The 515,293-nt window shown below is 40.9% G+C and overlaps 12 protein-coding genes and 1 long non-coding RNA gene across 38 annotated transcripts; 7 read left to right on the top strand and 6 right to left on the bottom strand.

The window, feature by feature from the left end:
* Positions 1 to 32,172: 32,172 nt before the first annotated feature.
* Positions 32,173 to 80,953, bottom strand: ASPG (asparaginase). Of its 3 annotated transcripts, none has more exons than XM_054827434.1 (16): positions 80,815 to 80,953; positions 74,492 to 74,621; positions 71,025 to 71,136; positions 68,117 to 68,242; positions 66,555 to 66,638; positions 65,354 to 65,480; positions 58,557 to 58,669; positions 56,898 to 57,083; positions 53,956 to 54,069; positions 50,829 to 50,948; positions 49,649 to 49,744; positions 48,588 to 48,751; positions 42,164 to 42,250; positions 35,704 to 35,803; positions 35,322 to 35,380; positions 32,173 to 32,591 (listed from the first exon to the last, which is right to left on the bottom strand). In XM_054827434.1, the coding sequence occupies exons 2-15, from the start codon at positions 74,575 to 74,577 to the stop codon at positions 35,327 to 35,329; spliced, it is 1,569 nt and encodes a 522-aa protein (XP_054683409.1). In that variant the 5' UTR covers positions 74,578 to 74,621; positions 80,815 to 80,953; the 3' UTR covers positions 32,173 to 32,591; positions 35,322 to 35,326. The 3 variants fall into 3 exon arrangements, with proteins under 3 accessions (XP_054683409.1, XP_054683407.1, XP_054683408.1); XM_054827432.1 differs by lacking the exon at positions 80,815 to 80,953 and adding an exon at positions 80,059 to 80,343; XM_054827433.1 differs by lacking the exon at positions 80,815 to 80,953 and adding an exon at positions 80,207 to 80,332.
* LOC129207071 (uncharacterized) lies at positions 80,319 to 83,740 on the top strand. Its single transcript, XR_008577365.1, has 2 exons — positions 80,319 to 80,468; positions 80,775 to 83,740. It is a non-coding gene; the product is annotated as an uncharacterized LOC129207071 (long non-coding RNA).
* Positions 83,741 to 93,416: 9,676 nt separating this feature from the next.
* TDRD9 (tudor domain containing 9) lies at positions 93,417 to 186,471 on the bottom strand. The gene is made up of 36 exons (XM_054828796.1): positions 186,305 to 186,471; positions 163,223 to 163,329; positions 157,450 to 157,547; positions 156,789 to 157,010; positions 151,680 to 151,802; positions 148,810 to 148,890; positions 144,856 to 145,020; positions 138,606 to 138,709; positions 136,946 to 137,004; positions 132,205 to 132,259; positions 131,966 to 132,050; positions 130,302 to 130,359; positions 129,562 to 129,666; positions 128,042 to 128,139; positions 127,225 to 127,356; positions 126,407 to 126,569; positions 126,261 to 126,324; positions 125,704 to 125,767; positions 122,234 to 122,278; positions 121,257 to 121,310; positions 118,466 to 118,582; positions 117,394 to 117,501; positions 114,305 to 114,405; positions 113,392 to 113,565; positions 112,037 to 112,148; positions 110,433 to 110,645; positions 108,613 to 108,702; positions 103,525 to 103,785; positions 102,905 to 103,051; positions 101,834 to 101,904; positions 101,342 to 101,451; positions 100,853 to 100,949; positions 100,037 to 100,175; positions 98,826 to 98,935; positions 95,898 to 95,970; positions 93,417 to 94,753 (listed from the first exon to the last, which is right to left on the bottom strand). The coding sequence occupies exons 1-36, from the start codon at positions 186,469 to 186,471 to the stop codon at positions 94,658 to 94,660; spliced, it is 4,068 nt and encodes a 1,355-aa protein (XP_054684771.1). The 3' UTR covers positions 93,417 to 94,657.
* Positions 176,678 to 179,978, top strand: RD3L (RD3 like). Its single transcript, XM_054828795.1, is given in 5 exon segments — positions 176,678 to 176,784; positions 177,705 to 177,796; positions 178,410 to 178,472; positions 178,475 to 178,799; positions 179,681 to 179,978. Coding segments are annotated over 5 exon segments (885 nt in total).
* A 333-nt stretch (positions 186,472 to 186,804) lies between the features above and the next one.
* ATP5MJ (ATP synthase membrane subunit j) lies at positions 186,805 to 192,082 on the top strand. Its single transcript, XM_054828430.1, has 4 exons — positions 186,805 to 187,435; positions 189,043 to 189,166; positions 190,978 to 190,998; positions 191,889 to 192,082. Exons 2-4 carry the CDS (start codon positions 189,043 to 189,045, stop codon positions 191,912 to 191,914), a joined length of 171 nt encoding a protein of 56 aa, XP_054684405.1. The 5' UTR covers positions 186,805 to 187,435; the 3' UTR covers positions 191,915 to 192,082.
* A 12,969-nt stretch (positions 192,083 to 205,051) lies between these two features.
* Positions 205,052 to 277,920, top strand: PPP1R13B (protein phosphatase 1 regulatory subunit 13B). 8 transcript variants are annotated; one of them, XM_054827406.1, is made up of 18 exons: positions 205,052 to 205,472; positions 231,680 to 231,827; positions 238,128 to 238,247; positions 239,737 to 239,804; positions 258,478 to 258,579; positions 259,625 to 259,799; positions 260,159 to 260,355; positions 262,277 to 262,417; positions 263,346 to 263,526; positions 265,280 to 265,435; positions 268,707 to 268,876; positions 269,727 to 270,228; positions 270,767 to 271,533; positions 273,118 to 273,255; positions 273,340 to 273,473; positions 274,213 to 274,379; positions 275,268 to 275,467; positions 276,404 to 277,920. In XM_054827406.1, exons 1-18 carry the CDS (start codon positions 205,464 to 205,466, stop codon positions 276,443 to 276,445), a joined length of 3,417 nt encoding a protein of 1,138 aa, XP_054683381.1. In that variant the 5' UTR covers positions 205,052 to 205,463; the 3' UTR covers positions 276,446 to 277,920. The 8 variants fall into 8 exon arrangements, with proteins under 8 accessions (XP_054683381.1, XP_054683380.1, XP_054683385.1 ...); XM_054827405.1 differs by having other exon boundaries at positions 205,053 to 205,472; positions 262,277 to 262,441; XM_054827402.1 differs by lacking the exon at positions 205,052 to 205,472 and adding an exon at positions 219,228 to 219,471 and having other exon boundaries at positions 262,277 to 262,441.
* A 494-nt stretch (positions 277,921 to 278,414) lies between these two features.
* ZFYVE21 (zinc finger FYVE-type containing 21) lies at positions 278,415 to 294,647 on the bottom strand. Of its 5 annotated transcripts, XM_054827427.1 has the most exons (9): positions 292,652 to 293,911; positions 290,551 to 290,974; positions 287,885 to 287,935; positions 285,729 to 285,897; positions 283,948 to 284,023; positions 283,137 to 283,228; positions 282,230 to 282,283; positions 280,505 to 280,647; positions 278,415 to 279,174 (listed from the first exon to the last, which is right to left on the bottom strand). In XM_054827427.1, exons 3-9 carry the CDS (start codon positions 287,921 to 287,923, stop codon positions 279,139 to 279,141), a joined length of 609 nt encoding a protein of 202 aa, XP_054683402.1. In that variant the 5' UTR covers positions 287,924 to 287,935; positions 290,551 to 290,974; positions 292,652 to 293,911; the 3' UTR covers positions 278,415 to 279,138. The 5 variants fall into 5 exon arrangements, with proteins under 5 accessions (XP_054683402.1, XP_054683400.1, XP_054683397.1 ...); XM_054827425.1 differs by lacking the exons at positions 290,551 to 290,974; positions 292,652 to 293,911 and adding an exon at positions 294,532 to 294,647; XM_054827422.1 differs by lacking the exons at positions 290,551 to 290,974; positions 292,652 to 293,911 and adding an exon at positions 293,947 to 294,138.
* On the top strand, positions 294,284 to 312,483 carry XRCC3 (X-ray repair cross complementing 3). Of its 5 annotated transcripts, none has more exons than XM_054827417.1 (9): positions 294,284 to 294,639; positions 295,177 to 295,278; positions 296,315 to 296,412; positions 296,777 to 296,914; positions 297,762 to 297,974; positions 304,531 to 304,685; positions 307,262 to 307,474; positions 308,545 to 308,591; positions 309,543 to 312,483. In XM_054827417.1, exons 3-9 carry the CDS (start codon positions 296,358 to 296,360, stop codon positions 309,763 to 309,765), a joined length of 1,044 nt encoding a protein of 347 aa, XP_054683392.1. In that variant the 5' UTR covers positions 294,284 to 294,639; positions 295,177 to 295,278; positions 296,315 to 296,357; the 3' UTR covers positions 309,766 to 312,483. The 5 variants fall into 5 exon arrangements, with proteins under 5 accessions (XP_054683392.1, XP_054683396.1, XP_054683395.1 ...); XM_054827421.1 differs by having other exon boundaries at positions 294,512 to 294,639; positions 296,330 to 296,412; XM_054827420.1 differs by lacking the exon at positions 294,284 to 294,639 and adding an exon at positions 294,642 to 294,775.
* On the bottom strand, positions 312,484 to 363,861 carry KLC1 (kinesin light chain 1). 5 transcript variants are annotated; one of them, XM_054827411.1, is made up of 16 exons: positions 363,455 to 363,855; positions 346,517 to 346,778; positions 343,500 to 343,730; positions 339,364 to 339,442; positions 337,560 to 337,785; positions 336,963 to 337,050; positions 336,132 to 336,233; positions 335,310 to 335,483; positions 335,071 to 335,170; positions 334,153 to 334,202; positions 333,997 to 334,064; positions 332,439 to 332,547; positions 328,939 to 329,100; positions 323,544 to 323,674; positions 318,905 to 318,971; positions 312,484 to 317,518 (listed from the first exon to the last, which is right to left on the bottom strand). In XM_054827411.1, exons 2-16 carry the CDS (start codon positions 346,775 to 346,777, stop codon positions 317,453 to 317,455), a joined length of 1,914 nt encoding a protein of 637 aa, XP_054683386.1. In that variant the 5' UTR covers position 346,778; positions 363,455 to 363,855; the 3' UTR covers positions 312,484 to 317,452. The 5 variants fall into 5 exon arrangements, with proteins under 5 accessions (XP_054683386.1, XP_054683387.1, XP_054683388.1 ...); XM_054827412.1 differs by having other exon boundaries at positions 328,966 to 329,100; XM_054827413.1 differs by lacking the exon at positions 318,905 to 318,971.
* Positions 363,862 to 378,870: 15,009 nt separating this feature from the next.
* Positions 378,871 to 386,039, bottom strand: LOC129206806 (cytochrome c oxidase assembly factor 8). Of its 3 annotated transcripts, none has more exons than XM_054826729.1 (5): positions 385,907 to 386,039; positions 384,982 to 385,179; positions 383,826 to 383,889; positions 381,737 to 381,827; positions 378,871 to 381,460 (listed from the first exon to the last, which is right to left on the bottom strand). In XM_054826729.1, exons 1-5 carry the CDS (start codon positions 386,030 to 386,032, stop codon positions 381,385 to 381,387), a joined length of 555 nt encoding a protein of 184 aa, XP_054682704.1. In that variant the 5' UTR covers positions 386,033 to 386,039; the 3' UTR covers positions 378,871 to 381,384. The 3 variants fall into 3 exon arrangements, with proteins under 3 accessions (XP_054682704.1, XP_054682705.1, XP_054682703.1); XM_054826730.1 differs by having other exon boundaries at positions 378,871 to 379,575; XM_054826728.1 differs by having other exon boundaries at positions 378,871 to 379,128.
* BAG5 (BAG cochaperone 5) lies at positions 385,944 to 391,556 on the top strand. Of its 2 annotated transcripts, none has more exons than XM_054826727.1 (2): positions 385,944 to 386,079; positions 386,883 to 391,556. In XM_054826727.1, exon 2 carries the CDS (start codon positions 386,911 to 386,913, stop codon positions 388,261 to 388,263), a length of 1,353 nt encoding a protein of 450 aa, XP_054682702.1. In that variant the 5' UTR covers positions 385,944 to 386,079; positions 386,883 to 386,910; the 3' UTR covers positions 388,264 to 391,556. The 2 variants fall into 2 exon arrangements, with proteins under 2 accessions (XP_054682702.1, XP_054682701.1); XM_054826726.1 differs by lacking the exon at positions 385,944 to 386,079 and adding an exon at positions 386,093 to 386,290.
* Positions 391,557 to 456,638: 65,082 nt separating this feature from the next.
* On the bottom strand, positions 456,639 to 481,527 carry TRMT61A (tRNA methyltransferase 61A). Its single transcript, XM_054828401.1, has 4 exons — positions 481,433 to 481,527; positions 478,773 to 479,137; positions 469,030 to 469,296; positions 456,639 to 459,816 (listed from the first exon to the last, which is right to left on the bottom strand). The coding sequence occupies exons 2-4, from the start codon at positions 479,101 to 479,103 to the stop codon at positions 459,488 to 459,490; spliced, it is 927 nt and encodes a 308-aa protein (XP_054684376.1). The 5' UTR covers positions 479,104 to 479,137; positions 481,433 to 481,527; the 3' UTR covers positions 456,639 to 459,487.
* Positions 481,528 to 486,091: 4,564 nt separating this feature from the next.
* CKB (creatine kinase B) lies at positions 486,092 to 494,205 on the top strand. Of its 2 annotated transcripts, none has more exons than XM_054827483.1 (8): positions 486,092 to 486,193; positions 487,805 to 487,992; positions 488,478 to 488,632; positions 489,522 to 489,654; positions 490,543 to 490,714; positions 492,233 to 492,356; positions 493,077 to 493,266; positions 493,839 to 494,205. In XM_054827483.1, the coding sequence occupies exons 2-8, from the start codon at positions 487,815 to 487,817 to the stop codon at positions 494,015 to 494,017; spliced, it is 1,131 nt and encodes a 376-aa protein (XP_054683458.1). In that variant the 5' UTR covers positions 486,092 to 486,193; positions 487,805 to 487,814; the 3' UTR covers positions 494,018 to 494,205. The 2 variants fall into 2 exon arrangements, with proteins under 2 accessions (XP_054683458.1, XP_054683457.1); XM_054827482.1 differs by lacking the exon at positions 487,805 to 487,992 and adding an exon at positions 487,128 to 487,340 and having other exon boundaries at positions 486,093 to 486,193.
* The last annotated feature ends 21,088 nt before the right edge of the window (positions 494,206 to 515,293 follow it).

Raw genomic sequence — 515,293 nt, 5'->3', positions numbered from 1 at the left:
TCGCAGCTAATTGTCTACTTGGCTGCCGCTCCGGCTCGTATATTTAGCACTTTTTTTTTAGAGTTCTTTTTCCCCAGAGAAAGGAATATGCGCCACTGTCTGTCATTGCTTCCCCCCCGGCTGCCCGGTCCCGTTCCCTCCGTGGCGGCCGGCGGTGGGCAGGGGCAGAGCCGGGACGTGCCCGGGCCCTGCGGAGCGGCCCCGCGGGGCGCAGCCCGGCCGCCGCCGTCCCTGTGACCAGAGCGCCACCTGCCGGCGCCGCCGCGGGGCCGCACACGGGAGCCCCCGGTCCCACCCGGGACGCAGCCGGCACCGGCACCCCGCGGGGGAGCGGCGGGGCCGCGCCGGCGGGCGGCGGCGGCGGCTTCGTCCGACGCTGCCAAACGCGGCTCCTTGTCTCCTTCCCCCCGACCACGCGGGTGGGTGCTGGTGGCGCTGAACCGTGGGGTGGGGTCCGCGGTGATGTGAGCAGCGCCGAGCACAAAGAGTGGGGAAAAAATATATACGGGAAAAAAATCCACCCGCCCCAAGAGGCATCTTCGCCGGCCGCTTAAACTTTCCTGGCTCTCTTTAACACGTGTCCGAAGCGCCTTCCCCCAAATGGGTGCATGCCCCGGGGGTGAGCTGGGGCCATGTGCACCCCGGCACAGCGCTGAGGCACCCCCGCACGGCGGGCAGAGCCCCTCGAGGCACTGCGGCCGCTGCCCCACGGCCGCCCGGACCGCCCGCCTGGAGCCTAAGAAAAGTTTGGGTGGGGAGGTGGAGAGATGGGGGGCGGGCTGTTGCCCGGGGGCTGCCGTGTGCCTGTCTCGTCCCCTTCGCCGGGTGGGGCAGGCGGGGAAGCGGGGCTGACACAGACAGAGGCACCTGGGCGGTGCGCCCCGGCTCCCTTCTCTCCCCTGCTCGGGGCTCTGCAGGTCTCCGGGAACTTGATCCGAAATTTCATGTGCCCGAATAACGGCTACAAAACGCTCCCTCGGCTCCAAGTCTCAGGTTAGACGGGGCGGGAGGGAGGGTAAAGGGGTGTGCTCCCCGACCGGCGCTAGGTTGAGATCTGAGCCGCGCTGCTGGACTGAGCCACCTCCTTGTCTTATTAAGTAAAAAACAACCCTTCTGGAAATACTGGAACACGGTGTCCCCCTCCCCATTTCAAGTCGAGGTGCACAAGGTGCCGCGGTGCCCGGGGGGCGCACCCGGGGAGCGGACCAGGCAGCGCGGTCCCCCCGCGCCGCTCCGCGCTGCTCCGCGCCGCTCCGCGGAGCCGCCAGGACTGTTCGTGGTGCTGAAACCCGCCCCGGCACGGACGCCGCCAACTTCGCATCGTCAAGTTTGCCATCCCCTTCCCGTGAGCCAGCCCGGGGCAGGGGAGGCAGCCGGACACACACGCACACCCCCCCGACTCCCTCCCGGCCCCCAGCCCCCCGGGGCTGGGGCAAGGTCCCTTTACCTTGGCTTTCCTCCGCAGGAGGTGGCTGGTGAAGCCGAAGATGATCTCCGAGTCCAAGCACAAGGCTCCTATCTCCAGCAGGCTGGGGTTTTTCCTCGTGGCGTTGGAGGCATCGGGCGATTTTTGAAAAGCCATAGTTTGGGGTTGGAAATATCCGACTCCCTGAGCGGAGGCGATGTATTTGTATACACACACACACACAGAGGAGGGAGAAAAAAAAAAAAAAAAAAAAAAAAAAGGGATAAAATAGGAAACACGTCCCACCCCTTAAAAAAAGAAGGGAAAAAAGAAAAAAAGCCAGACGCGGGTGAGTTACTCCTTCATCTGCCAGGATGCGCGCTGCCGGGGTGAGGTAGCCAGCAGCCGGGCAAACCCACCAGCCTCCCTGCCTCTCTCTGCCTCTCTCCGCCGCTCTCCCTCCCGTTTTATCCCCCCTCCAGCGCACCTTGCCTGACAAGCGAGCGCGGGTGCGGGCCCCGCTCAGCGCCCCGCCGGCGCCGCGGCCGGGGCTGCCGCTGCGCTGGGTGCGCGGGGCCGGCAGCGCCCTGCTCCCCCGCCGCCGGCCATCAGCTCGCCGAGCGAGGGGGCTCCCACCGCCCGCTGGCCAGGAGCCCGCACTGCGAGCCTCCTGCCTCCCCCCATCCACTGCTGGGTGGGTTTAGTGGCTGGGTTGTTGGGTTCTTTTTTTTTTTTTTTCCCCTCCTCCTTCTCCTCCTCCTCCGGGGTGAGCGCAAGGAGGGAAAAGCTGCCAGTGAAGTCAGTTTAGGAGGGGAAAAAAGACAAGCACAAAAAAAAAGGAAGGAGAAAAAAAAAAGGAGGGGGAGGAAAAAAAAAAAGGAAGCCCCAGGGAGCAGAAGTGAAGCACTTTCCGGAAAGGATCCGGCCTTTCACTCCTCTGAAAAGCTTCCCCCTCTGTTTTTCCCCCTCCTTAATTTTATTTGCAGTGGGTGACGACGGCAAGAGGGGGCCGAGAAACAGGTCCCCGATGGCTGCCCCGGGAGACCTCCCTGCAGGCTGCCTCTCCCGCCGCCCCCCCGCCGCAGCACTGCCGCCCCCACGTACGTCTGTCCCCATGCGTGTCCCAGTGTGGGGGCCTGGGCAGAGCTCTTGCATCGGGGATCTCCGCCGGGGCGCGGCCGGTCCCGTCGGGGCGGGCGGGATGGATCGGGCTCCCCGGCAAAGCGGGGGAGGAGGCTCTGGGCAGAGCGTTAATCCCTTCCCGTGTACTTTCCCGCTAAACAAATAATTCACCCCCCTGACAAAAGCATTATCCCGTTTCATAATGCCTGCAGTGAAAGTGAGTTGAATAATCCGTTTAGCCGGGCTCCGCGGGGCAGCGCGGCTCCCCCCCCCCCGCTCCCGCGGCCGCCCCGCCCGGGCACCGGGCGCTGCTGGGGGGGGGCAGTGGGCAGCCGCGGCCGGTCCCGCTCTTCCCACCCGCAGTTGCGCCCTGGGCAGGGCTGAGGTCCTGCCCCGCAGCCTGGCCTCGGCCGGGGGCCGGCACGTCGGAGGTGAGCTGCGTGGCCGTGGGTACTGCGGCGGGGTGGGGGGGGAGGGAAGAAAGGAGGGATGGAGATGGAGATGGGAAGGGAAGAGGGAAGAGGGAAGAGGGAAGAGGGAAGAGGGAAGAGGGAAGAGGGAAGAGGGAAGAGGGAAGGGGGAAGGGGGGAGGGGGAAGGGGAAGGGGGGAGGGGGAAGGGAGAGGAGAGGAGAGGAGAGGAGAGGAGAGGAGAGGAGAGGAGAGGAGAGGAGAGGAGAGGAGAGGAGAGGAGAGGAGAGGAGAGGAGAGGAGAGGAGGACTCCATAGCTTCTCTTCACTGTGAATTTACCAGGTTGCTTGTTCTGGGCTTCCAGCTAACGATGAGCCTGTGTGTTAGATGAGGAAGATGAGTTAATGGGTGGCTCTGTACAGTGGAGGTGGAATACAGGCATCACAGGCAGGCACAGGAGGGTTGCTGGGATGAAGGAGACGAGGAAAGGAATGGTGAGATGCTTACAGCAAAGAGGCAAGGATTTGTTTGACTCCTTATTGCATCCCTTCCTGATGCAGACATCTCAGACCAGACATGTGCCAACATCCAAACCCACCTGGGAACAGAGTCTGCAAGGACCCAGCCCCTGTGCCACCTTGCAGACACATCCTCTCACCCTCCATCAAGCCCATCCCAGCCTCTTGTCTCTGTGCACCACTATGCATGCAAAGTCTTCCACCACTCTCCCCTGCACAAGTGGGACATTCCCCTGCCCCAGAAGATCCCCATGCTTGGAAGGTGCCACATTACCAAGGCAGTGGGAAGAAGAGGGTGAAGGGGCAGGCAGAAGAAGAAAACCACTTCAAGCAACATGGTGGTGTGGACATCAGCTGTCCAAGTGAAGAGTGTCCCACACAGGCCCTCAGCCCAGGTGCTCAGCATGAGGTAGAATTGTGCCCATCACCAGAACACAAAGCATCAAACTTCATTTCCCGTGCATTGGGGAAAGAGGCTTGGAAACATCCAAGGGCATAGACAAACATGGCCAGGGAGGCCCATTGCCTGCTTTGGAGACAGCCTGAGGCATCTGTCCTCATCTCCACATCTTCAGCCCAACCCAAGTTTAAGCACTCAAATCGCGCTGGTCTGGCCCCAAGGAGAGCCCGGCTCTTCCCTGTCCCCAAGGAGAGCCCAGCTCTTCCCTGTCCCTAGGCCACCTCCAGCCTGCCAGGTCTCCCTTCCGCACCACAGCTTGCCCCTCTTCCCAGGCTCTTTCTTGGCAAGTACTCTAGGAAGGTCTGGGTCTAAAATATGCCCTGAACGTCAGGCACTGAGGGTTCCCATGCAACCCCAACCTCACCCCTAATCCTGGAAAGTCTCTCTTCAATCACCCCTATTAAAGCAAGTATCTCCCCACCCCACTGCCCTCAGGTGTCTTGCCGATAAACAAGCTGAAGAGAAAGTTATTAGCTTTTATTCACGGTGTCTAAACTAAAGTAAAACATCAACGGGGTGACTGTACATAATAATAGACTAGATAAAGTCCATTTTTCTTGGGCCCTCTGAAAGCGATCCCCGAGCATTAAAACGGGTCTCTTAATAAATATCTTATCTCCCCGCCACAGAGCCCTGGCTGCAGATAACCAGACAGCCATTACTGTACCTCTGAAATAACCCCATTTCCATCAGGGCCACTTCAAACAGGCTCCTCTTTAAAGACCTCCTCCCTCCCTGAGGAGAGATGGGGAGACTTGAACCTCCCTGTGCGGGGAGGGGGGAGCCAGCAAGGGGCAGGGGATTTCATCCAAGTCCCCAGGCAGGGTGGAGGGTTACTGCATTGCAATGCATTCCCTTCCATAAGTAACCATGGAGTGAGGCATTCCCTCTGAGAGCCAAAAGCCTAAATCCGTATTCCCTGGGCTCTGCGTTGGGGTGAGCGGTGCTGGGCTCTCACAGTTCTGCTCCCCTGGACCTGCTGTGCAAGCAGAGAGAAAGTTGGGCAGGAGAGCAGGGACACAGCAGGCAGCTGCCGTCTCCTCGGGGTAAAGGCCTTCCCAGTGTGTGCATCCCAGACTGCAAGGTGATGCTGTACAGGTTGCACTGGACTCCTTTATTAATACACCATACAGGTGATAGTGGATTTATTAAGTATATTGCTGTGATTTCACATTTAATTTACTAAGAATACAATGGTTTGGGCTAGAGGACCCAAGGGAAATCTAGGCAACAGTGAGCAAAAATCCATGAAATTCAATGTAGCACACTAATCATGGAGGCATTATAGTATTAATTGCTATAATGATATACTTCTAATCCTATCTTACACCGCGCCACATAATTTCATTGGGTAAGAGAGGAAAGGAATTAAATTTAGTTCAATACAGGCAAGCGTGTAACTTAATAGAGTAGTTTGACTCCCGCACACTCACAGGTTTAGGGCTAATGTCACGCAGTGTGGTCCGCAGCAAGGAGGAAGGATGGCACAAGACTTTTGACACCCTCACAAAAATCTGGAAGCAATATGGAAAAGTGTTAGATTTCTGCTTTTCGAGAGGCAACCCAGCCATATAAAGGATAATTAGAATTCGTTGTAAAGATGATTTATCATGTCTATCATTGTGTTTGAAAAGGCTAGGTCACCCATGAATGCTGATGAAATTTCAAAGATCTACTCCCCAAGGACTTTCTGCATCTGCTGCCCTCTGAGATGGGGAAATAGCCCAGGGCAAGCTTCTCATTAATACCACAGGAAAATATAAGCATTTTGTCCAACATAACATTTTTCTTCAGTATTATACCTGACACGATCAGACCTTTAAATAACGTGGTAATAGGGCTCACTTTAAAGTTCATGTACTTGGTGCTGTGTCCCCCCTCCCTGTTCCCCCCCCCCCCCAGGTTTCAGCTAGGTAGTAGCTCTCTAACAAGGCAGCGTTTCGACCCGAAACACACTTTCTCCCGTAACAAATATTGCGTGAGGTGGGCGGAGGTGGTAAAAGTAGCTTTTGATCTTGTTTGTATAATATGCAAAAGGACATCAAAGAGAGGGAAGAGGGGGAGGGAGAGAAAGGAAAGCAGAGCAGGAATAGCCCTAGACACTGGAACACCAAATAGCTCATGAATAGCTAAATAAAACATAATTAGGAAAACACGATAAATTAGTGGTTCTTTAAAGAGATAGATGGCGGAGCGGGCTGGGAGCGCGGCCAGAGGAGGCGGGCACATCCCGTTTCAAAGCCGGCCCCGAGGGCAACCCAAGTGCAGCCCAAACCTGGGAAGGGGGACGGGAAAGCCCCGGGGGCGCTGCTCGGCAGGACCCCGCGGAGACACACCCCCCCCCCGGGAGGCGGCTTCCTCCGGCCCCGTCCCGCCTGGAGAGCACCCGGGGGCCGCGGGGCAGCGCGCACCGGCGGTGGGAAGCCGGGGGGCACCGGGGGGTCCGGACCCGCTCCCCGGGGCGGGGTGAAGGGGACCTAGTTTCCTCGCGGGGAGCTGCAGGTTTCGGGACGTTCCCGGGCGCTCCCCACCCCGGGCTGAGCAGGGGGGGGGGGGGGGGGTGGAGGCGCGAGGGGCGTCCTGGGAGCTGCGGGGGCGCCTGTTTGTTTGGGGTTGGTTGGTTGGTTGGTTTGTTTGTTGTGCGGCCTCTCCTTTATTTAGATCAGGCTCGGGTGCCAGCGTTTAATTGATTTGCGGGGCGGGCAGTTGAGACCATCAAGGGAAACTTAAGCCCTTGCACACTCTGGAGAAAAATAACCATCGTATCGGTGAAACCGGTGTGAAAAGCAAATACTTTCACTCTCCCTTCCCCGCCCATGTTCAGAGCAGAGGGGATGCGACCACCCCGAAGACCCAGGGGTGACTGGGTGAGGCTGCAGGACCCGACCGGCCGCCTCGGAGACACCCTTGGGGTCCGGGGTGACACCCAGAGAAGCCCCCAGCCCTCTCCCAATTGCCACTGCAGCCCGAGGGCTGCAAGAGGGAAGATGCTGGCTCTGCGATGGCTGCTCGGTGGTGCCATGGGTGGGATGCATCTGAACCAGAAGGGCCAGAAAGGACACATGGAGAAGAGGCCAAACTCACACCCTTCCCCCCGCCCCATGGCAAGTTTCTTCTCTGTCCCCGAGGTAAGCTGGGCTGGCAGGCTCCATCCTGCCTCCAGGCAGCCCTCCTTCCAGCTCTGCACTTGAATGCCTGCCTCTTCCCCGTGACACCAGGGTTCTGCCCTCTGCTCACTACACTGGTGCTTCCTTGGACCCCTGTGATCCTGGGGGTCCAGACTGGCCTGCAGGCCCCCTTTTCAGTTCCCACCACAGCAGCAGGGCTCCCTACCATGGCAGGGCCATGTTCTACCCACACTTGGGGGAATTCAGGTGCATCTCACGCATCTAGAGCAAAGCAGGAGCTTAAGCAAGCCCCAGGTCATGACCTGCCTTGTAGTAGAGCACTCGATAAAACAACTTGATGCAAGTGCTCTCCTGTCACCACCTGGGCCTGGCAGCTCAGAGCTGATCTCAGACCTGCTCTGGGCTGGTCCCTTGCCTCTTCATGATGCTGCTCTCCATGGGGAGATCGAAAGCCCTCCTGTAAACAACTGGTGAAGGTCAGAGGAAGGAAAGCCTGACACTACTTAATGAAAGACAGTTGCAGACAATCTTTTGCTCAGTTGTCCGTGTCTGGGAGGCGTGGGGATCTCTGTGTTCAAGCTTTTTAATTTCCATTCTAATTTGCAAGTCATAAAGAGAGACAGTATGCAGTCCATGGTCTCCCATTTAATTTCTTGTCACCCTGATCATGCCAGTTTAACCCTCACTTGCTTGCTTAGGTGCTTCTTATGCTCGGCCCTAGCATGCCTACCCAGACACATTAGTGTCCTGCTTGCACTATAGATCTGTGGTTCTAATACTATTTCAGTACCCTCTGCCCAGATGCATTTGAGCAGCAGCCCACAGGAAGACAGGCAAAAAAAAACCCCACAACCCTCTTGACTCCTTTTAACGTTAGGTTGGATGTTTTTTAAGAGGGCTGGTGGGAGTGAGGATTATTTTTTCCGAGCTCTGCCCGCTTGGTTAGAACCACCTTTTCCTGCGGTGCAGGGACACGCATCCGGAGAGTCCGTCGCAAGGCTGTGCAGTACCGGGGACACACACACACACACACACACACAACACACACACACCACCCGGTCCCCTTTCCGTGCTGCCGGGGGACGGGGACCCCGCGGCGTCTGCCGGGGCTGGAGCGGGCCGAGCCGGGCGGCCGCGACGGTTCAGCACCCTGGACAGCGTCCCCGCTGCAGCCCGGGCCCAGCGCGGAGCCGCTGCCGCCTCCCTCCGCCCAGCGGCCGCTCCTCCTGCGGAGAAACAGGACCCGGGAGAAGATGTCCGGACGACCCTGCCACAGCGGACGTGTGGGGCAGATGTTTAAAAAAAAAAAAAAAAAGCTTCTGGCAGCAGCTTTGGGGCTGTGTTTCAGCCTCCTTTTTACTCTGGCAGAGGGATCCCGCGGGAGCTGCAAGGGATGGGTGGTGACAGACGCTCCCGCAGGAGCGGGTGATCTGGTAACTGTTCTGCTCTCTCCCGTGGCAGGTTTGTGTTACTGAGCCCGCACAAACAGCGTGAGAAGCAATAAAAATCACCTATGCCTTAAAGAAGGTAGCCGTTCCATGCTGCCCACCGCTGCTGCCGTCCAGGGGGCACCACGGCCAAATCTTCACTCTGTTGCAGGGGCACGAACTGGGATTGTCTTCCTCTTTCTCCTCCTCACAGTAGTGGAGTGATGCCGGATGACAAGGAAACCCTCTCGCGGGCCTGTGAGCGTCCCGGGCAGCAAACGGGACCTAGGGGAGACTTTGTGCGTGGGGGAAGGGAAAGAGTGAGGGAACAAACCAGCCCTGGCTTCTAGCCTTCATCAAATAGTTCCCCCGTCTCCCCGTGCACATGGGGGCACTCCCAGGGACACTCTACTTTGTGACAAACAACTCTTAAAAATCAAACATCAAATTCTACACAACCATATTTTCATCAAAGGTAAAATAGCATCACAACAAACATAAAAATATCCAAGAAGTTACAGCAGAAAGAATTGGCTTTGCTGGCCACACACTGCAGCAGCATTTACAGCTTTTGTGACTTGAGAACATATCAAGCATGGCCCTGGAAATACAGCCTCCTACCCTTCCTTGTGCCCCCCTACACATTGAAGATTATATTGTAAGGAACAAAGTCAGAAAATGTCCTCCAGAGAGCTTGATGTGGCCTCCTCTATTATCTCCTCTCAGCTCATCCAATGCCTTGTCCTACTGGAGAAGTTGCTGTTTTATTTCCTTCCCTGACCAAAGCCAAGTGTCTTCTTAATCCTTTAACCAAGCATAAAGATTCTATTTTCTAAATTCAATTTTTAAATATATGTGATTGGAAAGAAAAAATTGCGTATCTCAAGTAAAATGGGGCTGCTTGGTCAGTAAGAGACAAAGAACAGAGCAGGTGATTACTTTTCAGCAGCCTAGTGACTCCTCAGAGCAGATTTCACTCGCAGCAACAGGCAAGAACTTTTTGATTGAGAAACACTGGTAATCCTGAGAACTACACCAGAGGAGCTTGAATCCCAAACCTCAAGTAAACACAAAACAAAGAATACTTATCAGCCTTCAAGCAGCAGCGCTTCTAGAGCCGCCCGGAGCCGCGGCGCAGCGCAGCAGTTCACGGTCTGTGCTTCCCAGTCTCGGCAGATGGCACTGCTCCGCCAGGAACCGCCCTGGGAACCCGGCGCCCTTCCCTGCTTTGCTGCTGCAGGAACGGCTCTCAAATCCTCTAATCCAGAGTTAAGAGAGGCACCAAAGTCGGCAGTCAAGAAGGCCTAAAGTCGAGCAGACCAGGGAATACCTGTATGGCAACTGCTGGAGTTTAGCCATGCCTTTTGCACGTTATAAAAAGTCCCAATAAAACACATACAGTAATAAACACATGAATCAGCAGACCATCAATGGTTCTCCTTTGTTTCCTTCCCCCCCCCCCCCCCGCCCCATCCTGCGTCAGGGTGCCTTATAAAGGAAGTTTTAAAATCAAGTGGCTAGACCAACCAATTCATCGGTCTTCTTCAGAAAACCTTCTTTTTTGAGTTATTCAACTTTTGCACTGAAGTTTGGCTGTATACTGTTTATTCTCTGTCCTAGGATAGAGAGGATGAAGAGCTGAACCAATGTCAGGGCGCTGATAGCCTAAGAAAGCAAAGGAGAATTAATGCAGTTTTCTGTGAAACAAGGCGAAAAGGGGGTGTGAGAGCATCAGTCTTGCACATGGGAAACATTGCTGGAAAGCCTGTGACACAAAGAGTGATGACAGGTTCTTGCATAATATGACACTTAAAACTACAAATGGTTCACTACACTGGAAAAGCACTCCCTCTGTACCCACTTGTACCCACGCATTTTCAAGCTACAAATACTTTACTGGTACATGAGGCTGTTATGGGCTTACCGATGTCCTTGCATTTGTATCTCTGGGCCACACTAAACCAGTAGGCGACAAATATGGAGGAAATGAAAAGCAGGACCAGCTCCAGCTACTGGCAAAGCAAGCAGTTGTCTAGAGCAGTAGGCAACCAGACATAGCAAAATGACCAAGAGCACCAGTGCCTCTATTCCCTTTGCCAGAGCTCTAGAAAGTGACTCTGGAAGCTACGGGCCCTGCTGTGGAAAAAGGGAAGGTCTCTCTGGCTCTCTCATAGAGGCACATCTCCCCCAAAAGAGTAGGGACACCAACCCAGAATCTCTTCCCCAACATTTTTGCTTCTAATTGCAGAAGACATCTGGCCCATGCCCTTATTTATAGGGTAATGTATCAAATTTTGTCTGCTTTGCCTGCATAGCTGAGAAGCCTGCAGCCAGCTCTGCTGAACACATCAAGCCAAAACAGTCCATCATATACCAGATGCAAATGGACCGTTCAAACAAAGTAAGTTTGTTTCCAGTGGGGGAGGAAAGAACTCAGAAATATCTTCTTCAGAAGACCAAAACAATAACTGGGAGAGGCAATCTCCCTGGTTCACTGATTCTGCTAACTGAAACAACAGGGATTTACCTGGAAAAACTAGCAACAACTTTGAGCAACAAAGGTTACTTTCTCCTCTGTTGGTTCTTCTGGCAGGTGGGACTGGGAGAAGAGGCCAGAGTGAAACAGGATTTTGGAAATACAGTCAGGAAGAAGATGCATGAAGATGAAAGGAGACAAAAAAAGGAAGAGATGGAAACAGAGAGGGCAAGGGAAGGCTAAGAAAACACCAGAAAAAGTAGCATTCCCACGCAGAGGCAGATGTCCCAATGGGGGAGAGAGATAAGGGGTCAAAACTTCATTGAAAAAGACCCCAAAGTAAATGAGTACCTAAGACATTCTCTTTTCTACCCTTTTCCTAATGCATTCCCCCACCAGGGCACCCATCCCCCCTGCCTTCTTTTCAACTCACCTCTTTTATCAAACCTACCCAGAAGTGAGATCTTAGCATAGCACAATAAACACACTGGCTGGCTGCTTTCCTAGGCCAGCTCCTCACCAAGCTGATCCTGTAGCGAGACGCCCCATTCACCCACCGCCAATCCACGGTTTCTCTACTTCATGAACAGCAAAAGCTCCCAGCTCCTCTGGCAACACAGCAGCTCTTCTGGCCCCACAATAGCCTATTATTTTCAGCTCCTTAATAGATCTTGCTCAGTTTCCAGTACTCAGTCAGAAATAACCCGTTTTCACAAGGTTGCATGTACTCACCCCAGACTCCCAACCATTCAGAAGTCAAATTCACAGCTATCGGGATTTTCTCAAGAGACATCATACAAAAAGTGTAAATATAATCTTAATCTATGCTTTTTCTGGAATTCATGGTACATGGAAGATTATTGATACTTGCTCTCAGAGGAGCCACCTGAAGCCAGGTTAGCACTCTCTCTCTGCACAAAAAAATAGTTTTATGCAAACACATTCTCTATTTATTTTTATTGATCAATAAATACTAAGTAATAATTCATAGCTTCACGGAGCCATACTCATATGCTGAAACTTCTGTGATAGAAACACCCTTCACCGATCGCTCTATCATCACTAAATAGCATCTGAAGTCATGGCTGTATGGATTCAAACTGACACCAGCCCAGATGTGATGACGATTGGACAGCAAGTGAATACTGGTAATGCCCATGTTCCTGGTTGCCAACAGGCTGAAAGATGCAGTATCTTACCAGTTCACTTTCTAGACCACTTACAATTAAGTCTAAATACAGATTTTGGAGCTAAGTTTAGGCTTTGGGGATGGAAAGGCATGACTTTGCAAGATGCTGGCCTCTTTTGGAATATTAGATATTTAATACACGGTCTGCACAAACATAAAAAATCCAGTGCCTGTTTTTAAAGTAGTGTGGTCACTCTGCTTTTTCTTTAAACCCCTACTACAAAATGGAATGCATAAGAAGAGCCAGGAAAAATATGTTTGTATTTACTAGGGAAAGAAAAATAGGGAGGGAAGACGTGAACAACATTATTATATGTGATGAATCTCCTGTTTATTTTAGAGTCTGGAAATTGCCTTATTTTTTCAATTGGACCACATGTCTTTGTAAAAGATGTGTTCCACTCCAAACCATAAATATTCCAGGGACATCCTATTACCAGTGTTATGCAAGAGAGGGAACTAGCTTATCCCAATAGAAGCCATTCACACTGCCTCTGACATGCATTTGATTTAAGCCTGTCTTCTATGGTCCCTCTATAGCAAAGGGGATTCTGTCCAGAAGCCTCACTACAGTCCTCTGTCCTCCTTTGGAGATGTCTGCAAAGATAAGCCTCTCACACATGCCATCTAAAATTAGTGTCATGTGAATATCCTCTTCTGGCCTCATAAACTTTGAGTCTATGAAAACAATAAAACACTATTTAATTTGACATGAGCACAAAACTGCCTTTTACAATTTTACATCTGAATCTGGTTAGAGGAAGCCTGGGATGGCACCACTTTGACCTTTAGTATTTGGCAATGAGCTGCTGAGGTATGAAGTCAACAGTGGTCCCCAAAGAAACCTGCACATCTCTGCTGAGCCCCCATCAAGCTGTGTGAATGTAAGCATGGCCTGATGAGGCAAGCCTATACACAGGCTGCAATGCGAGTGGAAGGAACGCATCAGAATAAAAATTCTGCCAGACTTTCTCCTCCTAATTCTACATCACCTTTCAGATCCTGGTCCAGCAATGGGGAGATTAAGGTGCCCAGGAACATGACCCACAAAAGTCGGCATACTCCATAGGAAGCTGCTTATTCGGAGAGGAAAAATTCAGGAGGAAGCTCAAGACACTGCAAAGAGAAAGGTGATGGTGCAAAGAGCCACTTCTTCATACTCCAAATCCTCCCTTGCCTGGAGCCAGGTGCTTAGGAATTCCACCCCCCAGGCAATAGAGGCATCGAGGGAACCTCCTTCCAGATCTCCTGCTGCCAGTATTTAAACTGCCCTTCTCAACATACCACCAAAAGTAATTTTTCCATGCACCAATACAGCTTCACAAGCCTTCTGACCTGGTAATAAGATCAACAAAACACAGGTTGGGTCAGACAGCATTTAGGATTGGGAATCCCTGCTTTTATCTGAAATGACAAATGCACAGATCATTGCAGCAGTTTTAGTATCTTCTGCTTGTTTATTCTGTTCCATCAGTGTACACAAATAACTGGTGTTTTCCTGGTTTTAAGCCCATGTGAAAGAGAAAAGATTTGGCTTTCTGTTTGGATGTCATAATATTAATAGAGAACATCTTTAGAGGCTTATTACAATGCAATATTGCCAATTCCAAGCATTAAGAAAATGAAGGAAAAAAAGAGGACATAATGAATCATTCATCCTCACTCTACAACAAAAATCATGAGAGTAAAAATGGCTTTGATTCCATTTGTTTACCAGTTTCTGAGCATTTCTGTGTCGTCAGAATACTATTTCAAACCCTTCTGCCACAATGAGAGCTAGGAACTGTCTTAAAGATTCTCAGTTATCCTTAAATCACATGAATCCTGAAGCTAGAGCCTTGGGGCAAAAAACAGCTAACAAAACGAGCTAACAAGGAACGACACCAGCTAACAAGGGACTGGGGATGAAAATACCAGAGCAATTAATGAACCATTGATACCAAACAGGTTCATAAGGTTGGCTATGCTGCAAGACCCAGATAAGATGGCATTTGCTAGAACAGATTAAAACTGCCTAAAATGAAAAAAGGGCCAATATATTACACTTTGGGTATTCATCCAGATCAACTATGCACAATGTTCCTGGGGGGAAAAAAATAACCAAACAAAACCTCACACCCAAACAAACAGTTGGGGCTTTTGGTTTGAGGCCAGTTCTCCCATCCTGATTTCTAACTGAGTCAGGAAACAAGCTACCGGCAAAATAGCTCTGTGTAAGACTCATGAAATGTGGTAACTAAACATTATTATAAATTTATTTCATCTTGACACCAAAAACAGCTCTACAGCTGTTTTATGATACTGTGAAGGTTAAACTACTACAGAACAAGTACTCCTGCATGCGGCTACTATAAAAGTGTCACTGAATTATTTCTAATTTTAGTGCCTGTTGTTCTAAAAATTGCTTCCTGCTGCACTCCAGGAAGCAAGAAAAAAGGTGATTCACATAAACCTAGCAGCTGAGGAACCACATGGATCTAACTGATGGAGCTGAGCAGCTATGTACAGCTAGAGTGTTTGTATTGGACTAAGACTGCAGAGAGACTCACAAGGGGGTTCAAGTCACCATAGTCCACAAGGTATAAGTCTTGTGGCTGATTTAGTGATGTGGCTCCACTTTCTAGCAAACTCAGAGAAACAGGTACTTTTAAGGTAGAATTAGTCTCCCTTACTTCAGCCATCCAGTTTAAGATGATGAAATCAATCACACCTGAGAATGGCCATTTGTCTGCACTAACCATAAAGTTTGTTCAGGCAACTAGATATTTTATTTACATTTTTTCAGGTGAATCATATCCAAGTGTCCAATAAAAGGTAAATTGGCAGAACACTACTCCAGCTTCAAATACTGCTACACAGCAACTCCCTGGAACCCAAATCTGTCACAAAAATGGAGGGAAGGAAACAAGCTCCAACAGTAGACATAAACTTGCTGGGCATGCTTGTAAGGAATTAGTGCTTTCAAAAGGCATTCTCTTTACTGCTATTCCCAGATACCAGTAAAAACCATTATCTGAGAGCTGGGTCTGTCTAAGAACATGAAGCCACGGAAGCTAAAGGGAGATGTAAATCACTGGTTTCTATCAGACAGAGAGAAAACAAAAACTAGTTAGTGAGATGATCACCAGCACTCATCAGCTACCAGTATAAATTGTTGGATACGATGAACACCTTTAAAACAAAAGTCATACAAATTCTAAAATCACAGCTTGCCAGATAAATTTTTGTCAAAGAAGGGAATCAGAATCAAATCAGCTAGCAAAAAAATCATGCTTTCATTGTAATCAAGCACAGACTTTGTCACCCTTTTTATCTCATAGGGATGCCATTACTGCTGATATAGACAATTAGCTGTATTTGGAAAATACATTTTTCAAAAATTATCTGCATTCTATATCATCAGTTTTGAGCACAAAATACTTTCAGGGAGAAATAATTTCAAGGCCTGCACCTTAGTTGGGGTAAACCAGTATAGCTACACAGAAATGGAAGTCAATATGCCAATTTACATGGGCTGAAAGTTTGGTCATTAACTCATGTCTATGGGACTGGAAGCTGCCAGCAGTGGGTGAGCCTCTTCTCCCCCCCTAGATCACTAAAGCAAATGGTCAGATCAGGCCTAAGAATTTCTGATGCTCAAAGTGGTGGATGTCTGGTCTCTCGGTATGGAAATTACTGTGTGAACAACACTGCAAGTACCATCCCAGAAACTAAACATAAACTCTCTGTAAATGTTGACTACTGATGTCTAGAAATACTGGTTTTTGGTATTAGCTTTTCATAAAACAGGACTTCTAGAGATACAACTACCTCTTGTTCAAGAACCTAAGTACGATGTCTAAGATGCCCCAATTACAGCATTGCTCAATAGCTGAGAAGCTGGTGCTTCTCTAGCAATATCTAGATTGCTCCTACGCAGAGGAGCGTTATTCAGTAGATGACAAAGAAAGAGCAACCTGAAACACACCTTTCTTAATTCAAACATGAATTTGATTTGAATGCATACTTTACTAGGTGTTGCCACCTGAACCTCTGACCAATCAGCATCCCATCCAACATATTTGTGTGTATACTGAAACTATGAGATGATGCCAAAGCATTAAGCAGCCTACAGAAAAGGGCGGGGTGGGAGGAATGTGCTTCTACTTCCTGTTCTTGGGCAGAGCAGACAATGAGAAATGCCTCCTTAGACTAGGGTTTAGTCCAGAACCAGAAGGTTTAATCCACCCATGTTTCCATTCTGGCCATAATACCTTTGCTGTTCATTTTAAAAGGGAGTGAAAAAAAAAAAAAAGTAATAAAATGTTATTATCCAAAGGCCAAGATTTCAGTGATAAGAAACTGGAAGATTGTCCGAGATGTTAATAGTAAGAGCTAAAGACATGCTCTGCAACTGCTGGGCAACATTTTGCTAAGTTTGGCAGAAGAGTCTCCTCCCTTCATCCCCTCAGGCTTTTGCTTAGCTTAGACAATATCACAAGGAAGGGCTGTTTGCCCAGAGGTTTTCACTGCGTATTTGTTGGGGATTTTTTGTTTGTTTGTTTGTTCATCCACATGGCTTACTGCCAGCTTATGAAAACTACAAGCCTGTCATCAGGAGTTCACTCAGTCTGAGAGAAGAAAAACAATGGTTAGAAGTCAACCTGATTCCATACCTTTAAAGTGTCACAGAATAAAACACAACGCACACGAAAGACATTCCAATAATGTTGCGATGCTCTCTTGATTTCAGCCATGGATGATAATGAAACATCAGTTTCTATAAGTAACCAGTAGAAGTTTGTCGTGACATGGACAACCCAGTAAAAGAACATGAAGTTCTTGTCTTCATGTAAGCAGAACCTCCCCCATAGGTTTGTTCTTCCAGAAAGACTGACACTATCCTTAAAAAAACAAAACTCTCTTTTACCTCTATCAGACAGGTTTCTTTCAAACTTTTTCAGGACACATTGCACTCAAACACAAGAAAAAAAACCAACACTTACATCATCTTGATCTGCACTAAGAAGAGCAAAGAGGATTCTCTGCAAACAGGAAACCCTACTTTGCACAGTTCATATTCCCACTGAAGCCAGCAGACAGCTTGGATATAGCCACTTGAGAGGATGAGACTTATCAACTGGAGATGGGGCAGGAGAGAAAAACACTGGGTCAAATCCCAGCTGGTGTAAATCAGTGCAACTCCACTCAGTTGTGCCGATTCAAGCCAGCTGTGGATCTAACCCACAGTGTGTTTTGCAAGTCTATTTTCAACTCTTCAGGGCTCTGCTCTGCTGTGTTTAAACATTCACAACACCCACTGAAATTAATGAGAACTGTGTGTGCAGAACACTAGTGTTATTTCTTTTAAAATATTTGGGAGGTGCTCAGAGACTGTGATAATGAGTGCCATATATTAGAACCCAGACAGAATGGTATTGAATCATCAGACCCTTAAGTGGGACAGGTCGTTAATCTTTTCCTTGGGAGAGCATTTCAATTTTTGCTTTGGCAAATGAGGAACCATCATTAATAGATGTGGGGGTTCCACCTTTGCCAAGTCCCAGACAAAGTGTGTTTTTCCATTTGCCTTGGGCTTGTGTAAGCTTGCCTAAGGAGGCCAGTCTTGCAGTTTGAGAAACACTGCTAGCAGCCACCATACCCTCATTCCCAGCTAAATTAAACCCTATTATGCTGTAATTAACCTTGCCTAACTTGTTCTGAGTTACAGCAGTAGGTAAAAATCATGCTTTTCTAGGCTGTCCTGGAGAAGCATTTTTACATATCAGGCTTGCCTACTCTTCAACTATTTCCAGCTTCTCCTGGAAGATCTTCTAAAGATCGCAGTTCAACTCCAGGCAACATCAGAACTCTTCTTGACTTCAGTGAGGCAAGAATCACCTGCAGTTATACTCACACACCTCATGTTCATGCCAGACAGTGTATTTTTGAAGCAAACACAATACCACAGAAGTGATTGTGAGAATACACATATACACCTTGTTAGTTTAAGGTTTAGAACATACACATAGGCAGGCTCACAAAGCTTCCTTGGTCAAATTTCAAGCAAATTCCACTTTATGAATTACTCTATTGGCTGCTTTATTTAGATGCATGTTAAAAGAAAAAAAAAAGAAAAAGAAAAAAAAAGAAGCCTAACACATTTCTAGTTCCATTTGATTCTTAGAGTAGAGTAAGGGTGAGAAAAATGAGCACAAGGTAGGAAGAACTTGTCATTTACATTTACTTTTCTTTTACAAGAAAAAATAATTTGTCATCAAAATTGCTATTTCTAGGGTTTTTTTCCTCCTCTTTTTAAAAACTCCAAATTATTCAGCTGTATTCTGAAAGATCCAGCATTTTATCTGAGGTCCATCCAACTTGATTAAATCCACAGATCTTTAAGTCAGGCCATCAATGCAACAGTCTTAAAAGCAGACTCTCACTAAAGTCATTCTGACAAAGTTAGGACAGAAAGTCCAGATAATCCTTTAACTGCCTGCACTAAGTGTATACAGGGAAAATACAGTATAAACCAGTACAGCATAAAGGCTACACTGCCCTAAATAAAAGGGCACTCAAAGAAAAGAAAAAAATGTTGCATATATTACCAGTGGAAAGGTGGGAAGCCTGAAGAATGGAGCCAGAAGAGTCAAAGAGAATCTTTTTTTTTTTAATCTGTGTACCTGAATGTATGGGGGAATAGAGGAGAGAATAAGTGGTTATGCAGTAAGTATAGCAACCTTCCTCTAACAGAGCCAGCTGACAGCAACTGTAGAAGAAAGATTTATCCTACCTGTTCCTTTTAAACTCCTCCGTTCCCACAGTACATGCAATAGTTTATTATTTTTTTAAAGTACTTGCACTGACATTACTCTTTCTGCCATTCCCAGAGCGGGAACCACGGTGAGCGGCGGGTCTGGCGGCACGGTACGCTCCTCCTGCCCCGCCGGGCCCTCCGCCTCCCTCTCCTCGCCCACCGCCCCAGGTGCTCCGGGCCCCTGGCGCTGCGGCCGAGCCCGGGAGCTCTCGGCGGGGCCGGGCCGAGCAGTTCCCGCCGGCCTCCGGCCCGCCGTGCGGCTCCACCTTCCCCGGGGCCGCCCCTCTCCCCGCCGCCGGTCCGGCGGGTCACTCCGGCCGGGGGCCGGGCCCGTCTCTGCTGCCGGCGCTGCAGGTCTCCGGCGGCGCCAGGGGGCTCGCTCGTCCGCCGTTGCCGGCCCGATGCCCGGGCCTCGCTGGTCAAGTGGTCCTAAACATTTCACAATTATGATAGAGAACTGTTGAACTGTTAAGAACCACTGCACCAAGGAGGCTGAGGAGCCGCGGTCCGCGGGGGGGAGCGGGGCGGGGGACGGGCTTCCCGCTCGCTCCTGCCCGGGCTTGGCTCTTCCTTTCGCCACGGCGGACCTGGGGACGAGACAAAACACACGGGACTGGCGGGCGGGCGGCTCCAGCGTCGCGGGGAGAGCGCCCTGCCCGGCCCGGTGCCCCCCGCCCGCTCTCCCCGCCCGCTCCTCACTCAGCGCCGCCACTTACTCATGGCCACCGTCCCGCGAACATCCCCCTGGCCTTGCGCTGGGGCTTTGAAAGCTTGGAGGCAACAAGCTTTTTTTTCAAAGGATTAAAAAAAAAAAAGTTTAAAAAGAACAACAGCAACAAAAAAAAAGCGCCATTCTCCTCAGGGAACCCTGCTCAGAGGCAGCGCGGGACTAGTACCCACCAGCCGATCCCCCGCCGCGGCCACCCCTCTGCCGCGGCTCGCCGTGCGGGGCCCTTTTATACCCGCGCGGGTACCTCGCGGTGGATGAGCCGTCCCCTGCCGCGGCAGCCAGGAATGCAGCCCTCGCCCCTGACACGACCAGTTTTTCCAGGCTGCCTTCGCACTGACGGGGCGGTTTTGTTTCCAGCCATCATCAGGGGCGGCCAAACGTCAGCAGGTAGAAAAGGACAAACCTGTTCCAAGGCGGCGCGTTTCCTCCCGCCCGCCCTCCGCCCTGTCACCGGGGGGAAACTGCTCGACAGGTTTCACCGAAGCTGGAGGTGGCTCCGGGAGGTGAGTAAGAGACTCCACCCTGCGCCCTCCTGACAGGAGCTGCCGCTGACGGGCCGCCTGCCCTCGGCACCCTCCCGGCTCCCCTCGCCTGGCTGCCAGCCGTAAAAAACAAAACAAAACAAAACAAAGCCCTAAACCGGCCCGTCACGTTCTCTGGGGGATTTCAGCGCCGCAGTGTGAATACCCGCCTTGGCCCAGGCTCCATGCTTGTCGTGGCATCGCGCCTGCTGAGGAAGGCCACTCCTCACCCAGCCTGCTGCCGGGCAGGCCTGAGGTGGAGAAGCCCCATCTCCTGCCTGCCATGCTGGGTATTCGAAGCCAGGTCTCTCCTCCTTCCCCACCAGCCAATATTCTCTGAGAGGCGGAGGGTTGCCTGCAGAAAAAAATCTGCAAAAGCCCCCTGGCATCCCTGTGTGGGCTGGCAGCGTTGCCATGTGCTGCCCTGCCCTCCAGAAGGGTGGCACAGCGTACGCCTGCCCAGCTTGGAAGTGTTAACTGCCAGCTTTACTCTCCTCAGTGTGGGGGTTTTTTTTTTAGCTCAATGGTGTGAGAAACCACCCGCTGTGTGCAGGGGGCTGGGTTTGCACCATCTTCCTTTCCTCTCCCCACAGCTCTGCTGCCATTTCACAGAATCACATAATTGCAGAATGGCAGGGGTTGGAAGGGACCTCTGGAGATCATCTAGTCCAACCCTGCTAAAGCAGGATCATCTAGAGCAGGTTGCACAGGATCGCGCCCAGGCAGGTTTCAAATATCTCCAGAGAAGGAGACTCCACAGTCTCTCTGGGCGGTCTGTTCCAGTGCTCTGTCACCCTCAGAGTAAAGAAGTTTTTCCTCGTAAGAAGTTTCCCCAGGTGAGGCATCTGAGGAGTCACCACTGGGGAGAACCGCACCTTTCTGGAGCTTGCTTTCTGCTGCTAAGCGTTTCCCCGCCTTGTGAAGATCACACCACTTGGTTTCAGAATGGCAGGACTAAGAAACCAAGACTGAGACATGTGAAGAAGGGCCTGATTTTAGCCGTTGGTCAGCCAATGGGGAGGACACCCTGAACTTCCAAAAATCAGGCTGCTTGCTCCTCATCAGGCGCATAGCCGCGACTCAGAGAGCCACCGTCTCTGAGTTTGGTCTTCCTCAATCAATTCCTCTCAATTTTACTCTTTTCATCAACAGAATAGGAATGACATGTAATTCACTAAGGCTTTGCATCCATGTTGTTGGGGCAAGCTGAAAGGCCTTCACACCCTGTCACCTCAGGATGGGGTTTGTGGTAGCCTAACAGCAGGCTTCCCTGTGGTGGCAGTGGGGATGCCGGCCATTGGTGGTGCCAGGCTGCCTGTGTTGTCTGACCACACGCTGCTCTCGCCAGCCAGCCCAGGAGACATCATTTCAAAAAGATGTGGATGGTAAACCCTGCTCTGCCAGTGACTCAGCCTCAGCCAAGTCACTTCACCACACCTTCAGAGGGAGAGATAATGCTTACCTACCTCATCTTATGAGGCTTCACTAATATTTATACAGCGCTTTGAATGTTTAAAGAACTAAGTGCTGTGTATGAATTTTGGTGCTCCAAATCCTATGATCTTTGGCCCTTTAAAAATATATAGGAGCCGGTCCTGGAGGAAATGCCCATACAGGCATCACAGAGCAGCAGGGGAGGGAGAAGCCCTCATGGCTGTGCAGCAGTTGTTCCAGCACGACTCATGTGAATGCCATGCTCACACCAGAAGCAGGAGCAGACAGGTTGCTCCAGGAGCCTATGCAAACCTCATGCTGAGGAAGCTCCCTGGATCTAGGCCGGAGGCATTTCAGTCCACGTTGGTAAAAACATCTCCTGCTCTTCTACTCTGCCCTGTCAGACTCAAACCCAGAAGTTAATTTTGTGTCTTCTTCCAGATAGCCCTACCTGTAAGGGTTTTCTGGACCTTTTCATTCTCTCAAGAGGATATTCACTTTCCCTGGTGCACTATTTGTGCGTTGATTGAAAGGGGACCTCTGTCCTTGGCATCAGTGGAAGTCTATGGAAGCAAGGCAGCTCTTTACGCACTGTGAGAAGAGTCATTTGCTTTATGGCACAGTGTCCAAGGTCTCCCACTCCTGCTGGTGATGTACACAGCATGCACAACATGATCGCACCAGCTGTATGCTATATATAATCCCTTGCTAACTATACTGCCAACTCTTGCCTGCCCCTGACAAACACAAACCTACACCCATGGCTCCACAGTACCACTCAGCTAAATAATAACCCGACTGTTCATACTAACTGGGTGCAAAAGCCCTTTCCAGCCAAACCAGTCAGAGCCCACTACTGCACTGGTGAGGTCCCATCGCAGTTCAGGTCCGCGCTCAGACACACACAGCTGGTGGCCCCTAAAGAAGGACTCTGAGCCCTAAGTGGGGAATTGCCTGAGGCAGCCATAGGGAATAAGATACAAGAACCTGTATGGGGCTTAGTCAGGATGAATCATCTTCTGCTTTGGATTTATTTTTTTTTTTAATAAATGTTGGTGGTTTTATTGATTGAATGTTTAAGTTTTTGGTTTTTTCCAGGGAAGAATATAATAAAAGAGAGTACAAGTCTCATGCTTCTTCATGGGGTATGTAAGGGTATGGCTAGGGTCAACTTTATTGGCTTAAAGGGATCCACCTAGTCAATGTATATATTCCCTTAGATCGCTAATATGAAAAATGTACTTTTTAAGTAACTTACATGTCAGAGAACAGTGGGAAAATGTATACTTAATTTATTATGTAATTATTATGTAAGTTTGGTTCGTCACCCATATACCCCCAATTATAAAAGAAAGCTAATGTCTTGCTACCTCCCTTCGCTAGGTACAGTCTCACAGAACAGGCTGCAGGTTTTAAAGGGTAGAAGGGTAGAGGTGCCTAACAGTAGAAATGGACAGATAGCACTACACAAGAGAGAAGCCATGTATTAATCTGTGAAGGTACGAAAGGTTATTGAAGCATCGAAATAATAGAATTGGTTCTGAAATTGTATAGAGGGAAAAATTTACTTGTATTAGAAGGAACAGTAATTAGTCCTTAATTTCTATTGATGGTTAAACTAGGTATTATTTATATCCTACTCTTTTCAGCTGCATATGTATGACTACAGTTGTTCTGTGCTTGGTTTTTAAGGGACCACAGTGCAATAAATACCCTGTTAAGCAAGCAGCAGGTATGTTCCCCATGTGCCTGCAGTTCAGGGGCACAAACCCAATAAAAAGGACTATGCTATCCACCAGTGTGGACTCATCTGACTAGATGCTGAGAGCTCTCTGATTGCACTGACACCCCTGAAACCTGGAGGAAGAGCACACTGCAACATGGAACATGGTGGTTTGAGCACCTTGTACAACAGGCAGAGTTTTCTTGGAAGGAGGAAGCAAATACTAATCAGCTGATAGTGTCAAACAAAGAGGGCAGCACAAAAGGAGACATAATGCCAGGGGTGATTGTAAGAGACAAAGAGCTGGCCTGGGAGGAAGTGAAGATGAAGGGTAAGCTTGTGGGAGGACATAAAAGGGTGTGCTGTTTGCATGGCAGAATAGGGAAGATCATGAATGCTCTAGTAACGAGAGGAAGATTATATTTCAAGGAGGTTCTACTTTGAAAAAATGATGTTGAGTAAAATGGGAGGTGCTATCATTATTATCCATCAATATCCCCACACTCCTTTAGCAAAAGGTCCCACTACTTTCCATGGTATGGAATATCATGGAAGGGCACGGGACAACTCAAAGTACTGTTCCTTGTACTACAGCATGTTTTATCTGACAATTCTAAACTGAAAATAAATCCAACAAGCAAACTAAGCCTGGACATGGAGCTTACCAGTTCTCAGCTTATAATTTTTACCTTCCTCATCATTTCCCTACTGATTTGCTGTTCTTGCTCATTATTGCTCACCTAAAATTAGGTTGGAAGTTTCTTAAACAAAGACCTGGAGTCTGACATGTCCTGTAAAGTACCTGTCATTCTTGGGCCTGGTAAACAGAAAAACTTCTGTGCAAGTGGATTTTCTCCCACCCTGGGAAATCAGCATTCCATATGTTCATGGCAAACACTGATGGAGCAACTTCTTGTTTACTTTAATTGGTTCAAACTCATTTGTCAATATAGCAGCCCACTACGTGTCACATGTGAACATAATAATAACTTGATAGTAACTTGTTTTGCAGTAATAAATACCTTGAGAGATGGCCTAATGCTTCCTCACAAATAGGAAGCTTTTTGAGATTAATGTCTAAATAACATCAAGTGATTTATACAGAAATAAGATGGGGTGGGATGTTTTTCTAACCAAGAAATTATAATTTATAAAGATTGGGGGTTTGCCATTCAGTAGCTAAATTAATAAAGATTTGCTAGAAATTAAAATATGGTTAACATCTTCATGTGAAGCTAAGAATTCACATTTTATTGGAAAATGCCACCATTGTATGCACAAAATTTTTATTAAATCCAAAGTTATCAGTTTAGCAGGAGAGGGGTTTGTATCTCATGTGCTCCATCTAAACAGACAGTTCATTGTCCCTGAGGTTACATACCAATTTAGTGTGTAATAGTGCCCTTCACCGTTTCCCTTGTTCTGATTTAACAGCTTGTTCATTCCAGGAGTTAACTGTGTCAATTGCATTATACAAACCAATGTATTTTTTTCCTTTTGGGGAGATTTTTTCAAGTCAAGCTTTGTCTGTATACAGTAGCACAATAGCTAGCAGTAAATAACAGTACAAATTTTCTGGTTTCTACTTCAAATTTTTTATTTATTTGTTAAACACGTCAGTTCTTTTAATAACACGTCTAGAATAAGGAGACCTCAGGGCTTTGCACACTTGCAGGCTGGGTAAGTGGGTACAATTACCTGTGCATCGGCAGTTGTAAAAACAATCCTTGTGCTGCAGAGATGGCGTGTGAGCTGTCAAGCAGATGTCCTGGGAGATATGTCAGCCTCTGCATCGAGGGCTCAATATAAAGAAGTTTCAACTCTGGCTGTAGGAGCCCTAAAAAACATTAGGAAAAGCATATTGCAAACAATGAGGAGGTACTTCTGCACTCCTGGTGTAGATTTTACTTTGCCGTGACTTTCCACTGGAAGCTTAGGAGCCACAGCAGTGCGGCTGAGATGACAGTTGGAGATGTGTGTATGAGAAATGGAATCCACTGAGTCCTGTTTTGCAATCAACTCTGGATAAACAATCTCTCTAGTATTTTTACCAAATGTCAGGAAAGTTTGGTCTCATGGTTACTTTTTTATTATCTCCTCATTATCAATTCTCCTTTCACCTCTTTTTTATGTTGTGTTGGTTTGTTGTGGGTTGGTTTTTTTTTATTTGAAATACAAATACAAATTAAATAGCTGGTGAACACGATTTTGATATGACCAGTAATTCTGAATGCCTCACTTCCCAGGTGCCTGACTCTATGAGAGGAGCTCACTTTCATAAAATGCCAGCCACCTTTTATTCTACCATTAAGGTTCAGGTTAGACCCTGGAAGCTGACACTTGGAATCACTACCTTTTCCTGAATATTTCAGCCAAACAATTCATATTTAAGATTAGCTGCCATGCACTGCGTGCTTTAATAACTTTGTAATTCATTGCAATGCTTAATTGCAATAGCCATCACAAACCTTGTACCGACTTTTGTTTTTCATGTTCACCAACCAGCTGGTTTTTCAGTTATCAGAATTATGTGTCCAGTCCCATAAAGCCATCAGAAAGGAATTAATTACTAGTGATTTGACCATTTATTGAGATTTCCTTTGTATCTGCTGGTTCAAGCCACTGAAGATACAGAGTGTGACTTTGCAGTGAAGTAGCATGGTAATTTTTAGCAACATCTCATACTTCTGGTTTTATGTCCTTGAATGTAGAACTTTCCAAACAACAGTGGTGAATGGTGACATAGTTGTGGGCAGAGAGCTCAAAGTGGTCCAAGTAAAGAAACTGACTTATTTCTCATCACACTTTCAGTCAGCAGAGATAACAGGCAGTCACCTTTGTCCTGAAGCCCTGGAGCTCTACGGGATTCAGCAGAGATCTCTGCTGGATGTCTTGTCTCAAGGGTGCTGGGCATCATGTCACCCAAAAATGACCCTTCAGTGGGAATCAGAAATTCAGATGTGCCACAGAAAGAATTTGATGCATCAAAATCCCACTTTTACTGAGCCCTGGTCACAAAGATCCACAGCAAAACATATCCAGGAAGGAAGCTGCACACCCTGAACAAAGTGTAATTATTCATGCATGGGCATCACCTTCAGAGAATCTCTCCAGCGCAGCAGCTTCTTGCATATGACAGGATTAATTTACAACTCTCTGTTCTAATTGTGATAACTCCTTATCTCTCAGCCAAAGATTGCCATTAAGGTTCCTTTTTCTTTATCCTGAAATTCTTTTATTTGCTATACGTGACCATTGCTACTGAATTGCCAGGATTGTCATTCCCCTTCTATGCTGATAATTAATCATTTAATGTTAAATAATTGGAAATCAAGGTGTAGCAATAACCAGCTGATGTACACAAACACTATTGTCATTCCCTTGCCCCTTTCTTGTCACCTTTCACTGTGTGGAGTCTCATCTAATTTCACTTGTAAGCTCTTAAAACTGGGGTGTGTGACTGTTGAACACCAAGAACAAGAGCCTCATAGGGTCTACAACAGTGGCACTACATAAGAAACACATTTATTGTGCACATAAACATGTAATTAACGGGGCTTATCTGTACTTGGAAATACTGCATATGCTATGAAGTGGGCAGTTCTGGCCGGGTAACATCTCTCCTGGCCACCATTCTTCTGGTCCCAGTTTGAAGCTGAGACGACATGAAGGAATACCATGGCTTGAGAGAGTGGTTATTTATTGTTGTGATATTTATTGCTGCTGCGGGACAACAGAATGATCTCTTGGCCTTTTCCTGTCTGGTTGTGCAACATGCCACACATCAGGTCACACCTTGCAGAAGCCTGGCAGTGCCTGTGTACGGAGGAGGCTGCAGAGCGAAGCTGCAGGATGTTGTTGGCACCTTCCCATGGATTTGGCTGACGTCTCCCTCTGATGTGCAGCGTCCCGGGGTGGGAGGGAGGTGCCGGTGTGGAGCTCAAAACCCCAGTGGGAGTGCGAAAGATATGCACCAGCTGAGCGTGCCCAAACAGGCGAGCCCTGGCAGGGCTGGGTGAGGGGGAAGGGGCACTGTCTCTCCCCTCCCAGTGGAGCCTCTGAGGAGTCGTAGTCCCGATTCGTTATATCCTCCTGTTATGTCAGCGGCAATTTTGGTCAGACATCAATGGAGATTTGGACATCAAGGACCAAATCCTTTGACCGTGAGATTTGTATCAACTCTTCCAAATAGAGCCACATTAAGTAGCGCTATTTTGTGCAGTTCACGGTACACATTTCATTTGGTTGCTATTATTCGGGATACTTGTCTCAGCTACGCTTCTGAGATGCAGGCTTCTGCCTCTTCCCATTCACCTGATCACAGGTAAACAAATGTATGTCTAATGAAGTTACTAAAGTAATTTTCAGGTAGACACTTTGCACAAATAATAAATCTGGTAGTACCAGATTTTATTCTGACTCATGGACTATCTAAGATGGCAACATTTGAGTCCCACAGATTCATTTGTATGGTTCAGTACAGTATTTTACATATCTTATGAGCTTTCTACATTAATAGCTTTTCTAAACGAGTCACTAAAATGAAAGTGTTGTTACAACCATGCAATCAAGCACCACAGTGTCATAAAACGTTAAAGAATCATGGAAAGACTAGTCTTACTAGTCTAGAAGATGATTATACTGCTGATAGAGTCTGCTTGGAAGAGACACAAACGTATCAGCAACGCTTGTGAAGACATATGCTGCACACATTTGATTGGTTCTTTATAATTTCTCATTTTCACTCATCATACAGTTACTTCAGGTTTATCTCAGTGATCCAACAAATTGTGATGCTGGAAACTAAAAGCATTTTATTTCTTACACTGCTGTGGTAGGTCCTAGGCAGGGATCAGCATAGGTACCTGGAGAAGGGGATTACACCTATGGCTGAATTTGATCGCTCTATGAGTCCATTAATGTTTTGTGTGTAAGTGGAACTGGGTGCACTTTGTCTTCTATGTACAAGGGATACGTATCCCTCATTAATCATTTCACTACTTGAACCCACCTTAAAATGGAGGAATCTTCCAACTAGATTATGATTTTTTTGGAAGAATCCCAGTAGATCACACTGTTCAGAAGACTGCAAATAAAGAAACTCTAATTCAAGGAGGATAAAGAGGTTTAGTTCCAGATGAGAGATTTCATTATCACTCATTGCTGAACACCAAAATCCTTGTACGAGACAACTGAGACATGCTATAGTATAGTAATTCTAAGTTAAGATGTGCAGAACTGGAGTTATTTAGCAATTTAAGAACGAGCAGATACTGAAGTCTTGCTGAACAGCTGATTTAATTCAGCAAGTACTGACCAGACACAGTCAATCTGTCAGTGGGTCAGCCAGCCTTGACAGATGTTAGCAGTTTACCAAGACGACACGCAGTAAGAGAGCAAGCTCATGCTGATTTTTCAAGTAATTAAGAATGCCCACACATCACAAAAGTTTTACAAGAGAATCTCCAAACAGAAACTTGATGTTTTCAGACATCAGTAAAAAAGAAAGTGATTGCACTCCGAAAGTTGTAACTCAAATCAGACAGGAACTTGGACACGTTAGTTGTGCAAATCTCTGCTTTCTGCAGTGTTGGGGAAGTGCTGACATAGGCCAAGTAGTCCCTATCCCTTGGCAGTATTAGCTGGATCATTAGGAAAAAGAAACAAAGTGGAAGCTGGGTGTTGTCTTTCAAGTGAAGAAAGCTGTAGAATTGATGTAATGTTTGACTTTTACAGGAGGCATTCATAGCATCTCCTCTGTGGAGAGGCAGCAGAGGTTCCAGCACCAGTGCTCATTCCCAGAACATCACTGCAACTTAAAAGACCCAACACTGGAAACAATTCCAACATTTGTGCAGCAGCTATGAGTTTCACATTTGACTCTGCCTTTTTGGTGTTGTGTAGTCACTGTGGAAATCATGTGCACTCTTGTGCTATTCAACAGGATGGTCACAGACCCGCAGCAGCCTCTCTGACACTCACACACTGGCAGGCTGTCTCAGGAGCTTGTGCACTTTCCTGGTGTGGCATTTCACCTGTTGGGGCTTTTGTAGGGCAAGGGAAGCACTTGTGTTATTAGGCTGAGGCTGGAAAAGAATGAGAGCTGCTGCTGTTTTCTAACAGAAACTGAAATGTCATCTTTCTGCTCCAATAAGCATTAAAAACTGATACTAAAAAACATCACAAGCTTTTCTGCGCCAAAAAAAAAATGCAAAACTAACTTTATCCAGCTTCTACCATGCTATTCCAATGCATACAGTGTATCAAATATCAAGCATAGATCTGCAAATGATCCTCGCAGTATGTGTTCGATCTAACAAACTATAATTGGATGGAGCTATGAAAGGGTACATGGGCATCATGGGTGCCTGGAGTTAAAGCTGTTACAGAGGTTATGAAGCAGACCTGCAGCTAGTCCTGGCAATAGAATGAATGTGTTTGCATTAGCAGCCCTGTACGGCTGCTTAATCTGCAAACCTTTACCAAGCAGAAGATAGCTGGATAAAAAGAAGAGTGTATTTGATCTTTTCAGGGATGATCTGAAGGAGAAAAATTAGGATGTTTAAAAAAATTAAACAACCCTTGGAATGCCTAGCGTACTTTAACTAATGAAAGACACTCAGCTGCTTAGAGTAACTAAAACAAAAAGGTAGAAACAAATAGGTAGAATTTTCATTCCTTACTAATAACAAGATTTTGCCTTTGACCAATAACGATCTAAAGCTTAAAGGTTACTACACACAAATATATAAATTCATCATAAGACTGGTCGTTATCACAGAGAGTATAATTATGGTTATTAAATCCACTGCACAGAGCAAAGGGTGTAATAGGCGAACAAGACAAACACAGGATCTCAAAAGTGTTATTGAAGTTCGTCCCCGACACTGAATCGAGAGCTGAAGTTTCTGGCCTTGACTGGGTGATTTTTGCAGGTGTTCTAATCACAGCACCCTAGACACAGTTTCTCTTAATGCCTGTAGACTGTTACAGTTCTTGAATGAAATTTTGACATATATAACAGAGATCCAGTTCTTTCTCAGATAAATGTTAAATTTGTATTCATGCATTTGCCATTAAAACATTTGTTAGATATTGGTCTGAGACAAATGGCAAATTTTCTAGAAAGCTGCAGATATGCAAATATGCAAGATAACATGTTAATAGGATATATGTTTCTGTAAAGGTTTGTCAGAAGGAAGGTAATACTGCTTTATTTTCACTGTAAACATGACCCAAACCATTTCATTTTAGCTTTACGAGCTTCTAACTAAAATTTTCTTACTGGATCACATTTCTAAATGTTGTCCTTCATGTCTTTACCTGGCTTATATGCAGGAAGAAAATGGTTGTCCGTTTCCTTCCCTCTCCTTCAGTTTTACTGTTAAGACCTATTACTTCAGTAATTCACACCAGAATACCATTCTTTGTTCAAAAGAAAAAAAAAAAGTATGTTTTGTACTGTAGATGGGTGTTTTATTTTAGAAATATAAGAACATTATTGTTTAGAAAGTTTTCTGTAGATCAAATCAACCCTTACTGAAAGGTATAAGGAAAATATTGACGCTTCTGTATATGTTGCAGTCAGTCATTCTCGTACAGAAATAAAGAATGGATGCTGCTGTGGACAAATTATTGCATCTGAGAATCATTTAAAAAAAACCAAATTCCAGTCCCAAAAAGTCACTTGCAGAGAAGTTTATCAGGGATTCCCTACTTTAGTGCATCAAATTTTAGCCTACTGATTAGGCAAGAGCTAAGATAGCAGGTTTAAATACTGTAGGAAGAAGAGCCTGTGCATGGTTTTTCTCCTGATCATAAAAATTCTCACAAACATTACTTTTTTACATACATTGCCTTTATGTATTTACAGATAAGACACCAAAAAGGCGATGAATTTGAAGCCTGGTTTTTTATGTTACATCTCATTTACTTAATTCTGTATGAATTTTATTCAATCTAAAAGCATGTTTATGGCTATATACAATCACTTATTTAATAATGAGACAGCATAGTTGTAATTTTTGTGACCATAGTGAAGAGGTGCACTACTCTTTACATTAAAACCATCATGCATTTCTGTGTTTTTGTTTTGTTTTTAACTGGAGCATATACAGCATTTCCTCACACTATATGCACAGTTACCTTGTTTTAGGGGGATCTGATATGCAACTTACCTTGGGAATCTTTTAATACTAGCAGGCTCAGCAAGTAGTCGATGCAGCTTTTCTTCATGATAACAGTAGCTGTGGGAAGGCTGAAGAGTATAAAGAGGAAAATGAAAAAACTATCTGCACTTCAAAGATTCCCTTCAGATGAAGCAGATAGAAAATCCACATAGATTATTGCAGAAGCTGTAGGTGAAATTAAAAGTTGCCATCTCCAATATATGCATTTGCCTGAAGTATTCTTTACGTTTACATATTCTAGGGCAGACGCAGCTGAAAAGATATATATTGCTTTTTTTCTTTAGTCTGAAAGTGTTGGGACTTTAAACTTGGGGTCTGTAAATACTGAGATCACATTTACAGTCCAAAGTATTCTGTGTCTAGCATGTAACAATCTTGATTATATTCCGGTCAGGATGTGGGAAAGATGCTGTTAGAAACAAAACAATCAATTCACTTAAACAGTCCCACAAACACGCTTTATGGCATCTGCCTCCTACTCATTTTAAGTGAGGTTTTATAGTGACACATTGGTGAAGATTAGTACACAACTGCAGGCAGATGCCCATGACTGATTCAATTGTTTGCACTGACACTCACAATTGCTGTAATTGCAACTGAAGTGATACAAGCCATGGCAAAACAACAAAGTGAAACCAACATTGTTCCTCAGAGATTTTATTAGCTGAAGCCCAGAAATGCACAATCCGCTGTTTTTTCTTGATATGAATTCACCACAGCATTTCCATTTGCATGCCTGCAGATACCGTCCTCATTGATTTAACATAAGATTCAAAAGGCCTTTTTAAAACCAAAACTTGTGCAGTAAAGGCAATACATTCCAGCCTCACTTGTTTATAAAAATGTCTTTTCAGAAAACCTGATTAAAAGACAGAGCAGCAAATCATTTGTAGAAAATCAGTAAGAACTTAATGTGATCCTAAGTAAAGAACATTTCTAAGCTCTAGCTTTCCTGTGTGCTGCAAGCACAATCACCATTGTTCCTTTCCTCTTTTCCTCCCGTAACAGCTTAACACCGTTAATGTTCAAAGCTGGAAGAGGAGTGACCATCTTCTACAGCCTGTGGAGAAAGAGAAAACAGATGCTTAGAACTAGGCAGTATCCAAAACCTCCCTGAGAAGAGATTACCTTGTAGCCTGTCAAGCAAGTTCTCATGCAGTACCGAAGACTTCCTTCAGACTGCCTACACTGCTGGTGGCTCAGTCCAAAGGAATTAAGAGATGATCCATGTAGGAGTTGAGGATTTAACACATCCACTCCCTACTTTCAAAAGAAAAGTGACTTCTGCAGACATATTTAACTGAAAAGGGGAATCCCTTTACAACATAACCCACATTCTGAAGGTATTTTTAGCATCTTCATCCTGGACACTGTAGAACTTCCATTTAAATGCTTGAGACTGTGATTTTATCTAATCCTTCTATAGCAGCTAAAACCAAAGAAAACCCCAAAACTTTACAGGAAAGCAAAAAATGCCTAATTCTGTCCTATGTTCATTTAGACCAGTACGCAGTGATGAAAAAATGCTATTGTTTCAGTTGCACTTCCCCACTTATATAAACATTAATTCACTCTCATTGATCAAATGGGACACACAAGAGGCAAGGTAGCCATGGATGCAGTAAAACCTTCACCTAAATTTTGTGTTGATTTTATTAAATAAAGATCATCTTCTCCCAATATTTAAACTGGGACGAGATTTGCCAATATATTGGAGAAGAAATATCTAAATCAACAATGTATTGCATCAGAAAGGAGTTCTGAGAAATGAAAGGCAAGTGTTTTAAATGTCTCCAGTTACAGCACAGCACTGGAGACGGTCAAACGCCCAGACAAGTTTCCTATAGAGAGACTTGTCAGATCTGATGCTTTGAACGTGGGGCTCACACCCGCCTCGCATGCACACAGCAAGGGAAACACACGTTGTACGTCAGCAGCACAGAAGAGATTCATGCTGGGAGTCCGTGTCAGAGGCAACCAGGCAGCTACATCTGAGGTCTGAGTAAGAGAGAGGCCACGGCACTGCTCTGTCCTGCACCCAGAGGGGGAGCAACCCCTCGTCAGAGCTCTCTGCTGGAAGGGAGCCTTCCACAGTCTGTGTGCGTGGTACGATGAACTCCTGTCTAACAATCTGCCCCACGTTTCCCATGTGGGAACGTTGACAACGTTACCCTAGAAGATGGGTGGGGTACGGTGCTCCATTAAAAGCTAGAGGGAGAGTACCGGTGGAAATGCCATAGGTACCACAGCAGCACCTCCTGAGCTGTGCGGCCGAACGGCTGCGATTGCCTCGCAGCTCTACTGCAGAGGGGCACGCTCCTGCGCGGCGGGCACAGCACCCTGAAAACCAGGCCTGGCAAAGTGCCCGTAAAAGGCATTTCCTCTCTATGCAGGTGTGGTGGGTTGACCCTGGCTAGGGCCAGGTGCCCACCAGAGCCGCTCTCTCACTCCCCTTATTCACTAAACAGGGGAGAAAAGGCATAATGAAATGCTTGTAGGTCGAGATAAGGACAGGGAGAGATCACTCTCTAATTGTTGTCACGAGCAAAACAGACCAAACTTAGAGAGGGAATTCATCTAATTTATTACTAGGCAAAACAGAGTAGAGGAATGAGAAAATAAAATCAACTCTTAAAACACTTGCCCCCACCCCTCCCATCTTCCCGGGCTCAACTTCACTCCCGGCTTCAACCTTCCCCCCCCTCAGCGGCACAGGGGGACGGGGAATGGGGGTTACGGTCAGTTCATCACACGGTGTTTCTGCCGCTTCTTCATCCTCAGGGGGAGGACTCCTCTCATCGTTCCCCTGCTCCAGCATGGAGTCTCTCCCACAGGGTGCAGACCTTCAGGAGCAAACTGCTCCAGCGTGGGGTCCCCCACGGGGCCACAAGTCCTGCCAGCAAACCTGCCCTGGCGTGGGCTCCCCTCTTCACGGGTCCACCGGTCCGGCCAGGAACTTGCTCCAGCGTGGGCTTCCCACGGGCCGCAGCCTCCTTCAGATGTCTCCACCTGCTCCGGCGTGGGGTCCTCCACGGGCTGCAGGTGGAATCTCTACACCCCCTCATCCTTCCTCCATGGGCTGCAGGGGGACAGCCTGCTTCACCATGGTCTTCACCACGGGCTGCAGGGGGATCTCTGCTCCGGTGCCTGGAGCACCTCCTGCCCCTCCTTCTGCACTGACCTTGGTGTCTGCAGAGTTTCTTACATCTTCTCACTCCTCTCTCCGGCTGCAAAAGCTCTCTCTCTCTAAGTGTTTTTCTACTTCTTAAATATGTTATCACAGAGGCGCTGATTGGCTTGGCCTTGGCCAGCGGCGGGCCCGTCTTGGAGCCGGCTGGCATTGGCTCTGTCAGACACAGGGGGAGCTTCTAGCAGCTTCTCACAGAAGCCACCCCTGTAGCCCCCCCGCTACCAAAACCTTGCCACGCAAACCCAACACAGCAGGCAAGACGGGAGCAATGTATTGCAACGGGCCAAGGGAACAAGACATCACTGCCCTCAATGGCTTTATTTTGGTAGCATTTAGATTGCCAACCAAGGTCAGAACCAGACTGTGGAACGCACCATAAAAAAGCACTTCCAGGCTCAGGGAGAAAAAGGAAGAAACATTAGCCCCACTCTACAAAGAAGGATTAAAGTATTCAGAGTCATACCAGAAACTAAGGCAGGGACAGCAGCTGAACCCAGATGCCCTAGGGTGAACTAGGGCTTAAATACAAAATCCCCTTTCATACATGTGTATGCTGATCCATACATTTCAGAAATCTCGCGCTTGAAAACGAGATCTTACCTTCTTCACTTCTTTTGTCTAAAGAAGTCAAGAACTTCCTTATGCCCTGTAGCCTCTGCCTGTAAGTAGAAACATGAATAAATCCTGCCATCCTGTGCACCAGGACATGCAAATACTTACTTGTGGGAAGTTAAGACTGTATTACCACAAAATAATTAAAATCCAATTTAAATTTTAATTCCTCTGACATAGATGAGAAAATTTTGGCTCCAACAATTTATTACTTCAGAACAGCACCAGGCTTGAGTTTGTAACAAACTCTAATCCGGTTTATAGTCCCCAAAGCAGCATTTACTTTTCCCAAACTAATATTATCCGACAGCATGCGTTATTACTCACACAGCTAGCACGCCATATGGAGTACAGCCACATGCACACTTACTACTTGTAGGGGATTCCTGCCATCGTAACCAGTTTGCTCCATGTCTGCACCAGCTAGGTACCAGGCATACAGCCCATCCACATCGCCTTCAGCTGCAAGGCTGGAAAAAGAATAATTAATATTGGTTCTAAATCTTTCGGTCCATTTCAGTGTGCTCCTGGGTCCTGTCAATTAGCTCAGCAGGCAAATGCTGAACCAGAACAGGCTCAACATGGCTGCCAGGGTAGACTGGTAAGTAAAGGAACACTATTACAACAGCTTTTAATAGCTGAGCAAGCAACACAGCTTGATGAATCAGTTCCTTAAATTAATAGGGCTGTGCTGTAAGTACTTACAACAGGCTAGTTTCACACAGTGGGTGTGACTATGACCAAAGGGGAAAAAAAAGTCATGCAGTTTCATATTTCACAACACAATATTTATCTCATGAAATGAGTTGGGGAGAGGGCAATGGCTAAATCAAGATGCAGCTGAGTAAGAGCACTGCAGATGTGCTAGCAATCAGCGCCCCTCACTTAAAACCACTAAGAAACCCCCTTCACAAGTTTGCATAACCATGTTTGCTGTCAGAAGTTATGACAGCATAGTTACGTGATATCATTTGGACAGTAACACAGCTACTTTTTTTTTGAGTTTTATAAGATAATTTATAAGATTTAAATGGGCAGCAAGCAAAAAAAAAAGTTTTTTAAAGATGACTTCTATCTGCCGTGTATAACAAGCAATAGAAAGGATTAAAATGAATCATATACAAATAAGTGAATGAAAGTTTTCAGAGGAACGTACACCAGCTTGTTTCTCCGCACATCTGCTGGTAGTCTCCTCCACAATACTTAAGGTTCATTTTTAACTTTTGTTTTGGTAGTAGAAGGGCTAACAGCCTGTATATACGCAAAAGCATGACCTGTGGACAGGCTGAACTGACGGCATGGCTGGGAGGACTACCTTCAGTTTTCTCAAGGTTCCAACATCTGCCAGGCTTCAGACCTGAGTCTGCTGTGCGCTCGCAGATTGTTTCAGCAGAGCCACACCGATTATCATCAAGTGAGGTTGAATCTCATTAACAACGAGAGAACCCTCCTCAGACTTATTAAGTTCAGAATTTGCTGCCTTAAACAGTGCTTGCTGTGGGGAAACAGCGTACTGCTGGCAGCAAGGACGGAGGACGGTGACAGGCTCCTGGGTGTGACAACCAAGCCAGGCAGACTTGGTGGAGCGCAGAGAAGGCTGGAAGATGCAACAGGCAGTCAGGTAAGCTTATGGAAGACACCCTGAAAGCAAGACTGCAACATTCACTCATCTGCTAGGCTGAAATAACTTCTGTTGTTGATTGAATCTCTTTTAAGTTCCTGAAAAAATGTTTTCAGGGAAATGGAAGCCTCTAATTGCAGAAGTCTGAGGAGAAAGTCAAAAAGAGGCTTTTGCTTGCAGCAGTCCTAGAGGTTGGGCAGGAAAAGGGAAAGCAAATGGCCTCCGTCTATATTCCTCCATGCAACCCTACCAACCCTGCGGCAGGGCAGAAGACCTACAGCTGGGGCCTTTGGGGACAGGGAAGTGGCAGTGGGGTGCTATGAGGTTTAACAGAGCTTCAGTCTGACATCACAAGGAAAAGGATCAATAAATCATTAATGAAAACTGCCATCACAAAAAAAGGCCCCTCAGAAGCAATAAGGAAACAGAGGAAGGCAAAGGAGATCTAACAGGAAGCTCGGTGGGAAGTCCTTAAGGAAACTGCAAGAAAAAGTAAGCATTAATAAAGAAAAAGTGTAAGCATTATAAAAACAGAGAAGAAATTGCTTAGCAGCCACTTCAGGAACACAAGAATTATCATTATTTACAAAGACAAGTCTCTTGCCGTTGACACGGAAAGGTCCCAGAATTAAGAAAGGAACAACGAACCAAACAAAAAGCCTATCTAGCAAGCGAGAGTTACAAGCATCTCCAACACCTGACAGGAAAGCACTGTATTTGCCAAACAGGATCTCATCGTTCAGCCACATGCAAAGCGGAAACCCAACCTACATACCCAAGGCAATTCAGCTAGCATCACTGTAAGCAACAAACAAGGACTACTGCACTTACTCGAAAATTAACTACCTGTTCAGAAAGAGCAATTTAACCCACATTGCCAGAGGTCAAAACTGTGAAGTGGTCTCCTTCCGTGACATTAGAGCAATCCAAACACATAGAAGTATCTTCAATTTTGCAGCAGCCATTTACTGATCAAGTGAGAAATGTATTCTATGGGGACTGTGACCCAGAGAACAAAAAGTGATGTAGCTTGCGAGAAAATTTAGATACCACTCTAAATAGAAGACACGTACTGTCCACTAAATTGATTATAACCAACAACACCACAAAACATTTTCTCCAATTCCAGATCTCCGTAGTCAAGCCAAGCACATCTGTATTTCCTTTACACACTGTAAGTGTACTTCATATAGTCAAATATATACATAGGACTTCTCAAAATACACTATAGGGACCTTTGCTCTGTATTTTTCTCAAAGACAGTTATGGCAGCAATTCCAACGACAAATACATCCTCTAAGCAGCAAGTCCATCATTTTCATATCATGAAATAGAATAGAAATAGCTATAATATACACTTATCAGGATGTTTAAAACCTGCTTTGTTGCCAAAGAACTACTTACTATGTTTTACTAAACTCTGATTGATACCTTTTACAGCAGATAATCCCAGATATGCTATCAGTGACTCTTGCATTTAGAAAAAAATATTATGTACCCATTTCACAGGTTCAACATGGCTAACATAGCCATGATGATGACAGAGCTAAGATTACAAGGATAGTGATAATGCAATAATGCGTTCTGATTTTGTGCTTCCTGTCACACTAGCATCAAGCAAACTCTATTACAGGAGCTGCTGTTTACTGCTGTTACTGTAAAGGTACATCAAAACAGGAGCAAAGCTGCTCAGGTTTCTGAGTGTTTAGAAGGACAAGGGTAATGCAGTTCTGGATCTGGGAAGGAATGAGTATAATGAGTATAGTTAAATGACATCTTGAGGTTTCCTCCTGCCTCTTCAGGTACTAGGATTTCATCTTTCCTGGGGACACAAAGCTCTGTTTTTTCAGCGATTATCCTTTTCCAGTGTCTATATAAAGCAATCAGGAAATAATTTCTTATTTTTAGGTGTATCATCGCCCTGACAGGAGAGGATTTTTTTTTTTTTTTAAAAATGAAAATCCTCAAAAAGCAAGTTACAAGTCCAGCACAAGGGATGGGCTGTTCTATCCTGAACACATTTGGGAGTGCTGCTCTTAGCCAGTGTCTCCACTTCGCTTTCGGTTGAGACAAACACATTTCTTTCACAGATAGTAGGCATTAGAAACTTGGTCCCAATTCCTGCAGAGGCATCTGTATCCCTCCTCTCCCAGCCTTACTGCCCAAATTTATGTTAAATTGAAGAGGCATCTTATTCTGAAAGCTGATGATTTTGAAAGGCTGCATCCTTATATATTATATCATATCATTTTATAAGATCTAAAAATATGAAAGAGAAAGCTGGTTTGGCTTTATGCCCCTATTTAATTTTGTGAAGTACAGACTTGAACAGAGTATCTCAATTACATACAGGCTTTTTTCCTTTAAAAAACAAACACAAAGTAACTGTTTACCAACTCCAGAACTTGACAACCCTTCACAATAAGTCTGAGTGTCCCAATTTATCTAGTCATGGTTCAGTTTTGCAGACAGATAACAATACTACTGCAATATGAGAAGAGATTCTGACATTTTTAACAGATTACTAACATTGAGACCTCTTTCTCATTTCAGAACAAAGCCATGAACTAGATACCAAACATCAACAAAGTGATTCTAAAAATCAGACTAACACCTTTCACTTAAAAAAAAGAAACCAGCAAGTGAAACCATGAAAGATTTAGTAACTAGATCATATTGGCTGCACCTATGCGCACCTCCACTTCCTACACGAGTTCCCACTGATACTGTCTGACTCTCAGTCCTGGCTGGTACTCCTTTCCCTCTCAAACTTCACCAATGCCAAAGGAGCATGATCTCAAAAATCTTCCAACTGAACTATTCTATTCTATTCTAGAATCATGAGTCTAAACAGAAGGAAGCTGAGATGACAGTGTTAGAACACAAAAATCACTGTTGATAGTCTTTTATGAAAGCCAGTTTGTTTGAGGATAGCTAAGTAGCAAGGGGGGAAAAATTATTATAGCTTCTAATTCAGAACTGCATGGGAGAAGAAAGCTAAGTTAGGTAAGTGCAGGAACCCAGAGCTTATCAGAAAGCAAGCGGCTTTGTCCTTCTAAACCCCAAGAACTTGATGTACTGCCTTGCTGACAAATTCAGACTGGTACAAATTGCAGCTTAAGGCACATTACAAGATAGAAGAGATGTAGGAAAATAGTTCCAATTAGACAGAGGGAAGATGTTACAAACAGCTTGTTCTATAAGCTTGACCAAGTGAACAAGTTGACTGCCATGACAGTGCCAGTGCCTGCAAAGAGAAGGCTTAAAATGAGTAGGTAAGAGGTAGGACAAAGAAGTGAGCCTGAGTATGCTGGAAAAATGAGTGTATCAGGTCATCTGAGGATACTCCAGAAAAAGTATCTGAGACATTCTGGCAGGAGGACAAATACCAGTACCTCAGATTTAATAACTTTTAGGCATCTGAGTCTGTGGAAGAAGTCCACTTTGGTGCAAAAGACTATGCCAGACTCTCTAAAACAGCAAGAGGAAAGCAAGCCCTTCAGCTCTGCAGGAGCTCTGTATGGAAGAGCCACCATTCACAGACACTCCAGCATGCGGAAGCCTGACCGCTGCCTCAGGTTGGCTGTGCTCCTGGGACATGCCGTGCAGTGACGTCTGCCAGTGGGCATGCCTCTGGCCACGGCCGCTACTCCAGCTGCTGGCCAGGAGAGCCACAGCCCTGGCTCCTGACCTGCACCGAGGTGGTAGAGCCTCTTCCCCTCACCCCGAGCATGCCCTTCCGCGACGAGTCTGTGTTCAGCCTCTGCACACACGTGCACTCCTGCCCTCCGTTTGGAAGATTTACATTGGGTTTATGATAAAGTTATTACCATCAGTGCAAGTTCAAAATATCTTAAATGTTTATTATCAAATAACCAGCTTTGAACAACAGGAGGTTGTGCAATACAGATGCAGGGTGTACGATCCTCCTTAAAATGCTTTAACAAACTGCATCAGAAACACCTTTTGTTTAGAGGGCCCTTGTTCTCTTCCTTTTTTCCTTTTTTTTTTTTTTTTTTTTTGGACATACTGCTCCCAGGTCAGCTAGCCAAACTGGTTCTGCACGTGCCACCAGCGCTAAGTAAGGGGACAATTTGTTTACAGAGGAACACCATTCTCCTCACCTTCTTGGCAGATGGAAACTATGCAAACCAAGGGGTTAGTTCTGCCCTATCACTTGCAGTGCCCTGGGAAGCTCATATTTTAACTTCATGGTATAAGTCATATTGCCCAGTCTTCTCTGAGAGTGTTATGACAACGGAAACACTCCAGCTAGTATTTCTTGATTCCAGAATTACTGAAAGGACAGAGTCCAGTCTCTACACAGAACACACATAAACTTTACCTTGACCTTATAGTTTTTTAGACAATATACAGCACTGGCTGGTTCCTACAACTCTCATGGTTTCCTGCCAAGTCATGATACAAAGGCTGGTACTCAGGGGTTTTTGCTTGTTTTTGAGAAGAAGAAATGAAGTAAAAACTATAAGTAATTTTAGGAAATACATGAAACTGTCTTACAATTTTCAGAGTAATTTGTAATTCAGGACCAGTACTGGAAAAAATAAAATCAAGCATCTATTTCTTTTCATAATATATATTCCAATCATTAAAACACCTTATATATTAAAAGCAATTGTATGGAAAAACAGTTTTAACAGAGGATTATATCCTCTTAAAATTAAATATAGATATGGTGAGCAGTTGTTAAAAAGTTTTGGGGTTAAACCTGTTTGTTTGATTTTGTTATTTTTAAGAATGATGTTAAAAGCTAGTTAGAGTAGAAGCTATTCTCATATAAGTGAAAAGTGGATTTTAAGAAAATAAAAATAATACAGTCTGTGCAACTTTATTCTCAAATAGAGATGCTATTAAATCACACCTTGCACAGCTTCCTCCTCACCCTTTCTCAGTGAAAGTGCTTGAAAAAAATGGGGCATATTTGCTTCCAGTTCACTTATCCCCACAATAATCCCTACTTTGGAGCTCTCTTGAATTACTGGTGCTCTGAGACAGAGTTGATTCTTAATTTCATCATTTCACTTGTTTCCTCATTATTAGTCTAGCACAGAAAAAGTTGTGTGATGTGCCAGGGACACAACTGTTTCTTGGAAGTTGTCTACACTGTTCTCCATTCTGAGGGTCTCTTCTGAAAACCCATTCCCCTCCATCCCAATTTCAGGGCCACCTCACCTTTTATCACATTTACCTGCAGAGTATTGTTCCAATGTTCTCCAAGTCATGGCTTGAGAGGTGCGCTCCCGTTTCTCGTAACAAATTAATCACTTCTATGTGCCTTTATGAAAGGAATAGAAAAAACAGAACAAGTATCTTGACCGACAGGGTTTTTTTCCTAAATCCAACATTACTCACATACACAGTCAGTAAAAGTTCTTATATGAAATTCACCACCATCACAGAACCAGTGAATCTTCTTCAAGGTGACAGATGTAGTAAACAGATCTGCCCTCCCTATCAAAAAATCATTCACATACTAAGCTCATGGAAGTGTTAAGTCCAGCTCTGAAAATGAGATGCATCCCTTTCTCTTCAAAGAATTTTTATTTTCTTTACCTTAGTGCTAGCTTAATTTAACACTTCAAATATTAGTGATTGAAATACACGCAAACAGTGAGGACAGTTATTACTTAGCATCATTCCTTTATTTTACAGAATACAATGCCCATATATACTGGTCTTAAATAAAACATATGTCTTGCAGATAAGCAATGAATCTTTAGGTTAACGTAGAGGCTAATCAGGATTTTAGGGCTTCAAAATTGTGGTAAGTATTTTTACGAACCTCCCACAAAAGCACACATTTTCCTACCCCCCTCCTCCTAGTACCTTTATTATTTATTTCCGCCTAGAGTCTTTAGGAGGTCTTACTTGTCCTTTCCTTTGAGACAAAGGGACAAATAGATATTTAAGCACTACCAGCCAACTCCTATACCTTAGGTCAGATGCTTGAGAAAGTCTATGGAAAAGGCCAGTCTCTAAAGGCACTGTTGTGGGTAGAAAATAACATGACAGATGAAAAACGTGCAAAATACGTTTTTCACAAGTGACCTAGTGAAAAGTTTAGAACTAGGTTCCAAAAGGAAGTGACAATGTGATCCTCTGCTAAACAAATGATCTGGTTCACAAATCCAAACACATGCTCCAGAAAGAGCATGATGACACCAGTAGATCAGGAATAGTTTCATAGTTCCTCTTTTAAGTAAGTTGCTATACCATAACACTTCAAAATTATGAGTTAGGCATATAGTTGTAACAGGAAATACATGGGCTTTCCCAACCCATTACCTACAAACTCATCTGTATTAATTAAAAATAAAAAATAAGCTCACATACATGTTCTGCCTAATCCCTTGCATTTTCTTGGAGGTAGCCATGGACCTTTCCACTGGAATAAACTGCTTATTTAATCCCTCTGCTTCTTTTTAGGAAAATCCATCTTGAATGAGAAGTTACTTTACAGTTATCCATATTAAGCCTATGTACACTTATATGATTCATATCAGATCTTAATTTATAAACTAAACAAAGAACTGTACAGATGCTATAGGAATCATTTTGCTTTTCCAAACATAGGTTATTTAACCTACCAGACAGATTTATTTGAATTGTACTTTGTCTTAATTGACAGCCAAAAAAAAATATTTTTCTTTGTTTCATGTCAAAGCATTGTTGGAACAGCACATGCCACAAGTTTGTTCAGTTATCTAAAATATTTTCTCAGGTGGGTCCCTTACGACATGGCTAGTCATCCACAAGCATCTCCTTGAGCCAGCAAATAATGGCACAGCTTCCTATTTTTCAATCTGTGGTGAAGAATGAATTCTACATGTATGAAATTCTTAGTTCGGTCTTAAGCAGAACAGTAATTAACTGAAAAGAAATTTGACCTAAAACAGATTAAAGTAGAACATGTTTGTTCACTCAAGCTCACATTGGGTACAGAACTGAACATGGGGAGTGTCTGCTTACTCTCCGACAACCGCCCTGGAGTATTCCTCATTTCCCACCTTAAACTCGAAATCACAGCATGAAACTAGCAGTTTTTAAAATAGAAGCTATGCTATGGCACAGCACTAAAAGGCAGAAAAGCATGTAATGGTGTGTGGCATCTTCCCTCAATGTGCTCCCCCTTATGAAGTCCGTATCTCTGGATTCCAGCAAAGAGCCAGGCTTTTCTTTTCCCCTGCTGTAACTATTTACTCCTCGCTGGTAGCAAGATTCCCTCCAGAAAGCACTTCATGTCCCACCTATGCCACACAGCCATTACTATGCTAAGTGGGACTCTATAAATCTTTGATACAATTAGACAGATTTGGGGGCATTTACCCCACGTTTAATACAGAAAATTTAAATGAGGAAAAAAAGTGGTTTGAAATAAAATAAATCTTTAAGCATTGAAACTAACAATGTTTACAATAAATGCTTACAATAAATAGAAGTACAATGTCCCAGTGACTGGGAATCATGCAAAATCATGTTTCTTGGAATGGTGGGAAGAAGAGGACATGTATGCTACTGCTTGTTAAGTGAAGGGTAAGGGAGAGGAAGAATAAGGGCAAATAATAATGTGCAACTTAAAAGTGTTAGATTTAGTACTATGACTATGAAGACCAGATCCATCCAAGAAAGCAAACAGACCACCTCACATTCCCATCACTCAACATGAAAACTATGTGGGAGGAAAGTCACACTACAGCTTGTTCCTACTTGCACCCAAACGGTATCTACATTCTCCAGAAACTGAAGCCCTGTCCTGAGTACCACTTCTGCTATCTTGTACCTACTACAAGAAAGTTATTCATATTTCAAGAGGCTGGCTGTGAATTTTCTGGTACTGTTATGTCTTAGGCACATGAGAGGTATTTGTCTTTAGAAGTTTCTTTAAGTGCTGCTCTCCTGCGGCTTTACAAAAGTCTCACAAGGGTCACAGATTAGCTGATCTGAAGTTGAGCGGATGTCATGAGCTATGAACTTCTTGGGAATGGTTCAAATGTGATTTCTCTTCTAAGGTGACAGCACAAAACCAAGAGCAGAGCAACTGCTGGACCATGAAAGTTCAAGGTGTAGAGGGAAGGCCAACACCACCACGTTAGCCTGGGGTGCACAGCTGCTTGTCCAGGTTAGCCCCACCTGGTAAGCAAAACCACGCTATTGTCACCTGTCATCTGGTCCTGACTCCCCCTTTTCTTAGTGCACCCTGTTACCAAACTGTAACTCTTGGTCATAGACACAGGCTATAGAAACAATGCTATTTTGCATATCTTACTTAAGTTAGCCTTTTGATACTACCACTGTCATTCATCCGCTCTCCAAAGAAAAAACCAAATAGACAAAAAGTGTTTCTAGTGTCTTGTCCCTGCTAGATTCCATTATTGATAACACTGGAGATAAAAACCCCAATGTATACTCATATTTTAATGGATCAATAACAAAATAAATGATTCGGTGTGGTCTTCAGCATTCTCTGCTATGAGTGAAGTTTGAGTTCCAGATAAAGACATCCGAAGTTTTACCAGTTCGCAAGGGCTCTGGACTCACAGCAATCAAGGTGCCGTACAGTACATATCATCTTAGGCCTTGACTTGGCAGACACTTATTAAAAGTGAATCAACTTCAAAAGGGATGAATCACACATGTGAAATTAACACGCATGTAAGAGTTTGCAGGATTGGGGCCTTAGGGTGCACACCTTCCACCAACTCTCTTTAAAGAAATGCAGGTGTAATGTATATCCAAACTTGACTGGCTTCATTCTTTTTAATGCTTGCTCCCCTAGCAACTGGAATGGTTATGGCAGGATCAGCTTAGTTTCACTTGTTCGGTTTTCTGCATGCTATCGGTGGGAATTTTATGGTCAAATACTGTAAGGACAGGCTTCGGTGCGCTTCTGGAGTCAGTGGTGGTTAGATTTTCACTCTGCTTTAGATTTCCTGAAGTAATGTAAATGTAACCTTGCAAAATATCAAGTATTTAAATTCATATTTACGTGGGAGGTAATTTTACTGCCTCTAATCTGATGTTCTCACAGCGCTATATGAGCAACTCCCTATTTTCAACCTTTTACCACTGCTCTACAAGTAAATGGAAATGCTTTTACTACACAAAATATACACAATTTTTATTCAAGACATTTTCCTGCTTAGAGAGTTTTTGTTATTAAAAAAATATTATTCTATTGTTTTGAAAATGAATTATCCCTTGAGGGTACTCTAAGAAATTAAAGGAATGCTACTAATTTTGATATGTCAAGCAACTGGCCTAAATTAACAGTGGTCTGTTTAGCTTCATGCATAAAGTGAATGAGACTGCACGCAAATTGCAGAGTTACAAATGAAAAAGCGGAAATGCAGTAGTTTATTTCTTATTTAGAAAGGGACTCCACATTTTACCATCTAAAGAAACAAAGAAAGAATCACTTAAAGTCAAAAAATTTAAGAGACTGTCATTGATACAGATCAAGTTGCTGGTCTACCAGCTGACAGTGTTATGTTAAGAAGCTTTTAAGAACAGACATAACTCCTGATCATCGTTACAAATTATTAAATGGAAAAGAGAAATCAGTCATCATTATATGGGTTTGCATGCTAGGTTAAAAGGCAAGCCACTGAGAAATGTGACATAAAAAACTGGAAGAAAGCTATTTTTAATATGAGTGGATACTGTACTGCAGTTAAATGCCAATTAAACAAATATTAATTATCAGAAAATGGGATTAAACTGATGCAATAGTCAGTAAAATTGATAAAGTTACAATATTAAACATTTAAAGCATTGACTGCTTCCCTCTCTGCGACTTTGTACGCTGCATCAGGATAACGTCTTCATTTTCAGCACACAACTGTTTAATAAATAGAATTTAAATATTTCTGTAGCAGAAATCTTTTTAGTGGGTATCGAATTATGCACACATACAGCTGTCTGATCTTTACCATTCTACTTTATATGCTTATCAGCGTGAAATGCAGTGTGAGTACACAGCAGATCATAAATACACATTTATGAGACTAGTTCTAAGTCAACTCTTCCTCTCATTCCAACAGTAGAAACAAAAAGAGAAACTGAAAATAGTTATGGTGCAGTTTCCTTTTACAATTCCCTATATCAAAATGGGTGTGCAGTTTTAAAGAGCTTAAGAGTCATAGTAGGAGTCTAATATAGGAGTGGCAATGCTAAGGAATCCAAACAACAAGCTCATGTGAAATTCCTCAGGCAGTAGATGGGTGCGGTAAAAAACGTAGGTGCCTGATTTGCAGGAACATCTAATGGTATCTAATGCTTTAGCATTTTCTCACATTGGACCAGAGCCACCTCTATTCAACTGCAAGGTTATTTGTTTGATTTGCTGTTGGGCTTGTTTTCACTTTAAGACTTTAAGGGTTTGCCACTGAAGGGCTTATATATTCATGAGATAAAGCAGCAACTACAAAGCCATAGGGGACCATGTAGTAGGTACAGCAATAGCACAGTGTGGCCACACAGGACTTCAAGTCTCAAGTTAATAGAGCCTGCTGAGTTTTCTACATCTGGTCTTTGAGACAGAAAAAGCCTTTAAGTTATTCCTGTAGCCAATGCAAAACCAGGACTGTCAGACCTCCCAGGGAGCTAACTCCAGCCTGACGGACCAGGTAAACTTGTCAACAGTAGAAAGCTGTAGGAATATTTGGGGACAGACATCCATGAAGACCATGAAAATTCTATCACTCCAAGCTCCTTTACAGAAAAAAGTCTTCTCTCCTGCCATCACAGAGACCGAATATGAGATAAGGAGCTGAAAGTGGATCAAAGAAACAAGAAGAGAGTAGGGCATGCAGCTTCTAACACGTTGGAAGATCAATGGCTCTATGAATCCCCAGGCTATATAAATTAATTGTTTTAAAATTAAATGTTGATAACTGATAACTTTTATATTCTGTGCTATGGACATTCCTTAGGACTATACAACATGGAAAATATCAGTAAATCGCATGTCCGTGACTACCATTCAAGAACTTCTGACACCCAGAACAAGAGGAAGAGGAAATCCACAAAGCAGGCAGAGCCATGCAGCCATCCCGTATAATGATGAGTGGGCGGAAGGGAAAAATCAAAAAAACCTGTCACCCAGCAAGAGATTCAGGAAAGCACTGGGGAAAGGGAAAGATTAAAACATGTCACCCTACCTGTACATTTTATGCCAATTGAAACAGTCAGGTCTGGATGAGAAAGGGGAGGGCAGAAAGAAACCTAACAGCCTGTAGTCCTGCACTCTCACTTCTGACAGTCAAAAGCAGTGATTAGTTTGGCTCTGGTTTATAAGGAAGCCTCATAAGAAACAGTGGAGTCCTGAAGTCACGGACAAAGTCTCGGCGGGAAGGCAGCAAAAAGTTACATTATGCTAAAATTCTGCATGCATACCAAGTTGTTTGCTTTCATTTCATATTATCTTAAAAAATCTTTTAATCTAGGCTAGTCTCATCCTTTGAAATGAAGCTGGTTTGTGTTATTTTAGCTGCTGTCGGTTATACATGACTGCTGAGGCAAAACAAGACCAAAACACAGGGATGGATATTAAATCCAAAATGATAGAAGGTTTATAAACTTTACATAGAGTGGTGTATAAATTATTTTGTTACCTGAACTTGATTGCATTCATCAGTGGGGTAGATCCATATCTGTCTCTAGCATAAACGGTTGCGCCAGATGTCAACAGATACTCAACTAATGGCAAATGCCCTTCAGAGGCTGCAATATGAAGTGGAGTTCGACCATCATAGTCTCCACAGCTCAAGTTTCCACCCTACAAAAGGACAGATCCTTCGCATGCTAAAAAGATAATGGCTGCGCATTAAGTTGTTGGTACACAGTAGATGCATACACCACATTTTAATTCTGCCACCAAAATGTTAAGCTTGTCAAACTTACTTAAAGTTTATCTTGTAGTGTTGTTTTAGCATCAATAAAGATATTTATTCCACATTCTGCATGTTCCCCCCCCCTCTACACTTATTTTCATTACAGCCCCTTCATATATGCTTTTCATTGCAGGACACCACACAGCAGCTTAGTGCCTGTAGTCTGCTAATTTTACTTGTCTTAGTTTATTGTTATTTTCAAGATATACTTTTCCTTTCTCTAGGCCCATTACCAAAGTCTCAAGAGTAGGGTAAACCAAGGCAAAGAGAAAAAAGAAGAAGTGTAGAAGATGATACAGGGAAATGCCTGTTTCTTTTTTGCAGGTATAACCCAAGCCAGAGCTATGGGGAGAGCCAAAAATCCTGAATTAGCTCTGCACTGTGTTTTGCTTAAATATAATTTTCAAGTTCTTTTTTTTTCATCATGACAGATTTACATCCAAAAGCTGGGTAATATGAATATACATAAAGAAAGTTAAGCAAAAGAAAGCAGCACAAACCATTTTAAAGTGTTCCAAAGTTAGCAGATAAGAACTTGCATTTTAATCTACCTGTATTTTCACAGTTCAAAAGAAAATGTAAACAGCTGAGAACCAGATAGGGGAAAGAACATACCAGTTTTGAAAGGCAAAGACTGAGGAGCCTAGAAACGAACTGTATTAGTCAAAGCACCTTGATTCTAAGACTTAGGTAGTTGCTTCCCAGTGAGCATAACTTCCTCCCGTCATTTACAGCTCTACTTAAAAATTCATGTTTTGTACACACTGTTAATTTTACATTACCATTTCTGCTATGGCTCTTAGTGCGTCTGTGTCACCCAGTTTAGCTGCAGCGCAAGCCAGAGGTGGAATTAATGCATCTCTTACAGCTTCTAACTCCTAACAAACAAATACAGTTAAACATTTAATATCAGCATCACCTCTAATATGATTGATGTCCAAGTCATAAAAACACTGCCCTTGCTTTCATGTAAAGTTTCCAAATCAGTCATTTGGTTATTTAAAAATGGTAGTTCTTGGAAGGAAAGAAGTCTCAAGTTTATTTTACATTTTGTTGGTCTCACATCCATGAAGATTTATATCCCTCCCTGGCAACACTACAACTACCTGATATCCATATATACCATTTAAAGTGCACACACTAATTACTGTCTCTGTACTGCCATAGTTACACATCAGTACAGTAAAAGAAACAATGCTAGTAGGAGTTGGAAAAGACCATATAGTCCAGTCTCCTCAAGACTGGATCAACTTTCTTCATGTGATTCCCCAGATATTTGTATAACCTGCACTTCCAAAGCTCCGCTGACAAGCCCCATAGGACCCCTAAATATCCTCCCATTTCTCACACTTATTAAAGAACCATACATTCAGTACTCATTAGCTACTAAAAATCCCATCTTCCCTGAAACCAAGCCAAGAGAAAAGCAAATACTTGTATCTTACAACCAATACTATATTTTCTGATTTTCCAGTTGCGAGGGACTAATATTAAACACCACAAATTATACTTGTGTAGTGCTTCCTTAGTATCAGCCTTCTATGACCGCATGTACAATTAAGCTGTTTTACCCATTATTATTTGGATTGCTCCAAACTGTCAATACATTTGACCACAAAAATACAAAGCACTTTTTCATATCATTGATACCCTGAATTACAGCAACTGTCTGAGGCTTGTTATTGCAACCAGCCAGCCAAGAAAATAAACTCAAGATGGGGCTACAAAGAGGAAAAAAAAAGTTAATATGTTTTAAATTAGAAACATTTTAATGTTATGCTTGTCATTGTGTCCTTTCTCCCTAACCCAACCAGTTAGCTGGGTCACTCAGTACTAAAAAAATAATATAAAAGCTCCAATGTTCCATTTTTCTTTCAGCTTTGCTGTTCATCTTTAAGCTAGGTTCATTTAACTGAGTTTACAGCTTTATATTAGTTCAATTTTAAATATTCAAGTATATACCTCCTTGCTGCTGATACTTAGAGATTTGGCAATCACTTGAATAAACTTGCTATCTCTCAGAGAGATCTTGGCTCCTGTGGGTACAACAGTCATTTCTCCTCTTAGATTCTCACTCAGCATCTGAAAAGCAGGCAATCAAATCCTTTGTTAGCAGAAGAAAAATATGGTAGTAGTCTAATAAAAAAACCTTAGGATCAAGTTAGAAAATTGTTTGGCGGAATTATGGAAACTAATTGAATGCAGACAAAAGATTAAAGAAATAGTTACTGTCCCATGAAGACTGCAAGTTTAAAAAGACAAAGGAGAAAAAAAAAAAAGAGGCAAATAAAACTTTCTTCCAAAGCAAAGAAACCAAAATAAGCACATAACAAAACACCCCAATTTTTAGAGTATGCAGACAAAAGTTCCCTAGTGGGGTAAGCTGCAGCCTACTTAAAAACACAAAGATAGTGAGTAATTAGCAGAGTGAGGCTGAAGACCAGAATATTCTGAAATGCAGCCTTTTGCCTACTCCTACACAGACTGTGTACATAGGCCTCAAAACAAAGCCCAGTGCTGCCTGTGGACCGTCATGTATTTCAATGGATTTTCAAATGGCTCCATCAGCCCTGATTTTGTTAAAATTTGGCCACAGAGCCAGCTTTGAATGCGGAGGGTCTACGGTAGTACTAGTCATTCAATATGAAAGCAGACGTTTAACAGTTTGCAGGATGGGTGCATCCAATACAACCAGGGGAAAAAAAAAACAAACCAAAACCAAACAAACCCCCCAAAAGGCTAGCTAATTCATGTGTAGAAAGTGCTTGAATATGGCAATAAAGAGATGAAAATACTCCGTAAGACAGGTTCTGGGAAATCTGGAGAATAGAGAGAGAAGCCGGTCGTTAAGAAAAAGCAACTGGTTTCCTCAATTCTGACAATTTTACATACTGGCACTCTTTCACGAAAGGTTGCTGATGCAGCTATAAAGCACGTGGTTATTTCAATTAGAATTTTAAAAAGCAGGATTGTGAAAGTTTGCAAGAAACAGATGTGATGTTGGAAGGAGGAATGCCCCAGGTTTACTTATGTCTAGGCATGCCCTTTATTTGAAAAAAAACCCTCTAAGCGCTGACAGCACTGTAGCTGTCTGCTGGAAGACTCCCATATACATGTAACTCAGAGGATACCAACTGCTTTGGCGCACTTTTAGAGTTTGACAGGTTGAGATCATTGCTTTGCACAGGAAACCCTAGCAATTGGCACCTGTGCTAAATGCACCCAGTGCAAAGCCCTACGTGCCTTACTCAGTCCTACCAGCTCTGCAGTCATTTGCATGTGTCTGGGGGCACATTCCTTGCTGCTTCGTGTTGAAAGAGAATCCTAAAATAACCACGCCAGCTTCAGGAGAGCTTCCGTCTCTTGGGATACTATTGTTTGGTGATATGTTTAGCTGAAGATATTGCCACAGACAACATATTTCCAGGCTTTCTTCTTCTCCTGGTCTCTACCACTCATTCCTGCCCAGGCAATGCAGTATGCTGCTCCTTTAGCTGTGCCAACACAATTGTTTGTGGGTCTGTACAATGAGTCAAATGAGGAAACCAATCCCGCTTAACTCAAAGAAATTGCAGAAGTTATTTTGTTTTTCAAACCCTATAAAGGAGGTCCCAGCATCACCACACAAAAACTGCGTAGCACATTCTGAAGGGCAGCACATGAAGATGCAGGACTACCTTGTGCCAGTAGTACCTAAAACATCCTATCACCAAGTTCTCCCCTGAGTAAGTCAGCTATCTCACCTCAGCAAACTGGATCTCAAATTAAGTTTTAACTTGCACACCTAGGCAGGAAGCCAGCTGGGAAGGTTCCTCCTGTCCCAGGTCAAATAATCATCTGTGCAAGAAGGTTAAAGTCTGCATTAAAAAAACAGGCTAGTATATGTATGTTCCAGGATCAGTGAGTGTACCAAAGGGGCATCAGTGAAGAGCCCGGGTTTCTAAAGTGTGTATACACAAATACATGCAATACCAGTACTCTTCACACAGCGTTATGTCGCCTGTCAAGCATGTTCTTGCACAGAATATGTTCTTGCCACGCTCTCTGAAGAAACACATAGCTCCTCCTCCTCATTTTTCAGAGCCAGGGCTTTAGCAAACAACTGAAAAGCTCAGAGTCTGAAACTGTTTCTAAGCATGATAAGTGGTACTTCCAGCCACCCCACTCATGATCACAGGTATCCAAATATGTTTGTCTCAAGAGCTGCTACTGATTGGAAGATAGTGAGCATGAAATAATGAACAAATTTGTTTCAGTTTTTATTAAAACAAAACACCATCATAAGATACACATGTGCATGCAGTCCTTAAGTCTAGAGAGTGACTCATCATGATGTCATCTCCCCAAGTGTCAGGATTATGATTTCACTGCACATGAGCACAGAAACACAGGCATTCCTGCAGACTGCTGCTCCCCTATCTAATGCAGAGCTATATTTTCCTTTTATAAAAGAAAGATGATATATAACTATGTAATTTGAGGAAAAAAGCCTTAATTAACATCAATGAACATCAATTGTTAAAGGGCTTATGATTTTAAAATCACTTACAACTGGTTCTTAGAATAATCCTCTATTTTTTATGTATTTATAAAGTGTATCTCCTCTTAGAGAAACAAAATCTAACACTGTAATGAGTAATGCTGTATAGGAAGAGGCTGTAGGCAATATTTATTTTCAGAATTAGCTTTCTGTGAATGAGTCTTGGATGAAATCTCTACCACACTACAATCAATGACAAGATCTTCGCTGACTTCAGTAGGGTTGGGATTCTGTCTCATGCGAATTTCCACGTATGGGTTTTTATTACAGAAATGTCCAAGGTAAACTACTACCGTTTAAAGATAGCATTTTTATGGCTTGGTCACTGTCTTCACCTGACTTACGCAGAGAATTCTTTTCTCTCCCTATCTACGTACATTCATTTGCCTAACAGTATTTTCCCTAAGAACAAAACCACATGATGGCATTATGGCTGAGGAACCAATTGTTTTTAAATGCAAGAGAGAAGCTCAAGGCATTCAGCTAAGCAGAAGTTAGTACAGTATATGAGAAAGTTAAAGCCTTTCAAGGTCACACTGAAATATTTACCTGCCTCTTCTCCTCCCAGCTAAGCCTACTCTTGCTGAGCGTGTACGACAGTTTAGTTAGGGCTGCCTCTGGTGTCATATCACCTCCAGGAATTACTCCAACATCCGCGAGAGTCTGTATAAAAAGGAATAATGATTCCAATTAGCATAGCATTCAGAAATACCTGCGTGTACAGAAAATGTATGTGAATGATGAGTAGCTACACAGAATACAGTATGCAGCCGTGCCTCCACTCGCTTGCTCCTCCTACTGCCACTGTAATTTTTGTAATTTCAGTTATCAAATACCAAGCAAATACTAGAGCCAGCTGAATAAAGATGACTTTCACTTTAAATTCCTTTTCATGCAATAACATTGAAGAATTCAACTAAATGCTTGCCACGGTCACTTACTATGCTAAAAGGGAAAGGTTACAGGTCCGTATCAGCTATCTGCAGAGTTGTCAAATTCCCTTTATTGAAAAGCTGCATTTACTCTGTTTTAACCCAGTGGCATTTTGAACATTGCCAAGTAGGCTGTTCTCACACAGACATATTTACCATTCTTTTATGGGGCATTGCTTTGGATGAATTCCAGCACTACAGCGTGCTCACAGCAGGAGGGTTTTCAGATCCTTTCAGGCTGCGCTAGCAGTGTATGATTTAGAACATACAACTAAAATATGTAATCTACACAGTTCTGACAAGAACAACTGAAAAAGATGACCTTTTCAACTTATCTCTTTGGTAGTTAAAAAAAAAATCTGAACCAAAGCAAAAAGCAGAAAGATCATTGCTATGGTCAGCAAGCCCCGTGAGTGTACAGTGAGCAAGATGACGAAGACAAAGGGATTTCAGATCTCTTGTGACTAAATTGTACCTGGGCAAACACTCAGCTTCTCCAAACCACAGGCCATCATCTTTGCCACAATGTGATGCCTCACAGTTAAGCATCTTGCAGTAGGTTCTTTACACTGTATTTTACTTTTAAATACCTTGTATAAAAACTTCAGGTTTGAAACTTGTTGTGGCTTAACTGATATTTTTATCAAGATACAGAGCCTTGATCAGCTCATTAACCACTTCCAAGAGCCCCAGACTAACATTTTAAAAAGTCCCATGGGAAAACATACAGAGAAGGTGAGAAATACTTTCTGTACTGCAGAGCTAGCCAAAGAACAGTTAGGGCTTTTTCATCAGGTTTGAGAAAGAGGAGGAGGAAGGGATTTCCTAGCTTCCTTCCTATACCTAAAGTCCCCTCAATTATAAGTTTCTACAGTGCAGAACTTGAGGCCAGACATTCAGTTAATTAAAACAAACACTTCAAGGGAAACTAGGGACTCAGCTGACCCACCTGGCTAGCTTGAATGAGTAAAAAATGGCCTAGCCATATGCAAAGGCCTGTGAAAGATTTTATTTAAAGAAAAATCAGAGTAAAATTAACATTACAGCAACTTTCCAGCATTCACCCATGATACTTCCTCCATTGAGCAGCTCTTCATGAAAAGGAGAAGGCAATGAAAGGACACGCATGAAGTAATTTTGTAGGGCTTGGCTCTGTCAGTGTTCTTTTTAAAAGATGCCAAGAAAACAGGGCAGCTTCATCACTGGATGCTGAAGCAACATCATACATGCACCATATACAAAGTGGAAGCCAGAAGTAAACACATTTCCACACAGCTAAAACAACCACACAGCCATTCGCTCACTCACCCCCGCTTCCTCTTCCCCCAGCTCTATATGCTGGGCATGACACCATACGGTATGGAATATCCCTTTGGTCATTGGGGTCAGCTGTCCCGGCTGTGTCCCCTCCCAACTCCTTGTGCACCCCCAGCCTACTCACTGGTGGGGTGGGGTGAGGAGCAGAAAAGGCCTTGGCTCTGTGTAAGCACTGCTCAGCAGTAACTAAAACATCCCTGTGTTATCAACACTGCTTTCAGGTGAAGAAGTGGAAAGGAACTCCTACAATCTCCTTTTCTTTCTCCTCAAAACAGACTATTTGTTCTTGAAGCAAATATAATCTAAAGCTGTGTCAAAACCAATGTTAAAAGAAGCAGGTTTCAGCACCAGACTAGAGTATCTAAGTTTGCCTTACAGTCAATGAAGAGGCTGGCTCTGGCAGACTGGTGGTTGCTCCCAGCAAAACCAGGTGTCTAAAACAGGGGGATGAGTCACCCCCTGGCAGTGCTTCTTGACTATTTAATGGCTAGCCTTTTTATAAAGGCCAGTTAAACCAGCTTCCTTCACACTACCACATGCAACACATACTCCTATATGACTTTGAGTTCTTACTAGTCTCAGTGATGTCATGTCTCAATACACAATTGAGAAACTCACTATAAAATATTAACTGAATATTAACAGTATCTACACGAACTCTGCTTTAAGCTAGCCTCCATGGGTTAAACACAGCTGATTTCCATTCTGCAAGACAGATGCTTCCTTCCATACTGTTCTCCAATCTCTCACTGGATTCAGTTGTACTTCCAGTCAAATAAAAACCTGGGATTTGGAATATTACTTGGATTTGCAGGCTTTGTTGATGTTCTTACATTGTAGCTAACTAACTGCTAGCCTATCAAATACTACTTTATTTGATCATCTGACCTCTAAGCTAGCTTCTAGCTCAGTGGAATCCCTTTGGGAGAGATACTACCAATCTAATGCAAGGTATCCTGGAGTGCTGCACAAATCAGGAGCAAGCAATCACTAATTTGGGATTTGAGCTGACTATTTCGACCATTCAGACTAGGAGTAACAGGATCTTGTTTGCAGATACATATTTACATGCTTCCAGCTAAGATTTTTCAGATATAATTATTTTATGAGCAATCTCTTATCTTTACAGTTAATAAATCTGGTTGTATACATTGGGACTACTAGAAGTATACAATCAAGTTGTATCAGGGCGATGTTCCTTTGACATAGCAGCAGAGTCTGAAATCATTGCACAACCCTTACCTGCCCTGTTGCATAGACCGTTTTAACAGACCCTCGTAAGCACTGGGTACAATTTAGAATCACTACTTTCCGTTCAGCCGCTTTCTTCAGTTCTTTCAGCAAGTCTTCTCTGTTGTTTGGGGCATTACCACTTCCATAAGTTTCAAGTACAATGCCCTCAATTGGAGGCTGAAGAAATGCTTTTACCTATTTAGAAATGAGACAGGGAAGGAAGACAAAAGGTGTGTTTAAGTCACATTGAGATTTTCATGTATGGCACAGAGTTTTTAAAAATAGTCTATTCCTGTTATATCTTACAGGCTCTCACCCTACAGTCTTCTCCTGCCCTTATGTACTCCCCGTTTATAATAACTGAGACTGTAAAGCTTTAAAAAGACGAGATTTTCACTCTTTAGCTTCCTTTAAAATTCCTAGAGGGATAGATTTTAAAATAAACTATTTTCTACAGTCATGACCTCAGCATGAAAAAGGATGCCATTGTTCAAGTGCCATTAACAGGCTATACTGTTGCACCATGGCGGAACAAAAACGTAGATTTACACCTATGAAATAAATGTAGAATTATTAATTGAGATTAGAACCCCCACCCCTGCCCGGACTGGTTACTTTAGCAAAGAGTTTTTTTAACAAATGTCTGTCTAAGAGAGAAAGTGTCTCACTTTTCAGGAAAGAACATTCTAATGAAACCCAGAGTTTAACTCAAAAAACAATTGATTTAACTCAAGGCAGAGAAAAAAAAGGAGGCAGTAATACATTCTAGGCCAGTTGTTAATGAGGTAGCTATTGTGGCTCACTGTAAGAGAATGCCTAGCAAAGTCCTCTTCCTAGAAAGATTTTAAACAACCTAGATATTTCCTTGCTGATCACATATGCTAAATGCAATACACTGTAAGCCCCCATGAGGCTAACTGTGCAGTTGGAATTTTATTGTAAATATACCACCCCTCTGCCTTTCCATCTGTTCGTATTCACCTAAAAAGAATGGTAATATAATTGAGGAGTGCTGCTTAAACTACTGGATTCAATTTAAGATGGCAACAGCCACAAAAGACCTGTCAATTTAATGGAACTTGTATTAGACAAAAATTTAAAGACAAATCTACCTAAAATCACAGTTCTGCAAAATAATTTCTAAAGGCAAAAAAAATCCCACATCTCATTTTCAGCTCTGTATGAATGCTGAGGGTCATGTTAACTCTCAGCGTGAGACAAAATGAACCTTAAAAAACAAGCATGAGTTGTAGAAATAGTCACGCTCCCCTCCACCCACCAAATTGTGTATTCTTTGACAAGATACCTATTAATACGCCTCAGTATGCAGCAAGAGAGCATTTCCATGGTCACTGTAGCCTGCATCTGTCTAGAAAAGCACATGACCTATTTATGAGCCCTGATAAGAAATTAATTCTAAGTTTCAGAGCCCAGGTTGTTTAAACAAAAGATATTTGAAAAGCTTTTATCAATAGTTTATAGCATATGAAAATAGACTTTGAATGGTCTGATATTCCAAAAAAACATTTATCAGAAGACGACAGATCTTTTTCCTTCCTTCCAAAACCCCAACCACTGCTACAACAATGCAGCAGTCCTACTTCAGCTAAGTAATCAAGTATTTGAGCATCACTTCACCCACTTCCAAAATGAAGTGGTGACACTTACAGCAGCAGCGGTGATTCCTGGGAAGATTCGCAGAAGCCCAACATTCCTGTTCATATTGGTGTGAACTCGAAATTTCTTTTTGGTATTGGCTCTCCACACCGTTTCCCAGTTTACTGTTAAAGAGAAATGGCTTTTTAAATTTAATATTAAGACATAATATTAAGTTCACTTGTAGGACTTCCTACTTACAACATTGTCTTTAAAACTGTTTCTTATGTAGGAGATTCATGAAAGACGATTTTTGAAAAGAGGAAATGAAGGCCCATAGCAGCTGATCTAAAACACCTTATTTATTACGTGTCACAAAATATGTCTTCAAGGCCACATCCAGGTCAGGCTCAACTGTGTTATATTTTAGCTTTAATTCCAAAATAGTCTAGATTCCAAGACAAATTAGTGTTACTCGACAATATTTCTAAGTTAGTGCCCTTCAAGGAGATATTTAACACGTATACTTCAATTCAATAGCATTTTATAGAAAAGACTTCCAAAATGGATATTTTAGTTCAATGACCATTAATGAACTGGATGATCTCTCAGACACAAAGCTGCATATCTCTAGTACAACCTCTTCAAAAGACAAGTCTGATCATTGTGAAAAGCATCCGAGTACGGGACCTGATGGCTTCATGATGTTGACCATGTCCTGTTAGTGCCAACTCTCCCAGTTCAGAGTGCTCAGAAAGCCTCAACCAGGAGAGCAGTGTGCAGGTGTAGCATAGGTGAGATATTTACTTGTCACACGCTGACCTGAACTTTGTTTTTATGTAGTTGGCCTGATACCAGCCTGGATTCATGTTTAGAAAACAGACCTTCATCCTCCCAGACATAAGAGATGACAAATGCAGTTACTGTTGCTGCTAATCACCTCCAGAGTTTATTAGGTAGTTACTAACGATTAAATAAAATAGCAAGGATTCAATTAACTCCGATTATGCATTTAGAGCCAGAAGCCAGCTGTTTAACTAATAGTTTGTTTGTGTTGCATTATTAGAAGCCAAGTCATGCATTATTGATTTCAAAATTTTACTACTTCAGTGTCAGAGTGTGGTGTTTGTAGCACTGATGGCTCCTACAAGGCAGTGGAAGAGGTTTAACAAACAGCAGCCAACAGCTCAGAGCGTCATGCTTCACTGAAAGTAGACCATGCCATAAAGTTACCTGTTTCCCCATCATGATTTAAGCTTTTTAGATTTTGGAGAAACTCCCAAGAAGCAAGACAGATAAAAGATCTGCGTACATAATACTGACTTGCTCTCAGCCATGTGGAGAGTTACTCACACCAATTACTGTTGCAATCTCTTGCAATCAGCAGGCAGCCATTTGCAAGAAAATTCAGAGTACATTTAAAAGCCTCCATTGAAGCCTACTCTATTGCCCCATTACCGGAGATACTAAAAACTACGCAATCCATTAAGTCAGGACAGAAAATAGCAGTCACCTATGAGACTTTACAAACTTCCCCTTCCTGACATGGTGCCCTGTCAGCAACTGGAGCCTCTGTATGTTCTTGCTAAAGAAATACCGTAAGTTGTTAAACAGGTCACAAGCAGTTGGCTTGGCATCATGTTTGTCCAACCAGCCACACTTCAGCACGTGGATTCCTAATGCCCTGGGAATGGGAGAACAGAAATATAGACCACTGCTATAGTTTCTTTCTTTGTGCTGACCAGCACAGTTCTGAAACCACCTGGCTGGATTTAGTAGTTAGCCAAGCAGCTCTCAAAGGCCTCCATGAGCATTCCAGAGCAAATTAGAGACCTGCAGGAGGTACATGGGTGAGTGCAGAAAGCCGTGCTTTTGTTCTGCTTGAGGTTCATAGGCCCAGCTAACCACGTTCACACATGAGCACTGTGCTTTAAGAAGCAGCAGGGTTTAGCAATAAATCCAGTCCTTTCAACTTTCTAACACAGAGATTAATTCTTTAAAAGCAGCCTCCTCTAAAGAAAGGAAAGCAATAAAATCGTATCGGAGCTTTCTTTCCTTCATCCTCCATAAGCTATGAGTCCCTGCCAAAACTTCACAAATGCATACTACTAAGTTTGGCAACTTTTAGCATCCCTAATGCCTGTAACGAACTTGACGAATGAACTGAGGAAACCTGCCTTGGCATGGATCTCTAAGACATTGCCAGAAGTAGAAGACCAAGGAGAGAGATCAGAGGATAGGTTCAGAAATCAGACCTATACCAGGCCTATACCTGTACTCTTGGAGTATGCTCTACCAAATAACTTAGCATCTTCAAGATAATTGTAATGCATTCAGACATAGTACAGTGATGTAATTCCAAACTACATTAAAAAAAAAAAAAAGAACTAAAGATTATCCCTGAGTTAACATTCTCTTGGTCATGAACCTCGTCAGGCTACATAACATGCTCAGCACTGCAGACTCCACAGATGTCAGTTTTCCATTAGACAAACGAGTCTAAAAAGCAGAACAAAAGGCAAGTGTGATGCAAGAGCCAAAGATAAATATACATAAAAGCCCGACTTCATCTCAGATTTATTCAGTACTGTTGTAAGCAAGGCAGAGCGCCATGCAGGGGAAACAAAATTTAGAACACACCCTTTGCATCCTCCATCTCGAAGATTACATCTCCATAAAGGAAGAATATTTACATTGCATAGCTAAGTTCAAGCATCTTCATTGTACTGAATAAACCAGCTGTCTTGCAGCCTATAGTCATACCACAGAAATCTTCTGTGAAAAAATTAGAAAAAAAAAAAAAAACAACTTAGGAATCACTAACAGTTCTTAAGTAAGAAACTCATATACAAACAGGTGAAGTACAAAAAGCTGTATATATTGGTGTTCATAACAGTTTTTTATCCTATGGATAAGAGTGACTAATTAGGGATATTCCGTTTGGCACAACACAGAAAACAGCAACCTGTTCTGACTTGGATAGCCTGCACTTGTAAAGAGTTTAACTGATATAGAGTACTGCATTATGTAGATATGGATACAAAGCTGAGGAACAAACATAAGCTAGCTACTGGTCTTGCACATAGGAAGAAAGTTTTTAAAGAGATGTACATAAAATAAAGAGGTACTGGCTATTTATATACTGTATCCAAGATGGCGTGGAATAGAAAAGATTGCATTATTCAGATATTAAGGTATTTTGTTTATTCTTCTAAACAAAACCATCACATAAACAATACTCTGCCAGCAATTTCCAATCTCCCCCTCCCTACTAAACACTACTGCTTTTAAAATACAGCTCAAAAATACATCCTTATCTTATTCAGCTTTATTCAAACACACACACAGAATTATGGTGACAGGGTTAGTACAGAAAAAAACATCAACCTGACTTAAAAATTTAATAAAAAAGAGAAGCAGCTCTAAACAGTCTAGAAAGCAGCCAAAACCCCCCTTTTTTAAACAGCGCCTATGCCACAATGCAGGTTTCAACTTATAATGGGAGAGCAGCAACTAAGAGTGACACCTCCCTTAGGAGTGGTGACTGAACTGTGAGTTATGAAATCAAACAAGAAATACAGCTTTGCGTGATTGCAGAGCTCCAGACAAACAGCAATGCTTTCTTCTCATCCTTCTCTGCAGGGCTAGGGGTGAGCCCTACCATTATATAAGCTGCCCCGGTGTTCATTACAATTCACGGCGGCAGCCAAGGGGTGGGGACAGCAGGCCAACCTATGGGTGCAAATTCCTGAAGGAGGCAAACAAACATAGACCCCCTTTTTTGGCAGTTTGTTATAAAACAATTGACACACACCTTTTGAAATGAATATTTAAATTCAATGGTGGTGTTGCAAGAATCAACATGCCTACTTCCAAAGGAGGGAGGGGGACACCACCAAAAGCACTTCAGTGAAGAGACGTGGCATTTGCCTTAATACATAACTGACTTGGGCTTTTACTATAAAAAACAAGAACTGCCAACCAAGACAAAGACTTGGCCAGTGATGAATAGCTTCTCTCTAATGAGACTGGTGGGTAGATGAGCCCAAAAGGGCCTTCGAACCTTCTGCTGCTGCTGTACCATGTCTGCATGCACAGTCACATGGGCTCTGTTTGTCCCCTACACAAGTTATGTTTCTCATCATATGGTCCTGGACATGTGCACCACTCCCACAAGTTACATGCATGTGCGATGAAGAAAGTCCAGCCATGGTAACAATGCAAGTTTCGTATTTGCTTCATTAGGACAATCGAGAACAGAGGACAGCAATCAGTTATGAAATACACTGAGACTCTTTACACATTTCAAGTGAAATAGTCCTCCTTGTGTCTCTTGTTTTCAAAATATGGGAGAAATAAGGCAAGGTCTTTTATTTGATAAGCTTTAAGATTTTAGAATTCTTTTTGGACAATATTTCTATATTGTCCATTTCATACAGGTATGTCTGATTCTGCTGCAAAAGTATTTCCCATTGGCACTGGGTTTCTTACACATCTCAGGAGCGGGCTAGAATTTTTCACTTCTTACAGGAGTTTCTTGTGCTAAATTGAAAGTCTTGAGGAAGCTGACACGCTTGTCTAAAACCAGATAACGGCACTCTTAGGTGTTGCTAACGCAGTTAAGGAGCTGGCCAAGAACACAGCCAGTTGATGGGATCAGAAATCCACTGGGAGCCTCACCTGAAGAGGGAACAGGGTGAAAAATGGATATCAAAAAAGAAGAGAGCTGCAGCTAGGGTAGGGAAGGGAAGAGGACTAAACTTCTCCCTCTCCTCTCTAGCTCTGAAGTAGATCATTGCTTTTATATGGTATGACTAGCCTTGAACAGCATGTCCTCTCCTCATTCCTGTGTACCAACCCATAATCTCATTACGCTCCCAACTCCAGCCATCCTGTCACCGCTCCCCCTCTGCTTCTCTGGAATTTTAATTTCCAGCTTTGTTAGAATGGGAAGCCTGAGGAAGAGTTTCTGCACGTGGCCTACTCCTCCTGGCGTCCTCAGGCTGCTCTCTATGACACTGAAGCAGCCAGAGTCAGCCCCGTCTGCAGTCAGCCCTGTCTACAGGAGGATTAAGACATATTATACAAACCTGTTTGAAAAATAAAAAAGTTAAAAGATGCTAGATTTGTTTGGTTTGTTTTTTAAAGCCCAGATGGTTCCTTGTCTCAAGGAAAACTCCATACGAGGGTTGTACAAGCAAACTCAAGGGAGATAGTGATGTTTCAAACAATTACTTTGGACAAAATAAAGCAGTACTAGTAGATTGCCCATACTATAAACTATGTTTTTTCAAAATGAAACAATCCTTCAATACTGACACCATCATCTTGGATAAATGATGCTACCCTAACTGGGTAATCAACTGAAACAAATAAAAATAGAGTCTATCACACCATGAGTTTTTAAATCAGAAATCCCCGCTGATGTCAACGGGGCATTCTACTGAAAAGATAATGGGACCCAATATGGGTCAAGGGAAGTACTTAATAACGTTCTCATTTTTCTACTATAGACAAGGAATCACAAAACAGTTCATTCAAATCCAAGAGAGAAATAGCATGCAATTTGCAGCTTGATTTCATTATTGATCAGTCAGTAAACGAAATTTATTTATACCCTATTAGATGCAGTTCATAAAAACCCAAGAAAGAAGATTCTCCTCAATTTACTGCAACAATCAACTGAGCGCATTTCTGTTGATTTCAGATACACCATATTTGACAGAACGCAGTGTTACAACAGTGGCAGACTCTCTACCTGAGAGAAGTCTTATGGACCAGTACAGCATTTTACTGGCCTCCTCAGTTTGTACCTGGCTGCTACAAACATAGCACTTTGATCCTGAAACTTTAAGTAACTCCCACGCATAAGGTGGAAGGGATAAGTTCATTTTTCCAAACTGCAGAACGTCTCTCTCTAGTAGTAGAAACCATTCAGAATGGCATGCTGCATGGCACAGGGCTAGATCTCCTACTGCCACTAACGGCACCTGGCAAAAGAATTCAGGAACCCCCCCCATTCCTGTTTTTTTGTAATAATGGAGATTGTCACCAAGTCCTACTCATTTTTAATAAACCTACCCTATCCAAAAGCAGCTCACATAACATGTTAGATTTTTTAAAACTGTCCTTTAGTACATTTTTTGGCAACTCCTCACTTGGCTAGACTCCAAACGTGTCTCTCTCCTCCCCTCTCCAAAGAAAGGGTATCATTTATCCAAGAACAGACATCAATGTGTTAATAACTTTGCAAACGGGTACTGAAATCTTCATGCTGTTTTTCCACTCCTTAAATACACACACAGAAATTATAGGGAGCATGAGTAAGTTTTGGGAAAAAAAAATTCACACAGCACATACTCTAGGTCTGCTGTTTTCAGTGTGCTTGCAGTTTAGACGGGTCCTAAATATCCAGTAAAACATCTTACACAATGACATGCATCAAATAGGGAATCTGTTGAAGCTGCAAGTACTTTGCAATGACTCTTTTGCCTGATTTCGGAGACCAGCATGGTCATTAATGAGATTAAACTCTTTGTTCTTTCAGTCCTCACTCCCTCATTTTTATCTTCAGAGCAAGCATTTTCATGACACAGGGGCAACATTCCCTCTGGTTAGTCTGGATCTTTAGTCAAAGTCAGTCTCGCTTACATCTATATTCAATAGATAAATGCAGTTGAGTCACAAATTCTCAGTCTTACTAATATTTAAACAGTTTCAGAGCAGATAAAGTGGAGTCAGGCTACAGGGCTTTCAAAGATATTTGAGTTTAAAAACACCATTTCAACTACATAGGCACAGATTCTTTTCAGCTACAGTTCTATTGCATGTGGCATAAATTACAAGGCTTAAGAGATGATGTTGCTTACTTGTAATATCAACCTCAGCATTTGCAAGTGGAGGCAGGTTAGGTGAGGAAAAGGCATTGAAACTCCCAGCATCCACCTTAGTCACCCTATTTCCCCTGTACAGTTTATTATAAAAATACAGGCACACCTGCAAGACAAGTAAAGAAACAGGTCTATGAATAAGCCAGTAATTAAAAGATTCAGTAGATAAATACTGTAGTCCATCCTTTATAAAGTGTTTTCTAAATCTTTAAAGCAACTCAGAGGCTAGTAGATGTTTACAACTCTTACCCTTTCAAAAAGAGTTGGCACATCTGTCACACATTGGTTTAAGAATCTAAGAACAAAACAAGTTAAGAGCTAACTAGTTTCGTAATCCTCTCATGAGGCATAGTCTAGGAGACAGCAAATTTGCCTGAGTCCACTTCAGAGATAGAGGAAAGAAACAGTGTGGACTTTTTCATAAGTTCATCAGTTACATCTAAATTCAGAGTCCAAAACCGTAACAAAAGGCCTGGTGAAAATGAAGATAACTTTCAAAAGAGTTACCACACATAAATTAGGTTTCTTCTCAAGTCCCTTAAAGTTTGTCAATTGGAATTTGAAGGAAAAGAGATACCTTAAGGTTGTTATTAATTATGAAGGTCTTGGCCAGTCAGCTATTGCTGTTGTCTTACAAGAACTGGCTTTGGGAGTATGGCAGAAGTGAAACGAGGTGTAGCCTGACCAGTTTTCTTTCTAATTTTTGGACTGCACAGCACCAACATCTTTAAAGGCAGGGTGCTGAGACCATGGAGGTACTTCTATGTCCATTAGGTATATCATCCTTGACACTTCAGTCTTCAGGAACTACAGCTAGAAGACACTCCTATCAGTTCCAGAGAAACTTCAGAACTTCAAAATAATTTTCAGTTAAAAAAATTACTTACAAGTATTACAGATCCCACATATTTTCAAGGGAACCTCTGATTTCAAGTCTGCTGCAAGCTACATTTCAAACTTGATAGTCTTTATAGATTGTATATGGGCAAAATGGGATATGACTCCTGAGAAAATGGCACATGGTTTGCCATGCAAACGCCTGTTACCTCAGCAGAATCCATTTATCTTCCTGTTTAAGTGCAATTCCTTACTGCCTACCGGATATTTTGAATATGTAAGTATGTGTCCTGGCTAGAGGGAGAAAAGCAGCTTCTGAGACGGTCTTCACAGGCATACAGACCTCAGGAATCACGAACTGCCCAGCAAAGAGTAGTGCCCCCAGAAGGTTGGCTCGGCCGTCATTCTGCAACTCGTATATGGGCACCTGAAGAGCAGAGACTGAAATTACACCCTGTCCCTTATGCAAAGCCTACACAGCAGAAAAAAGAGTCCAACTTATGCAATACAAATACATGAATAATTTATGTAACAATGATTTATGACAAATAAAGTTTCCTTCTTCATCCAAACTATTTTAGACTGCACCAGATGGCAGGGTTTCCCTCTGTGCTTAACAGACTTTTATAATTTAAGGGCTTGAAAGCTAATATAGAGATGATTTCAGTGTGATTAAGCAGACTGAAAGACTGATTCAGGAAAAATATAAAAAATAGAAAGCAGGCATAGTTAAAGTGACAGAGCATGGGAGAAGTGATTGTACAGAGAAAAAGCAACAGCTTCAGATCGTACAAAACTGCCGCTGCAGGCTTCACAACAGCTCTCTTGCACCATCTTTCCTCATAGTATAGAAAAACTGAGCCAGCAGGTTATTACTGACAGAAAAGGACAAGATTAAAACCAGAAATTTGGTCTGCTGAGTGATGACTTCTCATGCCTTTTCAGATTGCCTCTTTACTAACAGAGAGTCAGAGCTCCCTTCAGCAATTGAAAAAAAAATACAATCACATGCTCCATTGCTAGATCATATGTCAGGCAGATCTCCAAGCAATAAAGTCAGAAAGAAAGTAAAACCTTGAATATGATGTATCACAACTAGACTGCCCCATGTCAAGACAGCAAGTGGGAGCCTACTCCTTCCTAGACTTTCGTATTTTGACTTCAAATAGACCACATGTGAAAGGGAAGTTATGAGATGGGGGAAGGGACTTTTACAGTGCGATGTTTCATCTCTCTTTTGTGATTAGAGCTGTATTTTACGCTCAAGCAAGCTATTCTAGTAAGACAACCCCTCCCCCCCTCAGACAATATGCAAAGGCCTGATCTCTGGCTAAGAGAATGAAAATTAATAAATGTGGTCTTTAGAGGAAAGGAAACAGACCATGTTAGAGGCTTTGTGGAACCGAAATGATCAAAAATGCATCTAATGCTTAAAGGTTATTAAAAAAATGATAAAAAATGCAAAAATGAGTAACATAAGACAGGATAACAACTAGTAAAGTAAAAAGTAATAAGCTTCAGGGCTTTAAAAGAAAAAAAGACAGCTCACAACCAGCAGCCACCTGAGGCTGGAAAGATGCTTCTCTTATAAACCGATTAATACACAATGGCCAATGACAGGCTCTTATATCTTTCTCTGAAGCATCTGGCCCCAGCCATAATGAACTACTGGTCTGATTTGGTACAGAGTTGTAAAGTCATTAATGATAAAATTATGGGGCAGATCCTCAGCTGGTGAGCCCGTCAATTCTCACTAATTTCTATCAGTGATGCGACCATTCGCCCTGGCCAGAGGCCTGCCCTGCACTACTAAACTATACAGTGATAATCAGGATAATACCTAGTTTTGCATATAAAAATAAAAAAATGAGGCTTCCCACTTCAACTTCAAATTAAGTCCATTACCTGAGATCCTGTCAGAACAACAGTTTTACCCAGGTTCTCACACATGAAGGATAAGGCTGAAGCTGTATAGGCCATGGTATCAGTGCCGTGAAGGATCACAAAACCATCGTACTTTTCATAGTGCTCCTGGAGATGGAGATACAGTTTTCACATTGTTAGAGCAATGCACTGGCATCAGCAAGTACATATTGAACTACTTTAACTGATGCAAGCAACAGCATAATACTTTAAAGGGTACTACACGCATAATTTCTCCTAAAGTTATCCTGTTTTCAGTTTAAATACAATTAAGGGTTAATAGGACACTAAGCACTAGAGCCAGTAATTCTAATTATGGAACAGTCAAAGAGATTCTTCTATGTATACATATTAATGCAGCATTTTTATACCAGAAGACTGCTAATTAAGAAAAGCTTAGCAATGGCTTTAAACAGGAATGTTAACATATGCAAATTAGTCGTATAGTCTGATTTCTTGTTCCCGCTTTTACTTTAGGGATTACACCATTTACAGGAACAGATTAGGCAAACCAAGGCCATCATAACATATAGAAAAACCAGTTCATTTAATCCGGGTGGCAGACAGGCAAATTGCCAGTGTAAGAGTGCCCTCTTCTGTCGAGAAGTCTTCTTTTCTGTAGCAGTATGTGACTTCTGCTGCAGAAAGAGGTGAGGAGGCTTCCTGTTGTTCGTTACTGCATGTACACTTGCTGGTTTTTGAGAAGTCCTGTAGACTATCAGGCACTGACAGATGCAAGAAGGAATTTATAACAACTTTCATCTACATACAATTCTACATAGGAGGGGTTTTTTAATGCAAAGCCATGAATTGCACAGCTCATCCTGTTGGAATAAAGCCATCTGCTGGCTTTTGGAGGAAAAAGGAATTGGTTCCTCTATTTTAAGAGTGATGCACACAGTAAACACTGTAGTGAGAGACACTGATGTCTGTGATGTAATTTGGTAACACAGGAAAGATTACATAGAAGTCTAATTAGATATATGAAGTGCCAGCATGGGGAAGAAAGGGGGGTTTGCCATAGAATTAAACGAGATTTCTTTTTAGTTACACTTCTTATGCTACAGTAGGCACACACGCTTGGCATCTCCTGATAATAAGATCACCTCCAACCTCACCTGCAGATTTCTACTTGTCCTTTTGCTATTTCGTCACTGATACTCGTGCCTACATGTTGCTACCTATTGGAAGTTTCAGGGGATTTCTGTTTATTTCTAATAAGTTAGCCAGCAGAAGAACAGCCAGTATTGCAAGATCTTTCTGTAGGCCAAACTATAGCGTGATGCAAAAAGCACAATGCAGTTATTCACCAATGCAGTAACAAGATAAGTTTCAAGAAGCACTAAGATCACAGAAATAGTCACTTGTCCTCTAACTCAATCAGTATGCTCATGAATATTTTAAGCCTTATGAACGTTATTAGATGCAGAAGAACATAGCTTAGTTTAAGCTTCATAACATAAAAGATCAGGCTGGCAATTAAGGAGAAATCCCACAGAAACATCTTAGAATGCTTCAGTCTGGAAAGTCATCAGCATGTTACAGCTGTGCGAAGTACATGTCCAGGATGAACACAAAGTCGCAATGTCTGTACATAAGCCAGACGGTGAAAGATTTTTGGTTTTTTCCCTTCTCAACACTTTTTACTTGGATATTTGTACATAGAGAGAAGCCGCATTCTGTGCACGAGAAAGAAGTACTTTTTTAGCTCAGGAGCTGTGATAAAACTAATGTGCCGTTAAGGAAGAAAGGTAAGTTCTCTCCTGTTCAGCATGGCATTGAATTCTTTGTGTTACTCTACTCTTGACCCTGGGCTTTTCTGAGCTCTTCCCCTGCTCCATCCTAGAGGCTCTCCACCTATATACCAGCTCTGTCTCTTCTCTGCCCTGGCAAGATGCATTTCATAGGAGGAGCATCATCCCTAGTTTGGTGGTTTCAGGACTGGAGGACCTAAAGGTGAAAGACTGTTACGTGAATCTTCAGCATTATTCCCTGCATTATTATACTGCTCGCATGCATTGCTACAGCTTGGTCGAAGAAGGAAATTTGCACTATAAAGCCCACTATCGCAGAGCAAGCAGGAGTGGAAGAGCAATATTTTGCTAGGCCCATGGTTATTTATTTCTAACAGCTATGTATGAATTCCTGGTGTGAAATACTTTAAATGTTTCACATTTCTACTTTCTTAAAAGCACACAGCTAAGTTCAGACATAGGGACCAGAGCAGAGAAATGCTGATTTTTAATCTAGAGAAGGATGTAATGAATTTACCTATATATGCAGAAATATCTAGGGCTTTAAACATTTCCCAGTGTGGGAAAGCTAACCACGATAGCATTTTTTTCTACTGGCTGCAAAGCCAAAGCTAGTCAAGTCTGTCTGGGTCCAGAGTATGAAAGGTAAAAAGATATGAAAGTATTTTCTATGCCAACAGCCAACTATAAAGCTACGTGAATACTCGAATGGTGTGTAACTAAGCAACCGTCAGTTACGTCACCTACACCTAAGGATTTTATTCAACATTTTTGGACAGCAAATTTAAGTCAACATTTTAGAACACATCAACCTACATATTACATACCTTATTCAATCATAGCTGCAATTTTTCTGTTTATTTTCTTGTACAGAATTATGACATGGTTTATCATTGGAAGAACTGTGTAACTTCAGTGAGTTTGCAATATTTTCAAAAGGAAAAAAATTCGGCAAGCCTTGCAAGCACAGTACCTGTTACTTTGCAAGTAACTAAGCAAGGTACATAACATTTACATTTTAAATAAACAAATATATATGTATAGCACTAATGAATTGTTTTATCTTGCTACATATACTAGATATACTGCTGGTTTTGTTTAAGCAACAAATGAATTCTTATCCCACATGACAGTACCTCAAGTTTCTTTGCAATTTTGGCCCAGTCCTCTGGCGTCATGTTGGAAGAATCAAGCAGTGGTGAGAGCTCCAGGATTGTGTAAAAAATTCTTTTGTTTTGCTTAGAGACACTACAAAGAAAGAGAATTGGAAAAAGAAAAATCTTAAGAGCTAGTATCAGCTCATCACTTCTGATTTTTTGTCTAAATCACCCTCTTCCGCCCCATCCCCCAAGTCTATGGCAAAAAAAAGGTCTTAAATTTGGAACATTTTGTTCCAAGTTTAGAAGTTCATGGCTTGATGTCGTTTAAAGCACAAATCCCTAAATTTAATTTAATAATAAATATAATTTGGGAGGGGGAGAGGGGCTGGCAAAACTAAAGACAGCAAAGAACCCAGACTTTGTTTAAGTTTGGAGCTGAGTTTCCGACAAAAGTCAATTCCAATGCTTAAGGTTTAAAAATGTTTCATAAGCTATTGAGAGGAATCTATAAAGCTCCCAAGGTTTATAGGGGGTCAACAGAAGAGCTGCAGCAACTTTTTGATCCTTTGATAAATATAAATAGACACCCCATAAATAGATACTCTTTCCTGACACAAAGGGTAACTTCTCTTAAGAGGCTTATGACTGGGATTCATTTTTGTGGCCTTTAGAAGATCCACTCTTCTCAGTTTCTCTGACCTCAAATTTCAGAAAAACCTCTCTTGGTTAGTTAAGATCTTCAAGTAAACTGTTGCCTTTGACAGGATCAACAACAGGCCTAATAGGCTGGGACTGGGGTTTTACAAAGTTAGCCTATTAGGCCTGTTGTCACCTTGTTATGAAAATTTGCTATATGGTATTCACTGTCTGTTGTTATGATGTGGAGTTTAAGAATGTGGTAATAGCAAAGATCTTAAAATACTGGCACAGGTTGACAACAGAGGCCCCAGGACTATAAACAACTCACTGGCAATCAATTATTGCCCACTGAATGAGTGCGACCTTGAGAGCTGGGAAAAGACTGCTCTACGTACAATAAAAACAAGACAAAGCAACTATGCAAGAGGAAAAAACCAAAACCGAAACAAAACCAAAAACGAACAGTCAAGCAATAGGATAAAGTACCTGTGGGGCTGAGGAACGTAACACCTTCAAACATCACACAGTGTGTAGCCCAGCAGATGGAGAGCAAAGATTACAAAGTGTCTAGAAACTCAAACATCTTATAAAATACATGATCCCAAATTTGGAGGGGACATATCAAACGTGACAATGGCTATGGAATCACAGTGGGCTTGGCCTAACTCTAAGCACGCTGTCTGCTCTCCTTGCTTCCCAGGACCATGGGTCTCCCTTTCTCCACCTGCTTATCTCAAGAAACCTGACTCTTCAAAGACCTTTGATTTGCCAGCCAAACGGACTGCATGCATATTTAGCAATGCAGTGGCCAACAAGCAGCTAACAAAGAACTGCTAGCGGGCCATCTCTGCCTTTCCTACTCGCTCTTCCAAGCAGAGCCATCCGGGAGCATGTTTAACAGGATCATCTTCAGAGCATTCTCAATGCTTTTCCACTGCCTGAGGATGATGGAAAGTTCCCTGCCAGCTGTAGCTGTGATAGATACTATGACATTTACACTGGAAGAGAGTCAAAGGCTACAGAAAAGACCAGGGTACTGCATGGATGCATAAAAGTACCCAAAATAAAGTGCTTAGAGCACAGAAAAGTTGATTACCTTCCCTCAGCATTCGTAATAGTGTTCTGTTACTACTTGCTGTTCTTGTATATATTTATAATAATATAAAATATGCAAAACCAAGAGTCAACTGTCAATTCATCAGCTAACAAAATCTGCAGACCGACTCCTCTTATGAGGCCTGTAAGACAGTTGTGTACAGCAGAGAGAGCGTTTAAACAATGTGTAGTTTTCCTTCATAACCAACTGACATACTGTACCTAAGAAGTTAGACTTCATATGAAAAATTACCTTGTTGGATATCACATGTACACATGCTAAGAGTAACTTTGGGAGTCAGCTGAAAATCTGTGAAAAGAAAGCTCCCCTGAGGATGTGCTGTTTAAATAAAACACGACATACCGACACCAGAGACCAGCTTCATCTACAGCTTTTGATGCCTCTAAAAAGAGATCATATCGTTCCTCTTACTTCGAGGTTATCACACAGATATACAAAGTTCACAAAATACTCCTATTTTCTCCCCTCAGAAACTTACAATATTTCTCAACTGCCTAGTTAAAATATCACTCAGCTAGCACAAAAGAGAAAATGGCAAATTGCCATGACTAACCTCCAGAAAGAGCACTCAGCAGTGCCAGAAAAACAAGACAAGATTGTTTTTTTAAACCTCAGTTTTTTATGTGAATGATTGTTTTAAGCTTTTCTGTTCTTCATGGAAAAGATGTGCCAGGAGAAGCATATTTAGGACTCAAAGGGATATATTAATGTAGTTTTGTTATATTTCGAATCCCTTAAAGTGTTTAAAAATCATTCAGTTACAAGCACAATATCGTAACAGAGCTCCATTTTTCTTAGCATAACCATCGTATGTAACACAAATTGTATGTTCACATCAATACTACTCCACTGGGAAGTCCATTTCTTTTCCCTTTACCCTTTTTCCTGCCATCTGCCTTTTAAGTGGTTACTTTTAAAAGCTTTACACACAGACCTCACTACAGAATAGAAAGAAATTAATAAACCTTACATTTTCTTTGCAGGTCCTGTTTTTCTCCTTAAAGATTAAAGAATATCCGTTTATAATCTTCCAGCAAAACAGCTATAGTCCCATTTATTTTTGAATGACTGTGTAAAATCATCCTTTGTGCAAAGTTAACATGTTTACAGGGGTACAGTCATTCATCACAGCTGGGGAATATCTCAAATTAGCATACTGCCCTCTAAATAAAACCTATAAGCTTATTAATCATTGCCCAACAGTTAAGAAGCAATCCAGATTAATTATAAACCCATCACTTATTATCATAATGTTGCATAAATTTGGGAAAGACAATCAGCTTTTAGGATATTTTAAAAACAGGAGCCTGCAGAATTAAAGCACAGGGCCTATTCATGGATGCATTAATTAGATGTTACTTTTTCAGACATATGCTGAAGATAATTCACACAGAGCTGTATATACAGTTTTCTTAGTTTCTATAGAATATTTGTATGTTTGCACAGTAGCAAAATAATATCCAAAACAAGAAAAAAAAAAAGGCAGGACTAAACTGCCCAGAATGGTTGCTTGTTGCCTAATTTAAAAGTTATTTCTCAAGCAGTTGTAAGACACTTCATTGCAAATATATCAAAACAGACATTCTCTATCATGCCAGACATGGTAGGCTTTTTCCTTTTAAGTCAATATAAGCATTTTTGCTAATCTCATAATGGATTCTTCACATTAAATGTTTGGAGATGTAACTATCCAAAAATTAACAAGATACTTCCTAGCCTTTCCTCTCCCCAAGGAAAATATACTTACGGGAGCACCAGTGTGTTATCTGGAAATTCATGGGAGAAGTTCAGTTTTGTTTCCTGGGCATATGCCTCGTCATGCAGCATCGGCATCGTTTTCAAGCTGCTTACTAATTTATTGGCCTCAGGGGCAAGTCCTATAATAATAATAAAGGAAGTCAATAAAGGAGTGGGGATGGAAGGAAGTGAGTAAGGAGGGAAGAAGTCAAGTTACACAGCTGTTTGCCCATCCTTCCAAATTAAAGTTCAATGGTCTACTGCCAGTTTAAGAACATGAAAACAGAATATAACCAATAAATCTCCGTGCAGTTATTCTTTTCTTGACTTGATATAAATCATTCCTTTATTTAAGAGAAATAATATTACAAATCTCCTCCATATCAAATATTTATGTTTTACCTATTTTTGTTACTTGTGTGCAAATACTGATCAGCAGTAGGGGCAGGAAGCCAATTTTTGCAACTGTAGCAAAAAGCTACCATTCTCTTTTACGTTTGCCATAGCTATTCTCTATCTAGTGGCAGAAGATTTACAAAACACTGAGTATTACTTTGTACTATAAATTTGCAATATTTTTACCTATGCCTACAGCATGGCTTTAAACTGAAGGAGGGGAGATTTAGATTAGGAAGAAATTCTTTACTGTGAGGCTGGTGAGGCACTGGAACAGGTTGCCCAGAGAAGTTGTGGATGCCCCCTCCCTGGAAGTGTTCAAGGCCAGGTTGGCTTTGGGCAACCTGGTCTAGTGGAGGGTGTCCCTGCCCATGGCAGGGGGGGTGGAACTAGATGATCTTGAAGGTCCCTCCCAACCCAAACCATTCTATGATTCTATGAAACAGCAAGGTACTAGTAGGTCTATGCTGGAAAGATGCATGTTATGTCTCACTGTCAACAGCAACAGCGTTTCCATAGAGAAAAAAAAATAAGAGAGACAGCTAAAACAAACCCCACAGTAGGTATCGAGCATTGACAGATATAGACAAAGATATATATATATATATATATATACACAAAGATAGAGAAACCTCAGCTTCCAAGAAGTCTTAAATGCTAAGTGCTCTAATCACTCTCTCTTGAATAGCAGGGTTTTTTTCAACAGCAGGTTTAGGACTGAACATCCCAACTGAGAAGAGGTAGAGAAAGTGCATAAGCTGCTGAATAGAAAAAGTCAAAAGTGTGGATGCATCTTAACCTCTGTTCACCCTCTCCTTGCCTGTGATATTGTCTTTCTTTTTGTGGCAGGGGCCCTAAAACAGTTGGGGCTTAAACTAGCCTAAGTACATTTAGTGTGTGCTGGTTCCTTAAGAACTCCCTAATCTCCCTCCTGGCTTGCCTTAAATGAAGTAGCAGGCCCCTTCATAGCCAACTTTCTCACAGGATGGCAACAGCATTTGAGTGGATTTGTTTGGATTCCTGCCGGAATACTTTGTTTTACAAAATATACTTAACGTGCTTTGAAGCTTTGGATGTTTCATTTATTCAGCTATAATCCCTGCTTTTCCTATTAAGGATGTTCCTAGCTTTGTCACAAATGGCCACTTCTGCTGCACTTTGGCATAGAGTCATTTTGGCTCTGAAATGCAGCCCAGTTTCACATGTTTTCTGATTATTCTTCTGTTTGTCCAATGTTCATCTTCCTCTGAATATTTACAATGGATTACTCTATTTGCCCTAGGAACTGGAGACCTCATACACATTAATATTCTTAAATCCCTTCTCTATAAATGGCAGTTCCTCATCTCTCCTCTTAATCACAGATCTGTCAGGATTTTTCTATAATTGCTTGCACTGAATTTAAACCTTTTTTTTTAAGACATTCTGCAGATGTATCTAAGATGACCCACTTACAACCAATGCACTCCCCTAAATGCATCCACATTTAGCAGTGTGTTTTCTGCTTCACAGCTTCAAGAAGCAAACACGGGGGGATCTCAAGTGCAACTGTTTTAAGAACATTTCTACTTTATTATGCACAGAAAACATCTTTTGTGAGCCAAGCTTGTTAACCAAGTATTTGAAGCAACTCCACCCCTGCAGAGAAGAGGCAGGCTGTGCAACTTGTCCAAATAGTTCTCACCAACTTCTGGCTGTTCCTTCTTTAGCTGGCCAACCTCAGCATCACAAAGTGGATGGACAAAGGCAGAACAGCAAACAAGTAACTGTGGCAGAGAACAAGTGTGGTTCTGTCTCATCTACAGTTGACAAGACTGCTTTTCGCGCTGGTGCTATAGATAACATAATTATAGGAACTTGCCAATCAAGATATTCTACAGCCTGTGCTTGAGCAGAGAACAGGAAGCTGAAAAAAGTCTGATGCAGCTGTGTCAGTGGGGCTCTGCACCCAAGAAACCACAGGGCTGGGGAGAAAGACCATACTGTACATGAGCATGCTCAAGTCATCATCCCAATCCTAACAAACTCTCCATGCTGAGGAATACAAAGGACTTTGCTAAACCAGTTTTACCTATAGGAATATCAATACAAATGGCACATGCATCTATGGTGCCAGATCCCAAAAGCAATGACTACATTTTGCAAAGGCAAAGAAGCAGAAAGTGTTCTCCAAAATATTCATTTCTGCAGCTGTAGTACTTGGGGTTTTCAGAAGTGAGGTGCATAGGCAGTCTACTATGTCTAGAAAAGGCATAATTAACTAAGTTACCCAGGCAGACACTATTTCAAGATAAGTAATCTTTCTGAGGGGATTTAGCTTAGTTCTACTTCTATTTGTTTGGTGTTTTTTTTCTTGGTATTTCAGATAAAAGCTAGGAAAGAGATCCAGCCCACAAGCCTGAGGAGAAGATCTTGCTGAAGGTACCAGCCAGGAGGAACATGAGCACAAACTTGATGCAAAGATTACTATCAGAGTAACCTCACTAAGGAGTGCAGTAAGATTGTCTTTCTGAAATGAGCTACTGATAAGCCAAAAGAGGCTGTTGTAGGAGGAAACAAGTAGGAGGAAGTAGAAGAAATAAATTTTAAAAATGCACTGAAATGGCTTATTTGACAGCAAAAACATGAATACTGAGTGAGCCTGCAACTGAGTCTGGTTATCACCCAACTCACACAAACAGAAACAGACTATCCATCCTCTAAAAAAGACTCCTGCACAGGTAACCTGTAGGCATGCAGAAAGTCCAACAGGTCCAGGACATGCTGGAATTGCCACCCATGCACAGGTCAACTGCAGAACCTCTGCAGGAAGTTTACAATCAGATCTCACAATAAACAATCAATCCATACACGCGCAATGAGCCCAGGTACTGCGATTCTATCAGTCTTGTACATTGGGGGCAGTTCTGCACAGGAACATATCCCTTGCAGAAAACATTAGGCCTATTGAAACTATCAGATTTTAAAAGTGAAACCATCTTCTCCAGCAACTGGAAAGGCCATAGAAAAGTTTATAAGCCTAGAACTTTAAGCAGTTGCTGCTAGGAAAAGTTTCATGCAGCTCAAGGAAGCTACTTCTGTTCACCTTGATTGAAATAAAACACTTTGCAATTCTAGGTATGGTTGTAAACAGGCACTTTCTATCCATTGATTAATAAAAAGAAATGAGCATCAACTGTTCTTTTTTTCTCCTCTGAAGCATGCTGCCTTTCCCATGCCCTTTCACCAGCTTCTGTCTGAACACTAAAGACTGCCAAATATTCTGAAAGAGGAACTCTGGTTGCTCTGCTGCTAGATCTGTGTATGAAAAGCAGGTTGAAACCTCCAGCGGGATGTAGCATGTCAGCATCATTGGATCATAACTGTTAGATTATGTGCACATGCTTTAATGATTGACACTTGTTAAGCAAGAGAAAAAAAGGCTTAAAAGATGAAAAGAGGTTATGGAGTTTATTTATAAAAGAATAAGACGTGATTTTAATTTATTTGCTTAAAAAAGGTGTTTAGGAAGCTGAGACAATAGAAGTAGGAAACTATTTTAGTATAAACAACACAGAGAGAGGAAAGCCACCACATGTCATTTGACATATAGACTCTTTTATTTTTTACAACTTTGATAGATTAAATACAAAGATGATAGCCATAAAAAAAACACAAAATGGAACAACCCCTTAAAACATCTTCCCAACAACAATAAGGATCAGCCAGCCACTGTCTTCTAAGAAGGAGGGATATGTATTAGAAAAAACCCAAAAACTAGTGTAGGAAGCTCTGAAGTGAAGCCCCAAATGTTTTAATCCTACAAATAAGTAGCCAAGATAGTATTTCAGGCAGGGGCTTGAAGTTCTGTAGTAGGGAACACAAGCATCCATGCTTCTGAACATAGACAGACACAGGCTGTGGAAGCCCTGGGATGCTCCACTGCCTCCCAAGCAAAGGAGGAGGGAAACTGAACAGATGTTCAAAACTGGACTGCTTCCCCCTCTCCCCCTGCCCCATACATTACCCTCTTTCCCTTTATACCAACACTAGTAAACACATAGCCCTGCACAGAGTCAGACCTGGCTGAAATCGGTTCTTTTCCCTGGACACATTAGTTGGCTGATGCTTCTGGCATCCCTTGAGAGCTGTGCCTACTGAGTGAAGGTCTAATGGTGCTTAGATGCCACTCCAACCAGCTTCTGGATTGGGGGACTGGGGGGTGTTAAGTGAGTTTAGGCACCTACCTGCTGACGTTTAGGGGCATCTGAAAACACAGAGCATATACCTGTAGGTAACTAAGAAGCTTTCAGGTAAAATGCAGGCAGTATACTGAGACATCTCAGAGTTTAATTTTGGATTTAAACATTTTTCAGCTGGTGGAAGGGGGTTTGGCATGTCTAGCCCTCTCATCAACGTAAGTCCCACCCTCCCTTGCTAAGGTAAAGCAGAAATCTTCAGTGATTCCTTGCAGGAAGTGAAGAGCTAGTAGGAGAACAGTAGAAGCCTGCCCAGAGGCAGGTGAGCACAGATGCTGCATCTGATCTCACTCATTATGATACTTGGTAGCATGTATGCTGCCACACTTGCATCAGCTGCACCTGTCAGGTCACCACTTGAAAATCCTTGACGTGGCTGCCACCACCACCTCCAACAGCCCACACTCTTCCCAGCAGGAACGTGAGGCACACGCTCTCCAGGCAGCCTGGGATGGTGGCTCTTTTGGGGCTAAAAAAAGGCTGCGTGACTGGTACAATTAAGCTGGTTTCATTTTCAGTGTGCAAAGTAGGCAAGAAAGGACTCAAGTTTCAGGAAACACGTTGTCCTCTGCCAAAAATCTGCTCTAACTAGCTGTGAAGGTGACTTGTCAGAAGGATGCCTATCAGCTAAGCTACCAAAATAGCCAGCTGGTAGGAACAGAGGATCACAGAAAGGCATGCATCCTTCTGGCATTGCTCACACGAGTTACGAGAAACCCGGGGATGCTGAACCATGAACAACGCCAGGGACAGCAGTCACAAAGCAAGGCTGTTGGCTAAGTAGGCTGCAGCCTCAGGCTCTGCTCACCAAGCGGTGCATCCCGCAGCGCATCCCCCAGCCCAGCGCCCCGCCAGCACCCCACACCAGGCCAGTTCACAGCGTACCCCGAGGGGGAGTCCGCCTCCCCCGCCCCACTCCCCCCTCTGCCCGTGCCCCCCTCACCCTTGACGTCCTGCACCATGCCGATGGTGCCGCCCGTGTTGATGACCAGCACCCGCGCCTCGGCCTTAGAGCCGCCGGCGGAGGCCGGGGGGCAGCCGGGACGCTCCTGGGGGCGGGTACCGGCCAGGGCTCTGCCCAGAGAGCGCACCTCCGCAGGGTGATGTCCCGCCGCTGCCGCCTCCATCCCGCTCCTTGAGGAACCGCTACCTCCCACCAGCCGGGCGAAAGGGGAGTTATAGGGCGGCTGCGGGGCCGCCCCTTCCCGCCCCGCCGGCCGGGCAGGCAGCGGGGTGGGGCCTGCCCGGGCTGTGGCCCTGCCCCCAGAGGCGGGGAGAGCCACGATGCCCGCCCTCTGGAGCGACCCGCGAGGAGGCGGTGGCGGGAACTCGAGGGCTGCGGGCAGCCGTGAGGTACAGCCGGGGGGCGGCGGTGGGGCCCCTCGCCCCGGGAGAGGTGAGGGAGAGGAGAGAGGTCGGGCCGGGCCGGGCCGGGCCGAGCCCCGGCACCGCCGCCAGCGTGCGGCACCACCCCTTGTACTTTGCGCTGCTGCGGCCGCAGGGAAGCGCCAGCCCCGGGGGGGAAACGTCAAGGTCCTTCATGCTTGAAGGTGAAGCAAAGAGCAGCGGCGCGTTTTAGGCCCGGAGAGGGGAAGGGGGTAAACAGGGCTCGGGGTCACCCCTGGCGAGAAGACCTGCGTCATCCCTTCTTTTTTCCAGAAAGCTTTCGGGGAAGAAGGCGGGAACTTCCTTTACTTACCTGGCCTCTGAGGTGACTGTTCCTACCAAGCGTCTCCAGAAGCGGGCAGCGTGGTGTGGGCAGCCACCCCTGCCCTCCATTTCAGCTTCCTAATCTGGACCCTCGGTTTTCATCCGAGTTTTCTCGCGACAGGAAAGAGCTTCCACCCTCAGGCTGCGCATGGAGCCCTGGGCCAAATGGGGGCAGTCTGGTACAATACTGCCTGCTAACAACTGCAATACAGAAAATAGCGGTTGTGCTGCAAAGGTCTCCTTGGGCAAAGATGAGACCTGTGGAATAAATAACAGCAACCTGCAAAACCACAACCTATCCAGACTGATCTCTTGGTTAAATCAAGCATCCATATACAGTCCTATCATGTAGACTGTATGGTAGTATTGGCCCACAAACTCCTTTATTTGAACTCTCCTGTTCCTTTGAGGAAATTCACCCTCAATGATTGGTATTTCCTGGAAACCTGTGACCACAGAATGCTTCTTGATACAGCTGGATCCAACATGCAACTGGGAAAGATAGCTACTGTTTCTCTACAGTCTTGCCAAAAGTGCTCAAGAAAAAACAAGTTAACAGTCAACAGAGATACCCAGTTGTGCATATGACAATACCATCTCTATCCATGTAGCTGGGATGTCTGAAAAAGAAATGAGAATAAAGAGGAAGGGGAAGCTTACTACTTGAACCTCAGAAGCTCTGAATATTTGTTAGTTTTATCCTGATGATCATCTCTGCTGTCATTGGCTGTATCTGCAAAAAAGCTGATTATCTCCATGACCTGAATAACCACAATCCTGAAACGGACTTTTTCCATGCAGTAGGGATACTTTAAGAGTCTTTGCTGGTACAGAGAAGAACATAGAGGAAACAGGTGTAGGAAACAGTGACAAGGTATACACATCTATCTCATTTCAGTGTCCCATGAAAAACGGCAGCTGTATTATTGCCCTTAGCCCTGGTGATGGTAATGCTGTAGTAGAATTGCTAGTGTCATCAAAATAGATGGAATAATGCTGAAATTTATAAGGCTATGGAAAAGCGATGTCTTCTGGTCTTACAGTACCAGCAGTTCCTCCAGTCCTTAGTACCTGCAAAGCTGAACTGGTAAGAAAAGAGCTGTTATTTGTAATACATATCATAACAGAAAGAGTGGTGAATTACGAGTTTAGGGAACAGAAGACTCATCTCCATCCTATTCTAGATTGTAGGCTTAACTGAGCTCCAGTTTATATTTCACCTGTTTGTTTCCAACAATGTTCTAGGTATTTCTCAAATTTTCCTCTGTCTTGTAACAGTCTTCCTAACCTTTCAGACATACAAGCCCTTCTTCAACTCAAATGCTTCAAAATAGAAGCATTAAACTTCAAAACTAAATACAAATTTAGGGTTTAGTGTCTAGGTAAAAATATTTGATACATCTGGATTAGAGGGCAATTTTGCTGGTAAAGGAAGTGGGGAGGTGTCATGAAAAAGGTGGCATTATAGGTATTTTACAGAAAAAGCTAGAGACGTGTACCTTATAGACTCTGGAACTCACAGAGGTTAATTGTGGGGAGGAGGGCAGATTAAGCTCTGGCATAAACCAAATTACCTGTACTAAGCACTGTATTGGTGTCTAGCTCAGATACTGGTTTTACTTCCTAGACTCATGTTTGGAAGGTATATGGTAGTTTCTTTTGAGGATCAGGTGTGAGATCAAGTATAAGGAGGCTGAAGTTGGTTTCAAGGAAATCCGGTAAGTCTGTTTTCATGAGATTTGTTATTACTGGCCAACTATAAAGCAGAATTAGCAAAGTAACTGGCTAAAAACCAATGAGCCAGTTACTGAGGACAGTAACTGCTGAGAAGCACAGTCTGCACGAGATGAGAACGAGCTGCCGAGCAAGTACCTTGACATGAAACATGTAGCTTAAGTGCCTGAGTTACTCAGTAAGCCAAAGGAAGAACAGAACATGCTTCCTGTATGAAAGTGGCAGGGATTTGTGGCTCCAGGTCATATGACCTTAATTTGTACCCTGTGCTGCAACTTTTAAATAAAATTTAACTCAATTTCAAGGTAAAAATATATATTATGGGATGGTCCAAGCAATTTCTTCTGCTTCCAATTTCTATGACTTACTGTTCCAACAGAAACAAATTTTATGCACTCCCTCCAAGTTGTCAATCTCTCTCTTATACTGGGTGGCCCAAAACTTGGCACAGAATTCCAGATATGGCCTCGCAAGTGCCAAGTAGAGGGGAGTAATCATTCCTCTTGATCTGCTGTCTGTAAATGTCTTGCTAATGCAGCCCAGTCTGTTAAGCTTTCTGTTAGCTTTCTGCTAGCCTTCATCGCTGCAAGGGCCCTTTGCCAATTCATGCTTGACTTGTCCATAGGACACCCAAACCCTTTTTGCACAGCTGCTACTTAAGTTTTCAGTCTCCATCCTGTACTGATTTATGCAGTTACTCCGTCTCAGGTGCAGGATTGTGCATTTGGCTTTGCTGAATTTTATGATGCGCCTGTTAGCCCATTCCTCCAGCCTGTTGAGGTCCTGCCTTGCATTTCAAGTTGGACCATTACTCTGCTTTTAGTTTGTCCTTAAAGATCAGCCAGCTCTCCTGGACTCCTTTGCAATTCAGGACGGCCTCCCAAGATATCTTGCCTACTAGAAGGAGCCAAGTCTGCTCCCCTAAAGTCTGAGCCTGTAGTCTGCTCCATCTCTTTCTCACTTCCATAACATGAAGGCCTGTTTGTGAAACACGTCCTGTTTGCCTTGTACCCAGATATACCACAGAACTGCTTGATTCAAAGTAAGAAATATTTTGTAATGCCTGTTTGCTTTCCTTAGTTGCAAGAAGACCAAGAACTGAAGATAGCAGCGATTGTAGCCAACAACTCAGCATCAGAATCATAGTATCATATATCTAATAAAGCTTGACTAATGTTTGATTAATGCTTAATTTTTAGTTAGTAACAGATGGATTACTTTGTGGCTGCAGCATAAATCAATGCTTGTTTATTTGAGACTCACCTGCTGTCTCAGAAAAATCCCCATCATGGTAGTCCCTGCTTCCCCAGTAAAAACAGCTGCACCCTTTCCTTGAGCATCCTAAGCACTTCTATCTCGGACACCGCAGCCAAGGCTGCTCTTGATTGTCATTCCCTGACCAGGTCCCTCTTGTTTGTGAGTAGCAGATCCAGGAGAGCACCTCCTGTATTCAGCCTGTCCAGCACCTTTGTAAAAAAAATTGTCCTCGATGTCCATAAGATCTCTTGGATTGCTTGTCCCTCCTCCACATTGCCCTCTCAGATGTTGGGGTTGTAGAGTCCCTCATGAGAACCAGGACCCGCAATCAAGAGACTACTTTTCCCAAGTTGAAGGGGGCTTCACCCACCTCCTCTCCTTGATGAGGTGGCCTGGAGTAGGCACCAATCATGATGTTGCCATTGCAGCCCTCACTGTGATCTTGACTAGGAAGCTCTAAAAAAGCCTCTAAACCTTAATCCATAGCACTCGGTGCATCCCTTTACATAGACACAAAACCAGCCCCAGCCCTCTTCATTGCCTTGGTGAAAGAGCCTGTATCTATGCATCACAATATTTCCTTCACATGAACTCTCTTATTATGTCTTTAATTCCCATATCATCACAATTCTTCAACTGCACACAGACATCAAGTTTGTCCTGTTGGTTTCCCAAGCTGTGTGCGTTAGTATACAGGCACTTGAGGCAGGCCCTTGGTTGTCCAACTTCCTTGGGTGGGAGAGAACCATCCCTGTTGCTCTGTTCAGTGTACGCTTCCACCCACTGATGGACCTAGCTTTAAGTCTCCCTCAATAATTTTGCAAGCCCATTGACAAAGATGTTGCTGCCTCTCTGTCATGTGAAACCCATGCCTGGTAGTCCTTGTTCCCCAAAGATGGCTTTCTAGCTGTAGAAACCTGAGTCCTGCCAACAACACCTGCCATACAGCTGGGTGTTAATCTGCAGAACATGTCTGCCCCTGCCCAGGTCTTTCTCTTTGCCCAGGAAGAAAAAGGAAAATGTCACCTGGGCTCCCATCACTATTGCTGCTCGTAAGAAACAGAAAGCAATTTGAGATGATTGTTTTACTTAGACAATAATAAAAAAAAAGGGCTTAATGCAATGCACAATGTCTGTAAGTGTAAACTGGGGGCTCAGTTTATGGTCATACTGAAACTGAATTTTAGGAAGTGATAAGTCAGTGAAGATTAACACAACTGCAAATAGATGGCTTTATGATGCTATATTTTTCAGTATACAGAGCTCTTTAGAAACCAGTTCACATGAAACATATATTTCCCAGATGTTTTATGTGTTTAAATGAGTACGTTCCACCAATACATTCCAAGTCATGTCTCTCATAGAGCTCTCAATGGACTTTAGCATGAACAATTTACAAGACCATAATTATCAGGATATCTGAAATTTAGCTTGTGCATAAGTGACAGGAAGCAAGAGTATCACAGAATGGTTTGTGTTGGAAGGGGCCTCAAAGACCATCTAGTTCCAACCCCCCTGCCATGGGCAGGGATACCTTCCACTAGACCAGGTTGCCCAAAGCCCCATCCAACCTGGCCTTGAACACTTCCAGGGAGGGGGCATCCACAGCTTCTCTGGGCAACCTGTTCCAGTGCCTCACCAGCCTCACAGTGAAGAGTGGTGCTATCATAAGATAATTGCCTTTTTCACTGGATAGGAATCCACAGAATTCGTAATAATTCAGAAAAACGGTTTTATAAAAGGGGTCAACAGCATCTATCTCATGAAAAGGACTAGTCATTTATCTGGATTGGTTTAGGTGAAAGAAGTACCTGGTAGTCTTAGTCACTGTTGGTATTCCTCTCTTCCTCTTTTTCTTCATTTTACAGCTGAGCTTTCCTCTCAGCTCTCTCTCCCTAGTTAGTCACATTTTGTCCCTTAAGTCATGGTTCTTTTGGGAGTAGTGCTTGATGAAGCAGGTTTTGGACCTCCCACTTTACCCCAGTCTCTTTGTTTATTTACATCCCACATCACTTCATGTGCAGCTGTCCAGATGGCCGAACACTGAACGGTAATCAAAATCAATGAGGGTTAAAAAATAATCCTGGGGAAAAAAGGTTGAAGGGCAGAGTGTTTTCAACCTAGGCAAATTTTCTGATCCAGCTTAGTACAAAGGCCCACTAATTGTTATATTGGACAATGAAAAGTGACAAGAATAGAGATGGAAGCGAAAGGCTGAGCATGGAAAGGTCTTATCAACTCCTATGCTAAGCGAGATGCCCGCAGAACTGTGGCCTCAATCCCAAATGCTAGGAGGAACCTAACTGGGAAAAAAGAAAGGGAAAAGGAAGGTATTTCTGGAAGGTAGGAATACATTTTTTCCTTCTCCCTCATACAGTATAATAGAATAAAGCTGTTCCCCCTCACCTTGATATAGACATTTATCAAGACACAAAATCTTGTAATTTTTCAATATTCACTCACCTGTGTCAGTGCAGAAAAGAAACTGCACAGCTCGGAGTTTCCTGCCAAGTAGGAAACCGTAGGCTATTGAACAAAAAAAAAGCCATGTCTGAAGGCAGAAATGAGCTACCTAGTAACTAGCTGCTGTTGTTTAACTGTGTGTATTGACACATCCACTGCAAAACAAACATTTTGATTCTGCTGCAGGAAACCATTTTTTTCAGAAGAATGAAAAATGTGCAGCTAATTCTTATTATGTGTTATAGTCCCAAAGAAACACATTCCATTTATTTCTAACACAGATCTCAAAGCAGTTTTAATTGTTGTATTCTTCCCTTTGCAGTGCTACTCAGAGTAAAAAAAATCATGAAGGCCACATGAAAGGAATCATTAGTGTTAAACTCTACAGAAAGATCATTGTAGGTTCTGTGGGACCCCTTCCAGAAAGAACTTATGACTTTCTGGTGAATATGCTTTTGCCTGTCCAGTAGACGATCGCATCTAAACCAAAAGGAACCATAAAATTGGCAATAGTAAGTTTTATATCTCATGTAATGTTGTCTTTCATATCTCTGATCAGAGACCCAATTCAAAAAATGTAAAGCTCTGACTTAGAAGGGAAGAAGAAAATGTACCTTCATTTTAACAAAACAAAGTTCACTTTGAGTAGGATTACTGGAGTTGGTCAGAATTTCAAAACCTTGTTTTATAGAATAATCAGCTTTTGAAAACATGTATGGCAAAAAAACAGGGTGAGGGGTTTTTTCTCTTTTTAAAAAATATTCAGTATGTTTATTTACAGTTGTCTTTTCCATATAAAAATATATTTCATTTAAAAAAATCAAAACTGTATGCCGTTAACTGCATACACCTGATAATCACTTCTTACATTGGAATACAGAATTCTGAATGACATCATTGCTAGATTACAGAAGTGATCTTAGGTAACTTGCAAAATGATCTCCAGGAATGAGTCATTGCACAAACACATGGGTGGAGGACAGAAGACCAAGTGTCAGAAGACCAATTCCATAGAAACTGTCTAGAGAATACACAGAAATAGCACTTAAATAGAAAAAGAAACATAATGGGGTGGCTCAGAGAGTTGCAACGCATGCATTTCCCTGAACTGATATTACTGGCAACAGAATATTACCTAAGAGGGTAGAGAACTCAGGCTTAGAATTCTCATTTCCAAGGTGAACTTATTCCAGCATTTCTCATAGCTCAACAAAAGGCCTGGCTGTGCATTTTAGAACATAAGCCTGGACAAAACAAAAGTATCTCTAAAAACTCAGTTGGCAAGGCTACATCTAAGTAAGAGATTTTCTTGCAAGCAGAGAAGAATGATGGCCTTGGATGACTTCATGGACATGAGTTCCGGCTTTGTTACGAGTTTGAAGCAGGGAGTTTTGGAGTCAGAATAGCAAAGTGGTATTTAGTATAGGAAGGTGGTATTTAATGTTCTGTATCTAACAGCATCCTGTATATGAGAAGGAACACAATGACACTCGGTAGTTGGAAGAAGTTTCTGCCATCACAGCCAGTTATCTATCCATCAATACACATATACCACTGGCTCAAGAAAGAGCCAAGAGCTCATCCCCATGCCAAGAAACAGCTGCCAGGACCATGGGTTCACCATGCATTCGCCAAGGGGGAATCATGCTTGACCAATCTGATAGCCTTCTATGATGGCATGACTGGATGAAGGGAGAGCAGTAGATGTTGTCTACCTCGACCTCAGCAAGGCTTTTGACACTGTCTCCCATAACATCCTCATAGGTAAACTTAGAAAGTGTGGGTTAGATGAGTGGACAGTGAGCTGGGTTGAGAACTGGCTGAATGGCAGAGCACAGAGGGTTGTGATAAGCAGCACAGAGTCTAGTTGGAGGCCCGTAGCTAGCGGTGTGCTCCAGGGTCAGTAGTGAGTCCAATCTTATTCAATGTATTCATCAGTGACCGGGATGAAGGGACAGAGTGTACCCTCAGCAAGTTTGCTGATGATACAAAACTGGGAGGAGCGGCCAACAGACCAGAAGGCTGCGCTGCCATTCAGTGAGACCTGGACAGGCTGGAGAGTTGGGTGGAGAGGAACCTAATAAAGTTCAACAAAGGCAAGTGTAGGGTCCTGCACCTAGGGAAGAACAACCCCAGACACCAGTACACGTTAGGGGTTGACCAGCTGGGAAGCAGCTCTGCAGACAAGGACCTGGGAGTCCTGGTGGACAACAAGCTCTCTGTGAGCCAGCAATGTGCCCTCGTGGCCAAGAAGGCCAATGGTATCCTGGGGTGCATTAAGAAGAGCGTGGCCAGCAGGTTGAGGGAGGTTATCCTCCCCCTCTACCCTGCCCTGGTGAGGTCACATCGGGAGTTCTGTGTCCAGCTGTGGGCTCCCCAGGTCAAGAAAGACAGGGAACTACTGGAGAGAGTCCAGCAGAAGGCTACAACGATGATGAGGGGACTGGAGCATCTCTCTCATGAGGAAAGGCTGAGAGAGCTGGGTCTGTTTAGCCTGGAGAAGAGAAGACTGAGAGGGGATCTGATCAATACTTACAAATATCTAACGGGCAGGTGACAAGAGGATGGGGCCAGACTCTTTTCAGTGGTGCCCAGTGAACTTAAATAGTTCAGCAGTTTCAAGGACCAACCCATGTATCTCCAGAACTACAGTTCTAAATTTATCCAGACAGGCTCCCCTTTCCCCACCTGCATTTAAGTGACGGCTAAGTATTTCTTATTTAATAAAATAAAAATGGGGAGAGGGGAGCCCTGAAAGTCTAACTATTGGTTGCATTCTTTCCCAAGACTATACAAATTGTCCGCAAATCTCAGTTTTAGAGAAAAGTCTCACCAATGAGAATTTTCTTGATTCAAGCAGGGGTGGAGCAATGTACAGGAATCTGGACCATGTGGTCCAGGTTCCTGTGTTATCTGATAGAAGAATATGGGGATCCACCAACAGTGGCTCTCGTCTTTTATTTATGCAGCTCTGAATTGTGTCAGTGGCTAGTTAAATATCAACTAATAAAAAAAGGATTGAATTCCAACTAGACACATCCACTATTGAGGACTGTAGCGAGCACCTTAACAGTTACAATTAAACATAATTTTTAAGAGCTCCAGCCACTCTAGAACCCAGCTAGTTTTTAAAGTACAGTACTTTAAGGGCTCCTGTGAAGGTTAAGATGGTTCTTTCTAACCCTCAACGAAATAAGGAATTGTGAACATCCCCAGAATACCTGGTTGCACATTTAAGGCTGTCTTTGATGCTGTGTAAGGCTCTGACCCTGTTGGATACTGTAAGCTGCTAAGAACGCATGTTGTGTTAAATCGGCACTCTTGCGTGATTTCTGTCTGCCTCGCTAAACTTGTAAGCAGGTTTTACTTCTCAGAAAGTTAGAAGGGAACTTGAATTTAACAACGTTGCTTTTATTGCAGTTCTTCAGGAGGATCTTATTTCCGTGGATACAGCAAATAAGTTTGGCTCAAGGCGGCAGGGCAAGAGAAAGGGAAACAGCACATCTGACAACGCACCACTCCTGTTTCTCACTGTCTTGTGTTGTTACATGTGGAAAGCGTAATAATAGTGAAACGTGTTGTCTTTGTCCCTGCAAAAACATCAGAAATAGTGAAGTTCCAGACAATTTCTGAGATACCGTAAAGTTAGAAAATGACTTGCTAAACATACAACAAGATCATAAAGGAACAATAAGGAAGTTCTGGATAAATTCTTGAGAAAGACACTCAACGCTGTTGTTAGCAACACCTTGTTGTAATGACTGTCATATCGTTCTAATTGTTATTGTAACTTAAACTCAGCCAGTACATTGAGTTATTTGTGTTGGCCTTTTTGACTAATTTGAACAGAGTGAAGAATTGATGAGCTAAAAAACTACCGAGCAAGCAAAACAAACACAACATAAATACAAATAAAGCAACAGCGGTGTCCTTAAGACAACTGTGAATAGAAGAAGAGGAACAACGCCTCTCAGTCAGTTCCATGGAAGTGATTTCCCTGGCACAGGGAGAAAGAACATCTGCAAGGCAAGATCACCATGCCAGGGCTCTTTGGGGAAACATGGGCTGAGCAGGCTGCAGAACCAAGGAAACAAGCCACAGGCTACAGCATTTGGGGGAGTGGGGGCATGGATAAAAAACAACCCCAAAAATCATCACAGTGGGATCAGCAGAGGAGGACCAGTGTTGTAGACCTCAGTGGATGAAAAACAACTCCTGTGGAGGGCAGCATCTTCTCCAAACCACCTCAGTGTAGGTAGGTTTGCTAATGCAACTTGGACAACAGGACAGGTAAGAAAAATCAAAGGAAGGTATTTCTGACTTGTTATTCAAAAGCTATGTTATGTTTCACACGTGTTTTTTTCCTCTTCGACTGACAGTCTGTACGTCCTTTCAGACGTTCTTCTTGTGCCACAGGTACTCAAGAATGGAGAATCGTTTTAACCTCATGAGTACACAGGGCTCTGTCCCTGGCCTTCACCTCCTGCCAACAAGCTGGTGTATTAGTTACGACACACTCCATGTCCTCACTGGGGCTGATTGCACGCACACGCTTCATTAACTCATCCTGGCATTTGTTCCCTTGTCCTACTTGTATGTCAGGATAGTTTTTATTATTAATTTTGGTTCATTTTTTTAAAGCCCTTAAAAAAATGTCAGTTTATCTCGCCTGCAGTCTCTGTGAGGCCTGGGACTCACACTGCACTTAAGGTATGTGCTCATGTATCCATCCTGTCTGCCTTCTTCCAATTGTATTTTAGTTCTTCAAGTCCAGGTGGGCCTTGGCTTCCATAAAAACATCCCTGCACTCTCTGGCAGTACGTCTCTGTTCCTCCTGGGTCGCCTGTTGCTTCTTCCACCATAGTTGCACACTTGCTTTTTTTTTATGCTTGGTTTTTGTCCGGAGTTCCTTGTTCATCCATGTAGGCCTCCTCCTACCTTTGCTTGGCTTCCTGCTCATTGGAATGGATCATTCTTCAGCTCAGAGGAAGTGATCCTTGAAAATGGATCCAAAAATGTATGAAAATTTTTTAAAGAGCCTCATTATTTCTGATGGGTAATGTAGCTAGACAATCACCGTGATTATTGTGAACCAACATAAATAGAGGTTCACCAGAGCTTCCAGGATGACTGCAAGACGACTATTTGCTGGACTTGCTTTTATGACATTTCGTAGCTGCCACGTACCTACATCTCACTATAGCACACAAGGGTGTTTTTCTATCCCAAGACTATACAAATTGTTCGCAAATCTCAGTTTCAGAGAAAAGTCTCACCTTCGGTTAGCAAGCTGCAGCATGTCTGTAGTTTCTCCAAGACAAGTCTTTTCACTTGGACCATCATCTGTGCGAGTGTTTGAACAGTCCTTAGTCTCACTAAGTTCTCATTCTGGGCACGTCAGAGTTATGCCAAAGTCAGGTGGTTACTGTAAATAAACCTGAGATATCTGACTACGGGTTAAGCAAGACAGAGCCTGTTGTGACTGCACTCATTGTGCTCGATAAAGTTACCCTAGGATCAAGGCTCCATCCCTTCATTATTCAAATTCCACCTCCTGCCTTCCTCTTCCTGTTCACTGTCAACTCCATCTGCACTGTAAACAAAAGCTCACGTAAAATCCATGAGCAACCTTTAGAAAGAGGTAGCTCAGGTGCCTGCAACAGCACAACTGGGCTAGAGAAGATCAAGGTTCCTATAGTAAATAAATGTGCTCACCTCTACCTCCTAACATCACCTACGGCTAAAAAAAGGACAGTCCTGTTTTCTTTGGAAATAAATCACTTCAAATCAACATGCACACTCACCTTAACCTCTACACTCACACTCACTGCAGAACACGCAGGCTGCCATTTTGCCAGCGTCCATAGTCTCAGCCGGAGATCTGTAGGGTTCATTCAAACCGCCCACATCCCCGCTGACACGCTTTTTTGGGGAAGGAAATGTGAAACTCCTAACCTTGCTTTGTGATCAGTGCTGCATTTCCACAGGGAAGGACAAACTCACTTGAAATTGCTCGGTTTCACAACTTCAGGTAGATCAAAGGCTGCTGTAACTCCTGTCCTCAATTCCCTATGGCAAACCTGAGTGACTAAAATGTCCAGGTTTGTTGCTCATCTTTAATAATTGTGTCCTATTCTCTTTCACGGTGTAAGAGTGTTCATCATAACAATACGATTCTACTGAAATCATTACTATTGGAGGCATTCGAGAGGGTTAATCTGACCATTTATAGATTCAGATATTTCTACCTTGGACTCAGTGATGGAAAAAAATACATAGATGTGGATGATCACTGTGGTGAGATCTCATTCTACTAGATGTTGGTGAGCACCTGGAGATAAAAGGAATCTTGACAAGCAGTCATGGCCTTTTTCTGATCGCAGTACCCCCTGAAAGGCACACAGTTGGCTGGGATCAGCTCTATAGCCATACAAAGACACTACTATTTTCAATACTTCTTTCTCCAGTCCTGCATTAACCTTGAAAGGAGAAATTCTGAAGCTCTTTACCTTAAATTTGTTTAAGCAATTTTGCAATGCTGTTGAAACCTAAATCAAACAATAAAATACAACTGCAGCTTTTTAAATTTTAGTACTGCATTTTCATCTGGCAATAAATAACATTTCCGAGAAAGGCTAACTTGTAAGATGTTCTGTTTCCTCCAAGGATAATCTCTCATGTATCACGTCTGCAGGCTTATTAAGTACCCAGGACAAAACTGGGACCTCTTAAGAATTAATACAGAGTTCTCATCAGTTGACCAGTGGCAGGTTTTGGGTTATTGGACTGTGGGGGAGTTGGCATTATCTACTCCTCTCATCATAAGGACAAGAGTAGAAACCTTTCAGTTTTATGAGGACATGAGCCATTACAGAGTACCTCTTCTTTACTGAATGCATTACCACAGGATGTGGTAGACCTCCGAAGGGGAACAAGCAGCACATCAGTAACCCTCACCAGATGGCAGCACAGGCACATGAACACACCGGGATGCAGCAGCCAGAGAATTTAAAAAATAAATAAAAATAAATAAATTAAAAAAAAAGGAAAATACATTCTATTCCTCTCAACTCTCAGTTTCAGCGTTGCTTATGAGGAATCACATGCATTGTTTATATCATGCTTTTTTCTATTACCAAGTTACCTTTTCCTACAGAAATTCCCATCATTAATGCAAAGATTTGGCATTCTGCCTGTTTCATCTGCCCCCAAAGGTGTTTCACTGCAACACTTAATTTACATACTCAGCTGAGAAATACTGCTAAGCCACTTGAGATGGAATTTTTCTATTAAGCCTATCTCACTAAGTATAATGTTTTATAGTTCACAAGGATTAGTAAAATGGGTCTAAGGAAGTATTGCTTGTAATAAACCACCAAAATTTCCTATTACACAGTTGCCCGTCTGTTTAAGTACAGCTTAAAATAATTTTTTAGTTTAAGCATCCCCTTATTTTCCCCAAATCTGCCACTTTTTTATGGTTACAATTGATTGTCTGTTCTTCAGAGGATGACTGGATATTACATGATCTTCAAATCACTGAGTGACTAGTGAAAAGATTAATACTTTTCCATATACTGTTTTTGTATTCATGTGTTTCATGAATGCAATCACATACCATTAATAACTAATTTAGCTTTTATTAAGCATGACGGCACAACAGAAGAGACAAACACATTTTATTTCACTTCTGCATTTTATTCTGAAACCACTGACCTCATTTTTAGGACTAAAGATCTCACAGGTAAAAATAAGAGGAAAGGATGAAACACAGGTGCCATAAATCAGTAATTCAAAAGCATTCTTCTGCCACGCAGGGAAAGAAACCATATATTATATTTTGCTGTATGAAAAATTAATGAAAAAATTGTATCCAGGATATGAAGTTATATTTTGGATCAGAACACAATCTAGATCATCAGTTTCCTTTGATCTCTGGTTTTTGGTTAAGGAAAACCCCAAAGACCTTTCTTTTACAGCTTTTTAAAAAACTAATGACAAAAACCAGGAAAATGCAACTTGCAGTTGAAGACAAAAATTATGCCCCATGGCTTATGAGATTTTAGACAGAAAATGAACAACTAAACCTAGATTTGCTTTGTGTTTCATGTACCTTGTGATAAACCTGCTCAGAAGTATTATTAAAATGAAATTTTCATCCTGCTTTAAGTCAGTTTGTTTTATGAATAAACTTGTCTGCTCTAGGTCAGCAAACCTTAGCTTTTTAAAAAAACATTAACATATTCCAAACTGTGTTTTAGTACACTTACGCTAATCTTACAAACAGTGTTGCAAAACATCTGAGGGTTATCTAGAAGACAAAAGTAATTTTTAGACTAGTTGTAATACCTCTTCCTCTGCAAGACTTCTAGAAATACTTAAACATTCAACACAACAAACTTATGTAGCTGATAAAGACCATCTCCTCTTTCATGCTGCTTTTCAGACTGGTCAATGATCTGCTGAGAATCCACCTAATCAAAAGAAGTAACATGAAAGTCAGAAGGCATTCTTAATACTGTTTTCCTATATCACATAGTTAAGGAAGAGTTCTGAAGAGTTTTGCCAGTTTCAAACCATACAGGCATTTCAGTTCTAGGGGAAAAATCCTGATCCAAGGCCCATACATTAACTTGTTATAAAAAAGCCAAACACCAGTATAACTGAATAGGAAATTACCTTAATAATACCAAGGATAACTGAATTTGGAATATGAAGACACTTTGGCTTAAGGCACTCTAACCCTGCAGTGAATGCCTACTAGAAATATGTGCCCTTGGTGCTCATTCACTGTTGTCATCTTTTCCAGAAGAGAGACCTAAACCTCTCATTTATGTGCCTCAGGGTGGGAGAGGCACAGGGAGGGCGTGTGTAGAAATCTTACTGCTGCACTCTGTAATTCCTTGCCCCCTTTTAATTAAGAAAAGGCACTTGTTCGTCAGGAAATGTAGCAGACTGCAGAAGCCCTTACAGAAAGAAGGGTAAGATTTCTAACAGAGTAGGAAGCTAAACTTTTCAGCTGTGCAAAACCCTCCTGGATTTCAAGAAAACTGCCCTTTTATCTGATCCCACCACATTCATTCCAAAGCAAGCCACATTTCTGTCTGCTTAAAAGGGAAAAGCCACCTAAAAGCACAGCAACCCAAACCAAAACTAAAATGCACTGCATTCTAATAAACCCTAAACAAGAAAAGTGTATCAATCTTTCTTTTAGGCCACAGCTGCTTAATAAAAAGAATACAAAATTTTAACTTCCATCAAATGTAAAGCTGCCTTCACAATCTCAACTTAAAAATCATGAAGTGTTCTGTTCGTAAAGGCTAAATATTTGTATAAACAAAATTAAAAAAAGAAAACACCCAATAAACTAAATAGACTCTACAAAATAGGGTATCAATAGAGGCTGAACACAGCAGTTCTTATGCCTTAAATTCGACTCTTTCTAGTGCTTTCAGTATCTTTGAATTCTTTTTTTTTTTTTTTTTTTAAATTTTCACCCCAGGCTCCAAAAAGACATCCTTCCAAAGGAAATTCTCCCTTTGACCCTTCTTATCTAACTGTACTGGGGCACTCTAAGTAGTCTTTTTAAGAAAAAAAAAATTGTCTTTATACCCTTACCTGATTCCATGCATATGGCTTCTCATACCAAGTAGGAACAATTATATCTCGAGGTTTTGATTTGCAGATTAAACTGAAATTACATAAAAATAACCTTAATAAATACACTTGTATTTGATTAACTATAAATACAAAGGAATTTGTATATTTGATATAACTGGGCATTTACAAGCTGTCTGTGCTGAAGGAAATTTAAATTTCCTTGTTAATCTCCTCTGATTTGTTCATGTCTCTGTATTTTGCCCTTCTAGTGTACGTGAAGTGTATTAGAATGTACTTTCTTTTAAAGAAAATAATGTTTGAGGTTTGGGGGGTTTTATTTACAAAGAACTAGAATTTGCAACTGTCATTTATTCCTTAAGTTTTATGTATGCTTATTCACTAGAATATATAATACAACTATTTTTAGGGTATTTGGTTTTGCATGACAACTCAATTACGATAGATTGTCTGTCTGCTCCAGTTATTTCCTCAAGCTACGCAAAGTACAACAGTAGTAGACTTTAATTAATTCTGTCGAGATGTGTTTTTCAAACACACGTTTTAGTCTTAAGTAGTGGTGACATGTTGTAAATACAATTAGCTTTCGAAAAATGGAAAAAAGCTATGAAAGACTGTTCAGGCTAAATTTTTTACATATTTACTCTTATTAATAAAAGGTTAGGGTTTTTTTCGAAGACATAAACCAAAGTAGAATCAGAAAAAAATATTCAAAATGAAGAAAGATTTTATACAAAAGACAACATCATGACAATAACCAGATGATAAAAGAGATTGTCTCTTCCTTCAAAAAGGTTTAAAAAAGAAAAAGGCCTAGCTTCAGGGACTTCAGAAAAAGAATCCAGAATAAAAATACGGAATAATTACTTAATTTGGTTTCTTGATAGCATAACCCTGTGTGTCTCTACTGCAGAAAGATATAAACTCCTGAAGAACAAAAATCCTGGAAGGCTGACGAGAATGACTGAGTCGAGCAGTCAGCACTGACTGAGCTGGGGAAGACTGCAACGCTGAGAACGCGCGCCAAGGGGCTGCTCCTTCCCTTCCTGACTGGACAATCAGCCCAAAAAAGGGTCCTGAAACAGCAGCAAGTATTCACATCTCTAAAAAAAATAGTTGTGACATTTTTGTGTCTTGAATTTAGCATGTAAGTGGTGGTGTCCAAGTATGAGCTCCTGTTACTGTCACAGTCACCTCCAGAGAGGTTTTGTGGTTTTGCTTCTTTTTGCCTATCCACTTTCCTTGACTTCTCCCTACACTTACTACCACATGAATCACACAAGCCATCTTCGTTCAGCTTTGAAGTCTAAGCAGGGTACTACTACATGGCAGCGTCCAAAGGCAGTGCAGACACCGACTGGCCTGAGGTACTTGGACACAAACAGGGAATTAAATATTGCATTGGCAGCGTGCTCAACAGCTGGTATTTCACCAAGATTTTTGCAGACGTGAAACACAAACAGCTTGCTGTCAGCCTGCACCGGTGCTCCTTGAGTTGAAAGCGCAAGCAGCATGCATCTCTGAGGTAGAGCCTTTATGAAGCTGTACCACCACCTTCTGCAACAGCTGGCTCCAGGCTGCCCTGTCTCAGGGAACAGCAGCTGACCCACTGGTGGCATGCGCAGCGTAGCACCCAAACCAAAAACAATCACCTTGCTCCCTTGTCATATCCAACATGTCTGCTGGTCAGCTAACATATAAAAGGTATCGCCACATCTTCTGGCAATTGCCTATGCTCTTCTAATTTCATTTCCAGGTAAGGCTGACTCTCCCCACACTTGTTAATTTATTATAAAATGCACCACACTGAATTTTGTTTCTCAAGTTTTGGAAATAAGAAGTATGGGCACTTGCTTTCAACAGAAGGCATTATAATAGGTTTTTCACAGCGGGGAAAAAAGATAATCAACTGAGCTGGTACATTCAAAACCAAGAAACACCTGAAAACTCAGCATAAATAGCTGTTCTGATATTAATTTTGATAACCTAGGGTAAGGACAGTTACGCTTAAAAGCTTCTGATCTTTATCAGCATGAAAAATTGCCTCACTTTGGCTTACAGTTACTTTAGAAAAGCTCTACTTGCTAAAAGGTCCCATTTCCTAGAGATACTAAAGAACATAGCTCTTATTCATAGCTGAGTCAGAGCTCTTTCTGAAATCAGTTCAGTACAGAGCTGGGTAAGGATGAGAAAAGCCTACTGATGATACAGACAGCACCAAGATGCACACTACATTTACAAACAAGGGAAGTTTTTTCACAGCATGCTCAGCAGTGGCAGGCATCAGGAGGAGCTGTTACAGGGATACTTCATTGAACTGGGTCCCCCAAACACTTCCCACACACTGCAAGCTGAAAAAATTCTCGAGACTGCCTGCACTGACTCACAAAAGCCTTTTCAGAACCACTGCTTCAGTCAGGAGAAGCAGGGAGGCCTCCTGGAAAAAAAGGCAGGTGGCCTTACTTCAATTCCTACATTAACCTGGGACTTTCCAGCAATGAACTTGGCCAACACCTACCCTACACAGGTCTGTTGAGGGAGGAAAGGTAGCACACACAATTCAAATTTAATGAATAGGGAGAAAGAATTCTAAATCCTTCTGCACTCTTATGCTATAGGACTTTATTAGCTTTGTCCTGGGTGCACAAAGCAAAGGTACATCAGAACTGGTATCCTGCAGAACAGGTTTTACAGTCTAGGTTTTATGACTCTTGAGCAATCAGGCTTCCCTGAAGAACCAGTGCTTCCACAAGAAGTATAAAAGTTGTTGAATACACTGCTTTATAAATAAACAAAGTAAATGAAATGCATCATTAAATGAGAACATATATTATTTCCCCAAAGCCTAATCTGAGCTATGCTTCAAGCAATCATTTGTTTTTTGCTGAGACTGTGAAACAGAAGATCTTATTTCTACAAATTTATTACCATAGAAGTTTCTGACGAACGTTTTCCTGCAGCTGTGTCATTCTCTCTTGTCCAGAACACAGTGCACATTCACAGAGCAGCTTATTAATGGCTGTCCTTAGGATGTTTATCTGTAAAAAATACCAGTGACAGAATATAAAGCACTCCAGCACTAGTTGTGTATTACATTATACTGACATGAAGGTGGTCGTGGCACCCATACCACCAAACTTCAACTGGAGTATTATTAACATGAGCAAAAACATCTGAAGCTTTAGAAACACTTCTTCCTTCAGATGCATTTCTGCTGGTCAAAGATGTTGATGTTTAGCCACTTGATATCACAGTCTTTAAGGTTACTCAGATATGCCAGAAAACATACAGGCTACCGCTTGCCTGCATTTTTTCCAACACAGAATTCCTTCTGTAAAAGTTTTAAGGATTTTCTCTGTCTGTCTATAATTTTCACATGCGTAACAGCTTGGTGTTACCATTCTGGCTAAGGTACCATGAATACAGACATCACACACACCAAGTCAGTGCTTCTGTAAAACAATAGCTCACAAATATGTACCCCAGCATGTCCACTGTGTCCTTAAAAAGCCTCTGGAAACCACTGGTCATCATTTAATGTACCTGCTCTACACAGAACTAATCAGGGCACATGAGGTCCTTCACAGTCTAAAGCATATGTCAAATCCGAAGCACAGGTCAAATACAGCTTACTGTCCTGCGTAACAGAGTATACGTACGTACTTCCCTCTGATAGATCTCTGCCTACAGGTTGCAAAAAGGCTGTCATGAGGAATACAAGGGGTTTTATTGGTTGGTTGGTCTGCTCTGGGAGAAGTAGCTTGATACAGGTGATTTATCAGAGCTGTAAAACCAAACTGAAGATTGCAAAGCAGTAATGCTAGGCAGATCAGGAAAACCCACAATAATCCTAAGAACTAACAAGTATTTACATCTGATTAGTGCATAATTGATGCTTCTGTTTTAAAAAGAATACCATGTATTGTTCTATAATACTTTATTTTGTTCAAAGTGTATGGAGGGGGTAACTTTTTTTCTGATAAGAATCCAATGTTATAAACAGGTAGTAGACTAAAAAAAAAAACCCTAAAACCACAGCTTAAAACAAGTTTTCTTACTAACTCTAAGAATTAACAAGCTCTGATACACTGAATTCTACTTAATTCCTACTACAGCAAAAATTCTTATGCATGTTTTACCTCTGATATGTCTTCCACTCCAAAATGGACATCAAATGTCAGCTCCATGTCATTTTCTGGAAGCAGTGGAGCCCCAGAAGTCTGACTCCAACCCAAACCACACAGAACACCAGTAAAATACTTCCCACTTTTATCAACCCTACACAAAAAAGAAAGAAAACAGTCTTGCCTAGAGATGAAGAAACTAAACTCACATGAAGGCAGGCTTAAATGAATTTGTCTAAGCCATACCAAGCAAGATACAGGTGTTTTAAAGAAGCTAAAACAGTTGAGAGGCATTCACACCTTGTCATACTGTTTTTTAAACATAGTGATGAAACAAAACTCAAGTTGTGGTTAGGAAAACATATACTCATAAAACTTAAAAAGAAAATCATACATATGCAAAATGAAACTTTAATTACAGAAAGCTAGCTTCACTATGTTGAAATGACGGCCTACAGATACAAGAATTCAAACAAGACACAACAGTAATGCAACTGTCAGAACTCAGCTTTTACAAAAATCATGCAAGTTCCTCTCCTCACATAGATTTAAAACTTGCCCAGTTGTACAGTTCATCCTCCTAGGCTTCCAGCACGATTGTCAGCAACTGTACTGCATTATCGTGAGGGAAGAGCCTGCAACACCAATTCGTAAGTACATGAAGTTATCTTAGAGACATACTGATAAAAGATACCAGAATCACATGAGCAGGCAGAGAATATGCTAAATGCTGGAAGCAGAGCAAAAAAACCCAAACAAAAAATCTGTGACCAATTTGTGAGGGTCCTAAAAAACATAAAAGAACCATCACTTTTTAAAACACATGAATACCTGAGTTCTATAGTGGGAGCAAACAGCATACTGAGGAGCGCAAGCAGGCCAGGAATAGGAGGCATCAAAGATGTTTCCTCTAAAATCACAGTAGATCCTGTCACCAAATTAAAAAATAAATTAAAAAAAAAAATCAAAGGAGCATCTAATGAAAATGAAACCTCAAAAAGGTGTAATGTACAACTACAGTGATATATTTACTTCTAGAACTATTCACATAGAAACAAAAATCTAGAGAAACTGTCCAAACATTTTTATTCATAGAATCATAGAATGGTTTGGGTTGGGAGGGACCTCAGAGATCATCTAGTTCCAACCCCCCTGCCATGGGCAGGGACACCCTCCACCAGACCAGGTTGCCCAAAGCCCCATCCAACCTGGCCTTGAACACTTCCAGGGATGGGGCATCCACAGCTTCTCTGGGCAACCTGTTCCAGTGCATCACCACCCTCATAGAGAAGAATTTCTTTATTCTTTATTAAGCATTACCAGTTGCATTTGCTGATAAAGAAGCAGCAACCAACAATTGCTGAAAGCGATCTTCTGGAGCATCATGGACGACAACAGAGTTTATGCTTTCCTTTTGAATAATAGCATTTCTGGGGAGGAAATAAGAAATATTTTCAACAATAAAAAACCAAACCCCATACAAACGCGTAAAAAAAGAATTCTTTTAAATTCACAGTGCAACCTCAATGGATAGCAGTTACTGGGATTACCTGAATACCATTTAGCAGATGTATATGATGGTTAATAAATAATCTCACTGTAAGAAATTAAAGCACCTTTAATAAAACTATTCTTAAAATTTCACATAGCAAGAGTGTGCATATTAATGCAATTCAGGCCAGACAACTTCAGTCTTTTAAATGAATAAAAATTCTGTAAAAATCTGTAGAGTAACTAGTATGTTTTTTGTCTATTTATCAAAAATAACCGCTGAGAACACGCCTATATTTCACAGTAAAAGCCTTCTCATACCTGAACTGGGTTACTCTAGTCATACTGTAGCATTTCACCTCATAAGGACAGAACGGGCCAGAAACTGTTACCTTCAAAAAGAGAGAACAAATGATATTCTAGTTAGCCAGCACTCAGATCTCTCCAAATAAAAATCCTTTATAAATGAAAGCCAAAACACATTTCAGCATGTATTAAGCAACACTGAATTGATAAACTGATAAACAACATTTCATTTCTAAATCAAACTTTGCTTGTTGAGGCACCTAAACAAAAATAATGTATTTTCAGAGGCGCTGGGGATTCACAACTTTCCTCTGGCTTAAAAACCATGAGTTCAGACTTCACAGAGCACCTAGCAAAATCAGGTCATTTTTGTTTACATGAGCAGGTCTTTAATCTTGACTATATCTCACTTTTTCATAAAGTGAGTAGTTAAAACAGGATTACTCCTCTGGGTAAACTCAGCACCATTAGGTGCTTGAAAGCCTGAAATTTTGTCAGGTCTGAAATAGGAAAAGAATTACAATGTAGACAAGACTTTACTCGTAATCAGAATGCAGAACAGGACACACCTTCTTGTGTTTTATATTCCAGCTTAGTAATGACTAGGTATCTCAAAATACATCAGTAAGAATAAATTCTGAGTTTGGAACTGGTAATGGAAGAAACACTTATTGTTTCATTATTATCAGTTATTGGAGTGTTTAAATTTTCTGAAAAACTGATACGGTTGTAATCTTGCTTTTTGCTGTAGTGTATATAACAAAGAGTACCACATATGGAAACACAGTGTTTGGTTCTTCAATTTTATCTTTGTTCTGCTGTGGTTCAAAGTGCTGCCTTGGAGTGTGTTAGAAGAGTTGGTTCACTCGGCTCTTAGGCTACACTTCAAAACTTTGATAAAAGCTGCAATAGACTCTTCTGCAATGGTGGTCACATTACGGCTTTCTACCAACAGAAGGTAGAATGCACTATGGAAGGCACCAAGTATAGTTTGGATATTAAAGGTACTTTCAGTTTTCATCTCCATTCTAACAAAGTGAGAAGCAGGGTCATGTAACGACATAACAAAACTGACTCTCCAATTACCTTATGGGTTGGTACACCACATTTCTTGTCAGAAAACAAGTTTAACAGTCTTTCAATGAGATACTTCTCCTCTCTTGAAGATACAGGCATTTTGTCATCTTTCTTTACTTCATCCAAAAATAATCCCTTGAGCAAATCATGGTTTTGCTACATAATAATGGAATAGTGTTAAAACCACTATTTTTTTTTTCAAAAATTTTACAAAAAAAGCCTCCTACACAAAGAACATGCATACTCGCATACAAATACAAAAAACAATGTTCTTATCACCTTTCAGATTATATAAAACATAAAAATGGAAGACAGTTAAACCTATGAAACAGTTATGTTTTTTAAGTTTCAAAAAACAGTGGAGCAGCTCAATTGATGCCATTATCTCCTGGGAAACACCTCTTTAAAAAGGTGTTTCAAAGCAGCAATGCTTTTGGCCAACAGATCAATATGAATTACACACACACTTAAAAATATATTGTCCCATTCAAGTATTAATCTTGCCTAATCCTACAGCATTAGCCAAGACTTCAGCTCAACTTCTGTCAGGACTGAAGTCAGGACTTCAGACAGCCTGAGCCAAAATAAATTAGTATAAAAAAAGTAGAAGCTTCTTAATCAATACATACTTGTGATTCGTATGATTCTTCTGCTAGTTCAGCATAACATTCTTCAATAAGAACATCACGAATATTCACAAGCTCTTTGCACCTCGAGTAACGGAAAACATCCACATGCAGAACACCATGCACAAGTGAATACACCTCCACGAGAAGAGTATAGCCATTTACTAGTGAAGCAAATCTCTGGGTAGCACTGTAACTCCACCGTTCCCCACATATAAGAGATTTTGCAGATGGACGCATCTTGCACATCTTGAATTCTAAAGCCTAGAGCAAAAACATTGAAAACAACGCTTGCCTGACTACAGAATCAGCATGAAAATCTTTCATCTTCTCAACAAACTGTTTGAATTTACAAATGACTTCCTAATTATCACAGTGGCTTATGTAAATTCCTAGGACAGCTGTAAAGCTACTGGCATAATTCCTATTCCGTCGTTGCCAACTCAGCTACACATTCCATCTCATATCACTTCAGTATTGTACATAGTTGTTAATGAATCATAGCAAACAGAGCATAAATAAAAGATAATTTGGTATTAATTCACCATCCACAACGAAATCTTAGGAGTGTAGGGATGTCTACTCTGGAAAAAAACTTCACAATCCACAGTTCTTTTCAACTAAGGTAACAGAAAACTCAGCAAGACCACTGCAGCTATTCTATACCTGGCAGGCAAGGGTAATTAAGTTCTCTAACCCCTTTCCACAATCACTATCTGTGAATATGTCTTCGAATGAATTTACAATAGAAATCCTGTGGGTTTTTCTTCTAGCCGGTTATTAAAGGATTAGGCCTGAAGCGGAAATACATTTCCCTCTAATACAACTGAAGAAAAAACAACAAAGGATGCTTCTTGCCAAAATTAATTCTACTTTTTTAAAATCAATTATGAAAGAAAAACAAACAAAATTAACCTTGTCAAGATCTAATACTAAGAAGAGATAAATAAAATAAAACCATACTTCTGCTGGTTCATTTCTCATTTTCATAATTAAACACTTCAGAGTATACAAGTTAGTATGATGCACCTGTTTCAATTACCCTCAAAATATCCGAACGAAGACTGAAAAGCTGAATTTCAGGTGAGGTCTCTAGTTATTTTATTTGTTAATATATCTCAAGAAAATAAATACACCTCAGGAGAAGAGGGCTTTAAACTAAAGTTGCCAGGGGAGAGGAACCTCAATCCATCCCCCTCCTGCCAGTTTGATGCCAGTGCCAGCAACAGATGCCCAGAGCCAGGAGAAGGATCACAGGTCAGCAGGAGAGCACCTGAAGTGCAGCACAAAGGAACACCAGCCACTCCAGCCAGTCAGTCAGCCTCAAGGGGGGTACAACTGAAATGCCTCTACGTGAATGCATGGAGCATGAGGAATAAACAAGAGGAGCTGGAGACGTGTGCGTGCCTGCAAGGCTATGACCTTATTGGCATCACAGAGATGTGGTGGGATGGCTCCTATGACTGGAGTCTTGGGATGGAAGGGTACAGGCTCTTTAGGAAGGACAGGCAGGGGAGACGAGGAGGGAGCGTCACCCTCTACATCAATGACCAGCTGGAGTGCATGGAGCTCCACCTGGGGATGGACAAGGAGCCAACCAAGAGCCTATGGGTCAGGATTAATGGGAGCACTGGGGCAGGGGACATCATAGCAGGGGTCTGCTACAGGCCACCTGACCAGGGAGACCGAGCAGATGAAGCCCTCTATAGGCAGATAGGAGCAGCCTCATGTTCACAAGCCCTGGTCCTTATGGGGGACTTCAGCCACCCTGATATCTGCTGGAGGGACAACGCAGCTGAGCGCAAGCAATCCAGGAAGTTCCTGGAATGTGTCGATGACAAATTTCTCCTCCAAGTGACAGAGGAGCCCACAAGGAGAGGTGCCATGCTGGACCTTGTTCTCACCAATAAGGAGCGGCCTGGTAGGGGATGTGAAGCTCAAGGGCAGCCTTGGCTGCAGTGACCACGAAATGGTGGAGTTCAAGATCCTTAGGGCAGTGAGGAGAGCACACAGCAAGCTCACTACCCTGGACTCCAGGAGAGCGGACTCTGGCCTCTTCAGGGATCTGCTTGGTAGAATACCATGGGACAAAGCCCTGGAAGGAAGAGGGGCCCAAGAAAGCTGGCTAATATTCAAGGGTCACCTCCTCCAAGCTCAGGAGTGATGCATCCCAACAAAGAGGAAGTCGAGCAAAAACACCAGGAGGAATGCATGGCTGAACAAGGAGCTCCTGGGCAAAGTCAAACGCAAAAAGGAAGCCTACAGAGGGTGGAAGCAAGGGCAGGTAGCCTGGGAGGAATACAGAGAAACTGTCCAAGCAGCCAGGGGATCAGGTTAGGAAAGCCAAAGCCCTGACAGAAATTAATCTGGCCATGGATGTCAAGGGCAACAAGAAAAGCTTCTATAGGCATGTTAGTCATAAAAAGAGGACGAGGGAAAATGGGGGTCCCCTCTGGAATGAAATGGGCGACCTGGTTACCCAGGATATGGAGAAGGCTGAGGTACTCAATGACTTTTTTTGCCTCAGTCTTCACTGGCAAATGCTTGAGCCACACTGCCCAGGTCACAGAAGGCAGGGACTGGGAGAATGAAGAACCACCCACTGTAGGAGAAGATCAGGTTCGAGAATATCTAAGGAACCTGAAGGTGCACAAGGCCATGGGACCTGATGAGGTGCATCCGCAGGTCCTGAGGGAACTGGCGGATGAAGTGGCCAGGCCACTCGCTATCATATTTGAGAAGTCCTGGCAGTCCGGTGAAGTTCCCATTGACTGGAAAAAGGGAAACATAACCCCCATTTTTAAGAAGGGTAAAAAGGAAGACCCAGGGAACTACAGGCTGGTCAGTCTCACCTCTGTGCCCAGCAAGATCACGGAGCAGAGCCTCCTGGAAACTATGCTGAGGCATGTGGAAAATAAGGAGGTGATTGGTGACAGCCAGCATGGCTTCACTAAGGGCAAATCGTGCCTGACAAACTTGGTGGCCTTCTACGATGGGGTTACAGCATTGGTGGACAAGGGAAGGGCAACTGACATCATCTACCTGGACTTGCGCAAAGCATTTGACACTGTCCCACACGACATCCTTGTGTCTAAATTGGAGAGACATGGATTTGATGGATGGACCACTTGGTGGATAAGGAATTGGCTGGATGGTCACACTCAAAGTGTTGTGGTCAACGGCTCAATGCGCAATTGGAGAACAGGAATGAGTGGCGTTCCTCCGGGGTCGGTACTGGGACCGGCACTGTTCAACATCTTCGTCAGTGACATGGACAGTGGGATTGAGTGCACCCTCAGCAAGTTTGCTGACGACACCAAGCTGGAGAGAAGGGATGCCATCCAGAGGGATCTTGACAGGCTTGAGAGGTGGGCCCGTGCGAACCGCATGAAGTTCAACAAGGCCAAGTGCAAGGTCCTGCACGTGGGTCTGGGCAATCCCAAGCACGACTATAGGCTGGGCGAGGAATGGATTGAAAGCAGCCCCGAGGAGAAGGACTTGGGTGTGTTGGTTGATGAAAGGCTCAACATGAGCCGGCAGTGTGTGCTTGCAGCCCTGAAAGCCAACCGTGTCCTGGGCTGCATCAAAAGAAGCGTGACCAGCAGGTCGAGGGAGGTGATCCTGCCCCTCTACTCCGCTCTTGTGAGACCCCCACCTGGAGTACTGCATCCAGCTCTGGGGGCCCCAGTACAAGACAGACATGGAGCTGTTGGAGTGAGTCCAGAAGAGGGCCACAAAGATGACTGGAGGGCTGGAGCGTCTCTCCTATGAAGACAGGCTGAGAGACTTGGGGTTGTTCAGCCTGTAGAAGTTTTGGGGAGACCTTATAGCAGCCTTCCAGTACCTAAAAGGGCCTACAAGAAAGCTGGAGAGGCACTGTTTATAAGGGCATGGAGTGACAGGACAAGGGGTAATGGGTTTAAGCTGAAGGAGGGTCGATTTAGATTAGATGTTAAGAAGAAATTCTTTCCTGTGAGAGTGGTGAGGTACTGGAACAGGTTGCCCAGAGAGGTTGTGGATGCCCCATCCCTGGAAGTGTTCAAGGCCAGGTTGGATGGGGCTTTGGACAACCTAGTCTGGTGGAGGGTGTCCCTGCCCATGGCAGGGGGGTTGGAACTAGATGATCTTTAAGGTGCCTTCCAACCCAAACCATTTTATGATTCTATGATCTCCTATATATTTGTCCTGTAAATAATAGCGTAGCAGAGCAGGAGCTTTGATGGAGCAAAAATACTCTGCACGGTAACTGTACACAAGATACCTATCACTGCATGCACACTTGTGCCATGCAAACGAGATAGTATGCTGCCACTTAAACTTAGCCGCTCCCACAACAGGTAAGCAGAGAACAACAGATTAAACTAGTCATTGATAGTTTCTCCTCTCTGGTCTGTTTTCTACGCTGTATAAACTGCTGTCATTTGCTCAGAGGTTTTTCAGACTAAAGCAAAGCTTATCTACTGCTCAGCCTGTTAGTCCTGAGCTTTGTGTATAAGCAGGCAATAGAAGAACCAGAACAAGAATCTCCTTCTAGAGAGAAGTTCTACTTCTCATAGAACTGATGGACACCAAAGAAACTGATAACCAGAAACAACAAGCAGCAAAAGGCAGCTGTTAAGAGCTATTTCCTCTCTCCTTCCGCTGTTCCTATGATTATAGGTAGGAAATAGATCCCACTGTGTTGTCCTCACAGAAACATGACTAGTTCAAACATTCTGTTAAAAAAAAAAAAATGAATACAAACAATGTTTTTTACATCCAGTCATCAGCAAGTTCAGCCTCTTTTTTTTTTTTTTTTTTTTTCTTTCCTCTCTCTAGCAAGTGCCCCTGAAAGCAAAAGGCTGGATAACATTGCTCTACAAGTAAATACAATGCAATTCAGTTACACACAAGAATTACTGCTCTGTGCATACACATCTGTGGAAAACACTTATTCACCTGTTAGTAAAGGTGATTTGTAAGTATTCACATTAGCAAAATATGTATTACTTCATTACTATTCTGAAAAGCATTATGATTTGAAGTACATTTCTGTTCGCCAATCAGACATGAAAATATCTATTAAGTAACAGCAAATAGCACCACCCCTACCTGGAAAGGAAGCTCTCTAAGACAGCTTGGAATCTCTTTTAATTTCTTTAAAGGCACTTTTGATCTATTGCCATAATCCACAAAAAAAACCTGGAAAAAGAATCAAGAGCATCTGCAGAGATTCCACAACATTAAAAGTGCTACTTTTAGTGGCAAAGAAAGTGGCAACCTAAGTTTAATTATTAAAGTACAACACAATCTTATCAAGTGAAACGCAAACAAATTCAGACTCTGGAAAACATGCAAGTGAAGTCATGTGAAAAATAACAGGTCAAATTTTATCATGTCTATTATTTGATCCCTTGGCTTAAACATCCATTGGTCATGCAAATAATCTACTACATCTAGAAAAGGCAAGTTTCTCTGAAAGGCTCTAATTCTCTAAATCTGTATAACCTTAATTCTTAACAGTGAGTGATACTACCTAATAATTGCTTTTAGATACTCAACTGCCAACATGGACTAGGTGACTGTTTATAAATGCAAAACGAAAGCGATGAGATTAGCACTGTTATTCACTACTTCTCCACGACTTTAAACAGATGACAATGTTCAATATTAACTCTATAGTGGTGACACTCAGCTATATTAAGAAATCAAGAAATTCAAAGGAGGAAAGGGCAGTGCAAAGGCCAATCTTACAAAAATAAAAATCGTCCTTAACTGCTGAAAAAAAAAAGTATTGGACTGAAAAATGAATACCAATCTCAAACTGTAACACTGAATTCCATTACTGATCTTGGCACAAAAAGCCAAAATGTTCTGATAAATTTGCTGATGATATAGAACTCAGCAACATAAACACTGATATCAAAAAAGATCACACTGAATGGATGTGAGAACTCAACAGGAAGGAGGAAAAACAGATGGTATTAAGTAAAAGATCATATCCTTTAGAATTTTTAATCATTTCTGCTATAAACGCTCCATTATTATTTATAGATTCTAATTAGCTGTAAATTACCAAGGAGACAGAACTAAGTATAAGACGACAAGAGGTGGCCCATGCAAAAAAGCTATGAAAAGGCAGATGTGGCATGTGCCACACGAAATATTTTTGAATGCAGAAGAGAAAATCTGTGTTGAAAGAGGAATACTAGCATCGTTACATAAGCAAAGGCAGAACTGTAAGTATGGGAGCATGCATTATTCTGCTTCAGAAAACTGAGGTCAAAACAAAATAGAGCGAGATGGAGACCACGTGAACAGAGAGTCAATGTAGTATGTCAAGAGATGAAAATGAGTGCAGCTTGCTTCCTTTAGCAAAACAAAGTCCAGGAAGAAAGAGACAGACAAACTGGAGGGGAAGGGAAAGAGGAAGAGAAGAAGAAAATTTTGTAAACCAGGGCAAGGAACACTGGCACAACTAGAATCTTAGACGAATTGGCCATGAATGACTGAAAACTGCTAATACAGTGGGGGCAAGAAACTTACTTTCCAGATGGATCTCAATACATTGATGAAGAGGAAGTGATGGGGTTGCTGCCAGCAATGCAGTACTGGACTCTGATCTAGGCATTCCTTACCACATTTTCAAAGTTACTGGAGGTTTTCGTCTTTATTTTGCTTCACTCCGCTTCAGCACACAAGACACTTTAGTGTATCAACAACAGCCTCTCAGTTTAATACTAAAATACTCCTCGGTTCTGAAAAACAACTAATTCATCTATTCTGGCCACATTCTATTAAGGCGTTATTTTAGTTCTATAGATTTGTTTACTGGAATATTTATAATTATCATGAACAACAGTGCTTTAGCTCCAAGACTGTTAACCCAATTACATCCTACCAGTTCAGTATGACATAACATATTACTGTACCTCAGCAAAATCTCCACAAACATACAGAATACGAGCTCTATAGTATCCTCTGTTTTCCAGCTGAGTGAATGGTGCCAGACAAACCAACTCCGGATGTGGAGACACTGGCAAATCCATCAGGTTCTGGTAGTTAATTTCAGCAGTTAGAGCCTGGAGTACAGTTCTATTTTTTTCATCTATCCTGTAACCCCAGAAGTGTCCAACTTCTACTATCTGAAAGTTAAAAAAATTAGACAATATCAGATTTCATATTGTTTTATTCTTCTACATCAAATACAAACCACATCTGAACAAAATAAATGAAAGCACCCCTACTCCTGACACACACGGAAATGTTCCCATTCTGCAATAATTCAGTGAAGCATTTTTCACTCATAATTAGATGTTATTTTAAAATGTTTATTTGCTGTGCAACTGCAATATACTTTCCATCCAGATAGACCCCGATATAAGCATTATTAAAATACAGAAAATTAAGACTGCTTCCATTTTTCTAAACCAAATTATCACACAGAAAATACAAGTGATACAGTTGATTAGACAGATACATACAGATATGGTGCACTTTTCTTATTAGTGAAAGAATACCAGTTAGCTACATCTATCAGCAAATCGGCATTGTAACTGTAATGATTAGCCAACCTTTAAAGAAACTGAAAATAACACACCACTATTTAAATCAAACCAGATAAAATAAGTCATCTTTTCAAATGGATTACTGAACTCATACTATTTCTGACCTTATTACTGAATGCTCATGATAAAAAAGAATCTTTATTTACAATATATACAATCATTAAAGCTGAAGTATTAAACAGAACTGGCATAGATAGCGAAGTGATTAGAATGTGTCCAATCAAATCCATGAACAGTTTTGATCCAAGAGACTTAGCTGAATTAAATGAAGAAATATTCTCTTCTGCACTTGCAAAACATGTCTATGAAGATCTGTTTTAGTACTTCAGCCTATAATTTCCACTAGCTCAGTGGTTTGGATTTTTTTGATTACTATTTTTATTTCAGCAGCATATATATTGCTTGCTATTACTCGATTTGTTGAGAAGATGATAGTTAACACAAGATTTAAAAATTCTCAGCTTCAGAATTCAGAAATATTTATATGTACATATAATCTTCCCCTAACACTATCTTTTATGCATGCAATATTTTTGCAAATGAGCATGCAATACCATTAATTCATCTCATTTCTCACAATACGGTTTCTGAAGAAAACTGTCAGTTGATAATAACCAGGTAAATGGACCAAATCTCATTTCTATAGCATATGCAAATATTCTACCTCTCCCATTAATCCTCTTTACATTTATGCCTACTTCCAGCTAACATTTACTGTCAGCGAATCCCACAAATGTTGTCAAGTTTCAGTGTTTGAGATTTATTTGCAACATGCGAGTACTGTTTAACAAAGAACTACTAAAAATTAGACCAAGAATATTCTCCATATCTCTTACGGATACCTCTTTTCTAGAAACATTATTAGTGTCCATTCTTTTCATTTAAGGCTTGTCAGATATTCATCTCTGCAAAATTATCTAGGTACCAATTATTAGATATGACCTACTTCAGATGTAGTACACTCATACCTCTGTTATCTTGATTGACAGAAGGCAATTTGGGATCATCTTTGACTGGTGTAAAGTACCAAATGAGATTTCCACAGGCTCCACTGTCTGCTTCTGACAATCCACATTTACTCTAAAAATTTTATAGAATAAAGATGATAAATACTCCATTCACAAGCATAAACTCAAGAGTTCAAATCTTTTAGCTTTCATTTCCTTCCCAGGTTGTCCCTAAGGCACGTTTATGTACTTAATGACTTTTATTTAGAAATATATGAATTCAATTAGAACATAAAATGACCATGCAGAACCAAAATACTACAGAGAAACTGTCTGAATTCCATTGTGACCAAACACAGGAAGATACATACCAAGAAGCAACATCAATTTATTAGAAATCCAAAGAATTAAGGTTAAATAGTGAGGCTTTTTTCTATGGCATGCCTTCTAAGCTTATTTTTTTTTAACTAAATTGAGTACACTACAGCATAAAGATAAATTCAGCATATTTTTTTGTAATATATAATATTCCTTTTACTTGACAAAAGTTAAGAACTCTAAAATAAGTCTTCAGCCTAGGAGACTTCTTTCTTGAGTCCCTCAAGAATTAATTTTCACAAAGATCTTAAATGCTGTTTTGGGCACAGTGAAACTGCTAAAACGTTTTATTAAAAACTAAAGTACAATCAAGTGGAAGTGAAGCATTCACCTGCACTTTAACCTTTCCAGTTTATTCCTGACATCCTATTTTGGATTTCTTATTTTAAAATATTTAAATGGCTGCAAATCAAGTCAGGAGCTAGGCAGATTACCATTTTTGCAAGTTGCTTATATGACCTGAAGCTGAGAATCACATACAGCATATACCAACAATGAAACCCACGTGCCAGATTTTTCTGGCAAAAGCAGATGTGGACCAAAGAGACTCACTACATCGCATTCCTCATCGGTATTTTCTATTATGCCTCCCCACCCTATGTTGCCACATTTCCCCCCAATTTCTGTTGTTATACTCCTCCTCCTCCCTCCCTTTCTTTTATGTTCCCAAACCCACAATGACTCTAACATGAATAGAAATTACCATGTACATCCATATTTCCATATGCCAAAGGCAAATGGACTAGAACCTTAAAATAAAAAAATATAGTGTATACTTGGAATTCTCTTAAACAGCAAAACACCTTGAACTATAAAGAAATACTTAATTTCTAGTCCTGCAAAAACATTCTGCTTATACAACATTTACACTTTTTTTTTCTTTAACCTAACACATCTTCCTTGGTGACACTTCCAAGGAAATTCTCGCTGAATGCTACAAACCTTATTGCAACTTCACACTGCAAATGAAACCCATTTTCCATATGCAATACAATTACCTTAGAGATTCCACACCTGCAGCTCTCACATCTTGCAATTGCCTTTCAATATCGTCTGGATAATAAACATTCAGCTCAAGAGGAATTTTCAGCTGTGACATCTTGACTGACAGGTACACTGCAGGAAGAATCTTAAAGCCCTCCATTGGGTTACGGGAGAACTCCACAAAAGCCCTATTCAAAAAAAAAAAACAACCACCAAATAAACACCAAATAAAATTGCAATAAATACTTCATGAGGAATCAAAACCCCACAAAAGCCATCGTTTCTTCTCCCTGTCTCTATCTGAGCAGGCCAGCAACCAGCAAAAAGTAGGTTCTTCATAGGCTTTGCCTATTGCTCTTATGCACCTTAAAACTTTAATTATGATGATGGTTATAAGAAAACTTTCTAACATTCTCACAAGCACATACCAAGTCTACTGAGCATATTGAATACAGATAAAAAGGATGTGAAAAATATACGTGAATAAGACTTAAAAATTGGCAAACGCGTAAGAAGGGCTACATAAATTCAACTTTGGGCAGCTGCAGTCCAAAGTTAGCCAGAAGATTAGCTAAAACAGCATTTTGTGCAAAGCCATCTGACTGTACAAATGAGCTAAATTTAGTATACAAGTTAGAATAAATGCAGGCAGATTGGCTGCAGTTAAGGTCCACAGTTAAACAACAGAAGAGACAAAAAGAGAAGGCTGTCTCTAACTCAGCTAGTTTATCTAATGCTATTCCAACCAATGCGTACCAAACTTCAAAACCACCTTTCTTACTCTAGCCAATACATTAACAATAAATTACTGATTCCAAAGAAATGAGAAGAAATAAACTCATTTTGTCAGTGCACCACTGACAAAGAAAGAAATTGATTACTAGATTCATAACTGAGAACATGAGAAAGGCAGAATTTTATACTTACTTTGATCCATCATAGGCAATAGATTTTACCTGGCCACACTGTCTAAACAGTGACTGCAACTGTTTATGGTATAGATATCCATAGGGAGGAACATTCTTCAGCTGTTAAGAAAAAGTTAAACATTCAATTATTTTAATGAATTAAGTTCACCTAAATAGTTAACTTCTTCCTTCACTTGAGCTGCAATAGTGATATATAATCTAAACCCCAAATTCCAGAAATGCTATATATTAAATTAAAAAAATCTCAAAAGACAATAAAATCAGGGTTTTGCTGCTAATGTTGCCCTACTGCCTCAAATCAGTAGATAAATGTTTTCTTTAACTACAAATGAAGCAGCTTCATTTGTAATTATATGTATTTCTTTGATAATTTTTCCTAGAAGCTGTCTAGCATCCCTCTTTCTGCTTGTAACAGAAAAGCAATGGATTGCTATGCTTCCTTGTCCACCATTGGGAACCTACATCCTTCCTAGGGATGACAAAGAGCAACCTCCTGGTCTTCCCTGTGTGGAGGAGTAGCTCAAATGTAAGGTGCTCTTACACGGAGCAGACAATGGGACAACCCAGCTCTTGCGGGTCAGGATAGGAGAAGAGGTCAGTAAGGGTAACACTGACGTACAAATTTGTAACAGAGCACCAGCTGAGATGAAGCAGACAATCTTTCAGCAACTTGCAGAGGTCTCCAGATCACAGACCCTGTATCTTAGAGGGAGTCAATAAGCTCCCTGCTAACCAGCTAGAAGGGCAGGACACAAGCTCCTAGATTTCTGAAGGGTGTTGAAAGTAACTTCTTAACACTGGTTATGAGCCAAACAGGGCTCTTCTGGATCTGCTATTGGCAAACAATGTAGAACTTGTTATGGAAGTGATCATCAACAGCAGCCTTGGCCACAGCAACCAGGAAAGAGGGGAGCTCAAGATCCTGAGGAGAATGAAGACGACAAGTAGCAGAACACACATCCTGAAGTCTAGGACAGCACAGTTTTGTTTATTCAGGGAACTGGTAGGTGGGATCCCATGGGAAGTTGCAGAATCTCCATCCTCAGAGGGTTTTTTTCCAAAACAAAGCGGATGAAGGCCTAAGCAACATGGTCTGAATTCACTGTTAATCCTCCTTTGACCTTATCACCAGACTAGATGACTTCATGGGGTCTCTTCCACATTGAATTATTAAATTATTTCATTATTATTCTTGGGTTTTAATCCTGAAACCACTACAAATCGCTGAAGTTACTGGAGTTGTGTTTTCAAAGGTATTCTGTTAAGAATAACATTCTAGTTAAGTATATTGGATTGCATATTGTTAAGTATAGTGGATTCTATCAATTGTATATAGTTAAGTAGAATGGATTATGACTTCACCATTTATGACCAAGGCAACGAAATAGATAATCATGCATTTCACAAATTCTGTGAGATAAACTAGCCTGAAAACTAACTCTACAAAGCAACAGAATACCTTTCTCCTACTTTAAACACCTGGCTCACTCAAGAGGCAGATGAGATCCAACATAAGAAAGAGGCATGGGTAGTCAAAAGCAAAGCAAGACTCCAGAAGCACTAATTTACATCAGTTTAAGTCTGTAGTTTCACAACTATTCATATGCCACTGTAGCCAGATATCCAATTCTCTACCTGTTTCCTGCTCAGTCACCTCTCATAGGAGATCTTGCTTTAATACAGAATCACTGAACTCCTAACTAGCAAGTTCAAACTTCTGGAACTTGGAACTATTTTTCAGGCGCTATACAACTGTCTATTCTTCTCTTTGGTTGTTACAATCTTAGACAGGAAAGAACAGATTATTTTTAGAAAAATCTTCATATGCCTTGAAGTTACAGTACTAAGATCAGCTGCTGGTAAAAAACATGGTCTAGGTCAGACAGCAGAAACTGCCTCAAGACAAGATGATTTAGAGAAACCAAAGAATGGAAGAATAACTGCCTTTTATATCTTTGGCACATACCATGAGGAGCATCATACTATAAGAAGACTCTCTCAAACTGAAAGCTTGAGGAACTTGCAGCACTTGTGCCCAGGAAAATCATTTACACTCATGAAGACACAGTAGCTACTTCTTCCTTCAGGTGATACATGAGCAGATCAAGAGTTACATACATTAAGGCAAATAGCTCCTTAGATCTAACAATTTAATCTTAATCAATGTTGCTGGGCAAGAATAAACTTGTCTTTATTCCACTAGATTGAGTCTAGTCTGTTAAACAGGACTTTTAAATTTTTTTCTTAAATATCCTGAAATAATATATTGAAAACTTCAAAAACATACACGAATGCGTTTGTGCACATATACTGCCATGCCAGCATCTCCTTCAGTATAGAACTAGCCTCTCTTCTTGGGTAAGCAGTAAAGCATGAAAAAAATTCCTTGTCAGTTAGCTTTTATGAGTTTGTCTTGTATCTTTTCATCTATTTTCTCTTGTGTCAACACAAGTTTATTCTTTGAGGCTCACTGGTTTGTAGGTTTGTTTTCTTTAAGCATAGGTCACAGGTATTTTACAATGTTATACCTCGTTCAGATACACCAAACATTTTCCTAGTTTAGACTGTGTACCATTTTGCAAAATCAACAGTCATTTCAAACTTGCACTTATTCAATCAGATAAAAAAGTATTTCTGAAAGAAGATAAAAACAAAGCAGAGTGCAATACTTGAGTAACCTTAAAGCAACAAGCATGTATGCCATGCACTACCAAGTAGGAGGCTACAAAAACTAAAAGTAAAGTTGCAACACATTTCATAAATACTCACTGAAACGTACACTTGGTAGTCCCATTCTATTTTTCAAACCTTTCATTAGTTTTATGAAAGTTATTTGCCTGTTCAAGACTTGCAATCAAATGCATAGAGGCAGTTGTCAGTAGGAATTCTTTTAAAATTGCCCACCCACACAATGTTTATTATATTGGGAGAAGGGAAGATGGGAGAGAAGACAACTTACCAAGTGAGGATCAAAGTAGATAATTATTTCTGTCCTTGCCCAAGACAGAACAAAACTTGAAAATACCACCCAAACACTACATATTTTTATTACTTGATTCTTTATTGCCATTCACCTTCCTAACATACCATTATAGTGGTTTTTGGATCTTTGCCAGCAAGGTCTCTCACAGCAATTTCTTCATCACATTTTCCAAAAGTAAAGTAGTTTGGATAGAAAGCACCAGCTATTACAACCTGAAATCAAGAAGATATTTTGTAAAACACAGCAGATGATATTCAGTTTCTTCAAAAGAGATACACTAGTAACAAAGAGATATAAACAGATCTTCATATGAAGATTTTTTTCCTCTTTCCAGGAATTACTGTAATTTTAGACTAAACATTAACTCATGCAAATCCTTATAAACATACTTTCATGAAAAGAGTTCAACTTCTGGAACAATTTTACAACATTTTAATATTTTTGTATGCAGGCTTGCTCTATGAAAACTGTAATTGCTAGCCCTGATATTTAAATAAGAGCCTCATTTTTAAATAAATTCACATAAAATAGCTACATGAAACTTGTTCAGTTATGTTACATCTTACAGTATTTAACAATTCAGCTCTGAAAAGTTCACTGCTTACACAGTTAAACCAATTGCCACTGAAACAATAAATAGGTCTGTGAAAAGAAAATCAATGGTAATCAGTTCAAATAAGACAAGAAATTTAACTAGAAATTTGACAAAGTTACAATAGCTGAAAGACATCCAATTTTTTTTTCCCCCCAATAACTAACCAAGCCAGTGGTGGTCCAACAGAGCACTTAAAACAAGTGACAACATCATTTTCAAAACTGTTAGTTCTTAGCCTTCCATCACAAACCATCCTTCTTTAGAGTATTTTTATGACTTTAACCAAGATTAGTCTAGATACACAGTTTAATTCATCTCATATGACTTGGTTTTATTTTGATGAACTGTCAGAAGTAAAGAGACAGCCAGAGGACCACCTTAGTGTGAATTCTGAACCATTAAAAGTAACATTAGTTGTCCTTCTAATTCGCAAAAAACCCCCTTTTTTTCTAGCTGCAATCTCAAAATCTAGAGAATTTTGAAACACAAGTGTAATACTAGTTCATCAATACTAGTATATAAAAATCCAGTTGTGAATTTTGTAAATACATCTCTTCCCTGAAGAGTCAATAAAGCATTACCTGCAAAATGAAGCGTTGTTTGTATATACATTCCTGATCCATCGCAGATGGTTGAGCATTAACACACATGTTAAAAGCTCTGACTCGCTTTTTCAGGTTGTGAAATAACTCTGCCACCTGAAATTTGAACTCCCAGTTACATATTCAACAGATCAAAACCATCCACAAATTAAAATAAAATCTGTTAGAAGTCGTCAAAATAAGTAGGGCAACTCCATTTCCTTTTTAGGTGACAATAGTACACATTTCACCTAATATACTGCTTAGCATCTCTACTTCAGAAAATAATTTCAGTACTGTGACTCAAGCAGTTTCCTTGACATCTCTTTATAAAGTAAAATTTTGTAGTCACAAAGCATATTATGCACATATGATATAGAATAAAAATAGAAAAAGAACTGAAATAACCTTTTACAAGATGATATACTGATTTCTCCACTGAAATAATTTTGGGTTTATATCTTAAAAGGTATCCTAAAACATGCTAACACCAACCTTGAGCACCTAACTGTAGCAGTGATCACATGTGCTGCACCCTCAGTTCAGATGACAACTGTCATGACTTTAAGTGAGATCAAAAACTTACACCCTACAGCAGAACATGCTCAGCTGAGCTTTCAATCCTAAGCATTTCCAAGAAGCTTCCATAAGCAGCCACTGGTCCTCTGACCACACAGTGAATGCCTTCATTGTCCCAACTGATTTTGGAGCAAATGTAGAAAAGTACAGTCCCCTCAACTGCTTCATATCTACATTTTCCTTTCTGCTGCTGGCAGTTTTAGGATACTAAGACTCCTGTTATTGTCCTCATAGAGCAACTACCATAATCGAAAACTAGTCTCTGTGACTGCCTTCAGTTCTGCAAATCCACTTCCACACAAGGATTATAAAATTAGTATTTGAAAGTGTGGCAAACAAACCCAAATCATCTTAATAAGCACTACTGTAGGTGTCTAAACTCCTGAACTATGTCATGCGCAACCTCCTCCGGAATTACCTGAATTTGGGACAAAAGAACACCTGCTACCCAGGAGGCTATCATATAAGACTGATCTTGCACCTCTCCAGTTTTACAAAATTTGGTTTTTTCCCTTGATATCAGATATACAAGCTAAAAACAAAAACAAAAAACACCCACTATTGGCATTTCTTATCCAGACGCTTACTATGCATCCTGGTTTCAGCAGGGATAGAGTTAATTTTCTTCCTAGCAGCTGTTATAGTGCTGTGTTTTGGATTTAGGATGAGAATAATGCTGATAAAACCCTGATGTTTTCAGTTGTTGCCAAGCAGTCAAGGACTTTTCAGCTTCTCATACTGCCCTGCCAATGAGAAGGTTGGGGGGACCCAAGAAGCTGGGAGGGGGCACAGCCAAGGCAGCTGACCCAAACTGGCCAAAGGGATATTCCATACCATATGATGTCACGTTCTGTATGTAACTCAGGGGTTGGCCAGGAGGCAGGGCAGCTTGGCAACTTGCCGAGCATTGGCTTTAGGTGATGAGAAACTGTGCTGTTCATCATTTGTTTTGTACGTTATTATCTTTCTTTTCTGTCCTATTAAACTGTCTTTATCTCAACCCACGAGTTGTACTTTTTTTTTTTCATTCTCTTCCCCCATCCTACTGGGAGGGAGGGGTGAGTGAACAGCTGTCTGGTTGTTTTAGCTGCCATCGGGTTAAACTACAAAGCTATGAAAAGCTTTTCTTTTTTTCCTGTGCTTTTTGAACACAGGCCCTGCATTGCTCATGCCAAAGGTATGACCTCCTGGAATAATGGGCAAGGCCATGCTCCACCAATCACACTTATTCAGGAGTTTTACTTACTCCCCCTCTCAACATATCACATTAAGCTTGAAGCCCTTTGTTAATGCAGAGTTTTCATTAATTGCTGCAGTAATGTTAGCAACAAAGCCCCACAAATTTTCAAGTCCAGTCCTCATTATAGAACTGTATTTGCTTAAAATTATCCTAACTATAAGACAAAAGTTATGTAACAACAGACAGCAGTCACACCACAACCAGTGTATCTGTGGGACCTATAAAATTAGCAAATAATATTGGAGGTCTCAAAGATGTTAAAAATATGTCAAACAGTTAATAATTTAACACCACTTTGTGATGGAAAATTATTAATATTTAAGATTGGAGAGGTCTGGCTAAGAAGTTTATCCTAACAAAAGGAAAATTCCTTTCATCTAAAACCTAGTAGCCTGTGACTGTCTCCAACCCACACCCGTGAACTAAGGTAATACTGGATGCGCCACTCCTACAGGCTCCAAGAGCCACAGTGTCTACTGTGGCAGTTCGCAAGCTTTTTTTCAGAGTCCATCCTTCCCAGGCATGGGTATTTGGCCTTATGAACACATAAATTATTATCTGAAGCCCACTGCACACCAGGCTTTGTTAACACCTCAATGACTTTCCTCCCTTCTTGCCTTTCTTTGAAATCATATATAAATGAGGCCTCTGCAACCACATGAGAGAAGAGAGGAGCAGGGGGCTGCCCAAATGTTTACTCACTGTGACCACAGTTAATAAAGCTTCTGTCTGATCTGTCTTAAATTGTACTTGGAGTCCCAATATTCTCTGACAACTTTAAATAGTACCATCTCTCCTCCCCCAAAGAAACAAAACCTAAAAATTCACAGTTTATTTAAATAAAATATATATCTATGTATATATATCGATAGATACATAATAAAACAGTAGGCTTATCTAAGATCTTAACATTTGTAGAAAACAAGGGAAGTTAAGTCCTTCTGCTTATAAAAATTATCTATTTCATCTTACCTCTCTGACTTTCTTGATATGAATACAATTTGATCGACCCCACTCAAGCTCTTCCTGGAACAGAAAGTGAAAAAAGCAAACACAAAAATTGTTAGAAACTTGTTTCTTCTACTGCTAGTAAGCTTTCTCTCATATACAGCGATGGAGGAATCTGATCTGATTTCACAGCTTTCTTCACATCCATACCAATCGAGTATTATGACATGCATGAAAATGTAAGACAATTATATATTTGACTAATAAACTATACTTTGGTTATCACCAGTGCAGCTGTGGGTCATCTAAATTTTTCCTATAAACCCACAAGTCCAACTCCTCTGTGTTGCTACTGCAGAATCTACTTTAAAATAGACACTCCTTCCAAAACCACAGAACTTCTTTATCTGGATGTGTAACTTTACCAGACAGATTCTGGCCATCTTGGCTACTCACTGTAACTCAGTGTATGTTAAGGACTGGTATTAAGTGTATTACGCTCTAAAAGAAGCAAACAAATAAAAAAGGTTTTGTCTTATACATACAAAAGAAAGACTGGAGGCAGTTATTGCGTGCATACTAAGGGTTTTTTTGGTAACTGATGTACATAAAGATCTTCCATCTTTCAGGGGTTTGTTTTGGAGGGGAGGAGGAGGATTTGTGCATTTCTTTAAAAAAAAAAAAAAAAAAGAGATACTTATGTGTATTAAAAATATTTCTTTCAACTACAGCTCAATTTCCCTTTTCAGCTTGGATTTCAAACCCTCTGGCCACTGTTGATCCATCTGTGAAAACGACTACATAAGGGATTGCCTTCAAATACTCGGCACTGGATTCAAAGACTCACGTTCTCTCAAAGCCTATGCTTCTATTTACTTATGAAAAGTCGTAACTATTATAAAGGAGGATTGCTAGCAAAACTTCCTTACTAAGAATATAAAATACTCCAGCACTGAAGTCACCAACCTTGAACAGAAAAGAAGAAATAAAGTTTAACTAACCTTGGGATGTCTCAGCTCCCCTTTTTGTCTGCAGGCCTGCCATGCCTAAGAAAGATGTGGTGTAGTGTTCAGGCACAAACTGTAGCGCTTTAGTAATACTTATTACAAATATTAGTGTGACATTTAAAACTATGAAGTTTTTTTCATACCTGTACTGAAGATAATTTTTAACACCAATTTAAAAAAACAGAGATGGCCTTGGGTTAACACAGACTACAAATATTTAAGCACAAAAGAGTATAAGCAAATCTGAATCACAGTAATTTAGGTTGGATGAGACATCCCACACAGCAGGGCCAACTTAGATCAGGTTTTTGTGGATCTTGTCTATGACCCCCTGAGTAACCTTGACTGACCTCATGGCCGAACCTGCTCTGAGCAGGAGACTGGACTACAGACCTCCTGAGGTCCTTTCCAGACTTAATTATTTAATGATTCTATCTAATATGATGCTTGCCCAGTTGGTTCCTAAGCAGATATAAGTATTTCTCACTCTTATGAACAGTCTTACTCTATTTTCTCGAGGGTGGGCAAGAATTCTGTGTCTCCTTTTGCTCATCTGCGAGCACAGAAAGTGGTGTCGCTGCAAAATGCAATTTTAAGAATGCATTACCAGAGGGCTGAAAGTGTGGCAGGGTTATAAATGTTGTACCATGACATGCTAAAGAACAAGAATTGCTGTAGGAAGACACTGTTCTGCCTTCAAGTCAGCTTAGAGGTCACAGCATACAGTGTTGCATCTACAGACTGAAAAGGAGTTTAAGCACTATTGGATAAATGGCAAATACATATACTGCCTCAAACTTGCCATCAGGTCCTGCAACTAAATTGGAAACATAGCATTTAGGTCACTAAATTTCTGGACGTAGCTTAAAGATTCTGGATTTCAGTGCATTCCAAAAGCAGACCGAGCATGTTCTGTTCCAATACGCCAAAGGAGTAAGTCCCGATTTGTGCTGGGAGAGGTACAATAGCTACCTGGTAACACAGCAACATACAACAGGCTATCCACCTAGTTTTCTGAGAGGAGACAGACTGAGTATTAAAGCACATGCAAATCTTCATAAATAAACAGAACAACTTGCATGCTTTGATGTGATGCAGTAATAAAGCAAGCTACTTTCAAAGCCTTTCTTTTTTCCTTGCTTTGAGACAAAAGTAAGTGAACTGACTCATTCACATACAATTCTGACATGGAAGTCTCCCAGAGAACAGGGCTGGAAGAAAAATTAACATACCTAGGATATCAATGAAAATAATTTCGTTACTAGGCAGCAAATCTATGACAGATGTCTGCAGAATCCATTTCTTCTAGTTTGACAGCAAGCCACCTCATAGTACAGTTTTCCTGTGGAAAACTGACTATTAGCATAGTTGAATAGCCAGACTGCATTTCCCTACCTTGATTGAGGCTGTCTGATGTACTGATTTTAAAAAATGCTTTTGACACCCACCACTTCTATACCCAAGCCTTCTAATATGTCAGAAAAATAAACTCCACTTATTTGACATGATTTTTTTCTTTTAAAAATGGTCTCTTTTTAAAATTATACCACACAAACAAGACTGATTAGCCTTTACTTCCCTGGATTCTCCTCTTTTTGCTACCAAAGCTTTTGACCTTTTCTAATTCACTGAAACCTTTTCATAAGCAAGGGCTTAAAAAAGATATGCTAATGACTCACACAACTTCAGCCTACCCTGGAAGAAACCTAATCTGAACCAAGTTCTTTCCCAATACTCAGCCACTCAAAATGTAAAGCTTTCACATCACTCACAGAGATACTGCACAGGAAGCTCTATTTTAATGTTTCCATTTATTCTCAGGACAACATACTGGTTTATAGAAATATCACCTTCATATTAACAGGACACGAGGGAAATATAGTATACAGCAGAATAAGAGGAATTCAGAAAAGCTAATGCTTGAGCCTCAGGTTCAGTGGGTACATGTAGTACAGATGCCTCTGTGCACTTCATAAAATTCTGACTGCAGAGTACAGAAAAACAAGTCAGCTCTCAAAGTGTAAAAAGACCAACGTACACAAAATGGAATAAATTAAACCTGCAGCTGAAGATTTTGGAGTCTCCAGAAGATTACAGAACATGTCAGACCATCCATAATGTAAAAGGTTGGATTTTGATTCGTAAGTTCCTCTAGCAGAAGTCTTTCCCATACTGTACCAGCTCCGCTTCTAACTGCGGGGATCGACCTCTGTCCATGGTACTGCGCTACCCAACAGCCAAGCGTATAGAAAAGTCACACTTGGACAGAGTAAAGTATTACAAAGTCAAAGCTATGAAGTCTGGAGGAAGGACACCGAACTCTTTCTGCACCAGAATTTACCAATCCAAACTGCCCTTGGTTACAAGGGAGCTACCAATATCACCACGTCTCTAGCATTTTATATTTGGTTATTACAACAGAGAGAGAAATGCCACAGAAGAGTAGTAAATTTTTCAGCCCTGAATAAAATGCATTTATGATAAACCAGAATTTCCTGTGATTATCAGTGGATTGCCTGCACAAAAGCACAGTAGCAGGAAAACTACAGTAATTCTCAAAGAGATGGAGAGTGATCAGCATATTAACGTTCATGGCCTGAGACAAAACACCTCAGTCCCGCTTTAAGCTGGTACTAGCATTCATTTACAAACACTGCAAGCCTACATAGATAATAAGCTGACCTGAAGCAAAACAGTACAGATAAGAAGAGAAGCACAAGAAGGCACAGTACTAGTAAGTATTACAGTTAGAAAACTTCGATCCTATAACAAGATTTCTAACAGCTGCAGTGGGATCCTCAGTAGCACACAGAGAGCAGATATGTTGCATTAGGAACTTGTTAAACACCTCAAGTTATTAATTCCAGAAACGTCACCATTTGTTCTGTTGGAGACAATGACACATCAATTTTATAGTAGTTGGAAGGACACAATTAAAACTTCCTGGGTTGGAAAGAATCTGCCTCCCCATGTAAAACTGCTCCTTTATTGAAAGGATCACAGGGAGTCAAGAGAACCCAAAGCCTCTGGTCCCCATCTTGTTCAAAATCTGCTCCTACTTCTAGCAAGCAGAAGATGGAGATAAGCAGCATGCTGTCACTCTCTCCACTCTTCGTGCTGTTTTCCATCTGCTTAGTAGAACAAATACCTCAAAAGCCATAGGAGACTGAAAAATAGGGAATATACCCAGAAACCAAGCCTTGCAATCCATTTTTTTACCTATTTCTTGCCACCTTTGCTGCAAACTTGTGCAGCTCCTTCACAGTGGTAAAAATTAACTCATCAAAACTAGTAATGTTATACAGTAGGACACAGCCTTCAAAAAGTATCACTAAGTAGCTAGGAGTAATGTGAAGGTTTTAACAACTTTAAAGCACAAATGCTGTATTGATCCTACAAAGATGAGAAGCTCCATCTTGGTCTATCAGATTTCACTGGAGGATAAGCCAGAAAAAAAGACTTACTTTAAATGCATTCACAATTGCAATACAGTCACTCTTACTATTCCCAGCAAAAAACAGTTTGTTCCTGGAAATGCAAACAAAAAGAATTATCAGCAATATATTTTTTCAATTATCAAATGTATTACACAGCTCAGAATGCTACACTATTAACACTTTCCAGGTCTTCAATAAACAAGGTCAACACATTTATTGTACATATTTGTCCTTATTCACATCTCCTTGCTGAAGGTAAACTGTGCAAGCAGGATAGCAAGGATTATTATTTAAAAACAAAAACCCAAAACATTTTAATAGACACTGCCACATGTTCACATGTTCAGACAAAGCTGAAGTATCATGTCTTGTACTCAGAAAAGGATGAGTTAGCTTTGTGATACTAATTAGTTCACACAGAAATAGGTTTCAGTATCTCGGATGCCCTGGAACAGCTTCTTTTTGCACTGCTTAGGACTTTGACAGAAAATTAGACTCATGACATGAAAAATTATATTTAGTGGTCAACTTAGTCCTCTGCCCCCAAATGTAGTCAGGAAGTTGTAAAACATCTAGGGTAATACCTGTATCCATCTACATGCTGTTTGAAAGGTACTGCAAAAAAATTCCGCAAAGAGAGCGCTGCAGCTACAACAAAAACAAATCAAAATTAAAACCTGCAAATCACTTGCTTCTGCAGAAATGTTCTCACATTTCTTCTTTGAGTTACCTATGATAAGGCATTCTTCCAAGCACCCAAAGACATGCCCAAGGACTATCAATTTTCCAAGATGCAGATCCACTGGCAACTGTGCCAATATCCTTCCTAAGAAAGTCAGCTCACCATCATATGGATTTTCTTCTCTTTGCACACAAGTTGTAAGTGCTCCCAGCTAGAGAAACAAAAATTTATTCGCTCGAAGTAAGAAAACAAGACAAGAAGGAAGCAATTATCTCAAAGCAACATCAATTAGTATCAAAACTATAATTAAGTTGAAGTTCGGAAATCAGTTTCAAGCCTAGGATTTTGAAACCAAAGCTTCTACTACATATACTGGATATAAAAGCAAGCTACCGTATACAAATATAATTTCTTACGCACTTTGGAAAAGAAAAAGTTTAATGCAATGAATGTTCTACTGCCTCAACTTTATAATTGAAAAGCAAAATCACAAACTTCCTTGTACAGGTCAGAAGGGGATCTTCAGGCTGACCCCTACACATCATAAGGTCTAGGAGTGTGATTTTGCTACTTATTAACAAACAATTCCACTTGTAGAGTTCAAGCTCTCTTTTTTCCTATTCTTTCTCACCACAGATGCTAGTTCACAAACAGTAATATTACTCTCTGATGAAATTATAATCTGTTTTAATGAAGAAACTACAGAAATTATGCTGAAGAGCACAGTAACCAAACAGTCTGTAGACACAATTCCTATTTCAGGTTCCAATTAAAGCTACTACTACTACCACCTTAAATACTAAGAAAAACACTTCTACAGTACATTTTTATTACTGTGATTTTAACAACATTAAAACAATGCCTACCTCTTTCAGCTGAAGTATTGTACGTTCAATGTCACCTACACTAGGTGGAGAAAGAGCTGTTGCCAGCAAGGCTTTTGGTCCCCCCATATCAAGCTTTTTTATTTTTAAGACTGTAGTTCCCAATGGACAACGCTGAAAGGAAGACAATGTTATTGTTACTTTCCCTGCCGTGGAAAGTGCGACAAAGTGTTTTATAGGAAAAGTTAAAGTTCACAATTTAGTAAAACCTGAAATTAATTTTGTGTAAATAAGGATAGTTTTCTTTTGAACAGACTGCTTATTTCTGAAAGCTGGGGAGGGACTTCTTAAAAGGGCATGGAGTGATAGGACAAGGGGTAATGGCTTTAAACTGAAGGAGGGGAGATTTAGATTAGATGTTAGGAAGAAATTCTTTACTGTGAGGCTGGTGAGGCACTGGAACAGGTTGCCCAGAGAGGTTGTGGAGGCCCCATCCCTGGAAGTGTTCAAGGCCAGGTTGGATGGGGCTTTGGGCAACCTGGTCTAGTGGAGGGTGTCCCTGCCCATGGCAGGGGGGTTGGAACTAGATGACCTTTAAGGTCCCTTCCAACCCATACTATTCTATGATTCTAATCCACATCCATTTTACTGCTATAATGCACCTCCTTCTATGAAGGAAACTATGTGGAATGCTCTTTGTCAATTATTTATCAACCTGAATTCTATTCAGTGTTACAGTTAGTAATAACTATTCAAATCATACACTGTATTCAGGAAAAGTAAAGTAAAACTACTTTTCATTGTCTCTGCTATGACCACATATGTTTAAAAAGTCCTTAAAGTTCCCCAAAACTCTTACCAGTATCTCAGGTACTGATTTCTCTGGAATAAAGTCTGTCCAGAAGTCCTTGTGTACAAGCCTATAACAATACCCTTTGGAAACACGTCCAGCACGGCCTTTACATAAAAGAACAAATCACCAATTTGAAAACTGCCCAAGTTTCAGGCTGTTCAAAACCCATCCATCTACAAGCTTTCTGGGCAGCTGAGCAGCATGTGACAGCTGATGCTGCAGGCTGACCAGTATTTTGCTCTCTTGCAGCAGACAGGCCCAGTCTCAGTCTATCCTTTCCTACATAAGTTATCAGATGAAATCATTTTGTTTTCATAGCAGCAGTAACTAAAAAAAGAGTTACTTAAGTATTTCACCCAAATACCTCTTTCATATAACTGCCCTCAAATCAGCATTCATTTCTCAGTTGGAAAGACTTGACAAATCCTGGACTAACATACATTTCCCCAAAACTAGGAAAAGGCAAGTCCTACCAAATCTAAATTTAATATAGATAAGTGTCAATGCAAGTTTTAACATACCCTCAAACTAAAGATTCTATATGCAGAGTAAATATGTTTTGTTTGTATTTCTTTACACAATAACTACACTCAGATTTCCTATTTGACGCTATAGCTAGCAAAAATCTATATAAACAACTTTTTAACATACCACGACAAATAGCAAAACATCTTTACGATCAACTATTTATAGAAAACACACTGATTCAGAAAGTTTACCTTCACAAATCCAAACACCATTCACTTCAACAAACTAAAGGGCACTCCACTCAGTGGGATACTCCACTGAAGAATCACGCTATATTTTTAAGTCATATGCATAACAAGTCCAATTCTGCTATACAAAATACCGGTTGTATATTGACTGGTTGTCATAAACTACACTGACCCAGGACCAAATGGAAATAAAGTTGCAATTGTGAAGTCATAATATTTAAAAATGAGGGTATTTTTATATCTAAAGATGTCATTGTTATTAATTTATTTGGTACTTTTTCTGATTAAATATCAAAATCTTTTGGTTTCAAGAGTATTGTCCTACTAGAAGAGCTGATATGAAATCTTATTTAACCTTGTGCTACAAACACTGGTCTACACTAGAACCATTGCTGTGGGTATTTCAACTGATTTAAGAATGACAAAGAGACATCAAAGTTTCTTTTACTGCTGAAACTCACAAGTAGTTAATAAATACCTAACAGTATTTTTTAAAAATGGCCAATGATAAAAAACCCCACCAAACTATTAAATAACACAGAATCCTCATAAGTTTTATGGTCCATGAATTTTAATATTTTTCAATAAAATACAAAGCATTCCTCTGGAAAAATACTTGAGCAAAATAAAACACTTAGGCATAGTTCTTTAATCATATTTTAATATCTTGAGATGGCAAGAATTTTTGTATAAACTATTCATGGCAAAAATACTCTGTGCTTTTTACTGCTAATAAAATGAAAAGTAATGTAGAATTCTCCATGAAGGTTGGCTTCTAAAATTTCTTTCTATTACCTATTGTCATCTTACCTTTTCTTTGATTACAGTTCATTTTAGATGCCCAGCAAAGTCTCAAACTTTGGTAATTTGTTTCCTTATCACAAACCAAAGTTCTAGTTAAGCAGAAATCTATCACTGCAATTAAGAAAAAAAAATAATCTAGTATTATTACAAAACAATTTATCCTCATGGCAGTGGAAAAAATACTGGTTGATTTTGTGTTATCAGAAATGGAAAGTTTTGATTATTTGAAAACCAATAAGGAGAACACTAGGTTTATACGCAACCAGACCCAGGATATTCTGAATACTAACAGAACTGCAAATAGATTTTAACAAAAATATAATACACAGTTAATGCAGATGACAAGTATTAAAAGGCAATCATTTCTGTATTTAGACATTCTATATCGGAATTTGTTTAATATGATGCAATTATTTCAAAATATAGTCAGAATGCAAATAAAAAGCTTAGGGTACTTGTGACATGAGGTATGATTCTGCTTATTATTGCATTTAAAATTATCTTCTTCCACCTTCCTGTAAAGATTAAAATCAGCACCCCAACTCAGTAGCTCTATTGTTTGTTCATATATTCAGATTTAAAGTTGTTTCCTGTTGTGAAAGAAAGAATTCAACAACTGTCAAAATTAAATTCCAAGAGCAATGCTTTGTGAAACAGTGACACGTTAACAGAGATTTAGGCTAGCACAAGTAAGGAAAACAGTCCAAATCCAGCATATACACAACTACAGGATTAAGATGACTTACCATACTTAACATCAGGAACTGTTACAGAGCTCTCAGCTATGTTTGTAGACAGAATAACCTAAGTTTTGAAGCAAAAAATTGAGCAATGAATGCATAAAGAAAAAATTACTCACATTAGTTAACTCACTTGTTCAACATATTCATCAATGACCGGGATGAAGGGACAGAGTGTACCCTCAGCAAGTTTGCTGATGATACAAAACTGGGAGGAGCGGCCAACAGACCAGAAGGCTGCGCTGCCATTCAGTGAGACCTGGACAGGCTGGAGAGTTGGGTGGAGAGGAACCTAATAAAGTTCAACAAAGGCAAGTGTAGGGTCCTGCACCTAGGGAAGAACAACCCCAGACACCAGTACACGTTAGGGGTTGACCAGCTGGGAAGCAGCTCTGCAGACAAGGACCTGGGAGTCCTGGTGGACAACAAGCTCTCTGTGAGCCAGCAATGTGCCCTCGTGGCCAAGAAGGCCAATGGTATCCTGGGGTGCATTAAGAAGAGCGTGGCCAGCAGGTTGAGGGAGGTTATCCTCCCCCTCTACCCTGCCCTGGTGAGGTCACATCGGGAGTTCTGTGTCCAGCTGTGGGCTCCCCAGGTCAAGAAAGACAGGGAACTACTGGAGAGAGTCCAGCAGAAGGCTACAACGATGATGAGGGGACTGGAGCATCTCTCTCATGAGGAAAGGCTGAGAGAGCTGGGTCTGTTTAGCCTGGAGAAGAGAAGACTGAGAGGGGATCTGATCAATACTTACAAATATCTAACGGGCAGGTGACAAGAGGATGGGGCCAGACTTTTTCAGGGGCAACGGGCACAAACTGGAACACAGGAAGTTCCATTTGAATATGAGGAAAACCTTCTTTACTTTGAGGGTGACCCAAGCACTGGAACAGGCTGCCCAGAGAGGTCGTGGAGTCTCCTCCTCTGGAGATACTCAAAATCCATCTGGACACAATCCTGTGCGACCTGCTCTAGGTGATCCTGCTTTAGCAGGGGGGTTGGACTAGATGATCTCCAGAGGTCCCTTCCAACCCCTACCATTCTGGGATTCTGTAATGTTTCTACATGAAAAATCCAATTTGCTATGAAGAAATATATATGTAATGGCAACATAGTATGCTCTGCATATAAAAAAAAGCAGTACAACACAAGAAAACTAGTATTTTCTTTCCCCAAGATTAGAAAAGCATAATAAAGTAGTATAGTATATAGAGGGAGAATGGAAATATTTCCTTATGCTTTTGTCATAACAAACATCGCACTATTAGCAGTGATAAAGAAAACCAAGACCCTAGCCAAAATGAGGGGCACAAAGCAGGCAAGAGACCTCTGTATCAGGCAAGTAATTTTCTATGCAGTGCCACCAGCAGCATACTGTCATGGAGGTGCAAGAATCGACATGCACAAACTATTTTGAAGGATAAGAACAGGTCACACAATAATTTAAGGATAACTTCCTGTTATTGCATTTCTCTTGAGGTTTAAACACCAGTTAAAGCAACAGCTTAGTAAAAAAGGCAATCCGTTTACATTTTGAAAAAAAAAAACCTACCCTCATACAATGATTTGAGTTGGCACAGCTAATATTAATTTATATACATTATTATTTGCTATTATTACTCTAGCAAAAGGTTTCACACATTTAAAAAAAGTAATGATTCAACAATATTTACTTTTCTGTAGCCAGGAACTGTAGTCAAAAATACATTACTTTGTTCCTCTAATGTCACACGTGAGTGAAGTGGGTACACTTGCCACCTAAAGAAAATATATTAGTGAAATATTTACTCATGCAAAAATATAAAAATTAATTACAATTCTGTGCTAAATCATATTATGCACTTAGAACTCATACAGCTGAAGGATTCATTTTCAAGTTCGATTAAACTGAAACAAATGTGGTGTAACTTACCTTTTGTTAAACATATTTGAGAGACGTGAGTGCATGTAGCTTATTTCACTCAAACCTAGGGAACAAGTAATCAAGAGTTTGTTTTCTTTTTAGTAATCACTAACAATTGTAAAACCAATTCTCATGTCTACTTAAATTCTTAATTGACTTCTGTTATTACCTCCTTTTCATCACATAATAAAACAGCAGAAGAGTTAAACAGTAAATATAATAATGAGTCACTGAAACACTGAGTCAATTTTTCAAGAGTCATTTGGCATAATTTTACACTTCCTAAAGTGGCAGTATCAGATAAGGGCCATCTGCTAGTGTCCCATTATTAGTCCTTGCTTAGTTCCTTACAACCAGCAACGCTTACCACATGCTGAATGTCTAGTTTAGGATAAATTTGGATATTTCAACCAAAACAAGCTATTTCCGAAAGCAGGGCCAAGGAGAAAAAAAATTAAAAAATTAGTTATTTCTGCCTTCATCATCTTACCTTTGGCAGTTCTAGTGCCCATTCTCTGTGGCATGGATTTTACATATGCCAGGGGAAGTCTTACAATTAAGGGATTTCTGCTGTCTTCCTGAATACCTCCACAGGCATAAACCTGTCTGAGAAGCCTGGTTTACTTCTCATTGAGATTTCATTTCCAAAAGCCTCATTCTCAGAAATCTGTCCAACACTGGACTTCCCCAGTTGGATAATAAAATGAAATTATTTTATGACTGCAGAACAGAATTGCTGCATTTCTCAGTGAGGCTAAATGCAGTTTGAGCACATGGATGCAAAAGTTCTTGTGCTCTTTAGATGACTGTTACTAACTTCAGAAGTTAGGAGGAAAGAAGACAAACGCAAGTGGAGGAAGAGAGAGATTTTCAGGAAAGATAAGAGAGAAGAATAACTTCAACGAGAAGAAAGAAGGATATGTGATGGGCTGGAAATTGTGATCGAGTTACGGTAAGCAAGGAAAAAAAGCCAAAAAGCAAGTAACTGGGGCAAGAAAAGTAGAAACAGATTCAACAACAAACCAACATGGTGATAATACAAGGTTGGCTGGGAAAAGAAATTGCAGGAGAACATGGAGATTAGTCACCTACTGGAGTCTGAAAGACTGAAACTGGAAAATGAAGGGAAGTGACTCTAGGTAAGGGAGATAAAAGAAGTCAGGGTTGAGGGGAAAACAGGTGAGCTGCAGGAGGAAAATACGGTGGTAGTGGGGCAATCAAGGGAAATATAAAAACTTCAGAGAGATGCTTTGTGTGAGGCTACTACAGGGGAAAGAAACGTCATTAGAACCTGAAAAAGACAGTCAGGAAGCCTAATTTACATCACAACTCAAATGAGGTCAGAGTACTTGAGAATGCAAATAACTGGCCAAACAACAAAAAAAGACTAGCGCAATAATGAAACAATTAACAAAGCTCTAAGCAAAACACTTTCAGCACTGTAGAGAAAAACGCGCAGACTGGGAAATATAAAAACAGTACCACTTTTTAAGATTATTATAATAAGAAAAAAATTTGTTCATGAACTAGAGCATGTAATTAAAGATACAGAGAAAGCACAAGAACACCATGATATGGTCTGTTTGGATACAGCCTGCCAGACCTACTCAATCCCACTAGGTACTGCTCGACTATCTTGCTGTCTAATGCTTCCTACTTGCCATACTGCCTGGTTACATATCTGAGTAAGACATCAAGGCTTGAATCCAATTTATGTTTAAAAACAATTAAAAGAAGCTTGACTGGTAGAAGCAGACTCTGCATAACTAATCTCTACAGGAGGCAGTATCTGCTGCCCAGTTCTGGAAGTCAAAGGCCTTCCAGAAGTCCAGATAGATGATATCCATAGCTCTTCCCTTGTCCACTGATGTAGTCGCTCCATCATAGAAGGCCACTAGGTTGGTCAGGCAGAACTTGTTCTTGGTGAAACCATACTAGCTGTCTCAAATCACCTCCCTGTCCTCGAAGTGCCTTAGCATAGCTTCTAGGAGGATCTGTTCCATGATCTTCCCTAGCACAGAAGCGAGGCTGACAGCTCAGTAGTTCCCAGGGTCCTCCTTTCTACCCTTTTTAAAAATGGGTGTAACGTTTCCCTTTTTCCAGTCACCAGGGACTTCACCTGCCTGCCATGATTTTTCAAATATCGAGAGTGGCTTGGCAACCGCATCAGCCAATTCCCTCAGGACTCTGGGATGCATCTTGTCAGGTCCCATAGACTTACAGATGTCCAGGTTCCTCAGGTGGTCACAAACCTGATCTTCTCTTACCGACGGATTTTGCTCCTCCGGTCCCTGTCTTGCAGTTCATCCACTCAAGAGGTACGGAAAGAGAGGTTGCCAGTGAAGACTGAGGCAAAAAAGTTGTCAAGTACCTCAGCCTTCTCCTTGTCCATTGTTACCGGTCTTGTTCATCAGGGAGGTATGTTTTCTCTGACCTTCCTTTTCTGGCTAACATACCTATAGAAGCCCTTATTATTATTCTTTGCATCCCTTGCCAAGTTCAGCTCCAGCCACGCCTTGGCTTTCCTGACCCCAACCTTACACAACCAGGCAGCGCCCCTATACTCTTTCCAGGATACCTGTCCCTGCTTCCACCGCCTGTGCACTTCCTTCTTGCCCTTTAGTTTGACCAGCAGGTCTTGACTCAGCCATGCTGATCTCTTGCCTTCCTTTCCTGATTTCTAAAACCTGGGGATCGAGAGCTCTTGCACTCTATGGAAAGTGTCCTGAAAGATCTGCCAGCTCTGTTCTGCTCCCTGTTCCTGAGGGCAGTTTGCCAGGGGGTCCTATTGACTAAATCCTTGAAGAGCACATTTTTTTCTGTAAAGAATCAGACTCAGTAACATTAAAAAAAAAAAAATAATTAAGCACTGAACAAGACAGGCAATTATAACAGGAAGGGAAAACATGGCATCCTACTCAAGACAGCTGCAGCTGCTCTATGGAAGCAGATTCTGCCCCAAAACTGAGTTCCACAAAGAGAGTGGGCAAAAAATCACTTAACAGTACTCAGCACAGCACTACTCCGCACAGCACTACTCCTTCTGGCTCCTGATGCCTACTCAGCTTGAAATGTCAATGGGAGTGTTATTTTGAATGTACAAAATGCTATGTAATTGTAAGCACTCAAAAAATCTAGGCATCTCAAATCAGTGTCCTAAATGTGGAGGTTATTTTTACCCAAATCTCTGTCTCAGCTGCCCTCTTGTAAACTGAGAGCTCTCTTCCCCTTTTCTCCAGTTCTGTATAAAGATTATTTGTGAAGAAAATTTCAAGAGGTATTTGCTCATCCTGTGTTCACGATCAGTCTTGAGTATCCAGTTATAAAACAGGCCACGGTCAAACACTGAACAACAACAATAAAAACAAACCTGAGTACCAGCTAATTCATGAAGTACTATCTACATAGGTTTTCATAAATTTACCAAATGTATTTAAACAAAAATTTTCCTTTTATCAGTTGTAGTTATAAGCCATCAGGGATAGCAGCACAGTAAAAAAAAAAAAACCAAAATAAAAAAAAACAAACCCAAAGCAAAAACCTCAGAGTGAAAGAGAAAAAAGATTTGGGAATTGAAAGTGCTAAAGAGTAATTTCAGCCTGAAACAAAGACTCAGAGGGCCTGAGGAAGTCTGAAAGCACACCAGACATACACCAATATGAGAAGCCAGAGGCAAGAGAGATGGTCTCCATGCTTTATTAATGGCAAACTGGAACAGACCCTACATTCATGCGATGAAGTAATTCCTTCTACCCTTTGATTTCATAGAGAAGGTAACTAAGAAAGGCAGCTCTAACACCTTTTAGCTGGTGGGAAGCACCCACCACTGAAAGCTACTCTGCAAGTTCTGTGTATTTTTGTGTTGGTGTGCTATGTTTTCAGCCCTAGCGCTAGCATGTCTACTGTTAAGCTCAAGACAGCAGGGAAATAACATTCATAAAGATTTTACAGAGAGGTAGAAACTCTTGGTAGGATACGCCCAAGGAAACAGCTGCTCCTGACTCCGAGGTGACTCTTCACTAGAACATGCCCAAGCCTTTTCAAAGTTTTCAACTAGCAAACTTTCACATCCATGAGGTAAAACATAAAACAGTATGCAAAGCACCAGGTAACAGGTTTGTGATGCTCAAGAAACCTAGGCTGCAGCCTAGTTACACAAAAATTATTGCATGCTTTCGTTTTGGTAGCCATTCTTACTTGAATCCCTTAGCTAGACTTTAGAGGCAGTGTAAGATAACCTAGGTTTACTGCTTAAATACAACTAAAACATTATATATAACTAGTTCTCTGATCGTTATACGCTATGTAGCTTTGTGTGCTTTTGAGTGTTCCTACTACACCAACCAATATACAAGGAAAGACAAAAGTTAATTTTAACTTTTACTACAAGAATCTAAATAAAATCCAGGGAAGAGCCTACACTACACACAAATAAGAAAACACCTCAAAGAATCCTAGGAACTTCATACAATATTTAATCTAAAAACTTGAGCAACTGAATTTCTGTGGATTAACAGCAGAATTAATTTTATTACTGTAACTTAATTTCTAAAACATAAAAAGTCTTAATTTTTGACTCACTGCTCTTCCAATTATTGCCGTATTTAAACAGGTTTGCAAGAAAAATACCCAAATAGACCAACAAACCCCAGGTTAAATATGTGTTTAGTAAATCCTTAGAAGAAGCACCAGAAGAAAGCTTGTTAGATGACAAATAAGGAAAAAGAAAATACTTAAGACGTATACTCACCTGGTAAAAATACTAGCACGCTTCCACGTTCTGATGTAACACTGAAGTTTTTTTTCTCCCTAACAAGAATATGCAGTTTCATTAGTTTACAACCTCAGTCTAATTTATTACTCCAAGATATTTTATTTTGAAAGAACAAGCAGAACTGCACACTTTTTGTAACGTATTATTTAAACTTCCTGAAGAAATTTAAACATTATTTGCAACTACGCTTTCTCAAAAACATGGTATATAAAAATTGGAATTAGATCATTAAGTTTAGTTTTGTCTTCAAAATCAGGTCAAAACAGAAACATTCTTATTTACTCATGAAATTAATCAAAATTAGGTTACCAAAGATTTTAAAATGAAAAGGTAGTATACTGCAGCACATTTCTATGCAAACTTATTCAGTAATTTCTCAAGTATATACAATACTCTTGTAATCTAAAAATATCACTAGACACCTTTAATAAAAGCCTAGTATGTAAGAAGACTAACCATTATCAAGAACTACAGCTCACGACATTAATTGAAGATGTCTCCCTCTCAGTTTACCTGCTATGAGTCAAGAAGCTAAAAAAATCACCTTAACATAATGCAGAACTCATATTTTTGGTAGTAATCATTCCTAATAAAAATTTTTTTCATGCATCTTGAAAATCTCTACTCTTGAACTATATAATGAACAGAAAGTATAATTTTCAATGCAAGGTTCATAACAATGGATGCTCGTAATAGCTCTTTTGGTATTTGAAAGCTGAAATGCTAATGCTTTCAATGTTTGCCTATAATAGATAGCTTATTAGTAAAAGGTATTTTAAATTGGCTACTCTAAACTACAGTAAAACAGCTTAATTGAAAAGATCAAAAGCAATAATCAAGAAAATCTCAGAAGTCACTATATATTGTAAAAAAGTGCCAAATTTATTACATTGATGTACCTCCGTCAACACTTTTAGTTCAGTGGTTCACTTGATAACTTTTCAGGTGAGTTTAAGTAATGCTTTCTTAAAATTTCAAAGTTTACACGATACTAAGTTTGAAAATAAATTAAGCTTACGAAACAAAATTATTTCTTCACCATACATTTATAAATTATTAGCATACATGGGAACAAAAACCATTGCTAAAGTAAATACACACTCAGTGTTAGACCAAAGTTGTAGAAGCAACTTTACTACATTTTCAGATACTAAACATCAATGTAGAAAACACAGAGAGTAACACAAATTAATATTTACTTATTTCAAAAGACAGTAAGGCATTAGTTAAACAGCCAGTGAAAATTAATGCCTAGTTTGTATTCATTTTTCATGGCTTATTGTATGTTTTAATTTACAATACAAAACAATATCTCTGGTTTTATTCTTCATATAAATAATGTTCAGTCCTGGTCTGCAGCAAAGAATTTAGTTTCAATATGACATGGCTGGCTTGAATGTTCACTTACACTCCATGGCATGAAGTGTATTTCAAGAACACAGGGCATTCAGTAAGATCTACAAGCAGTCTTAGTATGACTAACCTGAGTATAAATCACATGAATATATAAAATAAAAGCAGGGATTCATAGAAAAGTTACCACTACTATCTATAATACATGGGCTGCTGCTTTTCCTTAATTAGTGTTTCATTTCCCCAAAGAACCACTGATTCCAGATCTTGAACTGTATCTTACCTATTGCTCTTCATCTCCAACTCATCAAATGACTGAATCAAAGACACTGCTACTTCATACATTTCCTTTACTATCACTGGTTCCTCAATTCTTTGAGGAGGAAGCTGAGTGGAGAAGAAAGGATAGAGGTTAACACAATACAACAGGCTAAAAGACTGTAGATCACATACGTGTGTCAATTGGACAAGTGCTTTTCAATTAAAACTGATCCCACACAGGTGTACAGAGTAGCAGCTTAATCTGTAGCACTCATTACCTTCTTTCAGACATTTTCCTTCAAACATCCTACCAGTCTAATGCTGAAGAAATACTTCTGATATTTACCTACTTCAGAGAAGTACTTAAGATGAGTTAAGACACACTGTTTTCTAGGATTCTGTCACAAACTCAGGGCTTTAATATTTAAGAGCACAAACCATCAAGTCTTCAGAGCAAAGACAATAATTTAAACACATTTCAGTTTTAAAAATAAAATGCTTAATGAACAAGAAATACTCTGGGAATGGTCTATAGTATTACACATTTTTTTCCTTGTAGGGAAAAAGGCTTTTGATCATTGCTCACCTTTCATTCTCAGGATTTCTCCTCATTCTGGTGGAGACTCTTTACTGGAGTAACTGCTACCTCTAAATTTTCTAGAATTGTATTACAATGCAATCTGCCCTCTATATACTTCAGGTGATTAGAAATCCTACAGTCAAACTGCACTTCTCTCCCTCACATTACACCTTTGAGGTTCTTTTCCCTCCCTCCACCTGCAAGTGAAATATGTTATTTATTTTTATGCTGAAATCTAAGAGTTTCCCATGAAAAACAATAGGTTGAAGTGATCAGCCTCTACAGTCTTTCTCTGCAGGTTGCGTGTGTATGGTTTAAGAAATCACGTATTTTCTTACCAGCTAACAAACCTCCATTTTTACATTTACGCTCAACCAAATATTTCTCCTAGCCTATCAGTCATCTTTACTTGCTGCTTGATACACTACAATAGTATTTTAGCATTCAAAATACATCGTTAAAAGTAAAATGAGAAGTCGAAGCCTAAATAAAGAATGGTACTATAATTGAAGTGACAGTGAAAACAGAGCATTTGTGCTTTAAGCATAACACTCTGTAAGAACTAGACTGCATGATAACAATAAAAATGCAGTAGTCGGTGGTAATTGGTAAATACACGCCGATAAATATCACCATAAGATAAAATGCAGCCGTAGCCAGGGACATTTAACAAGGATATAAAGTTTAAGGAAAAAGCCTCTCCTGGAAAGAAATTCAAAACGGAAGCTGAATGGCCAAGAGTAATACTAAAAGGTTTCTATACACAAAACTAAGATATTCCAGGTTTCCCTGTAAAATAAGCAAAAGATATTTACCAGTTGTCCACACTTCACAGGGCTTTGATTTTAATCAAGTACAAAATTAGAATTACACATTTATTCCAATTCAGTTATCATATAAGCAAAAGAAGATTCTGCAAGAGTTTTCAATAAGCAAAAAAAAGCAATTGAGAGATATACTGATACAGCTGGAATACATCATATGTTTATTGATAAGACTATAATTCATCTAATGTGTCTTCCAATTGTCTGAAGTGAGACAAAGTCCAATAAGATAATGTAAATCTATGCAGCTGAGTTTACAAATTTTGGATACAAGCAGATAGTGCATTGGTTGAAGAATAGAGAACCACTTGGACCAGCTACTGTTGTCAAAAGAAAACAGTTATCTTCCAATGTAATGCTGCTGAATGAAAGGCAAACAGGACCCTAGGATGTATCAGGAAAGATTATTCTAAGGGTGCAATGTGTTAGTGACACTGTACAAAACTGCCCCTTGCTTTGAAGTGACTCAAGTCTTGTCAAAGTTTTCAGCCAGCATACTTGTCAGCCCTTGAAGTAAAAGAACTCTTGAAGACAACAGGTACTTGGCTTGTGATGCTGGGGAAACTGATGGGGACTGACAACACATTTGCAATTCCTACCAGGTTTTAAGGGGATCAGCCAAAACCTGAACAGATACAAATTATGGCTAATTCAATGACCAGAAGAATGAAGAGACCATCTTGTAAAAGGAGAATAGCAAAGACTTACCTTATCTAACAAAGCAAAATGAAAGCCAGAAAGAGATATTACTGCTACCTGTAAACCCATCCAAGAGTAAATAATGTGGAAATGAAAATAGTTATCTTAAGCTAAAAAACAAACAAACCAACCAACCCTCAGTGTTGGCTCTAATCAATCTGTCACAGTCTCCCAAGGTGTTCTTGGGAGAAAAGACAGTAGGAAGCAGAAGTGTCTATTCACTTGCTCCTTTCCCAGCTCCAGCACTAGGACTGCATACCCACATCAAGTTCAAGGTTCAGTACCAAGACTGTTTTAACCTGATCCAAAATCCTTTGCCTGCAACTGTACACATTTCACCTAGTAGAGATGCCACAGAAAACTGAACTATTAAAATGAAGGTAGTCAGTTTTCTACCAGTTGCCCTTTCTGAAGCAGCTCATGATGGAATCACAAAAGCACCACTGCTAACATTATTTGGGCAACAGTTATTTAGCTCAGCTTTTGCTACTACAATCTCAGTCCTTGGTTTTCCAACCCTAGGTTGCCTTGATGTCTGCAGAAAGACTCCTTTCTGAAAACCCTGAGAAAACTATCCTACTTTGTTCTGGTAGACAATGGATCAGATGATCAAAAAAGCCATCTGTAAGAACTTTACAATACTCTTCCCACTTCTCTGACCCCCTGGAACCAACCAGCCAGGGAGATTTTTCAGGTGTACAACTCTGTCAGTCCCAGAGCTTCTCAAGTGCATTTTACACTCACTATAGTAACACTTTTCCAATGAAGCTTGATTAGTCCATGAAAACCCACAGATGTTCCCGTAGTTTTGGTTAGTTGTACTGTTTTTTCCAATACATGTGATAAGCTAAGGAATTTCTCTTTTCTGGACTGCTTGAACATAAGATTTTTGTCTTTAGATTATCCCTGCTTAAGTAACTGTCAACTCTGTCTTTTCAATTTTGTTATCAATTGTAATATTAGTATTCTTTAACATGACAAGGCTGCCACATCACTCCTAATAAAAGGTAAAGATGTGACAAATAGCAAGTCCAAAAGCCCAGTCAGAGCGGACTGAAATAATACAACGCAGTCGGAATAGCTTTTGACAGCAGTGCACTACCTTTCATCTGGACTCTGACTTCAGTTCTAGGGATAAGAAGGAGTTTTCGCATTTGCAAGCCAAAAATGGGACTCTCTTTTTTGCCTTAGCTAAGAAGTAGAGACATGGGATTTCACAGACCTACTGCAAAAGACTAACATCTAGACCCCCTAGTTACTTACATTTTTTAAATCTGCTCACAGAATTAAACAATGATCTGGCTAAATATTGAGAACAATGTGCTTACAAAGGCCATTATGCCAAAAGAAAAATACTTTTTATAAACCTATACTCAAAAATTAAACAGTGGCACCTATAAATGACCCGGTATCTGGGCAAGGGTAAGCCAGTGCTACACTAAAGGGTGTTTCTCCCTTCCTCCCCCTCCTGTTTTTTATTCTTTCCTCCAAATGAAGCAATTCAAGTGGAAAGCTTTATCTTTGATTCAGCTAGATGTCTATGCAGCCATAGCAAAAGATTTACTGCAAACAGGCATACAGAAGAAGAAAAAAATAATGACTGGCATTTCTATTTATCTTCCAAATCACAATGATATCAGTGAATTCCCAAATTATCCAAGTCAGAACTGCTCAAAGAAAATTTTTATTTTCAAGCATATTTTTAAAACATTATCACTTACAGAAGTGAGTGACATATTCAAGCCAAGAGCTCTGAAGGATTCATAAAAGAATACTATATTTATACAGCAGCATTCAATTATTTTAAGATTTTTTGAAAAGGGACAAAGGTTCATACCTCACAGCAAACAAGACAGTTACGAAGGACTAAACTGATTCCAATCAAGATGTTTTAAGGAATGAGTTAAGATTTATGTCATCTGATTTTATAGTTATTAGTTTTCAAATCAAAAGGAAACTTGGAAAAAAATCTCTTTATCTAAAAAGCAAAGACTTTTTTTCTTTTAACTTCTGTTTTCTTTTATATGAAGTTTACAGGCTTTTATAGGCAAAAATAAAATATTAAGAACTAAAGCCTGAAGCCTGTACCTCAGGCAGCTAACTCATTTTGATTTTAGCATGATGAAAAATGTGCCCCTGCTTCCATATGGCAACGTTAACTCATTAACTGCCTTAACACTCAGGTTCTGCTTTCTTTTTTCTTAGGATGTTACATAAATCTTCTTAGACCTTCCATGGTTTTAAGTATTTCTTAAATAAAACTACTATTCAGAGAAAATCTCCATGCATAGCACCATAAGAAACAAGATGCGAGAACAAACATCAGTTGCTTTCTAATTCAATTTCTTCTTTTTTTCAAACATATTCAAAAAACAACAAAGAAAACAAACCAACCCAAAAAGAGAGTCAAGAGCACTTACATGCTTCTGTTGTTGCCCTAAGGTACAAATAACTTTTTGGACAATCACACTCCTCTTCTACAACAACAGAGTGGCTATAGCTAGGACAACACAAAATAAAAGATGAAAACTTAAAAAAAAAAATCAAAGCTAAATGCTCATATACACAGAGAAAATAAAAAAATATAAAAAGGCATAAGCACTGAAAGCAGTTCCTTTTGTTCCTGATCTTTGAGGTGAAAGGTGTGGCAGCTGACATTCAGCTCAAAGTGCAGCTATGACAAATGCAACTTGACTGAAGCAGAGTTCTTACTGAACGTCTTGGTTATCTTTTTGTTGTCGTCTGTTATAAAAAAATATTTTACAAAAATTACATAATCTCCTCCATATGATCTGAGCTGCCATACTAATGTATAAAAACTGAGGGGTCACCTGCTATATGCATTCAGTTTATTTTTTTGGCTGCATTAACACTTCAACAGCCTTTTATTTTAGCTTTCCTGTGTTCAGGCATAACCAATGCCTGTGCTGTGTACAGGATAAGCAATTATTTTCTTCTGGGTTTCCTATAAACTACACGTTTATTTTATTTCTCCAATTTAGTGTCTGCAGAATTGAGGGATGAAACCTAAAGAATAAAAGTATGTTCACATACTGCTACTTTTAAAGCGCATCCTGTTTTCTTTGTATTAACATTGTAACAGTGTTCTGAATTATCAAAATTGACCAATAATTACTCTCTTGCCCCAGTTATTTTTAGAGTGGCTGCCACTATTAAGACGTGAGTGCATTTGTTCTACTTTGCTTTAACCTGTTTATTTTGCCTCGGACCATAACACTGAAAGAGTTCAGACACTCAAGTAAATTCCTACACAGCTGTTTTTCAACTGTAAAACACACTCTTATTATAAAACCACAGATACTAGATTAATTCAAACTTACATTTATTCCTTCATTATCTGTTGCCTATGCAGATACATGCTATACAATAGCATGTCAGGAGTTCTATAAATATACTGTGCAGTTTATAAGCTAAAGATGGAAACAGCAAATGAATCTTCAGCCATTGCTACCCTGCTTAGGCATTAGAGCAGCAATTCTCCAGTGCAGCCACAGAGGCTGTTAAGCAGCCACCAAGGATTTGGTGAATATCTATTATTCTAACGTATTTTCATCACTCAAAATTACGTATTTGCCAAGGTGGCCTATGTGGCTACAACAGAAATATGTTCAAAATTACTGCAGAACAGTTCTGGGACTACTGAAAGAAAAACCAAACCGAAAACCAAACAAGAAAAAAAAAATAGAAAGCACATGAGCCTCAGCTGGTCAAGAAGCCAACTCAGTAACATCAAACTTCTAATTATAAATGCTTCTTTTCTGACGACTCTCTTAATTTCCTAGCTCTTTCTGCCTTTGATACATAACAGGAACATGAACCAACCAAGGAAATATTCCCTGAGTTTGTTAGCTCTATTCGAAGAAATCTATAAGCCCTCATATGTTACTTTCTGCACAGACTTTTACATTGCTCATCTTGGATTCAAACTACTGAACAAAACGCCACATATTACTTAAAATTACCAGCCCTTTTCATTCCATTTCTGTTACATGAAAGAAAAACTAGGCTGTTGTTTTATCATCATGTTAATACTCATCTAGAACTGTAATGTAAAATTGGTTATTTGCAATGTTATTACATAGTTTTCAATTGACTATTTCAATTTCTTTCTTACTATGTCTAAAGAAATAAAGTTATATTTACAATACCTTGAAATGAACAGTGTGCTTCAAATCATCAAGATAATATTCTTCAATTGCATAAGGTTTGCCTTCCACCTTAAATACACAGGCTGGATTCAGACCGTCATCAACTGGAAGTGCAAAGTAATCAGCAAATTCTTTACAGTTGATGGAAGCAGACATCAATATTATCTGTTAAAAAATTGCACACAAATGCAAAACATTAATTTTAACACAAAATGCCATGCCATGCCACGCCACGCTGGAATCTCCACTTATTCTTTGTGCTAAAATGGTCTGAGTCTGGTTACTACAGGTACGCAACCTAGGCATGTTTAAGACAAAGCTAAATGCTAAAGATTCCTTAGGCAGGAAGTGGAGAAAGGTAAGCAGCACCTGTCAGAGAACAGATAAGGACAGATGCCTAGGGCAGACAACGTGAAAAAGTTTTTCCTGCGGTAAAAGTTCAGCCTAAAAGCATAGAGTACTCTTCCTTAAGCTTAAGATCTTGACATGGTCCTCAAAAAAAAAAAAAAAAAAAAAAAAAAAGGTATGCCAAGTATTTTCAATTCCTGTTTTACTAAACACTTAGCTTGGCTATCAGTGCCTTTAACTTCATCAAAAGATGGCCCATCTTATTCCTATAAGACCAATAACTGTAATGATAATCCAGCCTTAACAAAGTTACTACAATGACTGTCAAACATATCAAGTAAGTTTTCTCTCAGTTTCAATTCATTTATGCAACTTAAAACTCTCAGGGATCACACGAAGCTCCTTGCTCTGCTTGCTGACTGTCAAGATTCTTAATCTGTATTCACCTAAACACAAAAGCAGAAGTCACATTTGCTCCCTGGTGAAACCTTTTCTTTCAGTTATTATGAAATTCAGAATTTACAGCTTTGTTTTCTCTCTGGTTAGATAGTAGGATATGTGCAGAATGGAGGAGGGGAGAAGAATGAAGTAAATGAGTGGCTATGGCTCTTTACCCTCTAACCCCTCTATTTGGAATGTGCTCCCACTGCTCAGCACAGCCAGCTGCAATATACTAGACAGCTTCAACCTGAAAAAGGATGAAGAGCCAAGGAGTTATAATGAACTGTGTAGTGTCCAGCTGCTTTATCTTCAGGGCTCCTGAGCCACTCTAAGCAGCACTTGTAAACAGGGACATGGTCAGTCCTATTTTGCTTTCCTGACACCTTGCATGAATTCAAAAATAGAATGAAATAAAAGACATCGACAACACACACATCTCCCAAAAAAAAAAAAAAAGGGAATTAAATACAAGAGCATCCCCCTTATGAAGTGACAGGCAGGTAAGCTAATGAAGCAGGCATTGTACCACTGTGCTGAGCTCCAAAGCATATGGGAAGGCACAAGGAATATGTGCAGGAGGCAGGCTAAATCATGAAGTCATTTAACATGATCCTGAAAGGAGGAGAAATCTGAAAGGATGTAATTCTGCAAATACTATATGAAACCTGTCCCACTACAGCATGAACTGCCTCATGGCTCAAAAGATAGTCCCTCACCTATGCAAGGAAAATAGGCTAAATGTAACCTTGCCTGATAGTTAATGAAACAAAATCCAATCTAAATTATCCTAACTGCAGTTACAGGCAAGGAATTTTAAATTACCTCTTCTTCTAGACAATCTCTGTAATTTGTACCCTAATCTGCATGGAGTCCTTCCAAACTAGAAGGAAAACCACAGGTTCCTAACAAAGTGCCTGAAGGATCACATTCCTACACTAAGAGTTTGATCTACTCCCAAAGCGGAAATTCAACAAGCACATATCACTAATGGGGCAGGGGAGCACTTTGGAATAGAGGGTAATCGAAGCAGATAGTTCTTCAAGATCAAGCACTCAAAAACAGCATGGATATATCTAAAGCTCCACCATATGATAGCAAAAAGATACACGAGAACAACCTCTCGGTTCAGGTTCTAGCAAACTGCCATTCAGGGACAACTGGAAATAGTCCTATCTTTATCCTGCTCTTACTTACCTCCTAAGTAGCTGTTGCTATTCCTTACTGCAAATGACACTGGGAAATAGTCCTATCTTTATCCTGCTCTTACTTACCTCCTAAGTAGCTGTTGCTATTCCTTACTGCAAATGACACTGGTTGGTCTGACCCAATCGAGCCATTCTTACAGTAGCAGGCTTTCCTGCAACAACCCCATCTCGGCAAGACCAACCCTAGATCTGCTCTGTGATCTAAAAGCAATAATCTGCACCAGTCATCTGCCAGAAAACTCAGCATAGTTGGTAGGTGAACCACAACAGGTAGATCTTGTCCTCCATATGTAAGGATCACTTTTGCCATCCTGTTAGTTGATGCAATATTGAATTAACTATTACTTCTGTGGTCTGCAATGTTCAGATTAGGAGATAAACACCTCATGTGTATTTCGTATCACCCTGAATTATAGATTTTTTTCCCCCCCCTTAAACAGGCCTCCTTGCACCCTTTCGTTTCATGAATCCAGGGGGGCTGAGAGGAAAATCTTACATTTTCTAAATGAATTCGCCACATGATCAATGCTCCCTTCCTTTACAGTTTTTCAAAAGGGGCTGAAAAGGGATGAAATAGGAGACACTAGGCTTAGTGTATAAATTCAAACTGAACTACCCCTTCCACTCTGCTAAAACTCTGCAACTGAGATCAAGAGGTCCCTTCGCCACCATAAAAAATTCAGACACACACACACACTCCCACAAATATAAGGTTGTCTCCGACTTAGACAACATGAAACTGTCATCTGAAAAAACAACTGCAGAGAAAGATATAAAGGAGATAAAGCTTTCCAGTGACAATTTTGAGAGATTTAATTAGAATTACAGAGGAGGGGAAAAAACTCTTTCAGCAACCTACAGGAGAAAAATGTTTTCTAACAGAAAAGATGATGGGACTTGTAGGGATTCCTGCCATTCACAACCACCAGATAATCAGCATCAAGGGCAAACTTTCACAAACTGAGTATGATCAAATTATTTGGTATTCTCGGTAGGCAGAGCCAAGTGCTAAGAAAGGCTCAATAGCTTCACACCACTGTGTCTGAATTTAAAGACAAGTGAGTTTTCTCATTGACAAGAAAAGGGATAAAAAAGTAAAAGATGTGAAGTACATAGACATGCCCTATGCCAACTGGAAGGGTACTTTCAGTGAGTGAGAGCATACTTGCAAGATCTAAAGACCAAGTTATCTGAGTTTGAATCAATGTGGTGGATTGTACAGAAGAAAACAGATTTCCTTCCCATAGCAACAAAAATAGCCAATGCACATCTGTTTTGAAGTAACTGAAGCACTTAAGGGTTATGTACAAAGTGTTTGCACTCCCAAATAGCTGCACAGAAATATACCTAGTTAGCCTAACTCTATCACCTGTATTTAATTTCTTGTCATTCATTATTAATTTCAAAGTCCATTACTTTGAGAGCACAAAGACTAAATATATCACGCTAAATCTCTGCAAACTGCTTTAGTACAAAGCACAATTACCAAACATGCAGAGAAAAATCTCAACCATGTTTTACTAACAGTTCTGCCTTAAAATTACAATACAGTATTTCTGGCTTTTGCTATTTTTCAAAATGTGTTGTCCCATTTTAAAAAAAGCCCAGTATTTCCAACAGTTAATGCCACCATATTTAACCAAGGATAAGCACGGCCCTCAATACCCAATACATAATTCTAGTCAAATATCCATCTTGCATTTTTTAGCCTTAAGCAGACTTTAGAAACTAATGCATTCTAACATGAGGGAAAAAAAGTCTCTCAGAACACATTATAGCAGCCAGGAAAGGAATGCCCTTTAGCTTGCTTGCTTATGAAGAACAGCAAACTAAATAATATTTTTGTAAAAAATAATGACGCATTTTAAGGTAAGTTCTTTAGAACATACCCTTTATAGATCAAAAACATGCAAAAATATATTCTTGCAAGAAAAAGTAACAGAACATACTTTGAACCTACCTTCACGGATTGTGAATTTGTACACAACAGTTTACGAATCACCAAAAGCAAAAAATCCATTTCTTCTGTACGTTCATGTACCTGGAAAACATTATCCACAATGTAATTTTCATTAATTCATACTCTTCTTTTTGACAATCTCTTCCTTTGCTACTCAATTTCATGCTTTATTTTCATAACTTGGAACAATACATTTTCATAGAAGAAAACACACCTTTTAAGACTATGCATATTACATTTTAAAATCCCAATACAGCTTTTCAAATTATTACAGTGCCCTTTCTGAAAATCATATGCCACTATTAAGTCATGAAATTTGCAGAATGACTAATGACAAAGATGATTAGGGGACTAGGGCATCTCTCACATGAGGAAAAGCTGAGAGATCTGGGTCTGTTTAGCCTGGAGAAGAGAAGACTGAGAGGGGATCTGATCAATACTTATAAATATCTAACAGGCAGGTGACAAGAGGATGGGGCCAGACTGTTTTCAGTGGTGCTCAGTAACAGGACAAGGGGCAACAGGCACAAACTGGAACACAGGAAGTTCCATCTGAACATGAGGAAAAAATTCTTTACTTTGAGGGTGACCAAGCACTGGAACAGGCTGCCCAGAGAGGTTGTGGAGTCTCCTTCTCTGGAGATATTCAAAACCTGCCTGGACATGATTCTGTGCAACCTGCTCTAGGTGATCCTGCTTTACCAGGGGGGTTGGACTAGATGATCTCTAGAGGTCCTTTCCAACTCCTTCCAATCTGTGAAACTGTGAATCTGTGTCTAGAAAACCAACTGTGAGCTCTAGCCACTAGTTCTACTAGAGTTGACAATAACAGCTGAAGTGATACCACAGATAGGTAATTGAATTGTACTGGTAAGACCACAAATGATCCAGACGTGGCCTAAGTCTGCTTGTCTAACAGCTAAGCAAACTGAATCAACTCCCTGTGTTCCCAATGGCTTCTAGCTACGACCAAAATACACAACTACTTTCTAAAACATCATTTTTCACCCAAGTCTTTATATATCCTAACATCTGACTTTTCTGGTTGCTCCTTGCAGTTCAGTAAATACTTCTCAACATTATTGATGATGATCATATCCCTTTCTTGAATTATTACAGTTTAAATATATTAAGTGCAGCAGCTTTTTCCAGAGCTTAACCTTCAAAGGTCAACATTCATCCCCTGTAAGGTAATTAGCATATTCTAACATAATATAAGATAAGATATATTTATATTCACTATTGCCCCATCACAAAAAAGATTTAGCTGAGGCAGTTTTCAGGCTAACAGTAAGCTCTTGCTGTGAAAAGTCATGATCTTCAGACTTAGGTTTGCTTAGTTATGTTCCTAAACACCTGCAGTACTCTAAGAGGGCTGAGACCTGCAATTAAGAATTAAGTGGAGAGTATCTGGTTTCTAAAATCATGAAATCATAGAATGGTTTGGGTTGGAAGGGACCTTTAAAGGTCATCAAGTCCAACCCCCCTGCAATGAGCAGGGACATCTTCAAAAAATATGGTTACTATTGGGTCAAGATCATAATCTGTGAAATAAACGTGGGAGAAAAAAGCAGCATATGAGCAACAGGAAGCACTGGAACTTCGGCTGGAGAAGCAAAACCACATACAGTCTTGGAAGCTAGGAGCTGCTGAAAGAAGTGATATAATCTGAAATCACCAGTTCGAATTACAGCACCAAAGCAAACAATATTTTTCAAGCCTCTGTATAAATCTGTTCTCCTGTATAAGGGGCCAGAAAACTGTACTCATTAATTTTCATACCTAATAAAGGAATGACCTAACATTTCTCTAGATAAGCAGCTTCAACTATTAAACTCTTGCATCTTACATCTAATCTACATTTCTTTATCTTAGGCTTAAAAGTGTTAAGGTTTGCAAGACACTGATAATATATTAGAGTGGTCTCAAATCTTTTCCATAAAGACAACTGGTACAATTCTTTAGGATTCGGGGGGTTTTATTATTTTTCTCTGTCCTTAAGTTCTTCATACAAAAGTGTAACTATTTGCTTAATCTTTTCCAGTTTTCCAATGTGCCATCTCAAGTGCAGTCACGACAGCCTTATTCTGTAATGGGCTAATGGTATACCAAGTACTGTCTCCCTGCTCCTCAAATGTCTAAGAATCAAAGTCATTCTCAGCTACAACATCGTAACGGAATAAAAATGAAAACCAGCCTAAAAAAGTCCTCTTCTGTGCCGCTACATGCCAAGATTTAGTCATACACCTTACATGTGATTTACATTCATGGTTTGTGAAAGCACAGTTTCACATGTGATGATATTTAACAGTCAAACACTGTTTACCTCAGGAAAATAAGCACAGAAACACATAAAACCATACAAATTTCAAGAAATCCTACAAGCATATTTTCTGTAGCTTTTTAGTGAAGTGACTGCGATAATGATGATTCCCCATGAGTGGGCTGTAGATCCAGTCAGAAGACAGAATTTTCAGAGGGTTATTTCATTTTTCAGGACATCTGTAAAGAGTAGAGACTCTTTTTTAAGGGCAGTAATTGCCAAGAGAGTAAAAACTAGCTGCCTCCTCCTCACAGACCTAGCCAGAAACGTTCTTGGAATGCAGGCAGTGGATTTCAGAAAACATTTCAAGGCTTTCATATCAAAAGCTAAGCACACCCAAACATCGCCCTCACACTCTCAGTTCTAAACTTCATTGCCCAAAGGAACACTGAGTCAAGCCCATTTAAAGAAGCGTTAGCTGGGACAACTTACACAAAGCATCTTTACAAGTAGATGTCTGCATTTTTCTTTCTCTAGCATGGTAAGAGAGACAAAAAAGAAGAAGAATTTCTTAATATGAAATTTAAATTTATTTCCACCAACTTACTTCATCAATGAAAATGTGTGTGAATTCAGCTAGGCTTTTGGCACAAACTACTTTCTGAAGAAGAACTCCAGTTGTCATGTACAGCAACCTTGTCTCCTTTGTGGAAACGTTCTCTAAACTTACCTAACACAATATAAAAAAAATATAGATGTGAACAGATAGTTAATGTGTTTACAGGAATTACACATCTAAAAGAACTAAAAAATGAAATATAGTGTAAACCCATGAGAATTATTCATTCAAACTTTAAAAACGCATTTGTACAGAGGCTCTTATAAGCCCAGAATCAGTTAACTCAAGAAGCAAATACTTTCTTTCTGATAAATTAAAAAACCCAGAAGTTTATAAAATAAAGGATCAAAATTTCTTGCTGGGGACTATAGCCTCAGAAGAATTCTTTGGAGGTTTTTAAAGGTACACACATGGATCTTTCCACTACAAGAAAAAGATTTTGCCAAAAGATAATTTGCTCACTGGACAGGAGAAAAGGAAAAAGAGGTGTAAGACCAGGAAACTTATTCTTGAGAGGAAAGTTCTACCACCCTATGTTAAACAACGGATTTACGATTTCTAAAATACACCTGTAACTTTAGCTATCTCAAGTGCTGCCTACCCAGGCAGGTACGCAGAGCCGTGACCATCTTTTCACTTTCCACTTTTAAAACAGCCTAGAGCAGTCAAGTCTACACTCAAATGCTCTTCTATTTCCATTTCTGCTCAGTTCATGCAAGTACTTGTAAAACAAGCACAGTACATCCACATACACTGTCCTGACAACAGTTTGGAAGCACACCACCGTTTAACATCTTTAAGACTCATTACTCTAATGAATCAAGTTTGCAATTTTATGACTATTTAATTCAAGGTATCAAGTCATATAAAACACTTTGTTTAGATACTACTTTGTAAAAAAACAACATATATAACCCACAGTAATTCTACAAAGCAGTAACTGGAGGTTATTAAGATTGGCTTAGTTAAGATTTGAGATAATGTCAGATCATAATTCCCACATAGTTATCTAGAATGTTCACCTCTCAAAACTGAAACGTCTTTAGTAAGTGATTTACCATAAAGAGTATTTTTACTTCATCTTCCAACCCACCTGTGGAAAAATTAAACTTGGAGAGTAGTGTTAAGAAAAAAAAAGGCAAAAATAATTTTTCCTACTACAGCACTTGTTGTAGATATATCAAAAGAAACTTCTAAGATTTGATACTTAGAGAACAGTATTCAGTAGGGACAACAATAAAGATGCTTTTGATGCAAAAATGAAGCTGATGTATCTGTGTAGCCCTGTAATACAGTATCGCTATTACTAGTAACAGGCTGTAAGCTTTCATAGAATCATAGAATGGTTTGGGTTGGAAGGCACCTTAAAGATCATCTAGTTCCAACCCCCCTGCCATGGGCAGGGACACCCTCCACTAGACCACATTGCCCAAAGCCCCATCCAACCTGGTCTTAAACACTTCCAGGGACAGGGCATCCACAACCTCTCTGGGCAACCTGTTCCAGTGCCTCACCACTCTCACAGGAAAGAATTTCTTCTTAACATCTAATCTAAATCGACCCTCCTTCAGCTTAAACCCATTACCCCTTGTCCTGTCACTACACTCCCTCATAAACAGTCCCTCACCATCTTTCCTGTAGGCCCCCTTCAGAAACTGGTAAGCCGCAATTAGATCTACCTGCAGCCGCCTTTTCTCCAGGCTGAACAATCCCAACTCTCTCAGCCTGTCTTCATAGGAGAGGTGCTCCAGCCCTCTGATCAGCTTCGTGGCCTCCTCCGGACTCGCTCCAACAGCTCAATGTCTCTCCTGTACTGGGGCCCCCAGAGCTGGATGCAGTACTCCAGGTGGGGGTCTCACAAGAGCGGAGTAGAGGGGCAGAATCACCTCCCTCGACCTGCTGGTCACGCTTCTTTTGATGCAGCCCAGGACACGGTTGGCTTTCTGGGCTGCAAGCACACACTGCCAGCTCATGTTGAGCTTCCCATCAATCAATACCCCCAAGTCCTTCTCCTCGGGGCTGCTTTCAATCCATTCCTCACCCAGCCTATAGTCGTGCTTGGGATTGCCCAGACCCACGTGCAGGACCTTGCACTTGGCCTTGTTGAACTTCATGCGGTTCGCACGGGCCCACCTCTCAAGCCTGTCAAGGTCCCTGTGGATGGCATCCCTCCCCTCCAGCGTGTCGACCACACCACACAGCTTGGTGTTGTCGGCAAACTTGCTGAGGGTGCACTCGATCCCACTGTCCATGTCACCAACAAAGATGTTGAACAGTGCCGGTCCCAGTACCGACCCCGGAGGAACGCCACTCATTCCTGTTCTCCAATTGCGCATTGAGCCGTTGACCACAACACTTTGAGTGTGACCATCCAGCCAATTCCTTATCCACCAAGTGGTCCATCCATCAAATCCATGTCTCTCCAATTTAGACACAAGGATGTCGTGTGGGACAGTGTCAAATGCTTTGCGCAAGTCCAGGTAGATGATGTCAGTTGCCCTTCCCTTGTCCACCAATGCTGTAACCCCATCGTAGAAGGCCACCAAGTTTGTCAGGCACGATTTGCCCTTAGTGAAGCCATGCTGGCTGTCACCAATCACCTCCTTATTTTCCACATGCCTCAGCATAGTTTCCAGGAGGCTCTGCTCCGTGATCTTGCTGGGCACAGAGGTGAGACTGACCAGCCTGTAGTTCCCTGGGTCTTCCTTTTTACCCTTCTTAAAAATGGGGGTTATGTTTCCCTTTTTCCAGTCAATGGGAACTTCACCGGACTGCCAGGACTTCTCAATTATGATAGCGAGTGGCCTGGCCACTTCATCCGCCAGTTCCCTCAGGACCTGCGGATGCACCTCATCAGGTCCCATGGCCTTGTGCACCTTCAGGTTCCTTAGATATTCTCGAACCTGATCTTCTCCTACAGTGGGTGGTTCTTCATTCTCCCAGTCCCTGCCTTCTGTGACCTGGGCAGTGTGGCTCAAGCATTTGCCAGTGAAGACTGAGGCAAAAAAAGTCATTGAGTACCTCAGCCTTCTCCATATCCTGGGTAACCAGGTCGCCCATTTCATTCCAGAGGGGACCCCCATTTTCCCTCGTCCTCTTTTTATGACTAACATGCCTATAGAAGCTTTTCTTGTTGCCCTTGACATCCATGGCCAGATTAATTTCTGTCAGGGCTTTGGCTTTCCTAACCTGATCCCCTGGCTGCTTGGACAGTTTCTCTGTATTCCTCCCAGGCTACCTGCCCTTGCTTCCACCCTCTGTAGGCTTCCTTTTTGCGTCTGACTTTGCCCAGGAGCTCCTTGTTCAGCCATGCATTCCTCCTGGTGTTTTTGCTCGACTTCCTCTTTGTTGGGATGCATCACTCCTGAGCTTGGAGGAGGTGACCCTTGAATATTAGCCAGCTTTCTTGGGCCCCTCTTCCTTCCAGGGCTTTGTCGCATGGTATTCTACCAAGCAGATCCCTGAAGAGGCCAGAGTCCGCTCTCCTGGAGTCCAGGGTAGTGAGCTTGCTGTGTGCTCTCCTCACTGCCCTAAGGATCTTGAACTCCACCATTTCGTGGTCACTGCAGCCAAGGCTGCCCTTGAGCTTCACATCCCCTACCAGGCCGCTCCTTATTGGTGAGAACAAGGTCCAGCATGGCACCTCTCCTCGTGGGCTCCTCTATCACTTGGAGGAGAAATTTGTCATCGACACATTCCAGGAACTTCCTGGATTGCTTGCGCTCTACTGCGTTGTCCCTCCAGCAGATATCGGGGTGGCTGAAGTCCCCCATAAGGACCAGGGCTTGTGAACATGAGGCTGCTCCCATCTGCCTATAGAGGGCATCATTTTCTTTGTACTGAGTCTGCAAGGCCTCAGGACTAAGGCATGTCAGGCCTGCTCTCTCCGAACTTTTCTTGATCTGCTTCTATCTTTACTTTACTTGGTCTAGCTGTGACAGCAATTTAGTATAGTGTAGAGATACACAGGCCTGGTACAGTAGCAGAGACAGTGGGAAGTGGAGACAGGATATGGAACAGAAGAAAGCAGACGGGATAACAGATGAGGGAGACACTTGGCACTGTAGACCCCATGCTATAAACAACTGTGCAATGGTCAGTTAAAAATAAAAACCCCTCAGACCTGGAACTGGACAAAATTGGTTTTATGGGTAACAAAGAGAAAGCATCCAACATACATAAATGGCATGATATGTAGTACATTTGGATGCGCCCTGGAGCTGCAGACCAATGAAGAAAAAGAAAGATGTAAACGCATGTTAACAAACAAATAAATGTGACCCTAAGTGGAAGAAAGAAAGGAAGAATCAACAAGAAAAAGAATGGAGAGGAAGAAGAAACCAACACATACTGCTCCCAGCAAAGGACTCCAGAAGCAGAAAACTGTCCATAAACATCCTCCCACCACCAACCCCAGTGTGAACCCAGTGGCCTTAGGCCCCAGAGAAGCCAGTCCAGAGACAGCTATTGTCAAATGACCAGTGAAACAATGATCACAGCAGTTTATTGCGGTTACTGGACAAAGAGCTGATTACTGCACCAGTATGTGTCAAAAGATCAAAGCGGCATCAAGTTTATAAAATGGAGGGATCGAACTCAGTTTGAAGCTGAGTTTGACAAAACAAAAAGATTTAAGAGGAAAAACTAGCTCAAGTTTTTCACATATTAAGAAGAAATGACAGGACATTCAGGTAATACTCTGACCATAAACCCATGAAAGTTTTGACATAGCTGACAGCTAAGTGTAATAAAGTCAAACAAATCAAGTATGTTAACTCAGTAGTTTAAAGGGAAAGTGACAGAATACAGTTCTGCAACAATTTCAATTATTAGTAATATAGATGTGTCCAATTATCAGAATGAAGACACTTAAATATTTCTGTTGGAGTCTCCCTAGCATTTATAGTTGTTCAACTTCAAAACCTTAAACACTTAATTATGAACATTTAACAGGAGACAGGAGAAACCTGCAAATCCACTTTAAAAGCAGATTCTCTAACATTTCTTCAGTATGCTAGACATGCTGAAAATTAATCAAGAAGGAAGATACATTACTTTTTAATGTATTTTTAAACACAATTTGAAATTTTCTTATACCTGGTATCCTACAAATCCACCTAGTGTCCACGATCGTTCCTTGCTAATCCACCTGGCAATGCTGCTGGCACCAATTTTCCGAGGCTGGGTAACAGCAATGTTGCAGTAGATAGATTGCTGAATGCAATAATCCAAAATATACTGTGGAATCTGTGTACTCTTACCACTGCCAGTTGCTCCTTGTACAATCACAACTGAATTGCTTTCTATCAGAGACACTATCTGAAACAGTTTTTCAAGAAAACTCGTAAGTCTACAAAACAACTCAAAACAGATTTCAGAAAGATTTGAAGTATCAATAGCTTCCAGGCCACACATCAAATCTCTGTAAAACATTGTGCTGTATTTTCTATCATCTCCTAGGCATCTGTAGTTAACTGAACTCCTAAAACCCATTAGAACAACACAGAAAAGAACATGGGCAGGCACTTGGTTATATTTTTTACATAAATATCTATAAACAGAAAGTATAACAGCAATATTTCTTCCTCTAAGAATTTTTAGACAATGGTTTTGCACAATGAACAAAGGTTTTGTATAATGCTTGAAACAGGAACAGAAGTTTCCTTCTGAAAAACAAAACAAACCACAAAAACCAACAACTAAGCGAAACATGATTTTCAGCTTTATTCCATATTGAGAGAAAATATAATGAAATTACCTCTTCCCTGTGTTTGGCTATAGGCATATCCACACATTTATGGTTAGTTATTGGTATAGAAGTCAAATCACTTGATTCACACTGAGACAATGAAGTATCTAGGCATAAAAATAATCAAGAGTAAGTTATTTCAATAGAGAAAGGGAAAGACCAGCAGGAGAATATGATCATAGCATTTGGAAACCTAACTTCTACCAAATTTGAATCACACACTTACGAGTATTAATTCAATTAATACTTTTTAATATAATAGATAGAAGAGATATTCTGGGTTTATGCAATTGCTGTTTTACTGCTGGCAGCTCTGAAAGCCATTACTTCTGCTTATAAGCCACCGTCAGTGTCAAGGATGTATACAATTCTGTAATTCTATATGCTTTTCTCCTAATTAAAAAAAAAGTATTTTTGCACAGTTTGCATTACAACTGCCAAATCTACCTCTGTTCCCAAGAACCTTTTTGACAATACTGAAAAAATATACCTTATTCATATATCCACGTGTTGTCTCCCTTGAAGCCTATTGGATCCACAGTACAAAATAACCCATACTTTTGTATCAAAGACCACTATATTTCTACCACTTGGCATTTAAAACATGTCTGGTAAGTATCACGATGATCTTTCAATGTAATAATAGTACATTCTACAGGACAAAAACCTTAGAGTGCTACCATGAATTTCTGCTGAGCAGAAATTCTGCTGTCAGTTTGACCATGAAAACAAAAAAATGACTGAGCAGGTGTGGAGGCGGTGAACGTAGAAGGAGAAAATCAGGACAAGACTTTGGTACCGACAATTTTGCAAGTTACAATTAAACAATTTGGCTAAAACACCCCACTATACTGAAATCAGAACTGGAAATGCTTTCTATTTCAAATGGGTTTCACCAGGTACTATGGTGACATTTACTTACTTATTTGCATGCAAATTCTAAAAACCTTAAGAAATACATACAGTATTGGGAAAGAAATCTAGTGTTCTTTTTACAAAGGAAATATTTACTGTAAAATAAAGGCTATAAACTAAATAATAGACTACACAATGTAGTTTCCTTTCTTCGGAAGGGTTACTAACAACCTCACACAGCAGTGATGCAGAAGCAGGCAGAACAACTTCTTCTGTCTCTGTACCATACCTGAATGTGCTCCAACCCCCTAAATTGTCTTCCAAGCGTCAAGGAATACAAAATGAGCTATTCCCACATTAAAACAAACCCCTAAAAGCTGGAGACTTCATTAAGACAGCTTCATAAAGCACTTTAAAAAAGAGACTTCTGAAGCCACTCTCCAACAAGAAAGGTTCTTTACCTAGATTCTGTGTAATGCAACAGTTACAGGTGATCACTGAACAGTGATTTACTTAGCACTACTAAACCCATATAAAACAGAACTTAATATCAGCATCTCTGGAAAATATTAACTGTCCTCTTTAAAATACTTTTGGCCAAGTTTCTAAATATATTTCCCAGGAAAATTCACATATAGCATTCTGTCACAGCAACACTGTACAAGGTCTGACTGGCTTCCCTCTGGCACAAACATGTCACTACCGAGACATCAGTAACTCTGCGTGGTTTGACCAACGCTGGAAGCAATCTCAAGCTGCTTGGGAAAAGATCCCAGTGTCAGCATATTCCTGCTAAAGCAACACAGCCTTCCTACCTCCATCAGGTTTTTCATGTAACAGTTGCAATTTTGAAAAATGTGTTAGAAGTATACAACAGGAGATAGCAGCAGTTCTATAACAGTGCTTATAAAAAAAGAAGGGAGGGACCAAAAAGTTAAGTGGTAGGATTTACATTGTAAGCTTCTCTAACTCAGTGAAAACCCAGTGTATTTATAAAAAATCATTAACCTAAAATTCAATTAAGAATTTTATTTTAAAAATACAAAGGAACAAACCAGAAACAAATAGAGCCAACACTATTCATATACCTGCTGAAGAATCAGACCAATTTAATCGGTTTCATGCATTTTTTTTTTCACTGACGAAACATAACTTTTTTTATATTGCTTTTTATATGACAGTTCTATGACAGCAATATCTTACCTTCTCCTAAGCACAGAATTTTGGAAAAAAATTCTACCAAAAGTAAATGGTGATCCAATGTTAGCCACCATTAATATGCAGAGTTTGAGAACTGGCAGCCATATAACCATGTAGTAGATGCTGCAATATTAAAAACTGTATGGTTTGTTTTCTTCTCTTTAAGACACATATTCTGTGCTTAAACTGAAAGAAACATTCTTGAGTTTGCCTGGGGAACTAATACCATGACAACTGTGAGACCTTTTATCTAGAGCAGACAGTACAACTTCAGATGAATGCTGATGTGACCCAAGCAGCCATCAAGAGGCCCACACTAACAAACTGAGGATTCAAACTTTTTCTGAAATCCAAGATGCTCATTAGTGAAAAAACAAAACTGGGATTAGGAACTTGGGTAACCATCTTAGAAGACATTCAACTTTCACTTTTTTTTTTAAATTGTTTTCAACAATGAAGACTCGCTGCAGAATAGAAATACTTGAATATACACCACTATGAAAGGTCCAAGGTTATTCTACTCGCTTAAATAACCATTAAACCATGGACTCTATACCACAGTGTAATTACCTTCAACTGTTTTTTGTTTGGTTTTGGGGGTCTTCTACATCTATATGTAATAAATTCCAAAACGAACTGACCTTTAGAAAGACAGATCACTTCTGCAAATAGAGGCATCTACAGATTAAAGGAGCTATAGGTGTACAGACTTATCAGCAAGAAAGGCATAAAGTTTCACTTTTTCAACTGCTTTAACTTTCTGGAAAACATCATTAAGACAGTGACAACAAACTCAGCCGGTGCACACCTCTAAGACATCATGCTCAAACACGCACCTTGAATTCTGACATATAGAGAATGCAGGACACTTCCAACCTGAAAATAGAGTCTAATAAATCCCCAGAAGAGATCCATTTAATGATGTGAAAATAACGAAAACAGAAAAGGCAAATAACCTGTCATCCACAAGGCTGCATGAAAACAATGATATAAGCATCCTTTAAAAGAAAAAAAAAAATCATTAAGGAATTCATTAAGGGTTTTAGAAGCTTTCTTAAGAGTAAAACTCTTAGTGCACACATTTTAGAACACCCAGATTTGAGGCCGGGGCGGGGGGGAAATCTGTTTTCCATAGGATGCTTAAAGTAGGCAAGTATACACATAGCTCTGGAAGGTTTCCCTCTGCACAACATCCTGTGACCTTACTGAATGAAAAGTGTCTGTAATGACTCTGAAACACCCAGTACCAATTGTGAAACTAGCCCAACAGGCTAGGGAAGAACTGCTCATGCTCTACTTGTTTTGGCTAACAGTTGTGACAAAGTGTTTTCTTCTGGTTTTATTTAATCACTTCAACTTCCTTTTCACAGCAGTATCATTTCTACCATGTTCTGCAGAAGCCAGAACTTTTAAGTGCAGTTCCCTAATGATCTCAGTTTTCTCGACAAAGAAGCAGGTTAGGCATTTATATTTGTCCTCTCAGTATAAAAACATACGCTCTTGTGGAAAGCACAAAAGTTAATCTCAACAGAACTTCATAAAACACCAAGGTACAAGCAAACACCACAACAGTTTCAGCAACTCTGCAAGATTTAAAATAGGCTGTCAATTTATACAGAAGGTATCATCTACAGTCTGAACAGCAATTCAAAAAGAAAGAAGCCACAGAAGGGGTACCAACTCTGAAACCTTCAGGGCAAATCAGCTTCTCATTTCCATGTTGTGCTGCTTATTTGTTGACTACATTTGCACTCAACATAGCTAGAGTGGTAGGGTAGAGAGGGTAGAGGATAGATAAATCCTTGATCATTTATGACAATTTTTCATGTTCTTAAATAGAACATGCAACTCCAGATTGATATAGCTGATAGTTACACGTGGGTCTTGGAGCTCTTGAAATCCGCATGATTAACTCGTTACCATTTGAGAACAGCAGTCTCATTAACGACATACACATTTATAATCCATAAAATTAACATTACAAATCTCATGCTCACTCACTGAGCTTATTAGATTCAGGAATATTATGTTAGCATATGTCTCTAAGTCAAAGTCGATAGCAATAAGAACCAGAATTTTCTCAAGTTTTTGTGTAATTCTACACTTAAGTGGGATTTGGCAGCTTGGTCTCAGAACGCTGCAGGAATCTCCCAGTCTGCTCAGAGTGCCCCCCACTGGATGGCATCAGCTGGGAGCAGAGCGCTGACCGGAGGATGCAGCAGCAGCACCCCATGGAACAGCTCCTGAAGCAACTGAGACTCCAGACAAGGACACAGACACAAAGAGTAGGAAGGGCAGGGGGAAAGGGATAGAGTAAAACATCTAATAGATTAGTAAGAGAGTATGCATATGCTAATATGTTAGTAATTTTTTAAGGTTGTTTGCTAGCTAGATGCTGTTTAAGTAAGTTACAACTGGAAGGTAAGAATAAGTATTAGAAGGTATAATTTTCAAGAATAAACATTTTAGGGCAGACCAAGAAAAAAATATGTATTTATAAAATAAGCACCAGGATGACTATGTAGAAATATTTCCTAACAAGTCAAAGGTATAACCCTGTTTCTTTTACAGGAGGAACACTGCTAGCATTAGATCCATTCAAAATTAAGCAGGCCACCAGTGCTGCTAAATTAAGTTGCTAGCCTACCTTAGGCAGAGTTCTGATTTAATAGCTGAAGGACATTAAATTTTACAGTATTTCCTTGAATTAATCAAAACCACAATACTTTTAAAGAAACATCTAAGGAACTTATGCTTAGTCAGCTACTCATTGCTGTCCTTCCTTCACTAGTAAAGCACATGAAAAACTAGGGAACACCAAATTCCTGAACCACAACATTTGAAGCTTCTTCCAGTCCCTTTATTCCCCCATTTTCACTTTTCAATACCTCCTCCTCTACCACAAATTTTGTGTAATGTCAAGTGAACAAGAGACGGTATTTTGTGGTTAGGACCAATGGTCAGATGCGCTGCACATGCTGGACAGGTGAAGTGCACCCACTGCCTCTCAGCTGATGACAGACCAAACAAATGGCTTCATCACCTACCTGAGTTCCAGAGGTCATATAATTTGCCAAAGCATTGAAGGACAGTAATTTCTAGAAAATTTCTTAATTTATCTAATTTTGATGTATCAGCAAAGGGATGCAAAAAGTATTACATGCAGAACAGACAAAACACAATGTCCTTTTCTTGGGAAATCAGGTACATTAACAAATTTAGAAATTAAGAAGCACAGAAAGAGTTTGAAGCTGAGCTGTCCTGACAAGTGAGTCAGCCTCACACTGCTTTTACCAGAGGTCCTAGGAAAGAAGTGCAATCAAATTTCTCTCTAAAGGCAGTTCAAAGCAACAATCGAGTATACACAGAAATAACATGGATAAAAAAGGGGAAAACAGACTAAAGACATGAATCCAATGAATGTCATCTTTTCCTTGCAAATATATTTCAATCATTTATCTACATTTATGAATGCAATAAACCAGATGTACGCACATATATCTATGCAATAGCATTATACATTCTGGTTTCCAGAAAATAAGGTGCTTACTTTTTAATACCATGCCTTATACAAAACAAATGCACATACAGCACTAAAGAAACAAGAAATACACAGTAAGGTTTCATAGTTTTGTTTAGAGAAGGAGATGGGAGGAAAGACCGCAGGGAGGAAAAGGACAGCTATATCTGAGTTTGTAATAGGAACCAAATATATACATTTTTTTACCTGGTTTATAGACAAGCTGATCATTTTCAACTATATCTAGCTCTTGTGCCTCTGCTTGTCTGTATTTTTCAGCATATTCAGTGCCAACACTCTCTGTGATAGGCTGCCTGAAAAGGAAAGAAATTACAAATCAATAAATGCTTCCTAATCTAATAATCATGGATATCTCTGGGAATAAGAGCATTATGCAGTAAGTTCAGAGTCTCCACGTCATGCAGGAACTACTTCAATGAACAAACTTCAGAAATAAATTTTGTCTCTGCAGTTAGATGCTAGCCTGAGGAAAGTGCCACATTAAATCTTTCTGTTTAGATTTTAAAAAAATTGATCTCCCAAAATATCATCCTTTAAGTTTTTAATACCAAGGAATTTCTCTCCTAATGAAAGTCCATGAATTCTTCTGAACGAAGATGAAATAGCTCTATTTCACCAATTCTTGACACAGTACAATTAAGAAAATACATGTAATTCTTGTGTGATTCTCTGGAGGCAGGGGAAGTAGACTGGAGTAAACACAATCATCTCACCGCTTTAAGGAAAGAAGTTTTCTCTTTAAGTCAAGAAATGATGGTGACCAGGGGAAAAAAAAAAAATAAAACAATCACCTGATCAGTGAATTTTATGGAAATTTATTACACACAAGACAAAGTCTATCCGTGACATAAATAGAATGAAATGGGATTAAAAAAAATTCTCTTCTACATAAACAGTATGAAAAAAAACCCATGGATTTCACTAGAGAATAAAGTGGCCAAGTAGCATATATACAATTATTGTATGATTACTAAATCATAAATTAACTCGAATGTATAAGTTTTGGACACATGAAAAGCTCCCTCTTTTTGCCTTTTTTTTTTTTTTTAAACCAAAATACAAACTAGAAGTCCAAACTATGGGTTTGCACTTTAATTTAAGCTCTGGAACCAGTACAAGCTTTAGCAAAACTGTTACTCAGTAGCTATGTCTTTGAGACGTTTTATAAAAGGATATTGCTGAACTATCTATTCCTTGACTCAAATAATAAGCAACACTGACTCCAAAAACAATTAAGCTGAAAACAAGAAGATATTTTTAATATCGCACTGTATCATACAGTTCTCATTATAGAGTAATTCACAGTATCTTGATGCCACAGAGTACCCACCTTCTCTAATAAGGCAAAACCTGTGCCAGCTCGGCTCTGCTACAGACTACTCATTCAGATCAGTCATTATTTCCTCCTACAGTAAACACCCAGTATTTATCACCTACTGCTGTCAACAAAACAAGAAATGGCTCCTTATCCTATTTTAGCAATATTTTAGGTATAGAGCTAAGGCAATTTTTCCCTGGGTCTCAAGTATCTCTTAATGCAGGATTCAACAGGATTGCACACATCTGCACGTGTGAGCAACAGCTGCCTACTTCTAGCAAGCAAACTACATCACTTTCATCACTTGGAGCCTTCTGAAACAGCTGGGAAAGGGAACACTCAACGATAAGCCTGAATCCAAGGTACAATTTGGAAAAGTTCATGCACATCATGTCAGACTGCTTAAGTACGTTATTCCACTGAACGTATATTAAACACAAAACTCAAAAACATGATGAAGGTATCGAAATCAGCCATTCAGTAGTTGAACATAATGAAGCTTGGCTGCACAATCTCAATTTGGCAGCACTGTATGCATACACTATACAGGTTTTAGTGATACAACCAATTATTTTTCATTTCCGTTAAGACCGCAGCCTCACCGAGTGCACGGACACACATCATCTGACAACAAAACCTGGTTATGCAGTAAATACAACTTGTTCTTCAGTCCTCCACAAGAAAAAGAACCTGTCTGATTAAGACAGTGAATGCTGTCAGGGAGGAGCAGGTATTACTAGACTGTCAGACCCCTGAGCAATAGCAAGCAAATCACTTCAACAAAAATTTTCCACTAAGGGGTAGGGGCTAGGGGTGAGAAAGGTAGGACCGTTTTCTTCATTTGCTGTAAAGACTTTGCAGGAGCATCAGTATTTAAGCAGCAGCTGAAGTCAGCTATGAAACACTTTTATATAATATTGGATATATTTGACTAAATGCTCCTGGAGATGGAGTATTAAGCATTTCAAAATGGGCTCACAGAAGTATGTATGTGCTTTTGACCTTTGCCTGTACAGTTCTAGGAAAATGAGGACAGTATGACCTCAGTGATTTGTGAGAATACATTAATTCTTATTGCTTGGATATCTGGATATTTTCTTTCAGAAATTAGGTTTTCTGTTTTCAGAAAACAGCATGCAGTAAATAAACCTCAGGCTACACAATGAATAAAGAAAATATTTAATAGCCAGTCATTAAGAATGAACATTGCTCACTCGATGCACTGAATCACACTACAGTCTTGGGGAAAAATCACATGCAATTGAAGATTGCACATGGGCATATGAAATGAACAAACAACCTTCATTACATCATTTCTCAGTGTTTTAATGCTGAACTTTGCAGCCTTAATAAAATTAAAAGCTTAAAAAAAAATGTTTGGGGTTTTGGTTTTTGGGGGGTTTTTTTTAGCAAAATGGAAAAAAATCATTATGAAGACCTCTGGCGGTCTCCTAACTCATCAGAATGATACAATCCTTTCAAGTAATCATTAAGCTGGAGGTATCATCCTATATATACCTGGACAAACAGAAAGGAACATTTTTCTAATGAGTTTCAACAAACTTTTGCTGACAGCAGAGGAAAGATAAGATTCAGAAAATTTAAATCCATTCCAAGCTAGGAAAGGACACCACTAATGAAGTGACTTTTCTGGATTCTACTTATGAAGCACGTGTCTGTCTGATACAGTTCTCTCTTTGCCATTTCTATTCCCTCTGACACAGTAAACCCCCACATTTCAGTACACCTGCCCTGTCACAGCATATATTCCTTAGGCTTTCCAGATTCCAGCCTTGGTGCTCACCTACTTTTAGACTCCTCAGGGTCTTTTGAAACCCCAAATACATTACATCAGCAGAAACAACAACTTTTCAGCTGCACATATGAAACATTCAGAATTTTACCAAATTAAGAGGCAGTAAAAAGCATTTTTGTGACTCTAACACAATTACTGAAAATGTAAAGTCATCAGTTTAAGGATGAGCAGGAGACTTCAGGTATTCTGGTTTTTTTCTTCCTTCACTGTCATTTAGAAAAGAAGGTAAGAGTTTGATCTTATTCCAATCAAGGGCACATTTCATCCTCAAAAGCAGCCAGATTTCTGTGATGGAACCTGCAAACATATGACATTATGTCCACCCCAAGTGGACAGAGGCAAACAAAATTATAAAGCTCTGAGAACACGATCAATCAGTACTGTCATTCAAGAACAAGTAACTCCTGGTATGCCCTAGCATCTGTAAAACATAGCACGTCAGCTACCTATGAAGGTGTACGCATCTCAAGACCTATTTTGGAAAATACTCTCAGAAGTAGCAGGCGTAGGAACTTTGAGCCTGACAAGCAGTGGCCAGTAGGATGCTTTCTATGCAGGCAAAAAGGTAGTACACATCTCTTTTTGGAAGAGAATTAACACTGTTTCTTATGAGATAACAGTATATTTTCCTTATTCCTTACAATGAGGTTAAACTACTGCAACATTTTTCTGAAGTGTGACTGATCTTGGTACATATAACTACTTAACCTACTTTTGAGCATATGATTGGGACACAATCTTTTAAAATATTTCTTATTTGGGTTTAAAGGAAAATTAATTGTCATAAACATAAAATTAAATACAGCTGCCACTTCAAGGAAATTACTAGAAGGGAAACACAGTTTAACACCAGAAATTGTTGACACATCCAATTGTAAATGCTCTCAAAGACACTGAGGGTGCCTTTCTTTAAATAAATTCAGCTAGAGAAAGGTCTTCCTTTTCTTCAAGCTATAGAATGACCTCTAGTAAGTCAACAAGGCCATCATAACAGAGTACACTTGGTAAATTTTTGTATTTGAGCATTTGAAATATTAACCAAAGTATTTTTGCATACACTTAGTTATGAAAAATAGAATCAATTGCCCAATCTCAACCATAACTGTGACAGGTTACTTGGCTCTTTTCAGTGACATATACGACAATGCCAATACATACACTGGGCACAATTAATGTCTCTAGAAGCGATGCTTACGAAAAGGCTTATTAAATAAACAGTCTTATTCCCTGAAAAAGATAACACTGCTTTATGCAGCAAACCTGACAGCATAAAGAAAACATTCAAGTATGTAATGACATTCCAAGGATTAAGATGCTTGCTTACTGAATTTCAGATAATTTTCTAATAACTATTTAATTTTGGGGTAGAAGCTCCTATTCAAGGCCATATAACTTCAAGAACATGTCCATCTTAGGGACAAACAACTGAAAAATCAAAGTGTTCTAGGGCTGTGTTTTTAAAAATTCTTATAGCCGTACTGTTTGCTTATTTATGTTCTGCCTCATTTGACACAAAAAAATTCCTGTTCACATGGGACTGGGAGTTGAACATAAAACTAGTGTCACTCATTTCACAGATCACAAGAGAAGGACTTCCCTAAGTCATGGCTTCTATCGCACACACAAACTGTCCACCTACTTAGAGATCTTTGGCACAGAATCACTTGAAAAACCATTTAGCCTTATAGCATACAGAGCAATATTTTGCTGTACAATTTTAGTATGATATATACAGTAGACTGTTTCAAAGCCTCTTTTCTGAAACTAAAATAATGTGACACTTTACATAACTGAACATTTGCCATGACAGCAAATAACCTTCCACTGGGTTTACTGAAGGACATACTAAAAATTACTTTCCTTTTAACTGGCAGTTGGCATTCCATACTTTTAGAAGACTGGTCTTACCTGCAGAAATACACTAACTTTAAAGAACTAACATACTGTCATTCAAAAACCATAATGTTTCAGTCACAAAAATAGAAGATTATTAATAGAATTCAGAATAAGTGAAATCTACTAAACATTAAAATACAGATTTTACAAAGTGACTTACAGATTATTTTAAGAATCTAAGAAACGGTGAGGTGCGTGCTTTTTTGCACTCAAGAGAGGTGTTCTAAAAAGGTAATTACCTAGATTTAGTGATAATGTCTTCATATATAGGCATCTTAAAGGCTGATACTGCTCTTCCTCACAGCAGTTATTCAGAGCTCCTGTTTTAAAATCTTAACTAGCTGGGGAGAGGGAACACACTAAAACCACTTTGCAAAATCCTGAAGAACTCAAATGCAAATGTTTGGATTTGGATAGACAATGTAAACTCAAAATCTCAGCAATATTTCCTCCATGTCAAACTAACAGCACTGTAAGGCCTTACATGTTCTACCTCACCCGCAGTTAAAATCCAAGGAAAACAACAACCACAAATACCAGGATGAAACAGCCCAAATCCCCAAATTTACCACCTACTGCTCTGGGATTTCATGACAGTAGGGTGTGCTGGGTTTGCGTGGCAAGGTTTTGGTAGCGGGGGGACTACAGGGGTAGCTTCTGTGAGAAGCTGCTAGAAGCCTCCCCTGTGTCTGATAGAGCCAATGCCAGCTGGCTCCAAGACAGACCCGCCGCTGGCCAAGGCCAAGCCAATCAGCGCCTCTGTGACAACATATTTAAGAAGGGAAAAAAACCAAGCTAGAGAGCTTTTGCAGCCGGAGAGAGGAGTGAGAAGATGTAAGAAAACTCTGCAGACACCCAGGCCAGTGCACATGGAGGGGGAGGAGGTGCTCCAGGTGCCGGAGCAGAGATCCCCCTGCAGCCCGTGGCAAAGACCATGGTGAAGCAGGCTGTCCCCCTGCAGCCCATGGAGGAAGGATGAGGGGGTGTAGAGATTCCACCTGCAGCCCATGGAGGACCCCACGCCGGAGCAGGTGGAGGCACCTGAAGGAGGCTGCGGCCCGTGGGAAGCCCACGCTGGAGCAAGTTCCTGGCAGGACCGGTGGACCCGTGAAGAGGGGAGCCCACGCCAGGGCAGGTTTGCTGGCAGGACTTGTGACCTCGTGGGGGATCCCACACTGGAGCAGTCTGCTCCTGAAGGTCTGCACCCCGTGAGAGGGACTCCATGCTGGAGCAGGGGAACGATGAGAGGAGTCCTCCCCCTGAGGATGAAGAAGCGGCAGAAACAACATGTGATGAACTGACCGTAACCCCCACTCCCCGTCCCCCTGTGCCGCTGAGGGGGGGAAGGTTGAAGCCAGGAGTGAAGTTGAGCCACCCCTGAGGGGTGGGGGGAGGTGTTTTAAGAGTCAATTTTATTTTCTCATTCCTCTACTCTGTTTTGCCTAGTAATAAATTAGATGAATTCCCTCTCTAAGTTCGGTCTGTTTTACTCGTGACGATAATTAGTGAGTGATCTCTCCCTGTCCTTATCTCGACCTACAAGCATTTCGTTATGCTTTTTCTCCCCTGTTTAGTGAATGAGGGGAGTGAGAGAGCGGCTCTGGTGGGCACCTGGCCTCCAGCCAGGGTCAACCTACCACATAGGGACAGTGGGATGAACTGCTGGGCTTCAAAGAACTGGACTCTTCTTGGAGATGAGCTGTTGATGAGCTCCTTTTTCTACAGCCATAGCCCAAACAGGGATGTCTGCAAGAAGGCAGCTACTACCTGTGGCAGATAGTGACAAGCCACACAGCAACTACCTCTCTACCACACATGAAACAATTTTGTAAATTAATATTGTTATAATTAGTTATGAATTAAAGTTAGATGGGTGTTCATACTTATTAACTTAAACCAAAAGCACAGTTCCTCTATCAAGCATTGTTTCTGATCCTTTAGCAACATTCACAAAGCATCTACAATCCTTAAAACTTCATCCTTTCCCTGTAACCACAAAGGCAAGAAACTTGGCCAAATAGCAAACAAAAAAAAAAACCTAAAACAAACCACCAACCAAAAAACCCCAACCCCATAACAAGAAAATTAAACCAAAAGCATTTATTATTAACTTGGTAAAATCCAGTTTAAACAAATCTCTAAATAAGGTACAATGCAAGTAATAGACTGCACTGAATTGAAAAAGCCTGTGAAGACTAGTTTCAAATGCAAGATCCCCTCAATTTCAAACTGACGCCTGCAACTCCCCTGCCTATTAGTGAAGTGTCACCAGCACCAGAGACATTAACACTACAGACAGTCCAACTGGAAGAAATCAGCTTCAAACATGTCCTGATTTTATTCATCACAGCAACAGGAGTACAATGATAGCTTATACAACTTTCTGTCAGTTAACACTGTTAAAAGGAAATTATTACTATTGTTAGCTGTCACAGCAAAGGACCAAACAAGGAGTCTTACCAAGAGGCCTCGTGAAGGCTCATGGCAAGTTTTGTTCATGGTTGTTAAAAAAGCAAAAGCAGTAGTGAAACGCCGTCTGAAGCGATCAGAGGAGGTAGACTCACCATCTGTCTGCAGCCCGAAACAGCTACAGCAAGTTGTTCTGTCAAATCAAAAGAAAACACACACTGCAAAGTTGATCTATAAATCCAAAGAGTGGGGCTGTGTTTATAAATGGAAGCAAGCCATCTGACCTGCTAGTTATGGATGGCTATAAAAATGAAATCTCGCTTTTCTCAGACGACTGGTAGCATCAGTAACCTTTCTACGTAACTATGTTCTGGGCCTGGTTGGGATAGAGTTTATTTTCTTCGCAGCAGCTCTATGACACTGTGGTTTAGATTTGCGACCAAAACAACACTCTTAACACATGAATGCTTTACTTATTGCTGAGCAGTGTTTGCACAGCATCAAGGCCTCCTCCCTTTCTAACACTGCCTGCACACACACACACACACCCCGCCCAGCAAATAGAATGGGGGATGCACAAGAGGTGACACAACCAGGCAGATAACCCCAACTAACCAAAGAGATATTCCATGCCGTATAACTTCATGCTCAGCAATAAAAAGGGAAAAAAGAGGGGTTTCAGGTAGATTTGTCATGTATTGCTTGGGAACTGGATAGGCATCGGTCTAACCATGGGAGATAGTGTATGACTGCCTTTGCATCACTTGTTTTCTTTCTCTCTTCTTCCACTTCTTCACTTACTAAACAGCTTTTATCTCGACCCCAAGGTTTTTTTTGCCTTTACTCTTCCATTTCTCTTCCCCATCCCACTAGGGGTGAGCGGGGAGTAAGTGAGGGGCTGTGTGGTGTTTAGCTGCCTACCAGGCTTAACCCACCACAATAAAGTATCAGCCCTTCAGACAAAATCTGAGGCAGCAAACCATAGTATGTGACTATTAGCCACAGATGCTAACAAAGAAACATGGAACATACACCACTACACCAATATGTTTATGAATCTCATTCATAAAGAGAGATATACTTCTTGCCTCTTTCAACTGCAAGAGTAAGTAACATCTCAGATGGTACAGATGCCACAAAATCTTCCAAAGTAAAGAATAAGAAGCTTTCCCTCCACCTGTTCTCACCATTTGTCATCTTGTTGCTCATATCAGTGCAATATTTGGTTAAATGGAAGTGGTTTTGAAAGGTTTGTTTCATTTTTACCTACAATCACTTCAGTGAGGCAGTTCAAAAGCACAACCCCATGGCAAAACAAAACAGGAGAGTTAACTGCTGTGCAGCACCAACAACTTCCCAAACTGGCTGTCAAAAAAAAAAAGTGTTGTCCAACAGAACACTTAATCGGCAAAAATAAGTATTGACTTTGTAGTTCTTGCAGATAGGTATAGTAGTAGCTCCAGGTTTAACTAGACTGCTTCTTTACTATAGGACCTGGTTGCCAGTTTAGGAAGTTCCTTTGCATATGTGAAGTTAAGACACATATGTAAAGACTAAAGTCTTCTTGCTGTACTTGGAGCTGACTTGGATTTGCAGCTTTTTTCTCCCAGAATACAGTTACAGAACAATACTTGTTCTCAAGAAAACACTACACTGGAAAAACAGCTGATCCCTAGAGAACTTTTATTCTTCATGAGAATTTCAGATTTTTGCAAGAAGTCGTCTGTTTCAAGAATATGCCTTCTGGATTACAGCAAATTATTTATTAGTGTTGAAAGGTCATAATCAGACGCTAAACCTTAATTAACCACACATCATGCAAATATCCATTTCCTGGGCTAGAGAGATTATCTCACTTCGATTTTTTTTTTTCCCCAAAAGCTTTCGAGAGATTTCAGAAAGCATCAGACAAGATAAAATAAACATCTTCCATCACCTCTTTTTAGCTAAGAAATACTACCTTGCCATAAACAGTCCTGTCTTCTAAAGAGCTGATATTAAGGTTAGTTATGATGATTTTCAAGTAAGAATCAACTTTTCTCTAATGCTACTGTGTATGCTAGAGGAAGCTTCCTATAAACATCCACAAAAATATCTGTAATTCTTCAAGTACTCCTTAGAGTTATGCTTTGTCATTGTATCAACAAAGCTAAAATCCAGGTATATTCAGCACCCTCAGAACACACATCCGACCTTGACTCATTGTTTCCCTGTGTGATAAGTTTCAACTATTTAGATCCGTATGTTGTCTGTTGTACTTAGATCACAAGTGTAGGTAAATATTCTTACTCTGTAGTTGTACTACGCCTTCAACATAGAGTCGAGGGCTCCTAGTTAGTAACATACAAAGCTGTAAAAGTATTGACAAGGAGAGATTCAGAGGTTTTAACTCTGAAGAACTATAAAAGCTAGCCATACTTCTATTTAAGTGAATGCTAACTCTTTGCAGCCTCACACCAGTTATTTGATTTCAGAATATCTTAACCATCAAGTTCCCCCTCACAATTGTGATGTCAAACAAAGAGGTAAAAGAGGAATTCCTAGAACAGATGAGACATTTTGAGTACCAGACATTTTCACATTAAAGATTAGAGCCATGAACTGGACTTCCACACCTTCACACCAAGCCACACACGTGGCTGAACAAAACCACTTTGAAAACGAGGATTCTCACAGCACATATCAGGTTTAGATGCATCTCTCCAGTAAAAACATACCCAGAATGTAACTGCCACTATAGATGCAGCGCTGTCTTAGGAATTCTTTAAAGATCACATGTACTAATACGACACCAGATTGACACTCCTTTCCCCCTGGGTCACCTAAGAACTAGTAACAGACTCCCTAAATATGCCTCCTACTAACCACAATGAATCAAGCAGTAAATGGAATGGCACCTCATATTTAATTTATTTTAAGGGTGAAAGTAAATAATAGAATAAATAGAGCACATGGCCCCAGTAGGAACTGTTCTGCTGCATGCACCAGGGCACACTCATTACTCTGACTGGTGATCCATAGAGTCAGTCATTACGAAGATCACCTTCTAAATCAGAGGCTGTGTCTATGTCTACTGAAGCCAGTAGGGAAAAAACCCCACACCTTTCCATATTAATCCATTCTAGAATAATTTCATGTAAGTTACGCTTACTTTGTGTACTCATGTAACTATGGGAATGTAACTTAAGCTACCTCAATGATTCCTTACTTCTGTATTTGTAAGCCAAATGTCATGAAACCAGCACAGCTAAAAGCCATGGGGAAACCACATATATCCACCATAATCCATAAGAAATCCTCACCACAACAAAGCACAATCACTATTGCAGAGGTGTATTTAGATTGTTCCATCACTTCACATGTGGTTGCCTTCACTCACCTGTATTGACACAGAAGTTTAACAACCTCTGCCATGCAAACCTCTTTTAGATTGCCTAGCTCTACTCAACCACTCTTAAGGTGAAGCATTTATTCTTTATGTGGTCTGAAGGCACAGGAGACAAGTCAATACAGGTAGCTGCATAGCCATGTAATCAGAGCTTCTCCACAGGCAACCATTTCTACTGTTATTTTAGAAAAAGGCTTCTGAGAAGTACGTAAGTATTTAACTTATATAGCTAGAGTAACCTGCAGTGGCAACCATACACACAGTGCAATACAATCATTTAGTTATTGCTTATGGAATTGCTAGAAAAAGTATTTTGTACTCTCTTGAGAAAGAGGAAATACGAGATGTTCCTTTTTTCTCCTCCCCTCATCTAACATCACAAGCCAGGTCACACAGTTTCCTAGCCAACTGCCTAAGTGAGAAACATCTTTGTAAACTCGTAGAATTGACAACTGGTTCAAAAAGTAAGAACTGTTTGATGTGAACCTTCCATTTACTTGAGATTGAGTGGAGAATAACGAGTATAGGAGAAACAGGAAGACATTGACACTTTGGAATACTCTTTTTTGGTACCAAGAAGTCCACAGGGGAAAAAAAAAAAAGTCTAGTACATAGTTCTGTGCAGAGCCATTGTAAGATAGAAAGAACTTTCCTGCACAGGGATGCAGGAAAGAGATCCCATTTTATCCATTGGCTGCCACTCTTATTTCTTTATTTAACCAATCAATTTTCAACTAGCATGTGCTCTTGAAAGGCTATTGTTCTTGGAACAAGGCTCTTTGCTGATGAATGTGGACCTGCCATAGCAAGAAAGGAAATATCACTAAAACTGTCTGAATTGATTTATGAAAGGAAATCTGCACTTTGGCTCCAGCAAGTTTTACTGCTCCCTCAGTTCAATTTGAGAACAGCATCAGAAAACAAGACTAAAATATGCTACAGAAAAAGGAATCATTATCTTCAGAGAGAGCATAAGAAATGCTTATGTGAAAAGACACTCTTTCTGATTTATCTACATAAGAGGAGATATCATTCACTGCAGTTCAAAGAAAATTATTGTTATAGAAACAACAGATGCTTTCGGAATTCATTACATTCCTTGCCAGGAAAACAAAGCAAAAGAAGGAAGTTGAAGGAAAGTTTAAAAGAGTTCAAAGAATCTTCATTTTATATTATACACACAGACAATTATGGTTAATTTACAGGGAAAAAATAATCAAAACAACTGCTCTGCCGCAGTGGCAGAATAAATTATGGCTTATTAAAAAAGACAAAAATCACTCATCGTTATACAACTAACGTTATGGTCTCACCCAAGTATTATAATGTGGTTTAGTCACTAATATCAACAAAGAAAAAAAACAGAAAAGGGAAATTAAAACTCTAAAAATATTGGTTTGGTATGCTACAGTAAGAAAGCAAAAGTGCTAGGACTGAAACTTTTAGAAAATTTACAGAAGCAATGAGATGAAGTGTCAAAGACAAAAGAGATTCAGAAGCTTAATACCGTAAATCGCTTTTAAAAACACGGCATCTCTGAGTTACCTAAATTTACTGACTGAAGGAAAGTGCAAGATTGCTAGATGAACATTAAGGAGACCAAAACCTTTTTCCACAATAATGAGAGAGTCAAAGAACATGCAAAAAAACCCAACCACAAAACAAAACAAAAACCCCAAGAAACCTAAAGGTAAATAGTAAAGACTTCACACTATTTGTAATTTTATTACTGTAATTTTAGGAACTGCCTAAAAATTAATGAGAGGAATAAAAATATAGCCTTCCCCCCCCCCCAGGTTAAATCATAACAGTACCTGTAGTTACTAGTAAAGACAAACTCAGTAATGCCTTCAGGGAACAGACCCACTATCAGCCAAAGTCAAGCCAAAACTTCCATCCTGACACAGCACTGCAGAACCAGGAGTACATTTAGGGACAGTCGGATGGAACTGTAACTCTCCACAAAGTTTCCAGGATTTACCACTGGCTAGCAACTGCATAAAATATTGCTCTACTTTGAGGTTCCAGTTCCCAATGCCAGCCTCACATGAGCAGTCAGCTCTTCCTGAATACAGATCTGAAATGCATACAAAAGTAGGAGCAATACAAATTTTCAGCTTTAATGTTCTCCTACCAATGGAAAAATAAATATCATTCTCAGTATCTTGCCTCACAAAATTTGATGATGCAATCAAAGTTTAAAAAAAAAAAAATCCCCAAACAAAAAATAACTGTTGTAGGGTCCTCAATTAATTTGCACACCTTCCAGTACACATCTCCTTAATTTGCAAAGACATTACAATGGTTTCATACTGTACAGCAGTTTACTTTCCAATTTGATACAGTTGAAAAAAAATGGTGCCACGTTAACTGTGCTGTAAAGGAGGTGGCAAGGAGCATTTTAATTTCATCTGAAAATCTGTCAGGACAGTTCTGTCATCATAAACCTAGCTCCCTTCCTTTTTGTACCACATACAATGCAATGTGAAAACCTTCCAGTTGAAGAGGATTAATACTGACATTTGAATTTTTCCAATGTATAAGTAATATCAGCTTTAATAACAGCCATACACGTCATCCTTTATGTTATATGACATCTAGAACAAATTTACAGAATCCTTGTTCTCCCAACAGTTCAACACACCAGTGGAGGCAAAAAAGTAGGAATGAAAAACACAGGAGCAAAGACAGTCATTAGAACAAGAAAGAGCAGAAGAGTGTATTTCGTATACCATGCCTACTGTTTAAATTAATAGGAATAGACCAGATAACTGGGACAGAAAATGGCTGCTTCAGCGACCTTTAGTGTGCACAATGCCATCCCTGAGAATGAATCTTAAAAATGGATACGCTCAAAGTACTCATCAAGGAAAGAGGGAACAGGCAACTGACAGCCAGTTGAGAGAGAAGTGAAGTCCATGGTAAGACTTACAATTCTGGGATTTTACATCAGTTTGACCTCAATTTGCATCTCCTTATCAGCCTATTCCTTTAATTAGATTAACGTGTCTTTCATGGCACACCGTAGGTGTTACAGACTGGGTTCTTTAAACGCATTTGAAATGTTAATTAAAAATGCTAACAGCTATACATAGTAATGAAAAAGTGTAGTACCATGAGATTGATGAAATTCATCTGGAAGAAGTATTTAATATAGCAACAAAATCCTGAGCGATTGTCAAATAGCTCTTTTCTGTCAACACTCACTTAACAAAGGCTTTAAATGATCTTTACTAGAGATAGACTATTCTTAGCTGTTTAAAAATGACAGTAGAACAGCCTGATCCCCCTCTAATGGGAGAAAAGTCTTCCAGCATCTCAATGGCCTGAAAGTTTAGTTTGATGATAAAAGCAACATAGCTATTTTTAGCACTCTACAGGCATAAAAATACAGCTCTAAACTATGACCTAGAGCTATGCACAGCCAAGCATCACATCATACGACAGCCTTAACTTTAGCTAGAAGCACGTCTGTAGTTGCTTCAGACTATCATTATTCATCTCACTACCAACAATACCTTTGGATGGATTTAGCAACAAGCATTTGAAATTGTTACCATCTTTTTTTAAATTGCTGCCATCAGCAGAACTCAATTCAAAGGTAGGAGATCTTAATGGACTTTGTAGAAAGTATTTGAGAGACCGTGTTAGGTTAAATGGATTACTACTTCTCTCTGGTACAGACATTGAGAAAGAACCTTAAAAGCAGAAAAACTTAAACTGTCATATTCAGTACAGAAAGTCATTTTTCTAAGCACAGTCTGAGTAAATGAAAAGAGAAAAAAAAAAAGAGAGGGGAAAAAAAGGAAAAAAAAAAAGAAAAAAACTTGTTTTCTTCCAGCAGTAGTAACAGCCTGGAAACAGGATATGCTAGAGTAAGAGACCTTCAAGCAAACTCACCTGAAACAACACTGTTCACAGACAGCTGCAAAGGTAACGTTATTTTATTCCAATGAGTATGCTTGTGTCTGCGTGATTTGTAACAAACTGCAATTTAAAAGCCTATTCCACCAGATTTCTGTTTCCAGGTTATGTAAACAAGAATTTATTTAAAAATTGATATAGAAGTTTTAAGAACAGATCATGTAGAGTTCCAGCACTTAACTTTATTTCATCACTTTTAAAATGTACAGGATACTTCAAATTTTGGAGGTTTGGGGCTTTGTGTTTTGTTGGGGAATTTTGATGTCATTTTGGTTTTGGAGGAGTTTATTATTTGGTTGGGGGGTTTTTTTGGGGGGGTGTTTGTGGTGGTTTTTTGGGGGAGGTTTGTTGTTGTTTGGGTTTTTGTTTTGTTTTTTTAAAAAAAAACACATATATACCACCAGGATAAAAAAGAAAGAGAAATATTCCCAAGATGATAGATATGCACTTTTAAATGCTGAAAACTTCACACAGTTATGTTAACTCAGAAAACAGATGGAAAATATTGTAAAATGTAAGCCTTGTCAGATTTAATTATGGCTCAGCAATTATTGTTATCACTACTTATATGCTACTGCAAAATATTTTGGAATCATTAATAAAGTTTCCTTTAAACATTCAGCTGCTAAGAAGGAAATCTGCAGGTATAAAGACTATCAGTTGGACAGAAATAAACAAAATTTATTTTTCTTCTTTCCCCTCAGGGCTTAAAAATGCCACTTTTTGGCTGGATGAAATGGTCAAAACCAGATTCCTACAAACACACAAGATATCCTGGATCAGAAGTAGTTACAAAAACCCTACTGAGGGAATTGAAATGGCACCTGAAAGAGCGTGAAAGGTTAGTGCAAGAGATTGAAAGTGAACAAAAAGTCCAGAAGACTGGCATGGATTACAACTGGCTGAAGAACTACCAAAACCCTCAAGCAACAATTCCAGCTACTGAACAACGGCAGCTCGAACTTCTGTGTTCACAAATCCAGCCTTGCCAAACAGGAACTGTTCTCAGCAGGTAATTGTTTCATATTTCTCTAACTTTGAATACTCTATCATAAATAAGATTTTTCTTCTACCTAATCTTAAAAGCTTGTATTTGGCTCTGATCTTTCTTCCCAATTAACAATGACCAGCAACTGGAACACATTTTTACAGGTGCTTTAGAAATTACATCTGTAATATATTGTACTTGAAGGAAGTTTTTAATCGGGATTTTCCTAGTCTAATCCAAAACAAGGGAAGTCTCACACGCTTAAACGTGACCTCTCAATACTTTCAGGTTTTTCCCTGTTATTTATCCCCAATATTTATTAAATAGTAACTTAATAACCAAAAATCAAATTAAAGCACTAGTGCAATGCACTGTTACGCAGAAATCCAGCCTCACTGTCCAAAATACTTGAAAGTTTATAAAACCAGCAAATCAGTGGCAAAAAAAAAATTAAAAATTACCATTTTTTAAAAGACAAACAAACCAACCCCCCCATGTTTAACAAAGAAAAATTCTCCTATGCCTGTATTTTAAATAGATTTTCTGCGAACACATAGAAATGACAGAACAAGCCTATGTGCCTTTTAAAGCCCTGAATATACCTAAGGGCGAAGTCAGTTTAAATCAAGTTACCCAGATCGGCCAAAGAAAAAAAAAAAAAAAAAAAAGAAACACATACCCAATAACAATAGCTTTTCATCCTCATAAGAGCTGGACCACATCCAGTGCATTGTTAGAGCTTTTCCTCTTAGAATCTTTTGGGGGAGGTCTGTGGGGAAACGTGGCAACACATTACAGCAGAATACAGGCATTTCCTCCTCCTTCCCCTCCCCTCAAAAGAGCAGAGAGGAAACAGAAGAGTTTTCAACGCTGATGAAGAGATTTCAGTTTTTGTTTGTTTCTAGATTTCGTGAAGTTTTGGCAGAAAATGATGTTTTACCTTGGGAAATAGTCTACATATTCAAGCAAGTTTTAAAAGATTTTCTTACCACCATTGAGAGAGAAAACCAACAAGACCAACTGGTAGATGCATGGAATACAAATTGCTCTGAACATTTCAGCCTGCACGGAGACAGTTCTAACAAATCAGACAAAGATGAAATCCCCACGGTTTCAAGTTATGTTGACAAAAACACACAAAGCATGTTTCCTACCTTCTCTCATAGAATCTGGAATCTACCCTATTACTACCCATCAAGTTAAGATGGTTTGTGTTTCTTTCAAAAAGCTATGTAGCTGTTTGCATTCCTTTCTTGTGATTGCCATCCACAAACACAGCAGTAAGAAATGTGACATGCTCCCCTCTTTTCCAAGTTCAGAAATTAAAATGCTTGATTATAGCTAGTATGCAGTATACAAACTTTAAATATGAACTCTCCTTTTATCTTTATAGTACCTTAAAGATGTTGTGTTTGAAGGCACCTTTTAACCAAACCCATAGATGTTTCTGAAAAAAACTGAAGCATTTTATCTTTTAGCCATTTACAGCTAGATGTACTTAAACAAGAAAAGACTGCTTTCCATATTTTGAAATAGCATCAATCCATAAAGTTTTTGCCTAAAACTTCTGTATTTATCACATATCTTTTGGGCTCTATGGGAACTTTATACTGTGCAAGATAAATGGTTTAATATAATATACCAAATAAACCAATAAATACTTTTTGGACCTGAACAGTTATTTCTTAACTTCAAGAATAAGTTCTAAAATTAAAACAATGTCAGAAGTTTTAACACACTGCATGTATTGTTTCTATATTTTTTCCAAACTGTATTCTGCACGTGCTGAAATACTGTGAAGACAGACAACTACATGAAAATATTGGATATTTAAAGGCATTTAAGAACTAGCTCTCTCTTAAGAAGTTAATGCATTATGTTATTTCAAATAGTTGTACTTTTCATTTGACTTATTGGAAGTTAACCTGAAACCCAGACTCTGCATTAAACATAAAGGTTTTGATCAAATCAGACAGTACTTTTCTAGAATAGCAAGAGAGTGAACAGATTGTTTCCAAAGCACAAGGTGATCTTTTTAAATTTAGGTAAAACAAAATTCCATGGTTTTCAGTTGCCATCATCCATCACTGTGGGTTCATAATAAAGTTTTACAAGACTGATTGGATACGTAGCAGTTACAGCAGGCAATTAGAGCAGAAAATCAATGAAAACATATGCCAGAACTCAGCTTGCTATATTTCCAGTTGGGCTCCAATTTGTATGTAACAAATTTTTACATGACTTATGTAATCTCTTCATCTCCAGATTTCCTTTTAACCTGTCTGCCACATCATAAAAAATGGGCGAGACTCACATGGCCCAATTCACAAAATACTCTATTTTGCAAAGAAAACGGCTTCCTGTGATATTTTCTTCAAACGTACTCAAGATGACATTCAGATTTCCTCACACTGGTAACATCCTCATGCTCCACAGTTGTATCCCCCACCCAAGAAAGAATTTACTAATAATGCAACATAAATTCGGTGAAACAAATAAGACAACATTTTCATAAAAGATAAAAACACTACTTTATAAGCATTCCAAAGGATTTTTAATCTAGAGAACATTTCATGTAAAGAGTGGAACATAATATACATAGAAGGTGAAACAATCAGAACTCTTGCATACACCTAACTGGCAAAGCTCTAGAGGACTAGAGTAAATCAGTTCCTACAGGTCCCTCCACTTTCCATAAACTAAACACACAAAACATCACAAGCATGTGCAAACTCATTACTGATTTGCACTCAGAGCTGCTATACTCTTTGCCCTCCTTCTGTGCAGTTGTTTGTGGATAAATAACAAGAGGTGATCTCAACTTACTCTGCCCTACTGATGCAGAATAAAAAATATCAGATTATTTTCATAAAGTTCTAAACAATCCAGATACAAATCCCTGCATGAGGGCAGGATGGTTTGAAAGAAAGTTCTTCCTCAGTGATAAAGCTCCTCAAAGAGTTAAACTTCAAGTACCTTTTCCACAGGAAAGAGGGTAACAGGTACAGAGTATATAAAAGGCATTAGCAGAATTAATATTAAACTAAGAATTAACATCCACAATGCTGGTTTCAGAAAATAATTTTATTTTGTCAAACATGCAAGATTCCTGCAATGGTAATTCACATAAATTAATTTCTTAAAACAGTACCTTCATAGCTTTCTTTTAGAAAATAGGTTAAAAAAATCCCTAAAAATTTAGCTTCCAAATTTAAGTTTATGAAAAATGGTAGGCCAGTAAATATGCAAGGTCCACTTACCTTTGTGATCATGAAAAACAGGTGGTGGTGGGGAAAACCAAAAAACACAACAACAACCCTACAAGATGACCACAGATACAACTTAACCATTCTTCATAAATTTCACTTCAATTTCACTTTAATATAAACAAATTCAGTCTTCCAAGTCCAGAAACAAGGACCATCAACTACAACATACACTACAGGGCAGTCACTGAATAACAGTTAAAAAATGTATCTAGGCATCATAGACAATTCAATGTTAAATCCCAATGCAATGCTAAGGAAACGCACAAAATAAGCTTATCTGCTTTTATATGTGTGTTTTATTGATGAAACTGATACTAGGCTACTGCATCCAGTTCTAGGGTCCATACCTGGGAAAAAAGGAGAGGGAGAAACCATACTGGGAACTGGAGAGGATACAGGGGGAAAAAAAAAATTATCCAAAGGCTGAGAAAATGCCATCTGCTAAGACCTCACTTTCACCATTTCTTCAAAAACAGAAATGAGAGGCAAACTTTACAGAATATGAGCACTTTCATCCCATGAAAGTATTATGTACTCTCTCTCTACTTAAAAAGCAGAGAAAAACATAGAAAAAGCAAAGGTGTAAGAGCAATAAGACAAACTAAAAAAAGTTAAGTAAGTTTTAAGCAGATCTGCTAGGTTTACTGCAACACACTACAAAAAGAATCTGTACCTCAGTCTGCCAGCAGATGAACTATTTTCTGGAATTCAGCTTACACTGAGATTTCAGCTATAGCAGATAACAGTAACACGGCTGTAAGCCAGTCATTTCCCTGCTGAAGATTTCTGAGAAGTCAACTGATTCTTTAAGCACTTTTTATTTATGGCCTAGACAATTTGCATAAAGTGATCTGAAACGATCTTGTTCCTTACACTAACTCAGCTGATATTTCTGACACAGGCAGGCAGCTGACACAAACCACTCCAGTGACAGAAAGGCGAGTGGTAATAACTTTAAAGGGCAGCAATAGCTCCCACCTGGACAGGTATCAGGTGGAACAAAGAGCACGCAATGTTTTTATCCAAATAAACTGGCTATAGAAAAGGGCTAGCTTGGTGAAAACTACATCTATGAAATGCAAGAAATCAAAGAGAGAATAATCACTTTTTCCACACTTAAGCCTTTAAGTGTTTTAATGTGAACCACAATTGTTTTGATAACAAGGAAGGATTTAAGGGTCTAAATTTCTTTTCATTCAGTTAAACTTGATCAGAGGAATTAAAAAGTTAATCGACAAGCTATTTAAGTATCAAAATTCCAACCACAATTTCTGAGAACTATTATCTTTCCCTAACAAGCTCAATTACTAATACTGCTATTCTGGAGGTAGTTTAGATAAAATAATCTTAAAAGCCTCAGAAAATGATGCATCACTGGCAAAGGAAGAGAACGCATTCTACATCTTCTGAAGGGAGACATGAGGCTTTCAGATCCCACTAAACAGTCTCAGTAACATTTTTGTGAAATACTAGTTATTACACACACTTGTGCGCAATAACACACCTGTTACTACCATTACCAAATTTAGTATTAATCCTACACATTCTTACATACAAATTTAGACAAAAGAAGTAGGAAGCCAGTCTCCATCAATAATCATGTATCCAGCTTGAAATAAATATAAATAAATATTTTAAAAACTTGAAATAACTTTGGGTTTGATTTTCTCAAGAAACAAACTAAGAGTTTTGAAGGAAATATTAAAATAGACTATTATGCTACAAGCAGCCTCAACAAAAGGCAAGAAATTCTTTTGTTTTCAGCTCTTCAAACTGTTTCTTAAGAAGCCAATGAATAGAATCTAAGCATTTCCTACTTCAATTTAAACCTTCTCAAGATTCTTCAAGTTTTGCAAAAGCTCTCTAAATGTAAGCACATTCCCAGAACTGTGAAACAGAAGCGTATATGGAAACAAAACACAGCTGAGCAAATACACCTTCTTATAGCAGTTCTTTTGATTTTGCAGCAGCATGCATATGCACCTATCATCTATACTCAAAGATGTCATACTTCTCTAATGACAAGCAAATTCTGTCTACACTTACATAAATGGCTATTTAGGATGCATATCCCCCCTCCCTTTCTCAGAAAGAAAAAAAAAAGAAAAAACAAACCTGTAAAAATAACTTATCTCTGGTAACACAACTGTCAAACCCCACAATTAAGTTATCTGCTAAGGGCTTTGAGTGGAAGGAGGTATCTGTCTAACCAAAGATAAAGATTCGCCTCTGCCTAGACACACAAGGCTTGATAAATCTTGCTAATTTTTTTACTTAGTAGATTTCAGTGGCTTAATGCTCAGCTGGATTCAAGAATCTGTTGTCGAACGTTTCCCAAGTACTACAGAAATGTTATTGGCACCTAAATAAAGATGGAGAAGTCCCAGGCATCTCACATATACCGGGTTTAGGAATTACATTCGCAGTAAATAACCGTAAAAAACTATAAAATTCTGTCTGGTCACTTCTGGAAAACTTTAACTACTTGCATAAAACCCAATAGCTTTCAGAGATTCAGAGCTTGCTAATGGCAGCACTTTTACATTGAAGGATGAGAGGGGATAAATATTTTGATGTGCCAGTTTTGTCCTTTCCTTGAAGCAAAGACAGAAACTGATAGCCTGAACAGTCTCTGCTGAACTGTCTGCTGTTAAGATATTAGGGAAAAGGTTCATTCTTTCTCAGTAGCCAACGTACACCCTTTAAGAGAGTTTCTGAAACACGGCGACCCATACTGCTATACATCACACAGGAAAAGAGAGACACTCACTCTAGATTGTATCTGCAGCTAATTTTGAAAAAGACTTTAGTATATGAAAGTACATACAAAACACTTTTCTGTAGCCACCATGAATACATTAACCAAACCTGATCTAAAAATTAAGATTCTCATGCACTGCCACACCACCTTCCAGTTTAGGCAGCATCCAGGGAAAAGTCCTTTCTGCCCGTTCGTTCATCCGTCCCCAATATCCAGGTACTAGTAAAAACCAAATGTACCTGGCTGCTATGCAAATATACATACAGTTCTCCTCCTTGACTTTAAACTCTACCATCTGAGAATAAAGCACATCCAAGGAATGACAAGCCAATCAATATACCTTGAACTCACTTTATCCTGGTAATTTAAATGCTTCAGATAGGTCAGAAGAACAATGAACATACACAATTTAGTTAAAAAACACACAGCAGTCTATTCAGAAAAACAGACTGTTAATTGCTGCTCAGAGAAAACAAAGAGTTCCCATAGGGAAGCAAACAAAGATTCAGTTTGAAATAACTGAGAACATCTGCTGTAGGTGACATTAGTATCTTAACTGCTGAAAAATTGCTGGCTGGAGAGGAACAATAGAAGAAAGAAGGAGAACAGCTAAGAAATGTCACATTTTCACAAATTTGTAGCATAACACATTAAACTTAGCAACAAAGTTATAAGGTAGGTAAGCAGATATTCTTAATAATGAGTAGGTGTTATGAACTTTGGCATAAACAAAGAATGAATCAACTCAAAGGTGCTCAGTTACATATAATACATGAAACACTACTGGTCAAAAAAATTATGCACTCTAAAATAATTATTTGGCATTCAAGGATCAGCCACTGAAAACAACATGATAAAAGCCAGTAATACTTTTAAGGGACTATGAGGGGAAAAAAAGATCAGCCCAAATCAGCAGTGTTACTCATTGATTTAGTAAACACATAAAAAAAGACTCAGTCAGAATATTATTCCCCATTGAACAAGTAAGCTTACTCCTGAATCTCATTTTATTTATCACTTGCCACTGTCAAAATTCCTAAGCTACACACCTTAATCAGAACAAACCAGGTCTTTTCTAACTGTTCTACAGTTTTTCGACAGCACTTGCTGCAATTGCGCAACAGTGCTAAAACTCTTCAGAGAAAGGAAGTCCCACACATACCATGCCTAGTGATGATTGAGACAATACAGGCAAGTAGCAAATCAGAAAATAACTGAAGCATTAAACCCACAGAAACACACCTATCCATACCTGGACTACAGCCACAAACATTACTGAGGACATTAGGCTGGAATCCAACAACCACACCACTGAGCCCACAAGGAGCAGGGGAGCCACAGGGGGCAACCCAGACCCTGGAGAAATGCCCTGCACACCCAGAGCCACAGGCACACTCACAAGAGGGAAACCACCGATACCCTCACAGACAGCCCTTCACCCCGGGCACGAGGAGCATCTCCCAGCCACCAAGAGTGGAGGCCCAACACCCTGCACTCACCCCGCAGCCGTTAAGGGCTCCCGTGCAGCGAGAGAGCCTGGGGGGCAGCAGAGAGCACTGCACGTGGCACCTGACTGCGCCTCCTCGCCCAAGAACTCGACAGCAGTCACGGCTTTGCCGATGGTGAACCAGTCGCTGATCTGCTCCCCGGTGAGCTTCCGCAGCATTATGGCGGCCACACGAGGCTCAACGCCCGCGCCTCGCACCACAGCTCCCACCACGCGCGCCTGCCTGCACCGCCCCCTTCCCGCCTTCGGCCCGGCCACGCCCCTGACACGTGACCCAGCCGCCAGGCACTTCACTCTGCAGCCACAGCTGCGGGAAGGCCGCTGTTCTCGTTGCCGAGGTGCGTTCCGAGCTCAGCAGTGCAGCCTCCCGTCCCGCCCGGTCCCTCCTGGGCTCTTTCCGGGACAAGGCTCCCTCCCTTCTTAGCCACGGGAGGTGCGGGGCAGTCACTTTTCCCCCTTACACCCACAGAACAACGGCCGAGAGCTGCTCAAGAATCCCAGTCGGCCTGTCCTTCCCGTCACCTGGAGGAAGTGGCCCACAGGCGCGTAGATGCCTCAGCCCTCCTGAATCTGACCCAGCAGGTGCCTCCCAGCCCTCCAGGACAAGCGATTCTCTAAGCGACACGCTATGTAAAGACACGACAGGCCTTTCCCAGCGTTGTCCCTGCACAGGACACTTGCTGTGTTCCCTCCGGAAGTAGGAGTGAGGCGGAGATCGGGCAAAACCCCGTGGTGAGAGGGACCCTGGGACTGCGTGTGGATTGCTACAGTGACAGGAACTCTGTGAGGCCCTGGAGCGGCTGAGGGGGGCGCCGGGACGTGGCGGGTATCAGACGTTGAGCGAGGCCGCTTCCCCCGCGCACTGCGGGCCATGAGGAGCGGCAGCGGCGTCGGGGGGAGGCGCAGCCGCACGGGGTCCGGGCTGGCCGGTCGCAGGCGGGGTGCGCGCGGCGTTCCTGTCCTCCACAGCCGTAGGTGGCGCTGCGCGGCGGCGGCTGCGCCTCTGTTGGTCCGATGTCTTCGCTCGTTGGCACGTCCTTTCCCGGCATCCCTGGCGGCGGTAGCGGAGCCCGTCCCCGTTCGGTGACCTTCGCTGCCAGCCCGCGCGCTCCCGGCTCTAACGGTGGGTTTCGGCCCAAGCGAGCGCTGCCGGGTGTTGGCGGGCATCGCTCAGGGCTGTCTCGGGAGGCAGTTGTGGTTCACCTGGGGAAAGGGAGGGGACGCGGCCAGCGGCGCTCCAGCTCTGCCGTTACCCAGCACCCCCCCCCCCCCCCCGTGCGGAAGAAGCCGTGTGGGTCAGGCCTCGGGCGGGCGGCAGGTACCCCGCGCTGCGGGGCGTCACGGCGGGGAGGGCAATGAGAAAGTCAATTCAGCGCTGTTCCGGATAGATTTCAGAAAAAAGGCCTGAGCAATGTCGCGACAGCGAGGCGTTGGGGAAAGGTTTCTGCCGGGTTTTAGCAGGGTGTTAATTGGAAATAGCGTTGTTTATTGTCTGTGTTTTATAGTGATGGGAGAATCTTTTCCTTCCTATTCAGTCTCCTTGTTAGTATGTCTTGATATTTTGCTATAGCAGAATTACTGCTATTGTGGCACTATTCTTTTGAAACCACAAATACTGGAAACTTTGGGGGAGGTGCAGTGTTCTTAATAGTATTGGAGAAAGCACAACGCTGTTTCAGGAAATCTGTCCACAGTAATAAATTCGATTGAAGTGTCTGTCCATAAACAAGTAAACATAAATGTGGGTTTGTCTATAATTATACATTAATTACCATGAAGATGCTTTCATTCTTTAAGAAGCACCTAGATTTTTCCAGTTGTTTTGACATTGGCTACCCTTGTATCCTTTTTGATGCTTGCCAAAGGATGCTTTACATTTAGTAATGGTAAATAAGTAAGTAAGCATTACCTCATAAAAGTTTAAATCTGATTTTCTTTCCTGGGACTCTGGTTTACCATATACTGGTCATATGTGTATATAGCTGACTTAATTGGGTTGTAATAAGTGTAAATGGTGACTTGATTGGGGTGAAGTGCTGTATGTAAGACAGTAGAACACGTAGTATTTCAGTGCAATGTGGTGCAAATGGGAGTTAGGGTAAGCTTTATTTTAAAATATCTTACAGTTTTCTGTTTGTCTAACAAAGCTGCATAGAAAGGAAAAAAACCCCATCAAGAGGCTTCTTACTCTTGGGGCATGTTTTGAAAGTAAAATATTCATGATAAATCATTAATTCAGTAGCTCAGCATCATTTATTTTGCTATTTTGAGTAGAAATTACCATATTGGGAGAGACAGCTGTGGGGGATGGAAGGAAACTAACTTGGTACTGTAAGGCAGCAGCCTCTCTAGCTTGTCCAGAATGAGCCTTTTCTCCTGAGACAATCTGGAAACATTAAAAAAAGCTGTCACTGATAGGGGGAGAGGAGCCTAGCTATTGCTACTCTGTAAATGCTCTACTGAGTCATCTTTGAACCCTCTAATCAGCTGTAATTTATTATTTTTTATTGTCTTAGCCCATAAATTGTAACCTTAACTCTGAAGTTTCATTGTTTTGCTTTGGAGTAAGTACTTCTGCATGTTTGGGGATTTTTTTTTTTAACCTGTAAACTGCTGCTGATATATATCAGGAGTATGTATATACATAAATATATGTATATATATTAAAAATATAGCAGGTAAGAATACAGTTGCAAAACTCACCATGGCAACACTTCCTGTAATTTTCAGATGGTGCAGACTATGCTTCCAAAGTCATTGAGAGCCATGAAATTCTACTTCACTACTGTGTATCAAGAAATATGGGTTGGTGTAGCATTAACAGCTTATGTCTACTACAAAATTTCATATGGTGGTAAGTTACACATTATAGTCTTCATTAGCTGTTACTTTATAGATAAGCTTTATAGATAAGCTTTATAGATGAGAATATCCTTAACAGTTAGAAATCAGTCATTGAAAACATCCAGCAAAGAAATTAATAGTTACTTAAGGCCAGGTCTTTGCCATAAAAATTTAGAAGTTTTAACATGCTCAGTGTAGAAGTTTACACTGACAAAAATACTCAAATACCAGCGTAACTGTGCCTACATTATGAAGGTAACGTATGAATTGGTTTTAAAAACACATATCTAACTTGAAACGTATAGCCAGAGGCTTCTCCTGTAGATCTGTCCTGAAGAGGAATGTAAGATTGTTCTGAACTAAAACTTACTTTGATTAGAATTATTTTTTTTTTAGAATTAGTTGTTAAGTTTTTGCTCAAGATCTGCAAAAAAATTAGTTTTTAAAAGGTTTTCCCATGTGAACTTGTGAAAGTTAAAGCACTTCGTTTATGCGTACCTCAAAATGTGAGGTATGTCATTGCAGATTAAAATGTGTGTTACTAGGTGATATTGGGTCACTTTCTCAGCGGACGAAACAGAACATCTAACATAAAAATAATAAATTTGAGTGGGCCGGGTCCCTCAAAGTAGAAGGGTACAATAGATTACGGTGTCTTAAAGGTCCTGTTCTTCAATTTAGGCTATGCTGAAAAAATTCCAAGTCAAACCCTTTACTAGCTGTCATGAACAATGAAACGTTATTAACTGTAGGCAAACTTGACAGGGAAAGGAACCCCTCACTGTGAGCACAGCCGAGTGATGTTACCTCAACATTTCTCTAGCTTTGTCCAAATAACTTGTAGCATGTCCAAAACTGTTGCACTACGTTTACAAGCTGAAGTAAACATAAGCAGTTGAACAGCCCAGGGGGGGAGTTTAGCTTTTGCTTTAACTTCTAATTTCAAGGAGAATTCAAAATTGAGAGACTGTTTCAAGTTTGTACTCATGTCATGCTACTTTTATTTTCATTTATGATTTAGATAATAGATGTGGTGGTGTAGGGTTTTGAAGGCCAAAACCTTGATAAGGGGCAACTGTATGCTCTGTATACTAAGCATTATTTTAAAGTGAAAATAGCTGTTAATAGCTGTAGCCGTTTCCACAGTTCGCGGAACAGTTTTGCAAATAAAAATAATACATTCATTTATAGACGTGTATGTTGTAGAATAACTTAGTTTGGAAGGGACCTCTTGAGCTCACCTGGTCCAAACCACTGCTTAAAGTAGTTAGATCAAGTTGCTCATGGCTTTATTCATAATTCAAATTACTATTTCCAAGGCATGACTTCTTATGACTGTCTTCCTTATGAAGAACTTTTTCCATCTATTTTTGTCTGATCACTGTGAATCACTATTTTAGAAGAAGAATTACAATGGGAATGTAAGATAAGCTATTTTACTTACAAAGGAAGATTTTAAACCAAACTGTATTATTATCACTTTGGTTTACATCTGTATGTTGTGTGTGTATATATATCCATATCTTATGTAAAATAGTACCATTATGTATACATTTATTTTGAATTACAGTAGTCATCTTAATGGCTACAATATCTAAATGCATGGAGTCTTGGTTAATTAAAAACAACTTTTAAAAAATCAATATAACGTTTACTGACATGAACCATAGCCAGTATGCATTGTACACTTTTTAAATCTTGTTCAAGGTAAATTAGCAAATCGCAAGTAGTATAATATAATTGAAATTTATCTGTAAAAAACAAATAGGAAGTATTTTTTTGAACTGTCATTGTTCAGCTTGTTTTTTTTGTTTTTTCCAGGCAAAAAAGCAGTGGCAGATAGTAAGTATTAAACATCTAATACCCTGTTGTATTTTTTAAATGAGTGCAGTAAAACTTAGCTGAGCGTATTTTACATAAACTTGGGGGTTAAGTTAGGGATTTAGAAAATGTTTAAAGACTACTTCAAAATACCTAGTTTTGGTTGTATTGATGGTTTTATAACCTAGAAACATCTGTGAATGTGCACAGATGCTACCACTGTCTTAACTTGTCCTTTGCAGAGGTTTTAGGAGTAGAAATGAAGTTGTATGCCTTGACTGGTTGCAGGGAGGAATTCTTTTAAATAATAGTAATAACCATTTAATGTAATTACTTAAATCAGGACAATCTCAAGAGTAGCTGCTATTTTAGCTGTCAAGAAACTAAGAAGTTTAAACTTGTATTTTGAACTTGTATTTTTATATCTTCTATAAAGTAGTCTTTACATATTCATGGACAGTTTCTTCTGACATCACATTGGAATTTAATTTTTCATGAGCTGCTATATCTCAGTTAACTTTCTGCAGCATGATAGATAGCCTATTTGCTCCCAGTTGAATTCGTATATGCAAACATTATTTCCATTTTTAAATGTGTTATTAGTGAAAATACTGCCCAGTAAACTTAAGGATAATAGCATAAATAAACTTTAATTTAGAAGAACCATACCAAAACTGAGGAAAAATGGAAGTTTGTCTGCAATAGTGCTTTAAAATTTGTGAAAGAGGATTTTTAGTATTGGCCAAGTTTATGTATGTAGTTTGAAGGTTTTGCTTTATGTGACAGGGCAGTTGAATCTGCCAGTTCTTGTACTCAAATGTAGATACAGTTGTCTGTTTCAGGTTCTGAACTACATTCCTGAATTGATTTGCTCTGCTGTTTGAACAGTCTAACTCGTGTCTTTGTTTCAGAGTCCTCTGATGCTGGCCATCATTAACGGCCTCTTCTGGGAGTATGAATTTGGTGGTTTGTCTTCTTCACTGTAAATGAAGCAAGTTACAACCATAGGGAAGCTAATTCTAAAACTGTACCTGATCCATCTGTTGTAATTAGAAAACTAATAAATCCATTCAGCAAGAAGGAATTAAACATGTTGGACAAAGTATACTGGAGTCTGTCAACCTAATTTTTAGAATAACCATTTTTTGTTTTATACAAATTTCATGTTAAACTTCTTAATTGTACTTTGTATAAGACCAAATTTCTACAACTAAACTTCTTAATAGAATTAGCCAACATTTCTTATAATAGCATTAAGCCTTTTTTTTTTCCCCCAATGATATCTTTTTTTGGCTAGAACTTTTTAAATACCCCATCTGCTTTTAAAATGTCATTTAATAGTGTGCCAAGTATGAGGACTTAATTCTCAGCTTTTTGTCAACTTGTGGTGCAATAATTAAGAGTACAAAAAGTTATTTTTAAAACCTTGCATTTTTAAAGAGTTCTTAGTTCTACAAGGCTTTAAAACAAAAGCTTTATTGTTATTAAAACACCATGTGAAATGTTTACAAACTTTTTGGAAAGTACATTATTGGCAACTATCTTTTTTTGTCCTTCATATTGAGTAGACCTATGGAATTATTATGAAAGGCTCTTCCTTTAGTCACAAATTTTGCAAAGAAGTAATAACGTACTCATATCATATGAGAAAATTTATATTACATGGGCCCTCATCTGCCATTTGAGCTTATGAAAATCTCAGAAGTTAAAGGGAATAATGAAATCACTTACAGTGGCAGCAGTTAATATGAGTATAAACAAACATTTAACTGACTTCAAAGAGTTTTCCTTTTTCCTGAAAATTTAGAAGTAATATATGTGTTGCTAAGATGGGTCATTAGTGGTTTTTGCAGATAGCTGTTAAAGTAACTCCATAGCTAGTATTATATTTTGGAGACTCTAGGAACCTATACTATCTTAACAAAAATCAGTTTTCAGAACTGTATGTACTGAGTTTTGTGCCAAGGATACATAGCGTATAAAACCAAAATTGGACTTCATGTCATGTTTTGTTTAAATTTAGCCTAATCTGCTTTTGAGAAGATTAAGAGGCTTAAGTCATTTTAATGACTTAATGCTTACGTACATCTTTTTAACTACTTCATTGAAACATCTTAAATCTTTCAGCTTGATTAAAGTTTTGCTTTTCAATCTCTCTGACTGCAGTATCTGGCCATAATTTAAATATTTTGTATTTGAATATTCAGGAGCTTGATAACCTTACCTGCTGATGGTAAACATTTTAAACAGTCCAAACACTGTGCTGCCTTTAATTTCTTCAAAATTTATACTTCTGCTTAAGCTTAATACCTGTACCTATTATGAGTAGAGTAAAATTACCAGTCATATTTCTCTGAAAGCTTTTTTTAAAAAAGGCAGGCATAGTATTACTCAATTTCAAATGAATGAGAAGTAAAGAAACAAATAGTGAGTTCTTTCTACATAAAACCAAAAGCACCCTCAAGAAGGGAACAGAGAATAAAAACTAGAAGAAAATGGAGCTTCAAATGAACAGATATTTGGCCAGTGGTGATTACAGGGTGGGTCAGAGTTATGGTATAGTTAATAAGTGGTTCAGATTGATAATTTATGCCAGGTAAGGAGCTATATATCCATTTGTAATGCAAATTTATGATCACTAAGTTATAGTTCCTAAGATACTACACATACTTCAAATGACCTGCTTTAGCAATTTTCAATTACAGAGCTGAGGAAAACAAGCTAGAGAAAAAAACATTAATCACTGCAGGACTTGCTTCACCTTAGCTAGAACCTAGCACACGGGAACTGAGCCACATCAGCAGGCTGTCTGATCTAGAGGTTAATTGAAAAGCAAGAGGAGCTTCTGCTAACCTGCCTGTGGAGCACAGTTAACTGCACTTGTAGGTAAACTTAACCTACTCCAACTCCTAACGCTTCTTGATATCTGACTTGCGTGATTTTCTAGTAGGGAAAGAAGGTACGTATGGGCAACAATGTCTGGATTAAGAAAACTACAGTTTCTACTGAAATAATGCTGTCTGCAACTAGTTCTTCCATTAGTGCATCTCCATCAGAAATTTCTGTGAAGGTTGCAGAATATTCCTTCCTGTTTGTGATTCTTTACACACAAATCTCTGCAAAAGATAAGGGAAGTAAAACTGGTATGTGTGTTTAAATAATTTTTTTTTAATTGAGTAGGATACAGGAGGAGGAAATTATTTTTCAGTTAGTAGTTTGACTCAAAAGCAGAAATCAACACACCCATAATGTGTAACAGCTCTAGTACTATCTATATACTCTCTGCTCCTCTATGCTGAAGCATACCAGATAGTATAAAAGACAATAGAGGAAAGTTAGCTAAGGCATTGTAAGTGCCATTTCTTATTTACAGCAAGGTGTGTGAGGAGCAATCAGTTTTCTTTGCAGCACTAGCACCTGGAACATAGCCCTAGGTAGAGAAGCATTGCCAAGGAGTACCCTGGAAGTGAATACTCTTATTTTAGAATATGTACCTTTTTTTCTAATTTAGCTAAGGTGATTTCTAAAGCTAACTTAAAATTTAAGTTTTCTTGGTCCAGGTAGGTGTCCATATAGACAAGCCTCAGCTCCTGAACAAACCCATTTTCTGTGCAAAGGACTATTTAAGATCAGGACTTTAATCCATGGAGGTAATATGGTAATATTCATCATGATTCACAATAAAACACTAGTAGGGGAAATGCTTACTGCTCATTGACAGATGCTGCTGTTTCCATTTAGCTGCTACCTCTTTATATTGCTGACATTTCTAAACCAAGAGGATTACATTTAAACTTTGTGTAATAAAATAGTTCAGCAACTGCATTTTTCATTTGTTGCCTGAGATAAGCCATTAGCAATGACAAAAACTGTTTACTACCTTTGTAATTGGTTAGTGGAACAACAAACCTCTATAGGGGTTGAAAAGCCTCATCCAATTGCCATAGTGCCATCTTGACCAAGTTTTGCTGTGGCACTGGTAATTTTTTTTTTTTTTAATCAATACAGAACATGAAAGCTCAGCAGTAGGGAGTTGAATTAGTAATGACAATGCTAATGCAAGATGTGGTTTTTTTACAGTACAAGCACTTCTGTATTTGCCCTTTCATGCAAAGGATGGAGGCCAGGATTTCTCATTGTGGAGCTCTGAGATTTCTAGAACATTTTCAAGTGTTGTCCTACAATTAGGAATCTTGGAGTATGCCCTGCATGCTAATGAAGTATTATGGAATACTCTAGGGAGGCAGCAAAATACAGTCAGAGCCAAGGAAACATTAGTCACAGAGCCCAACCTACTTAACCTCTTTAATGGCTAACTTGGAAAAAAACCCAGATGTGCATTCATGTTAATGGGGAGGATGAGTAAAGTTGCAGGAAATGATCTAAAGTAACTAAAACAGCTGAACTAGTCTCCTATTTATCTGAATCATGATAGCAAACCACTGTTTGTAGGACAAACGCAGCCTGATACAGAGCTGGTATGTATATGTGTATTGTATTTTTAGTCCCCAAGGAAGGAAAACTATCAGATGCTTGTTAGACACAGGTGATTATATGTGACATCACCACCAGATGGCTGAAATGAAACTAACTGAGGAAATCAACATGTCACATCTCTATTGTTTCATTCACGGAAATCTGTAAAGTGACTAGGAAAGAAAGAATAGTAAGATGGAGATTTCCCTGAGGCGTTAAATAGTACGTTGGCTAACAATTTGGTAAATGGAGGAACAAGAAGTGACAAGATAGTGCCTGAACAACAAGCTCTTTGTACTATAATTCCATGACCTTTAGCAACTAACATCTAGCAGCTAATATTCTCTTTAAGAATATAAAGCCATGTGACTCTGATTGGTAATTTATGAAGAACTCATAAACAAGAAATTCCTGTAGTCTATTCCACTGCTGCAGGCAAACTACTTGGAAACAATTACTCTCCCCTAACTCAAAATGAACTGACCACCACAAGAATGGATTATTTGGAAGTTTTAATTAAATTCTGCTAAGGTTACTGTGATTTCTTTGGTTGTGGTTTAACAGTATGAGTACTCTGGCAGCTACACCAGCTCATGGAGTTTCCACCCTTATACCACAGTGCCTTGCTCCTCATAGTTGTGCCAATATTTGTGAATCGGATCAGGCAATTTTTCATAATTTTAGGGGTTTTTCCCCTCTACAATAACAAAACAAGCACTCACAGGTTTTTTTTTCTCTTTTAATTTGGCTCCATCTGATCCCATTTACAGCAAAGCTGCTTTATAACTTGCATTACAGTACAACAGCATTTTTTAAATTTTTTTTTTTCCCAGGAAAGGGGCAGAAGAATCAGCATTTCTAGTTTCCCATTCACTCACCCAGCTTTCCAAAGTCATTGTGTCCCTTACAATAATTCAATGCAAGTTTCCTCCTCATACCCAGCTACGCACATGATCAAAGCACTGTCTCTCCCATAAGAACTGTCATCACTGTCAACACTCGCACGAATAAAAAGAATGCAGAACTCCACCCTGTATACAAATCAGGAATGTCAGCTTGTGCTTCAGCAAAAGGCAGAACCTTGCGTCCTTCCTCCGTGACAGCACATCGATTTCTCAAGTTTATAGTGTCACTTAATTAATTAATTGGGAAAAACGAACAAACAAGTAGGGAACAGGGAGAACAATTGTACCACAATATCCTGATGCTCAACACTTGCAGGAGGAATACTTCTAGTAATAAAGGATACATTTGGAAGTTGTTCTTCAAATTATATTATTGGTTGTCATCAAATGAAAATACACTTTTTAATTATTATGACCTTCAAAAACCTAAAGTAACTTTTTTTTTAATTGACATGACCTTTTATACCCATATCATCACAGTAACTTCAGCTATCTGCTGGAACAGACAATACAGATTTCTTCAGAGCTAATGAAGTGTGTTTGCTAGGAAATGGTAATAGGGATTCTGTGGGTGGTAAAACTAACAGCAGTATACTGAATGAATCCCATCTGTGATGACTGTTTCTGCCTACACAGATTTTTCCTGCAGTATCAGTTGTAGTCTTCATTTCTTGTTTTAACCTGTTATGTTTAGCATGCTTTTGATAATATTAAGAGTTGCTGCAATTAAGGGGGAATTATTTAGAGATGAAGTAGAAACTGTTGCGAGGTATTTCATATGGAATGCTATATAAACAAGCAAAATGGCAACAACTAAACTGTGAATACAACCAGAGTGTTATGGGATGAAAAAGGAGGAATTAATAAAATGGCATTTGGTACAAGACCAAAAATACAGGGAAGGATACCCTTTTTTGGGGGTCTAACCAAAAGCATTTCCACTTTTATAATTAACTCCATTATTTATCTTGAGGATATATATATCGCAGTCTCAAATCTCTCTTTTGCAGCACTGTTATTGACTCTTTACTCTTGATGCTTCAGGTATATTTTTAATTTAGTGTACTTATACAGAAAAATAGCCTTGTTTAAATTCTCTTCTACTTCACATTACAGTTCTCACCTTATGTTGTATTCCACATATCAATTCTTTTGGTCCCAGTCAGGAACTCAAAACACTTCTTTAAAATAATTAGCAAAAATTTAAATTATGCATTTCTTTCAGTAAGCTAAGAATTGGAGACATACCAATTTTAACAAAGGATCCGACTCTTGTTTCAGTAAACACCAAGACATAAATACTTTCCAGCATACTTTGATTTAGTTAATTCTTTTGGAGTAATGCAACTAGAAAAGGAATCTTGCCAAAAATATTTTTACTTTGCTTTGAAATTATGTATTCTTATTAATGCTAACTATTACATCTCTTTTTAAATTAAGGCTACTAATTTAAACATGTACTCAGGCCTGTCTAGGAGGACAGAAACAGAAGGCAAGAAAAAAAATTCTGTAGAACTTTCACACAGCAATTGGAAGAAAAAGAGGAAAGATTCAAGTTACTTTACCTTGTGCTGTAGCTTGTCCGTTTATAAAACAGAAATACTGGTTTTGAATTTGAGACATAAGGAACAGACAAACCTTTAAAGTAGCATCTAATCATCCCAAACAAGTGGGTTGTTATTGTATGTGCTCCATGATGAACACACTCCTTTCCAGTCTTTCAAATCTTCAGCTGCATATTACGATATCCTCTTTGAATAAATCAACCTAAAATAGATTCTAAACACATACCAGTGATACATTTTTCTACTATTTCTTGGGCTTTTCATGGAATCATTTTCAATAGGGTTCCATCAATGCCCTACACAATTCACCTCCCTTTACGATTGACACTCTTCTGTTTATGCAGCTAAGAATTGCAGTAAACCTTGTCGTAGGATCACAACAGTAAAAATAAAAATTATTCAGAAATATAGTTCTGGAAGATTACAAACCAAGGCACTTGGGCAAAATCAACTTGTCTCATTAATGCTCCCAGGAACAGAACATCATTCCTTTATCTGGAAAAGCAATTGTTTGGTGTTTTTTTTTAAAGTATATATATGTGAAACATATATATAGCACAGAAAAGTTTTCCATAGAGGTGTATCTTAGATCATAACCATATCTTGTTTCACAACTGTAATGGTGTTTTATTTAAACAGATTCAATATTCTGTATTGTATTTTTGGAGGAAACTTACCTTGTGTATTCTGATCTGTAAAATCTGTGATGAGTACACACACACAAAAGGTACAGAAGGTTTTTCCAGTAGCATAGTCTTACTAATGTAGCTGTTTAAATACTAAGGATAAACAGATTACTATTTTTTTAAAAAATACACACTTAATTTGGTTTATAATTTCTTTCTCCTACTATATGTCAGCGTTGTTCCGCTCAGAGACATGTTTTTCTCTCCAAGCCTCCTTTGCACATCTCCTTGTCTCAGTAATTGCTGAAAAACACCTTCCAGTAGATCCCAGAGTTCAGAATCAAGCAGAGGACTTTGCTAATCTCCCCTTCCAAGCTGTAATCCTTTGAGTTCACCCATTACCAGGTACCACAGAAGGAAGTGCGAGCTCCATTACATTAGACCCTCTGCATGTTTTTTTATTAGATCTACTTACCTCAAGTAAACTAACCAAGAAAAAGACATATTCTAGCAGAAAATACACATTTCAAATTAGGAATTACTGAGTTTGAATATGGGAAGAATACAAATTTAACATGAAAACAAACCTGCATCTGATCCAGCAGTAAACATAAGAAAAACAAGCAGATTGTTTTCAATTACAGTAAATAGTTGCCCATCTTAAACAAGGTTAATAGAAAAGTTGAAGATTAGCTGCCCATCATTTTTGCAGCATGGGGTAAAAACTAATCATGTATCACTGAATTCTGCATTAGGCCTTTAGCTGAGAGAGGAAATATTTGAAATCCCTTCATATAGAAATTGCCAAAAACACTTGAGTACTTGACTCACTGAATCATGGCTGAGATACCCAGGAACAATTTTAGACTTACAATAACAAATGAAATGGCTGGACTCAAGCTTAAAACATGACCCATCCTTTTTCCTCTCAAACTTCAGTGAAGTGATACACCCAAAATGAGGTGGCATATAAAAAAAAGCAGTAAAGAGTGAAGGATTGACTGGTTACTCTATCCCCTCACTAATTAATATTTCAGCTAATAAGCCATCAGCTAGCTAGTCACAGATACTTCCACTCATAATAGTGTAAAGAAACATCTTGACAGCCTAAATGGTTATAAGCCAAAAAGTGCAGGCAGAGAGAACCTCTTCCAGGACATTTACGTTTTTGTTTTCTCTACCCCTACAAATATAGTTAATAGTTTCATCATTATAAATTACAGGGGAACAGAACAAGATTTTCCATCTGTAAAAATGATGGCATGTAATCTGTCTTACAGAGCTGTATCTTCTGTAGCTACAACATAAAAAATTAACAATACCTATTAGTGCAAGAATTTTATGAGAGTGCATAGCAACACATTCCCAATGAGGCCACAGCATTCTCCACTAAGTATGCTCTTTTTGCATCATGTGTATTGGATTAAGCGTACAATTTATGTTATTGTTTAAAGAAATTACATCTCTAATCCACCAAATGCAGGGCTGGAACACATGACGTATCAGACACTCAAATCCCCAGGAAGTGCACGCAGCTATGCTATATACAGATCATATGGCTTCACTCCTGCTTTAATTATTATACTCCTTTTCAGAATGATGCGCCGAGTGGATTGTGCTATGGAAGCTTTAGAACATTAGTCATCTAGTCCAGCATACATTACTTTAAAATATTACAAGGTAGTGATGAAAAAGTATCTTTCTCCTGTTCACGTGTCTCGAATACTGTATACAAAACAGACATCAAAGTGTTTCCTTTAGATTATTATTTATAGTTTATCTCTGAACAGGTCTGGTGGGGTTTAGAATGCATTGGCTGTATATGAATTCAATCATGGCGGCATATGACTATTGTTCAGTATGAATTCCTTATTGTTGCAGCCTTAGGAAGTCAGCTTGATTCTGGAATGACAGGTTACCTAAGGCTGCAGCAACAAATTAAAATAGCTTGCCTTTAAATATACACACTTACTTTACACAGTATTTCACTAAAGATTTTAGGCTATATGCTGTGAAACTCTCCTTGAAATACTTAGTCTTTTTGTTTGTATCATCTGCTACATAGCACTGCACCTGCAAGTAACTAACTGCCTGGCAAGTTAGAAGTACTTATGTGACTCAACTTCTAAAATTGCTTACATACTCATGGCCAGTTCCTCCTGCACTACAGCAAATGTAATTTTTCAAAGGAGAGTTGTATTCTGTAATAAAGTTATCCACCCATTCATTTAGAAAGGATACATTAATTTTTTTTTATAATACACATACACAAAAAACCCCAACACTCCTATCCATGCTCACTCTATTTAGAGATTTTATTCTGCCAGCTGTGAGGAAACCCATCCTAACTGTAGCCATCCAAAAGTCTGCTCTCTAATCTGAGCTAGTCATCCAGACTCCATCTTTAATCAATAGAGAGATAGGCACCTTCAAAGACTAAGAGATTTAGATAGTGGGATGAGTATCTCGGCATGGAATGAACTGCCTGCAGAACTGCCTCTCTCCCTTCCCTCCCCATCCCAATTTATCTATAGAAGGAGCCTAGATGACTGATTGAGACTCCGTGCCTAACTTCTAGATTACTAAAGTTGGATAAGATGGATCCTACCCTAAACGTTTGACCTCTGAGACTGTTTCTTTCTGGCTATAAATAGGACTACCTGTTATTTAAAATAATACCACATGAAAAGAAAAAGTGTTAAATTAATTAAAAATAAACACTTAATTTTCTGTGACACTTCTAAAGCCTGAAAACATTTTGCTATGCTCCAGAAAAGCATCTTAACAAGTTAATGCAAAACTGAAGAAAATTTAGATCTGAGAAGGTAGGAAAGCTCATTTTCCTCCTTTTGTTTATGCATAAAAAAAGAAGTAGGAGAGATTCAGACCTGGTAGTTTTAAAAACTTAAAAAAACCCCCAAAACCTACATTTGAAAAATCTCGCAAGAGATTCATCAGAAGCGCTCCTGAAAATCTCATTAGTCTCCCACCTGTATCTTTGAGAATCTCTCCTTGTCCTAAGAATGTTATGCGTGATTAACAAATAAGAAGCCTGCCAATTTATTAACTACAGTTAATATCCCTTTTTTAATAATCTAGGTTAAATACAAAACATATTTTGATAATTTTTCTCTATGTAACCATAAATTTCAAATATTTTGGCAAAACACTAAAATGATAGTTTATACATTTCAATCAAATTTCAATTTCTAGCTAAACACAAGCTCAGCACAAATCTCAAAACCTAACCATACTGTAACTAATAAACAGTAATTCTTCATTTTTTGATGTTGTAAATTGAATAAATTTCTGTTAAGCTATAGTGGCTTCAATTTGTAAAGTTAAATAGTATTGCTCTGTTTTTTAAAAAACAAGAGGAGCCTAAAAGGTATTTGCATAACGTGTTTTAATACCTACACCAACAAATAAGCACAAACCCTTTCCTCTAGTAAAAGGCCAACAAAATTAGAGCTCCTCTCACAAAGGCAATGTATTTGGAAGCAAATAATTTGGGTTCTGTATCTCTGGCTTTATCTGCTTCTATAACCAAATTCTCTTACCTTATCTTCTTAGGCATTCCCCAAATCATGAGTGCTTTCACACAGCCCCACTTAGATAAGGCAACTAACTTGTAGATACCGCTGGCCCCTTTGGCCAAGCAACATGATTACTACAAAGTCAGACCAGTCATTTGGTACAGAAATGCATGGGCAATGGGGAAAAAAAAATTCTACATTATTACAAGTGACTGTTCTCCTGCTCACAGTAAACAAAACATTTGTAGATATTTTGTAGAGATTTTATAATGGCTGCTCTGTCCCTTGACTGGTAAAAGAGTGGTTCCCAAAAAGATTCTTCTGTGGGAGAGGAGATACGAATTTACCACGCTGCAGGCAGAGTTTTAAGTCTCTGCTTTGTTAAGATTGGGGTGGGGTTTTTTCTTTCTTTCCTCATTTCTATGGGAAAATGGAGATAGGAAGGGATGAGGTAAGTGTATGTTTTCAAGGGAAGCAGAAATAGGAGTAGGAGCAGACTTGCATATAAAGTACGCACTCTACCTTTTGAAGACATTTCCTCTTAGTCCACAGTATCCAGTCTGTCTGGTTGCTGCATTGGCTGAACCTGCATCTGCCAAAAGCAACGCAAGGTCGACAAACTTTTATACCAGAGGCCATTATTCCAGTAGAGGCATTGCATGGAGGAGTGCCTTCCTTCCCAGGAGCAATTGTCTACACCATATTCTCCCACTTCTCATTTTGTCAGCATTCCTGCTGTTGCAATGGAAAACTAATAGTGGGGTAATATTTATAGTGTTTTAGTTTTTATTATCAATCACTGAAAATGGAAAAGTCGGCTATAAAGTATCCCTGCAAAGAAATTATAGACCATCAATTAAGAATCTGTGGCAAAAAAATCTAACCTGGTTAATGAGAAAGACTTTTTAAAGAACAAGCGTGACAAAGGGCGCACAATTCCCATGTTGCTAAAATTAGAATTTCACCACAAATAGTAAGACGACCAGTAAATTTCTACTCACTTCTATTCTTTTGTTCACTAAAGTTCAGTATGAATTTGATGAAGATAAGCTCCCTTTTTTTTTTTCTGTAAGATACATAACTATGAGCACGTTAGAGCCTATTTCATTTCAGGTCAGCCTAGTTGCAGAGTTAATACTATTATTCTGAGTAGATCTTGGAGTTCTCTATTGGGTCACAAGTATAGTTTTATCTATTTCCAAAGCCGTGTGGGAGGTAGAATCACAGTTCACAAGAAACTGCATGTAATAATGTTGTCAGCTAGTAGCACTCCGAATAGTACTTGCAAAATAATTTTAAATTGCCATAGCATTATCTTGTGATGCTAATAGGTTTTTCCTGTAGGACCCATTTCTTAAAAGAAGCAGAAGCTTTGACCTATCACAAGGCTGACACCAGAGCCTGCCTGGGTGTCCGTCTCTTCTCCCAAGTAACAAGTGATAGGAGGAGAGGAAACGGCCTCAAGTTGTGCCAGGGGAGGTTTAGATTGGAAATTAGGAAAAATTTCTTCACCAAAAGGGTTGACAAGCACTGGAACAGGCTGCCCAGGGGAGTGGTTGAGTCACCATCCCTGGAGGGATTGGAAAGACGTGCAAATGTGGCACTTAGGGACAGGGCTTAGTGGTGGACGTGGCAGTGCTAGGTTAGCAGGTGGACTTGTTCTTAAAGGTCTTTTCCAACCTAACCGATTCTGATTCGAAATACACTGACAAAGATATGCAATGAAATCTTAAGCATGTATACATTAATTTACACATTTGCTATAGAACCTTACATTACTAGGTTACATTTAACCTACAAGCTCATATCTGAGATCAGTATGCTATTATCACTTACCCTCAAAGACTTACACAAACAATATCTAAGCTCCTGTAAAAAACTTGCCAAGTTACCATTATTTTCACTCCTAGCCGAGATCTGTCACGGTGTTCTACAAATAAAGTAACGAAGACTGAAAACCAGCCATTTACAGCAACGGTTGAAACACTGGGTAGGCCCATGTATTTTGTAGATTAGGATTTAAGACTCACAGAAATATGAAATTTGTCTACATTGCATGTGTTGCAGTACTACCATATGGTGATGTTTTGACTTATAGTTGAGCTTGACTTCTTCCAAGCTGTTAACTTTCATCTTGCTGTTGTAGCTCTACAGAATGAGACACGACAAAATGAAGAAACTAAACCTCACGTTCAAACATGAAACCAGATCTCTTAGGAGGCCGATGTCAGGGTCCTGGACAGAAACACCTTCTCTCCTGTTGTGAGGGGGAGTTCTGTACATCAGATTTCACAAGTAATGCACGTGTGAAGGGACAGTAAAACAAGCGTGACGCTAGACATGACGTTATTCTAGCCTCCAAGAACAGCTATACACCGAGCCGCACCTCGGCAGACCGTAACAAGCTGTTGGAAACAGACCCCCGCCCCGCCTGCCTCTGCTCACGGTCACGGGCTGACACTGGTGCGCCCGTCCTCCCCGGGAGAGCAACAACTCCCGCCTTAGCGCCCAGCTCCCACCCGCCAGGTCCCCCCACGCCTGGCGGGTCGCGTCTCACTCCTCCGCGCCCCAGCGCGGAGCTACAGCGGCCGCGCTCCCCACCGTTCGCCCTCGCAGCGGTGGGGCCGGGCCGGGCCGGGCGGAGCCGCCCCACCGCCACCGCATTCCCCGCATTCCGGGGACAGAAAGCGCCCGGGGCCGCTATCCCTTCCTCCACCGCCGGAGCCCGCGGGCAACCGAACCCGGGCAGCCCGCCCAGAGGAGGCAGCGCCCGCCGGGGGCCCGGCCCGGGGGCAGGGCAGCGCAGCACCAAGGGGAGGAGGAGGAGGAGACCGCGCCCGGAGCGGGGCCGCGGGTAGAACCGGCGGGACGGGGCCCACACGAAACACGGAGATGGGGGCGTCACGGCGGGTCTGCACGGGAAACCACCACCGGCCCCGGCAGCGAGAAGAGGACGCCACTCCCGGCCGCAGTCACGTGTAGCACGGAAGCGCGCACACGCGCAGCTCCCTCCCCACGCGGGCCGTGCGCGCCTCCCGCCGCCCCACCCCCAGCTCTTCCCGCCTCGGCCAATGAGGCCGCAGCGGCGGTTAACCCCTGGCTGGGCGGTGCGGCGCGGGCGGAGCGGAGCAGGAAGCGCCGAGAGAAGGAGGCAGGGAGGCCGCCGCGCTGAGGAGGAGGGAGGGGGGAGTTGGGAGCCGGGAGCCTGGCCGCCGCCTTCGCCTCTTCCTTCCGCTCGCTGTGAGGAGCGAGGCGCGCGGGAGGCACCTGTCACAGCCGCCAGGGTGAGCGCGGCGTCCTCCACGGTGAGAGGCGGCGGCAGAAGAGGCCCGGCACGGCGGCAGCCTCGGCAGGGCTGGCTGGGGGACGGCTGTGGAGATGATGCCGGTGAGTGGGAAAGGGTTGAGTTCGCGTCGCCGCCTTCCTGGCCTGGCGCCGCTCTGCCGGACAGTGGGACGCCTTTTCCTGCGGGGCCGGCGGCGGCGGATGGAGTGCGCGGCGCCGCCGTCGTCCCTGCCTGTGCCCCGGCCAGCGGGGCAGAGGGCGACGGTGCTGTGGAGACGCCGTCAGGCTCCCCGCAGGGGGTGGGGCCGCCGGTCACCTCTGTCCCTGGCTTCTAGGGGGGGACACGACCCACTCCCGCTCCTCCCTTCAGCGAGGGGCTGCGCTCTCCCTCCGCCGGCCGAGCCGCTCTCGGCGTCGCACCGGCCGTGACAGGTCGAGGGCCGCGTCCCCCCGGGCTCTGCCCTCGCGTCTGCCTGACAGGGCTCCTTCCCCGCCCTCCCCCGCGCTCTCTGGCGCCCGCGGCAGTTTCGGCCGGGGGCAGGGGGGAGCGCAGGTTTCACCGTCCGGGTATCGGCCGGCGGGAGGACCGGCTGCTGGCCGCCGAGGCCCGCTGTGACGCGTGGGTGGGTTTTCTGTGTTTGTGTGAGTGGGTATGCGTGGGGAGTATGTTTGTTTTGGTTTTTTCCTTCCAAACACCGATTCTTCGCCGCCCGGGTTGCGGGGAAGGGTTAACCAGTCCCGGGGCAGGCGGCTCCAGCCCTTTGGCCGGTTGTCAGGCGAGTGCAGGCGGCGGCTTCATTTCAGCCTCGCCACCTCTGAGGGAAAGGCGGTATCCCTCCTCAGTTTCTACCACCTCTTTTGTGAAACCGTCGTTTATTTATCGAAGATAAAACCTTTCATTTCCCGCAAACAACCTTCATTGTCTTCTGTGACAGAATCTCTCCCCGTTTCCTTCCCCTCTCTCTCCCTCCCCCTTTCGCTGTGAGCTGATGCAGTGGTCAGAAGAGAGTTGTTCTTGATGACTGTTCGTTTTATGACAAGATCCTCTTGAGACAGAGTAATAAACAATTAAATTATTTTTGTTCATTTCTTTCAAACTGATCTCAAATGTGGGTTTATAAGCTACTCCATATAAGGGAGTATCTCCCCTGATTTCTCTAATTCCAATATAAATGAGCTTTTTATTTACAGTTCCTCTGCAGTGTTTGCAACCGAAGCACTGCAGCAGAATGCTTTTTGGTGAGAATATTAGAGACATCTTTTACAAAATTTCATTGCTCTAACTTTGTTTCACAACTGAGAGGAGGAAATAAATAGCTCAAACTAGATGCAAAATTTCAGATTGAAGAGTACAGGTAGTGTTTAAGAAACAGGTATTATGACAGGCTTTTTAATATGACATGCTTTTTAACTCCCAACTGTTAGGTACCAACATTTTCTATTGATACTGTATAACAATTTCAGTGCACTGGGCACACTGGAAACCAGCAATAAAGTTCATTGAGTTACAGGCTTGTTTCATAAACATATGGATGTTAGCTTGTAAAATCAAACCCAGGGTGACTGTCAGCTTTCTCAGCTTCCATCACAACTTGGGTTATGCTTTACATTCATAAAATTGTTATTGAAAACCTAGCACACCAATGACAGGCTAAGTCAGAACAAATGTATTTACTTCCCATTACTAACCCACATGTGGGTTTTGGGCTAATGTCACAACTTCCGTAGTGCAGTGATTGACTTTTTATAAAAAGGGGGGGTTTTTTACCTATTTGAGTGTTTCTGCCAGTGTCTCATGTTACCTTTGTGGTTGTTTAAGTGTAGCAGTTGTTTGTGCTTATTGGAAGGGATTATAAGATTCAGACTTTTTATTATGTTTTTGAAACATACTTCAAAGCATTTTTAATACTGATGGCTGAATTTTAATAAAACCAAATTACCTTGCTACAATGGCAGTAGCATTGCAGATTAGAGCTTACTGAGTCTGAATCCTAAAATAAGAAATATTTTACTTTTCTGAAGAGCTTTTAGATGCTGTTATGGACAGCCTATCATAAGGTAGTCAGGAATATGTATATGTAAATGGACACTGTGACAGCACCTTTGGTCTCCCAGTTTCTCATCCCAGCTCTTTCATTTCTGGACTGCAAGAATGAAAAAACCAACCCCATTTACTGGAATAGTCAACATATAACATGAAAATAATGTGAACATCTGGCTGTAGAACTGGACCAAATGTTTTGTTTTTTGTTTTTTTTTTTTTACTTAAGATTTTGTATTCTGAAAAGGGAAAAACTAATGATCTAACTTATTATATGATGGAATTCCTTAAAGTCATATTTGTAGAAGCTTTTTTTCCTCCCTGATCCTGTTTGCGTTTGGTGTCTTTTTTTTTTTAATAATTAATAAACATATAAAATAGCAAGAGGAGATACTTTAATACTACTAGACTTGAACTTTTCTAACAAGTGGGTATCACTACAGATTTGTGTCAACAAATTAATATGAAATGTTATCAAACCTTTCTAGTTTCTTATGACTTGTATAGATCAGATTTGAAGTAATTGATTGAGACCAATTTTGGATCAGTAATTTTTCTACATTCTGTACAACCATTTTTAAGAATGATCTGAAGCATAGAAAATGGAATGATCTATTTTTCTTCTTATCTTGTGTTTTGTCAGTGATGACTTTTTTTTTTTCCACATGGGGAACAGGGTTACTTCTGAGGGGTTCTGATTTCTTTTGTGACCAGGATACATCCTTCTCTGTTCTTAGGCATCCTTTCCATGTAAGTTCATATTGTTTATTCTGCTTTGTTTTTAAAAAAAACCCCAAATATCTATATTCTTGGTCCTGAACACAGTTGGGCTTCAGGAAGTAATAACGATGTAGACTGCACTTTTGTCACCTGTTGTTTTTTTGCTTTGCTGACAAGGCACATCCATCATAAACTCTTTCACTGCCTTCAAGACACAAGGGCTATGTGTGTGATGAGCTTATGATGCTACACTGAGTATCACCTCTACTAAGGAACTTGCTAAAAAAGTTTCTATAAGTATGACTTGAATGATGTTTTTTTCACTGAAGAAAGGTTAATATTTATTGTATTCTTAGAATAAAATGTGCAAACCCAGAACTATGTCGTATCCTTTCAAACAGGAAAACTTTTGGGTCAAAACAGCCACAGTTGTATTTTTGCAAAAATATTGTGGATGTAGCTCCTCTTTCAGCCACGTAATCTATAACCTGTTTGGAAGAGCCTAATTATCTCCGCCTTCCCCCCACCCCTTTTTTTTTTTTTTCTTTCTTTTATTCTGCCCCAGTAGGATTGTTTTGTTGGGACTTTAGATTTGTTTTTGAAAAAACGTTGGAAATTTTTCTTTAAAGAATGCAATTAATGCTTTTTGTTCTTGGATGGTAGTTCCAAAGTTGCCTCTGCTGACAAGTATTAGGCATATTCCTTGGACACTAGGGTGCAGACAAGAAAAAGCCACTTATGAGGAGCACTGTTTTCCTTCTTAAGAAGAGATAAGGAAGAAAGAACCGCTACAGCTGAGAAGTATAGAACACTTACTATTTCTTACCTAAATTTTGAATATCATTCTTTTACAGCATATGTGAGGTAACAGTTCTATGCCTTTTGCATGATATATGTCAAGTCTCTACACCATCAGTAAAGTGGTAGGAGAGGTGATGGTGGATGCTGCGTCAGGAAAAAAAAAAAGGTGGTGGACTGAATCTCTTAGGAGGAATAGTTAGTATTGCGTGTTCCCCTGGCACCAATTGCTGCAGAGCTTTTCTGCTTTTGTCTTTAACATAATTGGGATAAACGAATATTGGTGAGGTCACAGCCAGCATTCACATTTTTGAACGCATCTAGAAGGAACCTCGTGAGACTTTGTGTGAGTCTTAGAGCCAGAGACTTGTTGGACACATCTATTTTTATGTGTAGGATCGGGTGGTCGTGTTTGTTGTTTTAATGGAAGTGAGAGTGAAAAGTTTAGAGAGTGTTCAGTGACTTCTTTTTTTTGGTCTAGCTAATTTTGTGTGACACTGCAACTCTTCTCCAAAGATGACCATGACTGATACATATTTTATGTTAGACTAGACAATATACAAGTGGATCTTGAGTATTACAATGTGCATTAATATCTTAATTGCTACATGTGTTCCTGACCTATGAAGACAGATAACATGACTGATAAAACACAAACCAAAGATGCATATCTGCAGTAGTTATTTTTGAATTAAGCTATCTTCCAGGTGCATTGAGAAAAAGAGCTTTTTGTTGTGTTTTTTGTTGTTTGGTTGGTGGTTTGGTTTTTGGTTTTTTTCAAATGAGTACACACTTGTCGTGTATTCAGTCTAAAATGTGTCCCAAAAAGTCCAAAGTGGGCATTGCTTAGTCCTAATTTAAAACCAAAATATTTTTAAATCAGTGTACACTGTTCTCTTCCCTTAGGAAGGTCACTACCAATGTAATTCTGTGTTGTGAAAGTCTGAAGGAAGATGTGTCACTTTAGTACACTTAATAGTAGGAGGTTTTGGTGATGTTGAGATAAAATATATTGCAATTAATTCAGAGCTGTATAGTTATCAGCAATACTGATATCATCTTTGTTTGCTGAATAAATCTGAAGTGACTGTAGAGAATAATTTGCAAGTTTATCAGCCACTATTAATGAAGTTATTTATTGCAGCAAAGCTTAAAGGCCATTTCGTGGTTTTTTTGGACCATGTCACTGGTTTTTTTAGGATGACAGAATATGGCCTATTCTGTGGTAAAAATAAGTTCATCAGCTTCACCATCTCAACGAAAAGTAGTATTCATAGGCTACTCTGTTAATGGAATATTTAAATATGTTTAATATACACATGTGGATTCTAATGAAGCATATGAGAAAATTGAGGGAAAAGATATTCTCTATTAATTTCTCTTCATAGATTAACATAGATGAGATTGTTGCCCGCTGTAGTCTTTAGAGAGAATAGGTAGTTATTGGACAACAAAATTCCATTCCACTGGATTGAGTTATGTTAATCTAATAAATTCCAGTTTGATGTGTAATATAGTCCTCTTTACCATATTATAAAAAAATTTCTAGCTTATTCTTTTGTTTTTCTTAAGATCACATACAGCTGTGGAACAGCCGCCATTATGCTAAGAGTTGTCCATACGGAGAATAAAGACAGTACCTTTTTTGAAGAATTTGCAGTCTAATGCTTGGTATTAAAATCAAAGCTTGCATTTATTATCTTTTTAAACATTCAGTGGTTTTTAGATCTATTTTTTCTGTGCTTAAAAGCTGGAGGCAGCTTCAGAAATAAAAAATAATTGTCGAGAATGGAGGTTTGAAGAAGCAAACAAATTATTGCCTAATCGGCAGGGGGGAGAAGGTGTCTTGCTCCCTCTCCATCATGAGTCACTGTTGGAATTTACAAGTCTTATATGTTTGTCTAAATTAAAAGCTTAATATTACCATACATTAATTACTAGCACAGGATAGCTCAAAATACTTCAACTCTAACTGAATATACTAGCCGGGATATAGGAGATTCATTCTTGGGCTTGTGTCAGACCCCAGCAAAGCAAGATCTTATTTTGTTTTTCTTAAATTGGAAAATGATACTTATTAGGTGATTTCAAATATCTTTAAAATCTTTCTTCACTTCTTTTATGAACTGCTTTTCCATCAGTGGGTCTCACTGATTCTTAAACTATAAGATTTTAAAGTAAATAAATATTATAAAATATTAATTTTAATACTTTAGGTTGGTACGCTTTTCTGGTAGTTTGGAAATCTGTCATTAGAATGAATTAAACTTGCAAGCATGTAATAATCTCTAATATATCAGGCAATATATCCGTGGAATGTATTCAATGTTTTGAGCTTCTGAAAGTGATTTTTTTATGACAGACAATAACAGAATTACATTGTGCAATAATAGACATCATCCTTCAGAAGTAGATTTGTCTGTCAAAAGCAACAGTGCTACCAAGAGGACAAAGCATAAATTCTATAATAACTCAAAGGACAAGCAAGAATATGAACTGCTTAGTTGAGGAAAAGAATTGTTTTGAACAGAATTTTCAGTGACTTTACCTAGATTTTAGGTCACTCTATCCATTTTCTTAAATTGTGTTTAGAAGCTAGTACATGTAATCTTGCTCATATCGGAGAGCGCAGTAGTGGTGCAGTAGGATGTTGGAGCACCTGAATTCCTTTCAGGCCTGAGGTTTCACAATAGGGACGAGCTGGGTTAACCATTTCCTGTGGCTGGTGGAAGAGGCTGTTTCCTCTTCCTTGCTGCTCATTCCCACCAATTGCTTTGAATGGACTGCACTGTGCTTGTCTGAGTAAACTGATCCAGGTCACTAAAAATGTAAAAAATAGTTGTATCCAAAGAATGCTGAAGATATATATGTACACACATATATATGTATATTTTCCTAGGCTAGTGCATTAAATCAGCTTACGTTATAACTATTGTATTGTCCATGTTGGTAGAGGAGGGAGAAGATTGCTTGGCTGAGATTGATAACAAAGAAGGGGATAGGGAAGTGGAATCTCTCCCTTTCAGTATTTTTGTTCATTCAGTTTAGTTTATTGTGGAGCTGTACCCCAGGCAATATATTTTGAATTTTGTTCTCTAGGTATTTAGCAGGTGAGTGGAACAGTGAGATGAAACTAAAGCTCTCTGCAGTGCAGTTAACATTGTTACTTCAGAGATAAGTTATGGTTTCACCAGTTTTCACATCTTTATTGGATATCCAGTAACATTTTACATTTTCCCTGAAACAGGAGAAAGTAAGGGATATTGGTTTTTTGGTAAAATGTGTGGTCTTTGAGGAAATCTTGAGAAACAAATATGAAGTTGGGACCAAAAAAGGAAAAATAATAAAACTTAAGTGGCAGTTGCTAGTCTGCTGCCATTTTTTCCCCTCATGCTTTGCAGTATTACATTCCTTCTGATTGCTGCCCATTATTTCCTTATCCTCTAAGATTCATAGTGTATTTCAGCCTAGTTCTTCAGTAGTGGAAGTACAATTAAGATTTTTTTAGTTTCCAATTCATTGCTTTGCTTAGCTGCAGAATTCTATTTATGTGTGAGGAGACTGGCTATAAAACGAGTATTTTATTTAAGGAATTCCAACTTCAGCAGGAAGCAATCTAATCTCAACTTGCATATGTTGCAGATGCTCTATTTCACCTATTTATCCTTATGTCTACTTTAAGTTTGACAAATGGATTTCAGCTTTCACATGACTAAACTATAGTTTATAAATTGAGAATGGGGGAAACTGGGGCTTCAGTTTTGTGTAGGTGAAGTTGATGTAACTGCAGGGGCTGCTGTAGTCCTGCCTCCCTGCTCCCCCCTCTCTTCTATTAGCTCTGGTATTTCTCTAATTCTGTGCTGAGCTGTTTCAGTATGTGAACTCAGCAGGAAATTGTTTGCCCTTTTTTTCTTTCTTTTTTTTTTCTTCTTTCCCCAGGATACTTTTCTGCCAGCTGAGCACACTGAAACCAGCTCGATGCAGTGTCAGATAAGCATTGGAACCAGCACAAGAAAGGGGAGAAATGTGTGGATTGCAGGAAGGATGTAATCATTTTTATCAGTTTAGTTTGTTGGCATTTTTCAGCCTGAAACAACTCCATGGTGGTAAATGAATATGGTGAAATATATCTAGGTGATTTTGGTATGTAATCCGTGTCTCAAGCGGCAAAGAAGAGTAACTTCCCTGCTCTCTGAAATCAAAACAAGAAAACAGTGCGGTGCCCAAGGTCTCTGCCGGACTGATCTAGGAGAATTTCTCCAATCCCAAATCCTGTGGGTTGACCTCATGCACATAAGCACAGTGCATTGACTAGCATCTGAATTAATTCTGTGTTCTACTCTCCTGGCAGCCCATTTTTGATACTTCGAAACCAGCAAACCTCATTCTCCTAAAAACCAGAATGTATCTGTCCAGACCTACTAAGGTGAATAGCTGAGAATTGTTGAGAGTTAGTGTTAGATGAAAAAAGCAGTAGACAGGGCTGCGTTGTTAATATGTAGAGAAAAGTATTGCCTACATTGCTTTCTGATAATTAAAGGAAAAGAAATAGGGTGGTTTGAGACTAGCAAAGTTTACCATAGCCATTAATTACAGGTTTATCTGCATATAAATATTTTTTTTTAATTTCTCAAAGCAGCTGGGTTAAGTCTTAGTTTAGAATAACAGGTACCGTTTAAGTTGAGGAGACATACTTTGAATGCATGTTTGCATCAAAAAATCCTTTTCTAATCCTGTTTCCTAATGCAATTTGTCTAATTTATCATTCAAGACAGTGCTGCACCTGTTGGCATTCTTACTCCTGTTCTGGAGATGATTCCACCTCTTTTTTTCTACCTCCTCCTCCCCCTATGCTTACTACTTTTAAAAAAAAAAAAAGGGGGCTTCAGAAATTATATCTGGCTATCTTTTAAAATCTTAGCCAGTGTGTTGGTCAAAACCTAACCTGAACCTATCCTATCTAGTCAAAGGTACAGATTTTCAAATTACTTAAATTCAAAACATTGATTGTCAGTTGATGTTTGTAAAATGGTTGGCAGGCTGTTAGCATTTTGTAGAGAGAAGAATGTGATAGCCAGAGCATATACTGTGTGATGATGTGGGCAGCATTAGTATCTCTAATAAGTTTAAATAGTTCAACTAGTGATTACTTGCCTGAAACTGTAAGTTAACCACTGACAGCTAACTTATTATTTGGGCATCTGAGAAAGTACTAGCATCTGTGAACTGACAGCCATTTCTTACAAATCCTATAAGATAATTTTTATAGTATATGGATATGTTAGAGACTTAGCTTAGTCAAATACATACTTAGTCAAACAGGGTTCTTAGTGTTAAAGTTGCTATTCGGATACATCGACAGAGAAGTGGTTAGATTTTCCTGCTGTGTATTTAAAACCAGCAAGTTCTTGAAAGTGAAATTTTGGATGATTCTGCAGGCTAACGAATGGGTTAATTACTATTCAGGCTCCAAACAGACTGTATGTACACTTTGGGAGATTATTGAATTCTTGAACCAGTGTCTTATAAAAATAAACTATGAAACTCTTCTCTCTATGCAGCTTCATCTCTGCATGCAGTTCTGAATGTCTCAGCGTGCCTGATGCTTAATTTCCTTATGTACTGCTTTATTGTCCCAAGTTATCTACATTTCAGAAAACTTTAGCAGCAAGTCTGAATCATGTACTTCAGAGAGTGGAAAAAAGTTCCATAATGGTTGACCTCCTTTACACTTCTCAATTATGTCAGGATCAATGCAATTATTGTAAAACCATATCACATGAATTGGTGTCTATTCTAGCCTATGTCTCTTGAAAGTCTTTTCAGTCCTTTTCCTGACTAGATTCTTGGTGTACTAACAGTGCAGTATATTTACCATTTTATTGTCATTTATCACCACTTCAGCAAGAGCTTGTTGGATATGGGAATATGCTATAAAAATCCAAGCTTTACATTGAAACAAATCAGTTTCAAGTCTGTTGCTTGCAATGCCTCTCCTGCCAAATTCCTGGCTGCAGCACTTTATTTTTACTTTTTTCTTTTTTTTCCCCCAGATGCTGGAGAGCAGTAGTATTTGTTTTTGTAGCACTGATAGGAGGTAAAGTGGTGAAGGAGATTTATGTCACTATTAAACAGTGAATTATAAACTGCTCTGTTTACCACAGTGTGATTTTTGGAGTCTAACTCAAATACTTATATTAGAATAACTTAATTTATGTATTAACTACTGTGCTTTTGCTCATTTTTAGCTAAACATCAAGAACTTTTGAATTTGATTCACATTTACCAGCGTTGAGGACTTTGATATCCTTTTTATAGTGGATTTTTTGTATTTACGGTACAAAATTATGGTCTGGAAGAACACTTTAAGGGACATAAAAGACACACTGACTCAGAGGATTTACTATACAGTGTTTCTAATATGATAGTTTTGTGTTTCTAGGTGTTTTATAACATTCAGCCTAACAAATCTTTGTTGGGCATTACTGGATTACACCCATTTACTGCTGCTCCCTTCCTCCAGTTGTCTGAAGCTACCAAATACTGCTCAGTTGACTCTCTGAATTATGAAGAACTGAGAAGCATTGGCAGAAAATTACAAGTAAGCTTGATCTGGAGTGGGCATGTAGTTGCCTGTATCTTTTCGGAGGCAGGAAAAAGCTTTTGGTCAGCTTTTTCTTATTACCTTACAAATGATACAGGAATTTGTCAAGCAATGAGGTCTCAATAGCCTCTTTTCTTCCAGTGCTCAGGTATGAGAGTGTTCTGATTGTGTCTGAATTTCTTCATTAAACCTTCTGTCTTCCTTTCCCCACCTGAAGTGGGGACCTAAGTCATTCAGTCATCCTCCTTGTTTTGTTCAGTACTGCAGTATTCTTGTGAGAAAAGATGTCTTGAAATATGTGAAAGAATGTAAAAATATGAATGTTTTCATGTAACTATATATAGTTTTATGTATTAGTGTCTGTAGTCATACTGGAATAAACAGTTTGATATGCTGGGGACCTAGGGATGCTATTGTGTTTCTGACATCACTTGGAGAGCAGTTGGTAAAATCCCTTCCATACACGCACCCCCCCCTCGCCCCTGGCAAAGAGCATGCTAAGCACAGTTTGTTTTGAATGCATATGTTTGAATGTATGTATTTGATGGGTTTAAATCAAATTCTTTTTCACTTTTATTTTCTTTACCCTTTGATTGGAAAAAAGAAACACACTCGCTACAAATCATACTCTGCATAGGTCATTGAGCATACAGTTGTTAGTGTAATAGAACATCACGTGTTTTACATGTTATTCACCTCAATAAAATAGATTTAAGAAGTACGTAAACTTAGCTGTGAGTTTACCTAAGTGGTAAGTAAACCTAGATATCTGTCTCATTAAGTATTATTAGTTTACAATGGCCTGTGAAAAAAATGATGTTGTAGTTGGTGGGTGGTTGGTTGTTTTTTGGGTTTTTTTTGTTTGGTTATTTGGGGTTTTTTTAACTTTTACCAGTATGATCCGTGGGGTTTTGATTTGATCCTACTGGAGAAACTGAAAGAGAATATATAGAAAGCAAACAAGTTTGTTTTTTTTTAAAATCTTTATCTTGTATGCAAATTCTAATAAGTTAGTTTTCATCTGGAAGTAATCTTATAGTGTCAGTTTAAATTAATTTTCCATGAATGTGGAAAAGCTTAGCTTAGAGGGGCTCTGTGCAATTGTACACATTTTTATTTATTTTGAACATGCCTAACTACATTGTACATCTGCATATTAGGTATTTATAATACAGCTTATATAGCAGGAAGAAAGAAGTGAAAATAGTGAGAGGGGAAGGGAGGGTGGCAAAGTGGAACAAAAGTTATTAAAACAAATAAGCCTCAATTTAAAGCTAGTGATGCCCTGCATGCAGTGTTGTATTTTATTCCTTCTGAACTCTTGCTTTTCTTTATACCTATACATTACTTCTCTGTGTATTCTTAGTTGCTCACGTCCACCAATTTTAATCTATAGCCTTATGTTAAGTAATTTTCCATTTTGTGTAGATATTTGATGTAAAGTTGTGTACATTTTAGGGAATTACAAATTCAGTTTTACTTTATATTCTTTTTCCTACATCATTCCATGTGATTTTAAGAGGTCATGAGTGTCTTCGTGTTAAAATGTTTTAGCAGGATCACAGACTGCGTGTACTTTCCTTCTGAGTGATTTACATAATCTGCAGATATATATTTTTGCTGAATATGAGCTTTGTCACACAGGGCATGTCCTCTTAGATCTTACATGGTTTTTACATTTAATGTAGGATCATAACTGATGTCTATGAAATACTGCTTGTACCTCACCTCTTTAATTTAGAATATTCAAAACCTCTTTACATTTTTTGGAGGAAAATCCCCTTGTTTCTTTAATTTAGGATTTTGAGGCTGTTAATACATTAAGCAACCATAGACTGTGGTGTCCTTATCTCCCTACATATATCCTAGACTTATATTTACCTACCTAACAGTAACACTTATAAATCAGTTAGCCAAATAACTGCATAGGATCAGATACTCAATATGGAGATGATACATCTATGGACTACATGAGAGAAAGTAAGGAGCTACACTGTGCTTGTATTGGTTTTATTATTTATCTGATTTAACAAACTGCAGACAGGTGTTTTTAGTTATTTCAGAAGGGAGGATGGCAGGATAAAAGGGGAGTTCAGTGACATATATGTATATTTTAATTCATATTCTTCTGAAAGAACCCAGTTATCTAATAGAGATGGCAGGCTTTAGAGTTAGACCATCCCATATACTTCTGGTCTGCACGTGTATGTCATGCCTTTCTGTTGCAAGTAAGGCTTATAAGTTTGGGGGATTTGTTTGGAAGAATTCAGCCAGTAGCCATAGTTGGAAGAGTGGTAGAATATGTGTTAATTTAGGCCCAGATTTTTCTCTCAAATATTTATTCATGTGATACAGTTTGTTTTTCTGACAGATAAAGATACAATCTGGTTTTGGAGAACAACCAGATTAGATTTTTCCATGCTTCCAAAAGCAAAACAACCCTTCCCTTTTAAGAAATATCCTCCACTTTCTCATCTATTTAAAATGTTCTCAGTTACTAACAGGTTAATTTTCTTAAGTTGCAGCATTTTATGAATCTGAAATGATTCTACCAGTCATATTTTCAATAAACCTCTCGACGTGATACATGTTTGCTGAGGAGGAAAGAATACTGCATGGGATCAGAATGTTTTTGTTACCATCAAAATGCTTTAAGGGAGGACAGTAGTACTATTTCTGAATGTTGGAGCAGGCTAAATACAGTATCTTACTAACTTTTTCTTCTCTGCCGCTGCTTGTAGAGAAGGGTAATGTAACAATTCTGTGGATCACATATGCAGCTGAGAACCTCTTACTTTTCTCTTCCTGCAGTTAATATGTAAGGTGCTACACAGAAAATGTAGCTCATAGCTCTGTTTTAAGAAGTGGGTTGTTCAAATTCTGTTGGTTTTTCATAGTATGGGTTGGATTTCTTTTTGGTTTTTGTTTTTTGTTTTTTGTTTTTTTTTAACATCCTTGGGTCACTTGCTCACTCTTTCTCTCCATTTTCTCTATTAGGGGAATGGATCAGGCTAGAGAATATGCTTTGCTCCTGCAACTGTAGAGTAAGAGCTGAGTGCACTGTTGGTGCCATCTCTCTGTTCCCCATTCTGGATCCTGTATAGCGTTGACAGGAATGATGATAAACATTTGCTGTCCCTTGACATGAAGAGGCAATCAGAAACATAGTTCACTGTTTTATATTCTCTGCTGCTTGAATTACATCCAGCAAGAAGATAGACTTTGCCAAGAATGGGGTAGTGCTTGAGCTATAGTATTTTTAGGCATAAATACATGGTGGATTTGTTGTTGTTTGCTTTGTTTTTAAGCTGGTTGGTCTTTCTAAAAGACTTTCCTGATTTAAGAAAATGTGTCATGGAAATGTCTTTTGATAGTTGTTAGGATCATTTGCTCTTGGAACTTCTGCTCCATATCATTGCCCCCTTCAACAGGAAGATCACTTCTGGCTCTTCTGAGACAGTCAGAGCCTTATATGTAAATTTATTTAACATGAATCTTACTGTTTGTCGTTATAATAATAGCAAACAAAGATTACTATTGCACAACGAGAGGATAGCAGAACTCCCCTACTGCAACCTTGCCTAATTAGGTGAAACTTGATCTAGCCTATCTTGTTCCTGTCACAGCTGTGGCCTGTCTTGTTTCTTTAGAACATCTTATCACTGCTCGTCATTACTGCTTGAATTCGTATGCTAGTAGACCAAAAATACTCCATTTAAGTAGTTTTTCACTGTAGTTCTTACACAGAAACTGTTCTTAGGTTTTAGCTCTACACAATATTTTTATATTCACTACTATTTACAACTGTCTACATGAAGAATATTTTGAGGATGGTTCTTCAGAATATTATAAAAACATCAAAAGAGAAATCTTGGCTACCAGAAAAGACTGGACTTAACTCTAAAAACTGGACAAAGGACAGAATTATAAAAAAGAAGGTGGGATTACTTTGGTTTTTGTTTATTTGTGGTAAAATTAAGCATTTTGAGATTTCTTTTTGTAAAACTGAACAGCGTATATTTATAATAGGTTAGATTGTGTGTATGTGGGATTTTTACTTGAAGATCAGAGATTATTGCCTTATATGGGTTTCTTCTGTATATGAAATGTCTACAATTTTTAATTTTACCTTGCATAAGTTATTTGATTTTTAAAATTATTATTATTTATTGGTTTTGATTCAGCCAAAGTGGAGATGTGAATGTAAAACAGAGCAGCTTTTTAATTTTTAAACCTGCCATTTAAAAACGCACTGGAAAGACTTATTTTCTGTTATGTCCAATTTCTACTTTGATGGAAGGAAAACTCTGCAGATTATCTGTTGAATCCCAAAGGATATATTCACTTTTCACTTTTTCTATTTTTGCCAAGCCAGATAACATTACATCTAAGTTTGAATGGTTGGTATTCCCTGAAAGCAATACACTAAACAATCAGTATTTTGTTAATACTTTCCGCTCAGTGGGAGAAAGCTGTGGCAGTCCCTTCTTGTTTTGCTCTGTTGAAAATAAAAGGAAAGAGTAGTGCTGATTCCAGTTGCAATGTTACATATGGGTGTGTGTTTGTAGATTTCCTTGTTGTAAAATGAAAAAGTGCTGTTTGGTGCTGCAAATCACCGTTAGTAATTGACAAAAAGCACAATGTCTTCAGTAAAAATACTGTGTTAGTTGTTTTGTGGGTTTGCCTTGTTTTGTTCTGTTGAAAAGTTGTAGATGAAAAGACACAAACATCTGTCTTTGTATCCTATACTTTTTTGATGAGATTATTTTCAGCTCAGTAGGTAGGTCAGGCTTTTCTGGAATTTAGTGGATTTTGGATGACTTTGCTGTAGCTGTTGACAAGGTCGAACAAAGACCGTAGAAACATTAGCACCTCCCTTTTCTTAGCCTGGGCCAAAATATTTTTAATAATTTGAGAACACTCAGTTCTGTGATACAAAGTCTGTGGGACACTTTTGTTTCATGTGGATTTTGAAGACTAAGTTGTCTTTCAGGAAAACTAACCCAAAGCCTCATGCTTAACCCTGCTCTTCAGCTTTGCCTTGTGTTGTCAGAATGAGCTTTCTTGCAAAGGAAATTACAGTATTGCTAATCTCAATATGCAAAAACCTTGAACAGGACTTCTCCCCTACCCAATAAAAGTAAAATACTAAATTTTGGGGGTTTTTAATCTGTCATTTAGTTCTTGAGGCTTTGAGGGGGTGTCCTGTTTTGTAGGGTTTGGTGGTTTAGGGGGTTTTGTGTGTGTGGTGTATGGTTTTTTTGGTTCGTGTTTGTGTGTGATTTTTTTTTTAACCTTTCCTTTTGGTGAACACAACTTTTTTTTTTTCTTTTCCCTGACTGGAAGGCTGAGATTCTTATGTAATAAAATGATCTCTGAAGCTGAGTCATCTTGGATTCATTTAGTTTTGTCTTTAATTTACTACCAGTTCACCTGAGTTTTCTGCAAATTTTACAGTACTAACGTTGTGTTGTTCTTCAGCAACATGTCATCCATAATGATTTGGAAAGTAAAATATTTAATCGTATTGTTTAACATATTACTCATATCTCAGCAGCTGATGAAATGGGCAGTTAATATTTTAGGACAGTTGTTTCAAGCTTGTCATGCATTTGATGCGTGATGTGCTGGTTACCTTGACAGATATGAAAAGATTTAGACCTCTGAACATTAGCACTAAGTTGTATTTGTGATCTTGTACGATAAGCTGCAGTTGTAGTGCCACAGTGATTCCTCCCTCCTTTTGTCTGGGGGCTGTGGGGCCACACCTGACCCTGTACTGGGGGTTCCCCCTTAACTCTCTGAACCATTTGGTTTAGAGGACCCTGGGTTGGAGATGTGAAGAATAGTAGAAATATGGACATCGTGTTTATATTTAATCAAAATAGAGCTGTCAGAGTTTATGGACAAATGAACTCTAAGGGAAGATGATTGCACCAATGTAGCTATTGTTTTGATATGGAGTCTTGCAGTCCCCTGAACTTCTGACTTTTCCTGCATATTACTAGTGTTCCATGGATTTGCAAATGCAACATCTGATGCAGTTTTCTGAAAAGAGTTTGGCAAGAATCCATTATTTAAGGAATTCTCATATTAATAGGCTTAAACAATTACTAAAATATTTAGTTATAGCAAGCATGTTTGCTAGTTTCTTAAATAGATTAGCAATTCCTTTATTTAATAATCAGCACAAAATTGCTACGCCTACTGATTTTTAGTGTTTTTTTCAAGGTGCTTTAGATAAATCTCCTTGAAATTAGGCAGGCAGTACTAGATGAGGTTTGTCATCCTGAGATTCACAGACAAAATATATTCTAAAAGATAAAAAAGAGTATCCTTAATGAAGCCAGCAAATGTCAGAAAAACTCTGGGACTTCTTCAGAACTGCTTGATTTGAAGATCAATCTTCTGTTCTTGGTTGATAGATGGCAGTGTCATTTGTGATAGTCCTATAACAAATCAGAGAATACTAGCTTGCAAGGTGAGAATATTTACTTTTGTGTATTGCGTTGTCATGAACCTTGTTAAGGGGTTTAGGAAATCCAGCATCAATTGATTAAAGCAGAGAGTCTTTCAAGAAGAGTCTCCAACTTCCTTCTTTTAGTAATAGTTGTGTATATCATGAATATGGCCCGTGGCCTTTTAAACAGTAGAATAAAACAAAATTCCAGAGCCTTGTTCAGGAAAGAATAAAAATATCTCCATTTGTAATGTATGTTGCCTAATGGAGAAATGTGCTCAGCAAGAACTCGTCGGTACACCTAGAATTATCCCTGTGTTCTAAAGTCTCTTACACAGTAACTAGCGTCTTGATAGTCCTTTGGTAGAATTACTTGCATCAAGGAGCAACAACAAGATCTCTTGCTGTTTCTCCAGATGTAGCAATTTAGGAATCAAGCCAACAGATAATACGATGCAGGGATGTTGAACTCATTCTGTAGCAAGTGCCAAGGTACATTTTCTACTAGAAAACATCACAAGAGGCATGTTTTATAGATTTCTGTAACTACAGGCTGTGTTCTTTTAGCTAATGACGTTAAATATTGCACTTGGACAATTTCCTTTTAAATTAATAGTTTTAATTGTAATGCAAACTCTTTTGTGCTTTTAACTTATCCCTTTTCAGTTATACCCATTTTCCCTTCTGTAGCCACATGTTTACTGCCCATCTTTTAAACTAATTTATCTAAATCTCGGCTCCTGCTTGCTTTTAACAGAACCATTTGAATCTAAAAGAAGGCATTCCACTGTTGTGACAACAAACAGCTTCTATAAAGATAATATCTGGAGAGCTGGCAGTGGTTTAGTACCATGGATTGACTGTGACTTCTAACATAACAAAGTATAGTCTAAAATCTGGTATAGGATTATAATATCTAAATTATCGTGTTACTCTTCTGTCTTAGGCAGGTGCTAGAAACTTAACGTTTGTTAGGTCAGTTGGTTTTTTTAGCCCTATTCATATCTTACTCCTCACAACGTGTAGAACACCCATTTGAGTCTGTGGGTTGCTTGTGTTGTTTATATAAGTGAACTTTTAGTTACTATTGTTTTTATTAGGTATTGTTTTCCTAGAGCTCTGGAAGTCTTTCAATTAACTACTACAATACCTTTGATTTAATAATCTGTAGATCTATCTTGCTTAGTTGAATATATTTAAGTACATGATGATAGTTGCCATTTCCTTCCTCCAGCAAAAATGTTGTCTTGTTTCTCTGCCCTACAAAAAGCCTGCCACTGAAAGGGTAAGAGGCTTCAAATTCCAGATCTACAACTGATGCTGTAGCTTGTTATCTTTCAGTAACAAAGAGCAAGAAAGTGTCATAAGTATTGCTTCAGCAAATAAATATCGAGTAGGTGTAGGTTTTTGAAGTAGTCTGAATCCTGTTGAACACCTGCCGTCACATATGAAAGCTCATTTGCGGAAGAGAGCAAAGTCAATAGTCCTGAAAGTCCTGGGAGGAAATATCTGTGGGTTTTGACAGTTATTTAAGCCATTGCATACATGGAAACCTTATAAAAATATAGGAAAATCTTCTTTAAAGATTTCTTTTAATGCCATGCTTCCACATTTCTGTAAGAGGAGTTAGACTTTCTTTTTTTAAAGTTATTTTTTAAAGCAATTTTATACCACATCACTAAGTCTATTGGTACAACTATTATCTGACATGACTGGTTTTTTTCTCCTGGTTATGTTTTCTATATCGAGGTTGGCTTGTGCAGAGCCTGATGAAGGTTGATCTCAAGGTGGATCTTTTTTTTTTTCTTTCAGTACAAGTTACTGCAACTAGTGTATGAGCTTATGCAGAAAAATGCTTTTGTGAGATAAGTATAGTTAAAACACATTTAAGCAACATGAAATTTTAAGATTTGATCAAAATTGCAAATGTTATCCAAGAGTAATATTGTTGGTATTTTTGAGTAACCTTGTAAATGCTTATCAATAGTGAAATCTATGGTTTTAATGTTTGTTGGTAGCCCATAGCTGAATGCTATAGATTTTTCATGTCTGAGACTTGCTCCCAATTTTGTGAATTCTTTTGCAGGCCACATGGAGGGAGTTGGATTTGGATTTGAAAGTGTAGTAAGAAACATGATACTGGTTTCACAAGTCTGCATTTTGGCAGAAAACTTTACTCATTTTTTAATTCTTTGCAAACTGAAGCCTGTTGGTTGCACTACCTTTGTGAATTTTACTAATATAGTCAAAGGCATCACTGGACTTTAAATTTTGACCTGAACTCAAAGTTTGTACAGCTTGGATGAGAGGAGGATGTGAGGAAATATGTTGAGAAATATGGAAATGGAATGCAGTAATTTCTCACCCCATATATGGGTAAGAGGAACAGATGTTGAAGGAAAGCTCCTGATGAAAAACGGAGTAATCGATAATAAATTTGCTGTATGTCTTGATACTCTTATTTGAAATAAGACTTGTAAATATATTGCAAGAAATTCTTCAACAGATCTATTTTAAAAAATAACAGCTCTGAAGTAAATAATTATTGGAACAAAGCATGCTGGTGAATAACATGTTTATTAGATGGACTTTAAATGTTTCTTTTTAATATAAGGAAGTGAAATGTTTTAATCTTATTACTGTTTTTCTGGGGCTTACACTTAGTAATCAACATCAGAGATTTATTTGGGATTTGTTTGTTCTGAAATCTCAACAGTATAAAGAAATACTCATGACATGAGTCAATGTATCTTTAGATGGCTTTAATTAAAACAGTTTTGTTGTTATAATTTCACAGTCTGGTTTCTTTTAAAATGTAATTGTTTAAAGCTTCATCTGATTAAGTCTATAATCTTAAAAAAGGACAGTGTTCATACTGCAAATACAGTTAAAATTCTGCTTTACTGCTTGAAATATGCAATCGGAATTTTTACAGCTGTAGCTGATGCAAGATTTATATGATGGCATGAATTCCAGGCAAGCAAACTTGCATGAGATAATCGATAACTTTTTTCTCTGACCATTCTACATGCAGAGTTGTGCATGTTAGTATGTCTCAATACAAGGGATGATTTTTCAATTCTTCACATGTTGCTTGCATCTCATTCTGAAGTTTTTCTAGTAACTGAAAACCTCAGTGTTAATCAAAGTTCATATTTGATTGATGGGGCTTTGACATTTCAGTGAGATACGGGTTTGGATATTTCAGTTAAAACTCTATTGTAGTAGCATCTTAAATATAGCAAGCTCCTGGGACTCCCAAGTCGACAAAATCAAGGGTGAAAGTTATCAAAACTTCTTGGGAGGTGTTGAGGTCTCTACTGTGCAAGAGAGATTTACTTTTGATGAAGTCTTTTTTTTGCTGATTGTTCTTGTCTTGGAGTTGTAGGCACTACTAAGTGCTGTGAAATGGCAAAGTGCAAGATCATGAATGGATGTTTTGGAACTCTTTATTAGGGGAAAATGCATGGTGAGAAGATAACGCCTTCCAATTCCTGCAAAACAGAAGGAATGAAGTTGACATTTCTATCAGAAACGTGCTTTATACTTTAAGTTCATTGTGTGTTAGCCTTTTAATAATAAACATTTTGTGTATTTGAAATGTTTGATCACTCTTCTGCTGGAAAAGGGTTTTGGGGCTTTTTGTTGTTTCTTACTTTTACATAATGAAATGTCTAGGTTGGCTTGAAAAAAAAAAAGCAAAGGAAAAAATCTAATAAGACTAAACAGCAGTGTGTGAATTTAGCCATATTAAATATGCAGTATATTCTTAACTCACAATCATATGCTTGATAATTCTTAGATTGATAGAATTTATTACCACAAAAAGATGTTATCCACTATACCTTTAATACCAGGTAGGCATTCCTATATCTAGATTTGGGTAATGAGCAATGGATAGCACAAAGGGAAAAATTCATGGTTTTCATTTTCTTGGGATGTGATTTTTTTTTTTTTTTCTTAACCTGTTGTTCTCTGCTTGAATGACCTTCTAATCTTTCATAGATGTGGTTTTTCTAAATTATTTTGTTGTTGTGGACATAAAATAGGTTATACACAGGAAAAGTAATAATCATCTGATCCATTTTTGCCATGAACCCTCGTTTTGAGTGGAAGTGTGGGGTTTAGTTAAAACCAAGTTGTATGTAAAGTAAAAAGCCAGCTGACTAACTTCCCATCTTCATCCCCGGAACTCACTATTTCTCTTTTTTTAGTTCAATATATGACTATTACTATAACAAAATAATCTCGGACTTGTTTTAAATTCTAGTGTTTCAGCATGTCCTGAAATAGTACATGTCTGCTTTCTGACAGCTTAAATAATTCAATTTTCTGCGAGTAGGGTATCAGGAGATATGTACTTATATGGACTGTGTTATTGTATTTACAAAATTTATTGTATCAGCTCTCCCAGTTAGTAAATTAACTCTGGCATAAGGCAGTGGTGGTGTGGTGGTACAATTTATTTCTTCTCAAGCACCAGTGTTTCAGGTCTTGGTAGCATAAGATAATAGTTGAGTAAGATGTATTTCTTGTCTCCATGAAAATTGTTGTTAAAGAGGTTCTAATTAAATCTATATCTATTCTTTTAATTTGGGATATTAGCTGAAGATCAAAAAAGCTTTATTTTTTCAGTAAGATTGTAGAAAAATTGTGAGGAAAAGGCTTCATTCAGCAGTTGGAGTTTTAGCTTTTTAGGCTATTTCTTAACTGAAAAACAATGTGCTGAATCAGCTGCCATCTTCTGGTTTTATGGTGGGGGTCTAGTTTTATTCCAGTCACAAGTAATTGCATTGTACTAGGAGAATGCAACTGAAGTTGCGAGACTAAAGTAGGGAAATCAAGGTGGTTTCTAGGATGGACTGAACAAGCTTATATAGAACAAAGGACATCAGACTCTCTTGAAAGATCATTTGTTTCTATATAGTAGTGAGTAAAGCATTTAGTTGTGGTGTTGTGAGATCTCTGCTGAGGTAGACAAGTTATGAATGCATCTCTGCTGCACAGCTCTTGGAATCTTGGTTTGGGATGAAGTATGAGATGAACTGGACAGAGAAGACTAATTAGACAAAACAATATTTATCAGCCTGATTGGCAGCGCTTTTCAGCATATTGACAGCTTTCTTGTGTCTAATGTGTTTTGTAGTTAGAACAGCAAAGGAGGGTTTTCAAGGAAAATAATGAGGTCACTTTTCAGCATGAAGATTGTCAACATTTCAGCTTCCTTAGCAAGAGATCAGGTCTAGAAAGATAAAACTGTGTCATCTCTATGGACGATGCCTATTGAAATTTTTGTAGGTAACATTATTCAGATGTAGAAAGAGATGACGCAGTAAGTGAGGATAAAAATCTTGTGGATTTAGCACTCTTTTCTACCTCCTTGAGAAACTGCAGGGATGATTGTGTCCTTTAGATTAACACAGGAAGAGGAGAATTGGGATGGGAACGGAGATAGAGGAGGCAACATACTAAGATGAACACTTGAAATGAACTATTGATGAACACTTGATGAACTAAGATGAACACTTGATGAACTATTCGGCAAGCAACTGTTGGGCAGAGAAGATCTGGGTAGTGTACTGATTCTGAGGCCCTCCTAGGAGGAGGTTATCTGTAAGCTGAGAAATGAGTGAGATGACAGAGTAGTTTTGAAGACAGGTTGTCATGTTTGATGTAGCTTCTCTGACACAGAAAAGACCTGAACCATGAAGAGATATGCTAGAGGTTGGGAGGAAGTTAGAGAGATGAGAATTGATGAAAGTTGGACTAAAGCCATTGGTTTGGTAGAAGAGAGTAACAGGTAACATCTGTGTCTAGGTTGAGGAGGAGAGAAGTGTAGGATTTGGAGCTTGGTATTTGTTGTGTAAACAGTATATGATTTAGAAGCACTGAGGTGACTTGCTCATGAGTGTTGGGTTGATCCTGTTGTGTGACATTGTGTCTGTGTATTAAAAGTTTTGAGTGAGTGAATTGAGAGATTATCAAATAAATGCTACAATGCTTGTGATCTCATTTTAAGGTACATGGGTTTTAACAAGATGGGATTTTACAGTTTTCTTATTTAGGAATCCATTTAGAATACGAAATCAAAGAATTTATCAGTTCTCCTGTGTCCTAATCTTTGGCTAAGAATATTTTTTCATAAAGCTGATTTACTGCAGTGGGTGTACTGTGTATTTCATGTGTATGCTCCACTCATATTCTTCAGCAGCAAATTTCCAGGCTCTATCAATGCTTCTTTGTATTTTATCACAATGAAATACCTCTGTTTCTTATTCCACCCCCACTACAAATAGGGACAGCTATGACCGTGACTTGAAAATCTAATTAATACTGCAATATATTGATAACGTTCAATATTTTGAGTCTTCCTGTGTATGTTTCAGGACATCTGTTTTACAGCACAGTGTTTCAGTTCCTTCGGTGTTACTCAGACAACCTGTTAAAAATAAATCCTTACTTAACGAAGTTTGCTTGAGGAGTAGTATGACAATAGTTGGCTGCAGCACCTTGCCTCCTCATTAGTGAGATGCATTCCCCTGGGCTGTCTAGCAGATGATATTGTGAGTGGCACCTAGCTTTGGAGAAGACAGTACTGGTGCACTCTAAGCTGAGAGAAGAAAGTGGTGTGCTCAAGGTATGGCAAATTTTGGCCTGGTCTTGCAAAGGGGACTGTGAGTTTATATAGTGGTTGAGGTCTGAATTTATGGAGAATTGACTGAGATGTATGGGATGACTCGCACCTCCAAGGCTTTGTCTGCAAAGTGCAGCCAGATAATCTTGAATACATGAAACAAGTTTTCTGGGCCAGTGTTATCTTTACAGCAATAAAAAAATCAAAACTTGGAAACCATGTAAAACCACATGATGTTAAGCCATTCTATTTATCCTTTCATAACAAGATAATAGGTCTTTAAGACAAATGATAGAGAAGCAGTATGCATCATATTCTGACTTCAGTACAGCTAGGGTCTCTTGGCATTCTCATAAAGTTTAGAAAACTTGGGTTTTGTTTTGAAATTACTATGAAGTGTTATGGTCAAACTGTATTTAGAATACTGACATTAATAATTCTTTGTCAAACTGAGTCATTTAATTTAAGTTACTTAATTTACTTATATATTCCTTAAATTTAACTGCAGAGGGGGGAAAGACGTGTTTTCCATCACCCCTGTGGCTAGGAGGAGAACTAATGGGTTTAAATGGCGGCAAGGAAAGCTTTGACTAGACTTTAAGAAACTTCTTGCAACAGGAATCTTGCATTTCTGGGGTGGATGGTTCAGGGAAGTGGTGGAATTTCCATCATGAAAGGCTTTTCAGAACAGGTTGAACAAGCATCTGTGCAGAATAATGTAGGTATAGTTGATCCTGCCTGAGGCCAAGAGACTGCATTAGATGACCTCTTAAGGTTTCTTCTAAGCCTATTGTTTTATGTTCATATATGACTCTTTCCTCTTAAATATGAGGTCAAATTCCACTACTAGATTCCACATCAGATATTTATTCTGTAAAAGATTCCACAGCCACCAAATGTTGAGACTATGTCTGAATCTTTTCTTCTGTGGGGAAAATAACATTGTAAGCTGTGTACAGTAGGTAGTTACAGGCACTTTCATTATTATCTGTGGCTGCATCCTATAGCTTCCTACTAGCTTGTACTATAGCTTTTACTGTAGCTTCCTTTAATGCTGCTGTTGGAGAAACCCAGGGGTGAATTCTAATGTATTTACAGCCTTGGATGACTGCTTCTTGTGTTGAAGTGTAGTTATTTGAAAACTTCAGGATACAGCGTACAAACTTGGCAGGCTGAGGGAGTGTAGAAACATGGACTAAAATAGCCTGGAGAATTGACGAGGAGACTGAGAGCTTGAAGCCTGGGCTTTCTTGGAAGTTGTCCTGTGCCTACTTCTAAAGCAGATAGACTGCTCTTGCTCAGTATCTAGCTGTTATTAATGCAAATCTCCAGTTTGGTGCATGTATATGTCCCACAGATAAGTGTTATGAATGTTTTTAAGAATTGCCTATGCAAATTGAAGCAAAACTGTGTTTAAGTGGAGAGCACTTATTTAATGAAGAGCTTTTAAATATTTAGGTTTAAACTTTGTGGTTCAGTATGTGATGCAACATTTTACTTACTGGAAAGATCTGAAAGAACTTTCTTTGCAGACAAAATTACTAATTTTGTCATTCTTTAGGGATATCTATTACTATGATATCTTGGTCTTTTAAACATTGCTTTATCTCTCTTCCATCCCCATGAGTTTACAGAACAGTATTGTGACTTCAGATAGGAAAGAGAGAGAAAAGTGGAAAGTGTTTAATTTTAAGCAGGAGCTTAGTGTCAGGTATCTTTCAGAGGATTTAGTGTAACAGAGGAATGCTTGTCTTTTGAATACAACCTTTATTGGTCCTCAACCAGTCTGACGCAGGAAAAAAAATCACTTTAGCATCATAGTATTAGGACTTTGTTTCTTGGTAGAATGGTTTTTATCTTTTTCCTTCTTACAGGCCCCTCAGCTGTTTGCTATCTGCTTCCAGCTTTTCCAGTAGAAGGCCATGAAGAAACAAATCCATTGAGAATAAGTTGGAGGCCCTTAATAGGGGGAATGTAGCAAATGACCATATTATTAATGATCATATCATAATACATATGCACCAAGGGGGTGAGGTGAATTAAGTTAATGTGTGCCGTTTTTGAGTGTTCAACTTTGCAGCAAGTTACACCTGCTAACCTGAAGAGGGATGGGAGTATCTCTGGATATATGTATTTGTGCACACATTTATTTAAGGCGGAGCAAGGAATTTGAACAGAAGTTTGCATCAACCCAGATTAGTACTAGCCCTTAGTGCTAGGCTTTTTCCTTTATAGATTTCATCCCACTTTCTCTTCTTTTCTGTTTTTCCTGGTGTCAAGTCATCTTGAATGTTAAGGGGGAGGAGGGGAAAAAAAGCTATTTTCTGTTTTGTGGCTACTTTCCAACTGGAATTGCTAGGAGCAGTTACTAGAGGAAAAGTAGTCTTTTGATGTTGTAACTTTGAGTGAAGAGAGCATGCTTAGTACCACTGTGGGAAGGTTTCATGTACGCTCTGATCAACACAGCAAGCTCAAGGGGCTAGGACTAGAGTACTACAGAAAGAACTGACTTTTCAGACATTTTTAGCTCTAGCAAGTATACTAGGCAAATGCAGCCCTTGAAAAAAACATGACTTTTTTTCTCCTTTTTTTTCTTTTACTCTGAGATTTCCCATTTAACCAAAGGCTTAAAATTCAACCAAATATAACCGTGTCTTTAGACAACTTGCAAAAATGATGTCCATCATGCAAAGAGTTGCCCACCTGTGAAGCCTCAGGTTACTTTGCCAAAGTATGATTTTAAATGCTATGATTTCAAGTCTCTACCATAGCCAAACTTGTTCCTTCCCTCCCAGCCTTATTTTTAGAGAGAACTGAACTGTTTCAACTGAAGCTTTAAAAAAAAAAAATTGACAATTCAATGCACTGTCAAAAAAATTCAACACAAAAGACTAAAGCTTTGGCAAAGTTACAAGAAAGTGAAAACTACTTTGATGGATCGTGGTAACCAACCATAAGCATACACTTCCATTTACAGGGAGATCATAAATCTTACCCATAATCTTATTCTTGTCTTTTTTTAATATTCTGCTACTTTTCTTTTTTCTTTCAGATGATATTAACTGTGTTTTTGAGCAACAATGAACAGATTTTGACAGAAGTTCCAATTACACCAGAAACAACCTGTCGCGATGTAGTAGAGTTCTGCAAAGAGCCTGGAGAAGGAAGCTGCCATCTGGCTGAAGTATGGCGTGGAAATGGTAAGTAAAATGTTCAGTGGAAATTGATTTAAATATATGTACCAATTATAAAAAAGGTAAGACTGACTTTTCAATATTAATAATTTCAACTTGTGCTTTGGTTTTTTTTTCTAGCAAACTTTGACACAAAGCATGGCAATTCAGTATCTGTAGAGATTAATGCAATTCTTGGCTTTTTTTTTTCTTCTCTGTTTCTTCCTCAGCATGGAGTATTTGATAAAATGCATGTCTAAGATACGTTAGTATTCTGCATTTCGGTTTTTCAAATTACATAAAGTATTCAGTACGCCTATCTTGAAAAAAAAATAAGGGAGTGGTGGTATTTTCACTTCTAGAAGCCATTTATTTCAAATAGGCATACAGCATATATAGGATAGAGGATATTTAAATGACAATATGGAATCTCAGTGATCTTCTCTTATAGTGCATGGGTGCAGATCACCACCTGCATTTTTTCCAAACCAATTTCCTCACAATATATTAGGCACGTGAACACAACCTGAAATTTACAAATGGCTATAGTTTTTTTTCCTTCTGCATCATGAATAGCAGATGTTCTGCAGACAAAATTGTGCCAGAACTGGACATAGTATCTCCAGCTTCTTCATGAACATTTCCCCTCAAAGATTTGAAAGCCTCCCTTGCGGCAGGTAGCAGTGCCTGTATCCTATTTGTGTTGCAATTGTTATTTCACAGAATAATGGGGTGGGCAGTTCTTTTCAGGAGCGTGTCAAAACATCCCTATTCTGTTTCTAGATAGATTCTTGCAACTGGGTGTAGTGCAAGCCTCCAGGTTATTGTATATCAGTGTATGGGTGTGAGTAGAATCGGTGGATGGATAGTAGTTAGGCAGGCTTTTATTCCTCAGTTACTAAGGTCACCCATGTTTAAGCTTTTTGTCATCTGTTTTGCATAAAGACCAATGAGGTCATAACTTGATATTGAATTCTTAAATTTTGCATAGAGGGGTTTTATTTTGGTCAGGGGTGTTTTGTCAAACGGCAAAACAGGCATTATTTAAAGGCCTTTGGAGCTTTTAAGTATTAGCTATCTAGAATATTTTCTTCCTGGGGAAACTATTCCTCCTCTCTTCTAAACTGTTCTGAGTCTTTGTAAAGGGAAAAGGTGCCTCAAGAAGTAATTTCCTAACTGGATGGGAACTCACAGAATTTAGGCAAGAGTGAGCAGGGGAGAGGTTAAACATGTCTGCAATTCTAGGAATACAAATTCAGTTCATAGTTAGAAAACTGTCTTTAAGGATAAAACTTACAGGAGGGTTAAAACTTTTTCCAATTGGAAGTTTAGATTACAGAGAGTCTACAATGCCAAGTGCATGGCATAAATTTCTAGAATGGATTTGCAGACTGTGTTTAACAGCACTAGAATATCCCTAATATTTGTCAATCACTTGCCTCTGAAAGTGTAACATATGAGGTATCATTTGCTCTTCTGCTTTCACAGTTCTTTGAGGGTGTACTTAAAAAATGCAGAGAATGTTGTCAACTAGCTTCAAAGGGTGACTGGAAACTGTAGCCAGTGATCCTCAACATCTTTCTGGGACACTGACACCTTGCAACCCTGGCAAGTGCAAGCACACATTTTCTATAATAACTTCTAAATTTGAGAAGATATTTTATCTGTGGATGTAATACATTCTTTTTCAGCATTAGATATCTGAAGCTAAAAGTTTCTAGAAAGTGGAAAATAAAACTTATCCAGGAAGTTGTGATGGAGAGACTAAGACTAAATTTTGGGTATCTACCCTGTGAATTATGTGTCTTTGGTCCCACTATAGTCAGTGGAGGTCTAGATATGACCATGAGTAGAACATGGAGATAGCTGATTTCAGCAAGTTATCATCTATGTGATTTTGAGCATCAGAGCTCGCCTAGTTTGCTGAAGTAGACATCTACATACAGATACCTACATCTAAACAGTTAAATGCAACAGTTACAGCAACAAACAACTTGAACTATGATTCTGAGAGGGAAGTGTGAAGCAATTTGCAATGAAACTGCAGCATGTTGTGGCAGTGGAAGAGTATTTTTTTCTCTTCTATTACACTGTCTCTGACCCCTGAGCCCTTATCCTCAAGAGAGGTCTACAAATGTTCTTTCAGAAGACATTTTTGGAAAGTAAAATTCAAAACAAAAGTTAATACAGAAAATCATGGGTTGAATAAACACATTAGGTTTTGTCACACACCATAATTAGTCTGTTTTCTTGGTAGTCTCTCCATGTTGCACAGGTGACAAATCACAGCTCCCTCCATAAGAGGATGAATGTGAATGTGCTTAACTCCTCCATTCTACAGGTAGCCACGGCCTCTTTCAGGTAGCCCAACCAAATAATACATGTCTACTCAAATTGAAAGCAATGGGGCTTGTAGATTGTAGTTTCATTATCAGATACAAAAAAACATTTGTGTGCCCAAAAACTTGTCCATTTCCTAAACTGTATTGATTTAATAAAATACTGTCTCTTCTAATAATCTTCCTCTGGTGTATGTGTATGTACAATAAATGAGAAAGACTTAATTTTATTTGAGAGTGACAGAGATAGACCATTTGCCTTCCAGAAAAAATGTTATTAAAATCTATGCAAGTTTGGCTCCAAAAATTATATAAGATTTCTAGAGTTCAGAGGAGAATTGCAATTGCTTAGCTGTTGGAAAACATATTTGTTTGTTATGTTAGCTTTTCTCTGTTTGCTTTTGTGTGGCAAAGAAATGGTTGAGAAGCTTCCCAAGAGTTGCAAAATAGTTTAGCTATTGTTTGTATTAGAGTTAGGAAACTGATTCTTCTTGGAGCTGCATGGCATAAGCATTTGGTTTATTTGCATTTGATTTTTGTATTTCATTCTCTATTCCTCTTCCTTTCCAGTTTCTTGAAAGAGGTAATAGTTGAAAAAGTCAATAGCATTTTTGTCTGATGTATCAGTACGTTTTGTAGCACCTTGTGTTTTGTCCATTTGAAGCTTCCTCTTTTTGCACAGATTTCTCATGCTGTAACAGGAGAAAAAAACCCCAGAATATTCTTCCTCATTCCCAAGCTATTGCAAATAGCAGTTGGTAAGGAGGTCAAAAGACAGGTGTGATGCCACGAACTTGTAGTATGTTTCAAGAGAGAATGGATTTCAACCTTTAAATCTGCCCAATACTCAATTATTCACTTCATTTGCATCCGGAATGCCCTTCAGCAATTGGCATTAATTTGTCTTCCTGAATTTAGTGGTAACATAGAGGCAAGTGACTGTGAAAGAAATAGTTGTTTACCACAAGTCTACTTCTGCAAACCTGAGGGCGAAAAGACTCATTCGTGATCTTGCAGTGAACTCCCCCGCTATGGAGATAATCCATTACTTTGTATTCTGCAAGCATAAATATGTTTCTTACAAACAGCAGGATACTTGTAATTAGGATAAAATCAGATTCTGAAGTCTGAAACTTATGTTAAGTAGTGGATATATAGTTACAACTGAAAGATTTTTGCAATTCTGTTCTAAAACATTGATGCAATATCTGTGGTTTTGGTCTTTCAAGGTGTTTCAGTCATTTTGGAATACTTAAGACTAGCCCATCATCAAAACTTTTGCTTAAAAAGAAAGGAGTCAAGCTCAGTTCTCAAAAGTCTTTCAGAATTTTCATCAAACTTAAAATCTAAGGTGGTTTTTGGAAATAATTATGGATATATGCGTATAGCACAGTCTTCTGCTTAGTTATTCATGAAAACTAACATTCTTTAGATAATTTTTAATGTGTAGTTAAAGCATTGTTTATTATTACTCTACATGCATTCTCCTATTTCACCTTTTCTTTATTCTCTTCTATTTAAAAGAATAAATTTAAAGTTTGAAATGGTATAGCGAAAACAATTATTGACAAATATGTCAGAAACTATAACAACTGGGAAAAGTTTAACTGCAGGGTATTTTTGTTTGTTTTGGTTTTGAATCTTAAAGAACAGATATTTCCAGAAAATATTCCTTTGTATTATCCTAACTTACAGCAAATATAAGATCATGCTTTCTTCCTGCAATTTTTCTAGATTTAAACTGAGGGAAGGAATGGGGACTTGAGTTCTCATCATGTCTTGTGTCAAGTATTAATGTCCATTTCTTCTTCCTCTTTTTTTTTTTTTCTGAATCTGTTTCATGTAGCGAAGTTGCACAGACTGATTAGTGCTTCTTCATTTTTCTTTCTCTGTTTCAGTGGTGATGTTGCTGTTACTATTTTAACCTGCTTTCTGTCTAATTTAGGGCAACATATCCCAAATTGTTTTTGTGGAAGAATTGCAAAAGTAGAAAATGCCTTTCCCATTTCACTCTATGCTCGTGTCTGAAAAATATTAGCCTTGATTCTTCAAGGCATATTATGTAAATGAAACCTTTTATTTTGAGTAGCTCCTAGGATCAGGGCCTTACTTTAAATGGGAGACCAGCCTACCCAGGAGCAATGCTGTAGCCACTCCTCACCATTGCAGAATTAGCCCTGTTCAGACATCCAGTTTCTTGGTACTTTGTTATCAAGCTTCAGTTCTTGCAAGGTTTACCTAGCAATTTTTCTATTTGGGAAAAATTCCTAAAGATTCTTATCTTCTGCATCCTAAACTCTCTGAACTAACCATTTAAATATTTTTACACTCTGGTCTTTAGAAGACTCGTGCAGCAATTTTAGTGGATATGCTTCAAAGCACTTGAAATCTTACCTTACTTTAGGAGTTGAAAAACCTGAAAATCATGTTTTTAAAATTCCTTTTCAAGAACTGAGTTGTAATAAGCCACTGACCTTAATCTTATGTGTATAAACACTATAGACAATGTTTCTTGGATTCCAATTGAGTGAGGAACAAGAAAAAGAAAAGAAATGTATCTTTTTTTTTAAATCCAGGTGTTGTGATTTTATTTATTTATTTTTAGGCAAGATAGGTAAGCAGTCAGCTGATGACTATAATTAGCTTGTGGTTTAAATGACCCTTCCCCATTGAAAGCAGCTAGATTTAACTTGGTTAAACTATGTTAATCACCATACCTATTTGACATGACAGATTTTGACAAGACACTTTATTGGATTAAATGCATTGTGAATCAAGTGATGCAAATACAACAATTAAGTATCCCAAGAGTATCAATCCTTGTATACATTGATGTAGTTCCTAATGCATGTAAATTTAGGTAAATTTCATTATAAAAAGGCATATTTGTCATGTGATTTTCCCAAGCTTTCCTCAAGATATCTGTTATATCTTTGAATCATTTTGTCTTCTCATGTCAAAGGGGTTAAATATGAAATGGATAACAAATTGATAGCGGTGCTCTGCCTGGTAGGAGATAGTGTGGTTTGGGTTTTGGGAGCAGAGAGCGCATTTTGCTTTTAGCAATGAAGAATGCAAACTCCACCTTTTGGTTTCCAGCCAAGCCTGGTTTTCCGAAGTAATATTGTTTCACTGATTAGTGCTGCATGTAGGAAAGCTAATTAAATATCTTCTAGTATAATTTTATTCTGATTAGAAGATGTCTTCTAATACTATGTTTAATATTAGATCTTAAAAGGGAGATTTTCTTGCCTTAATGAAAACATTTAAAAGTAAATGCAAGTATAATTATGAAAACAGTGAAAACTTTGCTTTTGAAATGTATTTTCATTTTGAAATACTATACATATATAGTGTGCAGCCTCGTAGTAATAATATGTTTGATCAGTTTCAAGAAATAACTACACTACGAGAATGTTTTACGTTTCTTTGGGGGAAAACAAAGAGACTGCTGCATAGAACTTAGCCTTTATTTGTTCAAAGATTTGCCATTAATTCTACATATACTGGAAGTTAATGTCTGGCATAGTGTATTGGAGTGGGAACACCTGCTCAAGTTCTTAGAATAAATGTCAATATAACGATAAGACTTTTAGTCTTATCTGGATGTTCAAATTCAGTGAATCATTTTAATAACAGAACAAAATATCCATCTGGTGGCAATGGTGAGCAAAGGTGCAAAGATTAGTGTTGTGAAAAAGGTTGTGATGAACAATTCCTAAATTAGGGTTTCTAAACACTGATACTTTTTGTATGGATTTGCAAACTGGTTATGTACTGCTGTTAAGCTTTGAGCCATGTTACAGTAACAGGCTAGCTTTTAATACAGTGCAAGTATTGTCAGTGCCTGTTTCTCTGAATTGGCATAAAAACCCTTCGATAGATTGAATTGCTACCAAAAAAGACATTCTGATTCTTAATGAGAGTTCTATAAAAATTTGCTTAATTTAAAATAGTTGTGATAAGTTTTTTGGTCTTGTACTTTTAGAGCGTCCCATACCCTTTGATCACATGATGTATGACCACCTACAGAAATGGGGTCCCCGCAGGGAAGAGGTGAAATTTTTTCTTCGTCATGAGGAGTCACCAGTCGAAAGTAATGAACAGAGTAAGTACGCTTGTCCTGTAGTGTTGTTACCGAAATGTATTTAAAAAATTTCTGAAGTGAGTTTGACTATCAATTCTTTCAGTGGATTTCAGTAGATATATGTAATACAACTTCCTTACACCAAACCCTTTTCAAACCATCCTCAGTGACACATTTTTTCATGTTCTCAAATTCCATTCTCTCTAATAATTTCTACCAGTCTGAGTTATATTTTTGTAGTAAGATTGGTTTCTATTTTGCTTAATACTAATCCAAAAATGTTGGTGGGTATTAGAGGCTTAATGCATTTTTTTTCTTGTTTAGAGAAGGTCCCTACATTTTGAGAGGGTAGGGTTGTTCTTTTTGACCTCCTGTTCTTTTTCATTTGCCCCAAAGAAAATACTCAGTAAACTACTTTGCCTCCTTTAGAAACTAAAATCTATTTTACAGACATCATTGGCAGAGGTTTTAGCGGCTTTACTTTCTCAGTACTTCATGTAGATATATTTAATAGTGGTGATAATTCGCACGTTGAAAAGTTGCTGGGCTGTTTGGTTTTACAGGAGAAGTGTTTATATAAAACAGTGCCATATTAAGTGGGGCTTTCTTAAAAGACTGGAAGAAAAAATAGAAGGATTTCAGTTTTCTGATCTAACTAGTATAGACTGTGCTTTACTTATGAGAAGACCTTGGAGGCTGTGCATTATATACTTCATGGCTGTCAGACTGTCTAAAGGATAGGAAAGGTGTCTCAAAGTGAGATGTATATTTGCATGCTCACATTATCCTTACTCATTCAACTAATCTGACTACTTCTGACAACCTAATTTCAAGTCTTGGCTGAGTCCGTACTGCTTTGAGATGGGGTTTCTTTTCATATTTCTAAGTGGTTCCTGGTTGCTTTGAATTCCAGAAGTAGCAGGCAAAATAATGTATGAGGGATTTTGGTATTAATTAGGTACTTTGTAAAATACTCAGTCATCCTTTGGGCAATACAAATTTAAAGTATGTTAAGAAATTTAAGATACACCTGAAGCCACAGAGTTTCATGTACAAGTAAAATGCTGCTTCTGAACCATGTATGCAAGGCTTTTTAATTAATTATTGACCTATGGATCAATTTGTAGATTAAAGTTGTTTATGAAGCATTGCAAAAGCTTCCTCTACTGTATTCATTTATTATGTATTCAACTGAAGCTACTGCTTCTTGTGGACAGAGAAATATGAAACTTCAGTACTCGTGCTCAGACATTCCCTTCCATGACATCATTGCCTAAACACAAGTCAGAAAAGTAGAGCTGCATGTCTGTACTTTTAACAGAGGAAGTCTGTGATTTATTTCTGCTGACTCCACTGCTTACAAAGGATAACCTAGTAAGAAGGAGTTGGGACTAGCAGAATAAAAATTCACAGGTAAAAGCTTTATAAAAAATTCTTGAACAGATTCAAGAGTGAAAACCACTTGTGTTGAAAACTGAACTTTGCATTAAGAGTGATACTTTACTTTTAGGTGGACGTCAAGCCCAAAATCAAAGAAATGGCATAAATATACCTGTGGAGAAACGTACAGAGAATGGGGTATGTAATAAATTCTAAAGGTTTTGGATCAATTTCACCCAGATATTTGATGCTTTTAAAATTCCTGTTTTTCAAGATCTACTATGGTGGGAACTGGTGGAAAATGTATAATCTTGTTCTGGTTTGATTTTGTTTCTTTTGTTATAAAGTGAATGGGAGAATATGGCTTTTTTCATGAACTACTATAAATTTTCTGTCTAGAAGGAAACTCACTTCTGTGACATGAGAAGCCCCTGGCATCTTATGAATTACTGCATTTTCTAATCTGTCTTCCTCTATCTTATTCATCATGTGTGAAGAAAAAACCAGCTACCTTATTCTTTCATACTAGTATTGCCTGTCCAGACGTCTTTTCTTGTTTGATTTATCTCACTGGTATTGATTCATGACATACCCCCATGTGTTAAAAACATAAGAATGTATCTGTGGATTGGGATGTTTTCAAATGCTGGTAGAAGAGGTTGCATATCCCCTCAGAGACATCTCTCTATACTGGTTTTTTATGCACTTGGTTCATTTCTACACCTCGTTTTCTTTTTTTCACTAAAATATTACTAGGTTTCTAATTTAAAATACATATTACATAGCATAGGCAACCTGTTTGGTGGCATTCAGTGAATGCTTGAGCATTCTCTCTTTTACAAATAAAATGTAGTACATCTCTTTGAAAGTTGCTGTGGCTTAGAAACCTTGTATTCCTGAGCTGAAACTCACTTCACTTTCTTCTCTTTCTTCTTATCCTCAATACTAATGAAGACTCTACAGAGCATATTCTGCTCTCATTAGCTCAGAGCCATTTTGCTGTCTTTACTGAGGCGCTATAGTTGACTTTTTAAAAACATTTTAAATTTCAATAAAAAGATTTGAGCTCACCAATTCATAGTTTTATTGTCTCTATGAAGCACTGTCAATTTCTAAGTACCCATAGGGCCCTTTCCTAGGGTAAAATAATGCTTAAAAAAGAGTTTAAAAGCAAACAAATCAAATTTTTCAAGAAAAAAAAGAACTAAAATGTTAAAAATAATTGTGCAGATTAAACAATTCTGTGCTTGCATATTGCCTGGTAATTGGCATCTGAAATTCACACGCACACACACTCTTAAAATGGTAGCAACGAAGTTGTTCAGTCAGTTTGCAGCTCTTAGCAGCTTGTTTTGTGTATGGCATGTGGGCCTAGTGGAAGGAATTTTTTTCCCTATTCAAAACAGTTAATCACGTATTGCTTTCTACGTTCCTTTTCTGTAGAGAACACTAGCTGATATCCTCTGCTGCACGGATCCGTTTATCCTGCTTCCATTGTCATATTGACAATGTAGTGAGATCATAGTGCTATAATGTGGTAGGGGAACATAACTCTTTCATGACCTCCCCTGATCTATTCCTCCATGTATGTTGTAGCATGTATACTTCATTTGAGACATACTATGTTTGGAAATTAGGACTGGCATGTGCAATATGCCTTATAATCTTGCTTCTTGGCAGCACTGAAGTTTATCATAGCATGGCTTTGTATTTAGTTCAATTTGCTGTTAATTTTTATGGGTAAAGCTCAGACCTGGTAACTTGAATAACACTGCTACCTGTGTGCCATTCAGTATATATTAAAAAAACAAAACAACCCAAAAGTTTTGCCACAAAATTAAAATTTAGTAGGGAACCGATCACTTTAAAATGGACTTTTGTCAGGTTTAGGAAATTATTAAAATACAGGAAAGACTAAAACCTGAAGGGCTTACATTAGTGTAAATTGTGGTAGGGTTTATGCCAAAAATGGTACAAATTAGGTTTTAAAAGTGTATAAAACTAAGATTTTTTTTTTTTTCAGTTGTACCAAGTTTTAAATCAGAGGGGGAGGGGGAAAAAGAGGTGGCTTCAGGATCAAGGATTTAATCAGCTTACACTTACGTAATGCATTAGGCTTATTCATTGTTACTGGCATGCTGAATGTTAGACTGGCCCTAAAATAAATACAAACCAATGGAACACTGAAGACAGCTCAAATCTTACCAAATATTCTTCATTCAGGTATATATTTATTATGTGTACTGCTTTAATAATGAAATAATTGATTTTTACTTAATATCTGGAGACAGCTGAAAGCATGACATGTGTAGAAAACTTTAGAATGAATGTTTGCTTTAATGTTTGAATCAACAGTGTTGGAAAAAATGATGGGCAATCTGTCTGGAATTCAATTTGGATAATTCTATTGGCATTTTGTCATATGCAGTAGGATTTTTTGTTCTTTGAAACTTTGTGCTTGACGAGCAATTGTTTAAATAATGGTTAGCTCAATCTAATGAAATTTAAGCATTTATATAATGCGATTTTATCTTCCAAATAAAGATTTAATGTTAAAAATAGAATAGACTACGTCTATTCAAACAGTGAAACATGCATTGTTGTAAAAAGAATACTTATCTGTAAGTGCTCATTTGAGAGCTTTGCATTCTGCATAACAAAGTCTAAAGGAAAAACTGTGAGATTTTGTAAATTGACTAGTTGTCTTATTCCTGAGGTGACCTTTTGGGGTTTGCTTTTGTTTACAACTTTCTTTCTGGAATTGTGCTGTAGTCAGGGCCTGATCTCTTTCCACCACTACACAAAGGTATGTAGAGATAAGACTTGCATAACTAAACATTTCCCTTTGCAGCGAGGTTGGACAGTGTCTCAAGAGGGATTCTTGTCTCTGAAAATAGCTGCCTCTTCCTTTCTTTTGCACGTGTAGCTGAGCCACTTTGATTTGAACACAAGTTGTAACAAGAGAAATTCTAATTAAATATTGGGAAAAATGTTTTCTCAGTGAGAGTAACAGACGTTGGAACAGGTTGCCCGGAGTCTGTGGAATTTCTATCTAGCCGAATAAAGTCCTGAGCAATCTGAACTGGGCCTAGCAGGGATTATTGAATTGAGTGACTTCCAGAGGCTCCTTTTTGCCTAAATTATTCATTGATTCTGTGATCAATGGCCATGAAACAGTGGTCATACAATTCTGGGTCTTGTTTGCTTCCAGATGTCCTAGCATGATCCAAGCTTCATTTCATCGAAGCAGCAGTGGTCTGAAGAGAGACAGAGCAAATATAGTTGTAACCGCTGGGGGTCAGTGGTAGACAGGAGAGGGACTGGGGAGCCACCCGTTGTGGTGCAGCTACCAGGCAGTCAATAGGAAAAGTGGATCAGAGGCGTACTTAAAGGAAGTCCCAGTAAGAGAAGTGACTGAATGATGATAGTTGTTCAGATGAAAAGATAATCAGATAACTGAGAAATTTCTTGGAGATGAGAAAACAAGAAAGTAGATGCAGCTCAGGAGGAAAAAAGGATGGTGTACGGGAACATGACGGAAGTAAAACGTATTAGACTGAATAGAAGTAGGTTAGTGTAATGAAAACTATGTGTATATTAAGACAATACTTGTTTGCTTTAGTTGCTTGGTTTAAATTATTTTTCTACTTGGTAATTTACTTGAGGATAATAAAATGTCAGGTTGTGGTCTCCTATACCATCCTTTCTTTAACTTATTTTTGCTGTTTCTAATATTAAAATTGCTCCCCCAGCTTGGATAGACTGACATCAATAAGCTCTTTTCTTGATAGATATTAGCTGAAGCCTTTGCCAAGAAATACAAAATGGAACCTCTCACTACGAAATTTGTGTTAGCTTTAGTATAAAAGAAACTCGTGTAGAGGAAGAAAACTACACCATCATCCCAAACATGGAGAATCACACTCCTGTTCATTTTCTTAGTCTTGAAACTGCAACCAATAGATAAAATTGAGAATTAAAATTTTGCCCTGATTAGGTAACAGAACCAAGCTTTTCTGTTAAAGTAACTGAAATCAGGCTTTTAGCAAAAATTTTGCAACAGGTAGTCCAACTTTTGGCATCAGGAGACCCTTATACTTTCATGCTGGGGGAATTGCTCAGGGAAGTTCAATTAACAGGTAGGTTAAAACTTCTACATATAGGTACATGCAAAGCAGGTTTTAATAGTACTGATTTAACTTAGGAGAGGTTACAGTTGCTGACAGAGAGTAAATAGCCATCTGATGCAGTCAGTTGCTGTATCCCATTCCATTGTGACAGTAGTAAAGCTACACTGCTTTTGAGTTCCTGTGGTATGCCTTGTCAAATTCTAGGCTGAGAGTTTAGATAGATTTACATGTGGTGCCAAAATCCTTGAGTACAACTGTATGCAACTGACGTAATCTACCTGGACTTGTGCAAGGCATTTGACACTGTCCCACACGACATCCTTGTCTCTAAATTGGAGAGACATGGATTCGATGGATGGACCACGCGGTGGATAAGGAATTGGCTGGATGGTCACACTCAGAGAGTTGTGGTCAACTGCTCAATGTCCAAGTGGAGAACGGTGACGAGTGGTGTTCCTCTGGGGTCGGTACTGGGACCAGCACTGTTCAACATCTTTGTCGGCGACCTGGACAGTGGGATCGAGTGCACCCTCAGCAAGTTTGCCGATGACACCAAGCTGTGTGGTGTGGTCGACACGCTGGAGGGAAGGGATGCCATCCAGAGGGACCTTGACAGGCTTGAGAGGTGGGCCCATGTGAACTGCATGAAGTTCAACAAGGCCAAGTGCAAGGTCCTGCACGTGGGTCTGGGCAATCCCAAGCACGACTATAGGCTGGGTGAGGAATGGATTGAAAGCAGCCCCGAGGAGAAGGTCTTGGGGGTATTTATTGAGGAGAAGCTCAACGTGAGCCAGCAGTGTGTGCTTGCAGCCCAGAAAGCCAACCGTGTCCTGGGCCGCATCAAAAGAAGCGTGACCAGCAGGTCGAGGGAGGTGATTCTGCCCCTCTACTCCGCTCTTGTGAGACCCCACCTGGAGTACTGCATCCAGCTCTGGGGGCCCCAGTACAGGAGAGACATGGAGCTGTTGGAGCGAGTCCGGAGGAGGCCACGAAGCTGATCAGAGGGCTGGAGCACCTCTCCTATGAGGACAGGCTGAGAGAGTTGGGATTGTTCAGCCTGGAGAAAAGGCGGCTGCAGGTAGATCTAATTGCGGCTTACCAGTTTCTGAAGGGGGCCTACAGGAAAGATGGTGAGGGACTGTTTATAAGGGCATGGAGTGACAGGACAAGGGGTAATGGGTTTAAGCTGAAGGAGGGTCGATTTAGATTAGATGTTAAGAAGAAATTCTTTCCTGTGAGAGTGGTGAGGCACTGGAACAGGTTGCCCAGAGAGGTTGTGGATGCCCTGTCCCTGGAAGTGTTTAAGACCAGGTTGGATGGGGCTTTGGGCAATGTGGTCTAGTGGAGGGTGTCCCTGCCCATGGCAGGGGGGTTGGAACTAGATGATCTTTAAGGTGCCTTCCAACCCAAACCATTCTATGATTCTATGATCCCTACAAGTGTGACCAGATAAAAAGGTATTCAACATCTACCATACATTTTATCATATATCTGTTATGATATGACAATTAAAATTTTTTAAATGTGGTCTAAAAAGTGTCTGATAAATAAGTTTCAAAGATGGTTGAATGATGGGGGGTTACAAGTATGCTTGCACAGGCAAAATACTTGAAGGTTTCCTTAGCCTGTCAGGCAAAGATATGACAAAATCTAATTGTGAGGAGAAAGGCAAACCAGTTAAATTATTAACAGAAGTAGTAACCTCAGGAGACGAGAAATACATTATATGTACTTGCTTGAAGTTTCTCATTTGAAATGTTGAAGGATAAAGAGCTTAGTCTGGAATAGAAGTTGTTCTTCAAACCTGAGCTGAAAATTCAATTTAATATAAGCTTGTAAGTATTAAGTACTTTCTGTTTGTAACACTTAACAATGTAATTGGAAGAGGCTGCCATTCATGTAAGAGAGGTTTTAATCAAACTTGTTTAAAATGAACAAATAACTACATCATTCTTGGAAATCTAGATTCTTTCAGGGCTCTCATAGTAAAGTCTAAGCAAATAATTCCGTTAAAAGATGATAAAAAGAAAATTAGGCATAAGGAATTCTAACAGTTTGCAGAGAAAAAAAAAATTTGAGGACATTTTCTTGTAGGCTTCCTGGAACATTTTGACCATGTAAAAAACCTGTTTATTAAATCAGATCCAAATTTTCTCCTGCAACTTTCTCTGTTGCTTTTGTTAAGGAGACAAAAATTATTCTATCTGCCACTTGTACAGTCAAGGGTGTTCCCATGTCTAAGACATACAGTCCTAAAATTATTTTTACCTGTTAGAGAGGGGAGCCTCGCTGTACCTACAGCAGCCTTCTGCACTGTCAGATTCCTACTTCAAGCCCTGGGTCAGCTTAATAGAGTTTGGATTCTCCTCAGACTGATACAGTTCTTCATTAAGGCTGTCTGAAGCATTTTGCAGACAGCTGGCAGTATCTTGCTCTTCAAAAAATAGAAAAACTAATCCAACTAAAGGACTTCAGGGAAAAAAATTAAATTAGGGGAAAAAAATTACAGTCTAAAGCTAATTTTAATGCATACAAATAGCTTTTGATTTCTTACTGTACTAGAAATTGCAATCTCTTCACACCTCAGTAAACGATAGTTATGTAGGGTAACATCTCTACAACTGTGTGATCTCAGAGAAGGAACTTCTATGAAATTATAGTGAATTCAAATGGTTCTGACCTCATACCTCACTCTGAGGTCTCTTGTAAACTTTTTAGGCAGAATCACATCATTCTTCAATTTGGAATGTCATGAACGGTGTTTTAACATGTCCTGTGCAATCTCAAATATATTTCAATCCATAATGGACGAAGTTACTAGCTGCTTACATTTTATGAGAATAATTTGATACATTTCATCACATTTGATCACAGTTATTCTGTGATCATTTTCCTGTTATAATTTTAATTATGATAGCATTAGTTTATGACTAATATTAGCTTTTAATATCTGACTTCATTGGTTTTGAGGAGTCTAAAGATTGTTTGACTAATCGGGAACAGGAAACACACTTGGAACCCACTTGGAATGCTGCAAAATGACTGTTTTCCTCCATGTCTTCTCCATGTATTTACATAATTTTTAATCTCTGTCACTCTAGATACCAAATATCTATTTAGATGGCTATGGACATGAGAGATACAGTATACAGATTTGTAGTATACAGACACTTATACACACTCACTTGTAGTATATAGACTTTGTAGTTCTCCTGCTCTTCTGGGCATCAAAGATAGTTCTGCTCAACAAGTTACAGGGATCAAAGATGTGGTTTTCTAGTCTGTAATAGCCAACAGGTGGCTTCCTGTTTTGCAGAGGGGGAAAGACTTAAACTGCACCATTTAATCAATCTCCACCTTTAGTCCCCACTTTTACAGGTCTGACGTTGCTTTTCCTCAGGCACGGCTTTGCAGTTTTACAGCAATACTTAGCTGCAGATGCCTGTAGAAGGGGGACGTTAGAAGTCCTATCTGTTTGGTTTTATGGTACTTATTTTCATATATTTGTATTGTGAACATGGAGCAATACAATTCACTCTTTTCCCTAGATTTCGAACTAAATGAAGCATGTGGAGAACTGCCTCCAGTTGTCACTGCACATAGAGATCCTGAGTTGCTTGGCCCTTATATAAAGGTAGAATAGTTTAGAATAAATGAGCGCTTCAGCTGACGCATAGCATCATACACATTAGCTCATAAAGTAAATGTTACTTAGAGTTCATTTGTTATTTTTCATGAAGTATTGCTGTGCTTTCACAGTCCTTACAATGGCACTGTAAACTTCAATGCCTTTTGTCACAGTGGTATCCTTTTGCAGTCACACTAGTATTGTTTTTAGTTAAGCCAAATATTTTAATATTAAGCTGTTGTGAGGAAGATGGGACTTGCCCTTTTCTGTTATTTCTGTAGTTCCTTACAGGAGACAGATTATGAAATTCACTGTGTCAGTGCAGAGCTTTAAGAGCTTAATGGTGAAAGCTTTAGAGTTTAGGCTGTCTTTCTGAGTAGGAGACTGTTCTGCTACTTGCAAGGCCAGCTATTCCTTTTCAGGCCATCTTTAGAGATCTGTCTTTTATGTAGCTGTGTCATCTGCAGATTAGTGTTTCCTGTCATCTTTTCCACAGTCTCTTTGGTTTTTCCTGTGCAGTGCTGCTGTGGCCTCCGTTCTCTGATGCACCTTTCCACGTTCACTGACGTGTTCATTTAGTTTCCTGTCCATCTAGCTTTGGACACCTAGCATACCTATTTCCCACCCGTATGTTTTTCCCAGGCAAGTGAACCTTTCTATTTCTCTGTTGGCTCCGCAGCTGCCTCCAGATCCAATTGTTGTTAGGTTTGTTCCCCCTGCAGTCTTCCTCAGATCAAAGCAGAGAAAATGAAAGTCCCTCTGGCTAATTTAGGAGTGAGGGAGTTGAACTTGTTTTTCTTCTCTTATTCCTACTGGATGATCTTACTCTACAGCTCATACCTTTTCTTGCTCGCTAAAAACAAGCCTGTTCTTTATGCAGCTGGAATATTCACTGTGTTGTGCTTGGACATACAGTTCTTCAGTGTCCTTATGGAGACCCACTTGGCTGGATCTCTTGTGTAAGTGCACTGAATCATGCTTGAATTACTTTCTTGCAAGAACAGAGAGAGGGTGAACTTGCATGTCATTCGTGAGTTTGACAAGGTAAATTACAGCTTTTTATGTTTTTTATCTTCCACAATATCATAATTTTTAGATACATAAGAAATCATTAATGGGGTTTAGTATTTTCTTTAATATTTAAAAATCCTTAGGTCTATGTTTTGGCTTGTTGCAGTCTTCTCTGACTTGCAGCTTCTTGATTTATGCTGTTACATGCATGCTTTAGCTTTATTGCTGGCTCATGTATTCATCTTGTTGCATGCAAGATTTAAGAAAAAGCTAAAGCATATAGCAAACACTGGAAATTTTATTTGCATAAGACTGTGGTATCTATCCTGACTGTACTGTTTGCCTTTTATCTTAGGCAGTCTCTGTTAATAAAGAAACTCCTTGTTAAATTTCAGGTGGTATGGTTTTCTTTCACTTTAAACAGTAAAATTAAAGTAATGATTTTCTGGATCTTTTTGGTATTCAATTTTTGCACTGAGTTGGTAATACTACAGAAATACAAATGGAACAATTAACTAATGTGTTTTTAAGGCTAAATTGTCTGTACTCTTACATTTTCAGTTTAACGTGATAACTGTGAAAGGACTGTGTATTGCTCAACATTTTCCATTGAATATGAAAAGTGCAATGAATCAAGCTGATTGTAGTTGACAGCTGGCTTGATCTTGCCATGATTAGGTCTCTTACTGCTGGCAAAATCCACTAGCCTTTTCCGTTAGCTGATTGTTGATGAATGCAGAGAGACAGCTTTTCATATTGATAAAGAATTTGGAGAAACCTTTATTTCATATGGAATCAGATTAAAAAACATCCTATGTCCTATTGATTGCATTGAGCCAAAAAGCCATGCAGGAACTCATAAGATGTGCACAGTTGTTGGTTTGGCTTGTTCACAGCAAAGAGTTAAACAATTAATGTAGACAGAAAATAACAGAAACATGGAGTTGAAGCATGTTGAAGCAACGCAAATGTTTACAGCTGATGGGCAGTGCTGCAAAATAAAGATGTGCTCTCTTACAATTTCATGGGAAAACAGTGAACAGGTAATTATTACTTTTCAAAATCTGTTATTTTTGTACTTTAGTGGACATGTTATTTAAATACTGTGTAGCTTTTGTACTTTAGTTTAAACGATTGTGGGTTTTGTTGTCACATGACTGGAATGCAGACCAGTTTGGGTTTTGTAACACCTTATCTTTGAATTGAAATTCTTAGTTAATCAGATTTTGTTAGATGCATTTGCTATCATTTTTAAGTTTTAAGACCTTATCAAAAGCTCTTTACTTCAAAATGTCATGGTCAACTTTTGCTTTTAACAACTTAGCGTACGACTTGCACTTCATATAAAACCTAAGTTTCACAACATATCTTTCAGTTACAGGATACTTATTTTCCATACTTTTGTGTTTTGGAAATGTTTTATACTGTTATCATATAAAAAATATTACATCCCCACAGAAAAACTTCATACTGAAACAATTACTTAAGGGAATTAAAAATGCACATTTGATGCTAAACATTATAATGATAATAAGTGCATCTTAACCATACTTAGCTATGCTATCAGAATAAGATGTTGCTTTTCTAAAAGACCCAGGAAAATATAGTTCCAACACTATTTTTAAAGGCACTTGAACAGTGTGTTTTCAACTTGTATTGTAACATGTCTATTACTCAGAATGAGTGTGAGTAAAAGGATTGGTACGATAAACAGGTCTGAAGCTTTGTGCACAACTGATCTGTTATTGCTATAAGAATCCATAATTTCTTTTAAGATAATCTATTTTTGTTAGGAGTATGAGGTTGATATTTTCATTCAAATCAGCTATTTTATCTGACATTTTAAAATGCCATTTATCAGGCATTTTATCTGACACTAAAGTTAATATAAACATGCTTAAGATTTCTGTGGCTGTCTAAAAGTGTCTGCAAGGACAAAGAAGAAAGTATTTTAAAAAAAAAGAGTTCCAGATACTACTTTCTTATGTTGAAGTGACTTATAAGCAGTTTATTTTGTATGTAGCAGATGGTCAATATATGCTTAAATCCATTTCTAACTTTGAAAATCTATTTTAACATTGTTTTGATTTTTGTTAAGTTCTGCCTTTTCTTAGCTGTTCTGAGCAAAGTAGAGGACAGCCTCACTTGTGAAATTTTTAAGAAAGCAGTATAGGAGAAACAGGAAATTTGGAGTCTGTGGCTTATGCTGAATAGACTTTAAACATTTTGTTACATGGAGTGGCTTATTAGCATCAGCAAGTTGGAGAAATTGCTAACAAGGTAGTGTAGTTTGAGAGATGTTAAGATTTTATCAAATATATATAATGTGAGATTTTTCAGCAAATTGTGATACAGTTGAGGCATGTTTATTCCAAGAAACTGTTAATGTATGTATTTGCACAAATAAAATAACATTTTAATTATAAATTTCTGAGTAAAGTTACCAGATTCCATTTGTAATGTTAATTTCAAGATTATTTGATTATCAGGAGATAGCACATGCTAAGTATATTTTCCTTTAATTCCCAATATTCTGGTTGTCTTTTCTGGGTTTAATTAGCTTGTTCATTCCCATTAAGCTAAAAAAGGCGTGTGCTATTGCCATCGGATTCTTTAAAATGGATTTCTGCTATCGGCATATTTCTGACCCAATTAAAAAAAATGCAAGGCAGAGCTGTGGATAAAGCCATTTAACTGGAAATAATGTCATCCACGTCGAGATCAGCAAAAACTCTATTTTAGTTTAAATAAAACAAGATACTTGCTTTTGTCTTTTTATAGTGTTATTTGTGAGTTTTCACACAAGATTTTCCAGTTGCCTTCATTGTGCATGGCACTAGGATCAGGTTTTATGGAAAATGTGGTCAAAATCTATCATAAATCTTAAATTTGGTGATATATAGGGTCAGTATGTTTCAGAAATGTAAGGAGGTCAGAATCAATAACCTTCAGCAGATGTTCCATCCTATGTTCTCCTTTCTTAGTCTTCAGATAGCACAAGGAGGCCACATCCATTTCATATAACACCTATTTGATACAGAACTGGTATAATAAACTCCGGTATCTTCTGTCTGTTTTCACCATCACTGCTGTTGTGCTGAGGACAGGTACCCAAAGTGTGCTGGCTATTCTTAGCAGCAGCCTTTAAAGCTTTGTTGCCAACTAGGCTAGTTAAAGCATCCCTTAAACTATGTTACTTTGAATGAGACTTAAGGCGGAAAAGGTACGTGATGGGCTTCTGCTGCTTATGTCCAAGTTAGCATGGGAGAATTAGGAAATCATTTGCTAGATTCAGCTGGCAAAGCAAGCTGTCTTTTCTTTCTTGCTCTAGCAGTTTGGTAGTTGTGCAGCCAGAGCTGTAGCTCTCCTTTGCTGTAAACTACAGTGAGAGCTCCCTGGTCTGGGGAGGCTGAGAATTGTCAGAACCCTGATCCCAGTCTGGAATTCACTGGCTGGGGAGTGCTCCAACCTACCCCCAATTTGTTTTATGGTTGGCAGTCTGCTTTGTTCTGGGGAAATGGTCATTTATGTACTTCCTTTGTCCACATATTCATATACCTAGTTCCAGACCTGTCAGTTCTGTGTTTGTCATGTAGCTGTATAGATTTCTGGGATTTGACAGCTCTACGAAGGTAAATTTCTAGTCTGGAGTTAAGTTTTGTATTCCATCATTTGCCCTAGGAAGGAGCAGCAACTCTAAACCGCTATAGATTATGGAAAACTGAGTCTTTCAGTATGTGCAGTAAAACCAAAGTATTTACTTTGCATTTCTATGTAGGCATTTTAAGACTTCTCAAGAGCAACTTGTGGTACCTCTCTGCCCTTTGCTGTCCTCCCTATTAGGCTGGTGAAAATGATGTTTTCTTTTTGCCATGGAAAAGTCATGGGCCTCATTAATGAATCCCACATGGAGGAGTAAATTCTTTAAATCATGACCCCAAAGGATTTGCTTCTTGGATTTCTCTCTCTCTTTCTCTGTTGCAGTTTCTGCCTTTAATTCAGTATTGATCTTGTCCTTGGTCTGTGGATTGGGGGGTTGGGGTTTTGTTTTTTGGGGGGGGGGGGGGGTGTGGGGGGGTGTTCCTGCTCCACTATCTCTAGCCTTTGATATGCTAGTGTTTTCCCAACTTTGACAAAGAGTGTTTTCTTTCATATTCATGCTGGCTGAGGATATGGTTACCTTTTGCAATCACAGACATTTTTGGGAGGGGGATTATGGTGGACTTCAGAAAAGGATTGTGCTTTTTTTTTAAAGCTAAAAAGGCCATTTGGCCAAAACGTACCTTATATGTAGTACAATTTTAGAGTGGCAGCCTATGTAAAGAATAAATAGTGTAGCTGGGTTGCAGGTGGGATATATGCTGCATTATCTTTAGTAGCTGCTCTATATTAGCTTGTCAATAAATTAATCGGTGGTTGAAAGTAGGAGGATACAAGCAGAAAAAAATTCTGGATAGCCCTTTAGATGGCCGGAGTCAGAACCAGCCATTCTGGACTCTGAGGCAGAAGCTAAGACACAGACTTCCTCACCTCCCTGCACACTGGTTGAGTACGTTTTATCTAGGTTATGTTGGACCTGGGCAATTGGTGGTTTAACCTCAGAATCATCTCTGACGAGAGAAGTGTGGACCAAAGTACTGAAAGAAAAGTAGTAAATGAGGTAGTAAGGACAGAAGTGATGGAGGTGACTGATAGGACAAAGACTAGATAACATGTGAGGGAGAGTTTATTGTATGTGATTCATCATACAAGAATACATATAGGAGAAGGTGGAGCTTGGCTGGTTTCAGGAGGCTTGAGGTACTTGAACCTACACTTTCTAGTGCAGGGCATTGGGAAGGGAACAGAATTGTGTGGGAGATGGGTGTGAACACCTATCTTAAAAAGAAGGAAGGAATAGATAAGGGAAGTTAATGACATGGTGGCTCTTGCAAACCTAGAAAAAGATCTGAAGAGACAGCATGCAGGAAATGATTGGTAAATTGTTGTACACTCGCTGCTATTTGAAAGGCTAGGTGTTTCTGAACATAAACAGTCATTAGGGTGATCTGTAAAGCTTTTGAATATTTGTTGTTTTCCTTTAAAACTCTTACTTCTGAAATCCTAACAGTCTCAGGTGTGTGTTTGGTCTATGTTACTTTGAAAATAATAATGAAACTTTATTGTTCTTACTAGTCCAAACTTAGAAAATGATCAAATATAAGTATCTTCATGGCTTAGACATGGAGGTAAAGAAATGCATAAAATCAAACCACATCCTAATTATCATCTTTTAAAAAATAATCTATTTCAAAAGGTCAGTCTTGTGGGTTTTTTTTATTTTGATATTGACATTATTAGAGTCCTCTTAAAAGATAGTTTTCTGATGGGAGTAAAGGCAAAAAACCACTGGAATCTGCCCTTATTGCTTACATGTCTTGACTACAGTACACTCTGCTTGTCAAAGAAATATTTCGAGTTCAGGTGCAATTTTTCATTTACTATTGTGGGTTGCCAATGAGTAAGCCATTTCATAATAGCTGAGAAGCATGCAGACTGAGGAGTTTGTGGTGATGGACAGAACAGCATAGTGTGAGGGCAGAAAGAAAGGAAGGAGGAACAAGAAAATGAATTTTCACAGTGACAAGACTGATGTGTAAAAATAAATATTAAAGGAGGTTCCTTTTCTTAATTAAATGCCTAAGGTATGACTTGTTTTGAGGCTGCTTGTAAACTGGTTCCCAAACTATTTAATTACTACTGTACCATTCATCTCACCTGTCTCAAAAATATTAATCATCAAATGGTAAAATATTAGCCTGTAGTGGGAGGGTAATGTTAGAAGCTGAAACTCCAGTTCATTATAAAGTCTCTCTCTCATCATGACCTTATAAAGTGCATGCTAAACAAAATAAATACAATTTTTTTAAGATTCTTGTCAATATTAAGAAATTAGGGAACATAGGTATATTCTTGTCTGTATGAGACATACATAATACTGCCTTAGTGGCTAATAATGCAGGGCTCGCTCTATAGCATTTCATTTAGGAGTTCATCTCTATGTGTAAATGCTGCTGTGAATCAATGAAAAGAAATTTACAATTCAGCAAAACTGTCTGCTTTGATGTATCACCATGTAGCAAATGAATCTGTGGAATCTGGAGGAGTAGATATTTGTACTGGCTTTTAGCACCTCCTTCAGAAGGCAGTTCTGCAGGAGGTAGGTTTCTCTTGCTGCGGGAGAAAGGAGGAGGTCTGGACCTTAAATGTGATAGGCTGGTGATTGTTATGAGCGGTGAGTGACTTCATGGATGAAATTGTTAATAACTAGTATGAACAGCACAAACTTAAGAATCTGAGAAACCCACAACCTCATTAAAGAACTGAGAAAATACAGCGCTGTCTTTGCCTTGCATAACCTGAGGTTCTGAAGAAGGACTGAGACGGACTTTTTTCAGTGGTGGTGTTTACACGCAGATTATTACAAGCAGACTCAACTAATATGAAGTGCTCTCAACGAATTGATTCAACTAGATCTTGGCAAGAGAAAGTTTCAGTGTTTTTCATACTGTTTCAAAAATGATGCTGTCCTGTTTTGGAGACCTGAAATTGGCAACAGTCTATGTGAAAATAATTGATTTGATGTCGAAGAGGAATTCTGCTTGGTCTGTTTACTGTTTTTGCCATGTGGATGAGAAAGAACAAACTACGAGTGAAGTTACAGGTTTTAAAACTTTGTTTCCTCAGCTGCCTCTTCTTTCCTAAGTATAGTGTAGTTATTTTAAGTGAAAGGGACACTTACTGATATTCAGTGAGGTAAACATTATTTCTCATAGAGCGTTTATATTTAAATGGTTAATTATTACTGTTTCCCATGTTCTTGTGCTTTGTTGTGTATAAAAGGTTTTTAGACATTATACTTTCTAAATGGAACATTTTACAATAGTTAATAGCTTCTTCAAGGAGAAGCTAATATTTGCATTCATCTTACAATTAATCTTCTGTATTTTACATAATGCAAAGTAATGCAGTACTTTTTTCAGGCATTATAAGTTATACTTTCAAATACACTCTTTAAAGCAGTAAAAATTCTGAGGTTTTGGGTCAAACTGGTTTTTTTTTTGTTGTTTGAGGTGCTTTTACAAACCAGTTGCTTATTGTCATTGTGCATTCCAGGTTACATTTTTAACTTAAAATCTCTAATTTTCACTTGGTGAAATTGCTTTTTTATCTTGAAATATGCACAACCTTTATATAGATGCCACTTTTTGGAGTCTGGATATGTTTTTAACAAGATTTCTTAGCAGAATAAAATGTCTCTTTCTTGGACAGTGTTATAATGAAAATTACTGCTGGAAATAGAATGAGCTATCAATGTTGTGAACTTAAACAGATGATCAAGGCAGAAAGGAGGGAAGCATTGGGAAGGCTTTGCATAGTCTGATGCAAGTTGTATATTTTTGAAACTGAGCATATGTGTATTGAGAAAATACTATTAATTCACTACCCCCACACCCATTTTTTACTTTTAAAATTGCCTTGAATGCTTCCCTCTGGATCACCATTCTGAGCCCCTTTTAAGAACTTTACTTACAGAGTTCAGCAGAAGCAGATGTAGATGTTTAGGTTTTTCTGGCAGAAGATCATGCCAAAGGAAGTCAGCAGAGCCTGAACATGTTCTGGGAGCAGCATCTGGTTTTTTCTATGTTATTTTCTTGTCTCAAGTGAGCATTTTTTGGTTTGTGGATGGCACTTGGAAAAGCTTCCTTATTTTCTTACCCAATTAGTGCCTTTCAGTCTGTAATTAATAATAAAATGTCTCCTTTTATTAGCTGGTAGCCACAAGTGCATGCAAGTTTTTTGGCCTTAAAGAATATTGTGAAGGACTCTTGTCTCTCATAAGTCATGTTAATAAAAAAGTATACACTGCTAAGTTCAATCTCTTTATTTTTAATTACTGTGTTCACTAACAAAACGTTGAAATAATTAGTGTTTGGGTGGATTTTACCTTTTGTTCTAGTTTCACTATTCTATATAGCTATAACTGTAAATAAATACATAGATTTTTATTTTTTTAATCACTTCCCTACCATAAATAGGCTTCATTATTGTTGACTAATAAGAGGCGTTTCAGTTGTATCCAGTGAGAATTATAATTTCATTCCATAATTTATTCAGTAGGAAATGTTCGAAGAGGGACAATAACTTTCTCTAAAAATTTTAGTCTGACATATCTATATCATGTGGCTAAGGTGCAGCAACTTTGAAAGTTAATTTTCTAAATCTGGCTCATTTTCGTGACTGACCTTGAGGTTCATATCTTACCTGAATAGTTGTGTGCAGAAACATGAAATGTTAATTGGTGTTCAAATAGGGGAAAAAAGCAATCAGTTATTTTAAAACAAATATTATTTTCCTTTCCTGACTGAAGCTTAAAGAAACAGTTCTGTATTATGCATTGAACTGGAGAACTGACACTTACTTAAGTAGGAATTTGATGTAGGAATATGAAACAAGCCATTCAAAGTGGCTGTGATACTTCAGTATCAACAACATGTAAGAGGAGAATCTTACCTTCCTTAGAGTGAAGTACAAGTATTGCAGGGGACATGTCGGACAAGGTCACTACAGGACTGCATCAGAAGTCAGTAGGGTGGGCCCAGAAAAGCAGAGCAACTAAATCTGCTTTCCTCTGGCATCAGGTTTGATCAGATCCACAATCTGATGCTTCATTGATTGGGGTGGGGAGGTGTTTGGGGGTTTTTTGTTGGTTGATTTTTTTTTTTTTTTTGGTTGGTTGGGTTTGGGGGTTTTTTGTGCGTCTCTAAAATGTTTAGACCTCATTCCATTTTGTGAACATTAATTTGAAAAAGATTTTTATTTATAAATATATCCCAAACATTTAATACTCTTTTCAGCAGTATTAACTATATTTGAGATAGGAAATGATGTAATTTTCATTTGTTCTACTAATAGTGTAGTCGTGTAGTTTCATGAAAATAATACATTGTTTATTACAATGCACTAATCCAGCTTTTATATTGACTCACTTTATTGACTGAATTGCATGTAAATACCTTGAAACAGCTGATGGACTATTCTGACCTTTCCAGCATAATTTTTCAAAGGCTGGTATTCTCTTTCTGTGCAAATTCTAAAGTTGTTGTTAAACTGTGCGATTCTAAGGTGGTGGGTTTGGTTTTCTGAGTAGCAAAGCAGGTATTGGACAAGTGTCAGCTTCTGGAATTTGTCTCGTTACATTGCACTCTCTCTCTTGTGATTGCATAGTAAAAACATGGTTGAATTGAAGTAATTTAATCTATAGATTTAAATTATATTTGATAGAACTTTGAATATACTGAAATAATGCATTCATTTGTAAAAACACGTAATATTTGGTCTCTCACATATAAATTTTAAACAATTTTCAGTAATTGCCTTTCTACCCCAATTTTGTAAATGATTTATGAATTTTGGAATGCAGGAGGAGTAAATTATAAAGCCCCACTAATATCTTGGTTTTTCATTCAAAGTTTGCCCAGTAATAGCCACTTACTTATCCAAAGGGGATCAACTTTACTTTGCTTCACTTTGTACAGACTGTTTTTCACAGATTCTTACCTTAAATGCTACAATCTGCCAGGAAATTTCACCATCTTAGATGTGAGCTTAGTGACAGCCTTTATCTAAGGGTTTTCACATGGTCTTGTCCTGCGCTAGGTAAATAATGCTAACCACCAGTTAAAGCTGCCAAGGCAGTTACACTGAAAGTGTTAGAAAAGGAAAGAAGCTTCAGATTCCAATTACTGCTTAAAATACCTGCTTACGTGTGTGTTATCACATATGCCATACCAGCACTGTGTACCAATTATAGAGAACATCTTAATAGACCAGTGTTAAATGTAGTCAAAGGGCTTTTGTCTCATTTGTTTTGTCTCTTAGTGTTTTCCTCTTTCATCTGCTTTTCCCCTTTTTGCTTTTTCTGTCCCTGGTACGTGCATGGTCTGTATCCTTTCCTTCTACTGTGAGGTTCCTTACTCTTTCATAGGTATCTGTCATTATTATTATAGTCAGAACACTTAATATACATCAGCACACTAATACAACATTTTGTGTTCTGCAGGTTGGGAATCCACGTGTTGAGCTCACTCTTTCTGAACTTCAAGATATGGCTGCCCGACAACAGCAGCAGATTGAAAATCAACAGCAAATGTTGGTTGCTAAGGTAATAATTCTATACAGATCATAATAAATACAAATTGCCTTTAACATATGCAAACATAAGTTTTATGGATACAGAAAAAGATGCTAATTCATTCTAGATAAGCTCAAGAAAGAGCTTGAAAAATCCATTGTTTTATCAAGTTAATCTTAACCTAGGCAGTATACAACATTTCAGTGTAAATGATACTATAACAACCTATGTCAAGCCAAGTTATGTGTCTTTATAAAAATATTGCTAGATTTTATTTGTCTCTTTTATGAGGCCTGCTTCATGATCTGTGATAGACCAGGCTTGACTCTGTGCTCATCTTTAGTAGCTCATTCACTCCAGTGTAGTAATAGTGGCGTGAGATGAGAATATGCTCACTTTGTAGATATTCATATATTACATTTCCAAAGTCTCTGAGATGTAAGAATCTAAGTATGTTTTTAAGAGTGGGAAGTGGGTTTGATGTTTTTGACGTTATTGTAGGTGTTACAATATACACTATGCATTGGATGCTTGGAGTACTTAGGAATCAACCTACCACTTCTGTTGTTTTTTTGATGGAAATGATGTAGAAAAAGAAACATTCTCCATGTGTGCCCAGCAGAAGTACTGCTATTTAGAACTAGAACATTATCTTACCATAGGTCAGCTTGTTTAAAATGGTCTGTTGGACATATTTTGTCTTCTTTGGGAAGCTGGATAACAGCGTTGGAAATTCATTTTGCAACAGCAGGAAAAGTGTTAATAGCAGCAGAAAACAAATGCCAGAGGAAGCTTCGCAGATGTGTTTGAGTGTTCAGGCTAGGGTTGTATTTGCGCATATATGTAAATTTGATATTTGGTCTAAAAAACCTAATCTTTGCTCTGAAACAGATTTGTTCAATTGATGTTAGGAGTTTTTCTAGGAGGACTGATACATATTTTAACTAGATACAACTTTTTCTGATTTCTGGAAATAAAAAAAACTCACTGGCCATAGTGATGGGTTTTTCTAAGTTAACTTTTTTAAAATAAATGGGTAACAGGTACCTCTTGTCTAAAACCTCATTTTTGTCAGGAACAACGTTTGCGTTATCTGAAGCAGCAAGAACGTCGTCAGCAGCAGTCTGTTTCTGAGAGTGAAAAGCTTCAAAAACTTAAAGAACGCGTTGAAACCCAGGAGACAAAGCTGAAAAAAATCCGTGCCATGAGAGGACAAGTGGACTACAGCAAGATCATGAATGGCAATCTATGTAAGTGGAATTTAATTTAATTTACTATTCACTGCATGACTAGCAAATAATGCTATATTGCTAGTCAATGTAGCATTGAAGCAGGATTTCAAATGTTTTTTGTCTTAGAGGGTCCTGCATTTCTATGAAATTTGTATATGATGTAACTTTTTGTTTTATGTAGTCAGGCATAAAGTCAGAATAAGTCTAATCTGTAACTATTAGGAAATATTACGACAACAAATTCCCAACACATAAATATTTTACATGTGTATGCATATATTAGATTTAAAATTATTGTGTTGTATGCATCAATACCTGTAGAACTAAAAAATGCTTCACTGAATTAGTTTTTGTTATTTTTATCTTGTTAATTTTAGCAACTGAAATTGAGCATATAAGTGCCATGTTCCAGGAAAAGCAGCAGGAGCTACAGGCTGCAGTGTTAAAAGTGGATCAACTTACTCAGCAACTGGAGGATTTAAGGAAAGGGAAACTGAATGGGTTTCAGTCTTACAATGGACAAATGACGGGACCTGCAGCGGTAGAATTAAAAAAGTTGTATCAAGAGCTACAGGTAAGTAGTGGAGAGATGCTATTTGGATGATAGCTGTAGATTTTTAAAAGGTTGTATTACTGCTCTTATGGGCGGCCATTTAATTTTGTGACATCTTATAAAACTGGTGTACTGGAATGCTGTTAATGTGTGAGGTTTCAGTTAGCATATAACCCTCTTTAAAACAGAATTTCATTAGCTTTAAAACTACTTCTGTTGGTGCTTATGCGCGTAATGATACAAAGCGTGCAAGTGTGCTGAAGGGCATTTCTCAGACCTTAATACTGAAATACTGAATGTTGACATAATCTAGTATTTGTTTCACTCTCTCTTAAAAAAAAAAAAAAAAAAAATTCATTTCAGTACTTTTCTATTTTGCAAAGAACTGGATGTAGCAAGCTCACTTAGATGTCATCTTAACTTGGAGACCTGACTAGACAGTGAATAAAATTACAGTTAAAATATATTGTGAAAATACAGCTACAATGTCTGATGTAAATAAACAAAACACATAGGAATTAAATAACACATTTTAACAGAATCGTAAAAAATACTAGCTGCACTGTATTCACTGCACTATATAGTGCACTATAGCTGCAGTATATTCATACAGAATTCCCTGTATCACTATCATATGTCTTCCTCCAAGAAGATTGGTACGGGTACAGTGTAGTTCTCACAAGAGTAATTAAATATTCCATTTACATTGAAATTTTGTCCGGTTTTTATGTTTAAAAGTTATGGAATACTTAATCATATGCCAATGTGTCAGGACCTGAGAGCTTTTTTTATTTACTCATGTACTTTATTTTGATCAAGGCAACAGCTCTAATATATATTTAATATTTCAAAATTAATTTAAATTTCAAAATTAGTCTCATTCATTTCTTTACATGAGCAAATGCAACATACAATTAATCCATCACATGTTTTCATGAATTGGGAATAAGGGTCCTTTTTTCCCCTTTTTCCCCTCTCCCCATTTATACAAGGCATATAGAATCATAGAATAGTTTGAGTTGGAAGGGACCTTTTAAAGGTCATCTAGTCCAATCCCCCCTGCAATGAGCAGGGGCATCTTCAACTAGATCAGGTTATCTATCTTTCAAGTACTTCTAAGTGCAAAGATGCTCAATAGATTAAGATTTCTCTCTTGTGCTTCACAATGGTCCCATACACGTTTATCAAGACTTAATTTGCCTCAAGTTTTTTTTGCATGTAACGTTACCACGAAAATTGAAACACTGAGACAGTGCTGTCAGGGTTATTGAAGGTATGAAAAAATGCTAATGGGAAAGCAAGAGAAGTAATTATAAAGACTGTCATGGTTGATTTAAACCATAAAGTTAATCCATCCCCTGATCTTACTGGAAACCTGCTGTGAAGGTTTCAGTTTAATTCCCATGTAGAGAGAATAATCTGCACCGAGTCCTGGCACTAGCAGTTCAGTTAACCTCCCATTCAGACATCAAGAAGTTTCATGTGGAGCTGGAAATAGAATCAATAGTATAATTCCTTTTACAAGTTTTTATATCACTTAGTTTTCATGATATTCAAACAGTCTTGGTGGTTAAACATAACTTCTAACAAACATTTTCTGTGATTTTTATCTTTCACAGTGTAATTCAGTTCTGAAATGTCTTTATGCCTAATTCTTCAATCCATTTGCTATAAATGGCATGCAGTCTATGTGTATTTAATAGGTATCCACAAGTTTATTAGGACGTTCTTATGCTGCCTTCTTTTAATAGTTGTTCATGGTTGCAAATGCTAATTTGACAGGCTGTGTGGCAGCATAACATTAGAGATGTCAGAACATGGCCAATCCAAGTTTCTTTGGGTTTTTTAAAACTATTAAAAACAACTTGAGAACAGACAAAATGCAGTACTGTCCGAACAAGTGCTTTTTTGTTTATTTGTTTATTTTTATTTATTTTTCAAGATTCGTAACAGGCTTAACCAGGAGCAGAACTCCAAGCTTCAGCAGCAGAAAGAACTCTTAAACAAACGTAATATGGAGGTGGCTATGATGGACAAGCGAATCAATGAGCTGCGTGAACGACTATACAAGAAAAAAGTTGAGGCACGTCAAAAAGAAAACATTCCTGTAAGATAAACTGTTAAAAGGGCCACACTTTAGTTTAGCAAGACCCTATAAAAGCTACATAGAATCTCACTTTTTCCCAGCTGAGTAATACAATTACATCTGAAGAACCTATTTTAAAATAGTTTTAAGAAGCCTGCTATTTTTAAAGTTTTACATAGATACCAGAAAACTGTTAGACAGAATGTGTTTCCTTTTATTTTTCTTTATGGCACATACCATACTATATTAAAAATTATAATACTTTATATTTCAAGGAAGGAGTGTGTGATTATAGGCTGTGTTTCAAAACATGAAAGCATAAAAAGTTTGGGTTTTATAAAATACTGATCTTCCAGTAGGGAAAATTGATAAAAATATAAATGGTCTGATAAAGTTAGTCTAAATAGTTGTCTGGAACTTTGAAAATAAATCAGTTGCACAGTAGACCATTTGTCTTAAGGACTAGAGAGATCTGTTCTGGATTCCCATACATATTCCTAGCTGGAGGTGTTGCTTTAAAAAAAACCCCAAACAACAAAAAAATCCCACCCCCCCCAAAAAAAACCCCCAACCTCCCCCATATCTGATGATTTAAGAACTCATTTTAGCCGATTTGCCTAAAAAAGGCACAATGAAAAAGACTTAATACAGATAAAGGTTTCTACAAGTAATGTATGCGCTGTGGCTGAGAAATTTTATTTTGAGGTGTTGATTTTAGGGAATAAAATTTGTCCTTTCTACTTTTGGGGGGGGTGGGTAGAGGTAGAAGCATGGAGTATGGTAACTTAATCATTAAGGTTTCTTAGCTATGGTAGATGGTTCTAGATAATTAAATTTACACCTCCTGCTCATGCACAAATGCCAAGATTAAATGGAAGTTCACATTTCAATTTGCTGGTTTTTTTTTTTTTTTTTTACTTTTTAGTTGAATCGTATTAATGGAACTTCATCACCCCAGTCATCCTTGAGTGCTTCAGGAAGGGTAGCAGCAGTCGGACCTTACATACAAGTTCCAAGTGCTGGCACTTATGCTGTACCAGTAGATCCAGTTAAACCACAGTCTCTCACCATTGCTTCTAGCTCAACACATGGAAGATCAAAATCTGGTAAGCACTTAAGTGTGGTGTTTATTAGTACATATGGTTTGGAAAGTATTAATAAAGAAAAGGAGTAATTTTAGGGGACCCAGTGTTGGCATAGTCTCTGTAGTGGAAGAGGCAATTTTTAGATGTCTTGATACTATTTAGATGTCTTGATACTATTCTGTGAATTGGACATTAGGCATTTGATATGAAGCACTTTTGCCTCTTTCCATGAATTTTTCTTAGGAGACTGAGTATTTTCCTTTAAATTTTACTAGCTGGTGCACTGCTAAAAGGAGCACACGTTCCTTCACAGATTCTATGTTCTGTCTTTAATAGCTTTTCAATTAGTTTGTGTGTTTGAATATAATAATGAAATCAACTTTGTGCAAACTATATTATAAACAACTATTTACAGTATTTTGTTTCTTGTCAAGTAAAACAAAGCTAGTGAACAAGTAGAAATAATATTACTTCTGAGAAGGAGACTAAATAGAAAATGGAATAAAAATATGTGAGGTTTTTGTTTCAACTGAGATATGAGCATTTGTGATGCTTGAAGCATATCTGAAATGGAATAACCTTAGCATTGATGCAGTTCACTTGTTTCCACCTTCATTAGTGAAGGAGTTGCCCCTTCAGAGTACTTCCCAGAACTTGAGGTTCACAATTGGCTCCCATGTCTCCCATAATTAATAATAATAACTACATTATAAAATAGAATTACTATCTTTTTTAATTTACCTTGGAGACTGAAGGAAGCAGGTCATGACGCTTGTGCCTTAAGTTCTTATTCTGGCAAAGCTCACCTCTCTGCTCGCATCTTAGCAAAATCAGAGTTCTTAAGAAGCGGTAGCTAGGAAAATGTGCATCATACAAATAAAAATGCACGATCCCATGGGTCTAACCACAGGGCTTAGTTCACCTGGTCTCCTAGGAGACATCTAAAAATGAGATAAAAAATGACCACTAGAGCAAATCTTCTGCAGTATTCACATATGTTCCAGTACTTAAAACTGAATACTCGAGCAAAGCTTGCAGCATACTTCCAAATGGGGAGGAAGAGATGGAGGGAACATCTCTGTAGGAAAGAATGACAGAAATGCCCCCCCCCCCCAAAACCCCAAGGTCAGGAAGTGAAACTATCTAAACAAAACTTTAAAAAAAACCCCAACAAACCCAGTCTTTTCCATTGATATTGGTGATATAACAACACCTTTAGTTTAATTCAGAGGCTGAACAAACCCCTTCACTGTGGTTTTATGGAAAAGTCTGAAGAATATGGAATGACTTAATTGCAGGGTGAATTGGCAGATTTGCAACAGTTTTGTTTTGACATGTGGATTCCTCTTCCACATGTGAGAAAGGACAACTCGTAACTTTTAAGTTCACCAACCAAAAATAATTCACTATTTTGTATTTATCAGCATCAGAAGATAGACATACCCACTTCTAGACCTACCTCAGGAGGTTACAAGATCTCTGAACGATTACTTTTTGATTTTATAAAAGTAATTATTCTACCTTAGGACTGACTTTGTGTTTATTACTCTGAATGTACATGAATAAAGTCCTATAAGATAGATTTATGTAAGGAGAAACTTATATGCTCCCAGGAAGAAAAGAAACTGAGAAATTTTTTTCAGCTGTCATGCTTTTATTTCTCATTATCTGAGTGTTCCTGTTCTAATTTCTCCATTGTCATTGTTACAATTTTTCCACCACTTTTTTTCTTTCTTTTTCTGTGTAACTGGATCTGCCTTGGTGTGTCCGGTAGAGACAGACTGTGGGTGTGTGAAAAAATCTCCAGACACCTGGAAGGTTTCTGATTTAGACATAATAGTGGATCCTATTCTGTCACCTCCCACTTCTCTTCAGTCTGCTGTTCACAATGTCATCCGCCTGGCACCTACTCTCTTTGACACCCAGCACTGTGAGTCCGTAGAAGATCTCTGGCTAGCTAAGAACTCAGCGTTTAATATGGTCATCTGAGCTCTTGCATACAGATGCATGTTAAACAGCATCTTTAGAGCTTGTGTTGTGGTCTGGCATGCAGAAGATGCTGTGGAAATGTAAAATTGTTGAGAAGTTGCTTTTCGTCTTTGAAGGAAACAAATTTGCAGCAAATTCATCCCTGGAGTACTGGAGTAGTGTACTAGGGATGAAGGTTTTTTTCATTGAAAAAACTTGAAATTTTCTAATCGTTATTAGAAAATTCATAGTAATCACCAAAGCATGTTTTATTATATCTACAGGTTCAGCTTGAGTTACTTTGTGGGGAAACTTTGAGTTTCCATGTTGCACTGGCCCCAGAGTTGGGATAAAAGCTCACTCTGTCCAAGTCAATAGCAAGCATCTTGCTGACTTCCATTGGACAAAAATGTTAATACTTGGTTTGCACTTCAGTTGCTATAGTAAGTGTCCTGGATCCAGACCTACGAAAAATTTTAGGAAAATCAGAGAAAATGCACAAAACCTATTGTGTCTACATGTCTTATTTATGTAAATGCAAAATGGACTGTTGGGAGTTGAAATACTCTGGGTGTTAGGTAGTCTTAGAAGTGGTGGACAAGAGGGTACAGTTGGAGGAGAAAATGAAGCCAGTTGGCTGAAATGACTGCGGGGTGGCTGAGAGCTCGAGCTAGTAAGGGCTTGTCAGAAGGGCGTTGCCATCAGATGGGCAAGAGTGGGAACTGTTCAGTCACACCAAAGATAGCAGAAGTCAGACGCTGTTTGGTTGCCTCCTCTGAGCACCTATCATGCAGCCTCTGGCACCATACACTGCAGCTGCAGATTGCAACAGCAGCTTAGTTAAGTGCCTGAGATTCAGCTTGGGTTGTGGGAGTACGTGAGAAAAGCAGTCACAAAAAATGCATGGTAGTTGGCAAGTCTGCCAGATTGTAATATGAAAGACATGAATGTGGTAACAGTTACATTCTGATGTTTATGTAAGTAGAATGAAACAGAGAAATTAGAGAGAGGAAAGAGAGTCTGAATTTATTTCCAGTCTGTTACCTCAGAATTTGGGGATGAACATGCTAATATTTGGAATTGGGAGGTTTACAAAAAGTTTTTGTATAACTGTCTTTCTAATACAAGAGTGTGGGCTTGTATTTTCAGGTAAGATAATTACATTCTCTGGGATTTTTGCTGTTGTTTCTGTAAGTACTTTCTTAATAGCTAAACTTACGGCCAAAGATGTTTTCATGTTTAGCGTGAGTCAGTTATAACACCTTTTACTGATTTTCTACACAAAAGTTTTACTGAACCATAACCTTACTGGAGTTATGGAATGTCCTGTATATTTTGTACAGTAAATGCTAATTCAGTGCATACTTGGAAGATTTGCTGTTATTTAGTCAAAGTGTTTAGACAGTCATTTTTTTTGGTCTTGTTCTTGATAACCAGATGATTAAAGACAAAAACAAACAAAAAATCCAACACATCCAGTTCTTGGATGTTGCCAGTACTAAAGCTGGGCCTCATTACTTCACTTCCTGGTAGTTTGCAAGTGTAAAAAGTGATTTCTGCACTATATGCTATATTCTCAGTGTAAAAATATGCAAGTGTTAACCTTGTTTAAATGACTAACCACAAAAATACTCTTGCTCCAAAGTAATTATCTCTCAGAATTCACACACAGTTGATCTGAAAGGTTAATAGAATATTGTGTGTGGAATATCAAGGAATGGTCTGCACATATAATTAAAAAATAATTACTGTGGTAGCTTAAATGCAGAGGTCGAACTTCTTATTTTTTTGCTCACTTAAAAGTGATATGATTTTAACAAGCCTATAAATATGTTTGAGCTATTAGGCTGAATTTGCACTCATAGAGTGAAAACATTGGGTGGTAATTGTCAAGAAATCTTCAGGTTGTCATTTTCTTGGGGTGGGAAGAAAAGAATAAAGCTCATGGATCAATAAAGAGGATAAGGCTCATGGATAGAAAGTAGAGTGGTGATATTAAATTCACTGTAACTAGAATATTCCTATGCAGCTTATTCTTAGACTGTCCACTATACTAGACAGAGGACAGAAAGAATAGCCTTACTGATTCTGTTTTCTAGGGGCTTAAAACTGAAATGAAATGGGAAACTTTGCCATTAAATAACCCAATTTTCATTTGATGTTGTCTTACTGTAGGGTCCAGAAATCTCAGTAAATCTACACACACCCCCAACTCCCCTCCATTTTAGTTGTTATCCTCTAGTAAAGTTAGTTACACGTTACAGGTCATCTTTACTGATTCTGAGTGTTCCACTAAAGTAATTACAGGCAATGGGGAAGGAGAAATGATCTCTGGTCTCCTTAGAGTAAGAGAAACCTGAAGTTTAATCTTTTAAAGGCAAATCAAAGCCTTAGGATCTATCTACTTACTAGAAGCCAGATCTAAATGCTGTTTAAACTCCCTTGCTTGCTTAGAGAACAGAAACTAAACAGTGTCATGCAGTTGTCGAAGTAACATATCAACGCATCCAGACTTTATTAAGGATTTGTTGCCTCAGTTTATGTACAGCTATGCGTTATTTTTTTTGCTATATGATGAAGATAAAAGCCCGTGACTTGTATCTTGACACGGTGGGTTGAAGTTGTCAGCTGACTTTAAAAATTTCTTTAAAATTAAATCTCTGGGGCAATTCTAATCAGGTGAGTATGTTGAGGAAAAACAAAAGGTAGGTTAACCACCACTTCCAGCAAAGGAATGTATGCTTTTGTTCCACCCCATTGTTGAAAGGAGCTTTTACATCCTGTTATGAGTGAATGAATCTAGTAACCATAGTTTATATTTGGAGTAAGTCCACTCAGAGCTTACGTAGGCATAACATTTAGCATAATTTGACAGTGTCTCTGCATAATGCCAAAAGAAATATGTTGATGAAGTGTTTCTGTAAGGATTTTTGTTCTGAACTTGCCTTCTAATAGAAGAATATGCAATGCTCAAACGAAAATTTTAACCAACTTCTTTTCTATAGAAATTTTCAATATAATTTGAATATCAAAGGATAATGAACAGCATATTAAATGCAGTGATTGGGCTTTCAGTATTGATTTCCAAATCAAACATTAATAGTGATTTATCTCATTTCTGGAATCAAATTAATCCTGTTGTAATCTAAGCTATTCCGTTTCACATGTTGTTTTGCTTGTTTACAGTGGTGGTGTGGATTATCTTAAATATAGTATTTTTGTCTGTTTTCAAGCTAATGATGGAAATTGGCCAATACTTAAACAGAGCTCAACCCCTGTGGTAAAACCCCCCCAGATCTCCAACACAGACTGGAAAGAATCAAGCATGGATACTGCTTTAAAACAAGGAACTATATCCAGCCAGCCTTTGCCAACTTCAGTATTAGGAAGTACTGATAAGCTGGTGGGTTTCATCTGTGATATATTTATAGATCTGTTTTGCTGAAATAATGAACTTTTGGCTTCCATAGCTGAACTCACTTCAGTTACCTACACATTCAGTTTCCCTGCTGATGATTATTTTAAAAGTCATAAAGAACATTACCTTTGTATTCCTCCTGTTCCTTTCTGTTCTTACCACATTACAATTTATATCTTTTTTTTTTTTTCCAACTTCAGTAATTCATATTCCTTCCTGGTTTTTTACACATCTGATCTCCCCTTTTCTCTCCCTTTGCTTCTTCTAATCATCTCTCCCACCTTCCTATTTTTATAATTCAAATCTTTGTTACTATTTTTCCTTGGTGTAGATTATCGCTTTTTCAATGTGCTCTTTTTCTCACACAAGTCTTACAAAAGTGAGTCCACTGGTGGCGTTAGTCTGCACTGTTGTTCTAGTACTTTATGAATTCTTTAAGATGGTGTTCTTTAAAGAATAAGGACCTTGTCTTTAAATAGTTTTGGTAAACTCTGTTATCACATTACGTATTATCAAATACGTTATCAACTAGATGCTGAGATGCAAAACCTAGAACAAGTTTTTCAGGCTTTGAAAGCACGCAAATAGTTTTGGATTCATATTAATGTATTTTAGCTGAAGATGCCTTTAAACAGTGGCCTCTGATGTATGATGAGATCTTCTTATAAATTCAGGTAGAATCCTATCTAGTGATTAAGGAACACAAATTGTCTATATTGACTTGTTTGCTATCACACAAGATAATTTAGTATGTTTCGTTGAATGAGGAATATTCTTGCTCACAAGTATGTTATTTAATTAAATGGTATATACTTTTTTTATTGTTTTTACATAGGGTCTTGACCTGGGGAAGGTGCCACCAACAATTCCTGGTGTAAGCAAGCAGTTGCCTCAAAACTACGGGACCTATCCAAGTCCAGTTCCCTTAGGAACAGGTTCTACAAATTCTCTAGAAAGAAGGAAGGATGGCAGTCTGCCCAGACCTGGCACAAGTATAACAAATCGGCAAAGACCTGTTCCACTTCCACCACCAAGCAATGTACATCAGCCCAGTTCTTCACAACAGATTCAACAGAGAATTTCTGTACCTCCCAGCCCTACATATCAGCCGTCTGGTCCCCCCTTGTTTCCCGGAGGAGATGGCAGGCCAGAGCTCCCTTTGACTGTGGCAATCAGACCTTTTCTGGCTGATAAAGGATCACGACCTCAGTCTCCCAGAAAAGGGCCGCAGACAGTGAACTCTAGTTCTATCTACTCAATGTATCTTCAGCAAGCAACACCACCAAAGAATTATCAACAAGCTGTATACAATACCTTAAATAAGTCAGTAAAAGCAGGTAGAATATATTTTGCTTTATTTTTTCCCTTTGAAATAGACTGTTGAGATCTTCTTATTGGGTTTAGTTTACTTTCCATATCAGTTTGAAAAATTTGTCTAAATCGGTGAGAAGAGGAAAGATATTTTTATGTATGCAGCATGGCAGAAAAATGATCCCATATATTTTGGGGGTGATAAAATGTAATTGAATGTATACTTATTTAAAACAAGATGCAATTAGAACAATACAGTCTGGATACTCTACCGATACTTTCAGAAACAAGTTGAAAAAACAGTGTCTAGAGCGGAGAGGTTTTTTTCTCCTCTTACTGTTTCCTCATGAAAGAGGAAAAACATTCCAGGTGCTACTTGTAGCTTATACTTCTAAGAAGCATCACATCATTTATTTCTGGTTTGATAGGTTCCAATATTTTTTTTTTCCTTTCTATATTAGTGTCAAACAGGTAGCAACAGACACATAGGCAGTTTATTTGCAAATATTTTCTTATGCAATTTCAGAACAGTTCTTCACTGTTTCCCGTCTTTCTTTTCTTTAGTTTATGGAAAACCCGTATTACAATCTGGTTCAACTTCTCCCTCACCCTTGCCATTCCTTCATGGTTCTTTGCCTGCCCAGACTTCCTCACAGCCACAATCTCAGCCTCAGACTGAGGTCTCTGAAAAAGATCAAGAGCTGGAAAATGCTCCACCATCCAGTGAAAATAGCAATGTGGAAAACATTCCTCGTCCTCTCAGTCCTACTAAGCTCACACCTATTGTGCATTCACCCCTACGATATCAAAGTGATGCTGACCTTGAAGCTCTGAGAAGAAAATTGGCCAATGCTCCTAGGCCATTAAAGAAGCGTAGTTCTATCACTGAACCAGAAGGCCCAAGTGGACCAAATATACAAAAATTATTGTATCAGCGCTTTAATACTCTTGCTGGAGGAATAGAAAGTGCTCCTTTTTATCAGCCAAGCAATCCACAGGACTTCATAGGCATCCTAGCAGATGTTGATAACGGAAACACTAGTACCAATGGCAATATTGAAGAACCTATTTCTGTGCAACCTACAGTTCCTCTTCCTGATGAGCCACCCCCTTCATCAGATGCCAATGACAATGAATTACCTTCTCCTGCTACTGAGGAACTGATAAGCACTGAAACCACAAATCAAACATCTGAGACAACTGAAGATAACAACAACAATCCTGCTATAGTTCCTTCTACTGAACAGTCGCCCAGTCCCACGCCTGAGGTCAGTTCTCCAGTAGAAGATGAAGCTCCTTTGCCACCTGCTCTTCCTCCTCCGCTTCCTCCAGTAAGTAACAAAGCAAAAAGACAATTTTGTGAACTATAGAATTAGCTGTGTGTTTAAGCACAACTGGAAGATGGTAAGCTTATGCTGAACACTATGTTTGCACTTCAAGTTTCATGATACTAAAAGAAAAGAAAACCAGGAGGGCTCTAATGAGAATTCTGATGGGTTAGTTTCTTTAGTACTGTAAGCAATTTAATAAGGAAAATATGCATCCGGGCCACGGGAGATTGTGTATGTACTTTAGGCTGTGGAACTTTTTACATTATATAGTCTCGTAGGACTAATTCTGGGACCGGAGATTCCATTAAAAATAATTTTTCATTTCCATGGGCCTACAAAGATAACTATTTGTATGAAACCAAGGGTGAGCTATGGCAGTGGGAAGCTTTTTAATTTGCAAGCAAGCTGAAAATAACTGTTCTGAGAAAAGTGCACTCCTTTTCCCCCACAGCAGAGAGATGCGAGACCAGGGCTGACAACACTAGCAGCAACACAGCTGACTTGTTTTAGCAGAAATGTTTTTCTAATGGGCTTGTTGCATAAGTTGAATTGCTTTCAAAGTCCCTCCTCCAGCTGCACCAAGATCTTTTAAATACTTGTCGTTACCAAAATCTACAGCATATGGAGAAATGAAAATAGGGAGAAAACTGATTATTTTTTTCTTAGTTGTTGATATGACTCACTTTAACATTGGTTTCAAAGAATATCTCCACTTCTTGACTCATGGAGGGACCTTGCATTCCTCTGACAATTTGACTGCAGTGTGCACAGGACCTTGTATGCATTTTCCATGAGCACAAGTGGGCCAGGATACTTCTGGGAGAATGGAATATGCCACCAAGAGATATTATTCATAGTGTGAGAGGTTTATTTTCCAAACTGAAATAGCCATACTAAATAGGAGCATAAATGAAAACAGATCTTCCAGTGCTAGAGATGAAAAGCACTCTATAAAAGCTGTAATTAATAATAGACTTTTTTCTGGAAAGTGACAAGGACACATGAATGATTCAGAATATGCTCAAACACATTTAAATGTGTTTCAGATCTTGAGAATAGCTGGCGTTATCAGAAGAAGCAGAATGTCACGTAAAATAACTTTGTGTTCTGTACTTTTCTTTCCTGTAGCAAAACTCTTCGGTACTGACCTCCAGCAGATACTTTTGCTAATTCAAGGCAAAGATTCCTCTGAGTAGAGACTGATACTCAGGCTTAATTGTGTCATGCTTTCTAGTCTAAGCAAAAGTTTTAACAGTGTCTCAGACAATGCACCAGAAACACATTCAGCTTATATTAGATACAATGAAAATAGTGGTGCTCAAAAATCATTAAGTACTTTGTTCCTTGTATTTAATACCTTTAGAAGCTTCTAAATTATATTGGCACACTTTTTCATTTTTTAACTGAATAAGACGTAGTAAGATCTCAAGCCTTTTAGTTAGAGACTTTATAATGGAAACGTTTGCGTAGTTCTAATTACCGTTTGAGGAAGATGGGATTCTTAATCTAGTTAAAAAGTAACCGAATCCTTTGTAATACTTATGCAACCTGAAATCATGCCTTCCAACCTTCGTCTCTACTCAGACAAAACGTACCAACTTGAAGAAACCTAACTCAGAAAGAACAGGCCACGGTTTGAGAGTGAAGTTCAATCCGTTGGCCCTCCTCCTAGATGCCTCTTTGGAGGGAGAATTTGATCTTGTACAACGAATCATATATGAGGTGAGCTTCTAAACAATGGCAACCCCTTTAAATATTTAGGGGAGAAAAATAAAAAAGTGCTGAACTATTTTATGTTTTCAATAGGTTGATGATCCCAGTAAACCAAATGATGAAGGAATTACACCTCTGCATAATGCAGTGTGTGCCGGTCATCACCACATTGTGAAGTTCCTGCTTGATTTTGGCGTAAATGTAAATGCAGCAGATAGTGATGGGTGGTAAGCGTCAAGATTTTTACCTTAGCATCTGGGAGAAACACCATTTTGATGCACATTTAAAATTAGTTGAGACCTGTTCCTGGGGGAACAATTTCCTTACCCCCAGCAAATTAACACTTTCCAATCTCTAGGTGGTGACGAACTCAAATGCAAAGTTACATTGTGTTCAACTCATGTGCTAGCACACTTAAATCATAAAGTATACTACATCTTGGTTTTACTTAGTAGTATAGTTGCATTTCTTCTTCACATGCTGAAATAATGAAACTGTAAATAACAAATGACAAAAGTTACTCTAAGTTTCATCTTCATAGAACCCACCACAGATTTTTGGTGTTCTTGAACAATCTGGCCATACAGGTAGATGTAGCACTTCTGACACGTTTGGAGGGGATGTGAAACCTCGCTGTGCTGATCAGTTTCGCCCTCACCTTATTTTACCTTTCAAACTTCCTGATATTGGAAAATACCTTCTTATACCCAGCAGGTTTGTAAGCTATGAAAATCAACATTTTTCCTAAAATCTATTTTATAGTGTTTGGCTTTACTGGAGTAACGTAAATCCTGGAATCCATTCCAGTTGCTTCACAGGTTTTGGACAATGCATATATATACACACTATAATCATAAAGAACAATTTCCTTTAAAAATAGACAGGCTAAACTCTATATTGCAAGAGAAAATAGTTAAGATTCAGGGAAGTTTCTTTTTTAATGTCTACATTTTTGCTTTATTTCAGGACACCCTTGCATTGTGCTGCTTCATGCAATAGTGTTCATCTCTGTAAACTACTGGTTGAATCTGGGGCAGCTATTTTTGCTTCAACTATAAGTGATATAGAAACTGCTGCAGACAAGTGTGAAGAGATGGAAGAAGGTTATATTCAGTGTTCCCAGTTCTTGTACGGTAAGCTGTGACACTACTTTACAAGCTTTTTTTAGCTTTTCTAAAATTCATCTTTTCTTGTCTCTGATCTGCATAAAACATTGCTTAGGTCCCAAACTTGACAATGCAGCACATCGCCTGTTCTTTCAAAACGCAAAAACCAGATTATTCATGATTATGTCGCTCATAGTCCTTCTGTTCTTTGAGTTACTTCACAGGTTCCTTCTAATGTTACAGATTTTTAAAGTTTAATTTCAAGGAAATGCTTCCACGGGGAGGTTTTGACAATAACAGTGAGTTGTCAAGTACCTTGACAGAGATACTCCAACTTCCAGATGCACAGATTTCTGATCACATGAAGAAACACATATACTTTATGAATCATTAAATTACAGAATGTATTTAGTTACTAAGATATATTTTGCAAGAAAAGTACCTTGATGGAGCAGACAAACTTTTAATTTCCATCAGAGGATATAAGCTTCATTAAGTTTCTGTATATCTGACACTGTGTGGATTATCAAAAGCTTCAAGTGTTACTGTGTAAGGCCTGCTGTAGAAAGCAGGCCTGTGCGAAATATACAGCAGTTCTGCAAAGCTGCTTTGCTCAAACATTTGTAAAACTATTTTTATCCTCATTTGAAAAAAAGATTGTAGTTTCTATTGCATATAAAATAAAAGATAAAAACCTCATGCCCTAAATTGGTTTAAAATATTCTGTAAAATTTGGTTTTATCATGCAGTTACACTTCTGAAAGCATTTCATCATGGAAGGGCTGAAAATTGTTCGTGAAGTTTTATTAATAAGAGACTAATATTAGGGCCACAGTGTCCACACTAAAAATCTCAGAGGGAAAACCAGGATATTTTACTATCTATCTTGTGTGTTCTCTAATTTGTTGTTATCAGGAGTGCAAGAGAAGTTGGGAGTGATGAATAAAGGAGTGGTGTACGCTCTGTGGGATTACGAAGCCCAGAATAATGATGAGTTGTCATTCCACGAGGGCGATGCCATCACTATTCTAAGACGCAAGGATGACAACGAAACAGAGTGGTGGTGGGCCCGCCTCAATGATAAAGAAGGCTATGTGCCTAAAAATCTTCTTGGGGTAAGTTCTTTTTAAGGTGCCTTCTCCCTTCTGTTTTTTACTTCCTCCTGAAGTAGGAACACAAGATGGATCTTTGGTCAGAATCCCTCTGTGCGTTATCTGGATACACTGCTATGAAGTGCTGCAAAGCAGACTACCCTTATTCCCTCTGGCCTCTGTCATTGTAATGAAAAAGGAGAGGCCATGGCTAGGAGATTAGTGCTCGTTTTGGTTTGGCAAGTTAATATATTTAATATAGTTTATGCTTTAATTGTTAAGATTCCCCCCCACCCTTGGCTGAAATATAGTGCCCCTGTGTGAAGTGTAGGGGCTCTATTAGGCAGCTTGAAGCTTTGGCCCAGGAAGTTCTTTAGGAAGGTTTTTAATACCTGGCACAGGATAAGCAATATATATAGCTAGGTATGCATTTAATATAAACAATATATAGTTAGGTACACATTTAAACCAGGAAAGAGCTTTGACAATGACCACTGTAGGCAAGTGGTTTATGCTGCTCTTGGTCAAATGGAACACTGCTATCATGAGAGACCAGGAACGTAAGGCTGCTAAGTAGAGAGATACAGAGGATAAAATGCAAAGAAAACCTTATAGAACAGGAAATAAGCTCTCTCTAGGGCTTGACAGGGAATTCTTGTACTTGGATAAAAGCATCCTATGGTCTAGTCTGGGATCTTGATCTAAATGAACAGTCATTTTCAGAGCAGCATTTTGCTGCTGTTGGCAGGAAGAAGTCAGCCCTTGGTCTCTTGCTGTTTCTGGTTTAATTTTTCAGAAGTTACCTAAGAACATGCTGGAGCTTACAAAAGCCTCACCCCCTGAAACACTTTGCATCACCCAGTTCTTGTTAATAAGTACCTCTTGGTTATAATTGAATTGATTTATATAAAACTTGGTATCAACCATGCAAAGCCTAATATTTTTATTCTGTTTTTACAGTTATATCCACGAATAAAACCTAGACAGCGAACCCTTGCTTGAATTCAATTGTACAACAGTGCAATACCGTGCTGGTAACTGGAAACTTAAAACATACACTGGAGCCATCATTTCTGATCATTTCACACAGAGAAATAAAACTATGATATTTAGTTTTAATGGTGCTTTCTCTTGTTAAATGGACAGCATCCAAGATTTTCAAGATCTGCAGTTTGTAAATGAGGATCGTTTTTATGTGACCCGCCACTGATGAGGAGAGCGATACCTCCACTACCTACAGTGTTGCGCCAACTATCGTCTGAAGCAGTGTTTTAAGTTCCGTGGTAGGAGCTTTCTTGTGTTAAATGTTCAGAGGTGTCATTTGCGGAGTGCAGATATGCTGTCCAGTTTGCTCCAACCCCACAGTAACTGTCCCACGTCAGGATTTTGGATATTTTGTTTGATACCAGTGAATGTTGAGTTCTCATTACTGATCAACTCTTTGGGTTCTAGGACACAAGATCGTCACCTATTACGTGCATAATTAAGTAGTCACCAAAGCATTATGAAGGCTAGGATTTTAAGTGGTAACATGCTATATATACACTTAAATCCTAGTCTAGACAACCCCAACAAAAGCTTTACATAGTCTAGCATCTACTATTATTTGTGTTTAGAATCGAGTTAGAGAACTAACGAAATGACAGTATTTATACACTTCTCAAAACCCCTACACGATATTTCACCTGGTGTTTTATTTTCTTATTATTCAGCCTACAGCACCAGTGTTACCGCTACTCATGTAAAGGTTCCCCTACTAACCACCTGAGCTCGTCCATCCTGGACAAAACAGTACTGAACTTGCAGCAGCTTAAGGGATTTGTATGTCTGCATGGATGAAAGTGCAATAGTTGAAAAGGGTAAGAGTCTGGTGAGGGTTACACTGTGTAATTTGAAGTCTGCCTGAGTCAGTCTAGAAGAAACTATGAAGGACTGGATAGAAGTTAGAAGAGGGTTGTGTAGATGCTAAGTCAAGGAGAAGAAAGTAACAAGGTTTGAGGAGGATTTAAGAAAGGCAATAGCTTATTTGAGGACAGTTTCTGTGGTTCTTGGCAGCCTACATCTGTTGCCAAGGCAAGTTATGCAATAACCTATTCCACTACATTGTAGTTTCAAGCAAAAAAAAAAAAAAAAGCACTTCACTGGAGTTTTAATTGTACATGATTTTATATACCAAAAGTATATTTTGAATTTCCCATTATAAGTTTTAGCTGTATTTCTTGTAATTTTCTCCCATTTAACAGTATGCAATTTGATTAATTCTTCATGTACAAGTTCTGTGTATAATTTATATATCCATTTCTGCAGTGCTGTAACTTGCTTTTACCACAGGTTAGCATTAACTGTATATATTGTGGTGAAAAGTGAAAGGGTATTATTGTTGACGAATTTGCTACATGAATGTGATTATTTCAGGAGCCTAGGATACACTAATTCAGAGAACATGTAAATGTGCACAATAAAGTACTGCTAAGGCATGGCTGCATTCTCCAGTATTTTTATACAGGTAGCCACAGCAGATGTGCCTTTGGGCATAGTCTACATAAACAGCCTAATTCTAGCTTGCCATGTTCTACCTGTTAAGTTTCCTCACTGCTTTACCAGCTGCACAGAAAGTGACTTGCCAAACAATTTTGGAACCTCCTTAAACCAGTGCTTCAGTATTCCAACTGTGACAAATCAGTACTTGTCTAGAAAAGCTCTCAAGGGTCCTTTACACACAAGCCAGCAACTTGAGACTTGCGTGTTTGTTTACTCAATTTTTACCAGCGTAGGAAGACAGAGGGCAGAAAGATGCTTGGCTCAACACGTGTAGCTGGAGGATTTTTCTCAGTAGTTGAACCAATTATCAACACTTATGAACAGCACCCTAATTTTGACTTTTTAGAACTAAAAGTTTGAGTTCAGAGAGTAGAGGCCACAGTGTCCATCATTAAAGAAGTTCTGTAGTGTGAAATTAACTATCACCTCATTTTTTTAAATAAGTGAATTAATTTATTCATATTTGTACATTAAATTGTATACAATTTCAGAGAGCATTACAGTTAATTAACAAAAGCTAGTTACCAAAAAGAAAATACAAAACTAAAAATTATTCTGGAAGCTTATTTATTACAGAAGGAAAGCTTCAAGATCATGTTCATGTAAGTCCAATTTGATGGTATTTGGTGAAATACTTAGATGTTTAAAATGAAATGTTTAAAAAAAATCAAGTGACTTCTATAAAATCATATCTAAGGCAGATTTTATTGTACATTGATTTTAAACATTTGGATAGAGGGAAAAACCTGAGATCTATACCCAAAAGCTATTCTCTGCAGAAGAGACATACACATTTGTTTGCTTTTTGTAGCAAACAGTAAATATAATTGTTACTACAAAAGTTGTGCTGTACATTAGCTGTAGTGCAGGTCACTTTCATATTAAGTGCCAATAAAGGCTTAACAAAATATACAAAGTCTTAAAAGGTGAGGCTGTTTAAAGCATTAATTGTATACATATTGCACACTAGAGTGAATACTCATGGTTCAAAAAAAACACTTACACTGCATTTGCCAGTTCTTACATAGTGAACCACACTGGAATGAGAAAGGGTCAAGAGTAGCAGATGTTACCAGCTGTCAAATTACCAAAATGGGAGAGGCAGGTCTGTGGAGGCTGGTGTCTTCCCTCAAGTGGCCAACAGTTTGCTGGTCTTACTGATCCCGGGACTCATAAAGAAGTTTTGTTGCCTAACATGAAGACAAAATGTCATTGTGTTAACTGAAGTTTCACTTGCAGCCACATCATCTCCTTCCTAGCCCTCCAAAAGTTTTCTTTAAACCCAAGGCTTGAAGTTCTTCCTCTGCTATTTTCCTTAATCTGAGGCTTTTAATAGCATTTGGTAATTTTCTGAAACTATTCAAGGCTACTTTAAGTCCAGCCTGAGGTCACTGAAAATTTCTAGATCAACTTACAACTGTTTCTTCTTGGTGAGAAATGACAATTTCTGATCAAAACTGGCTTGGAAAGAGCTAGCAGTAGTATTTCTGAGATCTTGGTAATCTGTCAAAACATCTGCAGTAAAGAATGTTATTCTGTTCTATATTCCTCCTACCCCTTCTGCCACCTCCCTGCAGAATTTGGGTGAGGTGTTCATTTGTCTCAAACTACAGAGTGAACCAGCCCCTGTGACAGGAACAGATGTGCACTCTCCAGCTGCAAGTCCTGCTACAAGATGTTACCTAGGACCTCTGAAAGTCTCACTGCATCCATCAGTTACTCAAAGCTCCTGTCAAAGGAGTCAAATTAGTGAGCGGTGGGTGTTACGCTTATCCATAAAATGCTGGTTCTCACCGTATTTGTAGGAGTTACCTCGCTAAGTTGCCCTGAGATGGCAGTAAAAAGTTTGAGTGCTCTGTGCTGAACACAAGTTAAATGCTGGGGAGCTTAACAAACAAACAGCCACAGACTTGCATTTGCAGACAGCTTATAAATTACAGTTCTAATTAACAATTGATCAGATGAACAAAGTTCCAGAACTAGTTGGGGTGGTTTTGGTTTTTGTCTCCCATAACTCTGACTTAGGAAATCATAAACTTCAGTTTCCCTAGCCATACAGTACCTAGCAACAAAGGACAAACCAGCCTTCCACAGGGTCCTGCCCTCACCTCTGTTCCTGTTCGCAAAAATCAACCACCTTCATAAATTAGTAAAAACAATTAGCAGAGTTAAAAGGAGTACTTCATAACACACATTCTTCAGTGAGTAACAAAAGCCTAAGGAACTTGAAAGTCTAATTCCTACTTTTTTTCACCTAATGACATACATAAGATTTTGGGAAGCCCTTTGTAGTGCCTATCTTCAGCTATCTGAGCATAAAGCTACTCATGCTCATAACAACCATCCACAGCTGCTGTTTTCTTAAGCAACAAGGCTCTAAAAGCCTTAAATAAAAAATCATAATAAAAATTTTAAAAAAAGACTCCTAAGGCTGATAGTCTCCTAAGTGCTACTAAGCACCCCACGGTAAGATTTTCTGATTTTCTTCAGCTTTCTGTATATTTTGCTTGCTTTGCTTACCTTATGCATCGCTGCCAGCCAGCTTGCTGCCAGCTTCTTGTTACAGCTGAGGTCTTCACTGGCTGTAAACTTCATCTGCGTTAGCTCCTCAGATCCTGGTGCCTTGTACTGCAGAATCATACCTATGGCACGAGTATTACCTCCTGAAGAGAGAAATAATATCTTGAACAGCAACAGATTTTACCAACTAAGTAACACAACTTCTAGCTAATAAGAATGTTTGGAAAAAAAAAACAACAAACCAACCAAAAAAAACCCACCCCACCACAAACCAAAACTTGCCTCTCTCATCATTTAATTCAAAGCACTAGCAACTACAGGTGCACTAACAACTGGTAGCAACCACAAGCGTTCATGCCAGACAATGGAATGTGCAGACTCAGTATCATTTAATTCTCTCTGGCAATCACTGAGGCAGAACTCATACAAGCCATCAAGTACAGCCACCAGCTGCACACACTGAGAACACCCTCGTGTGTTGGTATTACCATGTCTTCTCTTAAGTAGATACCATAGTTTCATACTATAGCTTGCAGTTTGTAAATGTATTACTAGTGGCCAGTTAGACTGATATGGAAGAGGGATCCCTGTTTGATCCAAAGTTGGGCATGGCAGTCAAAAGTCCCTCCAAACCCAGCAAAGCTTGGGAAAGATGCTTATGCAAGACTAAGTAATGACTGGCAATGTCATTTACTTCCTGAAGGAAATCTGCTACAAAAGACATTGCTCTGACAGCAGTGTGATAGTGAGATGTTTGTAGCTCTTTTCCTCTGGCTGCACAGAGATTAAAATAAACCAAAGCAAAAATACAGAAATGAAACAAACTTTGTTTAGAATACACCACTTTGTTGGCATTATTTCCTGAAGTGGTAGAGCCTAAACTAAGCCTCAGGAACAGCTCCACTGTGCACGGAAGGACACTTTTTGCAAAAAGTCCTTTTTAAAAAGTGTCTGTGTGAGAGGGCTCCTGGAGGCCATGACTGTAATATCCAAGCAGCCAAACAAAGACAATCTCAATCAAAAGACTGCCCACAAGCAGTCTTTACAAAAGTAGCTGTTTGCTCCTCTTTGAGGATAAACTGAACTCCAACTTCATCACTCGCTCCCCTGCATCTACCTGGCCAGGCTAACAGATTTAGGGACAACTTAAGGACAAACCAGTGGAAATCAAACACCTACAGCCCTGACCAGTTTGCCCACATCTAGCATTCCAGGACATTACTGAGTCTGGCAGAACACACCTTATATAACAAGAGGTCTTATTTCTTTTCAAGATGTGTAAAAGCAAGCCATTAACGAACAGTTTGTTTATTCAGTGAAAAGCCTTACTGGACAGTACTCAAGAAGTATATTACTCATTCCTGGTGTGCACAATTCAGCACACCTCTGCTGAAGCAGGGGATGTGTAACACTCTTTGTAATACTGTGTGCCACTAAAGACAGTACTTCTCACCTTCCCTTCTCTCTTCTAGCATGGACAACAGCCCATGTGGTCTAAAGAAGGCCTTGAGTGGTTTAGTTGTCTTCCAACAAGTTACAAAACATTCACTCTCAGTTTATTAAACAGACAGATGGGAAGGAATAGACACATCAGATTTGAACATAACTTGTCTTAAGTTGAACAGCTATGGATCAAGCAGAAAACCAGCACAGCAGAGGAAGAAAGATGGGAGGGGGTCATGACAACATGCTTCGGTGAGTCATGCTCAAAGGTACTGGTGATACCTTCAGTAATATGCTGGCTCTCCAGAAGGCTGGTGTAAGTGTGAATATCTTTTTCTACCATCAAGAAGGCAGGCAGGCAGGCAAAAAGATAAAGTGGTCAAAAGAGTAGTGAACAAGGAATTACAGGAGCATTAAGTAACTCAGCAACACATCTGGTTGATTTGAATACCAAGGTAAGTTTATTAAAGTTAACATGCTGTACTGACTGAATATTGCACAGATATGCTGTCTGATTAGAAAATTCCAGCAGTGACAGAGGTGTTGCTAAAGAACAATTATTAAAATTCCTGACCTTGTTTGTTCTCATTTCAGTGAAATCATATTCAAGTTCATCCTGAAATATTCTAAAATCTGGTAAGAGATGAGGCAGTAAGTAGCTGCCCTCTGATTCAGATGTTACCAGTTTCATTTGGCCACCCCTTCATCTTGAACGAAATTTTAAAAGTGTAGTTTAATCATTTATTTTATTCCCCACAGTTATTCTCTCACTCTCCTCACAATTGTTTGTGCCAGTAGAAGAGAAATCCCTGCTGGATTCTGAAATGGAAGCTACCAAAGGCTAACAGTTCCCTCCTATGAGCTTTTGAATCAAGAGATGTTTGTATTTAGCCAAGAGAAAGGATCAGAACAGACGATAACCCCCTTCACTCGGGTTTAATGAGAAGCTCTCCCGGATCAGAGCTCTAAGGTAATTTCTCAATTCTTGGGTTTTCCCAGTAGCCAAATCCCAGCAGCCACACAAACAGGGTTCCACATACTGCACTCTATTCTAAGAGCAGCTGTAGCTGCAACTAACCTAGTTACACCTCCGTTACCAATAACCTAGAAATGCACTAACTTGAACAATAATGACAACTTCACATATTTTTCTCTTAATAGTTAATTTGTAGTCAGTGAAAAAATTTACCTCCAGGAGTAAATCCCTCTGTAAGTATCTGAACAGTTGAAATCTGTATAATTTCAATTTCATAGTGGCTGTCTCCATCCAAAACCAGGTATCTACATAACAGGAAAAAAACCTTTTTTAAAAATAACTGGCTTTTTTCTACAATATCAAGTCCAAATCAAACAAACAAAAAAACCCCACGTGATCTCTCAGTGACTGGCTGTTTATATGTTCTTTGCGGTGGGGAGGGAGAGAAATCAAGCAGGAAAAATTACTTATTGCTGAAGTTCTTTAAGTAAAGGGAAAAAAACCAACCCCACAAAACCTATAGTTCAGTTTGCCAGGAGACCCCTTCAAAATATTAAAAGCATTCTTCCAAAGTTGGGGGGGGGGGGAAGAGAAGAGAACACAAAGTGTTCTAGCTAACCAAATTATAGGGATGACCAAAGTCATGCTTTGGCCGTGACGCTGAATAATACGGTGCAGCGTTAGAACCATTCTGAAACAAGCTTTTTTCAGTGGCTACAGACTTTTCCTTGTCCGCCCTTCCTATGATCCTCCCATTAGCTGGCAAAAACTCTCTATTCCAGTGGCACTGAGAGCCATTATCAGTGAGTGGAGCTCCACCTTTCCACTGCATTCTGATCCACACTGCTAGGAAATTCAAACCAACTTACTCCAATAAAGTTGTACCTGTCCTTTCAGTCCGATTACTCTCTGAATAGCCTCGTAACATGTTACTCTTATATTTTGTTTAGGTTATTAGACAATAATATAGCTGTAAGTGCAACAATAATATAGTTTACAAATGCAATTTCTATCAGTCTCTCACCTCTGATTGTTGGAAAGTCGACAAACCATAAGCTCAGGTTTATCAGATGTTCCCAGAGTTACAAAGAATGTAGCACCTGGAAAGAAACGTTTTAGTATGCCAATGCAGATTTTAGGAAGGAACATTCAAGTATCAAAACTGGTAACTTTTACTTACTGCCCCTAATATGCCGAATTGGCTGAATTAAGAGGCTAATTGAAATGTTAAACTGATTAACATCATGTTCTGAATCACAGGACCTTTCACAATTGCTATGTAATTTCTCCCACGTTGTAGAAATACAGATGATATCCAAGATGAATCTTTTAAACACGAGAGCAGATCTGGAGATGGCGAAAATAGGCAATTAAAGACCCTATCTTGTCACTATAACACACACTATTGTTTCAGTATTCCAAAAAAAATCTGTCAGAAGAATCCAATAGCAGGATGTGACCTTCAGCTCTGTGCTTAATAAATAGTAACGACATCTCTTTTTCATTACTGAAGGCTAGCTGTCTCACTTTGAGGTCAATGAACTTCAGCCTTCGTGTTATGTTTCTTCCTGCTCAAAACCGCTCCTTTGACATCAGGAATGTCATCTTAAGCTACATTAGTGAAGTGATTCATAACTTAAAATAAAGCAGACTACACACCTAACCGCTTTATTTCCTCCATGTCTCACGCTCCCTGTATTACCTAATGCCAATACCGTTGGTCTGGGAAATGAAAAAAATAACAACATACACCCCTGCCAAGTGGTCTGCAATCCATCCCCATAGTCTGAACCAGGCAGCCTCAGAGAGCTTCATCTCACTATCCATTTCACAATTTTACCCAGTCTCACTGACCCCTCAGCATGGACCCTCAAGCCACTGCTGAAGCAAGACAGAGACAACATCAAAAAACTGCAAAGGACATCACAACCATCATCTCTCTGACTGAGATCTGTAGCTCTACAGTAAGTCAGGAACAACTTCAGACTTTAGTCACGTAACACAAATGCAAGGTGGACAAGCTTTTAAAAAAAGATCTTCAGTTTAAAATACATTATTCAACAACTCATCTACACCCTGACCTGCCAAGCAGAGTGAAGAATGATCTGTGTGTTACAGGGATGAGCATACTCCTTTCTGAACCTGGAATCTCCCTAGGAACATTCACGCTCCTCAGACGTGTGGTTTAGCTTACCGATTATACACATTGGCATTGTGCTGAGAGCCCATAAAAAGGCACTGAACAATCACAGAATATTTTAAAAACTGAAGACTTGGCTTTCTATGTAATTGGAACACGAATTGCATGTAGTTTTAATGCTATGCAAAATTGACCACTCATGATGATCTGCCATCAACCATAGCTGTAGGCCATGGACAAGATCAAAGCTCACAGATGAAGACTGAAACAAGCACTATGTCTTGTTAGAAAATATTAGAATATTCTCTATTATTTCATCCTTATTTAATGTAACAGGAATATGGCTAGAAGATGCATTATTTTAAGAAAAATGCCAACTGCACACACATCTGTTCTCAGAGGCGTTAAAATTCTGTTGTGTTTAATTAAATCACTCTTTGTAAACATTGACTAAAAAGTGTAAACTTCTCTCTAAATAAACGGATAACATAGAATTATTAACTAGCAAACAAGCAGCATGACAACAAAAAACTATTTAAAGGAGACAAAGCTGCAGCTTGTTTGACAAGGAGCATTACTCTTGCTGTTTATCACATTTGTGCAACACCATATTTGAATAAACATAAATGAGACCAGAACAGCATATATATACATTCAGTTCTTACCATTCATGAGCACTTTAAGCTGTTTGTCATAAAACTCTGTTTCTTTCTGCGAGATGAGGGCACATTCAGCACACTGGCGCACAGGGTCCACAAAGCACATGCGAGGCAGAGGCACTTTTTTACTGCAGCACTTGTCACAGAAGCACTTTCCACATCTTCGACAGTGATGCTAAGCATGAGAGAACATTTTCTTTATGTATTTACACAGGAAACGGTTAGGGAATAAGTTGATAAAGTTACTAAATTAAATCTCCTTCTCCCCAAGAAACAGAACAGTTTCTCAGGTGTGAAACATCCAAGTTGAAAGATAGGTAAGGGAAATTTAACTACTAGAATGGTAGAAAGAAATCTCTGAAGATTGAACGCAAAGAACTGAGTATAATATGAATAGCAGCACTCTAAGCCTTTGTTGCCACTCTGTAAATATGTTTCTAAAGCAGACCAGACACTGAAACGGCTTCTCCAGCATCCAGTAAATCCTTCACCTTCCTGTCAATAAAACCACAAGAGAAGAGTGGTTTCTAAGTCCCTTCCCACTTCCAAGCAAAGATCTCTGGAAACTTTAACTGGAGATCTTATTCTTCTCCCTTAAAACTCATTCTCAAGTTTTTCCCATGGAAACTTAAAGCCTAAAGCTATTTCTCTATCAGAAATATCAAGCAGCATAGTACAAATCCAATGAAGTTGCAAAATCAGAACTAGTATTGCAACGTGTATCACAGCTACTAAATCTGCAACAAATGGCTTGTGCTCCAAATCGCTGCTGGGGTGTGACAGTCCCAGCAGGTCTGATTGATGCAAGTTCTCATGTCAGAACAAGTATTCCTAGGCAAGCAGGAACTGATTTGTGGCTCAAAGCAAGTCTGAACAGTTTGATACAAGGAACTGATACACTGCAGTTTTGGTCAGTGTTAGGTTTTCCTTCCAAATATTATGCAAAATTCTCTGGAGTACCTACTTCCCTATTCTCTGGAGTACCTATTTCCCAAGGCTACCTCCATTTACTTCCCAAAGCTAACACAAGTAAAACACAGCAGCCTAATGAATTAGTGCTTCTCAATCAAAATGCTCTAACCAGCCAACAACCATGCTCTTAACCCATCCATCTAAAGGGTAAAACACAAACCAGGAGGAAGTATACACCATGATTTAGGAGTAGTAGGATCACTAACTGACATCCTCATGCTCTCCAGGCATCCTGAAAATGTACACCTATCTGGTATAACATATTACTGTCTGGTCTACAATTTCTCCTTTCTTCTCCCTCCAAACAATACATTAAAAAACACTATGTCAATGCACTACAAGTCACACTTCCACATATTTCGTCACTTTCACAAGCACATGCTAAGAGAGTGTTGATGTAGTTCTACAAAGGAATGCTATTCCCTGCTAAAAAGCATTCTTGGCCTCTTTTGGGATGCTGCTTTCCTTCTCCATGCAGAAACCTCAGTATCAGCAGAATGTTTTCCAATAGCAATATTCTGTACACCAGCATGCATTCCACAGTGACCTGCTCACTTTTACATAATGAACATAATTTAACTCTAATGCTAGTGTTTTCTCTTCGTACAGTGAGCCTACTTATGGCTCACAGCAATCAAGGTGGTTTATACTTTCTACTTTAATCAGAAATTCCCTTTTCCAAACCCAAGATAAATCCTGGTTTACTTTTAGAACAGAAGGAGAATCTGAGTTTTGATTCTCTGCATTTTAACAATATGGTTCCTTAATGTAAGATTGTAATTCATTACTCCTGAAAACATTTTTGCTTACATTTCCACAACTAATTTTATCTCCCAAAACACAACTGAATTAGTTGATGTGATTTCTATGTCAGTACTGATGTTTGCAGCCCACTCCAGCATGAGTTCCTCTAACTCTTCCTTAGAATGTAAAATCCTGCGGGTACCCAGTAATTTGGAAAAACCCTAACTATGTATTACACATTGAGCAATAAGAAGAATTTCAGAGAAACAGAATTAAAACAAAAAGAACGTCTACTCAGAAAAGGCAGAACAGAAAGAAAAGTAACTTTAAGTTACATCAGACTTTGCATGCTACTCTACTGAAATCCTCTACATTTTAAAATCAAAAGAAATCCACATTAGCATTTTGCAACAGTCAATGCTTCACACTTCATTGATTTCTCTTACCTTTCTAGTTATGAAGTCAAATTTTGTTTCACACTGCATACATCTTGGGCACTAGAAAAGAGTACAAATTCGGATTAAATCACAAGATTTCTGAACCTTTAATCATACTACCATAAAAAAAGACCGAGCTTTATATTTTGCCCTAAAAAGAAAGGCCTCCAACAAATTTCTATCCTTTATCTTTTCACCATGGATGGTTTTAATTTATTTTAATATGGATGTAGCAAAATTATGTCATCCCCATTTGTAAGACAAAAAAAGCTGCCAAACTCATTCACCCTAAGGAATACTGCATCTTGCCAGCAGTCAAAGCTACATTTCAGAACTACTTGTCATGCTTAATTATGTTTGGCTATCCAGACAGTCACACATTCCAGAGTCAACTGTTTTTATATATGTTGTCATCCTCGCCGAATTATACTGTGATGCTCTGTTGACTCTCTAAAACATTGTTTACGTATTTTTTGTTCTCAATACTTGCACATTTTTGAAGCATGCTAGGAGATAATTGGTTTTCTTCCAAGCCACTAAGACTTAGTTTTTATTCCAGCTACAAAATGTCACTTCCTGAAATATCTCTTTGCTAAACAAGCTTACACCCACACTCCTCCCAAAAGCCAGAAAAAATATTGAAGAAGTTTTTCTCTCGCAACTAAGTAGAGTTTAAGGGGTTTTGATTTTCTAAATTAACAGAAGTGATCAGTGATTGTTACAATTAAAATTTTCTATACAGAAAGTCACCTACCACAGGGCTGATACTCAGCACTTAGATCACTAGATTTTCACCAAGACTTCGCATATTTTTATGCACCAAAACCACTCTCCAATTGCTTATAAAGCAATTTTTGTTAGATTTATTGCAAATATTAATGCAAAATTATGCCTGACATCTGAATCAGGAGAATATGTTTAGATCCTGTACTAAGTTTTATAACTCTAGAAACACAAACTCTTCAAACCAGACTACCTCAGACTACAGCAGAATGTCATCCTAAAGACATGCCCTAAGCTGCACAGGTGCTATTTGCTAAGCACACAGTAATCACTCTTTGGTCTTTATTTAATACATTTCAATACTTAACCCTTTATCTTCTATAAATTCCTTCAGGTTACAACAGCTTTTGTCATCTATTTCTGGGACTTTTGCTTCACCAGATACCCAAGCACTGTCACAAGTTCAATAACTATATAACAACGGCTGAATAAAAATTGTCTAGAAACTTTTAATTTTCTTTGGAAGTACAAGATTGTTGATAATTTGCAACAGTGTTCTGACATCTAAACAAAAGTTTAACAAATGAGAGAGTAACTGCAGTCACTGTAATGGAACACAAATAGCAACTTGCAGTATTTGTTACACTAAGCTATCTGTTTCTAAATCCCCCACAAAAGAGAACTAAAAGTGCTCCTGTATTGTTTCAAACAGCATACTGAATTAAGGCATCCAACCACCTCTCTTCACAATGGCTGCAGAAAAGCTTATTCTAACATTCACTGACGAATAACCTTCAGCATACAGCAACTTCAGCATTCCCCAGGTTTCATCTCTGTAACAAGTAGCACTCTATAGCTAATATCACATTTTGCTTTACACTGATCTCGATTTAGTGTTTTAATTTTTGACACATGTAGCTTAAGAGCTTGTCTGGGAGCTGGACCTGGCAAGAATTTTGGTATACTTTGAATTTACCAGGAGTCTAACTCATTTTCTTAATGAAAACAAAAGCCCAAGCCACAAACTAAGGGGAAGAAAAATGCTCTTCTAAATATTGTCCTAAATAGATTTCATACATAATGTCACACTAAACATACAAATTGCTTTTCAGGAAGGAACAAAGTTATCCATTCTGTCTTATTTAATACAAACTCTTTAGAAAAATATTTCTGAATTCCAAACCTATCATGATACACTGCCTGATATATAGAGCAGTCATACATAAACCACAAGTCAAATGGCATATGGTAGCAGGCATGGCAGGATGGGATTTTCCTACAAAAATGTGCTAACGTTTCACTATGGAAAAACATCTTGAAAGGTGAATCTTTCCTATTCAACCCTACACTGACATTATTAGAGAGTGCATGAGTACTGAATTAAGCTTTATAACTTTAAAGGGTTTTTTAATCACATTTACAGAGAAGAAAGCATGATGCTTGAGTTACTTGTCCTGACTTCAAGACACAGGCCTTTTAAAACTACCACAAATCTGAGTTTTTTGTGAAGTGGAAACAAAAAGATATGAAATAAATTAAATTAAAATGCATATCATCAGTACATTTATTTCACATACAATCAACATACCACTAATACTAATATCAGATTACTTCATATAGCAAGACAAAAATGGAAGAACATCCAACAGTTGTTGGATCTTGTTATTAATTTAGAAATACTGAAGAGCTAGTTCATTACAAATAGGGTGGAACTTCTCATGCATTTACTGAAGTGTGATAACGAATTTGCAGAATACTTGGATCCAGCCAGAGGTGAGAATACTGTAGAAGGACAGGAAGCTATAGTTACACTTCATATGCTTTATTTGCATATACAATAACAAAGTGATTCAAGAAGTGATGCAAGGTAACACTTGGTTAAGCTTGTTAACAGTGAACTTTGGCCAAATGTGAAAGTTCACAAACTCATCAAATCACACCTTGTACCCTACCTGACCAAAACAGCTGACGCCGGAGTGGAAAACACCACAATGCAAACATATGGGAGATAGCGCTTACGATGCTTTCCGATATTACAACTGTACAGGGCCAATTCATTGCCTGAGTCACACGAGTTTGCCAGCAGCCTGAGCGCAGCTCTGTCACACAACTAGTGCAGACTCTGAGAGCCTGAGACAACAGAGGACCCAGCTCCCTCCTGGCGTGATCCAGGAGCCCTAGGGAATCACTGTCACCTCATCCATACGCTCCTCTCGCCCATCCCAGCTCCGAAGCATGCAGTGTTCCTTGGCCACATAAAGATCTGGTATGCAGCTGGATGTCACGAGGTTTGGCCACCTCGGCATTTGAGCATACACACATTTTACTCAATTTCTAGTCCAAGATTTCCTTAATGGGAACATCATCAGTTGAGCTCTGCTGGTGATTAACAAAGAAATTCTGGGTTAGACAAGGCACACGCAGTGACCAACACTTTAAGCTCAGTCTCAAGTTTAATGATGCTCAGCACAAATTTTCATAATGTTACCCACCTCAAATCATTATTTGTATTATAAATAAGACTATCAAAAAGAAAGTCTTCTGCTTCAGTCTTACACTTCAAACTCCTCAAAATAACTGATATTTTAAGACTGGATAATCTTGTGACATAAAATTAAAAAATTGAAATATATTTCAGTGTTATAGTATTTTTGTGAAACTTATAACTGCCATAATTTTCAGGTGGCTTTACTTTTAAAGAATTAGCCAGTAGACTTTTCCTGCATAAGAAAAATAAAGCTACTGAATTTGTGAGCATTACTGGCTGCACAGCAGAAGCCAGTGATATTTGAAAAGCCAGATTAACATTTGCTAATACAAGTCTCTTGTCTTGGACCAAGAACGCTTTTCTTCCCCACTTACATCTGACACAGTAACAAGTGTTCCTGCCGAATTCATTAACTAGATAACGCTGTCTCTTTAAATTTCATTTTCTTAATAAAAACATGGGGTTTATAAGCTTCCCTGCATATCACGTACCTGCTTTATTTAAGGAAAAGTTTGTAACATATTTTGTAATCATTAACCAAAGGGATGTCAGAATTTCAATACAGTTTAAGAAATATAGTAAAATAACTTTTTACAAAATAACAATAATGCAAGATTAAGAATATGAATTAACAAATGCATTTTAAATGTCTATAATACACTTCCTCTCAATAGCAAATATCACTGAGTCTGATACAAAGACAAAATTCAGTCACAAATCTACACCATCAGCCTACTGACCAACAGACTGGGTAAAAGTTGAATTTTAAGGAGAATGAATACCCGTAGCACAACTGTAATATAGAATTCAAACTAAAAACACACATCAGACTGATATATCTAAAATATACAGACTGAATTCTTAAATATATCTAACTAGTTTAAATATATCCTACCACAATCCTCAAACAACCTTTAGTTGAATTAAGATGGTACTATGTATTAGACTAAGTTAGAAGTACCTTGTTTTTTTTTTTTTTTAATGAAACTAGTCTGCTATAATCAAGGATTACTGAAACTACATTTCAGAAGGTCAGGGAGAAAACTTATTTTAATGTAACTGTTACACAAATTATATCCACTGATGATGATGATGTCAGGAATCAGGTTTCTGGTGGCGCAGGTCAGCGCACACAGCAAGTCACCTACACAGCAAAAACAGACTCCATGCAATGCAGAGAGAAACCACTTACACAGTAACTGCTCAGACTTTGCTGCATGCTCCCTCATAAATACACACTCCATCTGCAACGCCCCCAGTGCACCACACCACCTACAGCGGCAGCTGGGTGGGAGCCTGGAGAGCTGACCACTGATACCTTTAAACAGCATTCAGCTCCGGTCACTGAAAATTGTGTCTTATCTACATTTCATGTTAGACAGATACCCAGTTGCTATTGATGACAGGGAAGATTTTTTTTTTATTCTCCAAGTATGGAAGAGAATAACTTGAGAAAACTCCCACATGATATTGTAACAGACTGCTTGTTTAAGTTGAAAAAGTCACTTTCCAAAACAGGGCTGTTATTTTGGACAAAACCAGCAACTGACTTACTAGCCACGTACCTTAGGACAGTAAAAGTTAGTCTCAGTTGCCTGAGCTGCAGAAGCTGTGCTAGCAGAGTGAGTCCCCGGTGTTATTACTTTTACACAGAACTTTTTGTCTCAAGAGTTACCAGGTAGGGGCAAAATTTTCTTCCTCATTCCTAACCAAGGAGGACGTAGTGTTCTCATATAAAACAGACCAACCATGTCAGTACCTGGCAAAGACTGGCTTTGTTTAATGACTCCCTGCTTAAATTCATATTAGCTCATCAAAAATAAATCTTAATTCCGGTGCACTGGCATGTATCCACACCACAGAATGCTGGCAATAAATAAATAAACAAACAATTGATTCTATGTTGTATTAGCATCTAGCTGTAGGAACTGGAAACAAATAATGCATATTACATGCATTTAATGTAACATCAGGATCACACAGTTTAGTTGAAAAGTATTTAAAGGCAAAGTTTACTGAAATGGTCTAAGTTATTGGATACTCATTTAGCACTAAGAACATTCACACTGGGAGCCAGAAGGGCTGCTCTAACTTGGCCTTACTTACTGCCTTAATACTTTGCATCTTTTTTTTTTTTTTTGATCAACATGGTCTTCAGAATTACCTTTATAAGCATTTAAAGAGAATGCTTCACTAAACATTAACGATGCATAGCTCGCTACACTTTTAACTCATTAAGTTCCTTGCTAATTTTAGCGACAAGCCCACACATCCCTGAAGATCGAGTGACGGTCCTATCCTTTTCAGTCCATTAATCTAAATGGTCTGAAATAAAAAGAAAAGGTGATTTACAACTAAAAAAAAAAAAAACGCACCCGGGCGAGCCCGCTCCGCTGCCCGGTCAGTCTGTGAAGCGAGGCGCGCCGAGCCCGCCTGGCTCTCCTCAGCGCCAGGCGGGTTGGACAGGCGGGCGGGCTACCCCAGGACGCCGCAAGCCCCGCCGGCTACCGCTGCCCTCTGCGCTCGTCCCGGCGGCCAGCTGGCACCTCCCGAGCGGCGAAGGGCCCCCAGCCGCTCCGACCACGGCCGTGCCCCGGCAGGCAGCTACGGCGGAGGGAGGCGGACGCACAAGAAAGGGGAAGAAGCGCGATCTGAACCCTCGTTCCCGGCCCCTCGGACCGGTCGCGGCCGGACGAGGCGTGTCCCGGCCCCCAGCAGGGCAGCGGCCTCCGAGGCGGGGAGGACCCCGCGGGCAACCGGCCGCTGAGGGGAGCCGCTGGGGCGCGCGAGCAGGGGCTGTCACGGCGCAGGGGAGCCCTCCACCCGCCCGAGGATGAAAGGGCGGCGCCCCCACCGATACCTCCTTGTCGGGCACCCAGGGCGGCTCATCCAAGCCGAAGGGGCTGCGGGCAGAGCGGTGCTCGGGCACCATGCGCAGCCCGCTGGGCGAGCGCACCAGCTTCTTGGCGTCACGGGCCTCGCAGCCCGACATCTTCCACCTCAAACTCCGCCACCGCTACTCGCTCCCTCGGGACTGACAGCGTCTCTACCCAATCGCCGTTTGGGCCCTTCAGAACGAGCACAGCGCGAGGCCAATAGAATGAAGCGATCCGCCAGTCCCCGCCCACCCACTCCAGAAGCCCAATAGAACACCGGCTCTGGAATTCCCAGCCAATCCCGTATCTCTTAGGGTTTACAGCTGGCTTGTTACTCCTTCCCCACGCCTTTAGATTCTCGAGGCTCATGCGCAACGGAAATTGCCGGTCCCGCAACCCGGAAGCGAAGGGCGTGCACGCCTCAATCACGCCCCCGTATTCTGCGTGCGAGGAAGCGCGATATCCAATTAGCGAGCAGGGTCGCGTAGGGGGTGGGCTCAGTAGACCGCAGCCTCGAGCAGCGGCTCCGCGGCCGGTGGGACAGTGCTCGACCTGAGGGGCCCACCGACCTTGTGCCACCGCCAGCAGCGCCGAACGCTTTTCTCCTCCTCTGCTCTCCGTCCAGCTCCGCGGAAGTGATCGTTACCGGAGCGAAAAGCGGCCCGCCCGCACCCTGAGTGAGCAGTGCCTGCCCTGCTATTGGCTGTCCTGCCGGAACGGTCGCTTTGAGGAGTTTCGATTGGCCTGTGACTAGCGACGTCGCAAAAGCTGCTCGTGATTGGCTACGGCCTCTTGCGGCGGCTCTGGCGGGGGGTTCGTAACTGGGGTGAGGGCGGTGTGGGGCCCTGCGCTCGCGCCCCCGTCCCCGGGGCGAGGGGTGTCCCGCCGGCGCTGTCCCTCCATCGCCAGCCGCCCTCCGGGCCGCGCCGAAGGTCCCCGTCAGGGCGCCAGCAGTGGCGAGACGGCTCCTGGCAAGGCCGGGGGGCTGCGAGACTGGTGGCGTGGCGTGGCGGGCCTGGCTGCGCTCCTTCCCCCTCAGCCGTCCCTCGCCGCGCTCCCCTCTGGCTGACAGGCCGCGGAGGGGTGTTGCCGCTCACCTTTCTCGGTGCCGGGGTGGGCTGTGGTAGACCCGGGCGGCCTCTGTCGGTGCCTTGTCCGTGGGACGCGCCTGGCTTCCTCGTAATTTGCTCCTGGTGATTTTCCGCTCCTCCCAGTGCCTCAGACTGGCTGTAATGGAGTGGCTTCGTGCGAGTGGAGTGTGCAAAATGGTTTGGAGCCCTTCCAGTCGAAGGTCGTCGTAATCATGATTAATTTCAGTAAGTTTCGACTTTTAACTCTTGTCAGAATGTTGCTTAAAAATAACTGTTTCTTCTCCTGCATTTGTTCTGTTACCAGGATCCGTGGCAACCTCTCCTCCCCTATGTTAAAACAGGGACTTCATCAAGTCATAACTCTTATGTGTCTGCCTCAATCTTTTATAAAGATGATCTAAATAATAGTACTCTCCTAGGCAGCTATAGTGCTAAATGATTGTTTAGATCAAAGTATTAAAAAGAGTGTTTAATGTTGTTATAAGTAACAAACTAATCTGAATGTTCTAATAGCAAATTTGCTTTTGGCTAATCAAAATATATTTGACTATCCAATGTAAAAATAGTCCTGCATCATTCTAAATTGCACATGCATGAGATCTTTTTTCTATTTGAAAATGAAAAGCTCACGTAAAGAGTGGCAGGATCATAGAACCACAGAACAGTTTGGTTTGGAAGGGACCTTAAAAGACCATCTAGTTCCAACCCCCCTGCCATGGGCAGGGACACCCTCCACTAGACCAGGTTGCCCAAAGCCCCATCCAACCTGGCCTTGAACACTTCCAGGGATGGGGCATCCACAACTTCTCTGGGCAACCTGTTCCAGTGCCTCACCAGCCTCACAGGAAAGAATTTCTTCCTAATATCTAATCTAAATCTCCCCCCTTCAGTTTAAACCCATTACACCTTGTCCTGTCACTACATGCCTTTGTAAACAGTCCCTCTCCAGCTTTCCTGTGGACCCCTTGAATAGATAGAATAGGATAGAAATAACTGTCCAACATATGTGCGAACTTCAGTCCAGAGCAAAAGCAGAATTAGAAGCAATGAAAACTACTACTAATTCTTAACTGCAGTATTGTTAGTTGAACCCTTTAATAGCATATATGTAAACAGCCATCTGAGAAGACTTCTGCCAATGTACTGAATCATTGTTATTTTTCTAAGATAACTAATGAATATATTGTTTACAAAATATTCCTACAAACTTTTCATGTTGAATGATGCTTATTTTTTTTGTTGCATGTATATCTGATAAAAGCCACTTCAATCACAGATAAATCAGCCCAGTGCTGTATCAGGAAATGGACTGGGACCAGTTTGACTTGAATCCTAAAGTAATTGCTGCCCTTAAGAAAGGTAACTTAATTTACCAGTGTCTTGCTAATAGATCTGTCACCATAGTGTCTTCCTTTAAATACTTGTTTGTGGGTGTAAGCCTATAGATGTACAGTAACACTTTAGAAGTGAAATTAAGTATTTCATAAGCAAGTTTTTTGAGTAATTAGAAATGATGGCTTTTCCACATGCTCCAGTAATAAATTTCCAAACAATTTTATAGCATGTGTTGATATATTTGAAGTAAATGTTGCCTGCCCTGCTTACAAGAATGCAATGTACATAGACCTCAAGTAAATGAGGAGTAGAAAGTGGGAAAACTTTTTTTTTGTGCATAAGACTGTAATCCACCCAAAAGTATTTATAAAAATTCTTCTAATTTCAGCTGACATAAAATCAATAAAAGAGATTTTAAATCTTTCTGGAGCAGACTTGCAAAGGCTGATGAAACTATCCAGTGCAGATATACAGTGCTTACTGAAAACAGTCTCTCTCACGCTGAGAAGAAATAGTATGCTTACAGGTAATATAAAAACATGTTCTATTTAAATCTTAAAATACTGTCACTGGGAGAAAATAAGGTTTTATTATTGTCCTCATTGACACAGTAACATGATTCTGAAAATGAAAAGGCAAGTGTTTTTGTTATGCTGTAGTGAATTATTTAACTATGCTAAGGACAGCTCATCTGAGACCTTGAAGGCAGGTGGAGGTGGATGGGTGTCATTCTTCAGGATCAAGTCTGCTTGAAACAGAACAAAATGATTCTCTGGAAAACTTGATTAGAGGAAAAAAAAGATTCCCTCTCCCTTTTGGACTAAGACTAACTGAAAAACTTATATGATATATCAAATCAGTTTATGTAGTTTATAATATAAACATCTCGGTCCAAACTAATAGCTCCTCCTGTAGAAATGCTTCATGGCAGCTCTGTATTTAGAATTTATTTTCTTGTGATTTGCATGTATCTTCAGGCCTTGGCCAGATGCCTGGTATGCTGTTTCATAGTCTGCTATAGCTTTCCATTTTGATAATTACTGTGCTTGAACCTCGCTGGCAATATTTTCCCAGAGTGTGTCTTTCTGTAGAGATTCCTTAGAGGCAGAGAAAGGGGGGGAAAAAAAAAGTTGAGAGGAGGAAAGGTCTCAGTGCAAACTATCAATTTTTGATAGTTAGTAGGCCATGTGGGGAAAGAGAGGTGGGGAAGACCAGGCTGAATTAGAAAAATCTCTCATCAACAAAGAAAACATCCCTTGTAGATGTAAACCTGGTATACAGCCTCTATTTTGTTTCATTGTGTGTTAGAAAGATACTAAATGAAACTCCTTTTTTTCTTTTTAATCTTTTAAAAAATATCTAAAACCCTGCAGCACTTCAGCTCTACCAAGATAAAGATCATCTCACCTCCCAACACCAGAAGCTAAGCCTAGGATGTTCAGTACTGGATAACTTGTTAAAAGGTGGCATTCCTTTAGTGGGAATCACGGAACTTGCTGGGGAAAGTTCGGCTGGGAAGACTCAGATTGGCTTACAACTGTGCCTTTGTGTGCAATATCCTTACAAATATGGTGGATTACAGTCTGGTAAGTACTGAAATGCAAATATTGATTAATTTGCCATTTGGGAGAATATACTGTCTTTAAGAACATAATCAGTGCACTGAAGTAGATGCATGGATTCAGTGCATATCTTACCCATCTGCAATACAATACCATTAGTAGTAAGCTAGTTAGTCAATAATGCATCTTTATAGAGAGAAGAGCATGCTGTGCAAATGCCCTGAATCACAACATAATTTAATACAAAAGTACTATTGGCTTTTGTTTACCTGCTTGACACTGTGGCACTATGGGTTAAACCAGACGCGCATGCAAATGATATATGAAAAGCATTGCTGTCATAAGTACTTATTGACTCCTCAGGTAACACCCACAGCAAAACAGCTTATCAGTTAGCTTTCCACAGACATCTTGGGTGTATGGTGTATATTTCCTAGTTGGGGGTTTCAGGGTTCAAAGAATATTTAGTTTGATAACAATAATTGTAGTGATTTACAGAGTAAGATTAATGGAAATATAATTGAAGAAAGTTAACATTGTTTTGTACCTGAGATTTTCCTGTGTTTGCCAAAGTATACAGGTTTATTCTTTGATTTGAGTATGTTTCTTTTAACTATCACATTAATCTAAATTCTAATTTTTTTTTTTTTTTAAATATTCTATGCTGTCTTAGGGAGGAAACTTGTGTCACTTTTGAGAATTCGGTGTCCTGGTAGTCTGCCTTAGGTGTGTTTTGGCTGTGATCTTGTTCTTCCTTCTATGCAGCACTGGGTTTAATTTGGCAGTTCAGCCGTTTGTTGTGGGGAAACTTAATTATTTCTTATACTATATCCACCCATGTGGAAAAATCACGGAATATCCAAATGAAGATCTTACCTAAAGGGCTGTAATTAGCCTGTGGCTTACATTACTTTGTTTTAAGTTACGTCATTGATCAGAGCACAAGCAAAAATACTTTGTTTGATTCCTTCGTGTGTTGCTGCTAACAGCTGCAGATAGTCTGAATGAGAATACAATTTTTATTCATGCCCCAGTACTTCTCCCTGTTTCTGTTGAAAGAAAGAAACAAACCAGAATGGAGTACAGAAGAAGGTGCCCAACATCCTAATGGCACTCTTGTCTCTCGTACCAGACTACAGCCTTTCCTGTAGGGCTACAAAATGGCAAGTCTTTTCATTATTTGTGTTTGACGATGGTTCTTGTTTCTTATGCACCTAGCACTTGGTGCCATTACGATTGCTTTGTTGTGTCTGTGTTCCCCATCTACCCACTCCTAAGTGTTTCATTGAAGATAGGCTAGAATGACCATCATATCAGTGTTCCTGTGGGAGAACCAGAAGGGCTGAGGGCACAGAACTTTTAGGGGTCTTGGAAGTATAGAAGTGGAAATATTCTGCTGCTGGAGTTAGAGAGCTAAGGGAGTGGTGGAATCCTAATTCTTGCAGTTCTTTACTCTGTGTGGTATCTTGCCATATGTTAGACTACATATAGTCATAGCAGCAGATATTGCTTGCATACTGCTTAGAAAATGAAACTTGATTTCTCTGCGGTCTATAAATATGGGTTGTGTTGAGTGTCTCATGAGAAATACAGGAATTAAAAGCTTATGTTAGGAGTTTTGTTCTTTAGGAAACTTGAGGAGAACAGCAATGCTTGGTAGCTAGCACAGAAGTCTAGCACTACCAATAGAAGATTAATCTCAGCGTTAAAGCTAATGATTTGAAATTATGGTGGGTTGGTTTTGGGTTTGTTTTAGTGCTAGAAACTTCTGTTAGGTGGTGATGTTGAAATACACATCTATACCGTCTGAAGAAATGTATTTACTTCATTTGACTTAGTGCTGATCTTGTTTACGATTCTCAATGCTAGGAGGTTGGCAGCAAACAAAGAAATGAGGACATCTTTTGCCTCAGGGTTATCCTGCCATTCTAAGAATGTCAGTTATGGTCAATCGCATTTTGAGTGAATTTTTATTTTATATGCCCATATTCATAAGTATTACATGAATATAATGTGACAAATTCATATCCATATTAGAATTCTGAATTAGGGGGGAAGAAATTGCTACCGATTCTTGGTAACAAGCTAGTTTGGTGCATGACAGACTATGTTCATAAATTTTAAATTAATTCTTCTTTGAGGGTGGAGGTTTTTAGTGGGTTTTATTGTTGGGTTATTTTTCCTCTTTTGGTTTTGGGGTGCTTTTTGGGCAACAACCAGTATAGCACTTTCATAAACCTAAATAACTGCGATTAAAGCACTGGGATTTGATGAAATAGCTGGTTTATGTTTGGCGGTTTTGTGGACCTGTCAGGAAAGATGCTTATAAGATCACTGAGGACAACTGGCTTCTTAAGAGTGAGCTGGCTCAGCTCCTTTCTCAAAGGTGATAACTACCCTGACTCTTGACTTGCTGTTAGTGTTGACAGCTTCCTTGTAAACTGTAAATAGCTCGATGCTGTAGGCTTTTCTGTTTGTGTTGCACTAGTTTCTTCTCTTTATTTAGATTATGATGATTTTCTTATCTTCAAAGATATGTGAATATTAAGTGCTTTTGCTTCATAATTAGGCATTGGTCTTTAATATTGAGTTTAGTTTTTGTCAATCTCTTCTAGACCTTGTAACTTTGCTATGAAGCACCTCCTGTATTTTCAATGCACAGGTGTGTATTCTCATTAATCAAATGTTTCAATGTGGTTCAAACTGAAGAGCACAAACAAAAGCTGAAGAGGCTTGATGAAGGTCCAGTAGGAGAGTGCTATTCTCATTTTACTGTGAAACTCAAAATTTTAAGCCGAGGCATAAATCATGTGATATATTTTATGTGATTTAACTCTCAAAGTTCAAGATGAAAATTACATAATTATCTTGTGAAATGAGGAGCACTTAAATAATAAAATAATAATTAAAAAAAGGTTGACCCACTGTGTATTTTGAAGAAATCACAAATGGACCAATGATGTACTTGGAGTACCATATCTGCTGTAGTAGATTTAACCGGTGTCAAAGAAGCATTACAGCAGAGTAGATTGGCAGGTAACTGAATGCTGGTACCTACAAAACTAAACCAAAGCAGGAAATAGTCAGTCTGTGAAGTAGAACTATTCTTAAGAAGGAATTAATGATCTTCATCTTTTTTTACAAATGTTTCACTAAAAAAAAAAAAAAATTAACATGAATAAATGCATTCACTTGAACTTTAAAATTGCTGTCATGATTTTACAAAGAGGACAGTGTGTAACTATTGACTGGGAATTTTAAATCTAGGTTGCTGGACCAGTGAAGCAAAGGGGACCGGATTTTTGCTTCTCCAGCTGTTCTTTTTTTGCCTACAGGTATTATGGCTGTAGGATTACCTTGTTTGCCTTGATTTACTTGTTCATCAGGTATAAATGTGAAACTGGGCCACGACTGCGTCTATGTTTGTAATACAGTAAGATTGGTTGATTGTTTTATACTCTTCTGCTTTTGCCTTGTGTTTGCTCCTATCACTGTAGGATATACTATACTGAAATTATCTGCAAAGATAATAATTATCTGCAAAGAAGGTCTTTAGGAGAATTTTACATTTCTTTTTCTCCAGATAAATTAACTTTGGAAAAATGTAATTTTTTTCAGCAAGTTTCCCAGGTTTTCGGTTTTGAATTATACTGAATGTTGCAATAACTCTGAAATACAGTTATCTAATCAGTGGAGCACTGATCTGTCTAGAAATGCAAATCTGCATTTGAAAAAAAAAAAGGGGGGGGGAGGGGGGAGGCAGAAAACCAACAACCATGAAGTCTCCAGTAATGGACGTTCCATCCTTTTTAAGTAAACCAAGGAGAGCACAAGGGACGTGCTGCTTAAGGCAGGTCTGATTTTTAGAAAGCAGATAATTTCTCTGTAAGCTGGTATTCACAGTAAAGAAATCCCTGTCTTTCAGAATTAGACGATGTTGTGCAAAAAGCAATCAGCTGTGAATAAGAACAGTATTTGAGAAGTCCAGAATGTTTTACTTTAGGGACTGTCATCTCAAAACAAGTTAGCATAGCTTTTGTTAGATTGAAATTCAGAAACCACACGGGCTTACAGAAGCTGCATGTCATGGTAGGTTTTCTTTATTTCTTTGTTTACTTGGTTTTGAATTTGTACCATAATGATTTTCAGTTTTGTGGTGTAAGTGTTGCAAGACATAATTGGCTTATCTGAGTGAGTATTGGTGCTAGACATGCATAATGTCAAATTTGTGATTAGCAATTTTTCTTACTGACTTAATGACTTTTTAGAAATCATGAAACTGAAAATCGGATTAGGAATGTCAGGAATACATGAACTGCCCTTACTAAAGATACTCGCCTGCTGATTTGATACTCAGCTGTCATTGTCAAGTTGGAGAGTGATATGAAAATTAGTCCAATTAGGATAAATTAACCTAGGGAAACAGTAAAGAAAATTAAGGTTCAACTAATTAACTGTTTGATAAGTAGCTATTTAAAAAGCCTTAAGCAGTTTAGTGATATAATTAATAGTTTGCTGTGTTTTCCTCGTCTGAGCTTCATACAAGTTCAGATAGTATTCAGCAAGCTGCCAAAGTCGCTGTTAACTTAATGGATTCAAGTAACTGTGGACCCATTTTGTCTGGGTATTTTTTGTTTTGTTTTCCTTCTCTGCTGATGGAAATTTGTACGTGTGCTCATTTGTGTCTACAGGTATTGAGTATGACTTCAGTCCTTGTAATTACCAAAGACAGCATTTATGCCCACAGTTTAAAATTCAGAATTCTGCCCACTCAAATGTTAGAAAAACAATGGGAAAAGTGCAGAAAATATTCATGGTTCTACTACTTAGCTTTTTATATGTTGTAGTTCAGGAATTGTGATCAGATCATGACTGCTCTGATCACTAATGCTTTATTGTAGTCCTCATTCACTGTCAAATGTTGTAAACTGCTGACAACCCTCAGTTCCCTCTGACATAAGTATATACATAGTGAAATTGGGGAATTAAGAATGGAGACTGAATATTCTAGTGATAAATGCTATTGGTTGCCAGGGCCAAGGAAAGTAAAAAGGAGCCAAAGTATAATTTGAACCTGTTGTTAGGTAAAATGGAAATAGAAATTGTGGAAACAATTCATTTCCTCCTTTGGAAGGCATGGATGATAATGAAGTATTTTTCCATGCGTTAGTAACTTAGGAAGGTCTCTAGTTCTCACCTGTCAAAGACAATTTTTTTAATTAGTGGGCATGGGTAATTTTTTTTGCTTTACCTGATAGCTTTCTGACTATTTAAAAATAAGACTGTGTATTGGAAAAATAATTTTTTTTTTAAATGTTTCACATGTGAAGGAGGGTGATTTATGTAAGAATTTATGCTGGAGCTGGGGAGAGTTAAGCTGAAGCTGCAAGTTTAGTCCTAAAGAAAATTAGGCTTAGGCTCATCTTTGTCTTATATAGAAGATTCTCAGAACTTAATACCCTGTGTTAAACAGGTCTCCATCAGCAAAATATTTTTATTGATGAAGTAACCATTCATTTTTACTTGACCCAGTCCTGAGATTTTTTCAGGTTTTGCTATTGGATATAGTTTCACATTTTTTTTCAGTGGAATATATAGAGGATTTGGAAGTTGCATCTGGAAATGGGACTCTCCACTCCCTGGAGAGCCAGCGTAGGGATGGACCAGTGGGGTGGAAATGTTCAGGATGTCTCGCGTTGCCCGGCACATCAGCTGCCAAGCTGTTAGCAGCTACAACCACTTTAGTGAGTAAACCTATAAGTGTTAGCCGATAATTCTGGCTAATTCTGCAATAACAGTAACATTTTTTTATAAAGAAAATGTTGCCTGTATTTCTGCTTTCTTTCCCTGGCATCTTTGATGTGTAGGGTTAATTTTCTCTGCAGTAATGGATACTTGTTAACCAGAAACTGCACTAAAAATATATAGACATCACTCACAGTAATGTAATTTGAAGCATAATGGTTTTTATCTAATCTGCCATTTTCAGGAAGAGTTAATTGGACTGAGATTGGATGAGTGATCCTCTTTAAACTGGCTTACAAATTGTAGCAATAAGTACCCCTCCATATGTAAATTTAAAAACAAGAAACTTGAAAACAGTGAGTGAAATTAATCAAAATACTGGTTGTACTGGTTTTGGCTGGGATAGTTAATCTTCTTTATAGTATAGTGCTGTGTTTTGCATTTCTGACCAAAACAGGCAAATTATGCCGCATTGCTCTGTTTGTGGGTTGGATAAATTCTGATACTCATAGTCACCCAAGTTAGGTGGTCAGGTGTTCCACAGCTGTGCAAAGTGAGTGTCACCTAGTGGAGAGTCCAAAAATCCAGTTGTGTCAGCAGGCACCAAAAAAAAAGCACCTGGCAACTACAAGAAAGTCATAGGAGTGTGTTTTGGTTTTTTTTGTTCTTGTTGTTCATCATGGATTCAATATGGCTGCAAAAAAAAGTAACATGAATTTCCAGGTACATATGTCTAGCTTTTGAGTGCAGAATGCATTATTTTATTTTTGTGCTGTTAAGAAAACTGTGTGTAAGAGCACTGTTGTAATAATAGAGGTGGTCTCTTTGAGTCTAGGAGCTGTCTACGTTTGTACAGAAGATGTATTCCCAAGTAGACGTTTGCAACAACTCATAGATCAACAACATAAGCTGCGTGCAGATGTTCCAGCTGAAATCATACAGAAGATCAGATTTGGAAACAGTATTTTTGTTGAGCATGCAGCAGACCTAGTAAGTAGTAGCACAAATTAAGAATACATAATTATAATATTATAATCCAGTAACCACAGGGGGTTTTTTCATATAGGGGACCTTTCAAAAGGCTAAAAGCGACCTAAAGTCTGTAATGAATACTTAATATCTGCAATTTGCTGTCAGAGAACTGTCTATTACCGTGTTTTGTCATGAAAGATATTAAAAGATAAATATTAATGTTTTTTAGAATGAATAATGTAGTGGATTTTTGTAAGTCATTATGTTTATTAAAATGTAGTAGACTTATTGCTAGTTTTACTGCAGCTCTAGGGAGATCACTGAATTTGGAGACAAGATATAAATATACATGCAAAAGGTGGTGTGTATCCTGAGTAACTTGCGATACAGCATCAGAGTTGTTAAACAGCAAATTAAGCAGGTGGGAGGAAAGGATACAAAAAATGATTCCTGGAATAGGTAATGCACAGCATAACCAGACCACTGCAGCTGTCTTGCCTCTCTGCCTGTTAAGATGTCGTAGTAGAACTGGAGAGGAAAAGTTACAAATTTCAGTACTGTATTCTTGCCTTGTAAACCTCTGTAGAATCATTTAGGCTGGAGAAGACCTTTAAGATCATCAAGTCCAACCGTTAACCTGGCACTGCAACGTCCACCACTAAACCATGTCCCTAAGAACCACGTCTACACGTCTTTTCAATACCTCCAGGGATGGTGACTCAACCACTCCCCTGGGCAGCCTGTTCCAATACTTGACAACCTTTTTGGTGAAGAAATTTTTCCCAATATCCAATCTAAACCTCCCCTGGTGCAACTTGAGGCCATTTCCTCTCCTCCTATCACTTGTTACTTGGGAGAAGAGACGGACACCCACCTGGCTACAACCTGCTTTCATTTTTGTGCTTTTTTTTTTAAGTAGCCATGAATATGCTCTTTATTGATAGAATGTCAGAAGTTCTGTTTTCGCTAAGGCTTGAAAGTAGCACTTGTTAAATCATTCCAGTTGTTGGGTTTTTTAATCATAGTTTGCAAGTGTAAGATCTTGTATGTTAGTATGCTTGCCACTTATTCACTGTGTGGTCCAGGCTATAGCTAAGCTACCTTTTCCATGTCCATTTCATTGAAAATATTAATTAAAATTCTAATTGTAGTTTCTGGAAGCTACAGCGTTTATGGTAAAAAGGAGAGAATCACCCTATACTAGTGATGTAGGTATACTATATCTCTCTAAAATACCCTTAAAACACTGCACTCACTGGTAAGTCCAGCAACTGCACAATAGATTATTACAGTTCATGTATTGCTATGCATAGAGATGGGCAAATTATAGCACTGAAGTAGAAACCCAAATCACAATTATGTTCTGTATTTTCTTTCACATAAAATTTTTTTTACTTGCTTCGTTCTGAAGAATCCTGTTGTTCGTGTATTCACTTGAAAAGAATGAGTCTTGTACAAACAGAAGGACCACATACAAACACTGAAGTGTTTGGAGTGCAGCATAGTTTCCTGTAGATATACCAGTAAGTGAAACAAAAAAAAAAAAATCCATTTTCCAGAATGGAAAGCAGTCATATATTTTTCAGAGTCAATTTTTCCTGTGTTTAAAAAAAAAAAAAAAAGCCTTTGATAGTATAATATTATTTGTTTTGTAAAAAACAGTCCATTTAGTAGAATAGATCTTACTATAATTCAGACTTGAGAATTACAATGTAGTTTTAAAAGCTGTGGGCTGCTGGAGGATAGTTAGTGTAATTTTTGGATTCATGTAAGCTCTTGGCTGTGAACCTCTATTTCGATGTAAAGAGTGGCACCATTAAGAACTGCAACTCTCACATTATTGCTCTTTTTGCCAACATTGAAATTGCTGATGGCCAGAAGCTGAAATTGTCACTGTGAGCTTGTTCTCCTTTCTACTCAGCTGCTGTAGACCACACTGTTAAAGACGATATTGGGCTACAAGGACCTTTTGTCTGACTAATATGATTATTCTTATGTGATAGAAGCTGCAGCCTAAAAATATTTGTTAAACTTCCTGCAATTGAAATGTTTGCTGACTTCAGAATATTCAATTAGTAAAACTTTTAATAGGGAGGATATGAGTTGCAGCTGCTCATGTTTATAAGACTCTTGATCAATATGGATTTGATGTAGCAACTATGCATTTTACAGTTAATATGTCATTAGTGGAACAGCAGCATAGTCTCTAACTCCTGTTTTGAATATTTAATGCTATTCTCGAATCCTCAGTGTTTCAGTGAGAACCATTCCTGCAAACTAGGAATGGTTTAGGATTGTAGTATGGCATTCTTGAGATTTTGAAATGTCAGTACGTAATTGATTTAGGTCAGAGCTGCAGATAACTGTACATTGCAGTTTGGTCTCTTTTTTTTTTTTTTTTTTTTTCTTAAGGTAAAAACCACATGACATTTGCGAAAAATGGCTACTAGTGAGACTTAAAGATCCACAAACTCACTTCATGATTAGAAACTCCATCAGCTTGTGTTTCAGCAACAAAATCTATAGTTACTGTCTTGATTTTACAAATAGTTATTTGAACTGTTTTAATGCTGGCTGTTTGTGTTTTGTGGTAGGATACCTTTCACAACTGCATTACTAAAAGGATTTCCCTCCTGCTCGCAAGAGGCATGGTGCGGTTGGTGGTCATAGACTCTATTGCTGCTTTGTTTCGATGTGAATTTGGAGTTTCAGATTCTGTTACGAAGGCTCGGTATTTGCAGACATTTGGAGCACAGCTTCACAGTTTAAGCACTAGATTCAGGACTCCAGTAATGTGCATTAATCAGGTATGACATCAAAATTGCTTCTCACTTTATAGGGACTGTTTAATAAACGGCTGGGGTGGGGAGGAAATCTGTGTAAGCAGATTTCTTGGTGATGCATTTAATGCTGTCAACTGAGTATTTAATGACTTGTGGAGACTGAAGTTTCCTTAAACAAGTTCCTTGGCTAGCTTCTGGGGTACTCTGAGTCTGGGCACTTGGAAAAGGCACCTGGGGGTTTTGAGGACCCATCTAGCAGACAAAAGCAGGTCTGATGTAAGGGTGAGACAAATCTAGATGTATTCTGTCTTGACCTTGGAACAGTTCAGCATGAAAGGGAAAAGAGTGATTTGAGAGAGCTTCTTAGATCTGCCTTCCCATGATGGGAGTTTGACACTGGTGCTGGCTCACAATAGATGAGGTCACTCCCTGATGCTGAATGACAATAGTCTGACCATTTGCTAACAAAGAGACCTTCAAGACTGTATTCTAACAGAAGGTCACTCATTACATCAAGTCTGTAGTTACAGAAATAAACTATGAATATAATTACACTGAGGAAGATTATGGCTGTAAAGTAATCCATTCTGTACACTATAGTTAGAGAAGTACCTATAACTTAATTTGCTGTACTTTGCGAAGAACTTGCATGGAAGTATAATGACCTTAAAAGATGGTAGAGGGAGTAAAGAGGTTTGGATTTTTCTAGGTTGTAGTCAAAGGCGAACTGCTCCGTGAAGCAGGCCTTCAAAGGGAGTGAAATCATCAAGAACAGGACACCTTCTGGAGATTTCAGCTTCAGTACCTTTTATCTACAGATACAACATCAGAGGAGTTTTGAGTGTGTGTGGTTTCTTCTTTGCCCTTTTTTTAAGAAATTAAGCATCCAGTAGTTAAGTTCATATAAGCTGTAGCTAGCTAAATTAGCTGAGATAATACTTCACAACTCCCTTTTAGTTTGCCTTTAAAGAATAAGGGATTTCTAACTTGGCTTAATATGTGATCCAGTAACTTGGATTTTCTTGGCTTTATTCCCTTCCCTGCCCTTCTGTTACAAACATGTTACTACTTCAGCTGTTGTTTTCCTGGTTTAGGTGACCGATGCAGTGAGCGAGTCAGAAGCTGCTCAGTGCGGTTATAGGTAAGTCATCCAGCACAGAAATGTAACAATGTCATACACAGCATCATTTAACCACTTTTTTTTTTTTTTATAACTCAAATAGAAACTGCCAGAGCGTATTAAGAGCAGCAGTGCCTTTACCCAGCAATGCTGTATTTGCTGGAGATCAGCAATAACTAATGTGCTGTAAAGTGGAAGAAACTGTCACATACACTTACATGGTAATCCCTAATCAGCAAGTAGGGGGGAAAATTCTCTGGAGTTAATGGCTGGTGTATTTGCTTACACAGGACTATTTTTGCTTCTCTTCTTGTCTCTGATATAACGAAGTGCATTTTCTGTCTGCTTAAAAATATATAGCAACCAAACCTTATCGATTGATTTTGTTAGTTGCCTAAGGAAAAAAAAAAGTATCTTTTGACACCAAGATATTAACAGGATTCAAATGTACCTTCCCCCCCCCCCCGTTTATCTTGTAATTCTTTTACTAGAGAGATTTCACTTTTTTCTAGGGGGAAAAAAAATTTTTTAAACTTTAGGTTGAAAGTAATGCATATGCAGTGGTATTTCTACTCAGGATTTCTAAATATACCTTCAAATGGAATCCAGGGCCAACAGTTACACACTTCAAATACTTTAAGTTCAGCCATTTTTCTCTTGTAATTTTCTCCCAAGAGGGGACCTGTCAAGACAGGTGTTCACTGTGGCTGTCGTTGGAAGAATGACCAAATTATTCTGTATAGAAGCATTTGTCTTCCAGTTGTTACCTTGCTATAGAGAGAACCTAGTGTATAGTTTTGTGAGTATACCCTGTAATCCCTGTCTTCAAAGACCTGTAGTTTTAAATATAGCAAACAACAGTAAATATAGACACAGTAGACCATTTCTGCCAGTGTAATCTTGTTACAATGGAAGTAAAGATATTTCGTATTAGATTCACATATGCAGAAATCTGTAATGCTTTCTTTATAGCATAGTGGATAACAGAGTCTCTCCAGCACTTGGAATAACCTGGGCAAATCAACTGCTGATGAGATTGATGGTCAGCCGAATATCACACCCTGAACAACCACCTGGGGTTGCGTCACACCACACTGGAAGTGTAAGGACTTTAAGAGTAGTTTTTGCTCCTCATCTTCCTCCCTCCTCTTGCTACTATACAGTAAAATTGGAAGGTGTAAAAGGAATAAAATAAATACTTTGCATAGTAAAGCATCCTACTTAAAAAAAAATGTATCAAAGCTACTTTTGTTTCAGGAAGAATTAGTACTAAAATGAAATTCTTCCTAGATGAGAGAAATAGCTGCAGAGATACATCTAAGTATAAAAAGATCTTCTTATGCAATGTAGGCTTTAATGTATTTTCTTATCACTGTTTATGTATGTTCATCAGCTCGTCCTTGTGAGAGGAGTTTTTCTGAAGGAGAGTAAAGCTGTGGGCAGGTGGCGGCTGCACAATGAAGTGTGATGTGGCAATCCCCATGTTGGGGGAAACCAGGTTTCTAATTTTGTTTTAATAGCATCTAGAAATAGCCTTTACTGAGAGAGAGAGCGAGCGCGCACACACACACACACACACCCCCCTTGTCTGTTTCCAGACCCAAAGGGGCTCAAGTTCAACCAGTTAATAATGCCTGATGGTGTTTCTAGTCCTTGTGGTGCCATTACATGTGGCCATTCTTCTATCTGTGGGGCTTCAGAAATAACACAAAACAGCTTTGTCACAAGCAGCTATCCTATTTTAAAACCACTTGTTATTAATATTAGGAATAAAAAAAATACCAGAAAGATACTTGATATTAACATCTTAGTGCAATTGTCATTCTTACAGTGCTTTTGTGCTATATGGGCATATCTAGCTTCTTAGAAGTTCTAAAGAATTTTTGGAAATATTATTCTTTTCCACATTCTTCCTGCTTTCCAGTTTGCACCCCTCAGAGCAAAAGCCTCTTTGGCCTCTTCCATTTAAAAAAATAACAAACCACACACCCCCCATCCCCTTGTACTGTGTGTGCCCATCTCTGAAGCTGTGTAACCAGGTGAGCAAGGGCTCTGGTCATGTTCTTCCTGATACGCTGCATGGCTCTGTGATTCTTGATCAGCTACTGGACTGCTATCCCTAGTATCTTCTGTCCTTACTGCTGGGCTCTTCGCTGAACTGTGCTTCCAAAGGACACCTTTGGCAGTTTTCATCCACCCCTGGAGCTATTACTCTTCTCAGGGTTGTATTGTTACAGCTTCACATTTTTCGCTCCATCTTCGCACTATTTATTTTTCTGTTTATTTCTCTTTTCTGTTGTCCTCACACTGCTGCTATGTCATTGGCTTTTTTGTGTCATTACTGAATTCAACATGAAAGAAAAGTAGATGAAGTTACTCATGCCCATTTTCCAAAGGCCTTTGTCTGTATTTGGCTGATGTTTGTGGGTGCCTGCTCATATCAGTGGATGATGCTCACTTGTATCACATACTTGCTAAGCTTTCAGATTTCCCCCTTCTACCCATTTCCCCAGGTTGCCCAAACAAGAAGGCTACCAGAGTCCTGGGTTTTTCTGTGTAGTTACTTTGTTCAGTTCTGTCTTTTGGCAAAATGTTCTCCATAGTCTAAATGATAAAATCTCTTCCATAAATACACGCTCAGAGACCTGTCACTTGGTCAAAGGCAAGTCCAGACACATTTGTTCTGCAGGTATGCTGTATTAGTGAAATAGCCACCTCTTCTACCTTTCCCCAGAAACACTCTTTAAGGCTAGAATATAGCAGCCCTCCTTTCTTGTGGAAGTGCAGAGCTGGGTAGCAGAACGGAGCAGTTCTGTCCAGCTGCACACTTCTCTGGCAGAAGACTTCTCAGAGGACAACTGAGCGAGTGACACAAGAGACCTTCAGTCATCAAAGGGGACCTTGTACAAATAGCATAACAAATTGTCTCTAAATCTCTTTTCTAAAATGTATTAATGCTCTGTATTTGAAAATAAGCATGCTCTCTGGTATTTTTTAATAAAAAATCCAACCATGAAGCTTAGATGTCATTACATAATGTAAGGAAAAAGGGAGTGCTATAGCTCAGAGGCACAGCTGCCTCAGTCTTCAAATCCTTATGTTCCATGCCTCCTTCCTAACAATTTTAATGAACATAAACTAATGCAGCATAGGTAACACTCAAATTACTCTCTTCCCTTCCAGGCCTGTTTATCTGGGATAGGAACTTTAGCCAATATATTGCTCATCCTATTGTGCTAATTTGATTTTAAAAACAAAAAAGCCAGACAGCTGTAGCTGATTAACAGGAGTCAGTCAACCCCCACCCAGACATTCATTTACAGAAGAGCCTCAGCCAAGCCCAGGAGCTTGCCTCACTGCAAACCACGTTCAGAAGAGTCTGATCCATGTCTTAAGGCTCAGTTTTGTAATATTTTGATCGCTCTTTTTACAACATGACTGCTTTGCAGGAATGAGTCATAAGTCTGTAACCAAAGTCCCAGTTTACTTGGTGAAAAACACTTTTACCAACAAATTTAAGTAACCGCTTACCTGAGCAAGTCTTCCTGTCATTGCCCATGTTGGGTCTTATTTAACTCCAGCTGGAGGCTTAAATCTCAGTCTATGTTACAGTACATTTCCAAGCTCATCATCACACACAAACCCTGAACCTCTAAAATGCAGCCAGCCCCCTCAAGTTTATAGTCAGCAGTCCAATCATGGACAGCACGTGAATGCTCAGCTGTGCTTTCTCCCCCTTTCCTCAGTTACTTACATCACAGCCAGAAATCCAGAGTGGTGTTCATCTGACAGTAGTACAGCTTCACAGGGGTGCAAACCCTCATGAAACCTGAACGAGCCGTCTTTGAAGCCTTGTGTCAAAAATGTTGAAACATGCTTAAGTATTAATAAATGCAATTTAAGAATCTTCCCTTTATACAGCTTTATTCATCTTTGGATTTCACAACTGAGACTTGTATCTATACAGGAAAAAAAACTGAAGTAATTTTTTACAAAGAAGATTTACATTCTAGAATGTATTAAGTATGTCATCTTTATCCTGTAAGACTACATTTAAATATTTTTCTACACTTTGAAAAAAAACTTTAAATGACACTTTTAAACAGTTTTAAATTAATCTACAGATCTGTGATGTATTTAGAGGTCTTTTTTCAGCAAAAAGAGCATATAGGGTTCTGGAAACATTGCTTTGGAAAAGTAGAACCAAATTCATTTGTGCTTGGTAAAGATAAAGAATGTACATGGCTGATCTATTAACAAAACAGATGTAGTACACCACACTAATTAAGCTCATTACAAGTTTCTTGATGAAATCACAGTGAATTACTACAATGTTACAAGTAACATTTGTGGAAGTTTATTTTGAACAGTTTTATGGGGTAAGACAAACAGGTGAATTCTGAGTGGGATTTTGTCCATAGCTGTGACAAGCAGTAGCTACACATGGAGATCAAAATGAAGCACCTTAAAACCAATCTTGGAAAGTTTATTTTTTTAAATCAAACATGAAATACAGTTATTGGGGGGAAGGATGGTCTCCCTCAAGGATACGTGGGCATTACAACTGGTTGTCTGGTTTTGCTGTTGTTCGGTTGTTTTTTTAAACCAGGTTCTGGAACTCAGAATAATCCATAGAACTCATCTGGCTTAATTACACTGTCACCTACCACCACCCCTGTATCATGCTTCTACTACATAATTTAAAACTAAAGACTCAACTTCCCATGCTTGAATTGTGAATTCAGTCTAAATACTGGTTTTAAAAGCTACTTCACTATGCTTGTTCCATGCTGCGTACAATTTTTAGCCTCTCTCGTGTGTGCCAGCACAACTGTTAGAGCAGCTTCAAGCTTTTTGATGTAGCTGGAGCATTAAATGAACTGTCAACTATAGTTCTCTAAAATATTTCTTATTAAAAAGCAGCCACAACTACAGAGCAGTTTTGCAACTTCACTGCGAGCACAAGCCTTTCCCCAACAACTCGGGTCTTTTGACCTCTATCAGGTGGGGGCACTGGGCTTTGCTTCTTGCTTTGTTATTACAGGTTTTTGGGGTTTTATTAAAAAAACCCCCACACTATTAACCTGGACTATTCAGTGTACTGAGACTATTGTGAATGGTTTGGGGGAGCAATAACCAAATGTAGATGTTCAGTATTTCCCTCAATTCTAAACTTTAAAAAAAAAAAAAAAAAGGAGCCAATGTTTATACCAATACTTCTGTAAGTCTGTGACAATGTAAAGTTGCTACAATGAAACTGTAAACTTGACAGCATCATATCTTTTAACATTTATTCTCTCAGTACAGGCTAACATTACCAAAAATGCAATTCTCTTAGCAGCTTTCAGACAAAACACATGACCTGCATAACAAAAACTAAATTCACTTGAACTCATCAAGTATTGTAAACACACTTTCAATGAAGCACTGCACGCCCCTTTTACTATATATTTACAACAGAACCACACCATTTGCAAAATTACTGGATTCAAATGGTACAATTTAAGCACAAATACTTCTCAAGCTTAAAACCATTTTCATTTACTACCATTCAGGAGGGCTTGGGGGGGGGGGGGGGGATGAGGGATGTGGTTTGTTTTAAGAAAAGGTACAAACTCTAGATAACATGTCCAATTATTTCTCCATTGTTTAAGTGCTATGTTCTATCACTGCAGTACTCCCAAGCACAAACATCACAGCAATAGTTCAGTTATTCTTCTTGAGAGGACCAAATCATGAAACAGTTACATTTTACAGTAATATTTAGTAAGACCTAAACTCAAGACCAAATATTGTCAATATTGCCAACAACCAGCACGCCACCAGACAAGACAGAAGGCTGACAGGTACCTTTCTGTCCATAACAGTTCAACATACAGTTCATCCTATGCACGCCGGGAGAACAGAGGAACTGGCCTAACCAGGAGTCCTCATTATGTTTTTAATTAAGGTCACCCTTACAATTCTGGGCAAGGACAAAGGTGCTAGATTAAAATGATGTCTGTCTGTTTTGAAGGTCTTTTCTAGTTTTCTGTTTCAGAGTTGTTGATTTAGTTCGGTACTGAAGACATCCGAGAGTTCTAGAGTCAGGTATTTTGGGTTTATGCTTTATGCAGACTGTTAGCTACGACTGGAACGGAGAAATTCAGACATTTTTATGTAAAAGCCAATGAGAAGCTCACCTGACATTTACAGGTATACAAACCATGTCCTGAAACTAAGTAATTCATGATTCAGTCACAAGGAAGGCTGACCTTCAATTTGGTTTTGTACTTTTTTGTTTTCGAAGTTTTGAACTGCAAACAGCTCATTGGCCCATAACTGTAAGGACTGGGGATTTATGAATTAGAGAAGTCTTGAAATTTTTTTCTTTGAAAAAAAACCCCTTTTAAATGTAAGAATTGTTTAATAAGCAGTAGCTCAACAACTTCATCTTCCAACACGCTTTAAAATACTATATAAAAGTTTAAAACATTTAAAAGCACAGTACTAGTAATGCCACCAACAGTAAGATCCTGACCGAGAAAGTTCCCTCACTATCACCATCAATATACCATGGTCTTGCATTTTAAAAGTTTAATGTATATTGGTTACATATTTTATTGCTATTTACACAAGTTTTGGGGGGGTTTCTTTGGGGGGAGGCTATAAAAATAATTTTCTTTCAAAGCTGAAAGATCAATGTGGAAAACACATTGTTCAGTTTAAGTAATTCCTTATTACCAAAATCAGTTTTGCTTCTAAATGGTTTTGTGGGGTTTTTTGGAAGTCAAACTTTTGTAAAGGTCTTTGAGTGAACCATGGAGCTCTACAAGTGTGTTACAAGGCTCACTGAGTTGCTCCTATAGCAGCAGCGTCCTGCTGGCGTGAAACAGGCTGACTGCAAGGGGTTGCAGTGCAAGTTTCTCAGAGGACATTGCAGCAGGCTGCCCAGCGCGGCGAGGGCTGTGCAGGCTTCTCCCGCCAGCCCCAGTCGGGGGGACACAGATACCCACCCAGCTCAGCACCCTGAGGTACAGCTCCTTGTGCACTGCCAGCTCCGTCTGGCATTGTGCAGGGAACCAAAGTCACCCACGGGTGCATATAACATGTTCTATGGGGGAAGTATATATATTATGTATATTTTTATATAAAAAGCTCTTAATAAAATGATTAAAACTCAAGAGTCTACATTACATGAGTTTACATTGTTAAGGTAACTTGAGCAACAATCTGTTCTTGCTCAGGTTCATTAATGAATTGCACTACTCAGTGCTAAAACTTCTACATATTAGCAGCATCGTATCCCACCACCTCTAAACTCTCTTTATAGCAGGTATACCATACGCAGCTTTCTTCAGAGAGATGCTAATAAGGTATTAGCATAACTGGTAAACATAGTTAAGTGCATTACATATACAACTTTTTGCATCAGTTATCGTAACCAACCAGATGCAAAACCAGTCAAATACTTCTACGAAGTACTAATTCTAATGACTCTTCACAGCCTGTTCAAATACTAAAACCTGCCTGTGTCTCTGTTTTACTTCCTTCGGTTGGTGCTAGCCTTGAGTGAATATTCCAGCTTTTCCCCAAGTTAATTTCGTTCAGCATTTTCCAACACACAGCTACGACCACAAATACATTTGTACACACACTGGTTGTTTTTTTTTACCTTCTCATCCAACTTCACATGAGTAAGAATTTTTACAAAAGATGAACAAAATTACAAGCTTTACAGAAAAGCAAAAGGAAATACTAGTGTCTATAAAAAACTTAAAACATACATACTTAGTTCCAGCAGCAGTCCTGTATACAGACAGCATATATATTAACCGTAAGTAGATTTAACATGGATGTGTGGTCAAACAAGTTGCTTGCCACTGGGGCCTGTCAGACTTGAGCGGTCCTTTTGCACAGCAGCTACTCCACAGTGTAACAGCCCAGTGTGCAGCTGCCCTCTTCTGCGGTCATTGGCTGTGACGGAGAAAGGCAGGATTTGGGATCAGCGTCAGGAAACGTGGCGCACCTTCAGCAAGCAGAGAATGGGATTGCAAATTCCAGTGGACAAGCAAGAAAATCAACCTGAGGCTTGACGTTTCCCTAAGAGCAACAGCAGCTGCTCTGGGACAGGCGCAGTCCAGAACTTCAGTATCCCTCAACCAGACAAGGTAAAGATCAAAACATTTTCTGTTTCTCCTGATCAACATGAGCCATCCTACCTCCATCTATTATTGTGCCCTAGACTTCTATCAACAAGTGTCAAAGTTACGGTCACGGGTATTGCTATTCGTGCTACCTATATGTAATGTAACCCCAACCATCTCTTTGTAAAATTTAATAGCTCGATCTAGTGGTTAAGTAAGCCATGTGTAAGTGCTGTTTTGCCAGCTAAGGTTTCTAACTTTACAATAACCTGGGGTGCAAAGGAAAGCCCCACCAATACAGTATGCTCAATTTGAATTTATACAGTAACACACATAAATTTATCCTTTTCTCATTTCAGCCCTGTATATATTTACTGCTACACATTTAATTTTGCCTGCATTTTCAAACATCTTTTAATTTTGGTATGCTTTAAATATGTTTGTATTTTTACTTTTTTTTTTTTTGGCTGCTGTACTATTCAGATCTATTTAAGAAATCAATGTAAGTAGCATGAACAGGAGCAGTGCAACGAGCAATATACCTCTATCTAGTTTTCCTTTAGAAGAAAATATCCACTAATGATGTGTTTAAAATTGTTCCTATTTAGAAAAGTAAAAACAGCAGTCCATTGGAAAAAACCCAACAACATCTACAAACTAGGTGTTCCTATACGTAATGATGAGGAACCAAAGCTTTGAAGGTCTCAGTGCTTCTTTATTCACCAAGGAATATTAGCTAGCTTCTCTCCAAGAATCTCAATGCGCCAGATCAGTATGACTGACGCTCAGAGCTCTCGAGTCTGTCAGACAATTATTTCGTTCCTGTGTGAAGGGGAAAACAAACAAACAAATTAAGCAGATGTCCAGACAGTTCAAGCAAATAAACAAAAGTACTACTTTTAACAAACAGGAACAAACAAATAAAAGGAACTATGGAGAACGGGCCTTGTTCGTGCTGGGTAGGGGGATGCTCTTCTGTATTCTAATAAATACCTTTTACCCCAACTTTCAACAAACTAGCAAAACTGAAAAGATCTATTGCTATGTATATACACCCTTTGCAATCCTGACCCAAGCCTCACCAGAAATGCAAGAGCCCATCTATGGGAATTGCCATGAGTGTCTAGTGGGTGAACTAGAAAAGTTCACAAGAAATAAGAACTAATTTTAATATTGCAGTGCACACACAAATTACGCCACTGAAGTCACATCACTTACACGCTAAGGATGCAGTTTAGAGGCACCAAGGGCATGACTTTGTGAAACCTCAGTGCTGCTGCTGCAGAGTGTTACACTTTACCCTGGATTTTTTTTTTTTTTTGGTTGAAGTTCAGCCTAAGCAAAGTTTTGCATACATTGTACACCACAGAAAACTCTGCAGTACGCTCATTAGAGATAATATAGCTAAGACACCTTTATGCCACTCAACAGTAAAACAGGAGCCATACAGTTTGGGCTTTCTTGCTATTAGTAGGACAACTAGTGATGAAGATCCTTACGTACAGTTCTGTTAGTACAGAAGCAATTTTATCTTCCTAAAATTAGTTGCAGTTACCATGTTAGTATGGTGCATAACAGTGTTTAGAGCGCACAGCATTGCTAGCTTACTTGACATAAGAAACAGTGACTTATTAGGTAAAAACAGGAAATGGGAAGTAGGAATCGGGCACGCCATCTACAGTTAAGCAAAATAAGATTTGATATTAGCAGAAGCACAACGTAGATCAGACAACCCTTTAGAGACTGCTCCTGTACAACCTCAGAAACACCTGAAGTCACATTTAAGGGAAATCTGAAAGTGTACAGCAATTAAGATGATTGGACCCTTGGGAATAAAGGGGCTGAAATAAAAAATATTTAGTAACTGGGCTTTAAAAGTTCTTGGTTTTTTTAATTAGTGTTTACAAGAACATAAGAATCCAGAAGTTTCATATCCACTGTAATAGTTAGACGGTCCAAAGCCAGAGACTGCTTAACATCATTAAAGCCAATGCTCTTTACTGGTCGGACTTAAGCCCCTGCTTAAAATTAAGCATAATTCACAAAAGTGTTATGGAACGATGCCTTAAGCATACGCTTTAAACATCTTACTGAAGTAGGATTTTACCAATCACTGGGAGTTTGTTGGTTTATTATTTATCATACTCTTTTTATCCCAAACCCTACTAATGATATCTATTTTTGTAAGAGTATTGTAGGGCTTCTTACTTGAAAATGATCTTCAGTAGCCTTGCCACCCATGTTAAGAACATTCAGAGAACTGGCACGCTTCATGCTGCAACCAGGACAGTGAACATGCAAGGATAAACCAATCAGAATAGCTGAAAACTAACAGCTCTAACAACACAAGTATAACAACGAGCAACACACAGTTAAGGGAGTTCGAACAATGCCCCAAAACTCATCTAAGTTATGTAGTTATGACTATCCCTCAGAATATGTTTATATTTGGTTCTAAATTACATATAAAACAAAAAAAATTATGAGCTCCTCAGAGCTAAAACATTTCAGGCAACTGCTTGAATTTCAACTCAAAATTCCAATTTTTAAAGCACATCAATTAATACACTGACTTAGCATCGATCTTTAATTAGCTAATTCTCAGTTTCAATTTTATGCGGCTTCTTACAAAAGCATCAAAACATTCAGACAGTTTAGGAAAAAAATGCAAAACATGAGTAAGTTTGTCACGTAGGCAAACTTTTTTGTAGCTTGGAAAAGCTACAAAAACCATTAGTGTAGTACTTTCTGCCTCATCTAGGTAAGTCTCCAGAATCTATTTCAAAAAGCACTTCAAAATCCTTTGATTTTAAACATTTCAAAGTGAAGGGAAACAAACATGGTTGCTGCTATTAACTCCGGTTATGCTTTTGGCTTGACAATGCTCCGAACAGTGGTAACAACAGCCCTAGGCTACTGTACTGAAAGCAACAGATGAGGGGAAAAAAAAAAATAATCACCTACACAGGAGCTACTGACAATCAAAATATCTACTGCTGTTTGTGATGAGGGTTAATAATTTATCTACCTTTCTCAAACATATACAAAATTTAACAAAAATATGTTAAAGCGTGTAATGAAATTCAAGATAAGCCTTAAGCTCCCTATCATCACAGTGATTATGACAGGGATGTCTGCTGTCCTTTATCCCAAATTGTCTGTACGTTACACAGAACGTTGATTTTTCACTAGCTCTTTAACTATTTCAAGCCTACTAAATGAGGACTTTGAATACATATTTGATGAACTATTCACAAGACAACAGCGAGGCCCTGATCAGCAGCACTACCTCCAGCTTTAGAGACAACTGGCCAATGCAAATTTTCCAATGCCTTCCAATAACATGGAAAGGTTTATCCATACAGATCACACCAGATAAATTAACCAGTTTTCTTTCTACTGAAGCAAGACTACTAACAGTCAAAGTCAAGCACGAGTTTTAAATGCTTTCATAAAGCAAAGGCTTAGCAGAATAATGAACCAAAACACTAACACAGACAACAGCTGCCACATAACACAGGCTTACTAGGTTTTCCTAGTGTTAAATTTGAACCTTTCAAAAGCTAGAATGCACACAACTTAAAATATTTGACATGAGTGTTAGCAACAACAAAGCAAGGACTCATGCACGATATACACCTCTCATTTATTCAAGGAAACATGTACAACAGAGGTTATATATGGAAGTCGAAGGAAGTTAATCTGTAAAACACAAACAAAATGTTACATAAAAGTCTCAAGAAGAGCATAAAGGTTTATGGAAAACATTCCAGGGAAATAGACTATCCACCAGTAAAAATTTTCCAGGGAAATAGACTATCCACCAGTAAAAATTTACACATGCAGTTTTAGGTTCTTGCTGAAGTGCTAATTAAAAAAAAATAATTACCACATGCCAGATAATACTATGTGTGGGTTTTTCTCTTCTAAAAATCAACATACTTAACTTCAGTTTGGCAAATGCACTTTTAATGCCCTTTGAGTTAGAAACATGATTGCCCAAACAGCAAGGACACATGCAGTCGCTTTCCTGGTGCATAAGTAATAGCAATAATGAAAGCTTTTTTTTTTCCCTTTTAAATTACAAATTTTAACTGTTCTGCTATACGATCAAACTATTAAAATTGAAAAAAAAATCAAACCTAACACTAGATAAGCAAAGTTAAGTTACTGCAGAACTGAATTCTGATAGACGATAAAGAAAGAAGTAGTACCATGCTTCAGGTATTGTGGATTTCAAAGAACAGTTCTTAAGAGATTTGTTCTTTGTCAAAAAGGCTTTTGCACGATTTTAAAGAAACTGATGAGTCTTCCACTTTATTCTCTCCAACTTTATGTATCAAGCAACACCATGAAAACTATGCCTTTCTTTCACACTGTGATATTAATGTTTCTCTATTTGAGTGTTTCCCATTTAGAATCCCACCAGCACTGTCAGTTACTATTTTCAGGTCAGTTACTATTTCCAGAAGCAGAGTATCAGCACCAGGGGTGTGCTGGTAAGGAGGGAGGCACAGGAAGTCTTCTACCTAGACTGGCTGACTCGATAGCAAAAATGATTTATTTAGCGTATTTTATATATATATATGCACGCTATCTCAGTATTCAGTTTAGCAAACACACTAAAACCAAACGTTTGCATAATAAAACCTGAATATCCCTTTACTAAACTCAGAAGCATAAAAAAAATCATTCTATTTACTGAAGTTTCTTCAGAAAATACAATCAAAATGACTTCTTGAAATATCAATATGTATAGCTACTCTTCATGATCTACATAGCTGGTTTAATAACAAGTGCAAATATAAATTAAGATTTTAAAGTTTCTGTATCATACAAGAACAAAAATTGTAGTATTTCTTGTCTTACAGTCAATGTGCATATCTACATAAAAGCCTGCCAATACACTTATTGCAAGTTTTAAAAATAAATTATTCTTTGAGAACTATAGTAACATCTGAAAAACAAGAATATCTTGTCAAAAAGGGGAAAGCAAGAAAGATACTGCCTGGTTTTCAAATTTGTTTCACATTAATGTCTTTCAGGAAATATTGTCTGGTGATACAGGCCCCACGATATAATTAATGTTAATGTGGGTGGATTACTTCTACATTGGCCGAATAACACTACCGAAGCGCAGACAATAAAAAGGCCGAGGAGCTCTTATGGGACACTGGAAAGCCAAATGTCTTCAGTTATACATAAGTGTAATTTCCTACACCTATAAGCACGCAGTTACTGCTTTATCTGCAGAAGAAATTAGCTCTACTACAGAGAATAAGGAATAAAAACTCCTGGCTTTTAAGAAACCAAAAACCTTTCCATGTCTCACAAAAATGAGGAGAAAATGCAAAATTAGCTATGCATATATGCATCTCTTCATACAAGAATATACCTGAACCATGGTGTATGAACTCTAGACAGAACTGGATAGAAACAGAAAACCAACATACAAAAATTCTAATACTGAAGACAAAGAAGGAAATCCCTTTTATTCTCTTTTGGCTTGCATTTGCTTCTTTTCCCTAAAGCATTTTATATTTACACATTTCCTTCTTCTAATTACATGTTTTTCACAGTTTATTCCAAATCTATCATCTCAGAGTCAGTTCTTAATGATGCCCCAATAAATGCAAAGGGATTTTTGACCTTGAATTTAATTCAGTGCCTTCAACATCAGTCTCTGGCAGCCGAGAGTAAAATTTTAATTAACTTCTAAAAATCAGATCAGTCTGAGTTTGAAACAGATAGGCAAGAAAGAGGATTCTACATGTTTTGCAGCTGTACACAATGTTTTACAGCCCCATAAAAACAGTAAGGCAAAACTTCACTGGAGCACTTACAAAAACACATTGACAACCTGTTCCAAATCACTGTCTCAGCTATTACCCATCATCGTCACCTACTATACTACTCATAGGTCCAGTTGCTCCATCAGAAGTTACTCCAAGTTCTCCAATTTAACCCTTTTAAAGGCTAATTCAAATTCACACTGTCATACAGTTTCCTGTCAACTGAATGAGTTCTGGTTTTCCACAGCAAGGGAAAAAACCTTGAAAACTGACTGCAATTATGTTGGGGGTGAGGGGGAACACCCCCAAGTGCTATTATAAAAACAATAGTACATTTTAACATTTCTACTTCTCTGCAGCAGCCAATAAATGATGAATGTTTTTATGCATTTATTAGAAATATTACATATATCCAAACCCATACCCATATGGTAAATAGGAAAGAGAAGATGACTTCATTAAAATTTGAATTTTTACCACTGACTTCACTGAGGCCAAAATGTTAATGAGATGTACAACTAGGTTCAAGTTTTTCAACATTTTCCTCTGCTCTCTGAAATATGGGTTTTCCAAAAATAGAAACTGAGAAGGGCTCAAGTCAGGAATTCTCTTTATACTCACAGCAATGTATAAAGAATATATCAAGACATTAAGCTATATCGAGAATGTTAGTTGTAGTCAAGCTTTTATTTTAAAAATCAGTAACATTTATTATTCTTCACTGCTGTGTGAAAAGGAGAATTTTGCAGGTAACTAACATTTATCAATAATTCTATGAGGCTTTTCTGTTCTTCAAGCAGCTAAAGCAGTAAAAAAGGAAGAAACACTGTTAAAGTCGAGTTAACTCTTAAATGCAAATATAATTCCTCAAATGTTACAGAACTTTCATTATCAGTTTCAGAAATTATTTTCTATTTTATATTTCTTTGAGATACAAATCTGTATGATATGCAGTTAGCTAAGCAGAGAAGAAAACACTGCCCTAGGTATCGCACTAGTCTACAGTGGGGGCACAGAACGAGGGCACACCGGCACAGCTAAGAATAGATAATTACCCTGGATTCTTTGGTTCACTGTCTCGTGAACTTCCTCCCTTCAGCTTTCTAACCAGCTTCTCACTGCTGCGTCTAATGGAAGCACGAAGTTTGCTAAAGGAGCCACTGCGTTTTAAAGATCCAGTGCCATCCTGAAAAAAATTGAACAAACGTGAAAACGCAAGAGTTTGTTGCCCTCCCCCAAACCTGGTTCAAAAATATTTCACTAAGGAAAAAAAAAGTTTTTATTGCTATTAATACATACTTGGTACAATTACCCAAAGACATAATACCATATAGCTACAGCTTTACCAAAACAAAAGGGTTCCTTCCAAACTGTAACAAAGATTTCTAACATGTGAAGACATGCTCAAGCCACAATTCATAATAATTAATAAAACCCCACCACAGTAGTCAAACAATTCACCATCACCATGTTACCATGTCATATAAGTGCATGGTTTTAACAGAGTACAAGCCCCAAGCAAAAGCATTCCAGCAGAGTCTGAGAAAAAAAACAACCCTGGTTTATTTTTTCTAAACATCTACATTACTTGCAAACATGTTTAATTAATCCTAAAATCCTTAAACAAAAACACTTCTGATCAGAAACACGTATGGTTAAATTCTTATGCTTCATTTTAACATTCACCAAGAAAATGTAAAACATGATGAAATGAATTTTTCATACATTGCATTCATGTTTTACAGTGCTGTGCTGATGCAAAACAACCTCCGACGACAATACTATTTTTAAACTTTTTACTCTTAAAAAAAACCCCCCACAACTAACCCAAACCCAAGTTTAGTAAGATTAGAAGTGACCACTTCCTACTTCATAGGAATCCTATGTGATTAAGAAAGAAGAATTGTAAAAGAAGAAAGTAAAGTACTACTAAGCAGACAGAGACAGACACCTGAGTTGGAGTGAGTTTATTAGAAGTTAGAAAGACAAATACACAAATCACTGAACACCAAGATTAGTAGAGAAAAGCATAATTGCCAAAATCTCACACAAAGACTAAACAGCAATGCTACTTTAGAATAATCATAAGTGAAGACATCCAGAGTTCCATATTGATGTTAACCATGTAATAGGTCTCTAAATACATTTTAAAGCACTTGAAGAACATGCCTTACTTTTACGGGTTTTGTTTTTCTCCTGTAAAGATCACCATCATGCCATTTCAATAATACCTTGTGTGATATTTTTAACTACCTTTTTTCCATAGTGAACAGCTACTTATAAAGTTCATCATTACTTGGTTTGGGTTTGGTTTTTGCTTTTTTTACTAATGTATTACACAGCAAATGGTTGTAATAACATTTTGTATGACTAGATACATATCTGGCAAAGCTACACATGTACAGAAATAGAAAACCAAAAAAAGACACCAGCACTGAAGGAATGGCCAGTTTACAGGGAAGTGTAGCTCTGACAAGAATCTTAAGGGGTTTGCTAAAACACAGCAGTCAGTACTGAAGAAAGAAGTTAAAGCTTGAAGATGGTGCACGCCCGTCATGCAGGAGACAGTATAAGAATCACAAAAGGCATCTAGGCCTGTCAGAAACGGAGAGAGAAAAACTGAATGAAACTGTTGGGAAAAATTCAACAGTTTTCAAATTTTGAACAGTTATGTTTACAGTATTTCTAGGTCACATTCAAGACAATTTTCTCCCCAGAGGAAGCATTTGCACTGCCCTTAGTACAAAGTGCAGGCCCTTGCAATTACCAGAACGTACGGTTTTATACGGTTTCACCTGTATCACTAATATGCGACTTACAAACAAGCATGAATGATGCTGTGCATTCTGTAAGTTTGAATTACAAAATACAGAACACCTTTAAGAAGGGATAGCTTTAGTATTACATTTTGTAAATAAAGGACTTGTTTTTTCAGCTGACATTAACACAAAAATAAGGGGGGGAAAAAAACAACAGAAGAAAGGAACAGAGCAAGGTGCATTCATTTCAGCTTTAACTTCTGTCAGGAATTTTCTTTGAAACAAAACTGCAAGAAAGAGGTCTTCCCTAACCTCCAGACAAAATTCTGTTCATTTCTTTAAGGAATTAGATTCCAACTGACCTCATGAGTATTTTTTATAACATAGAACTTTCCCTAATGCAGTGGAACAGCTGAAAGAATCCACCTTTTAATATAAACTGTAATTCAAATTACACGCTTTCCATTCTGTGTTAAGTACAGACGGAGTCTTAAGGTAACAATTTTGAGAGCCTTTACCTATATAGCAACAGGATTGAACAGTAATTAAAATTATTCTTGGAAATGGCAAAATGCCTTGCTACTAAGTGATTAGAAGATCAACATCTAACCAAGTATTTATGTCTCAAACTAAACTGCATATATTGCTCACACTTTTAAAAACAGACTTCAGCTTTGCAGGACTGAATAAATTGAAGTCTAAATTCCAATTGGAAGTATTAGATCAGTGAAAAGGCTAATTATTCCTCTGGTCTTAAACCAGTGATGCTATAGAAGTGATAATGATCCAAAGAACAAAAGGCAAGACAAATTTGGTAGGTATAGAATATAACTTTTATTATGCTAACTAGCACATTAGGAATAAGTAGACAAGCTTTTGGGTACTTCAAATCTGAAATAAAAACACTGAACTTCCAAGTTAAACACTGACTCCATGATTAACAAAACACCTTTTAAGCATGATTTTAGGATTAAAAAAGTCTCCTAACTCTACTGTAAATAAATTAAAACCCCCACAGATATATCCATTTCTATGGCAAAGTTTAACGGTCAAATTTTATGTCATTCAGGATGAGAATCACCTTATTACTTTTGCTTACACCTCCCCACCATCATCATCACCTGTACTTTGTAGTTATCTGCTACAACGCTGCTCTGACTGTCTGACACTTCTTAAAAAAGAGCAACTCTTATCGGCTGCTCTATGGTAGTGAAATGTATTGCTTTCGTTTCACACCTAAAAGCGGACTTATGTGGCCAAAAGCTTGTCTTTTTGAACCGTATAGGCTGGAATAATAAGACATACTTCCTCACACTAAAAACATTATCTTAAATTAAACACTATCATACCATGAAGATTTTTATCTGTCCTCTAACTGGCTACAAGATTGATTTACAAAAATGTCAATTACAGATACCCACTGCCATTTTTACATACAAATATAATAAGGGATACAAAGCTCAGGATTTCTACTCTGAATTTTTAAGACCAAGTATTTATTTGCATTTTCAAGTATCTTCTGTTAATTTTAAGGGATGGACATAACCTCAACTTAATATGTCTGGTTTAATAGTCAGTGGCAGATTTACTTCAACAGACATTTCAGTTCTTTTTGTAAGAGCAGAAGACATTACATCAAAGCATATCATGCTTAATATTAAATATAGAAGTCACTTAATTACAATAAATCTTCCAACAAAATTTTTTTGCTGAAGTTTGTTGCTTTACACACTCCACCTATTCTCTCTGATAACCAAGAACATGAGTCAGCGTGAGGACTTCAGAAGAATTTAAACAGAAAAGGCAGGCCTCTCTTCAGACTCCGCACACACAAGTAAAAACTTCTACCATATGAATCAGAATATTTTGTCTGGAGGGAACACATGAGGGTAAAAAAAAAAACCCCTACACTATATAAAGTAGAGGGAAGAACAGCAGTGAGATAGAAACACTAGCAGGGTAGAGGGAGAGAGAGTTGCCCACTTTATGTAAAACGTGTAATACAAAATACCTTAAGAGGGGAAAAAAGAAATAACAAAGATGAGAATAAAGCAATGCCACTTCAGCACACTAAAAATGAAAAATGTGTTTGCCTTCAGAGGTGAAAATTTAAATTTTTAAGATCAACAAATTTTATCACTGAGTTTGATTCAAATATTGACCTAGAAATACTGTCTATTGCTTTTCCAGATGGTCTTTTTAATCCAAAACCTGCATGCTTGATTAATTAATGTCAATAACAGAAAAAAAAGTTTAATCCATTAAGAACGTATAGTCATGCAAAGTACAGCGAAAATTAAGGGAGGAGTACAGTACACAGTTCTAATGCTGAATGGGCAAAATGAGAATTAAAGAGAGAGTTATCCAACCTTACTTCGGCTTTATTAATGATGCAGTATTACTCACAATAGATGCTGATTGACTGTCTTGGCACTGAGAACACCAATGCCAAGAAAACAATAATAAAGAGACAAAAGCAAAGATGGAAAGAACATTCTCCTTTAAGAGTAAAGCAGTGTGTGTTTTCTCAAGGTTTCTTTGAAATACTAAACTTTGTCTCATGTAGCTAAAAAAACCCCCAAAAAGTAAGAAAAAAAAAAAAGATTGCTATTGTAAAAGAAATGAAACTTCAGGACACTCAATATTGCAAAGTAGGCTACTTCCCCTCCCACAAAGCAAAAGCAGGCAACATCACTTTTATAATCTAACAGAGTATTTTCAGCAGAACTGCAGCTGGGAGTTAGTTAACAGTGCAATATATATCCCATTGCCAGCAATGGGATAGAGCATGGGAAAGCTGGTGACAGAAGCAAACAACTACATAAGCCAGATCAGTAACTGAAAGCTTGCACTGTCTTTCAAATAAAGGAAAACAATGGTTAGAAAAATGCAAGTGTAATCACATTATATATATATGTTTTTACTTTATGACAATCAGTGCTATACAGTGAAGCCAATATATGGGAAACAAAAAGCCCGGACTCCAGTCAAATTCTAATATGGCAAAGTGATAGAAATATTTCACTGAAGAAATGTGAAGTTACTGCCACATTGTTATGTAATGGCACCACCTCTTAAAACAGATTGTGTAGCAGTTTGAAAAGTTACGTTCTTTCCTCTAAAGAGCTGGGTAAGGAGGAGATTGGAATTATTTTCATGTTAGATTGATCACTTTAACTGGCTCTAAAACTGCTAACACTTAATACATGTCCATAGCAAATGTTCTTTGTGATTCCAACGGATGCAGTATTTTTAAAGAAACATTTAAAATTCGGGCAAACACGGCATCAAAAGGACAAAAGCAAAAGTGAGTTAATTGCCAGAATATTTCTACCAGTAAAAAGAAACCACTGACAAGCAATTGTACACCAGACCACAACCAGGACACTCAATCAGCATTAAACCACTTAAAGTTAAATACAACTGCTTGGGATTCTTGAAGAAATTTCACCATTCGGGACAACAACAGAAAGGATGTTTTAAAATTTTACAATATTACAATTTTTTACATTATGTTAGGAAAAACAAAATGTTATTCTTCATTTTTTAATTGATTCTGCAAAATTACAAGATACAAAGTAGATCAACCAAGAAACTACTGAAAACATGATAGGCTGGTGAATGGACAACCGTATCTGTTATGGTGGTAATTTAATCTAGGTTATTTTCTTAAACTGTGTACTGTACTTACCCCATTCCATTCTACGCTCATACTCACTTCCTCGCCTCCATCAGGACCGCTCTCGTACTTTACCACATCAACGTTGAGGCTTTCTCGGCTTCGCCTTTTTTCTATGCTCTCAGGGTCATTCAGCACTTCAGCAACTCTCTGTTTATGAACATTGTCAAGACCCTGAAAATTAGGTAAAATAGGAAAAGGTTTTATTTTATTACAAGCTGTATTAATCTACAACTTACACACAATAAATGTATCAAGAAAGAAGTCAAACTCATAACTCCATGATTCTGGCTTCAAAGGGCAGTCAAGATTAGCTGCCCTTTATACATTGCAGGAATCAACATAGTATGAAGTGGGCATACAGCTTGGTAGTTTGAGAATTCGGTGACTTGCCATTCTTTTCCTCCTTCTCTATCATATGTCAAAGCCTTATGGTGTTCGTGTCGCTTACCTGAAGCCATTTGGCCACCAGCTTAATATTTAAGCAATTTAGAGATCATGAACAGTCAATGCAATTCTCAAATTTCCACCTATCAAATGGTGCAGTATTCACCCACCTTTGGAAAGAATGCTGCAGATGTCTGAATACCTAAGACACAGTTATGTTATTTAAAAATACTGACATATGACACAATACAGTAATATAATTTATCCTTCAGAAAGAGTTAATATATAAAATAAGGTTATAATAGACAGAGTAGACTACATATATGTCAATATATCTTTGACCATGTGTTTACTTTCTATTAAAGAATGTTCATCCATTACCAAATGATCCTAAGTATCTTAAAAGTGCTAAAATACTTTCTATGAAAACCCTGCACTAAAAAAAAAGGAAAAATCTTTAACACAGAAACTAGAAAATAAGAAAGCTCAAATCATACTTATTTTCAGTTTTCTTTATAATAAATCTACTCTACATCATAAATGGTATTTGCTGATAGGAAGAAATCCCAGATGAATGCCTTACACATAAGAAAATACTCTGTATCTTTCACTGTGCAGCATTAGCAGTAAACACAGCAGGGAAGTGCTGCAACAAATCCATGAAGTCTACCACAACACAGAAAATAAAAATCAAGCAAAATTCTGCTTAAAACAAGTGCATGAATAAGAATTAAAGTTGTTTTACTGACATAGAGAAATCAGGTTCTTGGTTCCCATATAGCTACTTTCCACTGAAGAACAGAACAGCCCTCCCAAATGGAATTCCACACACAAGGAAGCATGCAACCAACATAGAATGTTCATATCATTTTCACTTCCATGTGGCTGTACGGCACAGAAGAGTGGCTAGAGCTCACAGATGGTAGAGAAGCGTAGGCTCAAAACTGCTTTTGCACCAATTCCTTTAGCAGCCCAGAACATTAAAAGCATAAAAATATTTAAAATCACGAACGTCGCTGGTCTTCAAAACTCTAGCATATATACCCAGCAGCTAAAGCAAACAAAACATGCATGAAGGAGAACAGAGCTGTGGAGAACTGATGCTTTTCCACACCTGGGAACAAAGTACCTCTTTGCTTTTAGCTCAGAAGGGGAAATGCATTAACCCTGTCTGTCCTCCTTTACTTTAATGACCTAAAACAGAAATGTAGTGTTAAATGCTGCTAGTAAGACAGCATTGTTTCCTGCACATCCAAATCTAGTGCTGAGTGTAATGTGATAGATTACAGCATATTGTAGAGGTGGTATATGATGCACCAATGAAAATCTGAAGCATGCTTAATAAAAATAAAGTAGCAGCAGCAAGCCTCCCACAGGCTCTATGGAAAATGGAGACAAGGAACAGTTTTTCCAATGGTACTGACAAGCCAAAAGTGAGCTAAGTAAACAGGGACTCTAAAAAAGACTCCTCCAATAGCAAGATCCTCCCATCCTTAATTTCCAAATAATCAATTCCAGGCTTCACAGTAAAAATCTGAACTTGAAAAGCTGGTGTTCTGTTTTGTTTCAGGTTTGTTTGGGGGTTTTTTAAAGATAAAAAAAGGAAACAAACAGAACTACAAGCTAAGTTTTCTTCCAGTCTTCTTTTTACTATTATATTATGCCAATTTATCCTGGTTCTATCTGTTCACACTAAAAAATTAGCACATGTAATGGTAATAGTAGAACCAAGAACCAAAGCAAATATGCTAAGATGCAGTGCACGTTCATTTCTTATTTTCAAATCACATCTGAATGACAGACACCAAAAATGACCCTTCAGTAAAAGTATGTGAAAAATCATCCTCAGTAAAAGGAAGTATCTGTATCAACTGTTTCCCTCCTACCCTTGAATCTTCCTTGCTGAAGAACTTTTCTCCTAGATTCATACAAACACTTGCAAGTTTTCCATCATTTTTTGTGGAAGAAAGAACTTACACCACCTTATATGAAAGAGAACTGTTACTGAATTCACTAGAAGAGCATGAGGTTTGCCAGGAACATTTTTGCTCTCTCCCCTTTCCAGACATCTGCTTCTATATACATGAGACACTGCAGTATCATTCTTCAAAATACAACTTCAAATCAGTATAACCAATAAAAACCAGTATGTTATCAATAAAGATATGATCCATCATCTAAGTCAGTTTACTTCAATTTAGAATTTGAGTTTAGAATTTCATATGGACTTATAAGAAAAACAAACCAAAACAAACCACTTCTGAAAAAAAAAACAAAACCAAAACAAGTCTTATTTACTATGTTGTATAAAAATGAAATTAAAATTGAACTTTTCAAGGTTTTTTTTTTATTCACTTATATTTTCTTATTTTGTTTTCCACATTAACACTGATTGACAAGCCATGTTCGCTTGTCTAGTCTTATGTACTTTTATAAAAGCCATTGTATCAAATCATCCAAAAGGGAAAGGAAAAACAAAAAGCCAATAAAACCCCAGCAAAACCAAACTCTCTCCCACCTTCTAAGACTGTGAGAAAGGGTTACTTGAACAGCAGATTTGAGAGCAGAGACAGCACAGAACTTTTCCACATTAAAAGAATTATAGTCCCTCCTTAAACTGTAATATCTATCCCATCAGCTTGCAAAAGTAACAGAAACAGCAACTGATAAATTTATAATGGTCTTCTGAAGGTCTGCACCAGTCAGTCAGTTGTATGCAGAAACAGAACATTTCTAAGTTTGACAGCTCCTTATTGAAGGTTGAACAGCATTACTGGCAAAGGAGATTATCAACAGAAGAACTCTCTATTTTCCCCCAGCTACAGTCTCTCTCCCAGGACACGTAGCCAACTGAGGACCAGTAGCCAACAGAGTATTTTCTGCTCTTCTATTTTCCACATAATTTCACCCCTGGTACACGGTGCCACTGCCCTAGCAATTAACCTTGCAAGCGTTAAGATGGTATTGATTTATCACTAGTTCAGACTGAAATTACAGGGCAACACCTGGCACCAGACACTGAACAGCTAAAAGTTTACATATTCTGCATGTATGACAGATACTAAAGTTGAAAATCTGCATGACCACAATTCAGAAATACCATTAAAGTGAATTTTCATACTTGCCTGTTTACGAGATCTCATTGCTGCCTCTTCTAATGTTTCAGCAGCTTCAAATTTGCCCTGTCGTCTGTAAAGTGCCCCAAGGTTCTTTAAGGTAGTCGTTACTGTTGGACTATTTAAAGAAAAGAAAAAAGTGTGTATATGTATACACACACACAAAAACCCCCCCTCGATTCACAAACTAATAAAAGCTTGAATTAATATAGTATTTATCATATTTTTGTAAGTATTTAATAAATCTCTCTTGAAATATACTATACTGTACTTCGTGTACAATGGAAAAACCTGTTAACCCCTTTCAATGTGCATTAATGGCTCACACTATGACTAGTCAACAGCCCTGAAACTGGAAGTCAGTAACTAGTCTCTAGATCTACTCAAGAGAAAACTGGAGTGCTGTATCCTCGTGTTTCTCAGATTCATCTCAAGCTGAAAAATTAGCTCAAACTGAGTGTGTCCATTTGAATAATTGTGAAGCTTCCTGAAAATATGCCTGCTTGTGTGTACAGTGACCATTACTGCAGCATGTGTTAGTCACAAAACAAATGACTAGTTCCTTTCATCAGCTTTCACTTAGTATCTCTTTGCAGTTTCTATGCATTCAAACTACGTTTGAACAATAAAGGGGAAAAAAAATAATCACACATTGCATTAACAAGTCTCACACTCCAACAAGACATTTTTGTTTCAATGACACAAGGAGAATTAGCTCAGTCACAGTATTGTTGCTTGAAATTTTGCTCTAGCAACAGCGGAGAAAAAAATTTTCCTCAGAATGAACTAGTACATGAAAAACAAACCAAAGTGTATTGCACCCAGAGTTCAGAATGGAGAAAAAAGAGCAGATTTCAACAGTACAAAGGTCCTGTTGCTTGTTAAATATAAGAATTCAAACACTGAAGAAACAAAAAGCCATCACTGAACATTATCAGTACTAGGTGCAGGTTTTTTATTACATTGTACCACGTGCATGTTAAAAAAAAAGGCAGTTAAGGAACAAATCAAAGCAAACAAAAAATATTTCACCAAGTATAATCCAAGCTGAAGTCCTTGTTTCTCTTCTTCCATTTTAAGGTACGCGTTTTCGTTCACACAAAACTGTATTCTTCAAGCTTTAGAAACTCAAATAATGCTGAATTGTGGCAGTTTATCTTTGTTTCTTGTGCCACCTAGAAAACTCAAGACTCAGTTGTTTGCACAGTCTCCTTTTTGCTTCTGGCCCTCTCTAGAGGTCTTGCTGGGGCAAGAAGAGCACGTATGCCAACCAACAGGATAAAAAGAAAGAAAAGTGACCTACGCTTCCATGTGAAGGACTGCCAAGAACACAAGAGGTAAATTATGGCACTTACTAGATCTAACCAGCCTAGATTAAAAGCAGCCCCAGGACTTAAACTGCTAGTGTTCCTGAAACTCAGTCTTGGGGCCTGAATTTTTAATACTATAGTTTTTAGAGTCCTAAGTAAGCATCTGATTTGTTTTTTTTTTTTTAAACATGCTTTAATCTGACATTTCTAGATACTGAGTATTGCTGCGTTGTTTGTCCTGTAAAGAAATTACCCACCTGTCAACTTTGCAAGCTTTGTACCAGCCACCATATTCTCCAAAAGATGTGCCATCTTTTTGCTTTCCCTAAAACAAAAGTAATATTGAAGAAAAATAACTGATTTGTAACTTAAATAGTAAAAGCTGCAAACTAGATTTATGACAACGGCCTTACTTTGCATTCTTCCCTCTCTTCTGCATGCATCCAAATAGGTTTATTTTCATCTGATGAAACAGAAGAAAATATTTTATGGAAGTACAAAACTACAAAATAGTCATTGTTTGACATTGCCCTCTTCTGAAATTAAGTTCTGAAGCAGAGAAATATACTATTACCACCACAAAAAAGCTTATTGTCCATACTACAAGCAGATAAATAAAACATGCACCTCTTCTTTTATAGTCTTACAATTCTGTCGTCTTTTGTTATCTGAACTTCGAAACAGTTACTTCTGAGAAGCTTTCAAGTCAGTATATGCTGCCATTGATTTGTCACGTGCCTAGTTCCGTGCCAGAAAACACACATTTATTTCTTTTATCATAACAACTGTTTTGACATCTACTAAGCGGTGCATATGCTACTGTCATGGAATGCAATGAAAATTCTTTACTGTGATTTATAGTTGATAAAATGCATTCGACTTCAATGTACAGTGTAATTCACAATTTAAGGGTATTTCCCCCATTCTTTAGACGTATTAATGAAGGACCCACATTAACAACGTATTTATTTTATCATTAAAAATCCTGTGCTTTTTCCTGTGACTGGAAAGTGACATATATTTTCCTGCCTCTATAAAAATACCAAAATTGGTTTTGTTGGGCATAAGATAAATTATGCCAGAAATACAAACCATAAAACATAAACCTACCAAGTCTACCTCATGTAAGAAAACTTTTCCTTTTGAATCAAATGTTACCACTGTATTTAAATGCTTTATTATGAATGTACTTCAATGCATCTATAAGACTTTAAGTCTATCATAAGCAGACAAGAATTTTAATCAGGATACAATTAACTTCCCGCAGATTTTATTTCGTAACAACTACAAAAATGAAGCATACATTCAAATCTAGGAACTAAGTTTCTTACCATCTACAGAGCCAAATTCCCGTTCATGAGCACGAGTAAGAATCTCTTTGTATAAAGTTTCCGCTTGCTTAAATTTGCCCTGTTTTAGATAGCAGGATGCCTGAAAACAAAATATCCCCCAAAAGATATATCAGCCCATTGTTTTATTTAGCTTGATATATACAACACATGCTGAATAAAGGTGCATTTCAATTCACCAGAAAATTTTACTACTTAGATTTACTTTACAAAAGGCTTACCAGGTTATTCTTTGTTTTCGCAACATTTGGATCATCGGGTCCCAGCTTAGTTTGGTAAATCTCCAGTGCCCTCTGATAGTAGTATTCAACCTCCTCATATTTACCCTGGTTCTGGCATAGTAAAGCCAAGTTATTTAATTGTTTGGCAACATCAGGGTGATCTTTTCCCAGAACCTGAAAAGGAAATACTTTGTATTAAAACATTCTCCAATCATCATATCAGGGTTTAGAAATGCATCATTTAGAAATGCATTAGTTTTTATTCCTCATCAATTCAAGATGAGGATGACAAAAACAAAATTTGCACTTGAAAGATATGAAAATCATTCAATTCTATTACAAACTGAAAATGCTGTACAACAATTCATAACAGGAATAATGTAAGTAGTAGAGTAACATTATATGCAGCGTATTATACAAAGAAGCTTGAAGATGCAGGCATTCAGCTTCACGGACTACAATAAATATCCACATAGTTACAGAATAATCAACTTTAAAATTTTAATGGTTTAATTTTTTAATTCCAATGCTCTTGTCAAATCAAAGATTACTTAACTATCAAAGGGGAAAGAAAAAGGTAAAAAAGGTTAATTACAAAATACAGAATTTAGAATATACCCAGAGGGTTCCAACAGCTCTGTAGGACTACTGGAATTTACTACTGATTTGAATTTCAGACACTGCTAGCTACTAGGGCATTGCTAACTCTGTGGTTTATCTGGCAGATCTACCCAACTAAAACATACAAAAAGTTAAAGTGTTTAACTTTGACCTGTCCCTCAAAAAAATCCATTCAAAGGTGCTGTATTCTTTTACTCATACCTTTTCTCTGATTTCCAGAGCTCGCTTACACAACGGTTCAGCTTCTTTGTACTTTCCTCGTTTACCATAAAGTACTGCAAGATTGTTTAGAGTTGCTGCCACCTGCCAATGGTAGAGAAATATTAATTACGGTGGAATTTGCAGATACAAATATCTGACAAATGAACACATCTGCAATGCATTGATGTTTTCAAATTTTCCATGCACAGGGCAGACCGCTTGAAATTTGCAAATGAAGAAATATTATTGAATGCATACATACACAAACAAGGAAAGGAAAAAAAACCCCATCATTAAATACTTTTGCTTCATTTTTGAAAATGTCATTTAGTGGATACATTTTCTTCCTATGTTCTTCTCTTACAAAGTTACCTCTCAAATCTATATTCAGAGCTGCCCTGCTTCACGCAGGCTACATGAAGTGAGATATCACGTTAATTTTAAACACTAAGTACAAAAGCTTGATTTAAGTTTCATTTAAAAGCAGCAGTAAAACAGATCAAAAGTACACCTTCAATCTGAATTTAAAAGTGATTTGAGTAAGCAAATGAAAAATCTTTCTTCACAAATTAATTTCCCCTAGAAAATCCATGCAACCCAAAATCAAGCATGTGCAAGTCATTTGTGGTGAAACAGCATTGAATATAATGCTCAAAAGGTACACCAAATATTTAAGAGAAAACAAAGAATGTTACATTGTGGCCTCCTACCTGTACTGTTTAGAGATAAGCCAGGTCTTAAAAACTTTCCTGTTGAGTTTAACATTAGAATGAGTTGAAAAAAATTCAGTGAAAAACACAACTAAAAATATGATATTGCATGTATACAAACCGCTGGATGATCTTTGCCCAAAGTCTTTTCACGGATAGCCAAGGCATCATTCAGGAGATTTGCTGCATCTTTGTATTTGTTCTGGTCTCTAAATTTTAGAGAGTCATAATTAATGCTAAGGATTTAGAAAAGAAAGTCATAAAAATGAAGCTGACTTCAGTACTGGTCTAAAGATGCTAGTACAAAAGAAGAGTAATTGAGAATATATTCAGAAATCAGGAAGTAAAAACCTGAAGCCTGTAACTGTAAAGTAATTTGCTGGTTCAGGACAGGCACTACTACTTTTACACCGGTGCAATTCATACCTCTAGATTATCTCTAAGTGGGTAATCAAGACACGCCCCCTCAACAGACAAAAAAAAAAAAGTATCAAAAATAGCTTCACTCCCAAAACAAAGGCACAGGCAAAAATGCAGCAACTGGTTTGACTTTTAGTATAGGGAGACATACAAATATTGCGGGACTCTCTTGAGGGTTTTAATAAAAAACAGGGAATGTTAAAGAATACAACAGTCAAAAAATGTTAGTCTAAACATTAATGGTTTATAGCCAAATACTATTTATTTAACTGATATTTATCTATGTCAGTATACAAACCTGTAAACCAAAGCAAGTATGTTCAACATAGTGGCAACATCAGGATGATCATGACCTGAAGTCTTCTCCAGATCTTCAAGAGCTTGTTTACAGAGAGGTACAGCAACCTCGTATCTACCTTGGGAAGCGTACTGAATAACAAGATTATGAAGGGTCCTTAATCTTGCTGGAATTTCATAGCCACCTTGCTGGGCAGCAGCTGCAGCACTGCTATGCTGCTGTTGAACTGAAAGAAATCCACAAGATTTCAAGTTGTTTAAAAGATTACTAACTACAACATCTAACATTACTGCTCAATGACACAAAAATGAGAATCACTAGATTTCATTTCTTCAACACAAAGCATTAATATAAAAACATACTTCACAACAGTCATGCTGTCTTGAACAGTGACAGTGAAAATACAACCATTTTATTCTTCATACTCTCTCCAGTATAGTATCAGTATTATTTTACACTTCTATTAGCTCGAAGGGCCAAATGTAACAAACTAATGAAGAAAGTAGAAAACTATTTCGGCTCAGCAAATCATTAGCAGTTCTCAAGATTATATCATAATTTTGCACTTACGAACATTGACATTTCCTTATGGAAAGGAACATTAACATAGACAAGTGAAATACCTGCAGAAAAGCTCAAACGATTTTTCCTTTCTTCTCTCCATTCTATTAAGCACAAAACACTCTCACAGCAAGTGGGAGCCTTTTTATGTCAGTGGAATCATACAATTCCAAGCCTATACCCACAATCACTGCCTACCAAAGCACAGAAGCATTTCAGTATTTTTCCCTGGAGGTCAGGAAATTACTGAAATGTCAACTTTGTCTTTTGTAAAGCAAAATAAGGCAGATGGACTATGCAGGTACATGGACAGCTTTGCCATGCAACTTTCCCATCACAAAATTCTAGGGGAGGAAGGATGAACTCAGGATGGAGTTCCTGGTCAACACTAACCTATTAAAAAATCTTCAAGTCTTCCTTCCATTGCTGTCTACAGATAGCATTACCATGCTATCGAGCATGCAGCGTATCTTGTGTATGTACCCATACAGGAAATTCAAAACCCTACTGATTACAAAGGTGGGACCCTTCGGACATTTTTTTCTAAAGTCAATTGTCTATTAAGAACCATTATACTACTAGCACAGTGCATATACACTACAATATCAATACATTATATAAATCAGCTTTACACCCATAGGAAAAACACATTTCACTAAGCAAGGCTTATCTATTAATGGCTTCTTTCCAAAAGAAATAAGCTTTCTTACCAAACCTCTACCTCAAACTTCACTGCATATTCATCAGTCCTTCTGACCTGAATACTTCTAAAATGAGTAGTAAAACTAAGGAAGGCAACCATAGCAAAGACAAAAGATTATATGAGAAAGAATTCAGAATGAAACCTGCTCCAAAATGTTAAATCAGATCATTAAAAAGGTCATTAACAGACTTCACCATCTGGTCAGACCACCAAAAATCTTCAATGTTTCAGAATCTGCCTCAGTCACTTGAAACAAATCCTTTCCATTCTAAGGCCCACAGGAAAGACTGCAGGACCAATTTTGAACTCAAGTCAGTCCCAAGAACTTTACAACAGCTAGTAAACTCTCTTTAAAAACTTAGCCCCCAGTTCTATAGATACCAATGTATAGAATGTATATCAATGACTGGTTTCCCTATTCTAGCATTCACCACTGCTGTGTCCCAGAGGGCCCCAAGCACAGATTCATTTTTTGTAAAAAGCATCTTTGTATTTTGCATTGCACAAATACACTAACATTGTTATTTGAAGTACACTTACTTCCCTGTCCTTGGTCATCTTCATCATTGGGAAATAAGTCATCCAAAGGCTCTTTGGTGGAATCCGTATCTTTATCCTCCTACAGAACAAGCCCAAACCCAAATAAATTGTTACACTTAAATCTAAGGCATGAAGGGACAGTCCACTTCATCAGTAATGTTAAAGGAAAACCCCACACCCAGAACTCACCAAGAATAACATTTCTCACAGAAGTTTAATGAAGATCTTACATTCAAATATATTTACATACTCTGTCCTGAAACAATACAGGACACCTTCAGAAGAGCCAGGAATAGAAATCAGGTCTCCTAGATTTCAGTCTCAATTTAAGCACGCAAGAACACATTTGCTATTCTTACAGACACACTATACCTACTGAAAGTACCCAGTGAAGAGTGAGTGCTACCGAATACAGAATTGGCCACTATACTTTTTTTAGTCATAAATGCAGTTATAGATGAGCAAGGGAGAGGAATAAGGAGATGCATCTCCTGAAGTTGCACCAGCAACTTTAAGTCTCACCTCCATTTCTGAGTACTCAACTTCTGCACAAATAATAGATTTTGCAGTTATGATCTGTAAGGTTCAAAAAGAAAAGAAAAAAACCCCACAAAACCACACACTTGGAAGGAAGTTCATCTCCAGTAGTCTCCATCTGGAACCATATTAATTTCTGCACAATCCATCAGTATATATTGGTTTTAAACATCCAAAGATCATTACCAAATCCCACAACCATGTAAAATAAAGAAACAGATCATCCCTCAATCCTGTTTCTTAAATATGGAGTCTACACAATAAGAATAGTTGAAGTTCTCAGAAATGTTAATCTCAGTAAGGAGAAAACCCAGGAGCAGAACACATTCCTATTTTTCTGACTCTCCATTCAATGCCTTTTTCCACAGATGAGAGAAAGGCAACTGCTGCTGCTGGCATTCAAGTTCAACGCTGGCAAAATGGGTGCTCTGCAAAACCAACAGATTGATGGGACTACATCTCAGATGGGAAGTTCATTTTAAGTGTACTGATTCCAACTTCATACTGAGTATATACAACTGACTGTTTTCAAAGGCTAACAACAGAGACTGTCCACATGGTTAGTGAAACTATAAAGATGCTTTGCTTGCTTCGCTCCTATTTGCCAATTAAACTTCAAACAATGGTGCTATTTGGGCTATCTGCAGATTACAGGTCAACAGTTGGCACATCAAAATCCCAATGTTCACTCCTCCCGTACCCTTTCTAAATGGGCTTCACTGGCAGTATTCAGCTACAAATACCAACTCGTGAAACAGCACCGAGAAGTTCCACGTGCAACAGACCAAAGCAACTCTTACTGCTCATAATACATTAAAAAGGATTTAGTCAAGCAGTTGGTTAAGCATGACTAAAACACGTACATTTTCAACCATTGTGTTGCTTGAAGTAATTGGTTACGAAAAACTGTTCTTTCCGAGACACAGCTGAGAAGGTCTGAACACACAAAATCATATCTTTCCCTACAGTGCCATCTAACTTAAGAAAACAAAATAAAAGGAAAACAAGAAAGGCCAATAATTCGGAAGTCTTTTTATGTGATAAGTTACTTCTGTAAATTAAAATGGACAGAGTGTACCCTCAGCAAATTTGCTGACAGTACTAAACTGGGAGGAGTGGCTGACAGACCAGAAGGCTGTACTGCCATTCAGTGAGACCTGGACAGACTAGAGAAGTGGGCAAAGAGGAACCAGATGAAATTCAGTAAGGTCAAGTGTAGGGTCCTGCACCTAGGGAAGAACAACCCCAATCACCAGCACATGTTAGGGATTGACCTGCTGGGAAGCAGCTCTGCAGAAAAGGACCTGGGAGTCCTGGTGGACAACAAGCTCTCTATGAGCCAGCAATGTGCCCTCATGGCCAAGAAGGCCAATGGTATCCTGGGGTGCATTAAGAGTGCGGCCAGCAGGTTGAGGGAGGTTATCCTCCCCTTCTACTCTGCCCTGGTGAAGCCACATCTGGAATATTGTGTCCAGTTCTGGGCACTTCAGTTCAAGAAAGACAGGGAACTACTGGAGAGAGTCCGGCAGAGGGCTACAAAGATGATGAGGGGACTGGAGCATCTCTCATATGAGGACAGACTGAGAGAGCTGGGTCTGTTCAGTCTGGAGAAGGGAAGACTGAGAGGGGATCTTATAAACGCTTATAAATATCTAAAGGGTGGATGTCTAGAGGAAGGGGCCAGACTCTTCTCAATGGTGCCCAGTGACAGGACAAGGAGCAATGGGCACAAACTGGAACACAGGAAGTTCCATCTGAACATGAGTGTGTTGGGTTTGTGTGGCAAGGTTTTGGTAGCGGGGGGCTACAGGGGTGGCTTCTGTGAGAAGCTGCTAGAAGCTCCCCCTGTGTCTGATAGAGCCAATGCCAGCCAGCTCTAAGACGGGCCCACCGCTGGCCAAGGCCAAGCCAATCAGCGCCTCTGTGATAACATATTTAAGACGAAAAACACTTAGAGGGAGAGCTTTTGCAGCCGGAGAGAGGAGTGAGAAGATGTAAGAAACTCTGCAGACACCAAGGTCAGTGCAGATGGAGGGGGAGGAGGTGCTCCAGGCACCGGAGCAGAGATCCCCCTGCAGCCCGTGGTGAAGGCCATGGTGAAGCAGGCTGTCCCCCTGCAGCCCATGGAGGAAGGATGAGGGGGTGTAGAGATTCCACCTGCAGCCCGTGGAGGACCCCACGCCAGAGCAGGTGGAGGCACCTGAAGGAGGCTGTGGCCCGTGGGAAGCCCACGCTGGAGCAAGTTCCTGGCCGGACCGGTGGACCCATGAAGAGGGGAGCCCACGCCAGGGCAAGTTTGCTGGCAGGACTTGTGACCTCGTGGGGGACCCCACGCTGGAGCAGTCTGCTCCTGAAGGTCTGCACCCCGTGAGAGGGACTCCATGCTGGAGCAGGGGAACGATGAGAGGAGCTCTCCCCCTGAGGATGAAGAAGCGGCAGAAACACCGTGTGATGAACTGACCGTAACCCCCATTCCCCGTCCCCCTGTGCCGCTGAGGGGGGAGGAGGTTGAAGCCGGGAGTGAAGTTGAGCCCAGGAAGATGGGAGGGGTGGGGGGGAGGTGTTTTAAGAGTTGATTTTATTTCTCATTCCTCTACTCTGTTTTGCCTAGTAATAAATCAGATGAATTCCCTCTCTAAGTTCAGTCTGTTTTGCTCGTGACGATAATTAGTGAGTGATCTCTCCCTGTCCTTATCTCGACCCACAAGCGTTTCGTTACACCTTTTCTCCCCTGTTTAGTGAATGAGGGGAGTGAGAGAGCGGCTCTGGTGGGTACCTGGCCTCCAGCCAGGGTCAACCCACCACAATGAGAAAACAACTTCTTTACTTTGGGGGTGACAGAGCACTGGAACAGGCTGCCCAGAGAGGTTGTGGAGTCTCCTTCTCTGGAGATACTCAAAACCCACCTGCAATCCTGTGCAATCTGTTCTAGGTGATCCTGCTCTAGCAGGGGGGTTGGACTAGATGATCTCTAGAGGTCCCTTCCAACCCCTACCACTCTGTGAATCTGTGAATCCATTTTCTCTCTCTAAGAATATGTAACACAAGGGGGTAGCTAAACATGACTGAAAACATGCAGATGATCACAATGTCTGACAGAAGGTCATGAAAGGGGATTCAATAACATCCTATGCTAATATAAATTCTCAACAGATATAAGAGCTACACATTAATTTCACTAGATGAAAATTAAGTATTTTTCTTGCAGTCAAAATAAGCCAAGTCCCCTATGTACTTAGCATCTCTAACAGTTTACATTCCTCACTTAAGTTAACTGTTGAATTTACAGAAGGAAATTTTTGGCTTGAAGTTCAGTTCTTCATATTTTTTTAAGTTAATATACTAAATAAGTATTTATGGATTTTGACCCTCATATTTTATTATCTACAGACAGTGAAACATTTACTCTCTTAAAATAAGAATAAACTGAACTCTCAGAATCTTTCTGCAAACTATGTGACATTGGTACAAGGTAAACATTTTAATGACAAGTTTATGTCAGAGACAAATAAAAAGCTTGTATCTGTCATTTCTTGGTAACTAGGCAGATTACAACACATATGTAAATGTAAAGTACTTTTTAGTATACAGCTACTTACTGATGGTGAAATATCATCATCATATTTTTTTAATTGATTCATGAATTCTAGATGTTTCTTTTCTTCCTCCAGTTGAGCCACAGATTGCTCACTTTTCTGTAGTTTCTGTTGCGTATTGGCTAGTTCATCGCGTAGCCACTGATTTTCCTGGCACAGCCGGCGAACCTGAGCACGCAATTTCTGCTTCTCCGATTCCACTGCATTTAAGTGATTTGACAAGGCCATCATTACCTAAAAAGCAGAAGGTGCCACATGACATACTTCCTCTAGAATGCAGTCCTATACTGAACATAAGCGCCTTTTACTATTTAAAACCTGTCAGCTGTGAAATCTAGTAAACATTCAGATTTCTCTTTTTTGTCTATCTGGTTCTCACTTTTTCTCCAAACTGTTTTACCATTTGTTCAACCAGAATTAACCTAGAGGAACTCTTTACTAATGATTGTTTTCCACGATGCTATCAGAAGTCGAACTGGTTTAGAATTCCCTGAAGATTACATATAATCGTAAAATACATGAAAAATTTGAACCAGAATTTAGATTACTGAAATGGAAATCTTTGTTCCACTGACATGAAATGGAGTGGTAACACTTTTAACGTGAAGGATCACAAAAATAACTTAAGAACTAACACAGAGTTGCAATTTAAGAGCTTTCAGACAGAAAACGACTCATGTATTTGCTTACAGTTCATAATGATGAACCTCACTATAACAATACTACTTCAAAGGGACGATTATACTGCTGAGAGCTAAATGTGCAACTGAACACACAATCTATGTAAGCACTTTATATATACATATTGTAAGCTTAAGTGTGCAGACATTCCATGTGTTTGAACAGTCATTAAGGACAAAAAATAGAACAGTCACAAAAGCAGTCTACATTGATTTTTTTTGTTTGCTAAACAAAGTTAAATGAAAAAGGAGTTTGTTAAGTGAAAGCCAACCACTATATACAGAAAATATTCTCCTTTCACTGTCCATGTATTTTCCCCACTGATGATACTTGTAGAAAGGCCGATGGCCATCCCAGGAAGCACACCTTGTAAGAACAGGCAACTGGTGATAATAAAAATCTTTTAGATAAGTTTGACATCCCCAAGTTATTAGTATTTCACTTCCTCAATTTCATATTTCCTTAAAACAAAGTTACCTTGAAGTGTTTTTAAACTAAATATTTCATGTGAAACAGATTGTGTCCTTAGCTGAAATTTCAGGTTTCAAAAAAATATATCAAGCCTTTAGAAACTACTTTTTCCTATAAAGATAAAACTCCAGATATAATTTCCTAGTATCAGTTCAAATCTCCAGACTTCAGCACCTACCTATTTACAAAATCAAAATTGTCAATAATTTATATTACTTGGCCTATTCAAACAGTGGTATTTGTAACATCAGGAAGTATATTTAGGAAGTTTGTGGTAATAGGGTCAACATATTCAAACAACATTCTACTAGCTACAATGACAAACTAAAATCTTTTGTAATCTAACTCTCTAGGATTAACCAAAAGAAAAGTTTGATTACTTTTTCAGCAAAGTCAGTTTCATTTTCATGGAAATAACACTTGTGTCATCAGACCTACATCCATGTCTCAAAAACATGTACAAAATACTTCCATATCTTAATTTAAATCCCACCAATAATAATTTAAAAAATTACTGCATTTTTGCAACCCAAAGTGTGCAGGAAGAGTAGGCCTATCAGGTCTGAGAGTAGTCCTTTGAAGTGCAATTGCTTTCCTAACAAAGGCAGTAAATGCAAGCCACCACAGTTCACAAAACACCAGGTCAGGCAAACAAAGCAGTAACATCTGCAATTGAGGCTGCTGAATCCGATAGAGCCAAGAATCAGACCTAGCTTTTCGGAGTCCCAATACCATGTCAAAGTTAGGAGAGAGAAGCTACTCGCTCACAGGTGTTCCACAAACACCCATTAAAGCTAACTCAACTATTGCAGTTTTATCCCATGTATCTTCTAGTATTTTTTCCAATACAAGGGATCAAAGCTTGTACAATATACTAAGGCCTGACAGTCTGTACCATAATGTTCAGGGGTTCTACATTCCCATGTCTGGTAACCTGCATTTGTTCATTCTCTCAGGCCTCAATGCACCATGATCCAATGCACACCACTTCCAGATCACTGAAGAGCAGCTCGATCCAGATGAGAAGACTGAGCACAGTTATAGACCAATATAAAGTTTATATTAATATAATGTTAACTCATTGGAATTTTAAACTCATTTGCAAACACTCTGCCATTTTATACTGATGACTGTGTCGCATCACATAGTTTCAGGTTTTTGAACTAGTACAAAATACCCTAAAGCTGGACTGTAAATATAGTTCTGACATCCTGACTAAATATGCATCGTCTCACTCATCTTCTGCAAACAATACCTTAATTAACTAAAATAGTTCACAGAAATTAGCTCAAGAGTCCTTTCTTTGATGTATCAGTGAAAGTTGGTCAGATTCTGTACTCGATTCTTAACCTTTAAAATGTTTTTAGATTCAATTTTGGTTTAGTAAAATGTTCAATAAACATTAGAGATTCTTCAGCCCCAGGAGCATCGTGAGCTACATCCCTCATAATCAAGGGAGTGTAAACATGAATTTAAGGTTATGACAGAGCTCAAAGGTTGGAGAATATTCATTTATTTGTGTGTGTGTGTGTGTGAGACCTCCCTATGCAATAATTTAGAGTTAAAATGCCAATGCTCAGTTCTTGAGCTGCTCAAACATTACCTGCCTAATGCCGTGGAAAAGTCTAAACAGAAAATAGCCACTGTCACACTGAAGTAAAGAGGAGCTCAGTTATCAGCTTCAGTGTTTTAATGCTGATGCATAATTAGTTCTGTAACACAGCAAGGCAGTACCTACCTCTATTAATTACAGCAGGTTTTTCCTTAACATACAATAACAACATAAATGTCCCAGAACATTACTAATATTCAGCAAGGCACAAGTAAGTCCTCAAAGTCTGAAATGCTTTATTTCTACCGCAATTTACCTGTGCTTCACTAAGGCCAAGCTCCAGCATTTCCAGTGACTTTCGAATCATGTTTGATTTTTCTTCAACCAGGTTAGTTTCATCATCTTTCTTCAAACATTTCAGTGTTTCAAGTAAGCTCTGTAAAATTGAATTGTGTTCATTCTTCAGTGCCTCTAGTCCGTTAATCACTTGCTTGGTTTTGGCAATGATTTCATCTTGAGTAAGCTTCTCCAACTTCTCTTCCTTTAAATACACCATTGTGGACATGTTTTCATACATTCTGAAATGGAAGAGTACACTAGTTAACCCAAAAGTAAAAATAAAATAAGTAATTCTCTATAACTGAATAAAACTTCCCTTTAAGAAGTCATTAAAACATATGAATTGGAAATGCTTATTCAGAATGCAATGATATTTTTGCACAACTTGTACAGTGTTTTAAGTTCTGGGTTTGAACAGTGTTTAAAGTTTTCCAGTTTCTATTTCCAGAATTAATATTAGCACTAATTCATAAGCCAAACAACAACTGAAAATAAAATCTGTATTGCAATATGGCAGAAGAATTTCTAATGAACACTGAAGAATCAGGCTGCATCTCCAGGATGTGCAAAACCAAAGCAGCTGGTGTACAAAAGATATACTATAATAAAATTATTTGCAGATATCACTGATCTACAACTATCTTTACAAATATCCCCAAACTAGAGCTTAAGGAATTTGAAGAAATACAATCCAACCATCTATAAGGGTTGATCAATCAATCATGAGAAAAATCTTCCTTTTCCAGTAAAAAGGAAACACCATCATTTTCTAAGGGCTACAAATGTTATCACTACTTATTTTGAAAACAACTGCCCCCTAAGATTACTTTACATTCATTATTGCAACTCCAGTTCCACATAGACATTCAATTGTCTATAGGTCTAGATGCAGCTGTTTTGACAAAGTTGCAACAGCTGTCTCATGCTGGAAAAAATAGTTTGTATAACACAATCCTTGCAAGAAACATTTCACTGTGCTATTTTGTCAGTACCTCATGCACTACATTAAGGCTAGCAAATTTCTGGATGTTTGTAAACATCTCTACCAAAGGCAAATGAAGACCCAGAAAAGTTTAGAAACTCAGGTAACTTTATATATACTGCTATTGAAGTGATAAACAAATATAACAATGTAAAAATATAAACAGAAGACACAGAAATCACTTGATCCTTTTAAAATGCCACTAGAAAAACGTTCTATAATGAAAATAAAGAATTGAGGAATTGATCCTTTATACTTCAGATATTTATATCTTCAAGTGTACCAGGAAGTATGAATTAGAATAAAGCAGGAAAGATTTTTCAAAAGCAATATATTATCACATCTATATGAAGACACTTGGGGAAGCTTTGATAACATAACATTTAAAATGAATTAGCTAAACTGTGTTAAAACTCTGTACAGAAACAAGTCTAGTTTCAGAAGAAAGCAAAAAAAATTACGACCACTTAAATCTTGAATAAGAGTGCTATAAGGAATATGCATTTATGCACCACTTCATGACAACAGCCACAGGATGTGCTCCTATGCTCTTGTATTACATTGGGGGGGGGGGGAAGAAAGGAGGTTGCTCTTTCTGTTTATATGCACTCAAATGACCTCCTGCAATGCGACACATAACAGGCATACCCATTTGTCACAAAAGCTGTACACTACAATGGTTTATTTTGTAATGATCTATTGTCTGAAAACACAGACAATTTGGGGAAGCAGTGAATTTGGTTTTACCACAGTTTAATACAAGAACTTAATATTCGCAAATATACGTAATACAGAGCGTATCTATCTGTATAAAACATCTAATGTAGCACAGCAAAAGAAAAACTCACCAAAACCTGATGAGCAGAATGATATTTAGACATTTCCCATTTATAACCTCAGAACTATTACCCAGAATGCTTAGACATTTTTAAAGCACATACTCTCTAAAATTGTGTATAAAAATGAACTGCAGTTTAATGTAAGCCAAATTTGTAAATAAATGCTTCTAACATGCAGAGTCATATAAGAAATTGTCATGGATTATGCTAACTTCAGCATACAGCTCAACCCTAATTATTGTCAGCATGTTTTCACGCCTTCAATTAACAATTTCCATCCTGAATGCAAAGAACTGAACTTTGATCATAAGGAAGTAAGAATAGCAGAGGACATCTAACGAATAGGGACTTCCATTTTGTATTAGAGAAGTTCTGAGAAATGTGATTTTTAAATACCTACGGTTTTTCTACAACATTCCAAAATAAGTACGTGATCATTTGTCTCTCTTCTGTAAACAGTGGTAGCAATTCCTTCTGCATGCTTCAATATTTTGTAATCATTCTACACCAAAGATAGAAGGCAGCGGGGAGTGTGTGCATGTATAGATATTGTTTAAAAAAATTGCACATTTTAACCACCACAGTAGAAGTTAAATGAATTCTAGAATTCTAGGTAATGTGCGCAGATAAACTAACAACCATTTGCTGTTACAAAAAGAATACACAAAACCAAGAAAGCAATACCAAAAACTACATTAGGCCTTGCAATGGTCGTGCCTTCATGCAAAAAGAATAAAGTAGCCTGGGAAGTACCTATCTGAAATCCAGCCAAAAGACACATCTGTGTGCACAATTACATCTACGGTGTGAAATGGATGCTAATCTATTACTATAAGGAAAAAAGGTTGTCAAATCATAGAATCAGGCACATAGCTGTGGCTGAATGCATTGAATCACAATTAATGAAGGCTAAGCCAGCACAGAAGCTTTTGAAGAAAGGAAAAGTACATTTAAATCCAACGGAGCAAAAACATACTTTAAGCCCATCACAACAGTAGACCTGCTTTACAAATACATGCTGCTTGTCTCAATCCAGTGTGCCAGATTTTTAAATCTCTACCAAGATTTTTAAAACTCTAAACCAAGTGTAGCCCTAAGCTTTCACTGCCTCAGAGGTACCATACCAGTGCAAGCAACTGTACTGGAGCTGGGGTCAAGTCAAAAGCTACTTAAAGACACAGATTGATGTGAAGGTCCAGGAAGCCTGGGAGAAGGATTCTCAAGTCTCCTCTAGTGAAAACTGTTAGAATCCTAATCTTTCCCATTGACAGGAAAAAGGAAGAAATATTTCTGCATAGGTTTCAAAGGATCTCTGTATAAAACACTACCAAAAATTTGGACGATGCTGTTCAGAGTTTTATAGATTATGCTTGGGAGAATTATTTAGAAAATGGGAGGATAACAAGCATGTAATTTATCATGCTATCATGCTGATTCTTTGTAGGAGTAAGATTAATAAATAAATATCTAATATCTTTTAAGAGCAGCATGGAGGTGTGGTGCTATTTCCATGATTTTTTAAAAATCTATTTTACAAAAGGGCATTACCTATTCATCAAATAAGACCATATTTGAATATATAATTATACAATTAGTTTTGCATAACCTGAGGCAGCAAACCCCATACAGGAAGCAAAAAAGTTAAGTTTGTATGCAGGAAGCAGACATGCATATATACAGAAGAAAAGAGACAAAACCTACCATGTCTTTCTATTGTCACTTTTCAAAAATGTTAATTCTTTCTGACTATTTTTTCCCTACGAAAAAAAAGGCATAGTCAAAGGCTTCTTAAGCTCCTGTCAGTTTTATCCTGTGAACAGTCCACTGCACTGGAAATCTGACCTGTTACAGGGCAAGAATTCTAGATTCAAATACTAACTTTTAATTCAGGGTACAATTGAAAACAAAACAAAAAAATTAAGATGCACAAAGGTTTAGTTGGAAAACAGAATTTTGGATGAGGGGAAAAAATATGCAGTGCAGCCAGAGTTATAGTCTAGCCAGCTGGCTTAAGCAATTCATGTATCGTATTAAATATGTGCCTGTGTAGATCTGGAGTATTACCTTTCTGCTTTATTTACCACAACATAGAATATGCCAAAGTACAAAAGTAACTTAACACTTTCCAAAACTTTTTAAAAAAAGAAGCAATTTTCTTCAAACGCACAAAAATTAATCAACTTGGACAGATCAGCATAAAGTGCCCTACAATGATACCTACTAAAGAGGTTTTTGCAGAATTTTAGAACATGAATTCCAATCTAAGAAATGGATTGAGAATAGCAAGAATCTGAACCAAAGAAAGCATAAAGAAAACAGAGCCAAGCCTACTGTCTTTCAGTCATGTAACTGCTGGGATAATCATATACAAGCGACTTAAGTGGCTGTATCTTTAATCAGTTTAAGTATTTTGTTATCCATAAAACTTTTGAACCAACTGCAGTAGTAATGCTGACATCACAGTTTGTGCCTAAAATCTCCTACGGACCTACACACATCAGAGCTAGCTACTTAAGCTCTTCAACTCGTATTTAAGGATCTCAAACATAAATAGCTTTTCCTACTCAGCTACTTTAAAAAAAGCAACATTTTCCTGCAGATCACCTCAAGGAATTCTTGAGCCAAAACACATAATCATATGAATCCCTTGATAAGTTTTCCTATGCAAAGAAGAAGAACATTTTTCTAAGAAACCCACAAGACTATTTTTTTTCCTTGACTAAAGATTAATATGGGTCCTAAAGACAAATAAATAAACAAACAAAGAAAGCAGTTCTATTTTTTTAATTTTTATTTACTTGTTATATATCCTTCAGAATTCCCTTTCTCAGTATTGATATTTTCATTATTTAATAGCCAGGTTTCAGGCACTAAAAGCTTGGAAGATAAATTTTTAATGTATCTAGTGTCTGATCATTACTGTTTTAAAACACAATTAAAAAAAAAAGTCTGTAAACTGATGTGGCAAGTCAAATTCTCCCTAACCTTTTTCCTCTGAATACACAGATAGCAGCAGGATATCTGAAAATTACAGAATAATATGTCTGCATACTAGAAAAAGTCATCTTCCTAAGAGTAAAAGCTACTATAAGCCATACCTACAGGCCCTGCCATCTACAAGCACTGCAAATTCCACAAGTATAGATATAGTATACACTAATTTGAGCTGTTTGTATCTAATATGCACCTATCCGTTCACTGTTTCATAACAACAACCAGTCTATTCAGGGCTTTTAACCCTAATTTCACTCTTAGTTTCTCCTTAATTAAATGCCAAGGCTCAGTGTCCTACATCTGGCATGCACTTGTTTCATTTTGTATTAGCTACAAATTACAAGTCATTAATTCCCTGCTCAGACTAAGAACACATCTTATTACATCATGGTACACATCATCTTGAAATACTACGAGCTGCTTTAACTGCTAATCTTCATAATGTGGAAAACTGCCTTCTCAAACAACCCTCTAAAGATCACAGGCCTTCCAAGCACAAAAAGAAAATCACCAACAAAGGCAAGAGATGAAAACCAGCCTGCCGAGGGACACGAGTAGCACGTCAAACACCACATTGCCTGCACCCCTTCCTAACAAGGCAGCTCAGCAACACACGCTACTCTGAAATGGTGAGGATGAATCACCCATGAATGTCTTCCATATACTTAAAAAGGTATTCATAAAAGGACTCGGATAAGAAACAGACTAGTTTGAATATATTGCTGTTACGGTTTACAGTCAAAAATCTCAAAGTCTGAAAGAACAATGGTTTGGGGTTTTTTAATCTAAGATGTTAATTTCTCTTTCTCTGTGAGGCTATTTCTGCTATCACAAGTCATATTCCCTAACATAAGGAAATTTATAATTGTTCTCTTTTTGCGTGACTCACTCTCCTTTTAATTAAAATGATTCTTTATGCTCAGAAATTTTATTCCAATACATTCATCTCTAACCCCACAAAAGAAAGAGAGTAGCTTTTTCCTCCTGACGTATTCAGGTCTGTAGCTGAGCTGCCAACGCTATCTATCACTCCTTTCATTATACTATATTTGAATCCACATGTGACTGCAGAATAGAAAATCTTGAACTGCACCTGCAAACAGCGTCCTGTTGGAGGTCAGACTTAAGGTACGCTCGCTGACCCAGTTCTATAAACAGAATACTGCCGCGCTTCTGTACTGCCTCAGGTTTCCAAATAGCGATCTCGGAAAGTGTCTTCACAATTCAGCACACATCTACACAAGCTACCGTAAAAATAACTCAGTGAGAACAATTAGTGGCACATACTGGAGGCTGTGTATCACTGACCAGAAGCAGATAAGAAGATGGAGTTGCACATGAATCATTCTATGATTCTATGACTAGCAGCCAACTTGAAGCTATGAGAAGTTCTTTAGAACACACAGTGTTGTTTGAAAAAAGAATGAACCCCTTGGACTCATTTTTTCTATCAACTTTCACCTAGTAAGCACCTGAACTTAAAAAAAAAAACACCAAACTTACTGTCCTCCTTCTGCCAGCCTTCAACTAAGAGCTAACCCTGAATGCAGAAGTCTGCCCTACCACTTGGTTTAAACTGAAGGTATGCAAGGTAAATACTATAAAAAAGACATTTGTAATCATTTAATGTCAAAGGCACATATCCTAAGAAAAGCTTAGAATCACATGTCCAATTTAACCTACAACCTCAACACTACAAGGCAACTGTGTTGGCTAGCAAACTGGACAAACACTCATACTTTGTAAAGGTTTCACATTTATAAAGGTAAACCGACAAATTTCTGCAGAAACACACAATAAGCACAGAACAGCTTCACTAAAAAGTGTAAAACACCAAAATACTTGAAGACTGGCAGAGATTTCCACCAGACTAACACAGGTGTTGCTTTTCTATTAAGACTGCCAGGTGCAGTCATACCTGTCGGGGAAATTTTGAATTCTTTGAAAGATTAAGAAATTATGAAGGAGAAAAGCAGGCTAACAAGTTATATTTCTTAATAAAAGAGATGATAGCAAAAATAGCTCCTATAAAACCTGTAGCAAGGGTGATGCCAACAACTCTCTTTGAGAAAGCACAAGCTATGAAGATTTGCACTGCTGTGGAGTCCTTTTATTTAGATTTCTATAGCATGCTACATCAACGCTAATGAAGCGTATACTGTTTCTTAGCAATCACATCTGCATTTTTGTAAGTAACAATCAACACTATTTTGAAATAAACACTTTCACACATTTCAAGGATAACTGCCAAAAAAATATTCAGAGTAATTTCAGCCTTCAGCCTTCCTTCTTTTGCAGCAAGTAAACTACTTACATTAAAATTATGACTTCCTGCTGAAACAGTTAATTCAGTAAAAAATCCTTATACAGTATAAAAGTATTCAGTGGCATAAAAGTGTCCTGTAACTACACAGATTATTCTTCCTCTTAAAAGACAAGGTTATTATGGTGTCAATCCCTTGACAGTACTTCACTGAATAAACACAAGCTACTATCTAGGCATTTCAATTACCACAATACAGTCAAATCTGTATCCTTTTAACTGCAGACAATCCAGATGACCTGCCAATCTAACTACTTCCAAAATCTCTTTTAGATTCAACCATATCTGGTATTCCATCATGCAGCAGACCATGGCCAAATCCCACCTTGCTCTTCCTGCTCACATACTGCAGCAGACAGAGACCCTCAGATGATATGGCTCCCACCCTACACAGTACTATGCCTACCCCATTATTTGTGTAAAAGGAATCAAGGGAAAGCATCCTCTTTCTGGCCTCACCCACTACATTTTACCTTTCTGAAGTACTAAAAATAGATAGCGATTAAAACACAGAATAGTGACATATCCTAAAAATCACAGTGGATTACTCCTCTGAAACGTGGCATCTGCTTGGATCCTACAATCAGTCCACATGTATCATGAGCACATAAGAGAAAAATTTATTCTCTCTATACATTCCCAAGTCCTTCCAACATCTCAGGTTTCAAATGAAGCTTGATGGAAATAAGATCCTCCTATGCATTTGTTACCACATCAGAGATTACTCTTTGTCAAAGCTGAAGCAAGTGCAAGAGAAGTCTGACAGGCGTGTGTCTAAGGCAGTTTAGTAGACCCAGACAGGAGTCTAGAGGAGCTACACCAAAAGCCATACTTTCAAGAAGGTACATGCTTATTAACTCTTTGTTAATCAAGGTTACTGTCATCTGTTACAGGCTGGTGGTACATACCTTCCTTACTCTAAATGTGAAACAACATACTTATTTAATATCCTCAGACCTGTGGCAAGATTAAAACCCCATTCTTTTCCAGAGTAATAAAATGGAAGACAAACCTCTTCCACTGTTTTGGTAGTCTTGGGCAAAGAGCTCTAATGTCAACTTGTTAATTTTAGTTACCTCCATGCAATTTCTGAAGACAGACTGCAAATTGCAAAGTCTCCTACCCCTTGGGGCAAGGGAGTTGTCTCTGTTTTGTGTTACTGCTTTGTCAACAGCAAACAGCGTCTGTTGATCTTCTTCAAAGCTGGCGCTTCCTTAGTTTCTTGTGAGCACTAATAAACACTAATAAGCAGCCACCAACAGACCTCAAAAAAGCAGAGGATTTTGCCTGTTCACTAAAACACTGACACAACATACCAGTCTGGGCTACACAGGACTTGCCTTGTGCTTATGACCACAAAGCCCACCTCACTGGAGCATTTTAACAAAACAATCATGACTGTATTAAAAGTAGTTACATAAAGGCAGAATAAAAATACTTAAATGCATCAGAAGGCAGAAGCTGAATCATTTTAAAAGTCATTATATTTACACTTAGTTACTAAAAATGCTTGTCACAAGCATCAAAGACACATCAAGAAAAATCAAGGCTAATTATTAAAAAAATGTATTGTAGGTTTAGTATTTTGTAGTTACAAAGACCAGCTTCGTAAATTACCTACTTTAAGTGGATTGAAAGGAAATGTTGACTCTATTTTTAAAAAAATACTGTCAAGACAGTTTGAGTTACAAATCCATCATGATTACCAAATTCCACAGTTTCTACCCTCAATATTCCAAGAGTCTACATTTATTTCTGTGTGGAAACAGCACCTGGCTCTTCATTGACATGCCAACTTGTGCAACCATTTCTTGAGTTAATCTTAAGTCTTGATAAGACATTTGTAACAGACTGATTCTAGGTGATGAGAGTGTCTCTTTGGGACTGGAATAGGGAGGCACATTAACATCAAAGTGTTCTCAAAGTTACATGTCTTACAATTTTAAGCTGTCAATAGTGTAGACAAAACATTTTTTGAGCTTGACTCCAGTTCTTTCATTTTGCATTGTTATTTTTGGATAAGAACTGCTTTACTGACTAATCAAAGTAAGCATCCATTTATGTTATCTATTTATCTTAACTCTAAATAGCACTTAGGTAAAGACACAGGAAGGTTCCCATCAAATCAGACTTACATAATACATTAAAAACCTCATAATCTTCCACTTACTAACATCAGACCCATAATCTTAACCAAATCTACTTTTTATGGCATACCTATAACCATTAAAAAAAACACATGCAGGAAGGGCAGAGAAGGCCACATCTTGCCTCATATTATTGAATCTATCTGGGGAGCTTTGCCGACAATTTACTGCGAGTACAGATCATGTTGTTCTTACATGCTTGAGGACTTTGAAGAGAAGGTTATTTGAACCAAAATGAGAAAACCAGCAATTTTTTCTGCAGACATAAAAGGAACATCCACTAACATTGCTTCAGCACACACTAGCCTTTAGGTTTAACAAATCCTTAAACCCAGTTTTGAAGCTACGTTAACGGTTCACATTAAGATGAAGAAACTGTGCAGTCTCCCTTGAAGCTTTAGGGAAAACAGCCCCCACCTGCTTAGCCTTCCATAAAAAAAAAATCCAAACCCACTAATCTAATTCTTCCAGAATGCCTACTGAAAAAGAGTTGCACAGCTAAATAGTTCAGGCATTAACCTTAGTATTGAGAAGGAATTAATTCTACCCCATTAAATATTACATCAAAATTTAGACTTTCAACGGCAATCACTGTTATCAGACTAATACTTGCAAATTTCATTTCATAGAAAGTGTAGCAAATGATGCAATAGTCCAGAAAAACAACCTTGCATCACTGACTGTTTCTTAGCTACACCAGCAGTGAGCTGATTTGGCTGTAAGGTTGGGAATAATTTCCTTGTTAAGTACTCCATGATCTGCAGGGTTTACTCAGGTGGTCTGAGATACTGGCTGTGGTAACAACACCAGCATGACAGATAAAAAAAAAATAATCAACAAGCATATTTCCAGGCCATTTGTTAACATAACAACTGGGTGGGGATGAAGATTCAATGGCCATACAAACTACAAGCAGGCACTGTAATTCGAATCCCACTGGCTGTTGCTTTCAGAAATATGCTGTGCATCTTTGCTCTCTACCTGCATCCTGCACAAATTCCAAACTTAGAAAATTTTTCTAAAGTTAAAATACTGCTGTTAGAATACTTGTTTAAGTGCGCTCTAAAATCAACATGCAGCACATTACTTTTAAGTTAAAAGTACTGTGAGAGAAACTGATACTAAGTGAATTAAAAAAAAGACTTAAAAGCAGAATAATTGAATCATTAATCTGCCTTTACCTCTTTTCTGAACAATGGAAAGGAGATGTAATTTATTAATGGCAAATTACTGGGACACTAAGTCAAAGTCACCCTGTGGTGCTTCTTGCCTTTTCAAAAGATACAGGATGAATAACAAATCTTTGAAAAATGAGGGCATCCGGCTAAGACATCTATCTGTACCATAACAAAATCTTTCCCATCATCTCCGCATGATTTCTTAAGCCCTCAGGAATGCCCACCAAGCACCAGCATTCTGCATTTCACAACAGTCCCAGACAAGAACCCTACGGAGCAGTTTTATCACATCGTCTCTGCTAAATGTAATTCTGCGTTACAGTAAGCATAGCAATTGGGTTTGCATACCAAACCTTCACAATATAGACTACTCCTCAGAATTAACCCATCTTCCCAAGTATTCATTCATTCATACCTCTAGTAAGACCTCCAGGTCACTATCATGTGTGCTGGCACACCACCAAACATCATCATGACTCTTGTACTTCATGACGTCCATACTTCAACACAGCAATATTCATTACACTGAACCGGGCTACATCCAAGGAAATAGTAAATATAAACAATAGTGCATTCTTGTATCTTCCACACATTATTGCCTCCTATGTACAGGAGAACTTACAGAGACAGAAATGGCCATCGAATCATCTGGTCTGGCTTCTAGCCCACACAAGACCATGGACATTCACTCACTAAGGCTACGGTCAGTAATGCTCCTCATGCCGCCATAGATTTCATTCTCATCCTCCGTCATGCCAGCACAAGGACTCCTGTCCATAATAAAATCAAACCAAAGATCTGTGCCTTTTACTGGATTATTTTTCAGTCAGAGATGAGGGGACAGGAAAGGATAAGGTCCAGGACACAAACACACCCAAAATACATCTACTTCACCATGCTGCCATGCAGCAAGCTGTGTCAACATAATGAGGACACAGAATAAGTGGCATGAGTGTGAGACTACATAAACCAGCACTGAGACTGAAGAAAAGTTCAACTATATCCTTAGACATTGATTATATATTACTGTTCTGTCAGCAAAAACATTTTAGGAGGTTGCTGTCCTCCTCCCATCTCAAACTGTAACCTCCTCTATATCCCTCACAGATTACTATCCCACTAGTTGCTTTAATCTGACTACACATAGCCACTCCCTGCGCCTAGGCAGGGTGGGGGGAAGAATCCCACTTTTTCAAGCAACATTTCTCCCTCTAAACACACATGAAACGTGACTGGGGGGGGGGGGGAGAGAGGCAGGGAGGAACATCCAATTTAAGCAAGTGAACAAATGAAATGTTAAAGGTGAGGGTGTACTAAAATTCAGTTGTGGCAAAAACCAGAGGGATGAGGGAGTAACAGCAGTCTCCCTGAAATAAAAGCTGCTCAAGCTGGAAGAGACAGGTACAACTGCAACTTTCCTACACTATTCAGCCTGATATTGTTTGATAAAGGAACATCCATAAAAGCACTCAATCTTAAACACAATATTCTATTGGGGGGGGGGGGAAGGCAAAGCAGAACCACCCCCCAAGACAGAACCTCCATCCTCCCCTGCTCGTCCGTAAATCTGTATGAGATGCTTTGTAAATCATTCAACTACTGTCAGCTGGAAGGAGCAAATTCAAGATATATTGCAGGAATGCAGCTACTGCAATCCTTTAAAAAGTTTAAAACCACCACCTTCTACACTGTGGAATGGCACACACACACAAATAATAGCACGTTGCAAGTAATCTTAATTTTTTGTTAACATTTACCTGCTTGTGCTGTCTCCAGACAAAGCACAATGTTAGAACACTATAAATAGTAGTAGTAATACTGCCAAAAGGGATAGCAGCACAGGATTTAAGAAATAGTTTATGAATATAACATCAGTGTTTGTACGTAATGCAAATTACTCAGAATTAAGATATACAGTTACCTAATAATTCCAAAAAATGTAAGTATTTTCCTTTAAAAAGACTGATTTTTTAAATACAGCTGTTTAAGTAGTACCAAAAAGTTCAGCTTTTTGTCAGACATTTCTTGCCCTTAATGTTAATTAGTGCAACATTAACTTTTTAAATGGTTTGCTGGGGTACGTGCCATAGTAAGGAGGGTATAATTAGCCACCACCGCAACGCTACTGATACATAAGAAGCCAGTACTACTGACTAAACTGGTTACATCCTTTGCTCTATTCACTTTAAAATTTAATAAAATCAGCTATAGTTCTGACATAATCCCAGAAACGCAATCTTAATATGATGAATGGGTTTTATGGCAGATATTTACAGGAGAACCAAAATAGGAAACTGTTCACTTTTAAGTCTACCCACAAAAGGTATTATTGCTTTTACCTGTAAGCAAGACTTGATACTGAAAAAACATGTAAAAAATCTGTACATTTAAGTAGACAACAGAGGGAAAGCGTATTTGGAATAGAAGATGACATGATCCCATGCTTCCTAATTTTGAACAAGAAAGATGACCAACAATAATTGACAAAATAAATTCAATTTAATTCTACGTACATGTCAAAACACAGCTTCCAGAGTAAAGATTGTTTCTGATTGCACTAAAAAGAGACAAATAGCAGAGTCCATGGGAGATAAGCTGGATTCAAAGACACAGTGATTAAATCAATACACAGATAACTATTACTTGCATCTGTTTTCTTAGCTGAGTGAATATGAAGAAACTGTCAATTATCAAAGATTAATTTTCTTTATACATTATAGAAATCAGCAAATCTAGTCTGACCTGTGCTTTAGTGTTCGTCCTCCGAGAGCAACATCTTTGTTCACATCCCCAAATATATTACGGGTGGAAGCACACATCCTCAGTTCTCATGCTTGCCTATTCACTATGGCCTGTCACTACTAAACATATTAATTGTCCAGCACAAAAAAAACCCCCACCAAATATAATATCGTCTTATGCCTGATGCCTGCAAAGCACCTCACACAAAACCTATGGAAATAATTCCTCCATCGCTGAAAGTCTCCGTAATTCTGGCTCTGACCCTCTATCAAAGTGTCCAATTTAAATCCTGTAAGATGAAGGCAACAAAAGCATCTCAGCAAATCTAAGCCAGCATAAGTGCACCTTTTTCTGGTCAGGCATTTTTAATCAATTTTTCAAAGGAACCAAACTTATTTCTACAGCCTGCTTTCAGAAAGGAAAACATTTAACTAAAGAAATTACTGGGAAAGCCATTTATTATTAATTAAAGTATTAATACCTAAAAAATACCTGAAGCCGACTGTGACTCAGGATGTAACTATTATAATCATGTCTATTTTGAAGTTAAAAAGGTTTCTTTTTAGAATGAACAATCTGCCTTTGACTGGTACTTGGTTACCATGAAGTATCTATTAGACATTATATGTGTCATGCTTTTGTTTTAAGGAAAAGGAGAGTTAACATTGAAAAGAAACATTTTTCTACACTTTGGTCAAGGTAAAGATGATGTTATTATAAAACAATTAAAAACTACTTTGGAAACACAACATATTATACAGGCTGGATTAAGAGAAGAGCCTGTGACTAGCCACTTCATTGCAGTGATGATGGAATTGGTCCATTTTTATGATAGTTGTGTCACACTGAACAACACCCTGGGGGCAGAGAGACTACAAGAGGTGTTTAAATAGACCTAGCATGCTTGTCCCCATCACTATTGGCTACTATGCTCTTCAGCATTAAATACAGAAATATAATTTTGCTTATTTATGAATTTACCCAAATTTCCTTATTTTCCATTCCTCTTAGAAAAACATTATTATTTAAAAAGTATTTGTACACTGAATTAAGTTTAAAAATAATCATCTGAAGAGATGCTGTTAATCCCAGAATAAATCCAACTGCACGTCTGCCAGAGAAGCCAAACAGAGGAAGAGATGAAAGAGTAAGTGCACAAGCCCACGTCTCAAGAGAAACCGAAACTGCATTAAATGGACTCAGAACTGAATACAAGGCTACAATATCTCCCCAAACTCCCAATTAGAGACATATGTAGGTATGTGTGTACACATAAATAAATACACATAGATGTACAGATATGTACACTGCATAAGAGTAGCACACAAGTGAGGGTTTTCTGACATGATCGTGGTAAGTTCTTCATAAACAAAGGAAGCAGCAATTGCTTTTACATGCCCTAAAGTAATACTGTACAGACATTTAATTCTTGTATGTCAAAAACACTGACAAGATCATATTCTGGACTCCTGCAAACTTAATTCACAATTTTGCATGCAATTCCTCTTTTGTCAAACACAGACCTTTTTAAAAATCAGTTTCCATTAATAAGGCAACATTAGCACACCTTAGTAATCTGACATACAGAAAAAGAGGCTATTTCACAAGATGTTTGGAGGATAACTTTATTCTCTTTAATTACATGTGATAACATGTTGTCTTTGACTAGAAGGTAAAGGGAAACTAAACTCGAATTGCTGCTAGAATTTCTCATTAGTGGAATTGTCCAGTTCCGTCACCATCCTTTGGAAATAGAAAGGTTGCCAAACTTTAACTGCAACATGATGCAGAAGTGATACTGCATTGTTGCGCGAGTTTCAGGAACTGACAATTTAAATTCCCTGCATTTACCCACATGGTTCTGCACTACATAAAATGCATATCTAAATAAAACTGCTACAGTTCTCCAGATCTGTTGTAATTTCACAAAAAGGTTCTCTTAAGCCACGCGTTCACAAAAATAATTGTGCAAATGACTTAGAAAATACAAGGTCTTCTGCTCAGAATCACCAGATGGATCAGCTTTCTCTCTGCTGCCAGTAAATGCTGAATGCGTTACTTTCAATTGTATCTATAATCCTAGGGTTATAATGTCCTCTATCATGTTTTGCTGAAGTTTTGGAATTCATAATCAATTAAAATAAAGCTATCTTCCAGAAGAGCTTGAAATCAATTGTGCATTCAAAAAGGTGGTGTTTTTAGTTTTGTTGGGGGTTTTCTTTTTGGGTTTTTTTGTTTTGTTTCGTTTTTTAATTAAAGTGCTAAGCTGTCTAAATCTCGAAGGTTCCTTTTTAGCTCCCAGTACTCTTTGGGCATAAGTTTACTATGTAAGTGAAGTGCAAATACAAAAGTGGAAGTGAGAGAGACAATTACTTCCCAGAGTAATTGTTACTAAACCTTCTGCCAATTGTAAGAACACCAAAATTACATTTTAATAGTCTTAATTTTATGTATTTTTATGTATAACTGAAAATATTTTATATCATGAATGACATTTGCTCACCATTTTGCTGTTCAAAGCAAACTATAAAGACAAACTTTCTTTTTTCTAGCTTTTTTATTTTCTGATTCTGCATTCTGATTCCATGTGCAGTACTTGAGTACTGCTGCTACATTTAAATCACATATACTAATGGAAATCATTAACAGAAAAAAAAAGGAAAAAAGAAAAAAGAGTAAGAGCACCATCATGATTTAATAGCCTTCAAAAAGCAAGGCAGAGGCATTACACTAGGTGATGCTGCTTTGGTCATTAAAATATGCTTCAATATGCTTAGAATACAGGATTCAATAAGTTCATTTTTGTGATTACAGACAAGTGGTATACAGATCTACAAATCAGGTATCTTATTACCTAAAAATATTAGGATCACAAAGCCAGAACAAGTAAAATTTTAAAGTGTCTTTCTAATTAAATGATAACTGTATCTTTAGGGCAGAGATTAAGTCAGTTACGTATTCATGTCATTTTGCTAGAATAACGTGTTCCTAACCAACGCTATTCCTCCTTATTTTACAAGCGTGGAAATCCAGCCAAGACCTAAGTCTACGAATCCCCTCCGACTACAGCACGGTAGGTGACCTACAATATATAAATCCGGTCACTATTTACAAAACCCAAGAAAGAGCTGTCCCCGTCTCTTCTTTCCCCATTTCCGAATTAGCAACAGAATAACCCACCTAAGCTAAGTACGTGAAGTAAAAACAAAGCGCCGGACGCCCCACGGGGACGAGCTGACCACAGAGGAGGGGCGAGGCCGGCAGCCTCCCTCAGCCCGGCTCTGCCCTGGGTCCCTCCCTGGGCGGCGCCCGGCCCGAGCCGCAGCACCAAAGGGAGCCCGGTGAGGAAAAGGGGACAAAGCCGAGCCGATCCCCATCCCCACCGGGGGGGTTCCTCCTTCCCGCAGCCAGGCGGCGAGCGAAACTGACAGAGCTTTACACAAAACACTGAAAAACAACCTGCCCACCCCACCCCCCAAAAAAACCCAAACCAACCCAAACCACCACACACCCCACCGCGCCGGGAAGGGGCTGGCTGTCAGCGGCACTGCGGAGGGACCAGCCGGCCCGCGCAGCCTTTTGTAATTTGCGTAGCAGCAGATAAAAAAAACAAAATAATTAAAACACTCAGCACCCCCTCCCCCCGCCTCCCATCTCCACCGCCCCCCGGCAGGGCCGGCCCCGGGCGCAGGCAGCTCCCCTCAGCTCACCGCTCGGTGCTGCAGGCTCGGGCGATGTGCGCAGCGCTCGCAGAGGCGGCGGGGGCCGCGCAGCCCGGGAGGGGGGAGGGGGGGGGAGAAGGAGGAGGCGACCGGAGGAGGATGTCAGCGATGGGCGGGCGGAAGGGAGGAAGGAAAAGGGTTTTTTTGGGGGGTGAGGGGAGAGAGGACCGAAGAGAGAGAAAGAAGGAAGCGGGTCAGCACCACGGCGCCTTCAGTGTCCACCCCGAGGCGCTGACAGGCTCGGCCCAGCCCGGCGGCCGCGGTGGTCGGCGCGCAGCGCGGCCCTGCCCCGGAGGAGCGGGCGCTGACAGCTGCAGGCAGCCGCCGCCACCGCCCCGGCTGCTGCTGCTGCTGCTGCTGCCACCGCCCCTGCGCCCGCCCTGCGCTCCCCTCCCTCCCGCCCGCTGCCCCGCCCAACATGGCGGCTCCCCCTTCTCCCACAAGCCCCCGCGCGCCCTTCTTTCCCACCGCCCCCATCCATGACGTCATCGCTCCCCCTCGGAGGGGAGAGCGCGGGCGCAGCGCCCCCCGCCCGGCCTCGCCTCCCTTCCTTTCCCCTCAGCACGGCACCCGCCTGCTGCGGTCCCGCCGCGGCCCTCGGCAGTCGCGCGGGAGGGACAGGAGGGATGCTGAGTCAAGGCCTTTAGCGGTTCAGGTGTGACGCCCCACACTGACGTTTCCCGGGGAGACGGGCAGAGGCCATGCTAAACCTCGCTGAGGCCTTTTCTGCTGAAGTGTGCATCAGTGGAGTGCAAAACCCGGCGTTTCCTGAAGGCACCTCCGGTTACGCTGAAGTGGTTTTGCTCCAGAGTGGGGTACTGCCGCAGATGCTTTTCATGTTGGGTGGTCTGAGTGTCCTGGAAGGAAGTTCAGGATTTTGTTTCTGTAAAGCAGGCTGACAGCAGGACTCGTAAAACATCCTCCCGTCTCACAACTGAGGTGTTCAACAAAACCTCTGGGACAAATGCACGTGAAAAGCTCTACAGCGTGCAGCCAGCTCACAGTGCAAGTTATGTGGGGGAGACTGAGGCTGGAGTACAAACTCTGTGGTGAACGCTGGGTCCCCCCTTAGGGCTGATCATGTGCTGCTAATATATTTCAACACCCTTGTCTTTGTTCCACATTGAACTAAGTGAAAGATCTCTATTCTTCTATAGGTTTACACATAAAAAGTAAGACTTTCAAGAGAACTCAGTGGCACTTGTCACAAGAACTATTCCTTTGCAGCTTCCAATTTCATTCCCACTCTCACTAGAGAAGAAGGAATGGTCGCAGTTATTTTATTCATGTTGCTTTATGTTCCACTAGGTAGAAGTTAAGCCCAGAAATGAAAGATGGAAGGAATTGAGGTCTGAGATGAAAAAAAAAATATATATATAGCAAAGCAGTAAAATGTACATTGGAAATCATCAGGGAACAGTGACAGCCAAACTTTATGAAAGAATTACTCATGTCTGGCCAGAATATTATGGTGCATGAGCTCCACCTAGAATAGAATAGTTCAGCTGGAAGGGACCTACAACGATCATCTAGTCCAACTGCCTGTGTATGTCCTGCAGTACATATAGGGTATGAATTATAAGCTAATGGAAACATGGAGGTATAGTCATAGATCAAAATGTGCAGCCTCACCTATATGCTAATATCTAGAATACACAAGGAAAGCAGTGTATTACATGTTTGCCCTCACATATAACACAGAGCAAGTCTACAAAATGACAGATGCGAGAACAAGAGTCAGGTGAGAAAGCAAGACTCCTAAGAAGAAGCAGGAAGACGGAAGAGTAATCAAAGCTAATGCTCTTGTCAAAGAGGCAGAAGAACAGGAAGAGTCACAGAAGCCCACAAGAAACAAAACAAAATTAGGGGAACATGAATTGTCTGGAGACTGCAAATACAGAGTCACTGTTGGATTTGAAAAGCTGGGGGAACTGAAGTATACCTTCTGAAGACCACTCACTGACTGATACCTTACACAGGCGAAACTGTCCAACAAAAACCAATTGTGATACTAGTATTTCAGAGCAGCAGCTTCTTGTGTTCTTTAGCTCCATTGAAAACATTTCTCTGGCAATTTTGTATTAATGGTTTACCGTAAGATTTTAGTTTTGACAGGCAATACAAGCTAACTATGCATAACAATGTGAAATATGTGTTTGCAGGGTGGTATGAAAGGGAAAAAAAGATTGAAGGGCATTCCTTTATACAAACTACATTTTCCTTTATACAAACTACATTTTAAAAGTAAGAGTCATGCCAGTTGGTCCACAGGTTCAGAGTATTTTCATGAATATGCAAGAGATTTAATTAAAAATAGAACATGCCCTAATTACATAATTATGCAAGAGAAGTGGTTCAAAGGAACCACTCCTGTCTTTTGAATAAACAATATTCATTGCTTTCTTCCTATCACACATTTGCTTTAAAAGATTTCCTGCAATTAGCTGCTTACCCGAGGGATCTGAGCATCTCTGAACAAAGCAACTACTCCAGCTATGACCCTGATTCATAATACGCTGGCTAATCAAGTATGTGCATGCTGGCAATGTCCCACATAAGCAGCACAGACTGTAAGTTCCCTCCTGCAGGAAGGTTGATTAGCTCAATGGAACTGAAGTGCAGTATTACTCCCCTCTGTTTATGGCACACAGCAGAAGATAGACACAGAAGAGTCGTGGTGAGCGTGCTGCTTCCTCAAGCTTCTGCCTGACCTGAAACATTCTAAGAGCTCATCTCCATTTGGATCTTGTTTTTCCCGTCCCATCTACATAAGAATTATCCAAGTTCATCTAGCAGTAAAAACTATTTACTGCCCACATTTCCATCTTCTCTTAGGGACCTAGTTATGTGATATGCCCTGCTTTTAGGATGAAATGATCTAGACATGCTGTCTCTAGAATATTCTTTGTCTGCCACCAACAAGGTCACTGTGGTTTTCTGCAAACATCTGAGTGGATATTAAAACAAACCCCCAAAACACAGTACTTACAGTGCTGGATTCTTTATTGTCAATATATCCATTTTCCTCCTCTCCCAGAAGAGAGGGAGGTTTGTAATTCACAATGGCAGAGAAAAAGGCAAACAGTTCAACTAATGCAGCACAAAGCTCTTATGTTTTTGAGGTGCAACAGTGTGAGAAATACATGCAGTGAACTAAGATTTGGTTAACTGACATCCACAAATAGAGCAAGCCTCTATAAAGAAATTCAGGTTAATTTTATTTAAGAAGTGTGGGTCGTTTTGTTTTACCATTGTTATTAAAAAAAGAGTCCTCCTGGCTTAGAGGATCTTTCCTCCAAAAGAGACAAAAGGTTTTAAAATCTAATCCTACAGTCTATAAAATCTATTACTTCATTTTATAAATATGGGCTACAATAAAGCACTACATTGGAATAATTTCAACTGCTGCTAAAGTGCTGTTTAAAAGCATCCTGGCAATAATAAATATTGAAAGGCCGTATTCAGCAACCTGTCTGGCTTTTCATCACAATCACTTGACAGTTGCGTATGCTTTTAGTTTGTATTTCCTACAAGAACGTCCTTGATGGAAAAGAGGAAACATAAAATAATCAGTGCTCAAGGGTCAAAAGTGTCAAGTACTCAGTCCCAGACACAATTTTAGCCTAACTCCTTCATGCCTATGTGCAATCACTGCATGCAGAGCTACCTTGTGATCAGGAAGTTCAGGCACTTTGGAGTAAAAGGACGGGATTTTGTTTGCCTTGACTCGTAGTCAAGAAGCCTGAACATACGATCAGGACCCCGCTGTCGGGCAGGGCATTAAAGTTCTAAGTAAAATAAACACTGATCATGATCTTGCTTCCCAAGTTAATAAGGTTTATTTACATGCAAGTGAATTCTCCTTTTTCAGAGTCACAAGGATTTCTAGAAAGCTGTAACAAATGAAAGCCAGTGTGCTTTTCCCTTCTATCCACAGAGAAATAACAAGGAAATAAAGCATGCAGTGTTAATTCAACTCTTAACAGGCCATTTCATTAGTTAATTTCTGTTACTTTTTTTAAACAGAGCAGCATGCTTGTGGTGGACATTAACATTTTGCTAACCAGAATTCCTTTCATCTCCCATCTATTATTAAAGCCCAAAAGATACTGACTGAAAGGTTTAATGATCCCATTCAATTAGCTTCAAAACAGTTCTATTATGAAAAACACTTAAAATCCTCAGGTAATGCAGTTAAAATAACCACTTGAAAGCTGGAAACTATTAGAGAATTTGCATGTCAATATTAATGTGAACATAAAGAAAAATACTAGACAATTTCAGCAACACAGCTATATTTATATATCCCAATTTCCACTGTTATCTTCAAAGCAGTAAGTGATCAAAGAGCCAAGAATTGCACCCTTTGACAAACTATAATACTTCATGCTATATGAATTTACAGACACTATCAGTATTTTCCAAGATCTTACTTTTAAGAATTGAAATTCTCAACAGGTTAAGGGTTTGCAGAGGAGAGCTCTGATGAAAGTTAGACTTGTATCTTTACTCCCTGCATTCAAGGAGTAGGTTCCCACCTCTCCGAGGGAATGCTCACACCATCACATACTTACTCTGCTCAACCAGCATTTTGTGTTCGTTCTTTACTTCTGCCATACCCCTCATTTCATTGAAAGATGAAGCAACTTTCTTCCTTACTTGCTTCCATCTTCTGTAGTCAGCTGCTAGCTGACTACCAGCACCTTTCTAGTTTGGAAAGACTCTCTTCTCCATATTTACTCTGCATGACTTCTAGTCCTTATACAAGAAGAAAGACAGCGTTCCATTTATGCTCCTCCCTTCCTCTATACTCTCACTTTTCAGTGAGCTTATTCTCTCTTGGGGTTTCAGTTGTTCATTCAAGGTTATGAGAATTATTAATCACTGCATATGAGTCACAGGAAGTTACATTTATTTCTGTATTCACCTACCTCAGTCACCGAACCATTGCAGAAGTGTATTAAATCCTTCAGAGGAAATAAAAAACCCCACTCTGTTGGTGGAATATCACTAGAATAAGAACATTCAGTGTGTAACACAGTACTTCTCTTCACGCCCCCATATCTCTGCTTCCCGACTACGACTGTGCACCCTTTCTTTACCTTTCTATTGGCATAAGGCCTAGTATTGATAGGAAAAAAAAGTTTATTCCACAAACACAAGAGACTTTTCCAAACACAAAATCTTTGACAGTCTGTGTTCAAACCCAGGAATACTTAGCTAAAAGCCGAAAACAAAAGGATCACCTCTACTGATTTCTAAGTGCTTGCTTTATTACTGCTTACATTATCTCCTTCCCTTTCTTTGAACACCAGCTGTTTGTTACCTACCTGGTTTGTCGACATACCTTTATGGAGATTTGCTAACTCATCAGGCTTTGCCGCCAGATTACTTGCAATTAGATTAGGTGAGACTCTTACCTTGATAATCTTCATAGTGATTGTAGGGGTTTTTCCATGGTGAGGAAGACTTTTAAGTACCTTTTTCTCATTAAGTTATCCAGAGTTTTATTATGAAAAGTGCTTTTTCCCTAAAAACAAAACAAAACCTGAGGGCTGTGATTTTAATTTCAGTCACACATCACTGTAAATCTGGGGTAGTTGCATTAACCAGTATGAGATTTTTCCTTTTTTTTGAGAAGTGAATCTTTGAAAGTGTAAGAAAGGCATTCCTTTTTCCAGCCAACATTAGGCAGAGCCACAGACTGGGACATAACTTGTCTTGGCACCAGGGAAACTGGTGCTTCCTCATGGAGATATAAATGATGTATTTTCTTTATTCTCACTAAGATTCCTACATACATTTATAAAAGAAGTTAGTTGTGATTTTTAAGATGTTGTGTTTTATTAAAGCTCATGCATATGCTAATCACATGAAATGCTAATGCCAGTGTATGCCTGTGTGTCACCTTTTCCAAGCAGAAATTTGCACCTACTGATGAAAGAGAACTAAGTCTCAAAAGTCTAAAAGGCATTACAGATAACCACCTCATCAGGACTTTTTAAAAATGTAATTATTAAAATCTATTGAAAACCAACCAGGCATCTTGCCCTTCCTGCCCAAGACCCTCACCGCTCCAGTGTGCAGTCTCAAGGGTGATATATACATGGGGTATTGTGCCAAATTGTGTCATTTCTTTCTAGCTCTTTTCCCTTGCTAGTGATTGGCCCCATTTCTCTACGTGTTTGCATTTCTAAGGAAGTCTGCAAATGTAACTCTTCTCTTTTATATATTTGATTAAATTATTGTAGAGAAAGAAGATTCTTCCCTGGATAACCCTCTTAGCTGGCCCTTCCTCCACTCACGTCTTGAGATCCTGCACTCCTTTCTCCCCTCCTGACCATCTATTTGCTTGGCTAAACAAACTGAACTCTTTAATCTCTTTAAGAGAGATTCTACATCTCCCTGATTATTCAACTTGCCCTTCTGTGTTCCCATTTGCTTCATGTCTCTGGAGTCTAATGTGCTGCAATTTTTTGCGCCATGGTCACTAATAAAAATGATTGTTCCTAAGTCCGATTTATGAGTAACCTCCCTTTCACTTGATGTATTCCTTTTCTGCACATGCCGCAGTAATTGCCAAACCCTTACCCCTCTTTCAGTTCTGTTAAATGTTTTTCTTTACTCCTCAATTAATACTCTATATGGAATTACACCAAATTCACTTGGTATCCAAGGTTGATTGGAATTTCTCATTTTTTATGAGAAGCCATTTTACATCCACTTTTCATTGTTGGAATTTGCCTTGGTTAAGAGGGTATTCAAACCCAGGCAGTACTCAGCTGCACTGGACTGGGGAATTAATGGTAATACAGTTTGCCCCAAGGGAAAGGGAAATGGAAATGTTTCTGCTGTGTGACAACTGTTTCTATAGTTTCTGTGCCAATGACCAATTATGTCTCTATAGTAAATGGCTTCTGTGAATATGCCTGTGGCTAGATGGACGGTATACAGTATGTGGGGCTGAGAAGGGCAGAGTCATTCTAGAAATCAATAGGAAACAGAACTGCCTGTGCTAGGTATTTTGTTCCTCATCCGGTCTCCTGGGAAATAGAGCAGATGCAGGATAAGGAGAGATGACCTTATTCCCAGGGGTTTGGGTATGAATTCTCTCTCTTTGCTGCCTCTCTTTTCCCACAGCAAGTATGTACTGTGGGGTTTATGCTTCAGTTTCAGATGTTGTCATTCCTATCTTTTCTGTTTTAATTTTACCTTTTTTATCTGCTTTAATGAAACATTTTCTTGCTGGTTCACAGAGAAATCCATTGGAAGGTATTAAGTTCAAAGACATGCCACGGACATACTCTTCACTTCTTCTATATCTTCACAATGATACAGAAGAAAACAAGGTATGTACATCACTGCTGTCAAGTCTTAGACTTAAAACATTCGTGAGATGATTGCATAATTCACTCCTACAGGATGGATGGTGTGTTTTATCTCTACAGGCTTGTCTCTCAGTTACCCGACAGCAAGTATTCTTGAAGAACTCAATCTGTGGACAGTCTCCAAAAGGTCTAGAACAGAGTCTGATACCCCAGATGAGAAGGGTTTGAGAAAATGGTTATAAATCTTCTTTGTGCCTTCCCAATTGTCATGGTTTAACCCCAGCCAGCAATTAAGCACCATGGAGCCCCTCACTTGCTCCCCCCACCCAGTGGGATGGGGAGGAGAATCGGGAAAAAAGTGAAACTCATGAGTTGAGATAAAGACAGCTTAATAGGACAGAAAATAATAATAATAATAATAATAATAATAAACAACAACAAAACAAGTGATGCACAGCACAGTTGCTCACCACCCGCTAACCAATGCCAGCTCCTCCGGTTATATACTAAGCGTGATGTCACATAGTATGGAATACCCCTTTGGCCAGTTTGGGTCAGCTGTCCTCCCAGCTTCTTGTGCACCTCCTCACTGGCAAAGCATAGGAAGCTCAAAAGTCCTTGACTTAGTATAAACATTGCCTAGCAACAAACAAAACATCAGTGTGTTATTGTGATTTAACCCCAGTCGGCAGCTAAGCCCCACGCAGCCGCTCGCTCACTCCACCCCCCAGTGGGACGGGGGAGAGAATCAGAAGGGTAAAAGTGAGAAAACTCGTGGGTTGAGATAAAGACAGGTTAACAGGTAAAGCAAAAGCCACGCACGCAAGCAGAGCAAAACCAGGAATTCATTCCCCACTTCCCGTCGGCAGGGAGGTGTGTTCAGCCATCTCCAGGAAAGCAGGGCTCCATCACATGTAACGGTGACTTGGGAAGACAAATGCCATTGCTCCGAACATCCCGTGCCCCCCTTCCTTCTTTTTCCCCCAGCTCTATATGCTGAGCAGACGCCATATGGTATAGAATATCCCTTTGGTCATTGGGGTCAGCTGTCCCGGCTGTGTCCCCTCCCAACTCCTTGTGCACCCCCAGCCTACTCGCTGGTGGGGTGGGGTGAGGAGCAGAAAAGGCCTTGGCTCTGTGTAAGCACTGCTCAGCAGTAACTAAAACATCCCTGTGTTATCAACACTGCTTTCAGCACAAATCCAAAACAGAGCCCCATATCAGTTACTATGAAGAATATTTACTTTATCCCAGCCAAAACCAGCACAGCTATCAACATTATTCCCATCCCAAATCCAAAACAGAGCACTATACCAGCTACTAGTAAGAAAATTAACTCTATCCCAGCCAAAACCAGGACACTAATCCTATACTATTTCTGCTCCTTGTGTGATTTAGACAACCACAAGACTTGGCTTCTATGTGATAGTTCTGCCCAGGACCTCCACGGGGTCAATCTGTAACCTAGCCCATCCGCACTTAGTGGGATGGGGGGATGTAAAAGGAGGTCTTAGAAACTAGCCTTGTGGGTGTCGATTTCTGACAAAAGGAATTCCTCATATATCTGTGTATAGGCATTTTAGAGACCAGGATATAAAAAAAAAAACCCCAAACCAAACCAAAAACAAACCAACAAACAAAACCAACCAACAAACAAAAAACCCGCAAGAGGATGTTGTTAATTTGTCAAGTTTGACAGATACTGCTGCATCACATCATGTTTTGAAGGTTTTCCTTGTGCCAAAAGGCTAGACTCAATTTAGGTAATTTATGCAGAAACTAGCTAAGGAGAAGGCAGTTACCTCATCAGTATGTAGATCATCATAGATATTCTGAGGCTACCATTTTGCTTCAGAGGACAAATCATTGAAGACAGGCATTTAAAGCAGGACTCCTTGACCTTTGACTTTGGTGGCCAGCTGGGCATAGTACAATACACAGAAAGTAGAGCTTGTAGTAATTTTTTTCAGGGAAAAAAATCTGTGCTGCCATGGTTCTCTACAACACCAGCATCACCTAAAACACCTGGGCTGTTTGAGGTGTTTTGATTACACAGAGCAGTTCGTTCCACATCAGTTAACAACAGTCTCCTGGGGAAGTTCTGGGGCATTGCTGAAACATGCCGTATGCAGTACTTTAGATTTTGAATCTGTGTATTCTAACATAAAATTATTCCTTAGTATTTAAAGTAATAATTATTCTTTAATGAAAGCTGAAATACATTGAAATTGTTTCAAAGGCATATATAGTGCAGCTTTACATAGTTTATCAAACCCTACATATTGAAAATAATGTAACTGTAAACAGGAACTGAAACATGCCTAATGAACACTAGGAGAAAGCTGGGAACAACCAATATATATAAATTAGCCATGAAAGTGAAATGTACTGCCTACACAGCGTTACACTTGTTATTACATGCTGAAGGGCCACAAAGTACACCATCACCATATGTTTGAAAACCGTCATGACTCACACGAACAGGCTGATGAATAATAGTATCTTCCTTCATCAGTGTATAACACTGGCCAGAAATCGACCCAGTAAATGGTTCTGTTGTGGGCAACAATTGAACATGCCCTGTATCCTTATAATTAACTACGTAACCGTAAAAATGTTACTGCCAGGTTTATCATGCACCAATGCAGAAAGCACTCTAAGTATCTTTAAAGGAAGGTTCACACATTTGTCATTTCCCATCCCACTCATTTTGCAGCCAGAGGAGGCTGGAACGCTGTGTTACTGGCATTCACATTAATTTCACTTACCTTCTTTCTCTTTGAATTTTTGGTTGTGAACTCTGCTGCATGGTGCCCAAAACCAAAGCTCATACTGTAAATAAGTGAGATTGCTTTTCTAATTTACATATAATAGAACTAAAAGTTGAAATTACACTGTTAATGACATAGGAAGTTGAACACTGAGTGCTAAAGTGGCTGTTAACTAATACCTATATAGACTTAAGACAGCAAGTAATAAGCTGCTTTGCTGCTTTTAGAGAAAGTGTGAACCTCATGATTCCAAAGCCTGAGAAAAATCTTCCTAAGATGGAAGCACGCCCTGTCCAGTGGCAGCTCTTCAGCCACATTCTCCCAGCATCAGCCTATTTTACTCCGTCCTGTGGCAATCGGATTTATGGCTGCAGTACCGTGGTAACTGTAAGCATGCCCTGCGAGTCTCCAGGTGTCCCACTGGATAAACCCCTCTTTTCCAAACAGGAAAAGCAGCACCAGGGAAGCAGCAGCAGAGGAGCATAGCAAATGAATTCCCTTTGAGCATCTCTTGTCAATTAAAATTGCTCTATACTGTCCTATGGCAGAGCTGATTTTTTTCTTTGAAGTGAGCTTGAATTCTTTTTTGACACAAATTAGCACCTGTGGCTATTTACTCCTATGTCAGCTCAGTATTTTGTTCTGGGCTTTGTGGTGAAATTTTTCACAAGGCCTGAGGAAACTGGAGGTTTTCCAGACATGACTTTGAAAGTGAAATATTATTTTGGTAAATGTGAGAAGATTGGTAAATCCAGAAGACATTTTCTTATGTATTCATTGGAATTTAGTTTCCATTTTGTCTTTCAGTCTCGTACAATTTTGGATAAATAAGAGTTTTCTACCTAAGCATTTATAGTTTCTACAGGTACTAAGGCCAGAATTGCCTTGACTTGGTTTGTTACAGAATATTTATGTTGTGTCATACCATCTATTTTCTATATGACACTCCAGAATAATAAAATCACTTGGAAAGCAATCAAAGCAGTCAAGTAATCTCTTTTGAAATTTGCAATTCACAGATTTTGCCTTCTAGTATAGCTTTGACTACGAAGTCTGTTTTGCAAAACACTCTGCCCCCCTCCAAAGAATCTAGACTTCTAATTATTCAAATCATTTTAGAAATGAAAATCTGTAACTTTTCTGGAACATTTTAAAAACAGCCAATGTATGCTACACACTGATCATCATATGAAAAATTTTCCGCAGCAGGGATTTATTACAAAGATGGAGCTAAAATTTGTCAACAGGAAGTTCTTTAACAATGAGATACGAGTAGTGACCTGAATTTCTTATGATTCTGAAACTTGCATTTTGCCTGTTTATGTGTTTTGGCTCAGCTGATAACAGTTAAGCACAGCCAATTCTGCAGCTGAATCACATCAGTGGGTTCTTTGGAGGCAGCGATGCGACCAGAGTACTGCTGAATGCCAGCAATGCTTGACTAGCACGGAGGCTGCTGGAAACTCATGCCAGTCACCGTCCATCAAAGTAGCTTCAGGGCTGCTCCAGCTTGGGCTGAGTGCTAACTGCCTCCCAGCAGTCTCATGAGATAGATACAGTCATTCTGGCTGCCTCTGCCATCTCAGGCCCCGGTCACAACACACCTGGGGCCACCCCTAAGGATGAGAACCTGCATGCACCAGAAAGGAAAATCATTGTGCCTTTCCCTACAAAATAGAAGAAATTCGATTCAATGGACATCTGGTTTGAACTAGTAACACACAAGCAGCTGTATGAAACAGGGACCATGTCTTCACAGCGTTTACTTCTAAAAACTGATTTGGACTTTGGGTAGTACTATAAAATAATATCTCTCCTGAGTAAGATCACACTTAAAAACCAATCATGTGATTTTCTGCCTTTTCTATGTCTAGCCAAAAGTACTGCTTTTGTACTTCCACAGCATCTGCTCTCGGAATATATCAGTCAACTAAATCTCACACTGCCTGGTAAATTTTAATCCATTAATGAATGCAAAGTCAAGGCATAAAGAAATTATTTATATAATGAATATTAATGAGTATGTATTTTAAGATTATTACATTCCATGTACTTATAAACTCTTTTTAAGAAATAAACTCAAAAGAAATAAGGTAACTTGTGTTTCCCTTACTATTTTTTTTGAGAAACAAACCTGAATATTCAATTATAGTTATTCTGTGAATCAGTTTACAGCAATCAGCGGATATAATTTTAAATATGAAAATGTTATTCATGCATATTACAGTTCCAGGCATATATTATCCTTTCCTGAAAACATTTCAATCTCCCAGTCTTTATGCAAAAGCCTGGTCCATGGGCTCTGCGCAGGATGTAAATTAAGTTCTTGTTTGGCTAAATCCGATTACCCTGTAGGATACCAATCTTGCTTAGTGATAGTGGAAGCTAAAAATTGCAAGCAGAACAGTTCCCTTAAAATGGGGCCAGGAAGGGTCAGCTTCTAAATAACAAATCAGAGTTTTGAACTAGATTTTAATTTCATCCCTAAGAATGATCAGTAAAACATAGAAGCTGTCTTCTCAGTAGTTGCTACTTTAAAACTCCTAATGAAATTGAGAAATGCATTATTATTTTTTAAGATGTACAATTCTTTATTAATCATAAAGTCACTTCAACCCAACCTTTAGCTGGTCTGCCTCTCAAACATGTGCTCTTACTCCTCTCATATTCTATCAAAATTAATGCTCCAATAGAGAAATTCAGTGAATAGCAAAAACCCCCAGAGCTTATCAGAACATAACCACCCCAAGTCAATACAATCTAAAATTATTTGAATATTATCACAATACTGTTGCTTTATTATGCACTTACTGAGCAGACAGATTAAAAAGGCACATGCTGACACCACTAAATATGAAATACTGCTATTCCTTCTGACAGGATTAGCTAAATACCTAAACGATAAGAACACTTCCCTGTATTTTTCCTATAGACAGAAAATGTGCACAGAAAAGTCACTCTTTGATCTATTTCACTGGCTTCAGTTACTGTAGCAGGTCTCTGTATACATAAAAAATTTATTTTTAGTAGTCTGTGGCAGTTCCTTCTTCTTCCTTTGATGTATAAAGGATTTATGATCAATAATATCTGAAAGCAGCTGGCATTATTACAACTCCTCTGAGTCAAGAAAAAAAGTATCAAAATTAATGCAACACTGGCAAAAACAATATGGGTTTTGGCTGTTCAGAAAATGTAATTATCTCAGTAAATGTATGTGGTTTTGGTAATAAGACTCAAAATTTCAGATGGATTATTTTTAATAACCTCTCTTCACAGTGGCTTTATTAGATATTCTAAATCAGAGCTCAACACTTACCTAATAAATACTTCACTCCTTCGATGGGCTTTAGATGAAGGGACCCAGCACCCCACGCAGACCCTTAACAAAGGCAACGCCACGAAGGCAGGAACTTCAGCTACAAGCAGCTCAGAGCAGAATCCTAGCATGATGCATCATATGCTGATTATATTTGTGGGTGACCAACAATAAAATTACACGTTCAGAATACAGTTTTAACTGTGAATTGACGAAAGGGCAATCCGAACCTTCCATCTGAATTCCTACATCTCCCCCCATGCCAACGGTAGAACACTCAGATCTGCGTGATGAGGCATATTCATTCAACTGACACCTAACACTTCTCCTTGGATTCAGATTTCCTGATCTGGTTCAGCAGGCAGACACAAAAATGTCTGTGTTAATAAAAGTGAGCAGCTCAGAAGATGAAAATGCTTCTTTTGATTGACCTCTACCCACTTAAAGCATATGGAAACCACCTTAGGGATCTTATGCGTAGGCTGTCAGGACATACAGCTATCACCCACCAGTCCAGTGGGGTTCTGATCTCTTGCAGGGCTATTTTCTTAGATTAGCCAATCAGTCTTTTACCTTGGAGCTATTTATTAAAGCGTATATTCGCATTGTGGTCAAAGCTTATATACTGTGAGATACGATTTACTCTAAAGCCCTGAAGAATTACGTTACATACCTGCAGTAGTCTATTTAAAAAAAACCTATTTTCCTAAAGAAACATGGCATTGTGTAATTTTTAATATATACCTTTTAAAGTACTGATGCAGTAAATAACCAAAACTTCTAGGAAAATATTAGTTGTGAACATTATCGCCTCAGCAAGTATTATTAATGACTGGTTTCATATACTAATAACTCAACAGTTAAAACCACAATTCAGTGGCCATTTTAGCCCCAATGAAATGGTGCGATCTGCTACTATATCATTACTATTTATTTAGTCTTGCAAAGGAATTATTGCAGTTGATACTGACAAAGCTCTTTCTGCTCCAGTCGAAAAAGCCTGTGAATAAATCATGTCATGTTTAGATACGAAAACCAGGTCAATGGCTACTGAGCTGGCACTTCCAAAAGCAGAACCTTCCCTACAGCATAGCTTTAGGAGAATACACTTCATTTGACAGCACACATGCTTTTTAACAGAATCCTCTGATGAGGTATCGTATCAAAAAAATCATTTAACTGTATAAATAGGGAGAACATTGTGAGGAATGGAACTTCTTTCAAATTACAGATCCATGGCATAACATTTTAACTTCATTTAAACCAACCTCCTTCCAATCGCTCTTACATACCTTGAGGCCAGAAAAATCCCCTTCAAGTGCCTCAGAGAAACTGGTGAGAATAGCACATTTTTTGAAAGAAATGAACCAGTAGAAAGCAGTGTGTGTTAGTACTAATGTTCTCCTCCACACAACCAAGCATCGGTTTCCTTTTCTACCAAGATTAAGTGACTAGCAATACATCTTTTACTGTTCAGCAACTAAAATCTTTACCAATCATAGGTTAGAGAAACTCCTGTCTACAGGGCGCATAATTCTTTTAATTAAAACAAAATTGTCCAAGAAGATCCTATTGCATTAGTAATTTATAGAAAATCCTATCTTAAATCTTTATTAAAAATAGGAAATAATCACACTGATGATTATTCTAAATTGATTGTACGTATATTCACAAATCATACTTGTTCCTTCAGCCATGTTGTATTACTTGTGGATATCTACTGCCCCAGACAGACAACTGCTGCAAAATGAGGCATTTTTGTCTTTATATACTAACATAGTTGGTGGAGACATCATTCTCTGACCAGAGTTCAGGTACAACATACTGAATCACATTTAGGAGCTATGAGTCTAAAAATGTGACAGTTGCAATCCCTTCCATTTAACATAAACAAGAAACAGCTCTGGATAGTTTTCTCAGTTGTATTTTGGTTGGGAAATATTTAGATATTCTTGCAATAAAAGGTAAAGGAAATCTACATAGCAGTTATAAATTAAGCCCAATAACAACTTTTATTTACATAGTTTAACAAACAGATTCAAGCAATTATTACATTAGTCATTCGGATTGTGAGCATCACTATAAACAACAAGTTTATAGCAGGCCTAGCTAGTGTTGCATTCTTCATGGAGCTGCAATCACTGATTTCCAACATTTTTCTTTTTCCAACGAAGCCGCCTCAGAGCTCTTGCCAGTGCTACTTGTCCCATGAGGAATGTGATAGTAAAGTTACGTTTATACCAATCTCTAGGATTCCAAAGCCAGGAAAATCATCAGCACACAGAACAAGAACAGGAGAAAGGCACATGATTATATTAAAATATCCTTTGGAATTGACAAATGACAATTCAGTGACAACATGCTTTTCCATTCTTTGTGGCAACAATTTTCATGCCTAATTAGAGTTAAATAACCTATAAAAAGGTTTATGAATATCCACATCCATGAACAGATTACATGTAGACTGTAGGGCTATAACCATTGAGAACTTAACTGTAAAAAAGTTAAGGGATGGGTAGTCTTATGACCAATTGCATTTGGAATCAGGTAAGATAAAATAATTGTAACCATGTCTCAAAAGTAAAGCAGATCAGCAAGCTACCTAGAAGAATTTCCTACCAGTGCTGTGCTATGGGTAGGATTTGTTTGTGCATGTATGAAAATGCGTGTGTTGGAAAGGGCACAGCTGGTCACCTATGAAGGGGAGAAAAATAAAATGACACTTCAAAGACTAATTGTATAACCTAATACAGGAAACATTAGGTTTCTAACGCAGTACACTTTAAAGATGATGCCTTTAATATTGCCAAAGTTAGTGTTTATATATTTAAATCATTTTTAGGCAGCATGCATGACTTCTGGAGCCAATTCAAGATATAGATCAGATAGTCTGTATCAACCTCTGAGAACTTGCTTCAAATTCTTGCCCCTGTTACAAACTAATTTCCTAATTTCTTTGTAATTTCCAATAAGGATCACTCCCCCATTTTGTAAAATGCTGCAGAAACAATAGAATATACTTATTGTAGAACTAGGAGGGAATATTAAGGGATTTAGGTCTTCTCTTGAGATGTCTGTGGAAAACCTTGCATGTACAGATCTAACATAAACCTGAGATACTAACTTCTCAGTAAGGATAGTGGCCAAAATCATGCTGACAAGCAGCACTGCGCTACCCCCTGAAATGTCATGTTAAATCACAATATCACGCTAACATTGCAACTGCTTCTTTTCCCCTTTCATGTCTTATTTCCTATACCCTTCTTGAATTTTTTTTCCTAAACTACACTGTATTTCCAGTCTAAGTGTCCTGAACTAAATATTCATGGCGTCTATGCACAGCCATTGTTTCAATTTTAACTAGATTTTAGAAGTTGCAACGCTTCAGCAGCTGCAGTTTTCAGGCCAGCTGGCAACACTGCAAAAGAACATACAGCTGAATGCATAAACAGATTTTTATAAATATGACCCCTCAAAATCAGAATGCCTGTTAAAAACTCCACTGATTTCAGGGCTGTGCAGTTCCACTTTGAAACTACAACAATGCAGCTTACACTACCTGATTGTACAAGGCAGCAACAAGGAAGGTAATGTTTAGGCGCAAAGCCTGAACTCTCTTACCATGAAGACGGGATGCTATCCCAACGTCACTACAACAATGGCATCTGGTGACCAGTTTTAAGATAACCTATTTGCTTTCTCACTCATCAGTTATAGGCAATTTGAACAACAATCCTCCTAATAAAAAGAATTTTTTACTTTCCATCTTTTCATGCTGTTGCCTAGGTATTTAGTGAGGTTTCACGCCCTGCCACCCCCCGTGCGCAAGACAAGATGTGCATATTTGTTTTAAATATTTGTTAAAGTAAAATTGTACTTACAGTATAGTGTTACAGTATATGCGCAATACATACAAAGAATCCTAAACCACAATTTGTTGTAGATCAGTTATAGTGATGGTAGAATTCTCACTAGCATTATACCATTAGGAACCCACTAACACTTGACACCTTTGAGCCCAATAATCTTTCAATCCAATGCAGAGAAGAAACTGAAGTTGTGTTTTCATGTTCAGTGGACAGTGCTACTGTAACTGGACTAAGTACTCTCCTCCTCCAGCTTCTCATTCCTTGCCCTCTACCAAGTGTGCACAGCTACTAGCAGGGTAACATGTGTTTGCAAGTCGTTTTTCAGTTGTTCCAGATCTCAAATCCAGTTTATCAAGTTACTGTACAAACGGTAACGCTGAAACAACGCAGCAGATGTTGTGAAGAGGCATGGTGGATGTGGGCTTATCCTGCTGTAGCTGAGGTTCTACATAGGATGAGTTCACATGATCATTTTACTAATGCTTCGCCACACAAAAAGACCTCAAACTCAAGGCTAATCACTTTCATTTTTACTGTATGCTTGCAAAATAATATAACCAAGAATACTAAATATTATTCTCATGAAACCATTTTCCTCTGAGATGAATCACATTTACCAGTCCTTATTTACCAGTCAACTATATATAGAAATTTCAACTGGTTTACTTGCATATTTATCAGTTTCAATTAGCAGCATTAAGAGACCCATGCTGTAAGAGGAAAAATTGAGACAAGATCAGACACTCAATCTCAGACATGAGATTCATCTCTCCACTACATCAACAATAAGCAGTAGAACTCAAATGATAATGCAAATTTCTGTCAAATGCTAATAATAGCATTTTAAAAAAATCATTTTCTAAAATGATAGTTTTATGTGCAGCTTTACCAGTTATGGAAAAAAAAAGTTCACATTTTAAATTTGATCTTACACCTTTCACTTAGTCTGTAATGTGTAATAGCCAACATAAATACCTTCTACATACCTGTTATACTGCATATGCTTTCTAAAATTTTTACTTAGAAAGTCCTTGTAAAAGTCAGCCATTTCTTCTGCATTCAGTGTTGCTTTTTGACCTGAAAATAAGTTTTGGCATAACAATGTCAAGATAATTCTTTGGATTAAAACACTGGGTTCAGATGCAGGAGAGCTAGGTCTGACTCCTTGTTCCTACAAGCTTCCTGTGTAACTCTGAACAAGTTACTATGCTTTTATCTTCCAACTTTTTAAAACTTATCTAGGGAGCACAGCAGACTAAAAATACTGATCATCTTGAAACTTACTACTTGTGAAAGTGATTATGTTTATCAGATTTTTATTATTTAGGGAACTGGTAGACCCCTATGAAAAAAATCCATAGATCTAGGAGCATCTATCCTTTGAGTAAAATTAATCTCTCATGGGGCTGAAGTCTAAACAGCACCAGTAAAAGCACTTAGTAACTTAAATTTTCCCCCTAAAGCGAGTCAATAAATACAGAAAAAACACTATCCATGACTGACGTGATATTTTCAGATGTAATTTTTTTCTCTTGCTGTTGATAAATTTCAGATAACTAATACTAAAGAATGTATGTTCTGAGATGTCAGATTTAATAATATAGTAGACAACTATTTTCTGAAGAAGCATGTACAAAAAATTACTTTGAACATGCCACTCTCATAAGCAGAATATAAGAGGAGATGAACTCCCTCCACAGAACTTGAAAACCTGTGGCTACAGCACAGGTGAAGAATCCTGAGAACCAGCAAATATTCTCAACTCTACCAGATAATTCCTATACAAACCTTCTGGCACTTTCAATGTTTCTGAAATGAAGGTCAAATCTGAACATCCCAGGGAACAGGGATACGATGAGGGAGATGGAATTGTGATATTCAGCTTGCTAATGTTCCAAAATGCATTTTAAAACTCCTGAGACTGATCATAGAAATGTAAATAATGACAAATAGAACTGATCAGTAATTTACGAATCTAATGTATTACAATGGATTACCATACTATGGGATAAATTTACTCTAAGACTACTTGAAGGCTGCCTACTTCACACATATAGTTAATTTCTTTGTTCATACTGGTATCAGCAGAACTGATCGTAGATTCACTTTTATGTAAGTTTTGTTCCAACAGTTCATGTATATTGTTATTACTCTTACTTATGTATACACACAGAGCTGTCTTACAGAACAGAGTTAATCAACACATGCAGCCAATATAATTTTATTTCTAAGGGATGTACGTGCTTACTATTTTTTATTTCTAGGGTATAAAAACAAAAAACCAAAAAGGCAATACAAAAGATGCATTTTCTAAACAACACAGAATTTAATTAGAATTATTTCTCAACCACACACTGATCACCAGGATACAAACAGAAGAGAAAAATAATGGTCTGTGATATACAGAAGATCAGGGCAGTTGCTTGACTAAGCTCAAACAGATCATTAGTCTATGAACAAAATGTTCAACCTCATACTACAATGGCGAATTCACTGTTATTATGAAGGCATCTTGTTTTCAGTTTCACATAATGACTTAGAGACGCAACTATTTTACAGCAACTGCATTCAGGCAAAGACAGGCAGATAGCAGCTGCTGTCTCCTCAGAAGCTGTCTTATTCTCCCTCAAGGAAAAATACTGCATTCATTGTATACACTATGGACCTGAAGCCAAGGAGTGTGAATTTATCCACCCAATCATAACATGCACTTGAGGCAAATGCTCTGTATGTTTAGCTCAGCTAGCTCACTGGGTTAGGAGGTGTGAAAGGAAAAAGCCCTTTCCTCCTCAGACTACAGAATGGTTATATTACTTGGATAGGATTTCAGCACATTCCCTCCAGCTGTGGGGAAGGAATTAGGGGAAGAACAGTGCAACAGATGATCTGACCCCCACATGCACATATCTGAAGAGCTCCTCCCCCCCTTTTTTTTTAATCATGCTCCTGAAAACACTTTTAAATCCTACTCTCAAGATTTAGTTGTGACAGAACACAAAGAGCATAAACTAACAACATTCAAAGTTAAACAGAATTCAGAATGCATCCTAAACTATAAACAAAGATCTCACTAACCTGTTTCATCTCTCATTTCCAGACCCTTGGCTTTCAGTCTTGAATAAATAAACTCTTCTTTTTCCTAAAATATGTTTTTCCATATTAGAATCTGATGTACTCAGTCCTTAAAGTTAACCGTGGTTTTTAATCACATAGCAGTGTCGCGCTTAATACCCTCTGAAATAACAAGCAACTCATTATACTTGGAAATGTCAACAAAATGTTTTCCTGAATCCAGTGAGCTAGTTAAACCGGTAACTTTGTACTGAGATCCTACTACCTGCATGCATCAATTAATTCATGTAAGCATTCTACTGAAACATATACAACTTATTTGTGGAGTAAAGTTACAGCTGAGCTTCAGTATCATTTGACAGGATCCAAACCTTCAGTTTATAAGACGAACTGCGAAGATTTGCTGTATTGTATAACTGAGAATTTAAGCATAGAGAAAAACATGCAGCCTTAAAAAGCTGAAATTACTTAGGTGGAAACAGTAATTATTTGTACATAAGTTTTTCAAACTTAGAAAGCAGTTCTATGGAATTAAAAAAATGAGCTTCATTTTCTCTGAGATCTTTGCAAGTTTTGGGAGGACATGATGATCAAGGATCACCACAAATGATGGTGAATTACTGAACCATTACTATTCTTCCAACAAAAGTCAGTGTCTCCTAACCAATGCTGCAATCAGGAAAGACGACAGACCATGACTGAAAAGCCCCCACTTTTAGCCTTGTTGGGGTACACTGCCAGTGCAACAGGGCATGTCCCTCATTTACCCTTGGTGATTACACCCAATTTCTCTCACTTATGACAGAGCAAGAATAGGTGCAGGATCATTTTCAACAGCCACTCTAGTCACAGACAAGTCCTGCACATAGGGTGGCTACAACTTTATATTTTCAGTGCAAGATAGGAAAAAGGCAAATATCATTATATGCCACTAAACAGCAATAAAATATGCAGGCTCTTTAGTTTTGTACGTCATTTTAAAGAAATGAACAACAAAAAAGTAATTTCCACAAAGACACTGTGTGTATTAAAAGAAACAGTATCAATTACCAGCCAGTAACAGCGGGTGGAACTGAACCCTACCTCACAGAGAACAAACCCCCTGATTTCAGGTGGGCGGGCGGGAGCAGAGCAGCACCGGGCATCACGGCAGGCTCACCTGGCGGAAGGTGCGGTTGTGCTGCGCCCAGAAGTGCTGGTCACAGGCCTGGGCCTCCTGCCGCGCCTCCCGCAGACGCCGCTCCAGGGGCGACTCCTCAGGGGGCACATAGAAGATGACCGGCCGCAGGTTGGAGTGCTTGTCAGGGGGACCGATCCAGTCGTTACGGGAGTGTGCGGGGGGGCTGAAACCCAGACCCTTGGAAATACAGGCAGAGTTCATTATGATCACTTTAGCAGTTTTTGAAGAACATCCCGATTTGAAATAAATTACAAAACTCAATGCAACCTTAAAACATATAAGCATAACAAGTTCAGAAATTATGTACATTCATTTATCCTGACTAAAAACGGTGATACATTTAAAATTTACTTTTATTTAGAAATACACTACAGAGAAGATACCTTTAACTCTTTTCCAACAAACATGATTTTTTTAAAAGCAATTTTTTTTGTTGTTTTTGTATCACTGATATTCCACTTCATTAAAATATTTGATGGCAAGAACTAGCAAGTATGTATCTCTTCCTAAATGCTGCTTTCTTCGTGCAACCTAAACACGCAGAAGCGTGTGGCTGTTCAGACCAGGCTTAGGAAGACTTGGCTCTAACAGCCCGTAACTTAACCGCTCCGTGTGTAAAAGCGTTTTACTCCCCTTGTGCCTGAGCGCAGGCCTGGTATTTACAAACACAGAAATACGTAATACATAAACCACTAGAGGCCGCGGGAAACTCAGGCTTTGATCGGGACGCACCCGCCCAGCGACACAGAGTTACCGCGGGGGCAGCCGGGGCAGCCAGGGCGGCCTCCCCCGCCCCCCTCAGGGCTCCGCGGAGGCGGGAGACCCCGAGGCCTCCCCCGCGGCAGGCTGGCTGCAGGATGCAGGAGGTGTCCGTCCTCCTCCCCCCCGTCCCACCCGGATTTACCGCGCTCTCCTGCCGCTCCCCGCGCTGAGCCGTGGGGCCACCGCCGGCTGAGGAGAAGGAAGAGGAGAAAAGGAGACGGCAGTGGCGGCAACAGCCGCCCCCCCGCAGCGTACGGGCCGCCGCCATCGCCCGTCTCCTGCCGGCGACCGGCGCTTTACGGCGGTGTCGCAAAGGCAAGGCCGCCCGGAGCGCGGCGCCGCGGTCGGGGGCGGTGCTGGGGAAAGGGCCGCGTCCCTTGGCCGCGTTATTCCCGCCTTCTCCTCCTCCTCCGCCGCCGCCGCCGCCCGGCCGCGGGGCGGGGCTCCTGGGGTTAGCTGCCGCTCGGCCCGTGGCGCAGCGCCGGGCCGGGCAGGGCAGCGGGTCCTCGGCCAGGGCGGCCGGCGGGTGAGGTGGCCGGGGCAGGGCGGGCTGGGGGCTGGCCGGGTCGGGGGCTGGCCGGGTGCGTTACGGGCGGGGGCGCTGAGGGGGTTTGCTCCGGGGGATGTGTGTGGATCGGGCCCCATCGCTGGGGGGGGCGGGAAGTCGCTGCCGGGGGGGGTCTGGGGGGGGCTGCCAGAGGGGGGAGCGCCGGCTGTGGGGCCTGTGCGGGGGAAGGCAGCCCTGCCCTGGGGTAGTAGCACCCCAAGGGCGGTCGGGTGTTGCCGCTGTTTTTCCCCGGTGCCCGGTTTGTTCTGCGATGCCTTCGGCAGCAGAACAGGTGGGGAAGGGAGGGCTGAAGGTTGTGGGCAGACGCTAAGAGCTGGTGGTGTGGTAACTAAAGCATCACCCGTGCAGCCCGAGTGGGAAAGAGATGTGCAACAACAGCCGAACAGCTATGAAATATCAGCCAAGTGCTTTATTCCTATTGCTGGCAATACTGAAAATAGCTGTAATGCTGAGGTGCTTCAAGATGTTGTGAAAGTTGTTACATGTGGCATAATGAAGTGCTTGCATAGCACTTCATTAATCGCAAGTCTCGTGCTTACTTCCCTTGTAGTTCATCTGAAACTGGATGAAAGAAGAGAATGGATATGGGTAACCAACACCCATCCATAAAACGGTTGCATGAAATACAGAAGGAGGTCAAAGAGATTGAACAGCAAGTGGCAGTGTTCAGTGGTCTGTCTACTGATCGAGATTACAAGAAATTAGAAAGGAGCCTTACTAAACAGCTTTTTGAAATAGATTCTGTAGACACCGAAGGAAAGGGGGATATTCAGCAAGCCAGAAAGCGAGCTGCTCAGGAAACAGAGAGGCTGCTTAAGGAACTGGAACAAAATGCAAACCATCCGCGCAGACTGGAAATAGAGGCTATATTCAAGGAGGCACAGTCACTTGTGGAACGTGAGATTACACCTTTTTACAAAGGAGGTAACTGTATAAGTGACGAATTTGAAGAAGGTATTCAGGACATTGTATTGAGGCTTACCCAGGTGAAAACTGGAGGGAAAGTTTCTCTACGCAAAGCAAGATATCGCACTCTGACAAAAGTATGTGCTGTTCAGGAGATTATAGAAAGCTGTGTAAAGCAACAGCTGTCCCTGCCACTCTCTAATGATGCGCATCCTTCTGTCTCCAAAATTAACTCTGTAATGTGTGATGTGAACAAAGCAAGAGGAACTCTTATTGCGCTTCTAATGGGAGTGAGTAGTAATGATACCTGCAGGCATCTCTCCTGTGTGCTTACAGGCCTCATTGCTGATTTGGATGCTTTAGATGTCTGTGGTCGCACGGAAATAAGAAATTACAGAAAGGAAGTAGTGGAAGAGATCAATAAATTGCAGAAATACCTGGACTTGGAAGAAGAAGCAAATTCTACTCACGCTTACGATTTGGCACAAAATCAGTCCATTCTAAAAATAGAAGAGATCCGCAAGAAAATGAAGGAAGTTAATTCTTTACTTTTAAAAACAGAGAATGCTTCTGATTTGTATTTGGGATCCAAAGCAGAATTGCAGGGATTAATTGCCCACTTAGATGAGGTGAGTCCAGGAAAAAACCCCTGTATTAGAGAAGCCAGGAGAAGAGCAGTAATAGAGGTTCAAACTCTTATAACGTATATTGATTTGAAGGAAGCGCTTGAAAAAAGGCAAATGTATCCTGAGCAAACTGCTGCCGAACATCAGTCTCATAAAGCGGTTTGGACTGTTCTTGGAAACTTGTCTCAAATTCAGCAGGAGGTGATTTCATTTGATGGAAACAGAACAGATAAAAATTACATGAGATTGGAAGAACTTCTTACAAAACAACTTCTAGCACTTGATGCTGTTGATCCACAAGGCGACGAGCGGTGTAAGGCTGCCAGAAAGCAAGCAGTAAAGCTTGCACAGAATATTCTTTACTATCTGGACATGAAAACAGATGAATGGGAGTACTGAAACAGCCATGGCCTAACACAGAAGAACGTTTTTTCCTTTGGCACTTTATGCAGACCATTGCCAGCACGTAATAAAAGTGGTGTGTTCTGTGCTTGCTTAAATCACGGAGATTGCATAAGCAGTTGACTTGGCTATATGTCTGCTATCCCACGCAGTCACCCACTTGCCATGGCAACTGTCAGTATACCATCAGCAACTCTGGTCATTGCTATAAGCAAGGAAGTGTGATTTCCTGAAGGAATAGCTTAACACTTGATCAAATGGCTTCTTTCCTTTTCCTGTTTTGTTTTAATAACCTTGTACAGTGTTCAGTGAATGCAGATTTTTCAAAGATGCAGAAACTTCCTTATGGTACAGTACTGGCAAAACTATTTAAAGAAGACCGGACCTGAAAATTAGTATTCAAGCATGAGGCTCCATCCAGCAACTTCACAGCAGCCCGGGTATACACTTAATGTGTTGTTACAACAGAAGGTGTTAAGTGCAAAAAACCTGTTGGCTTTTGGGTTGTATTTGATTTATTCCATCCATCACACCTTTCTGGGTATTTAGATTTCTCACTTAATGGAGCTATAATGCCAACTGCAAATTAGCATTTATGCAGGTAAAGCCAATTATGTCTATTTTCTGTAATACCTGAACCCTCTGGTTTGCAAAAACAGGTCTTCTGTTGGTGGAAACTATTTCAAATTGTTGCTTTTACTGAGACTCAGAGAGGAAAATTTGTACATATATACTGACCAGATAAATGGGATTTTGAGAATTTCACACTGCCATCCATAAACCCCTGAAAACTGCACTGAACTTTATTTAGTGGCTGCTTATGTGTCTTTTTAACCTCTGCTGTTAGATCTGGTTTTGACTTGTCTTTTCACATTTGGTGAAAACAGAAACAGAATTCACTTTGACGTGAACAAGCATTTTGGAATTATTTTTGTAAAATTAGGTAGTTAGCTATAAAGATGTCCCTAATGATGTAAATGTTATATATTTCATACTGGTCAGGTGTGGCTTCAAGCATGTCTTGGAAAAGACTTGTGGCAAATGTCTCTCCTTGCAACTCATCACCTAACTGTTTTAGTAACTTCGTAAATAAGCTTGCTTGTACTGTTGTATGCACCTACCTTTTTATTTGTGGCTGCTAGTGCCAATCACATTTCTACTATAGCATGGGTTTTGGCATTTTTTTGAGAGCATGGCATTAAACCGAATTAATTGTAAAGATATATTTAATTATGGATACTTTGCACTTCGCTCTTTCATGTTGAATTAATGAATTATTGTTCTGTAGATGATGATTTGCACCACTTCAAGGAGTAAAAACCATTTCGGATGTTAAAATAAATATTTTTAGATCTATTTTTGTCTGATTAGAAAAGACAATACTGTCTGTGAGAGACAAGTGCCTTTATGACACCACTAACTTGCACCGTCATATGTAGATACAGGAACTGTTTACTGGCAGCTTGATACGCTTATAGTCTTTGCAAACTGGATTTCTCACATAGATATAATTCTACTATAATATATGTCAAGTTAACATAATACAATAGGTGACAGTTGTTCTACAGAGTCCTGAGAATGAGTATCAAATTTGGGAAATACAGATTCTGCTTAAAAATGAATGCATTGATGTGGAGATGGGGGACTTTGGGCAGGTCTTCTGTGCCTATTGCTACAAGAAGGAGAGAATAGGTTTGCTCCATAACATGCTTTGAGATGTTGATGAAAGGCTGTGTAACTTCAGGGTGTGAATATGTTTTGTTTGTGATTGTACAGGTGATTGCTTTGCAATTTTACTTGCCAAAAACAATCTATTTTTTCAATTAAGTACAGTGCCTAAGGCACAATTTGGCAATGACAGAATGTTTGTTGGAGGATTCTCTCTGCTCCTTCCGAGATATAACCCTTTTGAATTTATCTCTCCTTGCCTCAAAAAATCATCTCCTCTAGTTAAACTTCCGATCTATATTTATATATTATGTGGCTAACACAGAATTTTAATAACGTTATTCACCTGAATTATTTTACTCATTTCAAGCTTTCTACATGTTTGAACTGCAACTTCTGATTTGCACTTAAATTTTTTAGGAAATACAAGAATTCAATAGCGTAATGATACTCATTTTTCTTTAATATTACTGTCAGGTCTGCAGTGGTTACCCATAGATTGTTAAACAATTTAGTGTCTGTGTTCTTTGGAGGTTACGTGTAGCTTTATAAATGTTTGAACCTGTTACGTAAAAATGAGTAAGTATAGTTTTCAGATCTGTTCTATTTTAAGTTGGTATGTCTTTTAGTTTTTCTGAATGAATTGTTATGCCTGTGTCTCTAAGGAGGCAAATGTGTAAGGTTAGTGTAGTTTTGACTGAGTAGAGTTCAGTAGCAAGATATTGTGCGGATTAAGCTTTTTTCCATTGCTCTATAATCTAATAAATTGACTATTTCATTTTTATGGTAAAATACTCATCTGAAATGGGATTAATTCACAGTTTTTGCATGAATGAAAATAATAAACTAAATCTGCTTAATCAAAAAAATAATGCACAGATTTCTCAAAATCTTGCTTTTGTGCTAAAGAATGTAATTTTTCTGATTTTTATATCCAAAGATTGAGGGACACACAACTTTTCTTTCCAATACGGTAGGCTAAAATAATCAAAATGTAAATGGACCAAATTTCAAAAGCCTGCATTTTACTACTATACTGAAATATAGTAACTTTTCTGTGTGCTGTGTAATCTATCTTAGAGCAAAATAAATTATTGGATATTCAGAGGAGAGGTAATCCTACATCGTGATTCCTATTTGTTAATTTATTTCTTTTTAAACTAGTTTTCTTTAGTTATTTCAGTGTTTATTTTTGTTGTTTACCACTCAAAGTGGTTTTTCTGTGTTACCAGTTTGGAGATTTTTGTTAAGTATGGTTCCTACTTTTTCAATTTAACAGAAATTAGTGTATGTGCTCCTTATGGTGTATATGTCTTGAATTAATGCTGGGTAGGATATGTCATTTGTATATACAAATTCAAGATTAAATATTGCAGTGTTACATTCTTGATTATTAATAAAAATACAATACTACCTTTTACTAGGTATTCATTTGAATGTTATGCCCTGCTGCCTTTCTCTATTTATTTTTGAATGTGAGTTATCAGAATGTAAATGATTTTTGTCTTAGAAAAAGTGTTTTTATTAAACATACAGACATAAAGCTCTTTTTTTTCCTTCCTTTAAAAGTTGGCTTTTTCACTGCTGTATTTATGACAATAAAGTTCCTTGTGTGGAAACCACTCCTAGCTCTACTTGCTAAATCTAGTGCCTTCCTGTTTTCTCTGCATCCAGCCTTGCCTGATAATAATTACAGCAGTCGCTTGCATTCTTCTTTCAGTGATAGCTTTGCATACTCCTGAGCTTCAGCTGGATGATCACTGCAAAAATGCTTGTGGCTGTTTTGAGATCTTGCCTCTTTTCTGTTGAAGGATGCTGCCTTAACGGATGAGCTTGCAAAATTGATGGTATGAAGTCTCTTCATGTGCAAAGTCAATGTGGATTAAAGAGCCTTTACCAGGAGTTAAACTAATCTGGTTTTAAACTGTGTAGATGAAGCATGTTCACATGATTGTTCTGATGGCTCAGGATGTTTTCTCAAGATGCAGTGAGCCAAGTTACCAGCTCACTGCTGATGGAAATCAGAAATTCTATTTCTGTCCAGAAAGCCGCTGGCTTTGTGCAGTTTATGCTGCTTGGCCAACTCCCATGAGCTGATTTAATCCAATAAAACAGGAGAAAACAAACTCAACAAAAATGGAGGAGGGAGTTTTCTGTGGGCTTAGTGAGTCAAATTAGCTTGTAGAAAAGCTTTGTGGGGGCCAGAGCTACTGCAAAATGAATGGGCGGGTCTTGACCATGGGTTAGGGAGCAGATTTTAAGATTTTCAGTAGCAGTACGTCATTAGATCAACCTGCATAGTTAAATTTCTGCAGGAGAAAGAAGGAGAAGGTGGCACTGTCAACTCCTACAGACAAGTAGGAATTTGCTGCTTTAGTAATGGAATATGATGAGGGGAATACAAATGAATCGTGCACAGAAAATAAACCACTTGCTTTCAATTGCTCTTCTGTGTTACACAGTAAGTCTTCATGCAATAGAAAGCACAGGTGGTTGTGTCAAAGTACAATCTGCAAAACATTGGATAAGAGTAAGATTTATAAAGGTTGAATGTTGTTACAGGTAACAAGTTCATGGTATCTTCTTTCTCTCCCTTTTAACAATATAGCTTATTTGAAGGAAATATATTCTTCAAAGACCAGTAAATCATCTGGGCAATGGCCCTAGGTGTTGCTGAGCTAGCTGCTGACCTGTTTGTCTTGATCAGCTGTTTACTCGTCAAAAGAGAGAATTTGCTTTTGGTGAGAATTTTTCTGAATGTGTTTGGGACACGCAGATTTTTGGTGCCTGAAATGGTTTAGCTGGAAAAACTGTATTTTATTTCCATATAGGCGTATCCTTTCCTTTGGAGAATTCTCAGCTGAGAACTTGAAGGAGTAGAAGGACTTTAGTACTGAACTCATGGATTGAAGGCCCGGGGGTTTAAGGTGGCTGCATGTATTTGTTGGCTGGTCTGGATATCATTCTGTTTTGCTACATGAAACAATAACGCACATAATGCTTTCAGTTATATTAGTAGGCGTGTCCATGTCAGCTGAAAGCTGGTCATTAACTGAAGAAGCTGAGGATGAGGTGTGCTTTTGTTGAGGGCTTTGCACAATGCTAATCCTTTCTCTCTGTAGTGTTTGGTTCTGAGGACTGCCAAACACAGATGAATGCATGAGTTGCACTGGTTGTCAGCTCAAAAATAATGAGGATTCTTTCTAAGTCTGCAAACTCTTCCTACAGGACATAAATTGTAGCAAAGTTTGCCATGAGAAATGAAAAGTACAATGAGTTTCTTAATTGGGCCATTTCTCCTGAATTAGTTCTGCCAGACAGACTTCTGCACCACAGGAGTTCTTTGTGAAACCTGTATTTCGGGCAGCTAATCAAAAGCATCTCACAAGGGAAGAAACACAATGATGCAGTGCTACGTCCTTCATAAGGTCCTGTCTACTTATCTCCCCAATTATATCGACTCCGGAACAGATACCCAAAACCAAATCTGTGATCGTGACCACCAAGAGGTCTATAAGCCATATCAAAAAAACAAAGAAGCAGAGAGGAGGAAAACAAAACATAAAACTAGTAAAGTTGTCAGGCTGTTGTTTGACCGACCTCTTTTAGTTTTACGACATAAGAAAAGCAAGCAAAGCAAAGTTCCCGTTCGCCTTGCTGCAGTTAAACCTACTCTACACTCTGAAGTTCAACATTGGTTTCCACCCTAGGTTACCCTACATGCCCCTCCTGGGCACAGTCCAACCTCTAGCTGATGGGGGTTAGCCTTGGTGCGCCCTTGGGCAAGATGGTGCCACCCATCTCTAGGGATGCCCTAATTACCCTCACTCTCTCTGAAACGTCTGATCATGGCAATTCTTAGCATGTGCTTGGAATATCAGCGTGGCTTGCAGAAGGCAGTGTGCAACAGGAAGGGTATATCCTGTAATAAATTGGTAATTGGAAGGGATAGTATAATAACTGGTAGCAAGTCAGTGTAAGATATCGTTTGTGTGTTTATGCTGAATTTCTTAGTTTTTTAAAGAAAATTCTTCTTAACATTGTTTTATTCAAATCAACCTGTAGCCTATGATGGAATGCCTATTTCTTACCTTCCAGGTGCCTTCTGTTAATACCACATGAAAAGGGGGTTTGAAGTGGACATTAAGGAATGGCCTCTGCTCACTTTCAGACATCTAGTAAAAGCCAGATTTTCCAGAATACTCAGCATCCCAAAGTTCCCACTGTGACAAGTAAGGCCATGTTTTGAAGAGGAGCCCATCCATAGACCCATACAGCCTGTTATTTCTTGTCCCAGACAACCATGGAATCATCCTTGCAGCTAATCAAGCCGCAACTTAAAATGGCTTTGCCTCATTCCTCCAGTGAAAGGTTGTTCCAAAGCATCATTGCTGTGAGGATTGAGTAACCTTCTAATTTCCAGCATAAACATATTCATGAGAAGCTCTTCTTCTCCCCTAGCGTGTAGTCTAGAATATATTTACAGGCCACAGCTGAATTGCCTCTTAGCTCCTGTTTTGCTTGGCTACCAAGCAAATACACCCAAACAGGCTGAGCTCCTTTGAAAATCTCTACTCTCTGAATCCAAAGCAAATTCTTAATAGTCTTTTCCAATTTTTTCAGAAGTTGTTCCAGTTCCGAATGTATCTAAGGCTAAAACTTCCAACCTGAAGTAGGAGTCAGTACAGGTACATTGTTTGATGCATTGTTTCAAAGAAAGTCCAAAAAAATTAGTATCACATCTCTAGCAGTGCAATTGTAAAAAACAGATCTATGTATTTTTAGTACTTTCTTCATGGCATTATCTTCATGCCCAGCCTGCTTTGCTGTTTGGATGTTCTAGGAATCAGTAATTTTGAGTGACCTGCAGAAAGAGAGTGGAAACAATTTCAATCTCTGCTAGGTTATCTTGCATCAACAGTAGGAAGGAATCACATGTGAGTGGTTTTTAGATCAGAAGCTATCACTGATCAATTCACTTGGCTGGAAGCACGAGTTTATTTGGGCGAGTCTAATAGTATCCAAACTAGATTGAAAGCTTCTCCAGGGAGAGTCAACCCCAATTCATGACAAAGATCTTTGAAATCATCAATTAAAACAGAAGACTGCTTATGAAGTGTGGCCTTAGTGTAGAAGGACGATTTACGTTGATATAATGTATATATGTGCTTTCAAATTTGAATTATTAGGAGTACTAAACTCTTTAGAAAAAATATTTAATAACCTACAAAACATCACGCTGAACACATATACACAAGCAAACATTCGTATGGTGTGTGCGCTGTGGTTTCCAACCTTCGAATTATAAACTCAAAAAATACATATGACAAATTGAAATCTACTGACAATGGTTGTCTTTTGGGAGCTTCTAAAAGTATGCCAGGGATCACTGGGAGTCTGCAGAACACTAGTTGTAAGGTGGCTTCCTGCAAGGTTTAAATAAGTTTACAACAATGAGGGCAAATAATCTTAAAAAAAAAAATTACCAAAATGCAGTAAAGCCAGCGGCTGCTTTGGGAAGCCTCAAACGGCCTCATTCCAGCTCAGTGTTTTGGAACATTTTGCAGCATCCCTGTTTTCAGAGCACAAGCCAATTTATTGTCTTTTATTTCTACAGACCTATTGTGTTTCTGACGTATTTTTTGTCTCTGTCTTTCGTTATAACCCTTTAATTCAGCTTTGTGGCAAATTTCTTCATTTCTGTTTCTGGTCTGTCTTGTTCTTCCCAAGCACAAGTTGCTTCCCAAGTTACTAATTCTTTTGTGAACGCCGTTTCCATCACTTCACCAATGGCTGAATTCTTTCTCTGTCCTGGTGGAAACCTTACAGCTTACGTTCAGGAGGCATTTGTTAGTTGAGGTCTCTGGCAAAGATCAATTTTACTCACTTGGTCAGACCTGAAGACCCCAAAAAATACATGCACTCCACATGAGTGTCATGAATCTGTGGGACCAGGGCTCTGGTAATTATGAAGCAATTGTTTAAACTAAGATACAACACAGCTGGGAGGGCTTTTATGAGCTTCATTCCTGGTACCAAAAAAAGAGGACATTAGGAGGTTGGAACAATAGATAAGAAAACATGAGCGGGAAGAAGAATAGCCAACATGGTGACTAAAAAAATATTAGTATTGCTGATATACTCAACTGATGGAAGGAGTCGGGGACTCACAGGTCTGGTGATGAGTCAGGTCTGAGGTTAAGCCATGGCAGCAGGTTGGGGTCAGGATCCCAATCAGTGAATCCAAATAATCAAGGATGATAATAGTCATGATAACAGTCAAAGATGACAATGTTTTAGACAGGTTCTGCTAAGCAGTTAGGGGATCACTGAAGACTTGGTAATAGAAAATAATCAGGGATTGAATCAACACCAGGATAAACCATGGGAATTTTTTTTAAAATCTCAGCTCATAAGGCTGAGATTCCTATAAATTCAGAGAGCTATCAGGAAGGTCAGCTGCTGAATATCTCAAGGACCTGAGCATGGAAAAGGTCTGGACTTTCAGTAACTATGCCATTTCTGATCATACGATACAAAACCAGCCACACACCGGCACCTCCACCACTTCATGATGCAATTGCATTCCCACTTACTTACTATAGGATGATGTCATATAGAATGATGCTATATGACTGAAGACTAGCAGATGCAATATTTATATTTAATGCAAGGCCAATTGATCTTGACTCACAGAAACAGCAGAGATCTTCACGTGAAAATATGAGTGGTCACTGCAGTATCGCTTTCAGTTTTGGCACTACCTCACAGAGAGCTTTCTGGAGTATTTCTAGACAGCTATCCCTATGGTATGGCCACAAAGAAGATGAAGATGTTCCTACAACGCACCAGAGATGATACCTCCAGTACAGAAAGCGAAACATTACTGTCATTGCACAGGGCAGTAGGGAAACCCTCTTTGAAATATCATATGCACTTCTGGTCACTCCCCCTCAGTGAAGCTTAATGACTATGAGAGGTGCAAAACAGACCAGGAGAATGAAGGACCTGCTGTAGTGGAAGGCATTAAAAGAGCTGGGGTTTGTAGCCCAGCAAAATGAAAGCTGAGAAAAAAACATAACATTGCTCCCTCTAAATAGCAGGGTAAGTCTCAAAGATGAAAATGCAATTACTTAAGCTAATGGATGGCGTGGGCAGAAATACAAATGGATATAAATTAGCCAGGCTGGAAATGAGAAGAGACAGTTTCTGAAGGAAGCTATATGTGATGCTGCCTTGATTTGATTACCCCAAAGATAACTTTGAGTCCTTGAGTATCTTCATTCTTAAGTCTTCTGTGGATGTGCTAGTACATGTCACATATTTCTGTTTAGCTTACTCTTATTTGGAAATTAATGCACCATCCACTTTAGAGTAGCTATAAGGTTCTGTTAAATTCTTACAGAAAAGAAGCCATGCTATGATGGTACTGTGACTAAGTAAAGCCCTCAAAGTGCCCTGAAAACTTAGGAAGCGTACTTTGACTTAGGAAATGCACTTTAATTCAGCTGCCCAATGCGCACAGGTTGTGATTACTCTTTTTTAACAATGCATGAAAAGTTATTCAATATTTCTTTTGAAGGTCCTCACTCAATATCTGGGTTCACATTTATATTATTTCCTGCAAATAATATAAATCCTACTCTGAGTATACCATTACTAATTCCATCACAGCCTCAGCAGATTTCACTGACATTGATGAGTTTGATTTCAGAGCACCCCTAAGAGCTCAGGCTGTGATATTGTTCCTTGTTCCTAACTGGCTTTGGAGACCTGGCGGTGTGAGAGGCTGCACTATACTTAGTACACAGGATGTGAAGATGTAGATGGGCACCTCTAACATGCCTGCACAGACTAGGTGGGAGCACCCTTTTCAGGAGCCCACAGCCGCCAAATGAAAGTATTTTTTAATAGGAAGCACTGAAAGCAGATGTCGGTCAGGCACTAAGTCACAGAATCAGCTTGGGAGGAACCTAAGGAGATCATCTCATGAAAACCTTTGCATTAAGAGAGGATTAATATCATGAGTGACCACTATTTGTATAACCTTCTCAGAAAATCCACGTCCTTGCAGGTAGCTGCCTTCTAGCTTGTTACTGCTTCTATAGTTAGCAAGTTTTTCCTAAGAGCTTGACTCTTCTTTTCATCTAAAGATTTAAATAATACTGATTTTTCTTCTTCTTACTCTATCCCCGTGAATCTGGAGCATAATTAAGTAATCATTAGTAATAAATAATTAATCCCTTATTATTCACAGACAATAGCTGTTTCCCCTTTTAGCATTTGCTTTTATAGACTAGGCACCGAAACAGCTTCAGTCTTCCATCGCAGAATAACATCACACATTGTTCTCTGTTGCTTAGGTGGCTCTCCCATAGATGCTCACCATGGGCCTATTTCTTGAAGACACGGGACTGCAGCTGAGGACTCATTAGCAATTAGTAGCATGGCATAATTGCCTCTCATATTTTAGCTATTACAGTCCTATAAATACAGCCAAGAACACCTTCCTTGCAAGAGCATCACACAGTTGATTCATGTTCAGCATATGATCCTGCATAAGCCCGGACCTGTCTGATCCTACACATCAAGTGCAGGACTCATGCCACTGGCTTCTGCCACTGGCCTGCCTGCAGCTAGGGCGAGAGCATGTGTTCGCTGCGCCGGGCAGAGACTCCTGCCCGCACTGTGGCTCCACATGCCAGCCACGGCCGGTTGCCACCGTCTGTGATTCACTGACCAGGGCTGTGCCAACTACCAACCAGCCCCTCGAGAAGATGACCTCTCCTGTTGCAGCCTGGAGCTGTGCCTGCTGCCCCATCATGCGAATGGAGGTGCCAGATGGCTCCTGTCCAGCCAAGCATCCTGATGTGTCATTAACTTATGTGGATGCTTGAGAAGCCTGCACACACCACACGCCCCCCGATCCTCTCCTGTTCCCCTTCTGATCCTGTGATCTTCTGAAAGTTCAACAGGCAGAAAGGACTCAGATGGAAACTGCTCCTCCCAGAATTATCAAGCTTGGCAAAAGGAGGGAAGGTTTTTAACTGGAGGAGGAATACTTCAGCTACTTGATCTGAAACCTCCAGAGGAGGCTTCATTCAGAGATAGTTCCCAAACATTTTCTGAAGACAAACTACAGCTCAAAGAGCTTTAACAGGGCACTTAAAAAGAACTCCAGACTCAGTAGAAACCCATGAAAATCTTGGTTCTTTTCATGTTGCTGAGTCTTCTCCTGATTCCCACACCCTTCCTTAGTTTTACACATTCAGCTGCTGAAAGTAGGAGTGCCTTCTGGTTTATGGCATGCTAGTCTTGTCACGCAATAAAGAGCACTCTTTCTCTGGGGTTTTACAGGCTTGTGTAGCTCATTGACAATGAACACATTCTCTTCCACATCATCTGGATTAAGGTAGACTGTGCGTTGCATCACCTATATTAGTGATTGCCAGGCTGTATTTCAAGAAGAAGCTTTCTCTGTGTACTCTATATTTTTAATCTGTGTTCTAGCTTGGAAGGGAATAATATTTCAAAGTAGGAAAGTAGATGTGGGTGGCAATCACAATCACAGGCCTGGGAAAATCTTGTTTTGATATCTAGCTCTTGAGTTGCCGGTTCCTGGGTTAGTGATTAGATCTTTCTATGTATTGGTTCAATACCCACACAGTTTGACTGGTGACGCTGGGGAGTAGGGTAGATGACCGTGCGTGACTTGAATACCTGAATCAGTCTGAACCCATAAGCTGAACTGGAGTTTCCAGCCCAACTTCAGCGGCCCACCTCAGCTCCAACCCTGGGTGCATCTGGATGGAGGTACCGTGAAGATAAGCCACTACAACCAACAGCAGAGCAACCTTCCCCTGGAGTAAAGCAGTTTGCAGATCACTGACTCTGTTTTTAATATGATTTTAAAATGTAAATATGGAGATGTTAGCTTTGCTCTCTCCAATGCCCTTCTGTGAGATACACATCCTCCTCTGCAAACGCCTGCAGCACAATCCCTACTTGTGATTGCCAGCCTTAGCTTAAACTCAGCCTCTCCCTCAGGTGAAGTCACCTTTATAGGGAGAAGCCCCTTCCCCAGCGGGTCCCCACCTCCCATGGGGATGCAAGGCCATCAGCCCACCTGGAGAAACCAGCTAACGCACAAGTATGAGGTAACCCCAGCCTTTTGTGCAACTGGTATGGATGAAAGCTACACCCTTCCTCATGTCAAAGGGTTAAACACTTCATTTCTTTGCAACAGGCACTTGGATACTTCCAGCCATTGTATGAGCTGCCGGGTGTGTTGGGAGTGTCTGTTGTCTTCATGGACTGTTGTTCTTTCCTTCAAGGCAGCAGATCACTCTCTGCTGAAAGTTGTCTCATCTCTCCTCCTCCCTGTGGGTGGAAAAATCACCTTCGGCAACACCTAGTAGTGTCTTGTGCTGCTCCCTGATTTTCCTTCTGATTTGATACTTGCTGTGACTTTTTTATCTCACCAGCATGATTCTGCTTTGAAGCACAAAGCCATGTTCTCCCTTAGTTGTGCTGTTATTGCAGTTTGATGGAAGCAGGTTTCATTTGGGAAGGAAGGGGGAGGTACGTACCAGTTTTCTATTTCTGTATGCTGCTCCAGATTGTCGCTCTCCACCGTGCATGGCTGCTCCTTTGCAGAGTGTGAGAAATTCCATTTCTTCTCTTCTCTGGTTACCCATTTTGTCTCACATGCTCCTGCGCTTGGGTGCCATACCTGGTCCCCTAAATCTCATGAGGGTCTTGAAAGAAGCAGGGCACCACCTAATCTGGTGTTTTCTATATATAACTGGAGTGCATGACACACTTCCCAAAATAAGCTGCAGTGCTTAGCGGCTGCTGTATTGTCATGGGGTGCAGAACAGGAAACACAGTTCCTCAGCTTTCATAGGGGCTTTTATTGCTAACCTGACTTGTCACTTTTCTAACTGAAAGCAGCAGGGCTTTGACTTCTTTGTTGGCTTCACCTTTTTACAAAACAGCTAGTAGAACAAATAAACATAGTTTAATGACATTTTAGCAATGCAGGAAGCCAGGGGGATTATTGCCTGTGGATTTGTAGGTAGCAGGATTCAGCTCTGTCATTTAGCTAGAGAACCCAGCTCTGACTTTCATCTCACAACACATGGTTCTCCAAAGCTATCGGGGATGCAATCTTGCAACATCTTCAGCCCCTCACTTCAAGTGGCCTGGCCTGTGTAGAGAGAGAGGACAGCCCGTCTGCTCACAGTGCCAGGAAAGCACTGCCAGATGTTTACAGCGACCTGATACGTCTTCAGCCACTGGTGTTAAATTCCTGAAGATGTGAGGCTGTGAGGTTTCTGATAAACTGCTCAGACAGGACACTGCAGCTCTCTCACTGAGTGCCCAGTGAAGAAAACATTGTGATTTTCCAAAAAAGAAACCGTAAAGTAGAAGTAGAGGAATGTGTCTGCCTTTTCCAGACTGAGTAGATTTCTAAAATACAACTCATCAACATAAATGCTGGCATGTAAGGTGTTTTTTAAAAGCCCTTCACAAATGTAAATGGTAGGATAAGCACTAAGAAGCTCAGCGAGGTTAATAGAGTTCCTTTCAAAAAATGAGACTAATGCTTAGCCAGCTTTTTTTTTGGTCTCTCAGTTGTTTCTGGCTGCAGAAATGCAAACTCTGTGACTTCAGGCAGCAAAGTCATTTGTATGTGCAAACCTATGCACAGGAGGCAGCATGAAAGGCAAGATACTAACTGCATTACAACTTGCTTAGGAGAACAAACACCGCCTGGGATATGAGCTTTTACTTCAGGGTTGATCTGACCTGAAGACCCAACCCAAGGCAGCTCTTACTGGCTGAGAACACCCCATACTGATGATAACACAAGAGAAGATTTACCTTTCGACAACAACAATAAATAAATATAGCCACAGACAGAACAGCAATGGACCATAGGAAGTCTCAGTGAAAAATCTGATCCTGAGTTTCTGCTTTATGTGAACTTGTGAAGTCCAATGTGTTGACCCAGGGCTTTCATTCTTCCGCTCCTGCTGGTTTAGCATATGGGGAAGAGCAGCACTTCCAAGAACTGCTTTCCATCTTGTTTTTATAGCAGGTTAAGCAAATGAAGGCAATTTCAGGCCCTCCGTCCCTGCGATAGGCGGGGGGCCACACCCAGGGCACCCTTCCAGCTCCTCGGCTGCTCTATCGCCGGCGAACAGCCCCAGAGCTGCCAGACGTGAGCGCGGCCCCTTCACACGGGATCATGCGGAGCGGCACGGGCTCGTGCCCCAGCGCACAGGTTAGCCGCAGGGTAGGCACCGTTGTGTGCCCTTGCACGGACCAGAGCGACGACGCAGCAGCGTTGCACTGGCTGCTTTGCAGGTCACTGCTGCTGACCCTATCGCAAATACTGCTTTGTACAAATCCCCTCCTTAAACTCATTAAGCCTCCTCCCAAAATGGATTGGTTTTGCTCCCACCGCCCTGTTCTCAAACGTCCCAGCTAGCCGCAGACTTGCAGTGTCCCACCTAAGATTGCTGGCGACCGGTTTATAACCATCTGTCCCTGTGCCAGCTTTGACCTGTAGCTTCAAAAGCATGTTCTCCCCTGGGTAGGTTTGTGTTTACACAGCAGCCCTTCCTGGCATGGTTTTTTGCAGGGTTTCCTCAGGGTCTCTGTCTTCAGGCACACGGGCACGTTTCCCCAGCCTGGATGTGCCAAGGCTGTTCCTCAATAAATAATTTTCTCACAGCTTCTCTGTGAGAAACATCTCTCTTGTTTCCTCAGCCAGTGTTTTATCCTTGCATTAATTCATTCCTGGCTGCTCTGCCTACTACAATCTCTGGTCTGCCTCTGTGAGTTCGGGCCACATCACACCGGCCAACCGAGGTGCGTTAGTTCAAATTCACACGGAGGTGTCCCTGCGTCCGCACCGCCCCATGGAGAGCCCAAGCCTTGCCTCCCATTCAGCCGCCTGCGACACTGACCTGGCTGCACACAGGTACTGTTGCCCAGGGCACTGAGAAAAGTAAATCCTGTCTTTCCTGCACAGGAGGCTGGAAAACTGCCCGCTTTCTCCAGAGATGCTGAATATAAGCTGGTATGTGTGAGAGGTGCAGGTGCTTTAACAGGGATGTTGTTTCAAGAACCAGCCCTGCTGTGTGGAGACAGCTCAGGAGTGTCATGTTTGCTGTATTTGGGTCAGAGAAGAGTGATAAAAATAGGGTTGTAGAGTGCTTACCGCAGAGGATGTACTGCCATCACACAGGTACCCCCACACAGCACTGTTTAACATTCATCTCCCCTTGTTGATATTGCATTTGCTAATTTTTTACTCCACCGGTGCCCACCCTCCCTTCAGCAGTATTTAATATATGAGGGCTGGATTTTTCTTCTGACCTTCTTTGCAACATGCAGTGCAGGTACCTGGTACCCTCTTGATGACGTGAATCAAATTTTGGAGCATTTCCCTGGGAAGCAACTGACTTTTCATTTGATAAAAAGCACCTGGTCAAATAGCTGAGTGATGGTTTCTTTCTAGACATTTCTCGGTAGCAAAAAGCAGCTGTTATCCTTCTGCTGAGTACTCTCGAACAATATAAAAATCCAGCAGCTATCAATCTCTTGTAGTTAACTCCACAAATTTTGCCACTAAGCATTTTATTTTAACCCCCCCTGAATAAAAGCGAAGAGAGGAGGCAGTGATTTTCCACCTCTCTGCCAACACTGATCTGCCTCAGGGACAAGGCAAGACAGGTGACAGCCTGGCCCAACAGCCCTCTGTCTGCACATGAGATGGTAGAAGGTCCTTTAGCATGGTCATTCTGCCTGTGAGGAGAGAGGGGGACATTCATGCTCCTGCTGTGGCATCAGTTTGGTTGTGGTTGAGGGCTAAAGAGGGAAATTCAAATTTCCTGTGTAGCCGTGGAGCTTTTTAGAGCTCTGGTGTTAGATGCTCAAAGCAGCCTGGAAGCGAGCACTCATGGTCGAACAGATAACCACCAGTCTACTTGTTTCCACAAATGCCCTCTGCAATGTCACGGTCTTTCTGCTCTGGGTTTTTCTTCTCTGAGCGATGGGACTATTCATTGTGCAAGCTGTGGCTCCAGCTGTAACCGGGCTGTGTATTTGCACCTTTGAGTGTCAGGTAAGGGAGACTGGATGAACGGAGAGAGAGAGCGAGCAGAACATCATTTGTGTGGTTGGGATGGTGATGAAACAGATGAGACCTGGCAAATGTCAGGGAAGAATAGCTCATATTCGCCTTCTCTTTCTGGTGTGCAACCAAGTGAGGTTGGGAAGGAAAAACAGACTCTTCCTGGATTTTTCCCCATGGCTGAAATCTGAAAGCATTTACATTTTTTTATGTACTTATTTTGAGGAATAAACTAAAGGAAAATGGTGTCTGTCCTCTGCTTTATATGTATTTAATTATTCTTTGCAAATTCAACTGCTGACAAATCAGCGGGCTAAGGCTAGCGGCCCTGCCTCCCTTCCCAAGGACAGCAGCAGCGGCAGCCGTAGCGGCAAGCAGCCACCAGCTTTCACTTGCACTTCTGCATTCAGGGATCTGAAAGCATTTTTGCAGAGAGGGCACTGCCATCGCTTCATTTTTCTGAGGAGGAAACCACAATACAAGTAGGGGAAGTGATGGGTCCAACCGACATGTTGTGGCCCTGTGACCCTTCAGCGCGCAGGAGGTGGAGGGTGCTCTGGGGAACTGTGACTTCTGGTGACTTGGGACACCAGGGACCCGGCTCTCCTGGGGCTGCGTTATCCACAGAGGCAGCCTCATCAGACTGTCTTTTCTGTGGATCTCTGCAATGAAAAGAGAACTCAGAAACAGCAGCTCTGCACAAAGTCAAAGTTTACCCCTGTGCCCTGAGCTGCACCAATACATTTGTGTTTCCCTCAATCCCGCTACTGGCATTTCTGCACTGTGCTTCATGTGAGGCAGTCCAGAGTTAGGTCCTCCAGGTTAAATCCACTTTTTATCCACTGTATTTTCCACCCTAAGAGCTTTCTGTCTCCTAAGCCCCTAAGATAAGAGTCTGCAGTAATTCCTTAGTACTGCATGCAACCAATGTAATGTCCCCTCTGGTTTTGAGACAATTCCCTGGAACTGCTCAGGAGTCTTGAATTAAGCAGTGAAATCAGTGGCAGACATGACAGATGCTTTTCAGTAGTGTTTAGTTGAGGCATTTGGGTACATGAGACTCACACCCAAGCAAGCCACCACCCCACTGTGCAACCCTGGTCCCCTCAGCCATCTGCCTTTGCCCCCTGCAATATTTCCACCTCCTCCCACAGTCCTTTCGGCCAGCCTGGGGCTGGGTGAGCAGAGAAGCTCTGGGAGTTACACGTGCCCCAGCAGCCCTGAACGGAGGGGCTACGTCCCAGGCACTGGGTGCGCTCAGTCCTGAGCTGTGGCATGATGGCCGGGGGGCTCCATGGGCCCTTGGGGTGCTCGAAGAAGGAGCACAAACTCTGCCCCTGCCTCCTGCCCTTGTACACCTTTTACAGGTTCTCGGCTCATCCACAGACTTTTCAGAATTGAGGATTAGCAGGGGGGTTGCTGAAATGATGAACTTGTTCTGTGGGTACATTGATACCCCTGCAGCCAGTGCCTGCCTTTGCAGGGTACCTCTGCCACCAGCAGCTCCTGTGTGCATCTCCCCCTGTTTCTATTTCACTTCCCCTGAAGTCAGGACTGTGACTTTCAGAGACACCTTGCAGATGTTTGGGTGAGCTAATGGAAAGAACTGATGTCAGTTATAAAGTCAGTGCTCGCGTGGCTGGTACTTGCTTTAGCTTGCATGAAGGACACGGTGTTTCAGCTGGCAGGTTTGTTTCCAATGGTGCTTTGATGAGGAGAGGACGTCAGCAAACACAAGCCCTCAGCGGGCCTGTGTCTGAGTGAACATGCCTCCAGAAGTGCCAGGGCACACCACGACGGCTCATCTCCTCCCTTCCTTTGCCTCCAGGGCCCTATTAAAACCTTAAGGTTTCTGAAGAAGAACAAGGTGTCAGCTGGTGGCTCTGCTGGTCACGCTCTTCTCAGAGGGGATCTGAAAGCGTCGGTGCATTGCCAAATGTTTTGGTGACCTCGGTGAGGGAGGATGGTGACCAGTGATACTATGACACATTACCAGAGGTCAGTGTGTCCCAGTACCTCCTGAAGATTTTTGCTAGCTGAGGAAGCTGGGCTACTCAATAGCCATTTAATTAATCTCTGAGCATGACACACAGCGCATTTATTTTCCTTGGTGGTAATTCTACGTGATGCAGCATGTCATGAGCTTGAGTCCCAGCAGATACACGTTCGCATAATAAGGGAAAAATAATTCCCCTCTGCTGCAGGGGTTAGTGGCAGAGACTCTGCCTTGTGCTATGCAGGACTCACACCAGAGCGATGCAACGGTCCCTCTGGTTTTCACAGTCTGTGAATCATGTCTGGCAGAGTGAGAATAATTTAAGCAGGGTCAGGAGGGTAGGCAGCGGATGCTGTTAGTCCTGATCTATCCTGGTCCTCGGGGGCCTCAGTGAGGGGGACCCCCGGCAGCAGCAGAATTGGGGAGCGGTACAGCCTGCTCTGCCTTCGGCACGTGCCCGGCCACGGGCTGCGTGCTGCGGAGCTGTTGCTCACTCCCTCTTGCACAATCACGTTGAAACCTGTGATGTTAACCACCATCCATAAGAGGACACTGAGTGTCCTTCAGGCATGCCCCAGTGCCCCTTCACAGGCCGTCTCCGAGGTTTTCAGGCCACGAAGGGCTCTACAGCACATGGCAGTTAACTCTCAATAGCTGTAAAAGCAGGCAAATTTATAGTGAAAATTGAGCACAAAAAGGTGTTAGGTCAGGATTTTTCCTGTCAGAACTGGTCAAAACACGCAGCAGAGATCCACTGTGCAAATGTAACTGTATTTATAGGACCATGCATCCATAGGATGCAATGACAAAGTAGAAATAGCTTTGATAGTAAACATAACATTGACCTGCAGAAAACCTTAAGAGTATTATCTGTAAGAGAATGGAGGGAAGATGTCTCCTGGAAATTCGTATTTTGTCCATCTCAGATGGACTTTAGGGAAGTGACTGAAAGAAAATGCTGTTTGAGCAGAGGAAAGGTCCATACAGGCTCAACAAGAGCTGCAGCTTGGCCCAGGTGGATGAACTGGCAGCTGCCATTAATGAAGAAGATTTGCTTTTGAATGATGAAAAAGGGATCAGCTCTGATGTACAGGTTGGAATAAGGTTTTGCAGGAAAGCTGTGATGACTAAGAGGTGTACCAACACTTAATGGGGATTTTTCAAAAGGAAAGGGTGTGCTATACAGCCCCCAAACTGTTTTGTCAGCTGGATTTGAAATATTGCATTTGCTTAAAGGAAATGGTCTCTGGGAGTTTACTGTAATGTGGGACAAACACACTCATGCTAGTCAACCTCAGCTAGAGGAGCTTCTTAAGGGGTGATGCTGCAGGACTTGGCCTGACATGACTGCTGGGTGAATCAGTGTCTCATTAGCTCTCCGTCAGTGCAACCTTCCTGTGGAGAGAGAGGCAATGTTAAATTCATTGACTGCTGGTCAGAGTGGAAGGGTGGGATGATGTTTTCCTGTCCATGAAAGGACACAAAACCTTGCCTGCATCATGGAGTCAGGGCATAATCTAGGTTGGAAGGGACCCCTGGAGGTCATCTAGTCCAGCCTCCTGCTCAAAACAGGCCTGACTTTGAAGTTAAGTAAGTTGCTCAAGGCATTTTCCAGTTGGGTTTTCAATATCACCAGGGATGGAGAGTCCACCTGTTTCTGGGCCTCTGCTCCAGTGTCTCACCACTGTCATAGTGAAATAATGTTTTCGTGTTCCAGCTTCGATACCCATCTTCCTCTGATACACCTTGCTTGGAAGAATGCTGCTGCTTCTGTTTTTCATTAGAGTATAAGATTCTAGAGGGATTTGTGTTTTACCCCCAAGGATCCTTAAATAAAGTGACATTGTCCTTGATGTTGGTTTCCTCCAAACGGTATAGCAATGAATACTTACTCAGAATTCTTATTAGCTTCATGCCCTAGTAGAGAAATGAGACACACTATTTTAAAGACTAAATATAGTTATTTAAAAAATAATGGTGAGCTGCTTTCTTGGTTCCTTCCGGGAAAGATAAAACCATGACTTGAGTGTATGTAAGCATTGCCTGCAGTTTCTCTTGAGAACGAGAGAGATGTAGGATCACAAACCAATACTTCATTTATATTGTGGCAGCTTGGACAACCTCTGCAGCTGTTCTGTGATTGCCTGTTCTAGCCAGAAAGCCAAACCTCAGGCTGCATTATGTCCTAGCAGGTACTGGCCAATGCAGGTAGCAAAGTGGAGCCCCTCTACATGAAAACTGGGTATCAAACAGAACGAGATCTTGTTCTTAGAGAAGTCAGTTGGAATTGTGCCCCTGTCCGGAAGGGGACCCGGACATCCCCTCTCCAGAAAGCAAATTCACAGCTGCTGTCCTCAGTGGGGAAGAGCAAACACTCTCCTTCCCTTCTGTCAAAGCCTGCAGATGAGTACAAGGGAGGGTGGGAGCATGGCCCCATTTCCACCAGGGTGGATGAGGCATTAAAGGACGTGATCATGTCTGAGTCCTACAAGGAGTGCTGAAGGAAAAGGCTGCTTTTGCTTTCTTGGCAGAGATCAGTCAAAAAAATTGTGTTTTCTGTGCAGCATCAATAAAGAGGAGCCAGATCCAGGCTGCAGCTTGGTGGATGTTACCTGGCTCATCCAGCATACACTCCCAGAAGAAGTCATCCTCGTTTCCAGATCTGGGGGAATTTTAAAAGGCAGAATGGAGTATTAACTCAGGGTGGCTTTATTTCATCCACAAAATGCAGAGGTGTCTTTTGAAAGCCATAGGCCACTGGTCTCTGAAGCTTGGAGCTGACTCCATCCCACGTGGGAATGACCTGCAGCTGTGGATGATCTCCCTGGCCTGTCCTCCCTAGATGGCATGGTGTCCCCTCATCTCAGGTCATTCCCTGACCCACTGAACTCCCCTGAGTGCCACAGTATGTCCCTCAGATGCACCCACTGAAATGAAGATCCACTGTTTAAAGTCCACTTCATCAAACTGACAATAGACGGTAGGAATATAACACCAAAGATACCCCTTCCTGAGCTAACAAGCATTTGTAATCTCAGGAGAAGCTTTTTCTCATAGCTTAGGAAAACAGTCATGAGATCATGGATGGCCCTATTACATTTTGAAGGCAGCTGGGTGAGAAGAAAGCAAGGCTTAGCCATCAGGTGGCACTCTGAGCATGCTGTTCAGCGGAGATGTCATTCAAAATGTTCCTGGGCTGGAGGAAATTCCTTCAATTCAATAATATGACATAAACTTTGTGAGCTGTGATTCATTTCAGGTTAACACCCTTTATTTCTGCAAAATTAATCATCCAGCTATATTTATTGCATTGTTTTAAAACACAGGAATCCTAGTAAGAGAAGTACAGCAACCCCGTGTTTTCTTAATGTTTATCATAATATGTATTATGTGGCTTAATATTTGTGTCAAAGCAGAATAATTCCACTATTTGTTCTCTGTAGTAAACTAGCATATCTTGGCATCTGTTCTGAATTTGTTTCTGTCTTTGTCTTAATCTCCTACCATCAAGCTGATCTCAAACTAGGAACCTGAATTAATGATCTCCAGGTTTTTCACATAAATCCCTTCTTAACCTTTTCAGCCATTGAACGGTATTTGCAGTCTCCGCTATTGTTCTGCATGAGGTTTCAATTGGGAAGAATTTGACTTGAGAGCTTTTTTTTTTTAGGATTACACATCTAGATAAAAACATAATATTTAAAATGCCTTCCAGTTAGTTCCTTAATTTTTTTTTTTCAGTAGAATGTCCTCTACTTTGATTTACAAGCAGTAGTTTATTAGTGTGCTGGGTTATACATTACTGCTTCTGTAGGAAAAATTGTAGCTATGGTAATTGAAGGGTGAAATTAAAGAGCTCGTGGTTAGCACTGCAGAACAGCACTGCAGACTATAAAATTGCTGTTCTGCTTCTTGAAGCCAGAATTCCGTAACTGGCATCAATGGGAGAGAGACAGGGCTCTGTAGCGCATGGGCAAATACTACTCACCCGCGGAAGAGAGCGGGGCTGAACGATTTTTGCACAAAACTCTCCCCTCCTGCCCAGCATATTTGTAAAACCTATTTTTTAACCTTTCTCACCAACCCACCACTGCAAACAATTTAAGTTCTTACTCCTGCATCAGCTGACCCTGATAGTCGGTGTATTCCCCACCATTCACGGCTCCCATCCCCAGAGCCCTGAACAAAGCCGTGCTTGTTACAAGGAAAAGCATGAGCTCATCCATTGTAATCACCTGACCGCTTTAGCTGCTGCTCCAAAGGAGGTTTTGTGGCAATTTCTGAATGCCTTCAGAGAAGCCAGTGCTGGATAAACTTTGGTTGAATCTTCAGGGAGCAAAAATGAGTGGATTAAGTCCTCGTATCTGCTGTAAGAATAGGTTTTCTGAATGCAGGGAAGCCCTGGTTACTCAGATAATACAGTTGTGTTTCAGCTCCAAACACAAGACCTCTTGGAGGCTCAGGGAAGCCAGGTCCCAGTGCAGTCTTCAGGCACCTGCACAGCCAGGTAACACAGATAATCCTTTGATCCTGTCACATTCAGGGCTGGAGGGGAAAAAAAAGGTGAGATAATGAGAAATGCAAATAAGTAATTTTGGAAGTGTGAAGAAAAGGACTTGTTGAAGCTTAAGCTTGCCAAAAATAGCAGTGAAACAACTGCATTTTATGCAGATGACTTATAATCACATGCAAATTGCATTTCTTTAAATGGGATTCACAGTAGCTTTCAATTTAGAGACCTGCTTGAGGTCCCTAAAGGTCTATAGTCTCTCCTCCAGCTGTGGCTCCAAAGCACAAACCTTTGATATAATGATGCACACTGCCTGGCTCCTGAAAATCAAACAACTGATGCCTTTTGTGCATCAGCTACCCAAAAGGGCTTGAAAGATAAACAGAGGGCACTGTCCTGTAGTCATTTGCTACCAAGAACAGAATTAACCAGCCAGTAGTTTTCCCCCTACACACATGGGTACAATGAAGCAGCTGTAGCTCTGCCTCCATACCATCTTTTCATTATCTCGTACGTTAAAGAACAAACTTCTCAAATTTAGTATTACATAATCCAGTTAAGTTATACAATCACATTAAGAAAGAAGTTCGGTGTTGAAGTTGAAGAAGTTCAAGAAATCTTCACAGGTTCGCCTGTGATTTGCTGTGGGACCATGGAGGACTTGTATTGCTCCTCTATACATCATTTTTCCCAACCAGTAGAAATTAATGTGGTGTTACATTCTTGGCACCACAGTCCACTAGTGACAGAGGAAGGACTGCCATAGCTTGTTGGGGATTTCCTACATCTGACTTGTTTAGTGGAGAGAAGTAAAAAGCATGCACACTGGTTTTTCCCTTCTATGTAATTAGTCTTCAAAACTTCTTCATAACTGAGATGAGCCTACAAAAAATGTCACAGATGCCAAGGTCTTCACACTTTTCTGATTTCAGTTTCATAACGTGAGCCTGACTTTGAATCTAAAAATTAGGAGCTCAGACTCTGCTCTTAATAATGTTGTGAGGGCAGTAATCTCTTTACATAACATGGGGAAATGCCATAATTCTGCCAGACGGCTGCAAACTCCGCAGGGAGCGAAGCATTCAAGCCCTTATCTATTGTTTTCCTATCCTGACTCATCCCCAGTCATATTTTCTATGGTTTCTTCTCATTTTTAAATATAATGTAATTCTGGTTTAATTTTTTTCCTCCCAGCCACACAGCTGTCTTTTATAATAAGTGCAGGTTTTATTCAACTAATGCACTAATTATCACTGCGTCGAGAAAGAGCAGCATTAGAATTGCAGATGAAATGGAAAATAGAGCTATAGCAAAAAGTACAGCAGGTTAAACCTAACTCATGACCTTTTAAGACTTGTGGGTTAGCTCTGTGCTCCACACTGTGATACCATGGAAGTTCTTGGCTTTAGCAGAGAAATACTCAGATCTCTTTGCTCCAAAGCAGAAAGCATCTACCACTGAAGAAAAAGGAAAATCTTTCTTGTCATAACCCAGGCTGGTGAGCAGTTTTTCTTTTTCCCAATAAGATGTACATGTACATATGTGACAGTTCTTTATGATAAATTATATATTATATTACTAACATGCAATCAAGAATGCCAAAGTAATTAAATCTTGTAGTACCCAGGAAAGTAAGTAATTGTGTGTAATATTACCGGCTTACAAGTGGTTCAGAGGAACAGGAGCATGGAGGGATTTATGTGACTTGCCAGACGTCATGAAATGAAGGTCTGCCAGAGCCCAGAGATATCCTCTCTCACAGTCTCATGTTTTAATCCCTAGTCTGTCTTTCTTTCCATTAAGATAAAATATGTTTCCCTAATCCACAATATTTAAGGGTTTTTTCAGGTAAGCCCTGAATCATTGGTATTCTCTGAAGCTTCCACTGAAAAAAGCAGCGTGTGATCAACTAATGTTCATGCATATTTTAGCTAATGTCATTATTTTTTTAGTATGGTAAATATTACAGGGAAGAGCTGAGAGACAGCATCGTTTTGTGGTTTGCTGTGTTCAGGAATAACACTGTGCGGAGTCACAGAATTCGGGGCAAACGGCTCGTTGGTTCGGTCTGTTTACAAAAGCATCTCTCGGCGTGCAAAGACCCATCATCGCAGTACGTGTTTTTCAGTCGCTCACAACGCCTGTCTCGTGGGGAGAAATTTGCCATTCTCTTTGCATCGCTGCTGCCGCCGGCAGGTCCCTGTGCAACGTCACCTGTACCCTCTTTATGTCACCAGCCACCGCTAGGTGATCTTCAAACACCTTCCTTGCCGCCCGGCTTCCGAAGGGAGGATGTAAACACCCAACAAAATTTTCCACAGAGATGCTATTCATGAAAATATTTTTGCACGCGCTGCTTTGCAGCCTGCGAGCTGCAGTTTTGAGTTTCCTGGGAAGAAAGCCTATTAAGCCGCCTTTCTGCGGGGATTGCCATAGCAACCCTCGCACAATGCCAATGGCCCAGATTTCCTTCAGCCCCTTCTTTCTGAACTGACAGCAGTGATTTTAATGCTCCTTGAACCAAATCTTTGCATGCGGAGACTGCTTTAGAAAAAAAATAAAAAAATGCTTTTAATCAGGGCTGGTTGTTTTCTCTCCTTTCTTCCCAAGAAGAGAGCGGGGAAGGCTTTTAGCACAGCGTCCCTCTCAGCCCCCTTGAAGTCGCAGCTGGATAATGACCACAAAGCAGTCCTGGGTTCGACAATTTTAATATCATGCAGCGTTAGAAGACACCGTGGAAATGATGCTTGCACAGGGGTTGCTTTTTTACAGATACTTGCATCTTTGGGCTGGGGGGCACGGAAATAGAAATGAAGCTATCACAGAAGCAAGGCAAACTCCCAGTTAAGAGTGAGAGTGGGACGGGGACTCAGGGCAGCAGTACTCTGTAAAGTGGGGCAGGCTTCGCTGTTCATTTTAAGCATCCCAGTGAGGCCAGTATCTGAACATCACCAGGTCTGTAAGCTGTAGTAGGGTCCCCCAGTGACACTTGGTAGGGCATAATGCCATAGTCAGGGCTGGCTGATGAAGGCTGGTGACATGGGAGATGGGAAAGCAGAGCCAACACCTGAGGATGCAGCTCAGAGCCAGCTCCCCGCATGGGTGAAGCCACTCGCCATCTGACCGCAGGCACGCCGCACCCCGGGTGCCCAGAGCTGCCAGTGAGCCAACATATGGGCAGGCAATTAGACGCAGATCAGGCAGGAAAAGAAATAGAAATCAGCTGTGTCTGACAAATATGACCCAAACTTTATGGCAAGAAATCCCTGTCCAGGGTTGGTGTTGGGGTGCAGGGCTGCCACAGCCCCCAGGTACCCCCTTTCTCTTGCTACTGTCCCTATTGTCTCCCCTTTCCTCCTGCCTGCCCTTGGAGGGGCTCCACGTCTCCTTGCCCACAGGGCAGGGAGAGGGTGGCAGGGTGAGGGTAGCCTCGGGAAGGTCCCTGGAGGGGGGACACCAGGTGAAATGTCTGGTGCATTCAGCTCCAGCATCCTGGGGTGCCGCACCCGCAGCTGCTGAGGGCCCTGGGGTACAAACCCCACCACGTGCACCTTCCGCAAGGGGAAATAAATCAAAGCTATATGTGCACTCTCACGCCTGCTAACGGCCAGACTCCAACCCCTTCCTCACAACCGCTCATTGTATCCATTGGCAGCATTCTCCAGCTGCGTCCCTGTTTGCTGCAAGCATCTGGGTGTCAGCAAACACGTTATGGGTAGTGCTTAGCACTTCTGTCTTAAGTGTCTGTGCAAACGTTAGAAACGGAGCTCCTGAGTCACTGAATCCAGCCCTGGGCTATCTCAGGTAACCATGTCATGTACGCTACTGGATCCTCCCAATAGTCTCCAGATGGAGGGATGAACTGCCTGGGTCTGTCTGGGGAACCGAGCGCTGAACTGAAGTGTGTGGTGGGCAGCAGAGATCTGCAGCATCTCATCCCCTTCCCAGGTGGGTCTGCCCTGGTCAGTAAATACGAGCAGTTACCGCTCAGACAGAGTTTGCAACATCAGTCCAAACACATGGAGCATGCATACAGAAGCAGCAATGAGGGGAGACATGCTTTAGGGAAGAAATAAAGGCCAATTCCTTGTCACCTGCACGAAAACTAAGAAGCCCTGGGAGCTGCCCCAGGCTGAGGGAGCTGAGCCCTCCCCGTGTCCAGGGTCTCCCTGCAGATGCTGCATTCACCTGCTCAGCCCCGCCACACTTCTGCTGTTTAGTGCTGGTATCCCGCTGCCCTGTCTCCCCTGCTGCCTTTTTTGGGGTGAGGATGCCAGGCCTCCCCAAAACTGACCTTGTCTCTCTGCAGTCACATCCTCACAAAAATCCTGCCCTAGCAAAGGCAGCTGCCCTCCCCGGCACCTGGGAGAAATGAGCTCCCTATAACAGGAGCCTGCAGAAAGGCGTGCAGCAGTGGAGGTGATGCAGCAGATTCCCCCGAGCTCTAAGTGTATTTTTATCCCTACCCTATCCACTTGCAGTGAAAACCCCTTCCTAATGCTGTGGACGGGAAGGAAACCATGTTTGCATTTATCTGCACTTTTTTTCAGCTGGTGGTTTGATGGGCTGCATGTGCTGTTTCCCCCAGCGATCCTCTGCAAGCTGCTTCGGTGCAGGGAGGGTGGGAGAAGACATGAAATGCTCCCTGGCTGGTGTTCCCAGCCCACGCTGTAAGCCAGCGCACCGTAGGGTAGAGGGACCGGGCATCCTCCCCATGGCCCTGCTGCCCGGGCAGCCCTTCCAGCAACACCGAGGGCAGCAGCGGAGGCGGGAGAAGGAGGGGATGGGACCATTTGGGGGGATTCTCATATTCCCAGAGCAGATGCTCACAAGTTTTTGTTAAATTTCCCTCATATACCTGTCACTTGTTCTGTCCATCACAGCAAAGGGATGAACTATAAACTCTATCTTATTATTTCTTAGCAAGAACACAGCCCCATTGGGTTTCGTGTGGTATAAATATAACCTTCCTCCCATTCAGAAAGATAACAGCCTGTGCAAAACGAATTTTTACAGGATGATTTGCCACTGTGGGAGCCAGGCTGGGTCCCAGTTTGACCACTCACATTATCTCTGCGCTTGCACAGAGCTGGAGGCGCCGCGTACAGCCAGAGCTCCCAGGCTGAGCCGGTTGGAGCGCCTGCTTCACTGCTCTCAGCAGCTCTCTGGGAGAGAACAGCACAAATATTTGTGTGTGAAATAGAAAATAAATCATGCATTTTGCTGGAGGACTGTCGGCATTTGTTTTACCATGCTATGCCTGCAAATGTTTGTAAACACTGCGTCAATTTGCCATACTACAGCAAAGACTGGGATTCATTGCTTTAAAGCTTGTGTTGAGGCTTGAGGCCGCTCTTTTTTGCTGAGGTCTTTGAAGACCATTTGTAGTCCGAAAAGTATGGTTTGGGTGTGTGAGTCTGCCTGTGTTTTTGCACTGGACATGTCGCAGCTAAGGGCAGTGCAGGAGATGCGCAGCCTTCTGGAGACATCTCTTACCACCTGGTGACACACAAATGCTAACTCACTAGAAAACGCAAGTTCCTGTGATTGCTCTTCACATGGCATGTGCTGCAGACCAGACTGAGTTCACAGCCCCACACTGAAACGAAGGCTTTTAAGTAAGAAGCAGGTTGGAAATTCAAGGAGCTGGAGACAGTCCATATGAAGCCAGCAGGAGACAGGCAAAGAGCTGCAGCTTGCCCACTGCAATGGATTATAAACCTCAAGGTTTATAATACAGGCTGCAGAAAACAACCCTTGAAATGCCGTATTACTGTGATGCCTGTCCCACTGATGCCCTGGGTCTCCCCCGTGTGCCCCGCTCCCCTGCACGTTGCCACACTCCTTCCTACTCCCCCTGCTCCCATATGTGTCCTGCAGGACTGCATCCTTCAGCCATTCCCACAGTTTAGTAAAGATGGAAAAACCCCAGAAGACCAGGGAGTCAGCTCCATGGATATGTGAAAACACTAACCACTGCCCATTTCTAACCATTTGCACACTGGAGGGGAGACAATGGGTCTCCTTCCTTGGGCAACCCTCTCGCAGGACGTGGTGTTGCAGAGCTTGGAGCAGGCATGCCTTGGAGCAGAGGGAATCACCTTCCCCAAACCCCTCCCAAGCTGATGTTCACTTGACATCTTGCTGGAGAAGGTGCTGAGCTCATCCTCTGCTGGGAGTACTCCTGGCAACTTGCAGGCACAGGCCATGTCTCCTCCACCGGGCCCTCCCCCTCTCAAACACGGGGCTTAGCAAGGCAGAGTGTCCCAGAAATGTTGAGCATCTCCTTTTCATAGATCCAGCCATCCCAGCTGGAGAACTGAGGACTAGTGCAAAGATGTCAGTCAGCTGCTGGACTGGCACTACAACCTGCAGCATGGTAGACCCTCATAAATACTGTTGGCCACAGCTACGAGGGCCTCTCTGTTGTAGAGGCTCATATTTGTATTTCTTTTTATTGTGGAATAAAGCCGAAGATGGTAGAAGCCTGAGTCATATGGGTGTGTAACGTTACAGACAGTTTTTATGTGACTGAGCCTTTTGGCAAGAAACTAACTTCAACTGCTTGCTTGACCCAACTCAACTGTACCTGGCATGGGGTTTGCCAGATAATCCTGGTGCTGTGCTAATCCTCCACATTAAAGTCAAAGCTTGGCATGCAGCTCCTACCCACCTCTCATCTCCCTGATTTATGACACATACAAGCCATGAAATTATTCATTTTGTCTAATTCATTTATTCATTTAAAAGGTGCCATGCATTTGCAATCCCATGGTCAGGTGGGCCCTGGCTTTACTTCTAGATTGAGGGTCTCACCCTCTGCCTCACATGGGGATTTTCTTTTACTGCCAAGTCTGTCCCTACATATTTTATCTCTCTCCTTCAAGCCAGCGAAGCCTAACTACACTCTTTGTTTGGGTTTTGTTTGCTTGTCATGAATACTGGAAAACAGGCAGGAGGTCTGTCTATGACTTCGTGTTGGCCTTTAACAAAGTACTTCATGATTTATGCCCCAGGTTTTTCTACGAACACTGACTAGTGAAGCCTGCCTTAGTACTCCCAGCTGTACTGAATGGTTCATCTGTGAGTGCTTATAGAAAAGTGATGGAAGATGAGAGATAAATATGTATATTTCCTTATTTGAGACCTGCAGCATTTTGTCTGACTTCTCTAGCAGTGGCATCTCCTTTGCATATAGCTCTCATGTCCTGCTTGCATCCAGGACAGACCCGATCCAAGCATACACTGTGATTTCTGTCCTGTTGGAGCATGTTCCCAGCAAAAACCCTACATGAGTCATATCACCCTCCCAAACCCCCTGCCTGCTGCCAAGACGTCCAGCTGCAAGAGAACTAAGCAGAAACTGTCACATGAGAACATTTTTGATGGTGGAGTTCTGTCTGCCAGGCATTTGTCAGAGCCTCTTCAGGCAGCATTCACCAGGCTGTGCTGTCTCGTTTGCAGCAAGGCTTGCTTTGCCGTAGGAGATGTGTGGTAATGAATTCCCTTTGGGTCAACTTCATCTGCAGCAGAAAACCAGACAGATGGGGCCTGAGGGAAGCATTTCCATAATGAAGCAGAGAGGCAGAGCACCTCTCAGGGTGGCAGGAGTTCCCTTGTATTAATAACATTCTTAAATAACAAGCGCTTTTGATAATCTTTTCTCACTAGCTACTCTTCTCAGAAGTTCCTTCATTGAGTTTTACTGCTTCCCCTTTGATGCACTCGGAGCCTTCTTACAGCCCCATTCACAGCCTTTTATTGTATTTCAGCCCTTTATGGACTCATTCATTGATTTGCTGCAACTCCAGCAGGGCTGTTAATGGTGCAGACGTGCAGTTACCACATATATCAGAGATACCTGCTGTAGATGATGAGTTTAGCCTCCTCTATTAAACTCATTCTTTTTTCCTATCAGCGATGAACAGTGACAAACAAGACACACATGAGGTGCAGGGCAGGGAGCTGGTAAAAGACAAGAGTGGGAGGAACATGCAAGTGTTTTTCATGGAAATAACTTTCAAATGGCTCATTTTCTGCCATTTGAAGTCCAAAGACTAATGCACAACAGGAAATGTCTTTACTCCAGCAATATTCCTTGGCCACCCATTGTCAGAAGTCTTCAATGTGTCATGTCCTTCTGTGCGGGTGCATGGTTTACATGAAATGGTAATGTCCTACTCCCCAGTTTTCCAGTGACAAACCACACCATTGGGGCAAGACACTTGGCCTGTCGTGTGTTTAAGAATGAGGGGGATAATGCCCACCTGTGTAGCAAATCACATTGCTACCTATGGCTAGAGTTGGCCTGTGTTAATCTCCATCCTGAAGTAATCCAGACCACTGGAGGAGTCAGATGCTGGCTCAGCAATTAATTTTGTTGTGTGTTTTTATGCATTTTCTTTGGAGACTCATGAAACTTTTACAGAACACAAGAGTGACGATGAAGACTTTGGCTTGTTCACTGTGCTGCTGGCCGCAGAGGGTTAGAAGTAATGAGACTGACTTGAAAACCAGAAGTCATAAACTACTATATTTCTTCATTTGTTTGCCTCCTCCATTTGGAGTCTCCAACTACAGCCAGGGCCACATTTTCATTTTTTCCAGCAAAAAGGGTGCAGTTAAAAAGGAAAAAAGAGACAAGGAATAATTTTCAGGACTTGAGACGTGCAGAAAAATAGCAACTACTGTGAGCACTGATAAAATCAAAGAAGGTGGCAACACTGCCTTAAATACGGTTTTGGATTTTAATTTAATTTTAAACCCTGTCTCATTCCTTGTCTACTGCCTTCAGCTAATTTCGAGCCCAAGCTAACTGCCGTTGCTAAGCCTTCCAGGAGAGAAACTCATGTTTCTAAGGGCCATTACAGTTGACACAGCAGGACTTCAACTGAAAACTAATCTGATGTGAAGGCTGAGTCTGGAGGACACTCTGGTGCATGTTGCCGTGCCCCTAGCTGCTGGGTCAGAGCAAATTCGGTGGAGCTCAGCGCCAAGTATAAGGGCTGCAATTGTGCTGGTGTGGTGGGTGGTGAGAGACAGCCTGTTCCTATGGGCATGGGGGAGGGCTGGGAGGTGGAGGGGGCTGGGAGGGGAGAGCCTCATTTGCCGCTGCTCCCAGGGCTCTTAATTGCAGCAGCATACATGGTGATAAGCTGCTGAATTGCCTTTCATCGACCAGGAAACCCACCATGTGAAAAAATTCACTATGTCATTGTCTGTTTGCAGAGCTTGCTGCCTGACCCGCCAGTCTGCACACAGGACTGGGAAAATAAAGGCAAATATTATTGCCACTCCAAAAGCCACCGACTGAGGTATCGCCTGCCTAGCTGAGAGAGGTGAAAGGATCAGGTGGTGGAAATTAGTTCACTTTGGCCACGTTGTATGCTTTGTTTCTCCTCCTTTTGGGCCATAACCTCTGTGACAAAGCGTTTTCCCAGTTGCAGATGTACGGCTGGGCCGTACGCAGCTCAGACTGAAGAGCAAGGGGTGGCACGCACGTTAGTGACTGTGTGTGGGGACAACTTCCCTTGGGTTTTACAGTTCCCAGGCCTATCTCTTGAGCACTAAGTATTTGCAGGGAACCTGTAGTTTGCTTATTTATTTATCTAGCTCTTCCTGTGACTTCCAAGGAACGGTTTCCTTGTCTTTATGCTAATTCAAGCCCTGCTGAATAAAGAGGCTTTTTTCCCCCATCCCGTCCTGCGAGAGGTCATCTTTATTCAAGAGCCATGAATGATGTGCGCGGGGTACTAATCGCGCACAAAGAGCCCCGTCCGGAGCCAGCCAAGCGTACAGCTGTCCTTTTGTTTACAGAGATGGAGAGGGAACCTAAAAAGTGCTCCTGCCCCAGGGACAATAGCAGCGGCTCGCGAGACGCCTGAGATTTGGCAGGGCCCCTCTTTCCTGGCGCTAAAGGGCCTTTATTAAACATAAATCACGTCAGCTGCTACTGCGGCCCTTTCTCAGCTTATAAAAGCTTCCCCTTTGCTGCTTAAGTGACACGATGGAAAAGAATTGCTCCAAAATACCCCAAAGACCAGAGCGATGGACCAGGCTGGGGACAAATGACACTTCTGACTGTTTAATAGTAGCACTCTTCTGTCACCGTTACAAAGGTGTTTGCAGCTGGGTTCATTTTTTAAGCTGACTGGTGATTCAGTGCACTGTATTGATTCCATGTTGGCTTGAAATGTCAGGAGGTCATGAGGACAGGTTTTATACCTGTGAGTTATGAAGAATAACGTAGAGCCCTACAAGCCCTGGGACAAATATGTTGCCAGCACTGATATAATTGGAAAACTGTAATGCCTCAGGCACTGAGAAAATAACTAAGTGTAGAGCATCTCTGCAAAAAGCAGAGTACCTCTGTTAAGGGAATAATTATTAGACTTTCCTATTCAGCAGTGTAAGACCTGAATACAGCATTTGCCTGAGGTGGGGAACAAACACTCTTTCTTCTTCCCCTTGTAAATAAAAGGGCAGTCTGAGTATAAGGAACAAAATTGCACATGGAAAATGTGTTGCTTCAAGAACTGCTACTGGCAAATCCCATACCTTGTTAGGCAGCGGGTGTCCCTGTGCAAGGAGAAGGCCTGAGGTGTCGCTGGGAGCACGAGACATGGCAGCCACAGGAGCTTCAAGCAAGATGAGGACATGTCAGAAGGAGTTTAATTTCCCCTGGCATTTCAGGCAACTGGACGCTGGTTGTGTCTGGAGCTAACTAGGGAATGACTTAAAGTTCTTGCCTGTAGAACTCCCTTCAGGCTATAACTGGCTGGGCTCATCTTCTGCTTCTTGTACGGAAAGGTACCAGCCAAATCTGAGCAGTTACCACCTATGTGCTCTGTTTATTAATATTTGTATCCACCTGTTGTTTAAAATTGCACGTTAATAGTAGCAGTAGCTGATTCAGACCATGCCCTGCCCACCCCTCCTTAACCCCTGCTTGTGTTAACCTTTGTTTCCCTTGAGTTGATATACCCGACTGTCCAGCTGCCTTGCTTGCTGGCAGGCAGTTGTCACAAGGAACATATTTCTCTCCCACAAGCATCCCTGCCCGCCGCTGTGCTCTCTCCAGTTCTGTATCTCATGAACTCTTGCAGGCCAGGCGCACCAGGGCTGCACAGCGATGAGCTCAGTCCATGCATTTGCTTTACATGCCGGAATAGGTCATTCAGCAGGTGGCATTAATCCCCTAATTCAGCATCAGTGTGATGCTCCGTGACATTTCTGATCATCACCTTGTGGAGTATGGGGAAGCGTACTAGTGGCTTTCATAGGTGAGGTCCTGCTGTCACTGGGTAACACGCAGAGCTCCTTATTCATGTAACACGCAGAGCTCCTTTTCGTGTTTCTGACACATTCTGCATCTTTTGACAAGGATCTCCACTGATCTCCCAAGGGTTCATCTATAACTGAGCCTACAACTCTATGTGTCATGGCACAGCTCCCCTCTGCAAAACAAGTCGTTGCTCCAAACCGCCCCTGATGACCAAGGCTATGGTCCCACCGTGGTTTCAGTTATGCGTGTGTGGGCTGCTCTGAGCTTTCCATGCAGGATTCCCAGGTTCAGCTCCTGGCACTGATAAACAAGCAGGTTTCACTGTTTTACTGTCTGTTTACAGAAAGCTATGTTGACTGTTTGGATTTTCCAGGTGATTTATGTTGTGTTATCACATTCCATTAAAATTGTTTTTAAAATCAGTTTTGGGCATACTTGATTTTTCCCCTTAAAGCTTTATCTAGTTTATAATTTGACCTAAAGCCATCAGGTTGGCTTTAGGTCCCATTTGGTCCTGCCATGTTCTGGTGTGAGTTCAAGTCAGTGAAGAGTGAAGAGCCGCTAGTTTGCACTAGTAGGAACTTTGGCCCTGAATCTGCAACAACTTATTCCCATTTAGAAAGAAAGCAGTGCTGTCTACATACCACTGGGACAGTCACAGAGAAGCTACAAAGTCAAGTGGCTTGGTTTGCCTTACCCAGTGGCTGCAGCCCTTTGCATTTGGTATTTGCCTTGTGAAGATCTTGGTGACACTGCACCTGCATGAAGGTTATTCAGAAAGACACATTTTTCCTGATGTTAGTAATGAGCTGGAAAAAGGGCTAATGGAGTGTTAGTAACACAGAGACCAGTCATCACATTGCTGGCTTCACAAAACTCATCTATACTAAATGCTCATCTTTTTTACAGGTGCCATTAAACTTCAGTTTCCTCCTAAATAATATATCTCAGGATTCATATCTCAATGCATATTTCATATGCAAAATATTTAAAGCTGAAGTATCAAAGCTTAGTTTACCCAAGTAAAGTTGAGTGTATCAATGCTTAGTGGAGCTGACGCCAATGAAAGGCAGAGAGAAAAGGAGGTATTGATCACTTTGGATCTTCAGATTTATTATTTCTGATTTGCTACAGACCAGAATAAAATGCAAAATAGCACAGGTGAGTCATTCTATGTGCTCTCTTTACACTGAGAATTTAAATGTTTTTTTTCTTTAAAATAATTTTTCAACTGCTAGGATGCACTGACACAAGTATCAAATATATTTCACTCGCTCATTAAACAGAAGAAGGACAACAAATGTCAAAGTGAAAATGCAGAGGATGGGGAGATGATTCAGCCTTACTGATAGTTATTTACCATGGCAATTTGCTTTATAAGTTGCAGATGTAACTTTTAGCAAAGCGGGATCATTTTGGACTGTTTCTCCTCCGTGCCTTTGTGTCTGCATCAGTTGAGAAACTTTGCTAGGGCTGAATACGTAACTTGTGGTTAGTCATACAAAAAAGAAGGCAGATTCTCACAGTTTCTGTGCATCAAATTCAGATGAAGTGTGGCCACTCGCTCCCCCCCCCCCACATGATCTGCATTCAGCACTCAGCCTGAGTGCTGTTGGAAGGATGGGGGACTCCGCAGGTCTTTGCTGAGGTCCCATCTGAGAGCGCAGATGTCTGCGTGTGTCAAATCTTGTTCCTTCACACCCATGCAGGACCACTGAACTCTTTTCACACGAGTCACAGCTTCAGGAGCTGGCCCGTAGCACTGATAATTTGCTGGCGTGGTTTGGCTCTGTGCTTCCCAGGCAAGTTCTTGGGAATTTGGTACTATGTCCAATTTCCAATCGTATCCACGGCTTTTTGGACGTGAAAACCCGAGACATGCTCTCAGAGACTGCTTGAGCTAGTAGAGCACAAGTGCTCCTGGAAAGCACGTGGGTCACGGGTGGACTAGGTTCACTGTCTGCTTTGTGGGGAAGGATTGCTGCTGGCTCTATGTACAGCACTGAAGTGACAGAGCATCAGCATTTCTGAGATAGACATGCTACAGCTATCCAGTTATCCATTAATAAAAGCTCAATATTGCAAGAAAGCGATCACAGATAAATAAATGGTGTGTCCCTGCTATGGCCCTGCTGAACAGGTGTGTATCCACAGGGCTTCTGGCAGTGCCCTAGAAGGTGCTAGGAAACTGTAAAGGATTCACTACCTATTTTTTTCAGCTCTTATTGTACCACAGGATGTGGGTTCAGATCCCTGAAGTTTATGCCACTGTCCATTCATACCAGTGAAAAGGGGATCCAATTCTGGTCTGCTACCAGAGCACATCCCGGTCTCTAAATGAATGATATAAACTCGCTACCCAAAGCTGCACTTTGATCTATACTTAGGTAAAATTCCTGCACTGTATTCTTCTGTTGTGTTGTGAAATGCTCTTGATAACTGGGTCCTTTCTATAGCCATGTAGAGCTTTAGCCCCAGAAAAACTGAATTCTGGGCTGAAAATTGGCAGTTCCGCAAAAAAAAAGGGATCTGAATGTGAAATCCTCATTTCTTTAGCGGCATCATTCACACGTAGGAGCTGCCAGATGGCTGTGCTCTCCTGGGCCAGCCCACTGCAGGGAAAGCGGCATGCGACATGCTGGCAGCCATGGGCTTGCTGGTGCATGGGCTAAAGGAGTCAAATCCCACCTCCTTCCCGCTTTGGGACACGCTGTCGGCAAATGATTCCTGCCTCTGCTTGTCAACCCTGCCTCTGGGCTACAAACAACAGTGAGTGTGTCAGTTCTCAGCGAGGTCTGGAGGGAGGGCTGCTGCACCGCGCTGACGATGCTGATGAGCTTGGGGGAGCAAGGATGGCAGAGCCTGGATTAGGAGCAGAGCAGCTGGAAAGGGGTGGGCAGGGCCCAGGGGTTCGGTGGAGCAGGGCAGGAGGGTGCTCCACTTATTTAACAGCTGCAAAAATTGGAAGGAGCTGGTTTCCCTCCTGTCGGAGCCCAGGGAGATTGTTGTGCCTCCTGAAACGCTGGGGTGTGCGAGCTCAGCGCAGTGCTGGCGCCGCAAAGGGAAGCAGGGCTGTTTTCTGGAGGCAGCTGAAAAAGCAGGCAGGGGTTTTAGGCAGGCAACTGGGAGTTTTCAGGCTGCTACGGGGAAATTTGCAGTATCCAGTGTCTCATTCCCTGTCTAACAGATGAAGGTCATCGGCATGAATTCAGACACCACCGTTTACATTTCAATCGATTACAGAAACTAGATCCTTTTTTACCAATCCTTGCTATCTGCAGGTGAAGATACCACCCTCAGTCACAGTAAAAGTGCCGCTGCCTTCGTCAGCCTTGCCTCAGCCCTCCCTCCTGCCCTCGCCCATGTCATTTGCTATTTTTATCCTCCGTAAAGACGATGCAATCAACTCCCTCTGCTACCGAAGGAGCTCTGATGGATAATTTAATACCAAGCACTTAGATGGTTAGTGGTGCAGGGATGCTTTCTTACAGTCAGAGAGAAGCTGAACAGGCGAAGGTTGCGCTGCGCTTCTGAAATCTCCTGAAAACAGCAATATGGAAAACCCACGGGGGGAGAAACTCTCCAGAAGTGTTAAACACCAAAAGAGCCTGGTGGCTCAGGGGGAAAAGAGGGGCTCCTTAGAAAGGGGGTTATTCACCCGTTATACCCTGGCCTTGCGTCATCCTGCAAAACAGGCTGGCTTCTGGTGCGGCTGAACAAAACGCGAGGCAGCTATTCAGATTGTTAATGAGTCAAACAAATCAGGCCGTGCTTTTGGCTGCTTTTAATTACACCCACTACTGTTGGACCAAAAAAGGAGTAAACAACTCTACTTTCCCCTCTGGAGGAAAGACACGATTTCTTTGAAGAAGCACTCCTGATATTAGAGGTCACCTGTTTTATTGTTTTTCCAACACCAGCTCTACTTCTTGGTCACTCCCCTGTGTTGCTGGAGGAAGAGTGTTCATCATGTCTTGTGGAAGAGCACGTGTTATAGTAGACTGCATTCTCTTTGATAGCTTCTGCTGACTGGAAGATGCCCTCATGCTGAGCTGTGCACACAGTTAACGTGGCAAAACTCCTTTTGAGTGGACACAGTTGTGCTGGCGTAAATACATCTGTATCAGGATAGCTGCTCCTGTGCAGAAATGGAATAACTCTCCCCATCTAAAGCATATACCAGTTATACCTGTACAATTTATGCACTAAGGGAGGTAGTCATATAACTATATACAGTGGTTGAAATGGGACTTACAGCTACTGGGATGAATATTTATTCTTATCTGTACAGAATTAAGTACAGCTCTGTTATTAATCTGTCCTATGTAGCAGACACAGTATGGACCCATATGGCTAGCAGTATGAAGCACCCCATAACAGTTTGTTTCCTGGATATATCAATAAAAAAACATACCTTGGCAAAAATAATTATGGCAGGACAAAGACTGCCCATGTCCTCTCTGAAGAGCTGTGTTGAAATAATTATGGCCAGAGGTGAGTTAGGATCCTTCCTCAGTCCAAAACCCTTGGGGTTTTGAGATTTCAGTCATACTGATATCATAAAGGAAAACCTTTTCTCTTACTTTTGGACATTTCAATAAGCTCCTAAGCTCATGTGAAGTCCACCTACATAAGCTAACAGTGTGGCTTGTCAGTGGGAAACCCTGTTTAAACCTGAGATGGATCATCGTGGCAGTGTGAGGACAATACACATACTGGATCCCTTTGTCCATCTTCCTGATGCGATGGGCACAGTTTCTTGTCCCTGGCCCTTTGCAGGGGATTAGCACGAGGGAGACACCAAGGATTGCCCTCAGCATTGATGGGTGCCAGTCTTAGGGCCATGGCAAACTCCTTCCCTTTCTCTTGGGTGTGCTGAGGAGCAGAGACTGGTGGGACACGAGCATTACTGCTGAGCTGGAGCATTCACATTCCACCCCCACTTATCACGTTTATCTTACATTGATATACCCCAGACTTGAGGCATACAGGATCCAGCCTTTGCTAATATTTTGCTAGAGCCCAGCAACACGACTTCTATTTTGTCTGGCAGGGCTCATTTCAAAGATGCCTGGTCCCTGGAGAGGCAGCTGACATTCTCTCTTTCTTCATTTCATCCTGCCAGCTGTCTTCTCATTTCTGTTTTTTAGACCTGTTTTTGTTCCTGGGCAGAAATACTTGTGCAGGTCAGCACTGAGCTTTCATTCAGTAGCAAGCTAAGTAATTTTTCAATGGCATAATGTTAGCCTATTTTAATCCCTGCATAAATTCACTTTCCTATAACCTGGATACATTTAATTTAATGGCAACAGAGAGTCACATCAAGAAAATAAATAGCAGAAGAGGTAAAAAAAAAGTCCCAAACCTTTTCTTTTGGCTTTCTCAGAGTGATTGCAAAGCAGATGGAGGATGCAGAAATATACCTTATACTGCATTGTCTTGGTGACTTTTCCAGGCCAGCAGAGATGTTCCTCAGTATCTGCTATTTCAGTTCCTAGCTCAGCGACAGACATCACTATAAAGATAAATTTTCTAACTTTTGCTGGGAGTTGCTGACATGGGGAATAAGAAGTCAGGATGCAGAATCAAACCCTGCATCTCCCAAACCAACAGGGAATGCCACGACAGTTCTCATAGTTTTTGGCGGTTCACCAACGCCAACAGGTTTTCCCAGTATGAATGTCAACCGAAAAAGCCTTCTTCCTGGCTAAAAACACCCCTCCCAGAGCCATCTCCACGTCTGCTTCCCCAAGGTCCCAATTACAACCGCACGAGAAACCGTCTCTCCCTTCCCTTTGCTTGCAGCCGTGTCTGTGCGGTGTGGGTGGAATTACTGTTTTGTAGGTGGCAGTGCCCCGGGGCTTCATTTTGTGAATCGCGCTACAGCAGCCACCTCTTCTTATCTGCCAATCAAGGTATTCTCTGACTAGTTGTTTATAATCTACCATATAATACTCTACAATCTACTGTAGGGTAGACTTTTGCCAAGATATTTCATGGTTTATTCAGAGTAAATGCATGCTAAGCTCATTTAATCTAGAATGCGTACAGTTTCCAAAACTTCCTGTCCTCTCCGTGTCCTCTGTTTACAAAAATTGCAGCTCTCCCTCCTGCAGCTTGGATGCTAACAGGACTTTATTTCATTCTTCTGCCTTTTCTCTTCCTTCTTTAACTTAAAGTCACTACCGGCTTCTCCTGAAGACAAGGGCAAAGCTGTGATGGACTTCAGCAGGTGAAAGGCTGGGTCTTTAGCTACTGTGTTCATCTACCAGAAATGAGAAGAACTGCATCACCTCCATGGGATGTGAGAGCACCTTTGAAATACATTATCCACCATAAAAATGAGGCCATCCAGCAGCGCAGCTGCAGGCAGACCACTCACTCAACGACAGATTGAATTACCAGAAATCAGACTTTTGAGTTACCAGACTTACCCTGAGCGTGGCTAAATGGTTGAGAAGTCTTTAAGCATTAGCTCTGGCAACGCTGAGAAAAGAATCATATTGTGAAAATCATGTTGTTGTGCCAAATAAACATGCTCGTTGCCAGCAAGTGAGATAGCTGCATGGGAGGGTTTGGTTGCTGCAAATATAATGTCAATGGGGTGCATTTTTATGTCCTGACTCCTTGGGAAAATGTTGCAAGAGTGCTGATAGCAGCGTTTCGTGGGACGCAGCTCCTACAGTGCTGGTCCCCATGAGCAGCCTGTGCTTTCCTGGGGCGCCTCTCCCATGGCTGTGCAGGACAGTAACTCCCCAAGCATCATGGCTGAGGGTTCGATGCAACGCATCTTATCAGCACTAAGACGAGTGACGCTTTAGAGATGTGTATTTCCTCCATCGCTGTTGAGCAGTAAAATTGCTCAAGCCCTTCACATACGTATGGGCTTGCCCCAGTGGCACCGGCAACTGTGCTCAACTGGTCCCATCCATCCCCACCTGTTGCGTTAGTCACACAGCGTGCCTCCACGGCAGGGTAAGCCCCGGTGTCAAAGGCCTGGGCTGCAGCTGCTGCAGACCCAGATGCCCCAAGATCTCAGGTATCAGTCAGGGATTTCGTTGAGATAAAGAGATACATTGACTGAATTCCTTGCCCCTCGTTCCTTCCTTTTGTTCTGTTGGTATTTCTTCTTCCTCACATTTTGAGAAAGCCTTTGCTCTGTGGGAGACCCGCAGAACATTGAGCAGACAAATAGGCAGTGGATGGCCCAGAATTTTGTGAGACCACCGTTATTTTGCAGATTATTCCTTCCAGGAGGGTTTGTGAGGAGCGAAGTGTGAGGGAATGGCGAGCCCACAGCAGGGGGCAGTGCTCTATGGAAAATCCATTTACAGGCCTTCGACACTGTGACACGGGAACTGTGAAATTACAGAGCCGGGCACGGCAACCCGGAGTTTCTTTAATGTCCCTCTTATTCCCTGGTCGAGAAGCAGCACTTGCAGTGAGAAGGGCTCATGCACAACTGATGCTGCACAATGTTGGTTTTGTTTCTGTCTCAGACACGTGCTTGATTTTGAGGGTAAAGAACATTATCAGGAGATGATTCAGTGTTTAAATCCATGCATGTATTTTCCCAGATGTATCTGGTGTCGCCTTGGGCCATTTCTAGAAAGGAAACTCCAATGACCAAGGCACCTCCACAGCACCCTGAAGAGGGAGCCCTCAGCAACCTGCCTGCCCTTAATCAACCATCATTTCAGGAATCACATGCTACCCCAAGAGGGGCCATTTTAATTAAAACTGGAAACTATTGCCAGCCCTTCCACTCAACTCCCGCCTCAGCCCTTTTCCTGTGTTTACTGCAGACACATCCTGCCTGGAGCTCTATCCAAACACAACAGCATCTTGCAAATAAACACTCAGCAGTGAGGTCCCAGCCTTCCCTCCTCCCTCTCTGCAGACTGCCACACCACCGCCCCGTCCTGGGGCGCAATGGCCATGCTGTGAGGGGGACAGCCGGGGAGGACAGCTGCACCATTCGGGAGGGAGCAGGGACAAGTGGCCTTGGTGAGCCAAGCTGTGGCTCGCTCCTGCAGTTTAAGCAAACTCAAGGCTTTGCTGAAGGTCTGCTGTTGCCTTTTAGGGTAGAAAGTGGTTATTTTCTTGTCGTTTTGGACTGTGTTGCTGCTGGGGAGCTCAGCTGGAGGTGGTAAGGAGGTCTCCATCCCCCTTACTCTCAGTTTCCTCTTGCCTGTCTCCAGTACACAAAGATCTCAAGGAGACACCACATGTGAACCTCCACTGTCCTTCCTGCAAGGATCTGGGCAGTGAGGAGATTTTCGTAGCTAAGCTGTATCTGTTTACTTGCTTAGACTTCTAATAGGTGCAAGAGAGTGAGACTGCTCTTGCAGTCCCTCCCTTCCCACCCAGGATGCGTGGACCTCCGCTCGCTCTCCTATTGATGATATCTCCATGGAAACTGCAGAACGGCGTTCAGGGTAGAAAGGGTTTGGAAAGGATTGCAGGTCCTTGAAGCAGCCTTTCACACCATAGGCTTTGTCTCCTACATTCCCAGAGGCCCTGCGGGTGTCTGAAGCCACCAGGAGAGGTACGGTGGAGCTTGCCAAGCCAGGAGACCTTCGTCCTTTAGGGGCCTCACAATGTCAGCCCTGTGTTTTGCTTTCTGTTTTCGTGATCTCTGCTCTCTGGCTTATCCTCTGATCCCTTTCTCCTCCCCTCTCTGACGTGCCTCTCTGGCTTTCCCAAGCACCATGCCAAGACGCTAATTACATTCCTCGTGCTCCTGCGTTTCCATTAATGGCTGAGGACTTGGACCTGTTCCTCCTTCCTTCTCTCCTCCCACATACCTGTCCCTGGCCCGGGAGATGGTCCTGCCCTGGGCAAAAAAACAGCATTGAGGGTGCTGCATGGGACAGGGCAGGACTCTGTAATCCAAGTGAGCAGAGAGGAGACAGCGTGTGTGTTCCCCAAACACATGTGAGAAGGGTGGGACACATCGTCCCAAGGTTACACAGGTTCAAGAGGCAATTAGACAAACTCACTGAAGGCAAATATGCCCAGGGCTACTAAACACACAGATATCACCCTTAAATCAGAGTGCCCCTGAGCTGCGGGTCAGAGGAAGCTGGGTGAGCATTCTGGGGAAGTAACGTATCTTTTTGCTCTTCTCCATGTTGCGCCAGCAAGTGCTCTGCAAAGTCAGAAAAGTCCTCTGAGACTATTAATTCTCTTCCACAGGAATCTCTCTCAAAATATCCCCTGCCATATCCCCACTTGCTTGCGTCCAGGTTTCCAAAATCAGGGACCTAATCTTCCACTGCAGGAATCAAGGAACTGGCTTCACCTTGTGAATGGCATACCATACCAATGGCTTAACTGGCAAGAGAGCACATGCCGTCGGCTGCTTGTCCTTCTGCCCGCAGGCGCAGGGTGCATCATCTTGGCACCAGCAATCCTCCTGGTTCACTGGTTGTATCCAAAAAGGTGTTTCTGAGCCTCTACAGCGACGTGCTGGAAGCCACACAGGACTTGACGGGAAGCTCCCTCAGGCAATCTCAGTCCTCAGCACTGCTGCTCAGCCTGTTGGCCCTTCATCCAAGAGGTGCTGCTGCTGCTGCCCATCTTGCCGGCACCCGGCCTCTCTCCTCTGCAGGCTGGGACCCTGCCCCATATTCACGCTCACGATCTCCTTTGGCTATAAGGCCCCCGCCTTGGGGTGCTGCAGGGTTCCTGTGCCTCACCCTGACGGTGCACCCTCAGAGGAGCAGGTCTGGGTCCCAAATTGTGTCTATATAGGGGAAGGGGCAGCCCTGGGAGAGGTCTCACTGCATCATACCATTCCCCCAAGACAAGCTGCACCAGATCTGTTTAAAGCGATAGTCACCCGAAGACTGTGCAGCATTGCTCCCAGCAAAGGCTCGGGAAGCTGTTGTGCAAAGCTGACCTAATTTACAGCTTTCGGTGCTATTCTAGTAGTTTTGGACGTAGCGAAAAGGAACCTGGCATCTATCCTCATTTAATACCCATCTCAGCCTGACTTTGAAATGTCCTACTGAAAGTACAGCCAAGGGAAACTTTTTTTTTTTTTAAACAGACAAACAGCCAAGGGGGAGTAAAAAGCAGGGAAGAGGGAACGAGAAAGAAGCAAACGAACAGCAACCAAGGATTTGGGGACTGCAAATAGTTTCATGAATAATATTATCCCCTGGAAATCAAGCGGCTGGAAACACTTGCCTGACCCAATATGCAAATCTGTCCTGGGAAGGGATGGGGCAGACGGGATTTCTTGTACCCAGTGCTGGGGGAAGGGGAGGCCAGCCTCCTTGGCTGGGCACAGTCAGAGGCTCTTCAGCACGGCCAGAGGTCTCTGTGTGTGCCGCCTTTGGGGAGGCTGCTACAAAGGAGGACAGGTTGTTTTGGTGAAAGTTGGAGGGATGCTTTGAGGAGGAAGGGGATGCACATGGTTGGTGGGGGCCAGCACTGGTCCACGGCTGCTCAGAGCAGCTTGCAGGGGGAAGCCCCGCTGCACCCGTGGATAAATGTGGATGTGGGCTGCAGGGGCAGACAGGGACCCCTTGCAGCCCCACCTGGGGAATGTGGATCTTTTCCCGGCAATGGCAAAGAGCCTCTAGCCCTGCGGTGCGGCTGCTGCTGGCACCGTGCCACCAGCACACGTCTTGCAGCGCACGAAAGGCGGGCGCACGCTCCTTCTGCCCTGCCAGGGCAGCTCCAACCAGCCCAGTCGGGAACTCGCTGCAGCAAACACACCTCTGTTTACAAAGTACTTGTGAATAATGGCCCTGCCATTGCACCGAGGGAGGCAACGGATCCTGGCGAATGCAAAGGGCATTTGCTCACCCTTGCCTTTATCAGCCCATGGTGCAGAGGGACCTTTGCCGCTGTGTCCCTCTTGCAGAGGGTCATCCCTCCTGCTGGCCCGCATGGTGCTTAGTGGGGAATGTGGCTGGTGCATCTCGGCAGCCCCGTTCCCAGGAGCCCAACACAAGAGCTGTGACAGGGACGAGGTTTCTCAGGACATTTTCATGTGTGTTAGGCTTGTTTTCCAAGGCGGAGAGGTCCAAAATCAGAGTGACTTTTGTGAGAAAAGGTTATTAGGTTCCAGTAATGCATAAAGTATCACTAGATGCTTCCTCGTCGCCAATGCACATGTGAGGGCTTACCTGTGCACAGCATTCCCAGGGCACAGCGTCCTATAGCGGCTGTATAACAGGTGTCAGTCAGTGATGCATGGGGACTGGCACGCTGGCCTGGCACGGTAGGTAAAACCCACGGTAAATGTGTCCTGGCAGAGGTGTTTGCACAAAAATGGCATTTTTGCCTTCAGAGTCCAGATACACATGGCAGTATCACAGTCTATTCGATGCTCTCTCTGTGCCATTTCAGCTCTGTTCCAGGGGTCTGTTTGCTCCTGATGGCTCATCTTGCTCTAAAGACTTTTTCTTCATTTCTTACAGGAACATTCTTCTCTTCTTCTCATGACTCTGGTTTGTCTTCCTCCCCTTTCCTCCATGTGGATAACTTTGTACCTGCTTTTATATGGAGTTATTGCCCCTCTTTATGGCACATTGCTCAGGGATCACAGCAGTGCCTGCTTTTTGTTTTCATGTGACACATCATTACATGTTCTGCACTTTTCATTATTATTTTGGGGGTTGCTTCCATGCATGTTACAGTGGGTCCATCAAGCTGCCTCTGGTGAAAATAATTCAGAGCATCTCTTTATCATCAACACCCCTTTAAAATATTTGGCAGTGGAGCATTACTAAGATAGGTCCCAGAGCGGTGATATATCTTGTTAGTCTCACATGAGATGCCAGTACATTGAAATCGAGCACAAGGTGCCGGCACTTGAATTAAAACTAATTGCTGTAGCACATTGGTGGCTGGAATGAGCCTGAAAAAGCTGAATCCAGCAGAGACCATCATCAGATCGGCAATTTGCTGGGGTCCAGCATACTGACCTCTCTCCGGACAGAGCTGCAGTTGGTTCGTTTCTCCTTTGGCACGAGGAGCAATTGCAACACTTTTAAAGCCTGAGGACTGATCGCTGCACATTCGTTCACTCTTTAGTATGCTCGTGCAATTAACATAGATTTTGAAGGTTGAATCCTGCAACGGCTCTCTTGGATGCATCTTGCTGAGGTACCCAGGGGACTAAGTCCATACCAGTTGTGTTGCCTGGTGAATAGGTGCAGTGGGTAGATTCAACGCTCTTACCAGAGCCTCTGCCCTTTGGTCTGCAAATTTCCATGTGGCAAAAACCATCCCTTAAGCTACAGAGAGCTGGGCTTGTGCTCCTTTCTCAGCTGGTTGAATAGTGTTGTTCTTCATTTGTCTAGGATGGACTTTTTAATTTTAATCACTGGTCATGCAGCTGACCCTGAAGGCTGTGTTGCACTAGGTTAAATGGAAAAGGTTCTCAATATTTGCAGTGAAATTGCTAATAAGAGGGTCAGTTTTAACCCAATTTTAACCACATTTGCTTTGAAGCCTGACCAAAAGACAACCAAGCCCATTTAAGTTCAGGTGTGAATTCTGCTCTGTGGTAGGACAAATGGCAGAGCTCAGAATCCCCAGGTGCAAGAAAGGTTTGGTTCTTAATTACACAGGGAAGAAGCTGAAAATCTGACTCTGGGCTTTGCAGCGCAGGTGTTGCTGACCCTGGGAATGTTTGCCTGGATGTAGCTGTGTGGAATGGGTCTGCATGAGGTTTGCAGCACAGCCTGAGGTTTGTTTGCAGCATAGGATGAGGTTTGCAGCACAGGCTACAAGGCCAGAAGCAACTCAGCTCCTGTCTGACCGTACCACGTGTCTCCTCCGAGTTTGGGGCAGATTTATAACTCCATCAAATTAACGACCTCAGGAGAGATATCTCCAAACCCAAGCATACTTCTAGAGTGCCAGTCTAAGCATCGAAGCACTGTATGGGATAGCCATTGCTGGAAGGGATGTTTCTTCCACCATCTTCTCCCCTTGCTGCTTCTGCTTTTCCTCTTGTGCCAGAAGAGTGAGGAAGTTCAAGGAGATGGACAGTCAGATAACTAATCCCACATGGAAAAAGAGGACAGTTGACTAGTTCCTCAACAAAGCTGGAGAAGCCCCAGTGCTCCATTTTAGGGGAGGGGAGGTGGGACCACCATTTACAGCTCTGCAAACAGCTTAGCTGTATTGTCCCTGTGCTTTCCTTTAATTTTCATTGCTTTTTCCCCCTCCCAGGGACATTCCTGTCATTTTGTGCGTGCCACCAAAATACAGACCGGCCATTTCTGCAAGGCAAAAGACAGGTAGCATCAAATGACTTCAGAAAACAGATTAGGATTTTTAGAGCATGTGCTGTGATAGGAATCTTCTTCACCTGCTATCGGGAAGAAGATACTTCAGCAGCTGTGGATATAAATAGCGTTTATCAGGCAGTGGAAAGGAAACAAAGGTTTGGGTAATTAGAAGAAGAAATGTCTAGGGGAAGATGATTTTTTTAAAGGGCAAGTAAATCAGGTCCCATGCAGCTGGTGAAGGAAGGAGATGCCTGACAGCATGGTACCGAATAGCTGGGTCTGAGAAGGGTCATTGGTAAAGGTCAGGCAAGAGCAGGGGCTGGAAACTTCTGCATATATTGGACCAAAAAAATCAGAAGGAAGATGATTGTGACTTTAATAACTAAGCTTGAATTTCTCTGATTCAAGAACAAGAGTCTGAACCTCTTTCAGCTAAAGTCTATGGTGACATCGCTATTTATTTCACAATCAGCATTTTTCTTGTACCTTCACCTTCCAGAGATGGGCAGTGGATAATACAAACACATAATTTCTCTGATTAATATACCTCCTTTTGATTTCTTAGTTAAAAAAAAAAAATCTTGGGAGTGACTTCAATGCCAGCAGGCCTCTGCAGTGTCCAAAGCCCCTTGGCACAGGCAGGCTCGTGCTCAAGGGGAGGTCGTGAAGGGGGCAGGGTGCAGCTGCAGTGGGGATGGAGAGGTGCTGTGCTGAATCCTCTCAACAAAATGGTGTTGAGTGACCAAAGAGAAAGTTGCCATGAACAGAGGGCAGTGAAACCAGAGGAGCTACGCTCACGTAAATCAGCTGAGGCCCAGGTTATTAACTCAGCATAAACCACATGATCAGTCATTTGTTTGACTGTGTTCAGATTGCCTGCACTTATCTCAGTTCTACTTGATCTACCAGTTTTGGCCCTATTGACAAAAGGTCCAGGAAATATTTTACTAGAAAGAGGGAAACGTGGAAATACATAGCTCTCACTCAAGCGGTGTGAGGCTCTGTTTAGCATACGCAGGCTTACATTTGGTTTGCGTGTTGCTGAGATAAATGGCTTGAAATGTTAGCAAGGTCACCCAAGGGTGCTGGACGTTCACTGGAAAGAGCAGATATTGCAAAGGCAGGCTGTTACTTCTGCTGTCACTGCAGCCTGGAGATACGGGTTTCTGTACTCCAGCTGTGCTAGTGATTCATTGCAGTGTGCATGCTGCTCTTCAGCGAGGAAAATGGTAATATAGCTGCATAGATTGCTTCTCCGCTAATATACCTCTCGCGATGAAAATTGGGGGAGTGAAACAATGTTGATCATGCGAGAGCGGGTGAGCAAATGCAAATACCTCAGCCTGCATCAGTCTCTGGAAAAAAAAAAATGCATTCGGGGCTAACATAGCAGCAGGATTGTTGGTTGCTTAGCTCTGTCCTGATTTGACTAAAACAATTTACTTCCAGCTTCTTTGGTTTTAATGACAGTGAAGGACAAATTGCTGCTGCATCATTTAAAAAAGAATTACCTAACCATGCTACAGCCTGTTTTGCATTAACTCTTGGAAGGCTAGTGATAAGTCTCCAAGACTCTGGTGTGTTTTGAAACTTCACAGTATAAGCAACAAAAGGGAAATACAGTTTCCCTGAGATAGGGTGTGAAAACACGCTTAAGTCCCTAACGCATCTTTTCCCCCTCCTCTCTGATCCTGCCATGCCTGGCATAACGGGGCCAAGTCAAAACCAGCAAATAACAATGAACAGTTTCTCAAATCTTAATAAAGGTGGATTTTTAAGAAGCGATGCTGGTGCTGGGCTTTTCAGTGTGAGTCATGCTCTGGTCCACACCTGTCCTTTTGGAAAGCCCACCCCAAATCGTGCTCCCGCTCGACGAACATCCCTGCCTGTTTTCTGTTGCCCATAGAGCGGGGATTTTACTTTTCTTGAGCTGGGGACGCTGCCATCCACAGTGTGTAACAGCGAGTGCATTGTTCCCACTCGGCCAGCGAAAAACACGCTGAGCCCTCGGCCTCGGCTCCCTGTGGCTGGTCTGACATGCACTGTGGAAAACGCTGGGGATCTCAGGGTTAAGATAAGTTAGGATCACTTTTTTTAGTAAGGCAAACAATCGCAGGGCTGTGGTGCCCAGGAAAAGCTCTGCCTCTTTCCATGATGAGTGCTCAGGCAGCGCTCAGACGTGCCAGGCATTTTTTCCCTTTCTGAACTAGAAACTACTCTACGGAAGCAAACTTAAAGAGCAGAAGGAAACTCTGCATTTCTTGGTATAAAATTCCAGGTTAAAAGTGCTTACTGGTCTCACCGCATCTTGGGGTCTGCTTATGAACTGGGCCTCAAGCCACAATTCTCCTTGCGTGAGCTTGGACGTGATGTGGTGTGAAGGCTTCAGGATGGAGAGCTGAGTCCCTCACTCTTGCCCTCTGACAACAGCCAGAGGCAGCTGATGTTAGAGACATCTCGCTCTCCTTCTTTGGTTCCTGACTCCCAGGCCTGTGGGGAGAGTTCAAATTCTGCTATGTTTAGTGGTATTTTTATGCGTGTTTGATTTTGATCAGTATTGGTCCTTTTAGAGAACCCATCTAGCTAACAGCTTCCACAAACCCAAACTGCAGCCCTGGTGCTTGTTGGTACCAGACTGGTCCCATTAGTCCCAAATCAGCTGCCAAAGTTCACAGCTCACCTCATCCATTTTTTTTTCTGAAAAGTAGCTATGAGTTACAAGTCTGCTGGAGAAGGTGTGAGGGGGTTTGTTTTCTTCTCCTCTCCTCTCCTCTCCTCTCCTCTCCTCTCCTCTCCTCTCCTCTCCTCTCCTCTCCTCTCCTCTCCTCTCCTCTCCTCTCCTCTCCTCTCCTCTCCTCTCCTCTCCTCTCCTCTCCTCTCCTCTCCTCTCCTCCTCGTCCCCCTTCCCCCTTCCCCCTTCCCCCTTCCCCCTTTCCCCTTTCCCCTTTCCCCTTCCCCCTTCCCCCTTCCCCCTTCCCCCTTCCCCCTTCCCCCTTCCCCCTTCCCCCTTCCCTTCCCTTCCCTTCCCTTCCCTTTTTTTTGGGAAAATGGGCATGGTTTGCAGATCTGAGATCCCAAGGGAGGGGTGATCCAAGTGTAACTCAGCACCTACTGATGGGCAACATATCTCTGTTCCTCGGGGAGGGCATCGGGGTTCAATGAGATGTGTTTGATGTCTCGAGCCCACCTGAAAGCTGACTTGGCCAGAGCTCATCCAAGCATGGTGCCTACCAGGAGCATCAGTAGAGGACTGTCCTCTTCACAAGATAACATTATTCATCCTGCTCTGGATTCTCTAGCAGCTTTTGACTGCTCTTTGACTTATTGACTGTTCATCAATGGATGTCAGTGAAGGTTTTGTACAGCTTCCAGCCTCCCCCATGTATGCACATGCAAATACCTGGCCCTGAAAATGTGGGACCAGTCAACACCCACCAGTGCTGAGAATAAGGGCCCCTAGACAGACTGCATCATCAGTTTGCATCCTGTGGTCCACCCTAACCTCCATTCTGAACATAAATGGAAATCTGGAAGGCAAAAAAGGAAAATACATGAAGGGAAGTCAAAGAGTCTTTACCAAGGAGTTCAGTTACAATTTAGTGTAAAATTTGTGGGCCTTGATTGCAGTAACACCATAGTGAAGGACTGCAATTTTGCCTGGGTCTGTACGTTGCCACCTCCTCTAGGCACACCCAAGTGAGAAGAGCTAATGAGGTCCAGACTGATCCAAGTTGGAAAGAACACACAGTCTGCTTCTCAGAAGGATTAAGAATTAAAGAGAAAGAGCCACTGTCAGGTCCTATAAGTGTAAGCACAAGGTACAAAACCCAGCAGCCCTGAGCTGCTGATGACGAAAAAGCTCATTGAATTCTTGAAGGCAGGATGCAAAGGGCATCAATCCAGTAGCATCTGCAGAATAAGACCTGGCACCATGTCAGAAGGAGGGCCCGTGCCAGGCAGGTTCTCGCAAAACAGTTGAAAATACAGTGATCGCCAGAGGTGGATTAGCATCTATTTACCCATGGGGCAACTTCAGCCTGAATGTCCTGGTGTCCTACTGTTCTCTGAACATACAACTTCTTTGTATTGATCTGGTCCAAGGTGCATCTCAAAACAGCTCATCCCAAACACCCAGGCAGAAGCGTGTCCCCCAGTAGGTAGCGGAGGAGCAGAGGCATTTTTGGAGAAGTCATCACAGCTGTGGTCTGCAGGGGTCCTGAGTCACCCTGCTCTGAACCCGGACATCTGAGTCATGGTCCCACTTCCCTGCTGGGCCAGGAGGGTTTGAATCAGATCACAATAGCGTGAATCAGGACTGGAATGAGCCCTTCTCCTGAGCATCAGGAGGCTCTGAATCAGGTTGTGAAATAGTCCTCCAAACATGGAGGGCCTGAATCATGGTCTGAGCTGATACTTCTGCTCCAGAGCAGAGGGCATTAACAGAACATGATGGCAAGTATCCCTGGCTGGCAGAATGAGTAGGGAAAGACCCTAATTGCATGGTTTGATTAAAAACTGCTTGGATGCTCTTGTTCTCTGCCAGTTTGCCGTAATGTCACAGGCCCTTTGAAGTGGAGACAAGAGGGAGGAATAGAAAGAGGAGTACTCTTGAACAGTAATGATGATTGTGTTGGAGAAAGGGCACTAAATAGGACACCTTCAATCTCGCCACGGGGATGTCCTGATCCCAGAGAGTACATCTAGTAGTCTTCAGCCCACTACAGAGCCTCTTGCCTCATTGTTTCTACGTTTAATGCAGGGGAGCACAGTTTGTGCAGATTGTTATTTAGGTTTTGGGGATTCCTGCCTAGAGGTGGGAGCTCCTCTGCGCTGGGCAGAGGATGGTCACCTACCAGGAGAACTTCGTAAAACACCAATCCAGATGGGCAATGGTGCAGGAAAGGAGGCACCATCCCTATTTTGCAGAAAGGAGATTGACTTTATCCAAAGTCACCCAAGGGCACAGTGTGGCCAGCACAGCTTCAGGCTCAACTTTTCATACTGCTTTTGAAACTTCATTTTGCTGATACAAGCTTTCTCCCTCTCCATCAGGGAATAAGGAGTGCTTTCTTCAGCTTTACACTTTTTTGCACACATTCACTTTCATGCTTCGATTCATTGACTTGTTAGTGATGGGAGTAATTAGAGTGGGTTGCACGTGCTTTTCTGCGCTCCCTATCTTCTTTATTATTCTCCTTGACACTAATAGTGCTCTCTGGCTGGGATGGTGATGATTCATGTAACACTTATTGTCATCTGAGAACAGAGTTGACAAGACATATTTTCTTCCAGCCAGCACCATGGTAGCATCTCTCAAACTTCAGTCGTATCTAAGAGCTGTTGCAATGGAGTATTTCTGTAGTGTGAGCCATCTGGGGATCTGGTTTGTTGCAACAGAAGATGGAGGCAGAAGGAAAAATGCTTTAAAATCATGGGCCAGGTCCATCTGTGTGTGCAGCTCTCTGATTTCAGGGTGTGTATGGGACAGGACAATGTGGACAGGCAGTGTCTCACTGCTGACAACTGTGAGATATGAGTAGATCGGCCAGGATTGCCTGAATTTTTTCTCTCCACCTTGGCAGCTGTAGATGCAACAACATGGTTGCCTGCTTCCAGTGTCAAGGCAGAAGATGTTGGATCATGTTAGGAGAAGGAGGGCAGAGAACAGAGGTTCTTAGGACTGCTTGAGCAGAAGATGTGTTACTGTTAGAGACAAGACTGACTAATATCTGGCAGGAATGAAAGGATATTTTGAGCAATCTGTGTAACCTTCTGTTTCCTTTACTCTTTTCCTATAATCTTTCCTCTTTCCATTACTTGCAGCTGTTGTATCACATATCTACTTCTGATCTGCTTTAGCACCCCTGGGAATCCCTCTGCTGACTTCAGAGAGTCAAGTCCCTTTGGAAGGGACTTCTCATCTAACTATTGCTGCACTTTGTAGAATTGACTGTCATCGCTGTTGGGCCAACAGCGATGATCAGAGTACAAGTAATGAATTAAAATTAAAATAACTAAAGTGGCAGCTGTACCTACAGAGCTCAACAGAGACCAAACCAGGCTACTGAAACAAGCAGAGCCCACCAGGCCATTTCAGGCTATTGCAATGAAGTGCAATCACAATCAGGAGTGAAAATCAGCTGTATTTTCTTATTCCTGAATTCTGGAACTCTTCCAGCTCCTAGCTTGGCGTGCCTGATTTACCCACAGGGAAGTATCCTGCTTGTTTAATGGTAGATGATTTCTAATTTGAATCTTTCCTTAAAGGTGTGTCTATAAGCGAAACATCATTCCATGACCTTCATTTGCTTTTTTTTTCTCTATAGGTCAACTCAGGAACACTTAATTAGTTTTGAACATTTAGTTTTGAGGGCTTGCAGAGAAAGATAAGGTTAAAACTGAAGAAGATCCACCCCATGGACTGGGATTAAATCTAACAGATATCTCCAGTATTTGACTGTATCAAAAAAATGTTATGATACAGGGAACAAATGGAAATACTTGTAGACACGCACAGGATCCCAGGCAGAGACGGCAGGAAAGAAAACCACCTCTCATGGCTTTGAATGCTTAAGTGGACTTAAAATGCATGTGCATAAGACAGATACTGGTTTTAGTTTCACTGGGCTAAAATGTACAAACTGGGATGCAATGAATGTAGTGATTATTGAAATGCCTCTGGGGTAAACCAGCTGTCACGCAAGCCCATTCCACATGGCTGATGCCTTTTTCCCGTCTCTAACAGGACGTCGGTATTGAGCATTCGGAGCCACTTAAATACAGGACTCGGCAGTGCCTGGTCCCGGGGCGCGTGGCTGTGGGTGCTGCCAGGATGCTTGCACCTCCAAGCATGCAGAGTGAGGGGTTTGGGAATCAAACAAAAGGTCACATCAGTCAAGCAGAATTTTTTTTTTTCATTTGTTTAATGAGTGACTAGTAGTAAATTCTGTTTCTCTTGCTGTGTTGCAGCAAAGGTTGCTTTCTCCAGACAGGCTGGCAAGGGCTGTGTAGCCCTGGCAGCAAACACAGCAGAGATGGACTGTTTGTCTTTATAATGAACCTGGAGACGTGTGTTGCAGAGAGTGTGGGGCTTCCCTTCTCTCATCGCCAAGCATGGAAACAAGTCTGGTCTTGCAGCAAAGTCTGTGCACCCAGGGACAAAGTGGCTGTGCCACTGCTTTCCCATGCCACCTTCGGCACGTTGCCGAGCATGCAGCTCCACCAGCCCCAGGGAGCCGCTCTGGCACCTCACCAGCCCCAGAAAAGGTAGCTCATGTCCCCATTGCTCACCTAATGCCAGGTTCATGCCTTATGACGTGCATCATGGTGGCATTAAATGGCATGGAAACATCTGCTCAGGAGCTCAGGCTGGATGAGAGCATGGTGACCCACATGCTGAGTGCTGGGAGCTTTGGAGATGAGTGAGAGCGCCCAGGGACAGAGTCACCTACACGAGTTCCATCACTGGCAGAACAAAATAAAACTGTTTTTTGCCATTTTTCTGCCCACCAACCCTTTTCCACATCAATTACTGGTTGTGCCACCAGCAGAATTAACAACCCTTATTTAGGTTGCCATTTAAAGAGGTATTTGGCACCTCAATTTAATCAGCAAGTTACAACAGGAAGCGACTTCCCGGTCTGGTCAATGCCTTTGAGTTTAACTACAGAAGGCAACACTCAGGATGGATTTTTGCTTTTGTTTTGTTGTAATCTTGTGGCATTGTCCAAGTGTAAAGTGCTGGTAGGAATAATAATCTCTCTAGTTTCCAAAAGGACAGCTGGTGGGAGTGTAACGACATTTGTTTGCATCCAAAGAATCCTGATAGAGGAGGACTGAGAGAGCAGGAAGAGGAGGAGAACTTTGCTTGCGTCTGAGCGGCGTTTGCAACTCTGACAAGAGTTACGGGTCTGGAGGCTTCAGGGTACGGAGGTACTGCTGCTCGAGGCCAGGAGGAAATCCCTGGCTCCCGCTCATGAGTTACATGTGGCAATGCATGGGGAGGGATGGGGCACCTGGCACAGGCTGTCATGATGGAGACCAGCTCCTCCCTCCTTCTGAAGGGGCAACAGCTCCAACCGACACGTGTCTGAGCTGTGGCCACTCAGGTTTTGGTTCACTCTGACGGCTTGTGGAGTGGCAAAAGCATTTAGTGTCTTGTCCTTGAAAACATCCCCTTGTCCCTGCTTAGACACCTGTGTCTCTTGCCTGCCGCATTGCCAAAGATGTTCCCTGCCCAGCTCCTCTGTCTGCCAGACCCTCTCTGCCTGGGAAGACCCCATCACTCTGTGCCGCAGGTTCTGGGGGTGTGCTGGGGGAGATGCACCAGTGACGACGGAGGTGAGCTCAGGGCCGAGCAGGACAAACGCAAAGCTCAGCCCTTAGCTGGGATGCTGGCATGCTGCTGCTGCACCGCGGGCTTTCCCCGGCACGATGGCCTGCCGACTGTGGGGCCACGACGTGCCAGCCAGCGCCAGACCCTCACGAGTGCTTGGGGTGTGGACCAGCTGCAGGCACCCAAACCCTCCCCAGGGAGGGATGCCCTGGAGGGATGAGCCCAGCCTGGAGAGGACACTCAGCTTGCCCCCGGGGACCGGCTGCTCCTGTGGGTGGCTTTCCCCTCTCTTCTTTCACAACCCCTTTGCTTTGGGAGGGAGAACGCGTCTGCTAATGGCAAGCTGACAAGTGAATCAGTGCATACGTGCGATCAGCGGTGCCAGGGGGGGAAGGAAACAAGGATTTATCCTCCCCCTGTTGTTTTAGACAATGCTTCCGCTTGCAGCCCGAGCTCCGGTTAAGGACGTTTATTGATTGCTTCTCTGGTTTACTACTGGCTGCCCAGGGAGCAAATAACATTTTAAATGAGCAGGCTGAAATATGGCAAGGCAGGAGTTGACAGGCAGTGATTAAGCAGCTCTCTGATCTGGAGGAGGGTAAGAAGCAAATGATAATATATATATAGATGTATGACGGCTAACATAGCAGGGGAGAAAATTAACTCATTGCAGAAAGGTAGAAGATCTTTCAGCTACTCTTGTTCCTGTCTGATAATTAAGCTGCTAAACTAAAGGTTGCCAGAGGGAGAGGTGATCCCAAATATGTTTTTAAAAGCACTGCTGCAGAGCGCTGTGTCTCCCTGTTCCCGCAGCACCTGCAGAAATGAGGGGCTGATTCAAAGGCTGCTGAAGTCAATGGGAAGGTTTCCAGTGACATCCGTGGGTTTAGATCCGATCCCTAAATCCTGGGCATGGTTTCATTGAGAAAAACAATACACGGCAGCCTTGGAAACTGCTCCCCAAATCACTGTCGTTAGAAGAAAGGAAACATTGCTGGTGAACTCCAGCAACTCCCGAGTGCCACAATAGCACCTTGGATCACGAACATGCAGTTTCACATTACAGATATTTACATTATATTGCCCATCTCAAGAGTTTACAGGATTAAAGCCATATTTCCCTCCCACCCCACCCCAATCCTGAACTGACACATTTAGGCTAGATTAGAGGGTCCACTCAACGGTGCTCTACAAAGTATTTTGTTAAATGGGTCATTTGTGCTTCATGGTTCATTCCTTAGAGTTGGTACAAGTAACTTTTTAGATGGAAAGAGTCCACCTGCTGTTCTGCACGGTACCAGGTACTGCTGCTGTGTCACCTCAAGCCCAGGCTCCTTAATCGCATATGCCTGGTGGTGCAGGTGCATTTATCTGCTGATAAGAAGTATTTGCATAAGGCAGATCGATTTTCTTTATATATATATATATCCTGATATAAGAGGAAATACTTGCCTGGAAAATATTGGCAGAGAACTGGAGAGATACCGTAGTTCCTATGACATCCCCCATCGGCCTTTAATCTCTCTTTATCACCAGTATTACAATTTGCAATGGGGTTGAAAGGCATTTCAAAGAGCTTGGGTGGTAAAAGCGCTGACTGCAAGCTTGGAGTCCACGGCTGAAGGTTACATGCTGAGGCAGGGCCAGCAATGGCAGGTCTGACAAACAGGTTGAAAGTCAGGTGCTCACCTTGCAATTTCTTTGCTAGACATGAATTCAAGAGCCTTTGAAGGTCAGTGGTAAAGTTTTCTGGTAGGCTGAAGGGAAAGGTCTGTCTGCAAATAAAGTTTTCACCAAATGCAATGTTACTATAGAATCAAAGTCCTCTTTGTTTAACAAGGACAACAGGTTTATAAAGATCTTATCGCTGCTAGGGTACTACAGCTGCTCTGCAAAAACACACAGCAGGGTGCCTGAGAGCACAGGAGTGACATTATACCACATTAAAGCCTGTAATTAAAAGAATAGTTCTTGCTTGGAAAAAAATTAGCAGAGAATGCCAATTCTTCAACTTTTTGCAGGCAGGCAGAATTCAGAGAGACATCAGGCAGGTGTAGCAAGGTGTCCATGTTACATGATGCTGGGCTGAACCTTAAAAGAAGACACTAGAGAGAAAGCCCAGCAAAGGTGCTGTGTGAGTCAAGTCCTCTGGCTACAATTTTCAGGGGTCCCACAGGGCTTTCTGCTGGTAGTGCAAGCTGGCTTGACTTTCATCTCTGGGTGTTTTCCTTTCTTCTCATTAAAATTAACTTTCCCTGCTGATATTTCCTCCTAGCTGTTGGACTTCCCCCGGGGAGAGGTAGCTCCAAGGCCATATCACGTATGCTCCGTAACATGGACTTTGGAGGAACGTGGGAGGAAAAAAAAGTTGCCAATTTGGAGAGATGCAAAAGACACATTTAAAGCTGTTATTTAAATATGAAATGGCAAGCTTTTAAAAACAAAGCATTTTTATGAATAAGAGAAGCTCATTAAGACTTCTTAAACAGTGCCAGCTCTAAGGAAGAGACATTTTCATTTAGCTCTGTGCGCAGCAAGGAAGAGTTTTTGAGATTCTTGGTATTTACACTGAGAGCAAGCTATATCTTGTGAAGATCTGGAGAAAAATGACAGAGCACTTGCTTTACTAAACTGAAGCTTTGCCCCCTGGGCAACCCGGGCTGGCGGGACGCAGGTGAGAGGAGCAGGGGACGCACTAGGCTGCATCATGCCGCTCCCTCTTTAATCTGTGCTACCACAAACTCATCTGGCTTCCAGGTAGCGTGCATTACAGGTGAGCTTGGCTATGGCAACTCTGCTCCAGGGACCTCCAAACACTTTGCTTTCATATTGGATGAAGAGTATAGAGCGCTTATTTCGTGCAGAGATACGGCTGAATTACATCGGATCGTTCCCCGGCTTTCAGAAAACTTGGATATAAATCATAGGCCTGAACTATGAAATTTATGACAGATCTTTGTTTCAATGTACAGAAGCATTCTAAAAGACATTAGTTTACTGAATAAACCACTAATACACTGACTATATAAAGTACCCTTCACTTTGCTTTCTGCATATAATCGATCATCATGTCCATATGGCCTTTGTAGAGTAGAAACTAATATTATAAAGAAGCATGTTAGAAGGCTTAATATGAATAACAAATGGGTAGCACAATGCTAGGGGCAGAGCCAGGAGCAGTGTCTGGCCCCGTGCTGACTGACTGCAGAGTCCTTGCCCGTGATAGTGCCGTGCAGGACCTGAGTGACCCGTCCAAGGTCAAGCACAGGGACCAGTTTGGCAGCAGCGAGCAGGGACACTGGCCCTGCTCCATCAACTGAAGTTTTCCTGTACAGGTAATCAAATTTTCCTTGATTTCTTTGTTTTAAATTTGTGAGAAACTGGCCCCGCAGCCAGAGGGATTCATTCCCCAGAGGGGAAGCAGCCTCCCTGCCTGTGCCCTCCCCAAATGGGCACTGGCGTTCCTGCGGTTTAGCAGTTTCCCAGCGACAGGTCTGACTGGGAGGAGGAAGACAGGCAGAGAAGTGGAAACACCAGTTTCAGCAAGGAACATGGAAAAAGCCTTCCCAGTTCTGGGGCTTGGGTTTCTGAAGTTGCTTCCTTCCTCCTCGGTTGCTCCTGGCGAGACACAGGGAGAGAACATGGTTCCTCCAGCGGGATAACAGTCCTCCACAGCATCCCAAGAGGTGACAGGGACATAGAGGCACAGCGTGTCCGTGCTTCTCCTGCTCTTGCGGCTCACGGCAAAGTTGCCTCTGGGGGACATCTGCTTCAGGGGGGAATTTTGTTGCTGCCCAGCCTTCGCTTTGCAAGTGCGTATTGATGATGGAGTGCAATTATTTGTGGTGAAGGTACAACCGCTTCATTTTCCCCAAATAAAACTTCTAATGCGAAAGAAAACCCCATCCGTAACTAATGTCTGAATTCACAGCACATGACGCAGGCAGGTAAAGCTATAAAGGTGATTAAGGAGATAAAGCAAAGGCTCCTGACTACATTGCCTTCACGTATGCCAAAGTGCCAGCGTGTCTTTCAGGGCATCAACTGACCTACCCCATGCCTACCAGGGTGTGCAAAGCTGTGGGATGGGAAAGTCGTCCCCGTGGTGCTGTGGCTGCCATGAGAGCACCTTGCACCATTCCTGCACTCGGGCATGAGCCCCAATGCCACCGCGCAGCCCGAGACCTGCCTGAGAAAGGGGAAGAGAATTAAACCGACACATTACAAAGAGACTGAAATGAAATGTCGTGGGTGCGATTTGAGTAAATGCTTCAGAGCTTGTGCTTGAAAATAGCGCAGGGGAGGGGGGTTTAAACCTTGTGCTGCATTTCCAAGTGGCTCTTTGGATAAAATGACACAAATTCCAGAGGGATTTTAACTACAAGGACTAGGATCCAGAACCTCTGCTCAGCCTGCGCACAGGCTTTAATCATGTCATGGAAAAAGCCTGATTTCAGTTCCATGGGGCAGGGACAAGAATTTGGGAAAGGAACGTGCTTATAATGTGCATGTTTGCACAAGCTTTATTAGGATTATTTTTAGGAGTATTTATTGTACCTGGCCAAAACCATCTGATGCAACACAAGCTCCTTTCAAATAATAGCTTGGTGAGAAACAGCAAAATAAACATGCACCTAGCGAAAGGCTGAGGAATAGGGTTAATTTTTATTTTATCTTCGGCTTGATTTTCCTGTTAAAGAAATAATTCTGCTGTTAAAACTCCATTTGTAGAGAAGCGTGGTCTTTTTTTAAAACTGACTTTAAGCTGCATCATGGGGAAAGAATCTCTGGGACTTCCCAAATACTTCTTTTTCTGGGAGATGGTGGGGGAAGAGATCTGAAAGCAAAGTAGCTGTAATTAGGATGCAGTTCATTCCTGCTTACTTTCCCCAGCTACTGTACTGCAGTGCAAAGCTGCTTTGCTCTGAACCCGGGGAAGGCACGAAGCTTCCCTGCACAGGTTTGCTCCTGGTCCTGAAGAGATGAAAGAGAAATTTGTCCTTTTGCTGGCAAAACCCACTGCTTACGCTGTCACCCCCGTGGCGGCACGCACGGTTCCCCAGCACCAGTGGTTAAACCGAACCGAAATTCCTCACAAGGCTGCGCCAACACCCACAGCCTGCGCCGCTGCGGAGCTCAGCCCGGCGTTCCCCGGGTGCTGGCGGCCGGCTCCGGCTGCGGTTACATGTCAGTAAATCCTCAGCAGCCAGGGCAGCGCCAGCACCGCGCCGTGAAACTCAGACTCCAGCACCAGGACATTCTTCAGGTGTTTTTGAAGCTGTCTTGCCTCTTTTATCTGTTTTTCAAAGATAATGAGCCAAATTTCTGATGCCATTGGTTTACATTTCCTCATTAACTCTAATTGCACTCGGTATGAGAACCGGGCCTCCAGGCAGGGACATGGCAGCCTCCTGCTCTTGCGTGGCAAGGAAGGCCTTAGGTGGTGACGCTGAGGGGAAATTGTCAGAGCAGCCTCGTGTACCGGTATCCCCCGAGTAACCGCTGAAGGTGACACGGTCGGGGACGTTAATCAAATCAGATCAAAGAGCAGAGCCTGTCCGGCCCAATCAGCCCCGTGCCAGCGAATGCAACCGAGAGACCTCCCATAAAACCAGTACCAGTGGGATGAGGAGGGCACCCTGACTGCGTGTGACTAACCAGACAGGGACGTAAAAACTCTTTAATCCACCTGCAATTTAACAATGTCACCTTATGCACAACAGGTCCAGTTCCAGAGACACTTTTCCAAGTTTGCCCACGTTATCCCATCAAACGCCCAGCCTGGGAAGGCAGCATCCTTCTTCGGGACCAACACTGAACCCACTTTTCCAGCACATTTTTTTAGGCTCTTGCCTGTCAAGAGCAGTTGTTGGACGGGGCTTGAATTACGGGCCCATTCCAGTTCCCTCCTTGTGTGAATGCCGCTCTCGCAGGCAGACAGCTGCTTTTACCTCTTCTCCGAAATTCTGTGAATTCTGGACCCTGTTCAAGACTGAGAAAATCAACTGGGGACTTTCCATTGTTTGCTGTGAGCTTCAGAGCAGCTGTTATTGTTCTTCATCATCTGCTGGAACATTTCTGATTGAGTTATTGTTGTCTCCCAAGGAAACTTTTAGAAGACTATCAGAATGAAGAAGCCTTCACTTATTGGCAAAGCAATTTTTTGGTTTCGTTCCCAGTGTGATAGTCAGAGTTTTTCCTTTTTACTGACGTCATGGCTTTTGGATGTGCTCGGACTGACTCGTGGGTGAATTCAATATTTGTCTTCATAGCTTCTGCTACATTTTTGTTTTTACCCTGCGGTGGTTTATTGGCCACTCGTTCTTACAGAACCATGTTTAATTTCCACAAAAGAATGAACTAAAGTCAGAAAAAAGTCTTTATTCTTTAAGTGTTTAGAAGGAAAAAAATAAATTAATTGCTGTTGCTTAATAGCACAATGTCTTTGTTTTTTTTTCTTTTGCAAAGACTTCTCACACATATCTCCATCTGTAGCCATTTTCCTGGTGCGTCTGGGTTTTGTCTCTCTCTTCTTGTGGGAACACTGATGGGTATTGTCAGCTTTTTCCAAAGCTGTGGACTTAGAGATCCAGAAATCTACTAATTAGTTCATGTTTAATCTGCACGATCTGCAAGAGCAGTTCTGGAGTCTTGTAGATTTGTTCCAGCACAGTCAAATTATGCTGATTAGATTGGTAAAAAGCCAAAAGAAAAAAGCATAAATAGCAATTATTTTAAATAAATTCCAAGCACATAAAGACTGATTTTAGCCTGTGCTGTTGAAAAATCTCATGCAAATTGTAGTGTGTGTTTATTGCATTTTTTTCCCAAATGAAGTGGAAGAGTTGGACTTAGTAGTAGTCAGAAAAGAATTGAAATGCCCTCGGCAGCCGTGATCAGGAGCAGTGAAACAGATACTCCCCGCAGCTGTGCGGTGCCTTGCAGGGGAGAGCACTGTTACCGCGCTCTGCCGCCTGTTCCCAAAGCAGAGCGCTGTCTTTTACAACTCCTGATAAAATCCTAATGCCTGTAAACCAAACCGCTCCTGTTGAACCGTGCCACCTCCCGAGGTCACTCGAGTTGCCTGGTGGGGGAACGGGGCTGCTCCCTGCCGCAGCCACCCGCAGGCAGCCCAAACCCTGCTGCAGGTGACCGGGCAGAGAGGGGCAGTAGCAGGACAAGGAGCGTTGCCCAGCTCTCCATCAGTGCAACAATGGTGCTACTCAGCAGTGCTCTTCCTGGCGCTGCAGTGGTTGCTGTCCTCGTTTTGGGGGTGCTATGGAGTTTAAACAAGGCATTTAAAAGTCTCGCTCTTTGGTTCATCACAAATTCAGGCACGGGAGCCAGGAGGTTTAGCTCCCCAGGCCGCACTGCAGGTAGGAGGCTTCTTCCATCATTGGTCTCACAGGACTGCTGCACTCGCTAAACAGCAACACGCATACTCGGAGGATAAATACAGGGTAGAAAACAAGTCAAGTATAATTGGAATGTTTATGGACACAGCAGAGCGAGTCCTCTGCTTTTCAAAGGCTTTCAAATGTTTAGGAAACAAAGTCATAATGAAAACCTCCCATCTTACGAGTGGGCAAATGTGCTGTTAAGAACCACGATGGTTTTGCAATGTAAATCTTATTACTGTGGTTGAAAACACAACTGGAGCTTGACTCTGACTTGCAGCATCAGCCATTACACATTTTGGGAAGCGTCACGGAGCTTTAGACTATCACTGCCAGGAAGGTACAGAGGGACCTTGGAGTAAATGGGCATGAGCTCCTCAATTAGCTCCATTTAGTCATGCTCTGCTAGGAGGTTTAAAACACCTCCTGTGAAAAGGAACAAGTTTGTCCTTCCCTCGGAAGGGATGATGGTGCTCCTTTTGGCAGTGTCACTCAGCCTGGAGCAGCCGCTGCGGTGAGCTGCTGCTGAGTGCTGAGCTCCTCTCCCCGTGCTGCAGCCCCAGTGCCTGGTACCCAACACCCATGGACTCACACTTCCTGAGAGGGTTGCCCCCCTTCCCCTCACCCTGGTAGCCCTTTGCATTTATCTACACTGAGTTTCACCTCCACTTTATTGCCCAGTCAGTGATTCATAAGAAGGCCTCACCTGTAAAGTCTTTTTATAGTTCTTTACAACCTGTCCCCATCCTTATTGCCATAAATAACTTTGTGCCATCAGCAGACCTCCTTGGCTAACTGCTCAGCCCTTTTCCCAGGTCATTTATAATGATGTTAAGCTGCACAAGTACCAGCATGGATGCTGGGATGCCAGCCATGACCTCCGTGCTCCTGCAAGACCCAACTTGGACCTCTACCCTCCGTTCCTTACCCCTCAACTTGGCCTTATTTATCCTATAACTAATGGCTTCAGAAAGTGCCTCAATTCGATGAGATTCCTGAGCTTTTTGCATGGGTGGCTCTGTAGCCTTGCTCATTGTCTTTTAATATTACTTTGGGGTGTATAATTGAATTCAGTCACTCTTAGGTGCTCTATAATGAATTGGGGCAGGACAAGAGGAAACCACTGATTGTGTGGCGTTCTGAGCAATTAGCAGCCTATTTCTGCTTTGTTGATTTTTACTGGAGGAAATCAAATGCTGGCTGGTATTCTGTAAAAGTGCAATAAAACATGACTGTCTGCTGCTAGGGTGACTGCATTGGATCCAGACTATCCAAAACCAGTGCCACGTTTCATCTGCTGGGGGAAAAGTACATACTCTATCTATAGTCATTGATCCTTCTAATTCACAGGGAATTTGGAGGGGGTTTTTCAGCTCTGATAAAAACAATGCAGCACGTAAGCCTCTTTGAGTCATCCTCTCTGCTATAAGATCAATCATAAACAGCTGATTTCTATGAGGCAGATGTATTTATAGGCTTGGGATAGAATATAGATTTTAAAATGCCACTTTTCTGCTTTGAGGAGATCAACTTACATTTTTAATCTGTATAAAATTAATCCAGCTAATTAATGAAAATGGCTACAGAGTAAAATTAATTAAAGTTTCAGAAAATCATTAAGCATTGATACAGCTACATGCTCTGATTTGGTAATGAGTTGTGACACGGTGAACACTATCTAGCTGTATTTGCATCCAGGTAGTGTAAGAACTTGTGGGCAAGGAGATGCTGCCAATGTGAGAGCAGGAACAGCTTTGCCCTGGAAGAGATCCTTGCTCAGCATGAGGAGGGCACTGTTATTTAGGAAGGAGCTGTAACCCTTCTAGCAGAGGGAAGATCTGGGACGTCAGGTCCTGTTTTCCATCCTGCCACTGACTCGCACAATTCCCTTATGCATCAGTCTTTAAAATGAGCGTGGTGCTGTACGATTCCCAAAGAAACCTATGCAACCAGGGCCCAGGTCATCGAGGGAGTTGTGCTGAAATCCCACTGAAATAAGTGAGTAAGTAAATTCAGGAGGAGCTGGGGCGTGAAACCCATTTACGTTCTTTGAGAAAGCTGCTCTTTCCTCAGGCAGCCAGCAGCTCCCTAATGTGGAGGTAGACCACCACGCTCTCACAACAGCAGCGGGTACTTCCATCTCTTGCCACAGCCATTTTACAAATCCCTTCGCCTCCCTGAGTAAATGTTTGCAGGATCAAAATCAAACCACATGAGAAATGAGGAACTGTTTCCTTACAAAGCAGAAATCATGTCTCACATGGAGATTTATCATGTGGAAGAATCGCATTTTCTTCTCCTAGAGAGGCATGTTGCACCTTGACTCTTATAATATACCTCTGTCAGAAGTGGTACAGAAAGAGCTGGCAGGTGCACAGGCAGTTGCTCAGTCTGAAGGAAACACCGAGCCCTGCGTATTCCCTTGGAGGCAGAAAATGCTCCAAAGGATAATGCACAGGACCCAGTGCTGTTCCTGAGGTCAGGAGAAAGCCCTGGGCTAGCTGACATGCTGCACAGTTGTCCACTGGTCACGCCACACCTGTTTTGCCCGTGGCTTGCTCAGCTGGTGAGCTGTTCAGGACAGGCTCTACGTGCGGTCTTATCCCACCTGGGCCTCTTGGTGTTGCTATAATGCCAGCAATGCACAGGGGCTGGATGTAATGCTGGCAACCCGTTGAGGGGGGATACAGTCCCATTTATAGTCTATATAAGAAACCTTAAGGAGTCCAGTGCTGTCGTCCTTGCTCTGACATTTGTCCACAGGCTGGTAATCAGCCATAACCATGTGAGTATCTGCTCTCGCCGCTGAAAAAGGGCAATTTTCTCTCTCTTTAAAGTGTTGCTAAGATCGATGAGGAAGTGTTGACAATGAAGGATCCTCCTGGGAGCACTGGGTGGTACAAACTGGAAATCAATCTCCTGTCTGTGAGACTTTGTGTGCTTGTGAGGTATATATTCCACTCAAGTATTATCCATTTTCTTAAATGTTTCCACCTTATCTGACAGGGGATACAAAAACACAGTAAGAGAATGTGCAGAAACTGCAACTTGTGTCTTAGTTAAATCTGAGATGTCATCACAGGTAATCAAATCTCTTTGTTGTCCCATGCTTTTGCCCAGTAATGTATTGAAGTTCGTGACTCTTTTTTGTATTTTATATATATTATGTAAGTATATTGTATATTTTGCTAAGCTAATTTAGACCACCATTGTAACAACGGCACGACATGACGTAGGTGTAATCCAACAGGTTGAGCTGACTGCAGATGCTTTAAAAACCTCTTTTCCTCTCCCTCCCTCCTTTCCACTCCATCGGTTGCAGATCCCAGCCTACATGCCTTGTTAAAACAGCCTGACTGAACTGACATCCTCACTAATGAGTATTTCTGATCCACAGCTTTTAAGGGGAGCAGCTGGAACCTTCTTGGGAATTGTCTCTTCGTTGCAAAAGGCCAGGAAAGGAGGAGCCTTCTCCCAGAAATAATTCTCTACCTTGCTACTGCTTCTTCCACTTCTTCCTCCAAGCAGATTTGGTTCTCACATCCAGCTGATTCCTAGAATAGGTGGCTCTTGATTTTTAATTATTCTGAAATAGTGCTTTATGGACAATTTCTAAGGGCATGGGGGACCAATGTAAAAAGTACCACAGAGCCTACAATGTCATCATCTTCCTCACCCCCCAAAGTGGAATAAAATAGCTTCTGGCTCGGAATATTTTGGTATCACAAACTTTCATTCCACATGCTAAGGGACCAGCCCGGCCGAGCCCCAGACTGCTGTGTTAGGGGTAACTACTGCTAACGTACTTTTGACTCAAGGAAGGAGAGGGGACTACATCCCCACCCCCACCCCCAAGCAACAGGAGAGAGGAAAATTTCACTTCAGACTTCCCTTTCCTGCATGGTGCCCGATACAAAGGGAGGTTGCTAAAGCAACAGTTTCTCCCAGCTGACTAGACCTAGTCATGCACATGGGCTTCATGCTGAATCAGTACCAGCACCATCAGAAAGATGGAAAAAGCTCCTTGTCTACTTCCTAGCTTCGACTGCTCAGCCAGCACTTCTGGGAGCTCTGAATTCACTCCATCCTGGTCTCTGACATTTCCTGCAGCTATCTGGACCCCTGGGGAGAGCTTCTCCACAGCTCCACTGGACCCATTCATGCAAATCACCCTCTTAAGAACTATAAAGGAATACGGTATTTAGCATCAACCCACTCAGCCCCCACCGAAATAACTTCAGGCTGAGGTCTTCAGCAGCTTGAATGATGCTGTGCTGTTGCCATGGCAGCACACCGCTCTCCCAGGGTGCCTGGGGTCGGGACCACTCAGGAGGCTTCTCACCGCAGCACCCTGCAGCAGCAGTAACTGCAGAGCCTCTGCGGCTCCATGGCCTGGTGGGGTGGCAAAAAATAGCCCTTCTCCCTGCCTCGCGGGCCAGTAAAGAGAAGAGGAAAATGCTTGCTTCTGCCAAAAACCTGGCTGTACAATCTGAGTCACCTCAGAGCGCCAGGAAGAGCTGGTGTATGCTAGCAGTATGTCTGTTAGCTTTGGGTTTGAGGACAGAAGCGGGGAGATGACAGAAGGGACGGCTCCATGGCAAGGGAAGCCCAGTTGTGGGCGATCTACCTTAGCAGCCAGGTAGAAACACGTGAGATGCCCCACAGGCCAGTGTTCCCAGCTGGCTTCTGCATTTATTTCTATCAGCGTATCAGCCAGCTAACCTCAGAGTTCAAAGCTGTTGCCCTCTGGCAGAGGAGAACAGCACGTCCTGAACAGCCTACAAAAGGACATCAAGCTCCTGGGCGAGATATGCAGGTAAAGGGCTGGATACCAGTGGGGAGGATTATTTTTATTTGACTATTTAATTCAAGGTTTATTTGTTCCCTGTGTTGATACTGATGCAGATTCATTCCAGTTCAGAAGCCGTCACGTAGAGAGAAAGGAAATAACACAATCTGGCTCCCCTCTTTTGGCATCTGAACAACATAGCTCCTCAGGAGCACTCAAGAGGCCAGCAGCATGTAAATGCTTTCCCTCATGGTGACACAGACAGAACTTTCTGGTACTAGAGTAACCCCCTTCCTCCCTTTGACTAGTCCCAGCTGCACGTAGCTTTGGTGTGAATCATGGTTATGCAATGCTGACTCTCCCACTTTGCTCTTATTGCACCTCTCTCATATTTGCACAACCAGAAGCCAAGAGGGAGCCCAGCCATTTCTCAGCCCTCCTGAGCCTGCACTGCTCCCACTGGCATCAGAGGTGAGCTGGGAGCACCGAGCACCGCTGAGCTGCAGCCCAGGAAGGCACGGTCTTCTCCAGTCTCTGTCCAGAAGGAACCTGGCAAGGCATGAGCACATCGCCTGCCCAGTGCACTCACCCACCTAAATGATGCAGACTCTGCTGGGATGCGCGATAGTATTTACAAGTAGATCTAGGCTCGCTGCATCTCTGGGCCCCCCTCCTTTTAGGTCACCATGACTTCCGCAATCATCCAGTTGACCAGGACTAATGGAGCACAGATGTACTCTCGAGGGAGTGAGTGTGAACCAGAACCCTCATCTCTGGAACGCTTCCCAGGAAGAACCATCTCCTCACCATCACGTATCCCAAAGTACCTAAGGAGAAGACAGAGCAGGAAAGGAAGCAGAAGAGTGAGTTCCTAGTCTTTTTGCTACTTTATCCCTTTAAGGTTCTCAAGCAAGATTTATGATCACATCTTCTTCAGAGGAAAACAATGTTGTGCTAACAGGTAAGCAGGAAACAACCACAAGGAGATATAGATCTGCAATGCTTTAATTAAAGCACAGGTAAACAGCGAACAGCAGCAGACCTCTCAAGTGTTTCACAAGCCTCATCTTAGTCATTACAGTTTGCCTTGTAGGTTACAAGGTGTCTACAACCGCTCTCCACGCTAGCTTGTAGGGCACGGAGCACAACAGGACAAGCTGAACCTGGCTGTCGGGCAGAGCTGTGTGCTGGTGCTTGTCCACAGCAACTGAGGGATCCAAGTGCACAGCAACAATGAAAATGTGCAGCCTGCCAACGTGAGACCAAACTGTGTCAGGGCAGGAAGAAGAGATGTTTCTTTCCAGACTGAAGACTAAAACGTATTAGAAAGAGAAAGGAGCCTTTGAAAGCATGGACCAGGCGGATTCCCCCAGTGTGGCAGGAAAGACCCATGTTTCTGACTTACCACTTTTGGCAGGGAATGTAGCCAGAATGTAAAACATGGGTGATCATAAGCAGAATTAAACAGTGGGGGGTTCTGGCAGCACAGTACTGTCCATGCTGGACAGTGTGGGATCCTCCTTGTGACCCTGACAACAAAGCAACAGCAGGAAGCGGTGGGGTGCTGCTGGCCATGGCTGTGATTGGCAGCAAAAACACAGAAGCCTTTTTAATATTGCAAAGACAGAAATGAAATCCTTCTCCTCTTACGCAATGCTTGCCCTTCCTCAGCAGGGATCAAATCAATATGGGACCTTGCAAAGTCAATGGTTTATTTCAGGGGTTTTGAATTGGGCTTTGTAGGCAAAAAGGCATCAGCCTTGTTTCAAGCTCCATGAAGACACATCGGTATTTCCATTCCACATCTATTTGTAGGACAGAAACGTGACTTTGTTCCTCTTTAATCCTCTTTAAATATTACACTATTTTAAAATAAAGTCTGTCAGGAAAAAAGAATCAAGTCTAGGGTTGGAATTATCCCTGGTGAAGATTGGGGATCCCACTTGTTAGTGAATAAGAATCACCTTGAAGGAAGTTAAGAACAACCTTGTAGCATTAACGTCGTATTTCCCCATCCTTTCTTCTGGTTTATGTTAGTACCTTAGCCTTACCTCTATGGTGGTGGTTTAAGCACACAAATGTGCATATGCATACACATGCAAGCATGTCACTATAACACAGCTACCAAACCATATAAACAGTGTTAACAATTTACTGCCATGCCTTTCTGGGGGACATTGACAGCAATAGAGAGAACTTTCACATAATTTCTGAGGAAATGCTACAGTTGTAGGCCAACTTACGTAACTGATTTAGTTGAACAGAATTGCTTTCTGCCTTTAATCTGCTCAACAGTTTATCTTTGCTGTCGTGATCGGTTGAGCTTTCTTTAAACCATTATGGATTAGCGTTCTGCTATAACATGTTAAAAGCTTAGCTTTGTTTATTTTTGTCAAGAATGGGGGAGGGATATCAGGTTCAAATGTTCAGGCAGCAGTTCATGAATGGTTATTTTTCTTACATGGCAATCAATATATTCAGGTGCTGAATGCACGGCACAGCTAAACGCTTCCAGAGATAGAACTGGTGGCCGGAATAAAAATGAAAGAAAGAAAGAAAGAAAGAAAGAAAGAAAGAAAGAGAGAAAGAGAGAAAGAGAGAAAGAGAGAAAGAGAGAAAGAGAGAAAGAGAGAAAGAGAGAAAGAGAGAAAGAGAGAGAGAGAGAGAGAGAAAGAGAGAAAGAAAGAAAGAAAGAAAGAAAGAAAGAAAGAAAGAAAGAAAGAAAGAAAGAAAGAAAACTTTATAAATTTGCATCATTATTTTAATCTGTAAATATAAAATTTAATCCAGCATTCAAATAGTTCATCACAGCCACCAGCTTTGTATGGAAGACCAAAGAACAAATGGTCTGAAAACTTAATTAATAAAGCTGGTTGAGGATTTTACTAAGTTTGCATTGTTGTTGCAATTTGGAGACAGAAATCCTGCCAAAAGCAATCTGTCGTTCAACTGCAGGAAGATAGTACACCATAATGCACAAAAACCTCCAAACAAACAGAACCTCAGCCACACTGCTTAAAAAAAGGTGTTCAGATAATATTAACCAGCTGTTCGGTGAATTTTCACAGTGGATTCATGAACTATGAAAGTGGATGGTCTATTAGAAGACTACAGTATGAATCCAGGTCCAAATTTCCACTATAAATTGATGAGCACAATATACTATTTGAAACCAAATCCAATGATTAGCACACTTCCTTGACCTCTGTGTAATCTAAGTGATTTGCAGATGCCAGCCTGGAACAGAGAGAGAGGTTGTGTTCCTAAGCGCTGCCAATAATGCTCTGTGCAGCCGAACACTATTGCAAGGAAACACTAATTCTGTGATCAGTCATGTTGGCAACCCTATGACCTTGCAACTTTCATATCTAAAATGAAGCAAGTAGGCACTTTCACATTCCTAAGAGCAACACAGACATTAGAGGAGTTAAAAAAAAAGTGTCTAGTAGTGCTAGAAAAAAAATAAAAACATAAACCTGGGAAAGTAATTCAGAAAAGAAGAAGAAAAAATCCAACTTATTTGCAATTAGTGTGCTGTTTGTTTTGCTTTCTTATCAGGAGAGATCTTTATTCTGCACATTCCAGTGAATGGCCGTTCGCTATTAATTTATCTTCTTTCTGACGGCAAGTGGAGCACCATTCCAGAGTCTCGACATTCCCTTGATGCTGCTCTGGTTAATGCTTGTGTGCTATTTAAACAAAGCATATTCCAACCAAATCTGACTATATATGGAATTCCCTGACAAGTAAAAATTTGGATGCCCTACAAAAAAGAACCATGAAAACAGAAAACATACACAAACACACAAAACACTCCAAACTGCACAAACTCAACGTGTACTAAAACAGGCTCTTGGTGGCGAAGGTCAGGTATCCAGTGTGACCGACCATCTCCCTGAGTGGCACACCGCTTTTGAACTGCACAGTTCCTTGCTGCAGCTTAGCGCATGGGCTACCTTGGTTTGATGGGTTGCTGCTGTCAAAGCCAGCGCTAGAATTATCCTCAGCTGCTTTTCCAAGGTCAGGGATTTGCAAGCTAATTGTCCTTACGTTGTACACTCGGAGCAGAATTTCCAAGGTGTTAATCTCTGTAAAACCATATTCTTCCATCGCTAGGCAGGTTCTCTGGACTTGTTCGATGCAGGGGGAGAAAGAGCAGATGCGGCCACCTGCAAAATGAGACAGGTAGTGGAAAAGAGAGCAAAAACCAAAACAAAGCACTTAATCTTTTTTCAAATTCTCCCAGATGCACATAGAATTGCTATTATACAAACAAAGTGAAAACATTCTTCAGGAAAATCTCCACGAGGCAACTGTGCATTTTTCAAGTGCACAAAATCAAACATGGGCGACTCTATGTGATGCTTCAGACCGTTTAAAAATTGCAACAGCAAATTCATTCATCTTCCAAATCCAGTGTTGTCCACCACATTTGTTCACAATAAAACCATTAAAATTGATCCCTTTAGAGCAGCGACCTTTTTGGTATCACTATCCACTATTCTGGACTGAGGCACCGAACTGAAGTTGGCACCTACACAAAGCCAGAAGTCATTCTCCACACACTGTACAGAGTTGCCTTCATTAGAATATAAGCGTGCGTGCACACACACTCTGACAAAAGCGGCTGTGTTTATTTGAGAACGATGGTATGCGTGTACAGAATAAAGTAATCTCTCCAGGCCATAGATGGAGTGCTGTTAAGGCTTTACCCTTTTAGTCAAGCTGACTATCATGTCTCCTCAGCATTAAAGTTTACTGGGTATCACATCGGGCGGTTTTACAGCAAATGCTTCAAAACTCCAGGATAGGACTTTGAAGTCATAAACTAACACTTGTCTGCTTGTCTGCGCCAGTGCAGATTTTTGGTTCTAAATACAGGGTATTAATAGGCCCCCTACAACTTTCTGTGTGCTACAATGTCACCTTAACAGCTGAGAATAGAATGATTCAGATTTACTCTGAAAAGCCACAGCCAAATCAGATCAAAGAATTATAAGGACACTGTCTGCCATAAAGCCAGGGCATGTGCTTTCACCCAGGACACAGTGTCCCACAAGGCAACTGCCCTTCCTGAAAAGCTTTTGTGCTGGGGGAAGGAACACTGGGCAATGCAGCTCCAGCTATTGTTTCACTTATTACAATTACATGAAAATGCTTGCTGACCTGATTTGCATTCCTTCCCAGCCCTCTCCCAGGCCCATCCAGTCAAGCCTTCCAACACTAGTTGTCTAAGCAGTTAAAGAACCCGTGCAAGTGAGAGCAAAGCATCCTGCTAAAAATAGAGGCTATGCTGGGACTACGTGAAGCCTGCTTTATCTCAAACTCCCCTTTTTTTTCCTTTTTCGTTTCTAAAGTCACATCTCTAAAAAAAGAAAGCATCAGGTCTGAAAGCGTCACTATAACACTGTAGTTACTGTGCAGCAATGATGTGCTGGGTACTGACTGAGGAAGAACACTTTCCATGACTGTTAATCCACCGTACACTAAGTAGGATTTAATTTTAGTCCTGAAATAAAGTCTCCATAGCCAGGGGTTCTTAATCATGCATCTTCAGAACAAAGTACTCTGGACAAGTAATTCCCTGGAGTGACAATTAAAACCCAAATCTAATAATCACCTGCAAAATTAATGCTGGTATGTGTCATTATTAACCAACTCTGTTGATGCTGATTTAATTGCACACCCAGTCCAATAGCTCCCATGAAATTACATTTCTATGTTCATCAGCATGGCCAGGGCTACCAAAATGATTCTGAATCAGACAGTTAATCTTTTCTGGCCAAAGCAGTACACACTTCTACCATGTTTGTAGATGTAAAAGAGAAAAGCTCAGGAAGAAATTTCTATTGCCTAATTAGAAAGCTACTATGATGCACATATGTCATAAAGAAAGATGTTATATTCTTATTGTGTAGGGAACTGAAAAAATGTCTAACTTAGCTAAATGTCAGTTCACAATAACTCTTTGTCTGCGAAGTAAGAATTTGCAGAGACCAGAGACTTACTACTATTTCATTCAGGCTTTTTGGTTTTGGCGTTTTATATTGCAATAAAAAAAGGGAAATATATTTACATTTACAGTAAGTCTGTTCTTATTTGTTCTGATTACAAGGGTTTCAAGATATGTTTAGGCTTTTGAATTCACGTGCTCTAGATTTACAGTCAAAAACTAAGGAGCCTGCACACAGCTGTTGGCATACAAGCTGCAGAGCCGCCTACGGTTCTTGTCAGGCCTTCAGTTAAAGGCAGAGCACCCTTCATTTGCCTCAGGATGGTCAGCTGAGCATAGCATGTCAACACCAAACTTGGTGATGATTTATCAGACTGCCTCATTGCAAAGCGGACTTCTTGGGGAAGTAAGGTTACAGAAAATGGGCTTTCAAGCTGCTTCGTAGGGAAGAAAGATCTTGCTTGCAATAGCTAATATCCAGAGGGGAAGTGCAAAAATTAATGTTACTTTACTTACTGCACTGCTGGAAGCTTCTCAGGTATAAGGAGTGAGAAAACAGCCTAACAGTTGGTATTCCATATAACTGAGAGCATCCAGTGGGTTTTAGTAGTTCTGCCAATTTCATTCTTTCCCTTTCATACCTATTGTTCTGGTTATTACACATCCCTCCCAAATAAAGATACCTACAGATAGCTTAGAAGCAAACCCACCAAGCATCTGTCTTTATGGGTCCTAACAAGTGGGAGAGGGGTCTCCTGCTTTTTCTTGTACACAGCATCGGGCAGGCCAGATTTGACTTGCAGGCTGGACTTGTTTGATTAAGCAGATATTAAGAGAAAACTGGAAAGCTACAATTAGCAGAAGGTTGGAAGGCAAAAATGAAATTGCAGTTCCAGACTGCAAGAGGCTGTCTAAAATAGAAAGATTTGGGAAGTTCGATTGCCATGGTGTGTTTAGACCAGCAAAAAACCCTCACTCTGAGCAGCAGAAAACCAGCACTCAGAAGGACACAGTTATCTGTTCCAGGAGCAGAGACAACTGTCATCTTCAACAGACCAGATGCTTCTGAATTCTCTACACTGGGCTGCCCTCTGTACCCCCACCGGATTACCAGCTAGGCAACACCCTTTCTGTCACAATCACCAAACAGATATAAATCTAGATTTCAGCATTCACAATTCTCAGATTCTCTAAGAGCCCTCTTGTCCTTTAGACATCAAGAGGCATTTAGGGCTTAGAGGACTTGAATATGCATTGCTTTTTGTCTCGCCATGCCAAGGATTCCTTAGTGAATGAAGAAAAGACATGTACTCCCTCCCTCTCCACTTGCTGGGGCACACTGCTCTGTCTGTGGATCACAAAGGGGTGGACTAGACTAGAGAGCAGTGAAAACCACTGAAGGGAAACTTTTTAGTACAAACTGAGTTTGTGTTCTTTCAGAGCTCTCCTTTTAGGAAAGCTACCGTTCCCAAATTTGGTTAATGAGATGTGTGTCATCATAAATTGATATAGTAATTATCTGAGATTAATCCTGTTCACATTGGGAAGCTGTGTGAGGTTTTTGATCTGAAGAGCTGTCTAAAAATGTGTTTATTCATGTATAATGCATCTGACAAGTGCTACAGTTGAGGAGAAGAGAATAATGAGACTGTATGAAAGACTTAAATTTTTTTCTACCTTCAATTTTACAGGGAGTGAGTTAGTTTGAAACATTTAATGGAGAGATTAAATCTCCCAAACCCATAGGCTGTAACAAGCCCACACAGTCCTGGCAGTCACTGTAACCAGCAGTAGGGTCGAGAGGATATGAAAACTGAAGTACAATTCAGACTGGAATGATTAGAGAGCTTAAGGGAAGGGGGAAATAGAAGATTTGCGTCCACATAGCACTGTACATTTTAACAGACAGTATCTAATTAGTAATCAAGGGACACACCCTTGCATCTTTACAAGAGGTCAGTGCCTTGAAAGTTCCTCCTCTTTCAAGAGCAGTTCCTGGTACTTCCCTGTGCAACTCCAACAAACAATTTTGTTTCTGGTTTGTCTGAGCAAGGACTAATACCTCTACCAGTTCTATTTAGCTGGTAACTACACTAGGTTTGAAGTATGGAAAATCTGGCAGTGCTACCCAATTGACAAGAACTCCAGTGCATGCTTATGATACAGAAAATGTGTCCAAATTACATGCTCTCACTTCTGTAGGTTATAGTATGTGTCACAAGTGCTCTGACAGGTTTTTTCATCATCCCAATATTATTCAGAAGATGCAGAAAGAACATATGTAGTGCAGCACCATTAAGTTCCAGGGAAAAGAGCCTGTAATTTTAGCAATGATTCTGTGATGTAAAGAACACAACACAGCATTTTTACCTCCAGTAAAAGAACACAGCTCTGGGTTTTGGGACTTCAGTGCATTGTCATAATTGGAGGATTATGTTACAAAGATCTCATGGAAGAAAAAAATCACACAGGCATTATCATTATGTAGGGGCGAGGCAGGAGTCACTGAGCAGCATCACCGTGGCATTTACTCCGTGCTAGTAGGACACTAAAAATATTGCCTCTGTAAAAGGGGACAGAACGTCCTTTAAGTGAGTGTGCTCGTGGGCGATTTGATGTAGCTTCCCTGACAAGTGAAATTAGAGGATTTGGCTGTTGGAAGAAATTAAAGGATGCTTCTTGATTCAGAAAAGAGAATTTTCTCCAAATCACTTGCCAGCTCATTAATAGGAGCTTGTTGTGATTGTCTGCAAATGTGACCTTAACATCTACATTTGTAGGTGCATCCTTCAAAAGGAATTTATTCCTGCTCACTATTATGGGCTGGCAAAAGCATGTAACAAGGAAATTAAAAAATCAGTTGGCTCCGAATTGGGGAAGAAAACCTAACAACTTCCTTTAAGGATATTTTCATCCCAAACTACTTCTTACAAACTGTGTAAAGGCCAATAGCTTTGGCCAGCATTCCACAGCATGGATTATGACGCAGGAATCCTTCTGCTTGATTCTTGACATGTGATTGAATCACTTTTACTTCAGGCCAGACCCATTGCGTGCACCTGACCCTGGCAGACCAGAGCTATGTTAATGCCCTCCAGTGAGATACAACTACTGGGGCTGGCTCAGCAAACAGCCAGTGCTTGGGAACCAGATGAAGCTGCTTTGTGGGTTAGCACCCGGCCCTAGATCTTAGTGGGGCAGCTTTGCACTAGACCAGATGGCGTCTCAATGTTGAGAGGATATGCTTCAATTTAGTTTGTGGATCTTTAATCTCACCTTGAGTTAACTCTCTTTCAAATCAAAGCAGGTACTGCACTAGCAAAGGCTGGTGCCGACATTTTAGCAGGCGCTCATTGCTTCATCCATTCATTCCAAAATAATCTCCTGGGGACATGAGAAGCATAGATATCGACTTGAGTACCACCTGCACGGGTGGAGGACAACAGCAGGCTAGACTCTCAGGCTCCACTTCCTGCCCTAACACATTCCCTGTGTGTTCTTGAGGTAGCCTGAGCCCAAACGTTAGCCTTGATGTCACTGCCCTCTTCTCAGTCTGATTCAGCCTGGGGTACTCCCTATCCAGATACCACAGGGGTGAAGACTTGTTGCCAGGGATTTCAGCTGCTGCTCAAAGCCACACCTGGGTGGTTTAAAAATGGGACCATGAATAACTTCCGGGGTGCAAGAAAAACAGCTAGTGAGACTTTCTATGTGGACGTGGTATTCCCTGAAAGCTTGGGGGAGGAGGGAGACAAGCCCAAATGAAAATTGAAACCAGCTAAACCAGGCAATCGCTTACCTGCACCACAGGTTACTGGGAGAACGAGATATTATTTATGCTCCTATACAGCATCTGTAATAACCAAACCTGGCAGGTTAGGACAACAATCAATGGCTATGCTAAGGGGGAAAAAATGCAAACAAGACCTGTTTTAAGTCCATTGTGTACAAATGAAACAAATATAAGAGTTTGGAAATGAAAACCAACTACTACTACAAAGAGCAGAGTACTGCTGAAGGGCTTCTGTGATGGCAGGAAATGCAGAGGCCCAAACAGGGAGATGTTCAGAGGGAACTTTCCCTGCAGAGTTTTGGGGGGAGACCCGACAACACCGTGTTATCTGATTCAGGTGATATCTCAAGGATCACAATTTGACAAACTCATAATTTAAGGGCTTTATGATGCTCAAGAGGAAGTGGCAAGTCTGAATTTAAGAGTAAAATCTTTAAAAGAAAGAAAGAAAGAAAATAAAAGAGGGGTGGTTTTAATAATTTTGTGACTCAGACTGTTAATTTAAACACCACCAAGGACTGATTTACAATGCAAGAGGCCAATCCAACCTAATATATGGCTGTATTTTTCCATCTCCCTACCTGAAAATTTAAAATCTGTATGAAAATTACTGGACAAATGGGTTTCTGCCTCATGTTCCACAGCCTTGGAAGAAATAGACAATATTTATGAGAGTAGAGTAGGTGGATGCAGAATTATATTCAAAGCACTACAGTATTCAGCTGTGAGATGACTGTGAGTCCAAAGTTTCAGGGCATTTAAGAACTGTAGGATATTGAGGATATTTTTGTTACCTTACAATTTTTTCATTTTCTTCATTTTTTTAAAATATAGCCTGAAGGGGTTAACAGCAACTTTGCAAAAACCACCAAGGTCGGATATTGGGAACAGCAGCTATGACTATAGAAAAGCATTAATCAGCAGATGCTGCAAAAGAAAAACAGTGCAGGTCTGGAAATGAAAGCAAGTTCTGCAGTGCAGCACTGCCTGAGAGATATTACAAGCAGCATTTCTGCTGAAAATGTGACTGGTGAAATCAGCACAGAAGGATGCAGCTGAGATGCAAGCCTGAACATTGGCAAAGTACATCACCAGAGAACAAGAACCTTCTAGTCACAAACCTACTCTGTCATTTTATTCTTTTAGCTCTTCAGAGCTTGGCAGTGCTTTAAATGGGAGGCCAAGCTACTGTAAGTAGTGTATTTACAGCATACTGCAAGGCATAACGCGAGTGATAAATACACTCTGTAAAGAGGATCATTAACACTCAGCCTACTAGGAGCTGCAACTACTCAGGATCTTGAGCTTAAGTAGGAGAGAAAATACTGATTTGATAAGGTTTTGTTAAGGTTAAGAACTCTCTCTTAACATACTGTCTCAGCTGAACACTCTACAATGAATATTGTGGGTTTAAAGAGGTGGCTAGGTGATGCTATATATTGAATTCACTTAGCTCTGATTTCATTCAAAGTACCTTAAGACTTTAGGGAATAAATTACCACTATCTGGCAGTACAGCTGCAATACTTGCATGGCACATCACAATAAAACCCACAGTGTGAATGGTTCAAATGTGACCCTGTCCAGATGTGAGAGGGTGTGGAGGGAAAATAGTGGAACGACTCATTTTCTCCAGTGATGCTTTATCACTATACTAACCCTTGGAACGGCAGTGAACAGCAGTATGTGCACAGACTGTTCTTACTGCAGAAGAGCTTTAACTATTTGAAAACAAAACAAAGGAGCACTATAAAGTTATCTGCCTGTGGTAGGGAAAGGGAAGCAGTTACAGATACCCTTCTATCATATTTGAGATTTTACAGCAGTGAAAAAAACCCACAACAAAACTACCCATGATTTCGAAAAAAACAGAAATGTGTGTAAGTTTGTACCTATAACTACTGCAATCAATTATATTGCATATGAAAAAGAAAATCAGCTTTTGTTAATATGCAAAACAGCAAAATAAAAAAAATGTCCCTGGCTCAGTCAGGTACTATGAAACCCAAAAGATGAGCCTTAAACCAATACCAGATCTCAGACACTGGTGGCTGTTTGCAACAAAAACTGCAGCAAGGATCAGCCACTTCACCTTTTGACTGGTACGTAAAGTGCATGATGCCACTTCACAAACACAAAATGTGGGATTTTAAAGTATTTATATTGCTTAAGCAGATGTAACCTTGTAGCATAGCACAGAAAAGTATAAGCAGATGTTAGTGCCAGTTTGGGACTACAATACCTGTTGTAGGATTTCGAATGCTGGAGTGAGACAAGGATTCAAAACTTGGAACTGTTCAAGCAGCTCTGCTTAGCATTCTAAACATGCACCACTTAAATAATTCAAATTGGACTGCGCAATGCAGCGCCTTCTAAGCTGGGAAGTCAGCTGAGTATTGTGCTCACTAGATTAGATAATTTGAGCATGGGAAGGGCATCGTACAGTGCAGTGAAATTTTTGTTTTCCCCAGGACACACTGGAAAGCAGCTACAAATTGAGCTGTAACCCTTGCACGTACAGTGTGCTAACAAGTCTCTATTTATTCACTTTTTAAAGAAAGCATGTGTTACATTGGTATCAGAAAGCTTTCTAGAAAATTCTCACTAGTAGCTGAGGTTGCCTAACAGCTAAGTCAGTCCTGACTGAGCAAGGTATTGCACATTCAGTGACCTATAAGAACAAGCTTAAATCCTGTGATTTCAAGAAGACCTAACAATTCACTTAAACTCAGGCCTGTGATTACATATTTTAACAAAGAACTGGGCCTTGGCACATAATCAAGTTTTAATAAACTCATGTCCCAGCATGGGCACTGTTCAGCACTCCATGCTCTCTTGATTAGAAAAGTCACTTTTGTAGATAGAAGTGATCTGGCACAAGTTAGTTCAGATCCACACTAGTATAGTTACACTAGTATAACATTAATTAGGGGAAAACTTATTTCAGGATAACAGAATGATTTATTTACTGAAGGTTATTTTTCAATAGGGAGAAGATTTATAATAAACTGATGAAATCCATCCAATATCTCAACAGCAGTCCTGACTTGTTGCCACAATCCCAGAATAACTGGCGTAAATTAGAACAGCCTTTATGTTCCATTCCCACTGCAACTAACGGCAAACTTCTCATTAGCTCCAAATAGCTGAGATTTAAGGCAGAAATTGGCAAGCATATTTAAGTATCGCCACATTTTCTTTAACAATACTGATGGGGTGCTCTGTTAAATAGGTCCAAATCTGCAATGATTGATGTGAAGTGCATCTGAACACCTTTTATACAAACACCTTTCCACTGAATTGCCAAAGAAATTTGCTTTCAGCATTTATTGTTACTGCTGCTTCCCACACAGATCTAGCAAAATGCACTTGACAAAAGTTCAAAGGGTTTTCTACAAACTGCCCATGCTAATTGTAGCAGCTAGCACAGGCCTGTAGGAAAAAGTTGTTCTTCTCTTTTCAAATCTTCCACTGTGAATTGAAAACCTGTTTTGAAGGTTTTTCAGCCTTAGAAATGCCTAGAGACTTTGACATTTGAGAACAGTGATCGCACAATGGAAGTGAGCGGACCTAGCATATGGCTCAAAGGCAGAGATGTGCATGCACGGTACTTCCTGAACAGAAAGAGTGCAGTTACCTTCAGCTTTTAACGCTGACTTTGCATGTCCTATGGCTTCCCATGGAGATGGAATATCTAGGAACACAGCATCTGCAATATTTGATACACCAAACCCATTTTTGCAGACATCCTGGTTGGTCACAGTGACCAGATGCTCCACCCCATGTTCCCGAAACTCCTCCCTGGCCTTCTCGGCCCTCTGTTGGTGGAACTCCACTGTGTACAGATGCCCTGTGGGAGCCACTGTCCTGATGAGAGCGTGGGAGAGGGATCCACTGCCTGTACCTGGAAAAGAAAAACAGCTCATGAAATGCCTTTTGACAGTGATAAACATTAGAACAAAGGTCTTCTCCATTAGTCCTCCTGCTTGAACACTTACTCAAAACCCAAATGAACAGAAACCATTGGTTAAACTACTGAAAGAGAACAGTCCTTCCTTCACAAGGGGGACTAAAGGACCTAGGAAGCAGTCTTCAGGGTCCTCAAAGCATTAATTAAAAATCTGGCCTCTGTCCCTGGAGTAGAAGAATAATGCCAAGGGTCAGCTATAGCTCTAACAAGTGCCAGAAGAGAACGTGAGGATGTAAATGCAACAGGAAAAATTCAGGGAAATTAACCAGAGTTTTTCTTAAAGTGCCAGACTCTTCTGGAGTGAAAAAGAGATGAAGCAAAGTTTTAACATATTTTCAAAACCTTATACTTCATTAAAACAAGGAAAAGATGGCGGCGAGGGTCCAAGCTTGAAAATCCTATTGACATTCATGCAAACAAATGGACTTTGGGATATGGAGTCTGTTTGCCCAGGCCCCTCAAGAGACACCGGCCATCCCCAACTCCCACTGGAATTATCCAGAACTAAAGCCTCTAATCTCCTTGCAGTCACAGTGACCAAATGATCTGATTTCGCAGGTGACTTGCATACATACATGCCTACACAATCTTAACAAAGTCTCATGAGATCCATCATATATCTGAAATTGTATGTAAGTAGAATTGCCATGTACAACCAGGGACTTTTCTCTTTGTTTTAGTTTGGTAATTTAGGAGACTTATTTTTAATGATCCACTGGCATATTAAATAGATGAATGACTAATAACCAACGTTTTCACTGAAGAAAACACACATATACCAATTCACACTGCAAATTACTCATTCGAGTGGCATTTAGCAGAATAACCCCCAAACTCAAAACCCCACAGCAACCCCAAATTATCTGTGTTTATTGATTTATAATTCTGTACTTGGAACACATTTCTCCTGTAGAAAGAAAATCTATTTCTAGCTATCTTCAATGACTGTTCAGGCTAAATTTCAGCCTGAAGCAAGTTCTTTCAACTAACATAAATCTTAAAAATCTTATAAAGGACAGAACCTGAAGTACAGCAGTGGTGGAGAAAGCTCAGAAACTAGTAGAAAGGAAATTAATTAGGGGACACAGGGGCTGGTACAGCTGCTTAATTGGAGCAATACTTTCTGTAACCATACAGGAAGTCAGAGTTTACTGATGGATCCAAAGTTCTTGCCCTCTAGTCACATAAGGGGAGAAACATTGTCGTGGCACTGTATTTAATCTGACAGCTCTGAAAGGGGAGCCATTCAGACTATAAACAGAGTTCACAGCCCGCGTTTGCCACCGGAGCAAGCAACTGCAGTGCGGAATCAGCACCGCTCCTCTGCTTCCCTCTGAGAGGGCTCTGACCCCAAGGGGGTAGGCTAGCACCCTTCCCCCAGCTTTAATGGGGCAAATTAGATGAGGAGTGAGGACCTACAGATTTTAGCACTGGCTCCAAAGAGATCCAAAGGAAGAGAGAAACTGTGATACATACATTTATTTAAAGTGAAAATCCATGCATTGATGCCAGTCTTAAAGAAAACAAAAGGCAAAAGACACATACATGTGCACACATGAAAAACTATCTGGCCATGGGACCTATAGGCTCTAAATGTCAACATAAACTTTTCCCTGGTCAAAAGGAGTAACGGTAGCACAGTAGCCATGTGGTTGTAAAAACTCAATGATATACGTGCATAGCAAAGAAATAGCATTTCATTGATTTTTTTTTTTAATGACAAGAGCAGGGAACTATTGTTCACAGGATGCTAAAATGACTGAAATCCTGCCATTACATTTCATGCCAGAAGGCAGGATTGCACAACTGAGAACTTTCGCAAACTGACAGAATTTAATTATTTTACCTCTCAAAGGGGTAATGCTGCACACTTTCTGCATCTAAAGGAGTAAACAGAAGGCCTGCCAGCACAGCTGGGCTGTAAGCAGAAGAGAGAGGCAGTTTGTGCATGTATCCAGTTTCCGTGTTCATATTCTTTTACATTTTTAATCACTTTCCTTTTAAATCTACTCTTAAAACCACCACAGAAGATACTGTTTGTCTCCTTCCTAGGAAAACGCATTAAGATTTTTGGGGTTATTTTCTGGTACTCTTTTTTTATTTACAAACACTCTAAGCCAAACCCAGAACTAAACCCAGGATGTTGGAAGTCACCACTTGCAGGCTGAACTTTTGTTATACAAGGTTGCCGGGAATTATTTATTGTTGACTGGCTACCACAAATATGAGAATAATATGCATGTATCACATTTTAACATATCAAATTCTATCATGCTAACATCATTAATGACAGTATTTCTGAAGATGCTGCCTGCCTTCTCTGTGACAGCACTCTCAAAACTGCAGGAAACAAAGAACAAGATGGTTATAAATCACCCACCACTGCAAAATCTTTCCTTGAAGGGATGCCAGATTCTGAAACCAGTCCTGTGAAATGATGAAGACCCTCAACTCTCATGTGCCTGATAGTTCAGCACGCTTGATGTGATTCATCAAGAATATGAGGGTCTGGCAGTTCCGTATTAGTCCACACTCAACACAAGCCCTAAAACCACATCAGCACTGTCTGCAGAAAGCAGAGGTTCAACCCTTTGTTTCTCTGATGTTGTAAAAGGGGAAATGAATGTTTATATTCACCTTCTGCCCTGCAAATCTGCAACATCCAACATTTGACTCCTCTCGCCACCTTCCCAGTTCCTTTCCAATTTCTCTTTGTCCTTATTTCAAAATCACAACTGAAAAAAAGTAGTATTCAGCAAAATATGACTCAAAGAGTCCTAGGCACCGGTTTGGAGTAAGTTCTAGTCAGGTTCAGGTTTCCTTGGGAAATGAAAGGTATCCTTAGCATGACAGAGAATCAGTCAGGAAAGCGGCAAAACACAAGGAGTACTACTGAAGACATGAACTAGAATGCCACCAAACCTGAAATATCATAACTGAATTATCTGTTGAATGCTCAAAAATGAATATTTTGTATCAGAAGAGGCGACTTAAGAACTGGATGAACTCCAATAGATTTTCATTCTCCTATAGGTGCAGTGAAATGCCTATGTTCCTGATTTGACCTAGAAAGCGGAAGGTAAGACAACTTCTAGAACAAATACAGTTTATAATTTTTACACCAGGATGCTTGCCTTTCTGACAACTTGCACTATAAATAGCCTTAGAAACTGCTCTCTACCACAGGACAATGCCCATTTAACTACAGCCTATTAATCATGAATGGACTCTACAGAAGTAAAACAATGGTAATTCAAACTACACTGAAGACACTCTTAACACCACAGCTGCTGTTTTAGAGCTCACTTAGGTGAGCACTTAGGTCATTGCTAATGCCTTTGGAAAATATGATGCTCTTTTATGTTGACTATTCTGTGATCTTAAACATCTTAGTCAAAAAGCAGAATCTGCGTTGCAGGCATTTAACGAGACACTGCAAGGTCCCCAACATGCCATACTCAGACCTCCAAATCTGAGGAGGCACTGTGTAGGGGATCAGCATGTAGACTAGGAAAGTGATCCATCTCAGTCCAAAGGCACGAATTAAGGTCCTGTGTTAAAACCCCATGAGTTAGGTGGCTAATGACCCTGCAGACCGATGTAGTATCCTTCCCTTCTTCCTGGGCTCAAGCACACTCCATTCTTCTCTGACACATCTAAGCTCAGGGGAGTGTTTCTGCCCTCTCCCAAGGCAAGGAAAACACTGTAGTTTTAGAAGGATTTCAATCTTAACAAGTGGACACCTAGATGAAACACTTTAGCTCAGCATCTACTGATACTTCCTTCTGATTTGTAGACAAGAAAATATTGATCAGATGAACTCCGTGATCATTCCCCTGACCTCAAACAGATCTGTTCTTCTCACTCTCTGCTTATTCAAGTGACAGGTTTTCCACAGAGAAACATTCATGCATCTCAGCCATCTTGAAACAATGTCCACGTTAAGATCATTTCTCACCTTTTCAAAGCTGCACTGGACAACATCTGAGCTGCTCAAAAATAACATGTGCTGTTTCAAGACAGTATAGATACACATCAGAACACTGTCCAGAGAAACATGAGTGTTACCATAGCATCTAGCATAGCACTCGACTGATAACTGAGTAAGAGAATACATTTTTACACTGTTTTCTGTTTAGTCTGGTTTTCTTATTGCAAAGGATATTTGTCTAACCTCCCGGAATCTCACTCATGCTATAAACATAAGTGACCGATTCTGTGTTCCACTACGTTTCCTCATTGCAGGCTATCACTTAGCCTGTCTTCCCTAAAAATTTCTCATCAAGGTTGCTTCTTTTTTTAAAAAGGAACTACAAATTGTGATTTAGGACCTATAGATGTGTATAGCAGCGCATACGCAAATGCACTTTGGAATAGAGCTGAAGAAGCTCTTAAGTGCATATGTAGGTTCATATTGCTTGAAAAGAGGAAAAGTGAAAAGTATGCAGAGTACTATTTAATACTGGGTCTCTATAATATCTAGTAACATTTTAATAGAACTGAAGTTTCTGCTGCAAAATTTGGCTACCTAAGATATTCTGAAATGAGTAAATACAACAAAACAATGACAGCGTTGCTGTATTTGTCTCCTAGCGACGACACTTAGACCTAGCAAATAAGACAGGTCATGAGTCAGCCATGAGAACGGAAGGAGCCTCAAAACCAAAGGAAAATTAATCTTTAGATAGAGCTAACAACTCCACAGCTAATATCTGTCAAGAAACACTGAACAGAGAAAGACTGCTCACTGTACATGACAAGTTCATGTAACACGAGAATCAATAATTTTTAGCAAATATATGAAGAGATATTAAGCATCTGATGGAAACTAACCCAAAGATCTTACTGTGAAGATACTCAGAGGCACAAATCATGGTGGCAGAGGTGAGACACAGCAAGAACAGGAACAGAGAGAAGGAGATTGAGGGAAAGAGTTTCAAGGAGAGGAGCTGGCAGCTGAAAGAGGAAACAGCAAATCAAGAAGCTCCCTTTACAGAAGATTAGCTCTTTCTCCTGCCCATCTTTTGTGGACACCATACTGCAATAGGCATTTTAGGCAGCAAGCTGGAAGTCAGAGAGGGCCACGGCTCACTGACCAGATTGAGGAGTTGCAGGAAGATTAGTAGGGAAGTTTTCCAGGCTGGCACTGCCTACAAAAGGAATGGGAATGGGAAGACTGAAAAGAATTTTTCCTTAAAGAGTCGGACTTCTTTAGGGAGGGATCTTCTGCAAACGGACATAATATTGTTAAGTTCAGAGCTGCATGAGAAACGCATATGGTGGTCAAGTGAAATGATAAGATGAAAGTGAGTCCAGAAAGTCTGGAAACTTAGGGTATGAACACTTTAGGGTATGAACAACATTCCTCATTAGCTGCAGGTCAGCCACAAGGCTGAATACATTAGAGTGATGCCTCATGTGGCCACAGTTTTGGTTCAGTTCTTTGGTCTGTCAAGAGAATACTATGATCTCCGACGTTTGTACTGATGAGACCTTTCTAATACTTCAAAAGGTGCTATGCAAGGATTGCGTTTTCGAATTCTTCTCTCATTCTAACCTGAACAGCTGCTAAGAGGTAGATAAGGGAGACATTATAAAACACAGACTTAATTAGTATGAGCATATTCCAAAATCAAATTAATGCTTAGAAACTTTGGTCTGTACTTTACACTAGAGCTGCAAACAGTTTACATATACTTATGCCACAAAAATTGTAAAGACATGAGCAGTATTTCTCAAAAAGTCTAAAGCACTTCAGTAGAGTCATAAGCATACAGCTGACTTGCTGGGACTCCACAATAAACTATTAATCATTTATTGAGTATCCATTAATCATTAAGTCATCATTAATTTTTTATGGGTGTACGCTTAACAAAATCTATACCCAGGCTGTGAGTTTGAAAATTTCATAATTGTTTTTGAGAAGCTCTAGTGTAAGGCTGGTGAGCAGCTCTTGTTACTCCTCCACAGAGAAACCATGAGACCCAGAATACTGTTCTCAGTCTGCAGAAATCCAGTCTGTGGGCTCAGAAACCCATTGCTGTGCTGTGTGGCAATGAACAAGGTTTAGCAATTTTTAATTTGGCATTTAGCTGAAGGGACATGAAAAATCCAACTAACATTTCTGCTCATGTGAGTCTGATTTTGTTGAACACTGAAGGATCACTGGGATGGTGGTTAGAATACTTTTGACTAAATTACATTTTGTCTAAGTACAATGCTCCATCAAAGCCAAAATATTTCTGAGATTTATCAGATTAAATGAGGTTTCACAGTGCTGTACTGCATTCTCCGAGTAATTTAGAGGGTTAGGACAGACACTTGTTCAGGTCTCACTAGGGAGAGAGGACAGTAAAAAAGCCTAGATATGTGGGGACTAGAAAGAAACAAAAAAGGGTTCAGATATTGGAAAAAATATCTGAAAGGTTTCATATTGGTTCCAATGTAGTATAAAAATAAATGTAAAAACCTCAACATTTGTTGTCAAATGGAGTTGTTATGCTACATGCAGCTGTAATCACTGGAGTGAAAATAGCCTTGCCTGGGAAGTTGACATCAAGATTAGTTTTGGAGAGTGTGGCGACACACAAAAAAAAGATTCAGTTTATTCCTTTATCTAGACAGTGGCTGCACATGCAATTAATGCAAATGGTATCAGAGTCACCTGACAAGAATTAAAGTTTCACACTACCAAGCCACCCACAGCAGGTATTTTAGAAGCTATCTCAAGGTTCTTTTAATTCTGGAAAGATTGGGCTGTTAAAGACTGTATCAGAGTGGGGAATTCCTCAGACCAGGGAGCAATGCTTTGAAGAGATCTTAGCTCCAGCAACAGTGCTAACAGTTTTTAAATTTCAACATGCTTTTATAAATTAGAAATTAGCAGAAGACAGAAAAAGGATCATATTCCTACACCTCCATCATGAAACATCAGGCAGATGCTGAGTTCCCTTAGAGCCTCGTTTTAATTATGCATGCAGTGCTGACAAGCTTGGTCTTTATGTATTTATTAAAATGTATTAAAAATAGTAAAAACTGTATTAATATGTTTATATCATTTATGATAAATCATGACTAATCAATTTAAACTGCATAATTCAAGTGATATAAAATTAAGCCTTCTGGCTATTCTACTGAATTTTTCTCATCACACACAAAAGATCATTTACACTCATATTCACAGCATTACAACACAGAGCGTATTTCATCTTACTTTATTGATCCTTTCTTCATACAGTTGTGGAGACAAATCCACAATTCTGCTTGCTTACACTAGGTAAATGCAGGGCACTCTTCCACAGTCTAATTAGTAAGACAAGAGGAAAAGAGCTTGGCCTGTTTACAGTGCCTGCTTTGCCAGTCCATACAGCAACTATGTATATCGGTTCAATTTCAAATAATAAAAAAGACAGACCTCCATGCTAATTAATACTCAAAATACACCTAAAACCAGCACCAGCAGGAAGCAGACTCCAATGTCATTACTAGACCAGATTTCCTGTCTTGTTTCTATTAATCACCATTGGGCTGGTTCTGTCTGGGCTACACAAGGTTAATCTAGAACTAATGATTTTGGATCACTGAATACAGTCTAATTTAGGATGGCACCGAAGTAGATTATATCATCAGTGGAGGCTCCAGTTGTCAATACCTGTAAAATTTTTAATTCAATTCACCACTTCTGGTCGGTTGCAAGCAAATTTGCAGTAAGATCTCTTGCTTCAAGGTTAACTAGATAAATTTGATGCAATACTCTTTCTTTCTTTGTGAACAGTGAATCTTTCAAGCAATACAAGCAAAACTACAGTAGTAAAACTGTTCACTTTTCCTAGAAAGCTGAAGTTTGACAACATGGGCAGTAAAATAAACCAGGGGACAGTTTCCCATTAGCAAAAAGGATTGTTTCTGCCTGTGACTTTTGACTCATAACATTTTTGGGAATCTGGATAGGTTACCTCATCAAATGTTTCCATTTCTTAGCTGTTTAGATAAATGAGCTTTTAAACATTTTCACCCTCTCTAGGCACCTCTGACATTACTGAAAACATTTTATGTGCAGCTCCGCACTTTAACATTCACCTATTCCAAGTGAGGCAGGACATGGAGCAATTCAAATCTCTCCCCTCCCCAAATAATTTGCTGTGTTTATTTTTCCCATCCTGTCTAAACATAGCAGGGAGGCAAAGAGGTGAAGAGCTGCCCAATGAACAATACTGCTACTTCCCATGACAACCTCAAAAATGCCTGATTGTCCTACAAACCAAATTATAAACTCATAGGACCCAATCATTTTAGCAGTACCAGAGGTTTCTGCATATGGCTCTGCCTGTTTCAAGTGCTGCTCTACAGCAACCAGCTCCATATACCACCTGTTTCTTAACGGATGCAACTGGATGCAGAGAAAAGCGGTGTTTTCAGTTGTGTTGGAAAGTGGCGGTTATGCCTGAAAAGCTGCCCAAAATTATGCTTGGGTGGGAACAGGAAATGTTAAATGCAAGAAAGTGCAGTGCAGCGCAATCCTGTCATGCTGATCCTTTGCCATATCTACGCTTGAGAGGGAAGTGTATGAAAGTGCTTCATAAAAACGCTCAAAGGAAACAGTCAGAAAAAACCAAGGATAAACTACTTCAGTTCCTATTTTGCCAAACGACAGAGATGCACTCAAATCAAGCAAGCCTCATACTGCCTGCAGTAATAAAGTATGAAGGCATTATTATAATCTGTATTTAACCAGGAAAATATTTATTAATGTAAAATTTCACTCCCTACTTGCAAATTAAGCAAAATCATGGAAGCTGTAATAAAATAAACCAAGTTTAGAAACAAAACACAGCCCTGTGATGAAGACATCATCCATTGTATAATACAGCTATGGTGTTGCAGTGCTACAAGTGGATCGCACTTTGGAAGAGAAAGACGAAATATACGTATTTACATGGTATCACATAATATAAATACTGCCACTTTATTTTCCTTACTAGTTCAACACCCTATCATTAGTCTCCTTCACTGGGTTATCTCAATTATGTTCTCTGAAGCTGAAAATTCAAAGCCTGAATTTTTATTCAAATCATGTATTTAAAAATATTTTTTAGCTACTTAACTAAGTTTTAGAAAAGGGAAAGAAAATTGCTTATATATTTATTCTAAGAAGATGAATTAATGAAATACATACTCAAAGGTATACCCATACATGAGGCCAGCATACTGAGGTAACATTACTGGTTGAAGAAACAGCAGCTGATAACACGTGCACATGAAAGGGAATTACTGAATGCGTAGGCTGGGAAAATTATATCACAATGGAAAAAAAAACCCCACCTTTTTGGAAAATGTAAAGATAAGCCTGTTTTTTCATGGAAGTGTTGGTGTTAGTTCTTAATAAAGAATTTCAACATATTAATTATTACCTGATTCGCATACTATGGAGCCTGGTTTCAGTTCTAACATCATGGTGATTATAGAGATGTCAGTGGAATACAGAATCTGCGTCCTGTGTGGAAGATTCATGGTCCACAGTTCTGGAGTTGGATGAAGAATAAACACCCATCCTCCTTTACTGCAGGTCACTTTGGAGCCATACTTCTTGCCTATGAGGTCCATGGAATGCCTGATGACCCCATACTTAGTCTGAGTTACAGTGCCATGCTGGACTTTCACAGGAAACATGGATTCGTGGCCCAAGAACACTATAGCTGTGTCACCATCCTTTATCGTATCTCCGTATTCAACAAAACTCATTGTGACAGTCTTGTACTTGGCTGATGGTTGTCAGCTAGAAAAGAATAAATATGTCAAGAGAGTTTTGCAGAATCACGATGGAGCTGAAACTGCAGACATAAAACCAAGTAATTTTATTTCCCCGATACAGAACAAAACCACACTGTGCAAATAAGATGTTAGCAAGGGAACTCCATGAAGTTCAGGGACCTCCCCCCTGCTGCTCTCTTGATCCAATTAAAATCAATGGAAAGATCCCACAGATCTGAGTATAACCAGTATTTTTCCCATTTTATGGTACATTTTAAAGAAAATTTAGGAAATACATTATAATTTACTCAGCCTGCTCCACCATATGGCTGAGAAACTTCCAAGGTAGTATCAATTTCAGCACCCTGTTCAATTCCAGTTCACAAGCTCTCAGAGTATGTTGTTAAGCAGTAACTTTTATTTCCATCTGCTGGCTTATCCCTGGGTGATTTACAACATAAGACAATTGTTACTTGCCTGGATATCAATCACTACTTACTAGGACCACTAACAAAAGTTTACTTGAAAGTTTTCCAAATGAAGTTTTAGAGACAGAATAAAGGTAGTATCTGCATTAATTTATGCATAAATGTGACTAACTACATGGAAAAAAGGAATATTGTGGCCTTTAATTTGCTATTCAGGTGCCAAGTAATCGTCTGGGAAGTGATCTGTGCTGCAAATAAATGTAAACAACCATTTGCAAGCTAATGCAAACAGTTCTATCACTTTAGGTCCATGGTCTCAGAGCTGTTTAGAGAATTACGATTAAATTTTGTTGTCTTTGAGAAGACAATCTAGAAATTAGAAGGCAGCTTACAATGAAACCTGGCATTGCCTTTCAGATAAGGCAGTTAACTAACTAGAGCTGCAGGTTGATCATTTTGCGGAAGGAATTGTTTAACAAAGTAATGGTGATCCCAAAGTTAGAAATTAAAGCCCATGACAGAAGACTTTGAAAGTCAGATTTCTGGTTGCACGAGAGAATTAAAAGCAGCTTTACTTTTGGTTTCAGAATAATGATTTGATTCCAGCACTTTTGTATTGAATGTGTAACAGCTTGGTCCTACTTCGTTTTCATTACAAGCTTTTAGTTCTCAAATTCTGGTCTGCTTCTGTTGACCAAAACTCATTGTAGTCCAATTTGTTGTTAAGCAGCTAGATTTATAATTTTTCCACTGCAGTCACTGAGACTGATAAACAGATGTGCTTGGGGCCAAAACTTCCAAAGCTTATGACATGCTTATTGCATAAGGTATTCAGATGCCAAAACAGAATAGGCCTGTCTGGACATATGGTGAAATAGTAAGAAGGGCATCCCATGAATTCAGAAATGTATACATACTGACTTTGTGAGACAGTACAAATGCTTAACTGTGTTTTGTAGCTTGTGCCTTCTGATTATATTCATGTCTTAATCTTTCATAAATGACACTTGTAGTTGCTACACTTGTCTCCTTTACTCTCTGGGTAACACACAGATGTCTTGGTACAGTATTAGTTTTGCCACACAGTGCTGTGGAGTGGGAGTGGAAGGGACGGTGAGGCTGAGGCTTGTGGCACCGGCTTAAGACTCTTCTGTGGGCTTGCCTAACTGCAGTGACCTAAACTCAATGACCCAGGCGATCTCTCGCAGCCTCACAAATTAGACCGCTAAAATGGTTCTGTGTTCCCTTCAACCAAAACCCAGATACACCTCTCCCTCTCCTGACCGGCTTCCACACAGACCTGGCAGGCTACCTCTTCCCCCTTTGAGAAGCCTGGCTGCCTGACACGGCAGCAGGGGGAACCTCCCCAGGAGGCAGGCATAGCCGTCTGACCTCCCGGGCAGTGCACGCTCCCCGGTAACACAAAGGCTGGTGAATCCGCTACCTGGCCACCCGTTCCAGAAAGGCTGTCCCTGGCCGCGGGGCCTCCCGCCCTTCCCGAGGGCCGTTTCTCTCCGCGCCCCCTCAGCTCCAGCCCCGCTGCCATGCCGTGAGAGCGGTAAGGCCGTTCCCGCGCCCTGGGAGCGCATAAGCCCGTCGCAGCGGACCCGGGAACTTAATGACTGCTCCGGGGTCGTGTCCAGGGTTGATTGATTTAATTCGGTATTTGTTGAGGCGGGGTTAAAGCACAGACCAGGCAGGAAGGGGAGAGAGCCCGCCGGCGGGGTCAGAAGAAGGATTAGCCTGCAAGACAGCAGCATTAACCCGTGACGGGCCCGGCCGGCGGCTTCGCAGGGAGCGGGAGCGCCCTCGCCGCAGAGCGCCCTCGCCACTCCTCAGGGCCTCCCGTCCCCCCAGCAGCCACCAGCTGTCCCCGTCCCCAGAGCCGTTACCTTACGGAGCTGAGCCCCGTCAGCAGGCCCGGCCCGGCTCTCCTCACACGCGGTACCCGCCCAGCGCCTCCTTCCGCCCCGGTCGCAGGCTGCTGACGCTCCCGCCTCCCCGCCGCCTCCGCCCTCGCCAGCCGTGCCTGGAGCCGGGGAGTCGCCGCCGCCCGTGCCCGGCGCGGCCCGCCCCAGCTGCCGCCGCGCGGCCCGTCAGCCCCCGCAGCCCGATCAAGGCGCCTTCCCCTCAGCCTTCCGCTCCGCAGGCTGCCGCTGCCCGACACAGCCTCCCGTCCTCTCAGCGCTCCTTGCTGGCGCCCTGGGGGGGCTGGGGACGGTCACCGACCACCCTCGGCAGCCCTCCGGGCACCCCTCGCCGAGCCGGCCGAGGTGGGCCTGCCTCGGCGAGGGGCGGCGATCCCAGGCAGCTGCGGAGCCGAGAGGGCGCGGAGGGTTCACAGCAACTCTTGGTGAAATTTGAGGGGTCTCGGTGGGCAGCAGGTTGCTGTGAAGGGCCGTGAGGGTCACCAGTGAACCTAATGCAAACTCGTGTTTGTCACCCATAAAGCGTACGTTTGGGGAGTCCTGAGAGCCGATGCCAGCAAGGGTGAAGGCCCTCCCCCAGGGCATGGCTCTGCCTTTGCCATCTGTGGACCCAGGCCTCACCTCCGGCCCCCCGGGGAGGCGGCTTCCAGAAAGCTCTGCCTGCCTTTCCCCAGTGGAGCTTGTCTGGGGGAAAGGCAGCTCAAGGCCATCCAACCTCTTCATATGGGTTTCGTAAGGCTGTAGGAGAAACCAGAATGTGGGCTCAGAAGCAGCGGAATCGTTATCTAAACCCCAAATAGCATAGTACTGACTCCTACTTCTGTCTCGTGTTTAGGATTGAAGTGATGTGGAGAGCCCGGCGTGCCCCAGCGGTATGGGGGATTTAGTTAGGAGGCAAGGAGGAGCAAAGGAGGAGAGAGTATCGCCTCATCTTCTGCTAGCAACAAGCCCAGGCCACCTGGTATGGGAGGCGTATGGGCAGAGCGGAGATCATGTGAATCACCCTGGACAGGCAGGTAACAGTCCTGGCTAAATCACATAACGCTCTGTACAGTGCTGCGTTCACCAGTAACCTGTAATGCACAATAGTGGAGAAAAAGTCATCCTTCCACAACCAAGAACACAATAATGGAGAGCCGTTTAGATGACAATTTGTGATTTTTTTAATGAATGTTATTCCTTCAAGTATAAGGGATTTTTTTCCCATTACCTTCAGTGATAACATATTTTTTGTTATGCTATTGACCTGCCCATATCATAATTGCAGTAGTCTTTGTTATTTAGTTATGAAACTCTCCTCCATCTAATCTAAACATAATGTATGCAGTTTCAGAGGTTTCTTAAACTGTGAACTCCTACTCAGCTGTTTTTCTGACTGGCAGTCATGGCTCTAGTGTGCTTTTATATTTGTACCTACCTTGGGGTTTTTTTCTGTAATTTTTAGTGTCATTGGTTAGATTTGTCATTGTTTATGTTCTTATGTCCTTTCTTTCCCATGATGAGCTGCTGTTCAGATCGCTGTGGGCCTGACTGTATGCAAGATGAAGACACTCAGCAACTTCTAGTTTCCACAGGCACTCAGCTCACTGGAAACGATCAGTAATTTTGAACAGACTGCCTAAGCAGTATAAAAAAATACACTGAGGATAATAACCAGGCAAATATATTTTAGGCGATAAATGTAAATGGGAAGAGAAATTTCATTTGGGAAGTTAAGCAGATGCAGCTATAGCCAGTTCCTTTAATCTACTGAAACATGAGTGTTATGTTTCATTTTCAAGTGCTGTTCAGTTGTCAGTTAGGGATTGGAAACAATTCGGCTGTATGTAGCAAACCACTTTCTCTTGCTGTTTCTTAATTTGGAATATTCTTCTAGATTTTCAAGATGTTCATCCCCTAATTCTTCAGGTTCATCTTATGTTCATGCGAGTAATTTCAGAAGATGCATTCACTAGCTAACACCCATCTCCTCTTGCAGTTGTACACAGCACAACATGTATAATTAAGCCTCTTAGGAAGTTAGCTGCATGGTCCATGATTAACTTCCCTTAATTCTTCATTGTTAAAGCTCAGTGCAGAGATCTCTGGAGTAATCACCCCACCTTTCAATCCTGAGCTGCAGAACGGCAACCTAGCGTATAAGTCAGGATGGACTAAGGTGTCATCCCAGCACGGAAAGTACATATCGGTGCCTTTATCACAGTCTAACAGGCCATACAGGCTCATCCAAAGAAAGTATTCCCTCAGCAGATGAGCTAGATAAAACGGTTGATCAGAAGCTGTTGACACACTGCGCAGCATCTATAATTAAGTCACTAGGGAAGCTGGGATGGGATGCTGTAACAAAGGTAGGATCCAATTTACACACAGCTTTCAGCAAATCTTAAAATGCTGTCTGAATAAAACCCAGTGAGGTAATAGCCACTTCTGACTTCTTGCATGCTAGAAATTTGTCAAATAATGGTGAGGAAAAGGGGGTACAGGGTGCACTGTTTATTAAACACGTAAATTGGATATATTTTGGTTGTTTTCAACCCGTGACACTCTTTCCATGTCTTTTCAGACAGAAAAGACCTCCTCTTTTGTGAAGAAGAGGTGTCTGTGTCGGAAGTGCTATAATGAATGGCACACTGAGAACATTTATAATAACTATAGTGCCTGGTATTCCCTGTTTGGCAAGACTGGGAGGGAACGAATGTATCCAATGAATAGAAATGGTTCCTTGGATTTTGGTTTTTGAGGTGACCTTGACTTCACAATCTACAGAACAATTATAGTACAGAACAGTTGATTGCTTCTCTGTTTGTGTGGCAGCAGATTATGGAATAAGACAGGAGCCTTCAGTACCTACCCTGATACACTTTTTTTGTGTGTGTGCGTGAAGAAAAACACCACAAAAACATGGTGTAATGTAAGAAAATGCCCTTAGTTTTATTTCTGTTGTTCTAAACTAAAAATAAAAACGGAGTGTTTTCCATTAAAAAAAAAATCCACAATCAAAACTATATTTGCAACTGAAGTCATCCGGAGATACTACATTTATTTTGAGGACTCTGGGTACGATTTTACACTTACATTCATTTAATACTTTCTTAGCAATGGCGTTATTTGCAACTTACACTATTCTTAAGCATAAGTGTCGTGTGAAACTAGTAAAACATAGGGGAAAATTTTTGTGAGGTTAAAAAGGCAGAGGAGAGCTAGAGAGAGGATTTGTTCTTTGATTGTCCCTTCACCTGGGAGATAAGAGACCAGACTTGCACAGATGCCGAGCCCTTGGCTTCTACTGGAGAGCTGTGTACTCACATCTCTATTAAACCTGGAATAACTTGGAAATCTGGATGGCAGCCAAACACAACACATTTTTATTTGAAGCAATTTATGCTTTTTATTTTGTAATAATTTCCCCTATGTGTGTACGTATATATGTATTTTTTTAAATTTTTTTTTTCAAATCCTAAGCAGTTCTGTAAAGTGCGTCCACTTCTCGTTGTCGGGGTGAGGGTACTGGTTGTGGTGCTGAAAGAATTGTGGTGGGGAAAGAGTTTCTGCTGATGGCTCCTGACATTCACAGCTCGCGTCAAACAAAGCAACTTTGCGACTCAGATCCGTGTTCACATGAGTGAGTATGCTCTCTGTTTGGACAGGAGGATAAATGTGGGTTCTGCTGTGAGAAACACACGTCAGAGAAAGATAAAGAAACTATTGTGTAAAGGTGAAAGTCAGATCAAGATAGCCATTCATGTTGTTAATACATTTATTTCTGCAAACAATGGGATTCTCGGCTGCATCTTAGCTTTGGGACAAACCCTGCTTATTCCTACAGAAACCAATGGAAGTCACTAGTTCATGAATTTCAGGTGAGCTTCAGATGGGTCAAATCCCAGCCTGCCTGCTTCTGCCGTCAGTGGGAAACCAGCCGCTTGGCAACAAAACTTAAGACTTTTTTTTTTTGGTGCATGACAAGAGCAGGAGACTCTCAGTGCTTCACACAGCCGCTTTTTTAAAAATTCCTTTCAAATTAAACTGTGAAATGGGCCCGCAGCCTTGCAGGTGCTGGAGGGGAGGCGCAGGGTGGGCGGCAGGTCCTTCCCCTCCTGCTCTTGGACTCAGGGACTGAGCACGTCGCCATACCAGAGGCTCCTGCCACGCCAGCTCGGGGGCAGTTAACCACTCACGTGACCTGGGGCACGCCGACCCTGGCGCTACAAACCCCTCATTTTTATGTGGTGGATTATTACACCCGCTACTGAATCCTCCACCAAGGCGCGAAGCCTGAGCGGCAACAGGCCATGTGCCGTGTTGGTGTGCGACGGCACCGCCACCTGCGGACCACTCTTGGCCAATGGAATGTGGAGATGAGTTTATGCGCACATTTACATGTTTAATGAAGTTTCCGAGGCCGCCGTTGCCTCCCCGCTGCGAGGCGCAGCCTCCACAGGGTCCCATGAACCCCGCCGCGCCCCCCGCCCCCCACCGCCCTGCCTCCCCGAGGCCAAGCAAAATGGCGGCAAGCCCGGGTCCGGCCAGCGACAGCGCGCTCGCCCCGCCCTCCTGCACCTGGCCCAATGGAATGAATGGGCTATAAATAGCGGCCAATGGGACGGCGGGTCGCGCTCTATATAAAAGAGGCGCGGCGGTAGCACTGGGGCTCCACTCCGGCTAAGGCAGCAGCGGGGCGCTTGAGCGGGCGTGGAGGTCCTTGCTTTAGCTGCGGAGCCCTCGGTAAGTCCCGGGGCAGCCGAGCCGTCCTGCAGCTTTGAAATAAGATTTTTTTTTTTAATTTTTTTTTTTTCCGCTGTGTGGGGTGGAGCCGGTCTGGCTGAGGAGGGGGAGTGGGGCTGCGGGTACGGCGGGGCACAGTGCGGGGCAGGGGCGCCTGGCGCGCAGCCGGAGCGGGGGACGTGGCGCGGCGCTCCAGCGGGGCACGGCGCAGGTGCTTACCGGGCTTGCCCCCCGTTGGAGCGAGCCCCGCTCTAAAACCAGATTAACCCGGTATTTAGCAGGGTAGTTACATATGCTCGCCCCAGCCAGGTCCCCCGAGGGAGCCGTCTGTTGTATAATGGCTTGTTGGATGCTTCCCACCCCTCCGCTCCCAACTCGGAGAGCAGCCGGGGTTCCGCGGGCGGGGAGGGCGCCGGTCTCTGTCGCTCCTCGGGCCGGCGTGGAGCGGGTCCCCCCCCGCCCGGCAGCGGCGGGAGGAGGCGCAACCGCCCACCGAGAGCATGGCGGTGCCGCCCTGCTCACCTGCCGCCCGGCCCGGGGTCCCGGCGGGGCCGAGCACCACCCCGCCCCCAGCCCCGCGGCGGCCTGGACGCTCTCCTCCCCCGGAGCCGCTGGCGGGGTCTGCCCGGCGTTGCCAAGGCCACTTCGTGCGACCTTGGGCGTGTCCCTTCACCCGGGCGGTGCCCCGGAGGAGCGGGGAGAGCCCTTGCCCTTGCACTGGGATGTTTAAGGATGGGGCAAGGCTGGTGGAGGTGAAGAACTTTTGTCTTTCCTCCTTCCTGGCCCTTGTGGAAGATGTTGTAGCAGCAAAGGTGTAAGAGGCATGGGTGGAACACCAGCCAAGGTGACCTTGCTGGGTGCCTGGCTTCCCACCCTGGGTGGTTCGGAGGCCTGCCAAGCCCCCAGTGAAAGGCTTCCCCTCTTTCTCCCCTAGTGACTGCAGTAGGGTCAGACATGCCCTTCTCAAACAGCCACAACCTCCTGAAGATGAAGCACTCTGCTGATGATGAGTTCCCTGACCTGAGCGTTCACAACAATCACATGGCCAAGGTGCTGACCCTGGACCTGTACAAGAAGTTGAGGGATAAACAGACTTCCAGTGGATTTACGCTGGATGATGTCATCCAGACTGGGGTTGACAACCCAGGTAACGGCCGGGGACCGTTAGATCTGTATAACGATCTGTTCTCCCTCCTTACTGGAAGTGCTTCTTGGCAGTGGCACCCAAGGCTCTCGAGCTGCTGAGAGGCAAATCTCATAAAGCATTAGAGATGGCTCTAAATGCATGGCTGTGTTAAAAGTGGCCTTGTTCTAGCAAGCCATGTTCCTTGCTGTGATCTGACATATCAATTCCCAGACACTTCAATTATGTAACTGCTCTGCTAAATACTTTCAATCTGAACAAAAAAAAAAAGCCAAACCAAATGCATTCTAATTATAACACAACTCAGGGGGGGAAAAACCCCAGCCCTGATGTTATGTGGGCTTACCTGGCTGTTCTGGTCTATTCCTATTCCAAACTGGTTATGTGATGTTGTCTAGCACTTCTATGAAAAAAGGGGGAGCAGATGTGTTTACATGTTAACATTACAGTATTTATTTTTACTCTAGCAATATCAAAATGGCCCAACTAAATAATCAGAGACTGCCTCCTGATGAGGAGTACCCGGACCTGAGCACCCACAACAACCACATGGCCAAAGTTCTAACCCTGGATTTATACAAGAAACTGAGAGACAGAGTCACACCCAGTGGCTTCACCCTGGATGATGTCATTCAGACTGGGGTTGATAATCCTGGTAAAATGTGTTGAGAATATTCTGTGTGAGCCAGCTGAAGTAACTGGTGCTTTTGAATATGGTGACTTAAAACTAATCTTGTGGAGGTGGTATTTATGAGCAGACTACAGAAATGCAGCTCTGTCTGTAGCAGAACAAACGAAAAATGAAGCATGCTTGCTTACAGCAAAGCATGATTGTTTAGACATAAAGTTCTGTCTAGTGGTCTAAATTAGCTAGTGAAATTGGATGTGCTGTGCAAATTTGTCCTAAACCAAGCTTGACAAGTAAGCCTGGTTTAATGGCAACAGCTATGGGTTTCCATAGCACTGCATTTGCCTAACCGGATGAAGTGTAAAATGTAGGGTTTCTCCAAATGTTTTTATGTAAGAATGCATTTCTAAGTGACTAGACCTACCACTAAAGAACTTGCCTGGTTAGTGCTACGCTGGAGTACAGCCAAACATCACCCAAACTTAGCTCTTCTGACTTTATTACCACTCCAGGCCATCCCTTCATAATGACAGTAGGATGCGTAGCTGGTGATGAAGAATCCTATGATGTGTTTAAGGAACTCTTTGATCCAGTTATTGAAGACAGGCATGGTGGCTACAAACCAACTGATGAGCACAAGACTGACCTGAATGCTGATAACCTGCAGGTACAAACTTTTGATCAATTACTGATGCCTACTGGTCTGAGAACTGGGTAGAGTTGTTGGCAGCTTTCTAAAGTGATTGCTCAGGCTCTGTCCCCTCACTTTCACCCAGCACAGACCCACAGGCTTTGTGTGTAGTGCAATCAGACTTAAGAACTTCCTGCTGTAGGATGTCAGTCCAGCTGGCGTGCAGCAGGAGCTTGCTTCATGTGCTGCTGCAACATGGCTCATGCCAAACATGTTCAACGTGTATTTCCACAAACTGTAGTCAAGCTAAACAACACTGTCCTAGGAGTCAAGGACTGTCATAAAACTTAACGCTTTCAACTGTCTGATCTTGGATCTTAAATATCACCTTGTGGTCTCATACTATAGAATAGACATTGTTATGGCTATAAATGGATTTCTGAGCATCTTACGGATTTCAAATGTTACTGTAGACTCTAAGAATTCCTAATGCCATGTTGATAGGTCATCTTGAAAATAAATTAAGATACTTTGGATGACAGTAGTGAATAATTCTCATTTGCAAGATTAAGCACCTACCTAAACAAGGTTTTGCCTCATGTTGATGCCTCTAGATTGCAGATTTGAAGGGGTAACAGAAGCCCAGACCACAGTCTGAAATGGACATAAAACTGATGGGTCTGATGGTATCCCTGTCTTCTAGCACTACTTAGTAGCCACAGCCTTAGCCTCAAAACAAGGGTTGTGTTACACAGGTACTTGAGCTAATGCTGAAGGAAATAGTCCTGAGGTAAGACACTGGCTTACAGGCCAAGTAGTCAATATCTCAACTATAAGGTGCATGCTTAAATGCATGGGAGCTGCATGTATTTAGGGTAAGTGTCTTGGAAACAGGGTTGTACTCACTGATTTCCTAATCTTGTAGGGAGGTGATGACCTGGATCCCAATTATGTGCTAAGTTCCCGTGTCAGAACTGGTAGAAGCATCCGTGGATTCTGTCTTCCCCCGCACTGTAGTCGAGGAGAGAGGCGGGCTATCGAAAAGCTCTCTGTTGAAGGTAAAGTGAGAACTGTGTGCATCAGGGAAACTACTTGCATCCTTTGCGCAAGAGGTGTTCTTTACAGTTAGAAAATGGAGGCAGTTGGCAAAAGCAGCCTCCCTCAAGACTTAGTTTGAACGTGGAGCCTTCCCCAAAAAATGCTCATTACATTACAGCTGCATCAGCATTTCAGTGTGTAGCTGAGAGCAAGAGCACATGTCAGAGGAAAGTCTGACTGCATTAAGTTGACCTTTGCTGATCTTGAAAGCTTCTTTCTGTGTGTGTGTGGGGAAAGAGGTTGGTTCATCATAGCTCAAACCTGAAATGTAACAGGTATGTAGAAACTTCAGGGATTGAGTCATAGTTGCAGTATTTTGTGGCTGCTTTTAATTGACTTTCATTAATGTTCAGCTTGCTTAGAGGTGTTGTCTTGCTCCAAATGTGCAGTTGAGTAGAGTAAGCCCGAGTTTTCAGTGCAACTCCTCAGCTGCAGGTTTTCTGTTGCCTCCCAACTCTATTAATGAGAGGAAAGGATACACTCAAGGTGCAGGTCTAGAGACTGAGAGTGGAGTTGTTCCAAAACCTCTCAAGGGCAGGGTAACAGTCCTTGACTAGAATAATACTGTTTGTTATGTTCATGACCTTGATTCTTCTTGGAAGAAAGCAGTCCACTTGTGCAGTTAAGTGCACAAGAAATGATTCTATACTGCATATAAGGGAACAAAGGCTACTTGTATAAGCCTGGAAGGTGCAGACGAATCATCTGATACTGCCTTAAGTTCTGTAATGCTGCAAGGGAGGAACCAAACCCAGCAGATCAGACATTGCCATACTTTGTGTGTGGTCTCTGAAGTGCTGGGAATGTCTAGCATCTTTGGTCCCATCCTAAAAGTGACTCTCTTTCAGCTCTGGGTAGCCTGGAGGGTGATCTCAAGGGGAAGTACTATGCTCTGAGGAACATGACTGATGCAGAGCAGCAGCAGCTGATTGATGATCACTTCTTGTTTGACAAGCCAGTTTCTCCTCTTCTGTTGGCATCCGGGATGGCACGGGATTGGCCTGATGCCAGGGGTATCTGGTGAGTATTCCTGGAAGGGAGGACTTGTGCAAAGTCCCTGCAAAAAGATCTTGCGGAGTTGGTTGTGGCCCAAACTGTTGGACAAAATGGGAGCTTCTGAACTCATATTACTGAATCTAATGAGAAACTTGCATGGCTTCCTCTGGGGAAGTTGCATCTAAACCAGTAGAATTTGGACAAGTGTTACGGTGCACCACATTGGGCTGGTAGGAACGAGTCAGCTTGGCTAGCCTGTAACCAGAGCCTACCCATCCAGCACAGGTTAGTGAAGCACTGAACAGTAATTAAAGCAGTTTACGAAAGTAGATCACTTCTAAAGGAGTAGATGTGCCATTACATTCGGCTCTTGTCCCAGGACCTTAGAGTAACTTGTGGTAACAAACCACAGCATTGGCTTAGCTCAGACTTGATGCTGGATGCATGGTTGCTTGCTTGTAGTCTCATCACTTCTGCTTGCAGAAAGTCTCTGATGCCGGACTAGTACGGCTTTACCTGTACTAGTGATAAGATTCCCCCACTGCCCCCAGAGACTTGGTGACACAAGTTGACTGATGCAGAGGTGTGCAATGGAAGGATTCTGCTTGTCAGATGTAGGTCGCTTATATAAAACCCTGTATCTCAGGAGCTTCTGCAGTGTAATTAACTTGCTCCCTTGTAAGCCAAGGGCTAGGTTTTTATCAACTGGAATACTCCAGTCTTATTACTGTAGCTGCTTCAGTACAACCCAGAGGAAGCATGCTTTGTTTCTGTAGGTCACCTTTAAGATTGCATCATCTACCTGCAGTTTGCCAGCACTAGATAGCGCTGTCATCTGAGTATGACTAATCTACAGGCTTGAAGTGTAAAGACTCAGTGTTGTCTGCATAAATAACTTTCCTCAGGTACTAGTTAACTTTTGATCCTAATCAAGCTGAGAAATTATCAGCATGATAAATATTGATGATAGTACTTGCTGCCAGCTAGGACAAGAGCTAGGACAATCTCTGAAGAGCCTTGATCTAAAATTGACAGTGAAAACTCAACTTAGTTTTCTGATAAGGTACAAAGTCCAGTTTAACAGAATCTGACAAAATTCTGATAAAAGGCTTTGTATTTTGTCAACATAGTGTCATTATGAACATCACTGCACAAGGCTTCCTCAAAGTCTGTGCTGATCACCCTGCTGCAAACTCTGCTGGACAGATGAAATCTCTTAAATTTGTAAACTCAGGCCACAAGTGAGCTAGGGGGATGACTGGATTTTAGAGTCTGATACTGTAAGACTGGCTAATAGCATGTTATTACTCATTCTCACCTGTGTAGGTACAGGCCAATTCAAACTACCTCTTGAAAAGAGCAGGGTAAAAACTACTAGCTTAACTCTTGGGTCCTGCATGGACAAAAGAAGTAAGATTCATTTCTTTGAAGAAGCAACTAAGTGAGCACCTCAGACTACAATGATGAGTAATTTGGTGCTATCACAATTATCTTGAAAATGTCAGGTGGGACAGACAGCAAGTTGTTTGCCTTGTCTCCTAGGCACAATGATAACAAGACCTTCCTTGTTTGGATCAATGAGGAGGATCACCTTAGAGTTATTTCCATGCAGAAAGGTGGCAACATGAAGGAAGTATTTACCCGCTTCTGTACTGGACTAACACAGGTAAACCAATAACGGCTGAGCCATAGGCTCAAATGGTACGTTTCTCTGGTTAGAGCTGAGAATTCAAACTCTTTCAAGCCCCATCTTGAGTCCTGCATGGTGATGCTTCATAGCCTGGGTCTCTGGGAACACCCTGATGAGTTCCAGAGCTGCAAGGGGTCTGAAACGCCTATACTGGCAAAGCATTGTGGCTATGAAATCTAGAATATGTCCTCTGATGTGGCATCCTTATCCAAGTGTCTAAACTGTACTTAAAGGGTTTCTACATGGTTCTATAAATCAAGCACTGAGACACTTTGGGTGGAAGGAGAAATTGATTGAATGTGGATGGGCAGAGCCGGGCTGAAGCTTCTAGGCTGTATGCCTTTCTCTGCCTCTGGTCTTGATATGAACTTGAGTCTTAGCAGCCCCTTCCATAATCCTAACACACATGCCAGCTTGACATGTACTAAATCAAGCTTTCCAACAGATAATGACTTCAGATTTTGTAGTGTAGCTTAAACTTAGCCTGTCTCACTGCTAGGAGCAAGATTAAAGCCCTTAAAAGCCCCTTGTTGGTGGCCCTTTTTTCCCAAATGGAGGGGGCTTGTGTGACTGACTTAAATAGCTGTTCAAACTGTTGTGGCTGTTGCTATGTAACTGAAGCTGTAAATGAGTGCTAATGGATGACCTACATCCTTCAGGCAGAGAACAATCTCTAAACATCCATTCTATTTATAGATAGAAACTCTCTTCAAGTCCAAAAACTACGAGTTCATGTGGAATCCACACTTGGGCTACATCCTGACCTGCCCATCCAACCTTGGAACAGGGCTCCGTGCAGGTGTGCACATCAAGCTACCAAACCTTGGGAAACATGAGAAGTTTGGAGAAGTCCTGAAGAGGCTTCGGCTGCAGAAACGAGGCACAGGTGAGAGGTGGTGATACAGTGATGCCCTAGTAAGGCTGCCCTAGGACACCAGCAAAAGCCTGGCTATAGCTAGAGCCATGTCTTGGTTCGCAGTGGCTGATAGACATCCAAAAAGGACCTTTCTAAGCACATGGAGATAATGAAGCCTTCAAATCCTAGCTTGAGGGAATGGGGATGGCAGTGCTCTACTTATACCTTACTGTATCTGGCTATCTAGCTGTGTGCTATCTGATATTCTGAGCATCAGATAAGGTGGATCTGATGGCAGCTGTTACAAGAAGGGATGGGAATGCTGATTTAACTTCTGGCTAGGAAATAGCTAAAGTAGTTACTTCTGACCACAGATTTGATTGTTCATGGGTTATGAGAATAAAGAGCTGGCTTTGTGGCGTGCTCCGTGGCTCATGTTGGCAGTCATGTGCAGCTTTATCTCCCTGCATGTAGGAGGAGGCAGCACTAGCAGCTTGTAGAGAATTGTCTTGCTGTGTTCCCCCTTCAAGCTAATGAGGGAAGAAAGGTAGGCTTACCTGTGCTAGCAGTGGTCAGTGTACTAATGACATCTCTTGCTCCAGGTGGTGTGGACACAGCTGCTGTTGGAGGAGTGTTTGATGTCTCCAATGCTGATCGTCTTGGCTTCTCTGAGGTGGAGCTGGTGCAGATGGTGGTGGATGGTGTGAAGCTGCTCATTGAAATGGAAAAACGCCTTGAAAAAGGCCAGTCCATTGATGACCTCATACCAGCTCAGAAATAAAGCACTTTATTCTCATGCTTCCTAACTTATTGGATGAATAATAAAATGTCACTCCAATTCAAACCCCTGGGGTCAGAGCCCACTTAGTTACACTGTAGAGAAGTCTTCCATCCATCTGTGTTAGAGTTTATTTTTTTGATGGTTGAGATGTTGCTGAAAACAAAATAAACTATTGTTTTGGCCTGACATGTCTTAGATGTGTTAACTGAATGTCTTTGAGATTTAAGTGACTTGACTTTCTTTGTTATGTTAGAGGGGCTGGCTTTGTGTATTAGCACATCTTCCTGGCTGTGCTGGTGCAGTCTGCTCGAGTTGAAGCGTGGCTAAAGCACTGTCAAAAGTGAACCTTTAAATTGATTGTAGTTGCTGTAAACTTGAGAAGTAGTGTTAAACATGAGTCACTGCAGACGTGCCCAAGCTTTGACTTGTGCATCTGCTCATGGCAACTGTAAACTGTCATTATCCTGGCCATGGCAAGCCAGACTGACTCCTGTAAGGGGGAGGAGGCAGCTCTGGGTACAAAGGGCTACTGTTCTCAGGTCCTCCTGGGGCTGCAGGGTGATGGTCTGAGGTCAGCCTTCAGCCCATAATATCAACACTAAGCTAGTTTGTGGGGAGGACATCAAATCTTTAATCTCTGGAGATGCGCAGAGGGTTGGTGTAAACAATTGTTCTTTTGGGGGTAAGGAGTGAGGTGAAACTCAGACTAAACCCATGCTTCTCTAAGTGGTTTTAGCTCAGCTGGGGAAGAGATGGGGCCTGGAAGCTGCTAGTTACAGGAAGGTACCAGATAACTAGCTTTTTCAGCTGGCTCTTGTTGGCCATGCACCATTGTCCCATGAACCTAAACCCAAGCAGTATAGTCAATTAAAACATGTTAAATAGTTGGGTTTTTTCCAAATTGGGTCTGGCTTGCAAGCTCAGGCTCTTTTCTGGGTGTGAGCTTACAGTGTTGTATTAAATAGGTCTGTTCTCCAGAATGGCTGTAGTCTGTATTATGTGTGCTTGCTGTGTGAAAGTGTCACATCGTTAATCTACAAGAGCAACATTTTCTAGAAGTATTGAGAGCTAGGAGCATTGGACCCTTAGTAATGACAGCTTTTGCAGCTCGTGCAACCTGGGGAGCAGATAGCACCTGCTCAGTGCCTCTACCCACTGCTAAAATCTGGCTTTTACAGAGGGAGCGTGATGAAAGGTTGATACATAGCTTCACAGCGTGCAGCTTTATATAGGCTTGTGGAGATAACTGAAGCTTTCTTTTGTAGAGGCTGTGATATTTCTAAGGCTGTGATTGCAGCCTGTCACTTAGCTGAAGTGATGACTCCAGTTGGGTTAAGCTAATTAAATTTTGGTGAGGGAAAGGCTGAGTGAACATCTCAGATGAGATTTTTTTTTTTTAATACAGCTTTTTATGTGATTCAAATTTAACTGGGTGGGGGAGAGGAGATTGCATGTAAGAGTTTTGTTCTGTGCTGGGTGATGTTTCTGTATTTGAGTTAATCAGCACGGGGATTTTTCTGTACAAGGCTTGTGAGAGCAGGAAAGGGAAAATGGTGCAAGAGACAACTGGTTCTGTATTTTCTTTAGATCCCCCTTGCTGTGCTTCGTGTCACTGTTCACAGACACTTGGTAAATAGCTGGTGCTGCATCTTGTAATCAGAGAGTGTTCATTTAGTGGTGCCTCTCCCCAACACAGCATTGTTACTGTGCTCACAGCAATTATCTAATGGAAGGAGGTGCCTGAAAACTTGTCTATTTTTTCTAGCTATATCAGCTGGACTAATAAAAACATTTCTCTCCCTAAGCATCTTGTTTATCCTATATCCATAGCCCATCAAAGCTGCTATATCTCTTTGTCTAGTTTTAGCCCCTGGGTCCCTGCAGTCTGAGGTGGTACCTGTAGCTGGCTAAAAAATTATGGTCAAAGCAGCAAGCTAGTCTTTAATGCTTGCATCCAACTAGAAAATATTTCTTTTTAATTGGTTTTCTTTCCCACCCACCACCTTTGCAGTATTCCCTCCTGTTGCTGCCACGAGGAATAACACGACTGTGCTTTTGTTTCAGCTTGTACAAAGCAATTGAAAATGTCGCAGAGAATGAATGTGTCACGGCAAAGGCTGGACATGGCAACCTACCCCAGCTGAGACTCGCTAAAAACCTGTGATGGAGAGAGAAACTAAACCTCCCACCCCCTTGCCTTAAAAGCTTCGATTTGGTTCTCAGCATTACTCACTGCCGTGCCCTGGGTGCTCAGATGCTGCGGCCGTACGAAGGTCATACGGAGCGGCTGCTCGCTTGTGCCTCAGGCACCTGAAGCTGTGCTGGGCGATAGCAAGCTGCTGCGGGTCAGGGCTGCCTCGGCCCTAAACCGAGGGGAGGAGAGGGAGGTCATCAGTCGCCACTGTGCTTCGTACAGGGGAACTGCTATGAGCCTTGCTGGTGGAGCCACCTGCGTCACGTAGCTTTTGGGATGGAGGCGGGAGCTGGTATGGGCGGCAGAGCCCTCTGGATGGGTGAGTTCATGCTCTGCATCACACCCAGCGGTGATGGCGTCGCTCCTCACCGAGTCTGGAGTGGTGCATGGGCTCCTCTGGAGCTGAAATCGTACTGGCGATGGGTGGGTGCAGGCTGGGGGGGGGAGGAGAGGGGCTGGGAAGCCCTTCGGGGCGTGCAGGCACGTGGTGCATCTCTGGGCTTTCTCATGAAGTTTCAGCTGAACTTTTCTCGCTTACAGATTTGGGAGCTGCCGTCCTGCTGCCAGGGAGAGCAGCAGCTCTGCCGGCTGTAACACAGGCCTCACGTTGTCCCCTTTTGCTGCCAGCACACGCCATGCTCCCACAGGCCACCATGTTGTCCCTCGGCTGCCGGCTCACCACTCAAAACACACTGTTTTTATAACATTTTCAAGGGGAATTTCTTTCTATTCTTCATTGCCGTTGTCTTCTGAACATTCCTGCTCTCCTCTGGGGAGCAGCTGCCGAGCTGTGGCCTGTGTGCGATGCCCATGCAGGGCAATGCCTGCACCGGCACAGTCAGTCAGCCCAGTCCCCTTCCCTCTCGGCATGCATGGCACAGGCAGCACGTTGCCTGCTGGGACCCCAGGGTCCTTATTCAAGAAATCAAGCTGCTTGGGAAACCATTTACTTCTCACATTACACTTACTGGCAGTAGACTGCCCATAAATGCTCCTTATTCCATTTTCATCCTATCTACTGGAAATTATTCATGGTCTTTCACCCGCTTGTGGACTAAGCCACATGGAGGATGGTGGTAAGCTCAGCATTACGCCATCTACCCTGGGCACGCTGCCATGCTGTGGGAAGCTCTGGGCCTGAGTGAAGTGGTCAAGCTGCCTACACGTTCCCTTGTGCCCCCAGCCAAGCCAGGGGACAGAGTGGCTGCTTCACGAGGAGATCTGGGTGCTTCAGGGAGGCTCCTGCTTCCTGAGACGAGATGGCTAACCTGGGTGACTCCTCTCTCACAAAGCCAAAGCATGGAGCAAGGTGGTTTTATCTGCATGCCTGGTGAGAGCCCTGCCCGGGGTGCAGGAGGCTGCTGCTCGAGTTCTGTCCTCTGCCGGGGATCCTCGCTCAGCTCAGCTCGGCTTGGCTCAGCTCAGCCCCAACCACAGCCAAGGCCAGGGCAATGCTTTCCTCCGGCTTTCCCGTTTGCCCAGAGTAATTAATCCATCACTAGGCCAAGAAGAAAAAGGAAGGTGCTATTGCCTAATGTCTCCGGCATCCATCTGGGAGGGAGGAGGTTTAGGCTCCAGCCTGTCCTCAGATGGAGCGTTACCATATTTTTACGCAACGTGGAATAGCTTGAGCAGCAGACTTTGAGTGATTTTATTTTTTTTGCTCCGCCCACCCACCCACACACAAAAAATGTGGTAGCATGGTGGGCAGGGCACTCTTCTGGGAATGGAGATGGCATCGCAGCCTTTTCATCTCCTGTTTACTTTTCTTTTTCCCCTGGGGAAGCAGCAGGCCAGCAGGCTCCTTTCACTGCTCCATGTTCCTCTGGCTAGTCTGCCTTCCTGTCCCTCCTAAAAAATTGCAGTTATAAAGCTGGAAATAGCCCGTGTGACCATTTGCTCCAGCCCTCCACCAGTAGGACAGGCACTTCTCCACCATCCTAGGGCTTCATGGGTTTTATTTGTCCCCAGTGAAGGGGCACCCAAACCCAGGGCTGGAGGAGGACACCCCATAGCCTAAGATGTTGAGATAAGAGGCTAATCAGAACCAGGGCTTTTGCATCGCTTGACACTCTTCCCCCGTTTTTAACGTGTTAGGATTTATTTTCTCACACAGAAATTATGCAAGCTCCTGGCCAGCCCCATTTTGAGACACAGCCCGCTTGCCCTTGGCTCCCGGCCCCACAGCACCTCTGCCTCACCGTCTGCAAGCCGCTGGCCACCGCACAGAAAACCCAACGGCAAGGGCTGCCCTTGGGCTGCAGAGGTGTTCGTATGTGAAGATCCTGGGTTTCCCCTGCCTTTTGAAAGACCATCTTTTCTTTCCTCCAAATGCTGCATAGAGCCCGGCTGAGTGTGCCAGGTGTGAAGCCATATCTACTACACCCACAGTGTGGGGCTAGTAATTAAATTGGCAGCATGGGCTCAGACTGGGATTGACAATTAACGGGGAAAATCTGCATTACCAGACAGGGTAAAAATAAACAGAGACACATCCAAACCTACCAAAGATTTTTGTTTTCCTCCTCCAGCCAGTGAGTAAGACTATGAGAAACCATATACATATATATATATGTGTGTGTTTGTGTATGTATATGTACATATATGTGTATATTTTTATATATATGTGTGTATATGAATATAAGCTTTCAAAGGGCAAAATGTCTCATGCTGAACACCTGGAAAAATGGATAGAAAGGGTAACACTTAAAAAAGTGTGAACACTGAGGTTTTTAATGAATGTCAAAAGCTTCAGCTAAAAATACAGAATGGGCAACCCTGAGCTTTCTGTGATGCAATTTCAAAATAAAACCAGAATTGAAGATTAATTTGGCTGATACATGTGCCAGCCCCAGATCTTTGTAAAGACCTTGGCTTCTCACTGTATTTAGGTGGGTGTGAGGTTTGGCCAACGGCTGCAGTCCAGTTGCTCTTTCCACATCCATTATTGATGATCAGAGAGTAAAACTGAGAATAACCTGTGCTGAGGAGACCTTGGAAGTGTCAGCTTATATTTTTGCAATGACTTATTGCGATGGTGTTTGTTGGTATTACTCGAGCACAGCAAAGCTTTCCTGGGTTACTCGGGAATGTGCAAGAGTGGAAAATAAGTGAATTAACTCAACTGAAGCCCCATGTTCTTTAGCCTGGTCCAGCAGAGTGGTTAGCACATACACCGAGGACGGTTTTGTTGGGGTGTAAACAGCGGCTGTTTGCAGTTCAAATGCTGCTGCATGCCCAAAGCGCAGCGAAACCAGAGGGAAGACTGATGGCAGGTTCAGCGCTAGCGCCAGCCCTGCCCGTGGGAGCTGATGGAGTTTGTGCACCAGCTTCTGCACAGAGAGGATTTCTCCTGTTTCACTGGCCCGGGACAAAGCTGGAGGTGACCGCAGCAGCGAGAGGCAAATGAGATGGTTGTAGGGCACTGGGTGGTGAGGTCATCTCGGGCAGGGAAGCTGGTGTTTCAGTCAGCATGGGCCAGGCTGCGTCCTTGCAGTCTGCCTGCAAAAACTGGCCGGTCTCCCTCCACAGCTGTGGTGAAATCCCCTGAATCATCGCTAATCACTGCTTGGGCTGATGACATTCCCGGGCTGCTGGGCAGAGTGCGCCTGTGATTACTGGGAGGCCGGCAGAGCCTTCCTGTGCTGGCAATGCCGATCCAGAGGGCCGTGCTGGGAGCGAGCGACTGAAGACATCGAGGTGGGCATGAGAGGAGAGGTCTCCAGTGGGAATGGACACCAGGAGGGCCATGGGACCATGCTGCTCCACGAGTGGGCTGTCTTCAGCAAAGGGCATTGGAATACCATCATGTCAGATCGCTGCTGTAACAGCCTCCGAGTTGGGACTTGTCTGGGGAGAGACGGCTCCAGAGATACTCGTAGGAACGTGCCTGAGAGGATTGCGATGGACGGGAGCACTCATGGCCCCAGAGCGTCAGCTCCTCACCACAGGAGAGTGATGGCTGGCTTTTTTTTTAATAAGCCATTTTTTTTTTAGGGCAAAATGTCGTTGAGCATCTTGAGGATGCTCTTTCCCCCAGAGCTGGAATAAGTGCCTTCCTTCCTTCCCTCTGCTTTTGGGACACCCCCCCCTGCACGGGCCAAGGGGACATGCTGCTGCCAGCACCACTTCCTCTCCTCCATCTGGTGCACGGCACGGGGAGCTCTCTGGTGCCACGGAGGGGTGCCTGGTGGGGCCCCAGCAGTGCCCCAAACCTTCCATCTACCTAGAGGGTGGAAAGGGCCACAAGGAATCAACAGCTCAGTGACTTCCCACTGCTGAAAGCCTTGGGAGAGGCTTGAGGATTTCTTACAGCTGTCAGGGAGGCCGGAGGAAAGCAGAGGTGGGAATGCAAGGCCAGGCACACATGGACATGTGTGTAACTGCCACAGTGCACCCAGCCACCCCCGGTGCTCAGCCTCAGTGCCCCCCGGGTGCTCTAGGCACCTCCCCTTTCTGACTGTAGTTCTCCAGAGACTGATCCCTGCACTGTCTCTGACAGCAACCCAGAAGGTCCATCCTTCTCCTCCAGAGAACTCTTGTGAAGCCCCATCCCAGCAGCATGAGGTAAGTGCTGGGGAAGGCTGCACCTCCCCACCGCAGTGATGTCCCAAAGGGCTGTATCCTGGCCAGCATCCCTGGCCACCAGTGACCTTACAGACCGTTTCTCACTGCAAGGCACCTCCTGATTGCCTTAACATGGAAGAGAGTCAGGCTGAGAGGCAGCAGGGGTTGCACCAGGCAGCTCTCTGCAAGGCTGTGTGAGAAGCACACTAATGCAGCAGCTGCTGTGTATCACACCTTACATCTGAGCATCACTCATCCTTGTGCAATAGCTGAACTGCCCGCCAGTTATCTCACCAAAGCGCTCTCTTTGACTCACTCCTTCTGTGGGGTGCAACAAAGTGGGGCAGGGCTGAGGGCTCATGTAGGCAAAAGGCTGAGCTAACCTCACAGCAAGCAAGTGGGGGATGTGACCAGCCCAGAGCCATAAGTTATGTGGTTTTTTTCTTACTCAGTGGTTTGGCCTTTTGGGGGGCTTTTTTTTTTTTTTTGGTGGTTTTTATTTGCAGTGAACCCTGTGATTTGCAAAAAGAGGCTTGTCAGCAGGACGGAGACCTTGCAGCTTAGCACGGCGGGAGCTGCCTGCCTCGGATTGCAGGCAACAGCCTGTGTCACTGCTGAGCCGGAACAAGGTGATGAGGACAACCTCAGCAGGAGATGGAGAAGGTCCATCTCCGCTGGACCTGCTGCTTGCTGCTGTGGGGCAGCACTCCCTGGCACAGGGGGGCTGGTTTCCAAGTAAGTCAGAGGGGAAGGGACCCTTCTGTGGCAGCACGGGGCTCTGCCTTGGTTCATGTGCCTATCTTCCTGGCATTAACCTAAATTTTGGACAAACCCAGGCTCCAGCCCCAGTGGGGAATCGTCAGTCTGACCCCAGCAGCTGCCCCTAGAGCATCCAGCTGCTTCCCCCACCGGCAGTCGGAGATGCTCGGCAGTGTTTCGTGCCGGTGGTCACTTGTGTCCTCAGACAGGCAACAGCACTGCATGTTTCGGGATGCAGCCCTGGGCTGCTACCCACTGTTGGAAAGCTGCCATGTCCCTCTCCTCTCCTGGTGGGACCAGGACATCTCCTGGGGCTGAGCACCCCTCCCTGCAGCCCTCTCCTGCTCCCCTCGAAATGCCTTCGAATTGATTCAGGTGGTCCTGGTGCTTGGGCATGACACCCCTGACCGCACGGCTGGGAAGACCCTTACATGTAGTATAAAATGCAGTTTTAAAAGCAGACAAAACTTGTATTTTGTTTTTCCTTGGAAGGAATAAAAGATAGCCCTCGAGCAGTATTTATGAGAAAAGACACCAAGCGGTGGGTCAGCTGGAGCCCCTGAAGGCATAAGACAGCAGATGGCCAGTGTATCTTTTCCAAATACTTTTACATAATCAGTGTCAAAGCCAGCAGTGACATGTCTCTGTAGTTAGCCTATGTGCCCTTTCAGCCTGTGCTTTCCTGGGGTACCTGTACACCGTCCTTCTCTTCTGAGATCATTTCCATTTCACTTGCCATTGACATGGCCACATTGAGATTTTTTTTTTCCATACAACTTAGTTCAGGAGCGAAGCTTCCACCAAGAACAATTCCTCTGGAGAGCCATCATCTCACACAGGAGTTATTTAAATGCGCAGCTGATGTGCCTTTCAGTTCAGTTTATTCACTTGCAGTTAAAGCCAGCCCTGAGCAGGGACCTCCGAAAACACAGATTAGACTACCTAAAAGGGATTTGGAATAAACACATCCAAAAAATATAGAGAAACAGTGAAATACATTTATAAACCCAAGAGCTATTCGAGGCTGAATGGGTATGGGAACAGTCATTAAAAAGACTCGTAAAACTGAGAAGTAAGGTAAAACAATTTTTAAGATACTAAGAAACATCTTCCAGTGGGTACCAGTGAGGGGGGAAACACTTTGTTGTTTCCCATCGCTCTTAGTCCCATGACACTTTCAAACACAAATATCCATCATTAAACCTTTATTAATCCTCCCTTCTGATTTTTCTGTGGGTCATTTAGCATTACTTAATACTGAGCTTAGGGGAAAACCTAATAAGCCAACCACTAATCTTTGAACTTGGCACATAATTCTTTGTTTGCTATTTCTCAACATGTTCTTTCTTGTCCTTCCACCCCACTGAGAAAAACCCTGGAGTGCCGGCAGAGGTAATTGCGGACGGCAGCAGCAAGCCGGCTGCGGCAGCGAGCCTGTGCTCACACCAGCACCTGGGACACGGTGGTCATGGCCGAGTGGCTGCAGTTTCCAAACAAGCTGTTGCTGGAGATATTTTGGGACCTGGAAATGAGCCTCTCAGAAAAGGTAACCTGTGGTGAGGGACTCTTATCAAGCCACACTGAGACTGTGGGATCTTTGGAAAATAAGACAAGAAAATTAAATACATATATATTTATTTGAAGCAACAGCACTCACAGTCTGCATGAAACATGCAGCTAACGTATATTTTAGAAGCAGCTGAAAACTTGGCAGTGTTTTCTTTCCTTTCCAAGGTAGAAAAGCCCCCTGCCAGAAGGAAACCTCCAGAACTGGGCTTTGGGGGCATCAACAGGGAAACCCCAAACTCTGGCCTGGAAAACAAGATCACTCCAGCTTACACCAGGCTTAGTGCTAACAGTACTTTGCATTAGTATGATGTTGCATTTAGCAAAGCATCATGCAGGCTTTTAACCGGACCTCGAAGAGTATCGTTAGCCTCACTTCACAGCGGGGAGGAAGCAGCTTTGCTGAGGCTGGGGACAGGGTGACCCAAGAGGCTCTTGGACATTGTCCTCTGCCTTCCCTCTCACCCTCTTCAGAGGCTGGGGTTAACCTGGTCACTCTTCTTCTCCAGATGGAATATAAAAAAAAAAAAAAATCTGGTTTGAGGTGCAGAATCTTCCCTTAGCTGAGTGTCTCTCTCACGTACAAACTCACTCACAGCCCTGGGCGAGGATTTTGACCAAGTATTTTTGTCCCAAATAGCTGGATTTTATTTATGCCCCTTTTAGTCTGTTCCTTCCTCAAGATTAAAAAAAACAACCAACAACAAAAGTAAAAATAAAGTACAAAGGTCTCAAGAGAGCTCAACCTTTCCTCTCCCCGCTGCCTCTCCTGCAGAAATAGAAAATTCCTGCAGAATTTCTCTTGGGAATGGAAAAGACTGTAACAAGCACGTTATCAGAGGTGAAGAGCCTCGTGGTCCACTCGCAGGTCGAGACCCTGGTCCCCCCCACAGGTCAGCTCCCACCAGTGCGTAGAGGGCATCAAAGGGGACATCACCCTCCAACCCCGCCCAGGGCAGACCCTTGCTCCAACCCAAGCCCTGGCAGCAATAAAACCCTGCAATAGATGTGGCTGACTCCTGGTCCGCAGCCCCCCAGCTTCTTGTTTCAGGTGTTGGGCTTTGTCCTCCAAGTTTTGACCATTTTGGGGCCTGGGGCCCCTCATGTCCTGCACCCTGGGGTGCTGATGGTGGCAGGATGGGGCTTTGCTGCCCCAGGAAGACTCGGAGGGCTTGGGGAGCAGCAAGAGTAGCTGCAGAGAGCAGTGATCACAGCAGAGGTCCACCCGAAGGAGCCCCAGTAAGGAAAGGGGATAAAAACAGCGAAGAGCTGGGGACAACTCTCCTTGCAGGGTGAAAGTGGGGTTGGAAAGCCGAGGTCTGAGCAGTGCTGCCCTGGTAGGCTGCATTCCCTTGTTCTCATGGAAACAGGAGCAATGCCCTCCAGCTTGGTTGTTTTCTCAGCTTATTTTTAAATGCAGCTCCTGTTTATGCTGCCAAGCATTTCAGCAGCCCCTTCCCGGGGGCTCCCCCCAGCAGGACCCCAGGGCGGCCTTCGAGGAGCAAGGCAACGCTGCGAGGCACAGGAGGGAGAGCGGCCCCTGCGCCGAGCGAGCACTATCTAATCAGGGCGATGGCTGGAGCCCCATACATGGCAGCGCCAGCGAGCCCCGGCCCTGAGTACTGAGGCAGCTCTGACGAGCTGGTGGGAACTCCCGTATCTGCTATAGGTCAAAGTCACATTCGGCAGCGGCCAGGAGCGCGAGCTGGCGTATTTTGACTTCCCCTCTACGCTGCGCAGGCGAGGAATCATCTAAATAAAAAATCCCCCTTGGCCCAAGTGCAGGAAACAGCTGCCTTGCGAGTAGTCGGGTCGAGCAAGAGACTTCCAAATCAGGGCATCCCGGTCCCCCCACGGCCCTCACGCTGCCTGCGTGAGCTCTGAATGGGGAATGCTCTCTTCTCCCCGCGCTAGAAATGGGTGCTGGTCTGTTCCTATTAAAGGATATTGTTTAATCTCCGGCTGGGCTGATGTTCGTGCAGGCTGGAAGGAAGCTGCAGCCCAGCAGAAATCCTTGGCAAGTCTCGTTAGGGCCTCGGGTCTGTTTGGGGATGCTCATATTTTTGTGAAGGGTGCAGCTCCAAAAACCAGCAGGGTGTTGCCATTGCAGCAGAGCCGATGGGTCTTGGGAACCGAGCTCCTGCCCCACCGCTTGGGTGGTGTTTCCATGGGGCAGCCCCCCACAGGTGGGGGCTTGGCAAGACCTGCAGGTCTGAGCGATGCTCTCTGAGCCTGAGCATCACTCCACAGGTGACAAGAAGGCAGCCCAGGAGAGGGGGACATGGCACTGGCCCCATGAGGTCCTGCAGGACAAGCTCCACCACAGGGGGTGGGCAGGTCAGCACCCACTAGACACGAGGAGCTGGCAGCAGGGGACTGCACTGCTTGCAGTGAGTGGGGTTGTGGCACACAAGGGCACCCACCACTGGGAACCCCAGCACCCAGCTGGATTTGGGCCGGGCTGAGTAACACAGCTTGGCAGGCGGTGAGGGCTGCCACCACCACGAGCTGTGACCGAATGGTGCCAGCAGGCAGGGCGCAGCCCTTCACTGTCCAGGATTTGGTTACCTCCAACCGCGCTGCTCTCCAAACCCAGGCTGACTCCACAGCAGCAGGCTGCAGACAGGTCTCCACTCACCTTTGCAGCTATATTTCCAGACCACCCATCTGCAGGCTGCAAACTCAGGGCCACCATGAGTTGCTGCAGTTTGGGGCTTACCTGTTTTAAACCACAGATAGTCCCTCGTGTCACCTCAGAGTCCACTAAGCTGAACAGGGCCAAAACTGACATGATGTTTCCTGCAAAGAATTAGGGTTTCTGCTGACATGTTCACCCCGCTGAGGTTCAGCTAGGCCCAGAGGTTTGCAAAAGCTGTAGCTGCCAGTGCTCCAGAGTGAACAGGGAAAATAGCTGCCCTGCTTTTTCCTATGTGCTCACCAAGGCATTGAGCTTTGCCTTTAGCTCAGGCACAGCCAGGTCCGGCTGCCAGCGTGCTAGGCCATCTTCGTCCCTCCTGTTTTCTCCTCCTCCCAGCTCCCCAAAGGCAAGGAGAGGCGCGGGCTCATCACAGCAGCAGATGACTTTTTCCACGGAAACAGATGCCTGCTTCAGCCGACACGTTGTCTTTGTGTTGAGCTCGATCCCACCTATTCTGTTTGTCACTGTTGTTATTATTTCCATAACCTTTTTTCCTCCAGACTTCTGGCATGTTCCTGCTCCGGGAACACATTACTTCAGCCCTGCCCACTCCAGGGGGCTCAGAGGCTTCAAAAGGCATCTGAGAGATTGTTCTTCCTGGTAACAAGTGCTCCTTCCTTAGATCCTCTGGGGACATCATTTGTAGTGAATCACACACGGGGAGGAGCTGCCCAAGAGAGCAGGACCATGGCCGTGGCCACGGCAGGAGGCACGTATCGCCAGCAGCCAGCCTGGGAACTGCATGGGCTGGGGCAGGAGGGAAAGCGGCGATGCTCTTGGCTAGCACTGAACCAGAGGGCGGCTGCGCTCCTTCTCTGCCAAGGGAGAAAACTTTTCTTGAATTCAAGCATATGACAGTCTAAGCAAGAGCCAACACTCGAGGTTTTTCTGGGTTGCTGCTGGCTAAGGAATTCACAAACCAGCTTGCTGCTTCCTTCAGCGGTGGTGGTGAGATGGTCACAGTTACCCATCTGGGGAGACTTCAGCACACATCCCCCAGCTCTCTCCTTGAGATGTGCACAGGACACCTCCGGTCCAGCTGACACAGCCATAGCCAGTGCTGCTGACGAGATGAACAGCCCTTTTCAGCACCGCTTCAAACAGATACCAGCTCCTTACAGTGAGGATTTGGGAGACTTTCTGGTTCCCCAGAGACATGACTGGCTGACCATCTGCCTGAGTTGACTGTGAATATTTATGACCTCCAAAAAGGACAGCAGCAGCTTGTAGACAGGACAAATAACCATAGGGTTGATGTATTGTGCCTCCTCCTAGTTCTTTGCTGAGCTTGAAGGTCCTCCTGATAGCATCCTTAGACGGTGTGAATCCCTTTCTCTTCCCTTCTCCAGAAGAGAAAATTTCATCAAAGTTCTCACAACACTGTGAAAAATTATCACTTTATTGAGAAGAAAATTTGGGACCTTCTCAAACTACTCTGCTTACGTCTACCGACAGAGAGCTTTTGTTGTCCTACACGTCAGCCTACCCACTCTCATTGCGGCGGCCAGAAAGAGATCGAACTTGAGACGGGAAAGTCTGACTCCTACTTTTGCAGCCTTGTGAAAGACTCTTGCACAAGCTGCGCCACTCCCTGTGTGCGAGGCCAGGACCTTCCCTTTCTCTTTCACACAGGGGCTAGCCTGGCCAACGTGGAAGGTCCTTCTGAGGAGCAGCCAGTAGAAAAGCATCCATCCAGCTAAAGGAGAAGTTGGAAGGAGAAGTAGATCTAGCAACTAGACAAGAAACCAGGGCTAGGAAGTGTCTTGGCCCCAATCCAGTCTGGATTTGGGCCAGAAAAGAGAAATGAAACCAGCTGAGATAGGAAGAAGCTTTTTGCTGTAATTAGGCAGTGCTTTGCCCTTCACCATCTCCAGCTTGCTTGGAGCAGCACCCACCCCTGCCAGCCACGGCTGCTGCTATGCAGGGTAAGATGGCAGCAGACCAGGGTGCTCTTCAGTGGAAAACCCTAACTAGAGAAGAATGTGTCAGTGGGTGATCTTATTTCCTGGGGGTACTCCTTCACACCCACCAGGCTGGACCCTCGCTGTGGGGGGACAGTGGTGGTTACCACTGGTAGCACAGGGGTTGCCCCAGAGGGGTGCAGCATGAGGGGACCCCCATTATAAGCACTAGATAGGGAGGGGGAACAACAAGTTTCCATCCTAAAACCCGACCCAACTCTCTAAGCATGCCTGGGAGGAGGGTGCTGAGGGAGGGAACACCTGCTACTCCATTTTCAAATCCATTGATCTATTCTACTGACTTGAAAATAGAATAGAAGCAGAGACCAGATCACTCCAGCCTTTCCTCTTCTGGACTCAGCTCCAGTTCTGCTCAGTCTCCTGCTTCAGGAGATGGCCTAGTTAGGGACCCCAGCACCCACAAAGACAGATTTTAGTACCTTTTCCTGAATCTCAGCCCACTCCAGGATTTTCTACATGGCAGCTGGTGAGTGGGATTGCTGGCAAGCCTTTTTGTCTCTGATGGCATCAAGGCTGAGCAGGGCTGTGTCCTAGCTCCTACTGGGTTTAACACCTCATTTCCTTTGCTGTCTGCCCCAGAAACATGGGGAAAGGAGGTTACGCACCCTTTAGGCTCAACAGCAAATTGTACAGCACCATGCAAGCACAGACAGCTTGCTGCGCTACGAACCAAAGAACTGGTTTGGGAGCTCAGACTCGCTGGTGACTGTGTCCTCTTTGCCCATATGCTGATTTCTAAGTGGGCACAAGCCCTTCATCAGAGAGCTGGCAGAGGTCCTCCTAGGCTGCACAAAGACCATCTTTGCTGAAGAAGGCACCTGTTCCTCAGCCCTTCTCCCTTGCTCCAGAAGCCAGGCCGGAGGGCTGGGCAGAGGACATGGCTTCAGGTATCCAGCCCCAGCAAAGGGTTCCATAAAGATTTAGATGTCATACCAAAAGTACGCACAAATCTGAGCAGATGTTGGTAAAAAGGTTTGAGCTGTTGGAAAAGCAACACTAAACTAACAGAGATGGACCAGCAACCCCCACCCTTCCTTCTCTTCCTGTATTCTGCCAGAAGCCACTTCTGAACTGAGTCATGGCCTCCCACCTCTCCAGCCATGGGGCTTCTGCAGGGTAAAGCTGTGTAGACGTGGATCTCTCCAGAGCTCTGGCTGGAGAAGGGCAGGACTTGCTAAGTAAGGGCAAGAAATCACCATTTTCTGTCTCCAGGCGTACACTCCTTGCTCTAATAAGCTGCAAAGGTTGAGCTCTGGTGGCAGGAGAATGGAGAGCCCCAGCCACATCCCATACAGCCCTTGGGGGAGAGTGGGAGAATCAGACCCTTTCAGAGATCAGAAGTTGGCCTCCAACCTCTGCAATGCCCCACCCACAGTGTGACTCCATCACCAGTGAATTTAGCAGCACAAACCCCCCATTTCTCTGCAACCAGCCAATACCACAGAAGAGGTGACTGCCACCACGCTCCACACATCCCCAGCCAGAACACTTACACGTGCGGTAAGAGAAGCTAAAGGGCACGGTACAGCAGGTGAGCGTAATAGGTGCCATCAGCATAACCACAAATTTCAATGCAATACCATGCTGATCCAGAGCTTTACTCCCGGGTTTTTGGTTTTCCATTTAGCAGCATGTCTATCTTTGGTTCAGTCCAAATTTAGGAGTTGTTTTCATCCCCTGCCTTCCCCGAACTCAGCTGCTAAATCAATGAAACTCAGCTTTGCAGTGAAATGCTGAATGCTACCGCTTCCAAGCCACAGAAAACTGGAAAAAGGCACCATCTGAGTGACAAAACAAGGCACGAATGAAACGCTCTTTATTCTCACATGTTGTCGTAGGACAGAAGGGAAGGGTAAGGTAGAGGTAACAGTACGTTAATGAGAGATGCTGGATGCTGGTTAAATAAACAGTGTGTCTCCCCATAAACCTTGGCTCTCATCCCTCCTTTTTATTTTTATCCTTGCCGAATGCTTTTGTCACTGCCTTTGCTTTTACTGCTTTGCAAAGGTGGTTCCACATTTCCCCGCTTCTTCAGCAGAATTAGCCAGACGTAAAATAGTCAGGAAATAAAATAATGAACTGTCTTACATCACGCAACACTCACCCTGGCAGATCAAGCTAATGTCAGCAATAGAAAGAAAATTGGAGAACAGTCTGGTATTTAAGTTACCCAAGTTGTTATGTGCACAAACTAGAGCTTGGTTCCCTTTTGCGCACAGCAGAATTCATCCCTATTCCATGAGGATTCACCCCGAGCGCAGCTCTGACCTGAAAATTGACCTTTTAAGGAGAGCTGCCTCTCGATCAGCAGATCTGGTCCCTGCTGTGAACTGTCACGGTTTTTAGGCTGGTTTCCCAGCGAAACGAGCCTTATGTAGCCATGCGCTGTGTGTGAGCGCCTGTGCTTGTGTCCGCTCGATCTGTCCTCGCTGTAGCTGCAGAACCTGCAGGCTAGCTTCAACCAGGGTCGGTGGACGGATTGGAGATAAACATCCCTGCAGGTCCCCTGGAAGCAGGGCTCAGAGGAACGGGCCCTTCCATGCAGCCCCTGCAAGCTGCAGCTTCACCCCACGGGCTGTTTGCACCCATGGATACAACATGAGGTGGTGTGGGAAATGGTACGCTGAGCCCCAGACACAAATCCAGGTGAATCAGGGCCACTTGAGGTGGTGCTCACTGAGCTCCTCCTCTGCCACAGGTGAGGTGCCCCCATCTCTCCCTTTACACCTTGCAATGCTCCTTTCAATGCCTCTCAAGCAGAACCAAAGGGCCATCAGGGAGAAAACCGGACACGGTTCCCTACAGCAACACGACCAGAACAAGCTTTTCCTCCTGATTATGAAGGCCTCGCAGAGCAAGCTGGCTGCTCCCTGAAAAGCCACACTACCAGGACAGTCCTGCCTGTTTCATTAGCGCACAGAGCCCACGCTGTCTCCTTGCTGGGGCATTTTATTGTCATGCACAGTGCCCACCACTGTGCAGCCCTGCAGGCATTGCCGAATACACCTAATTAAGTATGCGTTTCTGGTGAGGTGTTTGATGCCATAACAAGAAGTCTGGAAAGCACCTAGGAAGCGCAGTCACCCAGAAGAGATGATTCTCCTTCCTTTTCATCCTAGGGACTGCGCTAAATTCAACCACTCACTACAGCCTTGCATGCACTTGAGCTACACTGCCCTTCAGGTCTGAAGAATCGCTTCAGGAACTTCACACTGGGGAGATCCCTTTGCATTTGCCATGCTCCGTACCACAGACCAGCGCTGAGAAGTGCCGGGGCCCCTGGAAGCACTTGCACTATTTTCCCCAGCTAGAAGAGCACTTACAGATCTGGTCTGGAGAGATTCATGGAGCTCTGACCACCACATGAAACCTCAAAAAGAGACCATTCCTTGGACTGAGACTTTAGCTAGAAAAAGTGTTCAGCCAGAAGGGTTCTGCCAAGGCTCATCTCTGGAGATAAGGAGAAAACAACAAGTTTTAGTTGCCGGGGGGAAGAGGTTCATAAAGGGGTCAGTTAGATAAAACCACTAAAATATATACATTTGCTCTGTGGCTGCTCCCAGATTGGTGACGAGGAACAAAACCTCCCAATAGCAAATTCTGCTTTTGTTGCTCCCACCGCACAGCCACGCACAAAGCGAGGAGCCCTGTGCACGCCGCAGCTCCCACCCCAAGCAATGCTTTTAGGGCATCACCTTGGGAGGCGCAGAAAAGGGCTCGGCAGCGGCCGAGGGGGTCTGTAGCTGCAGGAAGGAGGGGACGAGTCGCAGGGCTCCGTACAAAGAACACGGAGAAGTCTGAGATCTGCCGAAATAAACAGCAGCTTCTCTTCTCCATTTCCACTCGCTGAATCCAAACACCCCAGCGATAAATATTAGTACCAGTCACTATTAATCTCCCAAGGGCAAAACTTTGATTACAATAAAAGTGAAAGCTGCAGCAAAATATGTAATTTGAAAGAAATCCTGAGCAAATAAGGAAGTTTCACTTCTTGCCTAGTCGAAGCACAAGCGGCAAGATTTGTTTGAAGATTAAAGCAGACTGCAGACATGGAAAATGCCAGGCATAAAGCTTTAGAGTTACTTAATACAGTGAAATATAAATGGCAAGTGATCCCAGATTATTTTAGAAAAGGCTGGCTGCAATTTACAGCCTTGATGAGACTGATTACTAAAGGATGAACAGCAAAACAGCTTCAGTAATTAAATTTCCGAACAGGAAAACAAAGATTCTTACTCTTTAAAAAGCTGGAAATGAATTTAAGCATTCAATATTACTTTTACCTTCCTCAGCAGAAAAGCCTGCTGCCTGGCATGGTCATTTGCTAGGAAAGGAGACAGAACAAGGCTTGACAAAGATGTCGAAAAGGGTTTTGCAGCCTTACAGGTTTTCCATGGCAAAGCTAAAGACCATTTAACTACACCTTAGCTCCAAAAACAGTACAACATAATGGAAAGTTAAATGTAGCATTAGGGTAGTTTTCAACCTGAAAAATATGCAACTTCAATCGATATTTTGTGGTGCATTTTTCCTCTAAAGCTTTTAGCAATAAGCCAAAAGTTGTCCAAGCAGATGATAACACCAGCAGCCAATGTCAAATCACCGCTCTGCGTGGAGTGATCCTTGGAGCTCTTTTCTGAAGACGAACACCAACCAGAGCCGTGATTCTGCATTTGAGAGACATCCTGTGGCCACTGCTGACATTGCAACGTCCCTCTGCAGCTCGCCTGTCCTTGCAGAAGGGACCGACCATCCATCCATCCATCCATCCCCTGACCCCGCCGCCAGCCCCTGCTCCTGCCCCTCTGGGCACCGCAGACACAGGATGATTACAGACACACTTTCCAGTGGCTCCAACCTCCTACCAGGCTGGTGGGTTTTCCATCTACATGGAAACATGTGAAAGCACTTCACTTCATGCTTTTTGGCTGGGCAAGCCGGGAGGGGAAATAATTCTACACTTAGACTGTGCTGTTTGTATCTGACTACGGTGCTCAGGCGGTGCTGAGGTCTTGGGAAGAGACACCTCCAAGCAAACAGGACTTCACCTTGAGACAGGGAAATGACTGAAAACGTCGCGATTGTAAAATCAGTAGCATTTCAGCTTTTGCATCCCTATATGTTTTAACAGAATTATTTTCATGGTGAGATATTTGAGTATCTTTTATTCACCTAATACTTTCAGTGTGATCAGCAACTACAAGGAAACAAGAACTATATGAATATTTTGGTTTTACACCCTGAATTTCATAAGGATATTATTAAACGATAACAGAAGGGTATTAATGGGTTGAGTGAGAACTGCAACATTTCTATGCCTTGAAATTCAATGCTGTGGTTCCCATAGCAACCATAACCATGGCCACTCCGCATGAATTTTACATCTGAGTCGCAGAAAACACAGTTCCAAGTGCTCAGCACACGTAAGCAAAAAGAAACAAGCAAAAGCACTTTTTTTTTTTTCTCTGCAATAAATATCTTACCTGCTAGGTCACAACTACTATAAGGTGTTAATGGCACTTGTAGGTGAAGATGAACTCACAACCGGCAATTAATGCCCCGAACACGGCTTCTGTGCGCACGTACTTACAGGATTCATGGTGTTGGTGTTGACACAGCTTCCGTTTTCAGTTATTGCTGGAATGAGAGCCCGCTGTTCGTACCAAAGGTTAAAACATTCTTAGAAGGCTAAAAAAACTACCCAGTTAAAGGTCTTTCAAACTCTTTTGCTTCAAATACGATACTATTTCAACTTCAGAAGCACTGGGCGAAGAGACTGTTTCTCCATGGTTTTGCTCATTTTATCCAGCCCCTTTGCTTGGAGGTGGTACCTGGTAGTACGTTAAGAAGAGACCAGCAGAAACATGAAACACATCGAGTTATATGAGTAAGTTTAAGGCTTCGCTTTTTTCTGCTTAGTTTATCAGAAGTAAGGAGTGCACACAAACGGTTTGTACACCTGTGTTGCATCTCTTGGACTTCTCTCAGCATTTACTGCTGCTGTAACACAGGACACTGACGGGCCGTTGGTGTGATGAACTGTGACTTTAAAAAAATTCTTATTGATTGCACAAGGTTGAGCTTTTATCCAAAACTTACGCATCTTCCTATTGGATTACAGTTTGTTCTCTGAAGCAATGGAGTAATGGTTGGTAGCGAAATCAATGAAACAATTCACTGCTACCAGAGGGAAAAATTCCGGTCAAAGGTGGAATTTTCACCACCACACATTACAGGAATGTCAGATTGGGGGTTTAATTGGCAGCACCAGTGATTTGTAATAATGCGAGCCTATCTTTACAGGAAAGCTCCAGGGCTTTTCTATGAAAACTTAAAAAAGTGATACTATATTGACAGCTGGAAATACGGGAAACTGCAAATCTCTTATGTTTAAAATGAAACATTAATCTACAGTGAGACCAGCTTTCCAAAACTGTATTTACTATTTCCTAAACATCTGCAATGTGAGTTAGGAAACAAAATTCTACATTAGTATGAACCCCTCAAATAGCAGAAATACCATCTACTGCCAAGATTCTTCAAGTGTTTAACTCCTCAGGTTGCAAAGAACAGACATGGTCTTGGACAGGCGATCACAGACCGCACAGCAAGAAACACCCAACCATCCCACCCCTGAAATACAGGGAATGACACCAGCTCGTAGGTGGCCTCAGCCCATTCCCAGCGAGATACCCGAGTCCTTTGGGAACCAAAATCAGCAGGTTTTAACTCAAAGTAGCTGTGAACATACTGCTGCTCCAGACCAGGGCTTAACAGAGAAAATGGTTCCCTGGACTGGCTGCAATCCTAATTAAATTGCACTCCACAATGTGCTCCATGACACAGCAGCTGTGGGAAAGACCAATTAAAAGTCTCTACACATTATCCCAATAGGCCCACGTGTACCTGAGCTTTTAACTGAATTGGAGAGATACGTATTTAAATTCCAGATCTGCTACAATCTTTCTGTGACTAGGACTCCTGAACCCCTGATTTCATTTCTTTAACATGTGGATACTAATTTCAGATTATTATTTTTTTAAAATAATCTATCCTGACAAAAAATGCTGCAATTAAAAAAGTTTGGGATACAGTACCTCACTACATTTGACTTTGAAATCTCACTGTAGTACAAAAGAAAAAGGTGAACCTTGCCCAAATCTGTATTAAAAGTCTATGAACCCATAAAGAATGGTCCAGGTGCTGCAGCTTGAATAAAAGTAGTATGCAAAACACTTAGACCAGCAGGACTAGCTGTTCCTCTAATCCACCTTTCCCTACTTCTTCTCAACATGGTCGAGGACCTTAGACCTTCTAAGAAGGTAAAATAGACTGAAGTATTTTAAAAAGCCTAAGTGCATGAAAGGTTTGCATGAGAAAAAGTTAAAAAGTTTATCTGAACTTGTTTGTTCCTGTTCAGTGTTCAGATTTTGGGTTTTTTTCCAGTGTACGTATCTCTAAAAAACGTTCATTTAAAGCAGTCAACCCTTCCCCAAACCCAAACTCTGACG

The sequence above is a fragment of the Grus americana genome, chromosome 5 (assembly GCF_028858705.1).
Source record: "Grus americana isolate bGruAme1 chromosome 5, bGruAme1.mat, whole genome shotgun sequence".
NCBI lineage: Eukaryota > Metazoa > Chordata > Aves > Gruiformes > Gruidae > Grus > Grus americana.
The sequence above is the reverse complement of the archived record's forward strand: the minus strand, read 5'-3'. Positions and strand labels throughout refer to the sequence as shown.

Coding starts and splice junctions, on each gene's coding strand:
- KLC1 (XM_054827411.1), bottom strand. CDS start 346,777: ATGTATGAAAACATGTCCACAATGGTGTATTTAAAGGAAGAGAAGTTG. Junction 339,443..343,499: donor ATGATGATATTTCACCATCA/GTAAGTAGCTGT, acceptor CTTGTTCTGTAG/GAGGATAAAGATACGGATTC. Junction 337,051..337,559: donor ATACTTGCTTTGGTTTACAG/GTTTGTATACTG, acceptor TCTAAAATTTAG/AGACCAGAACAAATACAAAG.
- XRCC3 (XM_054827417.1), top strand. CDS start 296,358: ATGGACTGGGACCAGTTTGACTTGAATCCTAAAGTAATTGCTGCCCTT. Junction 307,475..308,544: donor CAGTAATGTGCATTAATCAG/GTATGACATCAA, acceptor TTCCTGGTTTAG/GTGACCGATGCAGTGAGCGA. Junction 308,592..309,542: donor GCTGCTCAGTGCGGTTATAG/GTAAGTCATCCA, acceptor CTTTCTTTATAG/CATAGTGGATAACAGAGTCT.
- TRMT61A (XM_054828401.1), bottom strand. CDS start 479,103: ATGAGTTTTGTTGAATACGGAGATACGATAAAGGATGGTGACACAGCT. Junction 469,297..478,772: donor CTCCATAGTATGCGAATCAG/GTAATAATTAAT, acceptor TTTCTTTTCCAG/GTACAGGCAGTGGATCCCTC. Junction 459,817..469,029: donor GTCAGCGTTAAAAGCTGAAG/GTAACTGCACTC, acceptor CTCATTTTGCAG/GTGGCCGCATCTGCTCTTTC.
- BAG5 (XM_054826727.1), top strand. CDS start 386,911: ATGGATATGGGTAACCAACACCCATCCATAAAACGGTTGCATGAAATA.
- ZFYVE21 (XM_054827422.1), bottom strand. CDS start 294,078: ATGTCGGGCTGCGAGGCCCGTGACGCCAAGAAGCTGGTGCGCTCGCCC. Junction 285,898..287,884: donor TTGACTTCATAACTAGAAAG/GTAAGAGAAATC, acceptor TCTCATGCTTAG/CATCACTGTCGAAGATGTGG. Junction 280,648..282,229: donor GAGCCAGCATATTACTGAAG/GTATCACCAGTA, acceptor TTCTCTCTTCAG/GAGGTAATACTCGTGCCATA.
- ASPG (XM_054827432.1), bottom strand. CDS start 80,242: ATGGAGGCGGCAGCGGCGGGACATCACCCTGCGGAGGTGCGCTCTCTG. Junction 65,481..66,554: donor GGCAGTTCGTGATTCCTGAG/GTCTGTATGCCT, acceptor CTTGTCTTGCAG/GTGTGCCTGTATTTTTATAA. Junction 58,670..65,353: donor TGCTGAGGTTGATATTACAA/GTAAGCAACATC, acceptor TCTCTTTAACAG/TAAACTGGGAAACGGTGTGG.
- PPP1R13B (XM_054827402.1), top strand. CDS start 219,346: ATGAAGAATATTTTGAGGATGGTTCTTCAGAATATTATAAAAACATCA. Junction 238,248..239,736: donor AGTCGAAAGTAATGAACAGA/GTAAGTACGCTT, acceptor CTTTACTTTTAG/GTGGACGTCAAGCCCAAAAT. Junction 271,534..273,117: donor TTCCTCCTCCGCTTCCTCCA/GTAAGTAACAAA, acceptor GTCTCTACTCAG/ACAAAACGTACCAACTTGAA.
- CKB (XM_054827482.1), top strand. CDS start 487,148: ATGCCCTTCTCAAACAGCCACAACCTCCTGAAGATGAAGCACTCTGCT. Junction 490,715..492,232: donor CCTGATGCCAGGGGTATCTG/GTGAGTATTCCT, acceptor CTTGTCTCCTAG/GCACAATGATAACAAGACCT. Junction 492,357..493,076: donor TCTGTACTGGACTAACACAG/GTAAACCAATAA, acceptor TTCTATTTATAG/ATAGAAACTCTCTTCAAGTC.
- LOC129206806 (XM_054826728.1), bottom strand. CDS start 386,032: ATGGCGGCGGCCCGTACGCTGCGGGGGGGCGGCTGTTGCCGCCACTGC. Junction 383,890..384,981: donor ACAACCGCACCTTCCGCCAG/GTGAGCCTGCCG, acceptor AACATATTTTAG/GAAAAAGAAGAGTTTATTTA. Junction 381,828..383,825: donor GGAAATGAGAGATGAAACAG/GTTAGTGAGATC, acceptor ACTTATTTTCAG/GTCAAAAAGCAACACTGAAT.
- TDRD9 (XM_054828796.1), bottom strand. CDS start 186,471: ATGCTGCGGAAGCTCACCGGGGAGCAGATCAGCGACTGGTTCACCATC. Junction 151,803..156,788: donor GTGGATTTGTAGGATACCAG/GTATAAGAAAAT, acceptor ATATTGTGTTAG/GTAAGTTTAGAGAACGTTTC. Junction 103,786..108,612: donor TTAGAGAGCTTCCTTTCCAG/GTAGGGGTGGTG, acceptor TTTTTGCTCTAG/GCTTTAGAATTCAAGATGTG.
- ATP5MJ (XM_054828430.1), top strand. CDS start 189,043: ATGGTGCAGACTATGCTTCCAAAGTCATTGAGAGCCATGAAATTCTAC. Junction 189,167..190,977: donor CTACAAAATTTCATATGGTG/GTAAGTTACACA, acceptor TGTTTTTTCCAG/GCAAAAAAGCAGTGGCAGAT. Junction 190,999..191,888: donor CAAAAAAGCAGTGGCAGATA/GTAAGTATTAAA, acceptor TCTTTGTTTCAG/AGTCCTCTGATGCTGGCCAT.